General features: G+C 39.2%; 1 protein-coding gene and 3 pseudogenes across 6 annotated transcripts; 2 read left to right on the top strand and 2 right to left on the bottom strand.

Moving 5' to 3' along the window:
• The first annotated feature begins 95,696 nt into the window (after positions 1-95,696).
• LOC100358984 (vascular endothelial growth factor receptor kdr-like) lies at positions 95,697-387,377 on the top strand. Of its 6 annotated transcripts, none has more exons than XM_051827734.2 (31): positions 95,697-96,123; positions 96,333-96,462; positions 162,067-162,163; positions 170,086-170,306; positions 194,690-194,817; positions 201,987-202,146; positions 203,207-203,343; positions 204,077-204,254; positions 205,631-205,748; positions 220,642-220,814; positions 232,480-232,630; positions 236,182-236,302; positions 260,352-260,460; positions 280,996-281,289; positions 281,797-281,943; positions 282,836-282,961; positions 284,633-284,739; positions 296,753-296,888; positions 297,919-298,023; positions 298,855-298,968; positions 300,156-300,244; positions 301,263-301,455; positions 309,540-309,637; positions 310,818-310,940; positions 311,045-311,156; positions 311,776-311,875; positions 313,028-313,133; positions 315,981-316,087; positions 354,813-354,894; positions 361,390-361,490; positions 380,308-387,377. In XM_051827734.2, exons 2-31 carry the CDS (start codon positions 96,390-96,392, stop codon positions 380,513-380,515), a joined length of 4,014 nt encoding a protein of 1,337 aa, XP_051683694.2. In that variant the 5' UTR covers positions 95,697-96,123; positions 96,333-96,389; the 3' UTR covers positions 380,516-387,377. The 6 variants fall into 6 exon arrangements, with proteins under 6 accessions (XP_051683694.2, XP_051683691.2, XP_069923539.1 ...); XM_051827731.2 differs by having other exon boundaries at positions 298,852-298,968; XM_070067438.1 differs by having other exon boundaries at positions 95,759-96,088.
• A 22,437-nt stretch (positions 387,378-409,814) lies between these two features.
• On the bottom strand, positions 409,815-410,844 carry LOC100358724 (tubulin beta chain pseudogene; annotated as a pseudogene).
• A 39,939-nt stretch (positions 410,845-450,783) lies between these two features.
• Positions 450,784-451,240, top strand: LOC100358463 (protein mago nashi homolog 2 pseudogene; annotated as a pseudogene).
• A 56,345-nt stretch (positions 451,241-507,585) lies between these two features.
• Positions 507,586-507,686, bottom strand: LOC127485081 (U2 spliceosomal RNA; annotated as a pseudogene).
• Positions 507,687-576,716: the final 69,030 nt, after the last annotated feature.

Here is a 576,716-nt window from a genome sequence, read left to right as displayed (position 1 = left end):
AGTGAGAAATCTGTTCTGATACTTTATTCTTTGAGTCAATTTATATGCATATGTATATTGGTTAGCTTCAATCTACATTTTTAGAGCAGTCAATTGACTTATTCTGGTAAAATCTTTGAATTAAAAATTGGCAAAGGGGCTAGTGTTGTGGTGCTAATGGGTTAAGACAACACCTGCAACTCTGGCATACCATATTAAGTCTTGGCTGTTCCACTTCCAATCCAGCTCCCTGCTAATGGCCTGGGAAAGCAGCTGTTAGGATTGAAAAAGAAATCAGTAAAGTTCCATGTTACAAAATCCGCATACAACAGTTATTAACATTTCAAAATATCAATAATGAAATTGATAAGAATGAAATCAAGGAAGCAATATCATTCAAAATAGCTATCAAAAATATGAAATACGTGCTTGGGTCCTTGCACTCACATGGGAGACCTGCAAGAAGCTCCTGGTTCCTGGCTCCTGGCTCCTAGCTTCGGCCTGGGCCAGCCTCGATCATTACAACCATTTGAGGAATGAACCAGCAGATGGATGATACTTCTCTCTATCTCCCTCCATCTCTCTAACTCTGCCTTTCAGATAAATAAAATAAATCTTTAAAAAAAGAACAAAATTTGGGTAGATATTTGCTACAGCTGTTAAGACACTGCTTGGGATACTTGCATCCCATATTCAAGTGCCTGAATTTTTAACTCCTAACTCAATTCTGATTCTAGCTTCCTGTTAATGTGCACTCTGAGAAGCAGCAAACAGTGACTCAGGCGGTTGTGTCCTGGCACCCACATGGGAGATTGCGATTGAGTTCTTGGCTCTTGGCCTCAGCCTTGCCCAGCCCAGCTGTTGGGAACATTTAAGGAGTGAACAAACAGATGAGAGATTACTGTCTGAATCTCTGCCTTTCAAATAAGAGAAATAAATAAATATATTTTAAAGTGGGTGAATAAACATGTATCAAAAGAAGATATGCAAGCCGACGCCGCGGCTCACCAGGCTAATCCTCCGCCTGCGTCACCAGCACCCCGGGTTCTAGTCCCTGTCGGGGCGCCAGATTCTGTCCCAGTTGCTCCTCTTCCAGTCCAGCTCTCTGCTGTGGCCCTGGAGTGCAGTGGAGGATGGCCCAAGTGCTTGGGCCCTGCACCCACATGAGAGACCAGGAGGAAGCACCTGGCTCCTGGCTTCGGATCGGCGCAGCATGCTGGCCATAGCAGCCATTTGGAGGGGGAGAACCAACAGAAGGAAGACCTTTCTCTCTGTCTCTCTCTCTCACTGTCTAACCCTGCCTGTCAATTAAAAAAATAAAAAAAGAAGATATGCAAATTGGACAGATATTTGGGGAAAAAAACAACCACCCAATACCACTACCTAAGAAGAAAAGGAAAATCAAAACCCCATCTCTCATTCCAGTTTGAATAATGATTATCAAAAGAGCAAGAAAATAGCAAAATTTGGCAAGGATGGAGAGACTTGGAAACTCCTATACAATGCTGGTGTGATTCCAAGAAAAAATTAGTACAGACACCATGGAAAACAATGTGGGCATCTCCCCAAAAAAATCTAGAAATAAGACTGGAATTGCCATTTAATCCAGCAATCCCACCACAAGACATATAGCCAAGAGAAATCACACAACTCTAACTGAAGAGACAGTTTTATTACTATGTTTTTTTGCAGCGCTATTGACAATAACCAAAAAGTGTGGGGCTGATGCCGTGGTATAGTAGGCTAAGCCTGCACCTGCAGCGCTGGAATCCCTTATCATCTCTGGTTCTCGTCCCGGCTGCTCCTCTTCTGATCCAGCTCTCTGCTATGGCCTGGGAAAGCAGTAGAAGATGGCCTAAGTCCTTGGGCTCCTGAACTCATATGGGAGACTCGGAGGAAAGCTTCTGGTTCGTGGCTTTGGATAAGCTCAGCTCTGGCCGTTGCGGCCATTTGGAGGAGAAATCAGAAGATGGAACACATTTCTCTCTGTCTCTACCTCTCTTTGTAAGTCTCTCTCTCAGATAAGTAAATAAATATTAAAAATTAAAATAAATGGGCCGGTATTGCGGTGTAGTGGGTAAAGCTGCCACCTGCAGTGCCAGCATCTCATATGAGCACTGTTTCGAGTCCTGGCTGCTCTACTTATCCAGTGCTCTGCTGCGGCCTGGGAAAGCAGTGGAAGATGGCCCAAGTCTTTGGGCCCCTTGCACCTGCATGGGAGACCAAGAAGAAGCCTCTGGCTCCTGAATTCAGATTGTTCCAGCTTTGGCCATTGCAGCCAAATGGGGAGTGAGCCAGCAGATGGAAGACTTCTTTCTCTCTCTCTCTCTCTGCCTCTGCCTCTCTGTAACTCTGCCTTTCAAATAAAATAAATAAATCTTTAAATTTTTTTTAAATAAAATAAAATTTTAAAAACCCAGAAAGTGGAAATGACCTAAGTTTCCAACAAATGATGGATGGATAAAGAAAATGTGGTACATACACATAATAGAAGACTATTTAGCAATCAAAAAGTATGAAATCTTGTCACTTACAAGGGCATGGATGAAACTGGTCAGTAGGTTAAGTGAAATAAACCAGACATAGAATGGTAAATATTACATGATATTTCTCATGTAATATGTGGAATCCAAAAATGTTGATCTTATAGAACTTGAGAGTAGAGTAGTGTTTATCAGGAGTTCGGGAGGATAGTGAGGAGAGAGGCATGGGAAAAGATCATTTAATGAGTTCTAAGATAGAGTTAGATAGGAGTAAACATTTCTGGTCTTCTTGCACAGTAAGATGACTACAGATAATTGCAGCATACTGTACAGAGATTGCAAAATGGCAGAATAGGGAGGGAGCTTACTGATCTAGTCTAGGGGAAAATAGGTAAAAAGAAGTAGAAGGAGTGCAATCTCAGGGAAGAGTTAGAAAACTGGAGAGGAAACTCCACACAAATTAGAGGGACACTGTAGATCTACGTGGACGGTGTGGACAAGCACAACTCAGTACCCCAGAAGCAGAGAGCTTCAGCACCAGCTTTGGAGAGTGAGTTAAGACCAGGCTGCAGCAGCCCAAGTCACTGGAGATAAAGCTATGGGAAGAGCCTGGCGTGAGTCTGGTTTGGAGCCCAGTGGGGAGCAATGCACCTGTTAACCTAGAGGAAAAACAAAAAAAGAAAAGAGGGTCACATTTCTCTCTCCCTGACTACCCGGCACCAGTGTCCTATAACTAGTTGAGAGGGCAGGTGCCATTTTGGACATACGTAACAGCTGTGGCCCTTGTGTATGCATACCCTGCAGCCAGCCAAGAGGAGATGCCTGAGTCTTGCAGGGAGAATTGACAAGAGGCTGGGTTCCCATGACTGTGAGAGCTTTGTATACTGGGATGGACTATAAAAATACTGTATCTATGTGGGAGGGCATAGAGTTTGTGTCTCCAAGCATTCACTGTAGGCAGCTCCACATGCTTGGGGCTCCCTGACTGCCTGGTGAGGATCATTGCCGCAGGATCCATGCTCACACTGACGACTGCACAGATCCTTTGTGTGGTTCTGATGGGAACACAGATGAATATTGCAGTCACTGGGGCTAGCACCTGGGTATTGGTCTTCTTGGAGGAGAGGAGGTGAGTGTAAGACTATGACCACAGAGCTGATCAAACCCTCCCCTCTGATAAAAAAATATTTTTACCATTTATTTGATACCTTTCCAATTTATTGATGTAAGTGCTTATTGCTATAAACATTCATCATAACACAGCTTTTGTTGTATTCCTTAGGTTTTTTTTTAAAGATTTATTTATTTATTTGAAAGGCAGAGTTACAGGGGAGGGTGACCATACCCCTCTTCTATTTTTTTTTTTTTTGACAAGCAGAGTTAGACAGTGACAGAGAGAGACAGAGAGAAAGGTCTTCCTTTCTCCATTGGTTCACCCTCCAATGGCCGGCGCATCGCGCTGATCCGAAGCCAGGAGCCAGGTGCTTCTCCTGGTCTCCCATGCAGGTGCAGGGCCCAAGCACTTGGGCCATCCTCCACTGCACTCCAGGGCCACAGCAGAGAGCTGGACTGGAAGACAAGCCACCCGGACAGAATCCGGCGCCCCGACTGGGACTAGAACCCGGGGTGCCACTGCTGCAGGCACAGGATTAGGATTAGACTATTGAGCCACGGCGCTGGCCTATTGAGCCCCCGCCCCCACATCTATTAACAAGAGGAGATCTACCATGCCCAAGTTGGGTGTTACTCTGGATACTCGCCCCACCCTGCAGCATGGACCACAGCTCCCTGGCCACTCCCTGCACAGACCTCTCTTTATTCACTGAAAGTGCAGACATTCCACTAAACCACAGAGGCATAGTTCAAAGATAAAGCAACCAGAGGAAAAAACCAACAAGTAACTCCACACATGCCTAAAAATAAATGCAAAAGTTTTAGAAAAGAGAATAAGGGGGCCGGCTCACTTGGTTAATCCTCCGCCTGTGGTGCCAGCATCCCATATGGGCGCCAGGTTCTAGTCCTGGTGGCTCCTCTTCCAGTCCAGCTCTCTGCTGTGGCTCGGGAGGGCAGTGGAGGATGGCCCAAGTGCTTGGGCCCCTGAACCCGCATGAGAGACCAGGAAGAAGCACCTGGCTCCTGGCTTCGGATCAGTGCAGCGCCAGCCGTTGTGGCCATTTGGGGAGTGAACCAACGGAAGGAAGACCTTTCTCTCTGTCTCTCTCTCTCACTGTCTATAACCCTACCTGTCAATAAATAAAAAATATTAAAAAAAGAAATGAGAATAAGGAAGAAACCATGACCCACCCACCCACCCCCAAGGAATACAACAATAGTTCAATATTAGAGTGTAGAGATAAAGAGATTGAACAAATGTCTGAAACAGAATTCAAAAGATTAATCATAGGTATATTCAAAAGCAAGGAGAAGCAAAACCATGAAATAAAGAAATCCATACAAGACATGAATGAAATTTTTCCTATTGAATTGAGATTTTAAAGAGAAATCAAAACGAAATATTAGAAATGCAGAATTCAATAGATCAAATAAAAATGCGGTAGAAAGCCTTAACAACAGAGTTAGTGAGGCAGAAGGAAGAATATACAAGCTAGAAGGCAAACCTTTGGAAATTTCTCAGTCATATAAAAAAAGAGAAGATATTAGAAAATTTAAAGAGTGTTTGAGATTTGTGGGATACTATGAAACGACCCAACATATGGGTCTTAGGAGTTCCTGAAGGTGTGGAATAGATCAGAAGGCCTTTGTAGTGAAATAATTACAGAAAATTTCCCCAATTTGGAGAAAGAAAGGGACATCCACATACAGGAAACACGTGGAACTCCTAGCAGACATTACCAGAAAAGTTCTTCACCACCTCACATTGTAGTCAAACTTCCCACAGTAAAACATAAAGAAAAGATTCAGAGGATCTCAGTTATACTCACAGCTGACTTCTCATTAGAAATTCTACAGGCTAGCAGAGAATGGCAAGATATATTCCAAGTCTTCAAAAAAAATCATCCCAGAATACTGTACCCTGCAAAGCTCTCATTTATGAATGAAGGTGAAATAAAAACCTTCCATAATAAACAGAAATTGGAAGAATTTGTCACCACTCATCCAGCCTTACAAAAGATGCCTAAGGATGTGCTACACATAGAAACACAGAAGAATGGTGATGACTATGAAAGAATGTGAAGGCAGAAAATCTTTTAGTAAATGTGCAAAGGAAATCCAAAGAAAAGAATAGGAATATCTGTGGAAAAATGGCAGGGCCAAGTCATTACTTATCAATAGTCACCTGGAATGTAAATGGCCTCAGCTCCAGTTAAAAGATACAGACTGGCAGAGTGGATTTAAAAAAAGACCCATGTATTTGCTTTGTATAATAAACACATCTCACCAACAAAGATACCTACAGACTGAAAGCGAAAGTATGGAAAAAGATATTCCACACTAATAGAAACCAAAAATGAGCTGGTGTAGCCATCCTAATATCTGAGACAACAGACTTTAACACAAAAACTGTTAAAAGAGACAAAGAAGGGCACTATGTAATATTTAAGGGGTTAATTCAACAGGAAGATGTGACTATAATAATTATACATGAACCTAATTACAGGTTACCTGGCTTGACATAGAGTATAATACAGTAGTAACAGGGGACATCAACACCCCACTTAGAGTCAATTGACAGATCAACTAGACAGAGAATCAAAAAAGAAACAATAGAGCTAATTGACACTATGGATCAAATGGAGCTAACTGTTCTATATAGAACTTTTCACCCCAACATTGCAGAATACACATTCTTCTCAGCAGTGCATGGAACTTTCTCCAGGATAGACCATATGCTAAGTCATAAAGCAAGTCCCATCAAATTAAAAAAAAAATCAAAATCATACCATGCATATGGTCTTCTCTGACAAAAATGGAATGAAGCTGGAAATAAACAACTAGAAAATCTCTAGATCATATTCAAACTCATGGAGGCTGAACAACATGCTATTGAATGAACAGTAGGTCATAGAAGTAATCAAAAGAGAAATAAAAAATCTGGAAACAAATGAAGGTGAGAATCGATCATATCAAAACTTTTGGGAGACAGAAAAAAACAGTGTTAAGTGGGAAGCTTATCGCAATTGGCGCCTACATGAAGAAATTGGAAAGGCACCAAATAAATGAGCTATAAATGCATCTCAAAGACCTAGAAAAATGACAGCAAACCAAACCCCAATTTATTAGGATGAAAGAAATAATTAAAATTAGAGAAGAAATTAAAAAATTGAAACAAACAAAAATACAAAACACCTGTGAAACGAAACGCTGTTTTTTTGAAAAAATAAACAAAATTGACACACCATTGCCTCAACTAACCAAAAACAAAAACAGGGAGAAGATCCATTTCAGTAAAATTAGTGATAAAAACGAAAATGTAACAACAGATACAACAGACATAAAAAGAGTCAAGATTCATGACAAAGAGCTGTATGCCAGCAACTAGAAAAGAAGTGCTCAACAGTTCCCAACACATAAACACAGCCAGTTTTTTAAAGAACTATTTATTTATTTGAAAGTCAGAGTTACAGATAAAGAGGGAAGGAGGGAGGGAGGGAGGGATGGAGAGAGAGAGAGAAAGAGAGAGGGAGGGAGGAAGAGGGAGAGAGAGAGAGATTTTCCATCCACTGGCTCTTTCCCCAAATGGCCACAATGGCTAAGGCTAGACCAGGCCAAAGCCAGGATCCAAGAGCTCCTTCTGAGTATCCCATGTTGGTGCAGGGGCCCAAGAACTTGGGCCATCTTCCACTGCTATCCCAGATAAATCAGCAAGGACGTGGGTTGGAAGTGGAGCAGCTGGGACTCAAACTGGTGCCTATATGGGTTGCCTGGGCTGCAGACAGTGGTTCAATCAGCAGTACCACAGCAATGTCCCCTATGATCAGTTTTTGAAGAGAGGAAGTGCTAATTACCCTGAATTGATCATTATACATTGTATACATGTATTGAAATATTATACTGTATCCCATAAATATGAACATTATGTGCTGATTTTAAAAATTAAAAGTTGAAATAAATAACTGCAATTACTGTTTGATCCAGCAAACACACTATTGAGTATATTGCCAAAGAATGCTAAATAAACATGTCAAAAAGATATCTGTACTCTCATGTTCACTGCAGTGTTAAAATAGTCAAGGAGTAAAATAAGCCTAAGTGTCTGTCATTGAACTAATGAATAAAGAAAATATAGTACATATACATAATGAAATGCTATCTGGATCATAAAATGAAAGAAATATTATCATTTATGATAATGTGGAGGAAACTAGAGAACATCATACTAAGTGAAATAAACCAGGCACAAAAAGACAATTATCATGCAATTTCACTCATATGTGGAATCTAAAAAAAATTGAACTCATAAAATTAGAGATTGGAATAGTAGTCTCCGGGAGTTGGGGGTGAAGTATGTGGAGTTTTTGGTCAAAGGATATGAAATTTCAATGAGATAGAAGGAATAAATTCAATAGATCTATTGTGTAACATGATAGCAATTTATTAGATTCGTGAAAATTGCTAGGAATGCAGATTTTAAGTATTTTCATCACAAAAAAATGAAAATTATCTGAGGTAAAATTAGCTTAGTTAGCCATTCCACAATCTGTACATCTTTCAATACCTGTTGTATATCATAAATCATAGTTTTTGTCAATTCAAAAATAAATTTTAGAAGAAAAACTTTGTAAATAATTGACTGAAAATTAATACAACTTGGCAAAATACGTAGAATGTAGCTAAAGCAGAAATGAAGGAGAAAATTACAGCAATAAATGCTAGATAACAATAGCTTAACAAACCCAAAATAAGCAGAAGGAAAAAATTAATATATAGCAAAAATCAATAAAATTTAGAACAGCAAAAGTGTTAGTTTGCTAGGGATGCCATAACAAAGTACTATAAAGTGTGGCTTAAACAACAGAGATTTATTTTCTCAATTTTCTGGAGACTAGAAGTCAAAGATAAAGGTGTGGATAGGTTTGCATTTTCCTGAGATCCATCTCCTTGCCTTGCATTGTTCAGCTTCTCACTGTGTCCCCACATTTTCTTTCTTCTGAATGTGTGCTTCCCTGGGGTTCCTTTTGTGTATCCAAAGTTACACTTCTTATAAAGATACCAGTCAGAGTAGATTAGGGCCCACTCTAAGAGCCTAATTTTAACTTAATATCACTGGAGGCCCTATTTCCAAATGCAGTTGGGGCTTACTCATCAGAACTCATTCAGCCTTAATTACCTCCTTAAAGTCCCTGTCTCCAGACACATTCTTTTTTTGTAAGATATTTATTTACTTGAGAAGCAGAGTTACAGACAGAAAGAGGAAGAGACAGAGAGAAAGGTCTTCCACGCACTGGTCCACTCCCCAGATGGCCGCAATGGCCAGAGCTGAGCCCATCTGAAGCCAGGACCCAGGAGTTTCTTCCAGGTCACCCACATGGGGTCTTGGGCCATCTTCCACTGCTTTCCCAGGCAACAAGCAGAGAGCTGAATCAGAAGAGGAGCAGCCAGGACACCAACTGGTGTTCGTTTAGGATGCCGGCTCTGCTGGTGGAGACTTAGCCTACTATATCACAGTGCCGGCCCTCATATTCTTATCCAGAGGTACTGGGGATTAGGACCTAAATGTAAGAATTTGGAGGGACAGAGTTCAGTTCCTAATATAAATAATAGAGAGATCAAAGCTTGAATTTGATTTTCAAAATTATTCTGTTCATTTTATGAGGCTAGTATTTTATGTTGAGACCAGATAAAGACAGTGAAAACAGAAAAGTATAAACCCTTATCCCTCATGAATATAGATGTAAAAATCCTTCACAGAATATTAGTAAATAAATTCAACAATATATAAAAAGAATTATACACTGTGATCAAAGGATACCTATTTCAAATGTTTTAACATTCAAAACTCTGCCAATACTATCCACAACATCAGCAGGATAAAGAAAAAAATATGATCACATTAATTGACATGGAAAGATAATTGATAAAATTCAATACACATTCATGATTTTTTAAAAAATCTAACACAGTAAAAACAGAAGGAAACTTCCTCAACTTCATAAAGAACATCTATAAAATATATTTAGTTAGACTGGAGACAAACAAGCAAGATATCTTCTCCCACCATTCTTATTTGAGACAATAATAAAAGGTTCTAGATATTGCAATAAGGCAAGAAAAAATGTAAAAGAAAATCTAATCCCAAGATTTAGATTCCTTCAAAGGAAAAACCTTAAACTGCAAGCTCAACCTTGCTTTCACCATATTTCTATATTTGGGGCTCTTTCTATTATATTGGTTATATTTCTATCTCTATCTCTATCTCAGAACCTTTGGAGGATGGGAGGATATTATGGAAAAGAAGTTGGAGAGGGGCAAGGTTTGACATTATTGGATCTCTGATTCCATTGTCTCAAGTACCTCCTGTTTTTCCCGCTGTAAACATTTTACCACCTCCTCCATTGGTTCTGTGCCCCAGTAAGCTAATCTATGTAGACAACAATCAATGGCATCTCATATCTTCTTGCTTCCTGTAGGGTTCTACTCATTGGGGAGTACCAGAAGAAAATCAGAGGAAAGAAAAAAATGAGATTGTGGTATTTATCTCCCTGTCTCTTTCACTCATGACTCCTAACACAGGTAATCCTCTCCATAAAACTCTATCATGAAGTCCAGCAACTAAATAATTCCATTCCTTTCCTATGGTATGCATGTACCATGGTTTCCACATCCAAGACACTGCACTATCTATCCTTTTATGCTTTCCTACACTCTGACTATTGTAAAATATTTTTGTTTGGTGGTGTTTTGGTATAGCAAGTTAATCCTCTGCATATAAAGCTGGCATACCATATGGACCCCTGTTCGAGTCCCGGCTGTTCCACTTCTGACCTAGCTCCCTGATAAGGCACCTGGGAAAGCAACAGAAGATGTTCCAAGTCCTTGAGCCCCTTCACCCATATGGGAGATCCAGATGAAGCTCCTGGCTTCTGGTTTCTGTCTGGCCCTTGGGGCCCTGGTCTTTGGGCTATTTGGGGAGTGAACCATTGATGGAAGCCCTCTCTCTCTCTCTGTGTCTCTCTCTCTCTCTCTCTCTCTCAATTCTACCTTTCAAATAAAATTATAAACCATCAAAATATATTTTTAATTAATTTTTATTGAGTTGTTCAATTGAAGGACCATCTATTTTCTATTAGGGCCTGACTGATATAATTACCCCGTTGTATCTCTAAGAAACTATAATCTATAAAAATTAAAATTGACATTGTGGAGAGTAGAGTGTTGACATGTGGGCTGAGGCTTTAAAGGTGAATTTAAGTTTACAGGATAAACAAGACAAGGAAAAGCATTCCTGGCAAAAGAGATTGTGTCTGAAAAGACCAGCAGAATGAAACATCATTGTTTGTTTAGGAAATAATAAGTAATTTAACATGACAGCATGCAGAGAAATGAGGTTAGAAAGAAAGTCAGAAGTGAAATTCAAAATGGCTTTGAATTCCAGGATGAGAAAAACTAGGCCACAGATGGATTTGATATGTCAGGCTGACGTGAGTAGAGTTTTCTCTCTCATGTAACCAGGAGAGAAAAGAAACCAAGGGTGCAGATATTTTGGAGAGCACCCAGGGCCAATGCTGGTAAAATGAAAGTTCTCAAATCCAGAGAACTAAAGGCAGGAGTAACAGGAAATTGGGGGCTGGAATTGACTGTTTTTTGAATTTTGTACTTTGAAGCCTTGGAGGTTCAGTAAGTTTCCTCAGCAGCTCTTAATCTGAGTAAGCAGAAAGTACTGAATGGTCAGAGATCCAGCTTTCCTGCCCCTTTTTCAATCAGTGGGATTCCTGTTCTATCTGTATTATATAAAATTTCAATTAAACAAGAAATTGTACTGACAGAATAGATTTCACAATTACTAGATTAGATGAGATACTAAGCCTCTTCCAATACTGCTTTTCTTCAGAGTAATAAAAGTTTGCAAATGACAGCTTAGAGTTGGACACTTGTACTAGAATGGACAATAGAAAAAAAACATAAAAACAGTAATTTGAACAACATGGAATTTTATTTTATTTTCATTGCAAAAAACCTAAGTATAAGGCTAGGACAACATTGCATGGCAAAAAGAGAACCTGGCTTCCTGTATTTTGCTGCTCAACATCAGTGATTTCTATTCTCAAGATCACTTCATGATGGATTCATCCAGGAAAGAGTCCAGAATAAAAGAAAGACATTCCTCTCCCCATTCTATGGGCACACCATTTATGCTTACATCCCATTGGCCAAAATCAAATCAGATAGGCAAACCCACATGCAAAGATTAGTGGAAAATGTAAATTTTATTGTAGCAATATATTAGTGGTTAAAGCCACAGCTTGCAGGGCCGGCATCCCATATGGGCACCTGTTCAAGTCCCAGCTGCACCACTTCTAATCCAGCTCTCTGCTAATGATCCTGGGAAAGCGTGGAATATGGTCCAAGTTCTTGATCCACTGCACCCTCATGGGAGATCCAGAAGAAGCTCTTGGATCCTGGCTCCAGTTTGGCCCAGCTCCAGCCATTGTGGTCATCTGGGGAGTGAGTGAGTGAATGGAAGATTCCCTCTCTCTCCTCCTTCCCTCCCCACCACCCCACTCTGCATCTTCCATTCTGTAACTCTGCTTTTCAAATAAATAAATAAATCTTTAAAAAATGATTTAGTAAAGAAGACCTTTTATACAAATGTGTTTGCAAATCCTGACCCTATTTCTTATTATCTTTCTGTACCCAGTTTCCTCATCTGTGAAATGAAGCTAATTCGGATTTACTCACAGTGGTGTTGTTAGAATTACACTAACTATTGTATGTGAATCACTTATTTTTTCAGTGCCAGGAACTCAGTAAAAGTTCAGCAAATGGACACTATTCACTTTGAGGGGGTACTGTAACTAGCAACTTTTGACAATTAGTTCCTCCTTCCCATAGGGTTGCTCCAATGCTGTGTCAGAGGATGAGAGAGCAAGAAGCCACCATTATCTGAGCCTACTATTTTAGGTCCCCACTCCCCTGCTCTGTCCATCTGCCTCTGGAAAAATTTATCAGCTGGTCACGAGATGGGAATTTGAAGGCCACTCATATCCAGCTGTCAGTTGATAAAGGAATAGTTTTCCCAGACAGAGAAATCCTGGGGAGGAAGTTGGGGAGGAAGTTAGCCATCTCCCTATTCAAACCTCAGTTATGTAGAGGCATTCTTGTTGCTTCTATCACCATGGCAACCAGACATAGCTTGGAAATTCAGCTGATGCTCCAAGTTATCAGGGCAACGCAGAAGGCCTGGCTAAGCTGCCACAGAGTGGGGGTGGATTGGAGACGAGGACACTTGTGAGCAGAATTTTGTGAGCCATACTGGCTGGCAAATCAAGCTGGCCTTTTAAAAGTTCCCAATTATTGAGAACAAATTATTTCAGTACAACCAGAGAAAAATCCAATTTTTGCTTCCCTTTAGGAGCTGAGAATGTCAGCAGGCAAAAGTGCCAATTGCCTGTTATTTCTCCTTTCTGTCAGAATCCTTTCTCTAACCTTACTGATGGTGGCCTTCGCCCTAGGAACTTTGCAGACCACAAAGCACCACACATGGCAGGTTTGGTGTGTGTGTGTGTATGCAGGGATAATTGTTATTACCATTGTAGCCAAAGATATCCACATCCTTCATATTTCTGAGCACCAGGACATTTTCAGGAACAATTAGGGAAAGTCATTTTACAGATGAGAGGACAGAAACCCAGAGTAGTTATGTATCTTCCTCAGTCACCAAGCTATTCAAAACTGGATATGTCTGTTACAAAAGTTAATGCTCTTTCAGGCATGGAAAGCCAAGACACTATGGCAAAAAATGTCCTACATGAAGGACCTCAGTGAGTGAGACCCCAGTAGAAAGAAGGGGCCATCAAAGAAGGATGTACTTTTCTCTGCAGGGGGGAGAGAACTTCCACTTTGCTTATGGCTGTGTCTAAATACTGATGGAGTTTGTGGACTCAAAAGGCTTCCACGGCCATGGCAGCTCATGTCAAATGCCTCGGGTGATCACTGGTGTCATACATAAGAGCATTAATTGTTGAATCAACAACAAAGAGTCACTGTGCACTAACTTCCCTTTCAGGACCTCTGTCCTCAATGAGTTGTATTATGAGAGCTAACTGTGATACTTGTTTTCAAACAGCTTTTGTGTATGTATGCAAATTGTTGAAATCTTTACTTAATATAGAGTTAGCCTTCTGTGTATAAAGTTAATTGAAAATGAAAAAAAAGTTAATGCTGCTTCTGCCACACCATATTACCTTTTCTCAGATTAAAAGGCTAGAGCCCACTAGTGGGGAACAAAAGGCTAAAGAGGAGAAGATTAATATCTCTACTCATAGGTGAGCAGAGGAGGCAACCATTGGCATGTGAGGGAGACAAATTTAAGATTACAAAATTATTGTATTTACTTTCTTCCACTACATAGTCTCTCACCACATCCTCCTAAATTTGAAGAGAGTTACAGGATTTTTTTAATTATTCATATTTTCTACTGATGGGCTTAAGTTTACAGAAGTAGAAATTCCAAATTTCCGAATGCTTACAATAAACTATCAAACAGGTATTGAATTAAGGATAGACTGAATCAAGGCTGGCTGACTTCGTATTACCTAGAAAGAAGTAAACCCCTTTACTCTTTTTCCAGATACTCTATCCTTCAGAGGTAGCTTCAAATACTGAAAAAGGAAAAGTGAGTATAGATATGAGGTGTGATGGAGGTGGGAGGTGAGCGAAAAGAGTAGATTCCATTTTTTATTTTATTCACTGAGAGCCCATTATAGAATAGCATTCATAAAAAGCAGAAAACACTTGATTTAGATTAGAGAATCATGAATATGAAACAAAACAGTTCTATGACTTTGAACAAGCACATTCCTTCTCCTTTTCAGGTTCCATTTTCCCAACTGGAGCATTTACTTAACAAATATTACTTGAAGATGTACTATGTGTCAGAAGTGAGGAAAAATAAGTGAAACCCTGTTCTCATGGAGTAAGCATTACATTGGGTGCTTGAAGAGACTGGATTGGATGCTTGATGCTGAACCTAATGAGCTTTGGAAGCTTCTATCCTTCTGCTTTCACAAATTCAAGTAGAGAGGAGTCAGAATAGATGTTCAAGTAGTTGCAAGAAAGGAATTGATGACATATGCATGGTTATGGGGCAGGAAGATATTTATTAATTGGAGTTGGTAGAGGTAGTTTTCTTCCTTGGAAATATGGATAGAAGATTTAATTCTTATTTTTAAAGATTCATTTATTTTATTTGAAAGGCAGAGTTACAAAGAGGCAGAGGGAGAAAGAGAGAGAGAGAGAGGAAGAGAGAGAGAGAGAGAGAGAAAATCTCCCATCAGCTGTTTCACTTCCAAAGTGGCGACAGTGGCTGAAGCTGGGCCCATCTGAAGCCAGGAGCCAGGAGCTTCTTCCAGGTCTCCCATGTGTGTACAGGGACCCAAGGACTTGGGCCATCTTCCTCTGCTTTCCTAGGCCATAGCAGAGAGCTGGATCGGAAGTGGAACAACCAGGACTTGAACCAGCGCCCATATGGGATGCTGGCACTGCAGACGTTGCCTTTTCCTGCTATGTCACAGTGCCAGTCCCAATATAATTATTTAAAAATGTATTGACTGTTGAAATCTTTAGATGATCTTCTATATATAAAGATAATTGAAAATGAATCTTTTTTTAACTTTTATTTAATGAATATAAATTTCCAAAGTACAGCTTATGGATTACAATGGCTTCCCCCCCATAACGTCCCTCCCACCCGCAACCCTCCCCTTCCCCACTCCCTCTCCCCTTCCATTCACATCAAGATTTATTTTCGATTCTCTTTATATACAGAAGATCAGTTTAGCATACATTAAGTAAAGATTTCAACAGTTTGCTCCAACACAGAAACATAAAGTGAAAAATGCTGTTTGAGTACTAGTTATAGCATTAAATCTCAATGTACAGCACACTAAGGACAAAGATCCTGCATGAGGAGTAAGTGCACAGTGACTCCTGTTGTTGACTTAACAAATTGACACTCTTGTTTATGGCATCAGTAATCACCCTAGGCTCTTGTCATGAGCTGCTGAGGCTATGGAAGCCCCCTGAGTTCACCGACTCTGATCATATTTAGACAAGGCCATGGTCAAAGTGGAAGTTCTCTCCTCCCTTCAGAGAAAGGTACCTCCTTCTTTGATGACCTGTTCTGAAAATGAATCTTAATGAGGAATGGGATGGGAGAGGGAGTAGGAGATGGAATGGTTTATGGGTGGGAGGGTGGTTATGAGGAGAAAAACCACTATAATCCAAAAGTTTTACTTTATAAATTTGTATTTATTAAATAAAAGTTTGCTATAATTAAACAACTACTTATTATAAGTAAATGGGACCTTATATATTTTTTTATATATGAAAAGAAATGGTGATGAAAGAAACGGTCTGAATCTTCTCAAAATACAAACAGAAGAGACTATATATTTCATCATGATGGCTAATTACATACCTTAAGTGTGTAAAATAATGTCAGTGTTGCAGAAGCAACTAGTAGGAAAGAAGGACTGCCAAAAAAGGTAAAGGGAATGTTATCAAAGAAGGCTTTTTGGAGGCAAAGTTATTTGATTCTGCTCTTCTGGCATAAATGTCTTCTCTAGACATAAAAGAGGCAGGTAAGGGTCTTTAAGGCAGAAGATACAGCAAGCATGTTCTAATGAACAGAGGTAGGAGAGAGGATAATGGGATCTTAATATGGTAACAACAGTGTTGTAGAGTAGTGTGGTGTCAGTTTATGAAGCTGAAATGAGAGGAGTCTGACTTTGAAGGTATCTGAGTTTCTGCTCACGAGCATGGACTTTAGAATGAGGAGCCACAAAATTTTAAGTTAGAGAACTATATAGTATGTGCTTGGAAAGCATCACTGTGGATGGGGACAAAATAGGGATTGAAATGGAAGAGTGAGTCTAAAAGCAGGGAAGCTTCATTTTGCTCAGCTATGGCCATTGTAGGCATTTGGACAGTAAACCAGAATATGGGAATAACCAGTGCAGATCTGACACCAACCAAGCAGAGCAGACACCAGCTGTGAACAATGGTTGTCACCTTAACGATGCTTATTAACTGAATATCAGCCTAGTTCTATATAAAGTTGAACTTGTTTTGCATGATTGATGTTGCTATTGTTGGAACTTTAGGTTGCTGTTTTTTTTTATTATTGTTTTGATGGCTTAGTCTAGCCCATGTGCCCGCAGAGAATCAGGGACTAGCATCCCTGAACCCTGGTGAGTGGGGATTCCAAGGCAAGCAGGGTCTCCAGATGACCTAGTTTCTATCTGTTTTGAGCTATAGTCCTAAGCAGATATGTAGTTTGTTTTTTTAGGCCATGCTCACAGGATGTCTGAACCCTCCATCTCTGCTTGATACATGCTTGGTGTGCAATGGACTTCTCATTTCTAGATTTCCCAAACTCTTTTAACTGAGTCCTTATTTACTTTATCTATTATGTGTGTCTGCATCAGGGGAGCAAATAGATGATTGGAAAACATGGATCTGGCCATGTTGAGGTCTAAAACTCAACCCCGTGCAAAGCAGATGTGAAACACCCCCTTTCCTACGTTATCCCCTATTCCTCCTCTAGCTTAAAAGTTCAAATGACCCCAAAATAGATAATATTTAGAAATAATATATCCATATACATAGAAAAATATAGTTCTTCTGTATTCTTTTCATATCATATCACATTTAGGAAGGAAGAATTTTGCATGGTATAATAAACAAACAAGGTTACTAACAGCCAAGGCTCCAGAGGACCAGATCTAAGGAGCAACATTTCTACACACTTCCATCTCAATTATAGCAAGCAGTTTGGGAAGATTTATATTTCCCTCATCTTCCTAGAAATTATTGAATGTGTAGATAGTCGGAAGTCTAGAAAATGACAGGCATATGTTAAATGTTACAAAATATCAGGCTGGCAAATGGGACTGGAAATCACTGTGGCTCCAGTCTCATCTGAATGTTTTTTGTTCTTCAGCCATGGCTCTGAATGGTATACTTGGAATCTTCTTTTCAGACTCAATTCAAATGTCATTTCACTTTCATCCCTCAACAGTCTCTAATCAAGGTACATTGATTCAGGCTCTGTATTCCTCCAGCTTATTCTTTCTTGACAGGAAAGAACTTACTTCATTGTGTTCACTATTCAGGTTGGTTGTTCACATCCCTGTCTCCATTGTGTTGTTGTTTTTCCAAGTTTATTTATTTGGAAGGTTGGGGGGTGGGGTGGGGGAAAGAGTGATCTTTCATCTACTGGTTGACTTCCCAAATGCCTACAATAGCCTGGGCTGGGCCAGGCTGAAGCCAGGAGCCTGGAGAGGAACTTAATCCTGGTCTCCCACATGGCAGCAAACCAAGTAAATCTGCTGCCCAGCAGGTTGTGCATTAGCAGGATGTTGCATCAGAAACTGATGTGGCGTTCCATACTAGGCACTCAGATAAAGGGTGGGGGCATTGTAAGCAGTGGCTTAACCTGCTGTGCCAATATGCCAACCCCCCATTTTTGTATTTTGAAAAAAAAAATCAAATCTATAGAAAAGTTGCATTAATACTATAGCGAACCACCATATATCTGTCACCCAAATGTTGTGAAAATGTTACTATAAATCATTTTGGCTCTATCTATCTATCTATCGTCTATCTACATATTTGTAACTACTAGTTTTTACTAAGCTAGTTGGAAATCAGTTGCAGAACCAACAGAGTTCACACCTGCATATTTAAACCTATATCTCTTCAGAACAACAGCATTCTCTTGTGCAATCACAATATAGTTACCAAATCTAGGAAAATTAACAGTGAATCAGTATCATTACCTATTATAGTATCTACATTAAAAGTTCACCAATCATTCCAATAAGGTAGTTTACAGCATTTTTGGGGGGATCAGGATTAAATCAAGCCTAATATGTTGCCACCAGTCATCATGTCACGTAAATTTAAATTCCTTACTCTGTCTTTTATGACACTAATTTTTTTAAAGATTTATTTATTTCAGAGAGAGAGAGAAATATCTTCCATCCACGGGTTCACTCTTCAAATGGCTGCAATAACCATGTCTGGACCAGGATGAAGCCAGGTACCAAGAACTCTATCCTAGGCTCCCACATGGGTGATGGGGCCCAAGCACTTGGGCTCATCCTCCATTGCCTTCCTGGGTGTATCAACAAGAAATTGGAACAGAAGCAGATCAGCTGGGACTCGAACTGACACTCTGATGTGGGATAACATGATCATAAGCAGTGGCTTAACCTGCTGAACTACAATGAAGATCCCCTAATTTCAGTTTTCTGAATGTGAATATCCAGTTTCCCAGTACCACATATTGAAGAGACTATATTTTTCCCACCCTGTGTTCTTGGCTCTTTTGTAGAAAATCAAATGACCATAAATATATTGATTTCCTTTTTGGCTCTTTATTCTGTTCCATTCATCTATATGTTTATTTTTATGCCAATACCATGCTATTTCGATTACTATAGTTTTATAGTATATTTTGAAATCAGATAATAAGATGCCTCCAGCTTTGTTCTTTTTGCTAGAGGGTTTGCTTTGACTATACAGTGCTTTTTGATCTCCCATACACATATTATGAGCCCTTTATCTATTTCTGTGAAAAATGACATTAGGATCTTCATAGGGATTGTGTTGAATCTATATATTAATTTGGGGAATATGAACATTTTAACAACATTGATTCTTCTAATCCAAGACCGTGAAATATCTTCACATTCATTTGTGTATCTTTCAGTTTCTTTCATCAATGTATTATAGTTTTCAGTGTGTAGGGTTTCACCTTCCTAGTTAAACTTACTTCTAAATACTTTTATAGCTATTGAAAATGGATTTCTTTCATTTCTTTTTCAGATAGCATAGGCATGGTACCAATTCATGTTTATTTGTTTTATATCCTGCAACTTCACTGAATTTGTTTATTAGTTCTAACTATTTTTTTGGTGGAGTTGTTAAGGTTTTCTATATGTAGGGTCATGTCTGCAAACAAGGGCGACTTAATTTATTCCTTTCCAAATTGAATGCCTTTTACTTCTATCCATTGTCTAATTTCTCCGGCTATGTTGAAAAGAAGTGGTAAGTGAGCCTTTTCGGTCCTGTCTGATAAGAAATTCTTTCAAATTTTTGCCATTGAGTGTGATGTTAGCTGTGTGTTTGTCACATATAGCCTTCACTGTGTTGAAGTACATTCTTTCCATATCTAATTTGTTTAGAGTTTTTTATTATTGTGAAAGAATGTCAAATATTTTCACATAATTTTTCAACATCTATTGATCATATGATTTTGTCCTTTATTCTGCTAATGTGGTATATCACAATTACAGACTTGTGTATGTTGAAACATCGTTGTATCCCTGGAATAAATCTCACTTGCTTTTACTGTGCTGGTAAATTTGTTTTGCTACTGTTTTGTTAAGGATTTTTGTTGAGGATCTTGGCCTATACTTTTCTTTTCTTGTAGTGTCCTTGCCTGTTTTTGGTATTATTGTAATGCTGTCCTACAATAATAATCTCTTCAAAAGTAGTCTCTTCAATTTTTTGGAAGTCTGTGAAGAATTGTTGTTGATTCCTCTCCAAATGTTTGGTCCTGGGATTTTTTTGCAGGGAGACTTGTTATTGAGTAAATCTCCTTAGTCATTAGTGGCCTGTTCAACTTGTCTATTTCTTTGCAATTCAGTCTTGGTATGTTGTATGTGTGTGGGAATTATCCATTTTTTTCTAGGTTGTCTGATTAATTGATGTACAATTATTTATAAGTTATTTCTTATTATCATTTAAATTTATATGGTATCAACTGTAATATCTCATCTGTCATTTCTAATTCTATTTATGTGGGTCTTCTTTTTTCTTAATTTAGCTAAAGCTTTTTCAGTTTTGCTTATCTCTTCAAAAATAAATTCTTATTTTTGTTGATATTCTCTATTATTTTTCTAGTCTCTATTTCTGTTCTGACCTTTGCTATTTCCTTCCCTTTACTAGCCTTGGCCTTAGTTTGTTCTTCTTTTTCTAGTTCCTTGAGGTATAATGTTAGGTTGTTAAATTAAGATTTATTTTTATGTTGGCATTTATTGCTATAAACTTTTCTCTTAGCACTGCTATTATTGCATCTCATATGTTTTGGTATGTTGTATTTCCATTTTTGTTTGTCTCAAGATATTTTTAAATTTCCCCTTTTAATTTCTTCTTTAACTCATTGGTTGTTCAAGAGAATGTTGTTTAATTTCTACGTAGTTGTGAGTTTTTCAACATCCCTTCTGTTATTTATAAATCAGTCATACCACTCCAGGCAGAAAGATATTTGATATGATTTTAATCTTCCTAACTTTGTTAAGATGTGTTTTGTGGCAAACATCTGAGCTACCGTGGAGAATGTTCTGTGTGTACCTAAGAATACTGTATTCTGTTACTATTGTCTGCAATATTCTTTATGTGTCTTTTTGGCCCATTTTGCCTACACTGTAGTTTAAGTCTATTTTTTCCTTCTTGATTTTCTTTCTGGATGATCTATCCATTGCTAAAAGCGCAGTATTGGATACTATACTATTATTGTAATTCAGTGAATCTCTCCCTTCAGATCTATCAGTATTTGTCTAACATATTTAAGTGCTCCAATGTTGGGTAATTATAAGTGATAAGTCCTGTAACCATCCAGCAGGAATGTGGACATATTTCATCGTGTTTTTAATTTACATTTTGTTTTAAGCAAAACAGTAAACTATGAGAACATTGAAAATCTTCTGCTAGGGGCTGGCATTGTGGCATTGCAGGTTAAACCATTGCCTGCAACATCGACATCCCATAGGAGTGCCTGTTCATATCCCAGCTGCTCCACTTCTAATCCAGCTCCCTATGATTGCACCTGAAAAAAGGTGGAATACGGCCCAAGTGCTTGGGCTTCTGCCACCTACATGGGAGATCCAGAATGGGCAGTGAACCAGCAGATGAAAGATCTCTCTCCTTCCCCTCCCTTCAAATTAAAATAAATGAATCTTTAAATAAGATCATCTGCTATAAGAAACTATAAATGATGGACAAAAATATTTTAATGGAGCATAGAGCTTTTAAGCAAAAGGAGAAAGTCTCTAGGTTCCCAGGAAAGATCACATAGAAAAATGGAAAACTATGTGGTCAGCGTATACATAGTTTGAGTCATACCTGGTAATAGGGAGGCGCTGGGTTTAGTGCTTATTCAGAGGCAGAAAGGTAGTCTTTGTTCCTTAATGAAGCAGTATCTGAGAGCTAATAATTTGCATAAACATGGGATCACCAATTGGCTACCCATTGGTCTAGTAAGACCATGGAAAATTTTTCTCGTCTGAGATATGGAATAAAAAAAGTTTCTTCACCTCAAATCCATAAGAATCACTATATTAAAATAATAATAAGATAGAAAGTAACAAATATAGATGAGAATATAGAGAGTCTGGAAACTTCATTCAGTGTTGAAATGCTAAATTGTGCAACTACTTTGTAAAACAGACTAAAATTCCTTTTAGAATTCAGCAGAGTTGCCATATGATCCAGAATTTTCACATCTAGTTATGCACATGAGAGAAATTAAAACATATATACAGGTAAAAAAAACTAGTATAAGAATGCTTAAAGAGGTCAGTGCTGTGGAGTAGTAGGTTATGCATCTGTCTGTGGCACTTGCATCCCATATGGGCACTGGTTTGAGTCCTGGCTGTTCCACTTCCAATTCAGCTCTCTGCTTATGGCCTGGGAAAGCAGTAGAAGATGACCTAGGTCCTTGGGCCCCTGAACCCATATGGGAGACCTGGAAGAAGCTCCTGGCTCCTTACTTCAGATGGGCCTGGCTCTGGCCGTTGAAGCCATTTGGGGAGTGAACCAGTGGATGGAAGATCTCTCTCCTTCTCTCTCTGTATCTCTGCCTTTCAAATAATTAAATCTTTAAAAAATGGCTAGCTTGGATCACAGTCGGCAAACTCAAAAGGCCTCCGTAGCCTTGGCAACTCATGACAAGAGCCTAGGGTGGCTACTGACGCCATAAACAAGAGTGTCAATTTGTTAAGTCAACAACAGGAGTCACTGTGCACTTACTCCTCATGTAGGATCTCTGTTCTTAATGTGCTGTACATCATGATTTAATGTTATAACTAGTACTCAAACAGTATTTTTCACTTTATGTGTCTGTATGGGTACAAACTGTTGAAAGCTTTACTTAATGTATGCTAAATTGATCTTCTGTATATAAAGAGAATCGAAAATGAATCTTGATGTGAATGGAAGGGGAGAGGGAGCAGGAGGTGGGAGGGTTGCAGGTGGGAGGGAAGTTATGGGGGGAAAGCCATTGTAATCCACAAGCTGTACTTTGGAAATTTATATTCATTAAATAAAAGTTCAAAAAAAAAAAAAAAAGAAAACAAACAAACAAACAAAAATGGCTAGCTTAGGAAAGGCAGTCTCTCCTGGGTCAGCAAGTCCCCCAAATGTCAAAACATCAAATTCGCAGGATATGAAAAGGCATGATTAATGTCCAGAATAGGTACAAGTATAAAGACAAAAAGTAGATTAGTCATTGCTGGAGGTGATGGGGAAAATTTAAGGTAATGATTAAAGAATATTATTCTAAAATGTAGGTTTTATTATTATTCAACTATGGTGAGGCAAACAGATCAGGAGATAATTGCCAATGAAATACTAGTTTGTTTCTTAGAATTACTAACAGGAGGGGACAGACCACGGCACACAGTGCCACACAAACACCGGTATAAATCAGGGGGCAGAGGGCAATAACATGGGCACGAGCCTTATTGTGGTTTCCTGGGAAGGGATACAAGAAGCACAGTAAGCAGGTTTTGAATTGACTAGTTTGAATAATGTTAGAAATTGCTGGGGTGTAGGAGATATTCCAAGTTGTCTGATATCTAGTCTTTGGTGATTAGAACAGGAAAATATTAGCCCAGAATGTGATGGCCTGATTGAAGTGGTGGTGGTGTGCCTAGGCTCTGAATTGTTTAATCTGCCTAGGAAAGGTACTCTCCTGGGAGAGTCATTTACTATCTTTGTGAATGGCTAGCCCCAGGAAGGGCAGTCTCCTAGGGTCAGCAAGCCCCAGATGCCAAAGCATCAAAATAGCAGGATATAAAATGGCATGATTAATATACCTACAGAGATTTCTTTCTGGTGTGATGAAAATGTTCTACATTTAATTCTGGTGATGATGGTGCAACTATGTGAATATATGGAAAACCACTGAATGGTATACTTTAAATAGGTTAATTCGGTGAGATATGAACATCTCAAAAATTGTTACCAAAAACCCCAAGAATCCTAAATAGAAATAAAGAACTGGCCATCAAAGGAGGAGGTACCTTTCTCTGAAGGGAGGAGAGAACTTCCACTTGGACTATGACCTTGTCTAAAAAAGATCGAAGTCAGTGAACTCAAGAGGCTTCCATAGCCTTGGCAACTCATGACTAGAGCCTAGGGAGATTACTGACGCCATAAACAAGAGTGTCAAATTGTTAAGTCAACAACAGGAGTCACTGCGTACTTACACCTCTTGTGGGATCTCTGTCCTTAATGTATTGTCCAATGTGAATTAATGCTATAACTAGTACTCAAACAGTATTTTACACTTTATGTTTCTGTGTGGGTGCAAACTGATGAAATCTTTATTTAATATATACTAAATCAATATTTTGTATATAAAGATAATTGAAAATGAATCTTGATGTGAATGGAATGGGAGAGGGAGCGGGAGATGGGAGAGGTGCGGGTGGGAGGCAAGTTATGGGGGGGAAAAAGCCATTGTAATCCATAAACTGTACTTTGGAAAGTTATATTTACTAAATAAAAGTTAAAATATTTATATATATATACAAATTAAAACTAGATAAATTATTCTTATTTAAAATACATAAAGTCCAACAGGTGAGTCCAATATCATTTTAATTAAAATTTTAAATAAAATTGTCTATGGCTGTGTCACAATTTTTTTTCCAATATGGGAAAAAATTGGTATAGGCCATGAGCAATTACCTACCATCAAATATCTACTGGGGGGTCCGGCGCTGTGGCATAGCTGGTTGAGCCGATGTCTGCAGTGCTGTCATCTCATATGGGCACCAGTTTGAGTCCTGGATGCTCCACCTCTGATCCAGCTCTCTGCTGTGGCCTGGGAAAGCAGTGGAAGACAGCCCAAGTCCTTGGGCCCCTGCACCTACGTGGGACATCCAGAGGAGGTTCCTGGCTCCTGGCTTCAGATCAGCAGGGCCCTGGGCATTGAGGCCTCTTGGGGAGTGAACCATTGGATGGAGGCCCTCTCTCTCTCTGCATCTCCTTCTCTCTGTGTGTGACTCTGACTTTCAAGTAAAATAAATAAATCCTTTTAAAAAATCTATTGGGATGCCTGTGTCTCAGGCAGTGTCTTTACCTGCTATGTCACAGTGCTGGCCCCAATAAATACATCTTACAAAAAAGAGAGATCCCTTTTAAACTGCACGTCTAACCAGCATCTCCACACAGAAATGATAACCAAAAAGAAACACTATTAAAAGATACTAGTAGTCCTCTCACTAATGTATTTTTGCTTGTTTTTGTTATTTTTTAATATACTATTACTTTCAGTTTTAAAATGTTTAACTGATATATAATCATACATATTGATAAGGTATCATGTGATTTTTTTTTAAAATTTATCTATTTGAAAGTCAGAGTTACACAGAGAGAGGAGAGGCAGAGAGAGGTCTTTCATCCGATGTTTCACTCCCCAAATGGCCACAACAGCTGGAGCTGTGCCAATCCGAAGCTAGGAGCCAGGAGCTTGGCCAAGGACTTGGGCCATCCTGCACTGCTTTCCCAGGCCACAGCAGAGAGCTGGATGGGAAGTAGAGCAGCCGGGTCTCGAACTGGCGCCCACATGAGATGCTGGCACTTCAGTCCAGGGCGTTAACCCACTTTGCCACAGTGCCAGCCCCAGCCATGTGATGTTTTAATACATGCTCACATTGTGTAATGTCCAATCACATTAAACATATATCTATCTCCTAAAATATTGGATATTTTTATAGTGAAAACATTCAAAATTATTTCTTCTAGTTTTTTTTATAAAAATATACAGAATGTTATACATTTAAATTTTCCCAGAAACTTTTATTTAAGGTATATAAACTTCATGAATTTGATAAATACAACTTTAGGAACATAATGATTCTTATCCTACCCACCATCCTACCTGCACTACCGCACTTCTTCCTCTTCCCTCTCCTAATCCCATTCTTTTATTTTACTAAGATCTATTTTAGATTAACTTTATACACATAAAGATTAACTCTATACTAAGTAAAGAGTTCAATAAACAGTATGGAAAAAATTGTTCTTCAACAGTTGAGACAAGGGCTGTTCAAAGTTATCGCATTTCAAACTGTCAATTTCACTTCCATATATTACCTTTTAGGTGCTCAATTAGTTACCACAGATCAGGGAGAACATATGGTATTTGTCCTTTAGTGAAGGCTTATTTCACTAAATATAATGTTTTTCAGTTGCATCCATTTTGTTGCTAAATGACAAGGTTTCATTTTTTTTTTACTGCTATGTAGTACTGCATGGTGTACATATCCCATAATTTTTTTAAAAAAAATGATTTTTTATTTGAAAGTCAGAGTTCCACAGAGAGAGAAGGAGAGGCAGAGAGAGAGAGGTCTTCCATCTGTTGGTTCACTCCCCAATTGACCTCAATGGCTGGAGCTGCACCGATCCGAAGCCAGGAGACAGGAGCTTCTTTTGAGTCTCCCATATGGGTGTAGGGGTCCAAGGACTTGGGCCATCCTCTACTGCTTTCCCAGGCAATAGCAGAGAGCTGTATCAGAAGTGCAGCAGACAGGACTAGAATCAGTGTCCATATGGGACGCCGGCACTGCAGCTGGTGGCTTTACCAGCTATGCCACAGTGCCAGCCCCCATACCCCATAATTTATGTATCCAGTCTTCAGTTGATGGACATTTGCTTTGATTCCATATCTTAGCTATTGTGAATTGAACTGCAATAAACATGATATTACAAATCACTCATTTAAGTACTGGTATCATTTCCCTTGGTTAAATTCCCAAGAGTGGGATGGCTGGATCATATGACAGGTCTATGTTCAGATTTCTGAGCTGTTTCCATACCGTCTTCCACAGTGGCTGGATCAGTTTACATTCCCACCAACAGTGGATTATAGTACCTTTTTTACCACATCCTCACCAGTATTTGTTGTTTCTGGTTTCTGTATGAGATCCATTCTAATGGGGTTGAAATGAAACCTCATTGTAGTTTTAATATGCATTACCCTGATGGCTAATGATCCTGAATTTTTTTTTATGTATCCATTTGCTATTTGGATTTTCTCTTTTGAAAAATAACTGTTTAAGTCCTCTGCCAATTCTTTTTTTTTTAACATTTATTTAATGAATATAAATTTCCAAAGTACAGAATATGGATTACAATGGCTTCCCCCCCATAACGTCCCTCCAACCTGCAACCCTCCCCTTATCTACTCCCTCTCCCCTTCCATTCACATCAAGATTCATTTTCAATTCTCTTTATATACAGAAGAGTAATTTAGCATACATTAAGTAAAGATTTCAACAGTTTGCTCCCACACAGAAACATAAAGTGAAAAATACTGTTTGAGTACTAGTTATAGTATTAAATCTCAGTGTACAGCACACTAAGGACAGAGATCCTACATGAGGAGATGACGAGTAAGTGCACAGTGACTCCTGTTGTTGACTTAACAAATTGACACTCTTGTTTATGGCCTCAGTAATCACCCTAGGCTCTTGTCATGAGCTGCCAAGGCTATGGAAGCCCCCTGAGTTCACTGACACTGATCATATTTAGACAAGGCCATGGTCAAAGTGGAAGTTCTCTCCTCCCTTCAGAGAAAGGTACCTCCTTCTTTGATGACCCGTTCTTTCCACTGGGATCTCACTCGCGGAGATCTTTCATTTAGGTTTTTTTTCCCCCCCAGAGTGTCTTGGCTTTCCATGCCTGAAATACTCTCATGGGCATTTCAGCCAGATCCGCATGCCTTAAGGGCTGATTATGAGGCCTGAGTGCTGTTAGGACATTTGCCATTCTATGGGTCTGCTGTGTATCTCACTTCCCGTGTTGGATCATTCTCTCCCTTTTTGATTCTATCAGCTAGTATTTGCAGACACTATTCTTGTTTATGTGATCCCTTTGGTTCTTAGTCCTATCATTATGATCAATTGTGAACAGAAATTGATCACTGGGACTAGTGAGATGGCATTGGTACATGCCACCTTGATAGGATTGAATTCGATCCCCTGGTATGTTTCTAACTCCACCGTTTGAGGCAAATCAGCTTGAGCATGTCCCGAATTGCACATCTCTACCCTCTCTTATTCCCACTCTTATATTTAACAGTGATCACTTTTCAGTTAAGTTTCAGCACTTAAGAAGAATTGTGTATTGATTACAGTATTCAACCAAAAGTATTAAGTAGAACAAACAAAAAAATACTAAGAGGGATAACATATTAAGCTGCTCATCAACAGTTAGGGTGAGGGCTGATCGAGTCACCGTTTCTCATAGTGTTCATTTCACTTTAACAGGTTTCCTTTTTGGTGATCAGTTAGTTGTCACCTATCAAGGAGAACATGTGGTATTTGTCCCTTTGGGATTGGCTTATTTCACTCAAGAAAATGTTTTCCAAATTCCTAACAGGGATCACTTTTCAGTTAAAATTTAAACACCTAAGAATAATTGTGTGTTAATTAAAGAGTTCAACCAATGTTACTAGAACAAAAAAATACTAAAATGGATAAAGTATTACATTGTACATCAACCGTCAGGACAAGAGCTGATCAAGTCACTGTTTCTCATAGTGTCCATTTCACTTCAACAGGATTCCCCTTTGGTGCTCAGTTAGTTGTCGCCAATCAGGGAGAACATATGATATTTGTCCCTTTGGGACTGGCTTAATTCACTCAGCATGATGTTTTCCAAATTCCTCCGTCGTGTTACAAATGGCTGGGTTTTGTTGTTTTTCACTGCTGTATAGTATTCTATAGAGTACATGTCCCATAATTTCTTTATCCAGTATACTGGTGATGGGCATTTGGGTTGGTTCCAGGTCTTAGCTATTGTGAATTGAGCTGCAATAAACATTAATGTGCAGACTGCTTTTTTGTTTGCAAATTTTATTTCCTTTGGGTAAATTCCAAGGAGTGGTATGGCTGGGGTGAATGGTAGGATTATATTCAGGTTTCTGAGGAATCTCCAGACTGACTTCCATAGTGGCTTAACCAGTTTGCATTCCCACCAACAGTGGGTTAGTGTCCCTTTTTCCCCACATCGTCGCCAGCATCTGTTGTTGGTAGATTTCTGAATGTGATCCATTCTAACTGGGGTGAGGTGGAACCTCATTGTGGTTTTGATTTGCATTTCCCTGATTGCTAGTGATCTTGAACATTTTTTCATGTGTCTGTTGGCCATTTGGATTTCCTCTTTTGAAAAATGTCTATTGAGGTCCTTGGCCCATCTCTTAAGTGGGTTGTTTGTTTTGATGTTGTGGAATTTCTTGATTTCTTTGTAGATTCTGGTTATCAACCCTTTATCTGTTGCATAGTTTGCAAATATGTTTTCCCATTCTGTCGGTCGTCTCTTCACTTTCCTGACTGTTTCTTTTGCAGTACAGAAACTTCTCAATTTGATGCAATCCCAAATTTTAATTTTGGCTTTGACTGCCTGTGCTTCTGGGGTGTTTTCCAAGAAGTCATTGCCGGTACCTATATCTTGCAGGGTTTTTCCAATGCTCTCTAATAATTTGATGGTGTCAGGTCGTAGATTTAAGTCTTTAATCCACGTTGAGTGGATTTTTGTGTAAGGTGAAAGGTAGGGGTCTTGCTTCATGCTTCTGCATGTGGAAATCGAATTTTCCCAGCACCATTTATTGAATAGACCATCCTTACTCCAGGGATTGGTTTTGGACCCTTGATCAAATATGAGTTGGCTGTAGATGTTCGAATTGATTTCTGGTGTTTCAATTCTGTTCCATTGGTCTATCCATCTGTTTCTGTACCACTACCATGCTGTTTTGATTACAACTGCCCTGTAGTATGTCGTGAAATCTGGTATTGTGATGCCTCCAGCTTTGTTTTTGTTGTACAAGATTGCTTTAGCTATTCGAGGTCTCCTGTGTCTGCATATAAATTTCAGCACCATTTTTTCCAGATCTGAGAAGAAGGTCTTCGGTATTTTGATTGGTATTGCATTGAATCTATAAATTGCTTTTGGGAGAATGGACATTTTGATGATATTGATTCTTCCAATCCATGAGCATGGAAGATTTTTCATTTCTTGGTATCCTCTTCTATTTCTTTCTTTAAGATTTTGTAATTTTCATCGTAGAGATCTTTAACCTCCTTGGTTAAGTTGATTCCAAGGTATTTGATTGTTTTTGTAGCTATTGTGAATGGGATTGATCTTAGAAGTTCCTCCTCAGCCTTGGCATTGTCTGTGTATACAAAGGCTGTTGATTTTTGTGCATTGATTTTATACCCTGCTACTTTGCTAAAATCTTCTATGAGTTCCAATAGTCTCTTAGTAGAGTTCTTTGGGTCCCCTAAATAAAGAATCATATCATCTGCAAAGAGGGATAGTTTGAGTTCTTCCTTCCCAATTTGTATCCCTTTAATTTCTTTTTCTTGCCTAATAGCTCTGGCTAGAACTTCCAGAACTATATTGAATAGCTGTGGTGAGAGTGGGCATCCCTGTCTGGTACCAGATCTCAGTGGAAATGCTTCCAACTTTTCCCCATTCAATAGGATGTTTGCTGTGGTTTTTTCATAGATTGCTTTGATTGTATTGAGGAATGTTCCTTCCAAACCCAGTTTGCTTAGAGTTTTCATCATGAACGGGTGTTGTATTTTATCAAATGCTTTCTCTGTGTCTATTGAGATAATCATATGGTTTTTCTTCTGTAATCTGTTAATGTGGTGTATCACATTGATTGTTTTGCGAACATTGAACCATCTCTGCATACCTAGGATAAATCCCACTTGGTCTGGGTGGATGATCTTTCTGATGTGTTGTTGCATTCTATTGGCCAGAATTTTATTGAGGATTTTTGCAACTATGTTCATCAGGGATATTGGTCTGTAATTCTCTTTCAATGCTGCATCTTTTTCTGGCTTAGGAATTAAGGTGATGCTGGCTTCATAGGAAGAATTTGGGAGGACTCCCTCTTTTTCGATTGTTCTGAATAGTTTGAGAAGAATTGGAGTCAGTTCTTCTTTAAATGTCTGGTAGAATTCAGCAGTGAATCCATCTGGTCCTGGGCTTTTTTTTGTTGGGAGGGCCTTTATTACTGTTTCAATTTCTGTCTCAGTTATGGGTCTGTTTAGGTTTTTGATGTCTTCCTGGTTCAATTTAGGTAGGTTGCATGTGTCCAGGAATCTATCCATTTCTGATAGGTTTCCCTGTTTGCTGGCATACAAGACCTTGTAGTAATTTCTGATGATTCTTTTTATTTCTGTGGTGTCTGTTGTTTTGTTTCCTTTTTCATCTCTGATTTTATTGATTTGTCTGCCCATTCTTAACTGAGTTGTTTGAACTGTTGTTGAGTTTTTTGAGTTCTTTATAGATTCCGGGTATTAATCCTTTATCAGTTTCATAGTTTGCAAAAATTTCTCCCATTCTGTAGGTTACCTCTTCATTTTGCTGAGTGTTTCTTTTGCAGTGCAGAAGCTTCTCAACTTGTTGTAATCCTATTTGTCAATTTTGGATTTGATTGCTTGTACTTCTGGGTTCTTTTCCAAGAACTCTCTGCCTATGCCAATGTCTTACAGGGTTTCCTCAATGTTTCTAATAATTTGAAGGTATCATGTCATAGAATTAGGTTTTTGATACATTTTGAGTGGATTTTTGTGTTAGATGTGCTTCATACTTCTTCATGTGGAGGTCCAGTTTTCCCAATAACATTTGTTGAAGAGACTGTCCTTGCTCCAGAGATTGATTTTAGCTTCTTCGTCAAAGATAAGTTGGTTGTAGATGGGTAGGATGATTTCTGGGGTTTCTATTTTGTTCCATTGGTTGATCCATCTGTTTTTTTGCCAATGCCAGGCTGTTTTGATTATAACCACCCTGTAGTATGTCTAGAAATCTGTTATTGTGATGCCTCCAGCTTTGTTTTTGTTGTAAAAGATCAATTTAGCTATTCAGGGTCCCCTGTGTTTCCATAAGAATTTCAGCATCATTTTTTCTACATCTCAGAAGAATGTCCTTGGTATTTTGATTAGTATTACATTGAATCTGTAAATTGATTTCAGAACTATGGACATTTTAATTATATTGATTTTTCCAATCCATGAACCTGGAAGATTTTTCCATATTTTTGTGTCTTTTATACTTCTTTCTTTAATGGTTTGTAATTCTCATCTTAGAGATCTTTGATGTCCTTGGTTGAATTTTTTCCAGGTATTTGACATTTTTTGTAGCTATTCTGAATGGGATTGATCTTAGAAATTCTTTCTAAGCCATTGCATTGTCTGTGTATACAAAGGCTATAGATTTTTGTGTGTTAATTTTACTTCCTGCCACATTACCAAACACTTTTATGAATTCCAATAGCCTGCTAGTGGAGTTTTTTGGATCTCCTACTTATAGAAACATGTCATTTGCAAATAGGAATAATTTGGTTTCCTCCTCTCCAATTTGTATCCCTTTAATTTCTTTCTTTTTTTTCTTAATGACTCTGGCTAAAACTTCCAGGACTATATTGAATAGCAATGTTGAGAGTGAGTATCCTTGTCTGGTCCTGGTTCTTAGTGGAAATACTTCCAATTTCTCTCCCCATTGATAATATGCTGGCAATGGGTTTGTCATAGATTTCCTTGATTGTGTTGAAGAATTTTCCTTTTATACCCAATTTGCTTAAAGTTTTCACCATGAAAGGATGTTGAATTTTATCAAATGTTTTCTCTGCATCTCTTGAAATAATCATAAGGGTTTTTTTTTTTTGTTCTTCGGTTTGTTAATGGGATGTATCACATCGATTGATTTGCAAATGTTGAACCATCCCTGCATACCAGGAATAAATCCCACTTCATCTCAGTGAATGATCTTCCTGATGTGTTGTTGAATTAAATTGGCTAACATTTTTTTTTATTTTTTTTAAACTTTTATTTAATGCATATAAATTTCCAAAGTACGACTTATGGATTACAATGGCTTTCCCCCCATACCGTCCCTCCCACCCACAACCCTCCCCTTTCCCACTCCCTCTCCCCTTCCATTCACATCAAGATTCATTTTTGATTATCTTAATATACAGAAGATCAGCTTAGTATACATCAAGTATGGATTTTAACAGTTTGTTCCCACACAGAAACATAAAGTGAAAAATAATAGATGTTTTTTTTAAATGATGATGAAATCAGAGCAGACCTATTGTCATGTTTAATCCCAGTGAGAGTCAAGTTGGGAATTGATAATTTCTTTTTTTTTTTTTTTTTTTACAGAGGATCAGTTTAGCATGCATTAAGTAAGGATTTCAACAGTTTGCACCCCCATAGAAACACAAAGTGAAATATATTGTTTGAGTACTCGTTATAGCATTAAATCTCAATGTACAGCACATTAAGGATAAAGATCCTACATGAGGAGTAAGTGCACAGTGACTCCTGTTGTTGACTTTACCAATTGACACTCCTGTCTATGGCATCAGTAATCTCCCTATGCTCCAGTCATGAGTTTCCAAGGCTATGGAAGCCCTCTGAGTTCTCTGACTCTTATCTTGTTTAGACAAGGTCATAGTCAAAGTGGAGGTTCTCTCCTCCCTTCAGAGAAAGGTACCTCCTTCTTTGATGACCTGTTCTTTCCACTGGGATCTCACTCGCAGAGATCTTTTGCCAGAGTGTCTTGGCTTTCCATGCCTGAAATACTCTCATGAGCTTTTCAGCCAGATCTGAATGCCTTTAGGGCTGATTCTGAGGCCAGAGTGCTATTTAGGACATCTGCCATTCTATGAGTCTGCTGAGTATCTCACTTCCCATGTTGGATCACTCTCCCCTTTATTTACTCCATCGGTTAGCGTTAGCAGGTACTAGACCTGTCTATGTGCTCCCTTTGACTTTTTGTTGAGAATTTTTACATCTATCTTCATCAGGGAATTTGGTCTGTAGTTCTCTTTCTCTGTTGTATCTTTTTCTGGCTTAAGAATTAAGGTGATTCTGGCTTTAGAGAAGCAGTTTGGAGGGTTTCATCCCTTTAAATTGTTTTGAATAGCTTGAGAAGAATTGGAGTTAGTTCTTCTTTAAAAAGGTGGTAGAGTTCAGCCCGGTCCTGGCCTTCTCTTTTTGGGAGGTTCTTTAATACTGATTCAATTTTCATCTTGTTTATTGTTCTGTTTAGGCTATCTATGTCTTAATGACTCAATTTAGGTAGGTTATATGTGTCCAGGAAACTATCCATTTCTTGCAGGTTTTCTATTTGATGGCATAAAATTCTTCATAGTAATTTCTGATGATTCTTTTTATTTTTGTGTTATCTGTTGTTACATTTCCTTTTTCATCTCTGATTTTATTGATTTGGGTCTTTTTCATCTTTTTTGGTTAATTGGGCCAACGATGTGTCAATTTTGTTTATTTTTTCGAAAAAAACCAGCTCTTCATTTGTTGATTGTATTGTTTTTTGGTTTCAATTTTGTTTCTTTCTTCTTTAATTTTAATTATTTCTTTCCTCCTACTAATTTTGGGTTTGGTTTGCTGTTGTTTTTCTAGATCATTAAGTGCATTGATAATTCATTTATTTGGTGCCTTTGCAATGTCTTGATGTAGACATAAATTGCTATAAACTGTGCTCTTAGCACTGCTTATGCTGTATACTATAGTTTTTTTTAAGGATTCATTGCATTTATTTGAAAAAACAGAGTTACAGAGAGCCAGAGACAGAGAGAGAGGTCTTCCATCCGCTGGTTCACTCCCCAGATGGCTGCAACAGCTGGAGCTGTGTCGATCCAAAGCCAGGAACCAGAAGCTTCTTCCGGGTCTCCCAAATGGGTGCAAGGGCCCAAGGACTTGGACCATCTTCTACTGCTATCCTAGGCCATAGCAGAGAGCTGGATCAGAAGGGGAGCAGCTGGGACTAGAACCGGCACCCACATGGGATGCCAGCACTTCAGGTTGGGGCTTTAACCCACTGTGCCACAACACTGACCCCATAAGTTTTGCTATATTGTATTATTGTACTCACTTTGTTTGCAGAAAATTTTTTGATATCTCTTTTGATTTCTTTTATTACCCACTGTTCATTCAGGAGCATGTTGTTCAGTCTCAATGGGTTTGCAAATGTTTTGGAGAATCTTGAGTTGTTGATTTCCAGCTACATTCCATTGTGGTCAGAGAAGATGCACAGTAAGACGGTGTGATTTCTACTGTTTTTTAATATGCTGAGACTTGCTTTATCACCTAGCATATGGTCTAAACGAGACACAGTTCCATGTACTGGTGAGAAGAATGTGTACTCTGCAATATTGGGGTGAGAAGTTCTGTACATATCTTTTAGGTCCATTTGTGTCTATAGTGTCCATTAACTCTATTGTTTCCTTGCTGATTTTCTGTCTGATTGAACTGTCCATTGCTGAATGTGGGCATTGAAGTCCCCCATTAATATTGTATTAGAGTCTCTGTCTCTGTTAAGATCTGCTAACATTTCTTTTAACTATCCAGGTAACCTGTAATTAGGTTCATATATATTTATTATAGTCATATCTTCCTGTTGAATCAATCCCTTAAATATTACATAGTGCCCTTCTTTGTCTCTTTTAACAGTTTTTGTGTTAAAGTCTGTTGTCTCAGATATTAGGATGGCTACACCAGCTCATTTTTGGTTTCTATTAGTGTGGAATATCGTTTTCCATACTTTCGCTTTCAGTCTGTAGGTATCCTTGTTGGTGAGATGTGTTTATTATACAAAACAAATAGATGGGTCTTTTTTTAAATCCACTCTGCCAGTCTGTATCTTTTTTATATTTATTTATTTTTTTAACTTTTATTTAATGAATATAATTTTCCTAAGTACAGCTTATGGATTCCCCCCTATAACGTCCCTCCCACCAGCAACCCTCCCCTTCCCCACTCCCTCTCCCCTTCCATTCACATCAAGATTTATTTTCGATTCTCTTTATATACAGAAGATCAGTTTAGCATACATTAAGTAAAGATTTCAACAGTTTGCTCCCACACAGAAACATAAAGTGAAAAATGCTGTTTGAGTACTAGTTATAGTATTAAATCTCAATGTACAGCACACTAAGGACAAAGATCCTACATGAGGAGTAAGTGCACAGTGACTCCTGTTGTTGACTTAACAAATTGACACTCTTGTTTATGGCATCAGTAATCACCCTAGGCTCTTGTCATGAGCTGCCAAGGCTATGGAAGCCCCCTGAGTTCACTGACTCTGATCATATTTAGACAAGGCCATGGTCAAAGTGGAAGTTCTCTCCTCCCTTCAGAGAAAGGTACCTCCTTCTTTGATGACCCGTTCTTTCCACTGGGATCTCACTCGCGGAGATCTTTCATTTAGTTTTTTTTTTTTTCCCCAGAGTGTCTTGGCTTTCCATGCCTGAAATACTCTCATGGGCATTTCAGCCAGATCCGCATGCCTTAAGGGCTGATTATGAGGCCTGAGTGCTGTTTAGGACATCTGCCATTCTATGGGCCTGCTGTGTATCTCACTTCCCATGTTGGATCGTTCTCTCCCTTTTTGATTCTATCAGCTAGTATTTGCAGACACTATTCTTGTTTATGTGATCCCTTTGGTTCTTAGTCCTATCATTATGATCAATTGTGAACAGAAATTGATCACTGGGACTAGTGAGATGGCATTGGTACATGCCACCTCGATGGGATTGAATTTGAATCCCCTGGTATGTTTCTAACTCAACCGTTTGAGGCAAGTCAGCTTGAGCATGTCCCGAATTGCACATCTCTTCCCTCTCTTATTCCCACTCTTATATTTAACAGCGATCACTTTTCAGTTAAGTTTCAGCACTTAAGAAGAATTGTGTATTGATTACAGTATTCAACCAAAAGTATTAAGTAGAACAAACAAAAAAAAATACTAAGAGGGATAACATATTAAGTTGCAAGTCGCAGGCAAGATGGCAGAATAGGAAGGGAGCACACTGATAGTCCAGGGCGAAACAATTTAATAAAAGTGGAGATACTGCAGGTTCAAGGAAGAATAGGGGAAGAAACAGCAGAAGAAACTCTTCCAGAACTAGTGATTCACAGTGGACCTGCGTGGAGAGTGTGGGAGCCCACAGTTCGGGACACCAGCCGCAGACTCAACACACCAGCGCTGGAACGCAAGGTGAGCTGAACCGCAATAGCCCGAGACACCAGCAGGCAAGCAGAAAGAGGACACTAGAGGGAATGACCCTGGGGGGAAAAGTTCACCAGGCTAACTAGAAGAGAGAGAGAGAAAAAAAAAAGTGACCGATACGGACACGGGTTTCTCTCTCTCTGCTCACCTCTCAAAGGCGAGCAAGACAAAGAGCAGGCGCCATCTTGGATATACATCATAAACAGAGCGACCTCAGGTCTGCACCGGCCCTGAGCCTAGCAGAAAAACCTGACTCTGGGCGGGGTGAATTAACAGGAGATTAGGACCTAGTGAATGTGTGGTGCTACTGAACTGAGACTGTGACAAAAGAGACGGTGGGGGAGAGGACTCACAGAATTCACATGAGTACTCTCCAGAGACGCTACAATTCCGTAACTTTGGCAACCCAGTGGGAGACTGAAGGAGAATTTGAGCCCACTCTGAGGGCAGAACAGATTGCCTGTGGGGTCCTTGGGAAAGGGCTTCTGATCTCTGGCTCCTGTGGGTATATCATTTGCCTGCTAACTACCTCCAACTTCGTTCAGCTGTGCGGAATTACTTCCCTTTTGAATCAAAAAAAGAAAGAGAGAGAGAGAGAGAGAGAGAGATCTACCATGCCTAACCTGGGAGTGTCACCTTTGGCATACCAAACAGAGCTCTCAGGCCACACCCATCTCAAGCCTCTAAGGCTCCATCAAAAACAGACAGTCCACTTAATCTAGAGTCATAGTATAACAAGAAAAAGCACCACAGTGAAGAAACCAAATATCTCCAATATGCCAAATAACAAACGCAAAAACCGAGGTAATAAAAACAAGGAAGTCACTATGACGCACCCAGATGAAAAAGACAACCCAATTCAAGATTATGAAGATGATGAGATAGAAGAAATGCAAGAAGCAGATCTCAAAAAATTGATAAGAACATTAAGAAGTTCTCAAAAACAAATTCTTGAACTACAAATCCTTAATGGACAAGATAGAAAATCTCTCTCGTGAAAATGAAATATTAAGGAGGACTCAAAATGAAATGAAACAACTAGTAGAACAGGAAACTGTGATAGTGATGAGAAATCATAATGAAGTGAAGAATTCAATAGATCAAATGAAAAACACATTAGAGAGCCTTACAAACAGAATGGGTGAAACAGAAGAGAGAATATCGGACTTAGAAGACAGAGAACAGGAAAGGATACAGTCAAACCAAAGAAAAGAAGAGGAAATTAGAAATCTAAAACATATTGTCGGGAATCTTCAGGATACTATTAAAAAAACCAACATTTGGGTTCTAGGAGTTCCTGAAGGCATGGAGAGGGAGAAAGGATTAGAAGGCTTTTTCAGTCTGTATCTTTTAACTGGAGCTGAGGCCATTTACATTCCAGGTGACTATTGATAAGTAATGACTTGGCCCTGCCATTTTTCCACAAATATTCCTATTCTTTTCTTTGGATTTCCTTTGCACATTCACTAAAAGATTTTCTGCCTTCACATTCTTTCATAGTCATCACCATTCTTCTGTGTTTCTATGTGTAGCACATCCTTAGGCATCTTTTGTAAGGCTGGATGAGTGGTGACAAATTCTTCCAATTTCTGTTTATTATGGAAGGTTTTTATTTCACCTTCATTCATAAATGAGAGCTTTGCAGGGTACAGTATTCTGGGATGATTTTTTTTGAAGACTTGGAATATATCTTGCCATTCTCTGCTAGCCTGTAGGATTACTAATGAGAAGTCAGCTGTGAGTATAACTGAGATCCTCTGAATCTTTTCTTTATGTTTTACTGTGGGAAGTTTGACTACAATGTGAGGTGGTGAAGAACTTTTCTGGTAATGTCTGCTAGGAGTTCCACGTGTTTCCTGTATGTGGATGTCCCTTTCTTTCTCCAAATTGGGGAAATTTTCTGTAATTATTTCACTACAAAGGCCTTCTGATCCATTCCACACCTTCAGGAACTCCTAAGACCCATATGTTGGGTCGTTTCATAGTATCCCACAAATCTCAAACACTCTTTAAATTTTCTAATATCTTCTCTTTTTTTATATGACTGAGAAATTTCCAAAGGTTTGCCTTCTAGCTTGTATATTCTTCCTTCTGCCTCACTAACTCTGTTGTTAAGGCTTTCTACCGCATTTTTATTTGATCTATTGAATTCTGCATTTCTAATATTTCGTTTTGATTTCTCTTTAAAATCTCAATTCAATAGGAAAAATTTCATTCATGTCTTGTATGGATTTCTTTATTTCATGGTTTTGCTTCTCCTTGCTTTTGAATATACCTATGATTAATCTTTTGAATTCTGTTTCAGACATTTGTTCAATCTCTTTATCTCTACACTCTAATATTGAACTATTGTTGTATTCCTTGGGGGTGGGTGGGTGGGTCATGGTTTCTTCCTTATTCTCATTTCTTTTTTTAATATTTTTTATTTATTGACAGGTAGGGTTATAGACAGTGAGAGAGAGAGACAGAGAGAAAGGTCTTCCTTCCGTTGGTTCACTCCCCAAATGGCCACAACGGCTGGCGCTGCACTGATCCGAAGCCAGGAGCCAGGTGCTTCTTCCTGGTCTCCCATGCAGGTTCAGGGGCCCAAGCACTTGGGCCATCCTCCACTGCCCTCCCGAGCCACAGCAGAGAGCTGGACTGGAAGAGGAGCCACCAGGACTAGAACCTGGCGCCCATATGGGATGCTGGCACCACAGGCGGAGGATTAACCAAGTGAGCCGGCCCCCTTATTCTCTTTTCTAAAACTTTTGCATTTATTTTTAGGCATGTGTGGAGTTACTTGTTGGTTTTTTCCTCTGGTTGCTTTATCTTTGAACTATGCCTCTGTGGTTTAGTGGAATGTCTGCACTTTCAGTGAATAAAGAGAGGTCTGTGCAGGGAGTGGCCAGGGAGCTGTGGTCCATGCTGCAGGGTGGGGCGAGTATCCAGAGTAATACCCAACTTGGGCATGGTAGATCTCCTCTTGTTAATAGAAGAGGTGGTATGTTCACCCTCCCCTGTAACTCTGCCTTTCAAATAAATAAACAAATCTTAAAAAAAAAAAAAACCTACGGAATACAACAAAAGCTGTGTTAAGAGGAATGTTAATAGCAATCAGTGCCTACATCAAGCAATTGGAAAGGTATCAAATAAATGATCTAACAATGTGTTCCAGGAATCTAGAAAAATGCCTGCTATAGATGTCTCACTGTGTTCCCTCTTCTCTCCTACTGCTTCTGGTGCCCATCCTCAGACACTGACCTGTAGGCATAACTGCATTGGAGTATCTCAGTGGAGGAAAATGCAAAGAGTGGATTTCTCTGTATCATCTTCTTGACTCATCCCTGTTCTAAAGTCTATAAATTCATATCTTGAGGAAAATATTTACCTTGTGTTATTTGGAAGAGGAGCCTTTTTCATACATGTTTGTTGTATATTTATTTTGGAATTAAGGTAACACTGGGATCATAGAATGAGTTTGGAACGGTCCTCTCCTTATTGAATTGTTGTGAATAGCTTAAGAAGAATTGGGATTAGCTCTTTGAAAATCTAATAGAATACAGCAGTGAAGCCATCTGATCCTGGGCTTTTCTTTGTTGGGAGCATCTTTATTACCAATTCATTCTCAGTATTGGTTATTGGTCTAGTGTTGTTTTCTATGTCTTCATGCCTCAATTTTTGTAAATCATTTGTGCCTGCATATGTATCCTTTTCTGCTAGATTTTCCAATTTGTTGGTGTATAACTGTTTGTAATAATCCTAATGATTCTTTGTATTACTGTGGTATCTGTTGTTATATCTCCTTTTTGATTTCTGATTTAATAATTTGGTCTCCCCCCACTTTTTTGTTTAGTTGAGCATTGGGTTTATCAATTTTTCTTATTTTTTTGAAAAACCATCTCTTCATTTCACTGGTCTTTTACATAGCATTAGTTTATTTACTCTCTAATTTTATTATTTCTTTCCTTCTACTAATTTTAATTTTAGGTTCTGCTTGTTCTCATTGTTCTATATATATATATATATTTTATATCTATATATATATGGGGGGGGGAGAGAGAGAGAGAGATCTTCTATATGCTAGTTCATTTCCCATAGGACTGCAACAGCCAGGGCTGGGCCGGGCTGGTCCACACCCAGGAGCCAGGAGCTGCTTCTGGATCTCCCATGTGGGTGCAGGGGTCCAAGAACTTGGGTCATCTTTTGCTGCTTTCCAAGATGCATTAGCATGGAGCTAGATGGGAAGTGGAGCAACCTGCACTGGAACCAGCAGCAATATGGGATGCCGGCATCACAGGGGGTGCTTAACCCGCTATGCCACAACACCAGCCACATCCCATGACTATTGATATGTTGTGCTTTTATTTTTATTTATTTTAAGGAATTTTTGGATTTCACTTCTGGCTTCTTCTATGAATCACTGTTCATTCAGAAATATGTTATTCAGTCTCCATATAACTTTATATTTTGGGGGCCGGTGCTGCGGCTCACTTGGTTAATCCTCTGCCTGTGGTGCCTACATCCCATATGAGAACTGGGTTCTAGTCCCGGTTGTTCCTCTTCCAATCCAGCTCTCTGCTGCGGCCCAAGAGGGCAGTGGAGGATGGCCCAAGTGCTTGGGCCTCTCCACCCGCTTGGGAGACCAGGCTCCTGGCTTTGGATTGGTGCAGCACTGAACATATTGGCCATTATGGGAGTGAACCAATGGAAGAAAGACCTTTCTCTCTGTCTCTCTCTCTCTCACTGTCTATAACTCTACCTGTCAAATAATAAAAAAAAAACTTTATATTTTCTAGAGTCTGCTCCTGTGGGATGGGGTGTTCTGTACATATCTATTAGGTACATTTGGTCTATAATGTATATCATCTCTCTGTTATTCTTTTGTTGATTTTTTTTTTTTTTTGCTTGGTTGATCTTTTGCTTGGTTGTGTATTAATGAAAGTATGGATGTTAAAGCTCTCCATTTTCCTTGTATTGGGGCTTATATCTCCCGTTAGCTCTGTTAACATTTGTTTTATACAACTGGGTGCCCTGACCGGCGCCACGGCTCCATAGGCTAATCCTCCACCTGCGGCGCCAGCACCCCGGGGTTCTAGTCCCGGTCGGGGTGCCGGATTCTGTCCTGGTTGCCCCTCTTCCTGTCCAGCTCTCTGCTATGGCCCGGGAGTGCAGTGGAGGATGGCCCAAGTGCTTGGGTCCTGCACCCCATGGGAGACCAGGAGAAGCACCCTGCTCCTGGCTTTGGCTCAGCGCTGTGCACCGGCCGCAGCGCGCCAGCAGCGGTGGCCATTGGAGGGTGAACCAACAGCAAAAAGGAAGACCTTTCTATCTGTTTCTCTCTCTCTCACTGTCTATAACTCTACCTGTCAAATAAAAAAAAAAACTTTATATTTTCTAGAGTCTGCTCCTGTGGGATGGGGTGTTCTGTACATATCTATTAGGTACATTTGGTCTATAATGTATATCATCTCTCTGTTATTCTTTTGTTGATTTTTTTTTTTTGCTTGGTTGATCTTTTGCTTGGTTGTGTATTAATGAAAGTATGGATGTTAAAGCTCTCCAATTTCCTTGTATTGGGGCTTATATCTCCCGTTAGCTCTGTTAACATTTGTTTTATACAACTGGGTACTCAGGCCGGCGCCACGGCTCCATAGGCTAATCCTCCACCTGCGGCGCCAGCACCCCGGGGTTCTAGTCCCGGTCGGGGTGCCGGATTCTGTCCCGGTTGCCCCTCTTCCTGTCCAGCCCTCTGCTGTGGCCTGGGAGTGCAGTGGAGGATGGCCCAAGTGCTTGGGTCCTGCACCCCATGGAAGACCAGGAGAAGCACCCTGCTCCTGGCTTCGGCTCAGTGCGGTGCACCGGCCGCAGCGTGCTAGCAGCGGTGTCCATTGGAGGGTGAACCAACGGCAAAAAAAAAAAAAAAAAAAAAAACAAAAAAACAAACTCCCATTCATTCTCTCTCTCTCTCTCTCTCTCTCTCTCTCTCTCTCTCATGCTGGTTATTCTTGAATTAAGCGCAGACTCATCAGCTTGGTTGCTTTATCATGAATAATGTGTGTGACCCTGCAATTCTTCCACAGTTCAGCAAACAAGTGCTAGCTTCACTGACCAAAAATTATGGAAGGAAAACACAGTTTTTTTAAACAGTCCATCTTTTAATGGCCGAAACTGATGTGTCCATGGTGCTCTTCTTGCTGTGGGATTTCTGAAATCACACCCATTTCTGACTTAGTGTGAGATGCTCACAAGCACCCTTCCTGTTGTTCTGTTAGCATTGAAATCTATTTATTTGGGATCTATACAACAGTGTGGTTCCACTGTATTTCATTTGCAAAAGCGGGGAACAGCCATCTCCACCTTTTGCAGATAATTGATACTCCATATTGGATTCTCAAAGACTTCGATATGGCGAACCTATCAAACCTAGAAGCCCTATTCCATCCTCTCATGACTGTGGCCTGAGCTCCCCAGCCCCTTCCGCCTCTCGTTAGATGAACCTTAGCACCCTTTCAGTGATTTAGCATTCAGCATTTCTGGAGTATGTGTCGTTGAGACCATCTGAGCTCATGGCTGATGCAGTAACCAGTTTCATGCTGTGTCATCACACTCACTACTTACACTGCCATGGTGAACATGTGGAGGAAGAACAGTCTCTGTGTGTCTGGGAAGCATATACACTTGTACATTTTTTATACTCTGATTCTGTAACATTTCTTGAGTTTTGTTTTTGTTTTACAGAAAAAAAAAAGTGATAAAGCAATCAGAAGACCAAGAGGTTTACTCTTGACGTCAGGGTCATCTGACGTTTCCTGGCCAATAGACCTATATGGCCAAATTAATTTACAGGAGTAATAATTTTTCAAAAGCCAATTTTTTTTTCTGTATGAAACTGCCAATATCATGAATAGAAAGGGAGAACCATAAAGGAGAAAGAACGTGACGTTCATTTGTGTTTGTGTTAACCTAAAGAAGCAGTGTGGAGACAGACGCCATCAGCTGAACCTAGGGACTTGGTGGCGCTGCTTCGGAGGCATCCATACTTGCATCTTGCATTCTTCATGTGTAATCATATTGCCAAAGACAAACTATTTCATCATTTATTGTAAATAACACTTTCCCCCAGACCTACCATAAAGTTTCTGTGATGTATTGTCTTCCAGTTGCAATAAAAATTACTGAGTTGCATCAATTGAAGAGAAGCACCACGTAGTATTGTGTGCACTGTGTCTCCCTATGCAGAGGCTAAGCAGTAAAAAGCATTTATCGTTTAAAAAAAAAAAAAAAAAACAAAAAACAAAAAACAAAAAACAAAAAAACACCACAAAAAACAAAAAACAAAAAACTGGGTGCCCTAGTATTGGTTGTATATACATTTACTATAGTCTCAATCTTCTTGTTTAATTGATCCTTTAATCATTGTAAGAATGATTTTTGTCTCTTTTAACAGTTTTTTCTCAAATTATATTTTGGCTGATATGAGTATGGCTATTCTTGTTCATTTTTAAATTTCTATTTGCATGGAAGGCCAGCTGCAATGGCACAGTCAGCTGCCAGCTGGAAGTCACCATCTTGCAAGTCAAGGCAGGAAGAAGTTGCTGTGCATTCTGCTGTGCACTCTGTTATCCACAGTTTTAGCTGAAGGAGAATTCCATAGTCATTCACTGACTATAACTCATCCTGGTGAGATGACTGTGGTTTGAGCAATTCCTGGGCTTCTAGAAGGAAAATTACATTTCCTGGCTCCCCTCCCCAATACCTGCAGAGGGCCAAACTCAGCTGTGAGATGTCACACAATTAATTCGTTTATCATTGCTACTAGAATCAATCAGTCGGAGTCAGGGGAACTTGTGTGGCAGAGGACAGATCCCTTGTATCCTGCAACTATGGCTGTTTTAGGACACAAGCCCCAGAGCTATGCTCACATACTGTATGTAATTCAACGGGCTATCTTTAGCTTCTGGGTGCTAACACCAGCATCATTTAGGCTTGCCAGTTGGACAAGGGGACAACCACCTTTGTCTACCTCAGCACAAAGAACAGGCTCTGGCTATCACAATCCCCAGTTTGACTGAGATTAAATATTTTATTTAAAAAGTACATTTAGCTCACAGTTATGTAGGTTCAGGAGAATGGTGCTAGCATTTTATTGGCTTTGGTGAGGCTTTCTGGCTACATGACGATATGAATGACATCATGGTAGGTGCATTATGATAGGGAGATTTAATGTGGTGACACAGAAAGCACATGGCAAGAAGGAAGCCAAGCTTGCTCTTTTTATAACAACCTTTTTTCATGGGAAACACACTCCTGTAAGAATCAGCCCACTCTATGAGGTCATTAGTAATCCATTCATGAGGGTGGATCCCTCAGTAGCCCCCATTATGTGCCACTAAACCCTACTTCCTGGAAATTTCCCTACCTCAGCACCAGTACACTGAGAACCAAGCTTCTAGCTCATGAACTTTGGGAGACTTACTCAGCCACATCCAAACCATCACAAATCTAGTCATAGTAATTTTTGCTTCCTCCTACCTTCTCTAAGTCTTGTACACCACAAGCTTTCAGTGAATGTTAACTGAATCATATTGTTTTCTTAGGATCAGGAGCATTGTTGGAGGATGGATGGACCCAGAAAAAATATCACAACCTCCCACATTACATTTTTATTTGATAAATGGTTACCAGTGCAGTTCTCATCAATGGCACCTAGAGAACAGCAGAATAGGAGACAGCTGTGGATTACAGCTCTGAAATAATCCCAGGGGGAATGGCTGAAAGTTTTGCCTTTGGAAAATAAATTAATTTTGATCATTAATTTTAGAGCTCTGTCTTTAGTCCTTACTTATTTCTAGAAACTCTAAATGATATTGATATAGGATAAGGCAAGTAGCTAGATTAGGGCCACAGAATGAATGCCACACTTTCCCTGCCCCAAGTAATCCTATAGACCCACTGGTTAATCAAATGACCCCTTCTGCAGAATGTACCTCTCCTTACCTGGGACCTGAGAGTGGTACTATGTAACCACTCTCCAAGCTCATAAGAAGACTGGCAATGGGGAGGGACTCTATCTAGCTCTCTCTTCACGTGGACCCAGAGCAAGCAGCGTACTGAAATCTCTCATCCTTTCCCTTACTGGCCTACTATTCCTAAATAATGCCCATGTGAGTGTGTTTTCTTCACCTTTTAAATAAACTGAATCATTTTATAGGTTGTATTTATGCCTGAACTTAGACTGCCTCTCTAAGTAAGAGAGAAGAGCCTGGAATAGGAATTAGACCCAACCTAGCCACAACAATATGAGCATAGTCACATAGATAGGAATTAGCAAAACTTAGACTTAAATCAAGGTTTCATTTTATTCTAAAAAAATGTTATTTTTGCTATATCACTGGGCAGGTTTTTGTAAGTTAAAATGTCAATGAGGAAAAAGAGAGCTAGAGCGAAATTGAGAGAGAAAGAGAGAGAGAGAGAGAGAGAGAGAGAGAGGACCAGAAAGTTGGGAGTATGGTGTTCTCTTGTACTGTGAAGTTCAATGACATTGAAGTCGAAGGAGATGGTAATAGAGGAGAATCAGGCAGGAAAGAAGAAAACAATAATATTGAATGTTTGGATAGAAACTAGGGCTGTGTTCCCTGCCATTGGCTCACAATATGGTGTCCTACTCTTTGGATTCATTTTGCTCAACGGTGAATCATAGACATTTACATCATAACTGTGCTGTGGTGATGAAATTAAATGAGGCTGATAAAGTGATTTAAAGGCCACAAAGTATCAGATCAACACGAATGTCTCATTATTACTTTGAATGGAAAGTGCAGGTGTTGTTAAGGGGTAAGATGGAGAGAGGAAGAAAAGGGTTCATGAATGTGGAAAACTTGATGACATCAAGTTTTTTGTGACATTCAGTCACAGAAATTTGTGTGTTCATTAGGAATGTTGTTTCCTAGACTGAGCCTGAGGAATTCATGCCCCTATCAACCAGACTACAAAAAGGCTAAGAATGGAAGGAGACCTGTTAAGCTCCTGGGCAGCAGGAAGGGGCTTAATCTACATATTTGGACTCTGATATGTTATTGGGGCCTATTGTTACAGGCATGAAGGAAAAAAACAATGACATTAGACATTTGAGGAAAGAACTTCTACCTTTGTTCATCTGCCAGCAGGCCACATGGCCCTACTTCCGTTTCTGGAGCCTTATCTCCAACCACACTCACCTTCCTGTGGAATTCCATATTATCTTAATGAACTGATTGTGATCTTCCTCCTCCTGTGAGAGGTTGGAGCCAATGAATAGGTTAAAGGCTGCTTGAGAAAGCACCATCCTGACCCTTTGCCCTCCACTGTTGTATCACTCATCTTTGAAACAAAAACATGAAAACTTTAGAGCTTTGCTATGTTAGAAATTGACAGTTCCAGAAGATCCTTTTGAAAATATCATCAAGCCTCATGTTAAAATGGAATCACAAAGGCTCAAAGCAGCAATGGGTCTAGCCCAAGATAACATAGCATGTCAGTTGCAGGGCTGGATAAGATCCAAATTTAGGTCTCCAAAGCAGTTGTGCTAAGTGATCTTTAATAACTTGGCCATTGTGGCCATTTGGAGAGTGAACCAGCAGATGGAAGATCTCTCTCTGTGTCTCTCCCCCCTCTCTCTGTAACTCTGCTTTTTAAATAAATAAATAAATCTTTTAAAAAAATAGAGGAAGCAAGTGTTGTAGGACATTCTCCAATCTCATTTTTTAAAAAATTATTTTATTTATTTGATTGATGGGGATAAGGAGAGAGAGATCTTTTATCTGCTGCTTCATTCCCCAAATGGCCACAATGGCTGGGGCTGTGCCAGGCTGAAGCCAAGGAGCCAGGAAGTCCACCAAGGTCTCTCATATGGGTGGCAGGGCAAAGCACGAGGATCATCTTCTGACTTCTCAGGGGCATTAACAGGGAGCTGGATTGCAAGCACAGCATCTAGGACTCAAATCAGTGCTTCAAATAAGGATGTCAGTATTAAAAGCAGCAGCTTAACCCATCAAAAGATGCCGTAACACCTGTCCCTACAATCTCATTCTTGGTTTCAAAGGGTCTGTCATAATGATTGACACTTAGTAGTCACTTTGTGAATGTTATTTTTCTCATTTTCCTTTTGAGTTGTGTATCTGGTTCTTAGAACCAGTCAGTTTTGCCATTAATATATGAGAACACCGAAACTGAGACTCTTTGTGACTCTTGTTTTTGGGAATAAAACAAGAGGATTAGCAGAGAGCCAAGAGCTGAGAATATTTCTACAATCATAAAATCATAAAATTTAACGTTTTGTAGGTGAAAAGATCATTTATTCTCTCTCTCTCTTTCTCTCTCAGCTTCCATTATACACAAAGGTAAAATAGATCATTTGATTTAATTAGACTTAATTCAGATGCTGACTAAATTTACAAAACAACAAAAATTCAATTACAGTGCTAATGTCCTATAATATTGCTTCCAGAAGCAGCTTATTTTATGCCTTGATACATTTGTTTTTTGGAGTTCTTTGTGTTAATTTTAAATATGATTGCTTCTGGACTTCAAACATAATCCTAACTCTTCCTTATCCCCACCCACCCTTGAATTTCATCTACTCACTGTGTCCTTTTTTTTAAAAGACTTATTTATTTGAAAGGCAGAGCCATAGAGAGGCAGACGCAGAGAGAGAGAGAGAGAGAGAGAGAGAGAGAGAGAGAGATTCCATCTGCTGGTTCATTCCTCAGAGGGCCACAATGGCCAGAGCTGTGCTGATCTGCAGCCAGGAGCCAGGAGCTTCTCCAGGGTCTCCCACGCAGGTGCAGGGGCCCAAGGGCCTGGGCCATCTTCCACTGCTTTCTTAGGCCATAGCAGAGAGCTGGATTGGAAGTGTAGTTGCAGGGACCTGAACCAGCGCCCAGATGGAATGCTGGCTGCAGGTGGTAGCTTCACCTGCTACTCCACAGTGCTGGCCCATCACTCTGTCTTGTAACAACTCTTATTAGATCTAAAAACAGACACCACATCCTCTGGAGTTATCTTTGCTCCAGACTAAAAGCCCCGCAACTTCAACAATTAAGTTTTAGCCGAATTAAACACTGAGCTTTTTGAACTGCACTGACCCATTATTGAAGACTCAACAAAGAATCAATTCAGAGAGATGATCACTAACAAAATTGCCAAACCAACTGCTCTGTGTCTTGCTGATGGAGAGAGTTGTTAATGTGGATCAGTGTTGAAAGAACAACAGCCTCGAAAGCACCAGTGTTAGGATGTGGCTATGTCACTTCCACACCCTTATAAAATCTTGGTAACTTCAGGGAGAAATGGTCAAAGAATTTATTGGACTTAATTAAACTAATGGCCTTAATTCAGATGCTGACTCAGTTTACAAAGCAGAAAATAATTAGTGATCAATCTGGTACATTAGGTTAGGTTCCTTTATTCAACAAACACTTATCTATACATTTTTTTCACTCAGTCACTTAGCAAATATTTACTGAATACCTACTATGAACTAGCTAATCTGTTGATTTTTGGCACACAATAGAGAACAGGACAGATATGACCTCTTCCCTTGAAACAACATGTAATCTGATAGAGGAATCAGGAATCAAACAAAATCACAAATACACAGTTACAAAAATGCAAAGTGTTGTGAAGGAAAATGCAGATTGTTTATGGGAAAATAAGCGGACTCCGCCTCATATTGAGGTGCCAGTGAAGATATCTCTGAGAATGTAATGTTTAAGCCAAAGTCCAAAGAATGAGATATGATTAGCTAGACAACCACAGTTAAGGGAAGTGAGTCCCAGATAAGGAGAACAGCATGTACCAAGGGTCTTAGGAAGGGAATAATCATATTTCCAAAGTACAGTCCTAGAGTTGGGAGCAAGGGAGGGGGTGGTGGTATGAGATGAGACTGGAGATATTAGGCTCCTGGTCATTTCCTGAACTACTTCTCCTGAACCCAGAGGTACCATTTTAATTTGCTAGAGTCATTCCCAGAATGTTATTTCTAGCCCCAAATTCTCTCTTTATCTCTATACTCATAGCTATTTGCATCATAAATCTTTTTTTAAGGATGAGGGTTCCTCAAGCAGCATCTTAACTGCTGGCCAAATGTCCACCCTCTATATGTTTTTTTTTTAGATTTATTTTATTTATTTGAAAGACAGTTACAGAGAGAAGCAGAGATAGAGAGAGAGAGAGAGAGAGAGAGAGAGGTCTTCTATCTGCTGGTTTCACTCCCCAGATGGTCACAACAGTTGGAGCTGTGCCGATCTGAAGCCAGGAGCCAGGAGCTTCTTCCAGGTCTCCCACGCAGGTGCAGGGGCCCAAGGACTTGAGCCATCTTCTACTGCTTTCTCAGGCTATAGCAGAGAGCTGGATTGGAAGTGGGGCAGCTGGGACTTGAACCAGCACCCATATGGGATGCCATCACTGCAGACTGGGGCTTTAACCTGCTACGCCACAGTGCCGATTGCTGCCTCATAAATCTTGATAGTACTAGCTCCTAATCAGTGCAACCTCCAAAGGTCTAGGACCACTGCATCTTCTATTGTAGACATGCTCCGTCCCCTTAGCTCTCCCCGTCTCTGTGATTGATACCTCCAGGCCTTGAAGCCATAAATATAAATTTTAGAATCCTCCTGCTATTATCCACAATAATACATTCAGTTTGCAAGTACTAGGCATTAACTAAATTCCTGATACTTTGGCATTGGGAGATTTTAAAGATGCACAAGTCCTGATCATAGCCTAGGCCACTAAATTAGTTTCTCCCAAAAAAAAAAAAAAAATCAGAAATTCAATCTGGAAGGAAAACAAAGACAAACTTTTGGCTATCAGAACAACTGGATGACTGATAGTTACTCCTTTTTCTGCCCTCTTCCTAATTACCTTTTAGGTAATAGTTTAGGACTTGGTTAGCCCAGACACAGAACAAATGGGTCAATGAAACCCCCTCAACTCCTTCCACCATATCTCCCTGAAAACAAAAATCTCTCCTAGAAAATTTACCACAAGCAATGCCAGATCTAAGTGATATCAAAGACTCCTTTGATCACAAGGATCATTGTCACTCTGATCTCTGTAAATGTGACAGACTAAAGAAAGAAAAATATCATCAGTCCAGAGGTAGGACAGAAAGAATGAGCAGGTCAGTTAGTGGAAGCTCCATAGCCACACACTAATAAGGGCTATCACAACACGTTCAGCTATGCCACTTGCAGAATAAAACTGTAATGTAAATTTGGACTCCAAAAAATGCATCAGGTTAGGTGCCCATAAACTCTTTAACAAACCTCCCACAGCCTGGAAAGATTGTATTTTCATAAGGAAAATTTGCCACATCTTTCTGGGACAAGCTCCTATGTCTGAATTTTTAATGGAGAAGCCTGTTTCTAATTTAGAGTCTTGGTTTTCTGAAAGTGGTTTCAGGAAAGGTAAGGTTGAGAAACCAAATGGCTAATAGGGACCAAGTAACTGTTCTGCTTCAGTCCCAAGGCTTTACCCTACAGAAATTCCCTTTTTTAAAGATTTATTTATTTCTTTTGAAAGGCAGAGTTACAGAGAGGAAGAGGCAGAGAGAGAGAGAGAGAGAGAGAGAGAGAGAGAAATATTCCATCCATTGGTTCACTCCCCAAATGCCTGCAATGGCCAGAGCTGGGCCAATCTGGAGCCAGGAGCCAGCAGATTCTTCCAGGTCTCCCATGGGGGTTCCAGGGCCCAAGGACCTGGGCCATCTTCTACTGCGTTCCCAGGCCACAGCAGAGAGCTGGATGCAGCCAGGACTCGAATCAGTGCCCATATGGGATGCCAGCACTGCAGGCAGTGCCTTTATGCGCTACGCAACAGCGCCAGCCCTCAACTCCCTGTCTTTGACAAAAGACCTAATAAATTTTGTTAAAGGAGTCTACCATACATCTTGTGATAGAGATACAAAATATTGCAGGGGACTTGAAATGAGAGAATTATCTCTAAAATTGGGAAGGGAGACTAATTACAACCTATCAGAATCTCAGGATGTTAAGACAAGGAAATGGAGGTCCTGTGACAATACAAAGTTTGAAAAAATCATACAGTTGTTGGCAGAGGCAGGAGAAGAAGCCAAGTTTTTTACTTCCAGACTTGATATTCTATGCTAAGGAAGTTATTTCAGAGCAGTTCATGTCTGAATTAGAATTGAAGGACATGAAATGTTTATCCAGAAATAGAACAATCAGAGAAGGACATTCTAGGCAGTAGGAATAGAATGAGCAAAATCATTTGTAACAAACACTTTTAATACCCTACCCATGTCCTATTGGCCTTTTTTGGTTTTAGTACACGCCAACAGTCTTATCTGAACACACTTAAGCTTATTGTATGAAGGCTCATATTGTACTAGTGCGTGGATAAAGTAATAGGACAGTTGGTCTCTAACCTCCCTGCCCCGATTCTTTCAACTATACAACTGTGAAGTGCTTTCCACTGAGTCTAAATGTTCATTAGGATTGAGGTCCAGTTTCAAAAGCAGTAAATCTGATATTTAATGTAGTTTTATCCATGTCCCTCTTCTGATGTCTCACTTCTGCTTCCTTCTATCAGTAACTCCTGATATCACCTCCTAAATACAAGGGAACATCAAAAATTCATGGAAAATGAAAATAAAAGATAAAAATAAGAAAATGAACTTTATCAACATAAGCTCCATCAAGTTCAACGCACTTTTGTAAGCAGTGATGCCAGTCTTTAAATCTATCTCTAAAGTACTAAGGATTCTGAGAGTTTAACCATGTAAATACAGTCTTGTTTACATTATTAACTGAAGAAAATTGGATGTTCTTTTAAGATTTTTTTCTAGGATTAGGAAGCAAAAAAAAAAGTCACAAGGAGCCAAATCAAGACTATAATTCTCCATATAAATCATCAGAGAATTACCCTTGTTTATTGAGAGAAATGACCTGGAACATTTTCACGATGGAGAAGGACTCTAAGTTTTCCATGGCATTTTTATGCTAAAACTTTGTATATCTTAAGACATTCCCACAATAAGCAGATGCTATTATTCTTTGGCTCTCTAGAAAGTCAACAAGAAAAATGGCTTGACTATCTCAAAACACTGTTGCCATGATGTTTGCTTTTGACTGAACCGCTTCCACCTCCTGTAACCAATTTTTATTGTGTTTGACTTCAGAATCACACTAGTAAAGTCATGTTTCATCTCCTGTTAAAATTCCTTAAAGAAATGCTTTAGAATCTTGGTGCCCAATTATTTAATAGTTTCATTGAAAGTTCTGCTCTTGTCTAAAGCTGTTCTGGGTGCAAAAATTTTGGCATCCTTTGAATAGAAACTTTTCTTCACTTTACTATTTCAGTGACAATTGTATTAGCTAAACCAACTGAGATATCTATGGTATCAGCTATTATCTCTGCTTTTAATAGCTGGTCTTCAATCATAGCTTGAATGAGATTAATTTTTCCTTACAAATTTATGTAAATGATCTGCCAACATAGGTCTCATCCTCACTGTCATCCCACCCTTTCATAGAAATAGTGATTCAGGGGCTGGCATGTGGCATAGCAGGTAGAGCCACTGCCTGTGACTCCAGCATCCCATATGGGTACTAGTTGATTTCCAGTTGCTCCACTTCCCATCTAGCTTCCTGCTAATGGCCTGGTAAAGCCCAAGTGTTTGGACCCCTGTCACCCATGTGGGAGACCTGGGTGAAGCTCCTGTCTTCTAGATTAGTCATGACCATTGCAGCAAACTGGGGAGTGAATCCACAGGTGGAAGATCTCTATCTCTCTCTCACTGTCTTCCCTTCTCTCTCTCTCTGAAATTCTTTTTGTTTTTAAAAAAGATTTATTGATTTATTTGAAAGTCAGAGCAAGTGAGCGAGCAAGAGAGAGAGAGAGAAAGAAAGAAATTTTCCATTCTACTGATTGAGTGAACCAAATGACCACAACAGCTGGAGCTGAGCCATTCTGAAGCCAGAAGCCAGGAGTTTCTTCTGGGTCGCCTTCATGGGTGCAGGGGCCCAAGCACTTGGGCCATCCTCCACTGCTTTTGCAGGTGCATTAACGGAGAGTTGGGTAGGAAGTAGAGCAGCCAGGACTCAAGTCAGCACCCCTGTGGGATGATAACATTGCAGACAGAGGCTTAACCTTCTATGACAGAGTACCAGTCCACTCTACTTTCAAAATAAATAAATCTTTAAAAAGGAAAATAAAAACAACCAATGACTCAAAGAATAAATAACAAGGGGAAATAGGAGATATCTTAAAAGGCATTAAAATGAAAACACAACACATGAAAATGTATTGGATTTAGAAAAAGGCAGTGCTAAGAGAAAAGGACAGCTCCAAATACATTAAAAAATAAGAAATCTCTCAAATCTACATCTTTAACTTTATACCTCAAGAGCATGGAAAAATAAGAAACAAACCTGAAGATGGGAGGAAATAATAGAGTCAAGTCAAAAGAAATAATAGAAAAATGAACAGTGAAAACAAAAAAAAATTAACAGCTGGTTCTTTGAAAATATCAACAAAATTGAAAATCCCTTAGCTATAAAAAGAGAGAATGCTCAAACACTAAAATCTGAAATGAAAAATGGGCATTACAAGCAATTCTATAGAACTGAAAATGATTACAAGAAAGTACTATGGACAATTTTATGACAACAAAATGAATAATCCTAGATATATGCAACCTACCAAGATTTAATTTATTAATAAATATAAAACCTGAATTAATTAAAACTGGTAAGGAAATTGATTCAGCAATCCAAAACTTGTCAACAAAGAAATACCCTGGAACAGGTGGCCTCACTGGTGAATTGTACTAATCACTGAAGGAAGAATTAATAGCAATTTTTCTAAAACTCCTCTAAAAATATGTAAGAGGAAAGGATACTTTTTAATTCCTTCTATGAAGCTAAACTTACCTTGATACCAAAGCCAAGACTAGAATACTATATAGACCAACTTTGCTTATAAATATTGATGCAAAAATCTTTGATAAAATATTTATAAAACAAATTCAGCAGTGTATTAAAAGAGGTATTTATAATGTACAAATGGAATTAGTCCTGGAATGCTAAGGCATTTCAACATATGAAAATAAATCTTTCTATAAATGATCTGTAAGCTCATGAAAAAATGTTCAACATCATTAATGATTAGGGAAATACAAATCAAAACCAAATGAAATAACACTTTATATTCTTTATGATGACTGATATATCAAAAGAAAGCAAAAAGGAAAATAGCATGTTGGTGAGGTTATGGGAAAACTAAAATCCTGACCCATTGCTAGCATGAATATAAAATGGTGCAGCTGCTAGGCAAACAGTGAGGCAGTTCATCAAAAAATTAAATACAGAATGAATATATGATCCTCTTATTGCATTTCTAAATATGTATCAAAAAATTCAAAATAAGAACTCAAACAGATACTTTAAATTCAGTGTTCATAGAAGTATGATTTATATAGCTAAAAGACGCACACACTTCAAATGTATAACAAATTACAGAATGCACATTAAATGGAATATTGAGCAATGTTAAAAAGAAATGAAGTACTGCTACATGGTACAACATGCATGAACCCTGAAGTCACTACCCTAAGTGATTTAAGTACAAATACCTGGGGCTAACATTGTGTCATAGCAAGTTAATCCTCCCTGTGCAAAGCTGGCATCCCACATGGGTGCTGGTTTGACTCCTGGCTGCTCCACTTCCAGTCCAGCCCCCTGATAATGCACCTGGGAAAGCAGCAGATGATGTCTTAAGTGTTTGGGCCCCTGAAACCATGTGGAAGACCCTTGAGAAGCTCCTGGCTCCTGGATTCAGCCTGCCTCAGCCCCTGCCATTGTGGCTATCAGGGGAGTGAACCAGTGGATGGAAGTCTCTCTCTCTCTCTCTCTCTCTCTCTCTCTCTCTCTCAGTGTGTGTGTGTCTTTCAAATAGACACCATTAAACTGTATACTTAAGATAATTTTATTTCATGTTTATTGTATTACAAAAAAGAAAACTTTAGAAAATAAATGTTTCTTTCCTTTTTTGAAACTGTGAGAATGATAGAAAGGATAGAGTTAGAATATTAAAGTCAGACTTGGAAGGACCGTTGGCCACACTAATGTTTATAAACTCTTAAAACGGTAATTAAATTATTCATTTTATCCTTTAATCTGAAACAATATAGCCTCTACAAGGTTGGAGGGCAGAGCTTTAAAATGTTCATTACAAAATAAATTTTAAAATAATGTGAATTTTCCATGAACATTTTGAAGCCCCTTACATGTATCCAATGGGTGCAACAGAATTACAAGAGTAAAAGAAGTAAAACCAGGAATATTGTCATTGAAGTAAAACTAGAAGTTGTATTTCTCCATTAACTCCCATGGCAGATTCTGAAACACTTGGAACACTATCCACTTTATGTTCCCAATTTTATCTTGAAGAATATAAGTTTCAGTAAAGGGAAATGAGTTGCCCATGGCCACAGAGTAATCCAGTATGGTTATATTGATCTTTCAGTTGCAGAATCATACAGTCATTTATATGTGAACGAATCTTCTTGGCAATGTTGATTTTATGCTGCCGATGGGTAGCAATTATGATTGTACTCATGTAGTCATATGGAAATTAACATGATAAAATATCCTAAGCAAATGGTGACAACATTTCTGAAAGATTTATTAGTGACCCATATTTTGATCTACCTTCAAAGGTAGATTCTGGGCAGAAAATTAGAGTCATTTCAATGTATATTCAGTTACTTTATGCTCTTGATTTCTTGCCAATAATCTCTAATCCTAAGTAGCTCCTTACCATTTAGTAGTAGATATTGAACATGTCGACTTTGCTATAATTCATTTGTTATTCCTTCCAGAATATCAACCTTGGTTTTCTTGGTTCAGGTTAATGAAAGGACAAAGTGGTCATCACTTGGCCTTGAGAAACAAAAAGAAAATTAGCCAACAAGGCTTTAAAGACAGAGACATTAGTTGAACCATCATGATATTCATTTGTGCTGTTATATCATATCTATCCTAATTAAAAAAAAAATCTTCAGAGTTGATCATGTTGTATGACTGAACTAGCTACCTCTTTGGAGAGAAATTGACTATTTTGACTCAATTGTGAGAAACTGTGGGACTAAATTGAATGATTTTCTATTCAATTGGATTATCATTTAGCTGATTTGACACTGGGTAATTGATTTAGTTAATTGGTTAGTAATCTGTGTAAACTGTCTTTCGTCTAACTGAATTGGATGAATATCTGGTTAAATTACCAGCCAATTTATTGCTAGTGACTGTTGTAGTAGCCAGGTGTAAATGTGCAGCTTGAGTCATGGTTGAATAATTTTGGCCTTCTTGGCTTGAGTTGGCCACAAAGAAAATCTTCATTATTTAACACTGTTAAATCTCAACTTTATCAATGCTACTCACCGAACTCTCACGTGGAAGTAAGGCAGAAGTAAAAAATATTTGTGATTCCAAATGCTTGTATTTCTAACAGAAATATACCCTCAATTAAGAAGAGCTGCATGATGATTCTGCTAGTCAGAGGTGGCCTTGAAGCTTCTGTTTATTTTAGTAAAACAACAACACAAACACCTGTTTAGGGATATTTATTCTTGTGCTAACATATGGGATGTACATGTTTTTCAGTCTGAGGATGCAGTACTCCAGAGTCATTGGTGTGATTTCCTGAGAGATAGCACTGCCCTCTCCCATGTCCACTCTTAGCCCTTTGATGACATCTCTTTAATTTATTGGTCTTTGTACTTCCTTAAGGAGCCAGTGTTGTGGGGGTGTGGGCAAGTTGGAAAAAGCCTCTCTGGTCAGCATCAAATGGCCTTCCTGTGCTTCATTGTTTGTTTGCTATAGAGGATGGAATGTTTTGAAGGATGTCCCTGTCTGGCACCAATGGGTCCTTCTGACTGACCCTCTTGGCTTTGAATCTTTGAATGAAGGTAAACACCGCATTTAGCTTTTGGATTAAGGTGGAGGCTTTGAGGGTTGAGTTGCTTTGTTTGTAATTATTTAACCAGGCAGCTTGCCCTACCCTCTTCAACAAACAAACAGTAGAGGGACAGGAGGCCACATCTCCTTTCTGGCTCTGCATGTAGGGCCTTTATGTGTTCTTTTGTTGCTACTCATGTGTGTGGAAGGAACTTCATTCAGAGAAAAAAGTTGGAAAATGGACCCACAGCATTCTGCCTTCGGAGACATTCAGGTTGTGTAAGCCACTTCATCTTTCCCTTATCAGTTCCTAAAGCAGTTTTATTTATCAAAGTATTCCTCTCCTTTTTCTCATCCTGCTCCTTGCTGACAGTCAAAATGGTTCTTAGATCATAATGAGGCCATATGTGCTGGCACAGGTCCAAACAGACCAAATGAATGCAAATGATATCATGGCTAACCAGACGACTGGATAAAAGCACTCAACCAGCACTATGAGAATGTAAAACAAAATGGCATATACATGTATAATAAAGCACATGAAATGTAAGGAAATCTGAAAAATCTGTTACTTGGTTCATGTCACTGCATTCTTAAATTCATATTATAAGAGTTTTTACATAATATTCCATTAAACTAGACACATTGCATTTTGATGAGAGAGTTCTGGACCCTTGTGTTTTGCAAGATCCTGGGATAGGCACTGTAAGGTATGGGAGAAAACATTCTCTATTCCCGGGTATAAAAAGTTGAAAAGACAGCCAGCGCCGCGGCTCACTAGGCTAATCCTCCGCCTTGCGGCGCCAGCACACCGGGTTCTAGTCCTGGTCGGGGCGCTGGATTCTGTCCCGGTTGCCCCTCTTCCAGGCCAGCTCTCTGCTGTGGCCAGGGAAGTGCAGTAGAGGATGGCCCAAGTGCTTGGGCCCTGCACCCCGTGGGAGACCAGGATAAGGACCTGGCTCCTGCCATCGGATCAGTGTGGTGCGCTGGCTGCAGCGCGCCGGCCGCGGCAGCCATTGGAGGGTGAACCAACGGCAAAGGAAGACCTTTCTCTCTGTCTCTCTCTCTCACTCTCCACTCTGCCTGTCAAAAAAAATTAAAAAAAAAAAAAGTTGAAAAGACTAGAATTGAGTCCAAACTAAGGAGGGAATACATAAGTTTGATTAGATAAAATGGATTAAAACTTTCCGTATGTTTAAATTGTGTGTGTGTGTGTATGCATATATAACATAAACATTGACAAATGGGAGAGAGCAGCTATTTGAATTATGTATAATAAAGGATTTAATTAATATTTAATAGTTCTTTCAAATATTTAAAAATATATCAATTTCCCAAGTTAAAAAATAGCAAGGAATATGAAAAGGAACGTTAGGTTATAAGAAAAAATAATTATCTGTAAACAGAAGAAAAATGGTCATTAGTATTCAAGAAAATGGAAATATGGGATTTTTAAAAAAAATATTGATATTATTTATTTGAAAGGCAGAGCAACAGAGAGAAAGAGAGGGAAAGAGAGAGACAGAGACAGAGACAGAGAAACAGAGAGAGAAAGAGATCTTCTATCCACTGGTTCACTCACCAAATGGCTGCAATGGACCAGGCTGGTCCAGGCTGAAGCGAGGAGCCGGTAACTCCATGGGAACCTCCCATGGGGGACATAGGGGCCCAGGTACTTGTGCCATCTTGTGCTACGTTCTCTGGTGCATCAGCAGGGAACTGGATCACAAACAGAGCAGGCAGGACTTGAGTGGAACTCTGATATAGGATGAGAGCACAAGAGATGGCAGCTTAATGTGCGACATCACAGTGCTGGCACCTGAAATAAAAGGATTTTACTTATTAATTCAGTACATAATCACATGAAAGATTGCTAGAATTTCACAAATAGAAGTATACACTGACAAATTTTTGAAGGATAGTTTGGCAACACATGTTAAAAATTTGAATATATGTTACTTTGAATTAGCATTCATTTTCTAGGAATTTGTTCTCAAGAAATATTCTTATTCAGCATAGGGTTTTAAAAACTAGTAAAAAAATAGAAAGAACCCAAATGGTCATTAGAAGAGGCTTGAATACAATATTTTTTTTAACTTTTATTTAATAAATATAAATTTCCAAATTACAGCTTATGGATTACAATGGCTCCCCCCCCCATAACTTCCCTCCCACCCACAACCCTCCAATCTCCTGCTCCCTCTCCCATTCCATTCGCATCAACATTCATTTTCATTTATCTTTATATACTGAAGATCGATTTAGTATATATTAAGTAAAGATTTCATCAGTTTACACCCACACAGAACATAAAGTGTAAAATACTGTTTGAGTACTAGTTATAGCATTACTTCACATTGGACAACACATTAAGGACAGATCCCACATGAGAAGTAAATACACAGTGACTCCTGTTGTTGACTTAGCAATTTAACACTCTTGTTTATGGCATTAGTAATCTCCCTAGGCTCTAGTCATGAGTTGCCAAGGCTATGGAAGCCTCTTGAGTTCACTGACTTCGATCTTTTTTAGACAAGGTCATAGTCCAAGTGGAAGTTCTCTCCTCCCTTCAGAGAAAGGTGCCTCCTTCTTTGATGACCTGTTCTTTCCACTGGAATCTCACTTGCAGAAATCTTTCATTTAGGTCCTCTTTTTTTTTTGCCAGAGTGTCTTGGCTTTCCATGCCTGAAATACTCTCATGGGCTTTTCAGCCAGATTGGAATGCCTTTAGGGCTGATTCTGAGGCCAGAGTGCTGTTTAGGACATCCCCCATTCTATGAGTCTGCTGAGTATCTCGCTTCCCATGTTGGATCACTCTCCCCTTTATTTATTCTATCGGTTAGTATTAGCAGGTACTAGACTTGTTTATGTGCTCCCTTTGACTCTTAGTCCTTTCATTATGATCAATTGTGAACTGAAAGTGATCACTTGGACTGGTGAGATGGCATTGGTACATTCCACCTTGATGGGATTAAATTGGAGTCCCCTGGTATGTTTCTAACTCTACCAATCAATTGGAGTCAGTTCTTCTTAAATGTCTGGTAGAATTCAGCAGTGAATCCATCTGGTCCTGGGCTTTTCTTTGTTGGGAGGGCCTTTATTACTGTTTCAATTTCTGAGTTATGGGTCTATTTAGGTTTTCTGTGTCTTCGTGGTTCAATTTAGGTAGGTTGTAAGTGTTCAGGAATCTAACCATTTCTGATAGATTCCCCGTTTGCTGGCATACAAGTCCTTGTAGTAATTTCTGATGATTCTTTTTATTTCTGTGGTGTCTGTTGTTACATTTGCTTTTTCATCTCTGATTTTATTGATTTGGGTCTTTTCTCTTCTTTTTTTAGTTAGTTGGGCCAATGGGGTGTCAATTTTGTTTATATTTTCAAAAACCAGCTCTTCCTTTGGCTGACCTTTTGTAACTTTTTTTTGATTCAATGCTGTTGATTTCTTCTCTGATTTTAATTATTTCTCTTCTCCTTCTAGGTTTGGTTCTGGTTTGCTGAAGTTTCTCTAGATCCCTGAGCTGCATTGAAAGCTCATTTATTTGATGCCTTTCTAATTTCTTGATGTAGGCACGCTTTGCTATAAACTTTCCTCTCAACACTGCTTCTGCTATATCCCATAAGTTTTGATATGTTGTGTTGTTATCCTCATTTACTTCTAGAAAGGTTTTGATTTCTCTTTTGATTTCTTCTATGACCCACTGTTCATTCAGGAGCATTTTGTTCAGTCTCCATATATTGGGATACGCTCTAGGGAATCCTGAGTTGCTAATTTCCAACTTCGTTCCACTGTGGTCTGAGAAGCTGCATGGTATGATTCTAATTCTTTTGAATTTGCTGAAACTTGCTTTTTGGCCTAGTATGTGGCCCTGGACCAGATGGATTCACTGCTGAATTCTACTAGGGTTCCATGCACTGCTGAGAAGAATGCAAATTCTTTAAATGTAGGATTGAAAGTTCTGTAGATATCTGTTAGATCCATTTGGGCTATAGTGTCGATTAAATCTGCTGTTTCCTTTTTGATCTTCTGCCTGGGTGATCTGTCTATTTTTAAAGTGGAGTATTGAAGTCCCGAAATACTACTGTATTGAAGTCTAAGTCTCCCCATAAGTCCCTTAACATATCTTTTAAATAAACTGGTGCCCTGTAATTAGGTGCATATGCATTTATAATAGTTACATCTTCCTGTTGAATTGAACCCTTAATCATTATATAGTGCCCCTCTTTATCTCTCTTAACAGATTTTGCATTAAAGTTTATTTTGTCTGAAATTAAGATGGCTATGCCAGCTCTTTTTTGATTTCTGTTGGTATGGAATATCTTTTTCCAACCTTTCACTTTTAGTCTGCATGCATCATTGTTGCAAAGATGTGTTTCTTGTAAGCAGCAAATAGATTGGTTTTGTTCCTTCATCCATTCAGCTAGTCTGTGTCTTTTAACTGGAGAGTAGAGGCCGTTAGCGTTCAATGTGACTATTGATAACTAGTAACTTTTGCCTTGCCATTTGCCAAAGATATTTTCCGATATATACTTTGATCTTCCTGTGATCTTTTACTGGGTGGTTTTCTTCCTTTACCTTCTTTCATATTGATGGCTGTGCTTTTGTGTTTCTGTGTGTAGCACATCTTTAAGCATCTTTTGCAGGACTGGATGAGTGGTGACAAATTCTTTCAATTTCTGTTTGCTATGAAAGGTCTTTATTTCACCTTCATTCACAAATGAGAGCTTGGCAGGATACAATATTCTGGGCCGGCAGTTTTTCTCTCTTAGTACCTGGGCTATATCTCGCCATTCCCTCCTAGCTTGTAGGGTTTCTGATGAGAAGTCTGCTGTGAGTCTAATTGGAGATCCTCTGAGAGTAATCTGACGTTTCTCTCTTGCACATTTTAGGATCTTTTCTTTATGTTTCACTGTGGTGAGTTTCATTACAACGTGTTTTGGTGAGGATCTCTTTTGGTCATGTTTATTAGGCGTTCTATGAGCTTCCTGTACTAGGATGTCTCTGTCCTTCTCCAAACCTGTGAAGTCTTCTGCTAGTATCTCACTAAAAAGGCCCTAGTGGTATTCCATTGTACTATGTATGTAAGGGAAGGGCTGATTTCCTTAAAACATAAAGTCTTATAAATATGAAACACAGAAACAGCAAACACATGAAAATGGCTCAAGTTCATTAGTAATAAAAGAAGATTAAGGCCTATTGGCCAGCGCTGTAGCAGGAAAATCTGACTGGGCCCAGTGGGCCACCTCTTTCTGCCCTCTCCCACCTGTGTTGGTCTTCCCAGTGTGATGGAGGAGGCAGAGGCCAAGGAACAACTGCAATTCTCCTAACCATCAGATCCTGGAAGCAAAGGTTCACCACACTGTTACAGGTTGTCTTTCCAGGAAGTTGCACGGAGCAAAGAGATGCAGTTCAGCAAGAATTTCTACATTGCGAAAATTTTGCTGAAGACTTTGAAATGTCTGCAAGGGATGTGTTCTGTTCTTTAATCACCTTGATTCAGAATTGTTTTGCCGTTTTGGAAGTTTTCCAAGTATTTTTTTTTTTTATTAAAGAGCTCAAGTTACTCAGTTCCAAGGAGAAGCACAGTTAACACTGAAGATGTGAAACTCATAGCCAGGAGAAGTAATTCACTGCCAAAATACATCATAGAGAAAAATGAAGAGATTGCTCAATTTAACCTGGAACAAAAGTCAAAAAAGGAAAAGAAGCTAGAGAATGGAAACAAAATCTCAGGGGAGACTGGAGTGCTGGAAAATGGTAAGTACATCATGACACTTTGGGAAAAGCAGCTTTCAGCAGTAAAGCTGTGCATATGACTACACAGGGAGTTTGGAAGCAAAAATAGAAAATACAATGAAAAAGTCTTGACAGATTTTTGTTCTGTGTTCTCCAAGGCATTAACTATAAAAGCTAATTCAATAGAGGGCTGGAAATACTTAAGCAAAGCACTCCCAAGTCTTACTCAAGCACATAGACAAGGCATGAACTTGAATGGTGTGTATTAGAAATTACTTCTTTTGGCCGGCGCCGTGGCTCAATAGGCTAATCCTCCACCTTGCGGCGCCGGCACACCGGGTTCGAGTCCCGGTTGGGGCGCCGGATTCTGTCCCGGTTGCCCCTCTTCCAGGCCAGCTCTCTGCTATGGCCAGGGAGTGCAGTGGAGGATGGCCCAGGTGCTTGGGCCCTGCACCCCATGGGAGACCAGGAAAAAGCACCTGGCTCCTGGCTCCTGCCAGGATCAGCGCGGTGCGCCGGCTGCAGCGGCGGCCATTGGAGGGTGAACCAACGGCAAAAAGGAAGACCTTTCTCTCTCTCTCTCTCTCTCTCTCACTGTCCACTCTGCCTGTCAAAAAAAAAAAAAAAAAAAAAAAAAAAAAAAAAAAGAAATTACTTCTTTTTTAAAACATTATTTATTTATTTGAAAGACAGAGTTATTGGGAAGAGGAAGGAAATACACACACACACAGATACACACACACAGAGTTTTATCATTTTCCTAGTATGCACCTTGCATGCATTTTCTGTATTTTTTTATTTTTATTTTTTTGACAGGCAGAGTTAGACAGTGAGAGAGAGACAGACAGACAGAAAGGTCTTCCTTTTTCTGTTGGTTCACCACACAAGTGGCTGCTATGGCCAGCGCGTTGTGGCCGGTGCACTGCACCGATTAGAAGCCAGGAGCCAGGTGCTTCCTCCCGGTCTCCCATGCTAGTGCAGGGCCCAAGGGCTTGGGCCATCCTCCACTGCATTACAGGGCCACAACAGAGATCTGGACTGGAAGAGGAGCAACTGGGACAGAATCCGGCGCCCCAACCGGGACTAGAACCAGGGTACTGGCACTGCAGGTGGAGGATTAGCCTAGTGAGCCGCGGCATCGGCTCTTTATTCATTTCAAAGCGTTCCATCATTTTTGGTGTTAATGTGAACGGTATTTTAATTTTAAAATTCAGTTGTTCATTGCTGGTATATAGGAAAGTGACTCTTGCATATTAACCCTGTATTTTACAACCTTACTACAATTGCTTCTTAGTTCTACAAGACTTTTCTTGGTTTATTCCTTCACAATCTTGGTTTATTCCACACAATCATGTCACCTGTAAAAAAAAGACAATTTTGTATAATCCTTTCCAAGTTATATACTTTGTGTTTAGTTTTCTTGTCCTATTATGTTAGCTAGGACTTCCAGTATGATACTGAATGAGTGATAGATTTTTGTCATATATTTTCCCAATGAGAAAATTATGTAATTTTTTTCTCTTTAGCCTGATGATTTAATGGATGTTTTTTGGAAATTTGAGTATTGATCCAGCCTTGTATACTTTGGATAAATTCTGCTTGCTTGGGTATATAATTTTAAAAATTTTTATTTTTTATTTATTTGAAACACTGAAATACTGAGAAAGACAGAGAGACAGATAGATATGGACACAGAGATAGACATATTTTCTATCTGATTGTTCACTTCTCCTAAGTATCTGCAACAGCTAGGGCTGAGCCAGACCCAGGCAGGAGCCAGGAACTCAATCCATGTCTCAAACATGGATGGTAGGGACCCAAGCACTAGAGCCATCATCTGCTGCCTCACAAGGTGTGCATTAGAAGGAAACTGGAACTGGGAGCAAAGTCAAGACATGAATTTAGGCATTTCCAATATGGATGGTGTGTCAAACACCCACTTTTATAATTCTCTTTACAAATTATTTGGCAATATCTTGTTTAGAAATTTTGTATCCATGTTCATGAGACACTTTGGTTTGCAGTATTCTTGTAAGTTTTCCCTCAGATTTGGTACTAGTCTAATTCTGTCTTCATAGAATGAGTTAGGAAGTAGCTTCTCTGTTTCCATCTTCTGAAATAGTTTATAGTTAATGGTGCAATTTGTTCTTTAAATATTAGCCCATCTTTGAGTGATGCTTTCTGTTTTGGAAGGTTTTCATTTAAAAAAATTAAAATGTTTATTTATTTTGAAAGGCAGAGTTAGAGAAATAGAGATCTTCTATCTGCTGCTTCATTCCCCAGATGATTGCTGAGCGAGGTTGAAAGCCAAGAGCCTGGAATTGCATCCAGGTCTTCCATGTGGGTAAAAGGACCCAAACACTTGGGTTATCTCCCACTGTTTTCCCGGGCACATTAACAGAGAGCTGAATTGGAAGCAGAGCAACCCAGGACTCAAACTGGCCCCCAAAGGGGATGTTGGCATCACAGGTGATAGCTTTATATGCTGGGCCACAATATCAGCCCCTCATTTCTTTTTATTTTTACATTCTGATATGAGAAATTTCTGTTGACATATCTACAAGCTTACTAATCCTGGGCTGCATCCAGGCTATGGATTAACTCATCAAAGGGATTTTTTATTTTTTAATGTAAGAAATAAGAACAACTGACAAGGGTACTACTTTTTCTTTTCTACTCCTGAGTCAAATATATCATGGCAATGGTTCCACACCTGAGAGATGTAACTAAAACAAAGACAATGATTACTGATTGGGAGGGGATATTCAAGAATAACTTAATTGGTTTAAAGCAGACATGTTAGAGATTGTTGCCCCAAATGGAATACATTTGGCCTGGGCTCTTGCTCTCCCACACTTCCTTCTAACAGAAAGAAAACATTATTTAACTCTTCTTCACAGAATTTAATGAAAATATGATTTTATATATCAAATTTCTCTCTTATAGAAATATAGAGGTAGCATTGTAAGACTGTCTTAATATAATTTGCTTTTCCTTATATTTTAAGAATAATTTATTAAAAATTTTATCCCATCAAGGTGGCAGGTACCAATGCCATCTCACTAGTCTAAGTGATCAATTTCTACTCACAATTCATCATAATGATAGAACTAAGAGCCAAAGGGATCACATAAACAAGAATAGTGTCTGCTATTACTAACCGATAGAATAATAAAGGGAGAGAATGATCCAACATGGGAAGCGAGATACTCAGCAGACTCATAGAATGGCAGATGTCCTAAACAGTACTCTGGCCTCAGAATCAGCACTTAAGGCATGCGGATCCGGCTGAAAAGCCCATGAGAGTATTTCAGGAATGGAAAGCCAAGACACTCTGGCAAAAAAAAAAAATGACCTAAATGAAAGATCTCTGTGAGTGAGATACCAGTGGAAAGAACAGGTCATCAGAGAAGGAGGTACCTTTCTCTGAAGGGAAAAGAGAACTTCCACTTTGACTACGACCTTGCCTAAATATGATCAGAGTCACTGAACTCAAAAGGCTTCCATAGCCTTGGCAATGCATGACGAGAGCCTAGGGTGATTACTGATGCCATAAACAAGAGTGTCAAATTGTTAAGTCAACAACAGGAGTCACTGTGCACTTACTCCTCATTTAGGATCTCTGTCCTTAATGTGCTGTACATTGAGATTTAATGCTATAACGAGTACTCAAACAGTATATTTCACTTTGTGTTTCTGTGTGGGTGCAAACTGTTGAAATCTTTACTTAATAGATGCTTAACTGATCTTCTATATATAAAGAGAATTGAAAATGAATCTTGATGTGAATGGAAGGGGAGAGGGAGTGGGAAAGGGGAGGGTTGCAGGTGGGAGGAAAGTTATTGGGGGGGAAGCCATTATAATCCATAAGCTGTACTTTGGAAATTTATATTCATTAAATAAAAGTTTAAAAAAGAATTAAAAAAGAATAATTTATTAATTTTTTTATTTTTAACTTTTTTAATGAATATAATTTTCCAAAGTACGACTTATGGATTACAATGGCTTCCCCCCCATAACGTCCCTCCCACCCGCAACCCTCCCCTTTCCCACTCCCTCTCCCCTTCCATTCACATCAAGATTTATTTTCGATTCTCTTTATATACAGAAGATCAGTTTAGCATACATTAAGTAAAGATTTCAACAGTTTGCTCCCACATAGAAACACAAAGTGAAAAATACTGTTTGAGTACTCGTTATAGCATTAAATCTCAATGTACAGCACACTAAGGACAAAAATCCTACATGAGGAGTAAGTGCACAGTGACTCCTGTTGTTGACTTAACAAATTGACACTCTTGTTTATGGCATCAGTAATCACCCTAGGCTCTTGTCATGAGCTGCCAAGGCTATGGAAGCCCCCTGAGTTCACCGACTCTGATCATATTTAGACTGGGTAAAGGAACAAAACCCATCTATGTGCTGCTTACAAGAAACACATCTTTCCAACAAAGATGCATACAGACTGAAAGTGAAAGGCTGGAAAGAGATATAGCATGCCAACAGAAATGAAAAAAAGAGTGGGCGTAGCCATCTTAATATCGGACAACATAAACTTTACCACAAAAAACTGTTAAGAGAGACAAAGAGGGACACTATATAATGATTAAGGGATCAATTCAACAAGAAGATATAACAATTATCAATGTATATTCACGCAACTACAGGGCACTGGTTTATTTAAAAAATTTATTAATGGACTTAAAGGGAGACTTAGACCCCAATACACTAGTACTGGGGGTGCTTAGTAATATTGAACATTCCTTCACATAGATTTCTTCTCTTCAGAAATACCTATTCAGATCATTTGTTAATTTTATGATCAGATTGTTTGTTTTCTGTTGAATTGTATGATGTCTTCATATATTCTGGACAGTAATTCCTTGCTGTATGAAAATATCTTCTCCCATTCTATTAGTTGTTTCTTTACTATGTTGACTGTATCCTTTGTTGTGCAGAAGCTTCTTAGTTTAATAAAATTTCATTCGTATATTTTAAAAATTTTTCTTAACAAATTCCATGCATTTCATAGATAGAATTCTAAGAAGATAATGATACCTCCCTCCCCTCTCCCTACCTCAATCTCCTCTCCTTCCTATTTTTTTTAAAGTTTTACTTTATTTATTTGAAAGACAGAGTTACAGAAAGATGCAGAGACAGAGCGAGAGGTGTCCCATCACTGGTTCACTCCCCAAATGGCCACAATGGCTGGAGCTGAGCCTGGAGCTTCCTCCAGTTCCCCTATGTGGGGGCAGGGGCCCAAGCACTTGGGCCGTCCTCCGCTCCTTTCCTAGGCACATTAGTAGGGAGCTGGATGGAAAGTGGAGCATCCAGGACTCCAATGGTGTCCATATGGGATGCTGGTGCAGTAGGCCAGAGCTTTAATCCGCTGACCCACAGTGCTGGTACTCCCTTGCCCCTCCTTTTTAAATTCTTGTAATAACATACTTTCATTTTACTTTATGATCACAGGTTTAATGCACCACTAACCATTATGTTCAACAAGCAAAATGTAGAAAGACCAGTGTTCCAAAGAATGCAAACAAGGACTATAAGCAGTAATTGAATCATAAGATGTCATTTTCTGCCCATAAGAGTATTTCAGGCATGGAAAGCCAAGACACTCTGGGGGGAAAAAAAAACCTAAATGAAAGATCTCCACGAGTGAGATCCCAGTGGAAAGAACGGGTCATCAAAGAAGGAGGTACCTTTCTCTGAAGGGAGGAGAGAACTTCCACTTTGACCATGGCCTTGTCTAAATATGATCAGAGTCAGTGAACTCAGGGGGCTTCCATAGCCTTGGCAGCTCATGACAAGAGCCTAGGGTGATTACTGATGCCATAAACAAGAGTGTCAATTTGTTAAGTCAACAACAGGAGTCACTGTGCACTTACTCCTCATGTAGGATTTTTGTCCTTAGTGTGCTGTACATTGAGATTTAATGCTATAACGAGTACTCAAACAGTATATTTCACTTTGTGTTTCTATGTGGGAGCAAACTGTTGAAATCTTTACTTAATGCATACTAAACTGATCTTCTGTAAAAAAAAAAAAAAAAAGAAAAAGAAAGAAAGAAATTATCAATTCCCAACTTGACTCTCACTGGGATTAAACATGACAATAGGTCTGATCTGATTTCATCATCATTTAAAAAATCCTCTATTATTTTTCACTTTATGTTTCTGTGTGGGAGCAAACTGTTGAAATCTTTACTTAATGTATGCTAAGCTGATCTTCTGTATATTAAGAGAATCGAAAATGAATCTTGATGTGAATGGAAGGGGAGAGGGAGTGGGAAAGGGGAGGGTTGAGGGTCGGAGGGATGTTATGGGGGGGAAGCCACTGTAATCCATAAGCTGTACTTTGGAAATTTATATTCATTAAATAAAAGTTTAAAAAAAAAGATGTCATTTTCATTCTTAAACTTAAAATAGTTTTTTGTGTTCTATATTAACTATCACATATCAGAGATAACATATGACATTTGTCTTCTGGGGACTGGCGTATTTAATTAAGCATAATGATCTCTAGTTGCAGTCATGTTGTTGCAATGCAGGATTTCATCCTTTTTATGCCTGTGTTTTTGGGGTCTTATTAAAAAAAACCTTCAATCACAGAGGTATCTTGTGGTTTTTTCCCTTATGATTTCCTCTAGTAGTTTCAGAGTTTCAAGTTATATTTAGGTGTTTGATCCATTTTTGAGTTTGTGTGTGTGTGTGTGTGTGTGTTGTGAGAAATAGGAGTCTACATTTATTATTCTGCTTATAGATAGCCAGTTTTCCCAACACTATTTACTGGCAATATTCTCTTCTCTCCAATATATGTTATTGGTAGCCTTATTCTCTGTTTTGTTCCTTTAATCTATGTGTCAATTTTTATACCACTACCAAGCTATTTTGCTTACTATAGCTTTGTATTATATTTTAAAGTCAGGTAGTATATTTTCAGCTTTGTTCTTTTTGCTCAAGATACTTTTGGTTATTCAGGGTCTTTTTGTTGTTCTATGAAAACTTTTGGAATTGTTTTTTCTATTTCTTTGAGGTAGGTCATTGGTATTTTGATGGTTATTTCACTGGAAATCACTTTAAGTAGTAGGAATATTTTTAGGTCATTGGTATTTTGATGGTTATTTCACTGGAAATCACTTTAAGTAGTAGGAATATTTTAACAATGTTAACTTTTTCAATAAATAGACCTGAGTTCCAACTTTTGTGTTCTCTTCAATTTCTTACCAATGTTTTATAATTTTTATTGTTGGAGGTATTGAACTTGTTAGGTTAAATTTATTCCTAAATATTATATGTGTTTTGTAGCTATTACATATGGCATTTTTAATTTACTTTTCAGTAAATTCATGATGGCTGAACAGATATCCTATTGACTTTTTTTTTTTTTGACAGGAAGAGTGGACAGTGAGAAAGGTCTTCCTTTGCCGTTGGGTCACCCTCCAATGGCTGCCATGGCCGGTGCACTGCGGCCGGCGCACCGCGCTGATCCGACGCCAGGAGCCAGGTACTTATCCTGGTCTCCCATGGGGTGCAGGGCCCAAGCACTTGGGCCATCTTCCACTGCACTCCCTGGCCACAGCAGAGAGCTGGCCTGGAAGAGGGGCAAGCGGGACAGGATCCGGCGCCCCGACCGGGACTAGAACCCGGTGTGCCAGCGCTGCAAGGCGGAGGATTAGCCTAGTGACCCGCGGTGCCGGCCTCCTATTGACTTGATTTGATGCCTTTCAACATTAGTGAAGTTGTTGGTTTTTTTAAATGAAGTCTTTGGGTTTTTCTACGTATAATTTCATGTTGTCTGCAAATGGGTGATTTGACTTTTCAGTTTGGATGACCTTTATTTCTTTGTCACTGGTAATTCGAACATGCGCAGCAGTGTGTTGAATAAAAGTGTTAAAGATAGACAACCTTTTCTTTTTTTTTTTTTAACTTTTATTTAATGAATATAGATTTCCAAAGTACAGCTTATGGACTACATTGGCTCTCCCCGCTCCCCCCCACCCCATGACTTCCCTCCCACCCGCAACCCTCCCTTTCCCGCTCTCTTTCCCCTTCCATTCATATCAAGATTCCTTTTCAATTTTCTATATATACAGAAGATCAGTTTAGTATACATTAAGTAAAGATTTCAACAGTTTGCACCCACATAGAAACACAAAGTGAAATATACTGTTTGAGTACTCGTTATAGCATTAAATCTCAATGTACAGCACATTAAGGACAGAGATCCTACATGAGGAGTAAGTGCACAGTGACTCCTAACAACCTTTTCTTTTTCCGGATCACAGAGAAAACACTTTCAGCTTTTCCGTATCTATCAAAATGTCGGCTGTTGATTTGTCATTTATAGCTTTCATTGTACTGAAGGATGCACCTTCCATATCCAAGATTTGGAGAGTTTTTTTTTTTTTATCATGAAAGAATGTTGGATTTTTTAAAATAGATATTTATTTATTTATTTATTTGAAAGTCAGATACATAGAAAGAGAGACAGAGAAAGAGACCTTCCATTCGCTAGTTCACTCCCCAAATAGCCAGAATGGCTGGGGCAGGGCCAGGCTGACGCCAGAAGCTTGAAACTCCCTCTGGGTCTCCCACGTGGGTGTCAGGGACTCAAGTACTTATACCATCTTCTGCTTATTTCCCAAGTGCATTAGCAGGGAGCTGGATTGAATGTGAAGCAGCCAGGACTATAACGGGCACTTTTATGGGTTGTCAGAATTATAGGTAACCTGCTGCACTACAACACTGACTCAAGGAATAATTTATCAAATGTTTTTTTCTTTTTTTTTAAAGATTTATTGTATTTATTTGAAAGACAGAGGTACAGAGAGAGGTAGAGACAGAGAGAGAGGTCTTCCATTCGCTGGTTCACTTCCCAGTTGGCTGCAATGTCCAGAGCTGCACTGATCTGAAGCCAGGAGCCAGGAGATTTCTCCAGGTCTCCCATGCAGGTGCAGGGGCCCAAGGACTTGGGCCATCTTCTAATGCTTTCCCAGGCCATAGCAGAGAGATGGATTGGAAGAGGAGCACCCGGGACTAGAATGGGCGCCCATATGGGATGCCGGCACTTCAGGCCATGGCTTTAACCCTCTGCACCACAGTGCTGGCCCTCAAATGCTTTTTCAAATCTATTGAAATGATCAAATAGCTGTTGATCTTCATTCTGTTGTTGTGAAGTTTCATATTTATTCATACATGTATTCATTTGCATATATATATTGAATCGTCCTTGCATCCCTGGGATGAATCTAAGTGTAATGGGGTACAGTTTTTGTGATCTTTTGTTTGACTTAATTTTATAGTATTTGAGAAATTTGCATGCATGTTCATCAGCAATATTTCAACTTTGAAGGGATATTGGCTTGCAGTTTTCTTTTTTGTTGTGGTTTTGTCTGGATTTTGTATCATAGAATGCAGTTTGGAATAATTCCCTCCTTTCCAAATTTTTGGAACAGTTTGAGAAGAATTGGAATTAGTTCTTAAAAGCTTGGTTTAAAAAAAAACAGTGAAGAAATCTAGTTTTAGGTTTTTCTGTTTTGGAAGACTTTTTATTACTGCTTTAGTTTTGTTATTCATTTTTTATCTTCTCAGGTTTTCTATTTCACCATGGTTTAATTTTTGAAGGTTGTAGGTGTCCAGTAATGAAATAAAAGATATTTACATTTACAACAAACCATTTGTCTATTTTTGTCTTTATTGCCTGTGCTTCTGAGCTCTAATACAAGAAATCTTTGCCTATTCCAATGTCTTGCTGTGTTTCTCCTATGTTTTCCACTAGTAATTTGATGGTTTTGGGTCTTAGACTTAGATCCCCTGATCCACTGTGAGTTGATTCTTGTATAGGCTGTAAAGTAGGGTTCTTTTTTCATACTTCTGCATGCAGGTACCCAATTTTCCCAGCACCATTTGTTGAAAGGACTATCATTTCTCCAGGGAATGATTTAGCTTGTTTGTCAAATATTGTTCTGTTGTTAATGTGTGGATTAATTTCTGGGGTCTCTAGTCTGTTCCACTGGCCAACAAGTCTATTGTATCAATTTTCAGAAATTTTAAAAAATTTATCTTTTATTTCGTTATTGGACCTTGGTCATTCTGGAGGAGGTTGTTTAATTTCCATGTATTTATAGAACTTGTTTTAGAGTACACATTTATTCCTATAAAGTTCCCTATTAGGATTGCTTTTCCTGCATCCTGTAAATTTTGTTATGTTTCATTTTAATTTTTTTGATAGGCAGAGTGGGCAGTGAGAGAGAGAGAGAGAGAGAGAAAGGGAGAAAGGTCTTCCTTTTCCGTTGGTTCACCCCTCAATGGCCGCTCCAGTGGTGCACTGTGGCCGGCAAACCACGCCAATCTGAAGCCAGGAGCCAGGTGCTTCTCCTGGTCTCCCATGCGGGTGCAGGGCCCAAGGACTTGGGCCATCTTCCGCTGCACTCCCGGACCACAGCAGAGAGCTGGACAGGAAGAGGAGTGACCAGGACAGGATCCGACACCCTGACCAGGACTGGAACCCGGGTTGCGGGTGCCACAGGTGGAGGATTAGCCTAGTGAGCTGCGGCGCCAGCTTGTTTCATTTTATTTTGTCTCAAGATATGTTTTGGGGCCGGCGCCACGACTCACTAGGCTAATCCTCCGCCTAGCGGCACCGGCACACTGGGTTCTAGTCCCGGTCCGGACACCGGATTCTGTCCCGGTTGCCCCTCTTCCAGGCCAGCTCTCTACTGTGGCCAGGGAGTGCAGTGGAGGATGGCCCAAGTGCTTGGGCCCTGCACCCCATGGGAGACCAGGATAAGTACCTGGCTCCTGCCATCGGATCAGCGTGGTGCGCCGGCCGCAGCGCACCGGCTGCGGCGGCCATTGGAGGGTGAACCAACGGCAAAGGAAGACCTTTCTCTCTGTCTCTCTCTCTTACTGTCCACTCTGCCTGTCAAAAAAAAAAAAAAAAAAAGATATGTTTTGGCTTCCTTATTAATTTTGTTCATGGCTCACTGGTTGTTCAGGAGTACTGATTAATTTCTACATTTTTGTGTATCAAGTTATCATCACAAAAGATACTTGATGTGATTTAAATTGTCTTAGATTTGTTGAGGCTGGTTTTGTTTCCTTACATTCCATCTATCCTACAGAAATTTCTGTGTGCTTGAGAATATGTATAAAAAGTTCTTGGAGGGGTGGATGATACACGTAGTGGTTAAGATGCTTCTTGAAACACCCATATCTCATTTCAGAATGCTTGGTCTGAGTCCTAACTTTCCACCTGATTGCAGCTTACTACTATTTCATACAATGGGAGGCAATTAGGTCCCTGCCACCAATGTTGGAGATGAGATTTGAATTCTCTACCTCTCACATAAATTCAATAAATAAATAAATTCATGGAAAATGGAATTAAGGTGTAAATTTAATTTAGCACAAATGTGTGAAATTCATGAATTTTTTCATAAAACATAGTCCATAAACTCTAATCTCTAATATTCCTATTTTAACTGTTTGATAAAAGCTTACCAGACAAAAATACAAAAAAAAAAAACTTAACAGACATTTGAAACATACATATTTATGGAGTATTATGCTTTAATGCATTATAAATTGTGAAATGTCCAATCAGGGAACATGTGTCTATTTCTTTAAACATTTAACATTTCTTTATTGCAAAAATATATAAAATGTTATCTTCTAATTTAATTTTTAATTTTTAATTTATTTGGAAGAAAGAGAGGGGAAGGAAGGAAGGAAAGAAGGAAGGAAGGGGGGAGGGAGGGAGGAAGGGAAGGAGGGAGGAAAAAAGGAAAGAGAAAGAAAGAATCTTTTATATACTCATTTACTTCCTAAACAGCTGCAACAGCCAGATCTGGGCCAATCCAAAGCTTGGCCATCACTGTCTCCCACGTAAGTAACAGGGGCACAACTTGGGCCATCTTCAGAAGGCTGCATTAGAAATGGAGCAGCCTGAACTCAAACTGCAGTCTGATATGGGATGCAGGTGCTGCAAATGATGGCTTAATCTACACACTGCACTGCAACTTGTCCACCCACCACCCTTTTTTACCTCCAACCATGTGTTTTCAAATAGCTGGTATCTGAGATCACAGATTCCTTCTTACTGATCCATTCTGCTAATAATGCCTTGTGTCATGTTTTCAGTTTCACTTAGTGTACTTTAAGCTTGAAGTATTTCTGCCTTGTGTTGTTCAATTACTCCTATATCAGTTCTTTCTAATAGAATATTAAATAATTTCTAGATGTTCTTTAAAGTTGTTTTTTAAAACAGCTATTTTGAAATCTTTATCTGAGCATTTGAAATTTTTAATTACTAATCGGTTGGCTTCTACATCTTCGTTTTGCTTTTTAAATGAGGTCATGGTTCCCTGGAAATTCTTGACACTTCTTAGTTTATGACATCTTGTGTATATTGATAGATTCAGTTTAGTAATTTGTATTCATTTGTGGCTGTCCTATAAATTTTAATCAATCTGTTTTATCTGAATCTATGGATACCTCTGCTCTTTCTTTCTTTCTTTCTTTCTTTCTTTCTTTCTTTCTTTCTTTCTTTCTTGACAGGCAGAGTGGACAGTGAGAGAGAGACAGAGAGAAAGGTCTTCCTTTGCCATTGGTTCACCCTCCAATGGCCGCCACGGCCAGCGCGCTGCAGCCGGTACACCGCGCTGATCCGACGCCAGGATCCAGGTACTTATCCTGGTCTCCCATGGGGTGCAGGGCCCAAGAACTTGGGCCATCCTCCACTGCACTCCTGGGCCATAGCAGAGAGCTGGCCTGGAAGGGGGGCAACCAGGACAGAATCCGGCGCCCCAACCGGGACTAGAACCCGGTGTGCCGGTGCCGCAAGGCGGAGGATTAGCCTATTGAGCCGCGGCGCCGGCTCTGCTATTTGAACAGCATCTTAAGTCAAATTTTGCCTCAAGTCCACTTTGTGTGTGTGTGTGTGTGTGTGTAACAGTTTCAGTTTCAATTCTAAAATACTTTCTGGCTCAACTGTATCCTGAATGTGCAGTTGGTGTGTTGTTCAGAATTAACTAGCGAAGTGCTTACAAATAGGCATAATGTCCCTACAAACATCTTTCTGGGGATGAGGTAGGCTCAAACCTCTTGTCTTGTGCCCACCAATGAAATGATGCTAGGTTACACCTAGATCCCACAGCTTACCTTGGTATCCTCAGGGAAGGACCAAAACCCACCCTACTGCACTGTGTACACTGCTGAGGTTGACTAACTGCCCAATACCACTCTAATACCACTCTTTTCAGTCATTGGTTATCCTGGCTGGGACATACAATTGAGCAACTACAGCCATAGAATTTCACTTGTCACTGAAGTAGGTCCTGAAGCTCTGTCTTGCAGGCATGGCTTGGGACAGTGATTATTTGGATCTGCTCATTGTTAGGTTCTATTATTCTGGCATCGAAACCCAAAACAGAACTGTGGTTTCTTCCTGATTGTCCAAGGTTGTAATAGAGGCAGACCTTCAGCTATTCATGAACTAAATGGGTTACACTTGAGTCTAACATTCATTAGTTCCTATGCAATATTGGGGGTGCACACAAGGTCCATGTGAGAGTGTAGGTCTCTGCTTGATATTGGGGCAATTCCAGAGACGCTGCTCATAGGCATTTGTCTAGGGATGTGGAGCATTAGGACCTGCCTAGTTTTGAGATTTATAGTGAACTATTGAGTACAAAGACACTACCCCATGACTCCTTACTTATTGTCTTCTCAAGGTTGGAAGAAATCCCCTTATTCTGCTGGTATTGGAAGAAATATTTTGTATGTGTTCACAGGTCCAATTTCTCTAAACTGTAACTCAAGTCCAATATTTTTCTTATTGATTTTCTGTCTCAATAATTTATCTATTTCTGAAAATGGTATATTTAATTCTCCTACTTTGTACTTCTGACTCTATCTCCCTTCAGAGACACATATTGATTTATACATTTAGAACTTAGTGTACATATTTATTTATAATTGTTATATTCTCTTCATTAATTGACTCCTTTATTATTATGTAATGGCTTACTTTGTCTCTTCTGACAGTTTTCATCTTAAAATCTTTTTCTAAGCATATCTATCCTATGGTCTCTTGGTTTCCATTTTCATGAAAGATATTTTCTCCCTTCACTTTCATTCTATGTGTGTTCTTCAAGGTAAAGCAAATCTGTTACAGGTGGTAAATAGTCGAGTCTTCTTTTTTTTTAAATCTATTCATGCACTCTCTGTGTTTTGTTTTGAGAATTTAATATATTTGCATTTAAAGTAATTATTCATATATAAATATTTACCATTGCATTTTGTTAATTATTTTCTGTTCATTTGGTATATCCTGTGCTCATTTCTTCCATACTTGGTATCTTTCTTCATGACCTGATGATTTCATACAGTGACATGATTTGATCACTTTATCTTTTGTGTATCAAGTGTAGATTTTTTTTCTTTGTGGGTATCATGAAGCTTACTTAAGTCATCATGTAGTCAAAATAGTCTATTTTTAGCTGATATTAACTAGACTTTAATTACATACAAAATCCCTAAACATTTGATACCTCTATTTAGTTTTGTGTGGTTTTACCCCTAACAAGTTATTGCAATTCTTATTATTTGTAATATTTCTGTCTTTTAACCTTTTTATTTTATTTATGTGAAAGGAAGAGTTACAGAGAGAGAGGGAGAGACAGAGACAGGGAAAGAGGTCCTCCATTTGCTGGCTCACTCCCCAGATGGTTGCAATGGCCAGGGCTGAGCCAAGTTGAAGCCAGAAGCCTGGAACTCTATCTGAGTAGTCTATATCAGGGTACACACATATAAGGCTGCACAGACCAGCTTCAGATGCTCACATGGTAGTGAGGACAGATGCTAATTGGTGACAAGGTTAATGTATAATAGCATGAACAAAGTACAGGCGACTGTTGGCATGCACTCTATGAGCATATATGAGGCATTGAGAGTCGGTGATGGGTTGGCTGACTTGATCAAGAGCAGAGATAGAAGAATTTTATATATTTATTTTCTTATTCTTACTTTTTTTTTTTTTTACTTTTTTTTTGACAGGCAGAGTGGACAGTGAGAGAGAGACAGAGAGAAAGGTCTTCCTTTGCTGTTGGTTCAGCCTCCAATGGCCGCCACGGCCGGCGCGCCATGGCCGGCGCACCACGCTGATCCGACGCCAGGAGCCAGGTACTTATCCTGGTCTCCCATGGAAGCAGGGCCCAAGTACTTGGGCCATCTTCCACTGCACTCCCTGGCCACAGCAGAGAGCTGGTCTGGAAGAGGAGCAACCGGGACAGAATCCGGCGCCCCGACCGGGACTAGAACCCAGTGTGCCGGTGCTGCAAGGCGGAGGATTAGCCTAGTGAGCCGCGGCGCCAGCCTTATTTTCTTATTCTTACTTATGGGTAATAACCATTCTAGTTGGAGTATGATGACATCTCACTGTGGTTTTCATTTATATTTCCCTGATGGCTAGTGACCCTGAGTAGTTTTTCATGTATGTCTTGAACATTTGTATTTCTTCTTTGAAAAATGCCTACTTATATCCTTTGCCCACTTATGAACTGGATTCTTTGTTTTGTGTAACATCCGAAGCTCCTTATACATTCTGGATATTAATCCTTTATTAGATGCATAATTTGCAAATATTCTTCCCATTCTGCTGGTTGTCTTCACTTTGTTCACAGCAAATGTGTGCAGTGCAGAAATTTCTTACTTTGATATAATTTCATTTGCCTACTATTTATTTTATATCCTGTGCCTTTGGGATCTTCCCCCAGAAGTCACTGTTTAGGTCACTGTCTTGGAGTATTTCCCTTATGTTGATATTTCTTCTAGTAGTTTGATAGTTTCAGTTAGAAAATTTATATTCTCAATCTGTTTTGAGTTGATTTTTTTATATGGGGTATAAGTTAGGGATCTTGATTCAAACTTCTGCATGTGAAATCCAATTATCCCAACAGCATTTATTGAAGATAATATCCTTTTTCCAGAGAATATTTTCAGCACATTTATCAAAGATAAATTGGTCGAAGATGAGTGGATTTCTTTCTTTCTTTTTTTTTTTATTTATTTTTTGACAGGCAGAGTGGACAGTGAGAGAGAGAGAGAGAGAGAGAAAGGTCTTCCTTTGCCGTTGGTTCACCCTCCAATGGTCGCCGCGCGCGCGCTGATCCGATGGCAGGAGCCAGGAGCCAGGTGCTTTTTCCTGGTCTCCCATGGGGTGCAGGGCCCAAGCACCTGGGCCATCCTCCACTGCACTCCCTGGCCACAGCAGAGAGCTGGCCTGGAAGAGGGGCAACCGGGACAGAATCCGGCGCCCCGACTGGGACTAGAACCCGGTGTGCTGGTGCCGCAAGGCGGAGGATTAGCCTAGTGAGCCGCAGCGCCGGCCGAGTGGATTTATTTCTGAGGTTTCTGTTCTGTTCTGGTCTACGTGTCTATTTTTATGCCACTACCAAGCTATTTTGGTTAAAATAGCTGTGTGGTATATTTTGCAAACTTATATTCTGATACCACTAGCTTTCTTTCTATTGCTCAAGATTGCTTTGAGGGGGCCTGCACCGTGGCTCACTTGGTTAATCTTCCGCCTGAGGTGCCAGCATCCCATATGGGTGCAGGGTTCTAGTCCCGGTTGCTCCTCTTCCAATCCAGCTCTCTACTGTGGCCTGGGAGGGCAGTGAAGGATGGCCCAAGTCCTTGGGCCCCTGCACCTGCATGGGAGACCAGGAGGAAGCAACTGGCTCCTGGCTTCGGATCAGTGCAGTGCAGGCCGTGGTGGCCATTTGGGGAGTGAACTAATGGAAGGAAGACCTTTCTCTCTGTCTCTCAAACTGTCTATAATTCTACCTGTCAAATAAAAAGAAAAAAAATTGCTTTGAACATTCAGGGTTTTTGTGTTTTCATATAAACTTTAGGATTTTTTAATAGTTCTATAAAGAATGTTATTGGTATTTTGGGATGGGTATTGCATTTAATCTGTAAATTGTTTTGGGTAGTATGAACATTTTGATAATGCTAATTTCTTACATCCATGAACATGATTTTTAAGTTTTTTTTTGTGTTTTCTTCTTTTATGTTTTGTAATTTTTATTTTAGGTGTCTTTTATATCCTTGGTTATATTTATCCCAAGCATTTACATATTTTGTTCCTCTGTGAATGGGATCATTCTAATAAATTCTCTCTTATCCAGACTTTTTTTCATGTATATGGATGCTACTGATTTTTGTGTGTTGATTTTGTATTCTGCTACTTTGCCAAATTCTCTTATCAGTTCTAGTGGTCTCTTGGCAGTTTTTTGGTTCTCATATAATAAAGAATCATGTCATTTGCAAAAAGGGATAATTTGACTTTTTTCTTTCCAGTTTTGTACAGTTTATTTATTTTTCTTGACTAATGCTCCTGGCTTAAACTTCCAGAGCTATGTTGAATAAAAGTGGTGACGGTTGGCATCATTGTCTGCTTCCAGATCTTTGTGGAAATACTTCAGGCTTTTCCCCATTCAATATGATGTTGGCTGTAGGCTTGTCATTTTATTGAGGTATGTTCCTTCTACATCCCATTTTAAGGTTTTTCTTTTGAAAGAATGCTATATTTTATCAAATGCTTTTTCTGCATCTACTGAAATAATCATGACTTTTATCCTTCATTCTGTTCATGTAATGTAATCATATTTATTGATTTGTGTATGTTAAACCATTCCTCCATCCCTGGGATAAATCCTGTTTGTAAGGATGGATAATCATTTTGATGTGGTGTTGGATTTGATTTGCTAGCATTTTATTGAGGGTTTGTGAATCCATGTTCATCAAGGACACCAGTTTACAGGTTTTTTTTTTTTTTCTGTATATTCTTGTTGGGTTTTGGAATTAAGTTAATGTTGGTCTCACAGAATGAATTTGGAAGGGTTCTGTCCCTTTCATTGTTTGGAATAGTTTGAGAAGTGTTGGTGTTAGTTATTCCTTAAAGTTTAGTAGTGTTCAGCAGTGAAGCCATCCAGTCCTAGGCTCTTCTTTGTTGGGAGACTATAAACTATTTCATCTCAACCTGGGTTATTGGTCTGTTCAGATTTTCAGTATCTTCACATCTGTATTTTGGTAAATTTTAAAGTCCAGATATCTATTCATTTCTTTTAGATTTTTTCAATTTGTTGGTATATAGTTGTTCATAATAGTTCTTTGTAATTCGTTGTGTTGTTGTGCTATCATTTGCAATAAGTCCTTTTTCATTTCTGGTTTTATTGATTTGAGTCTTCTCTCTTCTTTCCCTGGTTAATCTGGCTAATGATTATCAATATTGTTTTTTTTTTCAAATAACCAGCTCTTCATTTCATTAATTTTTTATATTTTTAGATGTATAATCTCTTTATTTCTTCTCTTATTTTTATTATCTCTTTCCTTCTCCTAATTTTGGGTTTAATTTGTTCTTGTTTTTCTATGTCCTGGAAATGTATTGTTAGATTATTTGATCCCTTCTTCCTCTTTTTTAATGAAGACACTTTTTGCTATAAATTTTTGCTCCTAACACTGTTTTTTCTGTATCCCATAAATTTTGATATGTTGTATTTCCATTTTAATTAGTTTCAAAGTATTTTTAAATTTCCCCTTTGATTTCTTCAATGATTCAGGAGCAATCTGTTCAATCTCCATTTATTTGCATAATTTCTAGGGTTCTTTGTGGGACAAGGAAGGCTAATATCACTGCCATTTTTCTGATATTACTTACCCACACATTCCATTCTGTTGTTAATTATTCACATTTAGTGCATATTCTTATCTTCTCTTATTCTCTCTGTCAACATAACTATCAATTTTGTTGAAATATTGACTTTTCAAATGATCGATTTTTTATTTTATTGCTTTTATTGTTTTTCTATACAACTTTGTTTTTTCCCCTCTAATATGTGTCATTTCCTTAATTCTGCTAGCTTTGATTTAAGTATGCTTTTCCTTTCTAGTTCTTGAAAATGTATTTTTACTTACTTGAGATCTTTAATATCTTTAAAGTATATTCTTAGAGAATAATTTAGGCTCACATCAAAATTGAGTGGAATGTATGGTGACTTCCCATATACCACCTACTACTAGATGTGCACAGCCTCTCCTATTAATATATGCACCAGAGCAGTACATTTGTTACAACTGATAAGCCTACATTGATGCATTGTTATCATAGGTTACATTAGGGTTTGGTTTTCATGTCATACTTTGTACTTGTTTTGCAAAATGTATGATGACATTCATCCATCATTATAGTATCTTATGAAATAATTTCATAGCACTGAAAATCCTCTATATGTCTATATCCTCTATATGCCTTGCTCTGCTCTCTAACACTAGAAACCCATCAATCCTTTTACTAGCACCCAAATTTTATTGTTTTCAAAATGTTATACAGTTGAAATCATAGTTGTAGCTTGTTCAGATTGATTGACATCTTTCACTTAGTAATACTCACTTAAGTTTCCTCCAAGTCTTGACTTTACAGTTCATTTCTTTTTAGCAGTTAATTATATTTTATGTCTGGGTGTACCAAATTTTATTTATCCATTCACCTCCTGAAAAGTATCTTGGTTGCTTTTAATTCTCAACAATCATGAATAGAATTATTATGAACATCTGTGTACTGGTGTTTTAGGGAACACATGATTTCATTTCATTTGAAACAACAGTGTGATACCACTACATCAGAATGGCTGAAATCGAAAACAGTGACAACACCAAATGTTGGTGAGGATGTGGAGCTACAGGGAAACTCATTCATTTTGGTATGAATACACAGTGGAATGGACACTTTGAAAAATAGTTTGGCAGTATTTACAAAGCAAGACATAACACTTATTGATCAAGCTAATGCACTTCTTGATATTTATCCACATGAGATCACTCTTCTTTTTCATTGTGGGCTATAAATCTCCCTTGAAGCACTTCCTCTAATGCATCCCATTAACTTTTTGGTGACTGTGTGTTAACTTAATCTCTATTTTTTAATTCCCCTTGTGATTTATTTTTTCTTTTGTACTTTTGTGTATTCTTTTATTCCTCATGCCTTCTAAACATCTTCATTATTCCTCGTGATTTATTGTTTGACATATAACTTTCTTGAGAGTGTGATGTACAATTTCTATATGTGAATTTTCCAGGTTTTCCTCTGTTACTGATTTCTAGCTTCATTCATCTAGGATCAGAGGAGATATTTTGTATGACTTAAATATTTTAAAAATGTTGAGATTGTTTTATGGCCTAAAGTATAATCTATCCCAAGGACTTTTCCAAGTGCATTTGAGAATAATGTGTATTCTGTTGTTGTTGAGTATTCTACAATGTTGCTAGAGTTAGTTTGTAGTGTTGTTTCTATCTGTGGGGAGCAACTCGGACTAGACTGTTACTGGAATTAAGACTTATTCTATGCATCTGCTCTCCCACAATATGGCGCTGAGAAGGGAGTAACAACTTCTACGCAGCTGCCTCTCGCCAACTTGAGTGATGACCTGCAGGAGCTGATCCTGCTCCTGATTGGAGGAGAGCAGCATACTCGGCGTGTGGGTAGCAGAGTTGGGATTGGTGGAAGAGGACTATAAAGGAGGAGAGAGACAACATGCACCAGGAACATCTATCTGAAGGAACACCTGAGCAGCCCCCGAGAGAGCTGGCCAGCAGTGTGCCGCTCCCCCGCGGAAGTGGGGAAAGTGGCAGGGGGAACCGCCCTTCCACGGAGGTGGAAGGGTCGGTAGCCAACCCGGGAAGAACCAGAAGCAAACCCGGGGAGGGCCGAGCAGACAAAAGAACAGTGCAGGGTCCTGTGTCGTTCCTCCACGAAGAGGGGGAGCGACGCTATCCTCTATTTCTGTATTCATCATTGCCTAGATGTTTTATTATTTCTTGTAGAAAGTATTTAATTGGATGGTTTTTTTTATTTGACAGAGTTAGACAGTGAGACAGAGAGATAGAGAGAAAGGTCTTCCTTCCGTTGGTTCAACCCCCAAATGGCCACTATGGCCGGAGTTACACCAATCCGAAGCCAGGAGCCAGGTGCTTTCTGCTGGTCTCCCATGCGGGTTCAGGGGCCCAAGCATTTGGGCCATCCTCCACTGCCTTCCCCGGGGCACAGCAGAGAGCTGGACTGGAAGAGGAGCAACCGGAACTAGAACCCAGAGCCCATATGGGATGCTGGCGCCGCAGCATTAACCAAGTGAGCCATGGTGCCGGCCCTTAATTGGATGTTTTTTAATCTTTTCTGGAGGCCATTAACTCGTTGGGGGCTTCACCCTCAGAATGGATTAATTCTTATCTGACTGGAATAGATTAGAGATCATGATATACTAGATTAGGACTTGGAAGAACATGTTATCAGTGAGTCTGCCACCTCCCTTGATTAGTTCTTCTGTGCATGATGCTCACTGTTCTCATATCCACTCATGGTATGTGATACAATCTGCCATGTTGTGACATAATCAGAAGACCCTCATCAGAGGCTGAATAGATAGAACCGTGCAAACTTGGACTTTCAGCTTCCCAAACTGCGAGACAGATAAACCCATTTTCTTTATGAAAGTACCCAGACTTAGGTATTATGTCACAGAAAAAATAAAACTGAGGTCTATTGCATGTCTTAACTATATTTATTACTTCAAATGTTTTTGATTGATTACTTCACTTTGTGGTGTTTTTGAAAAATGGCTGCTATTTTTCTAGCCTGAGTTTGATTCAGGCAAAATCGAAATGATTATGTTCATCAGTTCTTCAGGTAGCCCCTAGACAAGTTAGAGTACATATACAAAATACTTTGCAAATAAATTCTTCTTTCCTACTCTGGGACCAGAGACTAAGGTGCTACGCAGGGGACACTTCAAAACTGCTGCTATGCAAGCATGCGCTATAGTGAGGGCAATTGAAAATGCCATTAAGCTTTCCTACCATTGTTAATTTGCCTTTATCTTATTCAGTGTTTACTTGGTTGCTGTAAACCTCTGGTACTTTTCCAGAGTTCTGAAAAAAAATGGTTCTGACCACTTACGTTTATTTTTTTTTTTTTCATGCTTCTGTTTGGGGCCAGAGCTGGAGTTGCTTTCTCTATTATTTTGATGATATTATCTCTGCGTTATTTTTCACATGTGCATGAGAATCTACAATTACCTTAAAATTGTGTTGAGAGAGTTTTAAAATTTGTCAGAAGCATATCTGTTAACCACGTCAAAAGGTAGACAAGTAATGGAATTGCTATCTGCAAACATGGGAATTTCACTGAGGTTTTTGTAATATGAAAGAAAGGTTCTAGTTATAAGAAGAAAAGTGTAAACTTTTTAGTTATAGCCGAAGTGATTTAAAGTAAATGAAATTTATGAACACACTGCATTTCCAGCACCAGGTATGTTTTACTACTTTCTACAATTTTCTAAAATATGTCTCATGAACCTTAATTTTTTTATGAAAGTAATGTCAATAGCCGTGACAAATATTAGCATTTCTGTGGCTTCATGCATTAAGCATTTATTTCTAATTCATGGAAGAGTCTAACACAGGTAGTTTTGGTTGTATATAGTGAGGTAGCTTTCATCTGCACTATCCTTCAGGAATTCAAACTCTTAGGGCTCTACTATCTTCAACAAACAGCATCTAAAATTGTGTCCAGAGTGGTCTCTATTCCAAATAACTGCATAGACGACTAAATACAAGCAGTTTGAATGAGTCTGGCTTGTAAATGGCCCACCTTTCACATTCCATTGGTGAGAACTTAGCACATTGCTTTATGTGATGGCAAGGGAAGCTGGGCTATGTACCCAAGAGAAAGAACGAGCTGGCTTTTAAACAGCTAGCCACCGTTTGCCATACAAACACCTTAATATCCATACAAAAGCAAAACCCCACATTCACCTAGATATTTTTCTACCTCTCTAAATTGCATGTCTCTGTACATGTCACTTTTTGTCCCTTACTGGCTTTATTTTCTGTATAGGACTCAATTGTAAATTCAGCTTCCTTACCAGCATGCCAGGGGGCTTTAAAACACAGCAGCTGAATACACAATGCAGTTTGGGTTCTAAGTAATTTGCTTCTTATTTTTTAGTTTATAAATCAATGTCCATCTAACAGAGCATATTATTACCTCTATATTTTCCTGTCACAGAGATAGTGTATTTTGTTTATAATGCGTGAACATGGGAGAAGAAACAAATGGAAACTATGAGGAAAGATGCAACTTTTCAGAAAGCCAGAGGGATCATGGTTGGAAAAGCTGAATTTTGATCACTGGGAATACAGTCTAGTCTTCATTCCAGGCTGGAAAGGCTGGGGCTCCTGGGCCATTCTTGTGGAAATGGAGTCTGTCCCCAGCTCCTCACTCACAGGTAGGTCAAGGTAAAAGATCTTGCTGAACAGGGCTCCAATTTACAACCATATGATTCTTCCAAGGATTTGAGAAAATATTAGATGAAGAAATCAGGATGCAAAATTGTATACCTGCAGGACCAGCACTGTGGCTTAGCGGTAAAGCTGCACCTGCAGTGCAGGCATCCCATCTGGGCACTTGGAAGAAGTTCCTGGATCCTAGCTGTGGATCCGCCCAGCTCTGGCCATTGCAGCCATTTGGGGAGTGAACTAGCAAACGGAAAATTTATCTCTCTCTCTCCCTCTATCTCTCTCTCTCTGCCTCTGCCTCTCTGTAACTCTGCCTTTCAAATAATTAAATACATAAATCTTTTTAAAAATTTGTATACAGACACTGCAACTGCAGAAACAGCCAACAAAATAAAGCTCTATGTGTAGTAAAAAACTGAAAAAAGAAACAAACTATTTTTCTTGGTGGTAGAACTGTAGATATTTTCCTTTTGTCTGTTTGTTTATATTTAACTGACTAATGTGTAATTACCGTTATAATGAAAAAAATCACTGACCTTAAAATTCTCCATTTTTAATAACGTTTTAGAATAAATGATAATTTTTCTGACCAAGGGCTTGTCAGCTTTTCATAGAAATGTCGCTATGTGCAAGATTTATTTCCCTATCAATCAGATGCCCATAATTTGTTTGCCCCCAACTAAAAGTACTCCTTTAACCCTATTTAATTTACTGATAACTCTACAATTTCTATGTAGAAATGATCCAGGACAACAACATTGTTAGAGGGGTGACAATGAACTACAGGAATATGTTGTAGACATATTTGTATAGTAGTTATACTGTTTTTCTTAGATTTTTATGTTGCAAAAATGAAAATAAAAGGTTTTAAAAAGGTGCTCACCTTCACATATTACACTAAATTGTGGAAACACCCATTATCCATATGAAAATAATAAGGACACTAAAGGGTAACAGTGGCTGGGGAAAGGGAATGATATATAGTGAGTTAGCAGGAGGGGCTAATGCTCACTTCCAACTGTCCTTTGGCATTACTAAGGTTTCTGGGCAAAGCATACAGGGACTAATTCATCAATCAGTGAAGCAAGAAAACAAGTCAGTCTCTGTAAATAACAAAGTGCCAGGGCCAACATTGTGACAAAGCAGGTTAAGCCACCAATTGCAATGCCAGTCACCCCATATTAGAGTGTCTGATGTTAATGTGCCTGGAAAGATAGTAGAGGATGGCACAACTACTTCAGCCCCTGTAACCTACATGGCAGATCAGGATGGAGTTCCTGGTTCCTGGCTTCAACCTGGTGCATCTGGCATTTGGGGGCTAAGCCACCAGATGAAAGATCTCTCTCTCTCTCTCTCTCTCATTCTCACTGTAAGATTTATTTATTTATTTGAAAGGCAGGGTTACAGAGATACACACACATACACACACACACACACACACACAGAGAGAGAGACAGAGAGAGGGAGAGAGAGATATCTTCCATCCGCTGGTTCACTCCCAAAATGGTTGAAACAGCCTGAACTGGGCTGGTCCAAAGCCAGGAATCAGTAGTTCTTCCAGATCTCCCACATGGTGCAGGGTCCCAAGCACTTAGGCCATCTTCTGTTGCTTCCCCAGGCACATTAGCAGGGAGCCAGATTGGAAATGGAACAGCTGGGACTTGAGCAGGTGTCCGTATGGGATGCAGTGTCACAGGTAGCAGCTTTACCTGCTATGTCAGAATGCCAACCTCTTTCTCTCTCTCTCTCTCTCTCTCTCTCTCTCTCTCTCCCCCTCTCCTTCTCTCTCTCTTTCTTTAACTCTGCCTTTCAAATAAATATACAAATATTTTAAGAATGTCAACGTCACTATCTACTCACTACATTCTTTCAGTAAACCCTTCATGATACTTGAGTTTTACATACTTTCAGTGACTTCAAGAAAAGTCAGCTATGGTCATTGGCTGAGCTCCAGATCCAGAGGATATCTCCAAACTTTTCCTTTTTACTACCTGAGTGTGCCAGGATGACTCCAGAAGTGGCCACAATTGTTGCTATTGTGGCTTTCCTTATTTTCTTCCTTCTTTTATCCAATAGATATTCACTGAATTTACTCTCTAGCAAACTCTACACAATGTAATAAAGAAACAATGGCATTCCCATCCTGATAGTGTCTCTATCTGTAGAGAAAATATGCAGAGCAATCTCTGGGAGTACAGAAATTACATGCAGTAGTCCGCCCTGGAAAAGGAGACAGAGGGCCTTATACAATAAGTGCTGCTTCAAATATGTCATTAAAAAACTGAAACACTCATCAAATGGCAAAAATATGATTAGATATCATTGGAAATATCCAGAAAAACAGTGGACAGAGATCTGGAGCTGAAGAGAGATATTTCAGCTGTGGATAAATTGCTAGGTAATAATAATAATAATAAAAACCTGTTGTGGTATGTAGCTGTAATTCATTTATCACTGTGTCTTTATATTCTGTTTAACAACTATATCATTTTATTTATTCATGCCTCTATGCCTTTATATTTGTATTATTTATAGTTTTTGTTTATAGATTTTTCTGTTTTTTGTTTATTGCTTATCACTAAGAACATTATGCATTTTTTAGGGATATGCAATAAGAGTGGCATTGCTGAATCACAGAGTATGTGATTGCTCAGTTTTACAAAATGTTAAAAGGGCAAAGGTATTGTATCCATTTCCTTCTCAAAGTCAATATGATCCAGGGGCCAGCATTGTGGCACAGCAGGTTAAGCCATCATTTGTAATGCCAGCATCCCATATGAAAGCTGGTTCAAGTCCTGGCTGCTCCATTTCCAATCAGGCTTGCTGCTAATGTGTCTGGGAAAGTAGCAGAAGATGGCCCAAGTGCTTGGGCTCCTTTCACCCATGTGGAAGATCCAGATAGAGTTTCAGGCTCTTGGGTTCAACCTAACCTATTCCCAGCTGTTGCAGCTATTTGGGGAGTCAAATGGTGGATGGAAGATCTCTTTCTCTGTCTCTTCCTCTCTCTGTAACTTTGCTTTTCAAACAAATAAATAATACTTTAAAAAACAAGGTCTATATGAATCAGATTGAATTAGCTATTAGTCATTCCCCAATAAAACAGCAACCAAACAAAAAACTCCTAGTCAGCTGTGATGCTAAACGTGATGATCAGCAGCATTAAATATCTGCTCTCCTTATCTCTCTTATTGGAAAATCTACAACTTGACCATTGTGTGTTTTGTCTTCAATTCTCCTTTTATCAGTTTGTCTTTGCATAACAGACAAGACTTTTGTTTCCAAAATGCTGATTGCTGCTTGTATTTCTTGAATTAAATTACTTCAGTGGATATCTATTGCTTACTGAGAATTACCAACTCAAATGCTAAATGGGACTTACAGCAAATAGAAGAAACTGAAGAATGTATGCTCTAGAAAGTTGTTTAAAGGTATACTTTTTAAGTTTCTATATCTTGAGTATTAATCCTTTATTAGATGCACACATTACAAAACCCCATTCTGTTAGTTGTCTCTTCACTCTGTTGATTGTTTCGCTTTCTAAGTAGTTTTTAGTTAGATAAAATCTCTTTTCCTCTAGTAGGTTCACAGTTTTACTTACTTATTACAGTAAGAGCTCATATATATATATATATATATATACACACACACACACACACATATATATATATATATATAATCTAGTCAGGAAATGGCCTAAGGATGTGAGTAGATATTTTTCAGAAGAGGAAATACAAATAATCAATAAAAATGAAAAAAATGCTTAGCAATTTACAGATTCAACACGATCTGCTGGTTCACTCCCCAGATGGCTGCAACAGCTAGAGCTGCACCGATCTGAAGCCAGGAGCCAGGAGATTCTTCTTGGTCTCCCACGTGGGTACAGGGGCCCAAGGACTTGGTTCATCCTCTACTGCTTTCCCAGGCCATAGCTGAGAGCTGGATCGGAAGTGGAGCAGCCGGGACTTGAACCGGTGCCCTTATGGGATGCCGGCACTACAGGTGATGGCTTTATCCACTATGCCACAGTGCTGGCCCCAACCCACAATTTTAAAAATAAATATATTTAATTCATTAACAAAAACATGCTGCCACATAGAAACATTAAGCAACTTGCTCAAAGTCATTTGCCAAAGATAGCCTGTGTACTGCCATCTTCCCAACTACAAAAAAAAGTATAGTTGCAAAAAGACACTATGCAGTCATAGCAAACATTGCTAAATTCTTAGACAACTATAGAAACTGAATCTGAGAATTACTGGTTTTAGCTGGTGACTCAAACCTAACTTCCTGGTTCAACTTAAAACTTCCCAGATTTACATCCAAGGGCTTGGATAAACAAGTCAAAAGTTGTTTTCTGGGTCTTCTTTTGCCATTGTCCTCATTATAGTAACACAATGCTTCCAGCCCTTTCCCAGAATGCTTTGTAATGTTCATGCCTGTGTGTCTTTGCTTGGTTTTGTCAAGAAATCACTCTTTGCTGCTCAACACTTATTCATATTTCGAATTTCTAGTAATATGGGACTTCTCTGGAGCCCCCATGTAGTGGAATTAAATCTTCCCTCTTGATTATACCCTTAACACAATTTTTAATATTTTTTAATAAAGTGATTTTCAAAGTGTGAGTTATGACTTCATCTAATGGATTATGACTCAAGTTATTAGTACTCAGCTTAAGACAAATGGAAATTAGAATAGAATGGAAAATTCCAGAGTCTGCAGTATGCAGTAAAGGTAAGTATTATTTTATAAATCTTTTAGTTCAATTATATGTAAATGTATGCATGTACAGAGTCATGAGATAAAAATTTGTTTTTACTGTGAGTTGCAGTGAAAATAATTTGACATAGGTGGATTAATACATTAAATTCTATCTTTTTAATATGACTATAGTAGACTGTGAAGAGAAATTAAACAATCATATTCATTATTGCATTCCCAAAATATAGCCTAGCACAGGGCCTGGCATATAGTAGGTACTTTTTTTTTTTAACTTTTATTTAATGAATATAAATTTCCAAAGTACGATTTATGGATTACAATGGCTTCCCCCACATACCGTCCCTCCCACCCACAACCCTCCCCTTTCCCACTCCCTCTCCCCTTCCATTCACATCAAGATTCATTTTCGATTATCTTAATATACAGAAGATCGGCTTAGTATACATTAAGTAAGAATTTCAACAGTTTGCTCCCACACAGAAACATAAAGTGAAAAATAATAGAGGATTTTTTTTAAATGATGATGAAATCAGATCAGACCTATTGTCATGTTTAATCCCAGTGAGAGTCAAGTTGGGAATTGATAATTTCTTTCTTTCTTTTTTTTTTTTTTACAGAAGATCAGTTTAGTATGCATTAAGTAAAGATTTCAACAGTTTGCACCCCCATAGAAACACAAAGTGAAATATACTGTTTGAGTACTCGTTATAGCATTAAGTCTCAATGCACAGCACATTAAGGACAGAGATCCTACATGAGGAGTAAGTGCACAGTGACTCCTGTTGTTGACTTAACAATTGACACTCCTGTCTATGGCATCAGTAATCTCTCTATGCTCCAGTCATGAGTTTCCAAGGCTATGGAAGCCCTCTGAGTTCTCTGACTCTTATCTTGTTTAGACAAGGTCATAGTCAGAGTGGAGGTTCTCTCCTCCCTTCAGAGAAAGGTACCTCCTTTGAAGACCTGTTCTTTCCACTGGGATCTCACTCACAGAGATCTTTTGCCAGAGTGTCTTGGCTTTCCATGCCTGAAATACTCTCATGGGCTTTTCAGCCAGATCTGAATGCCTTTAGGGCTGATTCTGAGGCCAGAGTGCTAGTAGGTACTTTTTTTTTGGACAGGCAGAGTGGACAGTGAGAGAGAGAGACAGAGAGAAAGGTCTTCCTTTTGCCATTGGTTCAGCCTCCAATGGACGGCGGGGCTGGCGCACCGTGGCTGGTGCACCGCCCTGATCCGCTGATCCGAAGGCAGGAGCCAGGTGCTTCTCCTGGTCTCCCATGGGGTGCAGGGCCCAAGCACTTGGGCCATCCTCCACTGCACTCCCTGGCCACAGCAGAGAGCTGGCCTGGAAGAGGGGCAACCGGGACAGAATCCGGCGCCCCGACTGGGACTAGAACCCGGTGTGCCGGCACCCCAAGGTGGAGGATTAGCCTATTGAGCCACGGCGCTGGCCAGTAGGTACTTTTAATCACTTAATACTAATATTAAAAGAGGATGTGAGACCTAGCCAAAGTGTGTGACTGGGCGAAGATAACAGACATAACACTAAAACCAGGTCCCTTGATGTTCCTAGTTAAAAATATACTTATTTTTATTTGAAAGAATGAGATAGAGATAGAGAGAGAGAGAGATTCCATATGCTGATTTACTACCCAAATGGCTGCAACAACCAAGGCTGGGCCAGGCTGAAGCCACAAGCCAGGAACTCCATCCAGGTCTCCCACATGAGTGGCATGTGTACTTGGGTCATCTTCTGTTGCCTTCCCAGGCACATTAACAGAGAGCTGAATAGGAAGCAGAGCAATTGGGACTCAGACACTCCAGTACTGGATGCTTGTGTCACAAGCAGCAGCTTACCCTGCTGTACCACAATGCTTTTCCCGATGTTCCTAATTGAATATTCTCTAAGACTGTAGCAAAAATCAGGGAGTCTCATCTGGGCGAAACTAGATGTACTTTGTTTCAGAAAAAACCAGCTTTTCTGAAACTGAATTCAGTGAAGGGTTGTCTCCATAAGAGGCAGCTGAGATACTTAATTTAACCTGGGGTGGTACTGCACAACCACACAGATTGCCCGAGAAGCAAAGCCTGTAACTTCTACCTCGTTGCAAATATACTCTAACTTGAGTTCCTCATAAAGTGTATGATCACTCCCAAGTTCTTCCCAAGTATACCTCCTGCTTCTCAGTCTAGTTCTTGTTTCACTGAGTGCCTTCAATTTTCTTATGGTTAATTTAGTAGATTTGTTATGAGTGAAACAGTGGCGGAGAAAAGATTACCTCCATTCTTTGTCTCACGAGGAAGAAGAATTTAGGGGCAGACAAGGCAAAGAGGCAAGATGTACTTAAAACCAAGATTTATTTACGTCAGAGACCTTCAGCCAGAGTGACTTGGAGTGGGGCTCCAAGGGAGGAAAAGCCCAAAGGGACTGGTGGTAGTAATGTTTTTAAGCACAATTTTAGGGAAGAAAAAACTTGACAATCAGCTTGACATTCAGTTATAAGGTAAGGACAAAACCCATCAAAAGACCTGATCTGTAATCTTATTTGCTGAGAGGTGGGATAGGTAACTTGTTTTTACAGTAAACTGTGAGCTCAGAAGGAAGGAATGACTACTCCCTTGCTATTCTCATAATAAAATTGGCAGCTCCCAAGGACTGGGGCAGGCATTTTTGACCTAGCTAAAGATAACTTTTGGGGAAAGCAAGCATTTTGCACCCTCAATTTACCAATCTGCCTGCCTATTAACCTGATTACTCATGGTTTCACACACTTTCTGACCACCACTTCCTTGTTTGAAAATGGTGATTCGTAAAATGATTCCAAATGAACTGCTTATTGTGCAACTACTTACTTTATGAGAGCCAAAATGGGGACACACATATGTTAAAATGGAAAGGAATGGACTGACCTTTAAAGTCACAAGATTCTAGCCTTGATAGTGATCACTGAGTGAGCTTGGACATGTCTTTTCTGTTCTCTGTACTTCTGTTTCTCTAACTGTATAAATTGAAGCGGTTAATTTTGAAAAATGCTTGAATATGTGCCCAATGTTATTAGTCTTTTACATCACTAAAGTGTTTGACCTGCACAATCTGATGGTTTTGAATATTAATTCTGGAATCAAATCACCAAGCTGTAGCTGCTTGGTGGGGGGTCAGTTATTGATTCTTTCTCTGCTTTAGTTTCTCTTGACTGGCAGCCTGAGAGAAAGGAAGAAGATGGTGTAGGCAGCGGAGTCCAGGTCCCCTAAGTCTATCTTGGGGGTACTCAGAGGACTCCCTGGATTTTCTTTTTACAGTTTTAAGGAGGCTAAGTAGAGGTAAGTGGAACTAAGGGAGCAAGTTGTGATTAATCCTTTCTCCTACAAAGTCCAAGGGAAATGGGTATCCTGCTCTCCTCTTTCCATAGCCCAAGCTCCTATCTTCATTGGGAAGACAGAGGAGTGGAAAGATGAAATGCTTTCCAGTGTAGGCACCCATTCTGTCCTGCTGTGTTACCTATGGAAACGCAAATAACCTCTCTGAGCCTTTGTTTCCTCTTTTGTAATACAAAAGGTTAGGACTAGAGATCTGTAGGAGTCTCCATGGGCTCTCACTGTCTGAAATTCTCCAGTTAATGAGTCCCCAACACCCACTTGCTTTGAGTTTCTAGCTATTTACAGATTGTTTACCAATTACTTCCCTAAAATCTGCATCTCTATAGCCCCACCAGCCTCCAGACAGCTTTCCTCTCCACCTTTCTTTACCTGGTCTGGCCACAGCAGAGTGTGGCACCCATCTGTCGCCAACCTTTGCCCTCAAAGCAGGGGCAGTCTCTCAGACTTTCTGCCTCTGAAGGCCATAGTTGAGCTCCAGAACTGTCTTCTTGGAGCACACCCACGTTGACGTCTGTGTTTCCTTTCCTTCCCTGAGACAAGCCCCCACACCCTTCCCGATCCTGCCCCACGTCCGGGCCAAGGGGAAATCGGCCTGGGGGAGGGGGCCGGTGGGCTCTGGAGAGGAGGAAAGGGAAATGCAGCCGCATTAGGCACTCCCTGCCTACTGCACGACAGCTTGATTCAGCTCTAGGGCCCTCACTCTGCTCTGGGTGTTTTCCTGGCTGGCCGCACTAGCCGCCTCTGGCTTTGCGAGGACGGTTGCCTTCCTCTAGGCTTCCCACCCGTGTCCCTCCCTCTTTCCCGGCCTTGCGCCAGGCTGCACCGAGCTTCCTCCTTCCGTACTTTGCCATCTCCTCTCACTCTTTTCTGCAGAAAGTTGGGAGTGCCTCGGAGAAGCGGAGCGGAACCTGTGGTGTCACAGGATTGGTGTAGGGGCTCCCCAGGAACGCAGACAGCTCACCTGCTGCCAAAGGTTATCAGAGAATTGGGAGCCTGGGTGAGACAGGGGTAAGCAGAGAGTGAGAGTGCTGGGAGAGACTGCCTAGGCATTGACTGGTTCCAAATCAAGGAAGAGAAGGCTGCCCGGGGCTAGCGGGGAGGGGAAAGGAGCCCTGGGGCCAGATTTCAGGGGTAAGAGGAGAGAGGTGAGAGGACACTGTTTAGACTCCTTGCTGAAAAACCTTGGTTCTAACTCCCTGCCTTTTCACCGGACTAAGGAGTGAAAGAACGCAGGAGGGAGCGAGCGCTCCGCGCGCTGCCCCTGGCGTCCTAGGATGCTCGCGCCACACCACGGTGCCTTCACTACACTGGCCTCCTGCTTCCTGCTCGCTATCCTTGGGACTCCAGGTAAGTGATGTGGTTCCTCATAGCTGCCTGAGCGCCTTGTACTTTGCTCAGCCGCTCATCCCAGAGAAGTCTGGTCAGGAGCGCTGGAAAGATGATGCGAACTCTTCATTGGCCAATGTTCCACAGCCTACTGTGGTTGGAAGCTATTGGATTCAGCGGTGGAAGAGCAAAGGGTAAGAGCCTCCAGTCCACCACTGGGGTGACTGTGGGGCAAAGGCCCAAGCCTGTGCCAGTCTATGTGCACAGTGTTTGGTGGGATTTTGGCTTACTTTCTTACCAGGAAATAACACTCACTACAAAAAGGTGTTAAAAGCCCCCTCGTGGTGTGATGTCTTCATTTAGTTCAGGCTACCAAGCATTGCATTTCTCTACTGTTGTCTGGCCGTGTCTCCAAAGCTAGGACTGACCTCTCCACAGAGCCTCTATGCAGAGCAGAAGTATATCCACAAGAGTGTAAGTCCACAAATTTTGAGGAACTGAGCAGACAAAGGAAAACCAACAAACAAAACCAACAAACAAAAAGCACCCGTGTGGTCTTTCTTAGTCCTTTGGAAAGTGTGATGAAGAAAGAAAGGGGAAAAGTTAGGAGTTTAAAAGGTCAGGATTCAATTTGGTTTCTTTTGTGGAGGCAGTTACTTAAAATGTGTTGCCAGCCTTCCAGCCCAATATGTTTTAAATTATATTAAAATAATCCCATAAACAGACAAAAGTAAAGAAAGTAAACACACATCAACCATCCTCTGGGTGGGCCTTGGTCCTCTGGCAAGTAGGTGGCATCTGCTGCTTCAGGTGTTTTCCCAGTCCTGGAGACCATTGAAGGGCCTCAACTTTTTGCCCAAGATAAAGAGTGGAAGACATCCCATCTGTCCCTGCCTTTGCTGGAGTGCAAGATGGCCTTAGCTGCTCCCTTTTGAGCTCTCAAGACCTTAAAGTCTTTAGGAAAAAATCGCAGATACATAGCCTACCAGCAGATTCCCTTGACGCAGTAGATTAGGCAGTGTCTACTAGATATGAATGGAGAGTGTGGATAGTTTATTTTTCAGTTTCCAGCCGTATTTAACTTCAGCACCACTTTCTGTAGTTTCAGCATCCCCTCTTACCCTTACAGGTTCTGTGTTGAACCTAACTAATTCTTAGATTAGGTGCCAGGATTAGGGATTGTCACAGTGTGTCCTGGATTGAGCTATTTCAATTCTTAGGTTTTCTAAAAGTCCTTTGGGATCATTTATTCCATCATAGTGGGAAATGCTCATATACAATGTGATAATATATTATTCAGCAACTCTATTTCTTGGATTCGGTAGAAGAATGTAAAGAGCAGTAGATATTTGAATAGCTGGTCTTTTATCTTGGCTGTGCCATAAATCCACTGTGCTACAAACTCTTTATGCGTACTTCTGGTCTGAGCCTTGATTATCTTTTTTTAAAATGGATCATATTTTTCTTTGTCTTCCTTCTTCATTGTTGAAGAGAGAGAGTCATGTAAAATGAATAAATCATATATCGATAGAAAGGAGATACAATTCGCTATGGATTAGAGATGGAAAGAAAACACTTTACTGTTAAAATTCAGTCTAAATCCCATCTCATAGAATGGCTTCATTGGGTACTGAAAACAGTCATTAAGAAGTTACAGAAATGTCACATATGTAGTGATGGCTAATTGTGGTACTATCTCTCAAATAAAAAAAAGGAAAAGTCTAAAAATGTATGTTCTTGATTTTGGTTTTGGAAAGACTCTACAATTAATTTAGGAAATTGTTTTCAGAAACTTCTAGAAGAAAATCTACAATCGTTATGATATTATTGTTGGTATCCTGAAGATAGGACTTGCCAGAATAACAGCTCCTTTCTTCAATAGGATTCTGGAATGGAAGCAAAGAGAAATGGAGATATAGAATATTGGGGCTTTCTACGATATTGAGTACAGTAAATTTATGAGGATTTGTAAATGTTTAGAGTGACCTCAAAACCATTGGTTAGAGGGTAAATTGATGTTAGAATTTTAGAATGGCCACAGGTCGGAAGGACAATTTCTGTAGGACAAAAATGCTTAGCTTTGGTCTCATTCTTGTCAATATTTTTATATTTTAGTAAGAAGGCTATATGAATGGAATAATAGATAATCAGAAGAAAGGTAGAAAGAAGATATAGTCATTTATATAATTGGGATACAAAAAGGCAATATAATTTTTTAAAGCTTATTTTTATTTTATCTGGAAGCAGAGAGGGAGAGAGACATAAAGAGAGACTTTTTATCTGCTGGTTCACTCCCTAAATGACCACAAAAGCCAGGTCTGGGCTAGGTCGAAGCCAGGAGCCAGAAACTTCATCCTGATCTCCCACATGGGTGGCAAGAAACCAGTTATTTGGGCCATCTTCTGCTGCCTTCCAGGGGGCAATAAACAGCAGGATGCTAAATCAGAAACAACACTCTTATATAGGATGCCATTGTATCAAGCAGCAGCTTAACTTCCTGGGCCATAATGCTGGCCCTACAACAGGCATCTTCACTGCTGGGCCAAATGCTGGCTCCAGCAATATGAATTTTACTGTGCATAAACACAAGCTCTAATTAGGGTGCCCTTTCTCTAAGAAACAAGAGAAAGAAATAAGCCTTTAACGACAAAATGAGGAAGAAATGATTTATTATTACACATTTTTGGAAAAAAAACACTTTTCTGTTGGTTTGCACATGTATTATACTGTTGTCTTATATAAAACTTACAGGTACGTAAACACATTTTGATTTTAGATGATCTTGAATGAACAGTGTCTGCACCACGAAAAGGCATTAATACCACTGTCCTCTTCACTGATCAGATCATGCCCAGCATGCTATAGCCTGACTTTGTACCTCACGCTTTCAGAGGTACACTGATAGACTACAGCGATTTCAGAAAAGATTAAACAGGGTGGAGAGTGTCTTTGAAATATCTTGTAAGGAACAAAGAATCTGGTGACATTTGGCTGCAAGAAAAGATTTGAGGAAATGATTTGTGATGGGGTATGAAAGTTGTCTCAAAGTATCTGAAAGGTCTAGTCACAGGCAAGAACATCCTGATCATCCTACTTGCTCCAAATGAAACAGACCAGCTTGGGGGCCAGACAACTCCCACCACTGGGAGTTTTCAGACAAGAATACATGGTTCACAAGAAAGAAAGTTTGGCCGGCGCGGCGGCTTACTTGGCTAATCCTCTGCCTATGGTGCTGGCACCCCTGGTTCTAGTCCTGGTTGGGGCGCCGGATTCTGTCCCGGTTGCTCCTCTTCCAGTCCAGCTCTCTGCTGTGGCCGGGGAAGGCAGTGGAGGATGGCCCAAGTGCTTGGGCCCTGCACCCGCATGGGAGACCAGGAGAAGCACCTGGCTCCTGGCTTCGGATCAGCGTGGTGCACCGGCCACAGTGGCCATCGCGTGGTGAACCAACGGAAAAGGAAGGCCTTTCTCTCAGTCTCTCTCTCTCACTGTCCACTCCGCCTGTAAAAAAAAAAAAAAAAAAAAAAAGAAAGAAAGAAAGAAAGAAAGAAAGAAAGAAAGAAAGAAAGTTCCTGCTTCTTCCCTATGATAGTCTTGATGATATTTGAGATATCTTACTACTGTAGGCTAAACAACCCCTTGCTCTTCAATTCCTTCTGGTGTAAGATGGCTCTGAATCCTTTCTGCGTCTCAAGCATCCATCTCTAAGCATGATTCTATTTCTTTCTGTCTCATTTGAATCAGAGGATAAGAGACCTCAGACATGAAAAAGCAAAAAGTATTCTTTCTACCTGGCAATACTGTCAGTCCAAACTATACTCTAGCAATGATGGGGAAGAATTAAGACAGAAGCAGTTGAAGGAATGCAAGTTTGGGAGGTCTGTGGAATCTCAAATGGATTTCTTATTTGTCAGTCAAGGATTACGTGAGCTCATCAAGTAGTGACTGCTGTACATAGAGTTGGAGTTTTATACAAACAGTATAAGGCAGAAGAGAAATTGCTAAGTACAATTAGCTGAGACTTGGGCCTAGTGATTTTCAGAGCAAAAATTTATGGTGCCTGCAGGGGATTCATATTCCTAGGTACCTGCCTTTCTACTATTCCAAAAGGCCAAAGTAGAAGTTAGCTGTTTCTTAAAGATGTTATTTTCATGGTGGTGGGCTGAAGCAAATTATGGTGGTTTAGATCCAAGTTTCTAAATTGGAAGTTTTTGAAAAATCAAGAAACGTGTTTAATTGAATTTGATAGGTCTCCTGCCTAAAGGCAAAATAAGCTGGAATCTTAAAGATTTCAGCTGCATCTAAAAGTTTCAACTTCCTGTGCTTCTGTCGGGCAAGCAAAAACAGGGACACTGAATCTCAGTCTCTGCGGGAAAAGCGGAGTGTGAGCAGAGGCTTGCTTAGTGTAATGGTTCAGGGTCCATTATTATATTTTCCTTCTTTTTGTTGGCCCAAGACTCTTTGTTTTGAAGTCAGAACAGAAGCGCAGGAAGTTGAAACTTTTAGATGCAGCTGAAGTCTTGGAGATATGCAACTGGCCCAAGGCACACAGTAAGCATCACTCCACATTTGTGGGATGCAGATCCATCTCCTCAGATTGAGTCTAGTGTTTCTGGTTTCAGGTTGGAATGCTGTACTTGGCACTCCTGAGCTGTAGGGTTTCAGAAAAGGGGATGAGAGGGAGGCCAAATGAGTTAAAATTTGACCTCTATACCTGCACCTGCTTTGTCCTCCAACCAGAGCAGCTTTGTTCTTATTTACTTGATATATTGAGTTTTGATGTGGAAGTTCATTTGAAATGAGGATCCAAGTGCTAGAATGAAAAAGGGAACAAATAGACACCCATTGGAGTATATGATCTTTAAGGACTTTTCAATTTCTCAGAATTTGTGGGTCTCAAACATTGATTCTGAGGGAAGCTGGAATATCCAAGTAGTACTAGATCTTATGGTGTTGTTCCTGTCCTTCCCTTTTCTATTTGAAGGCACAGTCCCATTAAACAGTAAGATTTTTAACTTAATGACTTGGTACTTAAAGTGCCACAAAGTTTCTTGGAACTGTTCAAGAGCCAAACATTTATTCTGGAACCATAGAATCAAATATTCACATTCCTTGTGCCACTTATAGAATCATATGGCCACAGAGAGTCAGAGATGCAAGGTACATCTTAGTTTTCTTGGACAATCTAGTGTAACTGTTGTCACAGCATGACTGTTGTTTCTCAATTTGGGTGATAAATTATATGGTCACACTACTTTGAAGACTACTGGTCCTAAACTGTTCTGGAAACTAGAAGCCTGTGGAGAGCAAGAGACTTGCCCAAGGTCACACAGCAACTTAAAGGCATCTCTTGAAATCTGGTTAGAGCCACATACCTGATACTTTGTATGGTTAACATTGATCTGGTAAAATAAATATTTCTTTTTTATTTGTCTTGAAGAATTTCCCACCAAACACTCTTTCACCCACTTCCCAGTACTGCTCTGCAAATCCACTAGGCCCAACCTGAAAATTTGTTGTTTCCTAGCTGTACTTTCCCAAAGATTATCAGATCAAATAACTATGCAAAGAGCTGTATGACTTCTTCCAGAATTTCCAGGAATTTCTTGGTTCAAGTGTTAAGGTAGCTAGGTAGATATTAGCCTATGTGTGTAAGAGGGGCAAACGAAATGGGGATTTTTAGGGAAAATAGAAATAAAGTAGAAATTTTTAAAGAAAATGAAATTTTGTACAATAGACCCAGGAAACAAGCCCCCCAAACAGACCAGCAATTACATCTGAAGTAACTGCTTTTGTTCAGTAACCCTCTTAAATGGGTTTTAGCCCCTTCCCTGGAGGTGTCTCAGGGAATCCCCCTGTCCTGCGCCAAGGGGGTTGTAAGGTCTGATAACACTTTTCTCTGTCTCACTTATGAATTCTTTCTTGTGTGACAACAACCCTTGAGTAGCTGATTTCCAGTAACACAAACAATACTGGAAAGTCTGGCTACCAGACAAGTCTCTCTTCAGTGGAGACTGTATTTCCTCACTTCTTTGTGGAGCCCAGTTCCCTTCCTGGTGTGAATTCATTTCAGCAGAATAATAGACTCCTGGCTACAGGCAGGAGACTGTGAAAAAGATTCAAAACTTAGTCTTTTCCTTATCTCATTCCTTGTCCAGTTCCTGCTTTTACATCACTAGCATAGGAGACAATTTGTTCCATTGCAGGAAAACACTATTAGAAACTTCATGCTTATGTTCAATTTGTATCTTTTCTCCCTGTGGCTACTACCCACTAACCCAAAATGTAAACCCCTACTGTGGGCTGTGCACAATCTAATTGGCTTTACTCTCTCCAGAGTATCATCACAGAGATGCAAATATGGAAGGAAGTTAACATTTATTAAGTATCTACTATGTGCCAGAACACTTTAATAGCTTATTTAATCCTCATTGTAAGAACATCACAAAACACACCAAACACTGAAGTTAGAGAAAATTTTTATTGTTAGGTGGAGGAAGCCTGACTGGCTGGGGGAAGAGGGCGAGGGAGTAGGAGAGAGATCAGGAGAGAGCACAGATGTGGGAGAAACAGGTCCTGTTATACCTTTACAGGGGGCAGGGAAATAGGAGAAGTGAATACCATTAGGATGGAGGTGGAACGGACACCTGTGGTTGGGCCACCTGGTCACCTGGCTTTTAGCAATGGCAGCGGGGGCTAGAGTCTAGGATGGTCCTGGTCCTAGATTGTGCCACAGATAAGACCTGTGTCATTTTACTAACACAATTCCATGAAAGAGGAAACTGAGGTACAACAGGGATAAGTGATTTGCCCCAAACAGGCAGATGGTAAGTGGCAGACACATACGTTGAACTGAGGCAGTCTAGCTCCAGCACTCATGTTCTTAAGCAGTAAGCTGCACTGCTCACATCTCCTGGTCTTCTTGGCTGCCCACCTTGATTTTTTTTAACAGCGATTGTAGGCTTGAAATTCAATTAACTCCTACCTCCCTTTCCCCTAGTAATTAACAATGAAGCTTTTTGCAGGAGGATGAAACTTTAAAAGCTGTGGTAGCAAGTGAACAGGGGGAGGGGTGAGCAGGATGGAGAAGATTCTAATCTCTGCAAGGCTCATTTTTAGTCCTTTGTTATTCCCTTGGCTGTTTCCAACCTCTGGGCTGCCTCTGGTCACAGACAGGTCCAAACTTGGCCCCAGCCTGGCTGCCATCTCCGGATGAGGAGGAAATCTATGGATGCTAAGTCTATTTTCAGATCCTACCCACTTTAGCTTTGCTTCTCCAGATAGGTTTCCTTGGATCTTCCTGTGTTCTTTCCTAATTGTGGGAAAGACAGTGTCAAGGAAGTAAAGGGGGATGTTTGCCCATGATCAGGGATTGTTTCAGAAAAGGGGTCAAGGTAGTATGACCTACAACACCTAGCCAATTTTCTGTCTTTCTCTTCCTATCTCATCCCTGATGTGTCTCAGTTTCTTTCTGTGTCCTTTCTTCCTCTTTCATCACAAAAACCTCTATCCCAGTTCAACCAAGCTCCACTGATAGTACTTTTTGGAGAAAGAGATGATTTGATTCTGGGTCAACCTTTGTCATGGACTCATTCTGTAACATGAGAGTCTCTTTCTTTCTCTCAGTTTCAATCTCATTATTTGTAAAATAGGAGAGTTGGACTAGAAATCACTGTTGAAATATCCAAATGCTTTAAAGCAATGAGTTTGGCTCCATCTTACTCTCTCTTATGTGTATTTTTCAGTGTTCCCCTATTGCCTTTTCTTTGCTTCCCCTGAATTTCCAATGTAGTAATAAGGAAATAAAACTCACCTTTGGATTATAATTGAGGATTTATACCAGAGTATATGAGTTAAGGCAGTTTTAAACAGTATCGTCTAACGCAATACCATTGAAAAATTTCCCTAAAAACTCATGTGGCTATCCAGATTAAGTGAAAGCAAATTTTACGTAATTCATGGGCACTGTTAAGTACTGTTTTCTGACTATGCTGTGGTTGTGAATGTATATCATTATATATATATATATATATATATATATGTATAACCCCAGATAACTCATATAATGGATATGTGGGATGATTTGTATACAGTGTTAAATGAAAAGATGTGTTTTACACTGTATATTAAACCTGGCATTATAAACATGTCCTGGGCAGGGTGAATGAAAACATGCAGTCACTAATAAGTAGTTGTCCATGAAGCCTAGATTTTATAAGTAGTCTTCAGGAAGTTCATGGAAAATGCATATTATGAAATATTCATGCATAGATTTCAAAAAGTTTTGCTCCAACCAGGCCTTTTAAAAAAGATTTATTTATTTATTTGAAAGGCAGAGTTACAGAGAGGCAGAGGCAAAGAGAGAGAGAGAGAAAGAGAGAGAGAAGTCTTCCATATGCTGATTCACTCCCCAGTTGGCTGCAACAGCCAGATCTGAAGCCAGGAGCCAGGAGCTTCTTCTGGGTCTCCCATGCAGGTGCAGGGGCCCAAGGACTTGGGCCATCTTCTACTGCTTTCCCAGGCCACAGCAGAGAGCTGGATCGGAAGAGGAGCAGCCGGAGCTCAAATTGGTGCCTGTATGGAATGTTGGCACTGCAGGCGGTGGCTTTACTGCCACAGTGCCAGTCCCACAAACTTTTACTTTAATTCAATTTTCCACAAACTTTTTGAAGTCCCATTGTATATTCAAACTAATTATAGGTCATATACAGAAAGAATTGTGGTATTTTATTTTATTAAGGGAGAAAATCACTCACTGACATCAGGGATGTCAGATTATTAAGAATGTCAAATGAGTAAAATTTATAAGTAGGAATATCATCTAAGTGGATAAAATAATTTTAAGCAGGAATGTTATAGCTGGAGGAGAGTATCTGTTATTGTCCCACACTGAAAAAGGAATTTTCTAAGCAGACAAAAGAGTGTGCAGAAGTGAAGAAGGGAGCCTCCGAGTCAGGAGTCCTTCCCCTCCCGCTTACCTTGCAAGTTCAGACTTTTAATCACACAAAAAGGCAACAAAAAGGTTGTGTAACTCTTACACAATCAGTTGGGCAGAAAGGGTCATAGGAATACACAATTTTTTTGGTCACACTAATTTTTGGTATGTAGTGGTTAATAGCTACTCAAGGAGACACTTAGGGAGACAGAGATAGAAATTCGTGCCAGTCAGCAGGTAGGGATAACAACCAATCAGGAAACTGTGGGTAGAAATCATTGTCTAATCAGCAAGCAGTGGGTCTCGTTGGCACTACTAGACTATCTCTAGCAAACACCCAGTTTTATGATGAAGCTATGTGCAGCTAGAGACCATCCCCAAGAGGAAAGAAGTATTCTTTTTTTTCTTTTCTGTTGAAGGGACCTTGCCCCCCTTTTCCATTCTAACAGGGACTTTACCTAACTGCATATTAACTCATTTAACTCCTCACAGCTGTAGAAATTGGAAACTGTTTTCTCTAGTACAAAAATGTTGGTGATCTCAATTGGAAATAGATCCAACAATATGTAGAACTCTTCCCAGATGTCATGATAAGGTTGAGGCAGAGGTTTTTTTATTTTCATTTTCTGTGAGAATAGAAACAGATGAAGAAGTGGCTGGACACTGAGGGTGAGAATGTGATGGGCCAGTCTGGGTCAACTTTATTTCCAAAAATGTAGCTTTACCATAGAGAATGAGAGAGGTTTAGGTATTTGATTCCCAAAGTTACAAGATAGAAAGGCTAACAATCAAAGCTGCTAAATTAACAAAAAATATTTATTTTTATTTGTTTGAAAGGCAGAGAGAGAGAGAGAGAGAGAAAGTAATAGAGACAGAATGAAATTTCCTATCCACTGGTTCACTCCCCAAATACCTGCAACAGTTGCAGATAGGCCAGGTTGAGGCTGCAAGCCCAGTACGCAACCTAGATCTTTCCAGAGGATGGCAGGAACCCAAGCACCTGAGCCATCAGCTGCTGCCTCCCAGGGTACACATCAGCAGGATGCTAGAATTGGAAGTAGAGCTAAGACTCCAAACTATTCTCTCTGATATGAGATGTGGTTGTTCCAAGTGGCATCTTATACTTCTCCAAAACCCTACTCTAAAACTATTACCATTGGAAAAAAAATTGATGAACACGTAATACTTGTACACACAGGCACAGCACAATATTGCAACACATGCATACAGTGTAAAATCAGTCATTCATCATTTCTACCTCTCCACCCTTCCTCCATATTTGGAGCCTACCAGTTCCTCTTCAGTTTCTTATGTAGTGCATAATACATTTTGTGGACTATGGTCACTGCACTGTGCTGTGGAACACTAGATGTTGTAACTTCTTTCTAACTGGGTTTTGGTACTTGTTTTTCAACTTCCATCCCCCACCCTTGTCATGAGCAATCATCGATTCTAAGTTCAGATCAAATTTGTAACTTACTGTTAAAGGGATCCTATAAATAAGATCAAGTGTCTAATATAATAATAGAATTAGAAAGGAGAGAATGTTCCAACATGGGAAGCAGTCCACAAAGACTCTTAGAATAACAATCACTTTAAGTAGCACTTTGACCTCAGAATTAGCACTTAAGGCATTCTGGTCTGGCTGAAAAGCCCATGAGAGCATTTCAGGCATGGAAAGCCAAGACACTGTGGTGAAAAAAAAAATGTCCTACTTGAAGGATCTCTGTGAGAGACCCCAGCGGAAAAAAGTGGCCATAAGAGAAGGATGTACTTTTCTCTGAAGGGAAGAGAGAACTTACAGTTTGCTGATGGCCTTGTCTAAATACTGATGGAGATTCAAAAGCTTCCATAGCCTTGGCAGCTCATGTCAAGAGCCTTGAGTGATCACTAACACCATACATAAGAGTGTTAATTGTTAAATTAACAACAGGAGTTACTGTGCACTAATTTCCCATGCAAGATCTCTGTCCTCAATGAGTTTTATTATGAGAATTAACTGTAAAACTTTTTCTCAGTTTTTTTTTGTGTGTGTGTGTGTGCAAATTGTTGAAATCTTTACTTAGTATAGTTGGTCTTCTGTGTATAAAGTTAATTGAAAATGAATCTTAATGGAGAATGGGACTGGGAATGGGAGAGGGAGGAGGGGATGGGGTGGGAGTGGGCTGGGAGGGCAGGTATGGTGGGAAGAATATATTCCTAAAGTTGTGCTTATGAAATTTGTACTCATTAAATAAAAGATTTCTTTGGGAAAAGAAATCTGCCTTGAACATATCACAGAGATCTTGCAAGTTTCAAGTAAAACAGTTTATGGGAAAGTGCTTGTAAGTACTTAATTATAAAAAAAATTGTAACTTATACAAATGAAAAAGAACATGCAATGTTTCTCTTACTGTGCCTGGCTTATTTTACCTAACATAATGACCTCTAGTTCTTTCCATTTGACTATAAACGTCAGGATTTCATACCTTGTATGGCTGAATAATACTCCATTATACACACACATATATAGTCCATATTTTCTTTATCCATTTATTTGTCAATGAATACCTAGATTGATTCCATATCATGGCTATATCCTAAAACTGCAATGAAGATGAAGCGTAGTTATTTCTTTGATATTATGGTTTTATTTCCTTTAAATATATATCCAGAAGTGGGATAGCCGGATAAGTGCATGGGAATGAATTGCTACCAAATTCCTTTTCAAAGTCATTTTAGTATTTTAAAATCTGACCAGTGAGGGCTGGCACCGTGGCTCACTTGGTGAATTCTTTGCCTGCAGCGCCGGCATCCCATATGGGCACCGGGTTCTAGTCCCGGTTGCTCCTCTTCCAGTCCAGCTCTCTGCTGTGGCCCGGGAGGACAGTGGAGGATGGCTAGGGTCCCTGGGCCCCTGCACCTGCATGGGAGAAGAGGAGGAAGCACCTGGCTCCTGGCTTCAGATCGGCATAGTTCCGGCTGTAGTGGCTATTTGTGGGGTGAACCAACGGAAGGAAGACCTTTCTGTCTCTCTCTCTCACTGTCTAGCTCTATCTGCCAAATAAAAAAAAAAATCTGACCAGCAAGAAAATAAGTTTCAGTTGCTCTCCCATCCTTGCCAACACTGTTTTCAGTGTTTTTTTTTTTTAAACTTTATTTATTTACTTGAAAGGCAGTTACAGATAGAGATAGATAGATAGATAGATAGATATATTGATACCTTCCATCTGCTGGAAATGGTTGCAGCAGCAGCAAGGTTGAAGCCAGAAGGCAGGGACTCCATCCAGGTCTCCCACATGTATGGCAGGGGCCCAGCTGCTGGGTCATCTTCTACTGCTTTCCCAGGAACATTAGTAGGGAGGTGGATTGGAAAAGAAGCAAACAGGACTCACCCCGGCACTCACATGGGATGTTGGCTTCACAGATGGTGGCTTAACCCGACACCCGCAATGCGGGCTCCAGTGTTTTAAATTTTAAGTTCTAGTGAGTTTGTATGGTAGATCAGTGTAGCTTCATTTGCATGTCCCTGACGACCAATAATGTTGAGTATATTTTCGTATGTCTTTTTTCCATTCACATATCTTTTATTTGTTTAAATATTTTGCTTATTATTAATTAGGTTTATTAGCTGAGTTGTAAGAGTTCTTTCTCTATTACAGATACAAAGTTAATGTCAATATAGGTTTTGTGACCATTTCTTCTACTCTGGCTAGTGTTCATTTTGGTGATGGTATTTTTTGAAATGCAGTCCTATTTATCAATGATTTCATTGATGTCTCACACTTTTTAAAAGTATTTTTGTTTATTTAAAAGAGAGAACAAGATAGAAAGGTGGATATTATGTGTATATATATATATATATATAGAGAGAGAGAGAGAGAGAGAGAGATCTTCCGTTCTGTGGGTCACTCCTCAAATGGCTGCAACACCCGGGACTGAGCCAGACCAAAGCCAGAATCCAGGGACTCCATCAAGGTCTCCTACATTGGTGGCAGGGGCCCAAGTACTTTAGCCATCTTCCTGTGCTTTCCCAGGCACATTAGCAGGCATCGCAGGTGGTGGCTTAACCCACTGTGCCACATACCAGCCCTTGTCTCATGCTTTTTGTGTAAGAAGTTTTTATGACCCAAGGTTATGAAGATTTCCTATTACATGTTTTATAGTTCAAGCTTTTACATTTTTAAATGATTTATTTATTTGAAAGGCAGAGTTCCAGAAAGGCAGAGTCAGAGAGAGACAGACAGAGGTCTTTCATTTGCTGGTTTACTCCCCAAATGGCAACAGCTGTAGCTGGGCTGATCCGAAGCCAGGAGCCAGGAGCTTCCTTTGGGTCTTCCCACATGGATGCAGGGGCCCAAGGACTTGAGCCATCTTCTACTGGTTTTCCAAGCCTTAGCAGAGAGGTGGATTGGAAGTAGAGTAGCCAGGACTTGAACTGGTGCCCATATGGGATGACAGCACTGCAGGCGGAAGATTTACCTACCCAAGCTTTTACATTTTAAGTTAACTGTTATGCATCTTGTGAGTTAATTTGATGGTTTTTTTGTTTTTGCTTTTTTTTTTTGCCTATGAATATCTAATTATTTCAGCACATTTGTTGAAAAGACTGTCCTTTCCCGAATAAATTTCCTTGGCACCATTGAAATTTAACTATGGCAGGGAATTTATTTCTGAAATACCTATTTCATTCTATTGGTTTATAATGCCAAGACTCCTTGAATATTATTGCTTTCTCTTAAGTGTTGACATCAGGTAGTGTAAATTCTCAAACTCTTTTGTTTTTAAAATTGCTTCATATTTTTCTAGGTCCTTTTTGCCTTCTAGGTTTTTTGGGGATAACTATCTTAAATTTTATTTCAAGTTCTTGCCCCCACAGACATAAGAATTTAAAGCAGAGGCTTGAGTAAAGTGTACATGAGAGAGCAGGATTTATTTAACGTGAGAGAGTGAATATACATTTACACATGAACCACACAGAGGGATGTTCATTATGAGTGGGTCAGAGTTGCCAATGAAGAGACAGTATGGGAGGAAGCCAGAGAAGGACCTTAAAACAAAGGCCAGAAGTCAAAAAGCAAAAGGAGTTCCCATGTGTTACAGTCTGTCTTATGGGGTAGGGGGTGGTACTCTAACAGAATACACAAGCAGGGTGGAATCTGAGTGGGATTCAGTGTGTGTGAGAGTTTCTGGAATTTTCATTGTGCCTCCACATGGAACTTCATTTCCATGTAGATATCATGATGTTTCCTGCTTCCTGGTCCTGGATGAAACACAGGCGCATCATAGGAAAGTGAGTGTAATGGATTGACAGGTAAAAGGTGGAGTTACAATGCAGATCTAGAGGCAAAAATTTTAGGGACATCTTCCAGCTCACCTTTTTCTTTCTTTTTTTTTTTTTAAAGATTTATTTATTTGAAAGAGTTACACAGAGAGGAATGAGAGGCCCGGGGAGGGGGGCCCGCCCGGGGAGGGGGGCCCTCCCCGGGGGGGGGGGTCCCTCCCCAATTGGCTGCAACAGCCAGAGCTGCACCCATCCGAAACCAGGAGCCAGGAGATTCCTCCGGGTCTCCCACATGGGTGCAGGGGCCCAAGAACTTGGGCCATCTTCTACTGCTTCCCAGGCCATAGCAGAGAGCTGGATTGGAAGTGGAGCAGCTGGGACTTGAACCAGCGCCCATATGGGATGCCAGCATTGCAGGTGGTGGCTTTACCCGCTATGCCAAAGCGTCGGCCCCTCACCTTTTTCTGTCTAATCTTCCACCTAGTTCTGCCATATTATAGGGGTTTGTATCATTTATTTCATTTCTAAGGAATAATAGCTCTGCACTGCCTATTGTTTAATGTCTTTAAGAGTAGTTTCATGTCTTATAGTGAGTTTTCTAGTTGTTTCCAATAGAAGGACAATTCTAGTAGTAATTACTCCTTCATGAGTGGAAGTGGAAGTACACTTCTGTCTTTTTAGAATTAGAGCATTAGAAAGGACATCCACTAGGTTGTGTAAGAGAGCATGCTTTTCTTAGGTTTTCCATCCAAGCCATAATGCCTGGAACACGATATAATTTTAATAAAAATTTCTGATTAAATGTACTGAATCATTCAGACCTCTTCTTATATGGATGAGGAAATTTGTACTTCAGTGTCACATAGCTACTAGCAGAGCTGGAACTCGAGGAACCTAGGTCTCCTGATTTCTAATTCTAGCTGGTAGATGAGGTTGAATAATAACTTAGCAATCAAATCATGATTTTATTTCAGAAATTATCTTTCTATAAATTGGATTATTATGGAGATAAATTCATGCAACTTACTTCTGTACACGTAACTAATAAAATGTCATTTACTGAATTTCAGTTGGATATTACTCACTATGCACTAAGTACAGTGAGTTAATAAAAGAAGTATCATACATGGTCTTCCCTTCATACATCTTGTAATCTGGTTTCTTGTCAGAGAAATTTACATAACAAATGTTAAGTATATAGCTTTCCATATGTGATTTAGTTTTCAAAAGACTTCCATGACATAAGAAATGTGGTGAGAGTGGACATTTGGACTAACGGTTCAGGAATGGGTTTGGCAAACTCTTCCTGTTTCTGAGTGCCTGAGTTTAAGTCCTGACTCCACTCCTGGTTCTGGCTTGCTCCTAGGACTCACCCTGGGAGCCTAGGTGTGCTATGAAACACCCCCAAAACTGGTTGGAGGAGTTGCTATAGAACCTCAGAACTTGGCCCCTTGTCCAATACACAGCAAGCCAGTCACGGACACTTAGGTAGTGGATAAAGCTGGTGTTTATGGTAAAGCACACAGCAAGGAGTCTGGCAGCTAACAATACTCAATTGCCAGATTACCTGAGGGAGTAAAGGCAGAGAATCTTAGAGTTCAAAGTTGGGGGGGTGAACAGTGAATGATCAATTCATATGTGGGCTTCTGATTGGTCCACAGTGCATTACTTTGATCAGTGTTAAGGGCCATCATGTTTCTTTTGAAATGACAAAGGTGGTTTGCCTTCTGAGTGGGGCTAAGGGTAGGTTGGTTAGTTTATTTGATCAGGACCTGCTACTTCCTGAAAAAGTTCTCAGGATAGAGGCTAGCACTGAGGTGTTAACTATGTTAAATACAGGGTCTTTTACCCTTGAGTCACTCTTTACCTCAAGTTAAGCAAGAGATATTTAGACTTAATAAAGTGAACCTCACAGATGTTAAGAGTTAAAGGCTCAATATTAGTAGCAGGTGATGGCTCAAGTACTTGGGTCACTGCTGCCTGGTTCGAGTTCCTGCCTCCCAGCTTCGGCCCAGTGCAGTCCTGGATGCCCTGGGCATTTCAGGAATGAACCAGTGGATGGCGGCTCACTCGATCTTCCCCTCTCCCTCTCCTCCCTCCCCCTCCCTATTCCCCTCCCTCTCTAGTCTCTCAAATAACAAATTCAATCATACTGATACTGTAGAAGATATCAAAGCCTAGAGAAAAGAAAGCCCCTACTCCAGAGCTCCTTCTATAAGTGTAGGTGAATCACCCTTCATTCAGTCTCTGAAGGTAGCATTTTAGGCAGTGTGCTCACTTATCAGAGCTTGCAGTAAATCCAGGCTCTGCACGTGGTAACAATTCTTTTTTTTTTTTTTTTAAGATTTATTTGTTTATTTTAAGACAGAGAGAGAGAGAGAGAGAGAGAGAGAGAGAGGTCTGCCATCCGCTGGTTCATTTGCCAGATGGCCGCAGCAGGTGGAGCTGCGCTGAACCAAAGCCAGGAGCCTCTTCCGGGTCTCCCATGCAGGTGTAGGGGCCCAAAAACTTGAACCATCTTCTACTGCCTTCCCAGGCCACAGCAGAGAGCTGGATCAGAAGTGGAGCAGCCGGGTCTTGAACTGGTGCCCATATGGGATGCTGGCACTGCAGGTGGTGGTTTTACCCTGCTAAACCACAGCGCTGGCCCCTAGTAATACTTAGATTCTATTGAGTTACTTACCCCAGAATTCAGGCTTTTTAGATTGCTGTCTTTGGAGAGATGAGACAGAGACTCTTTTAGGTTCAATTCGTTTTCTCATTTGCACTTGCTCAACTATACTTGAAGAACTTTCATATCTATGAAAATGCTGCCATTGGAAGCCCTTGTCCCAAGCTTGGTACCCCCAAAATTGCCTGCCTGTGGCTAAGAAAGACGATATACTCCCCACTGCTGCCAATCTCCTAAACTGTTAGCGTTACCAAAAGTGGGTGGGTAGCAGTCTGATTCAGTGTTAATGAGATAGTAGAGGGAAGCAGCATGTTTCAAGCTGAAGATGGAACAGGTAAAACTAGAGACAACAATGATAGGACTACATTATTGCTGCTGCTTCTATTAAACCCAGAGATTTCAGTTCAGTGTAAATAGTGATTTTGTATTCTGATTCTTTAAAATATATAGTGAGTCAAATGTTGAGGCAGAGAGCCAGTCTCCTTTTAAAATTTTGTCTACAGAAGGAAGGTATTTTCATTTTCTCTCCCATAATGTTGCTTATCATAATTATTAATATTATTTTAAAAATTTTCACTCCACCCTGAGTCACTGGGAACAAAGAAAAGCAGATGACACATTCTCACGCTAAAGCCCTTATTACCAGTTGAAAATCTTCAAGGTTTTGTTGAACTGGCCATTGTTGATAATCTCTAGGTGCTTATTTCACCCTAAAGTCTTATTTTGAATTTCAAACTTGGTCCTTTGTTTCCTTGTTTCGTTGAATACAGGCCCTGTGGTAGGGCTGCATTTGAGTAAATGGGAGCACTTGAGGATGTGAGGATCACAGGAATGGGGGTTGTCTCTTTCCTGGGAACAAAGAAAACAACTTAAATTTAGGTTCATGTCCATGCAGATTAATAGGTTCCTGGAGTTAGAAGTCAGTATACAAGAGCAGTGTTTTTCAATGTTTAATAATTATGTAGCGTTCTGGAAGCCTAGGGTCCAATTAGCATGAGGTTGTTAATTACAGCACTTATCTTAATCACTTAATCATTTTTGGCTTTGATATATTTTGTGGGTGGGAGGAGTGAGGAGGTGGGCAAATAACCCTGCTTACTTTTTTCTCTCTACAGATCCTCACAATTGCCATAGACAAATAGCTTTTTCTCCAGTTTTGTGCAAAGAGTGTAAAGGCAATTTTCTTCCTTGGATCACCAGGGCTTTCTAATTTGGTGTGCAGGCAAAGTTTTGGAACTAAAATGTTGCAGTGGAAGATACAGTGGCCTAGGAGTTAGGACATTGTGTTTCCAGGCCCCAATCTGCTACTCTTTTGTCCTGTAAACCAGGGCTACTTGAGCCCTTGCTTTACTTCTTCACCTCAGTACCAGTAATCATCAAAAAACATGAATCTGTAGCTTCTGGAGACCATAGGACTTGATAGTCAGCTTAAAATTAACTTAAAATCTTTGTTTTGTAGTATATGTTCACAAAAGTGTACACATAGATCATAAGTGTAAACTTGATAAATTTTTACAATCTGAATATACTCATGTAACTAGCACCCAATTCAAGAAATAGAACATTACCAGCATCCCAAAAATGCCCTTTTTATCCCTTCCCAACACAACTCTTCTAAGTATAATCAACACCCCCTTTTTTTTAACAGCATAGCTTAGTTGTGATTGTTTTTTGCCCTGCATGAATGGAATAACAATCAATCTGCATTCTGAGCATCTCTTCTTTGAGATCCATCCAAGCTGTTGTGAGTAGCAGCAGGTTTTCTCTCTTATTGCTGTATAGTATTCTGTTGTATAAATATGCTACAATTAGAAGTGTGTCTATTTTTGCAGTGTATTATAGGGAAAACATAAAGGTTCCAAAATTTTCAGTTGCCACTAATCATAAAATGTCTTTGTTTTCACAACAAAGAAGAAAAACCAAAAACAAGTAAGGTTGTCATTGACTAGTATTAATCTGCTGATGTTGCCTTGGCATACACATACAACATTTTTTAAAAGCAGCAAACTTAATCTTCATACAGCAAATTCTAAGCATGGGATTTTGCTTGTGGTATGAGTGCCCCATTTTGAGAAACATGAATTTAGAGGATATTAATTTGTGGTCTTAGAGTTGAGAAAATGAAGAGAGGAACAAACTCAAACTATTTGTCAGTCTCAGCAAAACTGAAAGTTATCTGACTCTGGGTTTTTTATATTTAATTATTATCAATCTTTTTTAATCTTAGTTCAGTGATAATGAAGAACCTTGCAGATGGTCTGGAACCAGGGACAATTTATGTCTTGGATGATGACAAGTTAGCTTTATTGGTGTTCCTTTTTTTCTGTAAGTAGAAGAGGAATAGAAACATCATAACTACCAATTTCCTAGCGTGTTATCATTTATAAAGCACTCCACATGAGAATTATGTAAGACAAAGTAAGACAATTATACTCCGAGTCCTATCCTATCTTCCATAAGAGAAGACTGAAACTTAAAAGATTTAGTGCTTTGTTTGACCAGGATGGTACAACAGGAAGTACTTGAGCTGGGAAGTGCTTGAGTATGGATGTCAGCTCTTGCTAACAGACCACACCTGCATCTCATAGTTTTCAGACTTCATCAAAACATGCAATGATTACTTAGATTAAGTGCGATTAAGTGCTTAAAGGTCCAAATGTGAATCACATTTACACGTTTACAATTAGCTCCCAACCTTGCCTTCACCACTTTACCTTGTAAACTATAATCAAATTAACCATCTGGAAACTTTGCTTTCACTATGTCACTTCTTGTGACATAGAGTCACAAATTCTACCTCATTGCCTTCATAATAAAGTCCTTTTGGATCCTTTTCACAATCTGAAATCTTCTCCCAACTCTACCTCCCCAGCATATGCAAAAATCAAGGAGGGGAGAGAACCCTCAGTGCAGTGACCTGTAAGTGAGCTAGTTTTTTCCTGTTTTAATTGCCCATCTGTGAAGCTTGTATCCCATAGGGGAGCTGGTTAGAGTCCTGGCTGCTCCACTTCCGGTCTAGGCCTCTGCTAATTGCCTGGGAAAAGCAGTGGAAGATGATCCAAGTGCTTGGACCCCTGTCACACACATGGCGGACCTGGATGATGCTCCTGGCTTCTAGCTTCAGCCTGGCCCAGTGCTGGCCTTTGTGGTCTTCTGGGGGAATGAACCAATGGATGGAAGACCTCTCCCTCTCTCTCTGTAACTCTGACTTTTAAATAAATAAATAAATCTTTAAAAAGTTTTCCATCTGGCTCTCTCATAGAAGGCCTCCTCTCTGCCCTGAAAGAATGTGAGACACAATGCTATATTTTTTTACTTTGGTAAGGCTGTCAAGTTGGCTTTATCCATATGATCTTGGGTAAATTATTCAGCCATCCTACTCTTCGATTTCTTGAATATTAATAGAGGAAAAAGCAATTCTTGCATGCTGTGAGAATAGTACTTTCCACCTTCAAAATGTCCTTTGCCAACGCAGAGTGAGTTAGGAGATCTGGGACATAAAAAGATTTTGACCTATTGGGACTCCTTCCAGAATCAAAGGAGGCAGCTTGTGAAATGCTTTTCTTTTCTTTCTTTTTCTTTTTTTTTTTTTTGACAGGCAGAGTGGACAGTGAGAGAGAGAGACAGAGAGAAAGGTCTTCCTTATGCCGTTGGTTCACTCTCCAATGGCCGCTGCGGCTGGTGCACTACTGCCGGTACACCGTGCTGATCTGAAGCCAGGAGCCAGGTGCTTCTCCTGGTCTCCCATGCGGGTGCAGGGCCCAAGCACTTGGGCCATCCTCCACTGCACTCCTGGGCCACAGCAGAGAGCTGGCCTGGAAGAGGCGCAACCGGGACAGAACCGGCGCCGCGACCGGGACTAGTACCCCGTGTGCCGGTGCTGCAGGCAGAGGATTAGCCTATTGAGCCGTGGCACCGGCCTTTATTTTCTTTGAAAACCATTAACAGATTGTGTTGTTATTATTAACACCAGGAGTGTGATGAGATTGGAATGAAAAATCTGGATATATTTAGATTGGCTATTGTTCTTTGTTAAATGGTAGGAATGGAAGGTGATACCTAGATCTGGTTTTGACCAGTAAGGCCTATTCTTTGCCTCCACAGAGAAGGAAATTATATTATTACTAAGTTGTCCCTATTGTCTAAAGATAATGCTATGGAATGGGAAGTCTCCAGCAGCCAGAGACTGCTGTGGCCATGCCTGAGCAGAAGTGCTATTTTTGTATGATGCAGTGGATGCTCATGGGTAAAATGTCTGCTGGCCTTGTTTGTAACGTAGCAGCAAGAGCGCACAAAGAGAACTGTCCAAGTAGACCAAAGAAACTGCTTGTACCTGTGACAAGAAGTTGACTTTTGACATTCAGGGAATTGCAGAACAAAAGGATGTCATGGCTTGAAAGAACTTTAAAGGTCCTCTGAGAATTCCCATTTCCAGGGCAGATGCTATGGCACAGAGGATTAAGCAGATGATTCGATTGGATTGTGGCATCCCACAATGGAGGGGTATTATATTCCCAACTTGCACAGATCCTATCCAGCTTCCTGATAATGTGCATGGAAAGCGACAGAAGATGATCTGAGTGCTTGAACCCCAGCCACCCATGTGGGAGACCCTAATGGAGTTTTTAATTCCTGGCTTCAGCCTGGCCCAGACCTGACAGTTGCAGCCATTTGGAGAGTGAAACGGTGGATGGAATATCTCTCTTCATCTCTCTCTGCCTCTCTGTGTTTCAAATAAATAAATCTTAAAAATAATTCCCATTTTCAATTTCAAAATATTGGTCATGGCTCTTCTGAGTCTAACATTCTCCATGCAAAGGAGCCTCATCTTTTGTCCTTCACCTATTTCTTGTATTACATGATTTGAAATGCCCATCTAGAACTTGTGCTTCAGGATTTTGGAGTTAGAGAGAAGACAGACCTAGTTGAATGGCCTGATTCTGTCTCTTAGAAGCTGTGTGACCTTAGGTAACTTTCAGTTTCCTCATTTATATAAAGCTTGCAATAAGGATTAAATGAGATCCTAGCTGGAATGAGATTAACATATGTAATGTGCTAATAAAATTAAGGCTCCTTTCCTTTTGTGATGTAATTTCCTTTGTGATGCTTTGCAATTTCTTTTTCTCTGTCTTGCTGTCCTTATTTAGCTTCCTTCAGCTTCCCTCATCTTCCTCAAACAGGCTGTGTTTTGTTTGCCCACCCCACTTCTACATCACCAACATATGTGGTAGCATATGAAGTATTACAGAAAGATCCACACACTCTGCTACTGACACCTGAGAGCATCACCATTAGAAAGGGTTTCTTCAAGGTTAAAATGGTATGCAATTCTTATCCAGTCAGGTTCTTTCAAATAATGTAGGTAAATGCCAGTGGGTATAAAACACTATTGTCACAGTGTCACTGGGTTTGTTGGGCTAAGAGAGGATATACAGGGACATCAAAGAATGGTTAAAGGGAGATGTTGGGTGGAGATTGTAGAAGAGTGACTAGGCACAAACATCAAACAAAGACGATTTAGAATACAAACTTGAGACCCTTCTTACAATTTCACCAGGAAACTCTGAAAGTAAACTAGAAAAGAACCTTCTGAGCCATTTGCTATTACTGCAGTAGGTTCTAGGAAGGCAAGTGTCTGAGGTAAAGTTCAAGAGTGAGTGAAGAAAGAGCCCAGAGTGAGCATGAGTTGGGTGAGAATTAAAGTAATAAAAGGTGGGCATTTGAATCAGAGGTTAAGACACTGCGTGGGATGCCCTCATCTCATATTGGAGTGCCTGGGTTTGAAACCTACCTCAACTTCTGATCCATCTTCCTGCTGGTGTGAACCCTGGGAAGAAGCACATGATGGCTCAAGTATTTGAGTCTCTGCCACCTGACATGGGAGACCCAGATTGAGTTTTAGGCTCTTGGCTTCATCTTGGCCCAACCCTGGCTGCTGTGGGCATTAGAAGAAGTGAACCAGAAGAGGGACACCCTGTTTGCCCATCTCTCTCTTTGTTTTTCTCTCTCTACTTTTCAAATAAATGAAGTAATAAGCAAATCAGTATTGGATTTTCTGTGTGTCAAGGGTGCCCTGTCTCACTGCCCAGCTGTGACATCAACTTCACTAGCCTAGTGCGTAGTTGTGCATTTACCAAACTTTCTTTAAAATGTTAGCCCTTGACTTTTCTCTATCACAATCCATGTCCAATCCATTAATGCAGTCTCTTGGTTTTACCTTCAAAATATATACATATCTTTGTCACTTTTCATCTCAACTATCATTGCTTATTCCAAAAGCTTCCATTATTTCTTGCTTGGGTTACTACCATGTCTCCTAAATTCTGGTCTTCCTTTGGTACTCTATATTCTCCATACAGCAGACATAAGGATCCTTTAAACCGTAAGTTGAATCACATCACTGCTCAGCTCACAACCCTCCTTTCTCTCCTTGTCTCCCATTTCACTCTAAATTCCCAATTTCTTACAATGCCCTGTGAAGCCCTATTTTATCTGGTATCTTCCTCCAATCCTGTTTTTATCTTCCACTACTCTCACTGATTCCACTCTAGTCATGAAGATCTCCTTGTTACTCTTAATGCATCAAGCATGAATATTTGTATTTCTTTTCCTTGATTTCTAGAGGGCTGCTTGCCCAGCTATCTGCATGGCAAGGTCTTCCCAGGATCAATATAAAATAGCAATCTTTTAATTTTATCCTGTTTGCTTTATAGCACTATCATGCTCTGACATGATAGATATCTATATTTATTTATTGTCATTTTTGCTTAACTCAGATATAAACTTTACTAATCATGAATTAATCTATTTATTTTATTAGAGAGCCATCTTCCATTTACTGGTTCACTCCTCCAAATGCCTGCAACAGGCAAGGGCTGAGCCAGACCAATGTCAGGAGCCAGGAAATCTATCTGAATTTTCCATGTGAGTGGGAGGGACACAAGTACATGAGCTCTTAATAACCTGCTTCCTCCCAGGGTGTGCATTAGCAGGAAACTAGAATTAGAAGTGGAGTTGGGACTCAAATCCAGGTGCTCCAGTACTGGATGCAGATATCTCATGTGGCTTCTTAACCAGTGTGCAAAACACTCCAGAAATTGACCTGTTGAACAAATATTTATTGAGTGTCTGCTAACTGTCAGACACTGTGCTAAGTGCTGGGGAGAAAGTAGTAAACAAAACAATTAAAGTCCTTATCTTCATTGAGCCTCCAGTCTACTGAGTGATACAGATATCAAATGTCTAATCAAAACAGCAAACTAATTGACAGTGATGAGCATTATAAAGGAAATAAACAGATTTTATGGTAATGATAAGCATCACAAATGAAATAGAGTCAAGTTACAGAACTTGTTTGCATCTCTAACCTAATTCTTCTAGATTTGATTTTATTCTGTTCCCTGCTTCAGTATTTGTACTATTTGTTTCTGGGCTTAATCTTGAACTTACCTTAGTACTTCATTTAATAGGCATTTAAGGCCTGACAGCAAGGTTTTCAAGCACATGTCTCTCTTGCCTTCCCTGGTTCTGTACCTTGTTTATACTCTGAACAGGAATTACTCTGACAGGTTGAGGCATTGCCATTACCAGGCCACACTATGTTCCATGAATTCTTTAGAGAAGGCTCTTGAAACTGGTTGGAGTATGATTGGTCAAATTTAGCCATCTGGAAAATTTCTGTTTATCTTCCAGAGTCCTCAAAGATTCTGCTGCTTGAAATCTCTGATGGGGTTTTCTAAGAAGGTAGGGAGACAGTGTTGTCCTCAATTTTCATTGAGGCTAGAATAGGATATGGGTTGAAGCAACCTATCTTGAGACATTTAAGTTATTTAAGAGTGATTTTAGGGAGTGGGGTATTAACAGTTTTCTTGGCTTTCTCTGAAGAGACTGAGAGAAATCATCCAAAGTCAGTCAATATAACAAACATGCTTGTTAGAATAGCCTGGGTACTAGGGCTGGTACTGTGACATAGAAGGTTGAACCTCCTCCTGCCTACAGTGCCGGCATCCCATATGGGCGCTGGTTTGAGTCCCAGCTCCACTCCTTTTTTTTTTCAAGATTTATTCATTTATATGAAAGACAGAGTTACAGAGAGGCAGAGGCAGAAAGAGGTCTTCCATCCACTCGTTCTCTCCCCCAATGGCTGCAACTGCCGGAGCTGCGCCAATCTGGAGCCAGGAGCCTGGATCTTCTTCTGGGTCTCCCATGTGAGTGCAGGGGCCCAAGGACTTGAGCCATCTTCTACTGCTTTCCCAGGTGATAGCACTGAGCTAGATCAGAAATGGAGCAGTTGGGACTCAACTGGCGCCCATATGGGATGCTGGCACTGCAGGCGGCAGCTTTACTCGCTACATCACAGCGAGTCCTGGGACAGGACAGTCAGGAGCCAGGAACTCCATCCTGGTCTCCCACAAGTGTGGCAGGGACCAAAGTACTTGTACCATCTTCTGCTGCCTTCTGAGGTGCAATAACAGGGAGCTGATCAGAAGCAGAGCAGCAAGAATTTGGCCTGACACTTACATGGAATGCTGATGACCTCTCAAGCAGCCACTGAACCACCTGTGTCACACCGTTGGCCTCTGACTTGGTTCAGTTTGATAATTAAACAATTTTTTGAAAGATTTGTTTATTTATTTGAAAGGCAGAGTGATGACGAAGAGAGAGAGAGAGAGAGAGAGAGACAGAGAGAGAGACCTTTCTTCCATCTACTGGTTCACTCCCCAAAGGGCTGCAAGGGCTGTACCTGGTCCCTGCAGAACCCAGGAGCCTGGCATTCCATCTAGGTCTCCCAGGTGGGTAGCAGGGCCACAGTACTTGAACCATCTTCTGCAGTTTTCCCAGATGCTTTAGCAGGGATCTGGATTGGAAAAAGAGCAGCTGGGCCTTGAACAGTGTTGTGATGTGGAATGCTGGTGTCATATGCTGTGGTGTAAACTGCTGCACCACAACATCAGCCCCTGATTTTTTATTTAGCATTTTTTCTATTTCTATGAATGAATAAAGTTGTTATATAGCCTTCATTTTTGTGCTATCCATGTCCACTTTGGATCTGAGGTTATACCAGCCTGTTAGAATGAGATGGGAAGATTTCCCGCTTTCCTACCCCTCTCAACAGTTTAATAAAATACTTATGTATGTGTTTGAAGTATTTCATAATTTTGTCCCATGTAACTATGTAACTTAAGTTTTCTTTTTTAGCTAACTTTCTAATTTCTTTTTAAAAAAGATTTATTCATTTATTTGAAAGGCAGAGTTACAGAGAGCAGAGGCAGAGAGAGCGAGAGAGAGAAAGAGAGCACTCTTCCATCCGCTGCTTTGCTTTCCAGATGGCTGCAATGGCCAGGGCTGCGCCAATCTGAAGACAGGAGCCAGGAGCTTCCTCTGGGTCACCCATGCAGGTGCAGGGACCCAAACACTTGGGTCATCTTCTACTGCTTTCCCAGGCTATAGCAGAAAGGTGGATTAGAATTGGAGCAGCCAGGACTCGAACTGGTGCCCATATGAGATGCCGGCACTGTAGGCAGTGCCTTTACCGGCTACACTACAGCCCTTTTCTAATTTCTTTTGAAAAAAAAATTTTATTTTACTATTTATTTGAAAGGCAGAGTTAGAGACAGAAGAACACACACACACACGATGAGAGAGAGAGAGAGAAAGAGAGAGAGAAAGAGAGAATCTTCCATTTCATTCGGTGGTTCACTCCCAAAATGGTTGCAACAACCAGTGCTGGGCCAGGCCTAAACCTGAGTCAGGATCTTCATCTGGAACTTCCAGGCAGGTTGCAGGGGCTTAAGCATTTGGGCCGTCTTCTGCTACTTTCCCAGGTGCATGAGCAAGGAACTGGATCAGAAGTGGAGCAGCCAGGACTGGCACTGGCGTTGCAGGCATTGTAGGCGTCACAGGCAGCAACTTAATATTATGTGTTTTTAATATAGACAATTGTCTTATAATTCTTCTATCTATCCCTTGCATAGAACAGAAGCATGTAGAAGACGTTGAATTAAAAACTAGATAAACAAGTTCCCTGGCTGTTCAGAAAACGTTTTTTGAAAGGATGTAAGAATAATGATATCTCAGACACTTTACCAATCAAGTAGTGATAAGAAGCAGAAGACTGGGGAAAGAAATCATGCTGAGAATGAAGAGAAAAAAATGAGTGCCACAGAATGGACTTTACTGACTCTGACTACTGTCCATAGTGATTCAAGGAGGCCATAAGATCGAATCATTAGATTGCATGGCTGTCGAGGAGTTCGTGGAGTACTCTTGTCTAAGCATTTCAGCTCCTTCAGTTATGCGCAGCTTTGTAGTTTTGTTTCAGGCAGCTCTTTTTTTTGAAGTTTATAAAGGAATTTCATATCTATCATTTAATTTACTATTCATAAGAATTGTTAGAAGTGGATATTATTACAGATTATGAGACTGAGGCTTCTGGGACATCTTTCCCAGGGTTACATATAGGTAATAAACAAGATAATATGATTTTCCAAATAGAATTCTTGCAGAGATCCTCTGAGAGATGGTAATGGGAAAGTTCTTTGTAAATTTTGAAGCATTATGCATGTATAAAGGGTATTATTACTGCTGTTTTTATAAATGCACATATTAGTCAGATATTGGGAATGAGCAACTTTGAGGGATTTAGCTCTGAACTGGATGTAGGAGTGGAGAATAAGGCATACAAGAGAAAGAGGATATACATTCACTGCCCTCAGGACTAGGTGACCTTTTTGGAGACAATAAGATACATTATAGTGCAAGGAAAAAGATAGAAGGCAGTGTAAGCAGAATGTACTTATTTACTGTGTGGTTGTGAATAAATGCAATGTAAGTCCTGTAGGAAGACTGTGAGGATGGCCACACAGATGGCAATAGACAACACGCACCTAGTGGGCCTGGAGCTCTGTCTACATTGAAATGATGATTGGGATGAAAATACCATAAGCAAAAATAGGAAGGCAGGAATGGGCATGATGAAGGAAAGCAAGGCCTTCTGATTTGCCCAAGTGTCAAGCACATGGAGAATACTCAAGGGAGACCAGATTGGGAAGGTAGACTGGGGTTACATGAGGCTCACATTGGATTCTTTAATTAGCTTATCCCTCAACTAAACTCTATGACTTTGGAATGAAGAATCCAGAAAAGATTAGAAACACAGATTAGGCAAGCACTTAGACAGAAGTGATGGATGAAGCTAGATGAGTGGATTGCCTCTGAGAGACAATAGTAATATAGCAGCTACTGGGTGGAGGAGAAGAGATACTCTCTTGCATCCTCCATCCTTATATGTGTATGGGGGGAATTATTTCATGATTGAGTACTTTGGCACAGCACTCAGAAGCTAGAAGGGTTATTGAGATGACATTTCACGTTTAATGAGTATGCTCAGTATGCTGATTGCTGTCTTCATTTAAAACCTAACTTATAATACAAGTCCCCACAGCAATCAGAGAGGAGAACTCAAAAGTGTGTTTTCCTGATTAGTGTTAAAAAAACAACAACAAAATAAAATGGTTTATTGGGAGGTCACATATACTAGTGAGGTTGAGGACTATGTGTGCTGGCTTTCCTTGCTCTTTATGGGCTTTCAACCTTGAAGAACAAAAGTTTGGTTTGAAAACAAATTGCTTGTTTTGCAATCTTCCCCCAGAATTAAGTCTTACAGGGCGTTGTTAAAGTTAAGTAGGTGTAGATTTCCAGCTCAGAAGAAAAGGTCCTGCTGGTTGCTGACTTGCGGAGGAAGGGGCCTTGAAGCCCCTGTGAGGCAGTCAAAGGAATTCCGTACATTATTCCTTTGATTAGAGAAGGGAATGGAGAGGTTATGACATAGGATTTCCTTTTGGAGTAGTAAATAGACTGAAGGTCATTTGGCAACAGTTGGTGGTAACACATTTCACGCATCCCTCCCCCTTCACCGTCCATATCAACAGGCACTCAACAAAGGAAGAACACTTTGGGGACATGCTAATGCAGGGGGCTGAGTATTTTAATAGACACTAGATCTATCTTGTCAGTCACACGATTTGGCACTAGGTAGAAGGTTTCTGTTTCTCTCGGATTTATGAGCTGACTGAGTATGGACTAGATGTTCATATCTGTCTGGTTCCAATGTACAGCACAAGTTTCAAACAGAGCAAAAGCTTGTTGAAGATAACTAGGTGCCAGTGCTGTGGCATAGTGGGTAAAGCTGCTGCCAGTAGTGCTGTCATCCCATATGGATGCTGGTTGAGACCCAGCTCCTTGACTGCCAATCCAGCTCACTGCTAATGATTTGGAAAAAGCAGCAGACTATGGACCAAGACAGCAGAAGATGGCCCAAGTGTTTGGGCCCCTACCACCCTCCCTGGAGACCTAGAAGAAGCTCCTGATTCAGGTCTTTGACTTGGCCCAGCCCTGGCTGTTGCAGCCTTCTAGGGAGTGAACCAGTACATGGAAGATCTCTGACTCTCTCTGTCTCTACCTCTCTCTCTGACTTTCAAAAAAAAATAAATATTCACAAAAATAAAAAGAAAAATATCTAAACTGTCTAATCCTCCAAGGGAACTTCAGCTATTTTTTTAAAGATTTATTTATTTATTTGAAAGAGTTACACAGAGAGAGAAGGCGGGGCAGAGAGAGAGGTCTTCTATCTGCTGGTTCACTTCCCAGTTGGCTGCAATGTCTGGAGCTGTGTCAATCCAAAGCCAGGAGCCAGAAGCTTCCTTTGGGTCTTCCCACGCAGGTGCAGAGGCCCAAGGACTTGCACCATCTTGTACTGCTTTTCCAGGCCAAAGAAGAGAGCTGGGTTGGAAGTGGAGCAGCCAGGACTAGAACCCGTGCCCATACAGGATGCTGGCATTGCAGGCAACGGCTTTACCCTCTACACCACAGCGCTGGCCTGGGGAAACTTTCTAACCTATCAACATGTTTGGGGCTAAAAGTTCCCAGTGCTAGGTGCTGTAAGCTAGAAGCTTATAGCCAAGATGGGGAGATGGTACTCTTATTGTCTATATTTTGCATAGCATTTTAGTACATCTTTTAATCTATTTGATTAATAAGGCTAGGTATTTATGGTGTACACTATGAAATTTTTAAAAAGTTTTATTTTATTTATTCGAAAGGCAGAGTTACAGAGAGAGAGAGAGGAAGAGACAGAACGAGAGAGGTCTCCTATCCGCTGCTTTACTCCCCAAATGGTAGCAGTAACCAGGGCTGGGCCAAACTGAAGCCAGGAACCAGAAGATTCTTCTGGGCCTTCCACGTGGCTGCAGGTTCCTAACTATCTGGGCCATCCTCTGCTGCTTTCCCAGAGGCCTTAGTAGGGAGCTAGACCAGAATGGAGCAGCCAGGGCTGCAACCAGCACACATGTGGGATGCGGACGCTGCAGGTGGTGGCTTAATCTGTTGTGCCACAGCACCAGGGCCCCCAATATGATATTTCGATTATGTGTATACAATGTGGAATGACCATATCAAGCTAACTAACATATCCACTCGCTCTCATCCTACCTCTTTTTTTTGTTGTGAGAACATTTAAAATCTACTCTCATATCAATTTTCAAGTATGCAATACACTATTATTAACTATAATCAACATGTTGTACAATAGATTTCCTGAACTTAATGCTTCTAACTGAGATTTTCTACCTTTTGACCAACATCTTCATTATCACCCTTTCTTTCCCTCCAGCCCCTGATAATCACTATTCTAGACTTTGCGTCCACGAGTTTAGCTTTTTAAGGTTCCACATCTAAGTGAAATTATGCCTGCTGTGCCTGGTTTATTTCGTTTAATGCAGTATTCTCTAGGTTCATACATGTTGAAAATGATATGATTTTCTTCTTTTTAAAAGACTGATTAGTATTTCATTGTGTATATATGCCACATTTTATATATACCACTTGAAGACTTAGGTTGATTGTATATCTTGGCTATTGTGAATAATGCTGCCATGTATGTGGGGGTACAAATATCTTTTTGACACACATATTTCATTTTCTTAGGCCGTATATTTAGAAGTGGGAGTGCTGTGTCATATGGTAGTTCTATTTTTAACTTTTTGAGGAATCTCCATAGTGTTTTCAATAATGGTCGTGGTAATTTACATTCCTACCAGCAGTGCAAAGGGGTTGGCTTATGTAAATACTGTCACAAATATGTTTTTATCTTTTATTTATTTCAAAATATGTTTGTACTTATTTATGGGGTAGAGTGTTACAATTCAATACATATATTAAAATGTATATGTTCAAATTGTGATAGCATTTTTATTTTCTGAAATATATAATTTCTATTTTTTGGGAATCTTTCAACTCTTCTAGTCAGTTTGAAAAGCATAATAATTTGTTGTAGACTACAGTTACCTTTCTGTGCTATAGAACATTGGAACTAGTGTTCCCCCTGCCCCAGCTATCTTTTTTTTTAAGATTTATTTTTTTATTTGAGAGGTAGAGTTACAGACAGTGAGAAGGAGAGACAGAGAGAAAGGTCTTCCATCCACTGGTTTGGTCCCCAAATGGCCACAACAGCTGGAACTGTGCCGATCCAAAGTCATGAGCCAGGAGCTTTCTCTGGGTTTCCTGGACAGGTGCAGGGGCTCAAGCACTTGGGCCATCTTCCACTGCTTTCCCAGGCCATAGCAGAGAGCTGGATTGAAAGAGGAGTAGCCGGGACTTGAACCGGTGCCCATACGGGATGATGGTGATGCAGGTGGAGGATTAACCTACTGCGACACAGCACCGGCCCCATACCAATTGTCTTTTAGTACTGATTATTTACTGCTACTCTATACCCACCTTTATACTATTTTTAGCCTATAATAACTTCTACACTACCTCTGTATGATCAAGTTTTCTAGCTTTCACAAAAGAGAGAGAACATATGGTATTTGTCCTTTTGTGTCTGGCTTATTTCACTTAACATGTTATCCTAAAGTTCCATCTAGGTTGCCAAAGATGATAGAAATTCTTCTATTTTTAAATGTTCGAATAATATGTACATGCCACATTTTAAAATATGCTAGTGAGCATTTTAGTTGATTCCATCTTTTGGCTACTTTGAATAGTGCTGCTGCTGTATGTTATCTCTTATCTTTTTGATAATAGCCATCTTAACATTTGTGAGGTGGTATCTCATTGTGGTTGGTTTTGATTTGAATTTCTTTGATGATTAGTGATGTTGGGCACCTTTTCATGTTCTCATTTGTATGTCTTCTTTTGAGAAATGTCTTTGCAAATCATTTGATCCTTCACAGATCCATTTTTTAAAATCAGGTTATTTGATTTCTTTTTTAAAAATATTTATTTATTTATTTGAAAGAGTTACGCAGAGAGAAGAGAGGCAGAGAGAGAGAGTGGGGTCTTCCGTCCATTGGTTCACTCCCTGATTGGCTGCAACTGCTGGAGCTGCCCTGATCCGAAGCCAGGAGCCAGGAGCTTCTTCTGGGTCTCCCACGTGGGTGCAGGGGCCCAAGGACTGGGGCCATCTTCTACTGCTTTTCCAGGCCATAGCAGAGAGCTGGATTGGAAGTGGAGCAGTCCGGACCCGAACCGGCACCCATATGGGATGCTGGCACTGCAAGAGTGGGTGTTAACCCGCTGTGCCACAGTGCCGACCCCTATTTGCTTTCTTGCTGTTGAATTGCTTGAGTTCCTTATATATTTTCGAATATGAACTCCTTATAAGATGTATGTATGGTTTACAAATATTTTTTCCCATTTTGTAGGTTGTCTCTTCAACCTGTCAACTGTTTCCTTTTCTGTGCCTAAAGGAAATACCATGTCTATTTTTTTTTTTAAATTTTTTTGACAGGCAGAATGGACAGTGAGAGAGAGAGACAGAGAGAAAGGTCTTCCTTTTGCCGTTGGTTCACCCTCCAATGGCCGCCGCGGCCGGCGCGCTGCGGCCGGCGCACCGCGCTGATCCGATGGCAGGAGCCAGGAGCCAGGTGCTTTTCCTGGTCTCCCATGGGGTGCAGGGCCCAAGCACCTGGGCCATCCTCCACTGCACTCCCTGGCCACAGCAGAGGGCTGGCCTGGAAGAGGGGCAACCGGGACAGAATCCGGCGCCCCTACCGGGACTAGAACCCGGTGTGCCGGCGCCGCTAGGCGGAGGATTAGCCTAGTGAGCCGCGGCGCCGGCCACCATGTCTATTTTTAATAGTTTAATGCAATGTCATTTGTCTATTTTTCCTTTCATTTTACATTGTACTTTTGATTTCATATCCAAAATATTACTAAGGTTCATATGAAAATGCTTTCCCTCTAAATTTTCCACTTCCAGATCTTTTTTTAAAAAAAGATTATGGAAGGAAGTTTGTGAGAGAGAGGAGAACAGAGGGAAGAGAGGAGGTGTGACAATGGGAAAAGATGGGGGAGGAGAGAGAGAGAGAGAGAGAAAGTCAGTCTTCTATCCCACTGGTTCGTTCCCCCAAATGCCTGTAACAGTCAGGACTAGGCCAGGCCAAAGCCAGGAGCCTGGAACTCCACCCAGGTCTAACATGTCGGTGGCAAGAACCCAAGCAAGTGGGCCATCCTCTGCTGCCTCCCAGGTGCATTAGCAGAAAGCTAAGTCACAGGCTGGGTCTCAACCAGCTCTCTGATAATGGGGTGTGGAGTCCTTAGTGGCCGCTTAACAAGTAAGCACTTACTTTTGCCATTTTGTTGAGTATTTCCTAGATGTTTTGTAGATCCTCAGTTCCTTCTTTTTTTAAAAAAAATATTTTATTTATTTGAATGGCAGACTGACAGGGTGGGACAAAGAGAGAGAAAGAGATCTTCCATCTACTTTTTTTCCCAAATGGCTGCAGGACTGGGACAGGGTGAAGCCAGGGAATTGGAACTCTATCCAGATTTCCCACATGGGTACAAGGACCTAAATACTTGGTCTGCCATCTGCTGCTATTCCAGAAACCTTAGCAGGGAGCTGGCTTGGGAGTGGGCAGTTGGGATTTGAACTGGCACTTATATGGGATGCTGGTGTTTCAGGTGGTGACTTATCCCACTGAGCCATGGTGCCATTGTTTTGTTTCTTTCTTTTTTTCCTGATCTCTCTCTTTCAATTTTATGCTTTTCTATAGTGGTTTTCTTTTAAGGAATTATTTTATCTATTTGAAAGAATGACAGAAAGGGGCAGAGAGAGAGGGAAAGAGATCCCCTATCCACTGTTTCACTCCCCAAATGGTTGCAATGACTGAGGTTGGGCCTGGCTGAAACCAAGAGCCCAGAACTCCATCCAAGTCTCCCACTTGGGCTGCCAGGGCCTCAAGTATTTATACTATTTTCCTCTGCTTTCCCATGCCACATTGGCAGGGAGCTGTATTGGAAGTGGAACATTGGGTACTCGAACTAGCACTCTGGCTCTCCAATATGGGATGCTGGTTTCGTAAGAAACACCCAATGCACCACAGTGCTAGACCTCTACAATGGTTTTCTTTGACTCCTTTGGTTTTCTTTTGAGTATCTACTATTTTTCTGCTTTGTGGTTACCTGAAGGCTTACATAAAATATCTTACAGTTGTACTACATTATTTTAAGCTGAAAATTTAGTTTTGACTACATATAAAATCTCTAAAGTCTGATAAATGTAATGAGATTAAAACCACTTTCCATATGCCCAGTCATGTTGAGATAAACCACAAGCTCTAGTAATGGCCTTCAGTATCCTTCCCAACTTTGCTTATACTTATCTTTCTTTTTTTTTAAGATTTTTTATTTATTTATTTGAGACGTAGAGTTACAGACAGTGAGAGAGAGAGACAGAGATAAAGGTCTTTCTTCCATTGTTCATTCCCCGGTTGGCTGCAACGGCCAGAGCTGGGCTGATCTGAAGCCAGGAGCCAGGTGCTTCTTCCGGGTCTCCTATTGGGTGCAGGGGCCCAAGCACTTGGGCCATCCTCCTCTACTATCCCAGGCCACAGCAGAGAGCTGGACTGGAAGAGGAGCAATTGGGACTAGAACCCGGTGCCAATATGGGATGCCTGTGCTGCAGGTGGAGGATTAACCTAGTGCCCCATGGTGCCATCCCTTAGTTTATGCTTATCTTTCTTTTCATCCATTCTATGTACCCTACACTTAGACACACCAAAATTTTTGGGGAACATTGATCACTGTAGAAATATTGGTCCTTTTCTAAAGTCTTTATGCTGTTCTGGATATAGATGTTCATTTTGCTGTTAAAAAAAAAAATAACTCCAGAGGGGCTGGCATTGTGACTTGGCAAGTATAACCACCGCTTGTGGCACTGGTATCCCTTGTGGGCTGGTTCAAGTCCCCACTGCTCTGCTTCCAATGCAGCTCCCTACTAATGCACCTGGGAAAGCAGTGGAAGATGGCTGAAGTACTTGAGGTCCTGCACCCACGTGGGAGACCCGGAATAAGCTCCTGGATCCTGTCTTTGGATGGGCCCAGCTCTGACCATTGTAGCCATATGGGGAGTGAACCAGCAAGTGGAAGATTTCTCTCTCTCTCTCTCTCTCTCTGCCTTTCAAATAAATTAATTAGTTAAAAAAAAAAACTCCAGAACTTTCCTGATTCATTCTGAAGTTCCTCTCTTCTTCTTCATTGGCAAATTTTGCCTCAGATATGGAATTTATTTCGGTTTCTTAAAGAGAAATGAATGGCAGCATTCATTCTGATTTAGCACATCTGATCTTCTGTAAATCCAGCAGAAATACCCAAAGAGAGGGAGGGGGAGGGGGGGAGGAAAGAAGGGGTGGAAGGGAGAGGGGAGAGGGGAGAGGGAGGCATTTGGCAGGCATCAGGCCTAAATCCTATTGTCTAATGGGTTAAAAAATATCAAACATGATATTAGAATTGGTAGAGTTGGGGCTGGTGCTGTGGTGTAGCTGGTAAAGCCACTGCCTGTAATGCTGGTATCTCATATGGTTGCCGATTTGATCCACTTCTGATCCAGCTCTCTGCGATGGCTTGGGAAAGTAGTACAGTATGGCTCAAGTCCTTGGGCCCCTGCAACCGCATGGGAGACTAGGAAGAAGCTCCTGGCTCCTGGCTTCGGATCTTCACAGCGCGGGCCTTGCGTCCAACTGGGGAGTGAACCAACAGATGGAAGATCTCTCTTTTTCTGCCTCTCCTCTCTCTGTGTAACTCTGACTTTCAAATAAATAAACAGATCTTTAAAAATAGTAGAGTTAACACTGATTTTTTAAAGCAGAGGGAGAGAAAAATGGACTTGACTTTTTGAGCGGTGCTGGGTTCTGAGGGTTAGACCATCAATCGTTTATGCTGGGTGGAATTGTCTTCAGTATAGAACTTTAGCTTGCTACTAGAACTAGGAGGTTAAAAAAAAAAAGAAAAAAAGAAAAACTAGGAAGTCACCAGAGAGTGTAGTTGTTAGCATCGTATAACAATAGTGACCCAAAAGTAAAAAACCACAATTCTCATAAAAAGATATTACTACAATTTAAAGCGTAAAGATGTCTATTCCTTATATTATGTACCAACCTATGTTCTCTGGAGACTTTGATAAATTGGTTGAAGGTAATTCATAAATTCAGAAAACTTATCTGTGTCAATTTCAAAACTTACTACAAACCAACAAGGGTCAATATCATGGTGCTGGGATGAAGATAAATCTGTAGGCTGCCAGTGGAACAGAACTGAGAATTCTTAAGTGAACCCTGATAGCTATAGGTAATTGATATTCAACAATGGTGCCATAACCATTCAATGGAGAAAAAAATTGTCTTTTCATCAAATGATGCTGAAACAATAAGATAGCCACAAGAAAAACTATGAAATTGAATCTTTACCTTGTATCAGATACGAAATTTAACTTAAAGTCAAAATAAAAATGTAAGGGTAAATCTATAAAACTTTCCAAAGGAAAACATGATAATTATTCATAACCTTGCATTTGACAGTCAGTTCTTGGATGTAATAACAAAGGCATGAGTAAAAAAAAAAACACATTTAATTGGACTTCATCAAAATTAAGTTTGTGCACTGAAGGACAATAATAAGAAAGTAGAAAGACAACCTAATCAAAAGAAAATTGGAGAAAACATGAGGGTACCTCAAATGTATATGAAAATAAGGAATTACAAGATGAATTTATTTTGGTGCAACAATTTTTCAAAATCTCATGCATACTCTTTTCATAATACACATTTTGAATAAGTTTTTGAAGACTAATGCTCAAAATTTTGTCAGAATGAAGGTGGGGTAGGATGGGGAAATGAATTCTAATAGTAATTTTTATTAATTCATAATAAAATATTTAGAAATTGATTGTACAGTTGATCTGTGATTATATTAAAAACCACTAATTTTTACACTTTGGGTGGGTAAGTTGAATGGTATGGGAAATGAATTGTATCTCCATAAAGCTAATAATAGAAAGGTGAATTATTCAAGTGATCATAAATTGTAACAGTTCAATAATTCCTCCCCAGATGATTTATTGATGTAAACATTTTATACAAATTTACTGAACACATATTTTATATACTTGCATTTACATAAATACATATATATACATACATACACAGGCACACACATAGTCACACCCATATATGTATATATGTATATATGTATATGTATACATATATATATATTCCAGGAAAAATATCAGGTTCTGAGGATACAATTAAATATGGAGTTGAGAAAATAATGAACCAATTCAGATTTCATAATCTGAAGTGAAAAGTGTCATCTGGATGATTTGCACAGTTTCCTCGAATAGACAATAGTGTCCTTGGGGACTCACTCCACTTGTGATGCATTTATGTATTTACAGAGCCAAGTAGAGTCAAAAGATCTAAATTCTAGCATCACATCTGCCCATTATGGCCCGTTTGTGTGACATAAGATTACCTTCTCCACTAGGGCATCACTGAAGCCTAGGTAAGGAGTAGACAATTATTAAAGTTCACCTAATGCCTCATTCTGTGGATAACTCAGGATCATGATACAGGGACCTTTAATGCTGCCTTTCTACTTTGTTGAACTATGTTTAGGGACATGAAAATCCCATTTTTGTAAAGAACAGGCAGAGTAGGAAATAAAATGACAATGTAAAGTTTCCAAGCATATGTCATTCAGGTTTTGGCAACCAAATGAACTGAGCTTGCCAAATCCTGACACATGGGGCCTTATGGAGATGAGAGTGGAAATTTTGTATTACCTCGGCCACTTACGTCTACTACATCTTCCGTTCTTTCTCCATTCTTCTGTTAAAACAATGTACTAATTAAACCCCTGTGGCCTGAGGGTCAAGGTGGGAAATTTATTTCAACAATATACTCTGAGACTCCTTCTAGCTCTAGCATGCTAATACTCCAGAAGCCTTTTCCTCCTAACACATGGTATTCATGCTTCATTTCCTAGATGCCAATCTGTATGACTTGTTTTATGTAAATAATACAATAAATCACTTAGAAAAGCTTAAAACAATGAAGTGCATTTATTGCTTCATAGTTCTACAGAGTTTCTATAAGTAAAATAGTCTTTATTGTTGTTTGGTTTGCTTCTAATCTGAACGATATCACTAGGATACATTTTTTTTGTATCTACCCATTATTTCTTTTATTTTTTTTAAAGATTTTATTTATATGAGAGGTAGAGTTACAGACAGTGAGAGGGAGGGACAGAGAGAAAGGTCTTCCATCCACTGGTTCACTCCCTAAATGGCCGCCAGCTGCCAGAGCTGCACCAATCTGAAGCCAGGAGCCAGGTGCTTCTTCCTGGTCTCCTGTGTGGGTGCAGGGGTCCAAGCACTTGGGCCATCTTTACTTCTTTCCCAGGCCACAGCAGAGAGCTAGATTGGAAGAGGAGCAGCCAGGACTAGAACTGGTGCCCATATGGGATGCTGGCACCGCAGGTGGAGGATTAACCTACTGCACCATGGCGCTGGCCCCAAAACCCATTATTTCTTGGAGTGTGGGTGTTATCCTTAGAATGGCTAATCCTTATGATATTAGATGGCTGCCAAGAGCTACTGAGCTACATGCTTCTTCCTTAGACATGATCAGGAAAGGTGGATACTCCTATCCTAGAATTCCAAATAAGATCCCTAAAGTTATCTTAACAGGACCAGCTTAGATTACATGCCTACCCAAAGCAATGACTGTAGCCAGGGAATTGGTGGAATGGACCAACTGACTTAAATCAGTTAAGGCTTCCGTCTGAAGCTATAGTGTCTTCCAAGAATGAGGAACAGTCCCTTCCTTTCTGTGTTTATTATCTGAGTGTCTTTTTTTTCTTTTTTATAAATTATGCATGAGTTTGTCAAAGTTGAAAGGTACTAGGGAACAGTGGGAAAAAAAACACATGATATTAGAACTCATGTTCTGTTTTGTTGCTACCTAGCTGTATGTGTGACCTTAATTTGGGCCTTCCAACTCTCGGCATTATTTTTGATATCTTGGACATTGTGAACTATGGTATTTCGAAAAAAGGGGTCAGACAAGATGATCAGTAAGGACTTTCCTGGTTCTTCTAAGTACATTTTAAAATAATAAATACACTATTAAGTAAATTACACAAAATTATGCAGGTTATTGAACTAACCCAGTTATAGCTCTTAGTGTAAATAAATACCTTTTTCCATCTCAGGGTGTAAGAGTTTAAAATTCAGCTTATAATCATTCTCACTTATCCATGGTCATTGGGGACAAGAAGATTGGATCATGCAAATGCATAGATAATTCATCTATCTCACTTGAGACAATAACTTCCACTTCCTTCCCTCAATTTATTACCAGAGCTGTGAAAAGGGAGCAAAATACCTTGCATTTGAGTTCCGTGTTTGATTTCCCTTGATGATTTCCTCTGGAAGAATTATTGATGAGCTGTAATATGGTTCAGAAAAGCAGCAAGCCAGAGGGCGAAGACTCAAATCTCATACACCCACCTGGATAATGAGACTATGAATAACAGTGAGTACACAGTACTTGGAAGCCAATGATCTTGAAAAGGGAACAGAAGGAAGGAAATAATTTTGACTTTTTGCTCCAGTCTTAAAATTAGTAGATGTCTTCCTAGCCAAAAAGATACTTGTTCCAGGCACTGAAATCCCAAGTAGTGTGATAGGTGATGGACTGACAGGGTTGGAAACAGTCAACTGCTTGCTCCTTGGATTTGGACAGTCCTGGGCCTCTTTTTATTTATTTTTTTTTTTTATTTTAACTTTCATTTAATAAACATAAATTTCCAAAGTACAGCTTTTGGATTACAGTGGCTCCCCCCCCCCCCGCAACCCTCCCATCTCCTGCTCCCTCTCCCATTTCATTCACATCAAGATTCATTCTCAATTATCTTTATGTACAGAAGATGAGTTTAGTATATATTAAGTAAAGATTTCAACAGTTTGCACCCACACAGAAACACAAAGTGTAACGTACTGTTTGAGTAGTAGTTATAGCATTAATTCACATTGTACAACACATTAAAGACAGAGATCCCACATGAGGAGTAAGTGCACAGTGACTCCTGTTGTTGATTTAACAATTGACACTCTTGTTTATGGCGTCAGTAATCTACCTAGGCTCTTGTCTTGAGTTGCCAAGGCTATGGAAGCCTTTTGAGTTTGCCAACTCTGATCTTATTTAGACAAGGCCATAGTCAAAATGGAAGTTCTCTCCTCCCTTCAGAAAAAGGTACCTCTTTCCTTGATGGCCCGTTCTTTCCACTGGGATCTTACTCACAGAGGTCTTTCATTCAGGTTTTTTTTTTTTTTTTTTTTTTTTTTTTTTTTTTTTTTTTTTTTTTTGCCGCCATGGTGTCTTGGCTTTCCATGCCTAAAATATTCTCATGGGCTCTTCAGCCAGATCTGAATGCCTTAAGGGCTGATTCTGAGGCCAGAGTGCTGTTTAGGACATCTGCCATTCTATGAGTCTTCTGTGTATCCTGCTTCCCATGTTGGATCCTTCTCTCCTTTTTAATTCTATCAGTTAGTAATAGTAGACACTAATCTAGTTTATGTGATCCCTTTGACTCTTAATCCTACCATAAAACCCAGCCATCCCACTCTTTGGAATTTACCCAAAGGAAATTAAATTGGCAAATAAAAAAGCTGTCTGCACCTTAATGTTTATTTCAGCTCAATTCACAATAGCTAAGACCTGGAATCAACCTAAATGCCCATCAACAGTAGACTGGATAAAGAAATTATGGGATATGTACTCTATAGCATACTATACAGCAGTAAAAAACAATGAAATCTGGTCCTTTGCAACAAAATGGAGGAATCTGGAACACATCATGCTGAGTGAAATAAGTCAGTCCCAAAGGGACAAATATCATATGTTCTCCCTGATCAGCACCAAAAAGGAAACCTGTTGAAGTGAAATGGACACTATGAGAAACTGTGACTTGATCAGCCCTTGTCCTGACTGTCGATGAACAACTTAATACTTTATCCCTTTTAGTACTTTTTTTCTGCTTAATAGTATTGGTTGAACTCTTTAATTAACACACAATTATTCTTAGATGTTCAAATTTAACTGAAAAGTGATCCCTGTTAAATATAAGAGTAGGAATAAGAGAGGGAGGAGTTGTACAGTTTGAGACATGCTCAATCGGACTTGCCCCAAACAATAGAGTTAGAAACGTGCCAGGGGATTACAATTCAGTCCTGTCAAGGTGGCATGTATCAATGCTATCTCACTAGTCAAAGTGATCAGTTTCAGTTCACAATTGAGCTCTGGGCCTCTTATCCTCATCCCATGGATTGTTTTAGAGCCCCAAGTGCTATGTAACTGGAAATTTTTAGACCCTTGTGAAGTAACAAATATCTCTCTATAATTTATCTTGTAGAAAGAAATAAACAGAAGACATTAAATATGTCTTGTTTTTGGCCCTGAAAAGATGTGATGGAAAGCAAAGCACAGTCATTCATTCTACAAATATTTGTTGAGGACCTAGTATGAGCCAGTAATTTTTTCACTTCAGTAATTATAGCAGTAAACTAAAAACTGCTTCCATTTAGCAGAAATTCTAGCAGGGAGAGGCAGACAGTAAGTGAATACATAAATTATACAGTATAATGGAAGTTAATAAATTCTGTGGGGGCAAAGAAAGCAGGGAATTGGATTAGGAATGTTGGCAGACAGGAGGTGGGTTGTAGCATGAGTAAATCTGAACTACAGACACTGTACAGGTTCTTCCATAATTATATCCTCAGCTTTTAAGAATGTAGTGTTCATTTTTCCTGATTTGCACAATAAATAAGTAAGTCTTAAAAACAAAACAGCTGCAATAAAAACTAAACACATAAGCAAAAACCACCTCATCTAACTTGGTTTGCTCAATAGGAAAAACATCTTTGAACTAAGACACACAAAAAATAGAAATTTGAAAAGGAAACACAGTCTTAATTAAAACTGGATTGTTACACCAGCACCGAATAGTTCCATGTTTTTAATCCTAGCTTTTCTTTTTTTTTTATTTAATGAATACAAATTTCCAAAGTACAGCTTATGGATTACAATGGCTTACCCCCCCAATGACTACCTCCCACCCACAACCCTCCCCTTTCCCGCTCTCTCTCCACTTCCATTCATATCAAGATTCATTTTCACTTCTCTTTATATACAGAAGATCAGTTTAGTGTACATTAAGTAAAGATTTCAACAGTTTGCATCCACATAGAAACACAAAGTGAAAAATACTGTTTGAGTACTCGTTATAGCATTAAATCACAATGTACAGCACATTAAAGACAGAGATCCTACATGAGGAGTAAGTGCACACTGACTCCTGTTGTTGAGTTTACAAATTGACACTCCTGTCTATGACATCAGTAATCTCCCTATGCTCCAGTCATGAGTTTCCAAGGCTATGGAAGCCTTTTGAGTTCACCGACTCTTATCTTGTTTAGACAAGGTCATAGTCAAAGTGTAAGTTTTCTCTTCCCTTCAGAGAAAGGTACCTCCTTCTTTGAAGACCTGTTCTTTCCACTGAGATCTCACTCACAGAGATCTTTCATTTAAGTCATTTTTTTTTTTTCCAGAGTGTCTTGGCTTTCCATGCCTGAAATACTCTCATGGGCTTTTCAGCCAGATCGGAATGCCTTAAGGGCTGATTCTGAGGCCAGAGTGCTGTTTAGGACATCTGCCATTCTATGAGTCTGCTGAGTATCTCGCTTCCCATGTTGGATCGTTCTCTCCCTTTATTATTCTATCGGTTAGTATTAGCAGACAGTAGTCTTGTTTATGTGATCCCTTTGACTCTTAGTCCTTTCATTATGATCAATTGTGAATTGAAATTGATCACTTGGACTAGTGAGATGGCATTGGTACATGGCACCTTGATGGGATTGAATTGGAATCCCCTGGTATGTTTCTAACTCTTCCGTTTGGGGCAAGTCAGCTTGAGCATGTCCCAAATTGTACATCTCTTCCCTCTCTTACTCCCACTGTTATATTTAATGGGGATCACTTTTCAGTTAAATTTCAACACTTAAGAATAACTGTGTATTAATTGCAGAATTAAACCAATAGTATTAAGTAGAACAGACAAAGAAAAAATACTAAGAGGGATAACGTATTAAGTTCATCAACAGTCAGGGCTATGGCTGATCAAGTCACTGATTCTCATAGTGTCCATGTCACTTCAACAGGTTTCCTTTTTGGTGTTTAGTCAGTTGTCACCGATCAGAGAGAAGATATGATATTTGTCCCTTTGGGACTGACTTATTTCACTCAGCATGATGTGTTCCAGATTCCTCCATTTTGTTGCAAAGAACCAGATTTCATTGTTTTTTACTGCTGTATAGTATGCTATAGAGTACATATCCCATAATTTCTTTATCCAGTCTACTGTTGATGGGCATTTAGGTTGGTTCCAGGTCTTAGCTATTGTGAATTGAGCTGAAATAAACATTAAGGTGCAGACAGCTCTTTTGTTTGCCAATTTAATTTCCTTTGTCTTCTTCAACTTTTTCCTTCATTACTATCACTCTACCTCCCTTATTCCTCAAGTGTACCTCAGAAGTAAAAAATAATCCAAAATTGCAGAAGGGGAAGAGCTTTCTTTATGGCAGGGTCACTGTTTCTTTTTTGTTTCGTTTAGTTTAATTTTTAAAGCAAAAATTGCTGTCTTCCTTTGCTGTAGAGAAGTAATAGACCTAAATTGGCCAAACTTCTTTAATGCTTTGTTTGGTGAGGTTAGACTCTTGTTTTTCTTTTTTGCAACAATGGTCAAAGTACATCTTGACTAGCTTTTATAGAACAGTGCCCTGTAACTACTTATTCCTTCCCTCTCCTCTCTGCCTGCTGATTCCTGGGAAGAGTCCTTCCTTGCTATCAGATCCAGGGAGCAGAATTTCAAGGCTGTGGTCACTCATCTTTTCTGTAGACCTCCTTTTTTGTTATTTTCTTATTTTACCTCATGTGTTTTTAGCTCATACACATGGGCATCCACATAGAATGTAGGAAAGGCCTGAAACATGGAAGACCTAAATTCAACAGTATTCTATGATTTTTAGCTCTGTCACTTTGGGTAGTTCCTTTTTCTTTCTGGGACTCAGTTTCCTCATCTATGAACAATTGAGCAGTTATAATTGCTTGGGTTTGCTTAGAAGATCAAATGAAAGTTGAAAGGAATGTGTTTTTAAGCTGTGAGAGCTATCCATATATAATAGCTTACTTTGAGTGGATTATCCTTAAGCTCACATAGCCTGCTGATGCTACTGACAACAATGGGAAAGATTGGACCATCGACCTGCTCTGTGTAGTTTACTGTTTAGACAGAAGGTATGAGCTCATTCATATGACACATGATATCATTCTAACACAATATGTGCATGCACTGAAATATTACACTATATTGTATAAATATGTACAATTATATGTATTGTAAAAATTTTTGAATCTGGCATAGGAGCACAAATGGCATTGGTGCTCACCTTTTATTGACAAAATATGTAAACAAGTAAGGAAAAAAAACATACACATCTTCCTTTTGTGCTAAAAATCATCAATGGAGACCTCAGCCACTGAAAAGAATAATCAGATCATTTGATGAAGAACAGACATAAAGAGCCATTTCACTGAAGAAAACACACGAGTGGTAAATAAGTACATAACAATATAAATTTACCATCTTTACTCATTAGAAAATATTTTTTTTTAAATTGTCCTAATTTTATTTTTAAATAGTTAATGATTTTGATTTTATTCATTATAAAATTCAACTTTAAAGGAAATTTTTTGAAAATATTTGAAATATAAGAATATAATGGAAAAATACATTTGTCAAAAAATGCTAATATCAGCCATATTTTTTCCAGAAGCCTTGGTTTCTTTTAATGGGTATGGTATTTCAGAACTATATTGCTACTTATTATTTCCAAATCTTTCCAGTAGACTTAGAAAATATTGTATTTTAACTCACACATTGTATTTAAACTCACACACACACAATTGTGTACATATATAGAGAGAATAAGTTATTACATACTTGAGTATTTTATTTATCAACATATATATATATATGTCTTTAAATATTATATAAAGAAAGAATTCCTCATGAGTTCAAACTGATGTTTTCAATTTGAACCCAGGGCTATAAGTTTTTTTTTTAACTTCTGGTACATTAATTCTCACACAATAAGATCCTAGGATACAGAGACTGATAGGATTAGAATATTCTATAATTGCTCATTTGCTTTACCCACATTACAAAGACAAGTGTCTCAGAATAACAATACTAACAATACCACCACCAATTACAATTAGGGAAAACAGGTAGGTGGTATTTTTTGCACTACTATCTCATTCTGCTATTTCTTTTTTTTTTTTAACTTTTATTTAATGCATATAAATTTCCAAAGTACGACTTATGGATTACAATGGCTTTCCCCCCATACCGTCCCTCCCACCCACAACCCTCCCCTTTCCCACTCCCTCTCCCCTTCCATTCACATCAAGATTCATTTTCGATTATCTTAATATACAGAAGATCAGCTTAGTATACATTAAGTATGGATTTCAACAGTTTGCTCCCACACAGAAACATAAAGTGAAAAATAATAGATGATTTTTTTAAATGATGATGAAATCAGAGCAGACCTATTGTCATGTTTAATCCCAGTGAGAGTCAAGTTGGGAATTGATAATTTCTTTCTTTTTTTTTTTTTTTTTTACAGAGGATCAGTTTAGTATGCATTAAGTAAGGATTTCAACAGTTTGCACCCCCATAGAAACACAAAGTGAAATATATTGTTTGAGTACTCGTTATAGCATTAAATCTCAATGTACAGCACATTAAGGATAGAGATCCTACATGAGGAGTAAGTGCACAGTGACTCCTGTTGTTGACTTTACCAATTGACACTCCTGTCTATGGCATCAGTAATCTCCCTATGCTCCAGTCATGAGTTTCCAAGGCTATGGAAGCCCTCTGAGTTCTCTGACTCTTATCTTGTTTAGACAAGGTCATAGTCAAAGTGGAGGTTCTCTCCTCCCTTCAGAGAAAGGTACCTCCTTCTTTGATGGCCTGTTCTTTCCACTGGGATCTCACTCGCAGAGATCTTTTGCCAGAGTGTCTTGGCTTTCCATGCCTGAAATACTCTCATTAGAAAATATTAAAACTACAATGAACTATCACTACATGCCTACAAGAATAGCAAAAATTAAAAAAAAGACAATATCAATTTTGGTGAGGATGAGGAAAAGCTGTATCATTTATAAACTGCTGGAGAAAATGTAAAATGGTGTAGACACTTTGGAAAATAGTTTGGAAGTTTCTTAGAAAACTAATGATTACCATATGATCCAACAATTACCATATGATCCAAGAGTTGTATTCTTGGGAATTTATCCCAGAGAAATGAAAATTTATGTTCACTCAAAAACCTTTATACACAGGTTCATAGAAGCTTTATGCATGGTCGTTGCCAAATAGAAACAGTGTAAATTGGAAACAAACTGCAGCACATCCATACAATGGGATACAAATCAGTTTATATACTGTGTGATTCTATTTATATCATATTTTCAAAATGAGAAAAAAATGTAGCGATGAGGAACAGATCAACATTTGCCAGGAATTAGGGAGGTAAAGGGAAGAAGTGAGTGGGTGTCACTATAAAAGAGATCTTTTGTAGTTCCATATCTTGATTATAGTGGTGGTTATGCAATCTGGACATGTTCCAATGTCAATACCCTGGTTGGAATATTATATTATAGTGAAGTAGCTTGTAATTATTCAGGGGAAGCTGAATGAAAGATATATAGGACTTCTCTACACTCTTGTTGCAAATTCCTGTGACTCTAATTATTCTATTTAAATAGCAAAAAAAAAAAAAACCAAAAAACCCAGATGTAGCAGCATTTCTAAAATCAGTTCAGTATCTTAGCTAATATAGAATTGAAGTAGATAACTAGCTTCTGTTGACTCTTTAGCCTAGAATCTGGGCAATACAAATTGTGGAATGGGTGTCCAATGAAAGAGGAAATTATGACAAAATCACTACTGTCTCTGAAGGGACAGGGCTGAGACACAGAGGGGGCTGGATTTCAAATCTGCAAACAGCCTAGGCTGAAATTGCTTGTGAGGGACCACAGCATTTCAGTGGGTCTCAGTAGTCAAGTAATGTATAGAGAATAGGATATCTCCTTTAAACCAGTGGCTGAATATCAAATTTGGTTGCTGTAGATGAGCCATTGCCTATTTAATGCTTGAAGGAGTTAACAGCCATGGCAGATTGAGCTTGAATTTTCCTTTTTGACTTTTGTTTGATTAATTTATGTTTAATGTCTGTTTTGTTCAACAATTGAGTTTCTTGAATCCTCAATGTTTTAACATGGCATGTAACGTATATAGGGTTGATGTTGAGGCTCAGTGTTCTATTATAATGACTTTTTGAAGTTTACTATTTTTATTTATTTACTTATTTGAATGTCACAATTACATACAGAGAGAGGGTACACACACACACACACACACATATATATAGAGAATATATATATATATATATGTATAGAGAGAAAGAGAGAGAGAGAGAGTCTTCAATTCACTGGTTTACTTCCCAAATGTCTGCAATGGCCAGGGCAGTGCTAGGCCAAAGCCAGGAGCCTGGAGCTTCATCTGATCTCCCACATGAGTGCTGGGGCCCAAGGACTTGGACTATCTCTGCTGCTTTCCCAGGTACATTAGCAGGGAACTGGTTCATAAGCAGAGCAGCGGGATTCAAACTCATGCTCTGATATGGGATACCAGTGTTACAAGTAGGTGGCTTAACCTGCAGTGCCACACAGCAGACTTTATAATTTGTTTGATGTATAGATTTTCTTCCTATCTTTTGTCTTTATCACTGCTAACTCTTATGGTAACAGGCTTCCAGAGGACATGCATATTTTATTTAATCAGATTCCAGAAAATTGTTAAGCTTGCAGCTTCATATAGTGGAAAGATCATTTGCGTTTGTGTCGTGGTATGGTTGGAATCCTGATTGTGCCATTCCAGGTATTTGGCTTTATTACCTTCCTGAGGCTTCATTTTTCTTAGTTATAAAATAGAACTTAGAATACCTACCTTTCAGGGTTGTTATTTTAAAACTGAAATGAAATTGTACATTTAAAGCACCTAGCACAGTGTCTGGCAAATGATAGATGTTTAGTGATTATAAGTTCTCCCCTCCCACTTCTTTTCTTCCTTTGAGCATGGTCTAGTAACCATAAGAAATCTAAAGTGAACAATCAGAAGGACTGGATTCTAGCCTTTGGCCCTTCCACCAACTCGTTTTGTGCCCTACATGAGGTTTCATCCTTTCTGGGTTTTGGTTGTTTCATCTGTAAAATGGAGATAGTAATGATTCTGTTTTCTCTCCTTCAAGAAACTATTGAGGTAATCAACTAAGACAGTAAAAGCAAAAGAGCCCCTTAAAAAAGTTCTAAATCTAAGATCTGATGAGGTCTATGTCCCATGAAATACTTTCAGGGGATAATGAGAAAGGATGCATAAGTTGATTTGAAATTGACAAAACCTATCTGATTCTGTGTTCCTATTGCTTCAGAATTCCTAATGGTCCATTTGGATTTCTATTTGTTTTTTTGTGGTCATCTCCAAAATGACAAGCTTTAACTATACCCAAATATGAATTGATAAACTGCGATTCGAGTTAGCTGGAGCAGACAATTCTGGTCTTGCCACTGATTTTGGATCACACCCACTGGGTAATTTAGATCAGAGTCGCAGGGTTATTTTCCTGAACACTCTGGATGCTTTTAATTCTGTAATTTTGGTCTGTGCAACTACGAGTGTGTTTTCTTTTATTATTCACAGGAAGGGAAAGATGTGAGGGAAGATACAGGAGCTATCTTCTTAGCCCCTTAGAGTGTATTCATGACTAAAGATGGAGAAAACATCAAATGAATTTTATGTAAAACAAGATAGCACTGGATAGAGGATACACAGGGAGAAGTGTCATACTAAGTTTGTGATATAGAAGAGAAATGTAAAGCACTTCTCCAAAACCTAGAGATCCTTAAGAGGTGAAGATGCTGATGTTCTTAATCATGGTGGAATGAGGAATACTTCTGTTCTTGCTGATGATCTCAGAAAACCATAGGGAAAAGGCAGTCTGGGGAGGTGTTGCTGACAAGTGGCTTATGAATTCACCTGATGAGGTTTCAGAATCTTCTGATATACATGACTGTTAAACATCTGTGAAAAGGCATTGAACTGTCCACTTAAATGTGAAATTATTGTATGTAAATAATACCTGAGTAAAGTTGGCAAAACTTTCTGGTACAACACAGATGACTTATCTCGACCTATTTATTGATAATACTAATAAGGTAACCAAGGTTACTTTCTCTGATTTGAAAGCAAGTTAAGAGAAGAGAGATGTCATAAGTTGTTTTGGTCTAAATTTGCTGTTTATAATTTATAATGTAAGCATTTGTGTGAAGCTGAATTTAATGATTAAATAATTTTTAAAAGCCTAAACTATCAGTTTGGGTAATATGTCTTTCAAGAGAATCTCTGCAAGATGTGTTTGTATTTTTCACATATGTACAAAATTTGTTGCTTTGAGAAGCAAACAGCTCACTCATAACCTCACTTGCCAAATTAATATGAGAATAGTCTCTTGCTGGGGGTTCTGGGTTAACACTTGATATATTTCTGCCCAGACTTGTCACCTTTGAAATAAGCAGCATGTCTCAGCAGATGCTTGCTGTAGTCTAGAGCTTTTAATCAAGGATACTGTGTAAATATTCTTTGCATTCTATTGTCACCTTTGTTCTGCTAACAAACACAGAGATGGATGGGAATTTATTGACAATGATGAGTTGAAAATAACTTCAAGTGGTATTTTGGCATCTTTGGAGCACATTCTCCTCCTCCCTATTTCAGAATACCCTTGCCAATTAAGGCATATTGGACCATCAACCTTGATTACAAAACATCCACATGAACATTCTAATTCAATTTCCCCTCCACTCCTCAAGAGACCACAAAATCATCATGACAAGAATGTGACATATATCAGTGTGGAGGCATGCGATGGAAACTTGAGTTACCCCTGAAGTGCTGAATATCTCTGTTTCAGCCTTACAAGGCATAGCACTCTCTACCTCTTGGCTGTACTGAAGTTTTCTGGATGACTATAAAGGCATGAAGTATACTTACAGACCAAAAGCAAATACATAGTGTATGATTGATAATTGGGGTGCAGCATTTAAGAGTTGAGCCAGCAACTTGATCCAAAAGATTCTACTCATAGACAAGGCAAGAATCAGAATTTGAATATAGAACTCAGTACAGATGGTCTTCCATTTGTGATAGTTTGACTTAAAAATTTTCAACTGTACAGTGGTGTGGAAATTAAATGCATTCAGTAGAAACTGAACTTTAGGTTTTGAATTCTGTCTTTTCCCAGGATAGCAATATGCAGCAAAAACACTCTTATAAAACTGCCAGTAGCAGCAGCCCCAGGTGCCAGTCAATCACACAATCACAAAGATAAAAAACCAATATTCTACAGTTTATGAGTTGCTGAGCTATGATGTTCAGTAGGTTAGGTGTATTAAATGCACTTCGACTTAAGATATTTTCAATTTATGATAAATGTATTGGGATGTAACTCCATTTTTTAATTTTTATTTAATAAATATAAATTTCCAAAGTACAGCTTATGGATTACAATGGCATCCCCCCCCATAACTTCCCTCCCACCCACAACCCTCCCCTTTCCCGCTCCCTCTCCTCTTCCATTCATATCAAGATTCATTTTCAATTCTCTTTATATACAGAAGATCAGTTTAGTATATATTAAGTAAATATTTCAACAGTTTGCACCCACATAGAAACACAAAGTGAAAAATACTGTTTGAGTACTCGTTATAGCATTAAATCTCAATGTATAGCACATTAAAGACAGAGATCCTACATGAGGAGTAAGTGCACAGTGACTCCTGTTGTTGACTTAACAATTTGACACTCTTGTTTATGGCATCAATCCCCCCAGGCTCTTGTCATGAGTTGCCAAGGCTATGGAAGCCTTTTGAGTTCAGTGACTCTGATCATATTTAGACAAGATCGTAGTCAAAGTGGAAGTTCTCTCCTCCCTTCAGAGAAAGGTACCTCCTTGTTTGAAGACCTGTTCTTTCCACTGGGATCTCACTTGCAGAAATCTTTCATTTAGGTCCTCTTTTTTTTTTTTTGCCAGAGTGTCTTGGCTTTCCATGCCTGAAATACTCTCATGGGCATTTCAGCCAGATCCGCATGCCTTAAGGGCTGATTGTGAGGCCAGAGTGCTGTTTAGGACATCTGCCATTCTATGAGTCTGCTGTGTATCTCGCTTCCCATATTGGATCGTTTTCTCCCTTTATTATTCTATCGGTTAGTATTTGCAGATACTAGTCTTGTTTATGTGATCCCTTTGACTCTTAGTCCTATCATTATGATCAATTGTGAACAGAAATTGATCACTGGGACTAGTGAGATGGCATTGGTACATGGCACCTTGATGGGATTGAATTGGAATCCCCTGGTATGTTTCTAACTCTACCGTTTGGGATGTAACTCCATTTTAAGCCAAGGAGCATCTATATTTACATTATTAGTGCATTATCAATAAGAAAATATAACTGGGTACAGATTTTCTCTAATAAAGAAGTTTATATAATTGGGGCTTAATATAGAAAATTAACAGAAAAGACTGGAAGCAAGCAGTCCAGAGCTCTTCTACATAAGCTTGTCCTGTAATTGTGTATTTGGCATCTCCAGGGTACTCTGGCCTTGTCTACATAGTTTACCACCACATGTAAATTTCAGCTATAGGAAAAAGGGAAGAAGAGGCAATGCTAAAGCAGACACCTTTCCTTAAAGATTTACTCATGAGAAAGAAGGACACACACACACACACACACAGCATGAGCAAGAGTGAGAAAGATGTATCTTCTGTCTACTGGTTCACTTCCCAAATGGCCACAACATTCAGGTCTGGACCAGGCTGAAGCCAAGGGTGAGGAATTCCATATGAGTCTCCACGTGCCTGGCCAGGGCCGAAGTACTTGGGCTATCATCTTCCACTGCCTGATACCTTTCCTTAAAAGAATAATTTGGAGCAATTCAAATCCATGTGTTTGTTTTTTTTTTTGGGGGGGCATCCATTTTGTCAGAAGTTGATCATAAATGTCTACTTCTTGTGGTAAGGGAAATGTGGAAATTTAATGTTATTTTGGACATTCATGTATCAGTTAGAAACTCCATTACTGTGATAGAGCACGGATATCAAGACTTGCCACAAAGGGCTAACTACAGACCAAATGACTGATTGTGGGATCCTGAATGTACATCTTTGAGGGTATTGTCCCTGATACCTTTCAGAAAAACTGTTGCATTTTCCTTTGACTTACTAATTTAGTGAGGGTCAAAACAAATAGTGGCAGGATTTCAGCTAAAAGTTTTTCTGCACTCACAAGGCCCATTCTCTCAAACCAACACTGTCTTGCAAGCAAGTCAACATGGGCCTACTAATGCCTTGGCCCTCTGAAATTGCATTTTGTTTTCTTCTTTTTTAACATTATTTTATTTATTTGAAAGGTGGAGCGAGAGCAAGAGCAAGAGAGAGAGAGAGAGAGAGAGAGAGATATTCCATCTGATGGTTCACTCCCCAAATGGCCACAATGGCTAAGGTTGGGCCAGGCCAAAGCCAGAAGCCCAGAACTCCATCTGGATCTCTCACATGGGTGCAGAGACCCAAATACTTGATCCATCCTCTGCTGCTTTTCCCAGGCTCATTAGCAGGGGGCTAGATTAAATTGGACTTGAAGTTGTGCCCAAATGGGATGCTGGCATTACAGGCTGTGGTTAGCCCACTGCACCACAACCTGGTACCTTCCACCCCCCCCCCCTTTTTTTTAAAGATTTACTTTATTTTATTTATTTGAAAGGCAGAGCTACACACAGAGAGGGAGACAGAGAGAGAGAGAGATATCTTTGTTTTCCTTATTTGTCATATCACATAAACTATAATTTTTGTTTAGGTCCATATCAATTTATAGTTGACTGTAGATGTTCTTAGCTCTTGGACTGTTTTCAATTTTAAATCTCTCATGCAAATCATACCATATCAACCATATTCCTTCCTTCTTCCCAATCCTTCTTCCTCTTCCTTTCCACTCACCTCCTCTATCGATAAGGCTGGTTGATCTAGAACTCAGGACTCTGATAAGTAAGAGTCTCTCTGTTTTCATGTGCCATCTCCCTCTAGACACTGCTGTGGGAAAGCACAAGTTCTACTTGTAGATGGAGACAATGGGGCTGAGTAATGAACTGTTGAGGGAAGAAGTTAATGGTCTAGAAGAATGCCTCCAAGTCAATTGTGTATTTTCCCATAACTATAGCTGTCTTTGGAAACAGGCCCCCCCCTCCTTTCCAGGGCGTTACCTTTGTCAAGAAAGCAAGATCGTTTTAACCCTGGCATGGAATCTAGGGGGGATATATATGCACACTTGCTCCACTTCGTGAGCCTGTAACACTTTGGTGTGTTAGTAAGAAAGGTTTTCTTTAGAGATCACAAAATCTAGCTGGTCTAGTTCTCTTCCTTTTCTATAAAAAAGAAAGGAAACTATGAGTAAGGAAAATGTGGTGCAAAGGACAAGGGGTGTGCTGTATCTGAGATCACACAGGCTGTTAGGAGCCGGGTCTGGCCTAGAAGACAGGCCTTTTGACACATAAAGACTAACTTGAATTGAGTGCTTCTATGAATCAGGTACTTTCTAAGCACTTTGTACATATTAACCTATTAAAACCACACAATTGCCTTATCCAGTGGGTGCTATTATTTATAATCTCTATTTTACAGATTAGGAAACCAAGGCATGGATTGGCTAATTAATTTTTCCACAATCTCAGAGCTAATAGATGGGAGAGTCAGAATTCAAGTCTAGGGAGGTGGCTCTAGAACTTTATATTCTTGCTTTCTTGTTTATTTGACAGGTAAAGTCCTAGGCAGCGAGAGAAAGAGAGAGAGAGAGACAGACAGACAGACAGACAGAGAGAAAGGTCTTCCTTCCGTTGGTTCACTCCCCAAAGGGCCACTTCTTAATATATACTAAATTGATCTTCTGTATATAAAGAGAATTGAAAATGAATCTTGATGTGAATGGAAGGGGAGAGGGAGCGGGAGGTAGGAGGGTTGCGGTGGGAGGGAAGTTATAGGGGGGAAGCCATTGTAATCCATAAGCTGTACTTTGGAAATTTATATTCATTGAATAAAAGTTAAAAAATCCTAAAAAAATAAAATAAAATGTACTTAACTGAATCCTGCTGATCTCAGGAAAGTTCCAACCCATAGCCCATCTGAGAGAAGCAGCACAGATTCTGTGAGATGGAACCATAGTAAAAGATACACTTTGGGCTCATTGCTGCCGCACAGAATCCATCAGCCTGCTTTGTCTTCTGCTTGGTGGCAATGGCAGTACTTATGCGATGCTCTCCACGAACGGAGGTCTTGGCCCACAAGGCTGTGACATGTGGGGAACAATTCACAGTGAGTTTTAGTTTATATTGTTGCTTGGAAGCATTATTTTAAGAAAAGTGAAGAGATACAGTTATCTGCATGCTTCAAAAATTCTATAAATGCACTCGTTCATTCTTAGGTGACATAGGCCTCTCTTGAGTACAGAGAAAGAAAAGGAAGTGTAAGACCTAAATGGATAGCCAGTGGAGGCAGGGGAGAAAGGAGGCTACTTCTGTGCATCTCTGGAGTGCCATTGTTAAGAAATTCCCCTCTCTACTCCCCCAGCTTCCTGCATGGTGTTTCCTCCTTATTAGCAATTTATACCCCAAGAAAGCTTTCCCTATACAAGGTCAGGAAAGCGTTTGTCTGACCTTGGCCTGTGATTAACAAGAAAGAAAATTTCTGTCTAAGCAGCATCTTTAGAAGCACGTACATTTTCTTGCTGCTGATGTATTAGCAACCCAGGCTTGGCTTTTCTTCTTGACAAGTGTTATCATGAAGGGGTGGAGGTGAGTCTTTCCCATCACTGGTAGCCCTAGAGTTTGCGGTATGATTTTACAGAGCTTTAGTGTCAAATCCAGGAGGAAATGACTTTTCAGGGAGGTGAATGTATGTGTAGTGGAAAGAACTTTGTCTGAGGCTCCTTTGTTCCTTCAGTCTTTTCAACTCCAAATCCTCATGTATCTATGGGAGTTACCAGTGCTTCAGTTTCACTCTTTTTCCATATGTATAATTCTCATAGCATCAAAGTAGGCTAGGAATGATCAGAGACAGGACTGGCATTCAGTCACAATGTACTTGTCTACACCTATTAGTTGGCCACTAACAAGTTAGTACATTATACTATACTGGTTGGAAATCAAGTGTGTAAGTCAGATCATAGTACTACCACTTATTAAGTGTTTTGGAAAATTTAACCTCTTTGTCTTCTTTTTATTGTTGGTAAAATAAGAGCAGTAGCAGTACCTATTGATATTTGTAAAGCCCTTGATGAATGCTTATTATTCTTGAATGATGTTCTCTTTTGTTATCCTTTTTTTTTTTTACATCTTTTTAATTTTTGACAGGCAAAGTAAGAGTGAGAGAGAGAGACAGAAAGAAAGGTCTTCCTTTCATTGGTTCACCCCACAAATGGCTGCCACAGCTGGCGCTGAAGCCAGGAGCCAGGTGCTTCTTCGTGGTCTCCCATGCGGGTGCAGGGGTCCAAGCACTTGGGCCATCCTCCACTGCACTCCTGGGCCACAGCAGAGAGCTGGACTAGAAGAAGAGCAACTGGGACAGAATCCAGAGCCCTGACCAGGACTAGAACCCAGGGTGCCGGTGCTGCAGGCAAGGATTAGCCTAGTGAGCCGCAGCGCCGACCTTGTTATCCTTTTTGCTTGGTCCCCATGTCAATGCTTCAAATTCATGTCAAAATTCTTCTATTTCAGATTACTGGATTCTAGCTATAGACTTTTCCTAAAATTGTATCTTTCTTTTAGTTCAGGAAAAATCTAGAAATGAGGTTTGTATTCCCTTGTTTACTCTCCTTCATACATTTTCCTTTTAGCTTGTTCATATCTTTAAAATACAGTTTCTCTAGAAGCCCAGGTTCTTGTTCTTTTTTCTTACAAAGACACACATCCAAAAGGAGCAGCATGACCAGACTCCAGATCTTCATAATTTATCCAATAATACATCTAAAGCCTAGGTAAATTTTGATTATTTTGGCTCTATACAAATTAGAATTGTACTCTTATGAATGAATTCTGAATTTTGAGGCAGAGGGATCAGACAAAGCCCAAATGTGCCCATGTTCTCTCCCCACTTGTCATTCATATAAAATTTGGGAAATATTTTAGCAAGCAAGGTAACTGCCAGTCCCCTTTCTCCTTGATTTCTGAGGTTTCCTTCCATCACCTGCAACATGAAGAAACTATTAGTTAACAGAATGACATTACAGAAAACCTGAGCAAGTTCATGGTGAACAGAGAAAGAGCAAGGGATCAGCAGAAAGGGCAGGGTCAGTAAATGGGGCATGACATAGGGAATCATCACCCCCAACATTAGAAAGATGTACTCATTTCTCCCCCCTTTAATTGTCCTCTGCAGTAGGTACATGGACTGACATAAGAGGGTGAATATAAATAGCAGAAAGTGAACCTGACTAGAGTCAGATATCCTAGCTTTGAATTTAGTTTGTTGTTTCTGCTAACTTGTAGTATAGCTTTCAGGCAAGGTCACTTCTGAGTCTTTATCTCATAAGCAAAGTGGAACAATAATGTTTCTTCATGGAGATGCTGTAAGTAACTTATGAAAATGTCTATATAATGTGCTTGACAAGACAGAGTACTAAGTCCAATATGAGAATGACGCCTTACTCCATTTCGTGTAGCCCAGAGAAGGAATTTGTGATGATTTCTCTCTCCCCTCCCTGTGTGTAAGTGTGCATCAGTGTATATGCACTTGTGTGGTTAAATCTTCCCTATATAAAACAGACTGTGTTCCAGGCATAATGAGCTCATCATCTGATCTAACTTCTCCCAACAGACAAGGCAAATTCCCCCAGAAAATAGGAGCTAGGAAACATGAACAGTGTAATTGAAGAATTCTTATTTCTACAAAAGCAGTATCAAACACAAAACCAACAGTTACACTGGGCTACCATCCTATATGGAATACGAGTGCTCTGAGGAATCGTGAAACTAACCCTCACTCTATTCTCCACATCTTTATTCACATATGGACCCAAGGTTATGAGGCAGATCCTTAAAACTGGATAGTGATGGGGCCAGCGCTGTGGTGTTAGCGGGTAAAGCCATGGCCTGCAGTGCCGGCATCCCGTATGGGCGCCAGTTCGAGTCCTGGATGCTCCACTTCTGATTTAGCTCTCTGCGATGGTCTGGGGAAGCAGTAGAAGATGTCCCAAGTCCTTGGGCCCCTGCACCTGAATGGGAGACCCAGAAGAAGTTCCTGGCTCCTGGATTTGGATCGGCACAGCTCTGGCTGTTGTGGCCAATTGGGGAGTGAACCAGCAGATGGAAGACATCTCCTGCTCCCTCTCTGCCTCTCCTCTCTCTGTGTAATTCTGACTTTAAAATAAATAAATAAATCATTTTAAAAAAGTGGGTAGTGATGATAATTGTGGAAATTAATGGGCACTGAGATAAAAAAATCAAGGGAAACATTGCTGTTAGAATAATAATATAATATGGCCGGCGCCGCGGCTCACTAGGCTAATCCTCCACGTAGCGGCGCCGGCACACCGGGTTCTAGTCCCGGTTGGGGTGCCGGATTCTGTCCCGGTTGCCCCTCTTCCAGGCCAGCTCTCTGCTGTGGCCAGGGAGTGCAGTGGAGGATGGCCCAGGTGCTTGGGCCCTGCACCCCATGGGAGACCAGGAAAAGCACCTGGCTCCTGGCTCCTGCCATCGGATCAGCGCGGTGTGCCGGCCGCAGCGCGCCGGCCGCGGTGGCCATTGGAGGGTGAACCAACGGCAAAGGAAGACCTTTCTCTCTGTCTCTTTCTCTCTCACTGTCCACTCTGCCTGTCAAAAAAAAAAAAAAAGAATAATAATATAATAGCACTCAATGAATAAAAAACATCTTTTTCAATATATTTTCATTTAATCTTTAACATGAATCTATGTGTGTTTATTATTATCCCATTACATTTATATGAGGCATTTGTGGCAGAGTTAGTAAATGGTGCACCTAAGTCACAAGTCTAGGTGATCTGTTTTACAGTCTCTCTCTCTCTCTTTTTTTTTAAGATTTATATATTTATTTGAAAGGCAGAGTTACAGAAAGGCAGAAGGAGAGAGAGAGGTCTTCCATTCGCTGGTTCACTCCCTAGATGGCTGCAATAGCTGGAGCTGCACCCATCCAAAGCCAGGAGCCTGGAGCTTACCCTAGGTCTTTCCATACTGGTGCAGGGGCCCAAGAAATTGGGACATCTTCTACTGCTTTCCCTGACCATAGTAGAGAGCTGGATCAGAAATGGAGCAGCCAAGACTGAAACCAGTGCTCATATGGGATGCCGGCACTGCAGGCCGTGGCTTTACCTGCTAAGCCACAGCTCTGGCCCCAAGCCTGTTTTAAACTTCTATATTAGCTGCAATGAATTACTGAAACTCTTCAAAATATATTGCCAGTCTTTTTCATGAACATTTATGTAATGAATGGTTACTCTCCTTTTTGGGCTCCCCAAATTTTTTTTCATACCTTTCCTAGCACTTAGCATATATAATACTGTCCTTGGTCGACATCTCTTTTTATCAGTAGACGGGACAGGGATCATGTCTGAAGCCTTCATTGCTTTCATAATATCACCAGAATGTGATGCATTCCTTGAGTTGGTCATGGGACAGTCTCTGATAGATGTGTTGGAACAGAGACTACCAAGTGCACTAAACACAGCCCCCAACATCAGGTAGATTCCAATCTCTATGAGGGCTAGACATAGGAAATATGGAATTCTCCATCTCATGAGACAGAGGGAACCTATGATTATGCTCTCATAGTATGTTGCTGGAATCTCAGAGAAAGGATTAAATAAATCTTACTAGAACTTAAATAAAAAAGATAGGAGATTGAAGGTTCTTAACACAAAGAATTGATAAATGTGATGCAAATGCTATTTACCTTGATTTTATCATTATGCATTGTTTAAATATATGGAATTGTCACACTGTGTCTCCTAAATATGTATAGCTATAAAACATAAATAACAAAAAATGTTTTTAGGAATATTGCTATGGGATGTAATGTGAGATAATGCTATTATGAAACTGAATTCAATTTTAGTTTCATTTTAGCCACATTGCTTGAGTATTTTGACACTAGGGTAGTTGCCCTGGACTTGTGAAAAGGATAAGGCAAGTTTGTAGAGGCAAACAATGCAGTTTATTTATTTATTTTCATTTTTTTTTCTCCAGGAACCTTTTATTTAGGGTATACAGTCTTCATGCATTTCATAAATGCAGTTTTTGGAAGATAGTGATAGTGATTCTTCCCACTGTACCCACCCTTCCTTCCATCACTCCCACCCTTACTCTTCCCTCTCCTATTCTCATTCTTATTTTTTTTTTTTAACTAGGATCTATTTTCAATTAACTTTATATACGGGAGATAAATATACTAAGTAAATATTTCAGTTAATAGTAAGAAAATAAACTGTCCCTGCACAGTTTTTTTGATTTCTTCTGTGACCCACTGTTCATTCATTCAGGAGCATATCTCCATGTGTTTGTATATGTTTCAGAGATTCTTGAGTTGTTGATTTCTAGCTTCATTCCATTGTGGTCATAGAGGGTGCATGGTATGATTTTTATTTTTTGAATTTGCTGAAACTTGCTTTTTGGCCTGGACTGTGGTCTATTTTAAAGAAAGTTCCACATCTTCCTGTTGAATTGCTCCTTTAATCATCGCATTTGTCTCTTTTTTAACAGTTTTTGTGTTAAAGTCTATTTTGTCTGATATTAGCATGGCTACACCAGCTCTTTTTTGGTTTCTGTTTACCTGGATAAATTTTTCCACCCTTTCACTTCCAGTCCACACGTATCTTTGTTGGTGAGATGTATCTCACAGGCAGAAAATAGATAGTTTTTTTTAAATTTCATTTTCCATTCAGCCAGGCTGTATCTTTTAACTGGAGAGTTGAGGCCATTGACATTTAAGGTGACTATTGATAAGTAACAATTTGGTCCTGCCATTTTTTCATAAATATGCCTATTGCTTACTTTGGATTTTCTTTATACTGGGGTATTTTCTCTCTCACCTTTTTTCATAGTGATGACCATGTTTCTGTGTGTAGAACATCCTTAACCATCTTTTGCAAGGCTGGACGAGTGGTGACAAAGTCTTTGAATTTCTGTTTCCTATGAAAGGTTTTTATTTCAAATTCATTCATAAATGAGAGCTTTTCAGGATATAGTATTCTGGGTTGACAGTTGTTTTTTTCTCTTTAGACTTGGAAAATATCTCACTATTCTGTCCTAGCCTGTAGAGTTTCTGATGAGAAGTCAGTTGTGAGTCTAATGGGAGATCCTCTAAAAGTAATCTGGCATTTCTCTTGTGTACATTTTTGAATCTTTTCTTTATGTTTTACTGTGGAGAGTTTGACTACAATATGTCATGATGAAGATATTTTCTGGTCATATCTATTAGGAGTTCCCTGTGCTTCCTGTACTTGGATGCCTCTTTCTTTTTCCAAATTAGGGAAGTATTCTGTTATTATTTCACTAAAGAGGCCTTCTAGTTCTTTCTCTCTTTCCACACCTTCAGGAACTCTCAGTACTCATATGTTGGGTTGTTTGACAGTATCCCATAGATTTTCAACATTATTTTTTAGTTTTCTAATTTTTTTTTTTGGTCTGACCATAAAATTTCCAGAGATTTGTCTTCTAATTCCGATATTCTTTCTTCTGCCTCACTGATTCTGTTGTTAAGGCATTCCACAGCATTTTTTATTAATTCTATTAACTTCTTCATTTCTAATATTTAATTTTTATTTATCTTTAAAATCAATTTCATGAGAAAAATTTTTGTTCATTTCACATACAGATTTCTTTAGTTCATGGATTTGCTTCTGGTTACTTCTAAGTTATCCTATGATAATTTTTTTGAATTACATTTCTGGCATTTATTCAGTCTCTTCATTTTCACATTATAGTGTTGTGTTCCTTTGGCAGCATCAGGTTGTCTTCCTTATTCTTGTTTCTTGAATTGCTGTGTTTATTTTTAGGCATTTGTGGGGATAATTGCTGTTGTTTTCCAGTGATGGTTATTATCTTTGGACTATGACTCTGTGGCTCAGAGTAGCGGCTGCTCTTTCATTGTCTGAGGCATGTGCTGGGTGTGGCCAGGGAGCTCTGTTCAGTGCTCCAGAGTGAGGGTAGTATCCAAGATTATTCCCAAATTGGTTGTAGTATATCTACTCTTTTTTTTTAAAGAGGGGAAGTTTGTTCAGCTCTGTTGGCATATGGCATAGTCTTCTCTCCTATTCTCCTCCAAGGAGACCAATGTCAGGGTGCTAGCCCCAGTCAGTACAGTATTCTGCACTGCCACAAGAACTACACAAAGGATCCACACAGCATGGATATTCCAGCAGTAAATCTCACTAGGGAATCAGGGAGCCCTGAGCATGTGGAACCACCCACAGTGACTGCCCAAATACCCAGTGAACCCTGCACCCTTACACACAGCCACAGTGTTTTAACATTCACAGCACACAAGGCCCCACAACCATGAGCACACAGCTCCCTTCAATTCTCTCAGTCAGACTGAGGTATCTCCTCTTAGCTGGCTGTTGTGTGTGGACATAAGCTGGCTCAGCTGTTATGTATGTCCAAAATGGCGGCTGCCTGCTTTTAGGTAGTTACAGGATACTGGTGCCAGGTGGTTGGGAGAGAGAAATGTTGCTCCCCTCCCCCTTTTTCCCCTCTATGTTGACTGGTATACTTACCCTGACAGAGTTCCTAGCTGGACTCACACCAGGCTCTTCCTGCAGCTTTATCTCCAGTAGCTTGGGATGCTGCAGTTTGGTCTCACCTCACTCTCCAAAGCTGGTGCTGAGGCACTTGGCTGCTGGAGTCCTGAGTTGTACATGTCCACAATCTCTACATAGATTCACAGTGTCCCACTGATATTCCTGGAATTTCCTCTTCTGTTTTCTCCCTAACTTTTCTCTGAGATTGCTATCTTTCTTTTTAAAAATTATCTTCCCCTAGACTAGGGAACTAAGGTCCCTCCCTATCCCACCATTTTGGTACCAACCTGCTCTGCAAAATGCTTTTTATTGGAAACATCACATTTTTTTTTACAGGCAGAGTGGACAGTGAGAGAGAGAGAGACAGAGAGAAAGGTCTTCCTTTGCCGTTGGTTCACCTCCAATGGCTACCGCGGCCGGCGCGCTGTGGCCTGCGCACCACGCTGATCCGAAAGCAGGAGCCAGGTGCTTCTCCTGGTCTCCCATGGGGTGCAGGGCCCAAGGACTTGGGCCATCCTCCACTGCCTTCCTGGGCCACAGCAGAGAGCTGGCCTGGAAGAGGGGCAACCGGGACAGAATCCGGCTCCCCAACCGGGACTAGAACCCGGTGTGCCAGCGCTGCTAGGCAGAGGATTAACCTATTGAGCTGCGGTGCCGGCCTTCCTTTTTTTAAAGATTTATTTATTTATTTTAAAGTCAGAGTTACACAGAGAGAGGAGAGGCAGAGAGAGAGAGAGAGAGGCAGAGAGAGAGAGAGAGAGAGAGAGTGTGTGTCTTCCATCCACTGGTTCACTCCCTAATTGGCCGCAAAGGCTGGAGCTGCGCCGATATGAAGCCAGGAGCCAGGAGCTTCTTCCAGGTCTCCCACGCAAGTGCAGGGGCCCAAGGATTTGGGCCATCTTCTACTGCTTTGCCAGGCCATAGCAGAGAGCTGGATCAGAAGTGGAGCAGCCGGGTCTCAAACCAGCGCCCATATGGGATGCCGGCGCTTCAGGCCAGGGTGTTAACCTGCTGTTCCACAGCGCCAGCCCCAACATTACATGTTTTGAAGACAGTCAGACTTAAGGTTAAATCCCTGTCTTACCACTTACAGGATATCTGACTCAGAACCTCAGGTTTCATATTTGTCTTTTCACTTTACTAGACTGCAGAAAGGGAGGTACTTGTGATTGTCTCATGAATGAAAGCAAATAAAACCACTAGAATATTAGTGAACACTCAATACATATTAGTTCACTTTCACTGTAAAAGTTTGAAAATAAACAGCACTTCTTGGATTATGTTTGTAAATTGAATTTATTTTGAATAGACAATTTATTCTCATTGTATATAATTAGAAACATTCTTGGGGCTGGTGTTGGGTGCGGCAGATTAGGCCTCTGCCTGTGACCCCAGCATCACATATGAATGCTGGTTTGAGTCCTGGCTATTCTACTTCCAGCAGCTCCCTGCTATTGCCCCTGGGGAGGCAGTAGAAGATGACCAAAGTGCTTGGGCCCCTGAATCCATGTGAGAGACCTGGACGAAGCTCCTGGTCCTGGCTTTGGCCTATCCAACCTGGGCTATTGCAGCCATTTGGAGAGTGAAGCAGCTGATGGAAGAGCTTTCTGTATCTGTATCTCTTTGTATCTTTCTGTATCTCTATCTTTGTCTCTCCCTCTCCCTCTGTAATTATGCCTATCAAATAAATAAATAAATCTTTAACAAAAATGAAATATCCTCATTTGTAAGGGTACAATAAACAGGTCAACAACATCCTTAAAAATGCAGTGTAATAAACCATGGAGATGGTATTGTGGTGCAGTGGATTAAGCCAAGCCACTCCCTCTGATAGTGGCATCCCATCTTCACTCCACTTTGAGTTCTGGCCGCTCCACTTCTGATCCAGCTCCATGTTAATGCACCTGGGAAAGTAGAGGAGGATGGCCCAAGTACTTGGGCTCCTGCACCCGCATGGGAGATCCGGAAGAAGCTCCTGGCTCCTGGCTTCAGATTGGCGCAATTTCTGTTTGCTATGAAAGGTCTTTATTTCACCTTCATTCACAAATGAGATACAATATTCTGGGCTGGCAATTTTTCTTAGTACCTGGGCTATGTCTCGCCATTCCCTTCTAGGTTGTAGGGTTTCTGATGAGGAGTCTGCTGTGAGTCTAATTGGAGATCCTCTGAGAGTAATCTGACGTTTCTCTCTTGCACATTTTAGAATCTTTTCTTTATGTTTCACTGTGGTGAGTTTGATTACAACGAGTCGTGCTGAGGATCTATTTTGGTTATGTTTACTAGGGGTTCTATGAGCTTCCTGTACTAGGATGTCTATAATGAAAGAAAGCAGATCATCACTTCCTGGGGGCAGAGACATATGCAGTACAAAAGCCACTTTGTAAGAAACTGAAGCACCAACATTTGTAGAAAGCAGTTAGAGATGATGGATATATTCACTTTCTCGATTTTAGGGATGGTTTCATGAGCATACTCATGTTAAAAATGATAAAATTGTACACTTCATATGTATGCAGTTTATTGTACATCAATTATACTCAATAAAGTTATTTTAGAAACTGATTCAATGTGTCATACATTAAATATTTACTTGCTTGTGCAACAGTGAGCTGTCCAGGGTTTTCCTGATCGAATATGAGTTCTTGGTTTAGCTCTAGACCATGGGGTCTAGGTATGCTCCAGTTGTCTCATTCTCCTTGGACCAGTGAGCTACTTCCATCAAGTTCTTGTCATGGTAACAGCAAATGAGATTAACCAGAAATGAACAATATATAAGACCTCAGACTGTGACCAGTACAGTGTCAATTCAACCCAAATTTCAATGCCTGACTTCAAGTCATATGTCCATGCCCAAAATCAATGGAGGTAATAAACCTTTCCCACTTTAGTGGCTCAAATTGAAAAACAATTGAAACTATTCGGTCTAGCACATATATATGCAATGAAATGTCCCCATTACATCCCCTATCCTCTCAGTTTTCCTTCCTTGAAACAACCAAGTTTATCTAATTTCTTGTGTCTTCTCTGATTATATCCGTATGTTAATAAATATAGCTTCTTATTTCACACAAGTGATTTTATACCACAGCATTATTTTATGTTTGCTTTTTACTTTATTTTATTTATTTTGAAGATTTCATTAACAGAATATAAAGAGCTTTCCTGTTCCTGTTTTACTGTCATCATATGTTATGTACTATAAATCTAGACAATACATTAATGTATGTTTGTTTGGCTGTTTTTTTAAGTTATTTGCTATTACAGAAAATGTAGCGACTAGCTAAACATACACTTCAATTTGTACATGTAAAATCATATTTGGATACATCTGAAGACATTTTTAAAAGTTCCTATAACAACAAATTTTATTTTGATTTAGGTCTTGCCAGTGGAAATACCCTGATGAAACCAGAACTGAGCATTCAGGGAGATCAAGTGATGATCCAGGCTGGTGGAACATTTGACATTACCTGCAGGTAATAATATCAAATTCCTTGATCTTGTCTGATTAAAAAACCCCCAGTAAGAAGTTAAAAGAATTTAAACTTTTTTTCGTACTAAATATTTTTAAAAATTTATTTTATAGTCATAGATAATAAGCTCTAGATGCGCTGGTTTCTTGCAGTTGGTTTTCACATTTTGTGCTTCTTGGGGTGAAACAGGCTAACCTTGGAGTTGACTCCATGTGGCTTTTTATTTTGTTTATTTCTTGTTGTCATTATTTTCTTTCACACATTCAAGAGAAGCTAGTTTGCCTATTATAGCACTTAATACACCTAATATGTACATTAATTCTATTGGCAAGAATCTTGCTCTTAAATTGTTAGTTTACAGTGTTGCCAAAGCATGGTGTATGACACTGTGGATTAAGTTTTCTCATGGTTACACTTTTGTGGTATTCTTTATTGAATGTTACCTATTTCCTTGATACCTACCATATCATTTTCATGTAGATGTGTGTGCATGTAGCACAAGTAACTTTGTGCTTCCAAAAATATTTAGAGAACATATAGTAGGTCCCTTTTTTCTTTCTCTTTATACTGTTTCTTTTGGTGAATTAGTAGAAACATCAATTATTGTAGAAATAGATTTAGGTTTGAAAGACTCAACAGTGTTTCATATTTTAAGAACAGTAGGTGTGGATGTGTGGGAGATGAGTTGAATATGTGAGAATTGTTTACAGAAACTGGTTGGGAGCTGAAACTATATAAATAGATTAGGGTAATAAGGGAGAGTGTGTTAGGTGAGGAAAAGAGCAAAGTAAAGGTCATAATTTTGAGAATAACCTCCAGATGGGAAGGAAGGGAAATTGGAAGAAAATGTGGAGAATAGGTGGGAGGAAGAAACAAAGAACTGTGTTCTAAGGGAGAGGAGATTTTCCAGGAAGAAGTCAAATTCTGTAGTAGATAGAGGAGCAAGCACTCAGTAAGTGTGTATTGAATTTAACTGAACTGAAAGAAGTGCAGAGTGTCCCTCCTTCTTTAAGATAGTCTATTCCTCATTGTATCATTAAAGATTAGATTAGGATACATGCAACACAAAATCTAAATTCACCTTGATTTTTAGACACAAGGTTTAATTATTTCATAGAAAAAGGACAAAATGTGGATATCTGGGTTGGAATTCCAGTTCCATGAAATCATTAGAAATTCAAATTCCTTAACCAATGGTTTCCAGCATTTGGTCCCAAATGACTACTCAAACACCAGCCATCATGTCTGGAAAGCTGGTTAGAAAAAAACAAAGAAGAGTAAAGACAAGCATGCTTTCTACATTTAAGGACACATCCCCAAATTTTACACACTATTTATACTTATAGCCCTTGGACCAGAGCTTAGTCATGATTGACTGCAAGAGAGGCTTGTAAATATTCTGTTGTTTTCCCACAGGATGTTATATGCTCAACTGAATAATGAAGATTTTATTAATATGAAAGGGGAGAACATGAGTTACATTAGGTATAGTCTAATGGTAGTGGTGATATGTAATTTCTGTTCCCATAACATCACAGGATGGTAATGTCTTCTCATCCTGGGGACTATAAATTGTTTTTTAAAGATTTATTGTATTTATTTGAAAGTCAGAGTTATACAGAGAGAGGAGAGGCAGAGAGAGAGAGAGAGAGAGAGAGAGAAAGGTCTTCCATCTGCTGGTTCACTCCCCAGTTGGCTGCAACGGCCGGAGCTGCACCAATCCAAAGCCAGGAGCCAGGAGCTTCTTCCGGGTCTCCCATTCAGGTGCAGGGGCCCAAAGACTTGGGCCATCTTCTACTGCTTTCCCAGGCCATAGCAGAGAGCTGGATTGTAAACGGAGCAGCTGGGACTCGAACCAGCGCCCATATGGGATGCTGGCGCTTCAGGCCAGGGCTTTAACCCACTGTGCCACAGCGTCGGCCCCGTGGGGACTATAAATTCTTGTTCTGTCTTCCATGTACCGACCTTTTCTCTAAGCTGTCTGGTCTTGTAACAGTAAGGATGAGTTTTGTTCAGGGAATGTGAGTCAGACTTCAGGTTCTTGAGGATTATCTTTTCCTTGCCATGTGGGCCCGTCCAGCCATTTCTTTAGGTGTAAAGTATGATTAAGAGAAGGCCTCAGTGCATTAACAGTCCCTGCTTATATATGTCCACTTTACTTCAGCGATCCTGAATGGCATCTGGCCTATTAGCCAGCAGTTAGAAGAGCTATCTCCAAGTGCCCTCATGTGTCTTTCCTGGTCATGTTCCAAGTATCATACTTGTTCCCTGTGTCTTTACTAAGACCTTATAAATCTTATCTCTCATTAACCATTGATTTTAAGCACTTACCCCTAGATGATGCATGTGAGACAGGCTTGGCTCTGCAAGGGGGCAGGTATCTACTTCAGGTGGAGATTTGTGTCAGTGCTGGGAGGATTCCAGAGAAAGTGCTTCCTGGACACAGACTAATAGTGCCTGAGGTGGGAGTGGAGGAATAAAAAAGGAGGTATGGTTTGTGAAGCCACAGGTAATTTCTCAGAAGGATTGTGAAATACAGGGAGCTCCTCTAAACCCCTACACAAATGGGAAAATTGGGGTCTGAAATGGTGACAATATTTGCCCAAGTTTACACAACTGGACATGTGCAGGGCTGTTATTTTATTTCCACTATACTCAAATGAATTTTTGAATGTTCATTACCTATCACATTTAAATGATTTTAGATGTGTATTTTTTACTGGTTCATGTATACACTTCCTCAGTAATTGTATGGAAAACAGTTTGTTGATGTAGACAAATTGTAATCCTTACCCTTAGTATCAAATATTAAATAAATTAATAACTAAAAGAAGAATTTATTGTGTATTTAATTAAGCAGGAACCATGTTCTGGCTAGTGGTGACAATGGCTGTATTTGCACACCTGGGTAAGACATACTGTGATTCTAGAGGATCACCTCATAGTTGAATGAAAAAGACAAATTCTCTCAAAGTCTAAGTTGAAGGGAGCAAGAACTCTTTACTGGAAATGTCAGGACCTATTTGGAAAGAAGGAAATTTAGGAAAAAAGAATAACATTAAACACTGTCTTAGAAGTTGGACTATACATCTTTCAAAGATGTTTTAAGTACCTAACTTATTTAATTCCACATAAATTCCATGGAACAGACATAAAAACGGACTGTTATCTTCATATATGAATTCAACAAGTATTTAGTTAGCACCTGCTAGGCACTGGACTAAGGTGAAGATGATATGACACGGAACAAAATGGTCAAATATTCCTGCCCTTTTAGGGCTGACATTTTTATAGGAGAGACAAAACATTAAACATGATAAAGAAAAAATGTGTATTAAAAGATGACAAAATACTGTGGAGAAGTACCAGGGTAAAGGTGTTAAAAGTGAAGAGGAGAGGCTGGCACTGTGGCTCTCTTGGTTAATCCTCCGCCTGTGGCACTAGCATCCCATATGGACGCCAGGTTCTAGTCCCGGTTGCTCCTCTTCCAGTCCAGCTCTCTGCTGTGCCCCTGGAGGGCAGTGGAGGATAGCCCAAGTGCTTGGGCTCCTGCACCCGCATGGGAGACCAGGAGGAAGCACTTGTCTCCTGGCTTCAGATTGGCGTAACTCTGGCCATAGCAGCCATTTGGGGGGTGAACCAACGGAAGGAAGACCTTTCTCTCTGTCACACTCTCTCACTGTCTAACTCTGTCAAATAAATTTTTAAAAAAAGTGACGAGGAGATATTTCTTCAAACAGGTTGGTCAGAGTAGAAGTGTCATTTGAACATAGAGTGAAGGAGGGAACCACACAGGTATTTGGAGGAGGAGTTTTACAGAGAGAAGAAATGGCAAAAATGAAATGACCTTGATATAGGAACAGCTTGGCCTGTCAAGGAGACCAAGGAGGATGGGATGGCTGGAACAAAATAAATGGTAGGGACACTAGGACAATAGGCTATAGAGGGGTAACAGCCCTGTGGTAGACTACAGTAAGGGTTTTGAATTTATTCTGAGTGTTATGAGAAACCATTGGAAAAATTAAGCAGGAGGATGGCATGACTTAATACATTTCACATGATAAATCTCATTCTGGTTGCATTGAAGGATATAAGGTACAGGGGGTCAAATGTTAGGAGGCTACTAATATAATCCAGTTAAGAGACAAAGAGGGCTCTGACCAGGATGCCCACAGTGGAGGGAAAGAGCATTGGTCAGGTTCTCAATAGATTTGAAGTTAAGGCTCACAGGATTTTATGATAGATTGGAAGTGAAAGTGTGGAGTGTGGAGTAGAAACAAAAAGATTCAGGGATGATGGTCATGACAGATATTGCTGCTAACAATACCATTGCTTTGGTACTTATTCTGTGCTAAGCTTTGTTCTAAGTAATTTGCATGGATTAACTCATTAAATCCTCACAATAAATCTTAAATCCTCTAAGTTAAAAACTTAAATCCACTAAGTTCCATAAGCTGTACTTCACAAATGACAATAATAAGGCCTGGGTAAGAGAAGTGATTTGCATAAGGTTCCAACACTAGAACCCAGGACTTTTGATTCCTAAGCCTGTGGATTTTCCCTTGTGCCAATATACCTGCAACTATCCATACTTACTGAGGCTTGGCAAGTCTGTGGAACAGGATGAACTCACACTGTTTTGCCCAGCTGCAGCTGAGACTGACCATGCTTCTTCATGTTGGAGTTGTGTCACTCTTTTCAGTTGTGTCTTGGTAATGCTTCCTTTGTACATTGCCGAAGTTCCCAAACTTCAAATAACAGGCCTTTGAAGTTCTGGCTGACAAATACGGCATGTCATAGCACTGAGTCAGCTTGTGAGAAAGTCCAGGATTTTCAGAATGCCTGTCATTCTCCCCAGGAAATTACCAGGACTAGGGGATCTAGTCACTGTAAACATCTAACTACTCAGTCCTAAGCCCGAGAATTGGCTATCAGAGTCTCCTGAATTCTATTGCTCTTGCTGGAATATTTTCACGTGTGTCTAATTGGGCTCAAACCAATATTCAGGAAGGATACTGGCACATCTTTAGAGATGGGAGCTTAGAATCAGATGTGTGGTGTATGATCTCACATGGCCAGCGTCCTCCTTGCTGCACCCCCTAAAGGCTACACATTCTAGACCTTTATATTTGCTCTCCTTCCCATGGCTGGTCCCTCTAAAGATCTTCGTATCCTGGCCACCCCTTCTTTATTACCCAAATGATCATGTGCCACATTTTCATTAAATCTGCTCATCCAGTGCATGCCTAACTGGTGCTTGATTATTCTGATAAAACATATTTCTACTAATTCCTTTTAGAGGCATTAGGAGTTAAACTCCATTGGACACAAAATTTTTTTCTTATTTTGAGGCCAAAACCATCAGAGATTTCATTGGTGATAAAGTGGGCTACCTTGAGGTGAAAGAATGTTAGGAGTTTGTCATCACTAGAGGTATTGGAACTAAGGTTAAGATTCCGCAGAAGGAATTTGAGAATTCTATCAGTGCTTGGATTGTGGGAATCAACAACTTATAGCCAATGTAGCCAATTATTTCAGGATGTATAAACTAAGAATGTGCTTCCATTTTTAAAGGGTTTGAAAATAAGTATAATATTTTAACAGAGACTTGAAAAGCCTAACATTTTTATGTGGCCCTTTATAGAAGCCTTTTACCTTTTCCTGAAACACAAGAGGCTACCTGCTTGTCAACTTCCCTGTGCTGGGGACAGGGAAGACCATGTGGGCTGTTCCTAGGAGAGGATTTTGCAGCCCACATGGGGTCAGACAAGGGATATTATGCAAAGCAATCAGAAACACAGAGCATGCAGGTATGAAGACCAGTTTGGCTTGTTGGCTCTAAAAGGTAGGATTGACACTCTAGTCAGGTGAGGCAACAAGGAGTCAGAAAATGGCAACTAAAGGAACACATTTCTCATGATTCCAAGGCTCAACAAAGACAAGAGTTTCAGATGCCAGCTGGGCCTGGTGCAGAAGGTATGTTAGTTTTCTTGGGTTATCATAATACAGTCCTACAGACTGGGTGGCTTAAAACATGAGTATATTTTCTCATAGTTCTGGAGGCTAGAAGCCCAAGATAAGGTATTGGTTGAGTAGTTCTCCTTTCTGCTTGGTTTGCAGATGTCTGCCTTTTCATTTTCTTCACATCGCATTTTCTCTGTGTGTACATATCCCCTATGTCTCTCTGTATGTCCCAATTTCCTCTTCTTAAAAGGACACCAGTCAGATTGGATAAAGGCCCACCCTGATGACCTCATTTTAGCTCAGTCATCTCTTAAAATGCCCTGTCTCCAAATATGGTCATGTTATCATGTGCTAGAGGTTAGGGCTTAAACATACAAATTTGAATGATACACAACTCAGTCCATAAAGAGGGGGCCTGGATATAACTTACTTTAAGTCAGTGTGGCTCTCAGGGCACTCAGTTGAGTTGAGTACTTCAGAACGGGGCCAGGCATGCCCTATAGAGGCCAGAGTACAAGTAGAAAGAACCTCTAGTGGTAGTTAGAAAACAGCCAATGGATAGGACAGAAGAGCCATGCTAAAGAACTTGATTTGAAACTTTTCCCCTCTCACTTAACTGAGGCACATTCTATTTCTGATCTCAGGGTTCAAGAGCCTGGGGGACAGGTCCTGCGATGTTGCTGTTTATCAAACCCCTTTCTTTATCTTGTTTACTCATTGCTTTTCCATAAGAACCTCCCCTCCCCTGTATGGACTTTCTAACAATTTTAACCATAGTCGTGGTTATCACCTTTTCAAAATGGTGGAAAACATTTCTCTTTTGGGGAAGGTGTTCAAAATGAACAATTGCTCCCCACACTTATTCATGATCTGCTTTTTGCTCACTTCAATGACATTAGCCATGATGGACAGTGTTCTACCAAATGTGTGAATGCTGGAGGTGCTATGATACAATGTGGAGAAAGGTATCATTGATGTGAGAACTGGAGTCACACCTGGATCCAGCTCGCCTACTGTCTCCTATATATTTTGATGGCTTGCTTTGACAAAGTTCTTTCTCATAACATATCTTAATTATTCTTAACAACACCAACAAGAGAGAAGGATTACTACTCCTGTCTTACAGATAAGGAACCTGAGACCTAGAAACTTAAATAACTAAAAGCCACAAAAAACAGTGATAGTGTTGAGATTCAATATCCAAGTTCTTTTTTCTTTCTCATTATTTTTCAGTTATTGCACCACATTTTTTCTTGCTGTGAGAATGTAGGAAAAAGGAAAGAATAAGCCTTAGTGGGATAAGGATTTAAGGTCCATTCATTTTGTCCACCTATGGAAGAAATGCAGTATATTTAAGCTTATGTTTGTTCCAGGACCCTTCCCATGGAATGCAAGGAGTTTAATACAGCCATACACCATTTCAGAACTCATTTCCTAGAAAACATTTTAAAATTCAGTGAGGCAATGAAATATAATGGAAAAAATAAAACCTAGATTGAGAACTTAAGACTTTCAAGTTTTGATACTTCCGGAAGTTTACTGGGCAAAGCCCTTTACCTTCTGAGCCTTGGTGTCCTCACTTAGCAAGTCGAAACAGTAGAGCTGGAAAGGAACTCAGAAATCACTTAATTCAGTTTTCCTCATACCTTTAAGTGTTTATCGTCAAAAACTCCAAAGCCCACCTATTGGTAGAATGAGCTTTTTGGGGGAGATGAAAATTGAAGAGAAGAGCTGCAGTGGAGGAGAGAGACAAAGTCTTGACTTGTGTTTTTGGATCCTAGTTAGGTTTCAGATGCTCCTCAAGCCCACAGTTGTGTTCCAGTGCCAGTCCTCTCATGGGCACCAAACTATTTGCAAGAGCTTCCGCTTCAGAACTATGGTTAGAGGGCTGGGGTAAGGTTGCTTCTTCACTGTCACATCAAGGCCTGACCTACATGCTTTTGTGTGTGTTGCATTCTCAGAGGATTGGCTGCCATGATATGGACCTGGGGCAGTGAGCCTGCAGGGAGTCGGGCCCGCATCTTGGAGCACCCCTGTGCTGATAACCCGGTTGTCACTTGCAATCAGCTCACCATTTTCCACACAGAAGCTGGTGACACTGGCTACTTTACGTGTAGCTATAAGGACGTTGATGACACTGAGGATCCTAATGGCAAGACCAGTGTGTACGTGTATGTCAAAGGTGAGTGGGTATTCTTGCCTTTAGGCTGAAGGATTTTGCCTTCTTGCTGGATATCTAGATACCTAAAACCCTTGGTAACCTTGGAACAGGTTACAGTGACTTTCTGTGAAGAGGATAAAGAGAAGGAAGAAGATGATAGGCAAGAACATATCTTTTTTTCTGACTTCTGTTCATGACATCCCAGTTGTGACTGAACAGCCCCATTCTTTACAAAGGTGAATTTTTTTTAAATCACTGACTTTAAAAACAAGAAAAACCATGTGAATTTGGTCCAAGAGATTCCAAACAATACTTCTAATGAAAGAAAATGTGTATGCAATACTTACTATTTGCCAGGCAATGCTCTAAGTGCTTTATCTGTATTAATTCATTTAATACTCACAGTAATCCTATGAGGTATACATTAGTATTATCATCATTTTGTATATGAGGAAACTGAAGCATACTGAGGTTAAATGATTTCCCAAGATCATGCAGTAAATGACAGGGCTGGGAATTAAATCCATGCAGTGTGGCTCCAGGGTTTGTGTTCACATTCATTACTGTGCTGACATTTACGCACTACTTAGATGTGTTATCCACTGTTCCAAGTGCTTCATTTATTTTAGCCTCATTTAATCTTCATAACGGTCCTGAAATTTCAGTGCTATTAAGATACTCATTTTACAAATGGAAAACCTGAGGCACAGAGAGATTAAGCAATTTGCCTCAGGTCATAACACTATGAAGTGGTGGAGCCATGATCTCAATCAAGGCAACGTGGTACCAGACGCTTGGCTTTTAATCAAATACTGCCAAGTACATGTGGCCTCAAACTCTGGTGGAGCTAGCAAGACCTTGTAGCTCAACTTTCTCATTTTACAGATTGGCTGAGTTCCCACTCTGTCAACTAGAGATTTCTCCTTTCCATTTCAGTAACACCAAACTGGCAATATGAGGTCTCACTTTGTTTTCCTTGGCAGTTGTTTCCTCCTGGAGTAACTATGGTCCTTATTCCTTAGCCAGTCTTGCTTGGAAACAAACAGTTGACAGAGCTGTATTAAAAGGAAAGTGTTGGGAAGAGATATATGCCCTTGACAAGCTACAGAGGAGCTTGACTTGCTCTTCCTCTACCTCTAGATGAAGAGGAAGGGCTCTTAGCCTCCGGGTCTCCACTTCAGTACCTCTGTGACCTGTGGTTCTTTGTCCTGGATGGTTGCTCCTTTGGGATTCCAATTTCTGCTTTGAGATAACAGTGGGCACTTCTCAGGAACCTTCAGTACTCCTAAACACCAGTCCTTGTGCTGAGTTATGTTCTGCCTTCCTAATAGATTAACTGGCAGTACTAATCTCCATCAACACCAAGCTTGGCCAAGTATAAATCTTGAATTCTCGTTGATTGTTTATTGTTTACAGCCCTTGTTTTTACTGTTGTGGAACCTTGTTCTGTTCTTCATAATATTTGTTGTTGAACTCTACTTAGTGTTAATATTTGTTGTTGAACTCTACTTAGTGTAGGGTTAATTTTATGAGTATAAAGTAAACTGAAAACAGATCTTTGTAAAAATTAAGAGTTGGAATTAAGAGAGGGAGGAGGAAGAAGTGTGGGGAGCGTGGGTTGGAGGGAGGGTAGGGTGGAAAGTATCACTAAGTTCCTAAATCATATATTCAATTTGTGTACCTTAAATAAAATTTAAAAAAAAGAGTTGAATTCTGATCCACAGTCCTCGATGAATTTTCAGAAATATAGGCTAAGTAGGTCTAAGGAATCATAAAGGAGATTAGGGTGAGATGGGAGTTGACTTAGGCTAGTAGACTTGTGTTCTAGTTCTGAATCCACTGCTCCTTACCTAAGAGACCTGTGCATGTGACTTAAATTCTTCAGCCTTCATTTTCTTATCAATAAAATTCAAAAATTTCATAAGAATTTTTTATAGAGAATGTGTATTGTATATAATGCTTTTCAGTCCAAAGCCTGTCACGTCATGGTCACAACACAAGCCGTACAAAAGTGTTTTATAACCTGTAGATTGTCCTCCAATTGCAAATATGGGCTACTGTCATTGTATTATACCTGTTAGAACAACTTCATCTGCTCTAAAATGAATCACAGAGGATGAGGGGGTATCATAATCAGAGAAGGGTAATGGTGAATTGAATAGATGTAGTCATCAAGAAAGTTTATGAGCAGGGGAAAGATCAGTCTGCTAGGAGACTAGGGGTTTGGCAGGTAAAAAGACTAGGACTTGGATGTTGGAGTCAAATTAAGAGTGTGGGATAGAATGCCAGAGTGAGGAGTCTGGCTTCATCCTGTGCTCTCCAAACATTAACTCTCACTTAAGGCTGGGATGAATTTTGAACCTTTTTCTATTGACCTGTGCTATTCATCCAGACTTGGGAGTGAGAATAAAGAGCCTGATATTTGACTCAGGCTAGAAAAGGGCTGGAACTTATTAGAGGTGCTGAGCTTTCTGATACTCCTTTTGATGGTGCTTTCTGGAGAATAGAAATGGATGGAAGGGAAGATCTCCCAAGGAGAACCCTTGAGAAAGGCAACTGGGTCTGCTAAAGTGTATTTCATGAAGGATTTCTATAGGATAAACTAGGATCTAGACTCTATATAAGGATGAGTTTTTCCCAAACAAGCCTGTTCAAATATGGAAAAAGGCTTTTGCTCAAAGGTAGTGAAGTAAAAGAGACTGGAACAATCACATGGCAGGAAGGACTATTATATATCAGATAAAAAGGGTGGTAGATGATTTTAAGGTCTTGCCCTATGTTAAGAATGTATTAGGGGTAGATATCATGGTGCAGTGGGTTGAGCTGCCATTTGGCATGCCTGCATCTCATGTTAAGACTCTGGTTCAAGAGTTGGCTACTCTGCTGCCTATCCAACTTCCTGCTAATACACTTCGGAAGGCAGTAGATGATTGTGCAAGTGCTTGGATTCCTGTTACTCTTGGAGGAGAACCAGATGGAGTTTTTGGCTCCAGGTTTCAGCCTAGCCCAGCCCTAGCTATTATGGGCATTTAAAAAAATATTTATTTATTTATTTGAAAGTCAATGTTACAGAGAGACAGAGGCAGAGAGGTAGGGAGAGAGAGGTCTTCCATCCACTGGTTCGCTCCCCAATGGCTGCAATTACTGGATCTGCGCCTATCTGAGCTTGTTCCTGGTCTCTGACACGGGTGCAGGGGCCCAGGGATTTGGGCCATCTTCTGCTTTTCCAGGACATAGCAGAGAGCTGGATAGGAAGTGAAGCATCCAGGACTCAAACTGGTGCTCATATGGTTGCCAGCACTGCAAGTAACAACTTTACCTGCTACACCACAGAACTGTCCTTATTGTGGGTATTTGGGGAGTGTATGGAAGATTCGTTCTCTCTCTCTCTCTTTACTTTTTCAATTAAAAATAAATGAGTCTTTTAAAGAAAGAATGCATGCATGAATCTTTGCATATAAAGATCAGTACTGCATAGTGTCACATGTTTGTGGAATCTAGAATAGTCAAACTTACAGGGGTGGAGAGTAGAATGGAAGTTGCCAGTGGCTGAGAGTTCAGTCAAAGCATTCAAACTTTTAGCTATACATGATAAATGAATTCTTAGGATCTTATGTACAGCATGGTGATATAGTTGACAATACTGTACTATATACTTAAGTACTTGAGATTTACTAAAAGGATAGATGCAAAATGTTCTTACCAGAAAAAAAGAAAGAAGGAAGGAAAGAAATAGGGGAAGGATGGGGCAAAGGAAGGAATAAAGGAAAGCAGCAAGAAATATGGGATCAAAGAAAGAAAAAATGGTGACTGTGTGAGGTGATGGATATGTTCTTTTACAAGTTTATTTTCTATATTTATAGGCAGATCTTGGCTAAAAAGCCCATGAGAGTATTTTAGGCATGGAAAGACTTTGGAAAAAAATGACCTAAATGAAAGACTTCTGTGAGTGAGAGCCCAGCAGAAAGAATGGGCCATCAAAGAAGGAGGTACCTTTCTCTGAAGGGAGGAGAGAACTTCCACTTTGACTATGGCCTTGTCTAAGTAAGATTGGAGTTGGTGAACTTAAGAGGCTTCCATAGCCTTGGCAACTCATGACAAGAGCCTAGGGGGATTACTGATGCCACAAACAAGAGTGTCAATTGTTAAATCAACAACAGGAGTCACTGTGCACTTACTCCCCATGTAGGATCTCTGTCCTTAATGTGTTGTACTATGTGAATTGACGGTAAAACTACTACTCAAACAGTACTTTATACTTTGTGTTTCTGTGTGGGTGCAAACTGTTGAAATCTTTACTTAATATATGCTAAACTGATCTTCTGTATATAAAGATAATTGAAAATGAATCTTGATGTGAATGGAATGGGAGAGGGAGCGGGAGATGGGAGGGTTGCAGGTGGGAGGGAGATTACGGAGGGAAAAAGCCACTGTAATCCAAAAGCTGTACTTTGGAAATTTATATTTATTAAATAAAAGTTTAAAAAAGCAGATCTACAGAGAGTGAGAGGGGAAGACACACATACACACACACACAGACTCCATCTGCTGATTCACTCCGCAAATGACCACAATGTCAGTGGTTGGGCCAGTGTAAAAGCAGGAGCCAGGAGCTAATCAGAGTCTCCCATATGGGTGCAGGGTCCCAAGGACTTGGGCTGTCTTCCACTGCTTTCCCAAGGGCATTAGCAGGGAGCTGTATTGAAAGTAGAGCATCTGGGACATGAACCTGTACCCATATGGGTTGCAGGCATTGCAGGTGGTAGCTTAATCCATTACGCCACAACACTGGCCCAAAGTGATGGATATGTTAATAGGCTTGATGTTGGTGATCATTTCTGTGTATGCATATTTCAAACATCAAGTGGTATGCTTTAAGTATTCAATTTCTAATGGTTAATTTTACCTCAGTAAAGCTGAATTTTTTAAATAGTATTTAAATCTGTGATTTGAATGTCTGCTAGGTCTGAAATGGTGGTAAGGGATTCCTTGGTGAGGGAACAATATAAACAAAGATGTAAAAACCAGGAGGCCTACTTGGGACAGAGTGAGTGGATGAGAATAGCTTATCTGGAGGATGTGGGGAAAGGTTTGGGAGGAGGAGTATTAAGGACAGCTTCCCTTGCGGACAATACACCCCAGACTGTCCTCTGAGAGATTATCAACTAATGCTAAAATGCATTCCATAATCATACTTTGTCTCTGACAAAAGGGGCTTTGTTCTGTGGGAATATCATTAGTCCATGGAGTAATAAATGAAAAATAATATAGCCATAATATAGCCTCTTTCATTTGGAGAGGCTCTTCCAACTAAGTACCCATCTCCCAGCTAGGCATTTCTACTTTCCTCAAGCACTCAGCTAACCTTACTAGATTACACATCCCATAGAATAATAATGTTTCCCCTGCTCTTGTGAGGAAGGGTCTGGATGTTGAGGATGGGATAGAAAGGTGTAGAGCTATACATAACAGCTGTTTGGTAGCTATATCAGCCTCCCTCAACAACTTTGGGACCTGAGGCTGGAAATAATGCCAATATTTACTGCAAATATGTTACCTGTGTTTGGAATGGGCCCAGTGTCTGAAGACAGCATAAATTACTTTACTAAGCAGATTTTTAAAGGGGTACAAACCATGAAACTAAGTTGTTTCCTGATTGATTACTGTTCCAAGGGACTTCATATGTTGCATGTATGCATGTGCATGTGTACATAGGCACTGATGCTTTCATTCAATAGGCAAGTTTTATATTCCTTTCCTAAAATTCGTACTTTCACTTATTTACAGAAAAAATATCCATCTACCTTCAATGCTTTCTTTTGATGAGCTCAACACTTTTGCCTAATGTAGTCATTGATGCAGAAGGACAACAGAATGACATTGAAAAAGCACTCAACTATGAGTGAAGGGACTAGATTTTTACATTTTTCCATTGACTCTCTGCCATACCATTTTGCCATGGGCAAGTATCTTCCCTCCTTTTGGCCTCTGTAATCTCAACAATAAAATATGAGCATCTAAACTTATTTGGGATGAGCGTGACCTTGGGGTGGATAGAAGATCCAAACTTCATTAGTTTTGTAGACACTGCCAACTTTACTTTGAAAGTATATCCTAAATCTGATGTCTTCTTCTCATGCTCATTACTACTACTCGGTTCTGAGCCACCATAATGTCTCCCTGGACGATGCAACAGTTTACTAGCTATTTCTGTACCTACTCCAATATATTTTACTTTCAACACAGCAACCAGAGTCATTTGTTGTTGAAATTTTTTTTGTAAAATACACATAGCCAAATTCACCATCTTAACTATTTTAACTGTATGGTTAAATATTGTTAAGTATACTCATACTGTTGAACTAGCGTACATGTTGGAAGAGGTAAATCTTAAATCTTACCATATCCACTTTCTTGTTCAGAAGTACTCAACATCTCAAAATAAAAGCCAAAGAATTTGCAGAGACCTGACAGCATATAGGTCTTCATCACACTTCTGACCTCATTCATCTGCTACTAATCTCATCCTCATTCCCATTGCTCCAACCACTGGTATCTTTGCCTTTCCTCAAATACACCCAGCTGCTGTACTGGACTGCTCAGTCTGCCTAGAATGCCTTTACCAAAGAGAGCACCAAAATTCACTCCCTGATTGCCATCAACTCTTTGTTCAATACCTGCTTCTCAGTGAGGTTTTCTGGCTCACCCTATTTAGAATTGAAGCTCTATAGTCCCTAATTACTTCCCCTGCTTTATTTATCTAAATAGTGCAATATCCCACCGTCTAGCATTCTATATGTATTATTTAGCTTTTGTCTGTCTCCCTTGTCATTTTGTGATTTCCACAGAGATGATTTTTGCTTATCTTATTCAATGTTTTATCCTTAGCACCTAGAGAACTTCTTCAGTATTGAAAGAGTAGACACCTGAGGCCAAACTCACAACTGTTTTGGGTGTGTTTGGCAGTGTTAGATTAGTCTCTTTAAGTGTGTATATAGTGTAAGGGTAGGTGGAGTATGGAAAGGGAAAGAGAGATTACATTAGTTAAGAGAGATGTAATCTCTCTTTCTGTGAACTGGAAAGACTAATTTTTGGGAAGTAGGGCTGTGAATCCAAGGGTTTAGAGAAGTACCCTCCAACAGAAACATGCTAGCAATAAATGCAGATTTTATGAGGGCACTTAAAATTTGTGTAAAATGGAATTAAAAGTATGTGTAAGCTTTTTTATTTATTTTTTTATTTGACAGGTAGAGTTATAGACTGTGAGAAAGACAGAGAGAAAGATCTTCCTTCCGTTGGTTCATTCCCCCCCCCCCAAAATGGCTGCTATGGCTGGCTCTGCGCCGGCCTGAAGCCAGGAGCCAGGTGCTTCTTCCTGGTCTCCCATATGGGTGCAGGGGCCCAAGCACTTGGGCCATCCTCCACTGCCCTCCTGGGCCACAGCAGAGATCTAGACTGGGAGAGGAGCAACTGGGACTAGAACTCAGTGCCCATATGTGATGCCGCTGCTGCAGGTGGAGGATTAACCAAGTGAGCCACGGTGCCGACCCCCGTGTAAGCTTTCTGAAGATCTGTCATTGCATGGATTTCAAATTTTTTTCCACCAAAAGAAGTTTATCTTTTAATTCCTTTTTCACAAAGTTTTCATGTACTCTGTGTGTGTGTGTGTGTGTGTGTGTGTGTGGTGTGTGTACCATACTTTATCCTTTCATCCATCAACTGACACTACTTAGGCTGTTTCCATATCTTGGCTATTGTGTATAATGCTACTGCAGTGAACATGGGAGTGCAGATACCTCTCTTCAAGGTACTAATTTCATTTGTTTTGAGTATAGACCCAGAAGGGGGATTGTTGTATGATATGATTGTTCATTTTTAAATTTTTGAGGCATCTTCATACTCTTTTTCATGATAGAATTATCAGTTACAGTGTATATAGGCTCGATTTTCTTCACATCACCATCAACACTTGTCTCTTGACTTTTTGGTAATGTTCTGGCGGGTGTGAGATGACATCTCATTGTTGTTATGATTTATCTTTCTCTAATTATTAGAGATGTTAAGCATATCTTCATATGCCTATCTTTTTATTCAGAAATGCCTATTCAGATACTTTATTCATTTTAAATAGTTTTTGTTTTTGTTATTCTTGTTGATATTGGGTTGTGTAAATTTCTTATATTTTTTGGGTATTAACTTTTCAGATATATGATTTGCAAATGTTTTCTCCATAGCAATCTATGTATCAATCCATAGGTTTCTTTTGTATTTTGTTGATTGTTTCAATTTTGGTACAGAAACTTTTTAGTTTATGTAGTTTAACTTGTTTAATTTTGCTTTTGTTGCCTGAGCTTGTGGTGTCTTTCCTAGAATAATTGTCAGAGCCAGTGTCAAAGAGCATTTCTGTTTTCTTAAAGGAGTTTTGTGGTTTTTAGATCTTCTGTTTAAGACTTTATTCTCCTATTCTATGTTTAGTTAATTTTTGTGTATGGTGTAAGATAAGGGTCCAATTTCCTTATTTTTCATGTTAATATCTAGCTGTCCCAACACTACTTATTACAGAGATTATCCTTTCTCTATTGCGTATTCTTGGCACTTTTGGGTAGAATTAGTTGACTATAAGTGTTTGTGTTTATTCTGGGCCCTCTATTCTGTTCCATTGGTCTATGTGTTTATTTCTATTTCAGTATAATTCCATTTTTATTACTATGGTTTATTAATATGATTTGAAATCTGAATATATGATGTCTCCAACTTTGTTCTTTGTTCTCAAGTACATATTGGATATTTAATACCTTTTGTTGGTTCCACATAAATTTTAGAATTGCTTTTTTATGTTTTAGTGAAAATAACATAAGGATTTTGACAGGGATTACATACCATTCTATGATCATAGGGTAGCTTTCCTTTTATATGGGTCTTTAATTTCTTTCATCAATATTTTTTTTTGACAGGCAGAGTGGACAGCGAGAGAGAGACAGAGAGAAAGGTCTTCCTTTGCTGTTGGTTCACCCTCCAATGGCCACCGCGGCCGGCACACTGCGGCCGGCGCACCGCGCTGATCCGATGGCAGGAACCAGGTGCTTCTCCTGGTCTCCCCTGGGGTGCAGGGCCCAAGGACTTGGGCCATCCTCCACTGTACTCCCTGGCCACAGCAGAGAGCTGGCCCGGAAGAGGGGCAACCGGGACAGAATCCGGCTCCCCGACCGGGACTAGAACCCGGTGTGCCGTCGCTGCAAGGCGGAGGATTAGCCTAGTGAGCCGCGGCGCCGGCCTCTTTCATCAATATTTTTATAGTTTTTAGTGTACACATCTTTCACTTCTGCCATATGTGTAATATAAAATTTTCTCATAACTGCCTCATCAAAAAATGAAAAGAATCAGGTTAATTTTGATAAATATATTTAACATGGGTCATCCAAAATATTATCATTTAAACATGTATTTAGCATAAAATATTTTTATTTATTTATTTATTTATTTATTTTGACAGGCAGAGTGGACAGTGAGAGAGAGAGGCAGAGAGAAAGGTCTTCCTTTTGCCGTTGGTTCACCCTCCAATGGCCGCCGCGGAGGCGCGCTGCGGCCGGCGCACCGCGCTGATCCGATGGCAGGAGCCAGGAGCCAGGTGCTTTTTCCTGGTCTCCCATGGGGTGCAGGGCCCAAGCACCTGGGCCATCCTCCTCTGCACTCCCTGGCCACAGCAGAGGGCTGGCCTGGAAGAGGGGCAACCGGGACAGAATCCGGCGCCCCAACCGGGACTAGAACCCGGTGTGCCGGCGCCGCTACGTGGAGGATTAGCCTAGTGAGCCGCGGCGCCGGCCTATTTAGCATAAAATATTAATGAAATAATCTATATTCTTTTTGTATAAGTCTTGGAAATTCTGGATGATAGCACTCTTTTTTTTTCTTGTTAGCTGGATATATTTCTTTTTTTTTTTTCCCTTTTTTTTTTCTTTTTTTTGTCACAGAACACTGTTTGCAGTAGAGGAAACTGGCATTGCAGTCTGGTGGTATGATGGCTTGTTCACATAAACCAGTCATGTTCATCCTTTAGCGCAAAAAGCCCTAATGGCGCGTACCCTATTGAAATTCAGGACATCTCAAATATTTTCTCTCTCTGTTTTTCTTAGTCATTTTTTTTTAAATAAACATTTTCAAGGTTTGTCCAAAAGAAGGCCATATAGGTTCTTGGCTAGTGGAAGACAATTCAGAACAGCTGTTGCACACTTGGACTGTCACCTTCTCCAGGCTGGCAGTTGTATCTTATTTTTTTCCAACTCATTTTTATTAAAAAAATAAAAAAATGCTCCAACTATCAGTTTTACGAAATCTCTAAGGGAAACACAAGAGCAAGGTGCTGAGGTAAAAAACACCTGAGGTAGCTTTTTTTTGTGTGTGTTTTTCTAGTTTAAAAAAATCTGTAAATTTAACGCCCTGGGCCAACAACCTTATGTAAATTGCTATTTTCCTCCATATTTTTTTTTTTTTTTTGACAGGCGGAGTGGACAGTGAGAGAGAGAGACAGAGAGAGAAAGGTCTTCCTTTGCCGTTGGTTCACCCTCCAAGGGCCGCCGCTGCAGCCGGCGCACCGCGCTGATCCTGGCAGGAGCCAGGAGCCAGGTGCTTTTCCTGGTCTCCCATGGGGTGCAGGGCCCAAGCACCTGGGCCATCCTCCACTGCACTCCCTGGCCATAGCAGAGAGCTGGCCTGGAAGAGGGGCAACCGGGACAGAATCCGGCGCCCCAACCGGGACTAGAACCCGGTGTGCCGGCGCCGCAAGGTGGAGGATTAGCCTATTGAGCCACGGCGCCGGCTTATTTTCCTCCATATTTTTTTAAAAGAAAGAAATCATTTTGCTGAATATCGATGGCTTATACACCAAAATGTAAAAAGACAAAAATACATTTCTTTCTTTGTGGAAAATTTCTTTGTTTGATTGGTTGGTTGGTTTGGTGGGTTCCTGTTTTCCTCTTCCAAATGCTAGGACAAGTACCATTGACTCTTGTTCTTTTGAGTGACCAAGTGTAAGTTGAGGCTGGTTTGTGTGTTTCGCTTTGTTCCTTTTGTGTGATGTGATACTCAGAGCACTGCTTTGCCTGGGGGGTGCATAGGTACAGGGAACTGAGACAGAGAGGGGAGGGCATTCAAAAGAATGGGGATGGGGATGGAGAAGAGGGGAGGGCGGAGGGGAGAGGGAGAGATAGCACTCTTTTGCACTAGTGATGTTTCAGGTGTTCAATAGCCTTATGTGGCTAGTGCCTATCATATTCTATGGTGCAGTTTTAGGAGCTGAAGCCAAAGCTCCCTTTTTAGAATGTAACTAAAAATATAAGTGATCTCTTAGATCACCCCTGCTCCTTCCTAGGGCAAGAAAGCCCAGATATCCTGAATGGTGAGTTCAAATCACAAAGATGAAAATAGTTTTTAGCCCTAGCCACCCCTTTTCTGTATTTTGAATTTCTTCCATTGTTTCCTCTGCCTTCTGATAAAGATCTTGGAAAGAGGTCACATGTGTAAACTTTCCTCCACACCTTTTCCTCTGTAGGTCTGGCATATGGCCCAAAGCCCCCAGGCATTGTAATACCCTGACCACACCCTCCTGTACATTAGGAACCTGGTCCCATGAACAGCAAATTATCTGGCTAACAGGGATAGGAAATGCCCATGTTGATCTAGGATGGGAATGTTGTCTCCCCAGCAGCCCTGGACTAACCCTGAGATTCCAAGGATACAAAGGTTTTAACTCCCAAAGTCATTGTATCACATTTTGGAATAGTCAACTTCACAGTGCTCTCCTTACAGACAGTGTAGTGTGCATGGGGCCTTCCAGGTCAGGTCACTTTTGTGAAGAAATTCTGTCTCTCTCTTTCTCTCTCTCTCTCTGTCTCTCTTTCTCTGTATGTGTATGTGGTGTGTGTGTGTGTGTGTGTGTGTGTGTGTGTATTTGTAGGTACACATAATGTTTCAGTACATCTTGACTCATAAGACCACGAACTCAAAAGCTTGATGATCTGGGTTTAAATTGTGACTTACTAGCTATGTGATTTGTCAATTTCTCTGTATGTGAGTCTCCTCATTTATAAAATGGGAAGAGTAATTAACGTCGTAGGGTTTTTTTGTGAGAATTAAATGAGTTACTGTATCTACAGTGCTTAGATTACAGATGAGCATATAATAAATACTCCATGAATTTAGTGGTCAATAACAATCTAATATATAAGAAGGATTTCACTGCTTCAGACAAAGTGTGGAAACTGCTGCTCTTTGCCCAGTCTATTTCCCTTTGGTATTAGCTGCTAATATCCTAGCGATTCTGAGATTTCTACAGGCATCTCAAGGCCCTCTGTAACTTATATGTGCATGGTGTCATGGTTCAGGCAGTGCAGATCAAATTACTGGAACAAACCTCTGGAGAAATACATCGAAAGACTTCTGATGTTATTGGCCGGTGCCGTGGCTCAATAGGCAAATCCTCCATCTGCGGTGCCGGCACCCCAGGTTCTGGTCCCGGTTGGGGTGCCAGATTCTGTCCCAGTTTCTCCTTTTCCAGTCCAGCTCTCTGCTGTGGCCCGGGAGTGCAGTGGAGGATGGCCCAGGTCCTTGGGCCCTGCGCCCACTTGAGAGACCAGGAGAAGCACCTGGCTCCTGGCTTCGGATTGGTGCGGTGCGCCAGCCACAGTGGCCATTGCGGGGTGATCCTGCAGAAAAGGAAGACCTTTCTCTCTGTCTTTCTCTCTCATTGTCCACTCTGCCTTTCAAAAAAAATGTTATTTTCCCCTGAGTCTAAGTTTTCTCCACTCTAAAGAAGCTTGAATTAGCTTGACTAGTTGGTCCTTATGGTATCTTCCAGCTCTACTGGTCTCTTAGTCAAGAAAACACTTGTGAAACCCCAGCTCTTACAAGTTCTCCCTGTTATAGGGTTTCTAAATGCCTTTTATCTCAAGGCCTGTGGCTCAGGAGCACCATGAATATCCATGCAGTCTTAATTCTCTGCTTGGCAACTGAGATGGAAGAATGCTTATGTAAAGAGTTCAGATCTTCAAGACTCATGCACATTGAAAGTGTTTAAGCTATGTCTGTCTCTCTTGGCTCCATTGCTCCCTTTCCTCCCTGCCCAGGCTGTATATTGGATGTTGGGAAGCCATTCTTTCCAATGCTGCCAGAATTCTTAGGGGCATCTGGCTTCAAATGGGTTTCATGTCACAGAGTCAAGTTGAAATTGAATGCCCTATAAAAACCTAGGGGCCAAGACCTTTTATGGATTTTGATTTGAGACCTCCTGCCTTTCTCAGGATGTTTCACTACTCGGTTTACCTAGCTCTGGGCAATTATAACTGACTTAGGTCAGCCCAGGAAAATGTATCAAGTAAGGGCCTCCTCTGCAAGCAAGGCTTCACAGTAACCTAACTCCAGCTCTGCTAGAGGCTCAGAAATGAAGTTCAATATATATACCTCTTTAATTGGATTCTTACAGATAAGGTTGCCAGATTTGATCAGCAAAATTTAGAGAGTTTGTTTTCCAGTCATCTCAGCCCTCCATATTGATCTATTTGCATACATTTATATGCATTTATATTGCCTAAGTCTTTTCTTTAAAACAAGACTTCTTTGTTTATTTGAAAGGCAGAGTGAGATAGAAAGAGAGAGAAAGAGAGAGAAAGTCTACCCAAATGGCTATAACAGCCCAAACTTGGGCCTCAGCTGCTTTCTCAGGCACAGTACCAGGAAACTGGGTCAGAAGGGGAGCACCTTAGGGGCGGGCTCTGTGGCACAGTAGGCTAAGCCTTGGCCTGTGGTGCCAGAATCCTGTAAGGGGGCCAGTTCATTTCCTGGCTGCTCTTCTTCCTATCCAGCTCTCTGCTGTGGCCTGAGAAAGCAGCGGAATTTGGCCCAAATGCTTGGGCCCCTGCACCCACATGGCTTCTGATCAGCTTAGCTCCTGCTATTGCAGCCATTTGGGGAGTGAACCGGTGGATGGAAGACCTTTTTCTCTGTCTCTCCCTCTCTCTGTCTGTAACTTTACCTTTCAAATAAGTAAATAAAATCTTAAAGAAAAAGAAAGGGAACACCTGGGACTCAAGTCAGTACTCTGATATGGGATGCTGGCATCACAGGCTTAACCATGCTATGTGACAATGCTGGATATTTCATGACTTTATAGTATGTTCTGGGTCTATCATCTCTGCATCTTGGTTCATGTGATGATTCACTGCTAAAAGCCTCCAGCCACTCTCTCTACCTCTGTCTGAAAAATCATATCTATCCCTCAAAGGGTCATCTGAAATTCCATCTCTATTTCTTAGAATCCTCAAATTCTAGCAGTGAGTGGAACATTACAATATTTATTTTTGTGGATGTTTGTTGACTTCCTACAATGTGCCAGGCACCATGATAGACATGTTGCCCTTATAGAATGGTCTGTGTGGTGGTGGTAAGGGGATGGTGGGCAGAAAGACAACCATGTAAACGGACATTTCTAATATAGCAATAGTTTTTGTCCATTTTGGAGTTAATTGGTAACATTAATCCCTAAATAACAATTTTTTAAGCAAGACATAAAAGTTTTCTCTTTTGCAGATGTAAGCACAGTCCTGAGTTGCTATAGTGCTCTGTGCTCAACAGGGATCTGTTGTATTGCTTGAGTCCAAAGTTGCTGCTCAAGTACCAACCATGATACCTGCATTCTATGAATTAGAATGGAAGAAGGGGGAGGGAAGAAGTCTCCTGCCCTTTATAAAGACTTCTAACTATACCTCACTGCATAGAACTTAGTTACAGTGCCACAGCTAGCCACAAGGGAGGTAGGAGCAAGGAATTGTTATTCTGGGTGACCTGTACATGGTGCAATATCATCTGATGGAAGAAGGGGAGAATAGAGATTGGGGCAAGGAGCTTAGAGTTGCTGCCACAGTCATAGATCACTTTGGGAGTGGAAAAATCCATATAACATCTGGAATATAATTCTGAGGAGTTCACAGCTGCTGAGTATATAGCAGTGAACATGACAGAGGAAGTTCTTGCCCTAGTGGAGACTGTTACACCACACAAATATATGTTCCATGATATCTGGTAGTGGTGATTGGTGAGTGTCATGAAGAAAAATGAAGCAGGATAAGGGCATAGAGCAAGTGGCATTGGAGTTGAGGAAAGCCTCTGGTATGAGAACATTGAGTGAAGTTGTGAGTGAAGTGATGAAAAACACACTGTGGGTATCTGAGAGAAAAATATGTAAGTAAGTGGAAGGGCCCTGAGGTTTGGAATGGGCAGAAAGGCTAGGATAGCTTGAGCAGCTTATGTGAGGAGGGATAAGACATGAAATCAGAGAGGTGTTGGGGAGAGATACAAGATACTTTATTGCTTTTTATATTATGATAAGGCTTTTGAGTTTTATTCTGAATGTTCTGGGAACAATTGGAGGTTTTTCTTTTTAAAGATTTATTGTATCTATTTGAAGAGAAGAAAGAGACAGACAGAGAGAGAGAGAGAGAGAGAGAGAGAGAGACTTTCCATTTGCTGTTTCACTCCCCAAATGGCTGCAGCAACTAGGAACGAAGAGCCGGGATCCAGGAACTTCTTTTGGGTCTCCCATGTGGGTTCAGGGGCCAAAGCACTTGGGCCATCTTTCATTGCTTTCCCAGGCATAGTAGCAGGGAGCTGGGTTGTGAAATGGAACAGCCAGGACTCAAACTGGTGCCTATGTGGAATGGCTATATCGCAGGCAGCGGCTTTATCCATTATACCACAAAGCTGGCCCCAATTGGGGGCTTTTGAGAAGGAGTTTTATGTGATCATTCTAGCTGCTGTATGTAAAACAGACTCCAGGGAGAAGAGTGGAGGAAGATAGACAATTAGCAGGCTATTATTGTGATTCAGGGACAGATGTTGCATAAAAGCATACTTTTCCTGTTTGTTTTTTAGACTGATAATTTAAAAACACCTTGTTCTTTTTTTTTTTAAATTTTATTTGTGGTTCAAACTACTTTATTTGACTTGCTGTATTTACTCCTCTATTTTTTTTCTAAAGATTTTATTTATTTATTTATTAAAGAAGTAGAGTTACAGATAGAGAGTGGGAGGGACAGAGAGAAAGGTCTCCCATCTGCTGATTCACTACCCAAATGGCCATAACGACCAGACTGAGCCGATCCAAAGCCAGGAGCTAGGAGCCAGGAGCTTCTTCCAGGTCTCCCATGTGGTTGCAGGGGCCATCTTCTACTGCCTTCCCAGGCCATAGCAGAGAGCTGGATCAGAAGTGGAGCAGCTGGGATGTGAACTGGAGCCTATATAAGATTCCAGCACCACAGGCGGAGGTTTAGCTCACTACACCACAGCCCTGGGCAGTACCTGGTTCTTTAAAACAAAATACTATTTGCCTCTTTATGTGTTTCCTTCAACATTCCCACAGGGGAGGGAGGTCAAGCACTATTATCTTACTTTTCTAAATGAAATGGAGGCCCAGGGAAGTTAGGTAATTTGCATCAAATATCAGAGTTATAGAAGCTATACCTCAAGTGCTGTTTGTTATCTCATTTTAACCTGAGGTCTTGGCGGGCGGTACTCTTCTTTGTTTCTTCAGTTTTAATTTTGAAGTAATTTTATGCCGACCAAACAAGTGCAAAAATAGTACAAATAATTGCTATGTAGTCTTTACTAGATTCTCCAAATATTGCCACATAATATAAATTCAACAAAGCTAAGAAAAGTAATAGGGTCAGTCCTTCTCTCTAATATATACTCACAAATCTTACTTATATTTCATCAGTTGTCCCATTAATGTGCTTTTCTGGTGCAGATTTTGTTATGTCTCTGTCTCCTTCAATCAGTAATAATTTCTCAGTCTCTCTTTGTCTTTCCTGCGCTTGACACTTTTGAAGAGTACAAGCCTGTTACTTTATAGACTGTCCCTAGATTTGAGTTTGTCTGTTATTGTCTTGAGATTAAATTTAGATGACACATGTTTGTTAAGGATATCAAAAAATGATGTCATGCTTTTCTCAATGCATCATGTTCAAGGGTCTCACAATATCAAATTATTCCTTTACTGGTGATACTAAATTTGGTTAGGGTATGTCTGCCAGGGTTTCTTACTGCAAAGTTATGGTAAAGTTACTAATGTCCTCTTTTTGTAAGTAATTAAAGTTGTTTTAACTGTCAAGGAAACCTAGGTATGGTGATGGGTGTTAACCTATCCACAGGTACATCGATAGAAAGTGGTAGAAGGCTTCCACTTGTAATCTTCTATTTCTTTTTTTTAAAGATTTATTTATGTGAAAGTCAGAGTTACACAGAGAGAGGTGAGGCAGAGAGAGAGAGAGAGAGAGAGAGAGAGAGGTCTTCCACTGGCTGGTTCCACTCCCCAATTGGCCACAAAGGCTGAAGCTGCGCCAATCCGAAGCCAGGAGCCAGGAGCTTTCTCCAGGTCTCCCATGCAGGTGCAAGGGTCCAAGGACTTGGGCCATCCTCTACTATTTTCCCAAGCCATAGCAGAGAGCCAGATAGGAAGTAGAATAGTTGAGACCCGAACTGGCGCCCAAATGGGATGCTGGCACTGCAGGCGGTGGCTCCACCCGCTATGCCACAGTGCCAGCCCTATCCTCTATTTCTTTTTAAAAGCATTTATTTGTTTATTTGGAAGAGTCATGGAGATAGAGGGACACACACACACAGAGAGAGAGAGAGAGAGAGAGAGAGAGAGAGAGAGATATTTTCCATCTTTTGTTTCTCTCCCAAAATGATAGCAATGGCCAGGGTTGGGCCAGGCTGGAGCCAGGAGCCAGGAGCTTCATCTGGGTCTCCCACATGAGTAACAGGGGCCCAAGCAAATCTTCCACTGCTTTCTCAGGTGCATTAGCAGTGAGCTGGATTGGAAGCAGAGCAGTGGGGACTTGAACCAGTATGCAGATATGGCATGCTGGCCTGCACCACAACGCCAGCCCTTCTTGTAATTGTCTTCCAATACAGTATCGTTTCCTCTTGAGAGAAGCAAAGCATTATCCACTAAAGGCTTTGTTGTGCTGAGTTGGCTGCATTCTGTCTCTGTCAGTTTGCTGGAATTCAGGATACAGTAAATTTTCTGACAGCCTTTAACTGGGGACTGACCTGGTCAGCCACTGGATCAGATATGAATGGAGTTGTCTTCTTTTTGGCTCTAGTGTTACAATCTTATAATGGCCAGGGAGACTGAAGATATCTGGTTCTCTTCACTTGTCCCTCTATCATATGCACTTTGAAAAAGTTTTGTGATAACATACTTTCAATTTACTTTATAATCACAGGCTTAATACTGAAGTAAATACAGTGTTCAACAGCTCATTTTTAAAATTTATTTTATTTATTTGAAAGACAGAGCTACAGAGAGAGAGAGAGAGAGATAGAGAGAGAGAGAGAACGTTTTCCATCTGCTAGTTCACTCCCCAAATGGCTGCAATGGCTGGAACTGATCTGATCTGTAGCCTAGGAGCCAGGAGCTTCCTCCAGGTCTCCCATGTAGATGCAGGACCCAAGCACTTGGGCCATCCTTTGGTGCTTTCCCAGGCACACTAGGAGGGAGCTGGATCAGAAATGGAGCTACCAGGACTCGAACCAATGCCCATTTGGGATGCTGCACTGCAGGTTGGAGCTTCAATCCACTGTGCCACAGCGCCACCCCAATTTATTGTTTCTTTTCTCACTGCCTTGGAAAGGCTTATTGGTGAAGGGGAGGATCTGCTAACTCTGGAAAGGCCCATCAGATAGAGAAAGATACCTCTCTTCTGTTGGAGGTATGAGCTGGTGCTGAGGGTGATCACAGAAAGTCCTCTTTTTTTTATTTTTTGCCTTTACTTCTAAACCATTATGGATGCTTCTCACAAAGTTTGAGTAAATTCTAGAAAAATCATTGATAAATCTTTGTCTGCATGCATCCCTCCTATCTTTATGTCGATACTCATTCTTTAGTGATGTAGAAAATAATCTACCTGAATTTTCAAACTAAGAATGATTTGGGGTGAGATGAAGCAGTGACCTTGGGTTTCAAATGGCTAATCAAGAGAACAGAGCTGGAAAGGGGCAGAAAATAATAGATTAAGGCATGAAGGAGGAGACAGGTTCCAAGAACACAACATTCCTATGTCTGAGAAGCAAGTTCTGAAATTTTCATTTTGAGGGAAAGAACATGAACATATTTCAATATTTAATTTAACCAAACATTTGTATTGTGTTGTTAATACCTGTTTTTCCATCTATTCTTCATACAATATTGATAAGAAATAAATTGTGTAGAAAAAAGCTAATTTATTGGGTGTCCACTATATGTGAACTCTTGTTTTTGTTTTTAACAGATACAATGTGTCTTGTAGATAGAATTCTAAGAACATAATGATATTCCCTCCCTCCCTCCCTCTACCTCTCTCTCACCCCCTTTTCTTCCCCCCCTTTTTTAGTTTTTGAGATAATATATTTTAAAATTACATTACAATAAAAATACTTAATACTTCACCAAATAAGAAGTTTAACAAATAAAAAGCAAAAAGACCCCGGTTTAGTGGGAATAAAGACAACAGCTATAAATAATAATTGAATGGAAAAGTGACCATTTCACCCATATACAGTAAGTTTTAAAGTAATCACAGGTCATTAAAACTTTAGCAGTGTAACTTTTTGTAACTTTTACCATGATCTATTTTCAGTTTACTTAATGGTCATAACCTATGACCTCTATTACAACTTAAGCTGCTCATAAACTACTAACTCTCTTTTAAGTAATGGAGCTCAACAAGTAGTATGAAGGAAAACAAAACAGAACAAAACTAAACCAAACACTGTTCCTAAGTGGAAGAGACAAGGGCTATAAACAATCATCGAATCTCAAGATGTCTGTTTCAGTCTGATACATTACATTTCAGGTACTCTATTAGTTACATTGGATCAGGGGAAACATATGATATCTGTCTACTTGAGACTGGCTTATTTCATGAAGTATAATGGATTCCAGTTGCGACTATCTTATTGTGAAAGACAGGATTTCATTTTTTTTACGGCTGAGTAGTATTCCATAGTGCATATATAACATAATTTCATTATCCAATCAGCATTGACTGACATCTGGGTTGATTCATTATCTTTGCTATTGTGACTTGTGCTGCAGTGAATATGAGGAACAAATAACTCTTTCATATAATGATTTATTTTGGTTTGCATAAATTCCCAGGAGTGAGATGGCTGGATCATATAGTAGGTCTAAAGTGTGTTAAGTTCTTGACATATATTACTTATAATGATCAAAACAAAGTAATTAGCATTTCTGTCTCCTCAAACATTTATTATTCCCATGTGTTGGGGGAACTTTGGACTTTTGTTATGTAGTTATTTTGAAATATATCATAAATTAGAGACTATAGCTACCCTAATGTGCTATAAAACACCAGAACTAATTCCTCCTATCTGAATGTAGTTCAGTACCATTGAACCTACAATCTGATTCAACAACAATCTACCAAAGGTTTTCATAGTGGATCCATAGGTAATGAAATATTGTAACTGGAAGGGTTTTAGAAATCTTATCCAAGTCCTCAACCTCCTGTTGTTTAACAAAGGTCTAACTGCATTAGCATATTTCCAGAAGTGATGTGAGATACAGCTCCCAATCTCTGGGTGTTAAAAATAGAAATCAGAAGATAGAGAGATTCAGACCTCTTGAGACAATATAACATTCTATAGATTATAGCCAGCAATGGTTCTAGGTCCAGACTCCTTCCATCTCCTGCTGTGATTCTCTGAAACCATCTTCTAGGGGTAGTTTGAAGAGGATTTAAGTATTCCTTTGTTTTGTTTTTGGCTATTGTCATTTGGGATATAAGGAAGGAAAGAGATTTTTGAGAAAAGCAAGTGCATCCTGGACTTCTAAATAAAGACCAGCATAGAATAAGGCTTCAAAATAAACAGGTAAAATATTTAGTTGTTGCTATTTTAAAGTTAAAACAGAAAACACCAAACAGGAAGTCTTGTGGGAGTAATGGAATCCAATTGAGTGACCTAAATTCTTTCAGTTTGGGATGGAGGACCTCTCTTTCTCTCTCCCTCTACCTCTCTCTCTCTCTGTAACTCTGGCTTTCAAATAAATAATAATAATAAATCTTTAAAAAAAAAACCTAGAAGCTGATAAAATCTGGTCACTTGAATGTGGCTGGTCCCGGTGTACCATCAGAGGGATTCACTGTGGTTAGTATTTTTTGGGCTTATTCTCTGGAGAAATAGGCACTATCACCTTATGGTTGCTGAAATCTCTGTAGCTAATCTGATCAGATAGAGGACTAGGGTTCATTTGAGTTCCTTTACTTAATTAGCTGCTTCTAAAAACCCTTTTATTCATGGGTATGACTTTGCATGACTGAAATTAGAACCCCCCATGAAAGAAGTCCCAGAAATAGGTGGAGCTCATTACCACAGACTTCACAAGTTGGGTCAACTCTGTTATTTATGTAAAATCAATTTTCTTTTCTTTAAATCATCATTCAAGTGAGATAGATGTTGTTATAAGAATGAACAATTCTGGGAATTTAATATATAGTATGTATAATGATGCAGGTTTAAATTTGATTATGGTAATTATTATACAGTCTATACATATATCAACTCATCACATTGTCTTAAAAAGTTTGTCAAAAATTGTATGAATAAATAAATTGAGGATGTAAGTACTTACTATTTTCTTCAATGTTATGATGGTTAATGTAGATGATGCATGTAACTTGCTTTACATAGTAGATCATATAGTAGAATAGTAGCTGTTGCTGTTGTTATATGGCATTTGAATATAGTTTCCTTAAAACACACTTCAGTGATTTTTATTCTACTCCGTTCACCAGTCATCATCTGTTCCTTTTTGTAATATATACTCTGCCCCCTCATTATTGATCTTTCTCATTCTCATTCCTCTCTGAGGGAGGCCTATCTTGTTGTCTTCTCATCCATGTTCTGGTTTCAAATACTGATAAACTGTTTCAGACCTGGAATATAGTTTCATAATCTGAGAAAAGGGTAAAAACATTTTTCATATTGTGTAAAATCAAAGGTAAGTGTTAGTACTATCTGCTCTTTGCCAAGTTAAGGGGGAGAAAAGTTAATTTTATACCTGCAGTCTAGGTAAGAGAGAGATATCTGGTCCCATTAACACACAGAGGAAATTAGGAGGGCGCATGGAAGACAATATGATTGACTTGGATTAGAACATGGAAGACCAAATGGCTGTACTTTATACTAAGGAATAATTCTTGAGCAGAGGTAGAAAAACAACTGGAGGCTGAGGAAAATTGCAGAAGTAGAATACAAATCGTAAGTGTGATCGATAGCTGAAGCCACAGGAAGAACTGACATTACTGAATGAGAGTTCTTATGGAGAGGAAGAAAGAGAATTGAGGTATGACTCTACATTAGAAAGCACCAGAAACTGAAGATGACACAGGAGGATTTATAAGCTGTCTTGTATCTTTTTTTTGTGTGTGTTTAGGAAGTGCTTAAAAGGACATCTTGAGGTACAACAAAGTATAGAATAAGAAATGGTCTAATAGCTGGTTCCATTGAAGAGACAAAATTGAGATGGTAGGAATATGGGCAGCCAGGATCATTTTTCAAGATCCATGACTGAAGACTTATTTCTTTTTTTGGGGCTTAAATTTTTTTTTTACATTTATTTATTTATTTATTTATTTTTCTCCAACTTTTATTTAATAAATATAAATTTCCAAAGTACAACTTTTGGATGATAGCAGCTTTTCCTCCCATAACCTCCTTCCCACCAACAACACTCCCATCTCCTGCTCCCTCTCCCATACCATTCACATCAAGATTCATTTTCAATTATCTTTATATACAGAAGATCAACTTAGTATATACTAAGTAAAGATTTCAAGAGACTACACCCACACAGACACACCAAGTATAGAGTACTGTTTGAGTAGTAGTTTTACCGTTAATTCACATAGTACAACACATTAAGGACAGAGATCCTACCTGGGTACTAAGATGTACAATGACTCCCATTGTTGATTTTTTTTTGACAGGCAGAGTGGACAGTGAGAGAGAAAGACAGAGAGAAAGGTCTTCCTTTTCCGTTGGTTCACCCCCCAATGGCTGCTGCAGCTGGCGCGTTGCAGCCTGCGCACCGTGCTGATCTGAAGCCAGGAGCCAGGTGTTTCTCCTGGTCTCCCATGCGGGCGCAGGGCCCAAGCACTTGGGCCATCCTTCACTGCACTCCTGGGCCACAGCAGAGAGCTGGACTGGAAGAGGAGCAACGGGGACAGAATCCAGCGCCCTGACCGGGACTAGAACCCTGGGTGCCAGTGCTGCAGGCAGAGGATTATCCTAGTGAGCCGCGGCGCCAGCCCCGTTGTTGATTTAACAATTTACATTCTTATTTATGACATCAGTAATCACCTGAGGCTCTTCATGAGCTGCCAAGGCTATGGAAGCCTCTGGAGTTCACCAACTCTGATCTTATTTAGACAAGGCCATAGTCAAAGTGGAAGTTCTCTCCTGCCTTCAGAGAAAGTTACCTCCTTCTTTGATGGCCCGTTCTTTCTGCTGGGATCTCAATCATAGAGATCTTTCATTTAGGTCATTTTCTTTCTTTCTTTCTTTCTTTCTTTCTTTTTTTTTTTTCAGAGTGTCTTGGCTTTCCATGCCTGAAATACTCTCATGGGCTTTTTGTCCGGTTTCCAAATGCCTTAAGGGCTGATTCTGAGGATTTTGCTTATTTCTCCATATATTAAGTGCTTACATTGCAGGTACCCATATTAATTATTCACTGAGTCTGAGACTTCCTGTGGGAAGGCAAGGTGGGTGTACATTCTGAGAACACTTATGATCATTCAAATGTGTTTTCATTTATTAAAGGGTAGTAAAAATTTATCTGGGCATGTACTGGAAGACATAGTACTCAAATAGATGATTATCATTGCCATACAAATATCATATGTCTGATCTTTGAATCATTATGGGTATTACCCAGAGTGGTTTTGACATAATTATTACATGCAGAGAACCTATATATTTTTAAAATGCTTATGTGAAAAAGAAGTATGGATTTTAGATGGTAATATATTTTATACATGCCAAGAAAACCATGATGTGGATGAGATTTGACTTGCTCTTGTGGCTCAACAGATTGGGACTAAGACCAACAGGATGACTTTCTCTTACAGACCTTGATGAGCAGACTTGTGTTGTTCCCTGGCCTTGTAGGTAAAGCACTGGCTGGAAATAAGGAGATATGGGTTCATGTCCTGTCTGTGTCCCTTATTGCATAAATTTCCTTTACCAAGCCTTAATTTATCTTTGTAGAAAATGACAGAACAACAGATGAAAACTGTGGACTCTTATTCTGATGACAACCTTACCCTGGGTTTAATTTCTCACACCTACAGATGACAGCCAGGTCTTTGTGCAGACCTACTATGATACACCATCGGTGATTATGGTGTTTACTGGGACCCAAGAGGTGGTTGTACCATGCCGTGTCACTTCTCCTGATATTGATGTCAAACTTCAGTTGGTAAGTTACATTGTTAGGGGCCCAGATGAGGACTTACCACTATTTAGAGTATGGAACATAGAGTTAGGGAGCAGTATTTCAGTCTCATATCTGCTCCTGGCCCCAGCTATGCCTCTTGGGAGAATATACAAGCAGATACGCTATCATTTTGCCTTGGACCAGTGTTGCACAAATTAGAAGGAAAGGAGATCGTTACTTGGATACTCCTGAGGTATCATCTGTGGACTTACCATATGTAAGCTATTCCTCAAAGTATCTCTCCGAAGCCAGAAACTTTTTCCAGAAGAGATTGCTTGAAACTAATTAACTCCAGATGTCCTCTAAGACCTTTTGTGGACTTGAAATAAAGATTTGTTCATGTCCAGAGATCTGGGTCCTGAGTACTTCTTTTCTTCATACATAGAGAACATGTTAGAATGTTTTGGGAGAGATGTACAAGAAGTAGAAGAGAACATGATAAGCTTGATCAGCCAAATTAATCTTGGTGGTGATTGGGGTAATACATGTTCCTGGCAGAATACCTTCACATCTCTCAAAGTCCTCCGCATCCACAAGTGCATGACGCTACTCAAATCTAAAAACTCCTTTATGTATATTGTTTCTGTTGAGCTGCTTATGTAACTGCTTTGTAAGGTGAATGGAGCTGGCCTTATTTCTGTTTTATACAAGATATCTTGAGCTTAGAGAAAAGAAAGAACTTGCCCAAGGTACCTATTTCATAATAGTTTGAGCCAAAAGCAACTATCAGGTATCCTGACTCCTTTTCTAGGAAGTCTACCTCTGTTCTGTTCCTGGGCACACTATTTCTCTGTTCCCAAATTTTTTTCTCACTTTGTTGTAATGACAAACCTGTTAGTGTCCATAGCAGCAATCAATGATCTTCTCACTACTGCAATATAAGGAAGGTCAGAATTTTCCCTAATGCCCTCTGGCACTAGAGCTGGAAAGATGATAGTGGGGAAAGCTAAGAAATTATACCTTGGTGGCAGCAGCTGATATGGCACAAGGAATTTCTGGTCAAGTCCATGGGCAGAAGGGTTGAAACTTTGACATGCTCCACAAAACTATGAAATACTTTAATTACTCATTGAAGGCTATACATTGTCCTGATTATTCATCCCTCCCCTTCCCAGACCCATGTCTCTCTAAGGTCATTAGATAGTCTCAGTGTATCAGACCCCATGGTCATGTTGAAGTCCCCCTTTCCACCCATACTTGGGATGATGTATCAGTTATTTTTTAAAGATTTATTTATTTATTTGAAAGTCATAGTTACATAAAGAGAGGAGAGGAAGAGAGAGGAAGAGAGATTTTCCATCCGCTGGTTCACTCCCCAATTGGCTGAAACAGTTGGAGTTGTGCCAATCTGAAGCCAGGAGCCAAGAACTTCTTCCTGGTCTCCCACGTGGGTGAAGGGGACCAAGGACTTGGGCCATCTTCTACTGCTTTCCCAAGCCACAGCAGAGAGCTGGATCGGAAGTAGAGCAGCCAGGACTCGAACCAGAGCCTATATTGGAAGTTGGCACTGCGGGTGGAGGCTTTACCCACTACACCACAGCACTGGCCGGTCCCTGGGACCCTGTATCAGTTCTTTATAAAGGAAAAAGGAAAGAGCCCCATGTCTTTAGGACTTGGTCCAGAAGGAAGCCGTGGTATGCTGGGAAGGAGCAGGAAGGAATCTGCAGTCTGCTGTCGAGGTTATGTGCTTGGCTGACTACCTCATCCTTCCTCTACTAAATATGTAGGGAGAGTGACTAGGCTGGTCCAAAAGGCCTCCCCCCTTACTTGTCACAGGCTAGCCTCCGGCAGGGCTTGGAGCCACTGTGTCTCTGTCCTATGCCAAAAGGAAGCACGAGGTGGGGAAGGGACTGACCTGGCTAATTTGAAACATCCTTTTTCTAAAATTAATCCCTAGTAGGCAGCCAATTCACCTTCAGAGGATGAGTCTAGAAATGGGAGTAGAGATATAGCCAGGATTTGTTTTTCTAAGGCCTTAGTTGCTGTCTCACCTATGATTTAATCAGAATAGATAATGTCATGGTATTTATAAATCTCCCTCTTCTATACAAAGTCTCGAAGACACCAACCATAATATTCCATTTTCTCTTACAATCCAATACTTTCCACAATTCACGTTACCGTGCTATGATACTATTGTATTTTGGGGAAAAATGAAAAGTGCTATTGCCTTTTAAGTTATAAGATATATAGCATAATCCAAACCCTTAGACATGTTTTTTAGCCTGAAGCTTGACTACTGTGGTTTTAGGTTAGGATCACTTAGTTTATTTAAACCCACAGTGGTGGGTTTGGACTGAGATTGAGGAAACCTGGAGTTCTGATTGGATAATAATCCTTGGCTAATCAGTTAAGACTTAAATGATTATGCTTTGCTTTGTAAAGTGCAGCTGATGTATAAGTGAGCATTGGTTAAAAGCAAACCAGTAGTATAACCAAGGGTAACTGAGTAAATAAAGCCAATTGCGTTAGCAAGGAAAGTAACTCATCTTGAGATCAAATTCAGTACAATGTGATTTATTCCAACTCATTTACCAAATATGCTTTGTTCAAAACACTGTCCAAACATAGTAATAGCTAACATCCATTAACTCTGTTAGTTGGGTAGAACTACCATAACGAATTTTCACAAACTGGGTGGCTTAAATTCACTGAAATTTATTTTCTCACAAGTCTGGAACCTAGAATTCTAAAGCCATAGGCATCAGTCGAGCCACACTTCCTTAGAATGCATGAATCCTTCATTTTTTTCTTCTAGTTTCTGCAGGCTGTACGTTTTCTGTGGCTAGTGGTTTCATAACTGTACTCTCTGCCAGTCTTTACATGATCCTCTCCCTTCTTTCTCTGTATCTTTTATATACTATAATGACACATGTTTTTGGATACAAGGCCCACCCTAATCTAAGATGATTTCATCTTGAAGTTCTTAAGTTGATTACATCTGTGAAGACTCTTTTTCTAAATAAGATCACTTTCACAGGTTCCATGTAAACTAATTTTTTTTTGAGGACCACTATTCAATGCACTACAGGCCCTTACCACTGCCATGCATTCTACTGAGAGCCTTTTCTCATTCAGTCTTCAAAACTGATGTTTCAGAATGCTCAATCACATCTATTTCTGCTTTCCAAGTAGTCTGGTGTGAATGGTGTGTGTGTGTGTGTGTGTGTGTGTATTATAAAACTTCATATGGTTTTTTAATAATTTTTGCCAGATTAAATGCTCATTAGCTATCATGATACAGTGAGAGTACAGAGGAGCAAGTATTTAAGTGACTGAGGAAGTCTTAACTGGAGGAGCTGGTACCAATTAGTCCTGATAAATAAGCAGAAACACCTTAGGTGGAGAATTTGGCAATGAACCTAAGTATAGATACGAAGTCATGAAGGGACAGTCAGGACTATTTGTTGAAAGTCACAGAAATTGAACCAAACCCTAACACACTGAACTTGGCTAAGGAAAAATGTGAAGTGGAAAGAGTATACTCATGGGGAGGAGTACAATAAAGGCTCAGGGGCATGTGTTCACCAGTAACCCACTATTCTAGCACAACAGATTTGCTTATTTCACAAAGGGATGTGGTCATCTATAGTGTAGTGAATATTCATTGCCAGAGAGTAACTGAGAGGCATTTCCTCTGCAATCCCAAATTAGAAAATAATCCCAGGGCCAGCGCTGCGGCTCACTAGGCTAATCCTCTACCTTGCAGCGCTAGCACACCGGGTTCTAGTCCCGGTCGGGGCGCCGGATTCTGTCCTGGTTGCCCCTCTTCCAGGCCAGTTCTCTGCTGTGGCCAGGGAGTGCAGTGGAGGATGGCTCAAGTGCTTGGGCCCTGCACCCCATGGGAGACCAGGATAAGTCCCTGGCTCCTGCCATTGGAGCAGCGCGGTGCGCCGGCCGCAGCGCGCCGGCCGCAGCGGCCTTTGGAGGGTGAACCAACGGCAAAGGAAGACCTTTCTCTCTGTCTCTCTCTCTCTCACTGTCTAACTCTGACTTTAAAAAAAAAAGAAAAGAAAAGAAAAAGAAATAATCCCAGGAAGTGGCTGGCTTTCATTGCCCTAACTAGAATGTTATTCCACTTACACACCAGTTTCTGTGACTGGAGAGATAAGATCTAGGTATGGAGTTGACAGCTTCCACACAAACCATATAAAGTGTACATTTGTGGCATGGAGAGAGGAATGGTAAGACAGGCTAGTAGGAAGGAGTGGAGACAATAATAAAAAGAGGGTCCTGTTTTGAGCAACTGAAACTTTAAGTGTCTGCTATACATGAGGATTAATTTAGGATGGGAGAGATGGGAAAGGGCAGAACAGAGATACTTTAAAGATAATATCTAATAACAGGAGTTTTGGGGCTCTGACCTATTGACATTTGTGATCAAATTGTTGAGGGCTATCCTGTGTACTGTAGGTTGCTTAACAGCATCTCTGACTGCTTCCCACTAGGTGCTAATAGCAATTCCCTACCCACAGTTGAGCCAAACAAAAATGTCTCGAGGAACTTTCAAATATCCTTTGAGGGATTTCCTCACCTCATTGTGAAACATTTATCTGTAGGAGTAATTAAGTGAATAAATCTCTTTCTTAGTGCTGCTGAAACTTTACTCATTCAAATAGAAGAAGAATAAAGACATAAAGCTCATGTTAATCACATTGTGGAATATTTTGGTAACAAACTCTAGATTGCTTTAGAAGTAGTCAATAAATCTCAGGTTTTTCTTCCTCAGCCATTTGTGCACTTTCACCTCTGTGTCACATGTGCTTTATTTCATACTATTTTTTCCCATTGTTAGGTTCTCTAAGGACCTTAGACTCTTGTATTACAGTACATTTAGTTTATGGAATTACCTAAGATGAGAGGGTGTCTCCAAGGGATGCGACAGGTTTTGGTTTAAAATGATATTTAAAAATAATTTTAAATATTTAATTACAATTTAAGAATTAATAAAGAATAATATTTTTAAAGCCCCTGAAACTAAAAAGAAGTGTAGTATACTTTGTACCCTAAGTTTTGTGTATTAGATAAAGGATAAAGATCTTGTCCTGGGATTGAGGACAAGCAGGCTCTAGGTAGATACTTGTTCGGTGAGAATAAAAGAATTGAACTAGGAGTCAGAGAGATACAGCCTCTGAGTTAAGAGTCTTTTGAGTCTGATTTCTCATCTGATACAAAAATTCTTTTGCAACAGTCATCAAGTCTCTGAGTGTTTTCAGTGACAGAAGTTAAAATCTTTTTGCTCCTTTTTAATGATTTTTGACTGAGCCAAAAAATACATCCTCGTCACTTTCACTCATTAGTCTTCATTTTACCTTCTGAAATTACATTTAAAAGTTCAAGCTTCCAAGTAACAGTTCAAATACTAGGAAAAGAGCTAACTTCCTCTCCCCCTCCTAATACAATCAAAGGCCCCACCTACTATATTCTGTCAAGTGTTCTCCTTTGTTGGCCTAAAAATGTCCTGTGTCTTAAACTATTCTTTTTTTTTTTTTTGACAGGCAGAGTGGACAGTGAGAGAGAGACAGAGAGAAAGGTCTTCCTTTTCTGTTGGTTCACCCCCCAACGGCCACTGCGGCCGGTGCGCTGTGGCCAGCGCACCGTGCTGATCCTAAGCCAGGATCGAGGTGCTTCTCCTGGTTTCCCATGCGGGTGCAGGGCCCAAGCACTTGGGCCATCCTCCACTGCCTTCCCCGGCCACAGCAGAGAGCTGGACTGGAAGAGGAGCAACCGGGACAGAATCCGGCGCCCCAACTGGGACTAGAACCCTGGGTGCCGGCGCCGCAGGCGGAGGATTAGCATATTGAGCCGCGGTGCCAGCCTTTATATTACAAAAGCTTAAGAATTAATATTCTTTATATTACAAAGCTTCCAGAAACTTCACAGTTCTGATCACAGTTCTTGGATATTATATTGGCATTTAATTTATGTTTATAGAAGTTTTTAAGGATATTATAACATGCTAATGATGTAATTTTCAATGAGAAAACACAGAATTAAAATTATATTTATGTATAACTGTGTGCCAAAGAATAGACACGTAGAAGAAAGGGGCTTGGAAATAAATATAGCTCATTTTGCCCCATAGCAATTTATTTGCTACAGGGCACTATTATTGTTTTCTTTACTTTTCTCTGTATTTGAATATATTATTTTAATAAAAGTATAATTTTTGTATGTTTTGCTTTTATATTCAAAAATAAAAGATTTAGTAATTCAAGCATATTTAGAAATATATAGTAGCTGAGTGTAAGGGCTCAGTCTGCTATTTGCAGTTGGGTCTCTAATGCCCAGCACAGTACTTGACTCAGAATAGACATTTGATTAAATATTAGTTATGTTTTATTGAATGAATGAAAGTATCAGCTAAGTATGGACTTCATACAGGCCACTAAAGTACTTTTCATGTGTCCTCACCTAAAGCAGAGATGGCCATACACAGTGACAGAGTGTCATTAAATATCAGGAGTTCTGATGGGGAGATGTGTACCATGGGAACCTGACAGTTCTTGTTCCCTCATATATCTTATGAAGGAGGCTCAATTCATCTTACTTAGCTTTCAGCATTTTGGCTCTAAACTTCTCTAACTGGAAGGCATCTAAACCCTGATATTCAATAGCAATAGTTGGGCAAGATTCTCTCTCTCTTTATATATATATATATATATATATATATATATATAATCTCTCTCTATATATAGGCATTAATAATAATACTTACCTTATAGAGTTGTTGTGAGGGTGATATGAGCTAACACAGTTCCTGACATATAGTAAACTCTGAAATGTTTACTAGTATAATGAGAATTTGCTTACTACCTACTCTGTGCCCAGAATCATGTTTGTTCTCTAAGAAGAAGGGAAGGGAGGGAGGGAGGAAGGAAAATCATTATGTTCTTCTAATTGTATCTACAAATCACACTGAATCTGTTAAAACCTAATTAAAAATTAAAACAAAAAGAAAAAGAAAACAAAGGCTATATTAACCAGCATATATGCAGTCCTGAGGAAGCCTGGGCAGGACAGTTGGAGGACAGAACAGTCTTCTCTTCTCCTGTGGGTTCAAGACAGATGGCTTGTGAATGACCCTGAACAACGGTTATACCTTTACACTTATTAATGCTTTTCTATGTCTTCCTTTCTTTGATCCACAGTTGCACCCTGTCACATTCACCTATGCAGGCTTGAAGTGGGATCCCAGGAAAGGCTTCACTGTGAGCCACCCCTCTTACCACTTCTATAGTACTATTCTCCAGTGTACTGCTGAAGTCAATGGGAAGATCTACAAGTCGCTCTATCTTCCACAGCGTTTTGGTATGTGATTTGTGCATCTAGGTTAGGAAACAAGATCCTGCTGCCTTGGAGGATCCTTTCCTATTTGACAAACCTTCCTCCAGCTACATTCTTGTCAATAATTATTACTACTTAATGATCCCAGAATTTTATTTTTTTAGATTTATTGATTTATTTGAAAGTCAGAGTTACAGAGAGAAGGAGAGGCAGAGAGAGAGAGAGAGAGAGAGAGAGAGAGGGAGGAGAGAGGTCTTCCATCCACTGGTTCACTCTCCAACTGCGCTAATAGCTAGAACTGCGTTTATCTGAAGCCAGGAGCTTCCTCCAGGTCTCCCATGTGGGTGCAGGGGCCCAAGGAGTTGGGCCATCTTCCACTGCTTTCCTAGGCTATAGCAGAGAGCTGGATTTGAAGTAGAGCAGCCAGGATTAGAACCGGTGGCCTCACGGGATCCCAGCATCGCAGGTGGTGGCTTAACCCGCTATGCCACAGGACCGGCCCCTGGGCTTTTATTTTTAAAAACTATATTTATGTGAGTGTAGAAAGCCCAGCCTAACCTCTGCTATCCTACTTTCTCAGTTGACCATAAAAATCAGATTTTCCTTGGCGGCAGTTTTTAACATTTAATGTACAGTTTTTATAGGCTTGTCCTTGCATAAATAATAGATTCCTTGGAGCTTGGGTTATTACTGCCCTTATAATGAAGTGGGTATGGTCCTCTATCTCATGGATGACCCCTTTCTCAGATAATATAGAAAGGTGGCAGAATTAGTCACAGAAGGGCTTGGTAACTTTAGGTCAGTAGAAGGAAAACTTTCCTGATGGAGATGTGGTTAATCTGGGGACAAGATTTCCCAAGAATTACAATACTCTGTTCACTAAAATGCCCTTGTTAGCACCACAAAATCCTTTGATGGTTTATGTAACATCTTACCTAGTGTGTTCCAAACTGTGGGGCCATCTGGTTTGGTCTTGCATCTACATTTTTCATCTAGGAAAGGCATGGAGGATTTGAGCATTCCATATGAAGACTTTTGGTTCTTGCTTTCTTAATATCCTTGTGGCATCTGCTCTATTTTCCAGAAACCAAGAAAGAAAATATTTCTATCAGATACAACCACCAGAGACTTCTCATGGGAGACACCCTTTTCCTTCAGTGTGTTGCAGAGACCACATTCAATGGACGAATCAAACTGGACTGGGTATTCAACCGGCAAGATGTAAGGAGATTCACCTTATTCCAAATATTAAAAGAAAGTCTCCCTATATCTTCTCTCTGCTGTTCCCACTCAGTCTCTAGCTTTGTTAAAGAACCAGGCTAAGTAGTAGCAGATGAAAATAACAAGCAGCTTCCTCATTTTAGGAAGCCAGTCTTGTGGAAGATTGACATTTTTACTCTACCATATCATGGTGCATTAGTTACATATGAGATTTAGTAGCTGTACTTGCCAGCTTCTCATATGGATTTCTTTGGCTACCTTGTAGAGCCCTCTGACATTTTCTGTATCTGTATGCTCAATCATCTCAATTAAGTCTGTTTTCAATATGAACAAAGAATGGTGATTAGCTGGGAGTGTTTGAGAGGGATGGAGGGAGTTTGGACAAAAATAAATAGGGGAAGCTGGGTGTGGTTCATTAATTGTGACAAATATTTCATACTAACATGTTATATTAATAATAGGGAAACTGGGTGTTGGGCATTTGGGAACCCTTCATATTGCTTCAAATTCTGTTTGGGATGGGAGAAGGAGTAGGAGATAGGATGGTTTGCGGGTGGGAGGGTGGTTATGGGGGGAAAAACCTCTATAATCCCAAAAGTTGTACTTTTGAAATTTATATTTATTAAAAAAAGTTTTCTAAATTTTTTGTTAGGAAATAAAAAGTTCATTTAGAATTGCATAATAGATTAAAAGAAAAAGTGGAAAAAATTCTATTTTCTTTTCCCACCCACAGTCTAAGGTAACACCTAGGTGTTGCGAAGTTAAAAGGAACTTGTATAGAGGGTCCTCAGTATACAAAAGCTATAGCAACTTGACCATCTGGAATGTAACCATGGAAGACAAGGGTTTGTACATTTGCAGGGAAAAAACCAACACTACCCTGCAAGCCAATGTGACCATCACAGTGTACAGTACGTAAACTTTTCATTTCTGAACTACTCACTTTTCTCCTCTTGTAAATAGTGAATTTTTCAGTCGTACCTGTATTTTCTCTCTCAGTGTTGTGGTTTCTGTGGCTCACAGTCACAATATTTCAGAAATTGAATCAGAAAGTCTTGTAGATTTTCGAGGTTTCTTTTTCTGTTCCTTCACCCTGACACAAGGATTGCATGCTAGAGAATGTTGTGATTTAATTACATGCTTTTTCATGTTGTTGGATGGCTATAGTTGTATGTCTTAGGAACTTAGAGTGAGGTAGCCCATCAGTATTTTGTTCCAAGTAAAGATTAAATAATCTTGAATCTTTTTGCTAGTTTGCTGTGTTGTCTTGGACAACTTACTTCACCTCCCTGTGCTTCAATTTTCTAATTTATAATATATATGTTTGAAGATGCCTCTTGCTTGTTTTCCCATGACAGTGTTATCATGAATTGACTAATAGAATTATTAAGTGAACCCCATTTTGCCTATTTGCTCTGTGGTCATGAGCTCTTTACTTATAAACATACACACACACACACACACACACACAGGGTTTTATTTTTTAGTAAGACGTTTTACCACTTGTGGCTCCATTCAAACTTCTGCACCTTGATTATAAGGTAACAGCTCCTGGGTTCCTTGTAGCCAGTTTTAATTGTACCACATCAGCTGCAAGCAACCTGACTAAACGTAGCTTAAACTGTGAGGACATATAACACAGTGTTCAGAGGTGTACCGTTCCATGGTTTTTTGATTCAGTGAATATTGATAATCAATATCTTCTAGAAGCCAAGTGTCTTCCATTATTTACTCTGCCATTCTCAGTATCTTAAAAATACTCGGCATGTTGCCACAGTCTTAGAAACCATATGCCAACGATAACTTCCAGGGGCAGGGAAAAGAGAGGAAAATGCTCCTTTCTAAGGTTTTGCAAAACTTGTCCTAGAAGACTCCGAGCTTACTTCTCATATTTCTATATTGGTCAGAACTACATAACTTACTTGTGACTAAATAATCCCTGCAAGAAATAAGACCCGTATGATTAAATTTTTTCTCAACTCATGGGGTAGTACTACTTATTGGAGGCATTGAAAATGTATGAGGACATGTTTTCTTAGTCAAAACTATTGAGGATCACAAGCAGCATTCATAGGATAGAATGAGAATTATAAACATTCAGATTCAGGACAGCACTGCACAACAAAATGTTGTTCCTCTTAAAATGCTGACAGCACCACCCCTCCCAATTTCATATTGATGATCAATATTTTTTTTTGTCATTGGGTCTTGGAAGTCCATTATTGCTGATAAGAAGGGTGAACGAAATTGGCATTCAGTTTTAACTTCTTCATTTCTCCACTTCCAGAGAAACCATTCCTCAATGTGAGCTACAAGAGAAGCCGCATTTATGAGGTGACAGCTGGACAAAGTGTGCTCAAAATGGGAATAAGGGTGGATGCTTTCCCTCGCCCCAGTGTGACCTGGTAAGTGGACCTTCTTTCCTGGATTTTTCTGTTTGTGATTCTGTTAACCCAAAACCTAAAGATCCACTCCTTCAATACACCCTTTTAGCAGACTCTGGGCTAGGCATTATATGCTCAGTAAAATATTCTGACCCTATCCTTATTCTTAGGGCACTCAGAACCTTGGAAACTAGTGTTTTATCTCCTTCCAAATGTTTTTACATCTTTTCCTCCTTCCTCTCTCCATCCATTCTGTGTTTAGTAAAAGTGAGTTTTTTTTAACTTTTATTTGGTAAATATTAATTTCCAAAGTGCAATTTATGGATTACAATGGTTTTCCCCCCCGCAAAACTTCCCTCCCACTTGCACCCCTCCCATCTCGCACTCCCTCTCCCCTTCCATTAACATCAAGATTCATTTTCAATTATCTTTATATACAGAAGATCAATTCAGCATATATTCAGTAAAGATTTCATCAGTTTGAATCCACATAGAAACACAAAGTGTAAAATACTGTTTCATTACTAGTTATAGCATTACTTCACATTGGACATCACATTAAGGACAGATCCCACATGAGAAGTAAGCACACAGTGACTCCTGTTGTTGACTTAACAATTTGACACTCTTGTGTATGGCGTCAGTAATCTCCCTAGGCTCTAGTCATGAGCTGCCAAGGCTATTGAAGCCTTTTGAGTTCGCAGACTTCGATCTTATTCTGACAGGGTCTAGTCAAAGTAGAAGTTCTCTCTTCCCTTCAGAGAAAGGTACCTCCTTCTTTGATGGCCCTGTTCTTTCCACTGGGATCTCACTTGCAGAGATCTTTCATTCAGGTCTTCTTTTTCTTTTTTTTTTTCCAGAGTGTCTTGGCTTTCCATGCCTAAAATACTCTCATGAGATCTTCAGCCATATCCGAATGCCTTAAGGGCTGATTCTGAGGCCACAGTGCTGTTTAGGACATCTGCCATTCTATGAGTTTACTGTGTATCCCACTTCCCATGATGGATTGTTCTCTCCCTTTTTGATTCTATCAGTTAGTATTACAGATACTAGTCCTGCTTGTGTGATCCCTTTGACTCTTAGGCCTATCAGTGTGATCAGTTGTGAACTGAAATTGATCACTTGGACTAGTGAGAAGGCATTGGTACATGCAACCCTGATGGGATTGAATTGGAGTCCCCTGGTATGTTTCTAACTCTACCATTTGGGGCAAGTCAGCTTGAGCATGTCCCAAATGGTACATCTCCTCCCTCTCTTATTCCCACTCTTATGTTTAACAGGGATCACTTTCAGTTACATTTAAACACCTAAGAATAATTGTGTGTTAATTACAGAGTTCAACCAATAGTACGAGAACAAGAAAAAAAATACTAAAAGAAATAAAGTATTAAATTGTACGTCAACAGTCAGGAAAAGGGCTGTTCAAGTCACTATTTCTCATAGTGTCCATTTTACCTCAACAGATTTCCCCTATGGTGCTCAGTTAGTTGTCGCCGATCAGGGAGAACATAAGATATTTGTCCCTTTGGGATTGGCTTAATTCACTCAGCATAATTTTTTCCAGATTCCTCCATCTTGTTACAAATGACCAGATTTCATTGTTTTTGAATGCTGTATAGTATTCTGTAGAGTACATGTCCCATAATTTCTTTATCCAGTCTACTGTTGATGGGCATTTGGGTTGGTTCCAGGTCTTAGCTATTGTGAATTGAGCTGCAATAAACATTAGGGTGCAGACCGCTTGTTTGTTTGCCAATTTCATTTCCTTTGGGTAAATTCCAAGGAGTGGGATGGCTGGGTCGAACGGTAGGGTTATCTTCAGGTTTCTGAGGAATCTCCAGACTGACTTCCATAGTGGCTTAACCAGTTTGCATTCCTGCCAACAGTGGGTTAGTGTCCCTTTTTCCCCACATCCTCGCCAGCATCTGTTGTTGGTAGATTTCTGAATGTGAGCCATTCTAACTGGGGTGAGGTGAATCCTCATTGTGGTTTTGATTTGCATTCCTGATTGCTATTGATCTTGAACATTTTTTCATGTGCCTGTTGGCCATTTGGATTTCCTCTTCTGAAAAATGTCTATTGAGGTCCTTGGCCCATCTCTTAAGTGGGTTGTTTGTTTTGATGTGGAGTTTCTTGATCTCTTTGTGAATTCTGGTTATCAACCCTTTATCTGTTGCGTAGTTTGCAAATATTTTTCCCATTCTGTTGGTTGCCTCTTCACTTTCCTGACTGTTTCTTTTGCAGTACAGAAACTTCTCAATTTGATGCAATCCCAAATGTTAATTTTTGCTCCGACTGCCTGTGCTTCCGGGGTCTTTTCCATGAAGTCTTTGCCGGTACCTATATCTTGCAGGGTTTCTTCAATGTTCTCTAATAATTTGATGGTGTCAGGTCGTAGATTTAAGTCTTTAATCCACGTTGAGTGAATTTTTGTGTAAGGTGAAATGTACGGGTCTTGCTCATGCTTCTGCATGTGGAAATCCAGTTTTCCCAGCACCATTTATTGAATGGACTGTCCTTACTCCAGGGATTGGTTTTGGATACTTGATCAAATATAAGTTGGCTGTAGATGTTTGGATTGATTTCTGGTGTTTCTATTCTGTTCCGTTAGTCTATCCATCTGTTTCTGTACCAGTACCATGTGGTTTTGATAACTGCCCTGTAGTATGTCCTGAAAGTTGGTATTGTCATGCCCCCGGCTTTATTTTTTTTCTTACAGGATTGCTTTAGCTATTGGAGTTTTCCTGTGTCTCCATATGAATTTCCGCATCATTTTTTCCATATCTGAGAAGAATGTCTTCGGTATTTTGAGTGGTATTGCATTGAATCTATAAATTGCTTTTGGGAGAATGGACATTTTGTTGATATTGATTCTTCCAATACATGATCATGGGAGATTTTTCCATTTTTTGGTATCCTCTTCTATTTGTTTCTTTAAGGTTTTGTAATTTTCATTGTAGAGATCTTTAATCTCCTTGGTTAAGTTGATTCCAAGGTATTTGATTGTTTCTGTAGCTATTGTGAATGGGATTGATCTTAGAAGTTCTTTCTCAGCCATGGCATTGCTTGTGTATACAAAGGCTGTTGATATTTGTGCATTGATTTTATATCCTACTACTGTGCCAAACTCTTCTATGAGTTCCAATAGTCTCTTAGTAGAGTTCTTTGGGTCCCCTAAATAAAGAATCATATCATCTGCAAAGAGGGATAGTTTGAGTTCTTCCTTCCCAATTTGTATCCCTTTAATTTCTTATTCTTGCCTAATAGCTCTGGCTAAGACATCCAGAAGTATATTGAATAGCAGTGGTGAGAGTGGGCATCCCTGTCTGGTACCAGATCTCAGTGGAAATGATTCCAACTTTTCCCCTTTCAATAGGATGTTGGCCGTGGGTTTTTCATAAATTGCTTTGATTGTATTGAGGAAAGTTGCTTCCATACCTAGTTTGCTTAGAGTTTTCATCATGAAAGGGTGTTGTATTTTATCAAATGCTTTCTCTGTGTCTATTGAGATAATCATATGGTTTTTCTTCTGTAATCTGTTAATGTGGTGTATCACATTGATTGTTTTGCGAACATTGAACCATCTCTGCATACCTAGGATAAATCCCACTTGGTCTGGGTGGATGATCTTTCTGATGTGTTGTTGCATTCTATTGGCGAGAATTTTATTGAGGATTTTTGCATCTATGTTCATCAGGGATATTGGTCTGTAATTCTCTTTCAATGCTGCATCTTTATCCGGCTTAGGAATTAAGGTGATGCTGGCTTCATCGAAAGAATTTGGGAGGATTCCCTCTGTTTGGATTGTTCTGAATCGTTTGAGAAGAATTGGAGTCAGTTCTTCTTTAAATGTCTGGTAGAATTCAGCAGTGAATCCATCTGGTCCTGGGCTTTTCTTTGTTGGGAGGGCCTTTATTACTGTTTCAATTTCTGCCTCAGTTATGGGTCTGTTTAGGTTTTCTATGTCTTCCTGGTTCAATTTAGGTAGGTAGCTTGTGTCTAGGAATCTATCCATTTCTGATAGGTTTCCCTGTTTGCTGGCATACAAGTCCTTGTAGTAATTTCTGATGATTCTTATTTCTGTGGTTTCTGTTGTTACGTTTCCTTTTTCATCTCTGATTTTATTGATTTGGGTCTTTTCTCTTCTTTTTTTAGTTAGTTGGGTCAATGGCTTGTGAATTTTGTTTATTTTTTCAAAATACCAGCTCCTTATTTCACTGATTTTTTGTAATGTTTTTCTTGATTCAATCTTGTTGATTTCTTCTCTGATTTTAATTATTTCTCTTCTCCTACTAGATTTGGGTCTGGTTTGCTGCAGATTTTCTAGATCCTTGAGATGAATTGAAAGCTCATTTATTTGGTGCCTTTCCAATTTCTTGATGTAGGCACCTGTTGCTATAAACTTTCCTCTTAACAATGCTTTTGATGTATCCCATAAGTTTTGGTATGTTGTGCTGTTATCCTCATTTACTTCCAGAAAGTTTTTGATTTCTCTTTTGATTTCTTCTAGGATCCATTGTTCATTCAGGAGCATGTTGTTCAATCTCCATGTGTTTGCATATGCTCTAGGGATTCCTGAGTTGCTAATATCCAACTTCATTCCTCTATGGTCTGAGAAGTTGTATCGTATGATTCTAATTCTTCTGAATTTGCTGAGACTTGCTTTATGGCTAGTATGTGGTCAGTCCTGGAGTAGGTTCCATGTACTGCTGAGAAGAATGTAAATTCTTTACGTGTAGGATGAAAAGTTCTGTAGATATCTGTTAGATCCATTGGGGCTATAGTGTTGTTTAAATCTACTGTTTCCTTGTTGATCTTCTGTCTTGTTGATCTGTCTATTTGTGAGAGTGGAGTATTGAATTCCCCCAGTACCAATGTATTGGAGTCTAAGTCTCCCTTTAAGTCCCTTAACAAATCTTTTAAATAAACCGGTGCCCTGTAATTAGGTGCCTATATATTGATAATTGTTATATCTTCCTGTTGAATTGATCCCTTAATCATTATATAGTGCCCCTCTTTGTCTCTCTTAACAGTGTTTGTGTTAAAGTTCATGTTGTCGGATATTAAGATGGCTACACCCACTCTTTTTTAATTTCTGTTGGCATGGAATATCTTTTTCCAGCCTTTTACTTTCAGTCTGTATGCATCTTTGCTGGAAAGATGCGTTTCTTGTAAGCAGCAGACAGTTGGGTTTTGTTCCTTAACCCAATCAGCCGAACGCTGTCTTTTAACTGGACAGTTCAGGCCATTAACGTTCAATGTGACTATTGATAAGTAGTAGCTTTGCCCTGCCATTTCCCAAAGAGAAGTTCTAATATATGCTTTGAATTCCCTGTGATCTTTTGCTGTGAGGTTTCCTTCGTTTACCTTCTTTCACATTGATGACCGTGTTTTTGTGTTTCTGTGTGTAACAGATCTTTAAGCATCTTTTGCAGGGCTGGACGAGTGGTGACAAATTCTTTCAATTTCTGTTTGTTGTGAAAGGTCTTTATTTCACCTTCATTCACACATGAGAGCTTTGCACGATACAATATTCTGGGCTGGCAGTTTTTCTCTCTTAGTACCTGGGCTATGTCTCACCATTCACTTGTAGCCTGTAGGGTTTCTGATGAGAAGTCAGCTGTGAGTGTTATTGGAGATCCTCTGAGAGTAATCTGACGTTTCTCTCTTGCACATTTTAGAGTCTTTTCCTTATGTTTCACTGTGGTGAGTTTGATTAAAACATGACGTGGTGAGGATCTCTTTTGGTCATGTTTACTAGTGGTTCTATTTGCTTCCTGAACTAGGATGTCTCTGTTCTTCTCCAAACCCGGGAAGTTCTCTGCAAATATCTCACAAAAAAGGCCTTCTAATCCTTTCTCTCTCTCTCTCTCTATGTCTTCAGGAACTCCTAGAACTCGAATGTTGGTTTTTTCAATAGCATCCTGTAGATTTGTAACAATATTTTTTAGATTTCTAATTTCCTCTTTTCTTTGGTTTGACTGTATCCTTTCCTATGCTGTGTCTTCTACGTCCGATATTCTCTCTTCTGTTTCACTGACTCTGTTTTTAAGGCTCTCTAATGTGTTTGTCATTTGATCTATTGAGCTCTTCATTTCATTTTGATTTCTCTTCACTATCAAACTTTCCTGTTCTACTAGTTTCTCGTTTCATTTTGATTCCTCCTTAAGATTTCATTTTCATGAATGAGAGTTTCTATCCTGTCCAGTAAGGAATTCCGTAGCTCAAGCTTTTTTTTTTTTTTTGAAACTTCTAAATGTTCTTATCATAAATTTTTTGAAATTGGTGTCTTGCATTTCTTCCATCTCATCATCTTCATAATCTTGGCTTGGGGTGTCTTGTTCATTTGGGGGTGTTGTAATATCTTCATTGTTCTTGTTTCCTTGGTTTCTGCATTTGTTGCTTGGCATTTTGGACATATTCTTTGGATTCTTCTTCCCTCACTGTGGTGTTTTTTCTTACAGTCACTATGACTGTATTAAGTGGATTGTCTGCTTTTGATGGAGCCTTAGAGACTTGATTTGGTCTCTGTTTGGTTCCTTAGGGTTAAGGGTGTGCCAAAGGTGACACTCCCAGGTTAGGCGTGGTAAATCTCTCCCTTTCTTTTTTTTTTTTTTTTGATTCAGTAGGGAAGTAATTCTGCACAGCTGAGAGGAATTGAAGGTAGTTAGCAGGCCTATGATATACCCACAGGAGCCAGAGATCGGAAGCTCTTTCCCAAGGACCACACAAGGAATCTTCTGTCCTCAGTGTGGGCTCAAATTCTCCTGCAGTCTCCCACTGGGTTGCCAGGGTTACCGAATTGTAGTGTCTCTGGAGAATACTCATGTGAATTCCGTGAGATCTCTCCCACACCGTCTCTTTTTTCACAGTCTCAGTTCATTAGCACCACACATTCACTAGGTCCTAAATTCCTGTTATTTTACCCCTCCCCCCAGAGTCAGGTTTTTTGCTAGGCTGAGGGCGGGTGCAGCCCTGAAGTTGCACCGCTTATGACGTATGTCCAAAATGGCGCCTGCTGTTTGTCTTGCTCTCCTTTGAGAGGTGAGCATAGAGAGAGAAACTCGTGTCCATACCGGTCACTTTTTTTTTTCCTCTCTCTTCTAGTTAGCCTGGTGAACTTTTCCCCATGGGGTTTCAAGCCTTGTTCCCTCTAGTCTCCTCTTTCTGCTTTCCTGCCTGTGTCTCATGCTATTGAGCTTCGGATCACCTCACGTTCCAGTGCTGGTATGTTGATTCTGCCAATGGTGTCCCGAGCTATGGGCTCCCACGCTCTCCACGCAGGTCCACCGTGAATCACTAGTTCTGGAAGAGTTTCCTCTGCTGTTTCTTCCCCTTCTATTCCTTGAACCTGCAGTGTCTCCACTTTTATTAAACTGTCTCTTCCCGGACTATCAGGGTGCTCCCTTCCTATTCCGCCATCTTGCTGCTTTCTGAGTTTTACACTCTGAAAGAAGAGGAAGGAATTCGCTGGAAGGTAGTCAATTGAATTATTATTTTTTTTACATACATAGTTTTTATTTTTATTTTTTTAACTTTTATTTAATGAATATAAATTTCCAAAGTATGGCTTATGGATTACAATGGCTTCCCCCCATAACATCCCTCCGACCCGCAACCCTCCCCTTTCCCACTCCCTCTCCCCTTCCATTCACATCAAGATTCATTTTTGATTCTCTTTATATACAGAAGAGTAATTTAGCATACATTAAACAAGATTTCAACAGTTTGCTCTCCCACAGAAACATAAAGTGAAAAATAATAGATGATTTTTTAAATGATGATGAAATCAGATCAGACTTATTGTCATGTTTAATCCCTGTGAGAGTCAAGTTGGGAATTGATAATTTCTTTTTTTTTTACAGAAGATCAGTTTAGTATACATTAAGTAAAGCTTTCAACAGTTTGCACCCCCATAGAAACACAAAATGAAATATGCTGTTTGAGTACTCATTATAGCATCAAATCTCAATGTACAGCACATTAAGGACAGAGATCCTACATGAGGAGTAAGTGCACAGTGACACCTGTTGTTGACTTTACAAATTGACACTCCTGTTTATGGCATCAGCAATCTCCATATGCTCCAGTCATGAGTTTCCAAGGCTATGGAATCCTTTTGAGTTCACCGACTCTTATCTTGTTTAGACAAGGTCATAGTCAAAGTGGAGGTTCTCTCCTCCCTTCAGAGAAAGGCACCTCCTTCTTTGAAGACCTGTTCTTTCCACTGGGATCTCACTCACACAGATCTGTCATTTAGTTTTTTTTTTTTTTTTTTTTTTTTTTTTTGCCAGAGTGTCTTGGCTTTCCATGCCTGAAATACTCTCATGGGCTTTTTAGCCGGATCCGCATGTCTTTAGGGCTGATTCTGAGGCCAGAGTGCTGTTTAGGACATCTGCCATAATATGAGTCTGCTGTGTATCTCACTTCCCATGTTGGATCACTCTCCCCTTTATTTATTCTACCGGTTAGTATTAGCAGGTACTAGACTTGTTTATGTGATCCCTTTGACTCTTAGTCCTTGCATTATGATCAATTGTGAACAGAAATTGATCACTGGGACTAGTGAGATGGCATTGGTACATGGCACCTTGATGGGATTGAATTGGAGTCCCCTGGTATGTTTCTAACTCTACCGTTTGGGGCAAGTCAGCTTGAGCATGTCCCAAATTGTACATCTCTTCCCTCTCTTATTCCCACTCTTATGTTTAACAGGGATCACATTTCAGTTAAATTTCAACACTTAAGAATAACTGTGTATTAATTACAGAATTAAACCAGTCATATTAAGTAGAACAGACAAAAAAATACTTGAGGGATAATGTATTAAGTTGTTCTTTAACAGTCAGGACTATGCTGATCAAGTCACCGTTTCTCCTAGTATCTATGTCACTTCAACAGGTTTCCTTTTGTTATTTAGTCAGTTGTCACCGATCAGGGAGAAAATATGTTATTTGTCCCTTTGGGACTGACTTATTTCACTCAGCATGATGTGTTCCAGATTCCTCCATTTTGTTGCAAATGACTGGATTTCATTGTTTCTTACTGTGGTATAGTATTCTAAAGAGTACATATCCCATAATTTCTTTATCCAGTCTACCGTTGATGGGCATTTAGGTTGGTTCCAGGTCTTGGCTATTGTGAATTGTGCTGCAATAAACATTAGGGTGCAGACTGCTTTTTTGTTTGCCAATTTAAATTCCTTTGGGTAAATTCCAAGGAGTGGGATGGCTGTGTCGAACGGTAGGGTTATCTTCACGTTTCTGAGGAATCTCCAGACTGACTTCCATAGTGGCTTGATCAGTTTGCATTCCTGCCAACAGTGAGTTAGTGTCCCTTTTTCCCCACATCCTCGCCAGCATCTGTTGTTGGTAGATATATGTATGTGAGCCATTCTAACCGGGGTGAGGTGAAACCTCATTGTGGTTTTGATTTGCATTTCCCTGACTGCTAGTGATCTTGAACATGTTTTCATGTGCCTGTTGGCCATTTGGATTTCCTCTTTTGAAAAATGTCTATTGAGGTCCTTGGCCCATCTCTTAAGTGGGTTGTTTGTTTTGTTGTTGTGCAGTTTCTTGATCTCTTTGTAGATTCTGGTTATTAACCCTTTATCTGTTGCATAGTTTGCAAATATTTTTTCCCATTCTGTCGGTTGTCTCTTCACTCTCCTGACTGTTTCTTTTGCAGTACAGAAACTTCTCAATTTGATGCAATCCCAATAGTTGATTTTGGCTTTGGCTGCCTGTGCCTCCCGGGTCTTTTCCAGAAACTCTTTCCCTGTGCCAATATATTGAAGGGTTTCTCCAATGTTTTCTAATAACTTGATGGTGTCAGGTCGTAGATTTAGGTGTTTAATCCATGTTGAGTGGATTTTTGTGTAAGGTGTAAGGTAGGGGTCTTGCTTCATGCTGCTGCACGTGGAAATCCAATTTTCCCAGCACCATTTATTGAATAGACTGTCCTTACTCCAGGGATTGGTTTTAGATGCTTGATCAAATATAAGTTGGATTGATTTCTGGTGTTTCAATTCTGTTCCATTGGTCTATCCATCTGTTTCTGTACCAGTACCATGCTGTTTTGATTACAACTGCTCTATAGTATGTCCTGAAATCTGGTATTGTGATGCCTCCGGCTTTGTTTTTGTTGTACAAGTTTGCTTTAGCTATTCGAGGTCATTTGGGCCTCCATATGAATTGCAGCATCATTTTTTCTAGACCTGAGAAGAATGTCTTTGGTATTTTTATTGGTATTGCATTGAATCTATAAATTGCTTTTGGGAGAATGGACATTTTGATGATTTTGATTCTTCCAATCCATGAGCATGGAAGAGTTTTCCATTTTTTGGTATCCTCTTCTATTTTTTTTTAAGAAATGATAGCTTCTTTTATTTCTTTCTTCAAGAAATGAGAGCTTTGCAGGATATAATATTCTGGGCTGGCAGTTTTCTCTCTTAGTACCTGCGCTATATCTCGCTATTCCCTCCTACCTTGTAGGGTTTCTTATGAGAAGTCAGCTGTGAGTCTGTTTGGAGATCCTAAGAATAATCTGTTTCTCTCTTGCACATTTTAGGATCTTTTCTTTATGTTTCACTGTGGTAAATTTAATTACCGCGTGTCCTGGTGAGGATCTCTTTTGTCATGTTTATTGGAGGTTCTATGAGCTTCCTGTATTAGGATGTCTCTGTCCTTCTCCAAACCTGGAAAGTTCTCTGCTAGTATCTCACTAAAAAGGCCTTCTGATCCTTTCTCTCTATCCATGCCTTCAGGAACTCCTAGAACTCGAATGTTGGTTTTTTAAATAGTATCCTGTAGATTCCCAACCATATTTTTTAGATTTCTAATTTCCTCTTCTTTTCTTTGGTTTGACTGTATGTTTTCCTGTTCTCTGTCTTCTAAGTCCGATATTCTCTCTTCTGTTTCACTGACTCTGTTTTTTAGACACTCTGATGTTTTTTTCATTTGATCTATTGAGCTCTTCATTTCATTTTGATTTCTCTTCACTATCACACTTTCCTGTTCTACTAGTTTCTGAGTTTCATTTTGATTCTTCCTTAAAATTTCGTTTTCAGGAGAGATTTTCAATCCTGTCCAATAAGGATTTCTGTAGTTCAAGGATTTGCTTTTGAAAACTTCTAAATATTCTTATCATAAATTTTTTGAAATCCGTATCTTGCATTTCTTCTATTTCTTCATCTTCATAATCTTGGCTTGGGGTGTTTTGTTTATTTGGAGGCATCATAGTGTGATCGTTGATCTTGTTCCCTTGATTTTTGTATTTGTTGCTTGGCATAGTTAATTCTTCTTTCGTCACTGTGCATTTGTTTTTTTTTTTAAACTTTTTTTTATTTTACACTATGTCTGTGTTAAGTGGACTGTCTGTTGTTGGAGGAGCCTTGGAGGCTTGAGATGGGTGTGGCCTGAGAGTTCTGCTTGGTTCTTCCGGGTTATGGGTGTGCAAAGGTGACACCCTCAGGTTATGCGTGGTAAATATGTCTTTATTTATTTATTTATTTATTTAATCAGGAGGTAAGTAATACCACACCGCAAGGCTGTGCAGACTGGATGGTATTTAGCTTTCGATCTCTGGCTTCTACCCAAAGAGTCTGTGCAGGCTCCGTTTCTCCTCTGGACTCCCACTGGGTTGCCTAGGCTACTGAATTGTAGTGACTCAGTTCCTTATCTCTCCCCTGTTGTTATTTAAATCCAGAGTGTGGCCTGCTCTTTGTCTCTTGCTGGCCTTTGCAAGGTTGGGGGAGAGAGAAACTTGTCTGTACCAGTACCCCCCCCCCACCTTTTTTCCTTTTCTCGTGTAGTCAGTCTGGTGAACTTTCCCTCTCCCCTCTAGATTCTGACCGCCGTTTCCCTTCCAATGTCTCGGGTTACTGAGCTCACCTCCCCTTCCAGCGCAGATGTGTGGACTCGGAGCCCTGGGCGTCCCTGCTCTCCCAGCTGGTGCCTGTGTGACATCCACTCCCCTTCCTGCACTTGAATTATAAAATGTTACATTTTGAATCTTACAGATCATCTTACCTAGCCTAGTAGAGCTCCTTGAACATCAGGGTAAGAAGTGGTATGTTGGAAAGAATATGGACTTATGAACCAGACAGATCTGTGTTCCAATTCATATTCTTTAAAATACCAGGCATACCAGCTAAACTCTTTAAGTTTTGGTTTATTCATCAATAAATTTTTTTTTGGTTTAAAAATATGACAGAATTTATTTCTTTTTTTTTTTACCTTTCTTTAATGAATATAAATTTCCAAAGTACAGAATATGGATTACAATGCCTTCCCCCCCATAACGTCCCTCCAACCCGCAACCCTCCCCTTATCCACTCCCTCTCCCCTTCCATTCACATCAAGATTCATTTTCGATTCTCTTTATATACAGAAGATCAGTTTAGCATGCATTAAGTAAAGATTTCAACAGTTTGCTCCCACACAGAAACATAAAGTGAAAAATACTGTTTGAGTACTAGTTATAGCATTAAATCTCAATGTACAGCACACTAAGGACAAAGATCCTACATGAGGAGTAAGTGCACAGTGACTCCTGTTGTTGACTTAACAAATTGACACTCTTGTTTATGGCATCAGTAATCACCCTAGGCTCTTGTCATGAGCTGCCAAGGCTATGGAAGCCCCCTGAGTTCACTGACTCTGATCATATTTAGACAAGGCCATGGTCAAAGTGGAAGTTCTCTCCTCCCTTCAGAGAAAGGTACCTCCTTCTTTGATGACCCGTTCTTTCCACTGGGATCTCACTCACAGAGATCTTTCATGTAGGGTTTTTTTTTTCCCCCAGAGTGTCTTGGCTTTCCATGCCTGAAATACTCTCATGGGCATTTCAGCCGGATCCACATGCCTTTAGGGCTAATTCTGAGGCCACAGTGCTGTTTAGGACATTTGCCATTCTATGGGTCTGCTGTGTATCTCACTTCCCATGTTGGATCATTCTCTCCCTTTTTGATTCTATCAGCTAGTATTTGCAGACACTATTCTTGTTTATGTGATCCCTTTGGTTCATAGTCCTATCATTGTGATCAATTTTGAACAGAAATTGATCACTGGGACTAGTGAGATGGCATTGGTACATGCCACCTTGATGGGATTGAATTCGAATCCCCTGGTATGTTCCTAACTCTACCGTTTGAGGTAAGTCAGCTTGAGCATGTCCTGAATTGCACATCTCTTCCCTCTCTTATTCCCACTCTTATATTTAACAGCAATCACTTTTCAGTTAAGTTTCAGCACTTAAGAAGAATTGTGTATTGATTACAGTATTCAACCAAAAGTATTAAGTAGAACAAACAAACAAAAATACTAAGAGGGATAACATATCAAGTTGCTTATCAACAGTGAAGGTGAGGGCTGATCAAGTCACCGTTTCTCATAGTGTTCATTTCACTTTAACAGGTTTCGTTTTTGGTGATCAGTTAGTTGTCACCTATCAAGGAGAATAAGTGGTATTTGTCCCTTTGGGATTGGCTTATTTTACTCAACATAATGTTTTCCAAATTCCTAACAGGAATCACTGTTCAGTTAAAATTTAAACACCTAAGAATAATTGTGTGTTAATTACAGAGTTCAACCAATGTTACTAGAACAAAGAAAAAATACTACAATGGATAAAGTATTACATTGTACATCAACCGTCAGGACAAGAGCTGATCAAGTCACTGTTTCTCATAGTGTCCATTTCACTTTAACAAGTTTCCCCTTTGGTGGTCAGTTAGTTGTCGCCAATCAGGGAGAACATATGATATTTGTCCCTTTGGGACTGGCTTAATTCTATCAGCATGATGTTTTCCAAATTCCTCCATCTTGTTGCAAATGACTGGGTTTCGTTGTTTTTGAATGCTGTATAGTATTCTATAGAGTACATGTCCCATAATTTCTTTATCCAGACTACTGTTGATGGGCATTTGGGTTGGTTCCAGGTCTTAGCTACTGTGAATTGAGCTGCAATAAACATTAATGTGCAGACAACATTTTTGTTTGCCAATTTAATTTCCTTTGGGTAAATTCCAAGGAGTGGGATGGCTGGGTTGAATGGTAGGGTTATATTCAGGTTTCTGAGGCATCTCCAGACTGACTTCCATAGTGGCTTATCAATAAAATCTTAATGATGACATTTACATTACATGATTGGTTTGGGAATCAGATAAAATAAATGACCGCTATTGTGTTTATCTTTATTGCTTTTTTTAATAGCCTGAATTCAAATTTCGAGAGTCAGAAGTATTGTATGTGAAGCTAAGTTTTAGAAAGATTAATGTGACCTTATGCATATATAATGGTTTGTAATGGAGAAAGACTAGAGAAATAACTATAGGTACCGAAAGTTATAGCATTAGAACATGTGAGACATACTGTAGGCCTTAATAAGCTGACTGCATTGTAAATATAACAAGGAATGTATTTGGGAAACATAGCAGAGATTCTCAGGTTTCTTTATCCAATTATATGTACTAATCAAAACCCATGGTTCTGAAGTCCTTTACATTTTTCAAATTTGGTGGAATGTGAAAGTGGTAGTGCTAAGGCCAAATACCCTAGAAGATCTGAGTTCATAAATGCCAAAAGAAGAGCATTGGCTTTGTATACAGGATATTACTGATAAACTTGGGAGAAGATGATTTTAAAATAATGAGATGGAGGAAAATATCAGTATAAGGGGAAAAGGAATGGATGAGTTGTGAGGAAGTGGAAGCATGAATGCGTGGCATTTTCTGAGTTTTGGCCACTGGGAAAAAGGAAGGGGCAGGTTCCATCTTTACTTCCAGTGTGGCTGTCCTGTTTCCACCAGGGCATTATTGGGGGGGGAGAGATTTCACTGATGTGTCTCCAGAGTAGGAGGTTGAATGTTCTAGAGGCAAGTATTGTACTAATAATTCCTCCTGCATGCTTCACAGGTTCAAAGATGGAAAACCACTCCCTGTAAATCATACCTTCCAGCCTGACCCTCTTAAGTACAAGCTCACGATCTTGGAAGTGAATTCAAAGCATGCTGGGAACTATACTTTTGCCCTGAGCAATACCAAACATGATCTCTACAAAAACCTCACAATACAACTAATTGTCAATGGTAAGTTTTTGGGATTTAGGACATGCAATAGCTCTGTTTGGGTTCCTGTATCAGTGTTTTTAGCAAAGAGGTGCAAAGCAGGAGTCTGATGGAAACTACCTTTGTTATGTAGAAGCAGTGGTTTTGGAAGTTCATTTTGGTCACCTAGAATTTGATGATCAACTCTATATGCTTACAGAATTTTCAGAGATCTGATGCTTTTTCTCTGCCATTTTCTGTTACTAGATACCTTCAATTGGTCTCCTCTTATTGAGAAAATGTTATTTTGATGTAGGGAGAATCAACAATCCTTTGCAGTGCCTGTTTCCCTACATGAAATAGATTATGAAGAAAGGATTGCATTGTCTTCGATGGCCAATCATTATCCACTCCTTGTAGAACACCTCAAATGTTGGACATATGATATCATCAAACAGTTTCTGAGCACAGCTATGGCTGTCTGCCTCATCATGCCCCTACTCCAGTGTCATCGGGTGGTTCAAAGACAATGTGACTTCCCTACCTTGCCACATTGAGAAGACAGTACTCTTTTCTGGATTATTTGTCTATGCATTATTTTCAAGCAGAAAAGCTTCCAGCCATTGCTAGTTTCCTAGCTTACCTGCCACTTACATACTCGACTTCTGATGCAGGAATATGAAGTGTTAGGGTGCATGAGAAATAAGAGCTGACAAAATGGTACTCTCCCTCTTTCTTTAGCCTTAATCCAACAGCAGAATAAGAATGGGTTCTTATTTAGTTCTAAGATTATGCCTTCCTATGCTTCATTGCTCAGTAGTAATGCTCTGGAAAGGGATGTGTGTGGTAGATAAAGGGAATGTTTCTCCTATATGTTGACAGGAGCCAAAGAACTTCCACTGATTTCCCATGCACATTAGCAGGGAGCTGGATTGGAAGTAGAACAGCCAGGACTAGAGCCTGTGCTCATATGGGATGCCAGCCTTGCAGGTGGCTGCTTATTCTGCTATACCACAATGCCAGCCCCCAAGGCAATGTGATCTTAAGCAAATCACTTTGGCCTCATGGGTCTCAGTTTCATCATCTTCAAAATGAGTATCATGATACCTACCTCACTGAGCTGGAATAAAAATTATATGACGCCAAGGAAATCTCATATTTTTCCTTCTTGTTCATTCAACTCTTCTGCCAGGTTATTGAATATTGCTATCTAGGCAGCATATCTTAGGCCTAGTTTCCAAGACATACTTTCAATATCAAGTGAAGTGTCCAGACACAGACTGTCCAGTCTGACACAGTCTATTCTTTTTTTTATTTTTGACAGTTAGAGTTAGACAGTGAGAGAAAGAGAGAGAGAGACAGACAGACAGAGAAAGGTCTTCCTTTTCCATTGGTTCACCCCCCCAAATGGCCACTACAGCCGGCGCGCTGCACCAATCCGGAGCCAGGAGCCAGGTGCTTTCTCCTGGTCTCCCATGCAGGTGCAGGGCCCAAGCACTTTGGCCATCGTCCACTGCCTTCCAGGGCCACAGCAGAAAGCTGGACTGGAAGAGGAGCAACCAGGACAGAATCCGGCGCCCCAACCGGGACTAGAACCCGGGGTGCCGGCACCGCAGGCGGAGGATTAGCCTAGTGAGCTGTGGCGCCTGCCGACACAGTCTATTCTAAACAGGCAAAGAAAAGGCCAAAGCCAGGGTAAAGAGGAAAATTCCCCATTCCACCCACCACTCTCAATTACCTGAGTCTTTCCTGTGTATTAAGGTCACTCTTGACTTAGAATTTCACCAGTGAGGTATGTAATGAGGAAGAGGAAAAGTAGCACAAGGTTAGTAGTATCTTCTATGCTTCCTAGGGAGATTTTTGGTCAAAAGCTGCATGGATTGTGCTTTCTCAAGATTATGTTTCCAGTTTTTTTTAATTGTTTTATTTTCTTCTACTACCAATTTGTCAGTGTTTTAGAGATATCACTTTATTAGATACACTCAATTCAGAACTTTTAGGAACCAAAATAGCCCTTGTTCATCACAGATAGGAGAACCAAGGGGCTTATTACCAACTATGATCTCTTTCCCCACGTCCAAACAAAATTCACTAATAGGCATTTGTTCGTTGCCAATCACAGCTCGTTTGATGGCCAGAAAATTGACTGATCTTCAGGTATGGGGTCTATGAGTCTGTAGTGTCTGCATTGACTCCTTTTACCACCCACTGCTTGGCTAATTTCTAAAGACATCTAGAGCCCATTTCTTAGACTAATAACGTCAGACAGTGAATCTGAATTTAAGCATACATACAGAAAAACATATGTAGCTCTATACTGGGCCTATGGTGTGCATAATTAAAGGACAAATAATTCCCTCTTTCCAACCTGCATTTACTCCAGTAAAGGAAACAGAGAAGTAAAATAGTAGCACAGCCTAGCAGAAATAGCTCATAATCCTAAGTGAGAAAAGTTGCTTCAGGTGAAAATCTAGGAAAGAAATAATCCACTTAGTATCATCCAGCTAGTCCAAAGCATAGGATAACATAATTTGACTTCCATATCAGAATGAGGGAGTAAGTTTTCCAAGATTTAAAACAATATGTTCAAAAGCAGCCAAAACTTTTCTGATTTAGTTAAATTAAAATGACAGATTTGGCTACTATTTCACAGATCCCAGATATCAATGAATTGTCCTCATAATCACTCTGGTGTAAGCAGTCTAGTGTGAGAAAGCCAAGTTCCTTGTTGCCTTGCTACTACTAGTGTGTTGTTATCATCCACACAACATGAGATAGCTCTCTATCACCAACCCTAGCTGCTGAGGATGGGAAACATAGTCTTTAAGTGGGCAATCATGGGAGTGAGGTGGGTGTTTGGTGTAGCAGTTAAATACCTCTTGGGATATCTAGATCTCATATCAGGGTGCTATGTTTGAGAACTGCCACTAATTCTGATCCACATTCCTGCTAATGCACACCTGGGAGGTAGCAGTGATGGCTCAGGTACTTAGATCCGTACTACCCATATGGGAGATTTGGATTGAGTTCTTGACTCCTGGCTTCAGCTGCCTCCAACTCCAGGTGTTGTGGGCATTTGGGGTATGAACCAGTTGGTGGAAGACCTTTCTCTCTCAAGTAAAATGAAAATGCTTTTTAAAATGAAGCTTAAAAAATGGACAATCATTTCCCAGTTATCAAATCTGTCACTATAAATGAAGGGAAGTAGGAAGACAAATAGAAGTGTATACCATATTTCCAATTTCAACAGTACAGTTCAGAACCAAAGCCCTGAACTTTATGCTTTTTTCCTTTGCTAAAGTTCTTTTGATTAACACTTAGATCAGCTTCACGATGGACCATGATTGTTTTCACTCTGCCCCCCAGCCTCTATGTTGCATGTCAAGGTAGAAAGGCAAAGGTAATGTTTACTCATTAATATGGCACTAAAGTCTTGTAGAAAACTTGGAGGAGAGGAGTCATCAGGGCTGAGGACATATAAGCTCCTCTCAAAGGCTGCAGCCTCCAGTGCTAGCTGGCCTTGTACCCATATTCTAAGCAGATAAAATTATTGCAATTTTAAGATTTCAGACTAGGAAGACCTGTATCTCTTTCTCTGATTTGTCTGGTTTTCAAGGAGCCACCAGCCTAGAAGCTGCTTCATGGCCCTGTGTTTCCCCTGCATAGCTCTTGGTGGTTTGGGAAGATTTTCTAGGATATTTGGCCTTACTGTAAGGGGAGGGTAGTAGGAGGCAGAAGGAAGAGGAATAACATTGTCCTTGCTCCCAGCTAGGAAGCTATGGAAAGTCCTCCTGAGAAGATGCTCTTCCCCAGTCCCAAACGTGTGTTTTGGCTCTACCCAGTCATTTAGACTCTTCTGGGAGAATCTCCTAATTGACGTCAAGATGATTTCTGGTCAGCTTAGTTGGCACAAACTCTTTCATAGCCCACTCACCTTCTCTAGGGCAGAGTATCTACCCTTCTGAGGATTTCTGTCAATCTCTATCTTCACTTACAAGAGGAAAATGCAGGGCTAATAAACTTGTCGTAATACTAACAGGAATGTCACTGGATAGGGAATTATTCTTAGAAACACATTGGCCTTACTTCTAAGTCAGGGTGTTCCAAACTTAATCTCCTTATTCTTCAGTTTCTATATCTATTGAATGAGTATGTTCATCATAGCACATTAATTTGGACATCTTTCTCCCTAAGATATCTGTATCAATGAAGAAGAAAACTATACCTGTCTTAGGTGACCATGAAAGGCAGAAACTCAAAATTAAAGTGGCAGACTACAAGGAAAGAAAGATTTTTTTGTCCCTTTTAAACAATAAAAACTTTGAAGAATGGAAAAACTGCTTTGTGAGATAACTAGCATCCTGTCTAATAGAGGCAGGACAACTGCTTGGTAGGTATGGGCTAGGAAGTATTTTTTTTTTTAATTTTTTTTTTATTTTTATTTTTTTTTATTTTTTTTTGACAGGCAGAGTGGACAGTGAGAGAGAGAGACAGAGAGAAAGGTCTTCCTTTGCCGTTGGTTCACCCTCCAATGGCTGCCGCGGCCGGCGCGCTGCAGCCGGCGCACCGCGCTGATCCGATGGCAGGAGCCAGGAGCCAGGTGCTTTTCCTGGTCTCCCATGGGGTGCAGGGCCCAAGCACCTGGGCCATCCTCCACTGCACTCCCTGGCCACAGCAGAGGGCTGGCCTGGAAGAGGGGCAACCGGGACAGAATCCGGCGCCCCGACCGGGACTAGAACCCGGTGTGCCGGCGCCGCTAGGCGGAAGATTAGCCTAGTGAGCCGCGGCGCCGGCCTAGGAAGTATTTTGCCCTCTAGTGTACTTTAAATCCTTGATGTGTGTGTGTGTGTGTGTGTGTGTGTGAGAGAGAGAGAGAGAGAGAGAGAGAGAAAATTTTTCCAAGGTGACATACATAGCCCAAATGAATTTTTCAACATGTGATGTTTCCCAACAGAGTCCTGGGGTCTACCTGAAAAGTCACGTTCTAGGGTCACAAGTACACATGGATTCTCTGCCTCAAAACAAACTCTCTTTGGCCTTGGCCTCCCTAGAATGCTCCTCTCAGCATTCATCCACTTGCCAGGCTGACCATTTTGGCTCCATATTGACCCCAAAAGGGTCATCTCACCAGGATCTCCATGACAGCTACCTGTCTCCCTCTACCTCAGGAAAGATCCTACGAGGTAAAGGAATAGCTTTAGAAAGTTAAAATGCTACTTCCAGAGCCCTTCCTGTCTCTGCCCTTCTCTAAAATGCCCACCGACTACGAGAACATGCTAGCACATTAAGTGAAAGGAACACAGAACTGAATGGAAGCAATAGCCAATTTAACTTCTGACTGGAATGGTTTCAACTTAGATACTAATTTGTCCCAAAGGACTCAAGAGGAAAGAACGAGAGAGAGGACCTAGTGATGAGTTTTATTACATTTTATTTTGTGCTTGATTCTTTTCATTTTCCCCAAGGAAAAAAATGTTTTCTGGATTATTCAGTGGAAAACAAGGTCATGTTCCTTTTGATATTGTGACTGAGGAGACACATTAATACAGAAGGAAAAGGAAGGTTTATTTTCCCTCAATTCTCTAATCCACAATGCAGATCTTTTTTCTTCTTGGTGGTTTTTTTTTTTCCCCTCTGGCTGTTGGAAGCAGAAATGGGAAGAATCCAGTAAGGTCTTCTGGCTGATAGAAGGGCAGCACTGGGTTCCACATGTGAGCCCTACACTTTACTCTTTGATCAGGACCACATCAGAGACATTCAAGATAACACTCTCTACTATTGTGGTTAGTATTAAATTCTGGATTTAACAGTGAATGCAACGGGCCAATGAGTCTATTTTTTTAAATTTTATATAAGTTACACAAGTTTCATGTATTTCATATATGCAGATTTAGGAACATAATGATACTTCCCGCCCTACTCTCGCTTCCATCCTTGATCCAACACTTCTTCCTCTTCCCTCTCACATTCGCACTCTTAATTTTTATAAAGATCTATTTACTTAATGACAATTAGTTCAACAAATAATATCAAGAAACTCCTGGCTACTCCTATCAAGTTGCAAGTTCTAGAATTTATTTCAGTAATTGTCCTCCTAGATATAGGAAGTGGGAACACAACTATCCACTTAGGGACCTGAACCTGAGGAGCATTGTGAATCTTCACTTTTTCTTTACTAGACAATAAAAAGGATGCTCCCCCAGGTTCCTGTCAATCTATAAAGCAAGTTGGTGCACATGACTTCAGATTTTCCTCATAGCTACCCTGAAATGTAATTTTTCATTTCTACTATTCATAAACATCATATTTTGTAGATACTATTGTTTTTTTTTAATTCTTTGATTTATTTATTTGAAAGTCAGAGTTACACAGAGAGAGAAGAGGCAGAGAGAGAGAGGGAGAGAGGTGTCTTCCATCCGCTGGTTCACTCCCCAGTTGGTCGTTAACAGCTGGAGCTGCGCTGATCCAAAGCTAGGATCCAGGAGCTTCTTTCAGGTCTCCCACGGAGGTTCAGGGGCCCAAGGACATGGGCCATCTTCCACTGCTTTCCAAGGCCACAGCAGAGAGCTGGATGGGAAGTGGAGCAGCTGGGCCTTGAACTGGCTCCCACATGGGCTGCCAGCACTGCATGCAGCGGCTTTACCTGCTATTCCACACCACTGGCCCCTGTAGATACTATTGTTATCCTGCTTCATAGATTACAGGACTGATGCACAGAGAGGTGAGGTTACTTGCTCCATGGCAAGGAAGTGAGAAAGTCGTAATTTGAACCTATCCAGTCTAGTTCCAAAGGGCTTGCTCTTAATCATGGAACACCACAATGGGATGTCCCAAAATTACTGACAGCCTGAATATGACCTCTGTAAGTTCTTTGTGAAGCCTGTTCTCAAATCCCTGCCTTGCCTGAAGGACATGAGAGTGTCTTACTGAATCTAGAAAAACATTACTTTCCTTTACTGCTCTGGGGATATTTGATCTCCATGGTAAGTCTGTTTTAGGGCACCTCAGGACACTTTGCAAACCTTTCTGATGAAGTTCATATATATTTTCTGGAGTGTTTCTCAGGACCTGGAGAAAGACTCCAGAGAAAAAGATAACTAGAATGGGAGGTTTTGTCCATAAAGTAGCAGAGGTTGGGGAGAGATACTACAGTTAATGGAGGACAGGGCCCTTCCTTGCTCTTAGACAATTCTGAGTTCAAATCCTGTTCCACCACTAGCTCTGCAGCTTTTGTCAAGTCTCTTGACCACTTCAAATTTGTCGTTCTGGTCTAAAATGTGGATAACACTAAATACTTAGGGCAGTTGTGAAGATTAAAATAGATGACAAATGAAAACATGTAGCACAGGACTTGGCATATAGTAGTTGCTCCATGAATCTCTCTGCTTTCTGGTATGAGAGATGCAGCTACAACCAGCTTTGAAGTCTGAAAGCAGCTTTGCTTTATCCTCAAAATACCTACATTCTGGAGAAAAACAGTTAACATAAATAGCCATGTCTCTAACTGGGAATAGTACTATCCCTTGATATGTTTAGGTCTCTTCTGCCATTGGACCTCTCAAAATGTCAGGCTTAGTTTGGGGCTATAAGATCACTGTGTTTCTTTGAGCACTGATTTTGTAGCTGTTTGATTGTACAGGATTCTGCATACATTGAACAAGCACCTCTTGAATGCTCCTTGGGTGCTATATACAAAACTAAAGAGTGAACAAGGTATTGCCTATAAAAGAACATTGGAGCAAAGCCTCCCTTGTTTCTGCAAGTCCTTGATGTTCCTGAAAATGGTTTTGGAATCAATCAGAAATGAAAGAGGATGTACTGAAAAGTAAAAAAAAAAAAAAAAAATCAAAAATCACTTTTTCCATCCTATGTAACCCTTACTCCAGCTGGTACAGCTCAGTGCCAAGGGAGATCTCTTTGGCCTATGAATGAATTCTCCCATGGGTGGATGAAGGACTGAAGTAAGTATCTGACTTCCAAAGCATTTTGAAGTACGTGAGAGGCCTGTTGCTGCTGCAATACACAACATGGGATACTGAAGAAATCAGCATGACAGACTCTGTTGGAGGTGGCTAAGAACAAATAAAAGGGGAAAAGCTCTCAACAACCAGCACACAGATATCAATTGCCAGCTTGTGGCCACTGTTAGCAAGCCCACCTGCCTGAGGACCCCAGCACTAGGCCCATCTGCAGATTGCACCAATAACCCACCCCATATCTCTTGCCAACTATCTGAAGTCAACTTATATTTGACAAGGATACTAAGAATGTATCTTTTAAAAAATGACTTTATTTATTTTTATATATATATCTTCCATCTGTTGGTTCACTCCCCAAATGGCCACAATGTACAGAGCTGAGCCAATCCAAAGCCAGGAGCCAGGAGCTTCTTCCAGGTCTCCCACATAGATGCAGGGGCCCAAGAACTTGGATCATCTTTCATTTCTTTCCCAGGCCATAAGCAGAAAGTTGGATTGGAAAAGGAGCAGCTGGGATACGAACTAGCATCCATATAGGATGCTGGCACTGCAGGTGGAGTCTTAGCCTACTACGAAAAAGCGCCGGCCCCAGGATACCATGAATATATCATGGATAAAGGACAGTATCTTCAATTTTTGGTGTTGGGATAACTGGATATAGACATACAAGTAAATGAAATTGGACCCTTATCTTAGATCCTACAAAAAATCAGCTTGAAGTAGATTAATTGTCAGACTCAAAATCATAAAACTTCTAGAAGAAAATTAAGAGGGAATCTCCTTGGCATTTTCCCTGGTTGTTGATTTCTTGTATATGGTACTGAAAATGCAGACAACAAAAGCAAGAAGACATGTGGGGTTATATCAAACTAAAAATATTCTTTCAATTAAATAAATAAATAAATAAATAAATAAATTTTAATGGATGGGGCTGGCATTGGGGCATAGTGGGTAAAGCTACCACCTGCAATACTGGCATCCTATATGGGCACCAGTTCAAGTCCCTGCTGATCCACTTCTGATACAGCTCCCTGCTAACATGCCTGGGAATGCACAGTAGGATGGCCTAAGTACTTGGGCCCCTGCACCCATGTGGGAGACCCGGAAGAAGCTCCTGTTTTCTGGCTTTGGAGCAGCTCAGCTTCAGACATTGTGGCCATTTGTGTAGTGAACCAGCAGATGAAAGATTCTCTCTCTCTGACCCTGCCTTTTAAATAAATAAATCTTAACAAGCAAAGATCTTCTGAACATCAAAGGAAACAATCAACAATATGAATAGATAATCTACTTATTGGAATAAAATATTTGGAATTTTGTGTCTCAGAAGTGGTCAACATTCAAAACATATAAGGGAATCATATCACTCAGTAGCAGGAAAACAAATAATGATCTTAAAATTGGCAAGTGAACTGAATAATTTTCCAAAAAAGACAAACAATGGTGTTATGGCTTGAATGTGATTTTGTCTTCAGTGTGAATGTGGGATTTTTTAATGGGTGGGGCCTAATGGAGGTCCTTAGAACAATTGGGTTCATACCTTTGGTAGGGATTGTGTGAGACCCTTCTTTCAATTCCTATTTGGAGATTTGATCTCTTCTTTGTACATGTGCTCCCACCATTACCATCTACTAGAATGTGATACAACCAAGCAGACTCTCTCAAGAGCTGAGCCAGTGCAGACACTATGCCAGTGAACCTCCAAAACTGTGAGATAAACGAGTATCTTTTCTTTATCAAGTTAGCCAGCATCAGATATTTTGTTGTGCTAACACATAATGAACTAATACAGATAGGCAACAATTATGTGAAATGATGCTCAACATCAGTAATCATCAGGGAAATGCAAATCAAAAGAAGGGAATTCTTGTATGCTGTTGATTGCAAAGTGAATTTATGTGCTCAGTTTGGAAAACAGTATATGCCTAACTCAAAAAAAAAGTAGAAGAGACATCTTACATCATTCAGTAAAATCCTACGTCCAGATATATGAAAATATTTGTATACATAGATATCAGGTTTGCAGTGTTGTTAGCAAGATGAGGAGGTGGGTAAGAGGTCTCAGGCTTTACTCCCTCCCACAGAAAATTCAACCAGCAACTCTCCATAGACAAGAAAGAGCATCTTTATGAAAACGCCCAAATTTGAGAATAAGCTGGATTCACCTGTGTGAATAAAAGATCCACATAAACGCTGCATTAAAACGGCAAAAGAAACATTCTCATGTTAGTATTAGCCGGATGCTGGGTTGGAAGCAGAGTAGCCAGGACTTGAACCAGACATTCCAATCAATATGAGATGTGGACGTTTCAAGGAGTCACTTAACTGCTGCACCAAACCTCTGCTTCTGGCCAACTTATTTTTGACAAAAGTGACTTTTGGTGCTTTTTCACACTGTGGGAAAAGTACAGTCTCTTCAATAAAAGGTGCTGGGAAAACTGGATATCAACATTCAGAAGAATTAAATTAGAGCCTTATATTTGATGACATATAAAATGCATTCAAAGTAGATTCAAGACTGAAATATAAGGTCTGAGAGTAAAATTACTAGAAGACAGCACAGGATGAAAATTACATGGCACTAGTTTGGGCCTATCCCTAGCTGTTGCTGGCATTTGGGGAATGAACCAGCAGATATGAGCTTTCTGTGTCTCTCTCACTCTCTATTCTCTGCCTTTCAAATAACTACAAATAAATTTTAAAGTGGTTCCTGGGGCTTAGTAAGTACAATAAAAATGTTTATTGTATTATTAATGTTGTTGTTATAAATGTTGTTTGAGATGTTTGTGACAAAATATAGTTGTAGTCAGTTAAGAGTGAAGGCATTGAAGTTAGGCTACCAGAATTAATAGACCAACATATCTGTGTAACTTTGGGAAAGGTACTTAATGTTGCATTTTCTTAATCTGTGAATCAGGATAATTACAGTGCCAACCTCCCAAGCTGAGGATTAAATTAGTTAATTTGCATAAAACATTTAAAAATTTCCTTGCACTTAGCCCAATTAACTACTATAGTAATGCTAGTATTGATACTATTAGTATTATTATCAATATACAGAAGTGAAGCAAGCAGTTAATGTAAGTAGGGAACTCTGAGAAGGGAGCCATGCATCAAATGCTATCCAGCAAATCTGAGAGACTCCTGTTTTTGTTGTTGGTTTTCTTAAATTCATATCCAAAGAATAAATGTTATTGCAAATAATGAAAAGAACAACTGTTAGCTCTTATAATTAAGTTCAATATGTAATGCAATCAGTGAATTTGTGTCCAGGCTGCAGAGGTGAATTGAATGTTAATCCTGCCTTTTTCTAGGCTTGCAATCCAAAAGAATACTTTGAAATCCATAGGTTCTGCTACTTGAGGCATTGCAATTTACTTGTCTTCAGTAGGATTCTTTGGTGTCAACTGAATGTGACTGGGGTGATATTTTAAAATATTTCACAAAACTAAGGCATGGGCCCTGATTAGGCCAGGCCATAATATAGGCAAAGAATGTGAGAAATCTGGGTCATATTAACCTTTAAGTTGTTGAACCATTGAACTGTTAACAAAAGACGGTTCTATCCTTGAGGAAGAACCAGAGTTGTGATAGAGAGGCAGCAGTTATTTATAATTAGACAAAGAAGTATTTCAGTAGTTTAACCACTGGGATGTCTGTCATAATAGTACCAGTTAAAATACCAGCCTTGATGTGGAATCTTAATCACTGTATTTTCTTTTCTTGTCCAGAAAAACCTAAAATCTATGAGAAGGAGACAGATTTGAAGAGCATCCAACCAATATTCCTTGGCAGTGAGAACATCCTTCGTTGTACCGCAAGTGGTGTCCCTGCTCCCTTCTTCTTGTGGGCCTGGGAACCCTGCAGTCAGATGGATGAGATGTAAGTGACTTGCAGGCCAAAGGGCCCTGGGAATTGTTAAGATACAGGAAAGATGGGAAGACTCAGGATCTTACCATGTTTTCTCTTTTATCTGACATTAAAGGTACTAGTGTCAGTGGTATTAGGATGGGGGCTGGAAACTAAAAGAAGAGGAAGAACTCCAACTTTCCAATTCAGTGTTTGACCAATATGTTCCTTCCAAAGTCTGTCTGAAATTAGAGGAACAAAAAATTGCTGTGGTTGTTGGTCTAGTGACATTTTTTAACTTTTATTTAATAAATATAAATTTCTAAAGTATAGCTTTTGGATTACAGTGGCTTTTCCCTCCCATCTCCCGCTCCCTCTCCTATTCCATTCACATCAAGATTCATTTTCAGTTATCTTGATATACAGAAGATTTGATTTAGGATATGACCTGATATTTAAGTAGGAGAGGAACAGAACAGAGAAGGTTCCCAAATATCTATCATGTATGGAGATATTTTGGTAGTGGGCCTGGAAATTGTGCTTGTCTTGTCTGTTTGAGAACTGCTTCCATGGTATGTCAAATTGAATAGTAAACTTGATAGGCAAATCTGCTAGCAAATAGCATGTTTAGATGAGAAAATACTCATTTTAGCTTCCTGTGACCCTCTTGAAGAATATTAGGCAGGGATTCTTCTCTCTAGAAACAAATAGAGATCTAGAGGCAAAGAGGGAATGAATCACTTCTCACAACACAGAGTTGAAGGAGAAATCACAATGACAGTCAGGTGTCCTAACAGCAAACATGTTTGAATTTCTTCTTATTTGAGCCCTTCTATAAGCCTGGACCATCTTAGAAACTTGCAGCAGTATGCTCTGTTTCTGAGGAGCTGCTTGCATTACTTTTGAACAATGGGTTGAATGTGTCACATACAAGAGCTAGTGAAAGGAAATGTGAAATTTAGAAAGGTCAAGTGAATTTCCCTAAATTTCATAGTTGGGAGCATTTGAGAATATGGCATCAGTGCTAACCTACCTTCTACCATAAAATCCCCTCTATAGATCTACGAGAGGCCAGAAATTCTATGCCTTGGAATCATTCTGAAATGATGTGTAGGACAGTTATACTGGGTTCCAGTTTTCTCAGGGATGTTGTATTATCTGACCAGAGAAGTTAATCTAAATAATTGTGCTGAAAGTAGAGTTCAGATCATGTGGTCATAAGAGAGTGAATATTACAAAGGGTTAGTTGAGCTCTGAAGGAGGAGGTACTAGGAAGTGTTGGCATGACCTTTGTACAGAGGGAAATGTAGTGAATACAACCACTGAACCAAGCTCTAGATATTACGATAGAAATGGTTATGTCACATGAGTACTTACCAAGCAGTTTCCATAAATCCAGATCCACCTGATTTTCCCCTACTTACCGCTGGGCTCTTGGAATCATCTTTACCCCCTCTTAGGCACTAGGAAAGGGGTCTTGGGGGATGATAACAATGGTCCTACTTATTTACTCACTTTTAACTCTCAGTTTCCATCCTCCTCCTGACATTCTCTAATTTATTTGAAAGAGGAGAGAAAGAGATCTTTTACACTGGCTCACTCTCCAAATGGCTGTAAAAGCTGGGACTGGGCCTGCTTGAAGCTAGGAGCCAAGAATTCCATCTGGGTCTCCCACATGGGTGACAGGGCCCCAAGTATTTGGGCCATCATCTCCTGTTTTCTCAGGCACATTAGAAGGAGCTGGATTGGAAGTAGAGCAGCCAGAAATTGAACTGGCTGTCTGATATTGGATATGGGCTATGGGCTATGGGCTATGGGATGCGGGATGCCAACATTATAGGTAGTTTAACCCAGTGAGCCACAAGGCCAGCCCCAATGTTCTGTAATTTCTGATTCACATGTATTGGGCTCACTGAACTGAGTTGCAATGAAGACAGTTGCATTTTGTATCTGGAGGGAAAAGGAGAATTGAGTGAACAGTTTTCCTAGGAAATACCTTTGCCAGAGGCCGGCATTGTGATGCATCAAGTTAAGCTGCCTCCTGAAACACCAGTATCCCATATGGACACTGGTTTGAGTCCCAGCTGCCCCACTTCATATCCAGCTCTCTGCTAATGGGCCTGGGAAAGGAGCAGAAGATGACCCAAGCGCTTGGATCCCGGCCACCCATGTGGTTTGAAACCTGGATGGAGTTCCTGGCTCCTGGCTGGGGCCTGGCTCAGACCTGGCCATTGCAGCCATTTGGAGAGTGACCCAGCATATGAAATATTTCTCCTGCTATCTGTCCCTCTCTTTTTGTAACTCTGCCTTTCAAATAAATGAAATAAATATTTAAAAAGATTAAAGAAAATGAGTTTTCTGAAAGCCTCTCCTAAAATGTTTTCATTAAGTAAACAGTTATTGAGAACCTGTTATATTCTAGGAATAATGCCAGTAACTATCGAACACATTAATTTTAAAAAATCAAAATGTATTTAATTACCATAACAAGTTCGTGTGGTAGCTAATATTAGCTCCATTTTACAGATGAGGAAACTGAGGCTTAGAAGGCTAAGTAGGTTGTCACAGGGCATGCAAGGTAACAGTGTTTGGATATGAATTCCAGATCTACTGAGTAAAAGTCCAGTTAGTACTGTTATCATTCCCTCCAGTAATCTGCCTTTCTATAGATCTTATCTGGTCAACAATATCTTAGAACTCTCGTGATACTTTCCATGTTGCTGCAGGTTCAGAATGGGAAAGTTAATTGGGTAATAGATAACAATAAAGGAGAATCTCACAGGGTTTTAAATTCTACATTAGTCTGAAACAAGGGAATAGTCTAAATATGAATAATAGTCAAATTTTGTGCCTAGTTTCCTTCTAGCTACACAGGCCTCTTTGTTCATCCAACAAATCAGGCATATTCCCAGCTCAGGATTTTGTAATTACTCTTTCCTCCACTTAAAATTCTCTTCCCCAGAAATATTTATAGCTTATGTTTTATTTCTTTCAAGACTCTGCTCATGTGGTACCTTCTTGCAAAGGTCTTCCCTGACCACGTTAACTTCTAAAAGATGTACCTTTCTAAATGCCTCAGTCCATTGTTTGCTATAAAAAACATGTGAGACAAAATAATTTATAAGCAATAAAAGTTTAGCTCATGTTTCTGGAGAATGGAAAGGCCAAAAGCAAGGTAATGACATTTGGCTAGGGCCTTAGTGCTGTGTCATCCCATGGCTGAAGGTGAATAGGCAAGAGAGTACAAGAATAAAAAAGAGCCAAACCCACTTTTATGAGGAACCGATTCCCATGATAATGGCATTAATCCATTCATGAAGACATGGCCTAATTACTTTAAAGGTCTGACCTCTAAACATTGTTGCATTTGGGATTAAGTTTCCAACACATGAGTTTTGGGGAACACATTCAAACCAGATCACCAACCCATTAATCTCTTTGCCTCTAAGCTAGATGAAATTCAAGTCACCCTAGTAGAATGCAAGACTTCTTGTCCAGAACTCTCTGGTTAAAATATGCTCTGCTTGATATGCCCTTTACCTTTATAGTAACAAGCCTATAAATGTAGCTTCTTTCTTTTCCAGGTGTATGGAACGTGGAAAACGTATGCTGCTTTCCAACGAGACTGTGAGAAGTGACCTCCATGTTGGCAACAAGATCCTTTCCATTGAGGAAACTGTACTGACACGTGGAGAAAAGACCAAGGTAAGTTGTTGAGTTACGTGTAAGAAATGACCTCACAAGCTTTATAGAGTAGGGTTATTTTTTAGGTACCGGTATTACATTCCAGGAAAATGTAGGGTTCAGGGTAAATTGAAAAAAACTCTGCTTATTATAAAAACCAAGCTTGTTTCTCTGTGTTGCTTCATTCAAAAAAGAATAACATCTTAAGTCAACTCTTTCTGGGTCCCAGGACCTTGAAAATAGCCAGGGTATTGTTTTAAAAGAGGACTACTCTGAAGTCAGTTGGTCAACATGGATTCTGGAATCTATGGCGTGTATATAGGAGGTTGGAGGAAGCATTTGGGGTAAGGGTACAAGAGAAGAGCCTTCATGGGCTCATACAGCTCATAAATACAGCCCATATAGCTCTGGGTTAACAGTGTTGCTGACATACGTATGCTCAACTCCTCTAGCTGGAGAGTTAAAGGATAAGGGCATAATTCATATACCAACTATACTATGGAAAAAGGAATAAAATATATAAATTTAGGTCTTTAGCATCTGGCCAAAGGTGCAAATTCCATACAATGGAAAGCTCGTCAGAATGGGGACCAGTGAAGTAATATTGAAATCCTGGCTCCAAAACTTAAATAACTGTGTGAATCTGAGCAGTCTACTTCCCATCTCTGGATATCAATTTCCCAGTTAGTAAAATATATTTATTCATTAATTGAAATATTCATTATACTTAGTACATAAATAAGATGGTGATAAATATAAATCAGGCATCCCTTCTGTCCTCATGGAGCTTATTTTCTGTTATGGAATATGGATGGAACACAATGGGATATGGATAAATGAAATATCTCTACAATGAAAGCCACAAAACATTAATGAAATAAATCAAAGTGTATAAATAAATGGAAATATATCCTGTGTTCATGGAGTGGAAGAATTATTATTAAAATACATGATTGAAACCAATCTATAGATGTATCTACAGATTACAATCCCCATCAAAATGCCAATGTTATCCTTTTCAGAATTTAAAAAAAAGCAGTTGTGTGATTTGTGTGGAACCACAAAAGAACTTGAATAGCCAAAGCAATCATGAGGAAAAATAACAAAGCTGGAGATATCATACTACCTGACTTCAAAATATGCTGTACCACAAAAGCATAATAATTAAAGCAGCATAATATTTGCATAGAACAGGCAAATACAATAATTGAACAGAATAGAGTTAACTTCATGCATTTACAGACAACTGAATTTTGGTAAAGGAGCTAATAAAATGACAATTTTTTTAATAAATCATGCTGGGAAAACTGATTATCCAAATTAAAAAAATTGTAATTTATGTCTCACCAGTTACAAATATCAGCTTAAAAACAATAGATTACAAGGCCAACATTGTGGTGTAGCAGATTAAGTTGCTGTTTGGGATGCCAGTATCCCATGTTGGAGTGCCAGTTCAAATCCCAGCTGCTTTGCTTCCAATTCAACTCTCTACTAATGTACTTGGGAAACCAGTGCATTACAGTGCAAGTGTTTGGGCCCTTTCCACTGACATGGGAGAACCAGATGGAATATTGTGAACATTTGGGGAGTGAACCAGCTGATGGGCAATCTCTCTCTCTCTCTCTCTCTCTCTGTCTCTCTCTCTCTCTCACACACACACACAAACATACACACACACATTGCTTTTCAAATAGATAATTCTTAAGCAGATTGACTTCAATGTGATATTCAAAACTATGAGACTACTAGAAGAAAACACAAACTCTCTCGCTCTCTAACTCTAGCTCTCAAAAAAATAAAGTTTTTTTTTTAAAACAAAGGAGTATGTTTTGAGGTATTTACTATACTCCTCCCTAAGAGCACTAGGTGAGGTGCATGTCTTCATCATGAGTTCCAGCAAGTGGAAAGGGCTGTCAGTTTGTCCATTGTCCTAAAAGGCTGCGCACTGGTTGATGAATAAAAAAAATCATGGCTAATAAAACCTCCATAAACTCACCACAAAAAGGAGAAACAAAATGCTAACATATCCAAGATTCCCAAAAGCGATTTATAGATTCAATGCAATACAAATCAAATTACTGAAGACATTCTTCTCAGATCTGGAAAAAATGATGCTGAAATTCATATGGAGACACAGGAGACCTTGAATAGTTAAAGCAAACTTGTACAACAAAAACAAAGCCAGAGGCATCACAATACCAGATTTCAGGATATACTACAGCGCAGTTGTTATCAAAACAGCATGGTACTGGTATAGAAACAGATGGATAGACCAATGGAACAGAATAGAAACACCAGAAATCAATCCAAACATCTACAGCCAACTCATATTTGATCAAGGATCCAAAACCAATCCCTGGAGTAATGGTGCTGGGAAAATTGGATTTCCACGTGCAGAAGCATGAAGCAAGACCCCTACATTGCACCTTACACAAAAATTCACTCAACGTGGATTAAAGACTTAAATCTATGACCCGACACCATCAAATTATTAGAGAACATTGGAGAAACCCTGCAAGATATAGGTACCGGCAAAAACTTCTTGGAAAAGACCCCTGAAGCACAGGCAGTCGGAGCAAAAATTAACATTTGGGATTGCATCAAATTGAGAAGTTTCTGTACTTCAAAAGAAACAGTCAGGAAAGTGAAGAGGCAACCGAAAGGATGGGAAAAATATTTGCAAACTATGCAACAGATAAAGGGCTAATGACCAGAATCTACAAAGAAATCAAGAAACTCCACAACATCAAAACAAACAACCCACTTAAGAGATGGGCCAAGGTCCTCAATAGACATTTTTCAAAAGAGGAAATCCAAATGGCCAACAGACACATGAAAAATGTTCAAGATCACTAGCAATCAGGAAATGCAAATCAAAACCACAATGAGGATTCACCTCACCCGGTTAGAATGGCTCACATTCAGAAATCTACCAACAGTGGATGCTGTAGAGGATGTGGGGAAAAAGGGACACTAACCCACTGTTGGTGGGAATGCAAACTGGTTAAGCCACTATGGAAGTCAGTCTGGAGATCCCTCAGAAACCTGAAGATAACCCTACCATTCGACCCAGCCATCCCACTCCTTGGAATTTACCCAAAGGAAATTAAATTGGCAAACAAAAAAGCGGTCTGCACCCTAATGTTTATTGCAGCTCAATTCACAATAGCTAAGACCTGGAACCAACCCAAATGCCCATCAACAGTAGACTGGATAAAGAAATTATGGGACATGTACTCTACAGAATACTATACAGCAGTCAAAAAAATGATATCTGGTCATTTGTAACAAGATGGAGGAATTTGGAAAACATCATGCTGAGTGAATCAAGCCAATCCCAAATGGACAAATATCATATGTTCTCCCTGATTGGCGACAACTAACTGAGCACCATAGGGGAAATCTGTTGAAGTGAAATTGACACTATGATAAACAGTGACTTGAATAGCCCTTGTCCTGACTGTTGATTTACAATGTAATACTATATCCATTTTAGTATTTTTTTCTAGTACTATTGGTTGAACTCTGTAATTAACACACAATTATCCTTAGGTGTTTAAATTTTAACTGAAAAGTGATCCCTGTTAAATGTAAGAGTGGGAATTAGAGAGGGAGGAGATGTACAATTTGGGACATGCTCAATTGGACTTGCCCCAAATGGTGGAGTTAGAAACGTGCCATGGGATTCCAATGCAATCCCATCAAGGTGGCATGACCAATGCTATCTCACTAGCCCAAGTGATCAATTTCAGTTCACAATTGATCACACTGATAGGTCTAAGAGTCAAAGGGATCACACAAACAAGACTAGTGTCTGCTAATACTAACTGATAGAATCAAAAAGAACAATCCATCATGGGAAGCGGGATACACAGCACACTCATAGAATGGCAGATGTTCTAAACAGCACTCTGGCCTCAGAATCAGCCCTTAAGGCATTCGGATATGGCTGAAGATCCCATGAGAGTATTTTAGGCATGGAAAGCCAAGACACTCTGGAAAAAAAAAAAAAAAAAGAAGAAGAAGACCTGAATGAAAGATCTCTGCGAGTGAGATCCCAGTGGCAAGAACGGGGCCATCAAAGAAGGAGGTACCTTTCTCTGAAGGGAGGAGAGAACTTCCACTTTGACTAAGACCCTGTCAGAATAAGATCGAAGTCGGCGAACTCAAAAGGCTTCAATAGCCTTGGCAGCTCCTGACTAGAGCCTAGCGGGATTACTGATGCCATACACAAGAGTGTCAAATTGTTAAGTCAACAACAGGAGTCACTGTGTGCTTACTTTTCATGTGGGATCTGTCCTTAATGTGATGTCCAATGTGAAGTAATGCTATAACTAGTAATGAAACAGTATTTTACACTTTGTGTTTCTATGTGGATTCAAACTGATGAAATCTTTACTGAATATATGCTGAATTGATCTTCTGTATATAAAGATAATTGAAAATGAATCTTGATGTGAATGGAATGGGAGAGGGTGTGGGTGATGGGAGGGGTGCGAGTGGGAGGGAAATTATTGGGGGGGGAAAGCCATTGTAATCCATAAGCTGTACTTTGGAAATTTATATTTACTATATAAAAAATTAAAACTTAAAAAAAGAAAGAAAATTTTGTATGTATTCACAATGGATTATTATGCAACCATAAAAGCAAGAAAATCCTGACATTTACAACAAAAGGAATGGAATTGGAGATCATTATACTAGGTGAAATGCTTCAGACACAGAAAAGATGTATCCTTTTTTCTTATGTGTATGTTATTATTTAAATAGTAAAAAATGTGTATATGCCATATTATTTGATATATTGATATTTGTCAATGTTGTTTAACTGAAGTATAGCCCTTATCTAATAATATACATTTATTCCCTCATTTTGTGATCTTTTTCATAAATCCTACCCTGCTTTCAAAAAGTTATGTGTGTATAATGTTTATATTTATAAAGTGAATATGGGAAAATCTCAAAAATGATTAAATCTATGTCACTTAAAACAAAATATCCAAGATTACTCTTCATAGTGGCACCAGGGAGTAACTCCAACAATTTGAATTGGTCTGCTATGAGTCATTACAATGCATGCCTTACTTTTAAAGCAACAAAACGTTTTTTCGAACAAGAAGACAAACTAGTACTAGTCACTTTTTTGACAGTACACAATTACTCAAATCAACTATAGTTGTGGGGGTACATACCTATGGGCCTTATCTCACATAACTCTTTGTAAGTAATTTCAGGCCTTTTGTCAATTAGTATTTGCTGTAAGCAAAAACATGTTTTAATTTTTAATCTTGATTTAAATTTTAAGCTTGATTTAAACATTGCTTTTTTGTATGAGGCCAACACCAGCTGTGCAGAAAGGGCTCTGGAGAGTGTTTGTAGCAGGACACACCTGCAGCTCTTCTGTCCTGGAGGCTCCAGGGCAGCCAATATTGCTTCATCAAGTATATTCTTTAGGCCTTTCTGTGAAAGCACAGAACACTTCACATATTCAACATCATTCAGTACATAGGTCAGTTTTTCAACGTTCTCTGGAGTAATAGGCTTCTGTTTGTTCTTGGCAAGTTTCTCAATAACAGGGGAGTTATCTTTGAGATCATTTTGGGTCCCGACAAACAAGAAGTCTTTGGACAGCAGGTACCAGCTTTCCTTTCACGTTTTGAAATGAGAATGGAGAAACGACTGGAAAACAGGCTAGAAATGCATCTGTCTGTGAATAACTCAGTGGTCATACTTTATCATAATTCTTTTGCCCTGCACTATCAAAAAGTCCAAGAGTAGGCACTGACGCTGTGGCCTAGTATCCCATATGGGCATGGATTCGTGTCCAGGCTGTTCTTCTTTTGATATAGTTCTCTGTCTATGGCTTGGGAAAGCAGTGGAAGATAGCCCCAAGTGTTTTGGCCCCTGAATCTGCATGAGAGACCTGGAAGAAATTCGTGGCTCCTGGCTTCAGATCAACCCAGCTGCAGCCCTTGTCACCATTTGGGGCATGAGCCAGCAAATGAAAGACTTTTCTCTGTCTCTCCCTCTCTCTAACTCTGCCTCTCAAATAAATTACAAAAATCTTTTAAAAAATCCAGAAGTATATGGCTCTCCACCAATCATAACTGTGACTGCATAATTGTCAAAAACAGTCTGTACATATTCAGATGGAAATGTTTTAGTTGTTTAGGAAATCAGGAGACATGTTTTAACAACAGCACCATCGTTTGCAGCAATTAATTGTCTGAATTGCATATCCACTGTAAAGATTTCAAATTTGTTGTTGACCTCAGCTTCTCTACCAGGGCCTCATTCTTTTCTTCATGCCAAATCTTTGAAATTTTCTGTGTATTCTACACTTCCTGAACATCCCCGTGTGTAGCAGCCACATTTCAAATGTTTAGTGCAGATTGAGGCATTTTCTAGCACGCTGAGGCTATAAAGAGCTTGAAAAATTTGATGGACAGAGATAGAGCTGATGTGACCGTAGTGCGGTGAGGAAGAAAGTGAGAATAATTGAAGTTAGAGACCAGGCATGCACTTGATCATGCAGAGCCTCAGGGTTTCTATTTCTTTCTCATTGCAAATGAAAGCTGAGCAAATATTTTGAACAATATGTTTCAATGAATGGTTTTATTTGAAAGATTTGTGTATTTATTTGAAAGGCCGAGGGAGAGAGCAATAACGAGAGCAAGAGAGAGAAATCTTCCATCTGCTGGTTCACTATCCATAAGGATAGCAGTGGCCCAGGACTGGGCCACGCCAAAGCCAGGAGACAGGAGCTTCTTAGAAGTCTCCCACGTGGATACTGGGGCCCAAGCACTTGGGCCATCTTCTGCTGCTTTCCCTGGCGCATTAGCTGGGAGCTAGATTGAAAGTGGAGCAGCTGGGACTTGAATCATTGCCCATATGGAATGCTGGTGTCACAGGCAGTGGCTTAACTGGCTGTGTCACAATGCTGGCCCACAATGAATGTTTTAATGAGATATCTGTTGTGGATTCATTTGGAAGCTTTATTTGCTTTGAAGGGAACAGGAGAGGAAACCAAGAGATCAGTTAGAAGTCTGTTGTGATTCACGTGGAGTGATACTGCTGGTCCTGGGGTGGGTGTGGCATAGATAGAAATAAATGGATTTTGGATATGTTTTGGAGGCATCACAAACAGGTTTTGCTGATGGGCTAGCCATGAGGGGAGGTGAAGGAAAGGGAAATAATAATGATTCCTAGGTTTTTCTTTTGGTTAACTGAGTGGTTGATAATTTAATGATTAATATGGGAAAGAGCAGGACAGCAGCAGATTGGGGTCAGTGGGAGGGTGGATAAGCTGTAATGTTTTAGACATGTTGAATTTGGGATTCCATACTCATCTAAGAAATGATATCAATAAGGAAGCTAGTTATATACATCTGATGCATTGAGGATGGTTAAGTCTGGAGATACAGAATTGGTTAGATAATGCATTTTTATTTTTTTTCCCATTTTCAATTTAACTTTTATTTAATGAATATAAATTTCCAAAGTACAGCTTATGGATTACAGTGGCTTCCCCTCCATAACGTCCCTCCCACCCGGAACCCTCCCCTTTCCAACTCCCTCTCCCCTTCCATTCACATCAAGATTCATTTTCGATTCTCTTTATATACAGAAGATCAGTTTAGCATACATTAAGTAAAGATTTCAACAGTTTTCTCCCACAGAGAAACATAAAGTGAAAAATACTGTTTGAGTACTAGTTATAGCATTAAATCTCAATGTACAACACACTAAGGACAAAAATCCTACATGAGGAGTAAGTGCACAGTGACTCCTGTTGTTGACTTAACAAATTGACACTCTTGTTTATGGCATCAGTAATCACCCTAGGCTCTTGTCATGAGCTGCCAAGGCTATGGAAGCCCCCTGAGTTCACCGACTCTGATCATATTTGGACAAGGCTATGGTCAAAGTAGAAGTTCTCTCCTCCCTTCAGAGAAAGGTACCTCCTTCTTTGATGACCCCATTCTTTCCACTGGGATCACACTTACAGAGATCTTTAATTTAGGTTTTTTTTTTTTTCCCCAGAGTGTCTTGGCTTTCCATGCCTGAAATACTCTCATGGGCTTTTCAGCCGGATCCGCATGCCTTAAGGGCTGATTCTGAGGCCAGAGTGCTGTTTAGGCCATTTACCATTCTATGGGCCTGCTGTGTATCTCACTTCCCATGTTGGATCATTCTCTCCCTTTTTGATTCTATCAGCTAGTATTTGCAGACACTATTCTTGTTTATGTGCTCCCTTTGGTTCTTAGTCCTATCATTATGATCAATTGTGAACAGAAATTGATCACTGGGACTAGTGAGATGGCATTGGTACATGCCACCTCGATGGGATTGAATTGGAATCCCCTGGTATGTTTCTAACTCTACCGTTTGAGGTAAGTCAGCTTGAGCATGTCCTGAATTGCACATCTCTTCCCTCTCTTATTCCCACTCTTATATTTAACAGCAATCACTTTTCAGTTAAGTTTCAGCACTTAAGAAGAATTGTGTATTGATTACAGTATTCAACCAAAAGTATTAAGTAGAACAAACAAAAAAAAATACTAAGAGGGATAACATATTAAGTTGTTTATCAACAGTCAGGGCGAGGGCTGAAGATGATGCGTTTTTAAAATTTTTTACCGTCTGATAATTTATTTTATGTTAATGTGATTTTAAAGTTTATTGCTTGCATTCTCCACATTGAAGGATATTCTAGATATCTTTTTAAAGTATTTATTTATTTATTTATTTATTTGAAAGTCATAGTTACACAGAGAGAGGGAGTGACAGAGAGATCTTCCATCTGTTGGTTCACTCCCCAAGTGCTGCAATGACTGGGGATGGGCCAGGCTGAAGCCAAGATTCAGGAGCTTCTTCTGGGTCTCACACATTGGTTCAGGAGTCTAAGCACTTGGGCCATCCTCCACTGCTTTCACAGACTCATTAGTGGGGAGCTGGATTAGAAGTGGAGCAGCTGTGACTTGAACTGGTGCCCTTATGGGATGCTGGTGTCACAGGTGTTGGCTTTTACCTGGTACACAAAAATGCTGGCCCCCCTCATTTTTTTAAGATTTATTTATTTTAAAGGCAAAGTTACAGAGAGAGGGAGAGACAGAGATAGAGAGAGAAAGAAAATCAGTGAGATAGTGCTTCCATCTGCTGGTTCACTCCCCAAATAGTCACAACCACCTGGGCTGGGCCAGGACAAAGCCAGGAGTTAGGAGCGTCATCCTGGTCTCTGCTGTGGGTACAGAGCTCAAGAATTTGGGCCATTTTCTGCTGCTTTCTCAGGTGCATTAGGAGAGACCTGGATCAGAAGTGGAAAAGCTGGGACTTGAATTGATGCCAATATGGGATGCCAGCATTGCAGATGGCGTCTTATCCTGCTGTGCCACAACACTGCCCTCATTAATGTGATATTAATAGAAACAGAACAGATGGCATGTAGTTCATAGATAAAATTCTAAGGATATAATGTATTCTGTTCTTTGCCCCCCCCCCCCCCCCCCCGCCAACCCCATGATTTTTGAATCTGTGGGGCTGGATGAGATCTCCTACTGAGAAAGAAAGGAAGCGAGATCTGAGTTTTGTGGCCCTCGATCATTTAGTAGTCAAACTGAAGGAGAGGAGCCAACAAAGCAAGCAGAAGAAACAATCAGTAAGGTAGCAGATAAATCATAGAAGTTGTGTCCATGGATTCAATAGAGGGAACTGTGTCACAGAGGAAATAGCTGACTCTGCCTAATACTATTAAGTTTTCCAGAAAGATGAAGATAGAAAAATTTCCACTGGCTTCATCACAGCTGTGTGAATAGTTAACCTGTTTTGACAGGTGGTAATACTCAGGTGTAGAAGTGTGGAGGCAAATGCAACTGAGGATACATGTTAGGTGGTGGGAAACAGTTATAAAGGCAGAGGGAGATGGAAATAACAGGAGGAAGAATGAGAGGACTTGAAAACACAGTACTAACAGCACCATTGGAAGAAACTAGTACAATTTTAGCTCGTTTGACATCAGTTCCTACTCAGCACCCACTAGCTATTTCACTACCACAGTTTGTCAAACTGTTTCCCATCCTGCTCCCAGGAGATAACTTTGGAGCCGCTCAGTCTATCTAAGATCAGATCACTCAGACCAGACTTATATCTGACAACTCTCCAAAAAATTAATGCTGTCATTAAAAAGTTTTTAAAGATTTATTTATTTATTTTGAAACTAAGAGTTACAAAGAGAGAAGGAGAGAGAGAGATAGAGAAATCTTTCATCTGTTGGTGCACTCCCTGGATGACCATAAGGACCAGTGCAGGGTCAGGCCAAAGCCAGGAGTCAGGAGCTTCTTCCGAGTCTCCCATGTGGGTGCAGGGATCCAAACACTTGGGCAATCTTGTACTGCTTTTCCTAGGCCATTAGCAGGGAGCTGGATAGGAAGAGTAGCAGCCAGGGCACAAACTGAGGCCCGTGTGGGATGGCCGGTATCACAGGTGCCACAGCATCTCACCATCATTAAAATTTTATTAGTACAAAGACAAGGTACAGATTGAATTTCAGGCAGTGATTTTGCTCATCCAAAGGAAAAACATTTCCTTCCCTGAGGAATCCTCATGGTGACAAATGAAAACTCAATCTTTGGGAAGTATTACTTGTTCTGAACACTAATGAAAACAGGTGACCTTCCAAATTCTGAACTCTTACTTGATATAAATGTTGTAGGAAATAAACATATGCATTCCATCAAATGGATCAGTCATCTGGTACTGTCAGGTCAGATAGGATATTTTTTTTAAAGTGCAACTTTAGGCTGGCGTCATGGCTCAGTAGGCTAATCCTCCACTTATGGCGCCGGCACCCCGGGTTCCACTCCCGGTCGGGGCGCCGGATTCTGTCCCGGTTGCTCCTCTTCCAGTCCAGCTCTCTGCTGTGGCCCGGGAGTGCAGTGGAGGATGGCCCAAGTGCTTGGGCCCTGCATCCTGATGGGAGACCAGGAGAAGCACCTGGCTCCTGGCCAGGAAGACTTTTCTCTCTGTCTCTCTCTCTCTCTCTCACTGTCCACTTTGCCTATCAAAAAAAATAAATAAAGTGCAACTTTAATAGATAAAATATGACCACTAAAGTTATAAGATCCAAAATTTAAGTTTTCAGTTGTTCTTCCAAAATTGTAAAAGTTTAGATCCAAAAAGAAACCCTGAGGAACTTAATAATTTATGGGAAAACAGAGAGAGGGAAAACATCTCTTAGAAAACCTCTGGAAGAGCCTTATATTTTTACATTCACTAAAACAAAGTAATAGACTACTCTAAATAAAGCCCATACCAGTGACACTTTACAGGCCTTCAATTAGTAAGAAATGATACTGTATCATGAACTTTTATTCACTATCACTTATTGGGTAGATTCTGAGACTCTCTCTTGATTACAGTTTCCTGAGATGTTGGTTTTTCTTTGTTGCAGATAGCCACCCCAGGTAGGATAATTTTTTTTTTAAATGTAAGGACTTTAATGTTTTGTAATATATAATTAAATTAGCCTGGGTTTCCTGAGTTACCTGATAATTTCTTCCAATAGCTAGAACATCATGAAATGGAGATAATGGTTTACTAATCTTCCTACTTTTTATTTTAGTACTCTCTCTAGCTCTAAAATGCTGAAACAATCAAAGTAGCATTGAGTCATAATTCATTAATTTGATATTAGAATTGCACTCCGTATTTCACCAAATTTTTAACCTTCATCTTTAGCCTATACATAATAACAATTGCTAATGTTTATTTATTATCTACTATGCTCATATGTTAGACATCACTAAATATTTGTGACTTACCCAGATCTCATGGCAACTTTGTATGAATATATTTATGTACTGTTAATGCCTCCACATGACAAATGAAGAAATTGAGATACAGTCAAGTTCACCAAACTTGACTAAAATTGTAGTGGTTATCAAGTGGCAGCAACAGGATTTGAATCCGTGCAGTTGAACTCAGCCTGCACTTTTGACTACTGTGCTACACTGCCCTTCTGTGTTCTCTATGAGTCTAATTATCATATTGTCACATAGATAGGGAAGACATTACCATTGTTTTTATCTTACAGATGGTGCAGCTGAGGCTCAGTGAGGCAGATATAAAACTTACTGCAGGTCTTTTGATACTGAATTCTGGGTTTGTTCTATGACACTACCTCTCACATACATAGTGATGTACTTTTGTTGAGTAGATACTGTGCTGAGTACTGTAAGGACATAATCTTTCGATGGTATATGATTTCTGCCCTCAGGGAGTATTTTGAAATGTGCCTAATGTGGATTTGGAACTTGTTACAAGTTTTACATCTGCACCTTCTCCATGACAATCCCCTGCAGCAACCTTCTGACACTGCTTCCATAGGAAAAAGCATAAAATAATATCTAAGTTAAAAAAGTAAAAAATAATATCTATTTTTAACCCTATTTCTGAGCTGAATTTCTTTGTTCTGATCATCATTATAATGGCGTTAATCTCTCTGAGGACTACAATGCCCAGGCTATGGAAGGAGTTCCAGGTTTTTGGAATGAGTGAATTTTGAGACGCTTGGATTCCTTTGATAATTAAGTTGCCTGAGCAATGGAAGTTATTAATATCAGAACATGAACGCCAATAATAATCATTTTATGTGTCATAAATTCAGGAAAAGGGATAATAATGACAACAAATGTGGTTGATAATTTACCTTCTTTATGCTCAGACATCACATTGTAGGAAAATAAAGAACTATCCCTCCTAGAAAGGCATATTTGTAGATTTATGAGGGATAAGACTTCTGAATGTTGGGCATACCCACATATTTTTCAGATTAAAAAGTTAAAGCTCACATGGTAGATGCTCTGTGGAAATTTTTAGTATGATGAAATGGGATGAAGGTAGAAAGCATTGTTTCTTGTTGCAGTTTCCATAATTTATTATAAACTTGAATAAATTAACTTAATGTCTTTGAGTCTTAGTTATTCACCTCTATAATGAGGATTCAATTACACAGATATTCAACAACATAAGGTACGAAAAAACATGGCTCAGCCTCAGGTTGGAGCAGGTGTTGGGAACCCTTGCGAGGGGAAACTGGCACGAGGCCCCAGTGGTTTCTTTCAGTGTGGTCTCCTGAAGTCCTCAAAGTAGTTAAAGGGACTCTTGTGAATTCATAGACACAAGAATGGAAACAGCTCAATGCTGTTATTGAAGTTAAGAGTAAGAGTGTGATAGCACTCTGATAACAAGCTGAGGAATGTAAGATGGTGGGGGGATGAGCAGAGACTCGTTAATAGATACAATGTTACAGTTTGGTAGGAGTAGTAAGTTCTGATGTTCTATGGCACAGTAAAATGAATATAAACTATAATAGACTGTATATCTCAAAATAGCTTGAAGAGATGATTTTGAATTGACTCACCATAAACAAATTATACAATTTAAAGTGATGGAGCTGGCATCGTGGCTCACTAGGCTAATCCTCCACCTTGCGGCGCCGGCACACCGAGTTCTAGTCTTGGTCAGGGCGCCGGATTCTGTCCCGGTTGCCCCTCTTCCAGGCCAGCTCTCTGCTGTGGCCAGGGAGTACAGTGGAGGATGGCCCAAGCGCTTGGGCCCTGCACCCCGTGGGAGACCAGGAGAAGTACCTGGCTCCTGCCATCGGATCAGCGCGGTGTGCCAGCCGCAGCGCGCCGGCCGTGGCGGCCATTGGAGGGTGAACCAACGGCAAAGGAAGACCTTTCTCTCTGTCTCTCTCTCTCACTGTCCACTCTGCCTGTCAAACAAAAAAAAATAAAGTGATGGTTTTGTGGTGTTACAGGTTAGGCTGCCACTTACAAAGCCCGCATTCAATACAAAAGTAATGGTTTGAGGTCAGGCTATTCTGCCTCAATTTCAATTTCCTGCTAATGCACCTGGGAAGACAGTCTGTAATTGTCCAAGTACTTGTACCACTGTCACCCCTGTAGGAGACCTGAGTGGAGTTACTGATTCCTGACTTCATCCTGGTTTGGCCTTTGTTGTTGAGGCCATTTGGGAAGTGACTAGCAGGTCTCTTTTTCTCTTTCTCTCCCTTTCTGCTTCTTTCTCTGTCATTCTGCTTTACAGATAAATTAATATTTTAAAAATTGAAGGTGAGGCATATGCTAATTACCCTAGTTTGATCATTAAAATGTATATGCAAACTGAAAATTACATGAATAGTTATAAATATTATATTTCAATCAAAAAATAAAAATAAATGATAACCTGGGAATTTCCACTTTATTCACATAACGTTTTATTCTTTTATTTGTTTTTTATATTTTATTTAAGATATACAAACTTCATGCATTCCCTATATACATATTTAGGGATATAGTGATTCTTCCTACCCTACCCTCCTTTCTACCAGCACTCCTACATTTCTTCACCCTCCCTCTCCTAATTTCATTCTTGTTTTATACTAAGATCTATTTTCTTTTTTTAAATATTTTTTAACTTTTATTTAATGAATATAAATTTCCAAAGTACAGCTTATGGATTACAGTGGCTTCCCCCCTATAACGTCCCTCCCACCCGCAACCCTCCCCTTTCCCACTCCCTCTCCCCTTCCATTCACATCAAGATTAATTTTCAATTCTCTTTATATACAGAAGATCAGTTTAGCATACATTAAGTAAAGATTTCAACAGTTTGCTCCCACACAGAAACATAAAGTGAAAAATAATAGATGATTTTTTAAATGATGATGAAATCAGATCAGACCTATTGTCATGTTTAATCCCAGTGAGAGTCAAGTTGGGAATTGATAATTTCTTTTTCTTTTTTCTTTTTTCTTTTTTTTTTTTTACAGAAGATCAGTTTAGTATACATTAAGTAAAGATTTCAACTGTTTGCACCCCCATAGAAACACAAAGTGAAATATACTCATTATAGCATCAAATCTCAATGTACAGCACATTAAGGACAGAGATCCTACATGAGGAGTAAGTGCACAGTGACTCCTGTTGTTGACTTTACAAATTGACACTCCTGTTTATGGCATCAGTAATCTCCCTATGCTCCAGTCATGAGTTTCCAAGGCTGTGGAAGCCTTTTGAGTTCACCGACTCTTATCTTGTTTAGACAAGGTCATAGTCAAAGTGGAGATTTTCTCCTCCCTTCAGAGAAAGGTACCTCCTTCTTTGAAGACCTGTTCTTTCCACTGGGATCTCACTCACAGAGAACTAAGATCTATTTTCAATTAACTCCATATACATAAGATTACCCTACATTAAGTAAAGAGTTCAGCAAATAGTATTAAAAAATAAAAATTGTTCCTCAACAGTTGAGATGAGGGCTCTTCAAACTCATTGCTTCTAAAAGTGGCAATATCACTTCTATAGGTTACATTTTAGATACTCAATTGGTTACCACAGATCAAGGAGAACATATGGTATTTGTCTTTTTGGAACTGGCTTATTTCGCTAAGTATAATGGTTTCCAATTCCATCAGTTTTGTTGTACAGGAAATTATTTCAATTTTTACCACTGTGTAGTATTCCATGGTGTACATATACCATAACTTTCTTATCCAGTCTTCAGTTGACAGATATCTGGGTTGATTCCATACTTCTGAATTCAGCTGCGATAATATAGAGGTACAGATGTCTTGGTCATATGGTAGGTCTGTATTTAGATTTCTGAGGTATATACTTACTGTCCTTAAAAGTGGCTGTACCAGGTTACATTCCCACCAACAGTGGATTAGGGTACCCATCACTCACATCCTCACACCATTTGTAGTTTGTTGATTTCTGTATGAAAGCCATTCTAACTGATGTGAGGTGAAACCTCATTGTGGTTTTGATTTGAATTTTCCTGGTGCCTAATGATCCTGAGATTTTTTTCAAGTGTCTGTTGGCCATTTGGATTTCCTCTTTTGAAAAATGCCTGTTGTTGTCCTTTGATCGTTTCTTAACTGAATGATATGTTTTGTTGTTGTTTAATTTCTGGAGTTCTTTATACATTTTGTATATTAATGCCTTATCAGTTGCACAGTTTGCAAATATTTTCTCCTATTTTGTTGGTTGCCTCTTAACTTTGCTGAGTGTTTCTTTTGCAGTGCAGAAGCTTCTCAATTTGATGTAATTCCATTGTCAGTTTTTGCTTTGATTCCATGTGCTTTTGGGCGATATCCAAGAAGTCTTTGCCTATGCCAATGTCTTGCAGGTTTTCCAAAATGTTCTCTAATAATTTGATGGTATTGAGTTATATATTTAGGTCTTCCATCTATTTTGAGTGAATATTTTTGTAAGATGCAAGGTAGAGGTCTTGCTTCATACTTCTGCATGTGGAGATCCAGTTTTCAAGCACCATTTGTTGAAGAGCCTATCCTTACTCCAGAGATTTGTTTTGGCTCCTCTGTCCAAGATAAGTTGGTTGTACATGTGTGGATTGATTTATGGAGTTTTTATTCAGTTCCATTATTCTATCCACATTTTTTTTGTTCCAGGACCAAGCTGATTTGATTATAACTGCTCTGTAGTAAGTCTTCAAATCTTGTACTGTGATGCCTCCAGCTTTGTTTTTGCTGTATAAAATTGCTTTAGCTATTCAGGTTCTCCTGTGTTTCCATATGAATTTCAGAAGCATTTTTTCTATATATGAGAAGAATGTCATTGGTGTTTTGATAGGTACTGCGAGGAATCTGTAAATTGTATTTGGTAGTATGGAAATTTTGATATTATTGATTCTTCTGATCTAGGAAACATGAAATATTTTTCCATTTTTTGTATCTTTTTCTATTTATTTAATGTTTTGTAATTTTCATTGTTGTTCTTGGTTACATTTTCCAAGGTATTTCTTTTGTAGCTATTGTGATTGGGATTGATCACAGAAGTTCTTTCTCAGCTGTGGCATTATCTGTGTATACAAGGCCTATTGATTTTTGTGTGTTAACTTTATATCCTGCTACTTTACCAAACTCCTTTTTTTTGAGTTCCAATAGTCTCTTAGTGGATTCCTTTGGATCCCTGTATATAGAAGAATGTCACCTCAAATATGGATAGGTTTACAATTTGTATCCCTTTGATTCATTTCTTTTGCTTGCCTAATGGCTCTGGCTAAATTGTCCAGGACTATTTTGAATAGTAATTATAAGAGTGGGCATCCTTGTCTGGTTCTGCATGTTAGTGGAAATGCTTCCAACTCGTCCCCATTCAATAAGCTGCTGACTGTGGCTTTGCCATAAATTCCCTTGATCGTGTTGAGGAATATTCCTCTATACCCAATTTGTGTAAGGTTTTCATCATGGGAGGCTGTTGTATTTTATCAAGTTCTTTCTCTGTATCTCTTGATCCAATCACATGGTTTTTTTTCTTCAGTCAGTTTATTTGATGTAACACATTTATTGTTTTTAACTTTTATTTAATGAATATAAATTTTCAAAGTACAGCTTATGGATTACCATGGCTTCAGCCCCCCAAAACTTCTCTCCCACCTGCAACCGTCTCCTCTCCTGCTCCCTCTCCCATTCCATTCACATCAAGATTCATTTTCAATTTTCTTTATATACAGAAGATCAGTTTAGCATATATTAAGTAAAGATTTCAACAGTTTGCACCCACATAGAAACACAAAGTGTAAAATACTGTTTCAGTACTAGTTATAGCATTAAATCACAATGTACAGCACATTAAGGACAGAGATCCTACATGAGGAGTAAGTGCACAGTGACTCCTGTTGTTGACTTAACAATTTGACACTCGTGTTTATGGCGTCAGTAATCACCCTAGGCTCTTGTCAAGAGTTTCCAAGGCTATGGAGGCCTTTTGAGTTCGCCAACTCTGATCTTATTCCGACAGTGTCATAGTCAAAGTGGAGATTTTCTTCTCCCTTCAGAGAAAGGTACCTCCTTCTTTGAAGACCTGTTCTTTCCACTGGGATCTCATTCGAAGAGATCTTTCATATAGATTTTATTGTTGTTGTTATTTTTCTGAGTGTCTTGGCTTTCCATGCCTAAAATACTCTCATGGGCTCTTCAGCCAGATCTGAATGCCTTAAAGGCTGATTTTGAGGCCAGAGTGCCGTTTAGGACATCTGCCGTAACACTATTGATTTGTGAATGTTGAATCATCCCTGCATCACAGGCATAAATTCCACTTGGTCTGGGCGAATGATCTTTCTGATGTGTTGCTGGAGTTTATTGGCTAGTATTTTGTTGAGTATTATCAGGGAAATTGGTCTATATTTCTCTTTCTCTGCTCTTTTTTGCTTTAGACATTAAGGAGATGCTAGATATTAGAAGGAGTTTGGGTGGATTCCTTTCCTTACATTTCTTTTGAATAGCTTGAGAAGCATTGTAATTAGTTCTTTAAATGTTTTGTAGAAATTCACCAGTGAATCCATCAAGTCCTGAGCTTTTTTGTTGTTTTTGGCCAGGGTGGGGGAGACGGAGAGTCTTTATTACCAATTTAAGCTCCATCTTGTTCTGTTTAGGTTTTTTGTTTCGTCATGACTCAATTTTGGTAGATTGTTAGATTATAAGTGTCCAAGAATCTATTTCTTTTAGCTTTCCCATTTTATTTGCATACAGCTCTTTTTAGTACTTCCTTATGATTCTTTTTATTTCTGTGTTATCTCTTGTAATGCTTCCTTTTTTATCTCTCATTTTATTGTTTTGGGTCTTCTCCCTCTATTTTTGTAAGTCGGGCTAATGATGTATCAATTTTGTTTATTTTTTCAAAAAAAGCAGCTCTTTGTTTCACTGATCTTTTGTATTTTTTGAATTTTATTTATTTCTTCTTTGATTTTAATTGCTTAATTTCTCCTGTGAATTTGGGGTTGTTTTTCTAGATCCTTGAGGTGCATTTAGCTCATTTATTCAGTGCCTTTCTAATTTCTTGATGTGGGTATGAGTTATTATAAATTTACCTCTTAACAATGCTTTTGCTATATCCCATAAGTTTTGTTATGTTGTATTATCTTCATTCGTTTCTTGAATTTTTTTGGATTCTTCTGTGATCCACTGTTCATTCAAGAGCATGTTGTTCAGTCTCCACATGTTTACATATGATCTAGATTCTTGAGTTGTTGATTTCCAGCTTCATTTCATTGTGATCAGAGAAGAAGTATGGTATGATTGATTTTGTTGAACTTGCTGACTCTTGCTTTACGGCCAGCATGCTGTCTATTCTAAAGAAAGTTCCAGGGACTGGTGAGAAGGTTTGTTTTGCAACTGTAGGATGAAAAGGTCTGTAGATATCTGTTAGGTACATTTGGTCTATAGTGTCAGTTAACTCTGTTGTTTCCTTGCTAATTTTCTGTCAGGTTGATCTGTCCATTGCTGAAAGTGGGATGTTGAAGTCCCCCATTACTATTGCATTGGGGTCTATGTCTCCCTTTAGATTCACTAACCTTTCTTTTAAATAACCAGATGCCCTGGAATTGTGTGCATATATGTTATTATTGTCACATCTTCCTGTTGAATTGATCCATAATGTCCTTCTTTGTCTCTTTTAACATTTTTTTTTGTGTTACAAACTATTTTTTCCTGAATTTAGGATGGCTATTCCAGCTCTTTTTTGGTTTTCATTAACATGGAGTATCTTTTTCCATACTTTCACTCTGTCTGCATGGATCTTTCATGATGAGATGTGTTTTTTGTTGGCAGCAAATAGATTGTTCTTGTTTTTTAATCCATTTGGCCATTCTCTTTCTTTTAACTGGAGAGTTGACGCCATTTACACTCAAGGTGACTATTGATAAGTAATTACTTGGCTCTGCTATTTTTCCATAGATATTCCTATTGTTTACTTTGGATTTCCTTTATTACTTTTACTGGAAGATTTTCTGATTTTACGATCTTTCACACTGTTGGCCACGTTTCTGTGTTTCTGTGTGTAGCATAGCCTTGGGCATCTTTATATAAGGCTGGAGTAGTAGTGACAAATTCTTTCGGTATATGCTTGTTATACAAAGTCTTTATTTTCATTCATTCATAAATGAGAGCTTTGCAGGGTACTGTATTCTGGGGTTGACAGCTTTTTCCATTAAGCTTTGGATTATGTATTGCTATTCTCTCCTAGCCTGTAGGGTTTCTGATGAGAAGTCATCTGTGAGTCTTATTGGAAATCTTCTGAAAGGAATTTGGTATTTCTGTCATGTACATTTTAGAATATTTTCTTTATGCTTTACTTTTGAAAGTTTGACTATAGTATTTCGTGGTGAATATCTTTTCTGGTCATATCTATTAGGAGTTCTGTGTGTTTCCTCTAATTGTACATCCATTTCTTTCTCCAAATTAGGGAAATTTTCTGTAATTATTTCACTAAATATACTTTCTAATCCATTATATCTTTCCACTCCTAAGACTCATATGTTGTGTCGTTTGATAGTTTCCCATAAATCTTCAACCCCATTTTTAAGTTTTCTTATTTTTTCTTCCTTTTCTTGGTCTGATTGTAAAATTTGCAGAGATTTGTCTTCTAACTCAGATATTCTTTCTTCTGCCTCATGGAGTATATTGTTAAGGCTTTCCACTGCATTTTTTATTTGATATTGAATTCAATTCTTCCTTTCTAATGTTTCCTTTTGATTTCTCCTTAAAATCTCAATTTCCTAGAAACAATTTTCATTCATGTCATATAGGGATTTAATTTGTGGATTTGCTTCTGATTTCTTTTTTTTACATCTATTTTTTATTGAATGGTGGAGTTACATAGAGATAGAGCCAAAGGCAGAGGCAGAGGCAGAGGCAGAAAGAGAGAGAGAAGTCTTCTACCAGCTGGTTCACTCCCCAAATTGCTGATATGGCTGGGGCTGGGCCAATGGGTGCAGGAGCCCATGGCCTTGGGCCATCTTCTACTGCTATCCCAGGCCATAACAGAGAGCTGGATCAGAAGTGGAGCATCTGGCTATTGAACTGGCACTCATATGGGATGCCAGCGCTGCAGTCAGTGTCTTTACCCACTACACCACAGCACTGGCCCCTCTGATTACTTATGAGTAATCCTATGATGAATTTTTTGAGTTCCATTTCCAGCATTTCGTCTGTCTCTTCATCTTTACATTCCAGTATTGAATTATTGTGTTCTTTTGGGGGCATTCTGTTGTCTTACTTATTCTTGTTTCTTGAATCGCTGCATTTATTTTTAGGCTTTTGTGAAGTTACTTGTTTTTTTTTTTTAAGTTTTTGACAGGCAGAGTGGACAGTGAGAGAGAGAGACACAGAGAAAAGTCTTCCTTTGCCCTTGGTTCACCCTCCAATGGCTGCTGCGTCTGGTGCACCACGGCCAGTGCACAGCGCTGATCTGAATCCAGGAGCCAGGTGCTTCTCCCGGTCTCCCATTTGGGTGCAGGGCCCAAGGACTTGGGCCATCCTCCTCTGCACTCCCGGGCCATAGCGAGAGCTGGCCTGGAAGAGGGGCAACCGGGACAGAATCTGGCGCCCTGACCAGGACTAGAACCCGATGTGCCAGCGCCGCAAGGTGGAGGATTAGCCTAGTGAGCCGCGGCACCCGTCAACTTGTTGTTTTTCTTTTTCCTTTGATTGCTTTTATGTTTGGACTATTCCTCTGTAAATTAGTGGAGTGTCTGCTCTTTCAGTGAATACCGAAAACTGTGTGCTGTATGTGGCCAGTGAGCTCTGTTCCCTGCTCCAGAGTGAGGGGAGTGACACCTACATTGGGCATGGTATATCTCCTCTTTTTTTTTTTTCCAGAGGGAAGGTTTTGATCAGCTCTTTTTGTGTAGCCTCATGCTTACCTCTTATTCTCCAAGGAGACCTGGGTGCTAGTCCCAGTGAGTGCAATTCATCACTGCCGCCACAAGAACCACGTGAAGGAACTGTGCAGTCTTCCGTGTGAGCACTGATCACTTATCAATGACCCACCTCAGGCAATCAGGGAGCCCTGAGCATTTGGAGCCAACCAGTGACTATTCAGAGATCCAGCCACACCCTGTACCCTCTCGTGCAGCAATGTTTCCACTGTTCCAGCACACAAGGCTCCCACAGTCTTGTATTACCAAAGATCCACTCTGCCCTTCCAGACCTTCCTGACCATAGATTGGTGGAGATGCTGCTGGAACTAGCTGCCTGTGTGTACTCCACCCAGGCAGTCTAAGCCCTAGAGCCTGTGATGTGCTCGGAGTTTGGAAGAACCTCACAGTCCTTCTTGGGCACCCAATTCCCTGTTAGTCCTCCCAGCCAGACTCAGATGTCTCCTCTCTGCTGGTTACTGGACACACAGACACTAGCTGGAACAGCTGTTACAGATGTCCAAAATGATCCCTGCCCTCTCAACTAGTTGCAGGGTACTGTTGTTGGGGCATCAGAGAAAGAGAAATGTGCACCTTTCCCCCCTCTAGTTGACAGGCACACTGTCCCCCACAGGGCTCCAGGCTAGACTCATGCCATGCTGTCCCTGCAGCTTTATCACCAGTGGCTTGGGCTGCTATAGTCTAGTCTCACCTCACTGTCAAAAGCTGGTGCCGAGGCTCTTGGCTGCCGGGGTCTTGGGTCGTGTCCATGCTTGTGCATCCATGCCCTCCATGTTGATACACAGTATCCCTGTTTCTTCCAAAGAGTTGTCACTGCAGTTTTCTCTCTAGCTCATCCCTGAGATTGCACACTTTCCACTATTTTTAGCTATGTTTCTCTGGACTAGAGCAGTAAACTCCCTCCCCATTCTGCCATCTTGGAATCTCTACCCTTCTCTTCACATATAGCTTTTTTTTTTAATTTTTTTTTTTGACAGGCAGAGTGGACAGTGAGAGAGAGAGAGACAGAGAGAAAGGTCTTCCTTTGCCGTTGGTTCACCCTCCAATGGCCGCCGTGGCCAGCGCGCTGCAGCCGGCGCACCGCGCTGATCCGATGGCAGGAGCCAGGTACTTATCCTGGTCTCCTATGGGGTGCAGGGCCATCCTCCACTGCACTCCCTGGCCACAGCAGAGAGCTGACCTGGAAGAGGGGCAACCGGGACAGAATCCGGTGCCCCGACCGGGACTAGAACCCGGTGTGCCGGCGCCGCAAGGCGGAGGATTAGCCTAGTGAGCCGCGGCACCGGCCACATATAGCTTTTTAAAGTTATCCTATGAAGATTATTATTGCCTCTGAATTTCTTAATATACACTTATTTTACATCAGATTTTCAAGGTACTAAAATGCAATGGTAGAAAACATAATGCAGTGGGGAAAAAACATGGATTCTCAAGTGATACTGTAGTTCTAGGTTTGAATCTCATTTTCATTATTTCCTAACTTTGTGACCTTAGTGGGCTATTTCACCTCTCGCAGCCTCAATTTGCTTTCAAATAAAAAGTGGGTATTATTAGGATTTTTTTCTAGTTCACAGATTAAATGAAATAAAGTTTTTGTAGCTCACAGATTATATGAAATACAGTATGTAAAATACTTAGCATTGTCCCTGATACATTGTTAAAATTCATTAAACATTTGTTGCTATTATTTTGAATGTATATGCTAAATTGGAAAAAAAGGTTACCCCTATATGGTGGGCTTGTGAAGGATTCTGTGGCCTTTTTTATTTCCCCTTGAAATTGGATGATTCACTATTTCAAGTCCCACAAGTCCCTTTCCAAAACTCCATATTCAAAGAACACCTTGAATAAATGAATATCTGTTTGATGCATTAATGAATGAATACAGCCTTGGTAGCTTCATGTATCAGAATGGCCTATGGTAGCAACCAACTATAAATCTAGTTGAAAATCACAAAAGTTTATGTTACCCATGTTACATGTCCATTGCACATATGCAGAAGGGGATTTTTCAAAGTATTGTTGCCACTTAGAGTCATTATGGCATTAGCCCTCATACCATACATTGATAATCACCATGCCAGAAGAAATGAGCTATTGGAGAGATTCTTGATAGTAAGTAAGTGCTGTAGCTTTGGAGCAACCTACATCATTTCCACTCTGAAATTATTTCCAGAATAAATCCCATGGCCTCATTCAATTAAAAGTGAGCAAGGAGGAGAAAGCTTACTATTTGCCTGGAGAAGAGAAGGATCAGAAATATTTGAAGAATAGTATTATTTACCATAGCATCTTATCACTGACTAATGCATCTCCTTTCTTTCTTTAGATTCTGAGCACACTGACTATATTGACCAGCCATGTTTCTGGTATATACTACTGCATAGCTGTAAACAAGGTTGGCATTGATGAAAGAAGTATTCAGTTCTATGTCTCAGGTAAGTTCTGACCTTGACATGATAAAGCAGACAGAGGGGGTCTTGTATTCGAGATTTGTATACACTCTGGAATACTACACAGCATTTAAAAAGATGAAATCCTGTGGTTTGCAACAAAATGGATGCAACGGGAAACTACAATACTTAGTGAAACAAGCCAGTCTGCAAAAGACAAATACTATATATTTTCCCCGATCTGTGGTAACTGATAGAGTACCTGAAAGGTAATCTATAGGAGTGAAATTGACATTTTGAGATGTGGTGATTTTTAACAGCCCTTGTCTCAACTGTTGAGGAACAGTGTTTTTTTCTTCATACTATTTGTTGGACTCTTTACTTAGTGCAGGGTTAATCTTATGAGTGTAAAATTAACTGAAAATAGATCTTTGTAAAAATTAAGAATGGAAATAGGAGAGGGAGAGAAAGAAGGGTAGGAGCATGGGTGGGAGGGAAGGTAGGGTGGAGAGTGCCACTATGTTCCCTAATCTGTATATAGGAAATGCAGGAAATGTGCATACCTTAAATAAGATTATAAAAGGAGAAAATGTCCATATCCTCAGTTATCCAAACTGTAGGCCTGCAAACATGTCTACGAATCTGTTATTAAAAGTTCATTTTAATTTAGGGTGAAGGCTGAATTTTGCTGCAATGCAAATACCCTAGTAAGGGTAATACCTTAATTCAAAATTACCCATTAGCACAGACCTTAGCTTGAATCTTGTTGTAATAACTTCCATTTGGATTTTAGAGTGATTTATAGTTTGCCTGATTCTCTCACACCATGTTCTGATTTGCATCTTTTAAATATTAATATATAATTTTTTTTTCTTTTTGACAGGCAGAGTGCACAGTGAGAGAGAGACAGAGAGAAAGGTCTTCCTTTTGCCATTGGTTCACCCTCCAATGGCTGCCGCGGCCGGCGCACTGCAGCCGGCGCACCGCTCTGATCCGATGGCAGGAGCCAGGTACTTCTCCTGGTCTCCCATGGGGTGCAGGGCCCAAGCACTTGGGCCATCCTCCACTGCACTTCCCTGGCCACAGCAGAGAGCTGGCCTGGAAGAGGGGTAACCGGGACAGAATCCGGCGCCCCGACCAGGACTAGAACCCGGTGTGCTGGCACCACTAGGCGGAGGATTAGCCTAGTGAGCTGCGGTGCCGGCCTAATATATAAATTATAACCAGTAATCTTAGATGAGAGATGATGAGAATCAATGTTTAGGAATTAATTTCTAAAATGGTATAGAAATTAGTAATTTATTGTCATTGTTAGACATATTTTCCCTACATTTTAAACAATAACATTTTGATTATTCCTTAAAACTGGAGCATTAAAATTGGTTGTAAAACTTTTAAATGCTTAACACTTACATAAAACATTCCTTCAATAACACTGTGACTCCATTCCTTTCATGTCACCTCTAGGTTGTAACATTCTCAAAGTTTCTACACAGAAGGTTTTCTGAAAGTTTAAATGAATTACTTTAAATGATTGCTTCTTAGCTACATGTGTACTTATCTCTTCAAATGATTCTTGTAAGTTTGTTGCCCTGAGTACTCTGAGCCGTCTGTGGCGCTGGCACAAGGGTTCTAGTCCCGGTTGGGGTGCCGGATTCTGTCCCGGTTGCTCCTCTTCCAATCCAGCTCTCTGCTGTGGCCCAGAAGTGCAGTGGTGGATGGCCCAAGTCCTTGGACCCTGCACCCACATGGGAGACCAGGAGAAGCACCTGGCTCCTACCTTCGGATCAGCGTCGTGCGCCGGCCGCAGCGGCCATTGAGGGGTGAACCAACAGAAAAGGAAGACCTTTCTCTGTCTCTCTCACTGTCCACTCTGCCTGTCAAAAATAAAATTAAAAAAATTGTGACTTTCTTTCTAGGCTAAAATCCACAATGGCCACTGAAGTAGTCCCAAGTCAGAGGTACCCCTTTAATCAAGATATTTCTACACATTAGAAACTACCTTTCTGTGGATTGACATTTTCTGTGTGAACCTTTTATTTTTATTTGTTCTACCAAAGCATTCTGAGATGTTCATCTTGATGAAGACTACATGAGTGAGTTCTTCCCTGAGGGATGTACATGATGTCATTCAGAAGACTGATAATTTTGGATCCAGCTTTTCTTTTTTTCAGAGATTTATTTATTTATTTGAAGTTCAGAGTTACAGAGAGAGAGGTGAAGCAGAGAGGCAGAGAGAGGTCGTCCATGATCTGTTTCACTCCCCAGATGGCCGCAATAAACATCTCTTTTCTATGGAAAGAGAGTACTGGAAGACAGAAGGCATTATACCTCACAGTGTGCCTAGGATCCAAAAATGGACAGTAGTACATTCCTATTCCTGCACATAAGCATGCATCACTCCCAGTTTAGGAAAGCTAGGGATGAGAATTCATTCTAAAGAGCATAGAATAACCTCTTCATATCCCTTTGGTCACACTCTTCCCCCGCTACCCACACTTGTATACCTATCCTGATTTCCAAGAAGTGCTATTCCATGTCTTGCCCTTTATCATGAGAGATAAACCGAGAGGTACAGAGAGGAATAAACAGATTTGCAGGTACTTAGAAATACTGTGTATTGAACCCTTGTTTGTCAAAGGCAAAAGGACCCAAATGCCATAGGTAGAAAAGTGCTCCTTCCCCAAAGTAGAGAATAATGGCCAAACAATGCATCCTGTTCTCCAAATTCATCACTAAATCACTAATCATGCACCCAATATTTTGAATTTAGTTGTGGTTTCATATCTCTAATTTTGGCTTCCTTTCATCTCTGTTCTCCATGGTAACAGGATGATAATTCCAGATACTTGTCAAGCGCTCTTGCATAGACTTAGAAATTGTTATGTGCCCCAATCAGCTTTATTTTCCCTGAGCTGCTCTGAGAAAAAAGATGGAAGGACTTTGTTTATGCATCATCCATCTTTATTGTCAATGAACGCTCCATCTCATTTCTGTGGCATAAACAGTGGTACTTGTCCATAGGAAAACTCTGGTCCAAGCCAAAAGATGAATTATGGATGAGAAATCAGGAATTAAGAATAAAATATTGGCTTTATTGATAAATCAGATTTTGTGACTTTGTTAAATTATTTTCTTCCTGTAGAACTCAGTTTTCCCATCTAAATTATGAGGAACAAGACACTAGAGATAAACTAATCCAATTGTAGTTATTTAATTACATTGTGAAAGGCTTTGAAATGAACAGCTAGGACACGAGGAGAAGAGAGGGAGATGGAAAGTTTGGTATGGGTGGAAGATGAGGACTGAGAAGATCTCTATCAGACCTTAACAGAGATTCTTTCTTTTGTTACTTTGAAATTTTATGGATTTTTCAATTTATATAAATATTTTTAACAGACATCCATATGTATATTCCTGACATGTTTACAGAATATTGGAAAATGGGTCTATGTTGTTTTAGATCACCATACTCCTCTCTTTTGCCCATTTTGACCCAAAGATTGTCTTGACAGCTCCAGAAGTTTAAATCACAAGTGATAGAAGATGAAATTAAGACCAATTGGGCCGGCGCCGTGGCTCACTTGGTTAATCCTCCGCCTACGGCACCATCATCCCATATTGGTGCCTGGTTCTAATCCCGGCTGTTCCTCTTCCAGTCCAGCTGTCTGCTGTGGCCCGGGAGGACAGTGGAGGATGGCTCAAGTGAACCAACAGAAGGAAGACCTTTCTGTCTGTCTGTCTCTCTCTCACTATCTATAACTCTACCTGTCAAATAAAACAAACAAACAAAAACTGAAATTAAGACCAATTAATTTTATTGGAAATGCAGAATGAGTCAGACAAAACTTTCTTTCTTTGACATAATCTAAGATTTCATCACGCCCTAATTCTAAGTGGCAGTCTTAGCTGACAATAAGTTCAGATGAAAATGTGATGGATATTTTCACAATAATTTTGTGGTTTCAGGGAAAAGTTTACTATACGCACAGGAGCATCTCTGGGATAAGGCATCCTCACCCTCATTCCAGCCAGTCCAGAACTCAGCCTTTGTCCCCATGTTGCCCACAGAAATGGTTCAAACTTACTGCCTTTTCTAATTCAATTCTCTCAGCCTTAGTGGAATTAAAGGAAAGGGAACTAATGAAGACATTCCCCCCTCTGATGATACTCAGAAATTATTTTGTAGAATGATTTGATACTCCTGAAAAGCTGATGTGGAAGCAATACTGAATAAAATCCAGTTAAAATATTATTCCCACTAAACAAAAATGCAGGTCTTAAAGGTGAGGTGAGAGGAAGAAAAGACAGAATTTAACATAATTTCTAAGTGACAGCAGCACACCCACTCACAGGAGGTGTCACAAACAGGCTTAGCAAGGAAAATTTATGAAGATTGTCATTGCAAGCACAATGGCACAATGTTCCTGCCATCTCTTTTCTCTACTCCTATTGGTAGCACAGCCTGGTATCATCGAAGCACTGCTACAAACCTTTCTCTTCAGCTCTTGAGCTGAATCCCCAACATAGCAGGGAATTTATTGTTTCAAACTGTTTCTCAGCATGAGCAGAATAGAACCTGACCAAGTGGTATATAGAAAAAAAATGTAAAGGGACACATATGCAAAGCTTCTCTGTCAGAGAATATGCCAAGAGAAGCGGTAGAATGAACCAGATTAGAAGCCTTTGTATTCTCGGTTGTTCAGAACATAGACAAGAAAACCATAAATACACTGTATCTGAGCCTAACAGTGGGAGGTGGCACATTGAATCTGTCAGCTTTTCCAGATATAATTAAATTGAGCATTCCAAACAGGTACTCAAACACACTGGAAATAAGACTAATATGAACTCAGTATAGTCTCCAAACCCTTCTTTACCCCAAAGCTAAGTTCTAATATCATCACTGGGACTTCTCACAAGTCCAAATGGAGTCTCAGGAGTTTTCCGATTTTCAAGCAGAATAGTGGTTTTTAAATGGCTTCACTTCTGCTCTGTCGCTCCCCATCTTCGTGGAGGAACGACACTGGACCCTGCGCTGTTCTTTCGTCTGCTCGGCCCTCCCCGGGTTTGCTGCTGGTTCTTCCCGGGTTGGCTACTGTCCCTTCCACCTCCGTGGAAGGGCGGGTCCCCCTGCCACATTCCCCACTTCCGCAGGGGAGCGGCACACCGCCGGCCGGCTCTCTTGGGGGCTGCACAGGTGTTCCTTCAGATGTTCCCCTTAGATGTTCCTGGTGCATGCCGTCTCTCTCCTCCTTTATAGTCCTCCTCTGCCAATCCCAACTCGGCTGCCCACACGCCGAGTACGCTGCTCTCCTCCAATCAGGAGCAAGTCCTACAGTTTATTGGTTGAACTGGAGGCAGCTGTGTAGAAGCTGTTTTCTTCTCTCCCAGCGCCATATTGTGGGAGAGCAGGTGCATAGAATAAGTCTTAATTCCAGTAACAGTCTAGTCCGAGCTGCTCCCCACAGATCCCCCTTTCTTTTTATTTTTTGGCGTTGATACGCGCCTGTCTTCGGTGTCCCGCGGCACACACTCTGCTCTACTTGCTAGAGTTGCCACAGGTTCTTACAAGTCCTATCAATCAGGCAAACCGAATCCGGGTCCTCTCTTCGCCATGTTGTGAGGAGGTTTTTAGGCGCTGATACGTGCCTGTCTTCGGTGACCTGCAGCTCATACTCTGGTCGAGCCGCCTGCTGGTGCTTACCGCCTTACTAATCAGGCAGACCGAATCCAAGCCTTCTCATTGCCATATTGTGGGGAGGCCTATTGGTGTTGATTCGTGCCTATCTTCGGTGACCTGCAGCTCATACTCTGGTCGAGCTGCCTGTGTAGGACCCCAAAAGCGGTGTCCTCTTGTGACGACCCCAGAAACACAGACTCCGGACCAGACGATGCAATAGAACAGGAGGTAATTTATTTCATTTGTACAAATGGGCCCCCTACTGCTGCAAGCAGCAAGCAAGTGAGAGGAGCCCCGAGCAGCTATCTCACACAGCTTTTAAAGGGCAAAACCACAAAATTAACATATTATAGGCTGGCGTAAGTTCATTGGATAATTTTCAGTAGCGGGCCTTGTATGGCAGTCTGAAGTGCTAATGTCGGTGGAAAAGTACTAGGTCAAAGGGATACATTAGGGGAGGGGGTTTCTAGGAGACAGGAGTAGGTTGCTACATGCCTTGTAACTTTCTTAGTTAACCTTGAGCAAGAGGAAGGAAGGGGCTTATCTACAAGGCGGGTGTTCTGTGTATCTCTGGTCAGTAGCTGACTGCTTTCTCTGTGAACCGGTTTACTCCCCATTTCCCAAGGCCGTCTCTGGAACGGTTTGTCTCAGGAGCCCCATTTTTTTTTTTATGGTGGCTCTTGGCTCCTTTCACCTGCTGGTGCTTACCGCCTTACTAATCAGGCAGAATGAATCTAAGCTCTCTCATTGCTGTGTTGTGGGGAGGCCTTATTGATGTTAATTCGTGCCTGTCTTCGGTGACCTGCGGCGCATAAGCTGCTAGCCGCCCGCAGGTGCTCATTGCCTCACTAATCAGGCAGACCGAATCCAAGCTCTCTCATTGCCATGTTGTGGGGAGGCCTTTCTATTTCTCTATTTCTCTATCTCCGGGCATTCCTATTTCTCCCATTTTACTTCTGTCTGCCAACATTCCTATTTCTCTCATTTTACTTCTAAACTTCTGTTTCTCTTATCCCCGCGGCTTCCCGGCGCCCGCCCCGAGGCTGCTTCTCGGCGGCTTTCCGGCTGAGCCGCTTCAGCCCGCTTCTCTTATCTGCGCGGCTTCGCTTCGCGCGCACACTCCGCGGTCTCTCACTAGCCCTTTTGCGTCTGAACCACGGCCTCGCGCCAGCCCCGCGTTCCCTATCTATTCACGCCCCGTGCTCTCTCTGCACGCGGCGACTTCCGCGAGTCACACAGCGTAGCTTACGTCTCCGCCACTAGCATTCAATCTAAGTTCCCCGGGCTATTCCCGGGCTAACTTGAGAATCCCAAAGTGGCTTTCGTCTCCGCCTTGGCCTGCCCCCCGCGGCTTCAATTTCCCTAACATTTTTCTCTACCCGGTATGTTTCCCCAAGCTTTCCTCCAACAATACTCCTCCCTCATTTCTCCTGGCCTCTCCCCACAGTCCGCATCCGAGTCTGTTTGTTCTAGCTTTCACTTTCGCTTTCGACCTTAGAGATTTCTCCCAGCTTCCCCCCGTAGTCCGTATCTGAGTCTATGCCTAGGATTTCAATAGCTTCTTCCGGCACCTTTTTCGTCTGGCTTTTCCCTAGGCTGTTTGCTAGTCTCTCTCTCCGATATTTTCCCATTTCTTCCCGTTTCTTCCCTCCTAAGTTTCCTATCCGTCCTAAGTTTCCTATCCGTCCTAGGTTTCCTATCCGAGTCACGGCACCATTATGTCGCTCCCCCTCTTCGTGGAGGAACGACACTAAACCCTGCCTAGGCTTCATATCCGAGTCACGGCACCATTATGTCGCTCCCCCTCTTCGTGGAGGAACGACACTGGACCCTGCGCTGTTCTTTCGTCTGCTCGGCCCTCCCCAGGTTTGCTGCTGGTTCTTCCCGGGTTGGCTACTGTCCCTTCCATCTCCGTGGAAGGGCGGGTCCCCCTGCCACATTCCCCACTTCCGCAGGGGAGCGGCACACCGCCGGCCGGCTCTCTCGGGGCTGCACAGGTGTTCCCCTTAGATGTTCCCCTTAGATGTTCCTGGTGCATGCCGTCTCTCTCCTTCTTTATAGTCCTCCTCTGCCAATCCCAACTCGGCTGCCCACACGCCGAGTACGCTGCTCTCCTCCAATCAGGAGCAAGTCCTACAGTTTATTGGTTGAACTGGAGGCAGCTGTGTAGAAGCTGTTTTCTTCTCTCCCAGCGCCATATTGTGGGAGAGCAGGTGCATAGAATAAGTCTTAATTCCAGTAACAGTCTAGTCCGAGCTGCTCCCCACACTGCTCCAAATATGCATATACATACTGAATATTTCATAGTTTTGTTTGGTAGTTACACTAAAAATGTCTAATATTGTATATTAATTTGCTAAGCTTGCATGTAATTTTATGACCAATGACAGATGGGTTGAGACTTGTGCTGTTAAGGAATTTAGTATAAAGAGCTTAAGATGTTGAATGCTAATAATTTGTGCTCAGAAACCTTGCCATGGTTTCTATCTCGGTTGTTGCCCTGCTAAGTACAAGGAGCCTGTGATTGAAATATTCACACCTGGCCTCCCTCAGCTGCTGCTGGCAATTTTCCCAAGGTTTTTTTGTGTGTGACTTCATTTCTTTCGTTTTGGTCACAAAAGTTACTAATGTGGAGGATTCCTAATAAATTTTGGGTTTCACAAGAAAGAAAAGAGAGGCGTGCTTTCTACACACCTCAGACAGGGGGTTCACTAGACACCTTTAACTTTTCCAGAAGCATCATGCATGGGAAAGGATTCTTGGAGAATTGGGGTCAAAAGGCATAGAGTGTAGAGAACGTTTGTTAATTGGTCCCACTCAATGTTTTAATTCACACAATGCCACTATATTTAAATTCCTTAAAGATCACCTAATTCTTCTTTCCTCTCCCTTCTCCCAGTGCTTCAGTTCTATCCACAAAATTTCCACCAAGGAATCATCTGAATCATCTGACCTCAATTTGAGCATCTTTGGTGAGGGATAACTTGTTCTCTACTTCCTGAGGTATCCTGTTCCATCTTGGATACACTTGTTAGAAAATTTGTCCTTATACTAAATTTACTTCCACCCACACTCCAAGTCACATGGAAATCACAACAAAGCCCGTCTGCTTGCTCTTCCTGAAGACAGGCCTTCAAAGATCTGAAAACAAAGATTATCCTAGCTTTTTCAGCCCTAATCCCTTCATCTGTTAAATGTAAGTGATAGTTTCTAGGATACACATCCTATGAAAAACCAAGCATTTTACTTGTGGAAAGAAGTCAGCTCTGCATCCTCTGAAATGTCAACTTCAGATCATGAAATCCACAGAACAGAAAGGAAGAAAAAATGGAGAGACTCAAATACAGCCAAAAACACTGACCACTGCTTCCTGCTAGGTTCACTGATTAGGTCAGTTTCACACATGCAGCTAACAGAACAATTCGCTTGCCTCCTCTCTAGGGAATTTTGAGGACCAGTATCTTAGTCTGTTCAGAATGTTATAACAAAGTATCGGTGTATTAATCAGGTTTTGTTACTTGACATTTTCTTCTTGGGAAGAAAAGGTTTGTTTGTTTACAGATTAGAAGTTCACAGTTCAGGATCAAGCAGCCTCATTTGTTTGGTGTCTGTTGGAGGCTGGCAATGGTGAAGCAGATGTGGAGTGATCACATTGTGAGCCACGAAGCAAAAAGAGCAGCTGATCTAAACTAGGTTTAAATAACCCTCTTCTGAGAACTACCTTAAGAGGGCAAGCCTTTAATGACCACCAGACCCATTTCTCAGACGCCACATTAGATCAAGTCTCTATCCATAACTCATCACGTATTAAAATAAGACTTCAGGGCCGGCGCCGCGGCTCACTAGGCTAATCCTCCGCCTAGCGGCGCCGGCACACTGGGTTCTAGTCCCGGTCGGGGCGCCGGATTCTGTCCCGGTTGCCCCTCTTCCAGGCCAGCTCTCTGCTGTGGCCAGGGAGTGCAGTGGAGGATGGCCCAGGTGCTTGGGCCCTGCACCCCATGGGAGACCAGGAAAAGCACCTGGCTCCTGGCTCCTGCCATCGGATCAGCGCGGTGCGCCGGCCGCAGCGCGCCGGCCGTGGCGGCCATTGGAGGGTGAACCAACGGCAAAGGAAGACCTTTCTCTCTGTCTCTCTCTCTCACTGTCCACTCTGCCTGTCAAAAAAATAAAAAATAAATAAGACTTCAGAGTTTAAACACCTTGCATGAGTTTTGGGAAGCACGTTCTGCTCAGTCCATAGCATTCCATTCCTGGCTCTCTAAAACTGGTATTCTTCTAAGGTGTAACATAATTATTCCATTCTGCAAAGTCTGATATTCTTAACTCAGGACAACATTAGTTTGAAAAGTCTATTGTCCATAATTTGATCTGAGACTCAAGGCAAGCTGTCTTAACTGTGAATACCTGTACAATCAAAACCAACTTACTGAATTCCAAGATATAGTGGTGAGGCAGGCACAGAGTACAGATTTCTATTCCAAATAGGAGAGACAGAAAATGCAAAGGATTTATTGGGCCAAGGCGAGAACAAAAAACAACAGGGCAAACATTAAGTCCTAAAGTTTCATGTTCAACATACTGGGCACACTGTGTTGAGGACTGTGCTGTCAAAGGCTTGAACAGCTCCACCCTAGTAGATTTATTGGTCACAGCCCATGCTTCAGTTATCACAGGGAGGAGTTTCATTTCTGTTGCTCATTAGGCATTGCTGTGGTGGAAACTGTATGAAGTAGTTCCAACCCCACATTTTTCCTTGGCCATTCCCTTAGTGGAGGCTCCTTGTGGTGACCCTGCAACCCATCTCTGTCTGGGCTCCCAGTTTGTCCAAAACATCCTGTGACATACAGGTGGAGGGAATTGCTGTTAATGGTGCAGTGTGTTAGGCCACTGCTTGCAATGCCAGGATCCCACATCAGGATGCTTGTTCAAGTTCCAGCTTCTCTGTTTCTGATTGATCTCCCCACTAATGTGCCTGGGAAAACAACTTAAAGATGGGCCAAATACTTGAGGTACTCCTACCCACATGGGAGACCTGAATAGAGTTTTGGCTCCTGGCTTTGGGCTGGACCAGTCCTGGTCATTGCGGCCATTTGGAACATGAACCACAGGATGGAAGACTTGTTCCTTTCCATGTCTCTTTGCCTTTCAAATAAATAATAAAAATAAATCTTAAAAAATACCCTCAAGACTTCAGAGGTACATTAGAACTTTTGTCAAGCATGATCCTTCATGACATGGAAATCTGTGTATACTACTAGAACACTAAGAGCTTTAGGGGACTGATTATGTTATGATTTCAAGGCCAGTAACCATACTGAGATTAAATTCATCTCTTGCAAGTCATTTGCTAGGGTCCTCACCAGAATGTTTTCAACTGAAATACAGAAAATGTGGCCATTACTCACAGCATCTTAGAACATCAGTCAGTGGTTGTTCAGTGCTCAGGCTAAGATGAAATTGCTGAATTGAAGTAGTTTTATAACCTAAAGGATAAAGTCAAGCTAATGGGAAGACAGGATGGATCGTCATGAGAAAGACTCAGGAACATCTCTGAAAACATTAGTGTATGTTAGTTTATGTGTGTTACTTAATGTGTATTAGTTAATGATGTATTAATTTACTATAAATATATGAGGTACTATCAGTGAACATTGGTTGCCTTCGTAGTCTTCAGAAGAAATCCTCAACCATCTCACAAACTTATTGATAATAAAAAGATATAAGCAAGTCACTAATACAGCAAAATATATCTCTAATGTTATATGATATTAGAGAGAGGAGATGTCAGTTTTAGAGGGACATCTGAAAGAGGCTTCACAAAGACAGAAACATAGATAGCTGAATAAGTATGACTCATAAGAAACAAAAGTGCATGAGCAACAGTTATACAATTTGAAATCAATCAATTGACATTCATTCTTTCTACAAGTGTTTGCTGAGGATTTACGACATGACAGGCACTATGTAAGATGTTTGGGCTATAGCACTGCCCAAGAGATTTGTATGTTTTTCCTCATACAACTACATTGTAGTGGTGGAAAGAAACACTGAACAAATGAACAGGCATTTTATATTTGTGTGATAGGTACATGACAGATAAAATACTAAGTGGAAAAACCACTTTTAAAAAGATTCATTATTTGAAAGGCATAGTGCGAGAGAGAGAGTGAGAGAGAGAGAGAGAGAGAGAGAGGACGAGAGAGAGTATGTGTGTGAGAGAGGGAGAGACAGAGAGAATGAATCTTCCAATCACTGGTTAATTTCCCACATGAGCCACATGAGTCAGGTTGAGCCAGGCTGAAGCCAGTAGCCAAGAACTGCATCCAGGTCTCTCACATGGGTGGCAGGGGCCCAACTACTTGGGCCAACATTCACACTGCGTTCTCAGATGCATTAGCACAGAGCTAGATGGGAATACTGACATTGCAAGTGGCAGCTTAATATGCTCTGCCACAACACTGGCTGCAGAACATACTTTAAAATGGGTGAACAGCTCATTTGATAAGACATACTCTGTAATCGAGAATGTCATTACTGTGAATGTTCCAGAGCCAGATTAAAACTAGTTAAATAGTGACACAACAATGAGAAATCTTGGAGAGATAAGAGTTTTGCAAATAGCCAGAAGAAATGATGATAGAGTGGTATGACAAGCAGCGTTTCCTTAATCATTTCATTCTGATCTTAACTCAGTTATTATGGACTGCCACAGAATAGTGCAATGAATTAAAATCCGTAAGTCTGAATCAGCACCCTCTGTTGTTCTTATCCATAAGTGAATCTACCCAAATTATGTATAGCTGTTTCTGTTTAAAGATCCTGTGAACTTGTCATGTGTATATGTGTATTAGATTTAAATTTCACTATGTATCTTGGGGAAAAGAATATAGGAATGGTAATCAACTATTTATTTATGATTTACACCAATTCTGTTTGCAAAAAAGAGATTAAAAGTGCTTTTGCATGCTGTCTTTCAAGTCAAAACCTGGGTGTCCAGAGTTTCATTTTGGCAGAGCTTTGTTTTTCTCCTGGATCACATCTGTGATAAACTGGTCAGTGTTACTATCTGATTTAGAGCTGATATATTATTTCTTTCCTAGGGGCAAGTATACTTTCGGAAGACATCATATTTTAAAAATCCAACAGAAAGCATATCTATTGTAAATTCCAAAATGAAAACTTATTCTTCAAGTGGCAGCAAGAAATGGCAAAAATGCAAATTTGAATCCCTTTATTAGGTTTTGTCTTTTTTTCTTTTAAAATTGTATTGATTTTTTTAACATTTATTTAATGAATATAGATTTCCAAAGTACAGCTTATGGATTACATTGGCTTCCACCCCCCCCATTACTTCCCTCCAACCTGCAACCCTCCCCTTTCCCGCTCTCTCTCCACTTCCGTTCATATCAAGATTCATTTTCAATTTTCTTTATATACAGAAGATCAGTTTAGCATACATTAAGTAAAGATTTCAACAGTTTGCACCCCCATAGAAACACAAAGTGAAATATACTGTTTGAGTACTCGTTATAAAATTAAATCTCAATGTACAGCACATTAAGCACAGAGATCCTACATGAGGAGTAAATGCACAGTGACTCCTGTTGTTGACTTTACCAATTGACACTCCTGTCTATGGCATCAGTAATCTCCCTATGCTCCAGTCATGAGTTTCCAAGGCTATGGAAGCCCTCTGAGTTCTCCGACTCTTATCTTGTTTAGACAAGGTCATAGTCAAAGTGGAGGTTCTCTCCTCCCTTCAGAGAAAGGTACCTCCTTCTTTGAAGACCTGTTCTTTCCACTGGGATCTCACTCACACAGATCTGTCATTTAGGTCCTTTTTTTTTGCCAGAGTGTCTTGGCTTTCCATGCCTGAAATACTCTCATGGGCTTTTCAGCCGGATCTGAATGCCTTTAGGGCTGATTCTGAGGCCAGAGTGCTATTTAGGACATCTGCCATTCTATGAGTCTGCTGTGTATCTCACTTCCCATGTTGGATCACTCTCCCCTTTATTTATTCTGTCGGTTAGTATTAGCAGGCACTAGACTTGTTTATGTGATCCTTTTGACTCTTAGTCCTTTCATTATGATCAATTGTGAACTGAAATTGATCACTTGGACTAGTGAGATGGCATTGGTACATGCCACTTTGATGGGATTGAATTGGAATCCCCTGGTATGTTTCTAACTCTACCATTTGGGGCAAGTCATCTTGAACATGTTCCAAATTGTACATCCCTTCCCTCTCTTATTCCCACTCTTATATTTAACAGCAATCACTTTTCAGTTAAATTTCAACACTTAAGAATAACTGTGTATTAATTACAGAATTAAACCAGTAGTATAAAGTAGAACAGGCAAAAAAAATACTAAGAGGGATAATGTACTAAGTTATTCATTAACAGTCTGGGCTATGCTGGTCAAGTCACTGTTTCTCATAGTGTCCATTTCACTTCAACAGGTTTCCTTTTTGGTGTTCAGTCAGTTGTCACCGATCAGGGAGAACATATGATATTTGTCCCTTTGGCACTGGCTTATTTCACTCAGCATGATGTGTTCCAGATTCCTCCATTTTGTTGCAAATGACTGGATTTCATTGCTTTTTACTGCGGTATAGTATTCTGTAGAGTACATATCGCATAATTTCTTTATCCAGTCTACCGTTGATGGGCATTTAGGTTGATTCCAGGTCTTAGCTATTGTGAATTGAGCTGCAATACACATTAGGGTGCAGACAGCTTGTTTGTTTGCCAATTTCATTTCCTTTGGGTAAATTCCAAGGAGTGGGATGGCTGGGTCAAACGGTAAGGTTATATTCAGGTTTCTGAGGAATCTCCAGACTGACTTCCATAGTGGCGTGACCAGTTTGCATTACCACGAACGGTGGGTTAATGTCCCTTTCTACCCATATCCTCGCCAGCATCTGTTGTTGGTAGATATCTGTATGTGAGCCATTCTAACCGGGTGAGGTGAAACTTTACTGTGGTTTTGATTTGCATTTCCCTGATTGCTAGTGATCTTGAACATTTTTTCATGTGCTTGTTTGCCATTTGGATTTCCTCTTTTGAAAAATGTCTATTGAGGTCCTTGGCCCATCTCTTAAGTGGGTTGTTTGTTTTGTTGTTGTGCAGTTTCTTGACCTCTTTGTGGATTCTGATTATTAACCCTTTATCTGTTGCATAGTTTGCAAATATTTTTTTCCCATTCTGTCGGTTGCCTCTTCACTCTCAAGACTGTCTCTTTTGCAGTACAGAAACTTCTCAATTTGATGCAATCCCAATAGTTGATTTTGGCTTTGGCTGCCTGTGCCTCTCGGGTCTTTTCCAGAAACTCTTTGTCTGTGCCAATATCTTCAAGGGTTTCTCCAATGTTCTCTAATAACTTGATGGCGTCATGTCGTAGATTTAGGTCTTTAATCCATGTTGAGTGGATTTTTGTTTTTGTTTTTGTTTAAGGTGTAAGGTAGGGTTCTTGCTTCATGCTTCTGCATGTGGAAATCCAATTTCCCCAGCACCATTTATTGAATAGACTGTCCTTACTCCAGGGATTGGTTTTAGATGCTTGATCAAATATAAGTTGGCTGTAGATGTTTGGATTAATTTCTGGTGTTTCTATTCTGTTCCATTGGTCTATCCATCTGTTTCTGTACCACTACCATGCTGTTTTGATTACAGCTGCTCTATAGTATGTCCTGAAATCTGGTATTTTGATGACTCCAGCTTTTTTTTTTTGAACAAGATTGCTTTAGCTATTCGAGGTCATTTGGGCCTCCATATGAATTGCAGCATCATTTTTTCTAGATCTGAGAAGAAAGTCTTCGGTATTTTGATTGGTATTGCATTGAATCTATAAATTGCTTTTGGGAGAATGGACATTTTGATGATATTGATTCTTCCAATCCATGAGCATGGAAGAGTTTTCCATTTTTTGGTATCCACTTCTATTTCTTTCTTTAAGGTTTTCTAATTCTCATCGTAGAGATCTTTAATGTCGTTGGTTAAGTTGATTCCAAGGTATTTGATTGTTTTTGTAGCTTTTGTGAATGGGATTGATCTTAGCAGTTCTTTCTCAGCTGTGGCGTTGATTGTGTATACCAAGGCTGTTGATTTTTGTGCATTGTTTTTATATCCTTCCACTATGGCAAACTCCTCTATGAGTTCCAATAGTCTCTTAGTAGAGTTCTTTGGATCCCCAAAGTAAAGAATCATATCATCTGCAAAGAGGGATCGTTTGAGTTCTTCCTTCTCAATTTGTATTCCTTTAATTTCTTTTTCTTGCCTGATGGCTCTGGTTTAAACTTCCAGAACTATATTGAATAGCAGTGGTGAGAGTGGGCATCCCTGTCTGGTGCCAGATCTCAGTGGAAATGCTTCCAACTTTTCCCCATTCAATAGGATGCTGGCCGTGGTTTTTTCATAAATTGCTTTGATTATATTGAGGAATGCTCCTTGTATACCCAATTTGCTTAGAGTTTTCATCATGAAAGGGTGTTGAATTTTATCGAATGCTTTCTCTGCATCTATTGAGATAATCATATGGTTTTTCTTCTGCAGTCTGTTAATGTGGTATATCACATTGTTTGATTTGCGAATGTTGAACCATCCCTGCATACCAGGGATAAATCCCACTTGGTCTGGGTGGATGATCTTTCTGATGTGTTGTTGCATTCTATTGGCCAGAATTTTATTGAGGATTTTTGCGTCTGTGTTCATCAGGGATATTGGTCTGTAGTTCTCTTTCAGTGCTGTATCCTTCTCTGGCTTAGGGATTAAGGTGATGCTGGCTTCATAGAAAGAATTTGGGAGGATTCCCTCTTTTGATTGTTCTGAATAGTTTGAGAAGAATTGGAGTTAGTTCTTCTTTAAATGTCTGGTAGAATTGAGCAGTGAATCCATCTGGTCCTGGGCTTTTCTTTGTTGGGAGGGCCTTTACTACTGTTTCAATTTCTGTTTCAGTTATGGGTCTGTTTAGGTTTTCTATGTCTTCCTGGTTCAATTTCGGTAGATTGCATGTGTCCAGGAATCTATCCATTTCTGATAGGTTTCCCTGTTTGCTGGCATACAAGTCCTTGTAGTAATTTCTGATGATTCTTTTCATTTCTGTGGTGTCTGTTGTTATGTTTCCGTTTTCATCTGTGATTTTATTGATTTGGTTCTTTTCTTTTTATAGTTAGTTGGGCCAATGGTGTGTCAATTTTGTTTATTTTTTCAAAAAACCAGTTCTTCGCTTGGCTGATTTTTTTGTAATTTTTTTTTGGATTCAATCCTGTTGATTTCTTCTGTGGTTTTAATTATTTCTCTTCTCCTACTAGATTTGGGTCCGGTTTGCTGCAGATATTCTAGGTCCTTGATATGCGCTGAAAGCTCATTTATTGGTACCTTTCCAATTTCTTGATATAGGCCCCTGTTGCTATAAACTTGACTCTCAATACTGCTTTTGCAGTATCCCATAAGTTTTGATATGTTGTGTTGTTATCCTCATTTACTTCCAGAAAGTTTTTGATTTCTCTTTTGATTTCTTGAATGACCCAGTGTTCATTCAGCAGCGTGTTGTTCAATCTCCATGTGTTTGCATACTTTCTAGGGTTTCCTGAGTTGCTAATTTCCAGCTTCATTCCGCTGTGGTCTGAGAAGCTGCATGGTTTGATTCTAATTCTTTTAAATTTGCTGAGACTTGCTTTATGACCTAGTATGTGATCAATCTAGAGAAGGTTATATGCACTGCTAGAACAATGTAAAGTCTTTAGATGTAGGATTGAACGTTCTGTAGATATCTGTTAGATCCATTTGGGCAATAGTGTCGATTAAATCTGCTGTTTCCTTGTTGATCTTCTGTCTGGATGATCTGTCTGTTTCTGAGAGTGGAGTATTGAGGTCCCCCAGTACTATTGTATTGGAATCTAAATCTCCCTTTAAGTCCCTTAACATATCTTTTAAATAGACCGGTGCCCTGTAATTAGGTGCATATACATTTATAATAGTTACATCTTCCTGTTGAATTGAACCATTAATCATTATATAGTGCCCCTCTCTGTCTCTCTTAACAGTTTTTGTATTAAATTTTATTTTGTCTGATTTAAATATGGCTACACCTGCTTTTTTTAGTTTCTGTTGGCATGGAATATCTTTTTCCAACCTTTCACTTTCAGTGTGCATGCATCTTTGTTAGAGAGATGTGTTTCTTGTAGGCAGCAAATAGTTGGATTTTGTTCCTTAAGCCAATCAGCCAATCAGTGTCTTTTAACTGAATAGTTAATTCCATTAACGTTTCATGTGACTATTGATACATAGTGACTTTGCCCTGCCATTTTCCTGGAGATATTTTCTAGTATATGCTTTGAGCTTCCTATGCTCTTTTACTGGTAGGTGTTCTTCCTTTACCTTCTTTCATATTGATTGCCATGTTTCTGTGTTTCTGAGTGTGCCACATCTTTAAGCATCTTTTGCAGGGCCGGACGAGTGGAGGCAAACTCTTTCAATTTCTTTTTGCTATGAAAGGTCTTTATTTCACCTTCATTCACAAAAGAGAGCTTAGCAGGATATAATATTCTTTGCTGGAAGTTTTTCTCTCTTAGCACCTGTGCTATGTCTCGCCATTCCCTCCTAGCCTGTAGTGTTTCTGATGAGAAATCTGCTGTGAGTCTGATTGGAGATCCTAAGAGTAATCTGACATTTCTCTCTTGCACATTTTAGGATCTTTTCTTTCTGTTTCACTGTGGAGAGTTTAATTACAACGTGTTGTGGTGAGGATCTCTTTCATCATGTTTATTGGGAGTTCTATGAGCTTCCTGTACTAGGATGTCTCTGTCCTTCTCCAATCCTGGAAAGTTCTCTGCTAATATCTCACTAAAAAGGCCTTCTAATCCTTTCTCTCTCTCCATGCCTTCAGGAATTCCTAGAACTCGAATGTTGTTTTTTTTTTTTTTTAATAGTATCCTCTAGGTTCCCAACAATATTTTTTAGATTTCTAATTTCCTCTTCTTTTCTTTGGTTTGACTGTATGTTTTCCTGTGCTCTGTCTTCTAAGTCCAATATTCTCTCTTCTGTTTCACTGACTCTGTTTTTTAGACATTCTGATGTGTTTGTCATTTGGTCTTCATTTCATTTTGATTTCTCTTCACTATCATAGTTTCCCGTTCTACTAGTTTCTGCATTTCATTTTGATTCTTCCTTAAAATTTCATTTTCATGAGAGACATTTTCAATCCTGTCCAATAAGGATCTCTGTAGTTTACGGATTTGCTTTTGAAAACTTCTAAATGATCTTATCATAATTTTTTTGAAATCCGTATCTTGCATTTCTTCTATTTCTTCATCTTCATAATCTTGGTTTGAGGTATTTTGTTTATTTGGAGGCGTCATAGTGTCATCGTTGATCTTGTTCCCTCGATTTTTGTGTTTGTTGCTTGTCATAGTTAATTCTTCTTCCCTCACTGTGAGGTTTTTTTTTTTTTACACTATGTCTGTGTTAAGTGGACTGTCTGTTGTTGGAAGAGCCTTGGAGGCTTGAGATGGGTGTGTCCTGAGAGCTCTGCTTGGTTCTTCCGGGGTACGGGTGTGCAAAGGTTACACCCTCAGGTTATGCGTGGTAAATCTCTCTCTTATTATTTATTTATTTTATTTTATTTTATTTTTTTATTCAGGAGTTAAGTAATTCCGCATGGCTGAGCAGAAATGAGGGTATATTTAGCTTCCAATCTCTGGCTTCTACCCAAAGAGTCTGTGCGGGCTCAGTTTCTCCTGTGGACTCCCACGGGTTGCCTAGTCTACTGAATTGTAGCGCCTCAGTTCCTTAGCTCTCCCCTTTTGTTATGTATATCCAGAGCGGGGTCTGCTCTTTGTCTCTTGCTCGCCTTTGCAAGGTTGGTGGAGAGAGAAACTTGTCTGTACCAGTACCCCCCCACACCTATTTTTTTTTTTCCTTCTCTCGTGTAGTCAATCTGGTGAACTTTCCCGCCTCAAGCCTGCTTCCCTCTAGATTCTGACCGCCGTTTCCCCTCCAATGTCTCGGGTTACTGATCTCACCTCCCCTTCCAGCGCCCATGTGTGGACTCGGAGCCCTGGGCGTCCCTGCTTTCCCCGCTGGTCGTCTGTGTCACATCCACTCCCCTTCCAGCAGTGGTGCGCACACCCTGCGGCTCCCGCGGCTTGGCTTCCGTGTGGTGGGCGACCTTGCTCTCCCCATAGGTCCTCCAAGTCACAACCACTAGATCCGGAAGAGTTTCCTCTGCAAAATTTTTTCCTGATCCTTTTTCTGAGGCTACCGTTAACTCCACTTTTATTAAACTAAATTTTCCCGGAGTATCGGTGTGCGCCCTTACTATTCCACCATCTTGGTTCCACTCCAGGTTTTGTCCTGTTTCTCCCATTTATTGAATATTTTTTTGAAGTGAAGTTGTTATTTTCTCCCATTTTGTTAATGAGGAGTAAACTGAGAGAATGACTGGGAAGGTCTTTCTAAATTTGACAATGCATGTGTTTGTATTTTATAATCAGATACTTTCCGACTGTTTGATTCTCTATTGAGAATATCAAAGCGGAAAAGAGACTTTGGGCCAAGGGTACTCTTTGGGCAAATCATTTCTTGTCAGTCAAAAATGTTCCCTTCTATCCCCTTCATAATAGGAACCATGCATACAAACATTTTCAAAACTCTTACCACACCTCTTTGAGAACTAATTCAGAGCTGTACTCCATGTGTGGTAATTGGCAATTAGAATGAAACCAAGGAAGTGACAATGAAAATTCAAGGTAGTTGTATCTCTGCTATTGAACAGTTGTCCTCAAGATAATGTCGTCTGTCTGCAATTTGACTTTCAGAAAAGTGAACAGAGCCTGTTGTTGGATACCAGCTCATCTTGCCTGGTTTTCTTATGAGTACATTTGTTCACTCTTACAGATGTGGCTGATTTCGTGGAGGCAGAACCTCTGGTCTCAATGATTGAAGGCTACGATGCTCGGCTCAAATGCAAAGCAGCTAAATATATCTATAATCAGCTTGCTTGGTTTAACCCCTTTGGGGAGAAGATTCCTGTTATAGATACTGAAAGCTTCAAAAATAACTACTCCATCTCACTGACACTGGTGATTAGGAATGTGACCAAGCAGGATAAAGGGCAGTACAAGTGCAAGGCTTGGGCCCAGAGGAACATCACCAAAATTGTGCAGCGCAATACTCGACTATTAATTAGAGGTAGAACTGAAGGGATTTTTCTCATCATCTCTTACAATTTGAGCCAACTTTGAGTGAGTTGTAGAGCTAAAATAAAGATTTTGCTTTTGTATTCCTTATAGACTGGGCCAGTCAATCCTTTGCTTCCTTGGGAACATTCCAAGGAAAATATCTTTGAAGAATATTAAACTCTGTGATAATAGATTTGTAGAAAACTTTGGGGATGGAGTTCTTTGTCCTGATACCAAAGCTATAAGGAACTTACTTCTATTGCTTGGGGTGGCTAAGGAAGGACTTTTTAAGTATAAGATTAAGGAATAACTTGAAGGACTTAATATATAACCCATCCTGCACCTTACCAACACAGTAGATGCTTTTTTCTGTTCATCCATCTTTGTTTTTCCTGTGTGTGGTAATATTTCCCTATGCAAATGTCTGGTTAAACATGAGAAGTGGGACAGATATTACATGTCATATTTGTGATGACCTGCCTAAGAATCTTGGTTTGATTTACCCTGGTTTCTACAGAAAGGATTGCTCCATTCATTATTGAGAATCTCACCAATATTGAAGTCAACAGCAGTGGCAAGATTGTCCTACATTGCAAAGTGGGTGGAATACCACACCCTCAGATTCACTGGTTGAAAACTGGAGTTCCTCTTCTCCCTGCTTCAGGTGTGTTTGAAGATTTTTAAATAAGGAGTTATTAATTTATTTGAAAGGCAGAGAAGGAGGGAGGGAAGGAGGGAGGGAGGATGAGAGAGAAAGAGACTGAGATAGAGACTGAGAAAGAGAAAGAGAGAGATATTACATCCACTGGTTCACTTCCCAAATGGCTGCAAAGGCCAGGGGTAGGCCAGACCAGGCCAAAGCCAGAAGCTGGGAGCCAAGAGCCAGGAGCTTTATCCTGGTCTCCTTTGTGGGTGCTGAGGTCCAAGCACTTGGGCCATCTTCTGCTTCCCCAAGCACATTATCATGGAGCTGGATCAGATGTGGAGGAGCCAGAACACTGGTGCCCATATGGAATGCTGTTGATGCATGCAATGGCTTTATCCACTACGTCAAAATACCTGCCCTGAAGATTGTTTATTTAAGGTTTATTTATTTATTTGAAAGGCAGAGTGGCAAACAGAGCGAGATCTTCCATATATTGGTACATAGTCCCAATGGCTACAATGCCTGAGCCTGGTCCAGGCTGAAGCCAGGAGACAAGGGCCCAGACACTTGAGTCATCATTTGCTGCCTTCTTATGCACATTATCGGGGAGCTGGAAGAGAAGTGGGGCATCTAGGATTGAATCAGTACCCTGATACAGCATGCAAGTGTCACAAGCAGTGGCTTAACCCACTGAGCCACAACACTGGCCCCAAGTCTATAGATTTTGTATGGCTGTTTCTTTGTCTGAGGACTCAAAAAGAGGGCCTTAGTTGGTATAGCTCTTTAGGGTTGGCTTTATTTGTAAGCTATCCCTGGGCTTATTCAATGAAATGGGGGCTTCATATGTTCTGAGGCTGAACTTCAACTAAAATATCCCACATAATAATGGGTGGTGTCATTGTCAATGCAGGAATCTTCTTTGAGAACAATACCCTTGTTATTGAGAGAGCCAAGAAAGATGATGAGGGACTATATCTCTGCAAAGCTACCAATGAGTTGGGAGAAACCAGCACTTCAGCCCTTATCACCGTGGAGGGTAAGTTGGAAATTACTGGCTACATTGGTAATTAGTAATGGATTTTGATTATAATCAGAACTCAAAATTTAAAAAAAAGGAAAGGAGAAATGAAAAAGAAAAAAAGATGTTTGGCATTGTGGGTACACTGTGAGAGAACAGTGAAGATGGTAAACATGGGTACACACAAAGGCACTGTCTTTTATCCCTTGTGTGGCAGTGGACAACACATAGCCCTACTTTCTATGGGAGAGTATGTGGAGTAATATGCTTTGGAAAACTCAAGTTCAGAACATCATACTTGTGAACTTGATGGCATTTTGGGAAATTCATTAGGCATTTCTGGGTCTTATATTTCTCATATATGAAAGGAAAATAATGCCATCTACTCTGGCTATCTCTTACACGTGATACAAATGATGGCAATGATGTTGCAATGCTTTCCTAAATATAAATATAGAGCATTAGAACTTTAGAACTCTTTTATTGTAAAAAGCCCAAAGTGAGTAAAACACTTTTAGATATTTATAGAAATGTTTTTAACTCCAACTCTTGTGCTACTATGATGAGTATTTAACTGTTAAGGACAAAATTGCACGTGTTTAAAGAAATGTTACTGATTTGAGTAATCATGTTGGCATCCAAAAAGCTATTTTCCCATCCATCTATGATATTCCAAGGCATAGCAAACAAACAATATAATCTGGTTTAACAATCAGGTCTCTCAGTTGTTTGAGATGATGTACAGATGTATTCACCAGAAGAAATGCGAAATTAATGTTAATACAGATGATTAAAATTAAAAATATGCCATATAATGTGTTAATTACTTCCTATGGTCGCATTTAACCCTCTTTACAACTCTTTGTGGTAGATATTTTATTATTCACATTTTAGATGGGGAAATTGAGCCACAGAGAGATTAATGACTTTCCCAAGGTCACTCAAATGGTTAATGGTAGTATTTGAATTCAGGTAGTGTAAGGTTCTAGCCCACACAAATCATGGAGTTGTCCTTGAGAACTATCTAATGAAGCAGAGAATAACTGTAAATGTCTCATTTTTGCTTTCTTTCTTAAATAGTTCAAACACAAATAGACATATCCATATATAATGTAAGTCTTCAGCTTATTCTTTTTTTAAATATTTATTTATTCATTTGAAAGTCAGAGTTACACAGAGAGAAAAGGAGGCCGAGAGAGAGGTCTTCCATTCGCTCGTTCACTCCCAAATGGCAGAAACGGCCAGAGCTGGGCCGATCCAAAACCAGGAGCCAGGAACTTCTTCCAGGTCTCCCACGTGGGTGCAGGGGCCCAAGAACTTGGGTCATCTTCCACTGATTTCCCAGGCCATAGCAGAGAGCTGGATCAGAAGTGGAGCAGCACGGACCCGAACTGGCACCCATATGGGATACCGGTACTGCAGGTGGCGGTTTCACCAGCTACACCACAGCGCCGTCCCCAAGCTTATTCTTTTGAGACATCTAGTTCAATTATCTAGGGATCCTTTTCTCTAACCCACACTCCATAGAAATTTCGTACACACACACACAGCCAGAAAGATGTAGCTTGAAGATGTTAGTCCTTTAGAAACAACAAGGAATTTGTAAAACATATTAAATTTCTCAGGCTTCCTTTCTTTGCATTGAACTAATTTTTCATTTAGTTAGTTCAGTATTCAACTCTTTTGTAGGCTCTGAAGAGAAATCCAACATTGAAGTCATCATTATTGTTTGCACTGGCCTTGCAGCTACGCTTTTCTGGCTTCTTCTAACCCTAGTAATTCGAAAACTCCGAAAGGTAAGGAGAGAAGTTACCTTAGAGCCTTATGGATCACTCATGTGCGGTTTAGACAGCTTTGAGGCTAAAATTGGTATCTTTTGTCTCAATCTCTTGCGAGATGGTACTGATTATCTAGGCAACAAAGTGTGTACAAGCTGTCTCTCTTGCTCTCTGTCTCCCTCTTTCTGTCTCTCTCTCTCTCTGTGACTAAAATGTTCAGGAGTTTTTACTGTGTGCCACCTAAAATATTGGGAGCTAATACAGGAACATGTTTGTCCCCTCAGATTTTATCTCCTACTTTTATTTAGTGCAACTAATACTGTCAAGTATCACTGTTAGGTAACTGTAATGTAATAGCTATGTGAATGCTTAATATTCATAATTAAAATTATATAGCTATTTAAGTGCCATAACTGCTAATATGATTTAATTTACTTTAAAAATATTTGTTTATGTATCAGTAATTCTATATTGTCAAGACTGAACTGTTAGGAAAATTTATCAACTTCAGCATGACCTCTGTTTGCTGAGCAGTGCTGCAGGTCCGTGGTGAGAAGAGATCAAGCCTGATGTTCCTACTGAAATATGTCAACTAGACTCCTGGACTGAGTTGATAGATAGCTGTGGTACATATTCCAGGGCTGTCATGGGACTCAAAAATGTCCTGGTAGTTTAGCTACTAGGGACAGATTTATTAAAATTAGTTATTCCTAACTGCATGTGATGCACTGATACTTTTATTCCATTTAAAAAGTGCTGGTTATCAGTTTTTCTATTTTGCAATCAACTGATTTAACTCATAGTTTGAAAAGCACTGCAGTAAATGTTTCTAAAAGTCCTTTCAACTAGTTATGAAGTCCTAGAATTCCATTTTCAGTTTTACCAGCACCGTTAATTAAAGATACTATTCTTTTTTTTAATTTCTTTTTTTTTATTTTTGCATTTTTTAACTTTTATTTAATGAATATAAATTAAGATACTATTCTTTCTTCAATGAGTGGTCTATGCTGTTCTATGTAAAACCAGATTTCTGTCTATATGTAAATTAATTTCTGGGCTCTCTACTCTGTTTCATTGATCTTTGTGCTGGTTTTTATGCCAGTATCATGCTGTTTCCATTACTATTATAATATGCCTTGAAGTCAGGTATTATGATGCCTCCTGCTTGATTTTTTTTAACCTCAGGATCACTTTCACTATTCTGGGTCATTTGTGTGAAGTCCAGGACTTCTGGTGTAGTGATCCAGAGATCCAGTCTGCTTTGCAGACCTGGGGTTTGGGGCCATGCCAGTTTGTCTGGTCCTGGAGTTTACTTGGGAAAGCTGTCTGAGACTTAGCTTGTTATCTCAAAGTTGAGTGCTCACTTCCCTCTGCTTCTGCCATGCTCAGGGTATCTACACTGGGTTCTAGACCAGAACAGTGGTATACTTGGGGGTTAGGGTGGGATGATGACATTAATGTAAAACTGTCATTCCTATACTCTTCAATATGTGTTTTTCATTTCTGTGCTGGGCTACAGTTCATATATTCTCACATCTGGTTTTCTTAGCTCATGCAAAGGCCTTTGTTTACATTTAAAGTTGTTTAAATTGATAATTCTACCAGCTATGAGGAATCTTAGTTTCTAATCTGGCTGTTGTTGTCTCCTTGAGGCAAGTCCGATTGAGCATGTCCCAAATTGTACATCTCCTCCCTCTCTAATTCCCACTCTTATATTTAACAGGGATCACTTTTCAGTTAAAATTTAAACACCAAAGAATAATTATGTGTTAATTACAGGGTTCAACCAATAGTGCTAGAACAAAAAAAATACTAAAAGGGATAAAGTATTATATTGTACATCAACAGTCAGGAGAAGGGCTGTTCAAGTCACTGTTTCTAATAGTGTCCATTTCACTTCAACAGGTTTCCCCTTTGCTGCTCAGTTAGTTGTCGCTGATCAGGGAGAACATATGATATTTGTCCCTTTGGGACTCGCTTAATTCACTCAGCATAATGTTTTCCAGGTTCCTCCATCTTGTTGCAAATGACCGGGTTTCATTGTTTTTGACTGCTGTATAGTATTCTATAGAGTACATGTCCCATAATTTCTTTATCCAGCCTACTGGTGATGGGCATTTGGGTTGGTTCCAGGTCTTAGCTACTGTGAATTGAGCTGCAATAAACATTAATGTGCAGACAACATTTTTGTTTGCCAATTTAATTTCCTTTGGGTAAATTCCAAGGAGTGGGATAGCTGGGTTGTATGGTAGGGTTATATTCAGGTTTCTGAGGCATCTCCAGACTGACTTCCATAGTGGCTTAACCAGTTTGCATTCCCACCAACAGTGGGTTAGTGTCCCTTTTTCCCCACATCCTCGTCAGCATCTACTGTTGGTAGATTTCTGAATGTGAGCCATTCTAACGGGGGTGAGGTGAATCCTCATTGTGGTTTTGATTTGCATTTCCTGATTGCTAGTGATCTTGAACATTTTTCATGTGTCTGTTGGCCATTTGGATTTCCTCTTTTGAAAAATGTCTATTGAGGTCCTTGGCCCATCTCTTAAGTGGGTTGTTTGTTTGGATGTTGTGGAGTTTCTTGATCTCTTTGTGAATTCTGGTTATTAATCCTTTATCTGTTGCATAGTTTGCAAATATTTTTTCCCGTTCTGTTGGTTGCCTCTTCACTTTCCTGACTGTTTCTTTTGAAGTACAGAAACTTCTCAATTCGATGCAATCCCAATAGTTGATTTTGGCTTTGACTGCCTGTGCTTCAGGGGTCTTTTCCAAGAAGTCTTTGCCGGTACCTATATCTTGCAGATTTTCTCCAATGTTCTCTAGTAATTTGATGGTGTCGGGTCATAGATTTAAGCCTTTAATCCACGTTGAGTGAATTTTTGTGTGAGGTGAAAGGTAGGGGTCTTGCTTCATGCATCTGCACGTGGAAATCCAATTTTCCCAGCACCATTTATTGAATAGACTGTCCTTACTCCTGGGATTGGTTTTGGATCCTTGATCAAATATAAGTTGGCTGTAGATGTTTGGATTGATTTCTGGTGTTTCAATTCTGTTCCATTGGTCTATCCATCTGTTTCTATACCAGTACCATGCTGTTTTGATAACAACTGCCCTGTAGTATGTCCTGAAATCTGGTATTGTGATGCCTCCGGCTTTGTTTTTGTTGTACAAGATTGCTTTAGCTATTCGAGGTCTCCTGTGTTTCCATATGAATTTCAGCACCATTTTTTCCAGATCTGAGAAGAAGGTCTTCAGTATTTTGATTGGTATTGCATTGAATCTATAAATTGCTTTTGGGAGAATGGACATTTTGATGATATTGATTCTTCCAATCCATGAGCATGGAAGATTTTTCCATTTTTTGGTATCCTCTTCTATTTGTTTCTTTAAGGTTTTGTAATTTTCATCATAGAGATCTTTAACGTCGTTGGTTAAGTTTATTCCAAGGTATTTGATTGTTTTTGTAGCTTTTGTGAATGGGATTGATCTTAGAAGTTCTTTCTCAGCCATGGCATTTCTTGTGTATACAAAGGCTGTTAATTTTTGTGCATTGATTTTATATCCTACTACTGTGCCAAACTCTTCTATGAGTTCCAATAGTCTCTTAGTAGAGTTCTTTGGATCCCCGAAGTAAAGAATCATATCATCTGCAAAGAGGGATCGTTTGAGTTCTTCCTTCCCAATTTGTATTCCTTTAATTTCTTTTTCTTGCCTAATATCTCTGGCTAGAACTTCCAGAACTATATTGAATAGCAGTGGTGAGAGTGGGCATCCCTGTCTGGTAGCAGATCTCAGTGGAAATGCTTCCAACTTTTCCCCTTTCAAAAGGATGTTGGCCATAGGTTTTTCATAAATTGCTTTGATTTTTTTGAGGAATGTTCCTTCCATACTCAGTTTGCTTAGAGTTTTCATCATGAAAGGGTGTTGTATTTTATCAAATGCTTTCTCTGTGTCTATTGAGATAATCATATGGTTTTTCTTCTGCAGTGTGTTAATGTGGTGTATCACATTGATTGTTTTGCACACATTGAACCATCCCTGCATACCAGGGATAAATCTCACTTGGTCTGGGTGGATGATCTTTCTGATGTGTTGTTGCATTCTATTGGCCAGAATTTTATTGAGGATTTTTGCGTCTGTGTTCATCAGGGATATTGGTCTGTAGTTCTCTTTCAGTGCTGTATCCTTCTCTGGCTTAGGAATTAAGGTGATGCTGGCTTCATAGAAAGAATTTGGGAGGATTCCCTCTTCTTCGATTGTTCTGAATAGTTTGAGAAGAATTGGAGTTAGTTCTTCTTTAAATGTCTGGTAGAATTGAGCAGTGAATCCATCTGGTCCTGGGCTTTTCTTTGTTGGGAGGGCCTTTATTACTGTTTCAATTTCTGTCTCAATTATGGGTCTGTTTAGGTTTTCTATGTCTTCCTGGTTCAATTTAGGTAGGTTGCATGTGTCCAGGAATCTCTCCATTTGTCATAGGTTTCCCTGTTTGCTGGCATACAAGTCCTTGTAGTAATTTCTGATGATTCTTTTCATTTCTGTGGTGTCTGTTGTTATGTTTCCTTTTTCATCTCTGAAATTATTGATTTGGGTCTTTTCTCTTCTTTTTTTAGTCAGCTGAGCCAATGGGGTGTCAAATTTGTTTATTTTTTCAAAAAACCATCTCTTTGCTTGGCTGATTTTTTTAATTTTTTTTATTCAATCCTGTTGATTTCTTCTGTGGTTTTAATTATTTCTCTTCTCCTACTAGATTTGGGTCTGGTTTGCTGCAGATTTTCTAGATCCTTGAGATGAATTGAAAGCACATCTATTTGGAACCCTTCCAATTTCTTGATGTGGGCACCTGTTGATATAAACTTTCCTCTTAATACTGCTTTTGCTGTATCCCATAAGTTTTTGTATGTGTTGCTTTTATCCTAATTTACTTCCAGAAAATTTTTGATTTCTCTTTTAATTTCTTCTATGACCATTGTTCATTCAGGAGCATGTTGTTCAATCTCCATGTGTTTGGATATACTCTAGGGATTCCTTAGTTGCTACTTTCGAACTTCATTCCTTTATGGTCTGAGAAGCTGCATCGTATGATTCTAATTCTTTTTAATTTGCTGAGACTTGCTTTATGGCCTAGTATATGGTCAATCCTAGAGAAGGTTCCATGTACTGCTGAGAAGAATATAAATGCTTTATGTGTAGGAGCAAAGTTCTGCAAAGTTTTAATTCATTTAAAGATTCATTTATTTATTTGAAAGGCAGAGTTACAGAGAGACAGGGGCAGGAAGAGAGAGAAGTCTCCCATTTCACTGGTTCATTTCCCAAATGACTGCAATGGCAGGAGATCATCCATGGTGATGCCAGAATCCAAAAGCTTCTTCCGGGTTTCCCACATTGGTACAAGGACCCAGGGACTTCAGCCATCTTCCCCTACCTTCCCAGGCCATAGCAGAGAGCTGGACGTGAAGTGGAGCAGCCAGTACTCGAACCAGTGCCCATATGGGATGCTGGAACCACAGGCAGCATCTTTACCTGCAGTTTCAGAGTGCTGCCCCTATTTATTAATTTTTTGAAAAACTTATTTAATTTATACAAGTTTCATGTATTTAAAATATAAAGATTTAGGAACATAGTGATACTTCATTCCCTGTTGGCTATACTCCTCTCCCATTTACACTCTTAATTTTTATAAAGATCTACTTTCAGTTTACTTAATAATAATTAACTTTAACCCTAAACTAAGTAAAAAGTTCAACCAATAGTATGCAGGAAAAAACACTGTTCCTCAACAGAAGAGACAAGGGCTGTAAACAATCATTGAATCTCAAAATGTACATTTCACTGTAACACATTACATTTTAGGTATTCTATTAGTTACCTCAGATCAAGGAAAACATATATTTGTTTTATGGGAGAATTGCCTATTTCACCAAGTAATGGTTTCTAGTTGCACCAAGTTTGTTGGGCAAAAGACAGGATTTCATTTTATTTTATAGCTGAGTAGTACTCCATAAAGTATATATGCCATAATTTCTTCATCCAGTCTTCATTTGATGGACATCTGGATTGATTCAATATCTCAGCTACTGTGAATTGAGCTGAAATTAACATGGGGGTATACAGATACCTCTTTCATGTGATGATTTATTGTGGTTTGGGTAAATTCCATAGAGTGGGATCCCAGATCATATGGTAAGTCATTTTTCGATTTCTGAGGTATCTCCATAATGTCTTCTACAGTAGCTGGACAAGTTTACATTCCCACCCACAGTGGATTAGTGTATGTTTTCAGCAATATTTTCACCAGCACGTATTGTTTATTGCTTTACATATTAAGGACATTCTAATTGGGGTGAGGTGAAACCTTTTCATGGTGTTGATTTGCATTTCCCTGATGGCTAGTGTTTTGTGAAGTGTCTGTTGGCTATTTGAATTTCCTGTCTTCAAAAATGCCTGTTGAAGTCCTTTGCCCATTTCTTAACTAGATTGTTTGTTTTGTTGTTGTTGACTTTCTTGAACTCTTTAGAGGTTCTGGATATTAACCCTTTATCAATTGCACAGCTTGTAACTATTTTCTCCCATTCTGTCAATTGCCTTGTTTCTTTGCTGAGTGTTTCTTTTAATGTTCAGAAGATTTTCAGCTTCATGTAATCCCATTTGTCAATTTTGATATGATTTCCTGTGCTTTCGGATTCTTTTCCAAGAAGTTTTTGCCTATGCAAATGTCTTGCGGAGTGTCCCCAATGTTCTCTAGTAATTTGAGGGTATTGGATTACAGATTTCGTTCTTTGATCCATTTTTAGTGGATTTTGTGCAAAGGGTAAGGTAGGAGGACTTGTTTCATACTCCTGCACATGGATAGCTAGTTTTCCCTGAACCAATTATGGAAGTGACTGTTCTTATTCCAGGGATTAATTTTTGCTCATTTGTCAGATAAGTTGGTTGTAGATGCATGGATTGATTTCTGGAGATTCTATCCTGTTTCATTAGTCTACATGTTTGTTTTATGCCATTGTAACTGCCCTGTATTATTAATTTTTTTAAAAGATTTATTTATGTGAAAGATAGAGTTACACAGAGAGAGAAAGAGAGGCAGAGAAAGAGAGAGAGGTCTTCCATCTGCTGGTTCTCTCCCCACTTGGCTGCAACAGCTGGAGCTGCGGCAATGCAAACCAGGAGCTAGGAGCTTCCTCCAGGTCTCCTAAGCAGGTGCAGGGGCCCAAGGACTTGAACCATCTTCTACTGCTGTTCCAGGCCACAGCAGAGAGCTGGATCAGAAGTGGAGCAGCTGGGTCTCAAACCAGCGCCCATATGGGCTGCTGGCATTGCAGGCAGTGGCTTAATGTGCTATGCCAAGGTGCATGCTCTTCTAGTATTTCTTGAATATGGTATTGTGATGCCTCCCAGTTTGTTTTTGTTGTAAAAGATTGTTTTAGCTAGTCGAGGTCTCTTGTTTTTCTGTATGAATTTTAGCATTTTTTTTTCTAGATCTGAGAAGAATGCTGTTGTGTTTTGATTGGGATCACATTGAACCTGTGAATTCCTTTCATTAGAATTAACATTTTGAGGCCGGCGCCGTGGCTCACTAGGCTAATCCTCCGCCTAGCGGAGCCGGCACACCGGGTTCTAGTCCCGGTTGGGGCGCCGGATTCTGTCCCGGTTGCCCCTCTTCCAGGCCAGCTCTCTGCTGTGGCCAGGGAGTGCAGTGGAAGATGGCCCAGGTGCTTGGGCCCTGCACCCCATGGGAGACCAGGAAAAGCACCTGGCTCCTGTCTCCTGCCATTGGATCAGCGCGGTGCGCCGGGCGCAGTGCGCCGGCTGCGGCAGCCATTGGAGGGTGAACCAACGGCAAAAGGAAGACCTTTCTCTCTGTCTCTCTCTCTCACTGTCCACTCTGCCTGTCAAAAAAATAAAAAAATAAATAAAAAAAGAATTAACATTTTGATGATTCTTCCAATCCATGAACATGGAAGCTTTTTCCATTTTTAAATGTCTTCTTCTATAGCTTTCTTTAATGTTTTGTAATTTTCATTGTAGAGATTGTTGAAATCCTTTGTTAAATTTATTCCAAGTTATTTAATTCTTTTTTTCAACTATTAGGAATGCGATTGATCTTAGAAGTTCTTTCTCAGCCATGCCTTTGTGTGTGTATACGAAGGCTACTGATTTTTGTGTCTTAATCTTATATCCTGCCATTTTATCATACTCTTTTATGAGTTCCAGTACTCTCTCAGTGGGGAATTTTGGATTCCATATTTATAGAATCATGCCACCTGCAAATAGGGATAATTTTTTATCCTCCTTTCCAATTGATATCCCTTTGATTTCTTGTTCTTGACTAATGCATCTGTCCAAACCTTCCAGGATAATATTGAATAGCATTGGGGAGAGTGAGTATTCTTGCCCGGTTCTGGATATTAGTGGGAATGCTTCCAAATTTTCTCCATTTTTTAAGATGTTGACTGTGTGTTTGTCATAAATTTCCTTGATTGTGTTGAGGAATGCTATTCTATACACAATTGGCTTAAGGTTTTCATTATGAATGGATGTTGTATTTGATCAAATGCTTTTTCAGCATCTATTGAGATAATCATATAGGTTGTGCCCTTCAGTTTGTTAATGTGATGCATCACCTTCATTCATAAATGAGAGCTATTCAGAGTACAGTATTCTTGGTTGACACATTTTTCTCTTTAGGCTTGGACTGTGTCTCTCCATTCTCTCCTAGTCTGAAGTGTTTCTGATGAGAAGTCAGCTCCGATTCTAATTGGAAATCCTCTAAAACTAATCTGGCATTTTTTCATGTACATTTTAGAATCTTTTTGGTTTATTTTTGAAAGTTTGACTACAATGTGTTTTTGTGACGATCTTTCCTGGTCATGTCTATTAGAAGTTCTATGTGCTTCCTTTATTTAGGTGTCCTGTCTTTCACCAGATTGGTGATAGGTATTTCACTAAATAGGTGTTCTACTCTATTCTTTCTTTTCATAAAGTCAGGAATGCCTATGACCCATAGTTGGGTTATTTAATAATATCGCATAAATTTTGAATAGTGTTTTTAATTTCCATAAATTCTTCTTTTTTGGTTTGACTGTAAAATTACCAAAGATTTGTCATCTAGCTCATATATTCTTTCTTCTGCTTCACCAAGCTGGTTGTTAAGGGTTTCCACTACATTTTGTATTTGATCATTTGCATTCTTCATTTCTAATAATTCATTTTGGTTTATCTTTAAAATTTTGGTTTTATAGGAAATTTTTTCACTTATGTAATGTATGGATTTATTTACTTCATGGATTTGCTTCTGTTTCCTCCTGGGTAATCCTATGATTATTCTTGAATTCATTTTCTGGCATTTAATTTAATCTCTTCATCATCGCATTCTAATATTGATGTTGTGTTCCTTTGGGGGATCATAATGTTTTCCTTATTTGTTTCTTGAATTTCTGTGTTCATTTTTAGGGATCTGTGGAGATACTTGTAATTTTTATCCTTTGATGGCTTTTATCTTTGAACTGTGCCTCTGTAACTTAGTACAATGTCTGCACTTTTAGTAAATACCAAGTGGTAGAGGATTGGATTAAGATGTATAGTAGGGAGGAAGCTTGCTGCTCCAGTCTAGGAGAAGATAGTTTAAAAAAAGTGGAGAGAGTGCAGTCTCAGGGAATAGTTAAGAAGAAAACAGCAGAGGAAACTCTACATATCAGAGGAACACAGTGGACCTACATGCAGGGCAAAAACACTCATATTACTCTCATGATTATGCCAGATCACATCCCATGAAACTCTTAGGTTTTCTTTCTTTCTTTTTTTTTAATCTTTCTGTTCTTCAAACTGTATTATCTGAATTTTCCTATCTTCTAGTTTCCTGATTCTCTCTTTTGGCTGTTGCAACCTGTTGTTGCATCCCTATAATGAATTTTTTATTTCTATTTTTGTACTTCTTAACTTTGAAATACCTACCTTTCTGGTTTCTTTTTGCCCTTTGAAAGTATTAAGACAGTTGAATCTTTTGTCTGGTAAGACCAAACACAAGTCCAACCTTGAGTTATTCAAGGATAGATTTTATGAATTTATTTCCTGTAAATGATTAATATTATCTTGTATTTTTGCTTGCTTCATCTTTAAAATGAAAACTGGACAATTTAAATATTATAATTTGGTTATTCTGGAATTCCAACTATCCCTCATCTCTTAGGTTTGTAGTTTATATTTGTGATGGATTCTTGTTATTTTTTAGTGACTTTAATTTTTCTAAGTTATTTTCATTTTATTTGAAAGGCAGAGAAAGAGAAAAAGAGAGGTCTTCCGTCTACTGGTTTGCTCCCCAAATGCCCACAACAACCAAAAATGGGCTAGGCTGAAGCCAAGAGCCCAATACTTAATCTGCATCTCCCACATGATTGGTAGTGCCACAAATAGTTGGGCCAGCATCTTCTGCTCCCGGGTGTGCATACTCCTAACACTGAATGTAGTCATTCCAAGTGCTGACTCAATCACAGTGTGAAGTGACAGTCTCTAGTTTAGTTACTTTTTAAATCTATTTTTGTAAAATCTGTAGTCTTTGTCATTTGTGACTACTGATTGTTCTCCTTTAACCTTCTGGTCACCTGATATTTGAACATTTACCTTGTATATCTGGAACTAACTCAAAGGAGAAAAAGAAAAAGTACTCTTCCAGTCTTTGTAGATTGGCCCTCTATTGAGGCACTCCTTTAATACTTAACCATATTGTATATAACTCTCCCTTAGCCTTTCCTTCATACTTACGTGGTTTCTGAAGTTCAGCCTGAAGTGAAAATTTAGTTTCTCCCCAGGCCTTTCCTGAGCATATATTCTAACTTGTATTCTCATAACTTGTTTCGTATTCCAGTATATATAGTAACTTTCAAAAGCCCTTATTTCTTATGTATTTTCTTGCTAGATCTCCTTCTTCCATATTTCTAAGTCTTTTATTTGTCCCAAGTTCTCTCTCTCTCTCTCTCTCTCTCTTTCTCTCTCTCAGTGTGTGTGTGTGTGTGTGTGTGTGTGTCTTTTGGCAAATACCTTTACCTATAAATTCTTTTGGTAAAGCTGCTGGTGAATTAATTATGTCCTTGGGTACGCTCCAAATTGGATGAAACATTTGTGCTACTCCCTGAGGAAACTGCCAAATAGTTTCTGACCTACAACCATAATTTTCCATGAATAAGGTCTGTATTGATCCTTCTGGAAATAGCAACCTGCAGAAAGGTGTTGTGGCTACTGTCATGGTTATTGATAATGATATGGGTTGTTGAGGATGAGAGGCAGGCTTACTCAAAATCAGATTTTTCTTTTTCAGCAAGTCTTCTCTTGGTCACCGTAAATTTCTGAATAGATTCTAGGGTTTTTCAAAAGTTGATTTTGACCATTTTGCCACTTTATTAATTGCTTTTAGGGAGGAAGATAACTTAGAGTTTCCTACCCTCCCATTTTCATTGACATCAGTTTCTGTTATTGATTTTTTTAAGTTCACATTTTTAAAAGTGTATTTATTTACTTGAGAGTTAGAGTTACAAAGAGGAGAGACAGGGGGAAAGATCTTCCATCTGCTGATTTACTCATCAAATGACTGCAACAGCCAGAGCTGGGCCTATCCAAAGCCAGGAGCCAGGATTTTCCTCAGGGTCTCTAATGCAGATGCAGGGGCCCAAGCACCTGGGCCTGCTTCCACTGGTTTCCTAGCTCTAGCAAGGAGCTAGATTGGAGGAGGAGCAGTTAGGATATGAACTGGCACCTATATAGTATTCTGGTGCTGCAAGTGGATGCTTAGCTTATTACACCATAGCACTGGATGCTGTTATTGATTCATAGTAACTCTTTATGACTATTGACCATTATTTGTTGAGTTGGTTATATTTATTTTAATTTTGTTCATGTGGTGTTCTTTATTGTATTTATTCTCTTGACTTTTCTTTCTCGCTTTATGAGCCATACTTCAAAGTAAAATGGGAAACTCCAGAGGTCTTATAGTGTATTAGAAAATCAAGGAAGTATAGTATATTTTTCTCTTTCCCTTCTGCAGCCCAATGTGTCAGAAATCAAAACTGGCTACCTATCTATCATCATGGATCCTGAAGAGATGCCCCTTGATCAACAGTGTGACAGGCTGCCCTATGATGACAGTAAATGGGAATTCCCCAGGGATCGATTACGGCTTGGTGAGCACCAGTATCTATCATACCACCCTTCCACTCTTGCTTTCACTATGGAATTGAAAATCACCCCAGAAAAGGTACAAGAAAAAGCTATTAGGATGCCCTTGGGGTATTAAGTGCTGTTTGGTCCCATTCATGTAGGACCTAGATAATAAGAGATGTGTTTCTAAGATGGTGATAGGAAGGTGAACACAACTATAAGTTAGTAGAACAAAATAGTATTGTGCACATAGCATGAAAATTGGAGTTTTTTGGGCAACTTTAGATAAAGCCATTCAATTAATATCCATGAACTCCATTTTTTAACTATAAAATAAGATATTTATATGGATATATGTTCTATTTGCACTCCATGGTTATTTTCAGAATCTTGTGAGATAACATTTGGAAGTGGATTTTACAAATTTAAAATATAAAACAAATAGAAGGAATAGTTTACTATGGGATTTCTTTGACAAAGATGGCTTAAGCTATAGGGGCCAGAGTTCTTTCCATCATAAGCTAATGAATGTCCCCAGGGGCATATTCAGAATTTTAATAACTAATGTGCTTATTAGTGGAATATATGACTAAAAGTCTTAACTTACAACTACTCAAAAACTGTAATACATTTACTTAAGGAACTGATGTATATCTATAGACCAGAATAGATCTTTCCTAACCCAGATAGTTCCTTTTCTTGATAGTTAAAATGGGCTAACCTTTCATTCAGGTATTCCTCCCATACTTACTGGGTGCCTTCCATGAACTAAACATGATTCTAGGTTCTAGGATACAAGGGCAAACAAGATAGCCTTCAATGAGCTTACTTTCTAGTCAGAGTGATTGATAATAAATAAATATATGCTCTAATACTATGTTATTTAGAGATAAGTATCATGAAGGAAAATGGCATATTATGTGGGATGATGATGAAAGCTCTGCTTGAGTATGTCTTAGATTTAGTGTTCTGTTATCCATAATGAGAAATCATATGTTCACTTTTTTTCTGGGATCTTTCCTTATTTCTAATTTGCAGTTCTTATTCCCTCAGGCAAAATCCTGGGTCATGGTGCCTTTGGCAAAGTGGTAGAAGCTTGTGCCTTTGGCATTGACAGAGCTTCAACCTGTAAAACAGTGGCAGTGAAAATGCTAAAAGGTAATGTCTCTAGTTCTTTGGAGGACATTGAGGAATATCTTCAGGATTTCTTGGGGACTGATGGAAAACTGAACTGCAAAATACATGAGTTTGCTATGGTAGAAGAGGTAGCTACAATCAACTTATATTGTCTAATCCATGAATTCATGGAAACATTGTCCATCCATGGAGGCTTAAGACTATCATGGAAACATGTATGAAAACTTATTTATCCTCTTTTTGTGTCTGGCACCCTAAATATAGAAATAAAGACCTGAGGTTTTAGTTGTTGGCAAGACCAATAGTATCCGGTTAACCATGGTATCTGGCCATTAGAATTCTTACATATTCTTCTATTATATCAGTAGAAATAGATGCTATAGAATATTATTGCGTAGTATATGAACTGAATTCTGCAGTGTTCCAGTCTTAAATAAAACTTGTATGTTTAAACATTCTAATCCATCCTATCCATGCCCTTAATTCTGCACAGAATAATACTTAAAACAACCTAGGCAATTCTTCTAGGAAGTGACTCAGAAAAAGTTTATCACAAATAAGTAGATATCTAAGAGTATCCATTTCAGAATAAGGAAGTGGAAACATTATTGAGGATGACAGTACATAGAGCTCAGAGTACAGGAAGGTCATGCATGTGAAAGTATTATTTATTGTTTACAATACCATTTGGAAAGTACAATAAATAGACAGCTTAGTGGTTATTTTCTGGAACTTTTTTCCAGGATTCTTTTAACAGTAAACAGAATTTCCTATACTGCCCCTGCCTCTCCTAAGGGCAAAAAAAAAAAAAAAAAAATCCTATTGTGCAATTACTGTGTTTATTTAAAGCAGACAGTGCAACTTCCAATGAATGCAAGGCTTTGATGTCAGAGCTGAAGATTCTCATTCACATTGGTCACCACCTCAATGTGGTCAACTTGCTGGGTGCCTGCACTAAGCCTGGAGGTAAGAAGTCTTTCATACCTGACCCAGAACTGATATCTAGTGAACATAGCATCAGATACAATGTCAGACCTGATTTAAAGTGACCTTCCTGTACTTCATGTAAAGTTCTTTTAGCTTATAGACTTGCCACAGTGTACAGGATCCCCAGAGCCTATGTTCTCTATCCCATACGCCAAGCAAAACTGTGCTATGTATGAACATGTTAGGGCTATGTATAATATTCTTGCTAGCTGAATACCTATGGGATCTTGGACACATCAGTTAAATGGAACACATTTGGATGCCAAGAAGATACAGCAATTTATTCATGGCAAAAAAACAATGAAAGCCTCTTAAGTCACGCATCTTAGCTTCAGTAGTATTTACTACCATAACCTGATGAAGGGGTCTCACCCATTTACTCAAAACATTTCTTCATCCCCTCTCCATTTACGGATTTGAAATATTTCTCTGCATTACATCTATTTTTCCTTTATTACATTGGTGCTGCACTTTTTCCTTTCATTTAATATTACTTTAAACATTTTATATTGAGAGTACCTCGTGATTCTATGAGAGTCGTTAAATTGGGACTTGGACTGGGTTGATAGAGAGCAGTGCTGCTGAATTACACAAATGAATGAAACATGCTTTGATTTACATATGGACTGTGGTGTGGGCAAGCATAAGGCTATGGGAAACCTGTAGACAGACTTCACCCTTGTAGTAACACTATTAGAGGCATATAATAAGCAAGAAAGTGGTTTTAGATGTGGGATAACACTGTGGAAGGTGGAAACAGTTACCTTAATTAGGAAATGATGGAACTATCCAGCTAGTTGGGCACCCCTTTGCCTTCATCATTGAACTGTTAGCTGCTTCTGGTCAGGTGCTCTGTGTTTCTGACTCTTGTATCTTCTATATTATACACCTCAGGGACCACCACAGGTAAACTCCGTAGGTTTATTAACCTTGTTTTCCACATTTGCCATCTTCCTTCTCCTCCCTCACCACCCAGCCAGTTGTTTCTGGGATCTATCACTACTGTATCAGCCCAAGAAATTAATCATTGGATTTACAACTAGAGATGATTTGTGAGATTTTGGGAGTTCCCTGGTCAACAGGTTACCAGGACAAGGGGAGACCAAGAGTTGGCTACCCTTAACCATTATTCACTAAAACATGACTGTTGGAATTACTTTTGGAAGGTCCTTTGATGGTCATTGTAGAATTCTGCAGATATGGAAACCTGGCCAATTTTCTGAGAGGGAAGAGAGGAGACTTTGTTGCTTCCAAGGTAGGTTCTCTCAACTGAAACCCAAACCCGAACCCAAGTTTTGATCTTTTTTATATTTTCTAACGGTAAACAGAGAGAAGGTTGGGGGGAATTATAGGCTATAAAACTACTGGTTAGAGGTAGTAGACTGTGCATTTATGTATGCAATAGTGATTTGAAATCTATGAACTCTAAAGTCATATTCAATCCTGAAGTTTCACTGAAGTATGACTCAGCATTCTGACATTTACTTAAATGCTAATTTTGTTTTGTGTAATCCTTAGTTTAAGCTCTGATATCTAGAGTGGCTAGCTAGCCCAAGATGTCATCATGCCCTTAGTCTTCCACAGCCATGAGCTTTAGCCCTCTGTTTTCATCTTGAGATCTCAGTTAAGGCTTTTGGATGGAATGAAAATGCCGCCACTGTCCTTATCTTCCTGGAGGAAAGTAATTTTTCTCTACTTTTTAAATTAGTGGAAAACATTGCATCAGGGTTTTGCTTTATTTTGAAAATTATCTGACACTACTGAGTCATGAATTAGGAAAATAATTTCTAGTATCTCATTGTTTGACTTGAAGCTCTGAACTTAGCTAAAAATTCATTATTTTCAGCCACAAGTTCTTCTTAACCCTAATTTTAGCAAAACAAAAGGTGTTAATGATACTTTTACAACAGAAGGTGTCTCTATCTTATGATCTCTGTTCCATTTTTGAGTAGTATAAAGTTCATGAATATGGCAATTTGATAGTCTTTGGGATACCACATGCCTGACTGTAGGAAGACCTGCTGAATTATGGGACAAGGTGACTTTCTACAATGGTCAGGTCTTGGTATTTTTACAGTCACCAGGAATGAATCAGTTGACATTATGGTATAAGGAAGGGAGTTCTAGATTGGTAGCTATCACTCAGATTTCTCACAAAATATGTGACACATACATCTCCCTGGGCCTCAAATTCCAAAATGAAAATATGGAGTTGGATAGGATGGAAAATCTTAAGGGTTCCTCCAAATCTGAGGATATATTTGTACTCTCAGACTCAGCTCAATGTAGAAAAGAAGATGAAGACCATTCATGATTCTGACAGTGAACTCTCCCAGCTGTCTAAGCACCGTCTGCAGAGTGTGGCTAGCACGGAAAGTTCCACCAGCTCTGGCTTCATTGAAGACAAGAGCTACAGTGATTCCGATGAGGAGGAAGAAAGCAACCGCCGCCTTCTAGGAAGAGTAGGTATGTATAAGTAGGCCCTGTTTGCATGGCCAAAAGTCAAAGCTACTAAGTGATTGGGTTGGGATAATGAGGCCAGTACTAGCAAGTCTGTGCCTGGGTTGAGCGAGGCCTTCCAGGATATCATGTATCTTTCCCCATAGCTATTGCTATCCAACATTTAGGACTTGGCTCCATGCTCAGTTTACACTTACATTAGTAATCAAAGGTAGTTTATATGGATGATATTCCACACTGGTCTAGAGCTTTACAATTTCCAAAGTACCCTTCCATGAATTCCTTCCTCTGACTTATCATGAGATGATTAGGGATGTTCATCAGCATTTTTATAATGGAGAAAATTAAGACTAAGAATGGGGATAATATAAACAATTAACATACATTGTATTGTATTCTAATTATTTTGCATATATTTAAAATCTTAACAAATGGGAACCAATACATTAATAGTATTCAGGAAGACACTGTGGAGTAGTGAGTCGAACTGCTACTTGTGACACCAGCAACCCACATTGAGTGCCAGCTGCTCAAGTTTAGGTTCAGCTACCTGCTAATAAGCCTTGGAAAGCAGCGGAAGATGTCCCATGTACTTGGGTGCCTGTCACCCATGTGAGAGACCTGGATGGAGTTGCATGTTCCTGGCTTCAACCTGACCAAGTCATGGTTGTTGCAGTTATTTGGGGAATGAACCAATGGGTGGAAGATTCTCTCTCACTCTCTCTTACTCTCTCTCTCTCAGTGTGTGTGTGTGTGTGTGTGTGTGTTTGTGTGAAAAGTGATCGCTGTTAGATATAAAAATTGGAATAAGAGAGAGAGAAGATGTACAATTTGGGGCATTCTCAAGCTGACTTGCCCCAAATGGTAGAGTCAGAAAAATGCCAGGGGATTCCAATTTAGTCCCATCAAGATGGCATGTACCAATGCCATTTGACTAGTCTAAGTGATCAATTTCTGTTCACAATTGATCATAATGATAGGTCTAAGAGTCAAAGGGATCACATAAACAAGACTAGTGTCTGCTAATACTAACCGATAGAATAAAAAAGGGAGAGAATGATCCAACATGGGAAGCGAGATACATAGCAGACTCATAGAATGGAAGATGTCCTAAACAGCACTCTGGCCTCAGAATCAGCCCTTAAGGCATTCGGATCTGGCTGAAGAGCCCATGAGAGTATTATAGGCATGGAAAGCCAAGACACTCTGGAAAAAAAAGGCCTCAATGAAAGATCTCCGCGAGTGAGATCCCAGTGGAAAGAATGGGGCCATCAAAGAAGGAGGTACCTTTCTCTGAAGGGAGGAGAGAACTTCCACTTTGACCATAGCCTTGTCCAAATATGATCAGAGTCGGTGAACTCAAAAGGCTTCCATAGCCTCAGCAGCTCATGACAAGAGCCTAGGGTGATTACTGATGCCATAAACAAGAGTGTCAATTTGTTAAGTCAACAACAGGAGTCACTGTGCACTTACTCCTCATGTAGGATCTCTGTCTTTAATGTGTTGTCCAATGTGAAGTAATGCTATAACTAGTATTGAAACAGTATTTTACACTTTGTGTTTCTGTGTGGGTGCAAACTGATGAAATCTTTACTTAATTTATACTAAATGGATCTTCTGTATATAAAGAGAATTGAAAATGTATCTTGATATGAATGGAAGGGGAGAGGGAGTTGGAGATGGGAGGGTTGCGGGTGGGAGGGAAGTTATGGGGGGTAAAAGCCATTGTAATCCATAAGCTGTACTTTGGAAATTTATGTTTGCTAAATAAAAATTAAAAAAAGAAAAAAAATTCTGCCTTTGAAATAAATAAATATTTTGCTAAAATAATGTGTTTATATGGAAAATACTTAATACATATTTAACAGATACTAAGGTATTTTTAAAATACTGGCACTGATATTAACCAGTTTAAATAGATGCCTGATATATTCCTTGGCTGAGGCAAACCTTTCAGTTGCTGGATCACGTTTGTATGATAGAGTAAATGGAATGGTGGGGGCACTTGGGGAGTGTAGGATAATAACTATTTTCCTAAGCAATATATAACTATTTTAAACATAAATGGTTAACATAATTGTAGCAGTATGTACCAATTCAACATTGGCCTGAATATTTGATTATTCAATTCAGCTAATTAAGAAGAGAAATAAAAGTTAAAACCAGACCTTCTACCTCTATCCATTCTTTCTTATACTTCCAAGTCTGAACTGACAGATACAGGCACTGACCTTGAATGGCACATGTTCTGTTCTCTCTGAGGTTTCTGCCTGCTAAGACATTGACTTGTGTTCATGTTCTTCCACAGTTGGCCATCCTCCTGTTTCTTCATTGTTCATCTTGTTACCCATTCTGCCACAAATATACCTTCATGGTTTTTTTTTTTCTGGATTAAAGGGATGAGAGACATGGTACTGGTCTAAGTAGATCTGTTTATTGTTACTGGATCTGCTGTGTGACTCTGAGCTGGTCATAACTCTATGCTTCAGTTTCCATAATTTTACAGTTATGGAATATATTGTATTACAATTTTTAAGTAGAACAAAAAATACTAAAAGGAATAAAATAGTAAGTTGTTCCTCGACAGTCAAGACAAGGGCTGATCAAGTCATTGTTTCTCATAGTGTCCATTTCACTTCAACAGTTTTCCTTTTAAGTGATCAGTTAGTTGTCGCCAATCAGGGAGAACATATGATATTTATCTCTTTGGGACTGGCTTATTTCAATCAGCATGGTGTTTTCCATTCCTCCATTTTGTTTCAAATGACCGTATTTCATCTTTATTTTTACTGCTGTATGGTATTCTATGGAGTACATATTACATAATTTCTTTTTTTTAACATTTATTTAATGAATATAAATTTCCAAAGTACAGCTGATGGATTACAATGGCTTCCCCCTATCATAACTTCGCTCCCACCTGCAAAATTCCCCCTTCCCTCTCCCTCTCCCCTTCCATTTACATCAAGATTCATTTTCAATTCTCTTTATATACAGAAGATCAGTTTAGCATATATTAAGTAAAGACTACATCAGTTTGCACCCACATAGAAACACAAAGTGAAAAATATTGTTTGAGTACTAGTTATAGCATTAAATCACAATGTACAGCACATTAAGGACAGAGATCCTACAAGCTTCCCCTTTGGTGCTCAGTTAGTTGTCGCAGATCAGGCAGAACATATGATATTTGTCCCTTTGGGACTGGCTTAATTCACTCAGCATGATGTTTTCCAAATTCCTCCATCTTGTTACAAATGACTGCGTTTCATTGCTTTTGACTGCTGTATAGTATTCTATAGAGTACATGTCCCATAATTTCTTTATCCAGTCTACTGGTGATGGGCATTTGGGTTGGTTCCAGGTCTTAGCTATTGTGAATTGAGCTGCAATAAACATTAGGGTGCAGACCGCTTGTTTATTTGCCAATTTAATTTCCTTTGGGTAAATTCCAAGGAGTGGGATGGCTGGGGTGAATGGTAGGGTTATATTCAGGTTTCTGAGGCATCTCCAGACTGACTTCCATAGTGGCTTAACCAGTTTGCATTCCCACCAACAGTGGGTTAGTGTCCCTTTTTCCCCAAATCCTCTACAGCATCTATTGTTGGTAGATTTCTGAATGTGAGCCATTCTAACGGGGGTGAGGTGAAACCTCATTGTGGTTTTGATTTGTGTTTCCCTGATTGCTAGTGATCTTGAACATTTTTTCATGTGCCTGTTGACCATTTGAATTTCCTCTTCTGAAAAATGTCTATTGAGGTCCTTGGCCCATCTCTTAAGTGGGTTGTTTGTTTTGATGTTGTGGAGTTTCTTGATCTCTTTGTAGATTCTCGTTATCAACCCTTTATCTGTTGTATAGTTTGTGAGTATTTTTTTCCCGTTCTGTTGGTTGCCTCTTCACTTTCCTGACTGTTTCTTTTGAAGTACAGAAACTTCTGAATTTGATGCAATCCCAAATGTTAATTTTGGCTTTGACTGCCTGTGCTTCTGGGGTATTTTCCAAGAAGTCTTTGCCGGTACCTATATCTTGCAGGGTTTTTCCAGTGTTCTCTAGTAATTTGATGGTGTCGGGTCATAGATTTAAGCCTTTAATCCACGTTGAGTGAATTTTTGTGTAAGGTGAAAGGTAGGGGTCTTGCTTCATGATTCCAGTTTTCCCAGCACCATTTATTGAATAGACTGTCCTTTCTCCAGGTATTGGTTTTGGATCCTTGATCAAAAATAAGTTGGCTGTAGATGTTTGGATTGATTTCTGGTGTTTCAATTCTGTTCCACTGGTCTACCCATCTGTTTCTATACCAGTACCATGCTGTTTTGATAACAACTGCCCTGTAGTATGTCCTGAAATCTGGTATTGTGATGCCTCCGGCTTTGTTTTTGTTGAACTAGATTGCTTTAGCTATTCGAGGTCTCCTGTGTCTCCATATGAATTTCAGCATCATTTTTTCTAGATCTGAGTAGAATGGCTTCGGTATTTTGATTGGTATTGCATTGAATCTGTAAATTGCTTTTGGGAGAATGGACATTATGATGATCTTGATTCTTCCAATCCATGAGCATGGGAGATTTTTCCATTTTTTTGGTATCCTCTTCTATTTGTTTCTTTAAGGTTTTGTAATTTTCATCATAGAGATCTTTAACGTCGTTGGTTAAGTTTATTCCAAGGTATTTGATTGTTTTTGTAGCTATTGTGAATGGGATTGATCTTAGAAGTTCTTTCTCAGCCATGGCATTGTTTGTGTATACAAAGGCTGTTGATTTTTGTGCATTGATTTTATATCCTGCTACTTTGCCAAACTCTTCTATGAGTTCCAATAGTCTCTTAGTAGAGTTCTTTGGATCCCCGAAGTAAAGAATCATATCATTTGCAAAGAGGGATCGTTTGAGTTCTTCCTTCCCGATTTGTATCCCTTTAATTTCATTTTCTTGCCTAATAGCTCTGGCTAAAACTTCCAGAACTATATTGAATAGCAGTGGTGAGAGGATTCCCTCTTTTTTGATTTTTCTAAATAGTTTGAGAAGAATTGGAGTTACTTCTTCTTTAAATGTCTGGTAGAATTCAGCAGTGAATCCATTTGGTCCTGGGATTTTCTTTGTTGGGAGGGCCTTTATTACTGATTCAATCTCTGACTCAGTTATGGATCTGTTTAGGTTTTCTGTGTCTTCATGGTTCAATTTAGGTAGGTTGCATGTGTCCAGGAATCTATCCATTTCTGAAAGATTTCCCTGTTTGCTAGCATACATACATTCCAGGGGATTCCAATTTAAGCCCAATAGGATGGCATGTACCAAATGCCATCTTAATTGTTTAAGTGATCAGCTTATTTTCATAATTTATCAAAAAGATAGGATTAAGTGTCAAAGGGATTACATAAATAAGACCAGTGTCTGCAAATAATAATTGATATAATCAAAAAGGAGAGGACGATCCTACATGGGAAGCAGGATACATAGCAGACTCATAGATGGCAAATGCCCTAAACAGCACTCTGGCCTCATAATCAGCCCTTAATGCATTCAGGTCTGGCTAAAAAGCCCATGAGTGTTTCACAGGCATGGAAAGCCAAGACACTGTGGCAAAAAAAGAAAGATCTCTGTGAGTAAGATCTCAGGAAAGAAGGAGGTTCCTTTCTCTGAAGGGAGGAGAGAACTTGCACTTTGACTATGGCCTTGTCTAAGTAAGATCAGAGTTAGCACACTCAATGGCTTCCATAGCCTTGGCAGCTCATGACATGAGCTTTGGGTGATTACTGACGTCATAAACAAGAATGTTAATTTTTAAATTAGCAGTGGGGTTCACTATGCACCCTCTCCCCATGTAGGATCTCTGTCCTTAATGTGTTGTACTATGTGAATTAACATTAAAACTGCTACTCAAACATTACTCTATACTTTGTGTGTCTGTGTGGATGCAGTCTGTTGAAATCTTTACTTAGTATATACTAAGTTGATCTTCTGTATATAAAAATAAGTAAAAATGAATCTTGATGAAGAATGGGATGGGAGATGTAATGGGAGTTGGGATGGTTGCGGGTGGGAGTGAGGTTTTGGGGAGAAAAGCTGCTATAATTGAAAAGTTCTACTTTCGGAATTTATTAAATAAAAGTTGAAAAAATATTGTATTTATTTTTTGAGAGCTGTTGTTGCAAACAGTGAGAGGGAGAGACAGATAGAAATATCTTCCTTCCGTTGGTTCACTCTGCAGATGGCCACAATGGCCGGAGCTGTGCTGATGGAAGCCAGGAACCTGGTGCCTCTTCCCAGTCTCCCACGTGGGTGCAGGACCCCAAGTACTTGGGCCATCCTCTATTGCTTTCCCAGGGCATAGCAGAGAGCTGGATTGGAAGAAGGGCAGCTGGGACTAGAACCAGCTGAGGATTAACCTAGTGTGCCACAGTACCAGCCCAAACCCTCACCTTGACTGTCAAGGAACTGTTTTTTATTTTTATTTTAATTTTTGTATTTTTTATTTTCCATTTTTTATTTTCTCTTCTTCATACTAAATGTTGAACTCTTTACTAAACAGAGTTAATTATATATATGTATGTATTAAATATATGTATGTAAGTTAAATGAAAATTAATATCAGTAAAAAAGATGTGGGAATAAGATAGGGGTGAGGAAGTTTTTATCTGTAAAACTGTAAAATGCCATCTTAATTGTTGAAGTGATCATATTAAGTGTAAAAGTGAACATATAGATAGGATTATGTGTTAAAGAGACCATATAAATAGTATCAAGTGCCTGTTAATAATAATAGAATTAAAAAGGACAGAATGTCCAGCATGGGAAGCAGTCCACACAGTAGACTCATAGAATGGCAATCACTTTAAGTAATACTGTGACCTCAGAATCAGGCCCTAAAGTATTTGGATGTGGTTGAAAAGCCCACAAGAGCAATTCAGGCATGGAAAGCCAAGACAGTGTGGCAAAAAATATCCTACATGAAGGATCTCTGTGAATGAGACCCCAGTTGAAAGAAGTGCCCATCAAAGAAGGATGTACTTTTCTCTGAAGGGAGGAAAGAACTTCACTTTGCTTATGCTCTTGTCTAAATTCTGATGGACTTCGTAGTCATAAAATGCTTCCATAGCATTTGCAGCTCATGTTAAGAGCCTCATGTTATCACTGACATCATAAATAAAAGCATTAATTGGTAAATTAACAACAGAAGTCACTGTGTGCTTACTTCTCAATAGGACTTCTGTCCTTATGAGTTGTATTATGAGAATTAACTGCAAAACTTGTTCTCAAACAGTATTTTTTATGTTATGTGTGTATGTGTACAAACTGTTGAAATCTTTACTTAGTATAGAGTTGGTCCTCTCTATATAAAGTTAATTAAAATGAATCTTAATGAAGAATGGGATGGGAGAGGAAATAGGTGGTGGGCCGGAAGTGGGAGTGGGAGTGTGGGTATCAGGAGGAAAACCACTATATTCCTAAAATTGTACCTATGAAAATTGGATTCATTAAATAAAAACTTTAAAATAAAAATAAATAAAAAATAAAAGTGTATAAAAAAGAATTTTTAAAAGACCTAATCCTACTGTCATTATGGCATAAAGTTGTAAAATGCAGAAGGAATTTCTGTGGACCTTACATTGATGGAAAGAAATTAAAGGGAAAGCAATCTAGTAATGAGTAGAGCAAATACATGATGACCAGACATTTTGGGTGTAATTCAGACTTGTAGTCACCATGAATAATGGACAAAATTTCAAACTTTGACATCCAAAAATCATCTTCTGTATTCCCTCCTACACGCAGAAGAGGCAAGGAAATCTGGACAAACCATGTATTCTTTTCTGGAAGAAAATACATGATGAACAAATAACAGTTAAGATATGAGCTGTGGAATCCCTAGAGACAACCTTGTAGATTATTTTGATTCACAACGATATATACTCATCACTTAAAAACATAGTGTCTTAGTTCAGTAAAGCACATCGAGTTCTGTTGTCAAAAAGCTTTGCCGCAATCTGAAGAGAAACCATTTCTCTTCAGATCTCTTTACCACTACCTCTTTAGACTTGTGGGGTATTTTTTTCAACTACTGGCCTTCCATAGCTGTTTCTACTCTTCTCTAGACTTGGATGATCTCTACAAGCACCCCCTCACCTTGGAGGACCTGATCTGCTATAGCTTCCAAGTAGCAAAGGGCATGGAGTTCCTTGCTTCCAGAAAAGTGAGCATCTACTCATTTTCTTTCATCCTTATTACCTGGGGGAGGGGGCACAGAGAGTGAATTTCCATGACACCATTCTCCATGGTAGATAATGGTAGATAATTTTTTTCCTATAATCCACTCTCATACTTATTACTCTCCCTCTTTATATTTGCTCTTTGAAAAATTTACACACACTAAACTTAGAGATAGCTATTCATCTGCCTACTTGCAGTTGTTATAGACTTGCTTATCAAGCTCAAATACAGTAGATGGCTGAAATATATAGATTTAATCAGTGTCTTGTGTATGCTATTGTATATTGGGATAAAATTAATTTAACAGAAATTTCTGTATAATGTACATTTTGCTAATACCTGGAGTTACATGTATGAAAGATAAAAGTACTCTTTCCTCAGAATCCAGGGAGGAAGATAAATACTACATATAACAAAATATGCTAGATCCTATGGTAGAAGTATGAAATAATTGCTTTATGACTTATAGAAAAGGAGAAATGGAAAATCTGTGAAGATTTCTCAGAAGAAGTTATAGTTAAATAGTATTATGAAGACATGAAAAATTTAGAATATAAATGCATGATGATGAGTGAGAATAGATATAGTTAAAGAAAGAACTTGACACCAATTGTGGAAGGCTTTGAATGACAAGCCAAGAAACTGATTTCTAATTTTCACAAAATAAAATTTTTAATTAGGAATTTCACCTGCTTAAAATTGATGCTTTAGGAATTGAATTTTGATAGCCAGAGTAGAACATAGACTAATCCATGGGCCTGGAGTAGAAGCAGGGAGAGTGGTTAAGAAACCATTGCATTTGCCCAGATGAGAGAAAATAATCTTTGTACCTCAGGACACTAGCAGTGGAATACAAGAGAGGGGTTAGATCTAGGGTAATATAGTTACTTAGTGTGCAAGGGGAAAAACATGCTACTTGCAGCTAAATGACAGCTATAACCCCAGTGATTCTGTCTACCTAGGCAAATTTCAAAATGGAGCAATTCATCTGTATCTTCATAAATATTAGGTTAAAACTTTTATCAGAGACTAGGCAACTCTAAAACGCTTTCCTTGTTTGCTCTCATTGCTTTTCACCTCCACACTCATTGTTAAGTCTCTCTCACAGCAGAGAATCTGTTAACTTGAACAATTGCAGAGCCAACTTTCTCCCTTTGCTTTAGTGCATTCATCGAGACTTGGCTGCTCGGAACATCCTTCTAGCTGATAACAATGTTGTGAAGATCTGTGATTTCGGTTTGGCTAGAGACATCTACAAAGACCCTGACTATGTCTGGAAAGGAGATGTAAGTTCAAGGTTCCTTGACACAAAGCACCAAGCTCAAGATCTTTGGTTCTGTTGAGGTTATGGTCTCTATTCTCATGGTTCTATCCTATCTTGGTTTTCTAGGCAAGACTCCCACTTAAGTGGATGGCACCAGAAGCCATTTTTGACAAAGTTTATACCACCCAGAGTGATGTGTGGTCCTTTGGAGTCTTGCTTTGGGAAATATTCTCTCTGGGTAAGTGTGTCTGTTTCTGGCCACCCATCTCCACTTTTAATTACAGCTGCTATTATGACAGAACTCTTAAAAAACAGAAATTGCAGCAATATTGAGACCATCTTTAATATCAACGACTTAGAAAATGTCTTCTAGATTTTCCAAATTTACTGAATGTGAACAATCAGATGAAAGTGATGATGTTGAGAATCTCACTTATCTGTGTGTTGTCATAGGTGTGCATACTTTTGTAATCTCTTTATCTCTTTTAAACTAGGATTCAGACTTGAGAGATGTACTTTTACTTAATTATCACCTATAAAAGATTTTTAAATTGTTTTTCATTTCTCAACTTAAAATTCACTCACAGCCCATATTTGTCTAATCAGTGACAGGTTGTTCTTAAGACCTTAGAACAGAATCATGTAATAAGTTAAAAAGGTGATATGATAAGAGCCTTCAGACACATCAAACAACAGTTTGATGCTCTTCCCATATTATATTATATTGAAATATAGGTAACATCTCAGCAAAATCACCGAACTATAGATAAACTTAATAATTAAGAGCATGGAACCATTCTTATGGGTTGTTTATTCCATGGACATGAATGAGATGTGTGTCTTTTCTTCTATACCAGGTGCCTCGCCATACCCAGGAGTACAAATAGATGAAGACTTCTGCCGTCGGCTTAAAGAGGGAACACGAATGAGATCTCCTGAATATTCCACCCCTGAAATGTTAGTTCTCCTTCAGATTAAGAGTCACCAAATTAAACTAATTTTAGATAAAAGTGTCAAAGTAAATATCATGGATTATCTATAACACATGAAAGGATCTCTTTGAAAGCTGAGCTTTTTTTCTGTCCTTGTAAATTTATAGTAATAGTCACAATATAAAGATGGTTTATGAAACTGGAGAGCAAAATTTCATGTGAAGGTGTATATAGTGATATTTTGATGAAATCCATGTTATAAAATATATTCTATGTAACCATGGCACTGGCTAGGTCCTTTAAAATCCTTAGATTTTTGTACATATATGTTTCAAGCTAATGAGTAAAACTTACAACCCAGAAATAAGAGTTCCCAGAACAGTCTCCATTGAGCTTTTGTCATAAAGTGTGGCCACCCACTTTATACCAAACTGGAGCCAATTCCTTGAGGTCTCTCACTGGTTTGCTAAATAAATACATGTGACTTCAATTGGTGGTAAAAGTAGATAGGAAAATCCATAATCCCATAGTGATATATAGATAAATACAAGACTTTCAGTCAGTTTATTGAACAGCAATTTCAGCATGAAGCTGAACTCACTGTTTAATTGGTGGCTTATTTGTCAAAATCATTGGAAAAGAACAGGCTGGGATTCCAGTGTAGGCACTAAAAATCTAAAAATTATGGTGTTTTACACTATTTCCCAAGGATGTATCATGATATTTGAAGACCAAATTACAACTCTGTGACCTTAATGATTCTGAGAGTCAGAAATCCAAGATTACTAAAAGCCAGGAGCCTCAACACAAATGTAGAAGTCTCATCATTCACATCCCTCTTATACTAGTCCAGAGTTAGGTGACAGACCCAAATGGTATTTTTCTCTCCTTAAGTTAATGTTTTCTAAATATCTGGAGTTAAGAGTAGACTAAATATGGGTGATTATACACATATATTCGTACATCTAGAGCTGAAATAAGTGGAAAATATGGGTACATAGGGTTAATGAACAGATAGGGACCAGACAGGATTTTCAGAAACCTTACTTCAATGCCATCGCAAAGAATGCTATGTGAAATTGTGAAAATTACCCCAGGTGTAATCCATAATAAAAGTTAGAGAAGCAGTGGGAATAGGGAATGGAGACTAGCATGTTTTTTTTTTCCCAACCTGCAGCTACCAGACTATGCTTGACTGCTGGCACAGTGTGTGCACCCTAAGACCCAACTTCTCAGACCTGGTTGGGCGTCTTGGAGATCTCCTACAGGCAAATGTTCAGCAGGTATGCATTGCTTCCTTCATTTGCTCATTCAATGTCTTTTTACTATTGTCCCTAAAAGATAGTTTTCAGAGATCTGAGCACTACAAAGATGGACCATACCTACGTTAAGTCCTCAGGAAACTAAAAATAACTACTCAGTAGGAGAGTAAGATAAAGAATTATAATGTGATGGGATAAGCAAAATAGAAGACAGTACAAAGAAAATAACACCTGCAGAAGCTGCATGTGATTAAGGACATTGGCAATCCTTCATGAAAATATGTGAGCATCTGATCTGTTCCAGATACTGCATTGGGCAATGGGGATATCAAGATAAAAAAATGAACTCCTTATCTATATTAATACAAAAATCTAGTAAGGGAGTCAAATAAGAAAGCCAAGTCTTACAGTAGAATATTAGTGCCAGGAAGAAGGTGTGCAAAAAGTCTGGAGAAATTAGCAGGAGATAAACTCTGCATAAGTGAAAGAAAGTGTGAACATTTTCAGTATTCTTAATTTTTTTTTCCATCTCTTTTATGATAAAAGGTAGAACATGTTTGTAGCTGAGAAGTTTTTTTCAGCCTGCTTCCTGCCAGTAAAAATTGGGGAGCGTTAAGTCTTCTTTTCATTTTATACTGTCCCTGTCTCTTTAAGTCCGACTTGGTAGTAATTCTACTCATAAAATTCACCCAAAAACTTTGTGTGATTCCTGAGAGTATCAGTGAAATTCATTCCATTTTACAAAAGGCACACTCACAAGTCTTTTATTGGACATACTATCCTATAATTTAATCTCTTGATAAGAAAACTGAGTGAAATGTCTTTAAACTTTCTAGAAGCTCTGGTGTTGGTATTTGTTGTCTTCCTTAACTTCGTCTTCAAACCATGTCTTCTTGATGATGTCCTGAATATCATCTTTGCTTAGAAATTACATCATTATTTCAACGCATTTTGTTATCAGAGAAGATTATAGAGTTTTCAACTGGGGTTCGTATTGTGGTCTACTATGTAAAGCTGCTGCCTGTGATGCTGGCGTCCATTTAAGTACCCGTTCAAATCCCAGCTGCTCTAGTTCTGATCCAGCTCCCTGTTAATGTGCCTGGGAAAGCAGTGGAAGATGGTCCAAGTGTTTGGGCCTCTGCACTCATATTGGAGGCCTGGAGGAAGCCCTTGGTTCCTTGCTTCAGATTGGCCCAGCTCTGGCCATTTGTGGCTATTTGGGGAGTGAACCAGCAGGTGGAAGCTCTTAAGCCCCCAACTGTATCTCTTCATTACTCTGCATTTTGAATAAATAAGTAAATCTTTTAAAAAAGAGTCTTAGATTTTATTTAATAATTAATTCTTTCTTCAAATATATGTCTCATCCTCTTAATTTTACTAGAAGTAGCAAGAAGAAATCTGGTGGCATCTTTAATATTTTCTTTGAAAAAAGTGTAAGCAAATCACTGCATTTATTAGGCATGTTTCCTACTTTTCACTTATCTACAGTCAATTTTGGTATGAGGCTGTCTGCCACTACAGTTTATTTATTAAATAAAAGTTGAAAAGGAAGAAAAAGAAAAAAATTATATCTTCATTCATCATTTATGTACAACCCTGGTATTGGAAGTTTTACAGAACGTTTAGTCAAGAAAAAGAAATAAAAGAAATCCAAATTAGAAAGTAAAAAGTAAAATTATTTTTTGTTCATGGGTGACATATTACCTAAAGATACTTAGAATTCAGCAATAAGGAACTCGTCGAACTAACAAATAAATTTAGCTAAGTTATAACACCACATGTTTTTGTCTCATATGTGGAAGTTAAAAATTATATCTGTGTTATCTGTGTATCTATTTGTCTATATTTGGTATGAATCTTAAATACTGATTACTATAGGCTCGAATATAGGAGGAGATCTGATAATAGGTGCCAAATACAGTTGGGTGACAGTAATGAGCTCTGGTGTTTCACTTCACAGCAGGCTAACTATTGTCTATAATAAGGGAAATAAAAGGTCTAATAACCTGGTGTGATTGACTTATGCTGTGTGTTTCTGTTGAAATAATACAGATATTTCATATTAACCCAACATTTTAAGTAAGTAAATACATAAAACAACATAAAAATCGGTTTTGTTTCCACAGTAAAAATGAATAATCTTAAAAATAAATTAAGGAGAAAATCTCATATACAGTATTATTAAACAGAATAAAATGCTTAGTCATCTTAACTACTAAACCAAATACACAACCCTCAAGTTTACTTTTTAATTATATTCCAAAGCCAATAAAAGGCAACACTCAGGTCTTAGGTAACTCAAATTGAATCAGGTACAGTGTTTTAGCTCCTCTCTACCACAATCCTGTTGCTACTTCTCAACAAATTATGTTGCTGAAACTTTATGAGGAAAGGATTTGATCTTCTGCCATTGACTGACTTTAAATTTTCTACTGGTTCTCAAATAAAAGTAAGTTAAGTAGTGTTTCAAAGGAATTATCAATTTTTTTTATTATGACTTCTTACAACAGGCATCTACCTCAAAGAATTTGAATTAATTTATCCATTCAAGTACTTACAAGTTGCTTTATAGCACTAGGTGTACATTAGTCTCTTTGAGGCAGGAGGTAGCTTTTAGAGCTTTTTAGCTAAGGCAAAGTTGTTAGAGTATTTCAAAACTTTTAAGCTTGGTACTTGTGGGATTCTGAGCAGTTTACTTTCCCACCTCTTTTGGAGCTCAACATCCTCATCTGGAAACATGGGCAGTGACTTAACCTTCTGCACCACAGCACCTGCCCCATAGCTAAATGTAATCAGGGAGGGGACTCACAAATTTGTTAGCATATTTTACAACCTGTGAATGTTTTACATGTCTCTTTTCTCATGCAGGATGGCAAAGACTACATCCCCCTCAGTGGCACTGATGGAATGCCCACCTTTATGGCTCTGGATCCAGTGCAAGAGACCATGAGCAGTGATACCACCTTGGAAGACAGGTGACATCCCGTAGCTCTTCCTTCTTTCAGATGATGGTTAGGGAAATTTCTGAGAAGCACAGTTGTCAATAATAGGTAGTTATTTAAAGAGAGTTTTCAAAAAAGTTATACTCCTTTCTTCCTAGTCTGTGTTTTGAAGAAACAGAGATAAGCAGTTGGAGCCAGATGGAAGTTACAATTCCAGCTTTATTACTTGATACAAGTTAGTTTGGAGACCAGGCTTACATTGCAGTAAGTGGGACTTGGTAACATTCTTGGTTTAGACCAATCCCCGCACTGCAGGACTTTCTGACAGAGGGAATACAATTTTTGCAGGCAAGAAAACCTCAAAAAGAAAGGCGTATCTGAAAAGAGCATTCTGATTTCTTTTTTTTTTCAACTTTTATTTAATAAATATAAATTTCCAAGAATGTCAACATTCACCATGTTTCTTAATTATAATACTAGAAGTACTAACTACTCTGGGAAGAAAAAGAAACAAATTTCTAAATTACAAAAGAGAAAATCAAATTGTCCCTGTTTGCAGAAAACTTTATCTTATGTGTAGAAAACCCAACAACTTCCTCAAAAAAACAATTATAAATACCACACAAAATGAATGAAGTTCGAAGATATAAAATCAACATAAAATTGGTAGGATTTCTATATATCAATAGTGAATTATCTGAAAAATAAACTTAGAAAATAATTTCATACATTATGGCTATAAAGAATACCTAGGGATAAATTTTACCAAGGAGTTTAAAGATTTCTGCATTGAAAGCTGTGAAACATTGAACTATATCTATGGAGTGCATAAGATCTGTTCTCTTTAAATTGATAAACAATTTTAAATAAATAAATAATCTGTAGCATCACTGGGGCATAGTGGCTCTTCAAACTCTTATTCTACTATAGTTTTTTTTTTTTTTTGACAGGCAGAGTGGACAGTGAGAGAGAGAGACAGAGAGAAAGGTCTTCCTTTTTGCCGTTGGTTCACCCTCCAATGGCCGCCGCGGCCAGCACGCTGCAGCCGGCGCACCGTGCTGATCTGATGGCAGGAGCCAGGTACTTATCCTGGCCTCCCATGCGGGTGCAGGGCCCAAGCACTTGGGCCATCCTCCACTGCACTCCCTGGCCACAGTAGAGAGCTGGCCTGGAAGAGGGGCAACCGGGACAGAATCCGGCGCCCCGACTGGGACTAGAACCCCGGTGTGCCAGTGCCGCAAGGCAGAGGATTAGCCTAGTGAGCTGCAGCGCCGGCCTCTACTATAGTTTTGATGATCTGTTATTACTTCAAAATTTACTGTACATTAGTAAGATGATCATTTTACCTTCAATTATTTATGATCATTTTCAATATTCCTACTGAACTAGGGTGTTTTTGCTTTTTATTTGTTAAAATTTTATTTGGTGAAGTATTAAGCCTTTATACTGTAGTGTAAATTTAAAATGTTTTCTGAAATACTAAAAAAGAATGAAGGAAAGGGAAAAGAAAGGAGGAGATGGAAGGGAAAAAGAGTAGGGGATGGAGGGAGGAAGGGAATATCATTATGTTCTTAGAAATGTATCTACAAAGTCTATTGAATCTGTTAAAACTAATCACAAATTAAAAATAAGAAATGAAAAAGCCTATGAAATACTGATTAAAGAAATTAAAAAGAACACAAAAAATGGGAAGACATTTTCTGTCAATAGATTGGAGGATTCAGTGTTGTGCCCCAAGTGATGGCATGATCCAAAGCATTCCCTATGCAAATACTGGACATGTTCAGATAACTAGACAAAGCAAATTACATGTAAACTCCCCCCCAACATGCACATGTGCACACACACTCAGAAACAACAACCTGAGTACCCAAAGCAACCTTGAGCAAACCAGAGCAAAGCAGGAAGCATTATAATGCATGACTTCAAAATACATTGCAAGGTATTGATGGCCGGCGCCGCAACTCACTAGGCTAATCCTCCGCCTTGTGGCGCCGGCACACCGGGTTCTAGTCCCAGTTGGGGTGCCGGATTCTGTCCTGGTTGCCCCTCTTCCAGGCCAGCTCTCTGCTGTGGCCAGGGAGTGCAGTGGAGGATGGCCCAAGTCCTTGGGCCCTGCACCCCATGGGAGACCAGGATAAGTACCTGGCTCCTGCCATCTGATCAGCGCGGTGCGCCGGCTGCAGCGTGCTGGCCGCGGCGGCCATTGGAGGGTGAACCAATGGCAAAGGAAGACCTCTCTCTCTGTCTCTCTCTCACTGTCCACTCTGCCTGTCAAAAAAAAAAAATACATTGCAAGGTATTGAAAAGTGTCATGTTGGCAGAGAAAGAGACATTAATTCATGGAACGTAGTAGAAAACGTAGAAATAAACACATATATCTTTTGCCAGCTGATCTTGTCAGAGATTCTAAGAGTATACATTAAGGAAGCAGTGGTCTCATCAATAAGTCATGGTGGGAAAACTGAATATCCTCATGCAGGCGAATGAACCTGGACTCCTATGTCTCACAATAGACACAAATCATTCCAAAATGGATTAAAGAATTAAAGTAAAACCTAAAATTATTAAACTACTAGAAAAAAACTAAAGAAAATGTTTTAAAACAATGGAATGGGAAATGAGTTTTTTGAATAAAATTTCAAAAGTATAGGGAAAAAAGCAAAACTAAGTGTGAGTACTCAAATTAAAAAGCTTTTGTAGAGCAAAGGAAACATTCAACAGAGTGAAAAAGCAACTTACAGATTGAGAAAAAAATATTTGCAACCATTGGTACTTTAAGGGGTTAATACTAAATTATATAAGAATCTGTTATAAATCAACATTTTTATAAAATAAATAATATAATTAAAATATGGGCAAAAGAAGTGAATAGAAATTTTGCAGAAGAGATTTTTAAAAATATTTAATTGAAAGTCTTAGAGACAGACAGCTGTGTCATCAGCTAGTTCACTCCTCAAATACCCATAATGGCTGGGGCTGGCCCAGGCCAAAACTGGGAGCTAAACTCAATCCAGATATACCATGGCTGTTTCATGCTTGCTCTATTTTTTTCCAATTTTTTATTTTTAAAAATTTTATTTAAGATATGAAAATTCTATGGATTTCATATAAACAGTTTTAAGAACATAGTGTGGGGCAGAGCCACGGCACAGTATGTTAACCCTCTGTGGCATAGACATCCCATATGGGTGCATGTTGTAGTCCCAGATGCTCCTCTTACAATCTAGCTCTCTGCTATGGCCAGGGAAAGCATTGGAAGATGGCCCAACTCCTTTGGCCCCTGCACGCGCATGGAAGAAGGTCCTGGCTCCTGGCTTCGTATCAGCACAGCTCTGCCATTGTGGTCATTTGAGGAATGAACCAGTGGAAGGAAGTCCTTTCTCTCTGTCTCTCCCTTTCACTGTCTGTAACTCTACCTCTCAAATAAAAAAAAAAATAAAATCTTTAAAAAAAAAAGAGAACAGATTACAAATAGTTCATATAAACACTTTACAAAAAAAGAACATAATCGGTGACAACTAACCGAGCACCAAAAAGGAAATCTGTTGAAGTGAAATGAACACTATGAGAAACAATGAATTGATCAGCCCTGGTCCTGACTGTTGAGGAAAAGTTAATACTTTATCCCTTTTAGTATTTTTTGTTCTACTTAATAATATTGGTTGAACATTTTAATTAACACAAAATTATTCTTATGTGTTTAAATTTAACTGACAAATGATCCCTGTTAAATATAAGAGTGGGAATAAGAAAGGGAGGAGATGTACAGTTCAGTACAAGCTCAATTGGACTTGGCACGAACAGTAGAGCTAGAAACGTGCCAGGGGATTCCAATTCAATCCCATCAAGGTGGCATGTACCAATGCCATCTCACTAGTCAAAGTGATCAGTTTCAGTTCATAATTGATCATAATGATAGGATTAAGAGTCAAAGGGATCACATAAACAAGACTAGTGTCTACTAATACTAACTGATATAATTAAAAAGGAGAGAACAATCCAACATGGGAAGCAGGATACACAGCAGACTCATAGAATGGCAGATGTCCTAAATAGCACTCTGGCCTCAGAATCAGCCCTTAAGGTATTTGGATCTGGCTAAAAAGCCCAGGAGAGTTTCGCTGTCATGGAAAGCCAAGACATTGTGGCAAAAAAATGACCTAAATGAAAGATCTCTGCGAGTGAGATCCCAGTAGAAAGAACAGGCCATCAAAGAAGGAGGTACCTTTCTCTGAAGGGAGGAGAGAACTTCCACTTTGAATATGGCCTTGTCTAAGTAAGATCAGAGTTGGCAAACTCAAAAGGCTTCCATAGCCTCAGCAGCTCATGACAAGAGCCTTGGGTGATTACTGACGCCATAAACAAGAGTGTCAATTGCTAAATCAACAACAGGAGCCACTGTGCACTTGCTCCCCATGTAGGATCTCCACCCTTAACGTGTTGTATGATGTGAATTAACGGTATAACTTTATTTATAGGCTTTCCATTCCTATAATACTCTCATGGGCTGTTCAGCCAGATCCGAATGCCTTAAGGGCTGATTCTGAGGCCAGAGTGCTATTTAGGACATCGGCCATTCTATGAGTCTGCTGTGTTTCCTGCTTCCCTTGATGGAACGTTCTCTCCCTTTTTGATTCAGTACTTTATACTTTATGTTTCTGTGTGGGCACAAACTGTTGAAATCTTTACTTAGTATATACTAAATTGATCTTCTGTATATAAAGATAATTGAAAATGAATCTTGATATGAATCGGATGGGAGAGGGAATGGTACATGGGATGGTTGCGGGTGGAAGGGAGTTTATGGAGGGAAAAATCCACTGTAATCCAAAAGCTGTACTTTGAAAATTTATATTTATTAAATAAAAGTTAAAAAAAACATAGTGATACTTCCCAACCTACTCTCTCTCCTGCCCATGTTCCCACCTCTTTTCCTCCTTCCTCTCTTATTCCCACTCTTAAGATTTACAATTTCAATTTTTTTTACAAATTTTCAATTTTTATACTCATAAGATTAATCCTATATTAAGTAAATAGTTAAACAAATTGCATGAAGAAAAGAAAAACACTACTCCTCAACAGTAGAGACAAGGGCTATAAACAATCATTGAATCTCCAATGTCAATTTCACTCCAATGCATTACATTTTAGGTACTCTATTAGTTATCACAGATCAGAGAAAACATACGGCATCTGTCTTTTTGGGACTAAAAGGCAAATGATTTATTATCTGGAAAGGACCCAGAGTATAAACCAGGTCTCTTAATGTAGATAAGAGAGACTTTAGAGATATATAAATAAAATGCATCTGCAGTCATAAGCAAATCTTGGAAATTTTGCCAAGGGAGCAGGAGAGCGGTACAGATTAAGTGCTATAAGAGTTCACAAGACAGAAATATCAGCATGGGCTTGAAACATCAACTTAGGGCCACCATTAAGCAGTGGGAATGTATGCAATATCTTACATGCTCAGCTTAAGGAGCGAGGAAATCAGGGCTGACAATAGCTTGTGTTCTGCTTCAGAAGCCCTGACACAGAACTCTTCCAAGAAGAATGGACACCTTCCACAGAGTTGTTTTACCATTCAAAATTAAGGAAGCAGGTTCTGTTGAGAAGGAGTAACTTTTACAAACCTACAGGAAAGCTAATGTGGTTCTGGCTTTGGGGGAAGATTCCTGGAGATGTTCAGATTCTCAGTGGACCCTGAATGTTGATTTGCATTTTATGTAGCAGTTCTCTGAATCCCTGCTTGTAGTCTTTTGCTGAGAAAATTTGTACTGATACAATGTGACTGTGCTAGCCCTAGGTGCAATAAAGTTCCATATCTTACACCATAAATCTTTCTAAAAGCTTCAATTCTCAAATTTCCCATATTCTGTATCATCTGGTTCAATCTATTCTAGCCTATTTTTCATTGGATTTACTCCCACATTCCTTGTTACATTTTAAGCATTTAATTGCAGCAATAATAAGTCCACAGTTATTTACAGAAGGAGTACAATCATGGAGTACTCCTAGCTGGATTGTTAGAGAACATAGCACCCAGCACTTCAAATTACACCTTCCTATTAAGAATGGAGAGTTCAAATCTATAAGCAGTGGAATTTCATAGCCAAACTAGAGACTGGGCTTTGGTCCATGGTGCTTATTCAGTTGTTTATTCAGCATCCCCTCCCATTGTAAGAAACTGAGTTCTGGCAGCAGTTACACCACTGACTAAGACTTTAAGTATCAACGTCATAATCTGATGAGAAAGAGAAAGACTTCTCCATCTGGAGATTTTTCTTCTGTAGTGATTCTTGAAGAAAAAAAAACCCTAGCAGTGGACTGAGTATCTGTTTGAACAATTTAATAGCTCATTAGGCCAGTATAGCTGCTTCACCATAGAATTCCTCTCTGGAAGCAACAAGATAACTGACATCATAAATCCACATTCTGCTATTCTGGAATCATTTTTAAAATTTTCCACGTAATTAACAGCTGTCCCATTATTGTAATGTCCATCTCTGTGTTAAACAGCCACAATTTTGTGACATGTTAATATTTAGGCTGCATTACCCTGAAAAATTCTATAATTTTTTAAGACAGCTTGCTTATGAGCTCAGAAACAGTAATAAGAATAACACTGTTAGCTAACATTTATCAAGCAAGTATTAAATGTCAAGCATTCTTATAAATAACTTACATGTATTTATTTCTCTACTTCTTACAACTTTTGTCGTTGTTATTATCCTTAGTTCAAAGACAAGGAAATTTAAGGTATAGAGAGATTATGGAATTTGTCAAAGATCTCATAGCTTGGACATAAACTCAAGCAAAACTGTCACAGAACTCATAGAACTGCTGTTCTGCAATGCCTATCAAGTGCCAGCATTCTGTTGTCACTCCTCTGTTGTTATTTTATTGGGACTTTTGAATAGTGGAAATCATTATGGGATTTTTTTTTTGGAATGCAACATCTTAGGTTCAGATAATAGGAAGGGACTAACACTCTTATGCTTGTATGTTGTTCAGCCTTGTCTAATTCACCTTCATATCTTCTTTCACAGTCGATCTTGCAAGTGCCCTATGAGCAATATCCACTGGTTATATCTTTCTTTATAGCAAAGGAAAACTAAAGTCAACAAGATTCCCCTTTGGTGCTCAGCTAGTTGTCGCCGATCAGGCAGAACATATGATATTTGTCCCTTTGGGTTTGGCTTAATTCACTCAGCATAATTTTTTCCAGATTCCTCCATCATGTTGCAAATGACCGGATTTCATTGTTTTTTGACTGCTATATAGTGTTCCATAGAGTACATGTCCCATAATTTCTTTATCCAGTCTACTGTTGATGGGCATTTGGGTTGGTTCCAGGTCTTAGCTATTGTGAATTGAGCTGCAATAAACATTAGGGTGCAGACCGCTTGTTTGTTTGCCAATTTCATTTCCTTTGGGTAAATTCCAAGGAGTGGGATGGCTGGGGTGAATGGTAGGGTTATATTCAGGTTTCTGAGGAATCTCCAGACTGACTTCCATAGTGGCTTAACCAGTTTGCATTCCCACCAACAGTGGGTTAGTGTCCCTTTCCCCCCACATCCTCTTCAGCATCTATTGTTGGTAGATTTCTGAATGTGATCCATTCTAACGGGGGTGAGGTGAAACCTCATTGTGGTTTCGATTTGCAATTCACTGACTGCTAGTGATCTTGAACATTTTTCATGTGTCTGTTGGCCATTTGGATTTCCTCTTTTGAAAAATGTCTGTTGAGGTTCTTGGCCCATCTCTTAAGTGGGTTGTTTGTTTTGATGTTGTGGAGTTTCTTGATTTCTTTGTAGATTCTGGTTATCAACCCTTTATCTGTTGCATAGTTTTCAAATATATTTTCCCATTCTGTCGGTTGTCTCTTCCCTTTCCTGACTGTTTCTTTTGCAGTACAGAAACTTCTGAATTTGATGCAATCCCAAATGTTAATATTGGCTTTGACTGAAGTCTTTCCCAAGAAACTTTTGCCGGTATCTGTATCTTGTAGGGTTTTTCCAGTGTTCTCTAATAATTTGATGATGTCGCATCATAGATTTAAGTCCTTAATCCATGTAGAGTGAATTTTTGTATAAAGTGAAAGGTAGGATTCTTTCTTCATGCTTCTGCACGTGCAAAACCAATTTTCCCAGCACCATTTATTGAATAGATTGTACTTTCTCCAGGAATTGATTTTGGATGCTTGATCAAATATGAGTTGGCTGTAGATGTTTGGATTGGTTTCTGGTGTTTCTCTTCTGTTCCATTGGTTTATCCATCTGTTTCTGTACCAGTACCATGCTGTTTTGATAACAACTGCCCTGTAGTATATCCTGAAATCTGGTATTGTGATGCCTCCGGCTTTGTTTTTGTTGAACTAGATGGCTTTAGCTATTCGAGGTCTCCTGTGTCTCCATATGAATTTCAGCATCATTTTTTCTAGATCTGAGTAGAATGGTTTCGGTATTTTGATTGGTATTGCATTGAATCTGTAAATTGCTTTTGGGAGAATGGACATTTTCATGATATTGATTCTTCCAATCCATGAGCATGGAAGATTTTTTTCATTTTTTGGTATCCTCTTCTATTTGTTTCTTTAAGGTTTTGTAATTTTCATCATAGAGATCTTTAACGTCGTTGGTTAAGTTTAGTCCAAGGTATTTGATTGTTTTTGTAGCTTTTGTGAATGGCATTGATCTTAGAAGTTCTTTCTCAGCCGTGTCATTGCCTGTGTATACAAAGGAGTTGATTTTTGTGCATTGATTTTATATCCTGGTACCTTGCCAAACTCTTCTATGAGTTCCAATAGTCTCTTAGTAGAGTTCTTTAGATCACCTAAGTAAAGAATCATATCATTTGGAAAGAGGGATAGTTTGAGTTCTTCCTTCCCAATTCGTATCCCTTTAATTTCTTTTTCTTGCCTAATAGTTCTGCCTAATACTACCAGAACTATATTGAATAGCAGTGGTGAGAGTGGGCATCCCTGTCTGGTAGCAGATCTCAGTGGAAATGCTTCCAACTTTTCCCCATTCAAAAGGATGTTGGCCGTGGGTTTTTCATAAATTGCTTTGATTGTATTGAGGAATATTCCTTCCATACCCAGTTTGCTTAGAGTTTTCATCATGAAAGGGTGTTGAATTTTATCAAATGCTTTCTCAGCATCTATTGAGATAATCATATGGTTTTTCTTCTGCAGTCTGTTAATGTGGTGTATCACATTGATTGTCTTGCGCACATTAAACCATCCCTGCATACCAGGGATAAATCCCACTTGGTCTGGGTGGATGATCTTTCTGATGTGTTGTTGCATTCTATTGGCGAGAATTTTATTGAGGATTTTTGCGTCTGTGTTCATCAGGGATATTGGTCTGTAATTCTCTTTCAGTGCTGCATCTTTTTCCGGCTTAGGAATTAAGGTGATGCTGGCTTCATAGAAAGAATTTGGGAGGATTCCCTCTTCTTCGATTGTTCTGAATAGTTTGAGAAGAATTGGAGTTAGTTCTTCTTTAAATGTCTGGTAGAATTCAGGCAGTGAATCCATCTGGTCCTGGGCTTTTCTTTGTTGGGAGGGCCTTTATTACTGTTTCAATTTCTGTCTCAGTTATGGGTTTGTTTAGGTTTTCGATGTCTTCCTGGTTCAATTTAGGTAGGTTGCATGTGTCCAGGAATCTTTCCATTTGTCATAGGTTTCCCTGTTTGCTGGCAAACAAGACCTTGTAGTAATTTCTGATGATTCTTTTTATTTCTGTGGTGTCTGTTGTTACGTTCCTTTTTCATCTCTGATTTTATTGATTTAGGTCTTTTCTTTTTTCAGTCAGCTGAGCCAGTGGGGTGTCAATTTTGTTTATTTTTTCAAAAACCAGCTCCTCGTTTGGCTGATTTTTTGTAATTTTTTTTATTCAATCCTGTTGATTTCTTCTCTGATTTTAACTATTTCTCTTCTCCTACTAGATTTGGGTCTGGTTTGCTGCAGATTTTCTAGATCCTTGAGTTGAATTGAAAGCTCATCTATTTGGTGTCTTTCCAATTTCTTGATGTGGGCACCTGTTGCTATAAACTTTCCTCTTAATACTGCTTTTGCTGTATCCCATAAGTTTTTGTATGTGTTGCTTTTATCCTAATTTACTTCCTGAAAGTTTTTGATTTCTCTTTTGATTTCATCTATGACCCATTTTTCATTCAGGAGCATGTTGTCAATCTCCATGTGTTTGCATATGCTCTAGGGATTCTTGAGTTGCTAATTTCCAACTTCATTCCTCTATGGTCTGAGAAGCTGCGTGGTATAATTCTAATTCTTTTAAATTTGCTGAGACTTGCTTTATGGCCTAGTATGTGGTCAATCCTAGAGAAGGTTCCATGTACTGCTGAGAAGAATGTAAATTCTTTCTGTGTGGGATGAAAATTTCTGTAGATATCTGTTAGATCCATTTGGGCTGTAGTATGGTTTAAATCTACTGTATCCTTGTTGATCTTCTGTCCTATTGATCTATCTATTGCTGAGAGTGAAGTATTGCAGTTCCCCAGTACTATTGTATTGTGGTCTAAGTTTCCCTTTAAGTCCCTTAACAAATCTTTGAAATAAACTGGTGCCCTGTAATTAGGTCCATATATTGATGATCGTTATATCTTCCTGTTGAATTTATCCCTTAATCATTATATAGTGCCCCTCTTTGTCTCTCTTAACAGTTTTTGTGTTAAAGTTTATGATATCTGATATTAAGATGGCTACGCCCGCTCTTTTTTCATTTCTGTTGGTATGGAATATCTTTTTCCAGCCTTTCATTTTCAGTCTGTATGCATCTTAGTTAGAAAAATGTGTTTCTTGTAAGCAGCAAATAGATGGGTTTTGTTGCTTAACCCAATCAGCCAATCTGTCTTTTAACTGGAGAGTTCAGGCCATTAAAGTTCAATGTGACTATTGGTAAGGAGTAACTTTGCCCTGCCATTTCCCTAAGATATTTTCTAATATATGCTTTGAACTTCCTGTGATCTTTTGCTGTGAGATTTCCTTCCTTTACCTTCTTTCATATTGATGACTGTGTTTCTGTGTTTCTGTGTTTCTGTGTGTATCAGATCTTTAAGCTTCATTTGCAGTGCTGGATGAGTGGCGACAAATTCTTTCAATTTCTGCTTGCTATGAAAGGTCTTTATTTCATCTTCACTCACACATGAGAGCTTTGCAGATAACAATATTCTGGGCTGGCAGTTTTTCTCTCTTAGTACCTGGGCTATATCTCGCCATTCCCTGGTAGCCTGTAGGGGTCTTAGAAGTTCTTCCTCAGCTGTGGCATTGCTTGTGTATACGAAGGCTGCTGTGAGTCTGATTGGAGATCCTCTGAGAGTAATCTGACGTTTCTTTCTTGCACATTTTATAATCTTTTCCTATGTTTCACTGTGGTGAGTTTGATTACAACGTGTCGTGGTGAGGATCTCTTTTGGTCATGTTTACTAGTGGTTCTATGAGCTTCCTGAACTAGGATGTCTCTGTCCTTCTTCAAACCCGGGAAGTTCTCTGCAAGTATCTCACAAAAAAGGCCTTCTAATCCTTTCTCTCTCCATGCCTTCAGGAATTCCTAGAACTCGAATGTTGGGTTTTTCAATAGTATCCTGTAGTTTCCCAACAATATTTTTTAGATTTCTAATTTCCTCTTCTTTCCTTTGGTTTGACTGCATACTTTCCTGTTCTCTGTCTTCTAAGTCCGATATTCTCTCTTCTGCTTCACTGTCTCTGTTTTTAATGTGTTTGTCATTTGATATATTGAGTTCTTCATTTCATTTTGATTTCTCTTCACTATCACACTTTCCTGTTCTACTAGTTTCTTCATTTCATTTTGATTCCTCCTTAAGATTTCGTTTTCTAGAAGGAAATTTTCTATCCTGTCCAGTAAGGATTTCCATAACTCAAGCATTTGTTTTTGAAAACTTCTAATTGTTCTTATCATAAATTTTTTGAAATCGGTATCTTGCATTTCTTCCATCTCATCATCTTCATAATCTTGGCTTGGGGTGTCTTGTTCATTTCAGAGCATGATAATGTCTTCTTTGTTCTTGTTTCCTCAGTTTCTGCGTTTGTTGCTTGGCATTGTGGAGATATTCTTTGGATTCTTCTTCCCTCACTGTGGTGTTTTTTCTTGTTATACTATGACTGTATTAAGTGGACTGTCTTCTTTTGATGGAGACTTAGAGGCTTGAGATGGGTGTCGCCAGAGAGCTCTGTTTGGTTCCTCATGGTTAAGGGTGTGCTAAAGGTGATACACCCAGGTTAGGCGTGGTAAATCTCTCTCTTTCTTTTTTTGATTCAGAAGGGAAGTAATTCCACACAGCAGAGCGGAATTGAAGGTAGTTAGCAGGCCTATGATATACCCACAGGAGCCAGAGATTGGAAGCTCTTTCCCAAGGACCACACAGGTAATCTGCTGCCCTCAGTTTGGGCTCAAATTCTCCTGCAGTCTCCCACTGGGTTGCCAAGGTTACCAAATTGTTGGGTCTCTGGAGAGTACTCACGTGAATTCCATGAGTTCTCTCTCCCACTGTCTCTTTTTTCACAGTCTCAGTTCATTTGCACCACACATTCACTAGGTCCTAATTTCCTGTTATTTCACACCCCCACCCCAGAGTCAGGTTTTTGTGCTGGGCTGAGGGCCGGTGCAGACCTGAGGTCGCCCTGTTTATGATGTATGTCCAAAATGGCGCCTGCTCTTTGTCTTTCTCGCCTTTGAGAGGTGAGCGGAGAGAGAGAAACTCGTGTCCGTACTGGTCACTTTTTTTTCCTCTCTCTTCTAGTTAGCCTGGTGAACTTTTCCCCATGGGGTTTCAAGCCTTGTTCCCTGTAGTCTCCTCTTTCCGCTTGCCTGCCGGTGTCTTGGGCTATTGAGGTTCAGCTCACCTCGTGTTCCAGTGTTGGTGTGTTGAGTCTGCTGCTGGTATCCCGAACCATGGGCTCCCACGCTCTCCACGCAAGTCCACTGCGAATCACTAATTCCGGAAGAGTTTCCTCTGCTATTTCTTCCCCTACTCTTCCTCGAACCTGCAGTATCTCCAATTTTATTAAACTGTCTCTTCCCGGACCATTAGTGTGCTCCCTTCCTATTCCGCCATTTTGCCGCTCTCCCCCAGGGCGACTTCTAAGTGTCATTGGTAGCTACAGGGTCACTGTCTGGTGATAGACATTGTCAGAGTATCTTCAACAGAGCTAACAGGCACTCTGCTTGGAAGGTAAAGTATACAATGAAAGGACTATAAATTTGAAAATGACTGCTATACAAAGGGGTAGCAATCTCAGAAGGAAATGAAGAGGGCATCATACTGAATTCATTTTTTAAAGATTGATTGCTTTATTTTAAAGTCAAGGTCAGAGAGAAACAGAAATCTTCTATCTGCTGGTTTACTGGCTGGGCCAGGCAGAAGCCAGGAGCTTCATCTGGGTCTCCCACATGGGTGCAGGAGCTCAAGTACTTGGACCATCTTCCACTGCTTTTCCAGGCACATTAGAAGGGAGCTGGATCAGAAGTGGAGCACCCAGGACTTGAACTGGTGCCACTTGGGATTGCAGGTGGCAAATTAATCTGTTATGCCACAATGCCTTCCCCTAAAAAAATCTATTTACAACAAGCTCACTATAGCCAATAAAAACTATTGCATATTTTGGGGCCGGTGCTGTGGTATCCCATATGGGCGTCTGTTCAAGTTCAGGCTGCTCCACTTCCGATTCAGCTCTTTGCTATAGCCTGGAAAAGCAGTAGAAGATGGCCCAATTCCTTCAGCCCCTGAACTGTCATGGAAGACCTGGAGGAAGCTCCTGGCTCCTGGCTTTGGATAAGCATAGCTCTAGCCATTGCAGGTAATTTGGGAGTCAATCAGCAGATGGAAGACCTCTCTCTCTCTGCCTCTCTTTCTCTCTCCGTATAAATCTTTCAAATAAATAAATCTTTAAAAAAGTATTGCGTATTTCAAAATAAATACAGTAAATATTCAGTGCCTCACCACAAAAATGTAATGAGCAGGCAAGGGGATGGAGACACTAATCAGCTTGATTTAATCATTCCACAATATTTATATATATTGAAAAATTGTATTGTGCTGCATAAAGGTATATAATTAGGATTTTTTCTGGGGACAGATTTGTCTTTATTTTTTAAAATAAACTTTTGTTATTTATATTTGTGGTTTACAACATGATGCTATGGGACACATATAGATAATGAAATAGTTACTATATTTAAGAAAATTAATATAAATATGTATGATCTCACATAGTTAATATTTTATGTGTGAAAAGAACAGCCCAATCTACTTATTTAATGAAAATCCCTCATACAGTTTTATTTTATTAACTGTAATACCAGTTTTGATATTAGATCTCTATACTTGTTCATCTTATGTATCTAATGCTTTTCATTTTTAATTTATTTCTTATTAATCTAAACAGAACAAATTTTATGCATTCCGTAGGTACAATTCCAACAATATAGCCTTACTTTGCTGACTCCCCTCTTTCCCCCACCATTTCCCATCCCTCCCTCCCCTCTCTTCATCAGTTTTTGCTAGTATATAATTTCAATGCACTATATATTCACATGCTTAATTCACTACTAATCATAATATTCAGCAAGTAAAAAGTAGGAAGACTGCAGTCCCACAGGAGTATAAACAAGGGCTAAAATTGACACTCATATCCCAAAATGAGTATTTCCTTCCTGTACATTTTTTGGTATTTCATATCAACTGTCTCATATAAGAGAAAATATATGGTATTTGTCTTTTTGAAACTGGCTTTTTTCATTAGGCATAATGCTATCTAGTTGCATCCATTTTGTTGTAAAAGATAAGACTTCATTTTTATGGCTGAATAGTATTCCATAGTGTACATGTACCACATTTTCTCTATCTAGTCATCAATTGATGGGCATCTGGGTTGATTCAATATCTTAGCTATTGTGAAGTTTTAACCAGAGCTATTACACAAGAAAAAGAAGTAAAAGGAATTCAAATTGGAAGGGAGGAAGTCAAATTATCCCTGTTTTTAAGATGGCTGATTTTATGTATGGGAACCAAAAGATTCCACTAAGGTCTCTTGGAACCTATAAGAGAATTTGTCAAGTTGCAGTTATAAAATCAACATGCAACTATCAATAGCCTTTTTATACACAGACAATGCCATGGCTGAGAAAGAACTTGTAAGAGTAGTATCATTCACAATAGGTACAAAAGAACTTAAATAACCTGGAAGAAATTTAATCAAGGGTGTGGAAGATTTCTACAATAAAAATTACAAAACATTAAAGAAAGATATAGAAAAAGAATGAGGCCATCATAGGTTAAGCTTCTGCCTGTGGCACTGGCGTTACATATGGGTGTCTGTTCAAATCCCTGCTGCTTTACATCTGATCCAGATCCCTGTTAATAGCCCGAGAAAGCAGTGAAAGGTGGTCCAAGTGCTTGAGCCCCTGCACCAATGTGGGAGATTTGGAAGCAGCTCCTGGCTCCTTGCTTTGAATTGGCCCAGCTTGCTTTGGACATTGAGGACACTGGGGGAGTGAACCATTGGATGGAAGACCTCTCCGTCTCTCTGTCTCTCCCTCTCTCTGTAACTCTGCCTCTCAAATAAATAAATAAATTTTTAAGAATAAATAAATAAAAATAGAAGAAACAAAAAAGGAAAAGAAAACCTTCCATGTTCTTGGACTGGAAGAATTAACATCATAAAAATGTCCTTACCACCAGAAGCAATTAACTGATTCAATGTGATTTAAATAAAAAATAACAATGGCATTCTCTTTAGATCTAGAAAAATTGATGATGAAATTTATATGGAAACACAAGAGACCCCTAATAGCTAGGAATTTCAAGCAACAAAAACAAAGCTGGAGGTATCACAATACCAGATTTCAAGACATATTACAGGGTAGTTATAATCAAAACAGCCCGGTACTAGCAAAAAAGTAGACATATATACCAATGGAAGAGAATAGAATCCCAGAAATCAATCTATACATCTGTAACCAACTGATCTTTGACAAAGGATTTAAAAACAATCCTTGGAGCAAGACAGTTTCTTATACAAATGGTGCTAGCAAAACTAGATCTCTGGATGCAGAAGTGTGAAACTGTGGGGAGCAGCCTGGACTGGACTGAGTTACTGGAATTAAGACTTATTCTATGCATCTGCTCTCCCACAATATGGCGCTGGGAGAGAAGTAAACAGCTTCCACACAGCTGCCTCCAGTTCAACCAATAAACTGTAGGACTTGCTCCTGATTGGAGAGCAGCGTACTGGGCGTGTGGGCAGCCGAGTTGGGATTGGCGGAGGAGGACTATAAAGGAGGAGAGAGACGGCATGCACCGAGGAACATCTAAGGGGAACATCTGAAGGAACACCTGTGCAGCCCCCAAGAGAGCCGGCCGGCGGTGTGCCGCTCCCCTGCGGAAGTGGGGAATGTGGCAGGGGGAACCGCCCTTCCACGGAGGTGGAAGGGTCGGTAGCCAACCCGGGAAGAACCAGCAGCAAACCCGGGGAGGGCCGAGCAGACGAAAGAACAGCGCAGGGTCCTGTGTCGTTCCTCCACGAAGAGGGGGAGCGACATGAAACAAGACCCCTACCTTATTCCTTACACAAAAATCAACACAAAATGAATCAAGGATTTAAATCCATGACATGATGCTATCAAAATAATAGAGGAAAACATTGGAGAAACTCTGCAAGATATTGGCATAGACAAAGACTTCTTGAGAAAGACCCTAAAAGCATAGGCAATTAAGAAAAAAAAAATGACAAATGGTATTACACCAAGCTGAGAAGCTTCTGCACTGCAAAGTGTACACTTAATGAAGTGAAGAGGCAGCCAACGGAATTGTAGGAATATTTGCAAACTATGCAACTGATAAACGGTTAATATCCAGGATCTGTAAAGAGTTCAAGAAACTAAAAATAAAACAAAACAAAATAAAAAACAGAACAAACAATCCAGTTAAGAAATTAAGCAATGGGCAAAGAACATGAAAAAGCAATTTTCAAGGATTAAATACAAATGGCCAACAGACACATGAAAAAATATACAGGAAAACTAGCTATAAGGGAAATGCAAATAAAAACCACAGTGAGGTCAATGAGTTTTCAACTCATCCAAGTTAGAATGACTTTCATTCAAAATTTAAAATACATTAAATGCTGTTGAGGATATTGGGAAAAGGTACCCCAATCCACTGTTGGTGGGAATGTAAACTAGTACAAGCATTATGGAAGACAGTATGGAGATTCCTCAGATATATGAAAATAGATCTACCATATGACCCAGCCATCCTACTCTTGGGAGTTTATCCCACTAGGATGAAATAAGCATATGAAAGAGTTATTTGTACCCCCATGTTTATTGAAGTTCAATTCACAATTGCTAAGATATCTAATACTTTGTGTAATTCAGCATGCATTTCCTCATTTCCGCCTCTGCACTGCACCCTTGTAGCCAGTTTTACTCTCTTTCAAAGTGTATTTGAGTCTTTTTTATATTGTACATATTATAATTATTAGCATCCTATATTTATATTTCTGTGTCTGGCTTATTTGTTTAACATTATTTAACATAATGTCCTCTAGTTTCATGCATGTCATGGCGCAAAGTAGAATTTCCATATTTTCTTATGGCTAATATTCTATTTATGTATCTATTTATCCAATGTGTCTATCTTTCAACTATGTCTATCTATCTATCTATGCAATTTCAAAGAATCATGGAAATTCACATTATCTCTTGAATTTTAAAAATTATTTTACTTGTATATTCATATATGGTGCCATTTGATAACATATGTATTCTGTGTATGAAGGACAAATAAGGTTAGTTTGCATTTCCATCTCTTTGAATATTCCTTTTAAATTTGATTAGCAATAATTTCATATATATATGGGGCACAGTGTGACATTTTGATAAATACATATAATGTGTGCTGATCAATCAAGGTAATTCACATTTTGCTTCCCTTGTCATTGCTTTATGATTGGAGTTGATGAGCTCTCTCTTCTAGTTTTTCAGGAAATACATAACAGATTTTTGTGAAATATATTCACCCCACTGTGGTGTGTAACACTAGGAGCTTAGTCCTTCTGTCTGTGTTTTGATACCTTTATCCAACCTCAATCTACACTCATCTCAAACTTCCCATCCTCTAGTTTTATGTTCATATTAACTTTTTTTTTGACCTTCCACATATGAGGAAGAATATTGAGAATTTGCCTTTCTGTGTTTCACTTATTTCACTTAGCGTAATATCCTGTAGTGCCATCCGTTTTGCTGTAGGTGACATAATTTCATTATTCTATGGCTGCACGATATTCCATTGTGTATATATGCTATATTTTCAATACCCATTCATCTAATTATGGACACATTGGTTGATTCCACATCTTGGTTACTGTAAATAGTGTTACAATAAACATTGGAAAATAGTTCTATTTTTTCTTCTTCTTTTTTTTTTTTTTTTACTTTTTTTAACTTTTATTTAAGGAATATAAATTTCCAAAGTACAGCTTATGGATTACAATGGCATCCCCCCCCCATAACTTCCCTCACACTCACACCCCTCCCATCTCCCACTCCCTCTCCCATTCCATTCATATCAAGATTCATTTTCAATTCTCTTTATATATAGAAGATCAGTTTAGCATACATTAAGTAAAGATTTCAACAGTTTGTACCCACAGAGAAACAAAGTGAAAAATACTGTTTGAGTACTAGTTGTAGGGTTAAATCACAATGTACAGCACATTTAGGACAGAAATCCTACAAGAGGAGTAAGTGCACAGTGACTCCTGTTGTTGACTTAACAAACTGACATTCTTGTTTATGGCATAAGTAATCCCCCTAGGCTTTTGTCATGAGTTACCAAGGCTATGGAAGCCTTTTAAGTTCGTCGACTCTGATCATATTTGGACAAGGTCATAGTCAAAGTGGAAGTTCTCTCCTCCCTTCAGAGAAAGGTACCTCCTTCTTTGATGACCTGTTTTTTCCACTGGGATCTCACTCGCAGAGATCTTTCATTTAGTTTTTTTTTTTTTTTTTTTTTTCCAGAGTGCCTTGGCTTTCCATGCCGGAAAACAGTTATATCTTTGAAATAATGATTTCATGCCTTTTGGATGTTTACTCAGTAGCGGAATTACTGGATCATATGGCCATTATGTTTTTAGTTTTTAAATGAATGTCCATAATATTTTCCACAGCCACTATACTAATTTATATTCCCACCAACAGTTAATAAGGTTTCTTGTTTCTGCATCCTCATCCGCATTTGTTATTTTTTACTATTTTAAAAATACCCACCCACTCATTCATAGAAAGAAATGAAATCCTGTCTTTTACAGCAAAATGGATTGAACTGGACACCCTTATACTTGGTGTGAAATAAGCCAGACCTGAAATAACAAATATTGTATGATATGAGTGAAACTGATATCTTATGGTTTGATTATTGTCCACACTCCTTGTGTATTTGTCTGTGGAACAGTGGTCCTTCGACTTTTTAAATAATAATAATATTCCAATATATTTATTACAAAAAGATAAAATAAAATAAATATCCACCTTAAGTGGAGTAAGTTGATATAGCTGATTATGATTTTGATTTTCATTTTCCTGGTGGGTAGTGGTGCTTAATATTTTATTATATATTTATTGGCAATTTTTATTTCTTTATTTTGAGAAATATGTATTCAGGACCTTTGTACATTTCTTAACTGTATTTATTGTTTTTTGAGTTCCTGGTGTATTCTGGGTATCGAACCTTTGTTGCATAAGTATCTACAAAATATTTTCTCCTGTTCTGCTTATGTCTCTTTACTCTATTGATGGCTTCCATTGCTGTACATAAGCTTTTTGAGTTTTATATAATCCCATTTGTTTAGCTTTACCTTTCCTTTTTGGGGTCTTATCCAGGAAATCTTTGTCTTTATGAGTATCTTGAAATGTGTCCCCTATGTTTGATTCTATCAATTTTTTTATTATTTTAACATCTATTTAATGAATATAAATTTCCAAAGTACGATTTATGGATTACAATGGCTTCCCCCCCATAACGTCCCTCCCACCCACAACCCTCCTCTTTCCCACTCCCTCTCCCCTTCCATTCACATCAAGATTCATTTTCGATTCTCTTAATATACAGAAGATCAGCTTAGTACACATTAAGTAAAGATTTCAACAGTTTGCTCCCACACAGAAACATAAAGTGAAAAATAATAGATGATTTTTTAAATGATGATGAAATCAGATCAGACCTATTGTCATGTTTAATCCCAGTGAGAGTCAAGTTGGGAGTTGATAATTTCTTTTTTTTTTTTTTTTACAGAGGATCAGTTTAGTATGCATTAAGTAAAGATTTCAAATGCTTTCTCTGCATCTATTGAGATAATCATATGGTTTTTCTTCTGCAGTCTGTTAATGTGGTGTATCACATTGATTGTCTTGCGCACATTAAACCATCCCTGCATACCAGGGATAAATCCCACTTGGTCTGGGTGGATGATCTTTCTGATGTGTTGTTGCATTCTATTGGCGAGAATTTTATTGAGGATTTTTGCATCTATGTTCATCAGGGATATTGGTCTGTAATTCTCTTTCAGTGCTGCATCTTTTTCCGGCTTAGGAATTAAGGTGATGCTGGCTTCATAGAAAGAATTTGGGAGGATTCCCTCTTCTTCGATTGTTCTGAATAGTTTGAGAAGAATTGGAGTTAGTTCTTCTTTAAATGTCTGGTAGAATTCAGGCAGTGAATCCATCTGGTCCTGGGCTTTTCTTTGTTGGGAGGGCCTTTATTACTGTTTCAATTTCTGTCTCAGTTATGGGTCTGTTTAGGTTTTCGATGTCTTCCTGGTTCAATTTAGGTAGGTTGCATGTGTCCAGGAATCTATCCATTTCTGATAGGTTTCCCTGTTTGCTGGCATACAAGTCCTTGTAGTAATTTCTGATGATTCTTTTTATTTCTGTGGTGTCTGTTGTTACATTTCCTTTTTCATCTCTGATTTTATTGATTTGGGTCTTTTCTCTTCTTTTTTTAGTTAGTTGGGCCAATGGGGTGTCAATTTTGTTTATTTTTTCAAAAAACCAGCTCCTCGTTTGGCTGATTTTTTTGTAATGTTTTTCTTGATTCAATCCTGTTGATTTCTTCTGTGGTTTTAATTATTTCTCTTCTACTAGATTTGGGTCTGGTTTGCTGTAGGTTTTCTAGATCCTTGAGGTGAATTGAAAGCTCATCTATTTGGTGTCTTTCCAATTTCTTGATGTAGGCACCTATTGATATAAACTTTCCTCATAACACTGCTTTTGCTGCGTCCCATAAGTTTTGGTATGTTGTGCTGTTATCCTCATTTACTTCCAGATAATTTTTGATTTCTCTTTTGATTTCTTCTATGACCCATTGTTCATTCAGGAGCATGTTGTTCAATCTCCATGTGTTTGCATATGCTCTAGGGATTCTTGAGTTGCTAATTTCCAACTTCATTCCTTTATGGTCTGAGAAGCTGCATGGTATGATTCTAATTCTTTTGAATTTGCTGAGACTTGCTTTATGGCCTAGTATGTGGTCAATCCTAGAGAAGGTTCCATGTACTGCTGAGAAGAATGTAAACTCTTTAGCTGTAGGATTGAAAGTTCTGTATATATCTGTTAGATCCATTTGGGCTATAGTGTCGTTTAAATCTACTGTATCCTTGTTGATCTTCTGTCCTATTGATCTGTCTGTTTCTGAGAATGGAGTATTGAAGTCCCCCAGTACTATTGTATTGGGGTCTAAGTCTCCCTTTAAGTCCGTTAACAAATCTTTTAGATAAACCGGTGCCCTGTAGTTAGGTGCATATACATTGATAATTGTTATATCTTCCTGTTGAATTGATCCCTTAATCATTATGTAGTGCCCCTCTTTGTCTCTCTTAACAGTTTTTGTGGTAAAGTTTATGTTGTCTGATATTAAGATGGCTACGCCCGCTCTTTTTTCATTTCTGTTGGCATGGTATATCTTTTTCCAGCCTTTCACTTTCAGTCTGTATGGATCTTTGTTGGAAAGATGCGTTTCTTGTAAGCAGCAAATAGATGGGTTTTGTTCCTTAACCCAATCAGCCAATCGGTGTCTTTTAACTGGAGAGTTCAGGCCATTCACGTTCAAAGTGACTAATGATAAGTGGTAACTTTGCCCTGCCATTTGCCAAAGATAAGTTCTAATATATGCTTTGAATTCCCTGTGATCTTTTGCTGTGAGGTTTCCTTCCTTGGTTTCCTTCCTTTACCTTCTTTCATATTGATGACCGTGTTTCTGTGTTTCTGTGTGCAACACATCTTTAAGCATCTTTTGCAGGGCTGGACGAGTGGCAACAAATTCTTTCAATTTCTGTTTGCTATGAAAGTCTTTATTTCACCTTCATTCACAAATGATAGCTTTGCAGGATATAATATTCTGGGCTGGCAGTTGTTCTCTCTTAGTACCTGGGCTATATCTCGCCATTCCCTCCTAGCTTGTAGAGTTTCTGATGAGAAGTCAGCTGTGAGTCTGATTGGAGATCCTCTGAGAGTAATCTGACGTTTCTCTCTTGCACATTTTAGGATCTTTTCTTTCTGTTTCACTGTGGAGAGTTTAATTACAACGTGTCGTGGTGAGGATCTCTTTTGGTCGTGTTTATTAGGGGTTCTGTGAGCTTCCTGTACTAGGATTTCTCTGTCCTTCTCCAAACCTGGGAAATTTTCTGCTAATATCTCACTAAAAAGGCCTTCTAATCCTTTCTCCCTCTCCATGCCTTCAGGAACTCCTAGAACCCGAATGTTGGGTTTTTTAATAGTATCCTGAAGATTCCCGACAATATGTTTTAGATTTCTAATTTCCTCTTCTTTTCTTTGGTTTGACTGTATCCTTTCCTGTTCTCTGTCTTCTAAGTCCGATATTCTCTCTTCTGCTTCACCCATTCTGTTTGTAAGGCTCTCTATTGTGTTTTTCATTTCATCTATTGAATTCTTCACTTCAGTCACTATCACAGTTTCCTGTTGTACTAGTTGTTTCGTTTTATTTTGATTCCTCCTTAATATTTCATTTTAACGAGAGAGATTTTCTATCTTGTCCATTAAGGATTTCTGTAGTTCAAGAATTTGTTGAGAACTTCTTAATGTTCTTATCAATTTTTTGAGATCTGCTTCTTGCATTTCTTCTATGTCATCATCTTCATAATCTTGAATTGGGGTGTCTTTTTCATTTGAGGGCGTCATGGTGACTTCCTTGTTTTTATTACCTCGGTTTTTGCGTTTGTTATTTGGCATATTGGAGATATTTGGTTTCTTCACTGTGGTGCTTTTTCTTGTTATACTATGACTCTAGATGAAGTGGAATATCTGTTTTTGATGGAGCTTTAGGGCTTGAGATGGGTGTGGCCTGAGAGCTCTGTTTGGTGTGCCAAAGGTGACACTCCCAGGTTAGGCGTGGTAAACCTCTCTCTCTCTCTTTCTTTTTTTGATTCAAAAGGGAAGTAATTCCGCACAGCTGAACGAAGTTGGAGGTAGTTAGCAGGCAAATGATATACCCACAGGAGCCAGAGATCAGAAGCTCTTTCCCAAGGACCACACAGGGAATCTGTTCTGCCCTCAGAGTGGGCTCAAATTCTCCTTCAGTCTCCCACTGGGTTGCCAAAGTTATGGAATTGTAGCGTCTCTGGAGAGTGCTCACGTGAATTCCGTGAGTTCTCTCCCCCACCGTCTCTTTTTTCACAGTCTCAGTTCAGTAGCACCACAAATTTACTAGGTCCTAATCTCCTGTTAATTCGCCCCGCCCAGAGTCAGGTTTTTCTGCTAGGCTCAGGGCCGGTGCAGACCTGAGGTCGCTCTGCTTAGGACGTATGTCCAAGATGGCGCCTGCTCTTTGTCTTGCTCGCCCTTGAGAGGTGAGCGGAGAGAGAGAAACCCGTGTCTGTACCAGTCACCTTTTTTTTTTTATCTCTCTCTTCCAGTTAGCCTGGTGAACTCCCCCCACCCCCGGGGAGGTCATTCCCTCTAGTCTCCTCTCTCCGCTTGCCTGCCGGTGTCTCGGGCTATTGAGGTTCGGCTCACCTCGCGTTCCAGCGCTGGTGTGTTGAGTCTGCCGCTGGTGTCCCGAACTGTGGGCTCCCACGCTCTCCACGCAGTTCTGCTGTGAATCACGTGTTCCGGAAGAGTTTCTTCTGCTGTTTCCTCCCCTTCTCTTCCTTGAACCTGCAGTATCTCCACTTTTATTTAACTATCGCTCCCCGGACTATCAGTGCTCTCCCTTCCTATTCCGCCATCTTGCCTCCTCCCCTGATTCTATCAATTTTATAGTTTCAGATTTTACATCTAGATATTTGATCTATGTTGAGTTGATTTTTGTATATGGTGAGTGGTCAGGATTTAATTTCATTTTTAAACGTATGTATATCCAGTTTTGCCAGCACCATTTATTGAACAGACATTTTTTCCAATATATGTTCTTTCCATTATTGTTAAAAATCAGTTGAGTATATGTTCATGAATTAATTTATGGGTTCTTTATTCTATTCCATTGAGCTGTGTGTCAGTTTTTCTACCAGTACCATGATGCTTTATATACTACGGATTTGTAGGATGCTTTAAGTTAGGCATTGTGATGCCTCCAGTTGCTATTTGTTTTCAAGATCATTTTGGCTATTTTCAGGTCTTCTGTGATTCCATATTAAATTGACGATTGCTTTTTGAAGTTATCTAAGAATGTCATTGCTATTTTGATAGGGACTGAATTGAATCTACAAATTTCTCTAGCTAGTATGGACATTTTAATAATATTAATTCTTGGGGCCGGCCCTGTAGTGTAGCAGGTAAAGCCGTAGCCTGTGGTGCCGGCATCCCATATGGGCGCTGGTTCAAGTCCCGACTGCTCCACTTCCAATCCAGCTCTCTGCTATGGCCTGGGAAAGTAGTGGAGGATGCCCCAAGTCGTTGGGTCCCTGCACCTGTGTGGGAGAACTGGGAGAAGCTCCTGGCTCCTGTTTCCAGATTGGCACAGCTCCAGCCTTTGTGGCCATCTGGGAAGTAAACCAGCAAATGGAAGATCTCTCTCTCTCTCTCTCTCTGCCCCTCCTTCTCTCACTGTGTAACTCTGACTTTCAAATAAATAAATAAATCTTAATAAAAATATTAATTCTTTGACTCCATGACCAAAGAAATCTTTCCATTTTTTTCTGTCTACTACTACTATGATTCCTTTCATCAGTTCATTATAATTTTCACTTTAGAGGACTTTCGCTGTTAGATTAAATTTATTCCTAAATATTTTTGTGGCTATTGTGAATGGGATTGCTTTCTTGATTATCTTGCAGCAAGAACATTAGTGGTTTATAAACATGCTAATGTTTTTCCTATGTTGATTTTGTATCCTTCAACATTGCTGAGTTAATGTATCAGTTCTAAAAGCTTTGTTGTGGCATGTTTAAAATTTTTTCTATTTATAAAATCATGTATGGAAACATGTATATTTTTACTTCCTTTCCTTTCCTTACTTTACTTTCAATGTATTTTTTTCCATTCGTTCTCTAATTGTTCCTGCTAATACTTTCAAAAATATATTCAATAAGAATGATGAGTGTACATCCTTATCTTGTTCCAAATATGAGGAGAAGTGCTTTCAGATTTTTGCCATCAGGTAGAATATTGGGAAGAAGTTTGTCATATATAGTATTTGTTATTTTGAGGTATGTTCTTCATATACTTAATTTTTTATTGAGAGTTTTTATTCTGAAGTGATGTTGTATCTTGTCAAATGTTTTAATGTAGATATTGAGATGGTTATATGGTTTTTATTCTTCCTTGTATTTATGTGATTTATCATGTTTATTGATTTGCAAATGTTGAACTACCTGTACATATTTGGTATAAAATCCACTTGTTCATAGTGCATGATCTTGCTGATGTATTGTTGAATTTAGTTTGCTAGTATCTTGTTGTTAATTCTTGCAACTATCTTCATCAAGAATACTGTTCTGTAGTTTTCTTTCTGTGTTGTGTCATTGGCTTTGCTATTAGAGTAATGTTGATGCCGGCACCGTGGCTTAATAGGCTGATCCTCCGTGTAGCGGTGCTGGCACACCGGGTTCTAGTCCCGGTCGGGGTGCCGGATTCTGTCCCGGTTGCTCCTCTTCCAGGCCAGCACTCTGCTATGGCCCAGGAGTGCAGTGGAGGATGGCCCAAGTGCTTGGGACCTGCATCCCATGGGAGACCAGGAGAAGCACCTGGCTTCTGCCTTCAGATCAGCGCGGTGCGCCGGCTGCAGTGGCCATTGGAGGCTGAACCAACGGAAAAAGGAAGACCTTTCTCTCTGTCTCTCTCTCACTGTCCACTCTGCCTTTCAAAAATAAATAAATAAATAAATAAATGTTTAGAGTTATGTTGGATTCATAAAAAGAATTTGGCAGTACCAATCATTTGCAATTTTCTAGAATAGTTTGAGAAATATGGGAGTTAATTCTTTAAGATTTTTCTATACTTCAAGTTTAAAGCCCTAGGTCCTGTTGCTCTCCTTGATGGCATATTTTAATTACTTATTCAATCTTGATATTTGTTACTGGTTTGTTTAGTTTTTTATATCTTTGTATTTAATTTTTATGTATTTGTATTTAATTTTGGTAAATTATATGTTCCAAGTCTCCATGTGCTTGCATATGTTCTAGTGATTCTTGAGTTGTTGATTTCCAAATTCAATCCATTGTGATTAGAGAAGATGCATGATACAATTTTGAATATTTTGAATCGCTGAGACATGCCTTATGGCCTAATATGTTATCTATCCTAGAGAAAGTTCCATGCACTGATGAGAAGAATGTGTATTCAGCAAATGTGGAGTGAAAAGTTCTGCAGGTATTGTTTAGGTCATTTGGCTTATAGTGTCTGGTGGATTTGTCCATTCATGAAAGTGGAATGTTGAAGTCCCCTCATACTATTGTGTTAGAGTCTATGTCTCTTTTAGATCCATTAACAGTTCTTTTAAATATCAGGCACCCTATAATTGGGTGCGTGTACATTTATTATAGTCAAGTCTTCCTGTTGAATTGATCACTTAATCACTATACAGTGCCCTGTTCTGCTCTTTTAACAGTTTTTGTGTTTAAAGTCCATTTTTTCCTATATCAGGATGGCTACACTTGCCCTTTTTTGCTTCCCATTAGCATGGCATATCTTTTTTGTGTCATTTGACTTTCTGTCTTTTTGTATCTTTGTGGGTGAGGTGAGTTTCTGGTAGTCAGCAAACAGTAGGGTCTTGCTACTTAACCATTCAGCCAGTCTGTATCTTTTAACTGGAGACTTGAAGCCATTTACATTCAAGGTAACTATTAATAAGTAATGACTTGGCCCTGCCTTTTTTTCCCCATGAATATCCCTATTGCTTACTTGAAGTTTCTTTTTTACTTTTACTGTGGGATTTTCTGCTTTCATATTCTTTCATGATCATTGTTTTCTTTCTGTGTTTTCTGTGTGTAGCACATCCTTTAGCATTTTTTGTAAGGCTAGACAATTTCTGTTTGTTACAGAAGGTCTTTATTTCATCATCATTCATCATCATCATTCATAAATAAGAGATTTGCAGGGAACAGTATTCTGGGTTGACAGTTTTTGTTTCTTTTAAGACTTGGAATACATCTTGCTATTCTCTCCTAGCCTGTAGGGTTTCTGATGAGAAGTCAGCTGTGAGTCTAATTGGAGTTCTTATGAAAGTAATCTGGCATTTCTCTTATGCACATTTTAGAATTTTTCTTTATGTTTTACTGTAGAGAGTTTGATTATAATGTGTCATGGTGAAGGTCTTTTATGGTCATGTCTATTAGAATATTTATGTGCTTCCTATATTTGGGCGTCCCTTTCTTTCTCCAAATTAGTGGAGTTCTCTGTAAATATTTCACTAAATAGGACTTCTAGTCCATTCTCTCTTTCCACACTTTCAGGAACCTATAAGATCTGTATGTTATGTCATTTGATAGTATGCCATAAATCTCCAACATTGTTTTTAAGTTTTCTAATTACTTCTTTTGTTTTGTTTTGTTTTTGGTCTGATTAAATGATTTCCATAGATTTTTCTGCCTCACCAAGTCTGTTGTTAAGGGTTTCCACTGCATTTTTATTTGATCTATGGAATTTTTCATAACTAATATTTCATTTTGATTTGTTTTTATTCCCAATTTCATGAGAAAATTTTTCATTCTTATAGCTTATGTTTTTCTTTAGTTCATGGATTTGCTTCTGGTTTCTTTTGAGTAATCCTGATTAACATTTTGAATGTCATTTCCAGGATTTCATCAATCTCTCCATCTTGAAATTCTAATATTGAAATACAGTTGTGTTCATTTGTGTGTTTGTGGGGGGTCATGGTTTCTTCCTTATTCTTGTTCCTTGATTTTCTACCTTTATTTTTTTTATTCATTTGTGGAGTTAATTATTGTTTTTTATCTGATAGTTTTTATCTTTGAGTTATGCCATCATGGCTTAGTGGAATGTCTTCACTTTCAGTGAATACCAAGTGGTGTGTGGTAGGTGTGGCCAGGGAGCTCTGGTAAGTGCTTCAGGGTAGGGCGAGTATCCAAGGTAACACCCAAGTTGGTTTTGGTAGCTCTCTTCTGGTTAACTGGAGAGAGGGTAATGGTCACCTCTGTTGGTGTGATCACCCCCGCACCTCCTTTCTTCCAAGCTGAGCAATGTCTTGGTGTTAGTCCCCAGTGTGTTCAACACTCATCTGCATCACCGTATGAACCACACAAATTATCTGTGTAGTCCTCATTGGGAGCATGGTTCCCACCGAAATGAGCTGCTCTGTGCAACCAAGGAGCTCTTAGAATGTGCAGCAGCTCCCAGTGATTTTCGAGAAACTCAGTTATGTCCTGTCCCCTCCCACATAGTCAGTGTTTTCACAGTCTCAGCACCCAGGGATACATGGTCAAAGATTGCAAGAGGGTCCACTCCATGCCACTAACCTGTTCCATCCACAAGGAGACTGAGGGGTTCCCAGAGCCTCTGCCCGTATGTCATAGAAGATCAAGCCTGACCCTCCCAGCCAGACCCAGTCAGTGAGGAACATGGGATTTTCCCTCTGGAAAAATTCTTGGATCACATGTGTGCACCGTACCCACTGGCCACAGCCTCACCCATTCCACAATGTTGTAGGGAAAGTACAAGAGTCCCCACAGGTGGCACTTCTCTTCTGTCGGAATGGCTCCCATTCCCCACCTGTTGCCAGGTGAGTGCAAATGGCAAGATGGAGATCATCCCTGCCAGTTGCTCTTGAATTGCCATGACCAGATGGGAGAGTGTCCCCATTAGTTGCTGGGTGCAGGCACAAGAGTGAGAATGGCTGCTACCTGCTTATGTCCAAAAATGACACCAGCCTTCCCACAGCTAGCCACAGATTGCTGTTTGTGTGTGTGTGTGTGTGTGTGTGTTGGGGGAGGGGGTTATGGGGAGAGAGACACACCACTTTTTTCCCCCTCTGGCTGAGCAGTTGCCCTGTGCCCCTCACGGTTCTGGGCCGGACTCAAAGACAGTGTAGTCCACTTGGATCTCTCTCCAGCTGTATAAGCAGTGACATGGGCACACGCAGTCTGAGCTTACCTTGCTCATCAGGGTGGGCAGTTTTTCCATATCCAAGCTGCTGGTTCCTTTGTTGTGTCCTTGCTCAATGCTGTGTGCCCTTTACTTTCACAGACCTCCAACTGCAGGTTCCCCTGCAATTTTACCCTCAGTGTATACTTTCTCTACTTTTTTTCTACTAATTTTACCTAGCCTAGAGCAGACTGCCCTCTTCTGCCATCTTGGAACTCACCTTTCTGATTTGTTCTTACTTAAATAAGCCCTTGAGGTGTGTGCATATATTATTTCTATGAAAAATTTCTTTTTATTTCATGTATGTGCTTAAGGCTAGTACTTCTTTTGATGTATCCCACAAATTTTGATAAGTTTTGTTTTCTTTTTCATTTGTTTCAACGAATTTTTTTTCCTTTTCAGTTTCCTAAATGAACCATTGATCATTTAGAACCATGTTGTTCAATCTTCATTTGTTTGTAAACATTCATTGCTCTTTTTGTTGTTTTCTAGTTTTATTATTTTGTGTTCTGAGAAGATATACAATATGCTTTCATTTTTTACAAATTTATTGAGACTTGTTTTGTGACCTAAAATACAGTCTTTCCTTTTCCATGTGTGGATAGGGATATTGTAAATCTTTAGCTGTTGTTGAAAGGTTGTTCAAATATCTGTTAGGTTCATTTGCTTTAAAGTATAATTGAACTCTGCTATTTCTTTCCTGTTTTTCTATCTATATTTTCTTCCCATTAAAGACAATGGGTTGCCAAAGTCTCAGACTATCATTGTATGTGAATCTCTCTCCCTTTAGAGTTAATAATATTTTCTTTTTATATTTGATTGGTTTGGTGTTTGATGCATATATATTTACAATTGTATCTTCTTGTTGAATTGATCCTTTCAGCAACATATGATGGCTTTATTTATCTCTTTTTGTAGTTTTTTATTTAAAATGTCTTTTTTGATATGAGTATAGCAGCTACTACTTGCTTTTGGCTTTCATTTGCATGGAGCATCTTTTTCTAAACATCACTTTCAACCTCCATGTATTTATGAATGGGGTGAATTTCTTATAAGGAGCATGTATTCATATTTGGGTCTTGTTTGTTTAATCCATTCAGTTATCCTATATCTATTGATTGGAGAATTTAATGTGCTTACATTCAAGGTTATTATTATTATTAGGTCAGAATTAACTGCTTTTTTGTTAATCACTTACTGAAAATTTTATATATCTTTTCTTCCTTCTTGTGTATCTTATTATTTATCTTTGAGTTTTGGTTGTTTTCTGTTGTGTTAAATTGTTATTATCTTTCTATTTTTTATATTTTTATTTAGCAGGCATTGTGCTTTTTTTAAGACTTTACAAATATTGTCCCATTTTCTTCTGGGATGCACAGTGTCTGCTGAAAAGTCTGCTGTTTATATGTAACTTGATGCTTTTTATACTATTTTCAGGGTTCTTGTATTTAACTTTTATCTATAATATAATTGCATAAGATCTGCTTTGATTGAGTTTGGTTGGGGTTTTTGAGCTTCCTGGATCTGGATATCCATTTTTCTTTCTTTTTTACTTTTTAAAAGACGTATTTAAAAGTCAGAATTACAGAGAAGTGGCAGAGAGAGAGAGAGAGAGAGAGAGAATCTTTCAACCACTGCTTCACTTCCCAAATGGCCACAGCAGCCAGGGATGGGCAAGGCTGAAGCCAGGAGCCAGGAGTTTCATGGAGTTCTCCCACATGGCTGCAGGGACACAAAGACTTGGACTATTTCCTGCTGCTTCCTCAGCATATTAAGAGGGAGCTGGATCAGAATTGTAGGAGCCGGGACTTGAATTGCGCCCATTTTGGATGCTGGCATTGCAGGTGGTGTCTTTACCTGCTACACAACAGCTCCAGCCCTCCATATATTTTTTTAAGAATTGGGAGGCTTTCAGCACTTCATTGAATAGAGTTCCAATCTGTTTTTCCTTCTCTTCTCCTTTTAGGTGTTCTTATAGTGCAAATATTTGTTTGATTAACAAGGTCTCATATGTCTCATAGGCTTTCATCTTTCTTTTAGTTATTTTCTCTATTTTTTAGTTATTTCAAATGACGTGCCCTCAAGTTCATAGATTCTTTCTTCTACTTCAGGGGTGGGGAACAGTTTTTTGACATGATCATTTGGGTATTTATAACATCATTTGTTACCCAGACACTATTATCAACTTAAAATTTAGCCTGGTATAGATTTATTTAATTTTGAATCTCGGCCGGCACTGCAGCTCACTAGGCTAATCCTCCGCCTTGCGGCACTGGCACACCGGGTTCTAGTCCTGGTTGGGGCGCCGGATTCTGTCCGGTTGCCCCTCTTCCAGGCAAGCTCTCTGCTGTGGCCATGGAGTGCAGTGGAGGATGGCCCAAGTGCTTGGGCCCTGCACCCCATGGGAGACCAGGATAAGTATCTGACTCCTGCCATTGGATCAGCGCGGTGCGCCGGCCGCGGCGGCCATTGGAGGGTGAACCAATGGCAAAGGAAGACCTTTCTCTCTCTGTCTCTCTCTCTCACTGTCCACCCTGCCTCTCAAAAAAAATTTTTTTTTGAATCTCACCTGCAGTTGCCTTGGCAAGGACAGATCAAGTGATTTTGGAGGCCTTATGCATTCCCTGGGCCAGACTTTCCCCACCCCTGTCTGCTTCTTTAATTCTGTCTTTGCACTTTGAGTTGCATTTTAAAATTTCATTGGTTGATGGCCGGTGCCGCGGTTCAATAGGCTAATCCTCCGCCTGTGGCGCCGGCACACCAGGTTCTAATCCCGGTCGGGATGCCGGATTCTGTCCCGGTTGCCCCTCTTCCAGGCAAGCTCTCTGCTGTGGCCCGGGAGTACAGTGAAGGATGGCCCAAGTGGTTGGGCCCTGCACCCGCATGGGAGACCAGGAGAAGCACCTGGCTCCTGGCTTTGGATCAGTGCAGTACGCTGGCCGCGGCGGCCATTGGAGGGTGAACCAATGGTAAAGGAAGACCTTTCTCTCTGTCTCTCTCTCTCACTGTCCACTCTGCCTGTCAAAAAAAAGTCATTGGTTGAATTTTTCATTTCCAATATTTCTGATTGATTTTTGCAGCTCTATCTGTTGAAAATCAAATTTGCTTCATGTATTATTTTCCTCATGTCCTTGGATTACTTATCCACATTCTCTTGCATTTCTCAGAGTTTCCTTAGGATCAGTATTTTTCATTTCTTTTTTAATGCATTTCATTTATTTACTTCTAACCAAGAAATATTTCTGGAGAACTGTTGTGTTCTCTGGAGATTTCTTGCTTTCTTGCTTCTTCATTTTTTTTTCTCTTTGTTGGTGTGCACAATCTAATGTAATTGTCGCATCTTCTATTTGAATAACTTTTGTTGGAATAGATTTTTTCATTTTTTTGGAATGTGAGACTTTAGGTAGATAGTTGCTTTGGCTTTTGTTCTAGGTAAGTGCAGCGATGTAGGCTCCATATGATTTCTTCAACCGTCAGTGGTGTCTAGAAGTGGCACACTTGTCTAGATTGCAGCAGTTCATGCAAGTAGTGGTGTGACTTTGCATTGGACATGAGCTTCCAAAGGTGTATATTCTCAGGCTCTGTGGAATTAAGTATCAATTATACTAGGGCTTGAGATGGCAGTAACCATAGTCCTGGTACTGTGGGATAAGAAAGGACTGTCCCCAGATACTACTTGGCAAGTGTTGGTGATTCCAGGACTTGTAGTACTCTAGTATGTAATGGCCCTGGAGCTATGGGATGTAGATTGGACCACCCCCAGGTCCTGCAGTGCATAAATGGGGATACTGTGGCTTATAGCACAGAAAGTTGCAGTGTTGGAGCCAGGAACCATGGATTAGAGCTTATTTATGTCCTATGGTATAACTACAGGTGATTATGTGATTTATGGCAGCAACCTACATGATATTACAGCCATAGGATACAAGTGGGACTATTCCCAGGTACAAGACAAGCATAGTTTATACTAGGAATTGGGCCCTGGCAACCAGCTTGGTGACTCCAGTGATTATACCTAACAGCCAGAGTTCCAAAGATTCAAGACAGATGAGATCATACTCATTTCCCAGTGACTGAGAATCAGTGGTTCTGGAGCTTGTGACACCAATAACTGTTGTTTTAGAGCTGAGGGATACAGATTCCTTTACATCAGTGTGAGCATGAGTGTCACTGAAGCTCACAATCCTGGAGCTGTGGGATTGGAATGTCCCTAATTCTCAATAGGCAAGTGTGTGGCACTGGGTTTACTGGTACCACCAACTGCAGTTTTAGAGTTGCAGGAGGAATATGGGGGGTGATCTCCAAGCCCTGTGACATGTGCAGTTGATGCTGGCCTTATGGACTGTCAACCTTGAGCCCTGATCTATAGTACAGAGACAAAATCTTTAAGTCCCACAGGGTAAGGGTGATCTTGGGACTTGTGCACTGGCTGCCAAGAGTCTTAAACCATGAAATATAGAAGGGGCACTTTTCCAGGTCACATGGGATGAGCAAGTGTCATTACACCACTTTTGCACTGCTTAGTGAAAGCCTTAAGTCATAAGACAAAGACAGGGGAACTTCACCAGGTCCTGTGGGTTGAGCAAGGCTGACGCCATAATGTGTATATTGGAAGCCTAGGTCTCTGAACCAAGAGACATGGAAGGAAACTTCTCAAGATCCCACAGGGCTCAGTTGACCTCTGCTCTGGTGCATCTCAATACCTCATCTTCAGGATGCTAAGGGGCCTGTTCTCTGCCCTGTGAGTGCACTGGTATCAAGGGCTTCTGGTAGAATCTGAGGCTTCCTGTTGGCTCCTAAGAAAGAACAGAATCTAGCAATGGTTGTTCTGGAACAGCTTGAGTTCTGGAGATTGTGGAGGAGTTTAATATGGGTTCCTTTTTGGAGCAAAGCAGTCACTCTAATCTGAATCAACTTCTGAAATCAGATTTAATAGATGTGAGGCCTGTGGAATTCTGCTGTAGTTGGGGCTGCGAGTCTGCAATGATCATGTTGTGGGAGGGGGTCGATGTTGCTGTTTTCCCACTTAACTTTTCCAAAGCAATGTGGAGCTAGAGCAGCTGCAGTCTGTAATTCCAAAAAATAAATATTTATTTATTTAAAAGGCAGAATTACAGAGACAGGGAGAGACACAGAGAGAGATCGATCTATCATCTGCTGGTTCACTCTCTAAATGGCCACAACAGGTGGGACTGGGCCAAGACGAAGCCAGAAACATGGAACTTCGGTCTTCCACATGGTGCAGGGGCCCAAGGACTTCTATCATCTTCTGCTGCTTTGCTACACACATTAGCAGGGCACAGGATGGGAAGTGGAACAGCCAGGACAATGACCCCTAAGGATGCCAGCATTGCAGACAGCTGCTTAACCCACTGTGCCACAACTTTGATCCCCTCATTATCTTTTTATTCAATTTCTCATGAACTTTTAAAATCCCCCTCATGAATATGAATTGTGTGTGTGTGTGTGTGTGTGTGTATTATTTCCATATCTTCTTGGCTTTTGTGAATAGTGCTACAATGAATATGGAAGAGCAGATTTCTTTATAAGTTTGTGATTTCATTTCCTTTGGGAATATATCCAGATAAGGCATTGCTGGTTCATATGATAGTGTTATTTTTAAATTCTTTAGGAACATCTACATCATTTCCTATAATGGGTGTACTAATTTACATTACTTCTAATAGTTACTAGTGTTCCTCTTTACTGCATCCCTACCCCAACCACTGTTATCTCTTATCAATGTGATAATAGCCCACTTAACTGGTGTAAAGTGAACTCTCATTGTGGTTTTAATTTACATCTCCCTGATGATTAGTGATGTCATGTGCTCACTCATATATCTGTTGGCCAGCTATATATCTTTACAAAGTGTATGCTTATGCCTTTTGCCCACTTTTTCACCAGGTTATTTGTTTTTCTGATATTTATGCATAAGAATTCCTTATCACTTTTGAATATTAATGCCTTCTCAGATATGAAGTTTTCATATATATTTCCCCATTCATAATTTTTTTTTATTTCTTTGAACATGACTTTTACAGAAGTTTCTTAGATTTTATTTAGTTCTATCTATTTTTGCTTTTGTTGCCAGATCTCTTAGTGTGATACCTGAAAAATAACTGCTAAGACCAATGTCAAAGAGCTTTTCTCATATATTCTCATCTAGGAGTTATCTGGCATCAAGGTGTTTTTTTTTTTTTTTTGACAGGCAGAGTGGACAGTGAGAGAGAGAGACAGAGAGAGAAAGGTCTTCCTTTGCCGTTGGTTCACCCTCCAATGGCCGCCGCGGCCAGCGCGCTGCGGCCGGCGCACCGCGCTGATCTGATGGCAGGAGCCAAGTACTTATCCTGGTCTCCCATGGGGTGCAGGGCCCAAGCACTTGGGCCATCCTCCACTGCACTCCCTGGCCACAGCAGAGAGCTGGCCTGGAAGAGGGGCAACCGGGACAGAATCCGGCGCCCCGACCGGGACTAGAACCCGGTGTGCCAGCGCCGCAAGGCGGAGGATTAGCCTAGTGAGCTGCGGCACCAGCCTGGCATCAAGTTTTATATTTAGGTCTTCTATTAATTTTCAGTTTATGCTTGTGTATGATGTAAACTAAGTATCTAGTTTCATTCCTTTGCATGTGGAAATCCAGGTTGGTTGAAGAGATGATCATTTCAACATTGTGTCTTCTTGTTGTCTTTGTTGAAAATTTATTAACTGTATGTGGTTGGATTTATTCCTAAACTGTGTATTTTGTTCCAGTGGTCTTTGTTTCTGTTTTATTACAGTACTGTATTGTTTTGATTACTATAGCTTTACCATAAAATAATTTTAAATAATGAAATATCATACCTTCATGTTGTTTTGGCTATTTTTTTTTGTATTTCAATACAAATTTCAGGATTAGTTTTTTTTTTTTTTCTGTTTCAATGAAGAGTGGCTGCTGAAGTTTGAGTAGGGAGTGTATTACATCTGTGTATTGCTTTGGGTATAATGGATATTTTCACAATATCAAAAATCCCAATCAACATGGGGTATGTTTTCACTTACTTGTTTCTTTTCATTTTCTTTCATCAGGGTCTTACAATTTCAACAGACAGATCATTCACCTCAATTTTATTACTATATATTTTAATTTTTAATACTACATAAATGGGATTGTTCTCTTGATGTGTTTTTCAACAGTATGATTATTTGTGTATAGAAGTATTATTTTTCTATGTTGATTTTGTATACTGAAACTTTACTAATTTATTCATTTTAACTTTGTCTTGTGGAATCTTGAGTTTTCTGCACAAAGGATCATGTTATCTGCAAAACAAGATAATTTTACTTCTTGCTTCTTGATTTGGAAATCTTATTTCTTCTATTTGTTTTATTGTTCTTTATAGTACTTCCAGTACTATACTGAACAGAAGTAGTGAGAGTAGATGTTGCTGCCTCGTACCTTATCTTACTGCAAAAACTTTTTAGTTGTTGCTCATTAATTATAATGTGAACTGTGAGTTTTTCAAAAGCAGTCTTTATTCTGTTGAGGAACTCTCCTTACATAACATAACTGTTAAGAGTTTTTATAAAGAAAAGATATTGAATTTTATCAAATCCATTTTATGCATCAATTGAGATGTTCATTGCCATTCTTGTCATTCATTGTGATACTGTGATGTATTACATTGTTTGATTTGCAGGTGCAAAACCAGCTTTATATGCCACAGGCAAATCCCACTTAGTAATGATTTACCATCTTTTTAATGTGTTGTTGAAGTCAGTTTCCTAATAATTTATTTTCATTTTTTAAGATTTATTTATTTTATTTGAAATTCCGAGTTACACAGAGAGAGGAGAGAGAGAGAGAGAGAGGGAGAGAAGTCTTCCATCTACTGGTTCACTCCCCAGATGGCCACGATGGCAGGAGATGCACCAACACGAAGCCAGGCAGGAGCCAGGAGCTTCTTCCGGTTCTCCCATGTGGGTGCAGAGGCCCAAGGTGTTGGGCTATCTTTTACTGCTTTCCCAGTCCATAGCAGAGAGTTGGATTGGAAGTGGAGCCATCCACATCCATATGCGATGGCCAGCACTGCCAGCATCAGCTTTACCCTCTAAGCCACAGCACCAGCCCCAATTTCCTAATAATTTATTGAAAAATTTACCATACATGTTCATAAGAAATATTAGCCTGCATATTTATTTTCTCATGATGTCTGTCTTATATATACGTGTGATGCTGACCTCCTAAAATGTGTTTGGAAACATTCTTTCTACCTCTATGTTGTGTAGGAAGTTAAGAAGTATTAATACCAATAGCTATTTTAATCTTTTGGTAGAAATTCAGCCAAGAAATCATCTGGTTCTGGGTCTTTCTTTGTTGGGAGGTATTTCATTGTAATCAAGGGCAAGTACCATCCACAAATGGGATGAGAAAAATAGAATGACTTCTAGGCAGCTTGTTCCCATAGGATAGGGAGCTGCAGCAGCTTATATAGGGAATGGTGTACTACCATATGTGTGAGCATTGTTCCCTGATAGTAGAACCTCAAGGATGAAGACATGCACAGGCTCCAGGTCATTCAGGGCTAACTCAAGCAGCGACTCTGGTTTTAAGATGGAATTTTATGGTAATAGCTTTCACCATGGGTTTCAGTCTTTGTCCCTGTACAATGTAGACTCATTCTTGCAGCACTGTAGCTGTGTGAAATCCTAATCTGGCATCTAGGCCCAAAACACTAGGATTATCCAGTAGTGAAGACTATAAGTATTTGTAGAGATGATAAGGATTATTGGGGGCTTCTTGCTTACTTTTCTTCTGTGGGGAGAAAACCACCATGGTTCTGAGCTGAATCTGACTAGGGAAATGGGGTGGTAGGGGAAAGTTGTCTTCTTCCCTTCTCTATATGGTCATTATGAGTTTCTTTGCTCCACAGAATATCTGTCACTCCTTTGCTGTACTCTTATGCTCTCCTTTTGTATGGTGAAACTTGTAGTTGTTTATTTCCTGTTTTGTTTCTTCTGTGGTAGATACTGGCATTAGATACCTCTAATTCACTATCTTGCCAGCATCCAAAGTTCTATGCAATTATGGTCTGTCAACTTCAGAAATATTAATAAATAAAATCAGTTCCTAAAATTATGTTGAAAGTGAAATTCAAAAAAAAGTTTATTTTTCTCCATAACAGCACTGAATCCCGGAAGGATCCACTGATTAGATTGCTTGATGAAATGGAGGTGACAAAGGAGCAAGATGAACCTGGTATTGTGGTAAGTATTGTCTGATCTCACCATGGGTCCGAGTTACAAGATAAGAAACAGTTTCTGTGGTTACTGCATTCCCTATTGGAGTGATATAAGAGACAGAACCCAGAGATTTGCCAAGAACAAGAGACCAACTAATAAGAAAAGGTGGGAGATGGAGAATTAGAATGATGTAAAGGCCCTAGGAAAGTATGAAATAAAGTCACCCAGACAGGAAAACTGAGGCCATGCTCTGTGATGTGATTTACCAAAGATCACAGAGCCAACACTGGAGGAGTTGAAGCTCAAAACCAGGGCTTTTGTGGCCTTATCAAAAGCTTATATCCATTAGAAAATTGGTAACCCCTAAAATGTTAGGGTTTCAAATTTCCAAATAAGCTGACAAGATATTTTTTCCCACTGTAATAATTAACATACAGCACTTGAAATAGTACTTTGCAAACTATAAATGTCAGCTGTTAATATTAGTACTGAAAGACCAACAAACAGACTGCTGACTTAGCCTAACCAATCCCACTTTCAAATCCAATCACTGGTTTTATGGAGAGCACAAGGTCTTGCTCAAAGGAGCCTAAGATGCTTATTCTTAAAAGTCTTCCAAAATGAGTGGAATTATCCACAATCCTCGTACTTGGGCTTGGAGTTCACCACAAAACTAGTTTTTCCATATAATATCCAAATAATATTTCCTGAACAGTAGTCAGTGAAGTCAACAAAGTCACTGCAGGGTTAGATATAAGAAATCATTGCAAGGTGTCCTTGCAGACCAACAAAAAAGAGAAATATAATTCTACCACGTAGTCCTCATTCAGTCCTGATTATCCCTAAAAATAAATAATATCTCCTACCTCAGGGGTATCTATTTAACGAACTGTGTCCTAAACATGGGGAATAAAAGCCAGTCAATCATAGGACAACTAGATAGAAGAACAATAAGGAAGTAGAATAATCAGGTAACTGTAACAGATATCTACAGAACGTTTCATCCTACACATAAAGCATTTACATTCTTCTCAGCAGTACATGGAACCTTCTCTAGGATTGACCACATACTAGGCCATAAAGCAAGTCTCAGGAATTCAAAAGAATTAGAATAATACCATGCAGCTTCTCAGACCATAAAGGAATGAAGGTGGAAATTAGCAATTCAGGAATCCCTAGAACCTACGCAAACACATGGAGATTGAACAACATGCTCCTGAATGAACAATGGGTCATAGAAGAAATCAAAAGAGAAATCAAAAATTTTCTGGAAGTAAATGAGGATAACATCACAACACGCCAAAACTTATGGGACGCAGCAAAAGGAGTGTTAAGAGGAAAGTTTATATCAATAGGAACCTACATCAAGAAATTGGAAAGGCACCAAATAGATGAGCTTTCAGTGCATCTCAAGGATGTAGAAAATCTGCAGCAAACCAGACCGAAATCTATAATAATTAATCTATAATAATTAATCTATAATAATTAAAATCAGAGAAGAAATCAACAGGATTGAATTCAAAAAAAAATTACAAAACATCAGCCAAACGAGGAGCTGGTTTTTTGAAAAAAATAAACAAAATTCACACCCCATTGGCACAACTAAATAAAAAAAGAAGAGAAAAGAACCAAATCAATAAAATCAGAGATGAAAAAGGAAACATAACAACAGAAACCACAGAAATGAAAAGAATCATCAGAAATTACTACAAGGACTGGTTTGCCAGCAAACAGGGAAACCTATGACAAATGGAGAGATTCCTGGACACATGCAATCTAGCTAAATTGAACCAGGAAGACATAGAAAACCTAAATAGACCCATAACTGAGACAGAAATTGAAACAGTAATAAGGGCCCTCCCAACAAAGAAAAGCCCAGGACCAGATGGATTCACTGCTCAATTCTACCAGACATTTAAAGAAGAACTAACTCCAATTCTTCTCAAACTATTCAGAACAATCGAAAGAGAGGGAATCCTCCCAAATTCTTTCTATGAAGCCAGCATCACCTTAATTCCTAAGCCAGAGAAGGATACAGCACTGAAAGAGAATTAAGATCAATATCCTTGATGAACAGAGACGCAAATATCCTCAATAAAATTTCGCCAATAGAATGCAACAACACATCAGAAAGATCATCCACCCAGACCAAGTGGGATTTATCCCTGGCATGCAGGGATGGTCAACATTCGCAAATCAATCAGTGTGATACACCACATTAACAGACTGCAGAAGAAAAACCATATGATTATCTCAATAGATGCAGAGAAAGCATTTGATAAAATTCAACACCCTTTCATGATGAAAACTCTAAGCAAACCGGGTATGGAAGGAACATTCCTCAATATAATCAAAGCAATCTAGGAAAAACCCACGGCCAACATCCTATTGAATGGGGAAAAATTGGAAGCATTTCCACTGAGATCTGGTACCAGACAGGGATGCCACTCTCACCACTGCTATTCAACATAGTTCTGGAAGTTTTAGCTAGAGTTATTAGGCAAGAAAAAGAAATTAAAGGGATCCAAATTGGGAAGGAAGAACTCAAACTATCCCTCTTTCCAAATGATATGATTCTTTATTTAACTGATCCAAAGAATTCAACTAAGAGACTATTGGAACTCATAGAAGATTTTGGCAAGGTACCAGGATATAAAATCAATGCACAAAAATCAACTCCTTTGTATACACAGGCAATGACAAGGCTGAGGGAGAACTGCTAAGATCAATCCCATTCACGATAGCTACAAAAACAATCAAATACCTTGGAATCAACTTAACCAAGGACGTTAAAGATCTCTATGATGAAAATTACAAAACCTTAAAGAAAGAAATAGAACAGGATACCAAAAAATGGAAAAATCTTCCATGCTCATGGATTGGAAGAATCAATATCATCAAAATGTCCATTCTCCCAAAAGCAATTTATAGATTCAATGCAATACCAATCAAAATACCAAAGACATTCTTCTCAGACCTGAAAAAATGATGCTGAAATTCATATGGAGACACAGGAGACCTCGAATAGCTAAAGCAATCTAGTTCAACAAAAACAAAGCCGGAGGCATCACAATTCCAGATTTCAGGACGTACTACAGAGCAGTTGTTATCAAAACAGCATGGTACTGGTATAGAAACAGATGGGTAGACCAGTGGAACAGAATTGAAACACCAGAAATTAATTCAAACATCTACAGCCAACTTATATTTGATCAAGGATCCAAAACCAATCCCTGGAGTAAGGACAGTCCATTCAATAAATGGTGCTGGGAAAACTGGATTTCCACGTGCAGAACCATGAAGCAAGACCCCTACCTTACACCTTACACAAAAATTCACTCAACATGGATTAAAGACTTAAATCTATGACCCGACACCATCAAATTATTAGAGAGCATTGGAGAAACTCTGCAAGATATAGGTACTGGCAAAGACTTCTTGGAAAATACCCCAGAAGCACAGGCAGCCAAAGAAAAATTAACATTTGGGATTGCATCAAATTCAGAAGTTTCTGTACTGCAAAAGAAACAGTCAGGAAAGGGAAGAAGCAACCAACAGAATGGGAAAAAATATTTGGAAACTATGCAACAGATAAAGGGTTGATAACGAGAATCTACAAAGAAATCAAGAAACTCCACAACATCAAAACAAACAACCCACTTAAGAGATGGGCCAAGGACCTCAATAGACATTTTTCAAAAGAGGAAATCCAAATGGCCAACAGACACATGAAAAATGTTCAAGATCACTAGCAGTCAGTGAATTGCAAATCAAAACCACAGTGAGGTTTCACCTCACCCCCATTAGAATGGCTCACATTCAGAAATCTACCAACAATAGATGCTGTAGAGGATGTGGGGAAAAAGGGACACTAACCTACTGTTGGTGGGAATGCAAACTGGTCAAGCCACTATGGAAGTCAGTCTGGAGATGCCTCAGAAACCTGAATATAACCCTACCATTCACCCCAGCCATCCCACTCCTTGGAATTTACCCAAAGGAAATGAAATTGGCAAACAAACAAGCGGTCTGCACCCTAATGTTTATTGCAGCTCAATTCACAATAGCTAAGACCTGGAACCAACCCAAATGCCCATCACCAGTAGGCTGGATAAAGAAATTATGGGACATGTACTCTATGGAATACTATACAGTAGTCAAAAACAATGAAATCCGGTCATTTGCAACAAGATGGAGGAATCTGGAAAACATCATGCTGAGTGAATTAAGCCAGTCCCAAAGGGACAAATATCATATGTTCTCCCTGATCAGCGACATCTAACTGAGCAGCAAAGGGGAAACCTGTTGAAGTGAAATGGACACTATGAGAAACAGTGACTTGATCAGCTCTTGTCCTGATGGTTGATGTACAATATAATACTTTATCCATTTTATTATTTTCTCTTTGTTTTGTTCTAGTACTATTGGTTGAACTCTGTGATTAACACACAATTATTTTTAGGTGTTTAAATTTTAACTGAAAAGTGATCCCTGTTAAATATAAGAGTGGGAATAAGAGAGGGAGGAGATGTATCATTTGGGACATGCTCAATCGGACTTGCCCCAAATGGTGGAGTTAGAATCATGCCAAGGGATCCCAATACAATCCCATCAAGGTGGTATGTATCAATGCCATCTCACTAGTCTAATGATCAATGTCAGTTCACAATTGATCACACTGATAGGTCTAAGAGTCAAAGGGATCACACAAACAAGTCAAGTGTCTGCTAATACTAGCTGATAGAATCAAAAAGGGAGAGAACAATCCATCATGGCAAGCGGGATACACAGTAAAGTCACAGAATGACAGATATCCTAAATAGCACTCTGGCCTCAGAATCAGCCCTTAAGGCATTCGGATATGGCTGAAGAGTCCATGAGATATTTTAGGCATGGAAAGCCAAGACACCCTGGAAAAAAAAAAGAGAGAGACCTAAATGGAAGATCTCTGCAAGTGAGATCCCATTGGAAAGAACGGGGCCATCAAAGAAGGAGGTACCTTTCTCTGAAGGGAGGAATGAACTTCCACTTTGACTGTGACCCTATCGGAATAAGATCGAAGTCGTAAAACTGAAAAGGCTTCCATAGCCTTGGCAACTCATGGCTAGAGCCTAGGGAGATTACTGACGCCATAAACAAGAGTGTGAAATTGTTAAGTCAACAACAGGAGTCACTGTGTACTTACTTCTCATGTGGGATCTGCCCTTAATGTGTAGTCCAATGTGAAGTAATGCTCTAACTAGTACTGAAACAGTATTTTACATTCTGTGTTTCTGTGTGGGTGCAAACTGATGAAATCGTTACTTAATATATACTGAATTGATCTCCTGTATATAAAGAGAATTGAAAATGAATCTTGATTTGAATGGAATGGGAGAGGGAGCGGGAGATGGGAGGGGTGTGAGTGGGAGGGAAATTAGGGGGGGGAAGCCACTGTAATCCATTAACTGTACTTTGAAAATTTATATTTACTAAATAAAAAATAAATTAAAAAAATAAAAAAAGAATAATCAGGTTACCCTATAAACCAAGTAAGCTGTGCTGATATCTATAGAACTGCTTACCCAACAACACCAAAACACACATTCTTCTGAGATAGACATGGGATATTCTCTAAAATTAACCATCTATACAGCCATGAAAGAAGCCTTAGTGAACTTAAAAATACTTGAAATCACACAAAATATGCACTTTAATTACAGTGGCATGAAATAAGTAATCAATAGCAGAAATTTGGAAAATTCAAAAGGATGTATAAATTAACATGCTCAATCGGACTTGCCCCAAATGGTGGAGTTAGAATCATGCCAAGGGATCCCAATACAATCCCTGCTAAATCTCTGCTAAATCAGAGTCAAAGAAAAGTTAAAAATGGAATTATAAAATACATCAAAATGAATGTAAATTAAACATATCATACCAAAATTTATGGGGGGGCTTTTGAGCTGTAAACAATTATATTGCAAGAGGAAATTACAAATCAATAACCTCTAGTTATACCTTATGAATTTAGACAGAGAGAGAGAGAGAGAGAGAGAGAGAGAGAATATTGAGATCTTCTATCCCCCAAGCCAGGTCAAAATCAGGAGCAAACAACTGCTACTGGGTTTCAGATACAGGTGACAGTGACTCAAGCACTTGAACAGGGAGCTGGATTAGAAGTGGTATAACTGAGAGTTGAACCAGCATTCAGGTATGGAATGTGGGCATTCCAAGCAGTGCCTTAAAACACTGTGCCAAAACACTGACCCCTAGAAATTTCCATTTAAGTAATTATACTGAAGTTATATTTGGAAGTTCCACTCAAATTTAATTATCCCGAATATAGTCACTAAGCCACATCTAGTTTCAAGGGAAGCTAAGAAATAGAGGCTCTGTGCACAGATAAAACTTTAGCAGGAGGACTGGTTGTATTACTTGAGGAAGAGAGTAATTGAATCCTGGGAGCCTACATCAAAACCTCAGATATTTGGTCTATAGGCCAGATCACTAACACTTTTATTGTTTTTTTCTGCCCAGAACATTGAAGGAGACTATGCAACTGTTATGAATTGGGATAAGATCAAAAGACAAAAATGCCTGGAAATCCATTCCTGGCCACATGGGGTCATGGCCGTAGGGTGAGTATAGTAATTGGGGTTATACAGTCAGGATATATATATATATATATATATATGTGTGTGTGTAAGTAACAGTATCGGTAAAAGGTACATTGATTGCCTAGGAGACAATTTTTCCCTTGTGTGGTCATTCAGGATGTGAGTACTGCTTAATATTGAGAGAAAATATCATCTACATATAGTCACCAGAAGCCACTGCCCTCCTGACCATCATCTCCAAGCCCCAATATTTTAAAATGATTTTAAGTGCTCTTTTAAAAGAAGATTAATTAATTTATTAATTTATTTATTAAAAAGTTACACAGAGAGAGGTAAAGGCAGATAGAGAAAGATCTTCCATCTGCTGGCTCACTCCCCAAATGGCTGCAATAGTCAGGGCTAGGCAAGACTGAAGCCAGGCACTTCTTCCAGGTTTCCCATGTGGATGCAGGGGCCCAAACACTTGGGCCTTCCTCCAGTGTTTTTTGAGGCCATTAGCAGGAAGCTGGATCTGAAATGGAACAGCTGGGACTCAAACCAGCGCTCACACTGGATACTGGAAACTCAGGCAGTTGTTTTACCCACTACTCGACAATGCTGGTCTCTCTAATGGCTTTGTAAAAAATTAGTCATTTCTTAAATCTTCAAATATTTATTTATTTATTTGAAAGAGATAGATGAGAGAGAGAGAAAGAGAGAGAGAGAGAGAGAGAATCTTCTCCATTCACTGATTCATTCTTCAGATGGCTGCAACGTCCAAGACTAGGCCAGGCTTAAGAAAGCAGCAGGTACGTCATCCCAGTTGCCCATGTGGGTGCAGCGGTCCAAGTACTTAGGCCATTGTTCGCAGGGAGCTGGATCCGAAGTGGAGCAGGCTGGACTCAAACTGGTGTTCTGATATGAGACGATGGCTTCTTAAACTGCTGTACTAAAGCACTGGCTCTTTAATTATTTTTGAAACTGCTCAGATGATAGAGTGACTAAGGCTAGAGTTTGAGAGTAAAGGGTGAAGAAGACATGGCTTCTGAACATTTATTTCAACCCTTGATTCATATATTTAGTTTTTACCATGTGCCGGAAACCGAGCTTACAGTAATGAATAAGTCACATTCCCTGTACTTAAGAAATATACTGTCTAGATTGAAATACCCTGCATTCTAACTCCTTCTACTTCTTTGTAAGTGCTCCTCATTCTTTTCCAAAGCTGGGAGGGGGACTGTTTCCACACTTGAATATAAGCTGTCTTGTAGTAGGAAGCTATAACTAGACATTCTCCTGGTCTTTATTATAGCCCTTGTCACAATCCCACAGCATTGCCACTGCCCCATGGAAGATGCACATTCATTGATTTATTCACAAATTTATTTCAGTAAATATTTATTGTACACCTCTTTTGTGCTAGATATTATTCTAGTGCTAGGGATACAGCTAGCAAATGGGGATCACGAGACTGTGACATGAGACACGAGATATTTAGTAAATTGGATTATGTAAATAATCTTCAATGTTCAATAAATAATTCCACTTTTCACAACCTCCACTGCTTGTACCTCTGATCAAATAAATATCATCTGTTGCCTGGAATAGAGAAGTAGCCTTCTAACCAGTCTTCCTGTTTCAACACTTAGTTCCTTGTAATCCATTGTCCATAAAATAGCCAGAGTGATTCTTTGCAAATGAAGATCAGATCACATCACTCCAAGCTATAAAATGTCCAGTGACTGCTTATCTCAGAGTAAAATATCAAGATTATATTAGGCCTGAATGATCTTATGATTCTATACCTCAAAGACCTAACCTCATATCACAGCTCAGGAGAAACCATACTCTGCTTCCCCCACCACCACCAGAATCACAGTATCACCAAATCTTTTTTTTTTTGCATTTTTTAAATTTTTATTTAATGAATATAAATTTCCAAAGTACAGCTTATGGATTACAATGGCTTCCACCCCATAACTTCCCTCCCGCCCACAACCCTCCCCTTCCCGCTCCCTCTCCCCTTCCATTCACATCAACAATCATTTTCAATTCTCTTTATATACAGAAGATCAGTTTAGCATACATTAAGTGAAGATTTCAACAGTTTGCACCCACACAGAAACACAAAGTGTAAAATACTGCTTGAGTACTCATTATAGCATTAAATCACAATGTACAGCACTTTTAGGACAGAGATCCTACATGAGGAGTAAGTGCACAGTGACTCCTGTTGTTGACTTAACAAATTGACACTCCTGTTTAAGGCATCAGTAATCTCCCTATGCTCCAGTCATGAGTTTCCAAGGCTATGGAAGCCTTTTGAGTTCACCGACTCTTATCTTATTTAGACAAGGTCATAGTCAAAGTGAAAGTTATCTCCTTCCTTCAGAGAAAGGTACCTCCTTCTTTGAAGACCTGTTCTTTCCACTGGGATCTCACTCACAGAGATCTTTCATTTAGGTCATTTTTTTCCAGGGTGTCTTGGCTTTCCATGCATGAAATACTCTCATGGGCTTTTCAGCAGGATCCGAATACCTTTAGGGCTGATTCTGGGCCAGGGTGCTGTTTCGGACATCCGCAATTCTATGAGTCTGCTGTGTATCTCGCTTCCCATGTTGGATCGTTCTCTCCCTTTTTTTTATTCTATCAGTTAGTATTAGCAGACACTAGTCTTGTTTATGTGATCCCTTTGACTCTTAGTCCTTTCATTATGATCAATTGTAAACTGAAGTTGATCACTTGGACTAGTGAGATGGCATTGGCACATGCCACCTTGATGGGATTGAATTGGAATCCCCTGGTATGTTTCTAACTCTACCGTTTGGGGCAAGTCAGCTTGAGCATGTCCCAAATTGTACATCTCTTCCCTCTCTTATTCCCACTCTTATATTTAACAGGGATCACATCACTTTTCAGTTAAATTTCAACACTTTGTATTAATTACAGAATTAAACCAATAGTATTAAGTAGAACAGACAAAGAAAAAATACTAAGAGGGATAACGTATTAAGTTGTACATCAACAGTCAGGGCTATGGCTGATCAAGTCACCGTTTTTCATAGTGTCCATGTCACTTCAACAGGTTTCCTTGTTGGTGTTCAGTCAGTTGTCACCGATCAGGGAGAAGATATGATATTCGAGGTCACCAGTGCCTCCATATGAATTTCGGCATCATTTTTTCCAGATATGAGAAGAATGTCTTTGGTATCTTGATTGGCATTGCATTGAATCTGTAAATTGCTTTTGGGAAAATGGACATTTTGATGATGTTGATTCTTGCAAACCATGAGCATGGAAGATTTTTCCATTTTTTGGTATCCTCTTCTATTTCTTTCTTTAAGATTTTGTAATTCTCATCGTAGAGATCTTTAACATCCTTGGTTAAGTTGATTCCAAGGTATTTGATTGTTTTTGTAGCTATTGTGAATGGGATTGATCTTAGAAGTTCTTTCTCAGCCGTGGCATTGGCTGTGTATACAAAGGCTGTTGATTTTTGTGCATTGATTTTATATCCTGCCACTATGCCAAACTCCTCTATGAGTTTCAATAATCTCTTAGTAGAGTTCTTTGGATGCCTTAAGTAAAGAATCATATCGTCCGCAAAGAGGGATAGTTTGACTTCTTCTTTTCAATTTGTATTCCTTTAATTTCTTTTTCTTGCCTGATGGCTCTGGCTAAAACTTCCAGAACTATGTTGAATAGCAGTGGTGAGAGTGGGCATCCCTGTCTGGTACCAGATCTCAGTGGAAATGCTTCCAACTTTTCCCCATTCAATAGGATGTTGGCCGTGGGTTTTCATAAATTGCTTTGATTGTATTGAGGAATGTTCTTTCCATACCAGGTTTGCTTAGAGTTTTCATCATGAAAGGGTGTTGAATTTTATCAAATGCTTTCTCTGCATCTATTGAGATAATCATATGGTTTTTCTTCTGCAGTCTGTTAATGTGGTGTATCACACTGATTGATTTGCGAATGTTGACCATCCCTGCATGCCAGGGTAAATCCCACTTGGTCTGGGTGGATGATCTTTGTGATGTGTTGTTGCATTCTATTGGCGAGAATTTTATTGAGGATTTTTGTGTCTGTGTTCATCAGGGATATTGGTCTGTAATTCTCTTTCAATGCTGCTTCTTTTTCCGGCTTAGGAATTAAGGTGATGCTGGCTTCATAGAAAGAATTTGGAAGGATTCCATCTTTTTCGATTGTTCTGAATATCTTGAGAAGAATTGGAGTTAGTTCTTCTTTAAATGTCTGGTAGAATTGAGCAGTGAATCCATCTGGTCTTGGGCTTTTCTTTGTTGGGAGGGCCTTTATTACTGTTTCAATTTCTGTCTCAGTTATTGGTCTATTTAGGTTTTCTATGTCTTCCTGGTTCAATTTAGGTAGATTGCATGTGTTTAGGAATCTCTCCATTTGTCATAGGTTTCCCTGTTTGCTGGCAAACAAGTCCTTGTAGTAGTTTCTGATGATTCATTTAATTTCTGTGGTGTCAGTTTTACGTTTCCTTTTTCATCTCTGATTTTATTGATTTGGTTCTTTTTTCTTCTTTTTTTTAGTTAGTTGTGCCAATGGTGTGTCAATTTTGTTTATTTTTTCAAAAAACCAGCTCTTCGCTTGGCTGATTTTTTTGTAATTTTTTTCTGGATTCAATCCTGTTGATTTCTTCTCTGATTTTAATTATTTCTCTTCTCCTACTAGATTTGGGTCTGGTTTGCTGCAGTTTTTCTAGGTCCTTGAGATGTGCTGAAAGCTCATTTATTTGGTACCTTTCCAATTTCTTGATATGGGCACCCATTGCTATAAATTTGCCTCTCAATACTGCTTTTGCCATATCCCATAAGTTTTGATATGTTGTGTTGTTATCCTCATTTACTTCCAGAAAGTTTTTCATTTCTCTTTTGATTTCTTGTGTGATCCATTTTTCATTCAGTAGCATGTTGTTCAGTCTCCATGTGTTTTCATACTCTCTAGGGTTCCTGAGTTGCTAATTTCCAACTTCATTCCGCTGTGGTCTGAGAAGCTGCATGGTATGATTCTAATTCTTTTGAATTTGCTGAGACTTGCTTTATGGCCTAGTATGTGATCAATCCTAGAGAAGGTTCCATGCGCTGCTGAGAAGAATGTGAAGTCTGTAGATGTAGGGTTGAAAGTTCTGTAGATATCTGTTAGATCCATTTGGGCAATAGTGTCGATTAAATCTGCTGTTTCCTTGTTGATCTTCTGTCTGGATGATCTGTCTATTACTGAGAGTGGAGTATTGAAGTCCCCCAGTACTATTGTATTGGAGTCTAAGTCTCCCTTTTAGTCCCTTAACATATCTTTTAAATAGACTGGTGCCCTGTAATTAGGTGCATATACATTTATAATAGTTACATCTTCCTGTTGAATTGAACCCTTAATCATTATATAGTGCCCCTCTCTGTCTCTCTTAACAGTTTTTGTATTAAAGTTTATTTTGTCTGATATTAATATGGCTATACCTGCTTTTTTTGGTTTCTGTTGGCATGGAATATCTTTTTCCAACCTTTCACTCAGTGTGCATGCATCTTTGTTAGAGAGATGTGTTTCTTGTAGGCAGCAAATAGTTGGGTTTTGTTCCTTAATCCATTCAGCCAGTCTGTACCTTTTAACTGGAGAGTTAATTCCATTAACGTTTCATGTGACTATTGATACATAGTGACTTTGCCCTGCCATTTTCCTGGAGATATTTTCTAGTATATTCTTTGAGCTTCCTATGCTCTTTTACTGGTAGGTTTTCTTCCTTTTCCTTCTTTCATATTGATTGCCATGTTTCTGTGTTTCTGAGTGTAGCGCATCTTTAAGCATCTTTTGCAGGGCCGGACGAGTGGAGGCAAACTCTTTAAATTTCTGTTTGCTATGAAAGGTCTTTATTTCACCTTCATTCACAAATGAGAGCTTAGCAGGATATAATATTCTGGGCTGGAAAATTTTCTCTTAGCACCTGTGCTATGTCTCGCCATTCCCTCCTAGCTTGTAGTGTTTCTGATGAGAAGTCTGCTGTGAGTCTAATTGGAGATCCTCTGAGAGTAATCTGACGTTTCTCTCTTGCGCATTTTAGGATCTTTTCTTTCTGTTTCACTGTGGAGAGTTTAATTACAACGTGTCGTGGTGAGGATCTCTTTTGGTCATGTTTACTAGGGGTTCTATGAGCTTCTTTTACAAGGATTTCTCTGTCCTCCAATCCTGGAAAGTTCTCTGCTAGTATCTCACTAAAAAGGCCTTCCAATCCTTTCTCTCTCTCCATGCCTTCAGGAATTCCTAGAACTCGAATGTTGTTTTTTTTTTTTTTTTTTAATAGTATCCTGTAGATTCCTGTCGCTCCCCCTCTTCGTGGAGGAACGACACAGGACCCTGCGTTGCTCTTTCGTCTGCTCGGCCCTTCCCGGGTTTGCTGCTGGTTCTTCCCGGGTTGGCTACCGACCCTTCCACCTCCGTGGAAGGGCGGTTCCCCCTGCCACCTTCCCCACTTCCGCGGGGGAGCGGCACACCACCGGCCGGCTCTCTCGGGGGCTGCACAGGTGTTCCCTCAGATAGTTGTTCCCCTTAGATGTTCCTGGTGCATGTTGTCTCTCTCCTCCTTTATAGTCCTCTTCCACCAATCCCAACTCTGCTACCCACACGCCGAGTACGCTGCTCTCCTCCAATCAGGAGTAGGTCCTACAGTTTATTGGTTGAACTGGAGGCACCTGTGTAGAAGCTGCTTCTCCCTTCTCAGCGCCATATTGTGGGAGAGCAGATGCATAGAATAAGTCTTAATTCCAGTAACTTAGTCTAGTCCGAGCTGCTCCCAGTTGCTCCCCACAATTCCCAACAATATTTTTTAGATTTCTAATTTCCTTTTCTTTTCTTTGGTTTGACTGTATGTTTTCCTCTGCTCTGTCTTCTAAGTCTGATATTCTCTCTTGTGTTTCACTGACTCTGTTTTTTAGACACTCTGATGTGTTTGTCATTTGATCTTCATTTCATTTTGATTTCTCTTCACTATCACACTTTCCTGTTCTACTAGTTTCTGCATTTGATTTTGATTCTTCCTTAAAATTTCATTTTCACGAGAGAGATTTTCTATCCTGTCCAATAAGGATCTCTGTAGTTCAAGAATTTGCTTTTGAAAACTTCTAAATGTTCTCATCATAATTTTTTTCAAATCCGTATCTTGCATTTCTTCTATCTCATCATCTTTATAATCTTGGCTTGGAGTGTTTTGTTTTTTTGGAGGTGTCATAGTGTCTTTGTTGATCTTGTTCCCTCGATTTTGTTTGTTGCTTGGCATAGTTAATTCTTCTTCCCTCACTGTGAGTTTTTTTTTTTTTTACACTATGTCTGTGTTAAGTGGACTGTCTGCTGTTGGAGGAGCTTCGGAGACTTGAGATGTGTGGCCAGAGAGCTCTGCTTGGTTCTTCCGGGTTACGGGTGTGCAAAGGTGACACCCTCAGGTTATGCGTGGTAAATCTCTCTCTTTTTATTTATTTATTCATTTATTTATTTATTCATTTATTCATTTTATTCAGGAGGTAAGTAATACTGCACGGCTGAGCAGAATTGATGGTATTTAGCTTTCGATCTCTGGCTTCTGTGTGTATATCATTCTTCTGCTTTTTCCAACAGACCACCCAAGAATCTGTGAGGGCTCAGTTTCACCTGTGTGTTTCCACTGGGTTGCCTAGGTTACTGAATTGTAGCGTCTCTGGAGAGTACTCACGTGACCTCCATGAGTTCTCTCACCAGCTGTCTCTTTTTTCCCCTGGCCTCAGTTCATTAGCTCTACCCTTTTTTTACGTATATCCAGAATGGCGTCTGCTCTTTGTCTCTTGCGTGCCATTGCAAAGTCGGTGGAGAGAGAAACTCGCCCGTACCAGCACCCCCCCCACTTTTTTTTTTTGATTCCTTCTCTCCTGGAGTCAGTCTGGTGAACTTTCCTGCCTCAAGTCCGCTTCCCTCTTGACTCTGTACGCTGTTTCCCCGCCAATGTCTCGGGTTACTGAGCTCACCTCCCCTTCCAGAGCTGATGTGTGGACTCAGAGCTGTGGGCATCCCTGCTCTCCCCGCTGGTCGTCTGTGTCATATCCACTATATCCAGAAGGGTTTCCTCTGCATTTTTTCCCCCGAGCCTTTCCCTGTGATTACTGTAATTCCTCTTTTATCAACCTATTTTTTCCCGGACTATCAGTGCGCATCCTCAATATTCAGCCATCTTGGCTCCGCCAGTATCACCAAATCTAAGAGCTAGAGATGATTAAGGCTGTGTTAATCCAGGAAGCTAAATGACACTCATAAATATAATTCTTTGCTATCAGACAAAATAATTTTCTTGGCCCACCTTAAATGGATATGTTCTTATTCCAGATATATTTACCTTAGTCCTTCTCTTAAAACTTTATTATCCAATGCATCTTCCACACACTCTCCCAGTGTTAACATCTTTTGTACAGTATACAACCAAGGAAATGACAAGGGTAGACTTCATGAACTTATTATCATTTCCCTCGTTTTGCAGGTATGCAGATGTATGTGTGTATTTAGCCTTATGCAGTTGTTTAACATGTACAACTTTCTGTAATCACCACCATAGTCAATATCCAAAACCACAAGTCCCTTCTTGCTACCCCTTTATAGACAAACTCAGGCCCACTGTTCCCATCTGTAAAATATGGCAATAGCTAATATGCTCTTCATCTTTATAATTACATTATTTATCAAATATTACATAATGGTATCATAAAGTCTGTGTGCTCATGAGATTGACTTTTTTTCACTCACTCCTTCCCTTGAGGTTATCCAAGTTGTTTCCCTTATCAATATGCATTCATTTTTATAGCTAAGTAGCAGTATTCCATGATATGAATGTATGAGTTTAACATTTATCCATTAAAATACATATGAATTCCTATCAATTTGAGGCTATTACAAATATGATGCTACTTTCAGCAATTTGTAGAAAATGGAATTAAAAGCTGAGTTTACTTTAGTGTAAAGAATTGAAATCCACCCATACTCATAATGCTGTGATAAACATTTGTGAACAAGTTTTTGCATGAAAGTAAGTTGTAATTTCTCTTTTACAGATATCTAGGAAAACAATTTCAAGGTCATACAGCAGTTGCATGTAGAGTTTCTAATATTGAACTGGCATCGTATAAATGGGTTAAATTCCACTTGCTGATGTGAACTGTTTTCACACATGCTATATCTGAATTGCAAAATAATAAAGATTCTTGTTTCTAGGTCCATGGCAGTGTGATCTGTTATCTTATTTGGTTTTGGTATTAGGACAATACTGATCACAGAATTTGGAATTCTTGCCTCCTTTTTGCCTTTTGTGAAAAAATTATGTAAATTTTCTGTTGATTCTTCTTTGAATGTTCGATAAAATTCTCCAGTGAAAATATACAGGTCTTATGCGCAAGCTGACTTACCTCAAACGGTAGAGTTAGAAACATACCAGAGGGGCCGGTGCTGCGGCTCACTAGGCTAATCCTCCGCCTAGCGGAGCCGGCACACCGGGTTCTAGTCCCGGTTGGGGTGCCAGATTCTGTCCCGGTTGCCCCTCTTCCAGGCCAGCTCTCTGCTGTGGCCAGGGAGTGCAGTGGAGGATGGCCCAGGTGCTTGGGCCCTGCACCCCATGGGAGACCAGGAAAAGCACCTGGCTCCTGGCTCCTGCCATTGGATCAGCGCGGAGCGCCGGCCGCAGTGCACCAGCCACGGCGGCCATTGGAGGGTGAACCAACGGCAAAAAGGAAGACCTTTCTCTCTGTCTCTCTCTCTCACTGTCCACTCTGCCTGTCAAAAAATAAAAAAAAAATAAAAAAAAAACATACCAGGGGATTGGAATTCAATCCCATCAAAGTGGCATGTACCAATGCCATCTCTCTAGTCCCAGTGATCAATTTCTGTTCACAGTTGATCACAATGATAGGACTAAGAACCAAAGGGATCACATAAACAAGAATAGTGTCTGCAAATACTAGCTGATAGAATAAAAAAGGGAGAGAATGATCCAACATGGGAAGTGAGATACACAGCAGACCCATAGAATGGCAGATGTCCTAATAGCACTCTGGCCTCATAATCAGCCCTTAAGGCATGCAGATCCGGCTGAAATGCCCATGAGAGTATTTCAGGCATGGAAAGCCAAGACACTCTGAAAAAAAAAAAAAAAACACCTAAATGAAAGGTCTCCGTGAGTGAGATCCCAGTGGAAAGAACGGGTCATCAAAGAAGGAGGTACCTTTCTCTGAAGGGAGGAAAGAACTTCCACTTTGACCATGGCCTTGTCTAAAAATTATCAGAGTCAGTGAACTCAGGGGGCTTCCATAGCCTTCGCAGCTCATGACAAGAGCCTCGGATGATTACTGAGGCCATAAACAAGAGTGTCCATTTGTTAAGTCAACAACAGGAGTCACTGTGCACTTACTCCTCTTGTAGGATTTCTGTCCTTAGTGTGCTGTACATTGAGATTTAATGCTATAACTAGTACTCAAACAGTATTTTTCACTTTATGTTTCTGTGTGGGAGCAAACTGTTGAAATCTTTACTTAATGTATGCTAAACTGATCTTCTGTATATAAAGAGAATCGAAAATGAATCTTGAAGTGAATGGAAGGGTAGAGGGAGTGGATAAGGGGAGGGTTGTGGGTGGGAGGGACGTTATGGGGGGGAAGCCATTATAATCCATATTCTGTACTTTGGAAATTTATATTCATTAAATAAAAGTTAAAAAAAAGAAAATATACAGGTCTTGATATTTCTTTTTTTTTAAACTTTTATTTAGTAAATATAAATTTCCAAAGTACAGTTTATGGATTACAATGCCCCCCCATAACTTCCCTCCCACTCGCACCCCTCCCATCACCCACACCATCTCCCATTCCGTTCACATCAAGATTCATTTTCAATTACCTTTATATACAGAAGATCAATTTAGTATATAGTAAGTAAAGATTTCATCAGTTTGCACCCACACAGAAACACATTACGTAAAATACTGTTTCAGTACTAGTTATAGCATTACTTCACATTGGACAATACACTAAGGACAGATCCCACATGAGAAGTAAGTACACAGTGACTCCTGTTGTTGACTTAACAATTTCACACTCTTGTTTATGGCATCAATAATCTCCCTAGGCTCTAGTCATGAGTTGCCAAGGCTATGGAAGCCTTTTGAGTTCGCTGACTTCGATCTTATTCAGACAGGGTCTTAGTCAAAGTGGAAGTTCTCTCCTCCCTTCAGAGAAAGGTACCTCCTTCTTTGATGGCCCTGTTCTTTCCACTGTGATCTTGCTTGCAGAGATCTTTCATTTAGGTCTTCTTTCCCCCCCCCCCCCCCCGAGTGTCTTGGCTTTCCATGCTTTAGGGCTTTTTAATAACAAATTTAGTCTAGTAGGCATATTTCAGTTACTGGTTAATCTTGGATAACTTTTGGTAGTTGGTGTTTTTCAACAAATTGCCAATCTTTTGTAAATTGCCACATACTTAAGCATAAAGTTGTTCACTGTATACCATTTTATTTTTCAATGGATATAGGATATGACATGATTATCCATTGTTTCATTTCTGATACTGGCAATTTCTTTTTAAATATTTGTCAATATTCCTAGAAGTTTATCAATAGAACTAATTTTAAAAGCTTTTCTCATTAATTTTATGTTTATATTCCTACATTGAAATTTTTTGACTTCTGCTATTATCGTTTGTCTTCCTTTTGCTTGCTTTTAGAGAATATTCTCTTCTTTTCCTAGTTTCTTTACATATGAACTTAAGTAATTAATGTGAGAACGTTCTCTTTTCTAATATTTAGAATTTTGTAGTAAACATTTCCCTCTCAGTATTGCTTGAGTTGCCTGTTACAGATTTTGATATATTTTGTTCTCATTCAAATTCATTTTTATATAGATTTTCATTCCTTTTACAATTTGTCTGTATACAATGGCTTATTTGAAATATGTTGTTTAATGGTTGAGCATTAGAAAATGCAAAGAAAAAGATCTAAGCAACATTTATATCTTTTTTAAATTGAGTTAGGAATCTATACATATTCCTTTTAACACTCTCTGGGCCTTTGTATCTGATCTATTCCATAAAAATTTAAAGCGAATACATGTTATTCTGTAAAGGAAGACAAGGAAGGACAGAGTGTTGTGGAAACACCTCAAAGGAAATGCGTAGCCCATGGAAACATATGAGGGCCAACCATAGGGGGTTCCTAAGGAAGGTGGTATTTGAGTTGGGCCTATAATGAAGAGCTGGAATTAGTCATATAAGGAAGTAGAAAGGGATGAGAATGTACTTCATACAAAGAAAGCAACACATACAAAGGCAAAGATACTCTTATTATGGAACAATCTATATGATAGGCCTATCTGTTGGCCCCACAAATACATAAAGCAAGCTTAAGTTTGTTGATCTTCATGAATGCATGGGATATTAGCTACATAACCAATGCCAAAAAGTTTGCAGGGGTGAGCATTAGCATTGAAAGCTGAGTACTCAGTACCATGCTACATGGAGACTGCTTCACTCAAAGAAGGAGCTAGGCTATGAGCTAGGGGCTTGAATATAAAGCTAATTTTGATATCTTAACATGGAGACTGTTGAGGCATTGAACTATCGACAGGAGCAGAAGCAAGGATTGGATAGTGACTGAGGAGTTTGCTTTTGAGGACAGACAAAATTTTCAGATGTCTTGGAAAAGATAAATAAATGAGGACTACAATTGTCAGACAAGAAGTACGGCAGAATGATCGGATTTAGATGGCATTGATTTTACCTAATTTAATTCTGAACACAAGCCCATGAATAAAGTTTAATACTATCCAAATTTTGCAGTTGAGGAGAATGGAAACAACTTTACGTAAGACCACACATTTAGGTTTGGAAAACAGATGCGTGTGACGCCACTGTTTCCATGGAATTAGATTATAGCAGGAATAAAATGATGATTTCATGCTTTGAATATAGGTCACTGAAGATGTGGTTGAATAAATGAGTTTCAGAGATAGCTGCACATCATTAATGGATTATTTTGTTAAGTTAATACCCATGCCGGCGCCGTGGATCAATAGGCTAATCCTCCACCTATGGTGCCGGCACACTGGGTTCTAGTCCCGGTTGGGGCGCCGGATTCTGTCCCGGTTGCTCCTCTTCCAGTCCAGCTCTGCTGTGGCCCGGGAGGGCAGTGGAGGATGGTCCAAGTGCTTGGGCCCTGCACCCGCATGGGAGACCAGGAGGAAGCACCTGGCTCCTGGCTTCGGATCAGCGAAGCGCGCTGGCCGTAGCGGCCATTTGGGGAGTGAACCAGTGGAAAAGGAAGACCTTTCTCTCTGTCTCTCTCTCTCACTGTCCACTCTGCCTGTCAATAAATAAATAAATAAATAAATAAAATTAATACCCAAACCTAGAGCAGTTGGGGGATCTAACCTGTTCCCTGGATGGAAATGGTTTTCTCTCCTCTCCTCCTACACCTGGTCCAAACATGACACTGAAGAACTTTGTCTCATCTTTTCTTTAATGCAGTTGAGACAACCTGGCATGTCAAGTACAAACTAAAGAGGATCTACTACAGATACCTTGAGGAGCACAACATAACTTAGTGCTTCATGTTTGTGCTTTAGATCATGATCTCAAGGACTCCAGGAAAAGTAGGAAATGATTTTCTAAGTTCTTAAAGCCTCATCTATTAAGAGAACCAACCTCTTTGTCTCTGGGATGGCCTAACAATACATGTGTTCATTCCCTTCCTGCTTCCTCTGCCAGTCTCTATTCCTTTAGGTCTCTCAGCCCCATAGGATCTCATCAACTCCTTATTGCATGGCTGCATGGCTTTGGGACACATTCCTTATTGTGTTGTAATGTGACTATATTTCTATATCTGTAAAATGGAGAAAATAATAGGATCTACATCATGGAGTTCTTGAGAAAATTATGTGAGTTAAAACAAGTGATGCCATCCCATTAGGTTATGAGATTATCATGTCTTTTTGATGCTCCTCTTTTTTAGGTAATTTTTGAGAGAGGACAAGCTTTTCTCATCATTTTTTGGTTTTGTTTCTTCTTGATTTTGACTTTTGGCCATTCTTATTTGGAGGTCTTGCAGGCTCCCAGTCCAGAAATAGATTGTTGATTATGAATAAGCTCAGAGAACTCATTATGTTGTAGCCAAAATCCTGGAGTTAGTCCATCTTCCTCCTTTCTTCTAACTTTCAGAGTTTTTTTTTTTTTTGGTCTAATAATTTTCAGCTAATTTAATTGTATATAAGGGGAGTCACAGGGAAATGTGAGTTTGCGCCATGTTGTTACAATTTGAATTTTACACACCAAAGTGGTACTGCTCATTTCTCTTGAGCCAGTGTGCTCCATTAATCTGGGGTGAAAATATCCCAACAAGCTATTGAATATCCATTCAAAGAGTTAAGGGAATAAATAGACAGTGCTGATTTATAACCTTGAGCAATGGTAAAGCAGTGTGTTTTTCATTTGTTTTGGAGCAAATGTCGGGTTTCCACTAGAGTCTTTTGGGAAGTCAGGTTTTGGTATTGAATAATTTGTGTATTCTCCAAGGTAGCCTTCTGCAACATACAGTAGACTTAGTCTGTGGTCCCCCTTTCTTTTTGTGTTCACATCTACACAGGCTCAGCTGTTCAGAAAGCCACTGGACTCAGCATTGATATAAGTACCTGGTCAATTCTAGGCCTTAGGCCCAGTGCCATGCACAATCTCACAGCTGTTTGTAGTGTTCTATACCTAGCACTTCAATTCCATAGCAATGGCCATGGCAGCTATAAATGGTTGTACAGGTTGTGTCTTACACAAAGGCACCCAGGCCATATATCCAGTTCAGACAAAGACATTTTATGGTATAATGAAAGACCCTGTTAGTGTTCTCCCCTCTACAATAGAACCATAATGCACTATGAACCCAAGAAATTTCACATGAATGGATTGCCTAGAGAATTACACTGGTAATCTCAGAATAATTACTTAACCACTTTTCTGAGTGTCATTTTTGTCATTATATGATGGGGTCGAAAATGATTATCTGATGCAGGCATTTTTAGAGAAACTATCTCAGATGAAATACATAAAAATGGTTTTGGGAGAGAGCATTGTGGTGCAGTGGGTTAAGCTGCTTCTTGCAGAGCCAAGGTTTCATATGGGCCGATTTGAGTTCCAGTTGCTGCACTTCCAATCCAACTCCCTGCTAATGTACCTGGAAAATCAGCAGAGGATGCCACAAATACTTTGACTCCTGCGTCCACATGGGAGATCTAAAAGAAGCTCTTGGCTTCTGGCTTTAGGCTTATTCAGCCCTGGCTGGCCAGCCTGCCTGCCTGCCTTCCTTCCTTCCTTCCTCCTCCCCTTCTTTCTTTTTTGAGAGAAAATATTTCCAATTTTCATTACAGTCAAGTGTTTAATGCTCGGCCAAATAAAGAGTTAAACAAGTAAAAAGTAAAAGATCCTAGTTGAGAAGGAATATTAGCAAGGGTTTTAAACTTAATTGAATGGAAAGATGATGATTTCACCCATATATATTAAATTTTAAAGTAATAACAGGTAATTAAAACTTATAATGGTATAACATTCTTAGTCATTGATTTGACAAAGGTATAAAATTGTTTGACAGAACTATATTTGCAACAATACTGATGCATAGACATTTCTTTCTTTATTTTTTTTAAACTTTTATTTAATGAATATAAATTTCCAAAGTACAGCTTATGGATTACAATGGCTTCCCCCCCATAACGTCCCTCCCACCCACAACCCTCCCCTTCCATTCACATCAAGATTCATTTTCGATTCTCTTTATATACAGAAGATCAGTTTAGCATACATTAAGTAAAGATTTCAACAGTTTGCTCCCACACAGAAACATAAAGTGAAAAATACTGTTTGAGTACTAGTTATAGCATTAAATCTCAATGTACAGCACACTTTTATCGCCCACATATAATGACAAACATATGGTATTTGGATTTCTTTTTTTAAGTCTATTTATTTATTTGAAAGGCAAATCTTACAGAGGCAGAGTGAGAGAGAGAGAGAGAGAGAGAGAGAGAGGTCCTCCATCCACTGGGTCACTCCCCAAATGGAATTTATGCTAGCATTGGCAGCGGGAAACATGCTGCTCTCTGAGTACTCTTTGTGGATTTTTCCAATAATATTAGAAATTGCCTTCAAGAAAAGACCACAGTTCCCATTTATTTAGTTTCCTCTTGTGTCCAGCTAAGATTAACACAGTGCATGTAAATTTGCACTGATCTCTGGCTTCACTGAGGGAGAAACTTGATTTTTTCCAGAAATTTTTTTTCCAACAAACTTTATGGATTTCATAAATACAACTTTAGGAATAACTGAGGGATATCCATACTTTCCTCCCTATTCTCCCTCTCACCGACACTACCACCCTTCTTCTGCCTCCCTCTACTATTACTATTCATTATTTTACTAATAACCTTTTTCAATCACTTTATACACATAAGATTAACCCTATACTAAGCAGAAATAAATAGTATGGAAATAAATAAATAAATAAATAAATAGTATGGAAAATTTTTCCTCAATGGTTGAGACAAGGCATGTTCAAAGTCATTGCATCTCAAAGTATCAGTTTCACTTCTGTAGATTACCTTTTAGGTATTCTGTTACCACAGATCAGTGAGAAAATATTGTATTTGTCTTTTTGAAACTGGCTTGTTGCAATAAACATAATGTCTTCCAGTTCCAACCATATCATTACAAGTGATTTTTTACTGCTGTGTAGTATTCCATGATGTACATATACCATAATTTCTTTATCCAGTCTTCATTGATGACCATCTAGGTTTATTCCATATCTTAGTTATTTTGAATTGAATGGCAATAAACATGGGTGTACAGATAACAATTTCATATGCTGATTTAATTTCCTTTGAGTAAATTCCCAGAAGTGCAATGGCTGCGTCATATGGTAGGTATATTTTCAGATTTCTGAGGGATATCCATACTGTTTTCCACGATAGTTACACCAGTTTACCTCCCCATCAACAGTGTATAAAGGTACCTTTTCCCCAACAACCTTGTCAGCATTTGTTGTTTGTGGATTTCTTTTTTTTTTTTTCGACAGTCAGAGGTAGACAGTGAGAGAGAGAGAGACAGAGAGAAAGGTCTTCCTTCCGTTGGTTCACCCCCAAAATGGCCACTATGGTCAGTGCGCTGTGCCGATCCAAAGCAAGGAGCCAGGTGCTTCCTCCTGGTCTCCAATGCGGGTGCAGGGCCCAAGCACTTGGGCCATCCTTCACTGCCTTCCCGGGCCACAGCAGAGATCTGGACTGTTAGAGGAGCAACCGGGACAGAACCAGAGCCCCAAATGGGACTAGAACGTGGGGTGCTGGCGCCACAGGCGGAGGATTAACAAGAGCATGCTTTTTTTGTCTTTTCAACTTTTATTTAATAGATATAAATTTCCAAAGTACAACTGTTGAATTATAGCAGCTTTTCCCCTGATAACCTCCCTCCCACCCGCAACCATCCCATCTCCCATCTCCCATTCCCTCCCCTATCCCATTCTTCATCAAGATTCATTTTCAATTATCTTTACATACAGAAGATCAACTTAGTATATACTGAGTAAAGATTTCAACAGACTGTATCGACACAGACACACCAAGTATAGAGTACTGTTTGAGTAGTAGTTTTAACGTTAATTCACATAGTACAACACATTAAGGGCAGAGGTCCTAGATGGGGAGCAGGTGCACAGTGACTCCATTTGTTGATTTAACAATTGACACTCTTATTTATGACACCAGCAATCACCCGAGGCTCTTGTCGTGAGCTTCCAAGGCCTTGGAAGCCTCTTGAGTTCACCAACTCCGATCTTATTTAGAGAAGGCCATATTCAAAGTGGAAGTTCTCTCCTCCCTTCAGAGAAAGGTACCTCCTTCTTTGGTGGCCCGTTCTTTCTGCTGGGATCTCACTCACAGAGATCTTTCATTTAGGTCATTTTTTTTTTTGCCACAGTGTCTTGCCATGCCTGCGAAACGCTCATGGGCTTTTCAGCCAGATCCGAATTCCTTAAGGGCTGATTCTGAGGCCAGATTGCTGTTTAGGGCTTTTGCCATTCTATGAGTCTGCTGTGTGTCCTGCTTCCCATGTAGGATCATTCTCTCATTTTTAATTATTAGCAGACACTGGTCTTATTTATGTAATCCCTTTGACACTTAATCCTGTTTTTTTTCATCAATTATGAACTTTAATTGATCACTTTAACAAGTAAGATGGCATTGGTATATGCCACCTTGATGGCATTGAATTGGAATCCCCTAACACGTTTCTAGCTCTACCATTAGGGGTAAGTCCAAGTGAGCATATGCCAAACTGTACATCTCCTCCCTTTGCTATTCCCATTCTTATATTTAACAGGGATCACTTTAGAGTTAAATTTAAACACCTAAGAATAATGTTGTGTTAATTTAAAAGTGCTCAACCAATGATATTAATTAGAATAAGAAAAAACTAAAAGGAATAAAATAGAAAGATGTGTTCTGTCCATGTTCATGCCGCATGTCCACACCCTCCATGTGGATCCACAGCATTGCTCTAACTTTCCACTGCAGTTTTCTCCCTAACTTTTCCCTGAGATGGTACTCTCTCCACTTTTTAAAACTATTTTCCCCTAGACTAGAGCAGTGAACTCTCTCCCTATTTCAACATCTTGAGAAACTTTATTTATTTAAAAAGAAACTACAGGGTTCTTTGATATCTATCAGCCTCCATTACCCCTCTGACTAAAAGATGCATTTCTATCTTACAAACCATGAGTTTTTAACTATTCATTTTTCTTTTTCTCTCTTACCAGTCCAAGAGATGTCAACAAGAGCAAGAGCAAGGAGTCCTTCCTAATGGAGACAGATCTGGAGCTTGTGAAATATCATTCAGCCCCTGAGCTTGAAGAGGAAGATCAAATGGAAGAGACTTGCCTCCTGCCTCTGGATCCCACCCTCGAATGTCACAGCCCACCTCCTGATTATAATTTTGTGGTTCACTACAGCACTATACCCATGTAACCTACTAGTAGCACTCTTCCTTCATCATCCATTTTCAGACCACTCTCTTTCCTTATAAAAATCAGCAATGCTTTTCACATTCATGTCATGGTAACAATATTACTATGATATTGGAGAATGAAAGAAGAGAAAAAAGAAATTTTAGCAAAGAATCTCAATTCCTTATACAGTTTTGGGACACATATTGCGAAATCCATGCTCTTGGGTCTGAATGGAGAGACAACAGGATGTTTCTGTCCCATTTCTCTTGACATTTAATACTTGCTAACTCACTCAGCTGTGTCTAGCACAGCAACATCCTTAGTCATTCTATATATGCCCTTTACCAACTTGGCCCATTATTATTTCATTCATGGCTAATACAACAATAAATGTACCCCTTCAAAGACCTGCAGAACCTCTAATCAGAAACTGGGACCTCCATGATATTCAGATCCAAGCAATCAACCTGTGAACATTACTTGGTGAACTTTTATCTGAATATCTTTTATTTTTGTTCTAATTTTAATTAGTTTATAACAGATTCAATGTGATTTGTAGATACAATTCTAAGAAAATGGTATTTCCTTCTTCCCTCCCTCCCTCCTTCATCTCTCCCCTCCTCCTTTCTTCCTTTATGTCTTTTTTGTAGTTTTTGACATAACATATGTTAAATTTACATTATAGTAAAAATTCTTAACACTTCACCAATAAATTTAACAAGGAAAAGGCAAAAAGACCCTAGTTCAGTGGGAATATAGATAATGGTTATAAACAATAATTGAGTACATTTTAAAGTAATAACGGATCATAAGAACTATAGTACTGTAACATTCTTAGACATTGATTTGATGAAGATATAAAACAAAGTTTTATAAAACTAAATTTGCACTGATAGACACAGATTTTTAATTTTCTTTTTCTTTAAATTTTAGCTCCAATATTGATATCATTTCTTAAAAAAAATAAAGCAACCATTATTCAGACCTAAAACCGAATAGAGATTTCTAGTAGATGGGAGTAGAAAGCTGTTTGCCTGCAACATTTCCCATGAGGTATCAAATCTAACACTCCACAGCATTCTTTGGATACAAGAAGTTCCTAGAAGCTTCAATAGAAGCTACAATAGAAGTGAGCATACCTAATATATTTAGGAATACATTCTACAAACATAATTATCAGCTTTGTGCGATTCCCAAGCCAGAAAATACCCAATCAAATACTCTAGCTAGTATTCAATACTGAGATTTCAAGAACAGCAATTTTGACACATAATCCCCAGGCTCTTGTATTAGGTGAACAGCAACACAAAAAAGTAAATTTGCATAGACTCATAAGAGAGTAATAGGTGAGGGTCCTTTTCTTGTTGTCCCTCTAGATTGACCTGTATTGCCCTTCCAGAAAGCACCTATATATACCTCTCTTTCAAAGGAAAAAACTTAGTTACATTCTTGAGGGTCGGTAGTTACTTTGTAAAACCCTAGCCCTGTCATGTCCCCCTTCAAAATCCAGTATTCAATAAATCACATCTGATGAGGTAGAACCTCCTACCTTTGCCGTAAGTCCAGGATCATGCAACCACACAAGGACAGACAAGATGCTCATCATTGGATTGCATTGGCGAAAATATGTACTGAATTTGCAGGTAGTGAGTCTCCTCTGACTCATATTCATAGCATCAGGGGGTAAGGAAGATAAGCAATAATATCCTTCAATAATCTGTACCAGAAAAAAAGCTCTGGTTCCTTTCTATCCCCATTTTATAAGTTGGAAATCTGATATCCAGATTCTTTTCTTCTCTTCCAGAGAAGAAAAGGGGCTTGCAAGCATCCACTGTTTGAAGTTTTGTGACCTTATACATGGACATTCACATAAACATGTGTTAATGTAAAAGATGCCACTGGAAGGGCCTAATAGTAGGTCTTGGCTTTGTTCTCCTCTTTGGCTAATGTGCATCTAAAAATAACTACTTCCCCCTGTAAATGGAGTGCTATGTTTCTGCTTCAACTGCTCTAGTCTCTTCTGTGGTGTTCTGAAAAATACTAGTATTATTCAAATTCAGTTTGTGTTTATGACACAAGGGCATTAGCACTGTTCAAAGCAGGCTAGGTTCAGATTCTGTCTACTTAAAAAGTTTGTAAAGAGGCCCAGAGAATCATAGTGAAATTCTCTATGAAATACTTGGTTTGGGGCCATTCAAACATAGAGGTATATGCAAGTCCTTTTACCTCTCATTCCTCAGCTTTCTGGAAACGCTGGCTACTTGGCTCAGAACAAGTAGGCTGAAATGTGTGACAGAATAAAGAATGAGGGAATCACCAGTCTCCAGTTGCTGCTAGAGTGACCTCCTTCCTCCAGGATTTTCCCAGGAAATACTTCCTGGGAATGGTGTATCCAGTTTTGCCACTGGCATAGGTAGTCCTCATTAGGTAAAGAGATCATTGGAAGGTGGTAGTGAAGAACCAAGCTTGATTCCTCCCCATTTCCTGTTACAAGTATTAATTAGTTTAGTGGTAGCAAGAATTTTATCATTTGGCCATCTACCTAGTATGCCTTCCCAGTTGTCCCTAATGACAAGTAGCTTTGCCAACAGAAATTTTGCTAACACAAATTTTTATAGTAGAGTCCCAAGAAACATAAATCAAAGAAGCTCTCATCAAGGCACTCACTGACTAGAACCTTGAAAGGGACTGCATATAGTTCCAATAACCTCTTCAGATAGCTCCAGGAGTCCCCCCAGCAAGAGAGCTCACAAAATTATTTGGTGAGGAACTTATTACAGAAAGTCGTCTCCTTAAGATGTCATGATGGAATGCTTAGGCAAGCAAACAGCAGCAACATTTCAAACTGTTAAACTGTTAAAAAGTTGTTTGAAGTTATAGTATTTTTTATAATTATTTAGTTGTTTGAAAGGCAGAGTTACAGAGAGGCAGAGGCAGAGAGAGTGAGAGGTCTTCTATCCACTGGTTCACTCTCTAAATGGCAGCAACAGCCAGAGATGGGCTCATAAGAAGCCAAGAACCAGGACCTTCTCCCAGGTCTGCATGAGAACGGGGGCCCAAGGGCTTGGGCCATCTTCTACTGCTTTCTCAGGCCATAGCAGAGAGCTGCATCAGTAGTGGAACAGCTGGGGCTCAAATTGGTGCCCTTATGGGATGTCAGCACTGCAGGTTGTGGCTTTACCCACTATGCCACTGTGCTGATCCTGAAATTAGTTTTTAAAGTGTTATTCTTCATATCTTAATAACTTGCTCATGTAATCATATTTCAAATTGGCTAGCTTTCAGTGCAAAGCCATTTGAAAGAGTTCCAATTAGTTAACTACTTCTACTCATTCACTATTTGTCTTTACTGCTCAAGACATCTGCTGTCACTGTCCCTCATTCTCCACTTGAACCTTCTGTTGGGAGGAGGTGAGAGTAGAGAAGCAAGACAGGAAAAACCTCATCTCTACTTAGCTCCTGAGTGGAGAGAACCCTCCATCAAGAACATCCCTTCCCATTCTGTTCTGGGTGGAAAGGTATCCCAGGCTTCAGTAGACCTTGTGAGCAGGCACAGTGAGCCAACTTTCTCAAAGATTCTTTCCCATAGTCCACTGTAGATTCATTATCCAAGTGTTATTATATTTTGTTAGTATTTTGCTATTATTTTTTCTTAAATTTAAATATTACTCTGTCATTTTATTGGAGTATATCTTGAGGTAGCCACATACATATATGAGAAGTCTTTAAAAAGTTTGTGGAAATGCATATTTTGAAAGAGTTATGAGTGGATTTCAACTTATTGCACCAAAATAAATTTATCTTTAAATTCTGTTTTCCACAAGCTTTTTAAATTACCCGTGCTTATTCAAAAATTTATTTATAACTTGTTATCCCACAATAAATATCCCATGCAATACTGGCAGTGCTTCTGGAGGCTGAGCCACCTCTCATGCAAGATGAACATGGGTTTCTAAAAATAGTTACAAATGACAGCTCCCCTCATATCTCTCTGAGTTACCAGAGCTTATTTTCCTTTTGTATGGAGCTCCATCTAGTGTTGCAGATTGGGCACATCTTTTGTCAAATTCTGTCACTCCCACTCTACTAATAGCTCTGTTTAACTCAAGAGGATGCCATGAGGAAGGAAAGAACTCATTGTTTTTTAATTTTTTTAACTTTTATTTAATGAATATAAATTTCCAAAGTACAGCTTATGGATTACAATGGCTTCCCCCCCATAACGTCCCTCCCACCCGCAACCCTCCCCTTTCCCACTCCCTCTCCCCTTCCATTCACATCAAGATTGATTTTCGATTCTCTTTATATACAGAAGATCAGTTTAGCATACATTAAGTAAAGATTTCAACAGTTTGCTCCCACACAGAAACATAAAGTGAAAAATACTGTTTGAGTACTAGTTATAGCATTAAATCTCAATGTACAGCACACTAAGGACAGAAATCCTACAAGAGGAGTAAGTGCACAGTGACTCCTGTTGTTGACTTAACAAATGGACACTCTTGTTTATGGCCTCAGTAATCATCCGAGGCTCTTGTCATGAGCTGCAAAGGCTATGGAAGCCCCCTGAGTTCACTGACTCTGATAATTTTTAGACAAGGCCATGGTCAAAGTGGAAGTTCTTTCCTCCCTTCAGAGAAAGGTACCTCCTTCTTTGATGACCCGTTCTTTCCACTGGGATCTCACTCACGGAGACCTTTCATTTAGGTGTTTTTTTTTTTTTTTCAGAGTGTCTTGGCTTTCCATGCCTGAAATACTCTCATGGGCATTTCAGCCGGATCCACATGCCTTAAGGGCTGATTCTGAGGCCAGAGTGCTGTTTAGGACATCTGCCATTCTATGGGTCTGCTGTGTATCTCACTTCCCATGTTGGATCATTTTCTCCCTTTTTTATTCTATCAGCTAGTATTTGCAGACACTATTCTTGTTTATATGATCCCTTTGGTTCTTAGTCCTATAAATTTAAAAAAAAATTTAAATTTTTTAAATTTACTTGACAGATAGAGTTAGACAGTGAGAGCGACAGAGAGAAACATATTCCTTTCGTTGGTTCACTCATAAAATGGCTGCTATGGCCAGAGCTATGCCTATCCAAAGCCAGGAGCCAGGTGCTTCCTCCTGGTCTCCCGTGCGGGTGCAGGGCCCAAGCACTTGGGCCATCCTTCACTGCCTTCCCGGGCCACAGCAGAGAGCTGGACTGGAAGAGGAGCAGCCGGGACTAGAACCTGGCGCCCATATGGGATGCCGGTGCCACAAGGTGGAGGGTTAACAAAGCGAGCCACGGTGCCGGCCCCAAGAATTGATTGTAACTGGCTCTGACGTATCCAATAACTTGAGGAGTTGGGGAGGCTGAGTCTGATTTGTAAGAGAGTCCAACTAACCAAGTGTTTTGGGGATCCTTGCATGGGTCCAAAGAGTGTCTCTGACTTGCTGTATTTCCAACTTAGTTGATAAGATCTTTCAATCAGCATGACGAGTTTCTTTTTGACATATTCCTTGGAATTTTTAAATATTCACGTCTAGACTATGAAAACAAGAAGGCACTTAGGGATTGAAGACACTTTTAACTTTTGATAAAAATTCTGAGGCATCTAATGTCTTCCTTATGAGAACAATTGTACAGCTACTTGATGACTGCTTACATTCTTTCATTCGTCTCTTTGAACTCCTGTGTATTTTTGAGTGCTCAGCAGAAGACTATAAATAGTCTTAGCCAACTCTAGGAGTTGCCAAAAGAGATTTTTCATAGATTTTTTAGTTCTTATCTAAGTCCTTTACCCTGCAGTTCTTCAAACATCCATTTCTTCTCAGAAGCTCTCAGACAGCTCTCTCTCTCTCTCTCTCTCTCTCTCTCTCTCTCATTTCTTTTTCTATCTATATACTCATGTCAAAATGTGGCTGTTTTAAGAGATGTGGTGGTTTACATACAGGGTGCTGATCTTACCCTGGTATGTATATTAGTAGCCAGGCCAAGATATCTTAGAAAAACAGCATCTCAATTTGCCACAAGTAATGAGAGTTATCTCAGGCATATTCCATTTTATTCCCACCAAATTTAGCTAATCTCATTTCTTGGCGGGCAGTTGAGGAGAGTGATTCAAGGAAATCACTGCCACTTCAACCTTAGCACCCACAGATATGTTTGTAATTGAGGTTGGCAGCAGCAGCCACCACAGTAACATGGCTAGCTGGTCTTCCCACCAAATAGCCTAACTCAAGACTCCAGGTCCTTAATCCATTGAATTCCTCACATATCTCAAATAAATGTTCACGGTGTCATTCATCTTCCATTACTGTTGAGCACAAAAGATCCATGAACCACTGTGGGCCATCCCTGTCAAGAGAATCACATTATGAATTTGGATAACTGTCAGTTGTAGGTAAAAGAAAATCATTTGCCCCAGCAGGAGAGTAAGGCAAGAGGAATGGAGAGCTCTTTGGCAGTTAACCCGTTAACACCTACCTTGGAATAGCAATTTTATTTTCCTGCACAGAAAAAAAAAGTGAGAGGCTCTTCCCTATATTGATAGCAGTTCTATTTTAAGCAGAATATGGGCAGGGGTCCCTAGCTGACTAACAGATGAGAATCAATGTAAGGCAAAGCTCCACCAAATAACTACCACATCAGAGGAAGCTTCTACCCCCATGGCTCACATTTCCTTCATAGACCTTGTTTTCTCCTATCTACAAACATGCGCTGTTAGCCCTAAGCCCAAGTTTAGAAACGAAAAACAAAGAGCTTTTTGCTTTGCTTACCCCTTGGCTACCTGGAGAATATACCCAAGTAAAGAAATCCCTCTCCATCAGTTGCATTTTATTATGTAATCAAAATCATATTGTATCTTTTATTTTCAATAAAGAAGTCTGTATTCAATTCAAAACTACTGTCCTTCTGCATTTATTTGATACCAATATGATTCTGGAAGTTTAAACAGCTACCTCTTTTCAGCAGTCTGTTCCTTCCTTTGTTACTTTGCATTTGGAACAGAATCAAGGCATTACACCCTGAATGCCAGTACAGTGCTCCCTTGCTGCTCCTATTATTGTTTCAGTGCACCTGGATGTGGCTTAGGCCATCCCTCTGGAAGGCATGGATGGCAAACTGTCTTGGTGTTCAGGCAGAACCTTTTCCACAGATACACAAAATATATACACTATAGGAGCATTGCTACCTCCTTGTATTTCAAAGGATGCACCAGAAAGCCTGGGAGCCCAGAGAAAGATCTTCCACAGGCTTGGGGCCAACACAGAGATCTCCTACTAGGGCAACGCTCAGGGTAGGAGGGCTGTCCCTTAGAACCACAAACCAGAGGATCCATCAGCATGCCATTCCAGCCTGAGAGATTCATAGGTATGTGACTCTAGTATGTGGTAATTGCTGCATGAGCTGCATACAGAAAGTCAGGAGAGTGGATATGTTCAGAGCTTTCAAGGTCCAACCTTTGCCCCAGAGTGACTTTTGAGTCAAAGATTATTCTAGAACCTTAAGATTTAATAATTGACTTGTGGAGTTTGGATTTGTCTGAGACCTATTACCCATTTTTTCTTTCCTATGTCTCCATTCTTATATAGGAACATCTATTTTATGCCTGTTTCACCATTTTAATCACAATCCCTTATTTAATATGGCTCAATTTTTGACATGTTTTACTTTATGATAGAATGAAAATGATATACATTCAGTGTAAATCAAACTTCTAATTGTGAACTTTGATCTTTTTTCTGAGCTGTGTATATGCTGTGTAAGACTCTATCATGAGCTGGGAATTAGCAGTGAGCTACAGCTCCTGGTCAGCTATATGATAATGAGAGTAAATCACTAACACTGTATGGTGTGCTAGTTGCTGTTATGTAAAGTGCATTAAAATTTTAACTTCCAATATTTTGTAGTTATGATGGCTTTATTGGGATATTATCTCATTGTAAGTCAAGGGCGTCTGTATTTAGGAAGCATATGCTATGTTTTATTTCATAGGTTCATGGTTCCAGAACTGTGAACAATGTATTTCTTGTGTTTATGAATTAAATTTTGCTATTGCTGCAGGGACACATTGTGGCAGACATTTACCCCTATAAATCTGCTTCTAGTATTTCCTTTGCTGCATCTCATAAGTTTATGTATGTTGCATTTTCATTTTAATTTCTCTTGAGATATTTTCTAATTTCCCTTTTGATTTCTTGTTTGATTCATAGTTTTTCAAGTGTGTATGCTGTCAATTTCCACATATTGTAATTTTTCAATTTACATTCTGTTAATTTTCTAGCGTAATCCACTTGATGTTGGAAAATTTATTTGCTATGACTTGAATCATCTTAAGTTTGTTAAGACTTGTTTTGTGATCTAATATGTGCTCTATCCTTAGGAACAGTCCATGTGTGCTCGAGAACAATATATATTCTGCTGCTTTTAAGTAGAATGTTTTGTATATGTTTGTTAATACCATTTGGTCGATCGTGTTGTTCCTTTCTTACCTTTCTTTTCTATTTTTAAATTTATTTTGAAAGAGTTACAGAGATAAAAGGAGAGAGAAAGAGATCTTCTATCTGCAGATTCAGTCCCCAGATGGCTGAAAAAGCCAGGGCTGAACAGGCTGCCAGGAGCCAGGAATTTCACCTGGATATCCCACATGGGTGGCAGGGGCCCAAACACTTGAGCCATCATCTGTGGCTTTTTCCAGGCCATTAGTAGGGATCTGGATCAGAAGTGGAGTAGCTAGGACATGAATTAGCGGCCATATGTGCAGGCAGCAGCTTTCTTTGCTACACCACAACACTAGCCCCTATCCTGTGTTTCTTTACTGATATTCTGTCTGAAAGTTTTATCTGTTATTGAAAATGTAGTATTGAGGCCGGCATCATGACTCACTAGGCTAATCCTCCGCCTGCGGTGCCAGCACCCCAGGTTCTAGTCCCGGTTGGGCTGCCGGATTCTGTCCCGGTTGCTCCTTTTCCAGTCCAGCTCTCTGCTATGGCCCGGGAATGCAGTGGAGGATGGCCCAAGTGCTTGGGCCAAGTGCTTGGGCCTTGCACCAATATGGGAGACGAGGAGGAGGCACCTGGCTCCTGGCTTCAGATCGGTGCAGTGTGCTGGCCGTGGCGTCCATTTGGGGGGTGGACCAATGGAAGGAAGACCTTTCTCTCTGTCTCTCTCTCACTGACTAACTCTGCTTGTAAAAAAAAAAAAAAAGAAAGAAAACGTAGTATTGAAATCTCTGACTATTATTGTGCTATTTTCTATTAATTCCCTTAAGTTCTGTCAATGTTTATTTCATATATGTGAATGCTCTGATTTTGGTGATATATCTATCTATATCTATATCTATATCCATATCTATATCACCATAAGTATATATGTATGTTTGTATGTATACACACACACACACACACATACACACAAACGTGTGTATGCAAATTCATTCTTTCACAATTATAAAAGGTATTTCTGTGTCCCTTTTGGCTTTTTAAAGTCAATTTTGTTTGATATAAGCAAATTCAACTCTGCTTGTTTTTGGTAACCATATGTATGGAGTATCTGGTGTAAGCAAGGAGATAGCAAGAGTAAGAGGAGCTGAGGTTTGACAGTATTGCCCTGTTACTCTGTTCTCTTTGTTCTGCATGACCCAAGGTGGGGAAGCACAGCCTTCCTGTGACAGCCTCAGCCGACCTCCATGTCAGGTGTAGCCAACCCAGGTGACATCTCTGACTAGGCCATGGGGACCTAGCCTGGCCCATGTGACATCCTAATCTGTACTGCCCAATCTCCCTTCCATGCATTGCGAATTCCTCTCTCCTGTGTAGGGAAAAACTACAACTTCTTCGATATTGCAAACTTACAAAAAGCTCCAGCTAGAAATCTCCATTATGGCTACCAGCTGCATCCCCATAATGACTTTTAGGTTATTGTAATGTAAGTATAATAAAATTACCATGACTAAACTTTGATTTCCTTCATGAATCTGACATCACAACATTTCCAAGGTTTCCAGTAAAGGTCACTGAAATGGGCAGTACCCAAGTTCTACCCAAACTCTTGCCTTTTTGACTACTCAGTGAAGCCCTGGCCCAGACACCACCCAGTAAGCCTTCATAAAGTCAGCTTGGAGCCTTGTTACTTACAGTTCATTCTCTCATTCTTTCTCCAGCTTTCCCACACTTAATTCTAGATGGTGTACTTTTGATTAAAATAAATCTTGGTTTCCTATTCACCTTTATCTAATTCTCTACCTTGAATTGTCATATGGAGACAAGGAACTGGACCAAGTCCGGCAGGAGGCCACCCTACAACATATCTTTTCCCATCCATTCATTTTCAGCTTTTGTGTATATTTAAATATAAAGTAAGTTTTCTAAGCAGCATTATGAATAGTTGGATTTTTTATATCCATTGTACTGCAATATTGATTTTGATGTGAGAATTCTAACATATTCATATTTAAATAAATTGTTGATAGGGAAAGGCATCTTATTTTGTGAACATTTTTGTCTGGCATAATTTTTCATCTATTCTTACTTTCCATGGAGTTCTATTGACTTTGTGCTACAATATGCTTTTACTACTTTCTCTTTATCTTCTGTCAATATTTTCCTTGTTGTCATCATGTTATAGTCATAAAAATCTATTTTATATTTATAATAAACTGACTTAAACTGCATACAAAAATTCTACTTTTACTTTTACCAACTATAGTTTATGCTGTTGATGTTACAAATTACATGTGCATGTGATAGAAATTTTAAAAAGTTCAATAGTGGAATTAAAAGATGTTTCTTCTAGTGTGGTTGAAAGATCTCTCTCTCTCTTTCTATCTCTATATCTCCCTCTGTCTCTGTAACCCTGCCTTTCAAATAAATAAAATGAATCTTTGAAAAATTTTGAAATTCATACATGATTGTCTTTTTTATTTTTTTAACTTTTATTTAATGAATATAAATTTCCAAAGTACAGCTTATAGATTACAATAGCTTCCCCCCTCATAACGTCCCTCCCACCCGCAACCCCCCTTTAGACAGTGAGGGAGAGAGAGAGACAGAGAGAAAGGTCTTCCTTCCATTGGTTCACCTCCCAAATTGCCACTATGGCCGGTGCACTGTGGCCAGTGCACTGCGCCGATCTGAAGCCAGGAGCCAGGTGCTTCCTCCTGGGCTCCCGTGCGGGTGCAGGGCCCAAGCATTTGGGCCATCCTTCACTGCCTTCCCGGGCCACAGCAGAGAGCTGGACTGGAAGAGGAGCAACCGGGACAAAACCAGTATCCCAACCAGGACTAGAACCTGGGGTGCCTGCGCCGATGGCAGAGGATAAGCCAAGTGAGCTGCGGCGCTGGCCATGATTGTCCTATAATACACATTTTCTATGAAGTTTTGAAAATCTCTTGTATTTTAACATTTTGTAAAAATTACCTATGTTTACAGCTATGCTTTTTATAGTTTTGTCTTCAACCTCTTTATCAAGAATGAACAGTGATTTATGCGCTACTGTTACAGAATTACAGATTTTTTTTGTCTGCATATTTACCTTCATCCATCATATTTATACTTTCTTTTGTTTAACTTTTATTTAATGAATATAAATTTCCAAAGTACAGCTTATGGCTTACAATGGCTTCCCCCCCATAATGTCCCTCCCACCCACAACCCTCCCCTTTCCCACTCCCTCTCCCCTTCCATTCACATCAAGATTCATTTTCGATTCTCTTTATATACGGAAGATCAGTTTAGCATACATTAAGTAAAGATTTCAACAGTTTGCTCCCACACAGAAACATAAAGTGAAAAATACTGTTTGAGTACTAGTTATAGCATTAAATCTCAATGCACAGCACACTAAGGACAGAAATCCTACAAGAGGAGTAAGTGCACAGTGACTCCTGTTGTTGACTTAACAAATGGACGCTCTTGTTTATCATCCGAGGCTCTTGTCATGAGCTGCAAAGGCTATGGAAGCCCCCTGAGTTCACTGACTCTGATAATTTTTAGACAAGGCCATGGTCAAAGTGGAAGTCACTCCTCCCTTCAGAGAAAGGTACCTCCTTCTTTGATGACCCGTTCTTTCCACTGGGATCTCACTCACACAGATCTTTCATTTAGGTGTTTTTTTTTTTTTTCCAGAGTGTCTTGCCTTTCCATGCCTGAAATACTCTCATGGGCTTTTCTGCCAGATCCGCATGCCTTAAGGGCTGATTCTGAGGCCAGAGTGCTGTTTAGGACATCTGCCATTCTATGGGTCTGCTGTGTATCTCACTTCCCATGTTGGATCATTCTCTCCCTTTTTTATTCTATCAGCTAGTACTTGCAGACACTATTCTTGTGTATGTGATCCCTTTGGTTCTTAGTCCTATCATTATGACCAATTGTGAACAGAAATTGATCACTGGGACTAGTGAGATGGTATTGGTACATGCCACCTTGATGGGATTGAATTGGAATCCCCTGGTATGTTTCTAACTCTACCGTTTGAGGTAAGTCAGCATGAGCATGTCCCGAATTGCACATCTCTTCCCTCTCTTACTCCCACTCTTATATTTAACAGCGATTACTTTTCAGTTAAGTTTCAGCACTTAAGAAGAATTGTGTATTGATTACAGTATTCAACCAAAAGTATTAAGTAGAACAAACAAAAAAAATACTAAGAGGGATAACATATCAAGTTGCTCATCAACAGTCAGGGTGAGGGCTGATCAAGTCACCGTTTCTCATAGTGTTCATTTCACTTTAACAGGTTTCCTTTTTGGTGCTCAGTTAGTTGTCACCTATCAAGGAGAACAAGTGGTATTTGTCCCTCTGGGATTGGCTTATTTCACTCAGCATAATGTTTTCCAAATTCCTAACAGGGATCACTGTTCAGTTAACATTTAAAAACCTAAGAATAATTGTGTGTTAATTACAGAGTTCAACCAATGGTACTAGAACAAAAAAAATACTAAAATGGATAAAGTATTACATTGTACATCAACCGTCAGGACAAGAGCTGATCAAGTCACTGTTTCTCATAATGTCCATTTCACTTCAACAAGTTTCTACTTTGGTGCTCAGTTAGTTGTCGCCGATCAAGGAGAACATATGATATTTGTCCCTTTGGGACTGGCTTAATTCCCTCAGCATGATGTTTTCCAAATTCCTCCATCTTGTTGCAAATGACCGGATTTCGTTGTTTTTGACTGCTGTATAGAATTCTATAGAGTACATGTCCCATAATTTCTTTATCCAGTCTACTGGTGATGGGCATTTGGGTTGGTTCCAGGTCTTAGCTATTGTGAATTGAGCTGCAATAAACATTAGGGTGCAGACCGCTTGTTTGTTTGCCAATTTAATTTCCCTTGGCTAAATTCCAAGGAGTGGGATGGCTGGGTTGAATGGTAGGGTTATATTCAGGTTTCTGAGGAATCTCCAGACTGACTTCCATAGTGGCTTAACCAGTTTGCATTCCCACCAACAGTGGGTTAGTATCCCTTTTCCCCCACAACCTCTCCAGCATCTATTGTTGGTAGATTTCTGAATGTGAGCCATTTTTACTGGGGTGAGGTGAAACCTCGTTGTGGTTTTCTTTTTCTTTTTTTTTTACTTTTATTTAATATATATAAATTTCCAAAGTACGGCTTATGGATTACAATGGCTTCCCCCCCATAACGCCCCTCCTACCTGCAACCCTCCCCTTTCCCACTCCCTCTCCCCTTCCATTCATATGAGGATTCATTTTAGATTCTCTTTATATACAGAAGATCAGTTTAGCATACATTAAGTAAAGATTTCAACAGTTTGCTCCCACACAGAAACATAAAGTGAAAAATAATAGATCATTTTTTAAATGATGATGAAATCAGATCAGACCTATTGTCATGTTTAATCCCAGTGAGAGTCAAGTTGGTAATTGATAATTTCTTTTTTTTTTTTTTACAGAACATCAGTTTAGTATATATTAAGTAAAGATTTAAACAGTTTGCACCCCCATAGAAACACAAAGTGAAATATACTGTTTGAGTACTCGTTATAGCATTAAGTCTCAATGTACAGCACACTAAGGACAGAGATCCTACATGAGGAGTAAGTGCACAGTGACTCCTGTTGTTGACTTTACCAATTGACACTCCTGTTTATGGCATCAGTAATCTCCCTATGCACCAGTCATGAGTTTCCAAGGCTATGGAAGCCCCTTGAGTTCTCTGACTCTTATCTTGTTTAGACAAGGTCATAGTCAAAGTGGAGGTTCTCTCCTCCCTTCAGAGAAAGGCACCTCCCTCTTTGAAGACCTGTTCTTTCCACTGGGATCTCACTCACACAGATCTTTCATTTAGGTTTTTTTTTTTTTTTTTTTTTTTTTTTTTTTTTTTTTTTTTGCCAGAGTGTCTTGGCTTTCCATGCCTGAAATACTCTCAGGGCTTTTCAGCCAGATCGGAAAGCCTTTAGGGCTGATTCTGAGGCCAGAGTGCTGTTTAGGACATCCACCATTCTATGAGTCTGCTGAGTATCTCGCTTCCCATGTTGGATCACTCTCCCCTTTATTTATTCAGTTAGTATTAGCAGGTACTAGACTTGTTTATGTGCTCCCTTTGACTCTTAGTCCTTTCATTATGATCAATTGTGAACTGAAATTGATCACTTGGACTAGTGAGATGGCATTGGTACATGCCACCTTGATGGGATTAAATTGGAGTCCACTGGTATGTTTCTAAATCTACCATTTGGGGCAAGTCAGCCTGAGCATGTCCCAAATTGTACATCTCTTCCCTCTCTTATTCCCACTCTTATGTTTAACAGGGATCACATTTCAGTTAAATTTCAACACTTAAGAATAACTGTGTATTAATTACAGAATTAAACCAGTCATATTAAGTAGATCAGACAAAAAAAAAAAACTACTAAGAAGGATAATGTATTAAGTTGTTCATTACCAGTCAGGGCAATGCTGATCAAGTCACCATTTCACATAGTGTCCATTTCACTTCAACAGGTTTCCTTTTTGGTGTTCAGTCAGTTGTCACCGATCAGGGAGAACATATGGTATTTGTCCCTTTGGGACTGGCTTATTTCACTCAGCATGATGTGTTCCAGATTCCTCCATTTTGTTGCAAATGACTGGATTTCGTTGTTTCTTACTGTGGTATAGTATTCTAAAGAGTACATATCCCATAATTTCTTTATCCAGTATACCGTTGATGGGCATTTAGGTTGGTTCCAGGTCTTGGCTATTGTGAATTGTGCTGCAATAAACATTAGGGTGCAGACCGCTTTTTTGTTTGCCAATTTAAATTCCTTTGGGTAAATTCCAAGGAGTGGGATGGCTGGGTTTAATGGTAGGGTTATATTCAGGTTTCTGAGGAATCTCCAGACTGACTTCCATAGTGGCTTAACCAGTTTGCATTCCCACCAACAGTGGGTTAGTGTCCCTTTTTCCCCACATCCTCGCCAGCATCTGTTGTTGGTAGATTTCTGAATGTGAGCCATTCTAACGGGGGTGAGGTGAAACCTCATTGTGTTTTGATTTGCATTTCCCTGATTGCTAGTGACCTTGAACATTTTTTCATGTGCCTGTTGGCCATTTGTATTTCCTCTTTTGAAAAATGTCTATTGAGGTCCTTGGCCCATCTCTTAAGTGGGTTGTTTGTTTTGTTTTTGTGGATTTTCTTGATCTCTTTGTAGATTCTGGTTATTAACCCTTTATCTGTTGCATAGTTTGCAAATATTTTTTCCCATTCTGTCGGTTGTCTCTTCACTCTCCTGACTGTTTCTTTTGCAGTACAGAAACTTCTCAATTTGATGCAATCCCAAATGTTAATTTTGGCTTTGACTGCCTGTGCTTCTGGGGTGTTTTCCAAGAAGTCATTGCCGGTACCTATATCTTGCAGGGTTTTTCCAATGCTGGCTAATAATTTAATGGTGTCAGGTCATAGATTTAAGTCTTTAATCCATGTTGAGTGGATTTTTGTGTAAGGTGAAAGGTAGGGGTCTTTCTTCATATATCTGCACATGGAAATCCAATTTTCCCAGCACCATTTATTGAATAGACTCTCCTTACTATAGGGATTGGTTTTGGATCCTTGATCAAATGTAAGTTGGCTGTAGATGTTTGGATTGATTTCTGGTGTTTCAATTCTGTTCCACTGGTCTACCCATCTGTTTCTATACCAGTACCATGCTGTTTTGATTACAACTGCCCTGTAGTATGTCCTGAAATCTGGTATTGTGATGCCTCCGGCTTTGTTTTTGTTGTACAAGATTGCTTTAGCTATTCGAGGTCTCTTGTGCCTCCATATAAATTTCAGCACCAATTTTTCCAGATCTGAGAAGAAGGTCTTTGGTATCTTGATTGGTATTGCATTGAATCTATAAATTGCTTTTGGGAGAATGGACATTTTGATGATACTGATTCTTCCAATCCATGAGCATGGAAGATTTTTCCATTTCTTGGTATCCTCTTCTATTTCTTTCTTTAAGGTTTTGCAATTCTCATTTTAGAGATCTTTGACTTCCTTGGTTAAGTTTATTCCAAGGTATTTGATTGTTTTTGTAGCTATTGTGAATGGGATTGATCTTAGAAGTTCTTCCTCAGCCATGGCATTGCCTGTGTATACAAATGCTGTTGACTTTTGTGCATTGATTTTATATCCTGCTACTTTGCCAAAATCTTCCATGAATTCCAATAATCTCTTAGTAGAGTTCTTTGGGTCCCCTAAATAAAGAATCATATCATCTACAAAGTGGGATAGTTTGAGTTCTTCCTTCCCAATTTGTATCCCTTTAATTTCTTTTTCTTGCCTAATACCTCTGGCTAGAGCTTCCAGAACTATATTGAATAGCAGTGGTGAGAGTAGGCATCCCTGTCTGGTACCAGATCTCAGTGGAAATGCTTCCAACTTTTCCCCTTTCAATATGATGTTGGCTGTGGGTTTTTCACAGATTGCTTTGATTGTATTGAGGAATGTTCTTTCCATACCAGGTTTGCTTAGAGTTTTCATCATGAAAGGGTGTTGTATTTTATCAAATGCTTTCTCTGTGTCTATTGAGATAATCATATGGTTTTTCTTCTGCAGTCTGTTAATGTGGTGTATCACATTGATTGTTTTGCACACATTAAACCATCCCTGTATACCAGGGATAAATCCCACTTGGTCTGGGTGGGTGATCTTTCTGATGTGTTGTTGCATTCTATTGGTGAGAATTTTATTGAGAATTTTTGCATCTATGTTCATCAGGGATATTGGTCTGTAGTTCTCTTTCAGTGCTGCTTCTTTTTCCGGCTTAGGAATTAAGGTGATGCTGGCTTCACAGAAAGAATTTGGGAGGATTCCCTCTTTTTCTATTGTTCTGAATAGTTTGAGAAGAATTGGAGTTAGTTCTTCTTTAAATATCTATAGTGTGGAGTCCATTAACGTTCAATGTGACTATTGATAAGTAGTAACTTTCCCCTGCCATTTCCCAAAGATATTTTCTAATATATGCTTTGAACTCCCTGTTATCTTTTGCTGTGAGGTTTCCTTCCTTTACCTTCTTTCATATTGATGACCGTGTTTCTGTGTTCCTGTGTGTAACACATCTTTAAGCATCTTTTGCAGGGCTGGATGAGTGGCGACAAATTCTTTCAATTTCTGTTTGCTATGAAAGGTCTTTATTTCACCTTCATTCGCAAATGAGAGCTTTGCAGGATATAATATTCTGGGCTGGCAGTTTTCTCTCTTAGTGCCTGGGCTGTATCTCGCCATTCCCTTGTAGCCTGTAGGGTTTCTGATGAGAAGTCTGCTGTGAGTCTAATTGGAGATCTTCTGAGAGTATTCTGACGTTTCTCTCTTGCACATTTTAGAATCTTTTCTTTATGTTTCACTGTGGTGAGTTTGATTACAACGTGTCGTGGTGAGGATCTCTTTTGGTCATGTTTACTAGTGGTTCTATGAGCTTCCTGAAGTAGGATGTCTCTGTCCTTCTCCAAACCCGGGAAGTTCTCTGCAAGTATCTCACAAAAAAGGGGAAACTGTGGCACATACTGGAACTCTTTGTACTATTTTACAACTTTTATTTGTAAATTTAAATATATTCTGAAATTAAAAGTTAAAAGAAAATATGGAAAGACTGAGACACTATCACAGACAATAGGAGTGTAAGAAAACATGCTAAATGTAACATGATATCCTGGTTGAGATTCTAGAAGAGAAAAAATATTATCTGGTTTAAACTAAGAAAATTTGAACAAAGTATGAATTTTAGTTAAATATTCTACATTGCTTCATTAACTGTACCAAATATATCACAATAATATAAAATATATAAATAGGGGAAATGGATTATAGGGAAGAAGGGAACTCTGTACTATACTCACAAATTTTATGTAAATCAGACTATTTAAATAATTTAAAAGTTTATTAAAATATATGGTAACTGAGTGAAAATAGAGAGTTAAACTAAAAATAATATTTAGGAGAATGTACAAGAAGTTAAACTTCTCTGAATGAGACATTGATTTGGATTTTCAAACTTTAGGTCACAAGCACTGTTGGGAGTAGAAAAGATGTCATTCAGAGGCTACTGTCATTGTTACTTTTTAAAGCACCCTTCCAGAGATCTCCATGGATATCCACACATAGATCTATATGTATAGACTCTACATATAATATTTCATTTAAGTGGGATCATGCTGATTTCTTCATTTACTATATTCTTTCTACTTCAGTATATACCTAAGTTTTTTTTCTTTCTTTTTGAAAATGTATTTATTTATTTGAGAGGCAGAGACATAGGAAGACACAAAGACAGACAGGCAAATGGAGAGAGCTGCCATTTCATTCCTCAAAAGCCCGCAACAGGCAAAGCTGGGCCAGGCTGAAGTCAGGAACTGGGAATTCAATCCATGTCTCTCATGTGACTGGCAGGGGATCAATTACTTGATCCATCACTTGCTGCTTTCCAGGTGCACATTAATAAGAAGTATGAATTGGAAAGTGGAGCTGGGACATAAATGGGATGTGAGTATCCCAAGCAGCATCTTAATTGATCACCAAATGCCCATTCATCAGTGAGCACTTTCAATTTACAAACTCAAATCTTTCTTCATCTCAGGGAGAATTTCTTCTGTTCTTTCTTCCCTTCCTTATGTTCACTTTGTCCTTCTAGACTTCTATTATTTTCTTTTAACAATTATTTAAGTTATACAAATTTCATGTATTTCATATATGCAGATATAGGAACATAGAGATACTCCCCACCCCACCCAGCCTCCTGCCCATGCTACAACCCTTCTTCCTCCTCCCTTTCCTATTCCCATTCTTTATCTTTACAAAGATCTACTATCAGTTTACTCAATGGTTGTAAGGTTAATCCCACACTAAGTAAAAGTGGTCAATAAATAGCATGAAAAAAAAAAAAAACCTCTTCCTCAACAGAAGAAACAGGAGCTTTAAGTAATCATTGAATCTCAATGTCCATTTCACTTCCATACATTACATTTTAGGTACTCTATTAGTTACCCTAAATCAGGGAAATCATACAATATCAGTCTTTTTGGAACTGGATTACTTTACTAGGTATAATGGTTTTCAGTTGCATCCATTTTGTTGTAAAAGACAGGATTTCGTGGTTTACTTTACAGATGAGTAGTACTCTACAGTGTATATATATCATGATTTCTTTGTCCTATCTTCAGTTGATGCATATCTGGGTTGATTTTATATCTTAACTATTGTGAATTGAGCTACAATGAACATGGGATACAGATAACTCTTTCATATGCTAATTTCTTTTGGTTTGGGTAAGTTCAAAGGAGTGGGATGGCTGGAACATATGGTAGGTCTATATTCATATTTCTGAGATATCTCCATACTGTCTTCCACAGTGACTGGACCAGTTTACATTCCTGCCAACAGTAGATTAAGGTACCTTTTTACCCATATCCTTGCCATTATTTGTTGTTTGTTGATTTCTGTATAAGAACCATTCTAAATGGATGGAGGTGAAACTTCATTGTGGTTTTGACTTGCATTTCACTGATGATTAGTTATCCTGAGCACTTTTCAAGTGTCTGTTGGCCACTTGAATTTACTGTCTAAAAAATGCCTGTTCAAATCTATCTCAGTCGTTTTAAAAGTAGTAGTCTAAGGATGAAGTACCAATTATTAAACCAGTTCTTTTTTGGGTGATATTTAGATAGTATTTTATTTCTTATTTTTCCTACTATAATAACAATTGCATTGTTCTAGTAATGCATTATATTGGTATTCTATTCATGTCAGGTCAGATTTGAAAAGGTAAGACTCTCGGCAGAAGAGAATCAGAAGACGAAAGATACTTTGCATGGATATTATTGATTCTATTTTATAGATGACAACATCTTTGTCCCAATTGCAACAAACTCTTATAAGTTATAGTTTATTCATGTTTTACAGATGTATAAGACAAGGCTGGAGAGGTGAAGTTGCTTGAAAGAGACATAACCAATATTGAAATCCAAGTCTGATGATGGGTCAAAATCCAGGACTTCTGACATATAGGTTAGTGTGTGTGTGTGTGTGTGTGTGTGTGTGTGTTCTATAATCCTAAAATACAGAATCAATCCAAAAGCACCTCATTGGCTTTTGGGTTACTAGAAGACTTTTTTTGTCCATCTCATATGGACAAGTCTTTAGTTTTCTGTAGGTGGGAAATTCTGCTAGATGAAGGGAAGATGGATAAAGCTGATTGGTAAGGCTTGGAGAAAAGTTGTTGTCCTGGAAATCAAAAACATGAACTCTACACAAATATTCTGTGTTACTTATTACATCTCTGCCTCCTTATGGGCCCACATTTACCCATTTGAAGCACAGATGGATTGATTTTATTTGCCAACCTGAAATAAAATTATATAGAGATGAATCCCCAAAGGAAGGTTTTCTTTTGGGAGTAATAATATATAAGAATTGCAAAATTGGACACATGTTCACAGATAACAGTGAGCTTTGAGTATGCCCAAAAAACAAAGGGAAGGATTGGGGTTTAATTGGGGAAAGAGGAGGTTACTGGAGTTGTTTTGAAAGAGAGTCTACTGGCATTGGTGGCAGAGCTAGTGAGTCTGATGTGTCATGGCAGTTCCTAGGTAAATCTTGTAGCCTTAAAATTATAGCAGGCTATTACTGTTTTGTGTTGGATTTTCAGACAGTCCTTGGAGTAGATATTTGTGACATGTTTTCCCCCCCAAATATGTTTTATCTTGGTATGACACAAACAAACCCATGTTTCACAATCAATTTTAATTGGCTAGATGAGATGTAAGATCCTTCTTAAAATAAAATACTAATGGAGCATAAAAATGGCCTACCTCAGAAAAAGTTTCAAATTAACAAAAGAGGTGTTTCCATGGCTATAAGCCCAGATATTTTTCGATTACTGGTATCCAATTTAAGATCGATGTCTAAAAATAAAAAGTAATATTTAAAGTAAATGTCAATTGGTTTTAACTGTAGGGAAATAGTTTATCCAATTAGTCTGCAGTTTACTAAACTTGCAAAAAAGGAGAGGCAATTCACATTAAATATTGTGATTTTTATCCTTTTTTGTAGTAGGAAGTTTCTTTTTTTTTTTCAAGATTTTACTTTATTTATCTGAAAGTCAGAGTTACAGAGAGAGGTAGAGACAGAGAGAGAGGTCTTCCATCCGCTGGTTCACTCCCCAGATGGCTGCAACGGCCGGAGCTGCACCGATCCGAAGCCAAGAGCCAGGAGCTTCTTCCGGGTCTCTCACATGGGTGCAGGGGCCCAAGGACTTGGGCCATCTTCTACTGCTTTCCCAGGCCATAGCAGAGAGCTGGATCGGAAGAGGAGCAGCTGGGATTAGAACCGGCACCCATATGGGATGCAGGTGCTTCAGGTCAGGGCTTTACCACACTGTGCCACAGGGCCGGCCCCTATTGTGATTGTTACAGTATTGTGAGATAGAATTGGACTTGAATAGAAAGAAGCCCAGCCCATCTCTACATTTGATCTTAGCCAAAAGGCCAAGAAGTGATACAGCCCCTCTTTATGCATCAGTTTCTTGGACTCCTTGGAGTTCTTTTATTTTAAGATTTATTTATTTATTTGAAAGGCAGAGTTACACACAGAGAGAAGGAGAGGCAGAGAGAGAGAGAGAGAGAGAGAGAGAGAAGGATCTTCCATCTGCTGGCTCACTCCCCAATTGCCCGCAATGGTCGGAGCTGCACTGATCCTAAGCCAGGAGCCAGGAGCCTCCTACAGGCCTCCAATGTTTATGCAAGGACTTGGGCCACCTTCTACTGCTTCCCCAGGCCATAGCAGAGAGCCAAATAGAAGTAGAGCAGCTGAGACTCAAACCGGCGCCCATATGGGATGCTGGCACTGCAGGTGGCGGCTTTACCCTCTATGCCCCAGTGCTGACCCCTCTCTGGAGTTCTTAGTTGTGACTTCCCTCCCCACTAGTCTCTTTAACTTCCTTAACAATAGGCCACAACTGAAGGCAGATTAACATGATTATCATACTCCTATTTCCTGGACCAGCCTGTTGTGTATTAAAGAAGTCCCTAACTTGGTTTCTGACTAGATTTTTATTTTGGCCCCTATGATATCCAGTGCTACTAATTTTAGTAGCACCCTTCGTACAGGTCTCTGGTCTTCCAACTCAACATTGGATTAGCATCCTTGTTATTATAAACTGTCTCTAATCTCTAAGTTATTTCAGCACTATCTTTTTGATCTAGTAAGGCTGATATTGAAAGTATGATGGGATGCAAAAAGTCAAAACTCCTACATTTCAGGCATGTCATGGAGAGATAATTATCCTTTGGGTAATGTTTTAGTCTGGTTTCTGTTACTGAGTGGAATATCTAAGGTTAGTTACTTTATAAAGAAAAGAGCTTTATTTAGCTCACAGTTTTGGAGGTTCAAGTGCATGGTACCAGCTTCTTCTATCTTCTGGTGAAGACCTCACAAAAATGACATCACAATGGCAGGGGTGCATGTGAGTAGGAGAGATCACATTGCTATATAGGTCAGAGTAAAGGGAGGGGGTCAGTCTTGTTCCTTCTATAACATAAGAACTAACTGAGGTTCTATTAGAATTATTTAATTCTTTCTGAGGACAACACCCAAAGAGACTTCCCACTAGACTACAACTCCTCAAGTTCCCACCACCTCAACAGTGCCACACTGAGGACCAAGCTTCCAATACATCAACATTTGGGAGAAAAACCACAGCAAATAGGCCAACCAATGCTTCACAAAAGACACATTTTGCTTTCAAAGTTCTCTTGATTTGAGACTTATTATTCACTATTGCATTGTTATGCAAAAACCAGCATCCTCCTAAGAGCTCCAAGGAGGTTTAACAATTATAGCTACAAATGAACACAAAGTTTGACTTCCTTGGATTAGTATAGATTGAAACTCTTTCAACCATACTGATATAAAAGGATCACCTCATAGGCTGATTAATAAACGTCTGGTTCTGGAGTTGTGGCATAGCAGGTTGGATCACTGACTATGAAGCTGGCATCACATATGGGGGTCAGTTAGAGTTCTGGCTGCTACACTTCTGACCCAGCTCTTTGCTAATGTGCTGGGAAAGCAGCAGCAGATGACCCAAGTGCTTGGGCGCCTGCACCCATGTGGGAGACCCAGAAAAAGCTTCTGGCTTCTTGCTTCAGCCTGGCCTACCCCCAGCTGCTGCAGCCATTTGGGTTGTAAATCAATGGATGGAAGATCTTGTCTGTCTCTCCCTTTCTCTTTCTCTGTCTCTCCCTCTATCTCTGTAATTGCTTCTCAAATAAACATTTTTTAAAAAAATAAACTTGCTTTTATTTTATAGTGTTTTCCACCAATAAAACATCTTCATACACACTTTGTATGATCCTTGCAACACACTATAGGAAGGAAGAACAAGTATTTTTTCGGATGAGATTGCTAGACTCCAAATGGTGAGAGAATTAACACTTCACTCATTAATGTCAAGACCATGACCCAAATTCAGAACTTCTGATTTGAATACAGTTTCCTTTCCATAACAGTAAATAATATACTGTCTTGCCAATCCCCAAAGTGCATGGTGATGTATGCAGAATAAATTGTCAAGTCAGGTAATCTTTGGATATATCTTGAGCTCTTGAAACCTCAGTTTTGCTGACAGTAAAACAGGAGGAAGAGGTCAAAATGTATGAGAAATATCTTCAAGTTTCTTTTCAACTAATTTCCCTACCTGGGATCTTCTACCTTATCTTAACTGCTCATCATCTCAGCCTATCTCACAGGAGTCATATTCATGAAGCCAATGTGGATTGCTATAGTCTACCCCTCCTACACACAGAGAAATCAGAGAATAAAGTCCAAGTGTCATATTTATTTCAGTTAATGTCACCATTCTGTCACACCATGAACCCTTTTAAGACTTTGGGAAACTGGATCTCTAAGGACCAAGGAGAGCATAATTATATAACACATGGTGCCAAATGAAGTTTCTAACACAGAAGAAACACCAGTTTCCAAGAACCTTAATGACCTTAGGTTAGCACAAACAATTCAGAAGTTGAGAGGTTTTAATTACGAAACCAATATTGTATTTAGAGAATTATAATTTTTGAGAAATACAGAATATTCTTTTTTTAACTTTTATTTAATGAATATAAATTTCCAAAGTACAGAATATGGATTATAATGGTTTCCCCCCCATAACGTCCCTCCAACCCGCAACCCTCCCCTTTCCCACTCCCTCTCCCCTTCCATTCACTTCAAGATTCATTTTCGATTCTCTTTATATACAGAAGATCAGTTTAGCATACATTAAGTAAAGATTTCAACAGTTTGCTCCCACACAGAAACATAAAGTGAAAAATACTGTTTGAGTACTAGTTATAGCATTAAATCTCAATGTACAGCACACTAAGGACAAAGATCCTACATGAGGAGTAAGTGCACAGTGACTCCTGTTGTTGACTTAACAAATGGACACTCTTGTTTATGGCCTCAGTAATCACCCTAGGCTCTTGTCATGAGCTGCCAAGGCTATGGAAGCCCCCTGAGTTCACTGACTCTGATCATATTTAGACAAGGCCATGGTCAAAGTGGAAGTTCTTTCCTCCCTTCAGAGAAAGGTACCTCCTTCTTTGATGACCCATTCTTTCCACTGGGATCTCACTTGCGGAGATCTTTCATTTAGGTTTTTCTTTCCTCCAGAGTGTCTTGGCTTTCCATGCCTGAAATACTCTCATGGGCTTTTCAGCTGGATCCGCATGCCTTAAGGGCTGATTCTGAGGCCAGAGTGCTGTTAGGACATCTGCCATTCTATGAGTCTGCTGTGTATCCTGCTTCCCATGTTGGATCATTCTCTCCCTTTTTTATTCAATCAGCTAGTATTTGCAGACACTATTCTTGTTAATGTGATCCCTTTGGTTCTTAGTCCTATCATTGTGATCAATTGTGAACTGAAATTGATCACTTGGACTAGTGAGATGGCATTGGTACATGCCACCTTGATGGGATTGAATTGGAATCCCCTGGTATGTTTCTAACTCTACCGTTTGAGGTAAGTCAGCTTGAGCATGTCCCGAATTGCACATCTCTTCCCTCTCTTATTCCCATTCTTATATTTAACAGCTCACTTTTCAGTTAAGTTTCAGCACTTAAGAAGAATTGTGTATTGATTACAGTATTCAACCAAAAGTATTAAGTAGAACAAACAAAAAAAATACTAAGAGGGATAACATATTAAGCTGCTCATCAACAGTCAGGGTGAGGGCTGATCAAGTCACTGTTTCTCATAGTGTTCATTTCACTTTAACAGGTTTCCTTTTTGGTGCTCAGTTAGTTGTCACCTATCAAGGAGAACAAGTGGTATCATGAAGCAAGACCCCTACCTTTCACCTTACACAAAAATCCACTCAACATGGACTAAAGACTTAAATCTATGACCTGACACCATCAAATTATTAGAGAGCATTGGAAAAACCCTGCAAGATATAGGTACCGGCAATGACTTCTTGGAAAACACCCCAGAAGCACAGGCAGTCAAAGCCAAAATTAACATTTGGGATTGCATCAAATTCAGAAGTTTCTGTACTGCAAAAGAAACAGACAGGAAAGTGAAGAGACAACCGACAGAATGGGAAAATATATTTGAGAACTATGCAACTGATAAAGGGTTGATAACCAGAATCTACAAAGAAATCAAGACACTCCACAAGATCAAAACAAACAACCCACTTAAGAGATGGGCCAAGGACCTCAGTAGACATTTTTCAAAAGAGGAAATCCAAATGGCCAAGAGGCACATGAAAAAATGTTCAAGATCACTCGCAATCAGGGAAATGCAAATCAAAACCACAATGAGGTTCCACCTCACCCCCGTTAGAATGGCTCACATTCAGAAATCTACCAACAATAGATGCTGGCGAGGATGTGGGGAAAAAGGGACACTAACCCACTGTTGGTGGGAATGCAAACTGGTTAAGCCACTATGGAAGTCAGTCTGGAGATGCCTCAGAAACCTGAATATAACCCTATAATACAACCCAGCCATCCCACTCCTTGGAATTTACCCAAAGGAAATTAAATTGGCAAACAAAAAAGCAGTCTGCACCCTAATGTTTATTGCAGCTCAATTCACAATAGCTAAGACCTGGAACCAACACAAATGCCCATCAACAGTAGACTGGATAAAGAAATTATGGGACATGTACTCTATAGAATATTATACAGCAGTCAAAAACAACGAAATCTGGTCATTTGCAACAAGATGGAGGAATTTGGAAAACATCATGCTGAGGGAATTAAGCCAGTCCCAAAGGGACAAATATCATATGTTCTCCCTGATCGGCGACAACTAACTGAGCACCAAAAGGGAAACTTGTTGAAGTGAAATGGACACTATGAGAAACAGTGACTTGATCAGCTCTTGTCCTGATGGTTGATGTACAATGTAATACTTTATCCATTTTAGTATTTTGTTTCTAGTACCATTGGTTGAACTCTGTAATTAACACACAATTATTCTTAGGTTTTTAAATGTTAACTGAACAGTGATCCCTGTTAGGAATTTGGAAAACATTATGTTGAGTGAAATAAGCCAATCCCAAAGGGACAAATAGAAATACAAAATATTCTAAAGTTAAGTTCAGCTGGTAATATTTCCATTCCCAATTTGAAAAATTAAGGCACTGGGCTCAGAGCTTATGGTGAGTGAAGTAGATTTTCTCTGTCAGTAAGTAGTAGAGCTATGATTCTTACACCTCTCTGTCCCACACAAACACATTCCTCTGAGCCAAATTGTCTTTCTCAAGATTATTGAAAGAGTTTGGTTAGGGACATGATATCAATTAGCAGCTTTTCACTTAATTAAAATGTCTAGCTTTTCAATTTTTAGTACGTTCCTACTCTGTGCCACACATATCTTTGCACCAAGAGAGGCAAATATAAGAATAAGTCACTGCTTGTGTCTTCAAGAGGTTTCTGGTATAGCAATGGAGAAAAACACTTAGAAAATCGACCTAAAATAACAACGAGGTGAATTCTGCAGGAAACATTTTGAGAATAACAGGAAGGGAGTTTTTTTCCATCTGAGAAGAATATGGAAAGATTTCTTGTAGAAGGAACTATTAGACTTGAGGCTGGAAGTATGAGTAGGAGATTTAAAACAGAGAAGGAAAGTAAGAGTATTTCTAGCAAAGGGACAGGTGAGATCAAAGTGTAGGACACCAAATGTGTATAGATTAGTTGATGGATTATTGTAACCCTAACATTAGGGTATAGAAAGGAAGATATATGGATGTGAAAATACATCCTTTTTCCCAAAGTTTTTAATAACAGCACTGTACATATTTATGATTTCAGTTGATATTTCAACTGATGTATACAATGTGTACTGATTAACACAGGTTAATAAATATTTCTCCTTATTTGACATTGCTTCATGATTGGAGGCCTAGAGTTTCTCTCTTCTATTTGTTTATACCATATACTCCTGCTTATTGTGAATTATAGTCTCCCTATTATGCCTTGTAATAGTAGAAAATTACTTCTTTGATATGACTCTTGTATAGTACCTAATATCCAAACTTCCTATAACCCCTCCATCCATTTCAGCCTCTAGTAGTCACCATTTTGTGTTCAGATTGAGGTTTTTAGCTTCCACGTACAGGGGAGAACATGCAAATAACAGGATTTAATTATGTTTTCATGGCTGAATAGTACTCCATTTTGTATGTATTTTTTATGTATTTATATAATGATCAATACCTTGGTTGATTCCATAACTTGATAATTTAGGACAGTGTGGCTGTAAACATGCTGCTGTAGGTACCTTTTTGATACCATGATTTCATGTCTTGTGGATATATACCCAGTAGTAGGATTGTTGGATTGTATGAAATTCTATTTTTAGTTTTTAAAGAAACCTTCATTCTGTTTTCCACAGTAGCTGTGATAACTTACATTCCTACTAGTGGTATATAAGAAATCTCTTTCTCCACATCCTAATAAATGTTTGTTATTTTCTATGTGTTTTTTCAATTCCTGTTTATTTTTGGCTCATGCCAATGTCATCTTTTCAATATCGAAAAAGCAAGTTCAGCACACACACACACAAAAAAAACCCTGAAGTATAGGACAAACCCACAGGATTGGGCAAAAGACTAGTAAATGGAAGAGATGAAATGTTGCCAAAAAAAGGGTGTTCTGCCCTAGCTCCTCTGGAGAATGACAATTACTTGGGTGGGAGGGCATATCTTTCCATGTATTTTAGGCATGTATTGGTTGGATCTCTCCAAAGGGAAACAGAGTTCAAGACAGAGCATAAAGACAGACTGGAAATAGAGATAATATTGCTAATAGCCTCTCTCCAGCTCCCCAAAGCTGCAATAGATCATGAAATACCTGGAAGTGAAGATTTTAATATTCTGTATTCCTCCTCTCCAAAATTGTTCTGGAATGGAAATTTCCACCCTCTTCCTTGTAGTGACCTGTACCTTCCTTCCCTTTTGTTTTCTACTTGAGCTTATCTAGACTCCTAGTACACTATTTGTTCTAAATTGGACATGGAAGTGACCCAGTTTTCTAGAGAATTATTTTGGATATAGAAGGAAAATGTTAAGTGGAAAAATGGAAGGAGTGGGCATCAGAAGAAAATACATGGCAAAATTCAGGTTTCCCAGAGTAGAAGGGTAGAGGAGACATTTGACAAAGATTTATTGAGATCCTACTCTGTGCTATGCACTGTTCTAGATACTTCCATTCCTCAAAAAGAAAAAAATGAGACAGCAAATACAAATTTGAAGAGATGAAAGGGCAGTTGAACAAGGCAGTTGAGGGGACTGAGAGGCCTGAAGTGAAGGGGGTGGTTGGTGGTTGGTGGGGGAGTGGTGCTCTGCTTTAGGCTTCCTCTTCAACCTCCTCACCAAAATCCTCCTCCTCCTTCTCCTCCTCAGTGGCATCCTGGTATTTCTGATATTAGGAGACGAGATCATTCATGGTGCTCTCATACTTGACGAGCTCCATTGCACCAATGCTCTCACCTGTGTACCAGTGGACCAGTGGAGGAAGGCCTTCCAGTGGAACATGGCAACAAACTGCTGTGAAATGTGCTTGAACAGCTCCTGGATAGCTGTGCTGTTGCCATTAAAAGTGACTAAAGTGACTGGCATCTTAAGGCCACATGGAGGGATGTCATAATGTCTGTGTTGACATTATTTGGGATCCATCCATGACATAGTTAATGTTCTGTATGTTGAGCATTTGCTCTTTGACCTCCATCATGGACATCTGTCCACAGAATACAGTGGCCACAGTATGATACCAGCCCTGTTGGGGGAAATAGGCAACCATCATTTTCTTGGCATTGAAGACCTGCTGGTTAAGCTCAGGCACAGTGAGATCCTGATACTTCTGGCTTACTCAACTTGAGAGAGGGACAAAGCCATGCAGGAAGTGGATATGTGGGGAGAGCACCATGTTGATTGCCAGCTTGCCAAGGTCAGCACTGAGGGAAGTGGAAACTGATAGTGATGGCCCTCAGCATGGCAGAGTTGAGGTGGTTCAGGTCCTTGTAAGTTGATTTGGTCAGCTTGAGGGTGCAGAAGCACATGTTGTAAAGGGTTTCATTGTCAATGCAGTAGATCTCATCAGTATTATCTACTGATGTAGTCGGGATACTTTTCATAGGTCTTCCTGATGAGCATAATGCCCATTCCAGAGCCTGTGCTTCACCAAGCAAATGGATCAGTTGGAAGTCATGAAGTCAGTCATAACTCTCAGCCTTTTTCCACACCATACGAAGAACTGAGTCAACCAGTTTCACCCCCTCTCTATAGTGGCCCTTGGTCTATTTGTTACCTGCCCTGAGCTGATCAAAAACAAAGTTGTCTGGCCTGAAGATGTGGTGAAAGGACCTGACAACAGCCATTCTAATAGGGCTAGTAATGTTGGGTAACTTTTCAAACTTTTTAATATTTGTTGACCATTTGCATTTCATCTTTTGAGAACTGTCTATTCAGGCTATTTGCTGATTTCTTTTTTTAAATTTATTTTTTATTTGGTAAATATAAATTTTCAAAGTACAGTTAATGGATTACAATGGCTTCCCCCCCATAATTTCCCTCCCACTCACACCCCTCCCATCTCCCGCTCCCTCTCCCATTCCATTCATTTTTTTTTTATCTTTTATTTAATGAATATAAATTTCCAAAGTACGACTCATGGGTTACAATGGCTTCCCCCCCCAATACCGTCCCTCCCACCCACAACCCTCCCCTTTCCCACTCCCTCTCCCCTTCCATTCACATCAAGATTCATTTTCGATTATCTTAATATACAGAAGATCAGCTTAGTATACCTTAAGTAAGGATTTCAACAGTTTGCTCCCACACAGAAACATAAAGTGAAAAATAATAGATGATTTTTTTTAAATGAAGATGAAATCAGATCAGACCTATTGTCATGTTTAATCCCAGTGAGAGTCAAGTTGGGAATTGATAATTTCTTTTTTTTTTTTTTTTTACAGAAGATCAGTTTAGTGTACATTAAGTAAAGATTTCAATCGTTTGCACCCCCATAGAAACACAAAGTGAAATATATTGTTTGAGTACTCGTTATAGCATTAAGCCTCAGTGTACAGCACATTAAGGACAGAGATCCTACATGAGGAGTAAGTGCACAGTGACTCCTGTTGTTGACTTTACAAATTGACACTCCTGTTTATGGCATCAGTAATCTCCCTCTGCTCCAGTCATGAGTTTCCAAGGCTATGGAAGCCCTCTGAGTTCTCCAACTCTTATCTTGTTTAGACAAGGTCATAGTCAAAGTGGAGGTTCTCTCCTCCCTTCAGAGAAAGGCACCTCCCTCTTTGAAGACCTGTTCTTTCCACTGGGATCTCACTCACAGAGATCTTTTTGCCAGAGTGTCTTGGCTTTCCATGCCTGAAATACTCTCATGGGCTTTTCAGCCAGATCCGAGTGCCTTTAGGGCTGATTCTGAGGCCAGAGTGCTATTTAGGACATCTGCCATTCTATGAGTCTGCTGAGTATCTCACTTCCCATGTTGGATCACTCTCCCCTTTATTTATTCTATCGGTTAGTGTTAGCAGATACTAGACTTGTTTATGTGCTCCCTTTGACTCTTAGTCCTTTCATTATGATCAATTGTGAACTGAAATTGATCACTTGGAATAGTGAGATGGCATTGGCACATGCCACCTTGATGGGATTGAATTGGAATCCCCTGGTATGTTTCCAACTCTACCAATTGGGGCAAGTCAGCCCGAAAATGCCCCGAATTTTACATCTCTTCCCTCTCTTATTCCCACTCTTATGTTTAACAGGGATCACATTTCAGTTAATTTTCAACACTTAAGAATAACTGTGTGATAATTACAGAATTAAACCAGTCATATTAAGTAGAACAGACAAAAAAATACTATGAGGGATAATGTATTAAGTTGTCCATTAGCAGTCAGGGCTATGCTGATCAAGTCACCATTTCTCATAGTGTCCATTTCACTTCAGGAGGTTTCCTTTTTGGTGTTCAGTCAGTTGTCACCGATCAGGGAGAACATATGGTATTTGTCCCTTTGGGACTGGCTTACTTCACTCAGCATGATGTGTTCCAGATTCCTCCATTTTGTTGCAAATGACTGGATTGCGTTGTTTCTTACTGCGGTATAGTATTCTAAAGAAAACATATCCCATAATTTCTTTATCCAGTCTACCGTTGATGGGCATTTAGGTTGGTTCCAGGTCTTGGCTATTGTGAATTGTGCTGCAATAAACATTAGGGTGCAGACCGCTTTTTTGTTTATCAATTTAAACTCCTTTGGGTAAATTCCAAGGAGTGGGATGGCTGGGTCGAACGGTAGGGTTATATTCAGGTTTCTGAGGAATCTCCAGACTGATTTCCATAGTGGCTTGACCAGTTTGCATTCCCACCAAGAGTGGGTTAGTGTCCCTTTTTCCCCACATCCTCGCCAGCATCTGTTGTTGGTAGATTTCTGTATGTGAGCCATTCTAACCGGGGTGAGGTGAAACCTCATTGTGCTTTTGATTTGCATTTCCCTGATGGCTAGTGACCTTGAACATTTTTTCATGTGCCTGTTGGCCATTTGTATTTCCTCTTTTGAAAAATGTCTATTGAAGTCCTTGGCCCATCTCTTAAGTGGGTTGTTGTTTTGTTTTTGTGGAGTTTCTTGATCTCTTTGTAGATTCTGGTTATTAACCCTTTATCTGTTGCATAGTTTGCAAATATTTTTTCCCATTCTGTCGGTTGTCTCTTCACTCTCCTGACTGTTTCTTTTGCAGTACAGAAACTTCTCAATTTGATGTAATCCCAATAGTTGATTTTGGCTTTGACTGCCTGTGCCTCCCGGGTGTTTTCCAGAAATTCTTTGCCTGTGCCAATATCTTGAAGGGTTTCTCCAATGTTCTCTAATAACTTAATGGTGTCAGGACGTAGATTTAGGTCTTTAATCCACGTTGAGTGGATTTTTGTGTAAGGTGTAAGGTAGGGGTCTTGCTTCATGCTTCTGCACGTGGAAATCCAGTTTTCCCAGCACCATTTATTGAATAGACTGTCCTTGCTCCAGGAATTAGTTTTAGATCCTTGATCAAATATAAGTTGGCTGTAGATGTTTGGATTGATTTCTGGTGTTTCAATTCTGTTCCATTGGTCTATCCATCTGTTTCTGTACCAGTACCATGCTGTTTTGATTACAACTGCCCTGTAGTATGTCCTGAAGTCTGGTATTGTGATGCCTCCGGCTTTGTTTTTGTTGTACAAGATTGCTTTAGCTATTCGAGGTCTCTTGTGCCTCCATATGAATTTCAGCATCATTTTTTCTAGATCTGCGAAGAATGTCTTTGGTATCTTGATTGGGATTGCATTGAATCTATAAATCGCTTTTGGGAGAATGGACATTTTGATGATGTTGATTCTTCCAATCCATGAGCATGGAAGATTTTTCCATTTTTTGGTATCCTCTTCTATTTCTTTCTTTAAGGTTTTGTAATTTTCTTTTTTTTTTAACTTTTATTTAATGAATATAAATTTCCAAAGTACGACTTATGGATTACAATGGCTTCCCCCCCATACCATCCCTCCCACCCACAACCCTCACCTTTCCCACTCCCTCTCCCCTTCCATTCACATCAAGATTCATTTTTGATTATCTTAATATACAGAAGATCAGCTTAGTATACATCAAGTATGGATTTCAACAGTTTGCTCCCACACAGAAACATAAAGTGAAAAATAATAGATGATTTTTTTTTAAATGATGATGAAATCAGAGCAGACCTATTGTCATGTTTAATCCCAGTGAGAGTCAAGTTGGGAATTGATAATTTCTTTTTTTTTTTTTTTTACAGAGGATCAGTTTAGTATGCATTAAGTAAGGATTTCAACAGTTTGCACCCCCATAGAAACACAAAGTGAAATATATTGTTTGAGTACTCGTTATAGCATTAAATCTCAATGTACAGCACATTAAGGATAGAGATCCTACATGAGGAGTAAGTGCACAGTGACTCCTGTTGTTAACTTTACCAATTGACACTCCTGTCTATGGCATCAGTAATCTCCCTCTGCTCCAGTCATGAGTTTCCAAGGCTATGGAAGCCCTCTGAGTTCTCCAACTCTTATCTTGTTTAGACAAGGTCATAGTCAAAGTGGAGGTTCTCTCCTCCCTTCAGAGAAAGGTACCTCCTTCTTTGATGACCTGTTCTTTCCACTGGAATCTCACTCGCAGAGATCTTTTGCCAGAGTGTCTTGGCTTTCCATGCCTGAAATACTCTCATGAGCTTTTCAGCCAGCTCCGAATGCCTTTAGGGCTGATTCTGAGGCCAGAGTGCTATTTAGGACATCTGCCATTCTATGAGTCTGCTGAGTATCTCACTTCCCATGTTGGATCACTCTCCCCTTTATTTACTCCATCGGTTAGCGTTAGCAGGTACTAGACTTGTCTATGTGCTCCCTTTGACTCCCAGTCCCTCCATCATGACCAACTGTGAACTGAAACTGATCACCTGGAACAGTGAGATGGCATTGGTACATGCCACCTCGATGGGATTGAATTGGAATCCCCTGGTATGCTTCCAACTCCACCACTTGGGGCAAGTCAGCCTGAGCATGTCCCAAATTATACATCTCTTCCCTCTCCCATTCCCACCATGTTCAACAGGGATCACATTTCAGTTAATTTTCAACACTTAAGAATAACTGTGCATCAATTACACATCTAAACCAGTCATATTAAGTAGAACAGATAAAAAAGTACTAAGAGGGATAGGTTTTGTAATTTTCATCGTAGAGATCTTTAATGTCCTTGGTTAAGTTTATTCCAAGGTATTTGATTGTTTTTGTAGCTATTGTGAATGGGATTGATCTTAGCAGTTCTTTCTCAGTCATGGCATTGCTTGTGTATACAAAGGCTGTTGATTTTTGTGCATTGATTTTATATCCTGCCACTTTGCCAAACTCCTCTATGAGTTCCAATAGTCTCTTAGTAGAGTTCTTTGGATCCTCTAAGTACAGAATCATATCGTCTGCAAAGAGGGATAGTTTGACTTCTTCCTTCTTGATTTGTATTCCTTTGATTTCTTTTTCTTGTCTGATGGCTCTGGCTAAAACTTCCAGAACTATGTTAAATAGCAGTGGTGAGAGTGGACATCCCTGTCTGGTCCCAGATCTCAGTGGAAATGCTTCCAACTTTTCCCCATTCAATAGGATGCTGGCTGTGGGTTTTTTATAAATTGCTTTGATTATATTGAGGAATGTTCCTTCTATACCCAATTTGCTTAGAGTTTTCATCATGAAAGGGTGTTGAATTTTATCAAATGCTTTCTCGGCATCTATTGAGATAATCATATGATTTTTCTTCTGCAGTCTGTTAATGTGGTGAATCACATGGATTGATTTGCGAATGTTGAACCATCCCTGCATACCAGGGATGAATCCCACTTGGTCTGGGTGGATGATTTTCCTGATGTGTTGTTGTATTCTATTGGCCAGAATTTTATTGAGGATTTTTGCGTCTGTGTTCATCAGGGATATTGGTCTGTAATTTTCTTTCAGTGCTGCATCTTTCTCTGGCTTAGGGATTAAGGTGATGCTGGCTTCATAGAAAGAATTTGGGAGGATTCCCTCTTCTTCGATTGTTCTGAACAGTTTGAGAAGAATTGGAGTTATTTCTTCTTTAAATGTCTGGTAGAATTCAGCAGTGAATCCATCTGGTCCTGGGCTTTTCTTTGTTGGGAGGGCCTTTATTACTGTTTCAATTTCTGTTTCAGTTATGGGTCTGTTTAGGTTTTCGATGTCTTCATGGTTCAATTTTGGTAGATTGCATGTGTCCAGGAATCTATCCATTTCTGATAGGTTTTCCTGTTTGCTGGCATACAGGTCCTTGTAGTAATTTCTGATGATTCTTTTTATTTCTGTGGTGTCTGTTGTTACGTTTCCTTTTTCATCTCTGATTTTATTGATTTGGGTCTTTTCTCTTCTTTTTTTAGTTAGTTGGGCCAATGGGGTGTCAATTTTGTTTATTTTTTCAAAAAACCAGCTTCTCGCTTGGCTGATTTTTTGTAATGTTTTTTTTTTTGGATTCAATCCTGTTAATTTCTTCTCTGGTTTTAATTATTTCTCTTCTCCTACTAGATTTGGGTTTGGTTTGCTGCAGTTTTTCTAGGTCCTTGAGGTGCGCTGAAAGCTCATTTATTTGGTACTTTTCCAATTTCTTGATATAGGCACCTATTGCTATAAATTTGCCTCTCAATACTGCTTTTGCTGTATCCCATAAGTTTTGATATGTTGTGTTGTTGTCTTCATTTACTTCCAGAAAGTTTTTGATTTCTCTTTTGATTTCTTGAATGACCCAGTGTTCATTCAGGAGCATGTTGTTCAGTCTCCATGTGTTTGCATACTTTCTGGGGTTTCCTGAGTTGCTAATTTCCAGCTTCATCCCGCTGTGGTCTGAGAAGCTGCATGGTATGATTCTAATTCTTTTAAATTTGCTGAGACTTGCTTTATGGCCTAGTATGTGATCAATCCTAGAGAAGGTTCCATGCGCTGTTGAGAAGAATGTGAAGTCTGTAGATGTAGGGTTGAAAGTTCTGTAGATATCTGTTAGATCCATTTGGGCAATAGTGTCAATTAAATCTGCTGTTTCCTTGTTGATCTTCTGTCCGGATGATCTGTCTATTTCTGAGAGTGGAGTATTGAAGTCCCCCAGTACTATTGTATTGGAATCTAAATCTCCCTTTAAGTCCCTTAACATATCTTTTAAATAGACCGGTGCCCTTTAATTAGGTGCATATACATTTATAATAGTTACATCTTCCTGTTGAATTGAACCCTTAATCATTATATAGTGTCCCTCTTTGTCTCTCTTAACAGTTTTTGTCTTAAAGTTTATTTTGTCTGATATTAATATGGCTACACCTGCTTTTTTTTGGTTTCTGTTGGCATGGAATATCTTTTTCCAACCTTTCACTTTCAGTCTGCATGCCTCTTTGTTAGAGAGATGTGTTTCTTGTAGGCAACAAATAGTTGGGTTGTGTTCTGTGAGCCAGTCAGCCAAACGGTGTCTTTTAACTGAAGAATTCAGACCATTAATGTTCAATGTGACTATTGATACGTAGTGACTTTGCCCTGCCATTTTCCCGGAAATATTTTCTAGTATATGCTTTGAGCTTCCCATGCTCTTTTACTGGTAGGTGTTCTTCCTTTCCCTTCTTTCATATTGATGGCCGTGTTTCTGTGTTTCTGAGTGTAGCACATCTTTAAGCATCTTTTGCAGGGCCGGACGAGTGGCCACAAAGTCTTTCAATTTCTGTTTGCTATGAAAGGTCTTTATTTCACCTTCATTCACAAATGAGAGCTTGGCAGGATATAATATTCTGGGCTGGCAATTTTTCTCTCTTAGCACCTGTGCTATGTCTCGCCATTCCCTCCTAGCTTGTAGGGTTTCTGATGAGAAGTCAGCTGTGAGTCTGATTGGAGATCCTCTGAGAGTAATCTGACGTTTCTCTCTTGCACATTTTAGGATCTTTTCTTTATGTTTCACTGTGGTAAGTTTAATTACCACGTGTCGTGGTGAGGATCTCTTTTGGTCATGTTTATTGGGGGTTCTATGAGCTTCCTGTACTAGGATATCTCTGTGCTTCTCCAAACCTGGAAAGTTCTCTGCTAGTATCTCACTAAAAAGGCCTTCCAATCCTTTCTCTCTCTCCATGCCTTCAGGAACTCCTAGAACTCGAATGTTGGTTTTTTTAATAGTATCCTGTAGATTCCCAACAATATTTTTTAGGTTTCTAATTTCCTCTTCTTTTCTTTGGTTTGACTGTATGTTTTTCTGTGCTCTATCTTCTAAGTCCGATATTCTCTCTTCTGCTTCACCATTCTGTTTTTAAGGCTTTCTAATGTGTTTGTCATTTGATCTATTGAGCTCTTCATTTCATTTTGATTTCTCTTCACTATAACACTTTCCTGTTCTACTAGTTTCTGAGTTTCATTTTGACTCTTCCTTAAAATTTCATTTTCACGAGAGAGACTTTCAATCTTGTCCATTAAGGATTTCTGTAGTTCAAGGATTTGCTTTTGAAAACTTCTAAATGTTCTTATCATAAATTTTTTGAAATCCGAATCTTGCATTTCTTCTATCTCATCATCTTCATACTCTTGGCTTGGGGTGTTTTGCTTATTTGGAGGCATCATAGTGTCATCGTTGATCTTGCTCCCTCTATTTCTGTGTTTGTTACTCGGCATAGTTAATTCTTCTTGTGTTACTGTGCGTTTTTTTTTTTTTTATACTGTGTCCGTGTTAAGTGGACTGCCTGCTGTTGGAGGAGCCTTGGAGGCTTGAGATGGGTGCGGCCTGAGAGCTCTGCCTGGTTCTTCCTGGTTAAGGGTGTGCAAAGGTGACACCCTCAGGTTATGCGTGGTAAATCTCTCTCTTTTTATTTATTTATGTATTTTATTTATTCAGGGGGTAAGTAACACCGCATGGCATGGCTGTGCAGAATTGATGGTATTTCGCTTCCAGTCTTTGGCTCCTCTGGACTCCCACTGGGTTGCCTAGGCTACTGAATTGTAGTGACTCAGTTCCTTAGCTCTCCCCCATTGATATGTAAATCCAGAGAGGAGGCCTGCTCTTTGTCTCTTGGGAATTCTTCAAGCCTTGCAGCCTTGTAACCTTTGCAAGGTTAGGGGGAAGAGAAACCCCGAAGCTTTTTTTTTTTTTTCCTTCTTTCCGGTAGTGAGTTTGCTGCACTTTCCGGCCCCCCTCTAGATTCTGACCCCCGTTTCCCCACCAATGTCTCGGGTTATTGAGCTCACCTCCCCTTCCAGCGCCGATGTGTGGACTCGGAGCCCTGAGCGTCCCAAGTCTTCCCGCTGTTGTCTGTGTGGCATGCACTTCCCTTGGAGCACTGGCGCGCAGACCCTGGGGCTTCTGCGGCTCGGTCCCGCGACTTGGCTTCCGTGCGGTGGGCGACCTTGTTCTCCCAGTAGGTCCTCCAGTTCACGGCTGCTCCATCCAGAAGGGTTTCCCCTGCAATTTTTTTTTTTGGTTCTATTTTCTGCAGCTACCGTAACTCCCCTTTTATTAAACTAAATTTTCCCGGACTATCGGTGCGCGCCCTCACTATTCCGCCATCTTGGCTCCCATTCCATTCAAATCAAGATTCATTTTCAATTCTCTTTATATACAGGAGATCAATTCAGTATATATTAGGTAAAGATTTCATCAGTTTGCACCCACACAGAAACACAAAGTGTAAAATACTGTTTCAGTACTAGTTATAGCATTACTTCACATTGGACAGCACACTAAGGACAGATCCCACATGAGAAGTAAGTACACCGTGACTCCTGTTGTTGACTTAACAATTTGGCACTCTTGTTTATGGCGTCAGTAATCTCCCTAGGCTCTAGCCATGAGTTGCCAAGGCTATGGAAGCCTTTTGAGTTCGCCGACTTTGATCTTATTCCGAAATGGTCATAGTCAAAGTGGAAGTTCTCTCCTCCCTTCAGAGAAAGGTACCTCCTTCTTTGATGGCCCCGTTCTTTCCACTGGGATCTCACTCGGGGAGATCTTCCATTTAGGTCTTCTTTTTTTTTCCAGGGTGTCTTGGCTTTCCATGCCTAAAATACTCTCATGGGCTTTTCAGCCATATCTGAATGCCTTAAGGGCTGATTCTGAGGCCAGAGTGCTGTTAGGACATCTGCCATTCTATGAGTCTGCTGTGTATCCCGCTTCCCATGATGGATCGTTCTCTCCCTTTTTTATTCTATCAGCTAGTATTAGCAGACACTTGACTTGTTTGTGTGATCCCTTTGACTCTTAGACCTATCAGTGTGATCAACTGTGAACTGAAATTGATCACTTGGACTAGTGAGATGGCATTGGTACATGCCACCTTGATGGGATTGTATTGGGATCCCCTGGCATGAATCTAACTCCACCTTTTAGGGCAAGTCTGATTGAGCATGTCCCAAATTGTACATCTCCTCCCTCACTTATTCCCACTCTTATATTTAACAGGGATCACTTTTCAGTTAAAATTTAAACACCTAAGAATAATTGTGTGTTAATCACAGTGTTCAACCAATAGTGCTAGAACAAAACAAAGAGAAAATACTAAAATGGATAAAGTATTATATTATACATCAACAGTCAGGACAAGAGCTGATCAAGTCAACATTATGCTGAGTGAATTAAGCCAGTCCCAAAGGGAAAAATATATGTTCTCCCTGATCGGCGACAACTAAGTGAGCACCAAAGGGGAATCTGTTGAAGTGAAATGGACGCTTTGCTGATTTATTCACTGAATTGTTTAATTTTTAATAGAATTTTTGAGTTCTTTATACATCCTGGCATGTTTTTAAAGAGACTTGAATGTCACAATTGGGAGTTCTTAAGTTATATTGTGCACAAGTAAAGTGCCAAAGGTTTTGACATTCTAAAAAATTTAATTTTATTCTTTTATGTTGATATACTCACAGGAGGTTGTAAAGAAATATACAGGGAAGCTGCATTACCAAGGAGATAAAAAGTTTATATGCTGAAAACTTCAGGAAATTTCTGCAAGAAATGAAAGAAGACTTAAATAAATGGGAATATATCCTATAATCATGTATAGGAATACATAAAATGGTTAAGATGTAGATATTACCCTGAGTGATCTACATATTCAACATAATCCCTATAAAATTGCCGAGTCTTTTGAAGAAATGAGATAGCGGATCCTTAAATGTATATGGAATTTCAAGGAGTCCTGTATAGGTGAAAAATCTTCAAACAGAAGAATGAAGATGGAGGACTCAAATGTATAGACTTTGCAAATTCGTTTCTTACAAGAATTCTAGGACCATTCAATAAAAATGCTAATATTGATACTGGGAAAAGTAATATTCACAGGCGCAAGAATGAAATGATGCGCTTACCCTACAAAATATATAAAATTAAGTGAAAATGGGCCAGAGAGCTAAAACTTAACATGTAAAAACTATATGATTTTCTTCGCAGAAAACATTTGGATAAATGTTTATGACATTGAATTTGGCAATGATTTCGTTGATATGAAAGCAAAAACACAGGAAAGTAATGTTGATAAACTGAACATCATCAAAACTAAGAATGTGCATCAAAGGATATTATAAAAAATGCCATGTGACAATCAAAAGTATAGCAGAAAAATATTTATAAATCATGTATCCAATGGTTATAAACACCTACAAATATATAGAAATCTTAGAATTCAATAATTAAAATAAATAAAGTCTTGAACACGTCTTTTCCAACAAAGATATGCAAATGGCAATTAGGAACCTGAAAAGATGCTTAATATCATTAGTCATTAGGAAAACGCAATTCAAAATACCAATGAGATGCCACTTCAAAACTACTAGCATGACTCAATGAAATAGAACTAAAACAGAAAGTAACAAGTGTTGATTGGAGATGTAGAAACTTTTTAACACTTGTGCATCTTTGATGAGAATTTCAAATGCTACAGGAACTATGAAAAACAATTTCTCAAAATGTTACATATATAGCTACCATATAATTCACCATTTTCCAAATGATCCCGAGAGGTAGGTATTATTACTCTTATTTTAATGTTGAGGAAGTTAAAACTGACAGAGATTAAGCAAATTGTTTCAACTTTTGATTGTTATGAGTAATACTATGAATGTAAGTTTACCAACATTCCATGTCTACTAGTCTCCATATTCAGTTCTTTTGCATATATGCCTGAGAGGGAAAATGTTGGTCCCGAATTAGGAGAATCTATTTTTTGACACTCAGAGATACAATATTTGAGTTATCTTGAAGAATCCTTCTACATTCTTCATCGTCTTCTCTGCACTCAGCCTAGGCGTAACCTTCTCTTTGGGGCCAGTCGATACCCATCTCCAGGTTATCCTTTAAGTCTTCGGTGTTCATTGTGTTGACACCTCTTTATTTCACCTCAACAAGTATATGGTAAAACATAGCTTGGGTAAATTGATCCTTAGCAAGATTGACATCATTTTCATCTAAATTGGTTCCTAGCAAGAATACACTATTGTTGATGTCAAAACAATACTACCTTGGATACTACTGCTTAAAGGTTATTAATTTCAAATGGCACACTATTCCTTAAAGCAAATCCATTCCCTGAATTGAAATCAGGAAGCCAAGTGGATCAATGAACAATTGCATGTAGAGTTTCTACATTGTCAATCTGTTTCATGGATGGCACTAACTCACCAACACTAACACTTTGACAGGCATTCCCTAATTACTCAAACATTAATTTACCCAAAACACAATCCACTCAGAAAACTCTTTCAACTTGCATGTTGAAAACAAAGTCTTTCTTGATTTTTAGTCATTTTCTTTTTATCTTCTCCAAGAACTGTAGCTCATCATTATAAGTTACAGTCATGATAGTGACAGTGCTGATGGAAGCTACTTGATCTACTTGGAAGAGCAGCCACTGCTAGAAATTTATTTTGTCCTTGTTCTTTTTTTCAAAGATTTATTATATTTATTTGAAAGACAGAGTTACAGAGAGAGGTAGAGACAGAGAGAGAGGTCTTCCATCCGCTGGTTCACTCCCATTGCTGCAATGGCCGGGGCTGTGCTGATCCAAAGCCAGGAGCCAGGAACTTCCTCCAGGTCTCCCACATGGATGCAGGGGCCCAAGGACTTGGGCCATCTTCTGCTGCTTTCCCAGGCCATAGTAGAGAGCTGGATCGGAAGAGGAGCAGCTGGGATTAGAACCGGCACCCATATGGGATGCTGGCGCTTCAGGCCAGGGCTTTACCCCGCTGTGCCACAGCACTGGCCCCTTGTCATGGCTGTTGAGACTAGGAAGTTTAAGACTGAAGTCCCAGCAAGCTCAATGTCTGGTAAGGTGTTATTCTTCATTGATGGCACTGCTACTGCATTCTCACATGGTAGAAGGCTGAAAGAAGAGAAAGTGAGAGGCAGATCTCTGTAGCCTCATTTATAATTGCAGTAATCTATTCTTGAGGAAGTAGCCCTTACAACTCAATCATCATTCTAAATCTCTTACCATTTAATACAATCATATTGGGGGTTAAATGTCAACATATGAATTTTGCGTGAAACACAACATTCAAACTGTCATACACCTTAATGATCCAAGTCCCTGGAAAGTAATTTCACTGTCTATGTAGCAGGAACTTCTACATAATTTGATCATGGGGATTGAGTTTTTAATTTCTATTTGGGAAAAGGCTTTGCCTATTCTGTTTTTCATGTTTGACAGTTAGATCAATACAATTCTTAGTTTATAGATGAAGACTTTAGATTCAAGAAGGTAAACTGGCTTGATAAAGGAAATGGTGCTAGAATTTTACCCAAGATCTGACCAATGCCAGTGTCTGTGCTATTGGATGGCTTTCTTCTGTCATGTGGAAATGGTTTAATTCACCTACTTCTGAAAATAAAGGTAGTAATTCAAATGCAAGAAATCAAATGAATAATGTGATTATAATGGCATTCCAAGAGAGAAAGGAATATTGGCACTCTAGAAAAATTTGGATTCTATATAATCTTCAAATGTTGTATTCCCCATTCTCTAGCTTTCAATAGGCATTCTTTGCTTTTCTTGTGTTAATTAGAAAACTCAATTATGTTTGATAACCTTTGTTTGATATTGTTTTCATATTTTTCTCTTTGCATTTCAGTTTGTAAACATTCTAATGACATGTCTTCACATTCACTAATTCCTTCCATCAATGTTTCCATCCTACCCAAGAATCTATAAAAAGCATTCTTTATGTTACAGTCATATAAGACACCCCAAAACTGGTTGGAAGATTTGCTATTGAACTTCTAAAACTTAGTCTGTCTTGTCAACTTGCAGAAAACTGATCAGTGACAGTGAGGTGATGAAAGAAAGGAGGTGTTTTTAGCAAAACACAGAGCAAGGAACCAGGCATCTTTTGCTTAATTTCTGGGTTCTCCAAGGAGTTAAGGGTGAAGATTCTTATAGACTGAAGTTGGGAATGAGAGTTGCATGTTCAGCTCATGTCCAAGTTTCTGGTTGCTCTACATATGGTTATCTTTGACTGGTCTGCAATAATGTGTCCTTTAGGGAATTTTGATTATAGTAAAGTGAACCTCAATTAGTACGGGGGCTACACACAGGTGATAATTACTTTTTGTTTCAGTCCTGGGGTCCCTGGAAAAGAAATCCCTCAATATAAGAGTGAACATCAACATTTTATCGATAGGAGAGATAAATGACCTCATGTCCCGTGATTAGGGACCTCTTTAGGTCTTGCTGTACCATTCCCTCAATTCAGAGAGCTAGTTTTAGTAAGAGGTTGATTTAAAATCAGAACAGCAGGACAAGGCCTTTAAGGTAGGGAGGCTGGGAGATTATGGGAGTAGATTAGGGACTGATGGCATCTAGTGTCAAGTGCATTCAACTAAGTGCTCAATTTTAAGAGTGATTTTTATTTTTTACATTTTCCTCTTTAGTTTTTCTCTTTTTCCAACCCTAATGTGTTTTGTACGTTGTCCACTTTTTCCACTAAAGACATTAGCATATGATTCCTAGTCTGATCCTTCTATAATGTTTGGTTTTGATGCTTTGTCTCTTCAAATGGTGTTTTCCATTACTTTCTAGTGTGCATTTTAACTTTTTGTTTAAAGCCACATGTGATACATTGGAGAATAGGATATGTGGTAAATGGGTCTTCAGTGTGAAATTTTGTGTGTATGCAGTTAATAATTAAGTTGTGTTTAATGTTTGTAGTAGTTGTAAGGGTAAGAGGCTGTAATTGCTTTTGCTGTACTGTTTTCATTTTCTTTACTGTCTTTTAGTTCCCTTACAAATTCCTTCATAAACTCCTGTTGATGTGGTAGAAAGATGTGAAGGAAGGGGAAGTGTTCAATAATTATTTAAATACATCTCAATTTTTTGATGGGCCAGAGTCCTTGGGATGTGACCTTCTGAAGTTTCTTAGCCTTTTAAAATTATAATTATTTTTTTAAATTTGATGTGATGCAGGAAAGCTGGAGTGGCTGAAGTTTGCTACTTGCCTTTCCCTTTTCTTACAGAAAATGGAACAAAAATGTTCTGGGTATATTTAAAAATGGTTCATTTTTCCCTTAAATAGTTTATTTTTTGTAGAACCTTATGATTTTTCTATAATTTATGTCATTTCTCCTTTTATGATTTTCTAAAAAATATTTATTTATTAATTTTAAAGGCAGAGTTATAGAGCAAGAGTGAAAGAGGGACTGAATGATCTTTCATACATTATTTCACTCCCTAAATGACCCAAACTGCTGGTGCTGGGCCAGAAGCCAGGAGCTTCATCTAGGTCTCCCACATGACTGGCAGGGGCTCAAGCAGTTGGGCCATCTTCCACTGCTGTCCCAGGTGCATTAGCAGATAGCTAGATCAGAAGTGAAGCAGCTGAAGGAGGTGTAGAATAAAGGTTATGAGTTATGTAACTTTCAAAAGTGTGTAAAATTTGAAAACCTTTGAGTAGAATCTCTAAGACCAAAAGAAATAACAATTCTGAATGAAATTTTAATACTGGGAAAGGAAATATAAAAGACACTTTGATCACTTTGTAGTGTCAGAGAGTAAATAAATGCCCAAAAGATATTTGAGGTGAGGCATTTGGCTTAGTGGTTAAGAAATCAGTTGGGACCCCCATTTCCCATATTGGAATGCCTGGATCTGCTTTCAATTCAACTAGTTAACTTATTTAAGTACTATTTTTTTTTTTTATTTTTGATTGAGAGATTCCATGACCTTAAGGTCTCAAATTTCCCATGATTGTGAGGGGCCACACATGGGATTAGTAAATTAGAGGTCATTTGGGATAAAAGAGGGCACTCATTTCCTCTGATTAGACCTGGCCCTGATTAGACTTGCCTCTTTCATGCACAATCTTTATGGCCTATAACGTTTCCCATCCTTCTATAGCCATAATCATACTCGAACCAAAGCCCACAGAGTGGTTTTGGAAGAAACGTCTACTTTTCTATACAACTTTAGCATGGTACACAGGATATACCACTTCTCAGAATGTGTGGGATAAGGTTACTATCATACATGAGATAGCTCGCTTTGATTCCTAGGTTTTGATACCTTACTTATAAGGCACACCCATGCATTATTATGCCAATATCCTTCCTCTGGTAGCAACTATACACGCCATTAGACAAACATTGGATAGTATTGAGATGTTGACCAAAAACAAACAAGCTACCGATCTTAATTCTCAAGTTTTAACAGTCTATATGCCATCTTATATTAGTTACAGGGGTTGGCGCTGTGGTACAGTGGGTTAAAGCCCTGGCCTGCAGTGCCAGAATCCCATAATTAGCATGGGTTTGAGTTCTGGCTGCTCCACTTCTGATCTAGCTCTCTGCTATGGCCTGGTAAGGCAGTAGAAAATGGTCCATGTTCTTGGGCCCCTGTACACTTGTGGGAGGCCCAGAATTGCAGTCATTTGGTGAGTGAACAAGCAGATGGAAGACCTTTCTCTTTCTGGCTCTACCTCTCTCAGTAACTCTGTCTTTCAAATAAATAAAATAAAGCTTAAAATAAGTTACAAATGTAGCTCTTCAAGCAAGTTTAAAACTTCTGTGCCTCCTTAACTTCCATTTTCCATTTATTAGAATAGATACAGTCTCATAAAAATGTTAACAATATAGAAAAAATAAAATTCATTCCTGATCATCTCTTCTTGGCCTTCCAGGCCTATTACTTTGGTTAACTATCAAATATCATTTTGGTAGATGTGCTTCCAAAATTGTATGCATTTATTGTGTGTGTATACTCAATAGGTAAGTAGGTAGATAGATGACAGTAGATGGATAATATAAAGACATAAGGAAAGATAGATGTATGTGTATTTAGAAAATTCCTGATTTATGTGACCCTTTGATTTGTGACTTTATAACTTTATAATGGTGCAGCAGTGATATGAATTCAATAGATGTCACATTTCCAGATTTTGAGTTCAATCTTTTCCTAGGCTAGCAACACTGAAGGATACTTCAAAAAGTTCATGGAAAATGGAATTAAAAGATAAGCTTATTTGTGCAAATTTTTGAACTTCATGAGTATTTTTTTTAAAAATAATATACAATTTTATAAACTTTTTAATGACCCTCCAATTTTTGGATTTCAGAATTGGATGATGTTGATAGTAGAATTTATTGTAGGGGTTTCCAGAGTGTTGACATAATAAAATATTTCCAGGAAAAGAACAGTGGTTAGGGCAAATATTATAATGATGCTAAGTATTCTACTTTGAAGAATAAGTCAAATAGACCTGTGTATAGGAACTTTGACATTGAAGCTCAAACTAGTTCTGACTCTAAATATGTATGTAAACATGAGAGGGCTTTAAAAACATTGTGACATGAATAACTAAAAGAAAATGCAAACTTTCTATAAACTTTTTGGAATATACAAACACAGACACAAACTATTTTTGTAATTTATTTTTTTTCACTCAATATATTCCATTCTTCCATGAAAGTACATATCAACAAGGAGAAAATTGAGTCTCATGGCTATAGTTAACATTTCCCTGGCTATCAGAAAGACTGAGCATGTTTTATTGTGGTTGTTGGGGTTTTATCTTTCCCAATCTTTGTTTTAACTTTACTCTTTTTTCTACTGAGTTATTTCCTTTTTCATATTGATTTATATGATTGTTTCCTAATGCATGTACACAAATATGAGTACATGCAAACTTTGTTATTGTTGTTGTTCGTATTGAAGCGCTTGTTTATGTTCTGGAAACTTGTTTTTAGTGGCAAAGATGATTAGCTATTTCGAACTGTGATCCAGGTTCATAGTAATCTCAAAAATTCCTACTTGTACAGGTATGAGTGTTTGATATATAGTGATTTAAAGAAAAAATAATGAAGCTTTAAATCTAAATTATAACATTATTTTTAAAATCACATAACTCAAGGTGGACATTTGGCAAAACCATTAAGATACCAGTTGGGATACATGAATCCTAATTGGAATGTCTGGGTTAGAATCCCAGAGGGCTGATTCCAGCTTCCTTTGAATGTGGACCCTGAGAGGCAACAGGAGGTGGTTAAAGAAGTTTAGTCTTTGTCATCAATATAGGAGGTCTAGATTGAGTTCCAGCCTCCTTCACCTTGACCCAGCCCTGGTTGTTGCTGTCATTTGGGGAGTAAACCAGTAGATGGGAGATTCTCTCTCTCTCTCTCTCTCTCTCTCTCTCCTCTCTTTCAATTTCTCTCTGTCCCAAATAAATAAATCCTAAGATCACACAAATCAATAAAAAATTGTCAGTATTTGCAACTCTTGACTTAGTTCATAAAATTTGTAGTTTTTGGAACATAATGGCCTGTTTTATTTTTAGCTTTTGAGATTAAAACAAGTATGATAGAATACTAAGTAATATAGACATAAATGTATTTACTGGTTGCTTAATTTTATGGGAGTGTCCATATTGCTCACTGCAGTTTACATCTACTATACAATTTTTTAAAAATATAAAATTTATTTAATATGGCAAAATATATATATACATACATGCATATATAAACATATATATGTAACAAAATTAGCCATTTAAAACATTCTAAGTGTTTCAATTCAGTAGAATTCAGAACATTGTCCAACCACTGAAACTACCTATTTATAAGATTCTTTATCTCAAACAGAAATTGTAACACTAAACAACACGCTCCCTTCTTGTATCCACAGAATAATTTGAGGAGTCCTCCTTTCTCTTTAATTTTGAATGAGTTTGTGAAGATTTGCCATTCATTTCTTTAAGTGATTGGTATAATTCAGCAGCAATATGATCTTGAATTGAAATTCTCTTTGTAGAGAAATTTATTCAATTTCATCATTTTATAGGCCTATTCAAAACTACTTCTTGAATCAAATTTAGCAATTTGTGTCTTTACAGAAGTCCATTTTATCTGTTATATAATTTGTTGGCATGCAATTTTCCATATAATCATTTGTTATTAAGGTCTGTAATGCCCATATTTCCTCTTGCTTGTTTCAATTATTCATTTTAGTCATATGAAGACTCTTTTTTCCTTGATCCAGTCTAGCTAAAATGTTGTCAACATTGTTGTATTTTCTTTATTAATGATAAAAAGATAATTTTTAGGAAGATGTAATGGTGTTTTTTACAAAAAAAATTCTACATTTTTCTCTTAGGAATTCACAAAACATTTTCACAAATACAAAATCAATTTTCCCCCAAAAAATTAGGTCATTAGAAAATATTTGTAGTTTTCCATTTTTAAAAATAAATCTTCCTGCATTTTGTCCTGTTTTCATTTTTTGTTCATAAATCCTACTTTTAAAAATTAATATAAAAATAAAAATTAATATAAATAGAACATATTTCATGCATTGCATAGGTACCATTCAAAGAAGACAAGCACACTTCCCTCATTCCTCTTGTACTCTGATCCTCCTCCCTCCTTTCCCTCTCTTCCTTTCATCAGTTTTTGCATAGACATAAATTTTTCCACTCTATATTCACAGGTTTAATTCACCACTAAACATAATATTCAACAAGCAAGAAGTAGGAAGATCACAATTCTACAAATTCTATAAACAAGGGCTAAAATATCATATAAAAATGACTGCTTCATTCCTGTACATTTCTTTAGTATTTTGTGTTAACTACCACATGTCAAAAAAAAAAGATATTTGTCTTTTTGAGACTAGCTTATTATACTAAACATAATGCAGTCTAGTTGCATCCATTTTGTTGCAAAACATAGGATTTAATTAATTTTTATAGCTGAGTCGTTATAACTACTCATTATAACTGCCCTGTAGTTTGTCTTGAAATCTGGTACTATGATGCCTCTGACTTTGTTATGTTGCTTAAGATTACTTTATCTATTTGGACCTCTTGTATTTCCATATGAGTTTTATCATTTTTTCTAGATTGGAGAATAATATAACTGATCTTTTTATTGGGATCCTATTGAATTTTTAATTCAGATTTTGGTAGTATGGACATTTTGATGATATTAATTCTTCCAATCCACAAACATGGAGGATCAACATAGATGTGAAAATAATTAACAAAATTGTAGCTAATTGAATCCAACAACACCCAGATCAAGTGAGATTTATCCCTTGTATGCAGAGATGGTTCAAAAATACAGATCAATAAATGTGATATACCACATTAACAAATTGAAGAATAAAAACTATATGATTATCTCAACAGATGCAGAGAAAGCATTTGATAGAATACAACATCCTCTCATGATAAAAGCCTTAAGCAAATTGGATATAGAAGGAACATTCCTCAACACAATCAAGACAAACCTACAGCTAGCATCATATTAAATAAGGAAAAGTTGGAAACATTCCCAGTAATATCTGGAACCAGACAAGGATGCCTACTTTCACCATTCCTGTTCAATATAGTCCTGGAAGATTTAGCCAGAGTTGTTAGGCAAGAAAAAAAATCAAACAGATACAAATTTGAAAGGAGGAAGTCAAATAATCTTTATTTGCAGATGATATGAACCTATATATAAAGAAACCCAAAGACTCTTCTAATAGACTATTGGAACTCATGAGAGAGTTTGGTAAAGTAGCAAGAAACAAAAAGCAATAGCCTTTGTATATGCAAACACATCTATGGCTGAGAAAGAGCTTGTAAGATCAGTCCCATTCACAATAGCTACAAAAATATTTAAACATTTTGCAATACATTTAACCAAGATTATGAAAGGTCTCTATGATAAACATCATAAAACTTTAAAGAAGCCAATAGAAGAAGATACACAAAAATTGTTGAAGTTTTAAGGAACCAAAAACTGGTTGTGATGATTTTCTTTGTTTATATATTTCATTTCTGTTTTCTAGTTTGTAACTGCTACTTTCTGCTTAACTGGGTTTATTTTCTTTTACTTTTATTCCCTTATGGTTGAAGTTAGATTAACATGATGGCTTTTTTTCTCTTACTTTTTTAGGAAATATTTATTCATTTATTTAAATTCAGAATTAGAGAGGGAGAATCTTCCATTTTCTAGTTCACTCCCCAAATGGATGCGATGGCCAAGGGTGAAACAGGCTGGAGCCAGGAGGCTGGAACTTCACCCAGCTCTGCCCTGTGGGTGGCAGATCAAATACTTGGGCCATTTTCTGCTGCTTTTCCAGGCACATTAGCAGGGAGCTGGATCAGACGTGGAACAGCTGGGAATTTATCTGGTGCTCATATGGGATGCCAGCATCTCAGGTGGTGGCTTAACCAGCTGCACCACAAAGCTGCACTCTCTTATTTTCCTTTGTACTATAGGGATTTGCAGGTATAAATTTCCCTCTAGCACTCCTTGACTTCAACTCTTAAATTTTAATATATTATGATTTTGTTTTATTCTCTTCTACTTGGTTGAAAAATTTAATATATTTATTTTTAAAGTTGTTATTGATAAGGAAACATTTTGCCAATTCTTTTTAGTTTCTCATATCTTTTTTGCCCCTTACTTCCTTCAGTATTGCCTTCTTTTGTATTTACTTGTAGCTTTGCTTTGTATTGAACCATTTTTATCCCCTCCTCATTTTATTTTTCATAAAAATTTAAATATTTTAAAAATTCTATTTATTTATTTTACTTATTTGAAAGAGAGAAAGAGAGCCCTCCCATCTGCTGGTTCTCTTACCTAAAGGCCACAATGGCTGGTGCTAGCTGGTTCCATCTGAACTGAGAGCCAGAAACTCAATTTAGACCTTTCGTATGTGTTACAGTGACCCAACTATTTGAGCTATCATTGACTGCTCTAGGGTGTGCATTAACAGGAAACTGGAATTGGGCACAGGGCTGGAAGTTGAATGTAGGCACTCTGATACAGGACTTAGGTGTACCAACATGCATCATAACTTCTAGACCAAATGTCTGTCACTAATTTTCAAATCTTAATTTAATTTTCAAATATTAAATTAGTTGTTGTCATTTAACATCTTAAACTTATAACCATGTTGTTCGAGTTGATAGCCACTAAATTTTTATGGCATACACAAACTGCACTCTTAAAACATTCCATCCTATCCATGGTTTATACTGTGATTATTACAAATTGTATCTTTAGGGGCCAGCGCTGTGGCTTAGTGGGTTAAAGCCGTCTCCTGCAGTGCTGGCACCCCATATGGGTGCCAGTTCAAGTCTTGGCTGCTCCACTTCCAAACCAGCTCTCTGCTATAGCCTGGGAAAGCAGTAGAAGATGGCCCAAGTCCTTGCGCCCCTGCACCCATATGGGAAGACCCAGAGGAAGCTCCTGGTTCCTGACTTCGGATTGGTGCAGCTCTGGCCGTTGCAGCCAAGCCAGCGGATGGAAGACTTCTCTCTCTCTCTCTCTCTCTCTCTCTCTCTCTCTCTCTTTCTCCTTATCTCTCTATGTAACTCTGACTTTCAAGTAAATAAAATAATTCTTTAAAAAATTATATCTTTATACACTGCATGCCCAATAATAGACATTTATATTTATTTTGTATACATTTGTCATTTAAATCCTGTATGAAGGGCTAGGCATTGTGTTGCAGTGGGTTAAGCTGTCCTTTGCAATACAAGAATCCCATATTGGAGTGCTAATTTGAATCCCAGTTGCCATGCTTCTGATCTTGCTCCCTGGTAAGGCACCTGGAAGGCAGGAGAAGGTGGTCCAAGAATTTGGGTCCCTGCCACCCATGTAGGAGGCCAAGAGAGTTTCTCACTCATGGCTTTTGCCTGGCCTAGCCCCGGCTTTTGCAGCATCTGGGGAGTGGTAACAAATGGAAGATTTCTCTCTCTCTCCTCTGTTACACTTCCATTTAAATAAATAAATAAATATTAAAAATATAAACCCTGTATGACATTTTAAAAAATGGAATTACAAAGCAAAAGTACAATAACAACAGATTTTGTATTTGCCCATGTATTTATCTATACTATAGGACTTGATTTTTTTTTAATGTAACTTGGATTTACCATCTAGAATCCTTTCATTTCAATCTGAAGACCTCCCTTTGGTATTTCATGTAGCTCATGTGTAATGGTGATGAAGTCCTTCAACTTTAATTTGAAATGTCTTAATATCACTCTCATTGATGAAGGACAATTTTGTTAGATATGGAATTCCTAATTGACAGTTTAGTTGAACACAATACATATGCCGTCTCATTGTTATCTGAGCTTCAAGGTTTCTTAGGCGAAATTGGCCTATAATCCTTTTTAAAGCCTTTTAACATGATGAGTCATTTCTCCTTTGCTGCTTTCAAGATTATTTTTCTGTCTTTTGTCAGTTTGTGTATAATGTGTTTCACAGTAGGTCTATTTTGGTTTGTATTCTTTGGAATGTGTTGACCTTCTTGAATTAATAGATTCATAATATTCACTACATTTTGCCAAGTTTTGGTAATTATTTCTTCAATTTTTTTTGCTCCTTTCCCTCTCCTCTCTGGTCAAGATCCTGATAACGTATATGTTATTCTGTTTGACGGCATCCAGTAGACCCCTTAGGCTCTGTTCATTTTTCTGCGTTTTTTTCTTTCTGATTTCCAGAATAAAAAATTCCAATAGTCCTCTTTCATGCTCACTAATTCTTTCTCTGTTTGCTCAAATCTGCATTAGTGACTTTTTAAAATATTTTCAATTATGGTACATTTTATTGTTTGAATTTCAATTTTATTGTCTTCTACAATATCTGGAATATTATTGCTGTTCTCATTTTGTTTATATAATATCTTGCTGATTTCCTTTGGTTCCTGTCCATGTTTTCCTTCAACTGTTTGTGATAATTTACAAAAACTTTTTCAAAGTAATTTTCTAGTATATCTGTCTGTAATTCCTCAGAGATGATTTCTGTCTACTTCTGTTGTTTCTTTGAGTGGACCATTATTTCCTGTTTCTTTGTAGGCTTTTTAATTTCTTTTTGAAAACTAGGCATTTGAATACTGTGATGTTTTATCTATGAAAATCAGATTAACCTCTCTTTCCCATTTGTTTGTGGTGGAAGTCTATAGTACTCTATTTTTAAGTGACTTTCCCAAATTTGAGGGGTAAAGACTATAATCTTTGTTGTGTATCGCCACTTAAATATCTGTTCTTTAGTTTGTATTCAGCTAGTGTTATTTTTTAATTTATTTAATGGTATTGTTTCCCTATAAAAATAGGTCTCCTGGCTTTTCTTCCACCACTGCACTGATTTGCCCCAGTGTCTGAGGACTGACTGAGGTCTTACAGACTATGTAGTTCACGGTCAAGCATAGAGCCAAGCTGCAGGCAAGTAGTTCAGGGCTTCCCTGTACTCTGCCTTGCTCCCTGTTCCGTGCATGCCAGGAGATGGTGAGAAGGTAAGGGTGAAATGTTGTTATTTTGGACAAAAGGAAAGAAAATGAAGAAGTAAGACTATTGGAAAAAACATGCTGAGGGGTGAATATTTAAGAGGTGATCTCTACAGAGTCAGAGTTGAGGCAATACTTTTGCAAGCAAGTCTGAATGCACAGTTTTAATTGAATTTGGCTCGACTATTCAAATAGGTAACCCCTCAGGACTGATTGAATCGTTATGCATGTGTCAATCAATGGGAGGTGTGCATTCTCTATAAGTAGTGTTAGGCTGTTGGGTTTTCTTTTTTCTTTTTCTTTTTTGACAGGCATAGTGGATAGTGAGAGAGAGAGAGACAGAAAGAAAGGTCTTCCTTTGTCGTTGGTTCACCCTCCAATGGCCGCCACGACTAGCGCACTGCGGCCATGCACCATGCTGATCTGAAGCCAGGAGCCAGGTGCTTCTCTTGGTCTCCGATGCAGGCGCAGGGCCCAAGCACTTGGGCCATCCTCCACTGCACCCCCCGGGCCACAGCAGAGAGCTGGCCTAGAAGAGGGGCAACCGGGACGGAATCCGGCGCCCCAACCAGGACTAGAACCCGGTGTGCCAGTGCCGCAGGCAGAGGATTAACCTATTGAGCCATAAGCCATAAGCCAAGGCTATTGGGTTTTCTAAAATGCAGCCTGTTTAGGCACTGTCATGTGATGTGAGAGATTTAAATGTAGCAATGCTAATGAGTAACAATTTAGGGATAAAGAGCAAGGCCATTAGGAGAGTGGTGAAAATTCAAATGGTGAACCCATGGTTTTGTTGTTGTGAGCCATTGAATCCTGAGCGATTTAGACAGTGAGCTAGCAGAACATATTCATTCTTACTGTAAATTCTATTTGCTGCTTCCAAAGGTGATGATTTACAAGCAGAAATGTTCTATACGGTCTGCAATTTAGGATCTGGTGCCCAGCCTATATCAGAGCTTAACCTACCTGGCTCAGATACCTCTGCTTCCCAAGGGAAAAGTTAATCTACTGGTAGAATAAGGTTCACCCTCTCTACCCCACCCTAGCGACTCTTTGTGGATGTGTTGTAAGATTTTCTTGCTCAATAGCAAGGTGGTAGCTGTACTTTCACTTTAAGAAAGTAGAAGCTGAGGGCATTGTATCAAAACTATTTCAACTCCAAGAATTTTTCCTTGTCAAATTAAACAAAGATCTTGTTATTGATGAACGTTTTCTTATCCTTTGCTATTGACATATTCATGCTCTTTCTATGTCTAGTGGCTGACAATGTTTGCATTTGTTCATTTCAATAATGGTGTGATTTCAGTTTCTATATTGATAGATTTATAATATTTTAAATTTATTCAATTTGGACTGGCTGTATGTCTCTAGCAATTCTAGGTACTTTCTAAGCTATTAAGGGAGGGGCTGTATCCCCATATTGAGAAAAGAAAATGGTTGTTTAAATTTTGTATCCTTTTGGCCTGCAGGGATATTTTGTGTTCATGTGTCCAAAAATAAAATAAAAATAAGACAAATCAGAGAAAAAAGATTAATTATTTTAAAGGCATCAGCTAGTGTTTTGATAGGGAATTTATTTTTTAAATATTTATTTATTTACGTGAAAGTCAGAGTTACACAGAGAGAGAAGGAGAGGAAGAGAGAGAGAGAGAGAGAGAGAGAGAGAGAGAGGTGTTCCATCTGCTGGTTCATTTCCCAACTGGCCACAACTGCTGGAGCTAAGCCAATTTGAAGCCAGGAGCCAGGAGCTTTGTCTGAGTCTCCTATGTGGGTACAGGAGCCCAAGGACTTGGGACATCTTCCACTGATTTCCCAGGCGATACAAGAGAGCTGGATTGGAAGTGGAGCAGCCAGGACTCGAACTGGGGCCCACATGGGGTGCCGGCACTGCAGGCGGCGGCTTTACCCACCACACCACAGCACTGCCTCAATATAGAATTTCTTGAACACTAGGAGCTAAAACACACAAAGCATAGAAATAACCCCCACCCCCTGTCATTGTCAATTGGTTTTGTGCCTGGTACTTCTTCAACACTTCAGAACAATGAGGAAAGCTTAGAGTCTCGTCAGGTGCTTTATGAGCATGTTCCTTGCCCTGGACACATGTGTAGCCTTAAAAACAACTTATTTTTTATTTAACTGGTAGAGATAAATGAGATGGGGGGAGAGAGAGAGAGAGAGAGAGAGAGAGAGATGCACTCTTGCATCTGCTACATTACTCCTCATATGTCAACAATGGCTGGGGTTGGAGTAAGGCTGAAGCCAGGATCTGGGAACTCAGTAACATGTGTGGCAGGAACCCAATTACTTGATACATCACCACTGCCTCCTAACATGTTCATTATCAAGCAGTTGAAATTAAGAGCCCAAGCTTGGAATTGAACGTAGGTACTGTGATGTGGATAATGGACATCTTAACCAGCATCTTAACTGCTAGGCTAAAAATTCAACCACTGTACAAAACCTTTTAAATGCCACAGCTACATCATTACTTTCAAATACCGTAATTTCACAAAGAAATTATTCACAGCTTTTACTTCCAGACTTTAATGGTCTAGTACGCATTTCTACTGTACGCTTTTCTTTAGGCACCTTTTGTTTGTTAATTCATTGTTAGCAGCACTTTTAAGAATTGCCCACTGCTTTTCTGGCTTGAATTTCAAATTAGGGAAAAGAGATGAGGGCCTTGTTTTAATCCTTTAGTTATCCCACAGACAGTCTATAATGTACACACACAATACTTGGCAGATAATATCTGTTCTGCTTCCTCTATTACTAGGGATTAGGGTCTTAGTCTGTATACCTGGGCTTTCCTCTTCAATACTGCTGTTATTCCAAAGCAGAAAGTTAAACAGGAAGAAGTAAAAAATGGCACACAAATTCCTATCATTTTGAAGTTATCTCATTCTAAATTCAGCATTTACTTGTTTGCTTTGTTTATTGAAAAGATTAGCTCTGACAATTTCTGTTTGTTTTCAATATTTTGGTGGGCATATTTGAGCTTAGTACTGCCTACTCCATTATTTTACTGATGTCAATACCCTACAACAGTAGTTTTGCATGACTATTTTGACTTAAAATTATATAATATGTGGATGCATTATTTCTTTTGGGTTTTACTGATTAGCTGATTTTTATCTGATCAATAACAGTGAATTTCTTTTTTTTTAAATTTTTTATTTAGTAAACATAAATTTTCAAAGTACAGTTAATGGATTACAATAGCTTCCCCCCATAATTTCCCTCACACTCACACCCCTCCCATCTCCTGCTCCCTCTCCCATTCCATTCAAATCAAGATTCATTTTAAATTCTCTTTATATACAGAAGATCAATTCAGTATATATTAAATAAAGATTTCATCAGTTTGCACCCACACAGAAACACAAAGTGTAAAATACTGTTTCAGTGCTGGTTATAGCATTACTTCACATTGGACAACACACTAAGGACAGATCCCACATGAGAAGTAAGTACACCGTGACTCCTGTTGTTGACTTAACAATTTGGCACTCTTGTTTATGGCGTCAGTAATCTCCCTAGGCTCTAGCCATGAGTTGCCAAGGCTATGGAAGCCTTTTGAGTTCGCCGACTTTGATCTTATTCCGAAATGGTCATAGTCAAAGTGGAAGTTCTCTCCTCCCTTCAGAGAAAGGTACCTCCTTCTTTGATGGCCCCATTCTTTCCACTGGGATCTCACTCGGGGGATCTTCCATTTAGGTCTTCCTTTTTTTTCCAGGGTGTCTTGGCTTTCCATGCCTAAAATATTCTCATGGGCTCTTCAGCCAGATTCGAATGCCTTAAGGGCTGATTCTGAGGCCAGAGTGCTATTTAAGACATCTGCCATTCTATGAGTCTGCTGTGTATCCCGCTTCCCATGATGGATCGTTCTCTCCCTTTTTGATTCTATCAGCTAGTATTAGCGGACACTTGACTTGTTTGTGTGATCCCTTTGACTCTTAAACCTATCAGTGTGATCAATTGTGAACTGAAGATGATCACTTGGACTAGTGAGATGGCATTGGTACATGCCACCTTGATGGGATTGTATTGGGATCCCCTGGCATGAATCTAACTCAACCATTTGGGGCAAGTCCGATTGAGTATGTCCCAAATTGTACATCGCTCCCTCTCTTATTCCTGCTACTTTGACAAACTCTTCTATGAGTTCCAATAGTCTCTTAGTAGAGTTCTTTGGATCCCCTAAATATAGAATCATATCATCTGCAAAGAGGTATAGTTTGAGTTCTTCCTTCCCAATTTGTATCCCTTTAATTTCTTTTTCTTGCCTAATAGCTCTGCCTAATACTTCCACCCTGATGGGATTGAATTGGAGTCTCCTGGTATGTTTCTAACTCTACCATTTGGGGCAAGTCAGCTTCACCATGTCCCAAATTGTACATCTCCTCCCTCTCTTATTCCCACTCTTACATTTAACAGGGATCACTTTCAGTTACATTTAAACACCCAGGAATAATTGTGTGTTAATTACAGAGTTCAACCAATAGTACGAGAACAAGAAAAAAATACTAAAAGAGATAAAGTATTAAATTGTATGTCAACAGTGAGGAAAAGGGCTGTTCAAGTCAGTGTTTCTCATAGTGTCCATTTTACCTCAGCAGATTTCCCCTATGGTGCTCAGTTAGTTGTCGCCGATCAGGGAGAACATATGATATTTGTCCCTTTGGGACTGGCTTAATTCACTCAGCATAATTTTTTCCAGATTCCTCCATCATGTTGCAAATGACCGGATTTCATTGTTTTTGACTGCTGTATAGTATTCTGTAGAGTACATGTCCCATAATTTCTTTATCCAGTCTACTGTTGATGGGCATTTGGGTTGGTTCCAGGTCTTAGCTATTGTGAATTGAGCTGCAATAAACATTAGGGTGCAGACTGCTTTTTTGTTTGCCAATTTAAATTCCGTTGGGTAAATTCCAAGGAGTGGGATGGCTGGGTTGTATGGTAGGGTTATATTCAGGTTTCTGAGGCATCTCCAGACTGACTTCCATAGTGGCTTAACCAGTTTGCATTCCCACCAACAGTGGGTTAGTGTCCCTTTGTCCCCACATACTCTCCAGCATTTATTGTTGGTAGATTTCTGAATGTGAGCCATTCTAACGGGGGTGAGGTGAATCCTCATTGTGGTTTTGATTTGCATTCCTGATTGCTAGTGATCTTGAATATTTTTCATGTGTCTGTTGGCCATTTGGATTTCCTCTTCTGAAAAATGTCTGTTGAGGTCCTTGGCCCATCTCTTAAGTGGGTTGTTTGTTTTGATGTTGTGGAGTTTCATGATTTCTTTGTAGATTCTTGTTATCAACCCTTTATCTGTTGGGTAGTTTGCAAATATTTTTCCCATTCTGTTGGTTGCCTCTTCACTTTCCTGACTGTTTCTTTTGAAGTACAGAAACTTTTCAAATTGATGCAGTCCCAAATGTTAATTTTTGCTCCGACTGCCTGTGCTTCAGGGGTCTTTTATAAGAAGTCATTGCCGGTACCTATATCTTGCAGGGTTTCTCCAATGCTCTCTAATAATTTGATGGTGTCAGGTCGTAGATTTAAGTCTTTAATCCACGTTGAGTGAATTTTTGTGTAAGGTGCAGGGTAGGGGTCTTGCTTCATGATTCTGCACGTGGAAATCCAGTTTTCCCAGCACCATTTATTGAATGGACTGTCCTTGCTCCAGGGATTGGTTTTGGATCCTTGATCAAATGTAAGTTGGCTGTAGATGTTTGGATTGAATTCTGGTGTTTCTATTCTGTTCCGTTAGTCTATCCATCTGTTTCTGTACCAGTACCATGCGGTTTTGTTAACTGCCCTGTAGTATGTCCTGAAAGTTGGTATTGTCATGCCCCCGGCTTTATTTTTTTTGTACAGGATTGCTTTAGCTATTGGAGGTCTCCTGTGTCTCCATATGAATTTCAGCATCATTTTTTCCAGAGCTGAGAAGAATGTCTTCGGTATCTTGATTGGTATTGCATTGCATCTATAAATTTCTTTTGGGAGAATGGACATTTTGTTGATATTGATTCTTCCAATACATGAGCATGGGAGATTTTTCCATTTTTTGGTATCCTCTTCTATTTCTTTCTTTAAGGTTTTGTAATTTTCATCATAGAGATCTTTAAGCTCCTTGGTTAAGTTGATTCCAAGGTATTTGATTGTTTTTGTAGCTTTTGTGAATGGGATTGATCTTAGAAGTTCTTTCTCAGCCATGGCATTGCTTGTGTATACAAAGGCTGTTGATTTTTGTGCATTGATTTTATATCCTGATATTTGCCAAACTCTTCTATGAGTTTCCAATAGTCTCTTAGTAGAGTTCTTTGGATCCCCTAAATAAAGAATCATATCATCTGCAAAGAGGGATAGTTTGAGTTCTTCCTTCCCAATTTGTATCAATTTAATTTCTTATTCTTTCCTAATAGCTCTGGCTAAAACATCCAGAAGTATATTGAATAGCAGTGGTGAGAGTGGACATTCCTGTCTGGTACCAGATCTCAGTGGAATTGCTTCCAACTTTTGCCCTTGCAAGTGGATGTTGGCCGTGTGTTTTTCATAAGTTGCTTTGATTGTATTGAGGAATGTTTCTTCCATACCCAGTTTGCTTAGAGTTTTCATCATGAACGGGTGTTGTATTTTATCAAATGCTTTCTCTGTGTCTATTGAGATAATCATATGGTTTTTCTTATGCAATCTGTTAATGTGGTGTATCACATTGATTGTCTTGCGCACATTAAACCATGCTTGCATGCCAGGGATAAATCCCACTTGGTCTGGGTGGATGATCTTTCTGATGTGTTGTTGCATTCTATTGGCCAAAATTTTATGGAGGATTTTTGCATCTATATTCATCAGGGATATTGGTCTGTAGTTCTCTTTCAATGCTGCTTCTTTTTCCGGCTTAGGAATTAAGGTGATGCTGGCTTCATAGAAAGAATTTGGGAGGATTCCCTCTTTTTCTATTGTTCTGAATAGTTTGAGACGAATTGGAGTTAGTTCTTCTTAAATGTCTGGTAGAATTCAGGCAGTGAATCCGTCTGGTCCTGGGCTTTTCTTTGTTGGGAGGGCCTTTATTACTGTTTCAATTTCTGTCTCAGTTATGGGTCTGTTTAGGTTTTCGATGTCTTCCTGGTTCAATTTTGGTAGATTGCATGTGTCCAGGAATCTATCCATTTCTGATAGGTTTCCCTGTTTGCTGGCATACAAGTCCTTGTAGTAATTTCTGATGATTCTTTTTATTTCTGTAGTGTCTGTTGTTGAGTTTCCTTTTTCATCTCTGATTTTATTGATTTGGGTCTTTTCTCTTCTTTTTTTAGTTAGTTGGGCCAATGGGGTGTTGATTTTGTTTATTTTTTCAAAAACCAGCTCCTCGTTTGGCTGATTTTTTGTAATGTTTTTTTGGATTCAATCCTGTTGATTTCTTCTCTGATTTTAATTATTTCTCTTCTCCTACTAGATTTGTGTCTGGTTTTCTGCAGATTTTCTAGTTCCTTGAGATGCATTGAAAGCTCATCTGTTTGGTGCTTTTCCAATTTCTTGATGTAGGTACCTATTGATATAAACTTTCCTCTTAACACTGCTTTTGCTCTATCCCATAGGTTTTTGTATATTGTGCTGTTATCCTCATTTACTTCCAGAAAATTTTTGATTTCTCTTTTAATTTCTTCTATGACCCATTGTTCATTCAGGAGCATATTGTTCAATCTCCATGTGTTTGCGTATGCTCTAGGGATTCCTGAGTTGCTAATTTCCAACTTCATTCCTTTATGGTCTGAGAAGCTGCATGGTATGATTCTAATTCTTTTGAATTTGCTGAGACTTGCTTTATGGCCTAGTATGTGGTCAATCCTAGAGAAGGTTCCATGTACTGCTGAGAAGAATGTAAATGCTTTCTGTGTAAGATGAAAAGTTGTGTAGATATCTGTTAGATCCATTTGGGCTATAGTGTCATTTTAATCTACTGTCTCCTTGTTGATTGAGTATGGTACTGGTACAGAAACACATGGATAGACCTATGGAACAGAGTAGAAACACCAGAAATGAATCCAAACATCTACTGCCAACTTATATTTGATCAAGGACCCAAAATCAATTCCTGGAACAAGGACAGTCTATTCAACAAATGATGCTGGGAAGACTGGATTTCCACATGCAGAATCATGAAGCAGGACCCCTACCTTACACCTTACACAAAAATCTACTCAACATGGATTGGAGATCTAAATCTACGACCCAACACCATCAAATTACAAGAGAACATCAGAGAAACCCTGCGAGATATAGGAACAGGCAAAGACTTCTTGGAAAAAGACCCCAGAGGCACAGGCAGTCAAAGCCAAAATTAACAATTCGGATTATATCAGTTTGAGATGTTTCTGTACTGTAAAAGAAACAGTGAGGAAAGTGACAGAATGGGAAAAATATTTGCAAATTATGCAACCGATAAAAGATTAATAACCAGAATCTGCAATGAGATCAAGAAACTCCACAACAACGAAACAAACAATCCACTTAAGTGATGGGCCAAGGACCTCAATAGCTATTTTTCAAAAGAGGAAATCCAAGTGGCCAACAGACACGTGAAAAAATGTTCAAGATTAGTAGCCATAAGGGAAATAAAAATCAAAACCACAATGAGGTTTCACCTCACCCCGGTTAGAATGGCTGACATACAGAAATCTACCAACAACAGCTGCTGGCAAGGATGTGGGGAAAAAGGCTCACTAACCCGCTGTTGGTGGGAATGCAAACTGCTAAAGCCACTCTGGAAGACAGTTTGGAGATTCCTCAGAAACCTGAATATAGCCCTACCACTCATTGGAATTTACCCAAAGGAAATTAAATTGGCAAATAAAAGAGCTGTCTGCACCTCAATGTTTATTGCAGCTCAATTCACAATTCAAAAGACATGGAATCAACATAAATGCCCATCAACAGTGGACTGGATAAAGAAATAATGGGATATGTACTCTATAGAATACGATATAGCAGTAAAAAAAAAAAAAAAAAAAAAAAAAAAAAAAAAAAAAAACAAAAAAACAATGAAATCCGGTCATTTGCAACAAAATGGAGGAATCTGGAACACATCATGCTGAGTGAAATAAGCCAGACCCAAAGGGACAAATAGCGTATGTACTGCCTGATCAGTGACAACTAACTGAGCACCTAAAAGGAAACCTGTTGAAGTGAAATGGACGCTATGAGAAACAGTGACTTGATAAGCCTTTATCATGACTCTTGAGGAACAAGTTACTATTTTATTCGTTTTGGTATTTTTTTTCTACTTAATACCATTGATTGAACTCTTTAATTAACACACAATTATTCTCGGGTGTTTAAATTTAACTGAAAAAATGATCTCTGTTAAATATAAGAGTGGGAATAAGAGAGGGCGAGGTGTACAGTTTGGCACATGCTCAATTGGACTTATCCCTAATGATAGACACCTGCCAGGGGATTCCAATTCAATCCCACCAAAGTGGCATGTACCAATGCCATCTCACAAGTCAAAGTGATCACTTTCAGTTCATAATTGACCATAATGATGGGATTAAGTGTCAAAGGGATCATATAAACAAGACTAGTGTCTGCTAGCGGGATACACAGCAGACTCATAGAATGGCAGATGTCTTAAATAGCACTCTGGCCTCAGAATCAGCCCTTATGGCATTTGGATCTGGTTAAAAAGGCCATGAGATTTTTGCGGGCATGGAAAGTCAAGACACTGTGGCAAGAAAATGACCTAAATGAAAGATCTCTGTGAGTGAGCTCCCAGCAGAAAGAACGGGCCATCAAATTAGGAGGTACTTTTCTCTGAAGGGAAGAGAGGACTTCCACTTTGACTATGGCCTTGTCTAAATAAGATTGGAGTTGGTGAACTCAAGAGGCTTCCATATCGTTGGTAGTGCATGACAAGAGTCTCGGGTGATTACTGACGTCATAAATAAGAGTGTCAAGTGTTAAATCAAGAATGGGAGTCACTGTGCACGTACTCCCCATGTAGGATCTCTGTCCTTAATGTGTTGTATTATGTGAATTAATGGTAAAACTACTACTCAAACAGTACTGTATACTTTGTGTGTCTGTGTGGGTGCAGTCTGTTGAAATCTTTACTCAGTATATACTAAGTTGATCTTCTGTATATAAAGATAATTGAAAATGAATCTTGATGAAGAATGGGATGTGAGAGGGAATGAGAGATGGGGTGGTTGTGGGTGGGAGGGAGGTTATGGGGGGAAAAGCTGCTATAATCCAAAAGTTTTACTTTGGAAATTAATATTTATTAAATAAAAGTTTAAAAATAAAGCAACTAAGTTTTACTTTCTGAGTTTTGACTACATTGTTTCCAGCAGAATCTTGCAAACTTTTAATCAATATCTTCTGAATATGTTGATCTAGAAAGTTATCCAAATAAATTGTGTAAACTTGATTGTATTCTGTATATGTCAGAGTGCATATTAATTAGGTTGCAATAAAAATGCTAAACAACCCTCCACATATAACAATCTAAGAATAAGATATCCATAGTTGATGCGGTGTCTATACAGTAATCAGGGTAGGGGAGCCCATCTATTTTGTTACTCTGTTTCTGTATTTATATAAAGTCAGTTCTTTATATTTATAAAAGGTCTCATATTCACAGATTCAACCAGCCACAGATCAAATTAATTTTTAAAATATTGAATTTGTTTAAAACCTCCATATTTTTTCATGTAATATTTCCCTAAAGAATACAATATAACAAATATTTACATAGATTTTTCACTGTATTAGTTATTGTAAGTAAATTAGAGATTGTTTAAAATATATGGATCTATATGTATATATTATATTCAAATACTACACGATTTTATTTTCCCGAGTCAGGTATCCACAGATGTTGGTGTCTAAGAGCTTCCTTGGGCTGGGACTGTGGCTCACTTGGCTAATCCTCCACCTGCGGCGCCGGCACCCCAGGTTCTAATCCCGGTTGGGGCACTGGATTCTGTCCTGGTTGCTCCTCTTTCAGTCCAACTCTCTGCTGTGGCCCAGGAATGCAGTGGAGGATGGCCCAGGTGCTTGGGCCCTGCATCCGCATGGGAGACCAGGAGGAGGCACCTGGCTCCTGGCTTCGGATTGGTGCAGCACGCCACCTGCAGCGCACCGGCCGTGGCGGCCATTTGTGGGGTGAACCAACGGGAGGAAGACCTTTCTCTCTGTCTCTCTCTCTCACTGTCTAACTCTGCCTGTGAAAAAAAAATAAAAAAAAAATAAAAAAAACAGCTTCCTGGAATAAATCCACAGCAGATAACAAGATACTACTGTACTTTACTCTGTCATTATCATATAATAACAGTCATATTGTGAGAAATTAGATGAGCTAATAGGCAGTTAGGTCAGATCCCTTTCAGAATGAAAAAAGGACCAGTTTCTTTAACAGTGGATATGGTGTTTGCTTCCTCCCCAATGCTGCCTGTAGCATCATTTAGTTTTTTATCATGAGCAGGCTAAACAAGTTTAGCAATTCCAATCCTTCTGATGAATTTTGTCCTTGCCTATGATTGGTTGTTATCCCAAACTCTGATTGGCTGTTATCCTAGCCCTCTTATTGGCTGTTAGTTGCTCTTCTGCTTCTCCCCTGATTGGCTAAATCTAGATAGTCGTTTTGTGTACAAAAGACCTAGTATTGGCCAGTTTCCAAGACAACTCCTCCTTTGGAGCTGCCCCACTCCCGGCCACCCCATCCCTGGCTGTGGCTAGATGCTTCTCAACTAGATCTCTATTTGCTCCTTTGCTCATTGTCCCCGTCAGTGTGAAATTCTATGTGAGACAAGAACCAAGGTTGCCTTCATTGTCCTGTCACAACAGTATGCAAGTAAATGATTTTAGCTAAGTTCCAAAAAACTTTATTGTTGGATACAGAAAGTTTAATTTTTTTATAAATTTCATGTCATGGCATATTATTATTCTATTTTCAACCACTTATGTGTCTAAAATCATTCTTTGCTTTTTTGCCAAATGAAAACAGCATACAAGCTTTGACCCTTGAGCTGTAGCTTACTGATCACAGTTGTGGTAGCTCAGGTTAGCATTTCTTCATCTAAGTCAGGTGGGATTCCACTTTGTGTTGTGGTCTTCCTTGTTTCAGATCTTTGAAGAGTTGGATCTGGGTGTCTAAGAACATTACAATCCTGTTAACTTCAAAACACAGCAATAGGATCAATTTGTTACCTTAAATACCTTGATTACGTCACTGGCAGTGTTCATGCATTTGATATACTTTAGGATGGGACTATGCAGTTATTTGTTGCTTTACTTTTTACTTTTCCTATTGCTTTTTACCATTATTTTAAATTATAATTAATATTTATATAGTACTTTTTGAGTAGCCAGGCACTGCTGTTACTATAATTAATATATTACTTCTTCACAGCAAACCTGATATTGGAACTATTAGTATTTTTTTATTTAAGGCAAAACTGAAGAACAGGAAGATTCAATAACTTTAGTTAAGAACATAACTAATAAGTGACTGAGTTAGGCATACATATTTAAACAGTCTAAACTCACAGCCCACTGGGACTTTCTTCTTCTTCTTCTTTTTTTTTTTTTTTTTGAAGATTTATTTCTTTGAGAGGCAGAGTTAGAGAGAGGGAGAGACAGAGAGAGGTCTCCATCCACTGGTTCACTCCCCAAATGGTCTCAATGGCCAGAAGTGGGCCAATCCAAACCCAGGAGACAGAAGCTTCCTCTGTGGCTTCCACGTGGGTGCAGAGGCCCAAGCACTTGGGCCATCCTCTGCTGTCTCTTCAGACAATTAACAGGGAGCTGGATCTGAAGTGGAGCATCCAGGAGTCAAATTGGCACCTCTATGAGATCCCAGCACTGTAGCCTGAGGCTTAACCCACTATGCCACAGTGCCACCCCTACACTGAGCCTTTCTATACATTGTTATGCTGTTTTTTCAAACTGGAAATGCTGTAGGAAAATTCTGCTCCAAAATCTGAGTCTTTTATGCCAGACTCTTTCCTCTTTCCTATGAGACTAAATTAGTGTCACCATTGTTCTTGGAAGGCGGGTACTATTATGCTGTGATACTTGTGTACCCTATTTTATTTAATAAAATAAATGTTTTTCAGCACAGAAGTTTGAGTATGTATACTATTCTATGTAAAATCTGAAACAGAGGAGCCAGTAGACTCCAAATACAAAGGAAAAAAGATAAGGAAATGGAAAGGCTGGTTGCCTGGTATGGTCAGTTTAAGCTGTGTGTATGTGATGAAATACTGCATTGTATATCGTTCAAAAAATTGCAAGTATCACATGTTAATCCAAAATTTTACCACTGCTCCGTATTGTTTTAAATGCCTTATATACATTAACTTGCTCAATTTAACCTTTGCAGCAGGTAATTAGCAGTTGAATAAGCTGCAGGTAGATTAAGTAACTTGCCAAAAGTCTTTAACTTTGTAAAGAGCAGGGCCAGATTCCAAGGAAGCCTTCAGACTCCCTGTTGTTAATCTTTCTGCAAGACCTGAGTGTATTTTAGAGTATATGGATTTCTCTGTTTCTTGCTTCTAAATCTTGGATGTGTTTGCAGATTTGCTGCAAATTCTTTAAATGTTTGGTAAAATTCAGTGATTTAAACCTGAATTGGGATTTTCTTTGTGGAGAGGTATTTTTAGTACCATTTGAATCATATTACTTTTTATATTCAAATTTCCCTGGTTGACTTTGACAGGCTGCAACATGTAGCAGCTCTGTTTCACAGGAATGCACAGAATATCAGATTTTACTAAGTTCTGTGACAATGATAGAATATCGTTTTCTAAAAAAATCTCCTTTGTTGTGAATATTCCCTTGCATGAAGTCTGAACTGATATTTGCACACTACCATGATTTATTTTAGAAAATATTAGAAAAAATTAAAGCAGGCTTTAATCACAATACTTCTTGCTATGTGATACTTTAAATCTGTTCATTATTATTTATTTTCCCTTTGTCGTCTTAATTACAAAACTAGCACATGCTCACTCTAAGAATCTTAATAATACAGAGCTGTACGTAGTTGTTAGTGAAAAGTCTCTAATTTCCTTCCTTCTTTTTCTTTGTAATTCTCAGTAAAATGCCATAGAAATAGACAAAACTCTCAACAGGCTTATTCTGCATTCAGCGGTCATGCCTGTGTGAGGGTTAACTCAGAGAAACACTCTCCATTCCGGAGGCGGCTACATTCAGGAAGAAAACGCCATTACCAGGGAAACTAGGTCACGTGAGACTCTCTGAACGCAAACAGGGTACGGGGAACCTGACTTGGGCGAGTGCCATTGCTTCCATTTAGACGCTGCGAAGGTCAGTTTGCTGGCGGCAGATGGTGGATCACTCTTGCAAAGGTGGTCTCCTCTCTAGGACTGACAGTCTGGGCGGGCTGGAGTCCCATGGCCAAGGGCACAGCCCACTGCAAAATGAAGCCTGGCAGGCAGTTGGAGGGCGGCGACTGCGCATTGTTTTATTTGAACACTTGGCGGGAGGCCGGAAAGGAGGAAAGCTAGGGATCAGATATTTCTTCAGAGGGAGGGAGACCTGACTAGGGGACCGCCAAGGTTCAGGGAGGCCAAATAAAAATGTGCTTAAGGAACAGAGCATAGGAGTAGGAGGACCCTAAGATGCAGGTCCTGTTTCTTTGTCTGGTTCATTTCTCCTCTCCTCTCCCCTCCTCTCCCCTCCTGTCCCCTCCCCTCCCCTCCCCTCCCCTCCCCTCCCCTCCCCTCCTCTCCTCTTCCCTTCCCTCCCCTCCTCTCCCCTCCCCTCCCCTCCTCTCCTCTTCCCTTCCCTCCCCTCCTCTCCTCTCCCCTTCCCTCCCCTCCCCTCCTCTTCTTTCCCTTCCCCTCCCCTCCCCTCCTCTCCTCTCCTCTTCCCTTCCCTCCCCTCCTCTCCTCTCCCCTTCCCTCCCCTCCCCTCCTCTCCTCTCCTCTCCCCTTCCCTCCTCTTCTTTCCCTTCCCCCCTCCCCTCCCCTCCCCTCTCCTCTCCTCCCCTCCCCTCCCCTCTCCTCTCTTCTTTGTCTAGTTCATTTCTCCTCTCCTCTCCTCTCCTCTCCCCTCCCCTCCACTCCCCTCCCCTCCCCCCTCTCCTCTCCTCTCCCCTCCCCTCTCTTCCCTTCTCCTCCCCTCTCCTCTCTTCTTTGTCTAGTTCATTCTCCTCTCCTCTCCTCTCCTCTCCTCTCCTCTCCTCTCCTCTCCTCTCCTCTCCTCTCTTCTTTGTCTAGCTCATTTCTCCTCTCCTCTCCTCTCCTCTCTCTCCCCTCCCTTCCCCTTCCCTCCTTTTCTTTTAGTCTTTTTTTCCCTTTGTTTCTCTTTCTCTCTCTCTCCATTTTATCCTTCTGTGGTTCTTTATTTTTCTGAGGACAGGCTTTCATTGCTCCAGAATGCGAAATCATGTGTAAATTCTTAGCCAGTTCCCTGTTAACCTTCCTACAAGCTCTTAAAAATGTGGGAAAATGAGCAGAATCAAAAGAAGCTATTCAGGCGTGGATAGTAAACATTTGAAAAGTCAATCAACGTCACTAATAAAAACACATGAGAAAACAAAATAGGATATTAATATTGACAACTGTGAAAAAGTTTGTTTAAGCTCAATGTTGTGCAACTTGTGGAAACTGACCTTCAATGTCACTATTGTTAAGAATGTAAATTGATATAACCATTTCTCCTGTAGCTGTTTGGTATATGTAATAAACTTGGAAATCTGTTGCTCTTTGATCTAGAAATTCTACCTTTAGGAATGTCTCCAACACAATTACTGTGGACAACACACACATACAAATATAATATTTTAAATGCAGCAGTATTTGTAACAGCAAACTTTGGACGCAATGTAAATGCTTATCAGTAGTGGACCAGTTACATAAATTCTGTCATAATGATATAATTAGGAAGTTGACCTTTTAAATGGCACTGATATGAAAGGTGTTCCGAGGTGCTGGTTGGCAGGTTAGCTGGGATTTCAGTGGCCTTGTAGGGGAGCAAAAATAATATCTATGGGTAATGATTTCTACCTGTGCTATCATGTAGGGCACAAAGGCAAATTTGCACATGGGTTTCTGGAGTTTGAGTTTTGGACAGATGGAAAGTTTAGATATGTGAACAGCAAGTACAAAAATCATCTCATGATCAGAAAATAGGCTTAGGTACCCAAGAGTGTAATGGAAGCACTAAAGAGCATTATTGACAGAGAAATTACCAAAGAAAATGATGCTTTGTGGCTTCCCTCTTGACAGGGTTGGCCCACTGAAGTTTGAAATTGTAATTAGGGATTAATTCATTTCCTTTGACACATCAAAAACAGATTTTCTTATTAGTGTAAATCAGTCAAAAAGTCCCAAAGGCCTGCGAGTATTTTACTATTGGATACAGGATATGAAATGTTTAGTTTTTAGTCTCATTGGATTAATATTTAAATTGTATAATTTGGAAGATATTTACATATTTAATTGAGGGACAGGGAAGGGAAGCTTTGTCATTTAAAATATTGAGAACTTTATGAATGTGAAACAAACACATTTTTGATATAAAATTGAAAATAAGAAAATACATCGACAGGTTTAATAGTTATCTTCACTTGGATACTGCACACATTAGATAAAATAAAAGCTATTTTTGTTGAAATTTTTCTCCAATAAAACATATCAAAGTCTGAAAAGCAGGTTTCTTAATAATAAGCGTAGGGTGACTAAATATTTAAATACCAGATAGGAGGATACTTCAGAAAGTACAGCAGTTGTGGCACAGTAGTTTATGCTACCACCTACAATGCTGGTATCCCATGTGAGTGCCAGTGTGAGTCTTGGCTGTTCTATTACTGAACCAGCTCCCTACTAATTAACTTGGGAAAGTAGCAGAAGATGGACTAAGTGCTTGGCCCCTGCCACGCATGTGGGAGACCCAGATGGAGAACATGGTTCCTGGCTTTGGCCTGGCCCAGCCTGGGTGTTCTAGCCATTAGGGCAGTGAACCACCAGATGGAAGATTCTCTCTCTCTCAACTCTTTCAAATAAATAATCTTTTTTTTTAAAAGTACATGGAAATACATGGAAATGGAATTAAAAGATCTGTTTAGGCATGTACATTTTGCCTAGCCGTAAAGACACTACCTAAGACACCACATCCCTTATCGGAGTGCTTGGGTTTAAATATTTGGCTACTGCTCATGACTCCAGCTTCCACCTAGTGCAGATCTTAAGCAGTGATAGCTCAAGTAATTAGGTTCCTGCTACACATGTGGAAGACCTGGGTGATATTCCCAGTTCCCAGTTTTGACTCCAGTTGGGACCCATTGCAGGCATTTGTGGAGTGAACCAGGAGATGGGATCTCTCCCTCTCTCTCTGTATCTATCTCCGCTTCTCAATAATAAATACAAAATTTTAAGAAATAAATATAGAGGTCAGAGCTGTGCCACAGTGGGTTAAAGCACCAGTCTGCAGTGCTGGCATGGGTGCCGGTTAGAGTCCCGGCTGCTCCACTTCTGATCCAGCTCTCTGTTGTGGCCTGGGAAAGCAGTAGAAGGTGGTACAACTCCTTTGGCCCCTGCACCTGCGTGGGAGACCTGGAAGAAACTCCTGGCTCCTGGCTTTGGATCAGCTCAGGTTTGTCTGTTGCAGTCATTTGGGAAGTAAACCAGAGGAATAGAAGACTCCTCTCTCTCAGGTTCTACCTCCCTCCCTAATACTTTAAAATACATAAAATAATTCTTAAAATGTAAATTTAATTTGGGGCAAAAATTTTTGAAGTTAATGCATAAAAGGAGTCTTCAAAGGTTCATGAAAATGCATATTATGAAGTGATGCATGGATTTCAAATGTGTTTGCACCAAAGCTTATCATTAAATACTGTTTTCCATGAAGTATTTGAAGTATTCTCAAATTCTTGTCAGCTTTCTTTTTTCAGTCAACATACTGTTGTGAATTTTATCCATGTTGATATTTCCTAATAACTGTTCACTTATTTTCCCTGCTGTATTGTTTCTATTTATAATTCTGCTGCAGATTATCCATTTTCTTATGAATGGCCATTTTGGTTGTTTTATTATTTGTCACATAAATTACTGCTAAATAGACATTTTAATATATTTTCTTGCTCTATCAGTTATTTGCTGTATGACTTGGGAAACAGTTTTTAATTTGAGTAGTAGTCCATTTTATCAGTTATAAAATGGTGATAATGGATACCCAAGTCTCAGGATATTGTGAGTAGTGAATGAAAAAGCCTTCAACAAAGGCATTCCTCTCCTACTTTTTTGTCATAAAACAGATGACTTTGGCTTAACTGAAAATATTTATTAGCACACAGAAATTTTATAAAACTGAAGGCAATAAGTAAAATGTACCCAATTATATTAATCATAGGTTTCAGTGCCATTGCTGTGCAGTGCAGTGTGGTATTGGAAGAAACTTTTCATCTGATTTCTTATATATCTCATTTCATTCCTTGACCTTTTGCTTTGCCTTCCAGATTAGTATCAGAGGAGAAATAGGTGAAATATTTGCTCTCAAATGATATGAAACAACAGAATGACTATAATGAAGAACATGTTGTATATAACTGTGGAGTGAGTATTAGATAATTTGATTCTCATAATTTCCCCATACTATCTTGGGTAAATTACTTCAGCTCTAATGGGTGATTGGTATTTTTGTTTGTTTAAGGTTGTTAGTTTGCTCCTGCCACTATAGCAAAATATCATAAACTTATAAACAGTGGAAAATTTTTCTCATCTTTCTGGATATTAAGAAGTAAAGATCAAGGTATCAGAAGATTCTGTGTCTGGTGAAGACTCACTTCCTGGATGGCTGTCTTGTTGCATTCTCACATGGCAGAAGGGACAAAGAACTCCCTGAGACCTCATTTATGAGGACACTAACCTATTTTTTATTTTTACTTTTATTTTTTAAAGATTCATTTATTTATTTGAAAGGCAGAGTTAAAGAGAGGCAGAGGCAGAGAGATAGGTCTTCCATCCACTGGTTCACTCACCAGAAGGCCACAATGGCCAGAGCTGGGCTGATCTGAAGCCAGGAGCCAGGGACCTTTTGCAGGTCTCCCATGCGGGTGCAGATGTCCAAGCACTTGGGCCATCTTTCACTGCTTTTCTAGGCCATAGCAGAGAGCTAGATCAGAAGTGGAGCAGCTGGGACTTGAACTGGCGCCCGTATGGAATGCCAGCTCTGCAGGTGGTGGCCCCAGGACAGCAATATGTTCATGAAGGCTCTACATTCATGACATAATTACCTCCAGAGGGCCCACCTCCTAGTACAAGATTTCAATATAGAAATTTTACAGGTGTACAGGTATTTAGACCATAGTTTCAAATACTATAAGCTAAGTTTGGCTAACTCATGTAAAAAAGATATTTTTAATATCTCTATTGAAAAGATTGTAATTAGCTTTTAGAATCAAAGAAGGAGTTAACATTCAAAGCATGCATCATGTACTTCTTTTTCTAGTGAGTTAGCAGCACTAATTTCTTGTATTTTCTTTCTAAAGTGCTGTTATTAACATCATTCTCCTTTCTTTTTCCAACTTTTAGATTTCTAGTTGAGAGATTCAGATTTCCCAGCTTGAGTCAGTAGTGGCTTTGGAGGGTACAGTATAGTCATGATTACTGTAGAATCCTGGTGAACTAGGTAGCCATCCTCATTGTTTGGTACAGAGTCTACCATTTTAGTCACTGAATATTTTTGTGGTGGGTACACATTAATTTAATTACCAGATGAAAAATTATAAATTATTTTTAAGTAACATGTATATGGTGGCATTATCTGCATGTTTTCTTTTTTTAAGATTTATTTATTTATTTTAAAGTCAGAGTTACACAGAGAGAGGAGAGGCAGAGAGAGAGAGAGAGAGAGAGAGAGAGAGAGAGGTCTTCCATCCAATGGTTCACTCCCCAGTTGGCTGCAATGGCCAGAGCTGCACCAATCGAAGCCAGGAGCCTGGAGCTTGCTCCAGGTCTCCCACGTGGGTGCAGGGACCCAAGGACTTGGGCCATCTTCCACTGATTTCCCAGGCCATGACAGAGAGCTGGATCAGAAAAGGAGCAGCCGGGTCCCAAACCAGTATCCGTATGGGATGCTAGTGCATCAGGCCAGGGCTTTAACCTGCTGCGTCACAGCTCTGGCCCTGGCATGTTTTCTTTGTTTTTGAGTTATTGATTGAGAAAGACTTCTCTTTCTAAAAAATATACAGATGCTGAAATTCTAATGTCTTAAAGTTAATATTTGGAATATTAAATGTGCATACTTGATCTGATGGTGGCATCTGATAGGTGAATCTAGTGGGAGGTCTTTAGGTCACTGGAGGCAGGCCCACAAAAGCTGGTTCTTCCAAAGGGTTGATTATTTGAGTTCATATTCTGCTTAACACTTCCATCTGCTTCCTGGCTTACCATGTGATTGACCTTGTGTACCGACTCTACCATTGCCAGAGTTCACCAGATACCAGATTAATAGAGCTGTTTAAACCTGACCTGTGAACCTCCAAGCTGGAAGGTAAAATAAACCTTTTCCTTCCCACAAAGCTCATCTCTTGTATTATAGTTAAATAATGAAGAAATAATTTGTTTTCCAGGTTTTGAAAAATATATTTTTAACTGACACAATAAACTTTTAAAAAATTTTAGTTTGCTTGTCATAAAGTGCCTTCTCAGAAAAGTACATAATACCATATAAAGAAATCTTGTTAGAAAATTTCACTCAAATCTGATCAAGCCTCTAAATTTAACAATTTACATACAATTTAGGAACCAGAATTTGCAACTTAAATGACATCATTAAATACAGTGAGTGAAATCCAATCACTGCAAAATTCTGAAAGAAAGACATGATTTCTTAGACAAATTGAAATTAAATAGGGAGGAAGGGGTAGGAGTGGTCCAAAAAACATATAGGTTAAAATAAATGCTAGAAAAATTACCGATTTGCAATCTGTGGAGTTGCTAATTCTGTGAAGAATATCACTGGTATTTTGTCTGTATCTTGAGTTGAGCAAGGCTACTGTTGAAGAAAGGTATACCTTTGCTGTTAATGCAGCACAGTACATGATATTGGAAGGGAATTTGACTGTACGTAACAAATTCTATGCCCTTGCCTCTTTTTTAATATATATTTGACAGATAGAGTTAGACACTGAGAGAGAGAGACAGAGAGAAAGGTCTTCCTTCCGTTGGTTCACCCCACAAATGGCTGCCACGGCTGGAGCTATACCGATCCGAAGCCAGGAGCCAGGTACCTCCTCCTGGTCTCCCGTGCGGGTGCAGGCGCCCAAGCACTTGGGCCATCTTTCACTGCCCTCCCGGGCCACAGCAGAGAGGTGGACTGGAAGAGGAGCAACCGGGACTAGAACTGGCGCCCATACGGAATTCTGGCGCCTCAGGTGGAGGATCAACCAAGTGAGCCAGGGCACCTGCCCCTGCCCTTGCCTTTTTTTTTTTTTTTTTGACAGGCAGAGTGGACAGCGAGAGAGAGAGAGACAGAGAGAAAAGTCTTCCTTTGCCATTGGTTTACCCTCCAATGGCCGCTTTGGCCGGCGTGCTGCGGCCGGCGCACCATGCTGATCCGATGGCAGGAGCCAGGTACTTCTCCTGGTCTCCCACGCAGGTGCAGGGACCAAGTACTTGGGCCATCCTCCACTGCACTCCCTGGCCACAGCAGAGAGCTGGCCTGGAAGAGGGGCAACCGGGACAGAATCCGGTGCCCCGACCAGGACTAGAACCCGGTGTGCCGGCGCCGCAAGGCGGAGGATTAGCCTAGTGAGCCGCGGTGCCGGCCCTGCCCTGGCCTTTTGATCTATTAATAAAACTGCTACAAATTTGTACTGAGGATACACTTACAATCCTAAAAAATGCATTTGCAAAACATTATTTACTTTTAAAAGTTTATTAGTTACAATTGTAATATGTTTGAAATAATGTAAACATACATATATAAGAGAATAGTTGAATAAACCAGTGCATATATACAGTAGGGAATATGCAACTTTTTTTTTTTTTTTTGCCAGGCAGAGTTAGACAGTGAGAGAAAGAGAGACAGAGAGTTGTAGACAATGAGAGAGACAGAGAGAACGGTCTTCCTTCCGTTGGTTCACTCCCCTAATGGCCACTACAGCTGGCACTACGCAGATCCAAAGCCAGGAGCCAGGTATTCCTCCTGGTCTCCCATGTGGGTGCAGGGACCCAAATACTTGGGCCATCCTCCGCTGCCCTCTCTTGGCCACAGAAGAGAGCTGGACTGAAGAGGAACAACCAGGCCTAGTACCAGGCACCCCAACCGGGACTAGAACCCCGGGATGCTGGTGCCGCAGGCGGAGGATTAGCCTAGTGAGCCACGGCACCAGCCGGGAATATGCAACTGTAACAAAAAAGTGCAAGATCATTAAAAGCTGACAGAATGATTTATAAGATATATAGTTAAATGATAAAAAATAATGGGGAAAGCGTATCTCTAATATTTATAAAAGACATGTATGTATTTGAAAAGCAGAGTTACAAAGAGGGAGAGACAGTTCTTCCACCTGCTGATTCACTCCTCAAATGGCTGCAATGTCTGGGCTGAGTTAAGCTGTAGCCAGGAGCCTGCAACTGCATATGGATCTCTCATGTGTGAGGCAGAGGCCCAAGTATTTAGGCCATCATCTGCTGCTTTCCCAGGTGCATTAGCAGGGAACTGAATTAGAAGTGGAGCAGAACTTGTGGTTATATTAGATGCTGACTTTCTGGGCACAGTTTAACCCACTGTGCCACATGCCAGCCCAAAGAGTATCTATAAATTTAGTTCTTCATTTAACAGAGTCTATAATGGAAAAAATGTATAGAAGAAATACAGGAAGAGCATATCAGAAACTAATGAAATCAGTTACCCTCAGGGGTGAAGCATAGAACTCAAAGATTGGGAGAATAAGAGTGGAGCAGTAGGGATGAAAGGAAACAATATTTCTGTGAATATACATCTGTGAATAATTCTGTAAATATACATCTTTGTATAGCTCTGACTCTTAGAATCATTGAGGGTGGACAGCACTGTGGTGCAGCAGGTTAAAAACATGGTCTGAAGTGCAGGCATCCCATATAGGTGCTTTTTCGAGTCCTGGCTTCTCCACTCCCAATCCAGCTTTCTGCTATGACCTGAGAAAGCAGTGGAAGATGGCCTGAGTGCTTGGGTCTCTGCACCCACATGGGAGACCTGGAAGAATGTTAAAATCAACAAGGATTTGTATTCCAAAAATGTGATGCAATCCATTATAAACAAAACTACCTTTATAATGAATTAGTAAAACAAATACTCTCAAGGAAGTGGGGAGGAAATATAAACAACCTAATAACTATGAAAAATACTATTGTGAGTGTATATTGTAAGGCTAAAGAAAAAATAGCTATACATATGTATTGTATGCTAATTAGCAAATTTGTTTTTACATGATGTGTGTTATTATAAATTTTGAAATCACTTGATGTGTATATTTGGACTGAGCAGGGATGAATAAGGAGAGGCTCCAAACTGTTGGAGAAAGGAATTAAAAAAAGGAAGTATAGAATAGACATTGGATTAGAATAAGATATATGATATGATGGTGTATAATGCACACATGGATATATATAAATAAGTACATATATGTCCATATAAAATATACATATGTGTACATATGCATTCCCATTCATACATGGTAATAGATAAAGAAATAAATGTAGTTGTTGACATTTTTATGTGAGTATATGTATGTCTATTTCCTAGCTTTTAGAAGCAATGACATCCTGCTAGCTATGATCATACCTAATATCCAGATTGTGGTTTCTAAATTTTTTTATGCAGTAAAAATAAACTAGGGGTCCTTGAGTGATAGTTGATTCCAGGCCTTTGGCAGGAAATATAGAAGATTATCCAGAAACATCTTATAGTGTCATAATATAAGGAAGTGCTCAAAAACTGATAGGAACATGTTGAAAGGATACAGACTCAGCTTAAAAGAGCTCCCAGAACTCCCATCTGCTAGTTTTCTCAGTCAAAACTATAAATTTAAAAATGTGAGGCATTTGGGGACATCTAAACACTGGATAGTTAGTGATATTAATGACTTAGTGTTAATTTATCATGGTTATGTTTTAAAAATTGTTGTCTTTAGAGATTCACTAGAAATATTTAAATGTGGAAGAGTGGGATTTCTGGAATTTACTTAAAAACAATGGATGTTGGCTAATATGTTAAGAAATGGAAGTATTGATAATTGTTGAAGCTGTGTTAATCAATTTTGCACATTATAACAAAATGCCTGAGGTCGCATAACTTAGAGGTTTATGTATTTAGGTTTTAGAAGTTGAACGTCCAAACAACATGTTGCCAGCTTTTCTGAACCATGTACCCATCCCACTTCCTGGCTGTTTCACATCATGGTGGTTTGCAGCAAGAGAGGAGTGCATGTGAAAGGGAGAAAGCACAGGGCAAGGCAGAAAGCCAAAGAGAGAAGGAGTGTAGCAGTCTCTTTCTTTTATATCAATCCTTTTGCAAGGACTAAGCAGAATTCCATGAGAACTACCTCATTCCCATTTGAGGGAATGATCTAATCACTTTCTACCACTAGATTCCATATCGGTAGAAAGTGATTAGATCATTCCCTCAAATGGGAATAAAGTAGTTCTCATGGAATTCTTAAAGGTCCCACCAGTTCTTATCATCACTACACTGAGGACCAAGCTTCTGATATATAAACTCCAGGGGAGCAAACAACATCAAAACCATAGCACTGGGTAATGGATATGTGGGTGAGTACATTGTTAGTACTCTCTCTACTCTTGTATGAACTGAAGAATTTCTATAAATTTCTTTTTTTTTACACAAAAATCCACTCAAAATGGATCAAAGACCTACATCTATGATGCAATACCATCAAATTAATAGATAATACAGTATTTTAAACATATTATTAATTCCATTTGTTCCCACACAGGATTTTATGAGGGATATCATAAAAGTTACCCCAGATTGCCTTATGTTGCAGTTGTAAAATAACAATTCAATTTGAAGTAACAAGGAATTATAGTCTATCAGCTACACTGGTTCACTCCTCAAATAGTTGCAATTACAAGGGTTGGGCCAGGCTGAAGCCAGGAGCCAAGAACTTCCTCCTGGTCTCCCAGATGGGTGGCAGGAGACCAAGCACTTGAGTCATCTGCTGCTTATTTCCCAGATTCATTAGCTGGGAGTTGGATCAAAAGTGAAGTAACTTGGACTTTAACTGGTACCCAAATGGGATGCTGGCATCTTAGATGGCAGCTTAACCTGCTATGCTGCAACACAATGGGACATTTAAAAAAAAAAAAAAAACTTTCACAAAGTGTTCATTGTGAAATTTGAGCTCCCTGTATTATGATCCTCACAAGTAAATGACTCCAATATACCTGAGGCCTACATTTTAAGAATGTAAATCAGTAGATTTTTCCCCTGGTGGTTTGAAGCTTAAGTAAGACTTTACACACTCCAGATCTAACTCCTACACCAAGCATAGAATTTTTTTATTCAAATCCTAAGTGGAAATAATCCTAAAATTCAGTTCTTAATGTTAATGTAATATATAATTTCAAGATATATTAAATAATATATGTTGCCTTTATGTAATCATATTTATTAGACTGCTTTGAGAACAAATTGACCCAAGAACTCAATGCCTTACAACAACAAAAATTTGGTTCTGTTGCAAATTGTTAGCGCTGAAGGTGTTCCATGTGTCATTTTCATTCCAGATCTAGATTAGAGGAGCATTGCTAATCTGAGCTAAGATCTTCTCACAAAAGAGAGGAATGATGGAACCATGTGATATCCCTTTTTTTAGATTTTATTTATTTGAGAGGTATAGTTACACACAGACAGCGGGAAAGACAGAGTGAAAGGTTTTCCATCTGCTGGTTCACTCTCCAGATGGCTGCAATGGCCTCAGCTGAGCAGATTCAAAGCCAGGAACCAGGAGCTTCTTCCAGGTTTCCTCTGCAAGTGCAGGGATCCTAGCACCATCCTCCACTGCTTACTCATGCCATTGATAAGCAGAGGACTGGATTGGCAGAAGAGCAGCTCTGACATGAACTGGCTTCCATATGGGATGCCAGAGCCCTAGGCAGAGGCTTAGCCTACTATGCCACAATGCCAACCTCATGTGATTTCTTTTAAAGCATAGATCCTGGCATTTGTTAGTATCAAGCTTGATACCTATAGAGCAGAAAAGTATAATCCTCTTATAGAGAGGGGTAGCAAATAATTGAAAACACTAATTCAGTTTATTGAAAATGATTTTTACTGCATTATAATAATTTTGTAACATGTCCAAGTTCTTATATGAAGTATGCATTAATATATATGAAGATACATTTAATAACAAGCATGCTTTCAGATAGGGAGTTTTAAATTGTGGTGTTACAGAACAAAAATGTTGCCATTTTTAGAAACACTGAACTGGAATTTTGGCTATAAATTTTATATGCTGACTTAACATGTTGTAGTAATTATTGAATTATTCTTAGTACTAATTTTATTTATTTTAACTTTATTTTATTAGAAGGGCTGACATAGCAAGAGATAAAAACAAGTGATATCTTCCATCTGCTGGCATAAGTTGAATTAGGTGTGATCAAGGAATCTGACAGATAATTTAAATCCCCTAAGAATAATGTTTGTTTCTTTCATTAAGCCTTATGCATTTGGTAGAAAATCCAGATGAGTGGATTGACTTTGTGATAGGCAACAATGAAAACTTCAGTTTGAAAACGTGTCAGTTGTCTGCATTGGAATTCCTTCCAACTGATGAAATTCCAGGAACATTTAATGAATTAAGACCCCATTTGCCAGAATAAACCAGCAGAGTAACAGACTAGTTTGAAAATAATTATTTGCAAAGTAGCATAAGGACACAATTATGCAACAGTGCTACAGTTTGATCACCAGTATTATTTCTGTTAAATTTGTGGTCTGTATATGATGCATGCAGAATGAATTTTTGCATACCCAAAAGAACACAAATTCATGGCACACAATACAGGAAAATTTAATAGAGAATACTCATGCTGTGTTAATTGTTAAATCAACAACAGGAGTCACTGTGCACTTACTACCCACGTAGGATTTCAGTCCTTAATACTATGAGAATTAATGGTAAAAGTAGTCTTCAAACAGTTCTTTATACTTTGTGTGTCTGTGTGGGTGTAAACTGTTGAAATCTTTACTAAGTATATACTAAGGTGATCTTCTGTTTATAAAGATATTTAAAAATGAATCTTAGTGAAGAATGGGATGGGAGAGGGAGTAGGAGATGAGATGGTTTGCGCGTGGGAGGCTGGTTATGGGGGGAAAAACCGCTATAATCCAAAAGTTGTACTTTGAAATTTATATTTATTAAATGAAAGTTTTCTAAAAAAATACTCATGCTGGTATCTAGTGAATCATTGAAGAATTCCAAAAAGGGCAGTGCCATGTAGCAAATGAATGTCTTCTCCTAGGGAGGTCATACTTTAAAGAAAAAGTAACTATTCACCATGAACCAAGATTTCAAAATCCAGTTAATGATGAAGAATGTTGGCCAACTCTTTTGGACTACCTCTTTGCAATTGTCATAATCTGTTCCTTTAATGTACCTTTTCATGTGTTGACTTTTTACTTTAGTTTTTCTTATTTTCCCCATTATTTTAAATTTTGTGTTATTTTCATGGCTCAGTATGCCGTGCATGCCATCTTTGCATCGTATTCTGTACTTGAGATGTAAATTATGTAAAGAATTTTAAACCACTTTAATTCATTTTATGTAAGTTTTGCAAATTTGATGCTGATAAAAATGCATTGTCAGCATCTTGCATGTATATAAAACTATGAAACTTCCCCAATAAATGAAGAAATGTCCAATTAGTACATCTGCATTTGTGAAAGATAAAATTACTTGAGATCTTGTTTCTTTGGACAACTGAATAACCAAGGAGATCCATCACGGATTTTGATCATTCCCTTCAAAAGACTTAATTTTCCTTCGCAGTTGTTTCAATCTCTGCAATTACAAGCAGAGTTCACACAACTACCAACTATAGTGATATATGTTTATATATTACATTTTGACATATTTCTTTAAAAATATGCTTAATCTGTTTATAACTGTTATATCGATATGGCTAATGTATGTATGCCTGACAGTTTATACTTGCAAAATATTTCTTATTACTGTGTTGTGTAAAACGGCATATGAAATGTACTGTTGTATTTTCATGTTTCTCAAATAAATCTAATTTTAAAAAGTATGTGATGGAGGCCAGCACTGTGCCGCAGCAGGTTAATCCTCCACCTGTGGTGCCGGCATCCCATATGGGCACCGGTTCTAGTCCCGGCTGCTCCTCTTCCAATCTAGCTCTCTGCTGCGGCCCAGGAGGGCAGTGGAGGATGGCCCAAGTGCTTAGGCACTTGCACCCACATGGGAGACCAGGAAGAAGCACCTGGCTCCTGGCTTTGGATTGGTGCAGCTCCAGCCGTTGCAGCCATTTGGGGAGTGAACCAACGGAAGGAAGACCTCTCTCTCTGTCTCTCTCTCTCACTGTCTGTAACTCTACCTCTCAAATAAATAAATAAATAAAACTTTTAAAAGTACATGGCTGGCACTGTGTCTCGCTTGGCTAATCCTCTGCCTGTGGCGCCAGCACCTCAGGTTCTAGTCCTGGTTGTTCCTCTTCCAGTCCAGCTCTGTGGCCCAGGAGGGCAGTGGAGGATGGCCCAAGTGCTTGGGCCCTGCATCCTCATGGGAGGATTATTGCCTGTGCTTTTGGGTCTTATCCAAAATGTCATTTCCTGTGCCAATGTCTTGGAGTGTTTCCCCTATGCTTTAATTTAATAGTTTGACAGTTTCAGGTCTTACATTTAGACCCTTGAACCATTTTGGGTTGATTTTTTGCATAGGGTGTAAAGAAAGGTCTTGTTTAAAACTTTCAAATGTGGAAATCCAATTTTCCCAGTACCATTTGGTGAAAAGACTGTCCTTTCTCTGAGGAATTTTAAACACATTTGTCAAAGGTAAGTTGGTTGTAGATATATAGGTTTATTTCTGGGGTTTCTATTTGTTCCATTGGTTTATGTATCTATTTTTATGCCAGAATTAATGTTGGGCAGAGCCTAACAGTTTATGTCCCGAGGCATGTGCCTATGGATGGAGTTCTTGGACTTGCTCCAGTTTCAGGCAGAAACCTGTGCCTTGGTGAGAAATACTTGTCATGGTGTGTATCACCACTAACTTCTTGCAAGTCTGGTGTGCATGCCCAGAATTCTATATAGTCCAGAACAGCAGTAAAACAGGGCCTACCTCTTTGATATCTTCTACAACCTTGGGACAGACAGCAAGGAATGACTGTGCTGTTTTGGAACTCAGTGGCAGATTGGTAAAATCTAGCATTGGGCGTATTTTAATGATTACTCTCCTCAGGCTAGTGTCTGCAGTTAGCCTTTGGATCTGTTTCAGTGGCCAGTAGAGTTCCATGGTTTCAGTTGAGCATTTTTATGTCTCAACCAACACCCCCAGTGTTTCATAGGTGGAACATCATGCAGTGAGCCAACCTCGACAGTAGACAGGCAGCAGCAAGGTAAGCTTTTTTTCGTATACCCAGGGTGCACTTATCTTGGTGAGCTGAGGGCCCCAGGTATGATCTAGCAACATGGCATTTATGGACATAGGACAAGGAATCTGAGCCTACTACAAGCACAAAAAAAGTGTAAGTATGTAACTGTACTCCTTAGGCACTTCATCAGTTTATACTACGTAATACATCTACTTCAGATCACAGATAAAGTTGAGTTTGGGGAGTACTTAAGATTGAATCAGTGAAAACATACCAACAATAGACTTACGGCAACCATGACATGGATGCCATCTATTGGTGAGACAGAAATATATGTAAGTTCAAAGAAAACAACTTACTAGAGTTGAGTAATAGCAAATGAAGCCACAAATGAAGCCAATTTACTATATCTAACTCTTCAATATGAAGATAATATTGCATACCAACATGCCTCAATAAATTTCAGGAAAACATAACTTCATTTAACTAGCAAAATAAGGGGGCCAGCACTGTGGCATAGCAGGTAAATTCACTGCCTGAGAAGCCAACCTTCCATATAGTTGCTGGTTCATGTCCTTGCTGCTCTACTTCTGATCCTCCTCCCTGCTAATGGCCTGGGAAATCAGTGGAATATTGCCCATGGATTTGCTTCCCTGCACCCATATGGAAGACCAGGATGAAGCTCCAGGCTCCTGGTTACAATCTGGCCCAGCACTGGCCTTTGTGGCCTATGGGGGGTGAACAAGCAGAAAGAAGATCACTGTTTCTGTCACTACCTCTCTCTGACTCTTTAAGAGGAATAAATAAATCTTTAAAAAGAGCAAAATATGGGCCAGTGCTGTGGCATAGTAGGCTAAGCCTCCACCTTCTGTGCTGGCATCCCCTATGGGTGCTAGTTCATGTCCCAGCTGTTCCTCTTCTGATCCAGCTCTCTGTCTACGACGTGGGAAACCAATGGAAGATGGTGACCCAAGTGCTTGGGGCCCTGTATCCATATGAGAGACCCAGAAGAAACTCCTAAATCCTGGCTTTGAATCAGCACAGTTCGGGTATTTGTGGACATTTGGGGAATGAACCAGTGGATGGAAGACCTCTCTGTCTCTCTCTCCCTGTCTGTATCTTTACCTCTCAAATAAATCAATAAAAATCTATTAAGAGCAAAATAAGGTGCTAGCAGCAAACCATCTAAGAATTTAACTTTCAACATGATCAGATGAAGATTTCAAAATAACTATATTGAGAAACTTCAACAAAGTTCAGAAAAACACAGATAAACTACTCAATGTACTATTGGTGGGAATGCAAACTGCTAAAGCCAATATGGAAGTCAGTTTGGAGATTCCTCAGAAACCTGAATATAACCCTGCCATACAACCCAGCCATCCCACTCCTTGGTATTTACCCAAAGGAAATTAAATTGGCAAATAAAAGAGCTGTCTTCACCTCAATGTTTATTGCAGCTCAATTCACAATTCAAAAGACATGGAATCAACATAAATGCCCATCAACAGAAGCCTGGATAAAGAAATTATGGGATATGTACTCTATAGAATACTATACAGCAGTCAAAAACAATGAAATCTGGTCATTTGCAACAAAATAGAGAAATCTGGAAAACATCATGCTGAGTGAAATAAGCCAGTCCCGAAGGGACAAATAGCGTATGTTCTGCCTGATCGGTGACAACTAACTGAACACCTAAAAGGAAACCTGTTGAAGTGAAATGGACACTATGAGAAACAGTGACTTGATCAGACCTTGTCCTGACTGTCGAGGAACAACTTGCTACTTTATTCCTTTTAGTATTTTCTTTGTTCTACTTAATACCATTGGTTGAACTGTGTAATTAACACACAATTATCCTTAGGTGTTTAAATTTAACTGAAAAGTGATTCCTGTTAAATATAAGAGTGGGAATAAGAGATGGAGGACATGTACAGTTTGGGACATGCTCACTCAGACTTGCCCCAATCGGTAGAGTTAGAAACGTGCCAGGGGATTCCAATTCAAGCCCATCAAGGTGGCATGTACCAATGCCATCTCACTAGTCCAAGTGATCAGTTTCAGTTCACAATTGATCAAAATGAAAGGATTAAGTGTCAAAGGAATCACATAAACAAGACTAATGTCTGCTTATACTGATATAATTAAAAAGGAGAGAACAAGCCAACATGGGAAGCAGGATACACAGCAGACTCATAGAATGGCAGATGTCCTAAACAGCACTCTGGCATCTTGGATGATTACTGACATCATAAATAAGAATGTCAATTGTTAAATCAACAACAGGAGTCACTGTGCAGTTACTCCCCATATAGGATCTCTGTCCTTAATGTGTTGTGCTATGCGAATTAACGGTAAAACTACTACTCAAACAGTACTGTATACTTTGTGTGTCTGTGTGGGTGCAGTCTGTTGAAATCTTTACTCAGTATATACTAAGTTGATCTTCTGTATATAAAGATAATTGAAAATGAATCTTGATGAAGAACGGGATGGGAGATGGAATGGGAGATGGGGTGGTTGTGGGTGGGAGGGAGGTTATGGGGGGAAAAGCTGCTATAATCCAAAAGTTGTACTTTGGAAATTTATTTATTAAATAAAAGATGAAAAAAATCAATCACTTCTCTTTATTTCAGGACATAATATACTATTTAGATTCACAGAAGACACTAAGTTATAAGCTTGTTTAAAATTTTATAAGCCATTTCATTTTTACCAAGATAGGTATAAAAAATCCTAAAACCAGTTTATTAACATATCAAAATTATCTGTAAAATGTACATCATTGCTCTCATCCCCTGCATCCTACTATTAAAGATTTTGCAAACATACATAGTTGTAATATCACTCTGCTATTCTGCCTTTGAGGCTATATTCAAATTGACATTTGGTATGCCCACATTTGCAGACAAAGCTGTTTTTTAAAGGGTCTTACTGTGATTTTAGCAAAGAGAAACAGTCCAAATTTTATTCTTTATAAATACTGACATAGTTTAACCACATTATTTGGCATATGGTATTACTATTTCTGCCACTATGTCAAGTTCTGGTTGTCTAAAGTCCTTTCCTTTGACTTTACTAGAAATAAAGCTTAAAAATCATGCATTTCAAGGCTCCCAATTAAAACAGTTTTCTCATATATTCATGTACCAGGTTGACATATTCATATATGTCCTTTCCAATTTCAGGCTAACTAGATATGCATTTGGATCTGTATTAATGTACCACAGGAAAACAATCTAACATAATATTAGCAGAAATTGTGACTTACATGTGCTATCTTATAGAGAAAATTTACTTTGACATAGTTTTTCAGATAACAGTCTTATCATCCATGGTGTAAAACCACTAACAAATAAATCAAATAAGATGTTAAAGATTGGTCTTTAAATTTATAGCCAATGATGCCACAGTTGCCTATGGTTTCTCCTACATACAACAATATCCACACCTCACTGACCACTAGTCAGCAGTTTTCTTAGTTGTGAACTGTTTGAAGCTACTAAGCACTGTTGACTAATTTTTTCAGACTCTGGAAAACTAAAGATCTCAGTAGAGGTTAAAGGTACCAGGTCAGCCTTGGTATAAGTCACTGTGGATTCACCAACACCAAGGCCTTCTCTGCAATATTAGGGAAAGCCTGGGCCATTATTATAGGATGGAAAGTCTGTTGCTCAGAATAGCTGGCTGAATGTCAGCACTTGTAAAGTGAAAGTACTCAATATTCTAACAGAGCAATTTGAGAAACAGATGGAAGTAATTAAAATCAAGCTCAAATCCTTTAACTAAAAAGTATATTAAGTGAAATTAGAAAATGTGTTACAGGAATCAAGTAGATCAAACAAAATGTCCACATGCTCAACTACATGCTATTTGGAAATACAAGCAAAGGTGGAAAAAAAAAGTCAAATAGGATTAAGTAATTTTACAGGAACTGTGAGATAGTATGAAAAGATCAAATATTCAAGTTCTTCATATTCAAGAAAGAGTAGAGAATATCAAAATTGTAGCAAGAACATTCAGAGAGATGACAGAAAACTTCCCAAACATCAAGAATGCTGTTCACGTACTGGAGATCAAAAGGCAAGGTTAAAGATCAAGAAATGATTCTCAAAGCTGCAATAAAAGAAGTAAATTAAACATAAACAGTAAACAACTTGCCTTACTACAGATATTTCAAGAGAAACATTACAGTGCAAGAGGGAGTAGAATAAGACTTTAAAATGTTTTTATTTTTATTTATTGAAAATTTAAGATTGATTATTGTTTATAGCCCTTATTTCTATTATTGATGAACAGTGTTTTTTCCTTCTTACCATTTATTGAATTATCTTCTTAGTGAAGGGTCAAGCTTATGATTATAAAATAAACTAAAAGTATGTCATTGTAAAAATTAAAATAAAGAATAAGAAAGGAAGAATGATGGAGGATTGGGAGCATGGGCAGGAGAAAGTATAGGGTGGGAAGTATCACTATGCTCCAAAATCTTTACATATAAATACATGAAATAGATAAAAATTTGAAAAACAGCAGATCTGGGGGGACTGAGAGAAAGAGAGACTTCCAACCACTGATTCACTCCCCAGATGGCTGCAGTAGCTTTATCTGGGCCTGTTTGAAGCTAGGAGCCAAGAACTTCATTTAAATCTCCTATATGAGTGGCAGGGGTCCTACTACTTAGGCCATCCTCCATTGAATTCACAGGAGCATTGGCAGGAAGCTGGATTGGAAGATGAGCCAGGACTTCAATAAACACTCCAACACTGGTTCACAGCAGTGCAAGCAGAGGCTTAAAATCCACTGTCCCACAATGCCAGACCCTGGGTTGAGACTTTCACAATACTCAAAGAAAAATCTCACCAACTAAGAATTCTGTTTTCAGCAAATGAGTGAGAAATAAAGACATCCCCAGACTAACCAAACCTGAGTGAATTTATGGCCACCAGATGTGTCTTTTGAAAAGTGGTAAAGGTAGCTCTTGAAACTGAAAGAAAGAGATGCTAATAAGTAATATATACTAGAAGATAGAAAACTCACTGCTAAAATTAACTATAAAAACAGACTCAGAATGCTCTAAACATGGGTATGTAAACCATTTATATCTTTACCATGAAGGCTAAAATGATTATAATCACTACATTAAATTGCTGAGACAGCTAATATTGAAAAAGGTCAAATGTTACATCAAACTTACCGAAAAGAAGAAAGAAAGAGGGAGGGAGGGAAGGAGGAAGACAAGGGATACCATTATATTTTCTTAGAATTGTATCTATGAGCTACATTGATTCTGCTAAAAATTTAAAGATCTAAATATAAACAAGTAGATAAATAAAAATTCTAAATGTGATGCTGATATTGTTGCACAGCTGTTTGGGATGTAGCCAGCATCAAAGAGCCAGTTCCAGTACCAGCTGCTCCACTTCCAACCCAACTTTTGGCTAATGTGTCTAAGAAGGCAGTAGAAGACAGCCTAAGTATTTGGGTCCCTGTCATCCATGAGGGAGAGCAGGATGAAATTCTGGCCCCTGGTTTTAACCTGGCCCAGACCTCTCTTGTGTATTTGGGGAGTGAACCAAAGGTGGAAGAATCAATCTCTCTCTCTCTCTCTCTCTCCTTTTCATACAAAGAAATATAATTTTTAAAAATTCAAAATGTGGGGAAATAAGGAATACCAATGTATGTTTCCTTATTTGGATGCCTTATGTCCTTGTGTTTTTCTTGTCTGTTTTCCAATACTTAAAATCAGTGTTGTCATCATTTTATGATAGTTTGCTATAGCCAAAAAATTTATGTAAACCTCATGGTAACCACAAAGCAAAAACTTATAGTAGACTTACCAAAAATAATAAACAAGGAATACAAATATACTACTAGAGAAAACACCACATTTGAAAATTGTAAGCAAGAAAGAACAAATGAAATACAATAAAAATACAAAACAAGTATTAATAAGTGGAAATAAGGTCTGACTTATCATTAATTACCTTAAATAACCATTGAATACATTTTCCAATTAAAAGACATAGAGTGAAAAAATGAATTAAAATACAAAATTTTTATGTTGCTTACATGAAACTCTTTTCAGTTCTAAGAACAGACATAAACTGAAAGTGAAAGGATGAAACAAGATATTCCATGCAAATGGAACCTACATGAAAGCAAGAGTATCCAGGGCCGGCACTTTGGCATAGTGGGTAAAGCCACCGCCTTCAGTGCCAGCATCCCATATGGGCACCAGTTTGAGTCCAGGCTGATCCACTTCCAATCCAGCTCTCTGCTATGGCCTGGGAAAGCTGTAGAAGATTGCCCAAGTCCTTAGGCCCCTGTGCCCTCATGGGAGACCCAGAAAAAGCTCCTGGCTTCTGGCTTCAGATCAGCACAGCTCTGGCCATTGTGGCCAATTGGGGAGTGAACCAGCAGATGGAAGATCCTTTTTATCTCTTTCTCTCTGTGTAACTCTGGCTTTCAAATAAATAAAAATTCTAATAAATAAAAATAATCTTTAAAAAAGATTATTTACTACTACTATCAGATCAGATGGATTTCAATACAGAAGCTATAAAAAGAGACTAGCAATTTCATTACATAATGATAAATGGCTCAGTACAGCAAGGGGAAATATGGATAACCCCAATATCATAGCAACCAAATACATATAACAAATATTTATAGAAATAAGGAGAGAGATAGCTTTCAAAATAATGACAGTATGGTCTTTCAACAACTCACTTTCATAAATGGACAGATGATCTAGACAAAAAATCAGGAAAACAAAATAAAACACGGCAGAGTTAAATTGGACCCTGGATCAAATGGACTTACCAGAAATATATGGAACTTTCCTCTCAACAGTTACAGAATACATATTCTTCTCAACAGTACATGGAACATTCTTCAAGCTAGATCACAGGTAGATGATAAAACAAATCTTAAGAAATTCAAAATAATGAAAACTATATTGAATGTGTTTTCTGATCCAAATGGAATAAAACTAGAAAAATGATACAAAAAACTCTGGAAAGTATACAAATACATGGAAGGTAAAAACTTATTCCTAAACAATCAAGAAAGAAATCATGTAGGAAATTACAAAGTTTCTTTAAGTGAATGAAAATGGAAGCACAACATACCAAAATGTTGCTGTGGATTTGTTCTGAGAGGAGGAGTGTGGTGGGGGCAAGAGGCGTGGAGTCACCACACAGACCCCGGGACCCGGGTGAAAGAAGGCCAGAGGCGAGCAGTCTGTAGACTCATTTATTTCAGTTGCTACAGCAGCTTATATAGCCAAGGCAGCCAATCCGGTCAAGGGACAGTCTATTCCCTAACCAATCACAGCCTGTTGCCAAGCAGTTTCCGAAGCCATCCAATCACAGCCTGTTGTCTGTCAAGTTCTGTTGCCATGTGGTTTCCGAAGCCATCCAACCACAGCCTGTTGCCAGGCAGGCTCCGTTGCCATGTGGTTTCCAAAGCCATCCAATCACAGCCTGTTGTCAGTCAGGCTCTGTTGTCCTATGGTTTCGGAAACCATCCAATCACAGCCTATTTTCAGTCAGGCTCCGTTGTCATGTTGTTTCAGAAACCATCCAATCACAGCCTGTTGCCAGGCAGTTTCTGTTGCCAGCAGCCATCTTGGCATGGCCTTCTCATTCCACCACACCAAAACACATGGAAAGTAGCAAAAACAGAACTAAGAGGTAAATGTATAGAAACCAATGCCTGCATAAAAAATAGATCTCAAATAAACAACATATGGCTGTACCTCAGGGAACTAGATAAAGAATTCAAACCCAAAATGTTGAAGGAAAGAAATAATATAAGAGTGCAAGTAAATGTAACATAGATTTAAAAAAAAAAACAAAAAAAATGAAGAAATGGTAAACCTTTATGTAAGCTAAAACAAGAAAAAAAAGAAGTGTCAAATACATAGAATAAGAGATAAAATGTAGGCATTATGACTGGCACTATAGAAATACCAAAGATTATTGGATATTATTATAAATAATTGTATGTCCCAAAATTTCATAGCCTTAAAGAAAAGGACAATTTCTTGGATACATGTATCTTAAAGTTGAATCATGAGTAAATAGAATACCTAAATAGATTAAAACTGAGTAGTAAGATTAATTTGTTTAAAAAAGCTCAAGACTTTTAGATATATTCATTATTGAAGTGCATAGAATTTTCAAGAAGAATTAACATATCAAGGACACCACAAAAGAAGAAGGTTACAAGACCATCTGCTTGATGAATATAGATGCAAGAATCCTCAAAAACACACTAGCAAATTTAATTCAACACCATATTAATAATATCATCGTGATCAAGCAGAATTCATCTCAAGAATGCAAGGATGTTTCAATAAATGCAAATAAAGGGGGCTGGTGCTGCAGCATAGTAGGCTAAGCCTCCGCCTTCAGGGCTTGCATGCCATATGGGCACCAGTTTGAGTCCTGGCTGCTCCTACTCTGATCAAGCTCTCTGCTAATGGCCCAAGAAAGCAGCAGAGAATGGCCCAAGTGCTTGGGCCCCTTCAGGTACATGGGGGAACTGAATGAGTCTCCTGGCTCCTGGCTTTGGATACGCCCAGCTCTGGTCATTATGGCCATTTGGGGAGTAAACCAGTGGATGGAAGACCTGTCTCTCAGTCTCTCCCTTTCTCTTTCTGCAACTCTGTCTCTCAAAGAATTAAATAAGAAATCTTAAAATGTAAATAAAAATATGATAAATCACATCAGCAAAATGAAGAACAAGCATTATGTGATAATCATTAAAAACCTTTGATAAAATTTACATCTGTTCATTTTAAAATCTCTTACTAAATTTGGTATAGAGGAACATATCTTAACATAATAAAAGTCACATAAAAAACAAGCCAACAGATAAGATCATACCAAATGACAAACAGATGAAGGCATTCTCTCTAAGACCTGGAAGATGCCCACTTTAATTGTTTTATTGAATGTAATACCGGAGGTCACAGCTAGAGTAATTGGACTAGGGGAAAAAAGAAAGAACATTCCAGTTATAAAGGGAGAAGTCAAATTGTCATTGTTTGCAGAGAATATGATTATAATTAGAGAAAAATACCAAAGAGTCAACCAAAAAGCTGTGAGAATGAATAAATTCAGCAAAGTTATAGGATACAAAGTAAATGTACAAAGCCAGTAACATTACCATACACCATTAGTTTGTTATATGAAAAAGAAACCAAAAAAGCAATCTGACTTTCAAATACAAAAAATAAAATATATTGGAACAAATTTAAACAAAAATATGAAATTTGAAAACTGTAAATCATTGCTGAAAGAAATTGAAGAGGAAACAGCAATGAAAAGCCAACCCATTTTCACAGACTGTAAGAATCAACATCACTGAAATGCAGACCTTGCCCAAAGCAATTTCCATAATCAATGCACTTCCCATCAAAATCCAAATGATATTTTTCACAGTACTAGTAAAATTTGTGTGGAACCATAAAAACCCCCAAGCAGCAAAAGTCATCTTGAGCAAAAGAACACAAGAGGAGGCATTATACTATCTGGTTTTAAAATGTATTAAAAATCTATAATACTACAAGTAGCATTATATTACCATAAAAACACATCCTCAGATCAATGAACAGAATAGACTCTAGCACTAAACTCACACATACACAGCAAACTGACCTTTGACAAAGGTGCTAAGGAAATGATCCTCTTTCAAGTAAGTGGTGCTTTGAAGATCGAATATACACGTGCATAACAATGAAATTAGAATCCTATCTCTGATAATGTACAAAATTCAACTCAAACTAAATGTGAGATGAGCAATTTTGAAACTAGTGCAGTAAAACATAGGGAAAAGAACTTAAGACAACTGGATGGGCAAAGATTTTCTAGCTCAAATTCCCAAAACACCGGAAATAATAATGATAGGCAAATGAGATACCACCAAACCTAAGATCATTTGCACAGCAAAAGAAATAATCAACAGATTGAAGAGACAACCTATAAAATGGGGGAGAACATTTGAAATGATACATCTGACAATGGGTTAATACCCAGAATATATAAGGAAAACAAATGACTCACTAGAACATAAACTAAGTAATCCAATTAAAGATTGGCAGTAGATATAAACAGACATTTCTCAAAGGAAGATATACAAATGGCAAAACAGGTACATGAAATGCTCAACATTTCTAATCATCAGGAAAACTCATGTCTATCCACAATGACAGATCATCTCACTCCAGTAAGATTGACCTTAATTTTTAAAAATATTTATTTATTGAAAGGCAGAGTTATAGAGAGGCAGAGGCAGAGAGATAGAATTAGAAGGAGGGAGAGAGAGAGAGAGAGAGAGAGAGAGAGAGAGAAAGAAAGAGAGAGAGAGATTTTCCATCCGCTGGCTCACTCCCCAGATGGCTGCAACAGCCAGAGCTGTGCTGATCCAAAGCCAGGAGCCAGGAGCTTCCTCCAGGTCTCTCACATGGGTGCAGGGGCCCAAGGACTTGGGCTATCTTCCACTGCTTTCTCAGGCCTTAACAGAGATCTGGATTGGAAGTGGAGTAGCAAGGACTTGAACCGGTGCCCATATGGAATGCCAGCACTGCAGGAGGTGGCTTTACCCGCTAAGCCACAGTGCTGGCACCAAGACTGACTTTAATTAAAAAGAGAAAAAAAATGTGGGTGGAGATGTGGAGAAAAGGTAACACACACTGTTGTTGAGAATGCAAATTGCTAAAACTTTTGTGTAAAGTATAGAAGTTCCCTGAGAACTAAAAATAGAACTACCATACTATTCAGTAATCCCACTCCAAGGGAAATGATATCTATCTGTTGAAGAGACGTGAACACTCTCATGTTTACTGAATCACTATTAAAAATAGTAAAGCAGCTAATAAATGGAAACAATCTGATTTATCCATCAATGAATGGATCAAGAAAATGTAGTGAAAATACACAATGGAATGTCAGCCATAAAAGGATGAAATCTTAAAAGTGATCGCTGTTAAATATAAAAGTGGGAATAAGAGAGGGAAGAGATGTGCAATTCGGGACATGCTCAAGCTGACTTACCTCAAACGGTAGAGTTAGAAAATACCAGGGGATTCCAATTCAATCCCATCAAAGTGGCATGTACCAATGCCATCTCACTAGTCCCAGTGATCAATTTCTGTTCACAATTGGTCATAACAATAGGACTAAGAACCAAAGGGATCATATACACAAGAATAGTGTCTGCAAATACTAGCTGATAGAATCAAAAAGGGAGAGAATGACCCAACATGGGAAGTGAGATACACAACAGACCCATAGAATGGCAGATGTCCTAAACAGCACTCTGGCCTCAGAATCAGCCCTAAAGGCATGCGGATCTGGCAGAAAAGCCCATGAGAGTATTTCAGGCATGGAAAGCCAAGACACTCTGGGGGAAAAAAAAAACCTAAATGAAAGATCTCCACGAGTGAGATCCCAGTGGAAAGAACGGGTCATCAAAGAAGGAGGTAGGAGGAGAGAACTTCCACTTTGACCATGGCCTTGGCTAAATATGATCAGATTCGGTGAACTCAGGGGGCTTCCATAGCCTTGGCAGCTCATGACAAGTGCCTAGGGTGATTACTGAGGCCATATACAAGAGTGTCCATTTGTTAAGTCAACAACAGGAGTCATTGTGCACTTACTCCTCATGTAGGATCTCTGTCCTTAGTGTGCTGTACATTGTGATTTAATGCTATATCTAGTACTCAAACAGTATTTTTCACTTTATGTTTCTGTGTGGGAGCAAACTGTTGAAATCTTTACTTAATGTATGCTAAACTGATCTTCTGTATATAAAGAGAATTGAAAATGAATCTTGATGTGAATGGAAGGGGAGGGGGAGTGGGAAAAGGGAGGATTGTGGGTGGGAGGGACGTTATGGGGGGAAAGCCATTATAATCCATAAGCTGTACTTTGGAAATTTATATTCATTAAATAAAAGTTACAAAAAAGGATGAAATCTCATCATTTGCAGCAATATGGGTGGTATTGGTTATTGTTATGTTAAATAAGTTGAGCACACAAAAAAATTATATCTCACTCATCTGCGAATGCTAAAAAATAGGAAACCTCACAGAAAAGCAATCATGACCATTAGAGGCTTGGGAGTAAATGCGGAATAGAGGTTTGCAGAAAGGCTGGTTGATGAGTACTTTGTTATAGAAATATAGGTTTAAGAAGGTCTCTGTTTCTACTGCACAGTTGGATGGCTATATATAATGTTAATGTGATGGATTACTTCTTTGTTATAGAAATGGGAAGACAGGATTTTGGATGTTTCCACTATAAAGAAATGTTAAATGTTTCAAAGGATAAATATATTTATCCTAACTGGATGTTACACAAGGTATACCTGTAACGAAAACTCACATAGTACCCCATAAATATTCACAGTTTTATATATCTCTTAAAGTTTTTTAAAATAAATTTTAAAAATTTGAAAAAACACTCAACAGACCCACTAATGTTTGCCTCAATAATACTATCCTCAAAATGATAAATTATTTTTTAAAAATTTTATATTGAATTTTCCAAAAGTGATCGAGGATGCTTTGTAATACATCAAATAAAAATGAAGTTTTGATTCCTCCTTAAGATTTCATTTTCATGAGAGAGATTTTCTATCCTGTCCAATAAGGATTTCTGTAGTTCAAGGATTTGTTTTTGAAAACTTCTAAATGTTCTTTTTTTGAAATCCGTATCTTGCATTTCTTCTATCTCATCATCTTCATAATCTTGGCTTGGGTGTCTTGTTCATTTGGGGACATCATAATGTCTTCCTTGTTCTTGTTTCCTTGGTTTCTGTGTTTGTTGCTTGGCATTGTGGAGATATTCTTTGGATTCTTCTTCTCTCACTGTGGTGTTTTTTTTTTTTTCTTGTTATACTATGACTGTGTTAAATGGACTGTCTGCTTTTGATGGAGCCTTAGAGGCTTGAGATGGGTGTGCCCACAAGAGCTCTGTTTGGTTCTTCAGGGTTAAGGGTGTGCCAAAGGTGACACACCCAGGTTAGGCATGGTAAATCTCCCTCCCTCTCTCTCTCTCTCTCTCTCCCTCTCTCTCTTTATTTTTCATTCATAAGGGAAGTAATTCCACACAGCTGAGCGGAATTGAAGGTATTCAACTTCCGATCTCTGGCTCCTGTGCGTATAACATTCACCTGCTCTTCCCCAAGGACCACACAAAGAATCTGTTCTGCCCTCAGTGTGGGCTCAAATTCTCCTGCAGTCTCCCACTGGGTTGCCAAGGTTACTGAATTGTAGCGTCTCTGGAGAGCACTCACGTGAACTCCGTGAGTTCTCTCACCCACCATCACTTTTTTCACAGTCTCAGTTCATTAGCAGCATACATTCACTAGGTCCTAACCTCCTGTTATTTCACCCCCCAGGATGAGGTTTGTCTATTTGGCTGAGGGTGGGTGCAGCCCTGGGGTGGTGCAGCTTTTACGTATCTCCAAAATGGCACCTGATCTTTGTCTTGCTCACCTTTGAGAGGTGAGCGGAGAGAGAGAGAGATTCGTCTCCATAACAGTCACTTTTTTGTTTTTTCCTCTCTCCTATAGTTAGCCTGGTGAAATTTCCCCCACAGGGCTTCAAGCCTCGTTCCCTCTAGGCTCCTCCTTCCACTTTCCTGCCGGTGTCTCGGGGTACTGAGGTTCAGCTCACCTTGCATTCCAGTGCTGGTGTGTAGATTCCACAGCTGGTGTCCTGAGCCATGGGCTCCTACGCCCTCCACGCAGGTCCACCGTGAATCACTAGTTCCGGAAGAGTTTCCTTGGCTGTTTCTTCCCCAGCTCTTCCTTGAACCTGTAGTATCTCCACTTTTAATAAGCTGTCTCTTCCCAGACTATCAGTGTGCTCCCTTCCTGTTATGCCATCTTAATGAAATGCAGAAACTAATAGAACAGGAAAGTGTGATAGTCAAGAGAAATCAAAATGAAGTGAATAACTCAATAGATCGAATCACAAACATATTACAGAGCTTTAAAAACAGATCAGTGAAGCAGAAGAGAGAATATCGGACTTAGAAGACACAGCACAGGAAAGTATACAGTCCAACCAAAGGAAAGAAGAGGAAATTAGAAATCTAAAAAAAAATTGTTGGGAATCTACAGGATACTATTAAAAAAACCAACATTCGGGTTCTAGGAGTTCCTGAAGGCATTGAGAGGGAGAAAGGATTAGAAGGCTTTTGTAGTGAGATAATAGCGAAAGAAAACTACCGGGGTTTGGAGAAGAACAGAGACATCCTAGTACAGGAAGTTCACAGAACCCGTAATAAACACGACCAAAAGAGATCCTCACCACGACACATTGTAATGAACTCACCACAGTGAAACATAAAGAAAAGATTCTAAAATGTGCAAGAGAGAAACGCCAGATTACTCTCAGAGGATCTCCAATTAGACTCACAGCTGACTTCTCATCAGAAACCCTACAAGCAAGGAGGGAATGGTGAGATACAGCCCAGGTGCTAAGAGAGAAAAATTGCCAGCCCAGAATATTATATTCTGCAAAGCTCTCATTTGTGAATGAAGGTGAAATAAAGACCTTTCATAGCAAGCAGAAATTGAAAGAATTTGTTGCCACTCGTCCAGCCCTGCAAAAAATGCTTAAAGATGTGATACACACAGAAACACAGAAACACGGTCATCAATATGAAAGAAGATAAAGGAAGGAAACCTTACAGCAAAAGATCACAGGAAGTTCAAAGCATATACTAGAAAATATCTTTGGGAAAATGGCAGGGCAAAGTTACCACTTATCAATAGTCACACTGAACTTTGATGGCCTCAACTCTCCAGTGAAATATACAGATTTGCTGATTGGGTTAAGGAACAAAACCCATCTATTTGCTGCTTACAAGAAACACACCTTTCCAACAAAGATACATGCAGACTGAAAGTGAAAGGCTGGAAAAAGATATACCAAGCCAACAGAAATGAAAAAAGAGCAGGTGTAGCCATCTTAATATCAGACAACATAAACATTAACACAAAAACTGTTAACAGAGACAAAGAGGGGCACTATATAATGATTAAGTGATCAATTCAACAGGAAGATGTAATGATTATAAATGTATATGCACCTAATTACAGGGCACCAGTTTATTTCAAAGATATGTTAAGGGACTTAAAGGGAGACTTAGACTCCAATACAATAGTACTGGAGGACTTCAATACTCCACTGTCTGTCAACCAGACAGAAGATCAACAAGAAGACAGTAGATTTAAATGACACTATAGCCCAAATGGATCTAACAGATATATACAGAACTTTTCATCCTACACTTAAAGAATTTACATTCTTCTCAGCAGTACATGGAACCTTCTCTAGGGTTGACCACATACTAGGCCATAAAGCAAGTCTCAGCAAATTCAAAAGAATCTGAATCATATGTTGCAGCTTCTCAGACCATAGGGGAATGAAGTTGGAAATTAGCAACTCAAGAATCCCTAAAGCATATGCAAACACATGGAGACTGAACAACGTGCTCCTGAATGAACACTGGATCAATAGAAGAAATCAAAAGAGAAATCAAAAACTTTCTGGAAGTAAATGAGGATAACAGCACAATATACAAAACTTATGGGATAGAGCAAAAGCAGTATTAAGAGGAAAGTTTATAGTAATAGGTGCCTATATCAAGAAATTGGAAAGGCACCAAATAGATGAGCTTTCAATTCATCTTGAGGAGCTAGAAAATCAATCTACAGCAAACCAGACCCAAATCTAGTAGGAGAAGAGAAATAATTAAAATCAGAGAAGAAATCAACAGGATTGAATCAAGAAAAACATTACAAAAAATCAGCCAAACGAGGAGCTGGTTTTTTGAAAAAATAAACAAAATTGATACCCCATTGGCCCAACTAACTAAAAAAAGAAGAGAAAAGACCCAAATCAATAAAATCAGAGATGAAAAAGGAAACAAAACAACAGACACCACAGAAATAAAAAGAATCATCAGAAATTACTACAAGGACTTGTATACCAGCAAACAGGGAAACCTATCAGAAATGGATGGATTCCTGGACACATGCAAACTACCTAAATTGAACCAGGAAGACATAGAAAACCTAAACAGACCCATAACTGAGACAGAAATTGAAAGAGTAATAAAGGCCCTCCCAACAAAGAAAAGCCCAGGACCAGATGGATTCACTGCTGAATTCTACCAGACATTTAAAGAAGAACTAACTCCAATTCTTCTCAAACTATTCAGAACAATCGAAGAAGAGGGAATCCTCCCAAATTCTTTCTATGAAGCCAGCATCACCTTAATTCCTAAGCCGGAAAAAGAAGCAGCATTGAAAGAAAATTACAGACCAATATCCCTGATGAACATAGATGCAAAAATCCTCAATAAAATTCTGGCCAATAGAATGCAACAACATATCAGAAAGATCATCCACCCAGACCAAGTGGGATTTATCCCTGGCATGCAGGGATGGTTCAGCATTCGCAAATCAAACAATGTTTTTCACCACATTGACAGGCTGCAGAAGAAACACCCTATGATTATCTCAATAGACACAGAGAAAGCATTTGATAAAATACAACACCCTTTCATGATGAAAACTCTAAGCAAATTGGGTAGAGAAGGAACATTCCTCAATATAATCAAAGCAATTTATGAAAACCCATGGCCAGCATCCATTGAATGGGGAAAAGTTGGAAGCATTTCCACTGAGATCTGGTACTAGACAGGGATGCCCACTCTCACCACTGCTTTTCAACATAGTTCTGGAAGTTTTTGCCAGAGCTATTAGGGAAGAACAATAAATTAAAGGGATACAAATTGGGAAGGAAGAACTCAAACTATCCCTCCTTGCAGATGATATGATTCTTTATTTAGGGGATCAAAGGACCCTACTAAGAGACTATTGGATCTCAGCCTTTGTATACAAGTTTTAAAAAATATAGAGTTCATGACATAAAAAATACGTTTTCTTGAAAGTGAGTTAGAAAAAAAAAATCATGAAAAATAAAGATACAGTATTGATAAAGTGTTATTTTGTAACATAGTAAGTCTAACAATAAACTACTTTGATGTGTAAAATTATGCTGTTTCTCTTGTGTCAGGATCATTATGATTATGTTTATTAAAATAAAGTGTTTTAAGGGAAAATCTAGAGCTGGAGAAAAAGCTCTATAAAAGGAAACTTGATTATTTTCTGAGTTTGCTAACATATGCTAGAAGGATTGTGCTGCATAACCTGGTGGACATAGAAGCTTCTATTTGCAGGATTCTTTTGAATCTTTCCCTGTATACCTGTTCATATGGCTGCTTTATAGTATCCTTTATAATGAATATTTCAGTATCAGTCAATTATTTCTCACAGGTTGTGAGCCATTCTAGTGTATTATTGAACTTGAAGAGATTGTGGAACCTCTGATTTACAGCCAGTCGGAAGCATGATAGGCACAGACTTGCAACTGGCATTTTAAGTGAGGGAAGTCTTGAGAGTGATAGATCCCATTTAGCTAATGGTATGACATTAACACAAGGTTAAAAAATGTCAGAATTGTATTGTAATACACCAGTCTGGTGTTGGAAAATTGGTTGGTGTGAGGAGATAGAAAAAACAATATTTGTGGTGTCAGATGTATTGTAAGTAGGACAGGCATTTGGTCTAGCATTTACAACATCATTATATATTCCTGCATGAGAGCACCTGGGTTTAAGGCCTGACTCTGCTCCCAAGTCTAGCTTGCTGCTAAAATGCATCCCAGGAAGTAGCAGGTGATGGCTCAAGTATTTGGACTCCTGTCACTTAAATGGGAAAATTGGATTAAGTTTCCATCTCATGGATTTATCCCTGCTAATTGCAGGCAACTGGGGAGTAAATCAGCAAGTGAGAGCTGTGTCTTTCTTTCCATGTCTCAAATAAACTTGTTAAAATTATTTAAAAATAAGTGAAGTGGGACAGTTAAGAATTTATTCTTGACCCAATTCATAAATAGCCAAAAAAAAAATGAAATAACACAAATATCTGTGAAGTGTGAGTGGGTAAACCCAACAAATATCCATGCATTTGAAAATTTTAAAATGAAAAGGATTGAAGTGCTGAAATAAGATATATTATTATTATATAATATATACTACTATATATAATTATTATGAATTATTATGGTTAGTTAAATTTGTAACAATGGACCACATGAAATGTCTCAAATAGGCAAAAATATTAAGACAGAAAGCTTGTCTAAGCTTGGTACTAACAGGTGAAGTTAAAAATGTGTGGAGCTGGAGCTGGCGCTGTGGCCTAGTGAGTTAAAGTCCTGGCCTGCAGCACCAGCATCCCAATTGGGAGTCAGTTTGAGTCCTGGCTACTCTACTTCAGATCCAGATCTATGTTAGTATGCCTCAAAAAGCAGTGGAAGATGGCCCAAGTCCTTGGGTCCCTGCATCCAGGTGGGAGACCTGGAAGAAGCTCCTGGTTCCTGACTTCGGATTGGCTCAGCTCCAGCCATTGCAGCCATTTAGGGAGTCAAACAGAGGATGGAAGACTCCCTCCCTCTCTCTCTCTCTCTCTCTCTCTCTCTCTCTATCTCTATTTTTCAAATATTTAAAACAAATCTTTAAAAAATATGTGGAGCTGGCATTTTACCTAGGAGTCAATGTGCTGTGTAAGTTGCCCACATTCCATATCAGAATACCGAGTTTAAAATTTAGCTCCAGATCCAGACTCCATTTTAAAGCTAATGCAGTACCGTGAATCAGAGGTGATGGTTCAAACAATTTGGTTCCTGCTGCATGTGTGGGAGTCCTGGATTTAGTTCCTAGCTTCTGCGTTCAGCCCGACGTTTTCCAAGCCACTTTGGACATTTGGAGCCTAAACAGGCAGAAGGGGGAATATGTTTCTGTCTCTGTCTCTCTCTCTCTCTCTTTCCAATTCAAATAAAAAGAACAATTAAAATTATTCATCATTAGATTGTTGTGATTACCAAGCCATATACATCTCTCTTAAAATATGTACTGCATATTTAAAATAAGTTAAATGATATGGAAAGAACATCACAATAGAGATGATAAAAGCATAATGTTCATTCAAATGTATTGAAGAATAGAGATGTGAACAATTACTGATTTATTATGCTATACTTAAAATTCTTTTATGTCTTCTGCTTTGATTTCTTAATTTTAGGACATTATAACTAAACTAAAAATTTTGTTCTATTCCAAATATATTCTCCTTCTTACCTCTGTCCCTGTTTCCCTCCTTTCTTTCCTCTCTCCCTTCCCTATTTATTTTTCATTTTTATTGATATTTAATTTCATATTTTATTAATAAATAAAACCATATGTTTATAAATTAATTTTATTAACAATAATTTTACATATTTATCAGCTAAAAAGTGGCATTTCAAGACATGCAGACAACATATTCTAATAAAGTTATAGTAATAAATATTTCCTATTATTTGATATTAATTTATGGTTGGATCCTTGGAGCTCCTTTCTTTCACTTGTTTATAAAATATGTTATTGTGAAATATAATTACCCAAATAGCCTATAGAACACAGGGAATGTATTCTTGTTGATATAACTTTGATCTGATACCCATTATCCAAGCACCTTCTGTATCTCCCAGTCTCTAGCAATCATTGATTCTGTGTTCAGATTGAGTATTTTTAGCTTTCACATATGTATTTCGGCATGTGGCTTATTTCACTTAACATGATGCCCTCCAGTTTCATTCAATTTGCTGAAAGTGATAGAATTTCATTCTTTTTATGGCTTAACAATATTCATTGTGTGTGTATGTGTGTGTGTGTGTATCATATTTTCTTTATCTGTTCTGATGATGGACACTTTTGTTGATTCCATCATGGCTATTGTGATTTGTGCTGCAATAAACATGGTGGATCAGGTGTCTCTGACCTAAATTCTTGGTTTACAGCTACTTGTAGGGTGAGTATACCATAGTTGCCAGCCTGAGAGAAAGAGAATTGAGAGGCAGGTTCAATGCCCCATAAAATTTCAGTATAAATGAGGCTTTTCCACCTCCTAGGTTTGTTGCTGAATCCTTCTTGTGTACAGAATGTTCTGCTTTTTCTCAGTGTTTCTTTAGGTATTTCTGAACGTCTGCCTGCTGCTGATTTTCTCATCCTATTCTAACTCAAGTAATTTAGTGTATTCTTCTCTGTGGTGAGAGTTTCTATTATGAAAGGGCAATGAATCTCATCAAATGATTTTACTGTAGCTACTATGATGATCATATGTTTTCTTGTCCATTTTGCTGATATGACTTATTACATTTACCGATTTGTGAAAGTTAGACAATTATTGCATTCCTGGGGTAGACTCTACTTGGTCATGGTGACCTTTTTTGTACTATTTAATTTGGATTTCTAATTTTTTATGATTTTTGTATATATTCTCACCAGTTATTGGTTTGGTGTGTGTGAGTGTGTGTGTGTGTGTGTGAGAGAGAGAGAGAGAGAGAGAGAGAGAGAGAGGATCTTTTTTTGATTTTGGAATCAGGGTAATATTGGCTTTATAAAAAGAGTTTGCCAGAATTTTATCTTTTTAAAATTTTGGGGGAGCCGGCACCGCATCTCACTAGGCTAATCCTCCACCTACAGTGCCAGCACCCCAGGTTCTAGTCCCAGTTGGGGTGCCAAATTCTGTCCCGGTTGCTCCTCTTCCAGTCCAGCTCTCTGCTGTGGCCCGGGAGGGCAGTGGAGGATGGCTGAAGTGCTTGGGCCCTGCACCTGCATGGGAGACCAGGAGGAAGCACCTAGCTCCTGTCTTCAGATCAGCACAGTGTGCCGGCCACAGCCACTGGCCGTAGTGGCCATTTGGGGGTTGAACCAATGGAAAGGAAGACCTTCTCTCTGTCTCTCTCTCTCTCTCACTGTCTAACTCTGTCTGTAAAAAAAATTGTGGGAATAATTTTCTAAGTATTGGAATTAGTACTTTATTAAATGTTTTGCAAAATTCATTTATAAACTCATCAGATTCTATTTTTCTAGTTATTTAAAACAAAGATTGACACCACATTGTGCTGCAATGAACATAGCATGGCAGGTATCACTTTCACAAGCTGGTTTTATTTCTTTCAGCTATATAACTAGAAATGGATAATTGGGTCATAAGGTTGATGTATTTTTAGCTTTTTATGAAGCTCTGTAATTTTATACATAATGATTGTACTAATTTTCACTCTTACAACCATTGTATAATGATTCTGTTTTAGCCACATTCTTACTGAAATTTGTTATTTTTTGTCTTTTGACAACAGTCATTCAGACTCGAATGAGGCACTATCTCATGGGTTTGATTTCTATTTCCTTGATGATCAGTGATATTGAGGAGATTTCGATACATTTGCTGGTTATTTTTAAAATAAAGAGTAGTTTATTAGCATAAAATCTTTCCTCTTGTACCCTTTTTCTAATACACTTCTTCTATTTTTAAAATTTTATTTATTTTTTAAATTTTATTTAAGTTATGCAAGTTTCATGCATTTCATATATACAGATTTAGGAACATAGTGGCACATCTGTCAGGATCTCCCCCTCTGGGAAATGGCCAGGTTGCCGCAAAGGAAGAGTCAAGGAGACTGAAGAAGGTCGAGCTAAACATACTTTATTGATACTCTAGGCGACTAGGAGGAGAGATCGTTCAAGCCTACTCCTGTGGGCACTAGGAACTACGGACCAGGAGCTTCTCCCCATGGGGACTAGGCACTACGGACCGGGGAGAGAGGCTGAGCAACCTCTGGTATACAGCGTCTGAGGGTCCCCTTATATACAGTTTCTAGAGGCTAGCCCCATTCCGACCTTCCAGGGTCCCATAGTCATGGCAACGACAGTTTGTGGTTAGGCCGTCTGTTTTCAAATCTTACCAGCTAGGGTGGTTACCTTTCTACTTTTCTTTCAAGCTGTGCTACTGCGCAGTTACTTTCTTTCAAAGGGTGCTACAGTTACTTTGTTTCAAACGGCGCTGCAATTACTTTCTCCATGAATGGTTCCCTAACAACATCCCCCACCTCCCTCATGCCCATGCTCCAACACTTCGTCCTACTCCTTCTCACATTCCCTCTTTTAACTTTTACAAAGATATATTTTTAGTTTATTTAATGATCATGTTGTTAACCCTACACTAAGTAAAAGAGTTCAAAAAATAACATGAAGAGAAAGAAAAAACAATCACCATTTCTCAATGGAAGCGACAAGGACTATAAACAATCAACGAATCTCGAAATGTCAATTTCACTCCAATACACTACATTTCAGGTACACTATTAGTTATCTTGGATCAGGGAAAACCTATGGTATATGTCTATCTGTCTTTTTGAGACTGGCCTATTTCACTAAGTATAATGGCTTCCAATTTCTTCCATCATGTTGAAAAGACAGGATTTCATTTTTTTTTTACAGCTGAGTAGTTCCTTCTCTCAACTCTCTCTCTCTCTCTCTCTCTCTCTCTCTCTATATATATATATATATATATATATATATATAATGATTTCTTTATCCAGTCAACATTTTTTTTGGTGACAGGCAGAGTGGACAGTGAGAGAGGGAGACAGAGAGAAAGTCTTCCTTTTGCCTTTCGTTCACCCTCCAATGGCCGCCGCGGCCGGCGCGCTGCAGCCGGCACACTGCGCTGATCTGATGGCAGGAGCCAGGTGCTTCTCCTGGTCTCCCATGTGGTGCAGGGCCCAAGCACTTGGGCCATCCTCCACTGCACTCCCTGGCCACAGCAGAGAGCTGGCCTATCCAGTCAAAATTTGATGGATATCTGGGTTGATTCCATATCTTCGCTATTGTGAAATGTGCTATAATGAACATGGGGATACAGATAACTCTTTAGATGCTGATTTCTTCTGATTTGGGTAAATTCTCAGGAGTGGAATGGCTGGGTCGTATGGTAGGTACATATTGAGACTTCTGAGTTATCTGCATACTGTCTTCCACAGTTTACATCCCCACCAACAGTAGATTACAGTACCTTTTCACTCATATCCTCACCTGCATTTGCCATTTGTTGATTTCTGTATGACAGCCATTCTAACTGGAGTGGGGTGAAACCTCACCATGGTTTTGATTTGCATTTCCTTGATGGCTAGTGATACTGAGCGTTTTTTTCCTATATTTGTTGGCCATTTGTACTCCTTCTTTTGAGAACTGTTTATTCAGGTACTTTGCCTGTTTATTAACTGGATTTTTGTAAAGATTTATTTTTTATTTATTTGAAATACAGAATTACAGACAGAGAAAGAGAGAAAGAGAGAAAGAGAGAGAATCTTCCATCCATTGGTTCACTCCCCAAATGGCTACAATGACCAGAGCTGTGCCAGGCTGGAGTTAGTAGCCTTCAGCCTCTTTCAGATCTCCCACATGAGTGTAGGGGCCCAAGCACTTGGGCCATCTAATGCCACTTTCCCAGGCACTTCAGCAGGGAACTGGCTTGGAATTGGAGCAGTCAGGTCTTCAACTGGCACCCATAAGGGATTCTGGCATCACAAGTGGAGGTTTAACCTGTTACACTGCAACAATGGCCAAATCTGGACTGTTTTTGTTGTTGAGTTTTTTTGAGTTGTTAATATGTCCTGGAACTCGATCCTTTGTTAACAAACTTGCAAATATTTTCTCCCATTCTCTCGAATATCTTTTCACTCTATTGACTGTCTCCTTTGTTGTGCAGACACTTCTGAGTTTGATATAATCCCATTTTTCTAGTTTTGCTTCTGTTGTCTGAACTTTTGTGGGCTTAGCCAAGAAATCATTGCCTATTTGAAATAATGATTATAGGTTTGAATTTGTGAGGAGGGGCTTGGGGGAAATTGAATAATAGAGATCAAAACATGGGAAGTTGAATGAGCAGGCTCTGCAGTTTTGCAGCACAGTTGGAGTGACTATAGCTCATGAGAACGTAGTAAATTTGGGGCTGAGGCTGTAGCACAGTAGGTTAAAACTGGCCAGCAGCCCTGGAATACCATTTGGGCACAGGTTTGAGTCCTGACTGCTCCACTTCTGATTCAACTCCCTAATAATATGCCTGGGAAAGCAGCAGAGGATGGCCCAAGTCCTTGGGCCCCTGCACCCACATGGGAGACCAGGAAGTAGCTCCTGGCTCTTGGTTTCTGATTGGATCAGTTCCAGCCATTGTGACCATTTGGAAAGTGAACCAGCAGATGGAACACCTTTCTTTCTCTGTCTCTACCTTTTTCTTTTATTTAAAAAATAAAATAAAAGAAATTGTATAGATAACATGCATATAAATAATTAGGTCAATAATATATAAAATTTTAGTAAGTTTATAATAACAGCTCAAAGGAAATTGTAAGAAGCAAAGCTATAAGTAAATAACACCAAGAGGCCACACAAATCCATAGGAATGAATGAAGAGATAACAAGAACTATAATACACACTTGTTCAATCGAGTCTCAACCTTAAAATACGACTTTCCAACTTTCCTATTGACATTTTAGCTTGTATAGAAGCAACACATATTTCAATAATAATACAAAATTGGAGGGAGGAGGCAAGATGGCGGAATAGGAAGGGAGCACACTGATAGTCCGGGGAGAGATAGTTTAATAAAAGTGGAGATACTGCAGGTTCAAGGAAGAGTAGGGGAGGAAACAGCAGAAGAAACTCTTCCCGAACGCGTGATTCACAGCAGACCTGCGTGGAGAGCGTGGGAGCCCACAGTTCGGGACACCAGCCGCAGACTCAACACACCAGTGCTGGAACGCGAGGTGAGCCGAACCTCAATAGCCCGAGACACCGGCAGGCAAGCAGAGAGAGGAGACTAGAGGGAACGACCCCCGGAGGGGGAAGTTCACCAGGCTAACTGGAAGAGAGAAGAGAAAAAAAAAAAGTGACTGGTACGGACACGGGTTTCTCTCTCTCCGCTCACCTCTCAAGGGCAAGCAAGACAAAGAGCAGGCGCCATCTTGGACATACGCCATAAGCAGAGCGACCTCAGGTCTGCACCGGCCCTGAGCTTAGCAGAAAAACCTGACTCTGGGAGGGGAGAATTAACAGGAGATTAGGACCTAGTAAATTTGTGGTGCTACTGAACTGAGACTGTGAAAAAAGAGACGGTGGGGGAGAGAACTCACGGAATTCACGTGAGCACTCTCCAGAGATGCTACAATTCCGTAACTTTGGCAACTCAGTGGGAGACTGAAGGAGAATTTGAGTCCACTCTGAGGGCAGAACAGATTCCCTGTGTGGTCCTTGGGAAAGAGCTTCTGATCTCTGGCTCCTGTGGGTATATCATTTGCCTGCTAACTACCTCCAACTTCGTTCAGCTGTGCGGAATTACTTCCCTTTTGAATCAAAAAAAAGAAAGAGAGATAGATTTACCACGCCTAACCTGGGAGTGTCACCTTTGGCACACCAGAGCTCTCAGGCCACACCCATCTCAAGCCTCTAAGGCTCCATCAAAAACAGACAGTCCACTTAATCTAGAGTCATAGTATAACAAGAAAAAGCACCAAGTGAAGAAACCAAATATCTCCAATATGCCAAATAACAAAAGCAAAAACCAAGGTAATAAAAACAAGGAAGTCACTATGACGCACCCAGATGAAAAAAGACACCCCAATTCAAGATTATGAAGATGATGAGATAGAAGAAATGCAAGAAACAGATCTCAAAAAATTGATAAGAACATTAAGAAGTTCTCAAAAACAAATTCTTGAACTACAAATCCTTAATGGACAAGATAGAAAATCTCTCTCGTGAAAATGAAATATTAAGGAGGACTCAAAATGAAATGAAACAACTAGTAGAACAGGAAACTGTGATAGTGACGAGAAGTCATAATGAAGTGAAGAATTCAATAGATCAAATGAAAAACACATTAGAGAGCCTTACAAACAGAATGGGTGAAGCAGAAGAGAGAATATCGGACTTAGAAGACAGAGAACAGGAAAGGATACAGTCAGACCAAAGAAAAGAAGAGGAAATTAGAAATCTAAAACATATTGTCAGGAATCTTCAGGATACTATTAAAAAACCCAACATTCGGGTTCTAGGAGTTCCTGAAGGCATGGAGAGGGAGAAAGGATTAGAAGGCTTTTTCAGTCTGTATCTTTTAACTGGAGCTGAGGCCGTTTACATTCCAGGTGATTATTGATAAGTAATGACGTGGCCCTGCCATTTTCCCACAAATATTCCTTTTCTTTTCTTTGGATTTCCTTTGCACATTTACTAAAAGATTTTCTGCCTTCACATTCTTTCATAGTCATCACCATTCTTCTGTGTTTCTATGTGTAGCACATCCTTAGGCATCTTTTGTAAGGCTGGATGAGTGGTGACAAATTCTTCCAATTTCTGTTTATTATGGAAGGTTTTTATTTCACCTTCATTCATAAATGAGAGCTTTGCAGGGTACAGTATTCTGGGATGATTTTTTTTAAGACTTGGAATATATCTTGCCATTCTCTGCTAGCCTGTAGGATTACTAATGAGAAGTCAGCTGTGAGTATAACTGAGATCCTCTGAATCTTTTCTTTATGTTTTACTGTGGGAAGTTTGACTACAATGTGAGGTGGTGAAGAACTTTTCTGGTAATGTCTGCTAGGAGTTCCACGTGCTTCCTGTATGTGGATGTCCCTTTCTTTCTCCAAATTGGGGAAATTTTCTGTAATTATTTCACTACAAAGGCCTTCTCAGAATATAAAGGAATGAAGTTGGAAATTAGCAACTCAGGAATCCCTAGAGCATATGCAAACACATGGAGATTGAACAACATGCTGCTGAATGAACAATGGGTCATAGAAGAAATTAAAAGAGAAATCAAAAATTTTCTGGAAGTAAATGAGGATAACAGCACAACATACCAAAACTTATGGGACGCAGCAAAAGCAGTGTTAAGAGGAAAGTTTATATCAATAGGTGCCTACATCAAGAAATTGGAAAGACACCAAATAGATGAGCTTTCAATTCACCTCAAGGATCTAGAAAACCTACAGCAAACCAGACACAAATCTAGTAGGAGAAGAGAAATAATTAAAATCAGAGAAGAAATCAACAGGATTGAATCAAGAAAAACATTACAAAAAATCAGCCAAACGAGGAGCTGGTTTTTTGAAAAAATAAACAAAATTGACACCCCATTGGCCCAACTAACTAAAAAAAGAAGAGAAAAGACCCAAATCAATAAAATCAGAGATGAAAAAGGAAACAAAACAACAGACACCACAGAAATAAAAAGAATCATCAGAAATTACTACAAGGACTTGTATGCCAGCAAACAGGGAAACCTATCAGAAATGGATAGATTCCTGGACACATGCAACCTACCTAAATTGAACCAGGAAGACATAGAAAACCTAAACAGACCCATAACTGAGACAGAAATTGAAAGAGTAATAAAGGCCCTCCCAACAAAGAAAAGCCCAGGACCAGATGGATTCACTGCTGAATTCTACCAGAGATTTAAAGAAGAACTAACTCCAATTCTTCTCAAACTATTCAGAACAATCGAAGAAGAGGGAATCCTCCCAAATTCTTTCTATGAAGTCAGCATCACCTTAATTCCTAAGCCGGAAAAAGAAGCAGCACTGAAAGAGAATTACAGACCAATATCCCTGATGAACATAGATGCAAAAATCCTCAATAAAATTCTGGCCAATAGAATGCAACAACACATCAGAAAGATCATCCACCCAGACCAAGTGGGATTTATCCATGGTATACACGGATGGTTTAATGTGCGCAAGACAATCAATGTGATACACCACATTAACAGACTGCAGAAGAAAAACCATATGATTATCTCAATAGATGCTGAGAAAGCATTTGATAAAATACAACACCCGTTCATGATGAAAACTCTAAGCAAACTGGGTATGGAAGGAACATTCCTCAATACAATCAAAGCAATCTATGAAAAAACCACAGCAAACATCCTATTGAATGGGGAAAAGTTGGAAGCATTTCCACTGAGATCTGGTACCAGACAGGGACGCCCACTCTCACCACTTCTATTCAATATAGTTCTGGAAGTTTTAGCCAGAGCTATTAGGGAAGAACAATAAATTAAAGGGATACAAATTGGGAAGGAAGAATTCAAACTATCCCTCTTTGCAGATGACATGATTCTTTATATAGGGGACCCAAAGAACTCTACTAAGAGATTATTGGAATTCATGGAAGATTTTGGCAAAGTAGCAGGATATAATATCAATGCACAAAAATCAACAGCCTTTGTATACACAGACAATGCCATGGCTGAGGAAGAACTTCTAAGATCAATAGCTACAAAAACAATCAAATTCCTTGGAATAAACTTAACCAAGGACGTTAAAGATCTCTATGATTAAAATTACAAAACCTTAAAGAAAGAAATAGAAGAGGATACCAAAAAATAGAAAAATCTTCCATGCTCATGGATTGGAAGAATCAATATCATCAAACTGTCCATTCTCCCAAAAGCAATTTATAAATTCAATGCAATACCAATCAAGATACCGAAGACCTTCTTCTCAGATCTGGAAAAAATGGTGCTGAAATTTATATGGAGGCACAAGAGACCTCGAATAGCTAAAGCAATCTTGTACAACAAAAACAAAGCCGGAGTCATCACAATACCAGACTTCAGGACATACTACAGGGCAGTTGTAATCAAAACAGCATGGTACTGGTACAGAAACAGATGGATAGACCAATGGAACAGAATTGAAATACCAGAAATCAACCCAAACATCCACAGCCAACTTATATTTGATCAAGGATCTAAAACCAATTCCTGGAGCAAGGACAGTCTGTTCAATAAATGGTGCTGGGAAAACTGGATTTCCACGTGCAGAAGCATGAACCAAGACCCCTACCTTACACCTTACACAAAAATCCACTCAACATGGATTAAAGACTTGAATCTACGACCTGACACCATCAAGTTACTAGAGAACGTTGGAGAAACCCTTCAAGATATTGGCACAGGCAAAGAATTTCTGGAAAAGACCCGGGAAGCACAGGCAGTCAAAGCCAAAATCAACTATTGGGATTGCATCAAATTGAGAAGTTTCTGTACTGCAAAAGAAACAGTCAGGAGAGTGAAGAGACAACCGACAGAATGGGAAAAAATATTTGAAAACTATGCAACAGATAAAGGGTTAATAACCAGAATCTACAAAGAGATCAAGAAACTCCACAAAAACAAAACCAACAACCCACTTAAGAGATGGGCCAAGGACCTCAATAAACATTTTTCAAAAGAGGAAATCCAAATGGCCAACAGGCACATGAAAAAATGTTGAAGGTCATTAGCAATCAGGGAAATGCAAATCAAAACCACAATGAGGTTTCGCCTCACCCGGGTTAGAATGGCTCACATTCAGAAATCTACCAACAACAGATGCTGGCGAGGATGTGGGAAAAAAGGGACACTAACCCACTGTTGGTGGGAATGCAAACTGGTCAAGTCACTATGGAAGTCAGTCTGGAGATTCCTCAGAAACCTGAATATAACCCTACCGTTCGACCCAGCCATCCCACTCCTTGGAATTTACCCAAAGGAATTTATATTGGCAAACAAAAAAGCGGTCTGCACCCTAATGTTTATTGCAGCTCAATTCACAATAGCTAAGACCTGGAACCAACCTAAATGCCCATCAATGGTAGACTGGATAAAGAAATTATGGGATATGTATTCTTTAGAATACTATACCGCAGTAAGAAACAACGAAATCCAGTCATTTGCAACAAAATGGAGGAATCTGGAACACATCATGCTGAGCGAAATAAGCCAGTCCCAAAGGGACAAATACCATATGTTCTCCCTGATCGGTGACAACTGACTGAACACCAAAACGGAAACCTGTTGAAGTGAAATGGACACTATGGGAAACGGTGACTTGATCAGCATAGCCCTGACTGTTAATGAACAACTTAATACATTATCCCTCTTGGTAGTTTTTTTGTTTGTTCTACTTAATATGACTGGTTTACTTCTGTAATTAATCCACAGTTATTCTTAAGTGTTGAAATTTAACTGAAATGTGATCCCTGTTAAACATAAGAGTGGGAATAAGAAAGGGAAGAGATGTAGAATTTGGGACATGCTCAGGCTGACTTGCCCCAAATGGTAGAGTTAGAAACATACCATGGGACTCCAGTTTAATCCCAACAAGGTGGCATGTCCCAATGCCATCTCACTAGTCCAAGTGATCAATTTCAGTTCGCAATTGATCATAATGAAAGGACTAAGAGTCAAAGGGAGCACATAAACAAGTCTAGTACCTGCTAATACTAACTGATAGAATAAATAAAGGGGAGAGTGATCCAACATGGGAAGTGAGATACTCAGCAGACTCATAGAATGTTGGATGTCCTAAACAGCACTCTGGCCTCAGAATCAGCCCTAAAGGCATTTGGATCTGCCTGAAAAGCCCATGAGAGTATTTCAGGCATGGAAAGCCAAGACACTCTGGAAAAACAAACAAACAAACAAAAACAAAAACAAAAACCCTAAATGAAAGATCTCTGTGAGTGAGATCCCAGTGGAAAGAACAGGTCTTCAAAGAAGGAGGTACCTTTCTCTGAAGGGAGGAGAGAACCTCCACTTTGACTATGACCTTGTCTAAACAAGATAAGAGTCGGAGAACTCAAGGGGCTTCCATAGCCTTGGAAACTCATGACTGGAGCATAGGGAGATTACTGATGCCATAAACAGGAGTGTCAATTGGTAAAGTCAACAACAGGAGTCACTGTGCACTTACTCCTCATGTAGGATCTCTGTCCTTAATGTACTGTACATTGAGACTTAATGCTATAATGAGTACTCAAGCAGTATATTTCGCTTTGTGTTTCTATGGGGGTGCAAACTGTTGAAATCTTCACTTAATGTATACTAAACTGATCTTCTGTAAAAAAAAAAAAAGAAATTATCAACTCCCAACTTGACTCTCACTGGGATTAAACATGACAATAGGTCTGATCTGATTTCATCATCATTTAAAAAATCATCTATTATTTTTTACTTTATGTTTGTGTGGGAGCAATCTGTTGAAATCTTTACTTAATGTATGCTAAACTGATCTTCTGTATATAAAGAGAATCAAAAATGAATCCTCATGTGAATGGAAGGGGAGAGGGTGTGGGAAAGGGGAGGGTTGCGGGTGGGAGAGACAATATGGGGGGGGGAAGCCATTGTAATCCATAAGCCGTACTTTGGAAATTTATATTCATTAAATAAAAGTTAAAAAAAAACAAAAAAATAATAATACAAAATTGGGGAACATAGATCTACATAGGACTAACATTTCTAATTTTCACTGTAATTAAGTTAACATAAATCCAAAGTAGATCCTGATAAATTAAGATTCTGAAACATGATAACTCACAGAGAAAACATTAAGAAACAGTTGAAAATATAGTGAAAAATCATTAAACAAATTTAAGTATTTCATTAGAAAATACTTAATTCAAAACAAAGAAGGGGAAGAAAAATGTAAGGAAAACTGTGAAGCCATTTAAAAAAGGAAACCAACTGGCAGGTATATATTCAAGTTTACAAATATGGAGTTAATTATGGATGTAATAAACAATCAAATCAAAGATCAGAGATAGTTTAAGTGGATTTAAAACATCCAAAATACAACTCTGTCATACACAAGAAACATGCTTAGTACTAAAAACTACAAATATACAAAAATCTTTAAAAAAGGGAAAAGATACATTGTGTAAACACCAAACATACAAAAATGTGGAATCAGTGTAAATACATCAAGAAACAAACTTTAGCACTTAAAAAACTCATTAAATGTAAATAATACATTTTATAATGATAAAATGTCAATTTATCAGGAACATATAATGACTATGAGTATATATGAATCTAATAGTGGGATCTCAAAATACGTTAAAAAAAACCTTCAAACACGAAGGAACAAACTATAGAACATGTAACACTTGCACACTGTTAAGAAGTACAGGACAATGTTGCAATATGTATACACAGCATGCACTAACCATGACAGGAAGCAATCAGGTTCTCCATTTTCTTTTTGTTCTTTTGTTTGGAGTCAATTAGCTCTTCTTCTCCAGTTCATTATGCAGAATTTATTGCATTCTCTCTTTTTATAAAAAAGATTTATTTTATTTATTTGAAAGACTGAGTTACAGAGAGAGGTAGAGACAAAGAGAGAGGTCTAACATCCGCTGGTTCACTCCCCAGATGGCCACAACGGCCGGAGCTGAGCCAATCCAAAGCCAGGATCCAGGAGCCAGGAGCCAAGAGCTTCCTTTGGGTCTCCCACGTGGGTGCAGGAGCCCAAGGACTTGGACCATCGTTCACTGCTATCCCAGGCCATAGCAGAGAGCTGGCTCAGAAGAGGAGCAGCCGGGACTAGAACCGGCAACCATATGGGATGCCGGTGTTTCAGGACAAGGCTTTAACCCGCTGCACCACAGTGCCGGCCCCTACACAATTTCTTTTAAAATTGTGATAAATAAGAAGAAATCTGAATGCATGCTGTGTTTTAATATTATATAAAATTGCCATTTCTTAATGCTTCTTTTTCATTTTTTTTTCAAATTTACAAACAAAATTATGGGCATTTATTGTGTGGAATATGATCTTTTAAAGTTTATATGCATTGTGGAGACAATAACTGCAGCCAGTTAGCTTATGTAGTACTTTATATAAGTATCAGTTTTGTATTGATAACACTTTTATGGAATTAACCTGGCTGTCCATCAACTGATGACTGGATAAAAAATTGTGGTATATATAAACAATGGAATAGTACTCAGCCATAAAAAAGAATGGAATCTTATCTTTTGCAAAGAGTCCATAGTGCTTAATGAAATAAGCCAGTCCCCAAAACACAACTATACAATGTTTTCCCTGATTTGTGGAAATTAATATACAAAGAAAAAATAAAATGTGTCTTAGTGAAACTGACATTCTGAGACTTGATTATTGTTTATAGCCCTTGTCTATACTCTCAAGGATCAGTGGTTTTTCTGCTTGCTACTTGTGGTGGATTAAGCTTGAGATCCTACAATGTAATACTTTATCCATTTTAGTATTTTTTTTTGTTCTAGTACCATTGGTTGAACTCTGTAATTAACACACAATTATTCTTAGGTGTTTAAATTTTAACTGAAAAGTGATCCCTGTTAGGAATTTGGAAAACATTATGCTGAGTGAAATAAGCCAATCCCAAAGGGACAAATACCACTTGTTCTCCTTGATAGGTGACAACTAACTGAGCACCAAAAAGGAAACCTGTTAAAGTGAAATGAACACTAGGAGAAATGGTGACTTGATCAGCCCTCACCCTGACTGTTGATAAGCAACTTGATATGTTATCCCTCTTAGTATTTTTGTTTGTTTGTTCTACTTAATACTTTTGGTTGAATACTGTAATCAACTTCTGAAGTGCTGAAACTTAACTGAAAAGTGATCACTGTTAAATATAAGAGTGTGAATAAGAGAGGGAAGAGATGTGCAATTCGGGACATGCTCAAGCTGACTTACCTCAAATGGTAGAGTTAGAAACATACCAGGGGATTCGAATTCAATCCCATCAAGGTGGCATTACCAATGCTATCTCACTAGTCCCAGTGATCAATTTCTGTTCACAACTGATCATAATGATAGGACTAAGAACCAAAGGGATCACATAAACAAGAATAGTGTCTGCAAATACTAGCTGCTAGAATCAAAAAGGGAGAGAATGATCCAACATGGGAAGTGAGATACACAGCAGACCCATAGAATGGCAGATGTCCTAAACAGCACTCTGGCCTCAGAATCAGCCCTTAAGGCATGCGGATCCGGCTGAAAAGCCCATGAGAGTATTTCAGGCATGGAAAGCCAAGACACTCTGGGGGAAAAAAAACCCTACATGAAAGATCTCCGCGAGTGAGATCCCAGTGGAAAGAACGGGTCATCAAAGAAGGAGGTACCCTTCTCTGAAGGGAGGAGAGAACTTACACTTTGACCATGGCCTTGGCCAAATATGATCAGAGTCAGTGAACTTAGGGGGCTTCCATAGCCTTGGCAGCTCATGACAAGAGCCTAGGGTGATTACTGAGGCCATAAACAAGAGTGTCAATTTGTTAAGTCAACAACAGGAGTCACTGTGCACTTACTCCTCATCTAGGATCTTTGTCCTTAGTGTGCTGTACATTGAGATTTAATGCTATATCTAGTACTCAAACAGTATTTTTCACTTTATGTTTCTGTGTGGGAGCAAACTGTTGAAATCTTTACTTAATGTATGCTAAACTGATCTTCTGTATATACAGAGAATCGAAAATGAATCTTGATGTGAATGGAAGGGGAGAGGGAGTGGGAAAGGGGAGGGTTGCAGGTGGGAGGGACGATATGGGGGAGAAGCCATTGCAATCCATTAGCTGTACTTTGGAAATTTATATTCATTAAATAAAAGCTAAAAAAAAGGAACACACACACACACACAAAGAAAATTGAAAGATGTAGGAGGGAGGGTGGGAATAAGGAAGCAATGGTGGATATTGTGGGAATTTTCATTATGCTATTAAAATTGTATATAGGAAATAGAAAATAGTGATTACAAAAATTAAAGGGAAAAAAGGAACGAAGGAATATATCTTGAGGCAGGGAAGAAGGGAGGAAAATATGGTTATCAGAATTGTATTGGTGAATCTACAGCCAACTTATATTTGATCAAGGACCTAAAACTAATTCCTGGAGCAAGGACAGTCTATTCAATAAATGGTGCTGGGAAAACTGGATTTCCACGTGCAGAAGCATGAAGCAAGACCCCTATCTTACACCTTACACAAAAATCCACTCAACGTGGATTAAAGACCTAAATCTACGTCCTGACACCATTAAGTTATTAGAGAACATTGGAGAAACCCTTCAAGATATTGGCACAGGCAAGGAATTTCTGGAAAAGACCCGGGAGGCACAGACAGTCAAAGCCAAAATCAACTATTGGGATTGCATCAAATTGAGAAGTTTCTGTACTGCAAAAGAGACAGTCAGGAGAGTGAAGAGACAACCGACAGAATGGGAAAAAATATTTGAAAACTATGCAACAGATAAAGGGTTAATAACCAGAATCTACAAAGAGATCAAGAAACTCCACAAAAACAAAACCAACAACCCACTTAAGAGATGGGCCAAGGACTTCAATAGACATTTTTCAAAAGAGGAAATACAAATGGCCAACAGGCACATGAAAAAATGTTCAAGGTCACTAGCAATCGGGGAAATGCAAATCAAAAGCACAATGAGGTTTCACCTCACCCCGGTTAGAATGGCTCACATACAGAAATCTACCAACAACAGATGCTGGCGAGGATGTGGGGAAAAAGGGACACTAACCCACTCTTGGTGGGAATGCAAACTGGTCAAGCCACTATGGAAATCAGTCTGGAGATTCCTCAGAAACCTGAATATAACCCTACCGTTCAACCCAGCCATCCCACTCCTTGGAATTTACCCAAAGGAGTTTAAATTGATAAACAAAAAAGCGGTCTGCACCCTAATGTTTATTGCAGCACAATTCACAATAGCCAAGACCTGGAACCAACCTAAATGCCCATCAATGGTAGACTGGATAAAGAAATTATGGGATATGTATTCTTTAGAATACTATACCGCAGTAAGAAACAACAAAATCCAGTCATTTGCAACAAAATGGAGGAATCTGGAACACATCATGCTGAGTGAAGTAAGCCAGTCCCAAAGGGACAAATACCATATGTTCTCCCTGATCGGTGACAACTGACTGAACACCAAAAAGGAAACCTCCTGAAGTGAAATGGACACTATGAGAAATGGTGACTTGATCAGCATAGCCCTGACTGCTAATGGACAACTTAATACATTATCCCTCATAGTATTTTTTTTGTCTGTTCTACTTAATATGACTGGTTTAATTCTGTAATTATCACACAGTTATTCTTAAGTGTTGAAAATTAACTGAAATGTGATCCCTGTTAAACATAAGAGTGGGAATAAGAGAGGGAAGAGATGTAAAATTCGGGGCATTTTCGGGCTGACTTGCCCCAATTGGTAGAGTTGGAAACATACCAGGGGATTCCAATTCAATCCCATCAAGGTGGCATGTGCCAATGCCATCTCACTATTCCAAGTGATCAATTTCAGTTCACAATTGATCATAATGAAAGGACTAAGAGTCAAAGGGAGCACATAAACAAGTCTAGTATCTGCTAACACTAACCGATAGAATAAATAAAGGGGAGAGTGATCCAACATGGGAAGTGAGATACTCAGCAGACTCATAGAATGGCGGATGTCCTAAACAGCACTCTGGCCTCAGAATCAGCCCTAAAGGCACTCGAATCTGGCTGAAAAGCCCATGAGAGTATTTCAGGCATGGAAAGCCAAGACACTCTGGCAAAAAGATCTCTGTGAGTGAGATCCCAGTGGAAAGAACAGGTCTTCAAAGAGGGAGGTGTCTTTCTCTGAAGGGAGGAGAGAACCTCTACTTTGACTATGACCGTGTCTAAACAAGATAAGAGTCGGAGAACTCAAGGGGCTTCCATAGCCTTGGAAACTCATGACTGGTGCATAGGGAGATTACTGATGCCATAAACAGGAGTGTCAATTTGTAAAGTCAACAACAGGAGTCACTGTGCACTTACTCCTCATGTAGGATCTCTGTCCTTAATGTGCTGTACACTGAGGCTTAATGCTATAACGAGTACTCAAACAATATATTTCACTTTGTGTTTCTATGGGGGTGCAAACGATTGAAATCTTTACTTAATGTACACTAAACTGATCTTCTGTAAAAAAAAAAAAAAGAAATTTTCAATTCCCAACTTGACTCTCACTGGGATTAAACATGACAATAGGTCTGATCTGATTTCATCATCATTTAAAAAAAATCATCTATTATTTTTCACTTTATGTTTCTGTGTGGGAGCAAACTGTTGAAATCCTTACTTAAGGTATACTAAGCTGATCTTCTGTATATTAAGATAATCGAAAATGAATCTTGATGTGAATGGAAGGGGAGAGGGAGTGGGAAAGGGGAGGGTTGTGGGTGGGAGGGACGGTATGGGGGGGGAAGCCATTGTAACCCATGAGTCGTACTTTGGAAATTTATATTCTTTAAATAAAAGATAAAAAAAAAGAAACAAAGATGTTACTGTTCTCTGTAATAAGAGTATCAAATTTTAATCAGAAGAAAATGTCTTGAAAATTTGTCTATGGATATCTAAAAAGCTATTTTAGAGACTAAACTATAAAGAATAAATTTTGATCTATAGTAAAAAAAAGAATTGTATTGGTGAAATACATGAAATTTGTTATTTTTATATTAATGAAAACTTAAAAAATACATAAAACTGTCAAGAATACAGTATGCTTTTAACTATACTAACCATGCTGTAAAATAGATATAATTGTTTTGTCCTGGATCTTATAATCTCAATGATTTTTCTCCACTATGTTGTTACCTGTGTGTCTGTCATATATGGTTTTAATTGTCTCAGAACATTCCTACAACACATAATATATTCAGAGTTTCAGTTTTTAAATATTTATTTATTTATTTACTTGAGAGGGGGAGAGAGAGATAGAGATAGAGAGAGAGAGCGAGAGAGAGAGAGAAAATTTCCATCCACTTGTTCACTTCCCGAAAGGCTGCAACAGCCAGATCTTTGGCTGGTAGAAGCCAAGAGTATGGAATTCCATCCTGGTTTTCTATATGAGTGGCTGGTGCGTAAGTACTGGGCACCAACTTAAGCTGCACTCTCAAGGTGCTTTAGCATGAAGCTGGATTAGAAGTGTCTGGGACTTGAACTAGCACTCTGATATGGGGTGCCAGTGCTGCAAGCAGTATCTTAACCTGATGCAACACAGTGTTGGCCCTCAGTTTATCATACTAGGCCAAGTATTTATCACGAAAAAATTTTTTTTTCAAATGCCTTTTCTGCAATCACTTTAGCAATCATGTAGTTTTGTCCTTAATTTTGTTAAGACGATGTGTCATGTATATTGATTTACATATTTTGAATAGTCATTGCATCATTAGGTGGGTTCCAACTTTTTTTAACATAGCAGTGAATTTAATTTGCTAATGTTTGTTTAACATTTTGGCATATATGTTCATTAGGAAAACTGGTTGTAGTTTTCTTTTTTTCAGGTGTTTGTTATCAGGGTGGTGTTAGCCTTTTTAGATTAGTTTGGTAGTGTTTGCTCTTTAAATTTTTGAAAGAGTTATAGAAATATTAATAATAGTTTTCCTTAAATATTTGTCATAATTCAGCAGTAAAAATATCAGGTCCTACACTTTTCTTTAAGGGGAGATTGTATTACAGATTCAATCTTCTTATTCATTATTTATCTGCTGAATTTACTATTTCTTCGTAATTTAGTCTTGGTAAATTCTGTATATCATAGAATTTGTCTATTTCTCAAGGTTTTCATATTTGTTGAATTATAATTGCTCATAACAGTCTCCCATGATGAGTTATATTTGTTTTTATCAATTTTCATATTTTCTTCTTATTTTACCTGAGTGGTTTTTAATAATTAAAGATTTGTATATTTTATTTTTTTCAGAAAACCCACTGTGTTTTTTTTTTGAAATTTGCTCTTGTTTATTATGGCATTATTTAGAATGTCTTTTAAAATTGTATTTACATTATAAAAATTCCATATAGTTTGTATGTACAGGACCTAGTGATACTTCTGACCTTATCCTCCCTCCTGACCATGTTCCCACCTTTCCTCCTCCTCCATCTCCTATTCCCACTCTTAATTTTTATGAACAAATATTTTCAGCTTACTTTATAGTCATACCATTAACCAAACAGTAAGTATAGAGTTCAACAAAGAGTATGTAGAAAAAAAGCACTGTTCCTCAAAAGTAGATACAAAGGATGTAAAGGATCATTGAATCTCAACATGTCCATTTCATTCCAAAACATTACATTTTAGGGACTCTATTAGGTACCACAGATCAGGGAAAATATATGGTTACTGCCATTTTGGGACTGGCTTATTTCAATAAATGTAATGGTTACAAATTGCATCTATTTTGTTCCAAAAGACAGGATTTTATTCTTTTTTTAACTTTTATTTAACGAATATAAATTTCCAAAGTACAGCTTATGGGTTACAATGGCTTTCCCCCCATAACGTCCCTCCCACCTGCAACCCTCCCCTTTCCCACTCCGTCTCCCCTTCCATTCACATCAAGATTCATTTTCAATTCTCTTTATATACAGAAGATCAGTTTAGCATACATTAAGTAAAGATTTCAACAGTTTGCTCCCACACAGAAACATAAAGTGAAAAATACTGTTTGAGTACTAGTTATAGCATTAAATCTCAATGTACAGCACACTAAGGACAAAGATCCTAGATGAGGAGTAAGTGCACAGTGACTCCTGTTGTTGACTTAACAAATTGACACTCTTGTTTATGGCCTCAGTAATCACCCTAGGCTCTTGTCATGAGCTGCCAAGGCTATGGAAGCCCCCTGAGTTCACTGACTCTGATCATATTTAGCCAAGGCCATGGTCAAAGTGTAAGCTCTCTCCTCCCTTCAGAGAAGGGTACCTCCTTCTTTGATGACCTGTTCTTTCCACTGGGATCTCCCCCACGGAGATCTTTCATTTTTTTTTTCCCCCAGAGTGTCTTGGCTTTCCATGCCTGAAATACTCTCATGGGCTTTTCAGCCGGATCCGCATGCCTTAAGGGCTGATTCTGAGGCCAGAGTGCTGTTTAGGACTGGGCCCTGCACCCCATGTGAGACCAGGATAAGTATCTGGCTCCTGCCTTCGGATCAGCGTGGTGCGCCGGCCGCAGCGCGCCGGCCGTGGTAGCCATTGGAGGGTGAACCAACGGCAAAGGAAGACCTTTCTCTCTGTCTCTCTCTCACTGTCCACTCTGCCTGTCAAAAAAAAAGGTGAGGAGGATTTTATTCTTTTAAGATTTATTTATTTATTTGAAAAGCAGAGTTGCAGAGAGTCAGAGACAGAGAGACAAAGGTCTTCCATCCCTTGGTTCATTCCCCAGATGGCCTCAACGAACAGAGCTGAGCTGATGCAAAGCCAGGAGCCTGTAACTTTTTCCAGGTCTCCCATGTGTATGCAGGGGCCCAAGGACTTGGTTCATCTTCTGCTGCTTTCCCAGGCATATTATCATGGAGCTGGATCAGAAGTGGAGCAGCCGGGACTGAACCAGCACCCATATTGGATGCCAGTACTGCAGGTAATGATTTTACCTGCTATGCCACAACACTGGCCCTCAGGATTTTTTTAACAGTTTAGTAATAATCCATAGGGTATATATGTCATAATTTCTTTATCCAGTCATCAGTTTATGTTTATTCCATATCTTAGCTATTGTGAATTGAGCTGCAGTCAACATGGGATACAAATAAGTCTTTCATACGATGATTTCATCCTGTTTGAGTAAATTTCCAGGAGTGGGATTTCTGGGTCATATGGTAGATCCCTCAGTAGCATGTTGTTCAGTCTCCATATGTTCACATACATTCTTGAGATTCTAGAACTGCTAATTTCCAGCTTAATTCCATTGTGGTCAGAGAAGATGCATATTATGATTTTGATTTTTTTGAATTTGCTGAGACTTGCTTTATGGCCTAGCGTATAGCCTAGTGTATCCTAGAAAAAGTTCTATGTACTGATTAAAAGAATGTGTATTCTGCAACTGTAAGATGAAAGATTATGTAAGATATCAGCTAGGTACATTTGTCCATAGTGTAGATTAACTCTGTTTTTTCTTCATCAATTTTCTGTCTAGTTGATCTGTCCATTGATTAAAATGTGGTAGTGAAGTCCCCCTTTACTACTGTATTGATGTCTATGTCTCCCTTTAGATCCATTTAAATTTCTTTTAAATAGCCAGGCACCCTTGGGGCTGGCGCCATGGCTCACTTCGTTAATCCTCCACCTGTGGCGCTGGCATCACCCATATGGGCATTGGTTCTAGTCCGAGTTGCTCCTCTTCCAGTCCATCTCTCTGCTGTGGCCCAGGAGGACAATGGAGGATGGCCCAAGTGTTTGGGCTACTGAACCTGCAAGGGAGACCAGGAGGAAGCACCTGGCTCCTGGTTTCGGATCGGCACAGCTCTGGCTGTAGCAGCCACTTGGGTGGTGAACCAATGGAAGGAAGACCTTTCTCTCTGTCTCTGTCTCTTACTGTCTATAACTCTACCTGTCAAATAAAAAAAAAAAGCCAGGCACCCTGACATTGCAAGTATATACATTTATAGTAGTCACAGCTTCCTGTTGAACTGATCCCTTAATAATTAAATAATGCCCTTCTTTGCCTCTTTGAACAGTTTTTGTGTTAAATTCTATTTTGTCTGATATTAGGATGGCTACATCTTCCCTTTATTTCTTCTGTTAGCAAGGAATTCCTTTTTCCATCATTTCACTCTGTCTGCATGTATCTTTGTTGGTGAGGTATGTTTTGTAGGCAGCAAATAGATGGTTTTATTTATTTATTTATTTTTTAACTTTGATTTAATGAATATAAATTTCCAAAGTACAGCTTATGGATTACAATGGCTTCCCCCCCATAACGTCCCTCCCACCTGCAACCTTCCCCTTTCCCACTCCCTCTCCCCTTCCATTCACTTCAAGATTCATTTTCAATTCTCTTTATATACAGAAGATCAGTTTAGCATACATTAAGTAAAGATTTCAACAGTTTGCTCCCACACAGAAACATAAAGTGAAAAATACTGTTTGAGTACTAGTTATAGCATTAAATCTCAATGTACAGCACACTAAGGACAAAGATCCTAGATGAGGAGTAAGTGCACAGTGACTCCTGTTGTTGACTTAACAAATGGACACTCTTGTTTATGGCCTCAGTAATCACCCTAGGCTCTTGTCATGAGCTGCAAAGGCTATGGAAGCCCCCTGAGTTCACCGACTCTGATCATATTTAGCCAAGGCCATGGTCAAAGTGTAAGTTTTCTCCTCCCTTCAGAGAAAGGTACCTCCTTCTTTGATGACCCGTTCTTTCCACTGGGATCTCACTCGCGGAGATCTTTCATGTAGGGTTTTTTTTCCCCCAGAGTGTCTTGGCTTTCCATGCCTGAAATACTCTCATGGGCTTTTCAGCCGGATCCGCATGCCTTAAGGGCTGATTCTGAGGCTAGAGTGCTGTTTAGGACATCTGCCATTCTATGGGTCTGCTGTGTATCTCACTTCCCATGTTGGATCATTCTCTCCCTTTTTGATTCTATCAGCTAGTATTTGCAGACACTATTCTTGTTTATGTGATCCCTTTGGTTCTTAGTCCTATCATTATGATCAGTTGTGAACAGAAATTGATCACTGGGACTAGTGAGATAGCATTGGTAATGCCACCTTGATGGGATTGAATTCGAATCCCCTGGTATGTTTCTAACTCTACCATTTGAGGTAAGTCAGCTTGAGCATGTCCCGAATTGCACATCTCTTCCCTCTCTTATTCCCACTCTTATATTTAACAGTGATCACTTTTCAGTTAAGTTTCAGCACTTAAGAAGAAGTGTGTATTGATTACAGTATTCAACCAAAAGTATTAAGTAGAATAATCTATTTATCCAGTCTGTATCTTTTAATTGGAAAGTTGATGCCATTTACATTCAAGGTTACTATTGATAAGTAATGACTTGGCCCTGCCATTTTTCTATAAATATTCCTATTTTTTGCTTTGGATTTCCTTTGTACTTTCACTGGGAGATTTTCTGCCTTCACATTCTTTCATAACGGTGACTATCTTTCTGTGTTTCTGTGTGTAGTATATCCTTAAGCATTTCTTGTAAGGTTGGATGAGTGATGACAAATTCTTTCAATATTTGTTTGTTATGCAATGTCTTTATTTCAGCTTCATTCGTAATGAGAGTTTTGCAGGGTACAATATTCTGGGTTGACAGTTTTTTTCCTCTCTTAGGACTTGCACTATATCTCTGGATTCTCTCCTAGCCTGTAGGGTTTCTTATGAGAAGTCATATGTGAGACAAATTGGAGCTCCTCTGAAAGTAATCTGGTGATTCTCTTGTGCACATTTCAGAATCTTTATGTTTTACTGTTGAAAATTTGGTGAGCATATTTGATGGTGAAGATCATTTCCTGTCATGTTTATAAGGAGTTCTACATGCCTCATGTACTTGGACATCCCTCTCTTTTCTCAAATTAATGAAATTTTCTGTAATTATTTTACTGAATATGCCTTCTAATCCATTGTCTTTCCACACCTTCAGGAACTCCTACGATCCATATGTTGGGTTGTTTGATAGTATCCAATAAATCTCTAAAACTGTTTTTAAACCGATAAGAACAGATACTGCACTTGATCTTAGCCAAAAATGCCTAGAAGTGATCCAAAACTGTTTTTTTTTTATTTAAAAGAGTCAGAGAGAGGGAGAGAGAGAGAGAGAGAGAGAGAGAAAGTTCTTTCATCCATGATTCAGTAGCCAAATGGCTGCAACAGCCAGAGCTGAGCCAATCTAAAGCAAGGAGCCAGGAGAATCTTCCTGGTATCCCATGTGAGGGCAGAACCCAAGGACTTGGGCCATCTTCTGCTGCCTTCCCACGCAAACTAGCAGGGACTGGATCAGAAGTGGAGCAGCCTGGACTCAAACTAGCACCTGTACGGGATTCCAGCTCTGCACTCCAGGGCTTTAACCCAGTGCATCACAGGGTTGGCCCTGGCATTAATTTCTAAACAAACTCTGTTTTTAATCTTTCTAATTTCTTTATTTCTTTTTAGTCTGAAAATTTCCAAAGATTTGTCTTTTAAGTTGGATATTCTTTCTTTTGCCTCACTAAGACTGCTGTTAAGGCTTCATAAGGTATTTTTGACAAATTGAATTCTTTATTTCTAATATTTCATTCTTATTTCTCTTCAAATCTTAATTTCAAGGGAGAATTTTTCATTTATTACCTATGGATTTCTTTAATATGTGATTTTGCTTTTCATTGCTTCTGAGTAATCCTAAGATTAACCCTTTGAATTCTGTTTCAGGCATTTCATCAATATCTTCATATTTATATTATAATATTGAAGTGTTATTGTGTTCATTTTGGGGGAGTCAAGGTGTCTTCCTTATTCTTGCTTCCTGAATTTCTGTGTTTATTTTTAGGCATTTGTGGAAATACTTGTTGGTTTTTTGCTCTGATGGTTTTTATCTTTGAAGTATACCTCTGTGGCTAGTACAGTGTTGCTCTTTCGTTAGATATTTCAACTGTGCTTTGTTAATCTTTTGTATTGCTTTTATACTCTCAATTTTCTTTATCTCTGTTTTTATTCTTATTTCCTTCCTTCTGCTAATTTTGGCCAAAGTTTGTTCTGGATTTTCTAGGTCATTGAGGAAAAACATTAAGTTCTTTACTTGATATTTTCATTTTTTAATGTATGTGTTTATTCCTGTAAACTTCTCTCTTTAAGCTGTTTTTCCAGCATCTTGTAATTTTTTATTGTGTCTATATTTTAATTTGGTTCAAGAAACTTCTTAATGGCCTTTCAGTTTCTTCACTGACCCAATAGTTATTCATATGCATGTTTTCAAATTTGCATGTACTTGTGAATTTCAGAAGTTTTCCTATTATTGATGTATGCTATTATACCAATGTGGTCAGAAAATATACTTGGCATGAAATCAATGTTAAGAAATTTAACACTTCTTTTATGACAAATTATATAGTTTACCCTGGAATATGTTTCCTGAGCAGTTAGAAAGAATACGTGTTGTGAGTGTTTGAACAGATTTTATGTATCTATCTCTTAGATACATTTGATCTAGAGTGCAGTTTGTGTCATGGTTTTTATTGATATTCTGTCTGGAGGATCTGTTCATTGTCCAAAGCAGAATGTTATACCTACAAATGTTTATTATGTATATTTAAGTTCGCTGGTCTTGAGAACATGTATATTTTTATTTCTTATATGCTCTTGCTAAATTGAGCCCTCTCTAAAAATACAATGACCTATTTTTTTAAAAAATAAGTTTGGTATATTTATCTGCTCATTTATTTTAAAATATTTATGTATTTGAATGCCAGAGTTGAGAGAGAGAGAGAGAGAGAGAGAATCTTCCACCTGATGGTTCACTCCCTAGATGGTTCCAACAGCCAGTCCTTCCTCTGGCAGAGAGAAGTAAAGGAGTGATGCTGAAACAAATGGCAGCACAAGCTACCCTCAACCTACTCTATCCCCACTTTCTTCACTCTGTGAGTTTATGCCTGCACCTCTAAATTTCCTCGTAGTAAAAGAATTGGACTGGCTTGTGGACCTCTTCTTAATTTTCCCCAAATAGGCTGGCTTTTCCTCCAAGTTAGGGCTAGCTGGGAGTTTAGGGGATATGTGGTCACTATATGGCTGATGCTCTGGCAGAAATGCCACTCCTTGGGCTGGTAAAGCAGATTGAATTTTTGGCATGATAATTTAGATTCCCACAGTTGTATATCCTGTCTCATTTTGATCTGTACTTTGGCTATTCTTCCACTTTTGGCTCTTCTCACTCTTCATACAGTACCCCACACCATGCCTGATGGCAAAAATGGATTCTAGGCCATTGGTAGATGATTTGAAGGGGAACTCCAATGTCTCACCCACGTTCATGTTCCAAAAGCCTTCCATGTGCACATGTGCAGCTTACTCTGGTGCATGAAGATTTATAGTGTGAGTGGGGGGGGAGTGGTAGTGGTGCAGGGGGAAGGGCAAAGATTGAACGTGACCTTGGTGTGAGTGGTCACAGACAGGAAGCTGAACCCTATGTGCAAGCTTAATCTTTTGCAGATGTCTTCATCCTATAGCAGCTGTGGCTAGTCTGCTGATTGGGCTACATCCTCCAGTGTCTCCTGGGGTGCATTCTCTGCTATCCTTTTGAGAGCCTCCTTCAGTGGGCAAGAGGGGAGGGAAAGGGGCCATTCCTCCACAGTTCTGAGGCAGGAGGTAGGAGTTTCTGGCCTTTGGACTCCCTAGCCTACAAGATGTTAGTTCCTACTTTTTAGACAGAAGAGAGAGTGTGCCCAGTGGGCAGAATTAATTACCCTGGTCTCCCCTCCCATGATAGCCCAGTTCCACAGGTCACTGAGAAATAGTGTATGTGATTCAGACAAGCTCTCAGTGCCGGTGCAGGAAAACTCCATGGGATTCTTTATTCAAACAATCCAGCTGAAGAGGAAAAACAGAAAAAGCCAAGATTTAATAAAATACAGAAATAATTTTGGGGGATCAACCCAGTGAATGGAAGATACCTGCCTTTTTCCTTGCCTTTGAAAGAAAGAAAGAGAGAAAGAGAGAAAGAGAGAAAGAGAGGAAGGAAGGAAGGAAGGAAGGAAGGAAGGAAGGAAGGAAGGAAGGAAAGAAGGAAGGAAGGGAGAGAAAGCGTTAAAACAAAGAAGAAAGTACCTACATTCAAGATGTCATTCCACTTCATGGGCATCCATTTCTGAGAAGCAAACAAACCAGCCAGAGAGCAGAGGCCGGCAAGTAGGGGACATTTGGCAGGAGGTAATGTAGGATGAGACAAAGCGCTGGAGAGTTCTGGCAAACGCATTCCATCAGTGCATCGTGAAGTGATTGACTTTTGTGCCATTAAAATAACTTGGAGGTGTCAGGGAGCCAGCCAAGTGTAGGGAAAATCTGGGAGATAAAAATTAAATGCTACATTCTCAAGGCTCATCCTTTGCAATATAACCAGCTCTATCACCAGGATGTCAATTGGGGTGGGAAGGCTCCAAGACAGCACTAATAATGACTGACATGCCCACTGCAAGGAGCAAGAACATGCCAGTGTGTCCTACACTTAAGAGCTAGGCAGAGGGTATATTATCACTATTTTCCAGAAATGGAAACTGAGGCAAAGCGGAGAAGCACAGTCCTTACAGGGAAGTCCCTCAGTCCATCCTCCTCTCAATCACCAGTCTGTTTTTTTTTTCCCTAAAATTTGTTCGAAATGCAAAGGGACTGCAATACCTAAATCAACTTTGAAAAAGAAGTATAAAGTGAGAAGTTTCAATCTACCTGAATTCAACACATTATAACGCCAGTAGCCAAGACTATTAGCAGAACAGTCATCACATACATCAGTTGATGAGAATACAGAGAGAACTCAGAAATAGATTCACATGAATTTTGAAAAAAAATGCAAGAACAACCCAATAAATGAAGAATAGCTTTTTTAGCAAATGATGGTAGAGCAATCAGACATTCATAAGCCAATAAAAGCACTTCACATCTTGGACAAAACTAATCTAAATCTAACCTAAACTGAATCTCAACTTAAACCCAAAACGTTCTGCAAAAATCAACTCAAATATACTATGGAATTAAATGCAAAGCATAAAAGTAGTTTTTTTTTAAAGGAAAGGAGAAAATTTCCAAGATCTAAGGCTAAACAAATATATGTTAGACCCGTCATTGAAAGCATGATGTATAAAAGGAAAAACTGACAAAATGGACTTTGTTAAACTGAAAATACTCTGCTCTTCAAAAAAACTACTGGGATCTGAAAAAACATAAATGAGACATAATATTTGCATGCTAAATATCTGACAATAGACTAGTTTCCAAAATATATAAAGAAATGCCAAAAATCAACAGCAAACAAAACATCAAATTAAAAATGAACAAAAGAAGATACTTCATCAAAAATGATGGACACCTAAGTAATAATTCTCTGAAAATATGTTCAACATTATTGGCCATTAAAGAAATGCAAATTGAAACCACAAAAAGGTAGTCTACACAGAATGGCTAAAAGAAAACAGTGACAACACTAAATGCTGCAAAGATGCATAGAAACTGGATCTTCAGTAATTACTGATAGGGATGAAAAATGGTACAACCACTTTGAAAATAATTTTGTAGTTAAATATGTAACTAACTACTGCATGATGCAACATTTGTGTTCCTGTTACTCAGAAAACTTAAAGCTTAATGCACTCATAAAATCTATCTATCTATCTACACACACACACACATATGTATATATTTGTGGTGGCTCCATTCATTGTGGTCCCATTTATGAGAAATTTAGTGAAGAAAGCAGTTTCATAAACAGATGATGATGCAGTAATTGGATATTTCTATACAAATATTATGAAATTTGATCCATTCTCACACCGCTTATGAAAATTGTTTCAAATCAGGTAACATATCAAAATGTAAATCCTGAGCTCTGCACTGTGGTTTAGTGGATTAAACCACTGCCTGTGATGCCAGCATCCCATATGGCCACTGGTTCCCGAACTGCTTGCTCCAATTCCCGTCCAGCTCCCTGCATTAGCCCAAGTGCTTAGGCCCCTACCTCCATGTGGGAGACCCAGAAGAAGCTCCAGGATTCTAGCTTTGACTTGGCCCAACACCAGCTGTTGCTGCCATTTGGATAATGAACAAGCAGATGGAAATTTATCTTTCTCTCTCTCTCTCCCTCTCTCTTTTTCTCTCTCTTCCTCTCTCCCTTTGTGTAACTCTCCCTTTGAAACAAATAAGAAATAAATCTTAAAAACATTTAAATCTGAAAGTTATAAAATCCTAGAATAAAACCAGAGAGAACCTTGTGACCTTGAGTTAGGCAAACATTTTAGAAACTACTCAAAAGACACAGTCTATTAAAGAATAAATTGATGTATTTGACTTCATGAAAATTTCAAAACTGCTGCTCTTTGAAAGATCTTAAAGAACGTAAAAGACAAGCCACACAGAATGGGAGATCTTTGAAAATCATGTAACTAATAAAGAACTTGTATTCAGAATATATAAAGAAATGTCAAAGCTCAATAGTGGGACACAAACAACCTAATAGAAAAATCAGCAAAACATTTGTATAGAATTCACCAAAGAAGATGTACAAATGACAAGTAAGGGCGTGAAAAGATATTCAATATTATTTAGCAAAATAAAAATGCAAACTAAATTACAATGAAGTGCCACTACAAACCAATTAAAAGAGCAGCTTTAAAACAGATTGACAATAGAGAATGTTGTTAAGGGCACAGTTGTTAAGAATTGGGGCTCTAAAACATTACTAGTGTGAATACAAAATTATACATAAATTTTAGAAAATATTTTCACGATTTGATAAAAAGGTAAACCTAGACACAACATCAGATCAAGCAAAGCTCTCAGCTCTTAGGTATTTAATCAAAGAAAAAAATACTTCAAAAATTTGTGGGAAAATGCAATGAAAAGATAGTTTTATTTTAGTACAAAAGAGTTTTAAATCCATTTGTAGTTTCTTTTTTTAAGATTTATTTTATTTATTTGAAAGACAGAGTTCCAGTGAGAGATAGAGCCAGAGATAGAGAAATCTTCCGTTTGCTGGTTCAATCCCCAAATGACTTCAATGGCCAGAGCTTGATTATGTACATGGTGGTGGCCAGAATGATGATTGGTCATGCAGGCATTTTTAAGTTCGCTTTTCTGGAAGTTTTCACAAGGAATCCCAAGGTATACTCTTTAAAATCTCTTGAGGCAAAAAAGCCAAGCCAAGAACTCCCTACCGGATTTTACCTGCCATACTCCACTCATAGATTTAGGTGAATTCCCCCCTCCTTTTTTTAACTCCTCACAACATCATATGGTTCCTAAACCTGCCAAAAAGTGACCTTTTTGTATTCACTCTAAGGCTGGGAAATTTGTAAGCCAAGGAACCAGAATGGCTTTCCCAAGACAGGATTTATCAATATTGGCTCTGTAAAATCAGCATTAGTTTGCTGAAATTGTCTGATCATATCTGATTTTTATAAGTCATTCTCAAATGTTATATTCTAGTCAATACCTCAATTATATGACCAATGTTTCCAATTATGTCTTGTTACAAAGAAGACAGCTTTGGTGTGGGTGCTGTGGTGTAGCAGGCTAAGCTGTGGGTGCTGTGGTGTAGCAGGTTAAGCTTCTGTCTGTGATGCTGGCACCACATATGTGCACCAGTTTGTGTCCTGGCTGTTCCTCTTCCAATCCAGCTCCCTGCTAATACACCTGGGAAAGCAGAGGAAGATGGTCCAAGTGTTTGGGCCCCTGCATCCACATGGGAGTCCCGGAAGAAGCCCCTAGCTCCAGTCTTCGGATCAGCTCAGCTCTGGCCATTGTGACCATTTGGGAATTTGGGGAGTGAGCCAGCAGATGGAAGACTTCTGTATCTCCCTCTCTCTGTAACTCTACCTCTAAAATAAATAAATACAATCTTTAAAAAACAAATGTACAGCTTCCTTTTGAACCTATGGAAATAATTGCATTGCAATGAAATAGATTATTCAATAAGAGTTTCAAAATTATGGAGGGAACATTAAATGAGAAAGATAAATGTTACTGCTTTAGTTATAAACATACAATCTGGAAATGGTTATTTATTGAAGATAACTTAAGATAAATATGAAATGGGTCCCATGATCTTTATATCCAGAAAATGGAATCTAAAGAACCAGTAAGATTCCAAATAAAAGCCACAAAAAGTCACAATCATTATTAATTTGTTTATTCAGACCCAAGTAATTAATTCTTGTTCTGCTTGATCTTGAATTAGCAGTTTTAACAAGCTATCAGCTTCTTTACTAGAATTATGGAAATCCTTACTAAGTCCAGTGGTAAACTTTCAAAGTTATTTCAGCAATGCTATCAGAAGCTTGTAACCCGTAGTACCAGTCATAGTACTTTCCCTGGGTCTCTGAAATAGTTCTTTATGTTGAAGTCCTTTGGTTCCTTTCTGAAGCACTGACTGCAAACACTTTCAGAGAAACATGACTATCTGTAAAACAAAACCACCTGTAGATGAGAAAAGATATGAAATACCTGTGGTTAAAGATCTGATGAAGGTTCATTGCAAAAATAACAAAATTGTCAAGGAAACAGTTATTTTAGGGCACACAGCATTTAAAAATAACTAATCATAAATATGAGTGTATAGAGATCTCTTATGAGACAACAACAGAAAAACAAATAACCACATTGAAAATAGGCAAAAGACAGGAATTGCTCCAAAGAAGACATATAAATAACCAATAAGCACATGCAAATATTTTCATAATCATGAGATTCTGAAATGAATGTAACTTAGAAGAACAATGAGATACCACTTCATACCTACTAGGATAGATTTAATTTTTAAGTATTGAAAACAAGAACATTCATATGTATATAAATATATATATATACCTATAAAAGAGAAATGAAAACATAGCTCTAGCAAAAAACTTCTACACCAATTTTTTTTAACTTTTATTTAATGAATATAAATTTCCAATGTACAGCTTATGGAGTACAATGGCTTCCCCCCCATACCGTCCCTCCCACCCACTACCCTCCCCTTTCCCACTCCCTCTCCCCTTCCATTCACATCAAGATTCATTTTCGATTATCTTAATATACAGAAGATTAGCTTAGTATACATTAAGTAAGGATTTCAACAGTTTGCTCCCACACAGAAACATAAAGTGAAAAATAATAGATGATTTTTTTTTAAATGATGATGAAATCAGATCAGACCTATTGTCATGTTTATCCCAGGGAGAGTCAAGTTGGGAGTTGATAATTTCTTTTTTTTTTTTTTTTTACAGAGGATCAGTTTAGTATACATTAAGTAAAGATTTCAACAGTTTGCACCCCCATAGAAACACAAAGTGAAATATATAGTTTGGGTACTCGTTATAGCATTAAATCTCAATACACAGCACATTAAGGACAGAGATCCTACATGAGGAGTAAGTGCACAGTGACTCCTGTTGTTGACTTTACCAATTGACACTCCTGTTTATGGCATCAGTAATCTCCCTATGCTCCAGTCATGAGTTTCCAAGGCTATGGAAGCCCTCTGAGTTCTCCGATTCTTATCTTCTTTAGACAAGGTCATAGTCAAAGTGGAGGTTCTCTCCTCCCTTCAGAGAAAGGTACCTCCTTCTTTGAAGACCTGTTCTTTCCACTGGGATCTCACTCACAGAGATCTTTTGCCAGAGTGTCTTGGCTTTCCATGCCTGAAATACTCTCATGGGCTTTTCAGCCAGATCCGAATGCCTTTAGGGCTGATTCTGAGGCCAGAGTGCTGTTTAGGACATCCGCCATTCTATGAGTCTGCTGAGTATCTCACTTCCCATGTTGGATCACTCTCCCCTTTATTTATTCCATCGGTTAGTGTTAGCAGGTACTAGACTTGTTTATGTGCTCCCTTTGACTCTTAGTCCTTTCAATATGATCAATTGTGAACTGAAATTGATCACTTGGACTAGTGAGATGGCATTGGTACATGCCACCTTGATGGGATTGAATTGGAATCCCCTGGTTTGTTTTTAACTCTACCATTTGGGGCAAGTCAGCTTGAGCATGTCCCAAATTATACATCTCTTCCCTCTCTTATTGCCACTCTTATGTTTAACAGGGATCACATTTCAGTTAATTTTCAACACTTAAGAATAACTGTGTGATAATTACAGAATTAAACCAGTCATATTAAGTAGAACAGACAAAAAAAATACTATGAGGGATAATGTATTAAGTTGTTCATTACCAGTCAGGGCTATGCTGATCAAGTCACCGTTTCCCATAGTGTCCATTTCACTTCAGGAGGTTTCCTTTTTGGTGTCCAGTCAGTTGTCACTGATCAGGGAGAACATATGGTAATTGTCCCTTTGGGACTGACTTACTTCACTCAGCATGATGTGTTCCAGATTCCTCCACTTTGTTGCAAATGACTGGATTTCGTTGTTTCTTACTGCGGTATAGTATTCTAAAGAGTACATGTCCCAGGCCGGCGCCGCGGCTCACTAGGCTAATCCTCCGCCTAGCGGCGCCGGCACACCGGGTTCTAGTCCCGGTCGGGGCGCCGGATTCTGTCCCGGTTGCTCCTCTTCCAGGCCAGCTCTCTGCTGTGGCCCGGGAGTGCAGTGGAGGATGGTCCAGGTGCTTGGGCCCTGCACCCCATGGGAGACCAGGAAAAGCACCTGGCTCCTGGCTCCTGCCATCGGATCAGCGCAGTGCGCCGGCCGCAGTGTGCCGGCCGTGGCGGCCATTGGAGGGTGAACCAACAGCAAAGGAAGACCTTTCTCTCTGTCTCTCTCTCTCACTGCCCACTCTGCCTGTCAAAAAAAAAAAAAAAAAAAAAAAAAAGAGTACATGTCCCATAATTTCTATATCCAGTCTACCGTTGATGGGCATTTAGGTTGGTTCCAGGTCTTAGCTATTGTGAATTGAGCTGCAATAAACATTAGGCTGAAGACAGCTTTTTTGTTTGCCAATATAAATTCCTTTGGGTAAATTCCAAGGAGTGGGATGGCTGGGTCGAAGGTAGGGTTATCTTCAGGTTTCTGAGGAATCTCCAGACTGATTTCCATAGTGGCTTGACCAGTTTGCATTCCCACCAAGAGTGGGTTAGTGTCCCTTTTTCCCCACATCCTCGCCAGCATCTGTTGTTGGTAGATTTCTGTATGTGAGCCATTCTAACCGGGGTGAGGTGAAACCTCATTGTGCTTTTGATTTGCATTTCCCTGATTGCTAATGACCTTGAAAATTTTTTCATGTGCCTGTTGGCCATTTGGATTTCCTCTTTTGAAAAATGTCTATTGAAGTCCTTGGCCCATCTCTTAATTGGGTTGTTGGTTTTGTTTTTGTGGATTTTCTTGATCTCTTTGTAGATTCTGGTTATTAACCCTTTATCTGTTGCATAGTTTTCAAATATTTTTTCCCATTCTGTCGGTTGTCTCTTCACTCTCCTGACTGTTTCTTTTGCAGTACAGAAACTTCTCAATTTGATGCAATCCCAGTAGTTGATTTTGGCTTTGACTGCCTGTGCCTCCCGGGTCTTTTCCAGAAATTCTTTGCCTGTGCCAATATCTTGAAGGGTTTCTCCAATGTTCTCTAATAACTTAATGGTGTCAGGACGTAGATTTAGGTCTTTAATCCATGTTGAGTGGATTTTTGTGTAAGGTGTAAGGTAGGGGTCTTGGTTCATGCTTCTGCACGTGGAAATCCAGTTTTCCCAGCACCATTTATTGAATAGACTGTCCTTGCTCCAGGAATTAGTTTTAGATCCTTGATCAAATATAAGTTGGCTGTAGATGTTTGGATTGATTTCTGGTGTTTCAATTCTGTTCCATTGGTCTATCCATCTGTTTCTGTACCAGTACCATGCTGTTTTGATTACAACTGCCCTGTAGTATGTCCTGAAGTCTGGTACTGTGATGCCTCCAGCTTTGTTTTTGTTGTACAAGATTGCTTTAGCTATTCGAGGTCTCTTGTGCCTCCATATAAATTTCAGCACCAATTTTTCCAGATCTGAGAAGAAGGTCTTTGGTATCTTGATTGGTATTGCATTGAATCTATAAATTGCTTTTGGGAGAATGGACATTTTGATGATATTGATTCTTCCAATCCATGAGCATGGAAGATTTTTCCATTTTTTGGTATCCTCTTCTATTTCTTTCTTTAAGGTTTTGTAATTTTCATCATAGAGATCTTTAACGTCCTTGGTTAAGTTTATTCCAAGGTATTTGATTGTTTTTGTAGCTATTGTGAATGGGATTGATCTTAGAAGTTCTTCCTCAGCCATGGCATTGTCTGTGTATACAAAGGCTGTTGATTTTTGTGCATTGATTTTATACCCTGCTACTTTGCCAAAATCTTCTATGAGTTCCAATAGTCTCTTAGTAGAGTTCTTTGGGTCCCCTAAATAAAGAATCATATCATCTGCAAAGATGGATAGTTTGAGTTCTTCCTTCCCAATTTGTATCCCTTTAATTTCTTTTTCTTGCCTAATACCTCTGGCTAGAACCTCCAGAACTATATTGAATAGCAGTGGTGAGAGTGGACATCCCTGTCTGGTACCAGATCTCAGTGGAAATGCTTCCAACTTTTCCCCATTCAATAGGATGTTGGCTGTGGGTTTTTCATAGATTGCTTTGATTATATTGAGGAATGTTCCTTCTATACCCAATTTGCTTAGAGTTTTCATCATGAAAGGGTGTTGTATTTTATCAAATGCTTTCTCGGCATCTATTGAGATAATCATATGATTTTTCTTCTGCAGTTTGTTAATGTGGTGTATCACATTGATTGGTTTGCGCAAATTAAACCATCCCTGCATACCATGGATAAATCCCACTTGGTCTGAGTGGATGATCTTTCTGATGTGTTGTTGCATTCTATTGGCGAGAATTTTATTGAGGATTTTTGCATCTATGTTCATCAGGGATATTGGTCTGTAATTCTCTTTCAGTGCTGCATCTTTTTCCGGCTTAGGAATTAAGGTGATGCTGGCTTCATAGAAAGAATTTGGGAGGATTCCCTCTTCTTCGATTGTTCTGAACAGTTTGAGAAGAATTGGAGTTAGTTCTTCTTTAAATGTCTGGTAGAATTCAGCAGTGAATCCATCTGGTCCTGGCCTTTTCTTTGTTGGGAGGGCCTTTATTACTCTTTCAATTTCTGTCTCAGTTATGGGTCTGTTTAGGTTTTCGATGTCTTCCTGGTTCAATTTTGGTAGATTGCATGTGTCCAGGAATCTATCCATTTCTGATAGGTTTCCCTGTTTGCTGGCATACAAGTCCTTGTAGTAATTTCTGATGATTCTTTTTATTTCTGTGGTGTCTGTTGTTTTGTTTCCTTTTTCATCTCTGATTTTATTGATTTGGGTCTTTTCTCTTCTTTTTTTTTAGTTAGTTGGGCAAATGGGGTGTCAATTTTGTTTATTTTTTCAAAAAACCAGCTCCTCGTTTGGGTGATTTTTTGTAATGTTTTTCTTGATTCAATCCTGTTGATTTCTTCTCTGATTTTAATTATTTCTCTTCTCCTACTAGATTTGTGTCTGGTTTGCTGTAGGTTTTCTAGATCCTTGAGGTGAATTGAAAGCTCATCTATTTGGTGCCTTTCCAATTTCTTGATGTAGGCACCTATTGATATAAACTTTCCTCTTAACACTGCTTTTGCTGCGTCCCATAAGTTTTGGTATGTTGTGCTGTTATCCTTATTTACTTCCAGAAAGTTTTTGATTTCTCTTTTAATTTCTTCTATGACCCATTGTTCATTCAGGAGCATGTTGTTCAATCTCCATGTGTTTGCGTATGCTCTAGGGATTCCTGAGTTGCTAATTTCCAACTTCATTCCTTTATGGTCTGAGAAGCTGCATGGTATGATTCTAATTCTTTTGAATTTGCTGAGACTTGCTTTATGGCCTAGTATGTGGTCAATCCTAGAGAAGGTTCCATGTACTGCTAAGAAGAATGTAAAATCTTTAGCTGTAGGATTGAAAGTTCTGTATATATCTGTTAGATCCATTTGGGCTATAGTGTCGTTTAAATCTACTGTCTCCTTGTTGATCTTCTGTCCTATTGATCTGTCTATTTCTGAGAGTGGAGTATTGAAGTCCCCCAGTACTATTGTATTGGGGTCTAAGTCTCCCTTTTTTTATCTTTTATTTAATGAATATAAATTTCCAAAGTACGACACATGGGTTACAATGGCTTCCTCCCCCATACCGTCCCTCCCACCCACAACCCTCCCCTTTCCCACTCCCTCTCCCCTTCCATTCACATCAAGATTCATTTTTGATTATCTTAATATACAGAAGATCAGCTTAGTATACCTTAAGTAAGGATTTCAACAGTTTGCTCCCACACAGAAACATAAAGTAAAAAATAATAGATGATTTTTTTTAAATGATGATGAAATCAGATCAAACCTATTGTCATGTTTAATCCCAGTGAGAGTCAAGTTGGGAATTGATAATTTCTTTTTTTTTTTTTTTTACAGAGGATCAGTTTAGTATACATTAAGTAAAGATTTCAATCGTTTGCACCCCCATAGAAACACAAAGTGAAATATATGGTTTGGGTACTCGTTATAGCATTAAGCCTCAGTGTACAGCACATTAAGGACAGAGATCCTACATGAGGAGTAAGTGCACAGTGACTCCTGTTGTTGACTTTACAAATTGACACTCCTGTTTATGGCATCAGTAATCTCCCTATGCACCAGTCATGAGTTTCCAAGGCTATGGAAGCCCCTTGAGTTCTCCGACTCTTATCTTGTTTAGACACGGTCATAGTCAAAGTGGAGGTTCTCTCCTCCCTTCAGAGAAAGGCACCTCCCTCTTTGAAGACCTGTTCTTTCCACTGGGATCTCACTCACAGAGATCTTTTTGCCAGAGTGTCTTGGCTTTCCATGCCTGAAATACTCTCATGGGCTTTTCAGCCAGATTCGAGTGCCTTTAGGGCTGATTCTGAGGCCAGAGTGCTGTTTAGGACATCCGCCATTCTATGAGTCTGCTGAGTATCTCACTTCCCTTGTTGGATCACTCTCCCCTTTATTTATTCTATCGGTTAGTGTTAGCAGATACTAGACTTGTTTATGTGCTCCCTTTGACTCTTAGTCCTTTCATTATGATCAATTGTGAACTGAAATTGATCACTTGGAATAGTGAGATGGCATTGGCACATGCCACCTTGATGGGATTGAATTGGAATCCCCTGGTATGTTTCCAACTCTACCAATTGGGGCAAGTCAGCCCGAGCATGCCCCGAATTATACATCTCTTCCCTCTCTTATTCCCACTCTTATGTTTAACAGGGATCACATTTCAGTTAATTTTCAACACTTAAGAATAACTGTGTGATAATTACAGAATTAAACCAGTCATATTAAGTAGAACAGACAAAAAAAAATACTATGAGGGATAATGTATTAAGTTGTCCATTAGCAGTCAGGGCTATGCTGATCAAGTCACCTATTCTCATAGTGTCCATTTCACTTCAGGAGGTTTCCTTTTTGGTGTCCAGTCAGTTGTCACCGATCAGGGAGAACATATGGTATTTGTCCCTTTGGGACTGGCTTACTTCACTCAGCATGATGTGTTCCAGATTCCTCCATTTTGTTGCAAATGACTGGATTTCGTTGTTTCTTACTGCGGTATAGTATTCTAAAGAATACATATCCCATAATTTCTTTATCCAGTCTACCGTTGATGGGCATTTAGGTTGGTTCCAGGTCTTGGCTATTGTGAATTGTGCTGCAATAAACATTAGGGTGCAGACCGCTTTTTTGTTTATCAATTTAAACTCCTTTGGGTAAATTCCAAGGAGTGGGATGGCTGGGTCGAAGGTAGGGTTATCTTCAGGTTTCTGAGGAATCTCCAGACTGATTTCCATAGTGGCTTGACCAGTTTGCATTCCCACCAAGAGTGGGTTAGTGTCCCTTTTTCCCCACATCCTCACCAGCATCTGTTGTTGGTAGATTTCTGTATGTGAGCCATTCTAACCAGGGTGAGGTGAAACCTCATTGTGCTTTTGATTTGCATTTCCCCGATTGCTAGTGACCTTGAACATTTTTTCATGTGCCTGTTGGCCATTTGTATTTCCTCTTTTGAAAAATGTCTATTGAAGTCCTTGGCCCATCTCTTAATTGGGTTGTTGGTTTTGTTTTTGTGGATTTTCTTGATCTCTTTGTAGATTCTGGTTATTAACCCTTTATCTGTTGCATAGTTTTCAAATATTTTTTCCCATTCTGTCGGTTGTCTCTTCACTCTCCTGACTGTTTCTTTTGCAGTACAGAAACTTCTCAATTTGATGCAATCCCAATAGTTGATTTTGGCTTTGACTGTCTGTGCCTCCCGGGTCTTTTCCAGAAATTCTTTGCCTGTGCCAATATCTTGAAGGGTTTCTCCAATGTTCTCTAATAACTTAATGGTGTCAGGACGTAGATTTAGGTCTTTAATCCATGTTGAGTGGATTTTTGTGTAAGGTGTAAGGTAGGGTCTTGGTTCATGCTTCTGCATGTGGAAATCCAGTTTTCCCAGCACCATTTATTGAATAGACTCTCCTTGCTGCAGGAATTAGTTTTAGATCCTTGATCAAATATAAGTTGGCTGTAGATGTTTGGATTGATTTCTGGTGTTTCAATTCTGTTCCATTGGTCTATCCATCTGTTTCTGTACCAGTACCATGCTGTTTTGATTACAACTGCCCTGTAGTATGTCCTGAAGTCTGGTACTGTGATGCCTCCGGCTTTGTTTTTGTTGTACAAGATTGCTTTAGCTATTCGAGGTCTCTTGTGCCTCCATATGAATTTCAGTATCATTTTTTCTAGATCTGCGAAGAATGTCTTTGGTATCTTGATTGGGATTGCATTGAATCTATAAATTGCTTTTGGGAGAATGGACATTTTGATGATGTTGATTCTTCCAATCCATGAGCATGGAATATTTTTCCATTTCTTGGTATCCTCTTCTATTTCTTTCTTTAAGGTTTTGTAATTTTCGTCATAGAGATCTTTAACGTGCTTGGTTAAGTTTATTCCAAGGTATTTGATTGTTTTTGTAGCTATTGTGAATGGGATTGATCTTAGCAGTTCTTTCTCAGTCATGGCATTGCTTGTGTATACAAAGGCTGTTGATTTTTGTGCATTGATTTTATATCCTGCCACTTTGCCGAACTCCTCTATGAGTTCCAATAGTCTCTTAGTAGAGTTCTTTGGATCCTCTAAGTACAGAATCATATCGTCTGCAAAGAGGGATAGTTTGACTTCTTCCTTCTTGATTTGTATTCCTTTGATTTCTTTTTCTTGTCTGATGGCTCTGGCTAAAACTTCCAGAACTATGTTAAATAGCAGTGGTGAGAGTGGACATCCCTGTCTGGTCCCAGATCTCAGTGGAAATGCTTCCAACTTTTCCCCATTCAATAGGATGCTGGCTGTGGGTTTTTTATAAATTGCTTTGATTATATTGAGGAATGTTCCTTCTATACCCAATTTGCTTAGAGTTTTCATCATGAAAGGGTGTTGAATTTTATCAAATGCTTTCTCTGTGTCTATTGAGATAACCATATGGTTTTTCTTCTGCAGTTTGTTAATGTGGTGAATCACATTGATTGATTTGCGAATGTTGAACCATCCCTGCATACCAGGGATGAATCCCACTTGGTCTGGGTGGATGATTTTCCTGATGTGTTGTTGTATTCTATTGGCCAGAATTTTATTAATGATTTTTGCATCTATGTTCATCAGGGATATTGGTCTCTAATTTTCTTTCAGTGCTGCATCTTTTTCCGGCTTAGGAATTAAGGTGATGCTGGCTTCATAGAAAGAATTTGGGAGGATTCCCTCTTTTTCCATTGTTCTGAATAGTTTGAGAAGAAATGGGATTAGTTCTTCTTTAAATGTCTGGTAGAATTCAGCAGTGAATCCATCTGGTCCTGGGCTTTTCTTTGTTGGGAGGGCCTTTATTACTGTTTCAATTTCTGTTTCAGTTATGGGTCTATTTAGGTTTTCGATGTCTTCATGGTTCAATTTTGGTAGATTGCATGTGTCCAGGAATCTATCCATTTCTGATAGGTTTTCCTGTTTGCTGGCATACAGGTCCTTGTAGTAATTTCTGATGATTCTTTTTATTTCTGTGGTGTCTGTTGTTACGTTTCCTTTTTCATCTCTGATTTTATTGATTTGGGTCTTTTCTCTTCTTTTTTTAGTTAGTTGGGCCAATGGGGTGTCAATTTTGTTTATTTTTTCAAAAAACCAGCTTCTCGCTTGGCTGATTTTTTGTAATGTTTTTTTGGATTCAATCCTGTTGATTTCTTCTCTGGTTTTAATTATTTCTCTTCTCCTACTAGATTTGGGTTTGGTTTGCTGCAGTTTTTCTAGGTCCTTGAGGTGCGCTGAAAGCTCATTTATTTGGTACCTTTCCAATTTCTTGATATAGGCACCTATTGCTATAAATTTGCCTCTCAATACTGCTTTTCCTGCTTTTGCTTTTGCTGATATGTTGTGTTGTTGTCTTCATTTACTTCCAGAAAGTTTTTGATTTCTCTTTTGATTTCTTGAATGACCCAGTGTTCATTCAGGAGCATGTTGTTCAGTCTCCATGTGTTTGCATACTTTCTGGGGTTTCCTGAGTTGCTAATTTCCAGCTTCATCCCGCTGTGGTCTGAGAAGCTGCATGGTATGATTCTAATTCTTTTAAATTTGCTGAGACTTGCTTTATGGCCTAGTATGTGATCAATCCTAGAGAAGGTTCCATGCACTGCTGAGAAGAATGTGAAGTCTGTAGATGTAGGGTTGAAAGTTCTGTAGATATCTGTTAGATCCATTTGGGCAATAGTGTCAATTAAATCTGCTGTTTCCTTGTTGATCTTCTGTCCGGATGATCTGTCTATTTCTGAGAGTGGAGTATTGAAGTCCCCCAGTACTATTGTATTGGAATCTAAATCTCCCTTTAAGTCCCTTAACATATCTTTTAAATAGACCGGTGCCCTGTAATTAGGTGCATATACATTTATAATAGTTACATCTTCCTGTTGAATTGAACCCTTAATCATTATATAGTGTCCCTCTTTGTCTCTCTTAACAGTTTTTGTCTTAAAGTTTATTTTGTCTGATATTAATATGGCTACACCTGCTTTTTTTTTGGTTTCTGTTGGCATGGAATATCTTTTTCCAACCTTTCACTTTCAGTCTGCATGCCTCTTTGTTAGAGAGATGTGTTTCTTGTAGGCAGCAAATAGATGGGTGTTGTTCCTTAAGGCGGTCAGCCAGTCTGTGTCTTTTAACTGGACAGTTCAGGCCATTCACATTTAATGTGACTATTGATACATGGTGACTTTGCCCTGCCATTTTCCCGGAAATATTTTCTAGTATATGCTTTGAGCTTCCCATGCTCTTTTACTGGTAGGTGTTCTTCCTTTCCCTTCTTTCATATTGATGGCCGTGTTTCTGTGTTTCTGAGTGTAGCACATCTTTAAGCATCTTTTGCAGGGCCGGACGAGTGGCCACAAAGTCTTTCAATTTCTGTTTGCCATGAAAGGTCTTTATTTCACCTTCATTCACAAATGAGAGCTTGGCAGGATATAATATTCTTTGCTGGCAGTTTTTCTCTCTTAGCACCTGTGCTATGTCTCGCCATTCCCTCCTAGCCTGTAGTGTTTCTGATGAGAAGTCAGCTGTGAGTCTGATTGGAGATCTTCTGAGAGTAATCTGACGTTTCTCTCTTGCACTTTTTAGGATCTTTTCTTTATGTTTCACTGTGGTGAGTTTAATTACAACGTGTCGTGGTGAGGATCTGTTTTGGTCATGTTTACTGGGGCTTCTATGAGCTTCCTGTACTAGGATGTCTCTGTCCTTCTCCAAACCTGGAAAGTTCTCTGCTAGTATCTCACTAAAAAGGCCTTCTAATCCTTTCTCTCTCTCCATGCCTTCAGGAACTCCTAGAACCCGAATGTTGGTTTTTTAAATAGTATCCTGTAGATTCCCAACAATATTTTTTATTTCTAATTTCCTCTTCTTTTCTTTGGTTTGACTGTATCCTTTCCTGTTCTCTGTCTTCTAAGTCCGATATTCTCTCTTCTGCTTCACCCATTCTGTTTTTAAGGCTCTCTAATGTGTTTGTCATTTGATCTATTGAGCTCTTCATTTCATTTTGATTTCTCTTCACTATCACACTTTCCTGTTCTACTAGTTTCTGCGTTTCATTTTGATTCTTCCTTAAAATTTCATTTTCACGAGAGAGATTTTCAATCCTGTCCAATCAGGATTTCTGTATTTCAAGGATTTGCTTTTGAAAACTTCCAAATGTTCTTATAAATTTTTTGAAATCCGTATCTTGCATTTCTTCTATCTCATCATATTCATAATCTTGGCTTGGGGTGTTTTGTTTATTTGGAGGTATCATAGTGTCATCATTGATCTTGTTCCCTCGATTTCTGTGTTTATTGCTTGGCATGGTTAATTTTGTTTCCCTCACTGTGAGGTGTTTTTTTTTTTTAATTATACTATGTCTGTGTTAAGTGGACTGCCTGCTGTTGGAGGAGCCTTGGAGGCTTGAAATGGGTGTAGCCTGAGAGCTCTGCTTGGTTCTTTAGGGTTACAGGTGTGCAAAGGTGACACCCTCAGGTTATGTGTGGTAAATCTCTCTTTATTTATTTATTTATTTATTATTTTATTTTATTTTATTTTATTTTTTATTCAGGAGGTAAGTAATATTGCAAGGCTGAGCAGAATGGATGGTATTTATCTTCCGATCTCTGGCTTCTACCCAAAGAGTCTGTACAGGCTCGGTTTCTCCTGCGGACTCCCACTGCGTTGCCTAGGCTACCGAATTGTAGCCTTAACTCTCCTCTTTAATTATGTATATCCCAGCTCTTTGTCTCTTGCTCGCCTTTGCAAGGTTGGTGGAGAGTGGAACTTGTCTGTACCAGTACGCCCCCACCTATTTATTTATTTATTTATTTTTCCTTCTCTCCTATAGTCAGTCTGTTGAAATTCCCCGCTTCAATGCCCGCTTTCCTCTAAAATTCTGTGCGCCGTTTCCCCGCCAATTTCTCCGGTTACTGAGCTCATCTACGCTTCCAGCGCCGATGTGTGGACTCGGAGCCCTGGGCGTCCCTCCTCTCCCCGCTGGTGTCTGTGTCACATCGACTCCCCTTCCCGCACTGGCTCTCAGACTCTGTGGCTCCCGCGGTTTGGCTTCCACGTGGGGGGCGACCCTGCTCTCCAGGTAGGTCCTCTGAGTCACAGCGAATAGCTCCGGAAGAGTTTCCTCTGCAATTTTTTCCTGATCGTTTTTCTGAGGCTACCGTAACTCCGCTTTTATTAAACTAAATTTTCCCGGACTATCGGTGCACGCCCTCACTATTCCGCCATCTTGAGCCATTCAATTCCAAGCATCATTATTATAAAAATAAGACTTGTATTCCCAACAAAAGTGGGTTAGTGTCCCTTTTTCCACAAATTCTCGCCAGCATCTGTTGTTGGTAAATTTTTGTATGTGAGCCATTCTAACCAGGGTGAGGTGAAACCTCATTGTGGTTTTGATTTGCATTTCCCTGATTGCTAGTGATCCTGAAAATTTTTTATGTGTCTGTTGACCACTTGGATTTCCTCTTTTATAAAATGTCTATTGAGGTCCTTGGACCATCTCTTAAGTAGGTTGTTTGTTTTGTTGTTGTGGAGTTTCTTGATCTCTTTGTAGATTGTGGTTATTAATCTTTTATCGGTTGCATAGTTTGCAAATATTTTTCCCATTCTGTTGGTAGTCAGTTTGGAGATTCCTCAGCAACCTGAATATAACCCTAACATACAACCCAGCCATCCCACTCCTTGGAATTTACCCAAAGGAAATGAAATTGGCAAACAAAAACCTGTCTACACCTTAATGTGTATTACACTTCAATTCACAACAGCTAAGACCTGGAATCAACCTAAATGCCCATCAAGAGTTGACTGGATAAAGAAATTATGGGAAAGGCACTATATAGAATACTATACAGCAGTCAAAAACAATGAAATCTGGTCATTTGCAACAAAACGGAGGAATCTGGAAAACATCATGCTGAGTGAAATAAGCCAGACCCAAAGGGACAAATAGCATATGTTCTCCCTGATCAGTGACAACTAACAAAGCTCCAAAAAGGAAAGCTTTTGGAGTGAAAAGGACACTATGAGAAACAGTGACTTGATCAGAACTTGTACTGACTGTCGAGGAACATCTTATTACTTTATCCCATTTAGTATTTTTTTGTTTTATTAATGCCATTGGTTGAACTCTGTAATTAACACACAATTATCCTTAGGTGTTTAAATTTAACTGAAAAGTGATCCCTGTTAAATATAAGAGTGGGAATAAGAGATGGAGGACATGTACAGTTTGGGACATGCTCACTCAGACTTGCCCCAATCGATAGAGTTAGAAACGTGCCAGGGGATTCCAATTCAAGCCCATCAAGGTGGCATGTACCAATGCCATCTCACTAGTCCAAGTGATCAGTTTCAGTCCACAATTGATCATAATGAAAGGATTAAGAGTCAAAGGGATCACATAAACAAGACTAGTGTCTGCTAATACTAACTGAAAGAATTAAAATGGAGAGAGCGATCCAACATGGGAAGCAGGATACACAGCAGACTCATAGAATGGCAGATGTCCTAAACAGCACCTGGCCTCAGAATCAGCCCTTAAGGCATTTGCATCTGGCTAAAAAGCCCCTGAGAGTATTTCAGGCATGGAAAGGCAAGGCACTCTGGCAAAAAAAAGACCTAAATGAAAGATCTCTGTAAGTGAGATCCAAGTGGAAAGAATGGGCCATGAAAGAAGGAGGTTTCTTTCTCTGAAGGGAGGAGAGAACTTCCACTTTGACTTTGACCTTTTCTAAGTAAGATTAGAGTTGGTGAACTCAAGAGGCTTTCATAGCCTTGGGAACTCATGACTGGTGCATAGGGAGATTACTGATGCCATAAACAGGAGTGTCAATTTGTAAAGTCAACAACAGGAGTCACTGTGCACTTACTCCTCATTTAGTATCTCTGTCCTTAATGTGTTGATGTGTTGTTCAATGTGATTTAATGCTATAACTAGTACTCAAACAGTACTTTACACTGTGTTTCTGTGTGGGTACAAACTGTTGAAATCTTTACTTAATATATACTTAGTTGATCTTCTGTATATAAAGATAATTGAAAATGAATCTTGATGTGAACGGAATGGGAGAGGGGCAGTTGCAGTTGTGAGGCAAGTTACTGGGGTGGGGGTAGCCACTGTAATCCAAAAGCTGTACTTTGGAAATTTATATTTATTAAATAAAAGTTAAAAAAATAAAAAAAATTAAAAATAGGATTTATATATATTTAATAATTGCATCATAACCTTTAAGGAGGAAAAAATTACAAATGATTATTCTATTATACTTATTGAAGAATGCTGATTTAATAAAAAATCACATAACAATCTTATTGTATTATGACCTAGAATTTGATTAACTTACCAACTCAAAATTGACATATAATCCTTTTCTACCTTTATAAGTGTCAGTGATAATTTTTGTCCTAAAACTGAGAAAGGATAACTATTTTTGTCAGACATTCCAGTTATAAAAAGAACAAGAGGTTTGCTACTGTGAGTATCTTAAAGAAAAGATCATTTTTTTCCCAAAATATCTGGATAGGGGTTTCCTAATGTCCTATATGCCAGACTAGTAACCAGCAACACAGTGAATTAAAGTTCTTGGAAAATGAATATGGAGTCATGTTGTTTCCAGGAACAAAACTGCATGGGATAAGATTGAGTGTATCATTAAGAACAAAATTCACAAAAAAGTTGATGAAATTTTTAAAGGTTTCTTGGGCAAATGAGTTTACATTAACTTTTCTTGACAGATTGAAATGCCTGGTAAAATACTGAATAGAGAGTAGATATCCTTACATTTATATAAAAATTATATCCTTATAAATAAATTAAGAGTTTTATACTCTGCAATATAACACATTTAATAAATGTTATATGCCTTCAAGATGGCATTGGAGGACTTAAGAAAGATGGTGGAATAGTGAGGGCACACACTGATAGTCCAGGAAAAGATAGTTTAATAAAAGTGGAGTTACTGTAGTCTCTGGAAAAGGCTCAGGAAAAAATTGCAGAGGAAACTCTTCCAGATCTAGTGGATGTGACACGGAGGACCTACGGGGAGAGCAAGGTTGCCCACAGTGTGGAAGCCCAGCTGCAGAGTCTGCGTGCCAGGGCTGGAAGGGGAGGTGAGACGAAATCCTCGGTAACCTGACACTGGCAGGGAAAGGCAGAAAGAGCCTAGAGGGAACGAGGCTTGAAGCCCTGCTGGGGAAAGTTCACCAGGCTGACTGGAGGAGAAAAAAAATGAATAAATAAGGGGAACCAGTACGGACACTAGCCTCTCTCTCCACTCACCTTACAAGGCCAAGCAAGACAAAGAGCAGGCACCATTTTGGACATACATAAAGCAGCGCCCGCCATTAGCCAAGCAGAAAAACCTGACTCTGGTGGGGAGAAATAACAAGAGTTTAGGACCTAGTGAAAGTGTGGAGCTAATGAACTGAGACTGTGAAAATCTGAGGGGGGGTGAGAGAACTCACCGAGTACACAAACTCAGTAACCTTGGCAACCCGGTGAGAGACTGCGGAGAAATCTGAGACAACACTGAGGGCTGCATAAACTCTTTGTGTGGTCCCAGGGGTAGAGCAGACGAATACCACAGGGGACAGATTTCATACACTGAAATTCCACTCAGCTGTGCGAAATTACTTCCCAACTGAGTCAAAAAAAAAAAAAAGCGAGAGAGAGCGAGAGAACAATCTGGGTGAGTCAACTTTGGCACACCCTTAACCCTGAAGAACCAAACAGAGCTCTCTGGCCACACACATCACAGCCTCTAAGGATCCATCAAAAGCAGAAAGTCCACTTAATCTAGAGTCACAGTATAATGAGAAAAAGCACCATAGCGAAAAAACCAAAGAATAACTCCACAACGCCAAACAAATGCAGAAACCAAGGTAACAAGAACAAGGAAGACACTATGATGTCCCCAAATGAAAAATACTCCCCAATTAAAATAATGAAGATGATGAGATAGAAGAAATGCAAGAAGCGGTTCTCAAAAAATTGATAAGAACATTAAGAAGTTCTCAAATTCTTGAACTACAGAAATCCTTGATAGACAAGATAGAAAATCTCTCTCGTGAAAATGAAATATTAAGGAGGAATCAAAATGAAATGAAACAACTAGTAGAATAGGAAACTGTCATAGTGATAAGAAATCATAATGAAATGAAGAATTCAATATATCAAATGACAAATACATTAGAGAGCCTTAAAAATAGAATGGGTGAAACAGAAGAGAGAATATTGGAGTTAGAAGACACAGCACAGGAAAGGATACAGTCCAACCAAAGAAAAGAAGGGGAAATTAGAAATCTAAAAAATATTGTTGGGAATCTTCAGGATACTATTAAAAAACCCAACATTCGGGTTCTAGGAGGTCCTGAAGGCAAGGAGAGGGAGAAAGGATTAGAAGGCCTTTTTAGTGAGATACTAGCAGAAAATTTCCCGGGTCTAGAGAAGGACGGAGACATCATAATACAGGAAGCTCATAGAACCCCTAATAAACATGACGAAAAGAGATCCTCACCACGACACTTTGTAATGAAACTCACCGCAGTGAAACATAAAGAAAAGATTCTAAAATGTGCAAGAGAGAAATGCCAGATTACTCTCAGAGGATCTCCAATTAGACTCACAGCTGACTTCTCATCAGAAACCCTACAAGGTAGGAGGGAATGGCGAGATATAACCCAGGTACTGAGAGAGAAAACTGCCAGCCCAGAATATTATATCCTGCAAAGCTCTCATTTGTGAATGAAGGTGAAATAAAGACCTTTCACAGCAAACAGAAATTGAAAGAATTTGTCGCCACTCATCCAGCCCTGCAAAAAATGCTTAAAGATGTGTTACACACAGAAACACAGAAACACAGCCATCAATATGAAAGAAGGTAAAGAAAGAAAACCTACCAGTAAAAGATCATAGGAAGCTCAAAGCATATACTAGAAAATATCTTTGGGAAATGGCAGGGCAAAGTCAATACTTACCAATAGTCACATTGAACGTTAATGGACTCAACTCTACAGTTAAAAGGCACAGATTGCTGACTGGGTTAAGGAACAAAACTCATCTATTTGCTGCCTACAAGAAACACATCTTTCCAACAAAGATGCATGCAGACTGAAAGTGAAAGGTTGGAAAAAGATATTCCATGCCAACAGAAATGAATAAAAGAAGGTGTAGCCATATTAATATCAGACAAAATAAATTTTAACACAAAAACTGTTAAGAGAGACAAAGAGGGGCACTATATAATGATTTAGGTTTCAATTCAACAGGAAGATGTAACGATTATCAATGTATATGCACCTAATTACAGGGCACCAGTTTATTTAAAAGGTATGTTAAGGGAATTAAAAGGAGACTTAGATTACAATACAATAGTACCGTGGGACGTCAATACTCCACTCTCAGAAATAGATAGATCAACCGGACAGAAGATCAACAAGGAAACAGCAGATTAAATCGACACTATTGCCCAAATGGATCTAACAGATTTCTACTGAACTTCTCATCCTACACATAAAGAAATTACATTCTTCTCAGCAGTACATGGAACCTTCTCTAGGATTCACCACATACTAGGTCATAAAGCAAGTCTTAGCATTTTCAAAATAATTCAAATCATACGATGCAGCTTCTCAAGACCATAAAGGAATGAAGTGGGAAATTAGCAACTCAGGAATCCCTAGAGCATATGCAAACACATGGAGACTAAACAACATGCTCCTGAATGAACACTGCATCAATAGAAGAAATCAAAAGAGAAATCAAAAAATTTCTGGAAGTAAATGAGGATAACAACACAACATATCAATACTTATGAGATATGGCAAAAGCGGCATTAAGAGGAAAGTTAATAGCATTAGGTGCTTACATCAAGAAAATGGAACGGCACCAAATAAATGAGCTTTCAACGCATCTCAATGATCTAGAAAAACTGCAGCAAACCAGACTCAAATCTAGTAGGAGAAGAGAAATAAAATCAGAGAAGAAATCAACAGGATTGAATCAAAAAAAATTGCAAAAAATCAGCCAAGCGAACAGCTGTTTTTTTTTTTTTTTGAAGAAAAAAATAAATTGACACCCCATTGGCTCAACTAACTAAAAAAAGAAGAGAAAAGACTGTAATCAATAAAATCATTAAAATAAAATTACAGACCAATATCCCTGATGAACATAGACGCAAAAATCCTCAATAAAATTCTCGCCAATAGAATACAACAACACATCAGAAAAATCATCCACCAAGACCAAGTGGGATTTATCCCTGGAATGCAGGGATGGTTCAGTGCTCGCAAATCAATCAATGTGATACACCACATTCACAAACTGCAGATGAAAAACCATATGATTATCTAATAGACGCATAGAAAGAATTTGATAAAATTCAACACCCGTTCATGATGAAAACTCTAAGCAAACTGGGTAGAGAAGGAACATTCCTCAATATAATCAAAGCAATTTATGAAAACCCATGGCCAATATCCTGTTGAATGGGGAAATGGTGGATGCATTTCCACTGATATCTGGTACCAGAAAGGGATGCCCACTCTCACCACTGCTATTCAATATAGTTTTGGAAGTTTTAGCTAGAGCCATCAGGCAAGAATAAGAAATTAAAGAGATCCAAATTGGGAAGGAGGAACTCAATCTATCCCTCTTTGCAGATGATATGATTCTTTATTTAGGGGACCCAAAGAACTCTACTAAGAGACTATTGGAACTCATAGAAGAGTTTGGCAAAGTAGCAGCGTATGAAATCAATGCACAAAAATCAACAGCCTTTGTATACACAGACAATGCCACGGCTGAGAAAGAACTTCTAAGATCAATCCCATTCACAATAGCTAGAAAAACAATAAAATACCTTGGAATCAACTTAACCAAGGATGTTAAAAATCTCTACGATCAAAAATACAAAATATTAAAGAAAGAAATAGAAGAGGATACCAAGAAATGGAAAAATCTTCCATGCTCATGGATTGGAAGAATCAATATCGTCAAAATGTCCATTCTCCCAAAAGCAATATATAGATTCAATGCGATACCAATCAAGATACCAAAGACGGTGCTCTGAGGAGGCAAGATGGCGGAATAGGAAGGGAGTACACTGATAGTCCGGGGAGAGACAGTTTAATGAAAGTGGAGATACTGCAGGTTCAAGGAAGAGTAGGGGAGGAAACAGCAGAAGAAACTCTTCCCGAACGCGTGATTCACAGTGGACCTGCGTGGAGAGTGTGGGAGCCCACAGTTCGGGACACCAGCGGCAGACTCAACACACCAGCGCTGGAACGCGAGGTGAGCCGAACCTCAATAGCCCGAGACACCGGCAGGCAAGCCGAAAGAGGAGACTAGAGGGAACGACCCCCGGGGGGGAAAAGTTCACCAGGCTAACTGGAAGAGAGAGAGAGAGAAAAAAAAAGGTGACTGGTACGGACACGGGTTTCTCTCTCTCCGCTCACCTCTCAAGGGCGAGCAAGACAAAGAGCAGGCGCCATCTTGGACATATGCCATAAGCAGAGCGACCTCAGGTCTGCACCGGCCCTGAGCCTAGCAGAAAAACCTGACTCTGGGCGGGGCGAATTAACAGGAGATTAGGACCTAGTAAATTTGTAGTGCTACTGAACTGAGACTGTGAAAACAGAGACGGTGGGGGAGAGAACTCACGGAATTCACGTGAGCACTCTCCAGAGACGCTACAATTCCATAACTTTGGCAACCCAGTGGGAGACTGAAGGAGAATCTGAGCCCACTCTGAGGGCAGAACAGATTCCCTGTGTGGTCCTTGGGAAAGAGCTTCCGATCTCTGGCTCCTGTGGGTATATCATTTGCCTGCTAACTACCTCCAACTTCATTCAGCTGTGCGGAATTACTTCCCTTTTGAATCAAAAAAAAGAAAGAGAGAGAGAGAGATCTACCACGCCTAACCTGGGAGTGTCACCTTTGGCACACCAAACAGAGCTCTCAGGCCACACACATCACAGCCTCTATGGATCCATCAAAAACAGACAGGCCACTTAATCTAGAGTCACAGTGTAACAAGCAAAAGCACCACAGTGAAGAAACCAAATATCTCCAATATGCCAAATAACAAAAGCAAAAACCGAGGTAATAAAAACAAGGAAGTCACCATGACGCCGCCAAATGAAAAAAACACCCCAATTCAAGATTATGAAGATGATGAGATAGAAGAAATGCAAGAAGCAGATCTCAAAAATTGATAAGAACATTAAGAAGTTCTCAAAAACAAATTCTTGAACTACAGAAATCCTTAATGGACAAGATAGAAAATCTCTCTCATGAAAAAGAAATATAAGGAGGAATCAAAATGAAATGAAACAACTCGTTCAACAGGAAACTGTGATAGTGATAAGAAATCATAATGAAATGAAGAATTCCATAGATTAAATGAAAAACACAATAGAGAGCCATACAAACAGAATGGGTGAAGCAGAAGAGAGAATATCGGACTTAGAAGACAGAGAACAGGAAAGGATACAGTCAGACCAAAGAAAAGAAGAGGAAATTAGAAATCTAAAACATATTGTCAGGAATCTTCAGGATACTATTAAAAAACCCAACATTCGGGTTCTAGGAGTTCCTGAAGGCATGGAGGGAGAGAAAGGATTAGAAGGCCTTTTTAGTGAGATATCAGCAGAAAATTTCCCAGGTTTGGAGAAGGACAGAGAAATCCTAGTACAGGAAGCTCACAGAACCGTAATAAACACGACCAAAAAAGATCCTCACCACGACACATTGTAATTAAACTCTCCACAGTGAAACATAAAGAAAAGATCCTAAAATGTGCAAGAGAGAAATGTCAGATTACTCGCAGAGGATCTCCAATCAGACTTACAGCTGACTTCTCATCAGAAACCCTACAAGCTAGGAGGGAATGGCGAGATATAGCCCAGGTACTAAGAGAGAAAAACTGCCAGCCCAGAATATAATATCCTGCAAAGCTCTCATTTGTGAATGAAGGTGAAATAAAGACTTTTCATAGCAAACAGAAATTGAAAGAATTTGTCGCCATTCGTCCAGCCCTGCAAAAGATGCTTAAAGATGTGTTACACACAGAAACACAGAAACACGGTCATCAATATGAAAGAAGATAAAGGAAGGAAACCTCACAGCAAAAGATCACAGGGAATTCAAAGCATATATTAGAACTTATCGTTGGCAAATGGCAGGGCAAAGTTACCACTTTTCATTAGTCACATTGAACGTTAATGGCCTGAACTGTCCAGTTAAAAGACACCAATTGGCTGATTGGGTTAAGGAACAAAACCCATCTATTTGCTGCCTACAAGAAACGCATCTTTCCAACAAAGATCCATACAGACAGAAAGTGAAAGGCTGGAAAAAGATATACCATGCCAACAGAAATGAATAAAAGAAGGTGTAGCCATATTAATATCAGACAAAATAAATTTTAACACAAAAACTGTTAAGAGAGACAAAGAGGGGCACTATATAATGATTAAGGGATCAATACAACAAGAAGATATAACAATTATCAATGTATATGCACCTAACTACAGGGCACCAGTTTATCTAAAAGATTTGTTATGGGACTTAAAGGGAGACTTAGACTCCAATACAATAGTACTGGGGGACTTCAATACTCCACTCTCAGAAATAGACAGATCAACAGGACAGAAGATCATCAAGGATACAGTAGATTTATACGACACTATAGCCCAAATGGATCTAACAGATATATACAGAACTTTCAATCCTACAGCTAAAGAATTTACATTCTTCTCAGCAGTGCATGGAGCCTTCTCTAGGATTGACCACATACTAGGCCATAAAGCAAGTCTCAGCAAATTCAAAAGAATTAGAATCATACCATGCAGCTTCTCAGACCATAAAGGAATGAAGTTGGAAATTAGCAACTCAGGAATCCCTAGAGCATATGCAAACACATGGAGATTGAACAACATGCTGCTGAATGAACAATGGGTCATAGAAGAAATTAAAAGAGAAATCAAAAATTTTCTGGAAGTAAATGAGGATAACAGCACAACATACCAAAACTTATGGGACGCAGCAAAAGCAGTGTTAAGAGGAAAGTTTATATCAATAGGTGCCTACATCAAGAAATTGGAAAGACACCAAATAGATGAGCTTTCAATTCACCTCAAGGATCTAGAAAACCTACAGCAAAACAGACCCAAATCTAGTAGGGGAAGAGAAATTATTAAAATCAGAGAAGAAATCAACAGGATTGAATCAAGAAAAAATTACAAAAAATCAGCCAAACGAAGAGCTGGTTCTTTGCAAAAATAAACAAAATTGACACCCCATTGGCCCAACTAACTAAAAAAAGAAGAGAAAAGACCCAAATCAATAAAATCAGAGATGAAAAAGGAAACAAAACAACAGACACCACAGAAATAAAAAGAATCATCAGAAATTACTACAAGGACTTGTATGCCAGCAAACAGGGAAACCTATCAGAAATGGATAGATTCCTGGACACATGCAACCTACCTAAATTGAACCAGGAAGACATCGAAAACCTAAACAGACCCATAACTGAGACAGAAATTGAAAGAGTAATAAAGGCCCTCCCAACAAAGAAAAGCCCAGGACCAGATAGATTCACTGCCTGAATTCTACCAGCCATTTAAAGAAGAACTGACTCCAATTCTTCTCAAACTGTTCAGAACAATCGAAGAAGAGGGAATCCTCCCAAATTCTTTCTATGAAGCCAGCATCACCTTAATTCCTAATCCGGAAAAAGATGCAGCATTGAAAGAGAATTACAGACCAATATCCCTGATGAACATAGATGCAAAAATCCTCAATAAAATTCTGGCCAATAGAATCCAACAACACTTCAGAAAGATCATCCACTCAGACCAAGTGGGATTTATCCCTGGTATGCAGGGATGGTTTAATGTGCGCCAAACAATCAAAGTGATACACTACATTAACAGACTGCAGAAGAAAAACCATATGATTATCTCAATAGACACCGAGAAAGCATTTGATAAAATACAACACCCGTTCATGATGAAAACTCTAAGCAAACTGGGTTTGGAAGGAACATTCCTCAATACAATCAAAGCAATCTATGAAAAACCCACAGCCAACATCCTATTGAATGGGGAAAAGTTGGAAGCATTTCCACTCAGATCTGGTACCAGACAGGGATGCCCACTCTCACCACTGCTATTCAATATAGTTCTGGAAGCTCTAGCCAGAGGTATTAGGCAAGAAAAAGAAATTAAAGGGATACAAATTGGGAAGGAAGAATTCAAACTATCCCTCTTTACAGATGATATGATTCCTTATTTAGGGGACCCAAAGAACTCTACTAAGAGACTATTGGAACTCATAGAAGAGTTTGGCAAAGTAGCAGGGTATAAAATCAATGCACAAAAATCAACAGCCTTTGTATACACAGGCAATGCCATGGCTGAGGAAGAACTTCTAAGATCAATCCCATTCACAATAGCTACAAAAACAATCAAATACCTTGGAATAAATTTAACCAAGGACATTAAAATCTCTACAATGAAAATTACATAACCTGAAAGAAAGAAATAGAAGAGGATACCAAGAAATGGAAAAATCTTCCATGCTCATGGATTGGAAGAATCAATATCATCAAAATGTCCATTTTCTCAAAAGCAATTTATAGATTTATAGATTCAATGCAATACCAATCAAGATACCGAAGTCCTTCTTCTCAGAACTGGAAAAAATGATGCTGAAATTTATATGGAGGCACAAGAGACCTCGAATAGCTAAAGCAATCTTGTACAACAAAAACAAAGCCGGAGGCATCACAATACCAGATTTCAGGACATACTACAGGGCCTAGGGTGATTACTGATGCCATAAACAAGAGTGTCAATTTGTTAAGTCAACAACAGGAGTCACTGTGCACTTACTCCTCATGTGGGATCTCTGTCCTTAGTGTGCTCTACATTGACACTTAATGCTATAACGGGTACTTAAACAGTATATTTCACTTTGTGTTTCTATGGGGGTGCAAACTGTTGAAATCTTTACTTAATGTATACTAAACTGATGTTCTGTAAAAAAAAAAGAAATTATCAATTACCAACTTGACTCTCACTGGGATTAAACATGACAATAGGTCTGATCTGATTTCATCATCATTTAAAAAATCATCTATTATTTTTCACTTTATGTTTCCGTATGGGAGCAAACTGTTGAAATCTTAATGTATGCTAAACTGATTATTTGTATATACAGAAAATCGAAAATGAATCCTCATGTGAATGGAAGGGGAGAGGGCGTGGGAAAGGGGAGGGTTGTGGGTGGGAGGGACGTTATGTGGGGGTAGCCATTGTAATCCATAAGCCGTACTTTGGAAATTAATATTCATTAAATAAAAGTTAAAGAAAAAGATACCAAAGACATTCTTCTCAGATCTAGAAAAAATGATGATGAAATTCATATGTAGATTCAGGAGACCTCGAATAGCTAAAGCAATTTTGTACAACAAAAAGAAAGCCGGAGGCATCGCAATACCAGATTTCAGGACATACTAAAGGGCAGTTTTAATCAAAACAGCATGGTACTGGTATAGAAACAGATGAATAGACCAATGGAACAAAATAGAAACACCAGAAATCAATCCAAACATCTACAGCCAACTTATATTTGATCAATGATCTAAAAGCAATTCCTGGAGCAAGGACAGTTTATTCAGTAAATGGTGCTGGGAAAACTTACACCTTATGCAAAAATCCACTCAACGTGGATTAAAGTCCTAAATTTATGACCCGACATCATCAAATTATTAGAGAACATTAGAGAAAGCCTGAAAGATATTGGCACCGACAAAGACTTCTTGGAAAAGACCCTGGAGGCACAGGTTGTTAAAGCCAAAACTAACATTTGGGATTGCATCAAATTGAGAAGTTTCTGTACTGCAAAAAAACAGTGAGGATAGTGAAGAGTCAACCAAGAGAATGGGAAAAATATTTGCAAACAATGCTATAGATAAAAGATTAATAGCCAGAATCTACAAACAGATCATGAAACTCCACAACAACAAAGGAAACAACCAACAACCCACTTAAGAGATGGGCCAATGGCCTCAATAGACATTTTTCAAAAGAGGAAATCCAAATGGCCAACAGGCACATGAAAAAATGTTCAAGGTCACTAGCAATCAGGGAAATGCAAATCAAAACCACAATGAGGTTTCACCTCATCCCGGTTAGAATGGCTCACATACAGAAATCTACCAACAACAGATGCTGGCGAGGATGTGGGGAAAAAGGGACACTAACCCACTGTTGGTGGGAATGCAAACTGGTCAAGCCATATGGAAGTCAGTCTGGAGATTCCTCAGAAACATGAAGATAACCCTACCGTTCGACCCAGCCATCCCACTCCTTGGAATTTACCCAAAGGAATTTAAATTGGCAAACAAACAAGCGGTCTGCACCCTAATGTTTATTGCAGCTCAATTCACAATAGCCAAGACCTGGAACCAACCTAAATGCCCATCAACGGTAGACTGGATAAAGAAATTATGGGATATGTATTCTTTAGAATACTATACCGCAGTAAAAAACAATGAAATCCGGTCGTTTGCAACAAAATGATGGAATCTGGAAAACATCATGCTAAGTAAAATAAGCCAGTCCCAAAGGGACAAATATCATATCTTCTCCCTGATCAGTGACAACTAACTGAGCACCAAAAAAGAAACCTGCTAAAGTGAAATGAACACAATGAGAAACTGTGACTTGATGAGCCCATGCCCTAACTGTTGATGAACAACTTAATACATTATCCCTCTTAGTATTTTTTGTTTGTTTGTTCTACTTAATACTATTGCTTGAATTCTGTAATTAATACACAGTTATTCTTAAGTGTTGAAACTTAACTGAAAAGTGATCTCTGTTAAATGTAAGAGTGTGAATAAGTGAGGGGGGAGATGTACAATTTGGGACATGCTCAATCGGACTTGGCCCAAATGGTGGAGTTAGAATCATGCCAGGGGACTCCAATTTAATCCCTTCAAGGTGGCATGTACCAATGCCATCCCACTAGTCCAAGTGATCAATTTCTGTTCACAATTGATCATAATGATAGGACTAAGAATCAAAGGGATCACATAAACAAGACTAGTATCTGCAAATACTAACTGTTAGAATAAAAAAGTGAGAGAATGATCCAACATGGGAGTGAGATACACAGCAGACTCATAGAATGGCGGATGTCCTAAACAGCATTCTGGCCTCAGAATCAGCCCGTAAGGCATGTGGGTCCAGCTGTAAATCCCATGAGAGTATTTAAGGCATGGAAAGCCAAGAGACTCTGTCAAAAAAAATGACCAAATGAAAGATTTCTGCGAGTGAGACCCCAGTGGAAAGAACAGGTCTTCAAAGAAGGAGGTACCTTTCTCTGAACTTCCACTTTGGCTACCATCTTGTACAAATATGATCAGAGTTGGTGAACTCAAAAGGCTTCCATAGCCTTGGCAACTCATGACAAGAGCCTAGGGTGATTACTGATGCCATAAACAAGAGTGTCAGTTGTTAAGCCAACAACAATAGTCACTGTGCACTTACTCCTCATGTAGGATATCTGTCCTTAACGTGCTGTACATTGTGAAGTAATGTTATAACTAGTATTCAAACAGTATTTTTCACTTTTTGTTTCTATGTGGGTGCAAACTTTTGAAATCTTTACTTAATATATGCTAAACTGATCTTCTGTATATAAAGAGAATTGAAAATGAATCTTGATGTGAATGGAAGGGGTGAGGGAGCGGGAAAGGGGAAGATTGCGGGTGGGAGGGAAGTTATGGGGGGAAACCATTGTAATCCAAAGCTGTACTTTGGAAATTTATATTCATTAAATAAAAGTTAAAAAAAGAGATGGCATTGGAATGTCTGTTTAACACAGATTTTGTTTAATGGCTTTTTTTTCTGGCAGCTCTGTCAATATTTTCTTCAAGTATTTTGTTTTTTTTTATGTTTGTTTTTTTAATTTTTTTATTTTTTTAAACTTTTATTTAATGAATATAAATTTCCAAAGTACGACTTATGGATTACAATGGCTTCCCCCCCATACCGTCCTTCCCACCCACAACCCTCCCCTTTCCCACTCCCTCTCCCCTTCCATTCACATCAAGATTCCTTTTCGATTATCTTAATATACAGAAGATCAGCTTAGTATACATCAAGTATGGATTTCAACAGTTTGCTCCCACACAGAAACATAAAGTGAAAAATAATAGATGATTTTTTTTAAATGATGATGAAATCAGAGCAGACCTATTGTCATGTTTAATCCCAGTGAGAGTCAAGTTGGGAATTGATAATTTCTTTTTTTTTTTTTTTTACAGAGGATCAGTTTAGTATGCATTAAGTAAGGATTTCAACAGTTTGCACCCCCATAGAAACACAAAGTGAAATATATTGTTTGAGTACTCGTTATAGCATTAAATCTCAATGTACAGCACATTAAGGATAGAGATCCTACACGGGGAGTAAGTGCACAGTGACTCCTGTTGTTGACTTTACAAATTGACACTCCTGTTTATGGCATCAGTAATCTCCCTATGCTCCAGTCATGAGTTTCCAAGGCTATGGAAGCCCTCTGAGTTCTCCGACTCTTATCTTGTTTAGACAAAGTCATAGTCAAAGTGGAGGTTCTCTCCTCCCTTCAGAGAAAGGTACCTCCTTCTTTGAAGACCTGTTCTTTCCACTGGGATCTCACTCACAGAGATCTTTTGCCAGAGTGTCTTGGCTTTCCATGCCTGAAATACTCTCATGGGCTTTTCAGCCAGATCCGAATGCCTTTAGGGCTGATTCTGAGGCCAGAGTGCTGTTTAGGACATCCGCCATTCTATGAGTCTGCTGAGTATCTCACTTCCCATGTTGGATCACTCTCCCCTTTATTTATTCCATCGGTTAGTGTTAGCAGGTACTAGACTTGTTTATGTGCTCCCTTTGACTCTTAGTCCTTTCAATATGATCAATTGTGAACTGAAATTGATCACTTGGACTAGTGAGATGGCATTGGTACATGCCACCTTGATGGGATTGAATTGGAATCCCCTGGTTTGTTTTTAACTCTACCATTTGGGGCAAGTCAGCTTGAGCATGTCCCAAATTATACATCTCTTCCCTCTCTTATTGCCACTCTTATGTTTAACAGGGATCACATTTCAGTTAATTTTCAACACTTAAGAATAACTGTGTGATAATTACAGAATTAAACCAGTCATATTAAGTAGAACAGACAAAAAAAATACTATGAGGGATAATGTATTAAGTTGTTCATTACCAGTCAGGGCTATGCTGATCAAGTCACCGTTTCCCATAGTGTCCATTTCACTTCAGGAGGTTTCCTTTTTGGTGTCCAGTCAGTTGTCACTGATCAGGGAGAACATATGGTAATTGTCCCTTTGGGACTGACTTACTTCACTCAGCATGATGTGTTCCAGATTCCTCCACTTTGTTGCAAATGACTGGATTTCGTTGTTTCTTACTGCGGTATAGTATTCTAAAGAGTACATGTCCCAGGCCGGCGCCGCGGCTCACTAGGCTAATCCTCCGCCTAGCGGCGCCGGCACACCGGGTTCTAGTCCCGGTCGGGGCGCCGGATTCTGTCCCGGTTGCTCCTCTTCCAGGCCAGCTCTCTGCTGTGGCCCGGGAGTGCAGTGGAGGATGGTCCAGGTGCTTGGGCCCTGCACCCCATGGGAGACCAGGAAAAGCACCTGGCTCCTGGCTCCTGCCATCGGATCAGCGCAGTGCGCCGGCCGCAGTGTGCCGGCCGTGGCGGCCATTGGAGGGTGAACCAACAGCAAAGGAAGACCTTTCTCTCTGTCTCTCTCTCTCACTGCCCACTCTGCCTGTCAAAAAAAAAAAAAAAAAAAAAAAAGAGTACATGTCCCATAATTTCTATATCCAGTCTACCGTTGATGGGCATTTAGGTTGGTTCCAGGTCTTAGCTATTGTGAATTGAGCTGCAATAAACATTAGGCTGAAGACAGCTTTTTTGTTTGCCAATATAAATTCCTTTGGGTAAATTCCAAGGAGTGGGATGGCTGGGTCGAAGGTAGGGTTATCTTCAGGTTTCTGAGGAATCTCCAGACTGATTTCCATAGTGGCTTGACCAGTTTGCATTCCCACCAAGAGTGGGTTAGTGTCCCTTTTTCCCCACATCCTCGCCAGCATCTGTTGTTGGTAGATTTCTGTATGTGAGCCATTCTAACCGGGGTGAGGTGAAACCTCATTGTGCTTTTGATTTGCATTTCCCTGATTGCTAATGACCTTGAAAATTTTTTCATGTGCCTGTTGGCCATTTGGATTTCCTCTTTTGAAAAATGTCTATTGAAGTCCTTGGCCCATCTCTTAATTGGGTTGTTGGTTTTGTTTTTGTGGATTTTCTTGATCTCTTTGTAGATTCTGGTTATTAACCCTTTATCTGTTGCATAGTTTTCAAATATTTTTTCCCATTCTGTCGGTTGTCTCTTCACTCTCCTGACTGTTTCTTTTGCAGTACAGAAACTTCTCAATTTGATGCAATCCCAGTAGTTGATTTTGGCTTTGACTGCCTGTGCCTCCCGGGTCTTTTCCAGAAATTCTTTGCCTGTGCCAATATCTTGAAGGGTTTCTCCAATGTTCTCTAATAACTTAATGGTGTCAGGACGTAGATTTAGGTCTTTAATCCATGTTGAGTGGATTTTTGTGTAAGGTGTAAGGTAGGGGTCTTGGTTCATGCTTCTGCACGTGGAAATCCAGTTTTCCCAGCACCATTTATTGAATAGACTGTCCTTGCTCCAGGAATTAGTTTTAGATCCTTGATCAAATATAAGTTGGCTGTAGATGTTTGGATTGATTTCTGGTGTTTCAATTCTGTTCCATTGGTCTATCCATCTGTTTCTGTACCAGTACCATGCTGTTTTGATTACAACTGCCCTGTAGTATGTCCTGAAGTCTGGTACTGTGATGCCTCCAGCTTTGTTTTTGTTGTACAAGATTGCTTTAGCTATTCGAGGTCTCTTGTGCCTCCATATAAATTTCAGCACCAATTTTTCCAGATCTGAGAAGAAGGTCTTTGGTATCTTGATTGGTATTGCATTGAATCTATAAATTGCTTTTGGGAGAATGGACATTTTGATGATATTGATTCTTCCAATCCATGAGCATGGAAGATTTTTCCATTTTTTGGTATCCTCTTCTATTTCTTTCTTTAAGGTTTTGTAATTTTCATCATAGAGATCTTTAACGTCCTTGGTTAAGTTTATTCCAAGGTATTTGATTGTTTTTGTAGCTATTGTGAATGGGATTGATCTTAGAAGTTCTTCCTCAGCCATGGCATTGTCTGTGTATACAAAGGCTGTTGATTTTTGTGCATTGATTTTATACCCTGCTACTTTGCCAAAATCTTCTATGAGTTCCAATAGTCTCTTAGTAGAGTTCTTTGGGTCCCCTAAATAAAGAATCATATCATCTGCAAAGATGGATAGTTTGAGTTCTTCCTTCCCAATTTGTATCCCTTTAATTTCTTTTTCTTGCCTAATACCTCTGGCTAGAACCTCCAGAACTATATTGAATAGCAGTGGTGAGAGTGGACATCCCTGTCTGGTACCAGATCTCAGTGGAAATGCTTCCAACTTTTCCCCATTCAATAGGATGTTGGCTGTGGGTTTTTCATAGATTGCTTTGATTATATTGAGGAATGTTCCTTCTATACCCAATTTGCTTAGAGTTTTCATCATGAAAGGGTGTTGTATTTTATCAAATGCTTTCTCGGCATCTATTGAGATAATCATATGATTTTTCTTCTGCAGTTTGTTAATGTGGTGTATCACATTGATTGGTTTGCGCAAATTAAACCATCCCTGCATACCATGGATAAATCCCACTTGGTCTGAGTGGATGATCTTTCTGATGTGTTGTTGCATTCTATTGGCGAGAATTTTATTGAGGATTTTTGCATCTATGTTCATCAGGGATATTGGTCTGTAATTCTCTTTCAGTGCTGCATCTTTTTCCGGCTTAGGAATTAAGGTGATGCTGGCTTCATAGAAAGAATTTGGGAGGATTCCCTCTTCTTCGATTGTTCTGAACAGTTTGAGAAGAATTGGAGTTAGTTCTTTAAATGTCTGGTAGAATTCAGCAGTGAATCCATCTGGTCCTGGCCTTTTCTTTGTTGGGAGGGCCTTTATTACTCTTTCAATTTCTGTCTCAGTTATGGGTCTGTTTAGGTTTTCGATGTCTTCCTGGTTCAATTTTGGTAGATTGCATGTGTCCAGGAATCTATCCATTTCTGATAGGTTTCCCTGTTTGCTGGCATACAAGTCCTTGTAGTAATTTCTGATGATTCTTTTTATTTCTGTGGTGTCTGTTGTTTTGTTTCCTTTTTCATCTCTGATTTTATTGATTTGGGTCTTTTCTCTTCTTTTTTTTTAGTTAGTTGGGCAAATGGGGTGTCAATTTTGTTTATTTTTTCAAAAAACCAGCTCCTCGTTTGGGTGATTTTTTGTAATGTTTTTCTTGATTCAATCCTGTTGATTTCTTCTCTGATTTTAATTATTTCTCTTCTCCTACTAGATTTGTGTCTGGTTTGCTGTAGGTTTTCTAGATCCTTGAGGTGAATTGAAAGCTCATCTATTTGGTGCCTTTCCAATTTCTTGATGTAGGCACCTATTGATATAAACTTTCCTCTTAACACTGCTTTTGCTGCGTCCCATAAGTTTTGGTATGTTGTGCTGTTATCCTTATTTACTTCCAGAAAGTTTTTGATTTCTCTTTTAATTTCTTCTATGACCCATTGTTCATTCAGGAGCATGTTGTTCAATCTCCATGTGTTTGCGTATGCTCTAGGGATTCCTGAGTTGCTAATTTCCAACTTCATTCCTTTATGGTCTGAGAAGCTGCATGGTATGATTCTAATTCTTTTGAATTTGCTGAGACTTGCTTTATGGCCTAGTATGTGGTCAATCCTAGAGAAGGTTCCATGTACTGCTAAGAAGAATGTAAAATCTTTAGCTGTAGGATTGAAAGTTCTGTATATATCTGTTAGATCCATTTGGGCTATAGTGTCGTTTAAATCTACTGTCTCCTTGTTGATCTTCTGTCCTATTGATCTGTCTATTTCTGAGAGTGGAGTATTGAAGTCCCCCAGTACTATTGTATTGGGGTCTAAGTCTCCCTTTTTTTATCTTTTATTTAATGAATATAAATTTCCAAAGTACGACACATGGGTTACAATGGCTTCCTCCCCCATACCGTCCCTCCCACCCACAACCCTCCCCTTTCCCACTCCCTCTCCCCTTCCATTCACATCAAGATTCATTTTTGATTATCTTAATATACAGAAGATCAGCTTAGTATACCTTAAGTAAGGATTTCAACAGTTTGCTCCCACACAGAAACATAAAGTAAAAAATAATAGATGATTTTTTTTAAATGATGATGAAATCAGATCAAACCTATTGTCATGTTTAATCCCAGTGAGAGTCAAGTTGGGAATTGATAATTTCTTTTTTTTTTTTTTTACAGAGGATCAGTTTAGTATACATTAAGTAAAGATTTCAATCGTTTGCACCCCCATAGAAACACAAAGTGAAATATATGGTTTGGGTACTCGTTATAGCATTAAGCCTCAGTGTACAGCACATTAAGGACAGAGATCCTACATGAGGAGTAAGTGCACAGTGACTCCTGTTGTTGACTTTACAAATTGACACTCCTGTTTATGGCATCAGTAATCTCCCTATGCACCAGTCATGAGTTTCCAAGGCTATGGAAGCCCCTTGAGTTCTCCGACTCTTATCTTGTTTAGACACGGTCATAGTCAAAGTGGAGGTTCTCTCCTCCCTTCAGAGAAAGGCACCTCCCTCTTTGAAGACCTGTTCTTTCCACTGGGATCTCACTCACAGAGATCTTTTTGCCAGAGTGTCTTGGCTTTCCATGCCTGAAATACTCTCATGGGCTTTTCAGCCAGATTCGAGTGCCTTTAGGGCTGATTCTGAGGCCAGAGTGCTGTTTAGGACATCCGCCATTCTATGAGTCTGCTGAGTATCTCACTTCCCTTGTTGGATCACTCTCCCCTTTATTTATTCTATCGGTTAGTGTTAGCAGATACTAGACTTGTTTATGTGCTCCCTTTGACTCTTAGTCCTTTCATTATGATCAATTGTGAACTGAAATTGATCACTTGGAATAGTGAGATGGCATTGGCACATGCCACCTTGATGGGATTGAATTGGAATCCCCTGGTATGTTTCCAACTCTACCAATTGGGGCAAGTCAGCCCGAGCATGCCCCGAATTATACATCTCTTCCCTCTCTTATTCCCACTCTTATGTTTAACAGGGATCACATTTCAGTTAATTTTCAACACTTAAGAATAACTGTGTGATAATTACAGAATTAAACCAGTCATATTAAGTAGAACAGACAAAAAAAAATACTATGAGGGATAATGTATTAAGTTGTCCATTAGCAGTCAGGGCTATGCTGATCAAGTCACCTATTCTCATAGTGTCCATTTCACTTCAGGAGGTTTCCTTTTTGGTGTCCAGTCAGTTGTCACCGATCAGGGAGAACATATGGTATTTGTCCCTTTGGGACTGGCTTACTTCACTCAGCATGATGTGTTCCAGATTCCTCCATTTTGTTGCAAATGACTGGATTTCGTTGTTTCTTACTGCGGTATAGTATTCTAAAGAATACATATCCCATAATTTCTTTATCCAGTCTACCGTTGATGGGCATTTAGGTTGGTTCCAGGTCTTGGCTATTGTGAATTGTGCTGCAATAAACATTAGGGTGCAGACCGCTTTTTTGTTTATCAATTTAAACTCCTTTGGGTAAATTCCAAGGAGTGGGATGGCTGGGTCGAAGGTAGGGTTATCTTCAGGTTTCTGAGGAATCTCCAGACTGATTTCCATAGTGGCTTGACCAGTTTGCATTCCCACCAAGAGTGGGTTAGTGTCCCTTTTTCCCCACATCCTCACCAGCATCTGTTGTTGGTAGATTTCTGTATGTGAGCCATTCTAACCAGGGTGAGGTGAAACCTCATTGTGCTTTTGATTTGCATTTCCCCGATTGCTAGTGACCTTGAACATTTTTTCATGTGCCTGTTGGCCATTTGTATTTCCTCTTTTGAAAAATGTCTATTGAAGTCCTTGGCCCATCTCTTAATTGGGTTGTTGGTTTTGTTTTTGTGGATTTTCTTGATCTCTTTGTAGATTCTGGTTATTAACCCTTTATCTGTTGCATAGTTTTCAAATATTTTTTCCCATTCTGTCGGTTGTCTCTTCACTCTCCTGACTGTTTCTTTTGCAGTACAGAAACTTCTCAATTTGATGCAATCCCAATAGTTGATTTTGGCTTTGACTGTCTGTGCCTCCCGGGTCTTTTCCAGAAATTCTTTGCCTGTGCCAATATCTTGAAGGGTTTCTCCAATGTTCTCTAATAACTTAATGGTGTCAGGACGTAGATTTAGGTCTTTAATCCATGTTGAGTGGATTTTTGTGTAAGGTGTAAGGTAGGGTCTTGGTTCATGCTTCTGCATGTGGAAATCCAGTTTTCCCAGCACCATTTATTGAATAGACTCTCCTTGCTGCAGGAATTAGTTTTAGATCCTTGATCAAATATAAGTTGGCTGTAGATGTTTGGATTGATTTCTGGTGTTTCAATTCTGTTCCATTGGTCTATCCATCTGTTTCTGTACCAGTACCATGCTGTTTTGATTACAACTGCCCTGTAGTATGTCCTGAAGTCTGGTACTGTGATGCCTCCGGCTTTGTTTTTGTTGTACAAGATTGCTTTAGCTATTCGAGGTCTCTTGTGCCTCCATATGAATTTCAGTATCATTTTTTCTAGATCTGCGAAGAATGTCTTTGGTATCTTGATTGGGATTGCATTGAATCTATAAATTGCTTTTGGGAGAATGGACATTTTGATGATGTTGATTCTTCCAATCCATGAGCATGGAATATTTTTCCATTTCTTGGTATCCTCTTCTATTTCTTTCTTTAAGGTTTTGTAATTTTCGTCATAGAGATCTTTAACGTGCTTGGTTAAGTTTATTCCAAGGTATTTGATTGTTTTTGTAGCTATTGTGAATGGGATTGATCTTAGCAATTCTTTCTCAGTCATGGCATTGCTTGTGTATACAAAGGCTGTTGATTTTTGTGCATTGATTTTATATCCTGCCACTTTGCCGAACTCCTCTATGAGTTCCAATAGTCTCTTAGTAGAGTACTTTGGATCCTCTAAGTACAGAATCATATCGTCTGCAAAGAGGGATAGTTTGACTTCTTCCTTCTTGATTTGTATTCCTTTGATTTCTTTTTCTTGTCTGATGGCTCTGGCTAAAACTTCCAGAACTATGTTAAATAGCAGTGGTGAGAGTGGACATCCCTGTCTGGTCCCAGATCTCAGTGGAAATGCTTCCAACTTTTCCCCATTCAATAGGATGCTGGCTGTGGGTTTTTTATAAATTGCTTTGATTATATTGAGGAATGTTCCTTCTATACCCAATTTGCTTAGAGTTTTCATCATGAAAGGGTGTTGAATTTTATCAAATGCTTTCTCTGTGTCTATTGAGATAACCATATGGTTTTTCTTCTGCAGTCTGTTAATGTGGTGAATCACATTGATTGATTTGCGAATGTTGAACCATCCCTGCATACCAGGGATGAATCCCACTTGGTCTGGGTGGATGATTTTCCTGATGTGTTGTTGTATTCTATTGGCCAGAATTTTATTAATGATTTTTGCATCTATGTTCATCAGGGATATTGGTCTCTAATTTTCTTTCAGTGCTGCATCTTTTTCCGGCTTAGGAATTAAGGTGATGCTGGCTTCATAGAAAGAATTTGGGAGGATTCCCTCTTTTTCCATTGTTCTGAATAGTTTGAGAAGAAATGGGATTAGTTCTTCTTTAAATGTCTGGTAGAATTCAGCAGTGAATCCATCTGGTCCTGGGCTTTTCTTTGTTGGGAGGGCCTTTATTACTGTTTCAATTTCTGTTTCAGTTATGGGTCTATTTAGGTTTTCGATGTCTTCATGGTTCAATTTTGGTAGATTGCATGTGTCCAGGAATCTATCCATTTCTGATAGGTTTTCCTGTTTGCTGGCATACAGGTCCTTGTAGTAATTTCTGATGATTCTTTTTATTTCTGTGGTGTCTGTTGTTACGTTTCCTTTTTCATCTCTGATTTTATTGATTTGGGTCTTTTCTCTTCTTTTTTTAGTTAGTTGGGCCAATGGGGTGTCAATTTTGTTTATTTTTTCAAAAAACCAGCTTCTCGCTTGGCTGATTTTTTGTAATGTTTTTTTGGATTCAATCCTGTTGATTTCTTCTCTGGTTTTAATTATTTCTCTTCTCCTACTAGATTTGGGTTTGGTTTGCTGCAGTTTTTCTAGGTCCTTGAGGTGCGCTGAAAGCTCATTTATTTGGTACCTTTCCAATTTCTTGATATAGGCACCTATTGCTATAAATTTGCCTCTCAATACTGCTTTTCCTGCTTTTGCTTTTGCTGATATGTTGTGTTGTTGTCTTCATTTACTTCCAGAAAGTTTTTGATTTCTCTTTTGATTTCTTGAATGACCCAGTGTTCATTCAGGAGCATGTTGTTCAGTCTCCTTGTGTTTGCATACTTTCTGGGGTTTCCTGAGTTGCTAATTTCCAGCTTCATCCCGCTGTGGTCTGAGAAGCTGCATGGTATGATTCTAATTCTTTTAAATTTGCTGAGACTTGCTTTATGGCCTAGTATGTGATCAATCCTAGAGAAGGTTCCATGCACTGCTGAGAAGAATGTGAAGTCTGTAGATGTAGGGTTGAAAGTTCTGTAGATATCTGTTAGATCCATTTGGGCAATAGTGTCAATTAAATCTGCTGTTTCCTTGTTGATCTTCTGTCCGGATGATCTGTCTATTTCTGAGAGTGGAGTATTGAAGTCCCCCAGTACTATTGTATTGGAATCTAAATCTCCCTTTAAGTCCCTTAACATATCTTTTAAATAGACCGGTGCCCTGTAATTAGGTGCATATACATTTATAATAGTTACATCTTCCTGTTGAATTGAACCCTTAATCATTATATAGTGTCCCTCTTTGTCTCTCTTAACAGTTTTTGTCTTAAAGTTTATTTTGTCTGATATTAATATGGCTACACCTGCTTTTTTTTTGGTTTCTGTTGGCATGGAATATCTTTTTCCAACCTTTCACTTTCAGTCTGCATGCCTCTTTGTTAGAGAGATGTGTTTCTTGTAGGCAGCAAATAGATGGGTGTTGTTCCTTAAGGCGGTCAGCCAGTCTGTGTCTTTTAACTGGACAGTTCAGGCCATTCACATTTAATGTGACTATTGATACATGGTGACTTTGCCCTGCCATTTTCCCGGAAATATTTTCTAGTATATGCTTTGAGCTTCCCATGCTCTTTTACTGGTAGGTGTTCTTCCTTTCCCTTCTTTCATATTGATGGCCGTGTTTCTGTGTTTCTGAGTGTAGCACATCTTTAAGCATCTTTTGCAGGGCCGGACGAGTGGCCACAAAGTCTTTCAATTTCTGTTTGCCATGAAAGGTCTTTATTTCACCTTCATTCACAAATGAGAGCTTGGCAGGATATAATATTCTTTGCTGGCAGTTTTTCTCTCTTAGCACCTGTGCTATGTCTCGCCATTCCCTCCTAGCCTGTAGTGTTTCTGATGAGAAGTCAGCTGTGAGTCTGATTGGAGATCTTCTGAGAGTAATCTGACGTTTCTCTCTTGCACTTTTTAGGATCTTTTCTTTATGTTTCACTGTGGTGAGTTTAATTACAACGTGTCGTGGTGAGGATCTGTTTTGGTCATGTTTACTGGGGCTTCTATGAGCTTCCTGTACTAGGATGTCTCTGTCCTTCTCCAAACCTGGAAAGTTCTCTGCTAGTATCTCACTAAAAAGGCCTTCTAATCCTTTCTCTCTCTCCATGCCTTCAGGAACTCCTAGAACCCGAATGTTGGTTTTTTAAATAGTATCCTGTAGATTCCCAACAATATTTTTTATTTCTAATTTCCTCTTCTTTTCTTTGGTTTGACTGTATCCTTTCCTGTTCTCTGTCTTCTAAGTCCGATATTCTCTCTTCTGCTTCACCCATTCTGTTTTTAAGGCTCTCTAATGTGTTTGTCATTTGATCTATTGAGCTCTTCATTTCATTTTGATTTCTCTTCACTATCACACTTTCCTGTTCTACTAGTTTCTGCGTTTCATTTTGATTCTTCCTTAAAATTTCATTTTCACGAGAGAGATTTTCAATCCTGTCCAATCAGGATTTCTGTATTTCAAGGATTTGCTTTTGAAAACTTCCAAATGTTCTTATAAATTTTTTGAAATCCGTATCTTGCATTTCTTCTATCTCATCATATTCATAATCTTGGCTTGGGGTGTTTTGTTTATTTGGAGGTATCATAGTGTCATCATTGATCTTGTTCCCTCGATTTCTGTGTTTATTGCTTGGCATGGTTAATTTTGTTTCCCTCACTGTGAGGTGTTTTTTTTTTTTAATTATACTATGTCTGTGTTAAGTGGACTGCCTGCTGTTGGAGGAGCCTTGGAGGCTTGAAATGGGTGTAGCCTGAGAGCTCTGCTTGGTTCTTTAGGGTTACAGGTGTGCAAAGGTGACACCCTCAGGTTATGTGTGGTAAATCTCTCTTTATTTATTTATTTATTTATTATTTTATTTTATTTTATTTTATTTTTTATTCAGGAGGTAAGTAATATTGCAAGGCTGAGCAGAATGGATGGTATTTATCTTCCGATCTCTGGCTTCTACCCAAAGAGTCTGTACAGGCTCGGTTTCTCCTGCGGACTCCCACTGCGTTGCCTAGGCTACCGAATTGTAGCCTTAACTCTCCTCTTTAATTATGTATATCCCAGCTCTTTGTCTCTTGCTCGCCTTTGCAAGGTTGGTGGAGAGTGGAACTTGTCTGTACCAGTACGCCCCCACCTATTTATTTATTTATTTATTTTTCCTTCTCTCCTATAGTCAGTCTGTTGAAATTCCCCGCTTCAATGCCCGCTTTCCTCTAAAATTCTGTGCGCCGTTTCCCCGCCAATTTCTCCGGTTACTGAGCTCATCTACGCTTCCAGCGCCGATGTGTGGACTCGGAGCCCTGGGCGTCCCTCCTCTCCCCGCTGGTGTCTGTGTCACATCGACTCCCCTTCCCGCACTGGCTCTCAGACTCTGTGGCTCCCGCGGTTTGGCTTCCACGTGGGGGGCGACCCTGCTCTCCAGGTAGGTCCTCTGAGTCACAGCGAATAGCTCCGGAAGAGTTTCCTCTGCAATTTTTTCCTGATCGTTTTTCTGAGGCTACCGTAACTCCGCTTTTATTAAACTAAATTTTCCCGGACTATCGGTGCACGCCCTCAGTATTCCGCCATCTTGAGCCATTCAATTCCAAGCATCATTATTATAAAAATAAGACTTGTATTCCCAACAAAAGTGGGTTAGTGTCCCTTTTTCCACAAATTCTCGCCAGCATCTGTTGTTGGTAAATTTTTGTATGTGAGCCATTCTAACCAGGGTGAGGTGAAACCTCATTGTGGTTTTGATTTGCATTTCCCTGATTGCTAGTGATCCTGAAAATTTTTTATGTGTCTGTTGACCACTTGGATTTCCTCTTTTATAAAATGTCTATTGAGGTCCTTGGACCATCTCTTAAGTAGGTTGTTTGTTTTGTTGTTGTGGAGTTTCTTGATCTCTTTGTAGATTGTGGTTATTAATCTTTTATCGGTTGCATAGTTTGCAAATATTTTTCCCATTCTGTTGGTAGTCAGTTTGGAGATTCCTCAGCAACCTGAATATAACCCTAACATACAACCCAGCCATCCCACTCCTTGGAATTTACCCAAAGGAAATGAAATTGGCAAACAAAAACCTGTCTACACCTTAATGTGTATTACACTTCAATTCACAACAGCTAAGACCTGGAATCAACCTAAATGCCCATCAAGAGTTGACTGGATAAAGAAATTATGGGAAAGGCACTATATAGAATACTATACAGCAGTCAAAAACAATGAAATCTGGTCATTTGCAACAAAACGGAGGAATCTGGAAAACATCATGCTGAGTGAAATAAGCCAGACCCAAAGGGACAAATAGCATATGTTCTCCCTGATCAGTGACAACTAACAAAGCTCCAAAAAGGAAAGCTTTTGGAGTGAAAAGGACACTATGAGAAACAGTGACTTGATCAGAACTTGTACTGACTGTCGAGGAACATCTTATTACTTTATCCCATTTAGTATTTTTTTGTTTTATTAATGCCATTGGTTGAACTCTGTAATTAACACACAATTATCCTTAGGTGTTTAAATTTAACTGAAAAGTGATCCCTGTTAAATATAAGAGTGGGAATAAGAGATGGAGGACATGTACAGTTTGGGACATGCTCACTCAGACTTGCCCCAATCGATAGAGTTAGAAACGTGCCAGGGGATTCCAATTCAAGCCCATCAAGGTGGCATGTACCAATGCCATCTCACTAGTCCAAGTGATCAGTTTCAGTCCACAATTGATCATAATGAAAGGATTAAGAGTCAAAGGGATCACATAAACAAGACTAGTGTCTGCTAATACTAACTGAAAGAATTAAAATGGAGAGAGCGATCCAACATGGGAAGCAGGATACACAGCAGACTCATAGAATGGCAGATGTCCTAAACAGCACCTGGCCTCAGAATCAGCCCTTAAGGCATTTGCATCTGGCTAAAAAGCCCCTGAGAGTATTTCAGGCATGGAAAGGCAAGGCACTCTGGCAAAAAAAAGACCTAAATGAAAGATCTCTGTAAGTGAGATCCAAGTGGAAAGAATGGGCCATGAAAGAAGGAGGTTTCTTTCTCTGAAGGGAGGAGAGAACTTCCACTTTGACTTTGACCTTTTCTAAGTAAGATTAGAGTTGGTGAACTCAAGAGGCTTTCATAGCCTTGGGAACTCATGACTGGTGCATAGGGAGATTACTGATGCCATAAACAGGAGTGTCAATTTGTAAAGTCAACAACAGGAGTCACTGTGCACTTACTCCTCATTTAGTATCTCTGTCCTTAATGTGTTGATGTGTTGTTCAATGTGATTTAATGCTATAACTAGTACTCAAACAGTACTTTACACTGTGTTTCTGTGTGGGTACAAACTGTTGAAATCTTTACTTAATATATACTTAGTTGATCTTCTGTATATAAAGATAATTGAAAATGAATCTTGATGTGAACGGAATGGGAGAGGGGCAGTTGCAGTTGTGAGGCAAGTTACTGGGGTGGGGGTAGCCACTGTAATCCAAAAGCTGTACTTTGGAAATTTATATTTATTAAATAAAAGTTAAAAAAATAAAAAAAATTAAAAATAGGATTTATATATATTTAATAATTGCATCATAACCTTTAAGGAGGAAAAAATTACAAATGATTATTCTATTATACTTATTGAAGAATGCTGATTTAATAAAAAATCACATAACAATCTTATTGTATTATGACCTAGAATTTGATTAACTTACCAACTCAAAATTGACATATAATCCTTTTCTACCTTTATAAGTGTCAGTGATAATTTTTGTCCTAAAACTGAGAAAGGATAACTATTTTTGTCAGACATTCCAGTTATAAAAAGAACAAGAGGTTTGCTACTGTGAGTATCTTAAAGAAAAGATCATTTTTTTCCCAAAATATCTGGATAGGGGTTTCCTAATGTCCTATATGCCAGACTAGTAACCAGCAACACAGTGAATTAAAGTTCTTGGAAAATGAATATGGAGTCATGTTGTTTCCAGGAACAAAACTGCATGGGATAAGATTGAGTGTATCATTAAGAACAAAATTCACAAAAAAGTTGATGAAATTTTTAAAGGTTTCTTGGGCAAATGAGTTTACATTAACTTTTCTTGACAGATTGAAATGCCTGGTAAAATACTGAATAGAGAGTAGATATCCTTACATTTATATAAAAATTATATCCTTATAAATAAATTAAGAGTTTTATACTCTGCAATATAACACATTTAATAAATGTTATATGCCTTCAAGATGGCATTGGAGGACTTAAGAAAGATGGTGGAATAGTGAGGGCACACACTGATAGTCCAGGAAAAGATAGTTTAATAAAAGTGGAGTTACTGTAGTCTCTGGAAAAGGCTCAGGAAAAAATTGCAGAGGAAACTCTTCCAGATCTAGTGGATGTGACACGGAGGACCTACGGGGAGAGCAAGGTTGCCCACAGTGTGGAAGCCCAGCTGCAGAGTCTGCGTGCCAGGGCTGGAAGGGGAGGTGAGACGAAATCCTCGGTAACCTGACACTGGCAGGGAAAGGCAGAAAGAGCCTAGAGGGAACGAGGCTTGAAGCCCTGCTGGGGAAAGTTCACCAGGCTGACTGGAGGAGAAAAAAAATGAATAAATAAGGGGAACCAGTACGGACACTAGCCTCTCTCTCCACTCACCTTACAAGGCCAAGCAAGACAAAGAGCAGGCACCATTTTGGACATACATAAAGCAGCGCCCGCCATTAGCCAAGCAGAAAAACCTGACTCTGGTGGGGAGAAATAACAAGAGTTTAGGACCTAGTGAAAGTGTGGAGCTAATGAACTGAGACTGTGAAAATCTGAGGGGGGGTGAGAGAACTCACCGAGTACACAAACTCAGTAACCTTGGCAACCCGGTGAGAGACTGCGGAGAAATCTGAGACAACACTGAGGGCTGCATAAACTCTTTGTGTGGTCCCAGGGGTAGAGCAGACGAATACCACAGGGGACAGATTTCATACACTGAAATTCCACTCAGCTGTGCGAAATTACTTCCCAACTGAGTCAAAAAAAAAAAAAAGCGAGAGAGAGCGAGAGAACAATCTGGGTGAGTCAACTTTGGCACACCCTTAACCCTGAAGAACCAAACAGAGCTCTCTGGCCACACACATCACAGCCTCTAAGGATCCATCAAAAGCAGAAAGTCCACTTAATCTAGAGTCACAGTATAATGAGAAAAAGCACCATAGCGAAAAAACCAAAGAATAACTCCACAACGCCAAACAAATGCAGAAACCAAGGTAACAAGAACAAGGAAGACACTATGATGTCCCCAAATGAAAAATACTCCCCAATTAAAATAATGAAGATGATGAGATAGAAGAAATGCAAGAAGCGGTTCTCAAAAAATTGATAAGAACATTAAGAAGTTCTCAAATTCTTGAACTACAGAAATCCTTGATAGACAAGATAGAAAATCTCTCTCGTGAAAATGAAATATTAAGGAGGAATCAAAATGAAATGAAACAACTAGTAGAATAGGAAACTGTCATAGTGATAAGAAATCATAATGAAATGAAGAATTCAATATATCAAATGACAAATACATTAGAGAGCCTTAAAAATAGAATGGGTGAAACAGAAGAGAGAATATTGGAGTTAGAAGACACAGCACAGGAAAGGATACAGTCCAACCAAAGAAAAGAAGGGGAAATTAGAAATCTAAAAAATATTGTTGGGAATCTTCAGGATACTATTAAAAAACCCAACATTCGGGTTCTAGGAGGTCCTGAAGGCAAGGAGAGGGAGAAAGGATTAGAAGGCCTTTTTAGTGAGATACTAGCAGAAAATTTCCCGGGTCTAGAGAAGGACGGAGACATCATAATACAGGAAGCTCATAGAACCCCTAATAAACATGACGAAAAGAGATCCTCACCACGACACTTTGTAATGAAACTCACCGCAGTGAAACATAAAGAAAAGATTCTAAAATGTGCAAGAGAGAAATGCCAGATTACTCTCAGAGGATCTCCAATTAGACTCACAGCTGACTTCTCATCAGAAACCCTACAAGGTAGGAGGGAATGGCGAGATATAACCCAGGTACTGAGAGAGAAAACTGCCAGCCCAGAATATTATATCCTGCAAAGCTCTCATTTGTGAATGAAGGTGAAATAAAGACCTTTCACAGCAAACAGAAATTGAAAGAATTTGTCGCCACTCATCCAGCCCTGCAAAAAATGCTTAAAGATGTGTTACACACAGAAACACAGAAACACAGCCATCAATATGAAAGAAGGTAAAGAAAGAAAACCTACCAGTAAAAGATCATAGGAAGCTCAAAGCATATACTAGAAAATATCTTTGGGAAATGGCAGGGCAAAGTCAATACTTACCAATAGTCACATTGAACGTTAATGGACTCAACTCTACAGTTAAAAGGCACAGATTGCTGACTGGGTTAAGGAACAAAACTCATCTATTTGCTGCCTACAAGAAACACATCTTTCCAACAAAGATGCATGCAGACTGAAAGTGAAAGGTTGGAAAAAGATATTCCATGCCAACAGAAATGAATAAAAGAAGGTGTAGCCATATTAATATCAGACAAAATAAATTTTAACACAAAAACTGTTAAGAGAGACAAAGAGGGGCACTATATAATGATTTAGGTTTCAATTCAACAGGAAGATGTAACGATTATCAATGTATATGCACCTAATTACAGGGCACCAGTTTATTTAAAAGGTATGTTAAGGGAATTAAAAGGAGACTTAGATTACAATACAATAGTACCGTGGGACGTCAATACTCCACTCTCAGAAATAGATAGATCAACCGGACAGAAGATCAACAAGGAAACAGCAGATTAAATCGACACTATTGCCCAAATGGATCTAACAGATTTCTACTGAACTTCTCATCCTACACATAAAGAAATTACATTCTTCTCAGCAGTACATGGAACCTTCTCTAGGATTCACCACATACTAGGTCATAAAGCAAGTCTTAGCATTTTCAAAATAATTCAAATCATACGATGCAGCTTCTCAAGACCATAAAGGAATGAAGTGGGAAATTAGCAACTCAGGAATCCCTAGAGCATATGCAAACACATGGAGACTAAACAACATGCTCCTGAATGAACACTGCATCAATAGAAGAAATCAAAAGAGAAATCAAAAAATTTCTGGAAGTAAATGAGGATAACAACACAACATATCAATACTTATGAGATATGGCAAAAGCGGCATTAAGAGGAAAGTTAATAGCATTAGGTGCTTACATCAAGAAAATGGAACGGCACCAAATAAATGAGCTTTCAACGCATCTCAATGATCTAGAAAAACTGCAGCAAACCAGACTCAAATCTAGTAGGAGAAGAGAAATAAAATCAGAGAAGAAATCAACAGGATTGAATCAAAAAAAATTGCAAAAAATCAGCCAAGCGAACAGCTGTTTTTTTTTTTTTTTGAAGAAAAAAATAAATTGACACCCCATTGGCTCAACTAACTAAAAAAAGAAGAGAAAAGACTGTAATCAATAAAATCATTAAAATAAAATTACAGACCAATATCCCTGATGAACATAGACGCAAAAATCCTCAATAAAATTCTCGCCAATAGAATACAACAACACATCAGAAAAATCATCCACCAAGACCAAGTGGGATTTATCCCTGGAATGCAGGGATGGTTCAGTGCTCGCAAATCAATCAATGTGATACACCACATTCACAAACTGCAGATGAAAAACCATATGATTATCTAATAGACGCATAGAAAGAATTTGATAAAATTCAACACCCGTTCATGATGAAAACTCTAAGCAAACTGGGTAGAGAAGGAACATTCCTCAATATAATCAAAGCAATTTATGAAAACCCATGGCCAATATCCTGTTGAATGGGGAAATGGTGGATGCATTTCCACTGATATCTGGTACCAGAAAGGGATGCCCACTCTCACCACTGCTATTCAATATAGTTTTGGAAGTTTTAGCTAGAGCCATCAGGCAAGAATAAGAAATTAAAGAGATCCAAATTGGGAAGGAGGAACTCAATCTATCCCTCTTTGCAGATGATATGATTCTTTATTTAGGGGACCCAAAGAACTCTACTAAGAGACTATTGGAACTCATAGAAGAGTTTGGCAAAGTAGCAGCGTATGAAATCAATGCACAAAAATCAACAGCCTTTGTATACACAGACAATGCCACGGCTGAGAAAGAACTTCTAAGATCAATCCCATTCACAATAGCTAGAAAAACAATAAAATACCTTGGAATCAACTTAACCAAGGATGTTAAAAATCTCTACGATCAAAAATACAAAATATTAAAGAAAGAAATAGAAGAGGATACCAAGAAATGGAAAAATCTTCCATGCTCATGGATTGGAAGAATCAATATCGTCAAAATGTCCATTCTCCCAAAAGCAATATATAGATTCAATGCGATACCAATCAAGATACCAAAGACGGTGCTCTGAGGAGGCAAGATGGCGGAATAGGAAGGGAGTACACTGATAGTCCGGGGAGAGACAGTTTAATGAAAGTGGAGATACTGCAGGTTCAAGGAAGAGTAGGGGAGGAAACAGCAGAAGAAACTCTTCCCGAACGCGTGATTCACAGTGGACCTGCGTGGAGAGTGTGGGAGCCCACAGTTCGGGACACCAGCGGCAGACTCAACACACCAGCGCTGGAACGCGAGGTGAGCCGAACCTCAATAGCCCGAGACACCGGCAGGCAAGCCGAAAGAGGAGACTAGAGGGAACGACCCCCGGGGGGGAAAAGTTCACCAGGCTAACTGGAAGAGAGAGAGAGAGAAAAAAAAAGGTGACTGGTACGGACACGGGTTTCTCTCTCTCCGCTCACCTCTCAAGGGCGAGCAAGACAAAGAGCAGGCGCCATCTTGGACATATGCCATAAGCAGAGCGACCTCAGGTCTGCACCGGCCCTGAGCCTAGCAGAAAAACCTGACTCTGGGCGGGGCGAATTAACAGGAGATTAGGACCTAGTAAATTTGTAGTGCTACTGAACTGAGACTGTGAAAACAGAGACGGTGGGGGAGAGAACTCACGGAATTCACGTGAGCACTCTCCAGAGACGCTACAATTCCATAACTTTGGCAACCCAGTGGGAGACTGAAGGAGAATCTGAGCCCACTCTGAGGGCAGAACAGATTCCCTGTGTGGTCCTTGGGAAAGAGCTTCCGATCTCTGGCTCCTGTGGGTATATCATTTGCCTGCTAACTACCTCCAACTTCATTCAGCTGTGCGGAATTACTTCCCTTTTGAATCAAAAAAAAGAAAGAGAGAGAGAGAGATCTACCACGCCTAACCTGGGAGTGTCACCTTTGGCACACCAAACAGAGCTCTCAGGCCACACACATCACAGCCTCTATGGATCCATCAAAAACAGACAGGCCACTTAATCTAGAGTCACAGTGTAACAAGCAAAAGCACCACAGTGAAGAAACCAAATATCTCCAATATGCCAAATAACAAAAGCAAAAACCGAGGTAATAAAAACAAGGAAGTCACCATGACGCCGCCAAATGAAAAAAACACCCCAATTCAAGATTATGAAGATGATGAGATAGAAGAAATGCAAGAAGCAGATCTCAAAAATTGATAAGAACATTAAGAAGTTCTCAAAAACAAATTCTTGAACTACAGAAATCCTTAATGGACAAGATAGAAAATCTCTCTCATGAAAAAGAAATATAAGGAGGAATCAAAATGAAATGAAACAACTCGTTCAACAGGAAACTGTGATAGTGATAAGAAATCATAATGAAATGAAGAATTCCATAGATTAAATGAAAAACACAATAGAGAGCCATACAAACAGAATGGGTGAAGCAGAAGAGAGAATATCGGACTTAGAAGACAGAGAACAGGAAAGGATACAGTCAGACCAAAGAAAAGAAGAGGAAATTAGAAATCTAAAACATATTGTCAGGAATCTTCAGGATACTATTAAAAAACCCAACATTCGGGTTCTAGGAGTTCCTGAAGGCATGGAGGGAGAGAAAGGATTAGAAGGCCTTTTTAGTGAGATATCAGCAGAAAATTTCCCAGGTTTGGAGAAGGACAGAGAAATCCTAGTACAGGAAGCTCACAGAACCGTAATAAACACGACCAAAAAAGATCCTCACCACGACACATTGTAATTAAACTCTCCACAGTGAAACATAAAGAAAAGATCCTAAAATGTGCAAGAGAGAAATGTCAGATTACTCGCAGAGGATCTCCAATCAGACTTACAGCTGACTTCTCATCAGAAACCCTACAAGCTAGGAGGGAATGGCGAGATATAGCCCAGGTACTAAGAGAGAAAAACTGCCAGCCCAGAATATAATATCCTGCAAAGCTCTCATTTGTGAATGAAGGTGAAATAAAGACTTTTCATAGCAAACAGAAATTGAAAGAATTTGTCGCCATTCGTCCAGCCCTGCAAAAGATGCTTAAAGATGTGTTACACACAGAAACACAGAAACACGGTCATCAATATGAAAGAAGATAAAGGAAGGAAACCTCACAGCAAAAGATCACAGGGAATTCAAAGCATATATTAGAACTTATCGTTGGCAAATGGCAGGGCAAAGTTACCACTTTTCATTAGTCACATTGAACGTTAATGGCCTGAACTGTCCAGTTAAAAGACACCAATTGGCTGATTGGGTTAAGGAACAAAACCCATCTATTTGCTGCCTACAAGAAACGCATCTTTCCAACAAAGATCCATACAGACAGAAAGTGAAAGGCTGGAAAAAGATATACCATGCCAACAGAAATGAATAAAAGAAGGTGTAGCCATATTAATATCAGACAAAATAAATTTTAACACAAAAACTGTTAAGAGAGACAAAGAGGGGCACTATATAATGATTAAGGGATCAATACAACAAGAAGATATAACAATTATCAATGTATATGCACCTAACTACAGGGCACCAGTTTATCTAAAAGATTTGTTATGGGACTTAAAGGGAGACTTAGACTCCAATACAATAGTACTGGGGGACTTCAATACTCCACTCTCAGAAATAGACAGATCAACAGGACAGAAGATCATCAAGGATACAGTAGATTTATACGACACTATAGCCCAAATGGATCTAACAGATATATACAGAACTTTCAATCCTACAGCTAAAGAATTTACATTCTTCTCAGCAGTGCATGGAGCCTTCTCTAGGATTGACCACATACTAGGCCATAAAGCAAGTCTCAGCAAATTCAAAAGAATTAGAATCATACCATGCAGCTTCTCAGACCATAAAGGAATGAAGTTGGAAATTAGCAACTCAGGAATCCCTAGAGCATATGCAAACACATGGAGATTGAACAACATGCTGCTGAATGAACAATGGGTCATAGAAGAAATTAAAAGAGAAATCAAAAATTTTCTGGAAGTAAATGAGGATAACAGCACAACATACCAAAACTTATGGGACGCAGCAAAAGCAGTGTTAAGAGGAAAGTTTATATCAATAGGTGCCTACATCAAGAAATTGGAAAGACACCAAATAGATGAGCTTTCAATTCACCTCAAGGATCTAGAAAACCTACAGCAAAACAGACCCAAATCTAGTAGGGGAAGAGAAATTATTAAAATCAGAGAAGAAATCAACAGGATTGAATCAAGAAAAAATTACAAAAAATCAGCCAAACGAAGAGCTGGTTCTTTGCAAAAATAAACAAAATTGACACCCCATTGGCCCAACTAACTAAAAAAAGAAGAGAAAAGACCCAAATCAATAAAATCAGAGATGAAAAAGGAAACAAAACAACAGACACCACAGAAATAAAAAGAATCATCAGAAATTACTACAAGGACTTGTATGCCAGCAAACAGGGAAACCTATCAGAAATGGATAGATTCCTGGACACATGCAACCTACCTAAATTGAACCAGGAAGACATCGAAAACCTAAACAGACCCATAACTGAGACAGAAATTGAAAGAGTAATAAAGGCCCTCCCAACAAAGAAAAGCCCAGGACCAGATAGATTCACTGCCTGAATTCTACCAGCCATTTAAAGAAGAACTGACTCCAATTCTTCTCAAACTGTTCAGAACAATCGAAGAAGAGGGAATCCTCCCAAATTCTTTCTATGAAGCCAGCATCACCTTAATTCCTAATCCGGAAAAAGATGCAGCATTGAAAGAGAATTACAGACCAATATCCCTGATGAACATAGATGCAAAAATCCTCAATAAAATTCTGGCCAATAGAATCCAACAACACTTCAGAAAGATCATCCACTCAGACCAAGTGGGATTTATCCCTGGTATGCAGGGATGGTTTAATGTGCGCCAAACAATCAAAGTGATACACTACATTAACAGACTGCAGAAGAAAAACCATATGATTATCTCAATAGACACCGAGAAAGCATTTGATAAAATACAACACCCGTTCATGATGAAAACTCTAAGCAAACTGGGTTTGGAAGGAACATTCCTCAATACAATCAAAGCAATCTATGAAAAACCCACAGCCAACATCCTATTGAATGGGGAAAAGTTGGAAGCATTTCCACTCAGATCTGGTACCAGACAGGGATGCCCACTCTCACCACTGCTATTCAATATAGTTCTGGAAGCTCTAGCCAGAGGTATTAGGCAAGAAAAAGAAATTAAAGGGATACAAATTGGGAAGGAAGAATTCAAACTATCCCTCTTTACAGATGATATGATTCCTTATTTAGGGGACCCAAAGAACTCTACTAAGAGACTATTGGAACTCATAGAAGAGTTTGGCAAAGTAGCAGGGTATAAAATCAATGCACAAAAATCAACAGCCTTTGTATACACAGGCAATGCCATGGCTGAGGAAGAACTTCTAAGATCAATCCCATTCACAATAGCTACAAAAACAATCAAATACCTTGGAATAAATTTAACCAAGGACATTAAAATCTCTACAATGAAAATTACATAACCTGAAAGAAAGAAATAGAAGAGGATACCAAGAAATGGAAAAATCTTCCATGCTCATGGATTGGAAGAATCAATATCATCAAAATGTCCATTTTCTCAAAAGCAATTTATAGATTTATAGATTCAATGCAATACCAATCAAGATACCGAAGTCCTTCTTCTCAGAACTGGAAAAAATGATGCTGAAATTTATATGGAGGCACAAGAGACCTCGAATAGCTAAAGCAATCTTGTACAACAAAAACAAAGCCGGAGGCATCACAATACCAGATTTCAGGACATACTACAGGGCCTAGGGTGATTACTGATGCCATAAACAAGAGTGTCAATTTGTTAAGTCAACAACAGGAGTCACTGTGCACTTACTCCTCATGTGGGATCTCTGTCCTTAGTGTGCTCTACATTGACACTTAATGCTATAACGGGTACTTAAACAGTATATTTCACTTTGTGTTTCTATGGGGGTGCAAACTGTTGAAATCTTTACTTAATGTATACTAAACTGATGTTCTGTAAAAAAAAAAGAAATTATCAATTACCAACTTGACTCTCACTGGGATTAAACATGACAATAGGTCTGATCTGATTTCATCATCATTTAAAAAATCATCTATTATTTTTCACTTTATGTTTCCGTATGGGAGCAAACTGTTGAAATCTTAATGTATGCTAAACTGATTATTTGTATATACAGAAAATCGAAAATGAATCCTCATGTGAATGGAAGGGGAGAGGGCGTGGGAAAGGGGAGGGTTGTGGGTGGGAGGGACGTTATGTGGGGGTAGCCATTGTAATCCATAAGCCGTACTTTGGAAATTAATATTCATTAAATAAAAGTTAAAGAAAAAGATACCAAAGACATTCTTCTCAGATCTAGAAAAAATGATGATGAAATTCATATGTAGATTCAGGAGACCTCGAATAGCTAAAGCAATTTTGTACAACAAAAAGAAAGCCGGAGGCATCGCAATACCAGATTTCAGGACATACTAAAGGGCAGTTTTAATCAAAACAGCATGGTACTGGTATAGAAACAGATGAATAGACCAATGGAACAAAATAGAAACACCAGAAATCAATCCAAACATCTACAGCCAACTTATATTTGATCAATGATCTAAAAGCAATTCCTGGAGCAAGGACAGTTTATTCAGTAAATGGTGCTGGGAAAACTTACACCTTATGCAAAAATCCACTCAACGTGGATTAAAGTCCTAAATTTATGACCCGACATCATCAAATTATTAGAGAACATTAGAGAAAGCCTGAAAGATATTGGCACCGACAAAGACTTCTTGGAAAAGACCCTGGAGGCACAGGTTGTTAAAGCCAAAACTAACATTTGGGATTGCATCAAATTGAGAAGTTTCTGTACTGCAAAAAAACAGTGAGGATAGTGAAGAGTCAACCAAGAGAATGGGAAAAATATTTGCAAACAATGCTATAGATAAAAGATTAATAGCCAGAATCTACAAACAGATCATGAAACTCCACAACAACAAAGGAAACAACCAACAACCCACTTAAGAGATGGGCCAATGGCCTCAATAGACATTTTTCAAAAGAGGAAATCCAAATGGCCAACAGGCACATGAAAAAATGTTCAAGGTCACTAGCAATCAGGGAAATGCAAATCAAAACCACAATGAGGTTTCACCTCATCCCGGTTAGAATGGCTCACATACAGAAATCTACCAACAACAGATGCTGGCGAGGATGTGGGGAAAAAGGGACACTAACCCACTGTTGGTGGGAATGCAAACTGGTCAAGCCATATGGAAGTCAGTCTGGAGATTCCTCAGAAACATGAAGATAACCCTACCGTTCGACCCAGCCATCCCACTCCTTGGAATTTACCCAAAGGAATTTAAATTGGCAAACAAACAAGCGGTCTGCACCCTAATGTTTATTGCAGCTCAATTCACAATAGCCAAGACCTGGAACCAACCTAAATGCCCATCAACGGTAGACTGGATAAAGAAATTATGGGATATGTATTCTTTAGAATACTATACCGCAGTAAAAAACAATGAAATCCGGTCGTTTGCAACAAAATGATGGAATCTGGAAAACATCATGCTAAGTAAAATAAGCCAGTCCCAAAGGGACAAATATCATATCTTCTCCCTGATCAGTGACAACTAACTGAGCACCAAAAAAGAAACCTGCTAAAGTGAAATGAACACAATGAGAAACTGTGACTTGATGAGCCCATGCCCTAACTGTTGATGAACAACTTAATACATTATCCCTCTTAGTATTTTTTGTTTGTTTGTTCTACTTAATACTATTGCTTGAATTCTGTAATTAATACACAGTTATTCTTAAGTGTTGAAACTTAACTGAAAAGTGATCTCTGTTAAATGTAAGAGTGTGAATAAGTGAGGGGGGAGATGTACAATTTGGGACATGCTCAATCGGACTTGGCCCAAATGGTGGAGTTAGAATCATGCCAGGGGACTCCAATTTAATCCCTTCAAGGTGGCATGTACCAATGCCATCCCACTAGTCCAAGTGATCAATTTCTGTTCACAATTGATCATAATGATAGGACTAAGAATCAAAGGGATCACATAAACAAGACTAGTATCTGCAAATACTAACTGTTAGAATAAAAAAGTGAGAGAATGATCCAACATGGGAGTGAGATACACAGCAGACTCATAGAATGGCGGATGTCCTAAACAGCATTCTGGCCTCAGAATCAGCCCGTAAGGCATGTGGGTCCAGCTGTAAATCCCATGAGAGTATTTAAGGCATGGAAAGCCAAGAGACTCTGTCAAAAAAAATGACCAAATGAAAGATTTCTGCGAGTGAGACCCCAGTGGAAAGAACAGGTCTTCAAAGAAGGAGGTACCTTTCTCTGAACTTCCACTTTGGCTACCATCTTGTACAAATATGATCAGAGTTGGTGAACTCAAAAGGCTTCCATAGCCTTGGCAACTCATGACAAGAGCCTAGGGTGATTACTGATGCCATAAACAAGAGTGTCAGTTGTTAAGCCAACAACAATAGTCACTGTGCACTTACTCCTCATGTAGGATATCTGTCCTTAACGTGCTGTACATTGTGAAGTAATGTTATAACTAGTATTCAAACAGTATTTTTCACTTTTTGTTTCTATGTGGGTGCAAACTTTTGAAATCTTTACTTAATATATGCTAAACTGATCTTCTGTATATAAAGAGAATTGAAAATGAATCTTGATGTGAATGGAAGGGGTGAGGGAGCGGGAAAGGGGAAGATTGCGGGTGGGAGGGAAGTTATGGGGGGAAACCATTGTAATCCAAAGCTGTACTTTGGAAATTTATATTCATTAAATAAAAGTTAAAAAAAGAGATGGCATTGGAATGTCTGTTTAACACAGATTTTGTTTAATGGCTTTTTTTTCTGGCAGCTCTGTCAATATTTTCTTCAAGTATTTTGTTTTTTTTTATGTTTGTTTTTTTAATTTTTTTATTTTTTTAAACTTTTATTTAATGAATATAAATTTCCAAAGTACGACTTATGGATTACAATGGCTTCCCCCCCATACCGTCCTTCCCACCCACAACCCTCCCCTTTCCCACTCCCTCTCCCCTTCCATTCACATCAAGATTCCTTTTCGATTATCTTAATATACAGAAGATCAGCTTAGTATACATCAAGTATGGATTTCAACAGTTTGCTCCCACACAGAAACATAAAGTGAAAAATAATAGATGATTTTTTTTAAATGATGATGAAATCAGAGCAGACCTATTGTCATGTTTAATCCCAGTGAGAGTCAAGTTGGGAATTGATAATTTCTTTTTTTTTTTTTTTTACAGAGGATCAGTTTAGTATGCATTAAGTAAGGATTTCAACAGTTTGCACCCCCATAGAAACACAAAGTGAAATATATTGTTTGAGTACTCGTTATAGCATTAAATCTCAATGTACAGCACATTAAGGATAGAGATCCTACACGGGGAGTAAGTGCACAGTGACTCCTGTTGTTTACTTTACCAATTGACACTCCTGTTTATGGCATCAGTAATCTCCCTATGCTCCAGTCATGAGTTTCCAAGGCTATGGAAGCCCTCTGAGTTCTCCGACTCTTATCTTGTTTAGACAAAGTCATAGTCAAAGTGGAGGTTCTCTCCTCCCTTCAGAGAAAGGTACCTCCTTCTTTGATGACCTGTTCTTTCCACTGGGATCTCACTCGCAGAGATCTTTTGCCAGAGTGTCTTGGCTTTCCATGCCTGAAATACTCTCATGAGCTTTTCAGCCAGCTCCGAATGCCTTTAGGGCTGATTCTGAGGCCAGAGTGCTATTTAGGACATCTGCCATTCTATGAGTCTGCTGAGTATCTCACTTCCCATGTTGGATCACTCTCCCCTTTATTTACTCTATCAGTTAGCGTTAGCAGGTACTAGACTTGTCTATGTGCTCCCTTTGACTCCCAGTCCCTTCACCATGACCAACTGTGAACTGAAACTGATCACCTGGAACAGTGAGATGGCATTGGTACATGCCACCTCGATGGGATTGAATTGGAATCCCCTGGTATGCTTCCAACTCCACCACTTGGGGCAAGTCAGCCTGAGCATGTCCCAAATTATACATCTCTTCCCTCTCCCATTCCCACTCCCATGTTCAACAGGGATCACATTTCAGTTAATTTTGAAGTTTTGTTATTAGGAGCATTCACACTGTGCCAGTGTTGCAGCACAGTGGGTTATGGCAGACCTAAATCATCAGCATTCCATATTCAAGTACCAGTTCTAGTACCACGAGCTCTTCTTCTGATCCAGCTCCCTGCTAAAGCAAGTGGGAAGGGAACAGATAATGGTCCAAGTGCTTGGGCACTGCCACCCTTGGAGGACACCCAGATGGAGTTCTGGGCTTCAGCCTGGCCCAGCTTGGCCCATCAAGGCTTGTGGGCAAGTGAATAGAAGAACTCTTTCTCTCTGCCTTTCCAACCAGTCACATATCAAATAACATTCCAATCTTTTTTAAAAGAATGGTATGTTCTGCTTTTTCTCCCCAATATAACTGACAAAGAAACTCACTTAATGTGAATTATATTTTTGTTTTGAAACTGACATTGGAGGTTCCAAGATGGCAGGGAGAGAGCTCACTGCTCTAGTTCAGGAGAAGATAGTCTAAAAAAGGTGGAGATAGTGTAGTCTCAGGAAAGAGCCAGGAATAAATGGCAGAGGAAACTCCACCAAAACCAGAGGGACATGGTAGATCCACATGGAGGATATGGGCCCTCATGGCTTGGGACTCCAACAGCTGAGAGCCTACACACCAGTGCTGGAAAGTGAGGTGAGACCAGACTGCAGCACCCCAAGGCACTGGCAAAAAATGGCAAGAAGAGCCTAGAGGGAACCAGTCTTGGAACCCCGAGGGGGAAAGTTCACCAGCCAAAGTATAGGAGGAAAAAAATGGATGGGACAGACACATTTTTCTCCTTGATCACTTTAAAAGCCTGTTACAAGTACTATAACAAGCCCATAGAGGGCATGCCATTTTGGACATACTTAACAGCTGCACCAGGTCATGTCTGTACCTGGCAACCAGCCGAGTAGAGACTCCTACTTTGATGTGGAGAACTAACAAGTGGCTAGGAGCATGTTAATTTATGAAGCTTCTGAAATGGAACACACAAAAAAACCTGAGAGTGTGTGGTCAAACTCACAGTGTGACTGGGACTTTGAGCAGTGTCAGTGGGAGACATCACATGCTACGGGTTTCTGGTTACCTGGTAAGAAACAAGGCTGGCGAATCTGAACTTTCACTGAAGACTGCACAGATCCTTTGGTCCATGGGACAGAATGGACGAATATTATACCCAATGGGGCTAGCACTCAGGCACAGATCTCCACCAAGGAGAGGACCTCAGCTGAGCAAAATATACCTCACTTCTGATTCAAAGAGAGAGAGAGAGAGAGAGAGAGAGAGAGAGAGATTGATTGATTCACCATACGAAACCTGGGTGCATCACCCTAGGCATGACCCTAACAATGGAGAACTGAACTGAGCTTCCTGGGCACACCCAACACAAGCCTCCAGAGATTCACCAAAAGTAGACATTCCACTTATCTACAGAGTCATAGTACAATGATAAAAGCCACTACAACAAAAACAAACAAAAAATAAGAAACCAATGGGTATCTCCACAAATGCTTAACAACAAATGCATAAATCCAAGAAACAAGAACAAAGAAGACATCATGATGCCCCCAAAAGAACATGACACTACAATACTAGATTGTGAAGATGATGAGATAGAAGAAATGCAAGACGTGAAAGACTGATCATAGTTGATCATAAGATTACATAGAAGTAATCAAAAGCAAATGCAGGAAATGCTAATCCATGGAGGACATGAAAGAAAATCTCTCCCATGAAATTGAGATCCCAAAGAGGAATCAAAATGAAATGAAGAATTTATTAGAAAAAATTGCAATGATGAACCCTAAAAACAGAATTAGTGAAGCAGAAGAGAGAATATCAGACCTAGAAGACAAAGCACAAGAAAGTATACAGTCAAACCAAAGACAAGAAAAGGAAATTATACAACTAAATAAACCCTGTTGGGAATCTACAGGAAATTTATATATATATATATATATATATATATATATACACAACATACTAGGAGTTCCTGAATGCATGGAGAGAGAGAAAGGAGTAGAAGGCCTCTTGAGTGAAATAATAGCAGAAAACTTCCCAGGTTTGGAGAAAGAAAGAAACATTCAAGAACAGGAAGCACACAGAACTCCCAGTAGACACGACCAGAAAAGATGTTCGCCATGACACACTGGAATCAAACTCACCACAGTGAACCATAAAGAAAATATTCTAAAATGTGCACAAGAGAAACTCCAGACTACCCTCATAGGATCTCCAACTAGACTCACAGCAGACTCTCACCAGAGGCCCCATAGGTGAGGAGAGAATGGCGAGTCATAGTCCAAATCTTAAGAGAAAAAAAGTGTCATTACAGAATATTATACCCTGCAAAGCTCCCACTGGTGAACTAAGGTAAAACAAAGACCTTCTATAACAATCAGAATCCAGCCCTGCAAAAGATGCTCAAGGGTGTTCCACACACAGAAAACAGAGAAGCATGGTCCTTACTGCAAAAGAAGGTAAAGGAAGAAATCTCTCATTAAAAGATCAAAGGAAGTTCAAAGTATAAATTAGGAATATATTTGGAAAAATGCCTGGACAAAGTCATCACTCATCAATAATCACCTTCAATGTAAATGGCCTCCCAGTTAAAAGACAGACTGGCTGAATGGAACAAAAAATGAAATACATCTATTTGCTGCCTACAAGAAACACATTTCACCAACAAAGACACATGAAAACTGAAAGTGAAAGGATGGAAAATGATATTCTATGCCAACAGAAACCAAAAAGAACTGGCGTAGCCATCCCAATACCAGACAAAATAGACTTTAACACAAAAACTATTAAAAGTGACAAAGACAGGAACTACATAGTGATTAAGGGATCAATTCAACAGAAATATTCAACTATTATAAACTTATATGCACCCAATTATGGGTCACCTGGCCATTTAGAAGAAATGTTAAGGCATTTAAAGGGAGACTTCGACTCCAATACAATGGTATTGATTGACTTCAATACTTCACCCTCAGCAATGAACAGATCAACCAGACAGAATATCAATAAAGAAACAGCAAATTCAATCAACACCATAGACCAAATGGACCTAACGGATACCTGCAGAGCCTTTCAACGTTCAGTTGCAGAATACACATTTTTCTCACTAGTGCATGGAATCTTCTCTAGGATTGATCACATGCTAGGCCACAAAGCAAGTCTCAGCAAATTCAAATAATTTGGGCCGGCGCTGTGGCTCACTTGGTTAATCCTCTGCCTGCAGTGCCGGAATCCCATATGGGAGCCTGTTCTAGTACTGGTTGCTGCTCTTCCAGCCCAGCTCTCTGCTGTGGCCTGGGAAGACAGTGGAGGATGGCCCAAGTGCTTGGGCACCTGCACCCACATGGGAGACCAGGAAGAAGCACCTGGCTCCTGGCTTCAGATTGGTGTAGATCCGGCCATAGTGGCCATTTGCAGGGTGAACCGTCAGAAGGAAGACCTCCCTCTCTGCCTTTCTTTCTCACTGTCTAACTCTATCTGTCAAATAAATAAAAAAAATTCGAAATCATACCATGCATCTATTCAGACCAAAATGGAATGAAGCTGGAAATCAACAACCCAGGAATCTCTAGAGCATATGCAAACACGTGGGGGCTGAACAACATGCCCCTGAATGAATGGAAGAAATCAAAAGCAAAATCAAAAACCTTCTGGAAACAAATGAAGATGACAGCACAGCATATCAAAATGTGGGATATAGCAACAGCAGTGTTAATAGGAAAATCTATAGCAATAGGTGCCTACATCAAGAAATTGGAAAGGCACCAAATGAATGAACTATCAATGCATCTCAATGATCTAGAAAAACAACAGCAAACCAAACCCAAAACTAGTAGGAGAAAAGAAATAATTAAAATGAGAAGAAATCAATAAAATTGAATAAAAAATACAGAAGATCACCAAAATGAAGAGCTAGGTTTTTGAAAAAACAAACAAAATTGACACACCATTGTTACAACCAACCAAAAAAAAAGAGAGATAAGACCCAAATCAATAAAAAATAAAATCAAATATGAAAAAGGGAATGTAACAACAGACACTACAGAAATAAAAAGAATCAGAAATTGTTACAAAGGGTTGTATGCCAAGAAATTGGGAAATCTAGCAGAAATATATAGATTCCTAGACACATACAACCTACCCAAATTGAGCCATGAAGGCATAGAAAACCCAAATAGACCCATAAACAAGACAAAATTTGAATCAGCACTAAAGGCCCTCCCAAGAAAAAAAGGCCCAGAACTAGATGGCTTCATGGCTGAATTCTATCAGACATTCAAAGAAGGACTGCTGGAATACTCAAGTTATTCAAAACAATGGAAAGAGAGGGAATCCTCCCAAATTCTTTATATGAAGCGAGCATCACCTTAATTCCCAAACCTCTCTTTCCAGTGCTGGTGCAGAGGACACTCTCGGCAACTGGGGTCCCAAGCGGTGGGCACCGTGCCCTCCACATAGATCCACCATGTCCCTCCAATTCTGGAAGAGCTTCCTCTGCCGTTTTCTCCCCAACTTCTCTGAGAGATTACAGCATTTCCAGTTTTAACAAACTACCTTTTCCTGGACTATCAGCAAGCTCCCCCTCTTCTCCGATATTTTGGAAACTCCCACCTAACATAATACTCCATACAATTTTAAAGACATTTAACATTTATCCACTCAAGTTTAACCTGGGGAAGGATACTTATCATTTCTTTTTTGACAGTGATTTTACGAAATTTATCATATTAAAGAAACAACTATTTTTCTTTTTTAACTTTTATTTAATAAATATGAATTTGCAAAGTATATTTTTTTGGATTATAGTGGCTTTTCCACCCATAACCATCCTCCCACCCACAACCATGCCATCTCCCACTCCCACTCCGATCCCATTATTCATCATGATTCATTTTCAATTATCTTTATATACAGAAGATCAGTTTAGTATATAGTAAGTAAAGATTTCAACAGACTGCACCCACACAGAAACACAAAGTATAAAGTACTGATTGAGTACTAGTTATAGCATTAATTCACATTGTACAACACATTAAGGACAGAGATCCTATATGGGGAGTAAGTGCACAGTGACTCCTGTTGTTGACTTAACAACTGACACTTTACTTATGACATCAGTAATCAGCTGAGGCTCTTGTCATGAGCTGCTAAGGCTATGGAAGACTCTAGAGTTCACCAACTCCGATCTTCTTTAGACAAGGCCATAGTCAAAGTGGAAGTTCTCTCCTCCCTTCAGAGAAAAGTACTTCTTTCTTTGATGGCCCGTTTTTTCCACTGGGATCTCACTCACAGAGATCTTTCATTTAGGTCATTCTTTGCCACAGCATCTTGGTTTTCCATGCCTGAAATTCTCTCATGGGATTTTAGGTAGATTAAAATGCCTTAAGGGCTGATTCTGAGGCCAGAGAGCTGTTTCGGACATCTGCCATTCTATGAGTCTGCTGTGTATCCCGCTTCCCATGTTGGATCGCTCTCTCCATTTTAATTCTTTCAGTTAGTATTAGCAGACACTAGTCTTGTTTATGTGATCCCTTTGACTCTTAATCCTTTCATTATGATCAATTGTGAACTGAAACTGATCACTTGGACTAGTGAGATGGCATTGGTACATGCCACCTTGATGGGCTTGAATTGGAATCCCCTGGCACGTTTCTAACTCTATCGATTGGGGCAAGTCTGA

Source organism: Oryctolagus cuniculus, chromosome X (assembly GCF_964237555.1).
Source record: "Oryctolagus cuniculus chromosome X, mOryCun1.1, whole genome shotgun sequence".
NCBI lineage: Eukaryota > Metazoa > Chordata > Mammalia > Lagomorpha > Leporidae > Oryctolagus > Oryctolagus cuniculus.
Note: the sequence above shows the minus strand (reverse complement) of the source record. Positions and strands in the feature narration are given on the sequence as shown.

Bases quoted from the DNA above. Each gene is read 5' to 3' on its own strand.
- LOC100358984 (XM_051827731.2), top strand. From the start codon at position 96,390: ATGCTCGCGCCACACCACGGTGCCTTCACTACACTGGCCTCCTGCTTC. The intron at 162,164-170,085 runs GTAATAATATCA...TTGCATTCTCAG, and splicing joins ACATTTGACATTACCTGCAG to AGGATTGGCTGCCATGATAT. The intron at 202,147-203,206 runs GTATGTGATTTG...TCTATTTTCCAG, and splicing joins CTATCTTCCACAGCGTTTTG to AAACCAAGAAAGAAAATATT.